Source organism: Castor canadensis, chromosome X (assembly GCF_047511655.1).
Source record: "Castor canadensis chromosome X, mCasCan1.hap1v2, whole genome shotgun sequence".
NCBI lineage: Eukaryota > Metazoa > Chordata > Mammalia > Rodentia > Castoridae > Castor > Castor canadensis.
Window position 1 is genome coordinate 76,957,154 of NC_133405.1, and position 576,716 is coordinate 77,533,869.

The 576,716-nt window shown below is 37.3% G+C and overlaps 3 protein-coding genes, 2 long non-coding RNA genes, 2 other non-coding genes and 1 pseudogene across 9 annotated transcripts; 5 read left to right on the plus strand and 3 right to left on the minus strand.

Annotated features, from left to right (window-relative positions):
• Positions 1–22,714: 22,714 nt before the first annotated feature.
• On the minus strand, positions 22,715–45,201 carry Uprt (uracil phosphoribosyltransferase homolog). Of its 2 annotated transcripts, none has more exons than XM_074062170.1 (7): positions 44,658–45,201; positions 34,626–34,668; positions 31,676–31,745; positions 30,551–30,613; positions 26,955–27,116; positions 26,198–26,296; positions 22,715–23,859 (listed from the first exon to the last, which is right to left on the minus strand). In XM_074062170.1, exons 1-7 carry the CDS (start codon positions 45,020–45,022, stop codon positions 23,753–23,755), a joined length of 909 nt encoding a protein of 302 aa, XP_073918271.1. In that variant the 5' UTR covers positions 45,023–45,201; the 3' UTR covers positions 22,715–23,752. The 2 variants fall into 2 exon arrangements, with proteins under 2 accessions (XP_073918271.1, XP_073918272.1); XM_074062171.1 differs by having other exon boundaries at positions 26,148–26,296.
• Positions 45,202–121,069: 75,868 nt separating this feature from the next.
• LOC141419855 (uncharacterized) lies at positions 121,070–126,766 on the minus strand. The gene is made up of 3 exons (XR_012444563.1): positions 126,578–126,766; positions 122,432–122,538; positions 121,070–121,692 (listed from the first exon to the last, which is right to left on the minus strand). It is a non-coding gene; the product is annotated as an uncharacterized lncRNA (long non-coding RNA).
• A 34-nt stretch (positions 126,767–126,800) lies between these two features.
• On the plus strand, positions 126,801–234,343 carry Abcb7 (ATP binding cassette subfamily B member 7). 2 transcript variants are annotated; one of them, XM_074063789.1, is made up of 16 exons: positions 126,801–127,000; positions 165,644–165,721; positions 168,036–168,122; positions 179,589–179,708; positions 207,247–207,379; positions 208,237–208,505; positions 209,129–209,217; positions 209,310–209,397; positions 210,630–210,804; positions 212,001–212,158; positions 212,701–212,864; positions 213,017–213,146; positions 215,948–216,119; positions 218,507–218,610; positions 224,448–224,555; positions 230,701–234,343. In XM_074063789.1, the coding sequence occupies exons 1-16, from the start codon at positions 126,833–126,835 to the stop codon at positions 230,914–230,916; spliced, it is 2,259 nt and encodes a 752-aa protein (XP_073919890.1). In that variant the 5' UTR covers positions 126,801–126,832; the 3' UTR covers positions 230,917–234,343. The 2 variants fall into 2 exon arrangements, with proteins under 2 accessions (XP_073919890.1, XP_020016942.2); XM_020161353.2 differs by lacking the exon at positions 126,801–127,000 and adding an exon at positions 127,085–127,130.
• LOC141420103 (small nucleolar RNA SNORA73 family) lies at positions 226,365–226,562 on the plus strand. Its single transcript, XR_012444797.1, has one exon. It is a non-coding gene; the product is annotated as a small nucleolar RNA SNORA73 family (small nucleolar RNA).
• An 8,969-nt stretch (positions 234,344–243,312) lies between the features above and the next one.
• LOC141419406 (uncharacterized) lies at positions 243,313–292,325 on the minus strand. Its single transcript, XR_012444170.1, has 4 exons — positions 292,092–292,325; positions 280,033–280,162; positions 279,440–279,524; positions 243,313–243,639 (listed from the first exon to the last, which is right to left on the minus strand). It is a non-coding gene; the product is annotated as an uncharacterized lncRNA (long non-coding RNA).
• On the plus strand, positions 290,929–461,741 carry Nexmif (neurite extension and migration factor). Its single transcript, XM_074062196.1, has 3 exons — positions 290,929–291,487; positions 452,194–452,319; positions 453,070–461,741. Exons 2-3 carry the CDS (start codon positions 452,241–452,243, stop codon positions 457,446–457,448), a joined length of 4,458 nt encoding a protein of 1,485 aa, XP_073918297.1. The 5' UTR covers positions 290,929–291,487; positions 452,194–452,240; the 3' UTR covers positions 457,449–461,741.
• LOC141419543 (nucleolar and spindle-associated protein 1 pseudogene) lies at positions 370,687–373,729 on the plus strand (annotated as a pseudogene).
• Positions 461,742–475,592: 13,851 nt separating the features above from the next.
• Positions 475,593–475,695, plus strand: LOC141420061 (U6 spliceosomal RNA). Its single transcript, XR_012444768.1, has one exon. It is a non-coding gene; the product is annotated as a U6 spliceosomal RNA (small nuclear RNA).
• The last annotated feature ends 101,021 nt before the right edge of the window (positions 475,696–576,716 follow it).

Below are 576,716 nucleotides of genomic sequence, written 5' to 3' on the forward strand. Positions count from 1 at the left end.
AGAGAACTTGAATCACTTGGGAGAGGCCCAACTTATAGGGGTCAGATAACACAAAACCAGAAAGAAGTATTTCGTTCCAGGTAAGCTTATCAAACAGACCTCAAATATCTCTGCAAAACATCCTATTTCACTTATTCCAGTGCATCATCTTGAAACAGCTTAAATTTGCATCACAATCCTATACTAGAAAAAAAGGATAACTATTTTCTTTCTAGATAAAAGAAGCCTTTATACAAGAATCTTGAGTTAAGGTTACGAAAGTAAATTTAAGGCATATAAATGTAAAAGGAAACTTTATAGATATAAGTATAAATAAAGATAAATAAAATGCTTTAAATAGGAACATGTAAACATATTGAATGCATTTTCTTCATGTGATAAGCAACAGAATTTTTAAAATCTATTTTCTTACTATATTCAGTGACACTGAAAAAATAGCCAGTTTCTCTTTGAATATTAAAATACTCATGTAGCATGTTTCAGTGTTTAGACTACCAACTCTAGAGGCATTGAAATTTTGGGATAGAAAAAGTATGTTTTAAGCAAACTTTTAAAGAAAATATTTGAATATGTTTATAGTTTTGAAAGAAATTTTCCTCACAAATCTTAAAGTCCTCAACTCAATTTTATAAATTAGCACAGTATCAGACTCAGATTGTGACAATGTTGGCAAACTCTAAAATAAGTCAAACTATAGCAGATAAGAATTTCAATGAAAATAAAATAATTCATTGTGGAAGGAAAGCAAAAGTTTTGCTGTTGGAATATTCATGAGTATAAGTGACCAATTCGTCAAAAATGTCATTAAGTTACACTACCATTCCACCCTCATACCATACATAAACTAACCTGGACAGTTAGAAAGCACTTATTAGATAAGTGGTGCCAGAGACCCAATACAAATGCAAACCTGATGTTTCTTCTGAATCACAAAGAATCTGTGTGTGGCAAGGCGGTTACCAGATTCTGAGAGTCCAGGGTCCTTAGAGATGTAAAAATATCAAGGGGGAATACTGGGGAAATAAGCCTAGATGAGATAGGAAACATCAGCATTTTTAACCGCTTTTCCACTTGATTCTCATTTCCTTTAAATTGTGCGACTTCTATTTTCTTTTTTTTTTACTTTGTCATATACATGTAATTCTGCTGACCTTTATTTTCTTTTTTTTTAAGTTTTTCATTTTCTTTCTTTTTTTGGCTAAAAAAGACATGATCTTTATGAAGATCTGAGGTGTTTTTTGTTTTTGTTTTAGTTTTTTCCGGTGGAACTGGGATTTGAACTCAACTTCATGCTTGCAAAGCAGGCACTCTACCACTTAAGCCACTCCTCTAGGCCAAACTAACTAGAAACAGACACTCTGTATTTCTTGTTTTGTTTTTTGTTCTTTTTTATTTTGTTTTTGCAGTAGTAGGGTTTGAACTCAGGGCTTCACACTTGCTAGGCAGGTGCTCCGCCTAGCTACTCCACCAGCTATGTAATTGTGGGGTTTTGTTTGTTTGTCTTTGGTGGGACTGGAGTTTGAATTCAGGGCTTTGTGCTTGCAAAGCAGGCACTCTACCACTTGAGACACACCTCCAGTCCAATTTTCTAACTAAGTATTGTCAAGCTATGAAAATTATAATTTTAGCCAGGCATGGTGGTTCATGCGTCATTCCAGCCCTTGGTTGGTCAAAGCAGGAGGATCACTAGATGGAGCCCAGCTTAGGCTACATAGAGAAACCAGGTTTCAAAGAAATATGAAGTTTCAGGGCTTGGGGCATGTCTCAAATGGTACAGCATCTGCCTAGCAAGTGCAAGACCCTGAGTTCAAACCCCAGTATTGCCAAAAACAAAGTTTTGTTGAGGGTAAAATTACTTTACCTCTTATTAGTTGAGTGATCCAGAAACAACTTCAGATTTGCAATCACTGTATCATTGTCTCTGTCTGACTATCTTAATGGAACCACCTGGAGCACCTATTTCTTTTGTTTTCATTTTTTGTTTTTGAGATGGAGTCTTTGTGTCTCATTACTACATTGGCCAGGCTGACTTCCAATTCCTGAGCTCAAGTGATCCTTCTGAATTGGACTGGCAAATGCTGGGCTTATAGGAATGAGCTACCATGCCCAGCTGAAGCACTTATTTCTAAACATTAATTTTAAATACTTTTATTTGTCATGAATTTATTAAGTTTTCTCCCTCTTATTTACCTGAGAGTTTTGGATAACCTCAGCTCCGCCAGTCACTAGAAACAATTTTTCATTCATATGACTTTTTTCAAAGGGTACAGGCATTACAATCCTAGTTGACCAATTTAAAATGTTTTGATTATATGGAATCTTTCTAGTGCTGCCCAAAGTATCCTTTAAATCTACTTGTTTATAATAATAATTTGAACTACCAAAAGTTATCTTTGTTGCTGGGCATGGTGGCTCACATCTATAATCCTAGCTACTCAGGAGGAAGAGATCAAGAGGATCTTGGTTAGAGGCCAGACCAGGCAAGAAATTCACAAGACCCCATCTTAACCAATGGCTGGACGTGGTGGGGCACACCTGTCAATGTGGAAAAACACAAATAGGAGGATCGTGGTCCATGTTGGCCTGGGCATAATAAAGCAAGACCCTATCTCAAAAATAACCAACACAAAAAGGGCTGGAGTGTGGCTCAAGTGGTACAACGCCTCCCTAGCAAGTGCAAAGCTTTGAGTTCAAACCTCAGTACTAACAAAAAAGCCATAATCTTTGTGAAAATTGTTGGTAAGAAGGAAAGGAGAGTATGAGGGAAGAAGAGAGGGACAGTGTTTGAAATCATTTTGGGTTGCCTTAAACTTCAGTTTGGTTATGCACCCCTTTCAGAACCTGGAAAAAAGCCACGAACACACTCCACATAAAAATACATGTGCATGCAAACATACACACAGTTTTACAATTTCTGAAGGTTTCAAGAGACTGAAATACATTTACATACACTAGTTATCAATTTCTACCTTGGGATCCAGGGTATAGATCAGTGGTAGAGCTATGGTTAGCATGTGTGAGGCCCAGGGCTCCATCCCCAGCAACACATACTCACATATACACACACAAGAATTCCTACCTTAAATTGTGTTCCATCTTTGTATAATCATCAAATCAAATGAGTACACTTGGATGTGACCCTGTGCTACATTATCAAACTGAGCTACAAGTTACCAATTAATACAAAGCCTATTACTGAGTGTTATATTTTGAGAACTTACTATTTCTATGATCCTCCATCTCATTACCTGAGGCTTTGGAGCAGTTGGATAAGCAGCAGCATGGTCGTTGCTAAGGATATCAGAGATGGGCTGTGTACTCAGCAGGTACTATATAAAGTTCTCAAACAACAGGGGACCAAATGTTTTTCATCAAATTAAAGGAAATTTTAAGATGACAGCTCTTGGAATCCTTAGCTCATGTCAGTGTTATATTTGGTGACACTAACATTGGTTTTAAATGTCAGAAATTGTTTTTTTTTTAAAAAGAATTTTATATTATAGGCATTATACTTGGTTTTACTAGATAACTCCTTGTCATTTATTGGATCTTGGAAGTTGTAACATGCCTAAAGTTTTAATAGCTCTTTTTAATTGTGTATGATTTAATACTACATGGCAGTGATTCTCAAAGTGGGAACCCCAGATAACCACCCAAAAGAAGCAGGAAAAACAATCCCTCTCTCAGAGGCCTAGAAAATAGTTCATTTTGCCTCCAGAGTGGAAAATCCTGGTAATTCATAGATGAAGGGCTAGAATATTCACAAGGATTTTACATAGTGAGTAGAAGGAAAACTTATTCATAGACAAAGGTCCTCTGCATCTGCCCAGCAAACCTGAAAAACAAATCTTATAAAGAACAAATTATTAACAAATACTTTTACTGTGTCCCAGAACAAAACTCAAGAATATTAATGGTAACAAAATATCTAGCACCAAACATGGTGAAATTCACAACACCTGGCATCCAATAAAAATTACCAGGTGTTCAAATGAGCTGTAAAATACAACCAATAACGAAAAGAAAAATCAATCAGCAAAATCAGACCCAGAAGTGATAGATAAAACAATTTGTAGAAAAATACTAAAATGGTTTTTAAAATTGTATTCCATTGTTTAAAAAGATAGAAGAAAATATAAACGTGTTGAGGAGAAATATGAAGGATAAAATACTGAATGTCTAGGTTAAAAAAATGAAAAAACATGCTAGACAGTATTAACAGATGAACAGACATTGCAGAAAAGTGACCAGTGAACTTTACCATAAAGCAAGTTTAGATAGTTCTAAAGCTATCTAAAATTAAACAGAAGAAAGGATCAGAAAGAACAATCTATGAGCTGCGTAACATATTCATGTTGCTTAATGTAAGTGTAATTATGGTCCAAGGGGAAGAGAGAAAAATACTTCGAAGAAACAATGGCCAAAGGAGATTAATTGCAGAATGGTTTTGTGAGTAGCTCTGAAGACACTCTCCCCAGCAAAAGAACCATAACTAGTGAAAATTACTTTTAAAACAGTCATTTGAAATTTGAAAATTTGAAAATTGTTCTTAGTGCATACAGCAAATGAAGAAACAATACTTCCAGAAACTACTAAATTGCTCACTATGTACAATGAGAATCCTTAGCATTTAAAACTCAGCCTACTCCTTCCATTTGCACCATCCCCACCAGCTCAGCAAGATCTAAGCTTTGCCCCATGTGGGTGTGGCCAGGAATACAAGGCTCCCTCCCTACTCCTGCAGTTAACAGTGAAGGCTCAGATATCGGATCTGGAGAGGCAAGCCATAAGACATTTTTCACCTCACCTCTTCACATCCATGTAGCAGAAGCTCTATCCTGGGCAAGAGTTACTTGGAATTTTGGGAGTCTTCACCTATCAGCCCATAACCATGGGAAAGAAGTTCTGCATCAGACAAGGCAGACTGAGAATGTCACCCTCCCTCATCCTGCTCATTCAGCAAAGGCTATGTGGCAGGAGAGGAAAGCTGAGAAGACCAGAGGCCACTATCCCCAACAGGTTCCCAACTGGTTCTCTGGAGTGAAGCAGAGCTTTCACTCCAGAGAAGCAGGCCCCTGTCCTTGTGAACAGTTCTGATGTTTTGCCCAACATGTTTTTCAGACCACAAGAAGAAATAGCTCAAAGCTCACCTCAAGGGAAGAGAATTTATTTGGAACACAGTGGGGGAAATTCAAGCTTCAGGGTACTCTTTTTGGTGGTACTGGGGTATTGGGGTATGCAGGGCCTCTGCTTGCTATGCAAGTACTCTACCACTTGAGCCACACCCCCAGCCCTTTTTGCTTTTGTTGTTTTTCCAGATAAGATCTAGTTTTTGCCTGGGGCTGGACTCAGACCACAATCCTCCTACCTCTGCCTACCACATAGCTGGGATTACAGATGTGCAACACCACACCAAGCTTCTTCTTTGAGATCTATCTCACTATCTTTTAGCAGGCTGGCCTCTTGGACCACCACCTCCCAAGTAAGTGGGATTACAGGTGTGAGCCACCAGGCCTGGCACTTTATGAGTACTCTTAAAAGCAACATAGGGGCTGGGGACTTAGCTAGTGGTAGAGTGCTTGCCTAGCATATGTGAAGGGCCTAGTTTCAATCCCCAGCAACACACACACACACAACCCACAAAGCAAAGGAGATTTTGGTGGGAAGCAATTAAGAGGCAATAGCTCCATTAGAGCAACAAGCTAAACCATAGGCCAGCCAGATATTTAACAGAGAAAACCAGGGAAAGACAAAGTGAAGAAAAGCCTTCCTGTGGTAGAAACAACTCATAGCCTGGCTTTCAAAGGCTTCTGTTAGGACTGGAGGTGTGTGGCTCAGTGGTACAGTATGTGTGTGAGTCCCTGGGTTTAATCCCCAACCCCCACAAAAATGTGCCAAAGAGTACTGCAAAAATCCCCAAATTTAATAGATGAGATTATAGAACAATTTATGACCAAAGTCATAGATTTTAAAATATAGCAATCAGCCAGCAAACAGTAGAGGCTAATTGTTAGGTATGATACTTACAGAGGCAGACAGCTCAACAGAAAGACTAGGGAAAGAGACAGTCAAAAGGAATTCTGCTAAAGCTACATCTTCCCATGGGGACTGTGTGCATGCCCAAGGCTGTATCTTCTGAAGAGTGACATCATATGCTTCACACTGCAGTGGAAATAGACCACTAAAATATTCTAGATGAGTTTCTAAACTAAAAAATAACTAATAAACCAAACAAGCAAATGCAAGGAGAGGAGTGCCCAGAATCATTACAATATATTATCTGAAATGTCCAATTTTCAATTTAAAAAATATATTAAACATATAAGAAACAGAAAAGTATGAGCAATACAAAAAGGAAAACCAGGTAACAGAAATTGCCTTTGAGAGGTCCCAGAAGTCAGACATAGCAGACAAACACTTCCAAGCACCTTTAATAAATTAATTCAAAGAACTAACAAAAACTATGCTTCAAGCAATAAAAGAATGATGACAATTTCTCACCAAATAAAGAAAATCAATAGAGACAGAAATTACAAAAAATGAAAACTTGAACAGTACAAAAATTGAAATGAAAGTTTCACTGAGGTACTTGACAGTAAATCTGAGCTGAAGGTGAAAGAATCAGCAAACTTGAAGGCAGATGATGGAGATTATGCAACTGACAGAACGGAGAAGGAAAAGAATGAAGGAAGATGAACACAGTCATGGAAATGTGGGTCACCATTAAGTGCACTAACATACCTGGAATAGAAATACTGGACCCCAGTACAGCAATAATAGGAAAATAAATAAATACACAAACTCAAAAAGAAAGAAAGAAAAATACCTGAGGGAGAAAAGAGAAGCAAAGGAAAAAAATTCAAGGAAATTATGGCTGAAAACTCCCCAAATTTAACTATAATTTTTAAACTATAAGAGTTTCAAGAATCCAAGCAAGATAAAGGCAAAGAGCTCTACACCCAGACACATCAGAGTAAATCTTGAAAGTAGCAGAGAAAAATAACTCATCATGTACAAGACAATCTCAGTGAAAATAACAGTTGATTTCTTACCAGAAATAATAAAAGCAAGAAAATAGTAGAATGAAATATTCAAACTGCTTTAAAAAATCAAGAATATTAAATCCAGCAAAAACTATCTTTCAAAAAGAAAGAGTAATATCAACACAATTGAAGATTAGACAACTCCAAGATCTCTTTTTTATTTTATTGTTTTTACATTTACTCACATGTATATACATTGTTTTGTCCCCCAGAGAAACATTAAAAAAAACCCAGAAACTGTCAAGACCAACTTTGTTAGAAATCTAGAACAGTTGCATGTGTACAACAAACAAGCAAACATTGATTCAAGGAAAAGGACACTTAGAAATGGTAGGAAAGCTTTGTGGCTTGAAATGGCAGCAGACCATGTTCCCAATGTACAACCTTGGTCTTCGATTCTAGAGAGAGCAGGATAGAACCTATTCACAGATTCCTGTGTATGCCTGTGTTATCTTGTCTGAGGGCAACCTGAAGGATTGCAAGGCGCTCACTCACCTCTGTTCATACAAACCTAGAACTCAGGCTGGAAAAGTGATGGATATTGCTGAAAAATTCTGCAAGGAGAAATAATAACCCACAGATACCTGGGGCAAAAGATAGTTGAGATAATAGACTGCCTGAAGCCTGGTAGGAAAAGCTGGAGAAATTGCTTGGAAAAATTAAAATATTCAGAAACACTCATTCATATAGGGGAATTTAGAAACCATGTGCATGTCCATGGGAAGTTACATACTCAGAAAAGACCTGAAAATATCTAAGCTTCCATGTTGGGCTTGTCCCTAGGCTCAGTGCAAGCCTAGTAAGTGTTAAGGATTGTTCCAGCCAATCTGCAAAAACTAGAAGAGGTGTTTTATTGGGGTCAGGGGAGTTGTTTTTCTTTCATATTTATTTTGCTTTTGGTTTACTTTTAAGCTCCTGATATTCAAGAAAATCTGCCAAAATATTAGCTAAATATGAGCTAAAGAAACAGTGACTTCACTGACCACATGCAGCAAGGAATATAAGCTATACAAAAATAGTTTGTAAAAGTCACTAAACAAAGGACTACCACAGCCTTCAAAACAAAATAAAACAGCAAACCCTGATGCTATGGAATGAATTGTGCCACACTGAAATTCATAAATTGAAGCCCTAAACCCCCAAACTGACTGTATTTGGAGATGAGTAAAGATTACCTTTAAAATACTAATTAAAAGAGTTGGGGTGTGGCTTAGTGGTAGAGCATTTGCTTAGTGTGTACAAGGACCTGAGTTTAATACACAGCATCACAAAAAAGAAGACAATTAAGGTTAAATGAGGTTATAAGAGTAGAGTCCTAATCCAATAGGACTGCTGTGCTTATAAGAGGTGGAAGACACACAGCAGGAAGGTGGTTGTCTGCAAGCCAGGAAGACAGGCATTACCAAAAACCAACCCTGCCTGTACCCGCTGGTACCTTGATCATGGGTTTCCAGCCCCTAGAACTGTGAGAAAACAAATGCCTGTTGTTTAAACCTTGGTAGCCCAAGGAGTCTAATAAGGACCACAAGGTAATGAAACTAAAAATAAATAACAGAAAAAAAACATGAAATTCACAATTATGTGGAAATTAAACAATGCATTATTAAATAGCAATGGTCAAAGAAGAAATCATAAGGAAAAATAGATGATATTTAGAAAGCCATAGCAATTGAACAAAAAAGCAAAGGCATCCACATTGAAGGGAAGAAGTGAAAAAAGAAACCCAAACTTATTCACAGATGAGATTCTATGTATAAAAAAAATCCCAAGAAATCCATGAGAAAGCAGCTACATTAATAAACAACTTTGCTGGGTGCCAGTGAATCATGCCTGTAATCCTAGCTACTCAGGAGGCAGAGATTAGGAGGATTATAATTTAAGGCTAGCCCTGGCAAAAAGTTCTCGAGATTTCCATCTCAACCAATAGCTGGGCATGATAGTACATGCCTGTCAGCCCAGCTACTGTGGGAAGCAAAAATGGAAGGACAGCAGTCCAGGCTGGCCTGGGGAAAAAGTGAGACCATATCTCAAAAGTAACTAGAACAAAAAGGGCTGGAGGTGTGGCCCAAGCAACAGAGTGCCTGCCTAGCAAGTGTGAGGCCCTGAGTTCAAACTCAAGTACTGTCAAAAACATGATTTTAGCAAAATTATAGAGTAGAAGATCAATATGCAAGAATCAATTTTGTTTCTATAAATCAGCAATCAATAATCTGAAAAGGAACTAAATAGAATAATTCCAATTACAATACCATCTAAATATAATCACGCAGGTGAAAGACTTACAGACTGAAAACTAGAAAGCATTGTTGAAAGAAGTTAAAATATAAATAAATGGAGAGACATCCAGTGCTCATGGATACAGAATATTGTTAGCATGGCAATACTTCCCAAAGTACTCCACAGATTCAATGTGATTTCTGTCAATACTTCAATAGCCTTTTCTACAAATATGGAAAAACTGATCCTCAAATTCATATGTAATTTTAAGGGACAACAAATAGCCAAAATAGTCTTTTTTAGGTGGTGCTATGGATCTAAACCCAAGATTTTGTACATGCTAGGCAAGCACTCTACCACTGAACCATACCACCCTAGTCCCTGTCAAAATAATCTTGAAAAAACAGAACAAATTAAGAAGATTCAAATTTCTCAACATCAAACCTTACTAATAAACTATAGTAATCAAGATAGTATACTATGGGCCCATAGACACATAAACCATTGTCTGTAGAAATGAGGGTACCAAAATATGCCCAAATATTTATGGCCAATTGATTTTTCACAAGGGTACCAAATCCATTCAGTGAGAAAGTAATACTCTGTTCAACAGATGATACTGGTATAATTGAATATCCACATACAAAAGGATGAAGTTGGACCCCCTACATTTTACCATATACAAAAAATTAACTCAAAATAAATCAAAGACCTAAACATAAAGCTACAACCATAAAACTTTTGGAAGATGTATTATTTCTATCTATTATAACAAAGTACTTGTGACAGGGTACTCTATAAAGAAAAGAGGTTTCTTTAGCACACAATACTAGAGATTTGAGGGCATGGTATTGGCATCAGTTCAGCGCTAGTGAGAAGCTTTTGGCAGATGGCACCACAGTAGAAGAAGAGAATGCCAGAGGAAGAGATCATATGGCAAGACAGGAAACCAGAAACTGGGGAGGGGCTCTTATTGGTCTTTTATATTAATTCAGTCTTATAAAAATGAGGTCATTCCATCAGACCAGTATTAATTCCTTCTGAGGGTAGTGTCCCCAATGACCAAACCGTCCTTCTACTAAGTCCCACAACTTAAAGGTCTCACCACCTCTCACATCAATACAATGAAGACCAATCTTCCAACATATGAACTTTTGGGCCACAAAACATATAAACCATAGCAGAAGAAAACATGGGGAAAATATTCATGACCTTGGATTTGGCAATGGATACTGGTATCATATGATACAAAAAGTGCAAGCAACATTTAAAAAGATACATAAATTGTACTTCATCAAATTTAAAAGCTTTGTGCATTTCTTTTCAAGAAAGTGAAAAGACAATCTATAGAATGGGAGAAAATATTTACAAATCAAATAACTGATAAGAATCTAATATTCAGAATATATAAAAATTTCCTACAACTGAATATCAGACAACCCAACTTAAAAATGGGCAAAAGAATACAATAAACATTTCTCCAAAGAAGATAAATAAATGGACAATAAACACATGAAAAATGCTCAGTCATTAATCATCAGGTAAATGTAAACTAAAACCACAATGAGATACCACTTCACATATACTAGAAAGGCTATGATATGCATACTTTAAAAACACTAAAAGTGTTAAAGGGATGCAGTGAGATTGGTACCCTTACATATTGCTGTTGGGAATGTAAAATGGTGCAGTCACTGTGGAAAACAGTTTGGCAATTCCTCAAAAAATTAAATATAGAACTTCCATATGATCCTGTAATTCCACTTCTATGTATATATCCAAAACATTGAAAACAGGGATTCAAACAGATAACTTGTGCATAAATGCTCATTGCAGCCGTCTTCAAAATAGCAAGGAAGTGTGAACAACCCAAGTGTCCATCAACAGATCAGTGGATAAACAAAGTGTGGTATATATATAAAATAGAATATCATTTCAGCCACAGAATGGAGTTTTGATATATGCTTCAATACAAATAACCCCCCCAAAAAAGTATACTAAGTAAAATAAACCATACATGAAAGGACATATATTGTATCATTACACTTATGTAAAATATCCAGACTATGCAAATTTATACAGACAGAATGGAGATAAGAAATTAGAAAGAGCTGGTGGGAGGAAGAATGGGGAATTATTGCTTTATAGTTTCCATTTGCAAATGGATGCTAGTGATGGTTGTACAATATAAATAAGAAGGGTAATATGACAAAAATGATGTTAAGGTTTGGATCTTGAATGTCCCTCAAAGGCTCATGTTTGAAGGCTTAGTCCCAAACTGATGGCACTAGGGGGAGGTGGTGGAACATTTAAGAGGTGTGGCCTAGTAGAAGGAAGTTAGGTCATTGGAAGTGTGCCTTTAAAAGGGACATTGGCTCTGGCTCCTTCCTCTCTCTCTTTTCCTGGCCACCATGAGTTAAGCAGCTTCACTCCACCATGCATTCCCTGCCATGATATTCTGCCCCATCACAGGTCCAAAGCAACAGGGCCACATGACCTTGAACTGAAACCTCTGAAACCAAGAGCCAAAATAAATCTTTCCTCCTTTTAGGATGATCTTCTCGGGTACTTTGTTACAGCAATGAAAACCTGACTAATACATTCTGTAAATATGAACTTGTTCTTCTTTCTTTACTTAGGTTCTTTAAAAGACATAAAATTGGGCTGGAGGTATAGCTTAGTGGTAGAGCACTTGCCTAGCATGTACAAGGCCCTGCATTCAAACCCTAGCACTGCAAAAAAAAAATAGCAGTCATTAAAGACATGAATTATATAAAATAACAATTGTAATAATATATTTTAGTATTTAACATATAACAATAATAGTGCAAAGATAAAGAAGAAATAAAGTTATGAAGGAGCTATGTCATAAGAATTTAGTATGAATCTATGATACTGTGATGTAATAAATATATAGCTTGATGGAGTGGCTCAAGCAGTAGAGCACCTACCTAGCAAGTGTGAGGCCCTGAGTTCAAACCCCAGTACTGCCAAAAAAGCAAAAAGTTTTACTCTCTGCTTCCGGCTCCCACCTGGCCCACGATGGTCTCTCCCTAGCCATTAATATACTTTTATTTTAAAAAAAGAAATATATATTTGGCTTCTACCCCTAGTTCCTAACATACATCTCCTAAAGTCCTTAGAATTTCTACAGTGATAAATATCTTTTTGTATGCTAATAAGATGATTTATGACTGAGGTATATGATTTATGATAGCCTTGGGATGGAGGCCGATTTCTTGGGAAAACAGTTTTGTGATTAGAGTATTGAAACTTTCAGTCTCACTCTCCCCCAACCAGATCTCTGGGGAGAAGGACTGAAGGTTGAGGTGGTCACCAATGAATGGACAATGATGTAATTAATCATGTCAATGTAATGAAGCCTCTGTAACTCCCCAAAAGGACATTTTGGGGTTCTTGGACATGGAAGTTCTACACCCCTTAACATGTAGTTTGACCTGTGCATCTCTTCCACCTGGCTGTTCATCTATATTCTTTGGAGTATTCTTTATAATAAACCAGTAAACATAAATATTTCTCTGAGTTCTGTAAGCTGTCTAGCAAATTAATCAAATCCAAGGAGGGGGTCTTGGGAACCCTCAATTTATATCTGTTGGTCAGAAACACAGATAAAACAATATAGAGCTTGAAGTAGTACTATAACTGGAAGGTAGAAGGCACTCTTGAGGGACTGAGCACTTAACCTGTGGAATCTGATGCTATCTTCAGATAAGATAGTGTCAGAATTGAACTGAAATTAGAGACTACTCCATTGATGTCCACCAAAGAATTGATTACTTGGTGTGTGGGGAGAAATCACCTACATTTGGTATCAGAACTGTTGTGGGGAATGTGTGAGAGTAAGAAAAACAATTTTTTCTTATCTCTAGTAGAATCTAAAGTAAATTCTGATAGGTTGAGGTGTACAGCCAATTCCCAAATTATGATGATTTGATTTACAATTTTTAACTTTACAATGGTGAAAAGTGATATGCATTCAGTAGAAACCAGACCTTGAATTTTTGACCTTTCCCGGGATAGCAATATGCAGTAAAATACCCTCGTACTACACTGGGCAGTGGCAACGATCCACAGCTCCCACTCAGCCACATGACCAAAAGGATAAAGAACCCACACTCTACAGTGAACTGTGTTGCTAAGTTATGATGTTTGTTTCTAGACATATTAGATGCATTTTCAACTTACGATATTTTTAAGTGACAAGGGACTTTTCAGAACATAAACTCATCATTAGTTGAGGAACATCTGTATATGTCATGCCCTAGAATCAAGAGTAATCAATAAGAAAATAAATAAAGAATTTTGAAAATTAAAGTATAATATAAAACACTTAATGTAAGAGAAAGTGGGAAAAGGGAGCAAAGGGACAAGAAAGACATATGGAAAAGAAAAATGGCAGGCATAAATCCAACTATATCAATAATATTAAATGCAAGTTTAAGCAATCAAATCAAAAGTCAGATATTATTAGAATAGGTAAAATAATATCCAACTATATCCTGCCCATAGGAAACATAGTTTAGGTTCAAAGATAAGAACAGCTTAAAAAATAAAAGGTTGAAAAATATTTATCATGGAAACAACAGCCAAAAGAAAACTAGATTGACTACACTATTATCAACTCAAATAGACTTGAAACAAAAAAGTTAATTGAAATAAACAGGTACATTTTATAATGATATACAGTGGTGGAAGGATGGAATTATTTTCCTTAAGACAGTAACAAAACAATGATTTCTGCTTTCATCACTTTTATTCAACATTATAATGGAAGATCTAGTCATGGTAATTAAGCAAAAAAGGAAAAATGCATAATAAGGAAAGGAAGAAGTAAAAGTATCTCTGTATTCTGACAACATGGTCTTGCATGAATGCTTTGCAAGTATCCTAAAGAATACACACAAAACATTAAAACTAATAAATTAATTCAGCAAAGTTGCAGGATACAAGATCAACATACAAAATCACTGATATTTCTATAGACTAGCAATGAACAATCCAAAAGGAAATTAAGAATAAAATTCCATTTTTAATTCCATCAAAAAGATTAAAATATTTAGGAATAAATTAAACCAAGGAAATATAATACTTGTATCCTGAAAATTACAAAACATTGCTGGAAAACATTAAAGAAGACGTAAGTAAATGGAAAGCCATCACATGTTCATGGATTGGAAAACTTAGTTTTAAGATGTCAATATTACCAAAAGTGACCTACAGATTCATTGTAATCCCTATAAAAATCCCAATGGCTCATTTTGCAGAAATGGAAAAGATAATCATTAAATTCATAAGGAGTTGCAAGGGACCCCCAAATAGCTAAAACAATGAAGAAAAAGAATGACACAGGAGGATTCAAACTTTCTGATGTTAAAACTTGCTACAGTGACACAGCAATCAAAACTGGCATAAAGATATACATATAGGGCAATGAAACATAAATCCTTACATTTGTGCTGGGGTATAGCTCAGTGGTAGATTGCTTGCCTAGTGTGCCCAAGGCCTTTGGTTTTATCCCTAGTACTACAGACACAAAAAATAAATTGTGTACTGTTATGACTATGTGATGAAATATCATACTATTTTGCTTTGACCTGCTTGGGATATAAATCATCCTTTTGTCCAGAGTAAGCACATTGTATATATTACCCACCTATTAGTCACTAATTAGCCATCTCTGTCATCAGATTATCACAGTATCATAATTATCACAGTATCATAATGCTTTTGTTCAATTACTCCATATTTTATTTAATAATGTCCACAAAGTACAAGATTACTGATACTGGCAATTTGGATATGCCAAACAGAAGCCATAAACTACTACCTTTAAGTGAAAAGGTTTTGGACTTAAGGAAAAAAATCTGTATGGTGAGGTTGCTAAGATCTACGTATCTTCCATCCAAGAAATTGGTTTGGTTTTTTTTGGGTTTTTTTTTGGTGGAACTGGGGTTTGAACTCAGGGCCTTTCACAGGCTAGGCAGCTGCTCTACCACCTGAGCGAGGCCTCCAGCCCTATCCATGAATTATGAAGAAGGAAAAGAATTTTTTTGCCAGTTTTGCAGCTCAAACTGAAAACTTACAGGCACAATATGAGAAGTGCTTAGCTAAGGTGGGAAAGAAATTGAATCTGTAGTTTGGTATTATCCAAGTTTCAGGTATCCACTGGGGTTCTTGGAATTCATTCTGTGTGGATAAAGGGGAAACTACTGTAATTATGCCATTAAACTATTATGTCAGAACTGTAAGGGTCTTTTGGGATGCATTATACTTTCACTCTAGCTTGCAAGTTGTTATTAACAATAACTGCAGCTGTATTGCCCAGTGACCAAGATAGCCCACTAGTTCTATATCTGTGAAAATCCATACAGGTGAGTCTGGACCAAAAAGAAAGCACTTACTAGACTCATATTGCTGTTGCTATCAATCTCAGCCAGCAGTCTCTGAATCTGACATTCTTTCCAAAGGCGGAAATGAATGACAGGACCGGGGATGTAGCACTTGCCTAGCATGCAAAAGGCCTTGGGTTCAATCATTAGCACTGAAAAAAAAAGCATAAAATAAATGACAAACAAAAGGAGGAAAATAGTGGCTGAAATAAAAAATGGATAGATGGATTATTAAATAAATGATCACCTCTTCCTCCTCTAAAGTGGAAGTGACTCTGTCCTTGCAGAGCTGCTTGGATTTGGAGAGGAGTGATGTGAAAAACTCCTTCCTTCCTGCCTCTTCGATATGGTTTTTCATTTTGTTATACTAAAAACAGGCACTATGGTTCCTCACCTGATTTCCTTAGCTCTCATGAAGGTAGTTTGGTGTGTGAATAGCTGCCCACCTTGATGTGTCTGTGAGGAGAGAACACCAGAGGACCTTATTCAGCCACATTGACTCTCTATACAATAAAGGAACTCCAACATTACATTGGTTCTTCAGGAGAGGCTCAGAGAAAGAGCATAATACTCTTGGCACAATTACAGCAGATGTTTTAAGGTTAAGTCCCACATTTGTCCAGACCACGCCCACTTTTATACCTTGGAAATTAAATGGAATCCTACAAACCTGAGTGGTATGCTGGGAGATATTCCAGTCATGTGCTATGATGGATCACTAGAAATTCACTGGTATCTTTTTATTCTTAAAATTTAGGTTACAGGATTGGAGGCATGGCTCAGTGATAGAATGCTTGCCTAGCATGTGTGAGGCTCTGGATTTGATCCCCAGCACCACACACAAAATATTAGGGTATCATTTGGGAATGAACTTCCAGAAATTACTCCCTACCAAATCATAAAACTATGCAATACACAATTGACAGACTGACCACTGGGTAACTATGAACTTTGACCACCAAATACTTAAAAAGGTTCTTGGCCATTATAAGTAGAATGTAATAACTGATGCCTGTGATGCTGAAGTGTGCTGTGTATAAATACAAATCCTTGTTTCTGTGAGTATGAAGGTATTAAGTAAAAATGGGTTTCTGGTGGTAATCAGGTAATAGGCCTTACATGGTGGACTCAAATTCCCATGTAAAATGACTATACCTTGAAAAAAGGGAGGCTAGGGGAGGCTTTTATGGCATACTCAGAGTAACTTACATACAACTGTGACTACTATCCACATAACTTTAGCATGGTGACACAACTTTTTGGATACAAAACATGTATCCTAATTGCACTCAGGCAATTAGTAACATGCCTGGTGGATTAAATAAACATTGGTCCACAAGATGGAAGAGAGCTATGTGAGAAATAGATGCATCAGAGGACAATTATCTTTTTTCATCTCTTTAAATTTATTTTAACTGATATATAAAAGCATAAAAATCATAAATATCAATGGGGTACTGTGTGATGTTTCAGAACACATATACATTATGTAATGTTTAAATCAGGTTAAATACATCTAACTCCTCAAACACCAATTCATTTTTTTTTTTTGGGTGGGACTGGGGTTTGAACTCAAGGCTTCATACTTCAAAACAGGCACTTGCAAAGCAGGCACTCTACTGCTTGAAGCACATCTCCAGTTCATTTTCCTCTGGTTATTTTAGAGATCGGGTCTCATGAACTATTTGCCTGGACTGGCCTCAAACTGTGATCCTCCCAATCTCAGCCTCCCAAATAGCTAGGAGTACAGGTGTGAGGCATCCCAGTGCCCGGCTATACTATGTTTCCTTTATCCATTGATGGACACTTTGGTTGTTTCCATTTCTTGGCTATTGTGAATAATGCTGTGTAAACATGGGAGTGCAGGTGTCTCTTTAACATGTTGATTTCATCTCATTTCATACCCAGTAGTATGAATTGCTGGATCAAACTGAATTCTCTTTAATGAACAGCATTCAGAAGAAAAGGATGGGTTAAGTAGAATAAGTCAATTAGAAGGGATACTCTTCCAGAAGAAAGGAAAAGGATGGAAATCTACTTGGAAAGATCAAGGTGAGGCTTTAGCAATCTGGGCCATGCAGATTCACTGAATAATGTTGGCCAGTACTGGGACTTGGTGCTGGAAAAGGGTTTGTACCCTAACCTAAATCTCTTGGATTATTTTAAAACAGATGGACCCTGATCTAGAAATGAGGTAATGACCCTTCATCATAGGCAGTGACCTGTCATCAATACCTCTGGAAATTCTATGAAACTGTAAACTTGTAATTTCTCTGGAGGTAAGAACAATTTACATTAATGTGCACTGCCTGCCCTCACTCCAAGAATGGAACAAAATAAGTTGTACCCTGTAACACAATTAGTAAGAGCAGAAACCATTCTGAGTTACACCTTTATACTTACCATAAGAAACAGGCCCTGCTATGTAACAGCACACAATGGAAATAGTCTCAGTAAAATCATGTGAATTGGGGTAAGATGACTAGCTTTGTCACCATATGTTATGGGAACAATTGTATCAATCCCAAAATTTATATGTTGAAGTCTTTATCCCCAGTACCTCAGAATGTGACTATATTTAGAGATAGAGCCTTTAAAGAGGTGATTTAGTTGAAATGAGGTCATTAGGAAGAACATAATTCAATCTGGTATCACAAGTGAAAATTTAGACACATGAAGAGACACCAAGGACATATGTGCAGGAGAAAGACCATGAGAGAGCATAGTGAAAAGTCAAGTCGAAAAGAGAGGCCTCAGTTAAAAAACAAACAAACAAACAAACGAACAAAAATACCTGCCAACACTTTGGTCTTGGACTTCCAGCCTCCAGAACCATGATTTCTGTTGTTAAGCTACCCAATCATATATTTTATCATAACAGCCCAAGCAAACTAATATACCAACTTGGAAGCTGAAAATAAACAAATCCTGGTCAATGTGACATCACCTTTCCATAAAACCATCTGGTACATGATCAAGGGCCAATTATTTTGGGAGTATATAATAAATAGTTATCTAATTCTTACTGACTTATGGAATGAAATAGTGTAAAGTTAGCACTGCTGGTAAGATTTAATTATCTTAAATAAGATACAGAATGCAGCTATTCATCTGTATTGGCAAATTAAATTAAAGTTTCTTCAAGAAGTGATATCAATGGAAAATGACTGGCTTGAGGAAGAACCAAATCTAATTAACCATCGATTAATAAGATAAACAGTTCCATATAAGTTTATCATGAAGTACAAATAATGGTGGACAAAGAGAAGAAATAATTAAATTACTACAAAAATATGGAAATGTATATAATGGCTTTATGGGATGGATTAATTATTTTTCAAGTCTATCCCATTTTGCATTGAATTCTACAAATGTACATACTCATGCTATTATTATTATAGTATATCTGTTATACAAATGCTATACTAAACCTTTTTTTTCACATGTGCATACAATGCTTGGGTCATTTTTCCCCCCTGCCCCCACCCCCTCCCTTACCACCCACTCCACCCCCTCCCTCTCCCCACCACCCCCTCAATACCCGGCAGAAACTATTTTGCCCTTATCTCTAATTTTGTTGAAGAGAGAGTATAAGCAATAATAGGAAGGACCAAGGGTTTTTGCTAGTTGAGATAAGGATAGTTATACAGGGATTGACTCACATTAATTTCCTGTGCATGTGTGTTACCTTCTAGGTTAATTCTTCTTCATCTAACCTTTTCTCTAGTTCCTGGTCCCCTTCTCCTATTGTCCTCAGTTGCTTTTAAGGTATCTGCTTTAGTTTCTCGGTGTTGAGGGCAACAAATGCTAGCTAATTTTTTAGGCGTCTTACCTATCCTCACCCCTCCCTTGTGTGCTCTCGCTTTTATCATGTGCTCATAGTCCAATCCCCTTGTTGTGTTTGCCCTTGATCTAATGTCCGCATATGAGGAACATACGATTTTTGATCTTTTGGGCCAGGCTAACCTCACTCAGAATGATGTTCTCCAATTCCATCCATTTACCAGTGAATGATAACATTTCGTTCTTCTTCATGGCTGCATAGAATTCCATTGTGTACAGATACCACATTTTCTTAATCCATGTGTCAGTGGTGGGGCATCTTGGCTGTTTCCATAACTTGGCTATTGTGAATAGTGCCGCAATAAACATGGGTGTGCAGGTGCCTCTGGAGTAACCTGTGTCACAGTCTTTTGGGTACATCCCCAAGAGTGGTATTGCTGGATCAAATGGTAGATCAATGTTTAGCTTTTTAAGTAGCCTCCAAATTTTTTTCCAGAGTGGTTGTACTAGTTTACATTCCCTCCAACAGTGTAACAGGGTTCCTTTTACCTGCATCCTCGCCAACACCTGTTGTTGGTGGTGTTGCTAATGATGGCTATTCTAACAGGGTGGAATCTTAGTGTGGTTTTAATTTGCATTTCCTTTATTGCTAGAGATGGTGAGCATTTTTTCATGTGTTTTTTGGCCATTTGAATTTTTTCTTTTGAGAAAGTTCTGTTTAGTTCACCTGCCCAATTCTTTATTGGTTCATTAGTTTTAGGAGAATTTAGTTTTTTAAGTTCCCTATATATTCTGGTTATCAGTCCTTTGTCTGATGTGTAGCTGGCAAATATTTTCTCCCATTCTGTGGGTGTTCTCTTCAGTTTAGAGACCATTTCTTTTGATGAATAGAAGCTTTTCAGCTTTATGATGTCCCATTTATCTATGCTGTCTCTTAGTAGAACCTTAGTGTGCAAACCTTTCTTTAAGAGAGCCTGGGCCAAGGTCCAGAAGAATGGACTGTACAGGAAGGAGTTGATGACAGAGGTCTGAGTTGCTCAAACCTTGTACATTACATCAATAAATAAAATGGAATCATAAACAATACTCAATACAAAAGGAGGTACAAAAAAGAGGAAAAAATTAATAAAGAACAAATATAAAGCAAATAGCAAGATGGCAGATTTAAAATCAATCATATCAATAACCATAATAAATGAGAATGGTCTAAATATCCCCATTAAAAGGCAAAAACTGTCAAAATGCATAAAAAAGCAAGGCCCAACACTAGGATACCCATAAGAAAACCAGATTAAATATAAAAACAAATAGGTTAAAAGTAAAGGTGGTCAAAAGAAAGCTAGAATGTTTATATTAACACCAGCTAAAGTAGATTTCAGAATAAAGAACATTAACATGGATAAAATATTTCATAATGATAAAAGAGTCAAATCATCAAGAGACCCTAACAATCCTAAAAGTTTCTGCACCTAACAACAGAGCTTCAAAGTACATGAAGCAAAAACTTGATACAGCTGAGGGCTGGTGGCATGACTTAAGTGGTAGAGCACCTACCTAGCAAATACACAGCCCTGAGTTCAAATTCCATACTGCCAAAAAAAACCCAAATTGACAGAACTGAAAGAACAAACAAATACAAAATTTTAGTCTGAGATTTCAACATCTCTATCCCAATAATTGATAGATCAAGTAGATAGAAAATGAGTTAAAAATAGAAGATTTGAACAACACTATCAACCAACTTAACCTAGTTACATTTATAGAATGGTCCACCCAACAATACAGGATACATATACTTTCCAAGCACAGATGAAGGATTTGCCAAGTGTAACTATATTCTAGACCATAAAACAAATCTCAATAAATTTAAAATGATTCAAATCATACAAATTATATTCTCTGACCACAATAGAATTAAATTAGGGAACAATATCAAAGAGAAATCTGGAAAAGTCTACAAATATTTGGAAATTAGATGACACATTTCTAAATAAACTTGAATCAAAGAAGAAATAAAAAAGGAAATGAAGTATTTTTACTTGAATGAAAATGAAAACACAACACATCAAAATGTGTGAAGTATAGCTAAATCAATCTTCACAGGGAAATTTGTATCGCTAAATGATACAAGAAGAGAAGAAATGTCTGAAATGAAAATGTGGCCTCAGGTGTAATCACACATGAGCTGGCAACTTGTTAGGAATGCAATTCCTCTGGCCCTAACGCAGAACTACTGAATCAGAAGCTGTAGGGGTAGGGCCCAGCAATCTATGGTCCTTCGATGTACATCGAAGTTCTGAGAACCTCAGCCATGTACCATGAGTATCATTTTTATTGTTCTAGGGCTTTTCTTCAATAAGAATTTATACATTCAGTCGACACTGCTCTCAAGTTCCTGTCACAATCTTACTTTGAACAGTCTGTTAATCTTGTGTCTGTTTAATTTTGAGTCCTACAAGTGATTAACCCTACAAGTAATGCTTCATTTGCTAAAAAGTCCCAAAATTCAGAAAATATAGTTAGAATTTTTTTCCTTTTTTTTGGTAGTACTGGGGTTTGAACTCAGGATTTTATGCTTGCTAAGCAAGTGCTCTATGTTACAATTTCTCTTGATAACTGCAGAGGTATAGAGGATTAACATCAGTAGGAAATATGACACCATTGAATAATTCCTACTGTTTATGCTAGGTCCCCCATATGGGAATCAATCATAGACAACTTCCGATGTTCACTAGTAAAAAGGAACAGAGACATGCTAAATCTAAGTGGCTGATGATATAAAAATAATTTTACTAAAATATGGGTTTATGCCTACACTTGAATATGATTTTGCTTTAATGAGCTTCAGTTACAGCTTTTGTTAATCAGGAATAAATAAAACCCACATTGCATCAAAATACTTAACATATATATATATACATATAAAAATTTCAATTAGAAATTTCAATTAGAACTTGAAAACAACACTTTCTGTAGAAAAAAACTAAATATGTGTAACCTATTAATCTCAGTTTAGTACATGACAGTCATCAAAAATAAAGTGAAAATACAATAAAGTTCTTTAGTAACCTAGGCTCTAAAGATAAAAATATAATCCAGTCTACTCCAGCTTTCTATCTTCTTCCCTGATCTTTGCTCACTTTCATCAGTTTTGGTTCTTTCTAAGACACTGCCTTCTGTTCTTTTCTGTGCTTTTGAACAGAGGTCCACAACAGCTGTCTATAGGGTCAGAAGAGTATAATTAAGTAATCACCCAGTCACCACTGTTAAAATGTTTTAATATCAATGTAAAATGGAATCAGAGGTTTATAAGCAGATCTTAGAACACAAAGATTGATTTCTAAAATGGCTTTGCTTTCAGAAGCTTACATATAAACACATATAAATCTTAGAAGTTTTTTTAAGAGCATGGTACTTTTAAAATTTTAATAAATCTACATTTGAGAAACATGCAAAATAACTAATTTCCAAATCAAAGGTCTCTAGAAGAAACATCCAAATGAAAAGTGAAGTATTTTAACTTATTTACTGGCCAGGAAATTCAGCAAGAAAATCCCGTTCTCCCCACACCTCAGAGAAACCACCACTGATTCCTTTCTAGAGAATTGAAGGCATTAACATTTAACTCTCCCTTGTCAGCATCTAGACCTCCCTAGTTCAATCTATATAAATTGTTATAGTTGTAGTTATCGAAAATGCCCTGCCACCTTCTTCATTGCATACAGCTTGACAAGACGCCTACCAAAAATGCAGTTTGGGCAATGAGTGAAACATAAGGACTGATTAAAGAAGTCACCATACATCCTGGGTCTACCAGTTGAGGGAGGATATTAATGGAAACATAAAATTATAGGAGACATTCTTTTTTGTCCTCTCCAAGTATAGTACCAGTAAGTGACAATAGCCACATACACGAAACATACCAAAGAACTGACCCTCATTTGAGTTTTATTTGTGGCTGCAAGCAACCTCCAAACTAAAGATCATAAATTACAGAATAATTTCAATGTACCACGTGAAGGTTCAGCAATTTCCATTACCCTGTTATTAAAACTTCCATCTTTTTAAAGGGTTGTGTATTGCCTTCATTATTGAATTTGGTACCAACTGTCAAGAAATAACCAAATAAAATTAATAAACCTTAATTTGTTTCATTTTTACTATTTCCCCTTCCAAAGTTAAAAGGCATAATTTTTAATGTATTTTTCTCCACTATTCCTCAAGCAAATTAGTAAAACAAATATAAAATCAAAACATAACTGTAATATTACACAAGACAGTTCATTTTCCTTCAATAACTTAATCTGTTCCAAAATATTTCTGTCCAAAATGTGTAGGTGCAACAGGATGAACTTCAGTAGTTAAAATTGTGATCTCTGGAAATTCTTGAATGATTGATTTGGCACCTTTAAAAAATAAAAGAAAAATTGTTGTTACTGCAGGATTTTTGTAACACTAGTTGGAATTTAGGAATTTTATGGTCATTGTAACTAGACCTAATATTGACAGAGAACAATGCCCTTTGGATACCTAGTCAGACATGGTTAATTTCTTTATTTATGTAATATCTGATATCTGAAAAGTTTGATAGTGGTCAGACTATGCCCTAGCCCTTTCAATACATTCTTAGAATCAAATTGTTTTATATCCAAGATTTGAAAAATAGTTTTTCACTTATAGCAACTTCTCTCCTGAAGAGTCTCTTTTGTTTTATTTTAAAGGCAGCTGGAGAGAGTGAATAGAGTCCTTCCTTAAAAGAGGATCACACATAAAAGGAAGGTTTCTCAACTAGAACACTGTGAAATAAATGCAAAGACTTCTTTGGTGTGTTAGAGCAAGTTAGTTTTTTAGAAGGACTCTTACTTTGAAGGAGGGGTCGGGCAGGGAATTAGGACTAACTGAGACAGTTAAACTAAAAAGCCAGAACAAAGTTGTCACAGAAAGATTTTTTTAGCTATAATGTCAAAGAATAGCATACTATTCTAATGCCACCAGTGTTACATATATATATGAAGGACAATCAAGGAAATTCAATTTTGTCACCACCAATGTTTGTATTACAGGTAATTTTTGGTTACAAAAGAACAAAGTAATCAAACAGGCCACAATTCCTCTAAGCCTTCCTAACTAGAAATGCTGTAGCTTCTTCAGGGTTGGCTGAGACTTAGAACATTTGGAAATGAGGAAATACTCTGACTAGAGAAGCCATCTGTTCCACTTTTTTTTAAATTATAAAGTAAATAGGAATTCACTGTAGAATGCTTAGACAATTTGCCAACAAGCTTAAAAATAAAATGAAAGTGACTTAGAATCTCACAACCCTAAAATAACCAGGTTGAAACCAAAATTGAAATAGTATTGTGTATCTGCCTAGCCACTCATGCTGAGGAAAGATTTATCAGGTAATATGTTAAATCCAAGTCTGCTTTTGGTAGTTAAAATTTTAGTCATAACTTATATTAGTCATCTCTAAAGTTGGTAATATTTCACAGTACTCTAATGCTGTTATTGCTCAAACTGCTTTTTCACATTTACCATCTACATTTTTGATGTCATTAAATATTTTTCAAAAGTAAGATTTGAAGGTCTGGAGGCATGGCTCAAGTGGTAAAGCACCAGCCTTGCAAGTATGAAACTGGAATTCAAACCCAAATATTTCAAAAAATTTTAAAAATAAGATTTGACAGTTATATATTATAGCCTCTCTCTCTTTATGTATATATGTGTATATATATACATTATATGTATATATATACACATATATATTAATGTACCCATTTCCTTGTTAGTCAATTATATAATTTCAATTTTTCTTATACTAAATAACCTTATAATGAACATCCTAGAAAATAAATTTCTATATGCATCTATCATTGTTTTCTTATATATTCCTATTTGTCGTAGATCATTTGGTAAAAAAGCTAAAGCCTTAACTTAGGTACATCTCTCACAGGAAATGGAAAACACAGTTTTCTCACCATGCCCTTTGAGCACCAGTCTAACTTTAAAAACTTCTGATCTTTACTTCACATTCCAAAGTTTACTTCAGTAAGATCACATGGCTAGATAGACTCTCAAATTTCTTTCTGTTTGGGAGCTGTTCTAAGGCTCGGGTGGGAAATCAGAGAAAACAGAAACTTTTTAACCATTTGCAGGCTCTCTCCAAAGAAGGCCACCAGGGAAAGGATTGCAAGTCTTTTGAATGGGGTTAAATCATACTTCTCATTTGAATGGTGTAAATTAAGCTGGACACAGTGGCAGATCATGGCTATTGAGGAGGTTGAGGCAGGAGGATCACATGAGTCCAGGAACTCAAGTACAACCTGGGCAATGTAGTAAGACCCCTTCTTAAAAAAAAAAACAACAAAAAAATATGTTGGTTATGCTCCTGTGGCCCACGCCTGTAGGAGGCAGAGATCAGGAGGGAGGATCACAGTTCAAAGCCAGCTGGGGTAAATAGTTGTGGGACCCTATCTCAAAAAAACCCATTACAAAAAAAAGGGCTGGTGGAGTGCTCAAGGTGTAGGCCCTGAGCTCAAACCCCAGTACTGAAAAAAAAAGAATGTTGTAAAATATTATCACTAAACTTAGAGATGACAAACACAAGTTATAACTACCAAAATTAGATTTAAATTTGATATGGATGCAATTAAATGTTTCCTCAGGATGAGAGGCTAGACAGACGCACACTTACCCATCTCATGACCATCTGGAGCTTCAGTTACTGCCTCATCTTGAACTCACCATGAGGAGTGGAGAAGAGACTGAGTAGGATAATAACACTAGGTTGAACTCCATGTTCTATAAGAACCTTTACAGCTTCAATTACAGTATTTCCAGTGCCTAAAATAAAAAGACAACCCAATGCATTAGCAGGATTAACATTTATTTCAAAATATCTTTGGAGTAAGGGCAATATAGTAATCTAACATATGACTGATCACTAGGCAAAGCTTCATGTGCAGGTGCCTGTTCTTTATCAATGTTATTTTAATAATGGACATGACATACAGAGTTTTCAAATGTACAGCGAGCCCTAATTTCATTTATTATTTGAGATATCAAATTTAACATATCCCCCCTCACCTTTTTGGGAGACCATACATGATCTGAGAAATCTTAGGAAGGAAAACAGAGTAACAGAAAAAAGTACTATCTCCAGAGTATAAAGTCTTGAGAAAATCACTGCAATACTCATTAGGCCAGAGAGGTGACATGTTTCAATATATTTTCTTTGTTCTATATATTTTATCTCATTAGGTCTTTTGCTTCAATGTGTTCAAGACATAAGCTCTTTGAAGCTAATAAAGTTTGTCTAATGTATATTCACTTATTACACAATGAAAATTTTCCAGTGAACTACTCAGAGAAACTTCAAATTCAACAGAGAAAAACACATTTAGAAACTCTTTTTGTCTTTCATATAGAGGTACAAGGAGTAAAGGATTAAGCTGAATTTAAACCCTAATGGAAAATTACAAATTAAACTCAAGTCACTCACTGAGAATTGGATACATCAGAAGGACTTTTCTCCGGTAAATGTCTGGGGGGAACTTGGCATAATACACTTTGGCTCTTTGTGTCTCCTCATCACTCTGAATCAGGATCTTTCCAATTCTTATGGATCGACAGCAGTCTCGTAACCCTTGTTCCATTGCCTCACCTTGAAGAAAGAAATAAAAAGCAGAGGGAAAAGGAGTTGGGAAGACAGAGTGAAACTTCAAGAACAGGCCAAAGCAGAGTTGTGACTGTTATTAATACAATAATTATTAATAAAGGACACTGTCAATAAGGATGCATTCTTCTGGAGCTAACAGCTTTCCCTTTTGATATACTCATATTTGTTTTCTTGGCGTACGTCAATAAAACCAGGTTAAAGACAGGCCAATGACAGAAAACACATGAAAAAATGCTCACCATCTCTAGCAATAAAGGAAATGCAAATTAAAACCACGCTAAGATTCCACCTCACCCCTGTTAGAATAGCCATCATCAGCAACACCACCAACAACAGGTGTTGGCGAGGATGTGGGGAAAAAGGAACCCTCTTACACTGTTGGTGGGAATGTAGACTAGTACAACCACTCTGGAAAAATATTTGGAGGCTACTTAAAAAGCTGGACATCGATCTACCATTTGATCCAGCAATACCACTCTTGGGGATATACCCAAAAGACTGTTACTCCAGAGGCACCTGCACATCCATGTTTATTGCAGCACTATTCACAATAGCCAAGTTATGGAAACAGCCAAGATGCCCCACTACTGACAAATGGATTAAGAAAATGTGGTATCTATACACAATGGAATTTTATGCAGCCATGAAGAAGAACAAAATGTTATCATTCGCTGGTAAATGGATGGAATTGGAGAACATCATTCTGAGTGAGGTTAGCCTGGCTCAAAAAACCAAAAATCGTATGTTCTCCCTCATATGTGGACATTAGATCAAGGGCAAACACAACAAGGGGATTGGACTATGAGCACAAGATAAAAGCGAGAGCACACAAGGGAGGGGTGAGGATAGGTAAGACACCTAAAAAACTAGCTAGCATTTGTTGCCCTTAACGCAGAGAAACTAAAGCAGATACCTTAAAGCAACTGAGGCCAATAGGAAAAGGGGAACAGGTACTAGAGAAAAGGTTAGATCAAAAAGAATTAACCTAGAAGGTAACACCCACGCACAGGAAATCAATGTGAGTCAATGCCCTGTATAGCTATCCTTATCTCAACCAGCAAAAACCCTTGTTCCTTCCTATTATTGCTTCTACTCTCTCTATAACAAAACTAGAAATAAGGGCAAAATAGTTTCTGCTGGGTATGGGGGGGGAGAGGGAGGGGGCGGAGTGGGTGGTAAGGGAGGGGGTGGGGGCAGGGGGGAGAAATGAACCAAGCCTTGTATGCACATATGAATAATAAAAGAAAAATGAAAAAAAAAAATAAAGACAGGCCAATGAAACTAAGATAAGCTAGTTTTATTGCTGGCTTAGAAGTTTTAGAGCTGTCAGGTTTTCATGATTATAGGAGATAAAATGTTTTGCTGAGCTACTCCCTGAGATTTTTCAAACTCAGGAACACTTTTATTATTTTAAAGAAGAGTTTAAACCACCTAAATCTGTCACTTTCATCTGAAAAAATATTAAAATTTTATGGAAGAATAGAGGCAATAGGGCAAAGGATCTCCTTTTAGGTAAAGGTGGCATCAGGAGACATCATTTAGCTCAGCAATGACTTCACTGGCAGAGGCTTTGCTGCAAACATTGAAAAAAGTACAGGATAGTAAAAAGAAAAAATACAGTATTGTTCTCCCTTCCCCAAAGAACCACCCTCCCCACACTGATTTGTAAACTCAGAGCTACTTTTGAGTCTGAATTCTTTTAAAGAAGTGTTTGCCAAAAGTAAATCACTCCCATACAATTTTCAAGGTTTTAGGCCATTAAAAAAAGTTTTTTCTTATTGTTGTGCTGGGTAGGAGTACATTGTGGCATTTACAAAAGTTCTTACAATGTATCAAATATATCATCCTTAAAAGATTTTAGGCCATATTAGAATTCTACCAGTACTGGTACTTACTTAATTTTTTTAAATTAACTGTTTACTCTAAGAGGAAATTTCATAGCACTAGTATAAACATAAAACCTGTTTCTTCCTAATAAATATGAAAATCAACAGGTGACTATGAAGGTTAAAAACAACTCTGTTAGCAGGATGTGGTGGCTCACATCTCTAATCCTAGATACTCTAGAAGCAGAGATCAGGAGGATCATGGTTCAAGGCCAGTCTGGGCAAGAAATTCATGAGATCGTGTCTCAGCCAATAAAACGCTGGGTGTGGTGAGATGTACCTGTCATCCCAGCTATGAGGGAAGTGTAAATAGAAGGATCTGGTCCAGGTTAACCAGGGCATAAACTTGAGACCTATTAGAAAAATAACTAAAGCAAAAAGGGCTGGAGGCATGGATCAAGTGGTATAACTGGCTAGTACATGTGAGGCCAAGTTCAACCCCCAGAACTACACAAACAAAACAAAACAAAACAAAACAAAAAACCCTCTGGATACAATCTCCATCAGTCCCTTCAAACAAAACCACACACACACAAAAACAGCAAACAAAAAATCCCAGCTCTGTTTGTATCACCCTAAGTCATCCGGTACACATTAGGGGTGCAAGGACCATGCGGGTGCTTTTAGGGAAGGAGCTGGATTGAAAGAAAAGAAACTGTTCACTGTCTTCACCAATTTTCAAAAGTTGAACAACATTGTCCTGAGAATGCTACAATGGCTTAATAGCTTCCTTCATTAAAAAGGGAGTTTAAATCCCTGTTTGAGTTGTTCACAAACTCAACTTCATTACCAGAGAAGAAAAATGAATGTTTATTTGCCTTTATATATCAATTTCCAGCATGAGTGGGGCTTCCACCATTTGGGCAAAAAATACAAATATTAAGTTTGCTGAAGGGAAATAATCATTCCTGTGTAACAGGTAAAGGTTCTAACTACAGGCATGCAATTTTGCTACACAAAGTTTGGTTTAGAAGGGCAAACAGTTGGACTCGAAACACAAATACAACATTTATAAGCCAGTAAATGGAAATACCTAGAGTTAATAACAGCTAGTAGTTTGCCTATATGGTCACATACTCATCAAACATAAAATTAAAAATATTAAACAAGTCATTCAGTCCAGGTCTTGGCAGAGTTCCCTGCAACAGAAATAAAACCAGAACAAATATTTTCTTCAACCAGGAATCCAAAAGTTCTTCAGGCCCAAATTTATGCAATATTTTTCAAACTGCTCTGTTCTTCCCAAGACAGCATTGCATCCTCCTATTCTCCCACCCTCTCCTGAACCTTTCTAAAAGATGGCTTGCCCACAGGAGCAGGCCACTAGGGAAGATGCTCTGGAGTTAAAATTTGCCACATTTAGCAGCACACAGGCCATGATTCCAACACACCATGAGGTCAGTCAACACAGGTGGTGAGATTTAAGCAAAAGCAGGCTGCAATTATGACAGACAAACCTGACCTCTCCCCTGGAAAACAGCCGACTGTTTCTATGTGTGCAAAGAGACAAAAATCACAGATATGAGAACCTACCACTTCTCATTATGCTGACTCCACAATTTCCCTTCTCAAACTTCACTCCTTCATATTTGTATCCTGTTAGGAAAGAAAAACCAAAGAATTTATCTTTCACATTGGAGCAACCTACTTAGTCTATAATGTGCCTATGGTGTCAAGCAGATGAGTACAAAGCAACCCTTGTCCAAGACACACTGTATAACACCTTAGGTTCCCTGTGAAAGTAATGAAATAAGTCATGATTTTTCATATCTATTTCTTAATTTCTCATAAGAAAACTGTGGGGATAATTGGAAGAGGTGGACTTCATTGAATGGGAATAGGACTTATTATAGCACAATATTCACATACACGTTCCTCTAATTGAATTCAAAGGAGAATCACTGCACTCCTAGAATGCTATATACCCCATCATTTCAAACTGGGACCCCACTGCAAGCCATATCAGAAAACCTCCTCATTCCATCCCTTTTTATGAGCCTCCATTCTGCCATAAAAGCTGAAGAAAGAGACTGCAGTAGTTATCAAGCTACCCAACCCTTGGTCTCATCCTGAATTTGTGTCAATTATGATGCAAAAAGCTTGGCTGTCAATTTTCCATAAAGTCAACCCTTGAATAGAAGAGCTTCCCATTGTTTACTACAGAGCCAAATGAATTACGGATTCCTGAAAACGGGGTTGATTTGGCTATTTTTATGAGAACAAAACAATTCTCCAATTCTCATCATTTTTAGTTTTCTTTTTTTTACTTCTCATGCTTTTTTTACCTGGAGTTTCAGTGTCAAACCAGCCTTCCCCATTTGTTAACACCAGCAGCTTCCCCACAGAAGTGAAGATAAGCTGCCAGCAAGTCTTAACTCTGGTCCCAATGGGCCATCATCAGAGGCAACACCTGCATGCTGAAGACTATTTATTAACCTTTAACTCAAATTGACAAGCAAGCCATTAACAAAAAGTCACCTACACAGATTTCTTTACTAAATGTCTCAGAGGTTTTTTTTTAAAGATGTTTAAAAGAACAGCTCTACCTAGACTCCTCATTTTACATACTGATTTTACTCAGACTGCTTTCTTTCCATTTTCCCCAACTCGAGCTCAGAATTTTTATGAGGAAAATTTGAGAGTAACAGCCCAGGTTACCTGTTGGAGTGGTCACTGTGCATTCTTTATATGGCAGCTGATTCAATCCCTCTTCCACAACAAGTCTGATCTAGAGAGCCAAAGGAAGTATAAGTTGAGAACTTGCTGAGAATCTCCTGCTAGCTGTTAGCCTCAGGAGCTGAACACTAGGCAGAGAGTCAGTAGCACACTAGATAAGGGTTTAGCTTTTGGAAGCAGGAAGGGGGCTCCCATCGTGTGTTAGATGCAGGGACAGATCCAAATGCCAGGCTGCTTGCTGCTAGGTATCCAACCTTCAAGAGCCAAAGGGCTCCACTATGCCTCCTGATTCCCAGGCTATGAGAGATGCAAAATTCCAACAAGTGACAAGAGTCATGGCAGGCACCCTTGGTAGTAATAAATTTCTGGTTACTGTGGAAAGTGTTCACTGGCACTTTTTCTGCCTTGTTCAGAACCTTTGAAATAGCTAAGTTGGAGCCTTTTAAACAAAGGTCCACCATAATGCAAATAAAGTGTGAACATTCTTGAGAGGAAATGAATGAGTGGATGCATGAATCAATTTACTGAGCCTGAAGGAGGATCCAATAGAATATACCAAGGCTTCTCAGCTAAAGAAAAGGCTCATGACAATCATAATGTATGGTACAGAGGAAAGAATCACTCAAACTACTAGAAAAAGCCTCCCAAAATTAGATATGGTATTCTCATGAGTAACCAGAGCCTACTATAACAAAGACAGTGCTGAGCCTGCAATGCACATTTTCTCCAATCAATATTACTTTACTTAATGATTGAGAATCAGGAACACCAGGGAGAAGCACCAGGCTCCATGCTTTGCTATCACAACACAACATCCTGCTGCCATTAAAAGGATCAATTCTAAATGAGCCAACACTTTGTCAGGCTGCAGAATCAGAGAGTAGCCTGGAAACCTCATAAATACTGTGTGTGAGGGCACACTCAGCCCTAGGCACCACCTTCTGTCCTTCTGTAGTGATCTGCAATTTGTTATGAACAAATAACAAGGTAGAAGAGGATTCTTTTCTTGGAAGAACCCAGACCTCCTCCTTACAGTAACACTCTTCCAAAGAGTATTGTCTCCTTCCTCACCTCCTGCAACCCTGGGACAGAAATTAGTGTGTATAAGTCTTACATAAAACCAGAGGAAGGGTGAAAAATGTAAGTGGGCTGTGGGTGTGGCTCAGTGGTAGAGCAGGTGCTTAGCATGCACAGGCCCTGGGTTCAATGCTCAGCACTCAAAAATAAATAACTAAATAATAAATTAATTAATTAATAAAATAAAAAGAACTTAAGGATCAGAGGACCATGGAAACCAACCCTGACAATTTTAGGTTGGAATTAATGTCCACTGTACAAATCCCTTATGCTAGTACTAGAAACCCTCAACAACAGAAACCTAAACAGCAGGAGTCCCTACAACCACAATAGACCCGCCCACTCCCTACATAAGGTCCTTCAAAGACAACTGCGGAGAACAGAGAAGTCCAAATTACCATCCTCAGGTGAATTATGCCATACATCCTTATTACCTCATTTGCCTAAGATACAATGCCTGCCATTTCAGGGAAGCATTTTAGGATAACCATGAACTTAACTTCCACTTCCTACAGGAAAAGAGCATATACACTTGGCACAGGGGCTTGTGCCTGTAGTCCCAACTACTTGGGAAGCTGAGGTAGGATTGCTTGAGCCCAGGAGTTTGAGGCCAGCCTGAGAAATGGGGAGACTCTGTCTCAAAAACAAAAATGTTAAAAATGAAAGGAAATGAAAAAAGAGAACAAGGAAAGCAAAAGAAAGGGGAACAATTTTCTGCCAGTAAACACACAGACCCCTGTTCTCTCAACAGCAGTCATTAAGATGTAAGTTCTTCCATGGTCAGACCTGTTCTTTTCCTTTGGTAAAAGTATAAAAGAATGTCAACCACACTCTTCTTGGTACTATTTAATGGTTATTATTGCCCCTGAAAGCTCAAATAATTTTTAATAGAATTGTTTTCTGAATCAGGAATATTTAAAGCCAAAAGCAGAACAGGAATTGTGTACACTATTTTGGAAAATCTAAATGAAAAGTTTCATGCCTTTTTCCTCACATTTCCTTTATGATCTGCTTTCTATTATCCGGTTGTAACTGCAAGCCATGTTTCTTTTTTCCCAGTATTTAGATTGTAAACTCCAAGATCAGGGACCATGTCTACATTCCTGGCTGTTGTATCTTCTCCTTCCCAACACATTCTAGTATAGTACCTGACTCACTCACATGAGTCCAGTGCATATTTTATGAATGAATAAAAACTAATAACCACAGCAGAAAATGTATCAACTTCACTGGGCACTCAGCACACTTAGATGTGAACATAAAAAGGATACACAGAGGTTACTCTGTAGACAAGCCAATTTGGTCTGAGATCCTCTCAGACAAAACCAGCTAAACAGAATTGGGCTTGGTCAGTCTTTAACAGGAAGTTCCTGAGGAAAGCATAGATACTCAACTTAGTACTTCACATGTCAGGATAGTGTAGAACAGAGGCAAAATAAACACTGCCCCCACATAAACTAAGTGTACTAGTTTTTGCGCATTAGCTGGGTACCACAAGGGTAACTACTGGGTCTCCTTACATCTTTGGTTTTCCTCTAATGTACTTTACTTCATTTCCCTAAAATGAGGCATTTAAGATTTGTATAGAACAAGGTTGCCAAGATCCACCTGACAGGTAGTAGTACCTGAGAACCACAGGGAATGAGTTCATGGGCAATACCTTGGGGTGAATGGGATTGGAGGCAGAGCTTTAATGAAACAACAGAAAGAACACTTTGGAAACCTAGCAAGATGATTGTTACTTGGTATAATCTTTCTCACCCCCAGAATGCTCTAGAACAAAACAGCACCTTGACCTACCATGATTATATCACTAGGTACAGCAATGAAATGAAAATGGAAAGCCTCCACCTACCAAACGATCCGCAGAAAACATGAAGTCCCCTCTACTGGCTGTCCTAAAAAAAACAGTACAAGTTTTAGTCTAAATTAGAGCTTTAGGTAAAATATAACTTAGTACATATAGTAACACTGCGATTAAGATCTATTACATACTAAAAGCTTTAATGCTTATGTGTACAGACTATACTGAGGATAATTTTTACTAGACTACAGACACCAAAACAAGATGACTTGATAAATATTGCTGGAAATGCTTATTTGGTATGAACATTGGAGAAAGGAATTGAGAAGATCATGCAGATCCCACTGAGCTGTCCAGTGTGATCCAGGTGATGAACTAAGCTCCCTCTGAAACATGGCAGCAAGTCTACAGCTCAAATAGGGAGAAACTTTTGCAGTAAGAAAACCAGGTTCTCATCTCCCCCATCTTCCTCCTCAATTCACCTTGATCTATGCCCCATATTATAGGAACAAGTAACCCATCTACTTTGTCTCTAATCCTCTACTTTTTCCACTGCTTCCAAGAATGTGTACACAAAATTTCCAAGACCCTCTTTCTCAAATTACTTGTAATTTGTTCCTTTTGCCTGTTTTTTTTCAAACAAATTCTTCATTCTCTAGATCTCTCTGCCATATTTCTGTACATTTCTTCTAGTCAATACTTTCACATCCTAAGGTACTCAAGTAATAATAATCTAGGGTTGCACCTACCCACAAGCTGCTAACCAGCCCAAAAGGCAATGTTAAGAGACTGAAGCTCTTTCTATATGTAAAAATCTAGTAGAGTTCCTCCTCCTTCTTTCATGTAATTTAAACGGTCTGACTGAATGGACTGATTTACAGCTTATGTACTTAAAAGTCCCTACCTGCCTACCCAAAGCATATCTAAAATATTCCCCAGCACAACATGGAAATGGCATATGCAAGCACCTATTATCCTTGTATACCATTAATCACCACTCCTTTTTTTTTGCAAGCTGTATTCACTTTCTCTGACATGGGGAAGCAATGAAATATCCCTGACGCAAATGGCATTATGTTTCTTAGAGTAACCTCAGTTCTATCATATCACAGATATTAACTCCCTAAAATATGGAACATAATTGAGCAATAGCAAGAATATAGGTCTGTATTCTTTATGTATAAATATTCCCTAAACTCAGAAAACCCTACACACACACACACACACACACACACACACACAAACCTATATATACAGAGAAGCCATTTAAAATAGGCTCTATTTCATGTACTGTGGTTTTCAAATGAGACCAGCACCTTTCATTTCTATAATTAGTCTTCACAACATATTTGTCAAGGAAGTAAAAAGCAGTGAACTATAAATAATACAGAAACCTACTGCTCTGCTAGACCTATACATAATTGTGTACGCAGCCCAAGCACAGTTTTTCAACAGGGAAGTCTGGATCTCTCCTAAAGAAATAAACTATAATATCTTGGGAATACATGTGAATTTTCTTATATTTTGGAACAGTTACACATCAACTAATTACACAGAAAAGTAGTGTTAGGTTAATTGATCAGAGTTGTCCAAATCTGATATTTTACTTTAGAATAATATATTTAACACCTTTCACACCCTGCCTCTTAAAACATTAGGCTTAGCCAGTAACTTTTGCATAATAAGCACCTTCTCTACCTCCCAAAAAAGGTATAATTAAGAATCTAATATGAACTATCATCTCTTGACACTTATTTAACCTATAAATTAAGTCATTCATGGTTCCAAGTTACCCTACTACAAACAGTAATTACTGACCCTTGTTTTAGACAGACTTCAGACCCATTCTATATACTTTAAATCAATTTAGAAATTAAAGTACAGCTAGAATACAATGAGGTGTTTGTATTTTTAAAAACTCAGAGTGGCCTTCAACATCATTTAAATCTTCAACATTGTTGAAACTACAGTTTCATAAATGCAGATATTTACTTGTCAGATAAATCAAACTGCCCATATTCTCTGAACCCCTGCTTTAGGCCCAATACTGGGCTAAATTCTTTGTTAATAAAGATGTTTTAATGGAAACCAGACCTCAGGTCTTATTCACACTTGATACTTTGTTTTAAATCATAACTCCACCCAATTTTTGTCTCAAACCCTTTAAAACTCCCTCCTACTGAATGTATATCAATCATCTTCTAATAGTAGTCCCAAATAAAACTGAATGCAAAATTATCACAAAACAAAAAGCACACAGACAACACATCCCTGGGATATTCTAAAATATATCTAAAAATCAAATATCACATATTTAAACAGACAGTGGTATCCAGACATTCAGAATTCAAAGCATGGAAATATAATTAATATTAAACTGAATGTCTTTTAAATTGTACAAGCTCCAAATAGGTTTAGGAATGGAGATCTAAACTATATGTGATCTCCACATATACACTTTTCTTGACATACCCACACCCAGGTGTGTCTCAAGGTGAAAGCCAAAGGGAGCCAATATATTAAGTGGTCTTCACAGGGTAACAACAAAAATCAAGATTCATGCTGGAAACCAAATCCTCATTTTAATGTGAAATGGGTAAACCTGAGTCTTCCTTACTTGTTAAATTAGGCTGTCTATAAAGCACTTAAAATTTTCCAGAGAGCTAGGCATAGTGGTGCACTACTGTAATCCCTGCATTCAGGAGGCTGAGGCAAGAGGATCAAAAATTCAAGGCCAGATTGGATTGCAGAGCAAGACCTGGTCTCAAAAAAAATACTATCTAGATGCTGGGCAGGTTCTTGGAAGACTGAGGCAAGAGAACCACTTGAACTCAGGAGTTTGAAGGCAGTCTGGGCTACATAGTGAGACCCTGTCTCTAAGTGAATGAATGAATGAATGAATATTCCTCCTGAAGAGGGAGATACTTTTATGATTACATGGATTGTTAAGAGTATATACTAAGGTTACCACATACAAGAGTACATGCTTTCCTGGGTGTGGTGGTACACACCTACAATCCCAGCACTCAGGAGGCAGAGGCAGAAGAATCTGGAGTTCCAGGGCTGGCCTGCCTGTGCCATATAGTGAGAACTTGTATAAAAAAAAAATACATGCTTTCAAAAATTGATTAAGCAAACCCTTCTGATTCATAATTTAAAACAATTTAATTGCAATCAAATCCTGGGAACACTGAATTAGGTCTCATTTCAAAAGTTTAAATATATCACTCTTCTTCCAGGAAGAGAGGAAGAGTATACACAAGGAGTGTTTGCAGCATTTGGGGTAGGGGAAACTGGAGTTGGGCATTTAACAAATAAAAATACAGGATGGCCATTTAAATGTGTATGTCAGAGTTCCATGCAATACTTAATTTTCACTTATATAAAAATTATTCATTGTATATTTTAATTCAAATTTAACTAGGTATCTTGTGTTTTATCTGGTAACCCAATTGAGGAGGAAGAATTTAATGGACTTTAAAAGTAAAAATATGAATTCTCAGCTCTAATATGTTTTTGTTTGTTAACCAATAGGTTAAAAGGATGTGAAACATAAAAACTTTTCCAGCCAGTTAAACTAAGGGGTATGCTTCATTTAAAGCTAATGTTTAGTGAAACCTCTAAAAACATAAGTTCCACTTCTCTGTTATTATGTGATCAATAAGATAAAGAATAGCCCCAAGATTTGCTATAGTATACAGATGACTTGCAAATGATTTTACCCCTCCTTCCTTTACCTTCAAAAAACAAATTCCTAATAAAGTACTTAGAACAAACCCAACTCAATGTGAAAAGTTAAAAAGAAAATAGCTTTAACTACCTGCCAGGTGCAAGTTGTCAAGGCCACAGCTCCTTAGCGCCTTCTAAATGAACTCATAAAGCGGAGGCCCATTAATTATTCACTTGCACGTCAAAGCAGAGTTCAATGTAAACATTCAAAATCAGGTAGAAAAAAACAAGAGGAATGATTGCTTCCTCTTATTATTAAGATTGCTACATTAATGCCAACCCAGATCCTCTTGCTGCCTCCTCAGAGTCCAATCTAGTTCGTGAGACATTACCAGGATATGCCTAGTAAATATTAAGTCTGTACAACTAAAGATGTGACTTCCGGGGCCAGGGGGGAGAAATGGCCCAAACAATGTGTGAACATATGAATAAATAAATAAATAAAAGATGTGACTTCCTCTCTATTGTCCTAAGAGCCAGTTAGAAAATTCTCATGGGAACACACGAAACCCAAAAACATGTTCATGCTTTTAAAAATTTGTAAGTCACAATGTATTCTGTGGTGAATGTTTTGGTTTCAAATAAGTTGAAAGGAAAAGTTTTGAGAGTCCTCCAATCTTAGGGTGATGCCAGGCCAGGCTCTCTAGGCTGGTTCTGTTTAGTGTATGGAATCCCTGGCTCACCCTATACCCCAAATCTGAAGCCAGGCAAATCACCACACAGGAAGACTGGCTATTCTCCCAGAGGCAGTGGCCCAGTTGAGCACAGAATAATCATCCAATAGTGTTTGGAAAGCCACAAATAGCCGGGTTCCACCCAACACTATGCAAACATCCTCTAAGGATGAGGGCCAGTTTAAAAAAAAAACTCCATAGGCAATTCTGATGCACAGCTTCAGTTAAGAACATTATATTACTTAGATGACTCAAATCACATTAGGGTTACACAGGACATTCTGAGGTTGTCTATTCTGAGGCTGTCTCCTCTCCAAATGACTAAAAAAAGGTTACAAGGCTGAATGCACTCCTTCAGTACCACTTCATGAAATGGAATACTCTTAAAATTGCTCAGCTTTCATCCAAGCAGCCTGCAGGATGGGCCATACTGAAGTCCCTCCTAGGGCAAGTATACAGACAGGATATATTCAATAGCTCACAAAACAGCTTTATTCTAATGTTTTAGGATACAAAAGAAAATAAAAAATACTGTGCCAGGAGGATGATCTTTTAAATATAAGCATTGCCTTACTTATGAGGTCATGAACTATGCTGAAGGGAAAAAGTGCATTACACAGATTTTGCTGAGTTTAATATATAAAGAAAGCAGAAGGGGAAGGATGTGTGTATTAATACATTTCAATACCAACAAAAAGAAACCACAAGGAAATAAAGGAGTTATTTCTTTGTCATAGTTCACCAGTGATCCATGTATGTATGGCTGAGCAAATTATCTGCTCATTTGGTGTTTAGATTACTGAACTCTCAAAGACAGAAAATAATTTCCCTGAAACTCAATAATACAGCCAACATATTCTGTCTCAAACACTGTGCATTTCAAAACAAATAAAGTCATTTTAAACCACTAGGGACAATGTTATAGATATAATACAGGCCTGCTGGATCAACCCCTCATTTCCCCATGCCAAAGTAAATTCATAAAGTAATACATTCACTGATAGATGCTAAGGACTAGGAACAATAAAGGAAACAGCACATACCCCAATGGCTTCTATTTTCAGACATCTCCATAGTATACATATATGCTGTCATCAAAATCGAGAAAAGTGTACACTTAAAGAGGGCAGGGTATGATAATCAAAAGCACCTTCTACAACTAGACCTATGTAGATATAGCTCCTTTTACCATAGGCACCCCCATCACCCACCTAGGCTGGAAAAGGTCTTGTTTGTGTAAGGGCATGGCAATTTTTTAAATATAAAGAACAGAAGAGAAAGCCTTTATGAACAGATTTGGTTAACAACAACAACAACAAAAAACTAAAAACACTATCCCCAACCTAAATAAGCACCAATTCATTATCAAAAGTTGTAATAGCTCTTTCTGTACTATGGTAAGGCAAAATAAAATTATCTAGGCTCTCTCAATATTTATTTAAAAATAAGAATGGGAATTCCTTGTACAGTTAAATTTTTTAATGCCCTAATAAGGACCTGAAATGCACCAGGCATGGTGGCTCACACCTGTAATCCTCGCTACTTGGGAGGAAGAGATCTGGAATATTGGGATTCAAGGCCAGCCAAAGCAAAAAATTTAGCAAGACCCCATCTCAACTAATAATGGGCATGGTGGCATATGCCTGTCATCTCAGCTATGCAGTAAACATAAATAGGAAGATTGTGGTCCAGACTGGCCTGGACAAAAACTCAAGATCCTACCCCAAAATTAACCAAAGCACAAGGACTAGAGGTATGGCTCAAGTGGTAGAGTGCTTGCCTAGCAAGCACAAGGCCCTGAGGTCAACCCCCATGCCACAAAAAGAAGAGATGTGAATATCTTAAATGTGCACAGCTCTTCACAGTTTATAACAAATGTTCATAGGCAGTATCTTGTTTCAGCCTCCCAGGGGCTCTAATGGTAATACCAACATCTTCATTTTACAAATGATAAAGTTAAAGCACAGAGATGCTGAACATCTTGCTGAGATCACTCCTCTGGATCCTGCTCTCTCCTTTCAAACACAGAAAAAACAAAACAGATTCCACTTATATCCAGGTTTACTATATAACCCAGGCTTTTCTAAGTAATGAAGTATAATCATGTACATACAAATATTGTCATTTGTAAAGGCTGAATGTCATACTCTCTCTAAGCCCTATAGTAATGGTTCTTAACCTTTACATTAGTATAACCCCTTGTGAAATCTAATAAAAACTAAGGATCCTCACCATGCAAAAAGGCCTTGCAAGCGAATGTTCATAGTAGCATTATCATAATAGCCAAAGAGTGGAAACCACTCAGGTGTCCATCAACTGTTGAATGGATAAACAAATTGTAGTATATACATACGATGAAGTGTCATTTGACCATAAAAAGGAATGATACACTAAGATAACATGATTGAACCCTGAAAACATACTAAAAGAAAATAGTCACACAAGAATCGGGTGATGTATGATTTATTTTATTTGAAATTCCAGAACAGCAAAAACCACATGATCTCACTCTCTGTGGAATGTAAAAAAGTTGATCTCAGAGAAGTTGACAGTATAATGGAGGTTTCCAGAGGCTGGGAAAATTAGGATGGTGAGAGGGATGAGAAAGGGTTGATCAATGGGTACTAAGGTAGGTAGATGGAGCAAGAAGTTCTGATGTGCTACTGCACAGTAGGGTGACTATAGATAACAATAACCATACAGTTCAAAAAGAATAAAGGATTTAGAAAGCTTTTACCATAAAGAAATGATAAATGTTTGAAGAGATAAATAAGTTTAACCCTAATGAACATTATACAATGTATATGTGTACTGAACATTACATGGTACTCCATTAATATGTACAATTTTTGGGTTTTGTTTTGTTTTGACAGTATTGGGGTTTGAAATCAGGGCCTCATGCTTGCTAGGCAGGTGCTCTCCCACTTGAGCCACTCCACCAGCTCACAATTTTTGTTTTTATGTATCAGTTAAAAATAAATATAAAAAGAAATGTCCAGGATAGGCAAATCAATGGAAAGTGAAAGTAGATTAGTGATTGTCTAGGAGGTGGGGTGGGGACTTGAAGGGAAATGGGAGTGACTGCACATGGTGTTTCTTGTGATAAATATATTCTAAAACTGATTGTGGTATTTGGTGGTATACAGCATAGGCCTACTTAAAACCACTAAATTGTACATTTTAATGGCTTGAATTTTATGCTATATGAATTATATCTCAATATAATTTATATCCTTTTATTTTCAGTGCTGAGAATCAAATCCAGGGCCTTGTGCATGCTAGGCAAGCTCCCTACCACTGAACTATACTCCAAGCCATTCAATAAAGTTTAATGAAATTTTGAAAATAGCCATAAAAATACAAATAAAATTTCCACATAATTTCTGAGGCCTGAAACCCATCTACAGATGTAGTGGGGTCTGAGATCCAAGGTTAGGTTAATTCCTGATCTACAGAAACAAGAATCATCATCCTATTTTGTTTCATAAATGTTTAATTTTAGCTGTCCCCAGAACTACCAAGCCTTTGTCTCAACTTTTTTAAAGATCACTACTTCATCTATGAGATCTCATGATCACAGAAGAGCTTTCCATATTAAATAGTATAATTTTATAAATATAATTTTTTTGCCATACTGGGGCTTGAACTCAGGGCCTTCACCTTGAGCCACTCCACCAGCCCTTTTTTGTGATGGGTATTTTCGAGATAGGGTCTTGCGAACTATTTGCCTGGGCTGGCTTTGAACCATGATCTTCCTGATCTCTGCCTCCTGAGTAGCTAGGATTATAGGTGTGAGCCACCAGTACCCGGCTTCATAAATATAATTCTAAGAGCTAGGTCCAGGCATAGTGGTAATGTTACCACTTAGGAAGCTGAGTGGTATGCATTTCAAAAAAAAGTCATTTTAAATCAGTAGGGAGGAGGATCCTGAGTTTAAAATCAGCCTGGGCTACATAGTAAGACCCTGTCTCAAAAAAAGAGCTAGAAAAAATCTTTAGTAATTGAGTATCTATTACTGGCAAAGCATGGTTGGAATTCAAAAATGTAAAAGATTTCTTCCTTAAAGGAACTTAAAACCTAACAGGCAATCCCAGCTACTTGAGAGGCAAAGATAAGGAGTGAGGTTTGAGGACAGCCCAGACAAAAAGTTAGAAAGACCTTATCTCAAAAAACAAGCAAGGCATAGTGGTGCACATCTGCAATCCCAGCTACAAAGGAGGCAGAGGTAGGAGAACCATGGTCTGAGGCCAGCCCAAGGCAAAAGCATGAGACCATATCTGAAAAAGACCCTAAAAAAAAAGAGCTGGTGGCATGCCTCAAATGGTACAACACCTGCTTAGCAAGGACAAGGCCCTGAGTTCAAGCCCCAGTATTGCCAAAAAAAAAAAAAAAAGTACCAGGCAAGATAAGATTGACACACAAGAACAATGTGCAAAACAGAAGGTGATTCTTTCACTAAAACATCCAGGGACCATCACCTGGGAAGAATGACTAAAGGAAAGCTTCTTGACAGAGGTGGACAGTTAATTGCTGGATTTGACCTTGAAAAATTGGTGGCATCTGAACTTGTGTAGAGGGATGTAGGGAATTCCATATGAGAGCAAAAGCAGGAATGTTTCAGAATAGTTCCTGGGAACCACGGGGAGGGGCCTTAGTATCAAGCCAAGGATCCTGGACTTCACTCTGTAGGCTCCAAGAATCCAAAAAAGGTTGTTGAGTAGGACTGTTATCAATCAAAGCTGTATGTTAGGAAGATTGATTATACAGCAATATGTGCATGCATGTGTAAGAGAGAAAAATTATAGCAAGGAAATAAATTAGGAGCCTATTACAACAGTATGAAGAAAAAGTTACCAGAATCAGTAGCTATTTTTAAAATATAAGAACATGCCCCACCACTGAAAAGGTGGTTTTCTGACATGCTATAGCTACCCATTTAAAGCTGCCAATAAGAGCCAGGTGTAATTTCAGGTGAGAGAGAGAGAGAAAAAGAGAAAGAGAGAGAGAGAGAGAGAGAAAGACTTGAAAATAGCATTTTAACACTAAGTTCTGGCTACATTGATTTGTGGGATTAGGAGGGGTCAAAGATTCCTTTGGGCTCTCTTTTCTCTATTAACTACCTTCTGCAAGTTTACAGTAAAACAATTCTGGCAAGAGTTGAGTAGGAAGCTTTCAGGTGACAAGTAAACCTGAACTCCGAGACATTAAGCAAAATGACTTATTTGCCCTGGCAAAGGGCCAGAGGGCCAGTGAAGCACAATAAAATTTCCTTGAAATTGCTTTATGTCTGTGTGCCTGAGATGCTTGGTAGCAATGCAAAACCATAGGTAGTAACCATTTCTAGAGTACACAATTATCACGTGGTCAGGCACTGGTCAGCTAGCATAGAGGCGTGCACCAGCCTGGAATGGTTGAGTATTCGTCATCCCTCAGAGAGACAAAGAGGCCGGAAGAGGCCTGGAGGCTACCTCAAAGAGTTTAGGTACACAAAATAATGTTAAACACAAAACTAGGTAGGAGAGGGTTGAGGTATATGTCACAGGGCTCCCCTGCTATACACGCTCCAAAGAAAAGACTAGTTCGCCAGGCCAAAGACACTGCTCCCAGCCTTTTGATTTCCAATCTCCGCCCACCCTCTGGAGACCCTCCACCTCCCTTTCCCCTTCCGCTCTGGGCTTACTTGTCCCGGATGATGGTCTGCAGCTCCCGGATCTGATCATTCATTGGCAGCAGCTTAAGCTGCGGCCCGATCTGCTGGGAGAGTTCACAGTCCCCTAGGAGGGAATCGCTGGCAGGTGCGTCATAGTTGCTTCTGTCCCCACTGTCACTGGCGCTGCCGCAGGCCTGAGAGTCCCGCTCCGCCGGCACGCTAGAATGGGCGTGCCTGGTGAGGAGAGTCAGCTTGGCCACAGCATCGCTGTTTCCCTCGGCATGGTCTGGGATCGGTTCGTCAGGTCGCAGCGGCTCAGGACTTGGGGTTGAGGCAGACTTTACTTGCTGGTTGTGACAGGGCATGGAGTCCGGCCGCTGTAACTCCGTGGCCATACACCGGGCCCCGAGCTGTCCCCGCTGCTACCAAATCCTAAGGATAGAGGAGACCAGGGAGAAGGGCAGATGCTCGCGTGTTTTCCCCGGTCACCCCCGCCTCCTCAAAATCTGTAACCCTGGCTGCCCTCTTAACCTTAGGCCGCCGTGAGCTCCCTTTCGCATGCTTTGCCCCTCGCCCGCCCACATCAGACGCACGCCTGCCCAGACACCCTATTGGCCTGTCTCCCTGCCACTCTACCGCATGCCGCTGCTGGTTAACTGTTTTGAGTCACCCCTACTGCGTGGATTCACCCTCGTAGCCTCGCAGACGTGCGTTTGAAGGGTGCCTAGTTGCTGGTCTTCCGGAATAACCCCAGGGCTTCTCTTGATAAGAACTTTGGGTACAGTCGGGAGAAACTTGAGGCTGGATTGCACACCAAGGCCTGGGTTTTCAGACTTTGTGACTTAGAGAAATCATACTTCAGTTAAATACATCTCCAAGACAGCTGTCTGTGTAAACCAAAGGAGGAAGACCAAGAGCCTGTCCCCTTCTAGACCGTTCTACAACCTGAAGTTTAACAAAGGTGTTTGAGTGCTAAAGCTTTTCTTTACCTGTATGGTTGGACCTGCAGTGTACACGTTACCATAGGGATTTTAACAGCATTTCAAATCCAGTATCACTTTGTTTTCTTTTTAAAGTGCGTGGACTCTCTATAAAGGCATTAGGTAGGAGTGATAGGACCATACCCTTCAAACCTTGGTGTGCAGCAGAACTGTAGAGCATGTTAAAATGCAGGTTATTGGCTGGGTGAGGTTATTGACTAGGTGTGGTGGTGCACACCTGTGATCCCAGCACTTAGGAGGTTAAGGCAGGAGGATCCAGAGCCTGAAGCCAACCTGAGTTACACAGCAAGACAAAAAAAAGACAAATTTTCACGGCCCATCTTTGAAATTGATTCACTGTTTCTGAGCCAAAGGATATTTTTTAACAAGTAACCCACAGATTCTGAAATGGTACTCTTTGAGAAAAAGTACTTTTCACGCTGCCTTTTCAAAGTGTTACAACCAGAAAGTCAGAAATTTGCTGATTCTGCTTAAAAATTATCGAGTGATGTTTGACAAGCCCTTTCCGTCTCTGGACTTGACCTCCCTGTCTGTAAGGTGAGATGCTTTAACTATTTGGCCCCTAAATAGTCCTTCCAATTTTGACATTTGATAATTCTATTTTGGCTTCCAAAAAAGCCAATTCTTAAAATTCCTTCTTTCACATAGGAACAAAACCAACACATACAGAGATTTAGAGAAATATAAGTAACAGATAATAGGAATATTCAGACCTTTGGCAGGACTTAGTCTTGCTCTCTGTTTTATATTTTTTGTTCATTTGTTATTTCAATATTGCTATTAGTGACATTTTCCCCTTTCATTTGTCTTGTTCTTTATTCTCCACATCTGCACATGATTAGCTGTAATTGTAGAAAGTTTAAATTTGATTGGATGATAAAAATTACATCCTAGAATTGTAATCTCATTCACTTTCAAAAGCCTCTACATCTTTCCCTGAGCACATAATGCAAATAAAAGTGTCTCTGGATTTAAAAGCAGCTAACTTGAAATAGAGAGGAACAATTGAATAGAAAACATTGAAATGCAGTATTGTATCTTTAGCAGTAATTTAAATACAGTAATGAATTCAAAATTATATTGAAGACATCCAAGGTCCAGAACTGCACTGTGGTTTGTCCAGTGTTTCATCAGGCATGTGACCTTTTTCTCAATGTCACAGAATATGAATTACAACAGTGCAATTGCCAGTATGTCTTCTGTTTTCATTCTCATAGTAAGCACTTAAATAAATTTACCCATATTAACCAATAACCACTAGCAGATCTATTCATCTAAGTAGTTTACATAATACTATTAAGGCAGAATTCACTAATGAATTATCATAATAGCACCTCAAGTTTTGTGCTTTATAACTTGCAAAGTTTTTTATATACATTTCATCTACATATCTCTTACTTAAATCTCCAATGAAAGCTGGAAGATTACCAGTCCCCACTGACAGAAAATGTCTGTGTAATTTTTTTTCCTAAAGGAACTTGTCCGAGATCACACATACAAAAAGGACCAGAGTCAAAATAGGAACCCTAGTCTTTTGATTCTAAATCCAATCTTACACACACCTGCACTTTCATGAAACAATTCAGTTAAACAAATACTAATTGGGACATTATTTGCCAGGCATTTTGCTAGGTGTTAGAACAGACACAAAGGAAAATGAGTGAAGGTCTTGAAATTTTCTATTGGTATAGGGGTCATGGATAGCATGGATCTTCGAAACCCAAAGGATAATGTTAGGCAGTGTGCAAACCTGTTTGCTTGCTTATTTCCAGCTTTATTGACAAACAAGTATTATGTAATTAAATTGCACATTTATGTATTATGTATTTATGTATTATGTAATTAAATTGTGATGATTTGATATGCATATGCATAGCAAATATACAATCGTGTATATACATGATTACCAAATAAAGCCAATTAACACATCCATTATCTCATAGTTACCATTTTATGTATGTGAATACACTTAAGATCTACTCTCTTAGCAAATGTCAAGTATACAAAACAATATTATTAGCTGTAGTCACCATGCTGAACATTAGATTCCCAGAACTCATTAATTTTATAACTGAAAGTTTCTCTCCTTTGACCAACATATCCTCATTCTACCCTCAACCCTAACCCCTGGCAATCACCATTTCACTATTTTGATTCTGTGAGTTCAACTTTTTTAGATACCACATATGTATAAGACAGTATAGTATTTGTCTTTCTGTGTCTGGCTCATTTCATTTAGCATAACATCTTCAACATTAATCCATGTTGTTACAGGTTTCAGAAATTTTTAATCACCTTTTAAAACACTTTTATTCATTTATTCACATATGTATACATTGTTTGGGCCATTTCTCCCCGCTACCTCCTATCCCCTCCCTCTCCCCGCACGCCCATCGCTACCAGGCAGAACCTGTTCTGCCCTTTTTCTCCGATTTTGTTGAAGAGTAGACATAAGCAATAATAAGAATGACAAAGCGTTTTTGCTAGTTAAGATAAGGACAGCTATACAGAGAGATTCCTAGCATTGCTTCCATGCACAAGTGTGTTACAACCCAAGTTGATTCATCTCTACCTGACCTTTTCACTAGTTCCTGATCCCCTTCCCATATTGACCTCTGTCACTTTAAGGTTTATGTATTAGCTCCTCTGCAGCGGCGACATCAGACACTTTCATGTTTTGGGTTTCCTACCTATCCCCATTCCTCCCGTATGTGCTCTCCCCTTAGTGTGACCCAAGTCCAACAACATTACTGCCTTTGCCCTAGATCTAAAGTCTGCATATGAGGGAGAACATATGATTTTTGGTCTTCTGAGCCTGGCTAACCTCACTCAGGATGATGGTCTCCAGTTCCATCCATTTACTTGAGAATAATAAGATTTCATTATTTTTTTTGCCTGAGTAAAATTCCATTGTGTATGAATACCACATTTTCTTAATCCATTCGTCTGTAGTGGGGCATCTTGGCTGTTTCTATAACTTGGCTATTGTGAATAGCGCTGCAATAAACATGGGTGTGCAGGTGCGTGGAGTAACCTGTGTCACATTCCTTTGTGTACATCCCCAGAGTGGGATTGCTGGATCATATGGCAGATCTATATTTAGATTTTTAAGAACGCTCTGTATTTTTTTCCAGAGTGGTTGCACTAGTTTGCATTCCCACCAGCAGTGTATGAGGGTTCCTTTTTCCCCACATCCTCACCAAAACCTGTTGCTAGTGATGTTTTTGATGATGGCTATTGTAACAGAGGTGAGATGGAATCTTAGAGTGGTTTTGATTTGCATTTCCTTTCTGGCTAGAGATGGTGAACATTTTTTCATGTGTTTTTTGGCCATTTGAATTTCTTCTTTTGAGAAAGTTCTGCTTAGTTCAGTTGCCCATTTCTTTACTAGTTCATTGATTTTGGGAGAGTTTAGTTTTTTAAGTTCCCTGTATATTCTGGTTATCATTCCTTTGATGTTTAGCTGGCAAATATTTTCTCCAACTCTGAGGGTGGTCTTTTCAGTTTAGAGACCATTTCTTTTGTGTGCAGAAGCTTTTTAATTTCATGTAGTCCCATTTGTCCATCCTTTCTCTTAGTTGCTGAGCTGCTGGGGTTCTATTGAGGAACCTATACCTCTAGTTTCAGTTTTTTGCAGACAGATAACCATTTTTCCCAGGAACATTTGTTGAAGAGGCTGTCTTTTCTCCATCGTATATTTTTGGTGTCTTTGTCAAAAATAAGGTGGGCATAGCTGTGTGGATTCATATCCAGGTCCTCTACTCTGTTCCACTGGTCTTCATGCCTGTTTTTGTGCCAGCACCATGCTGTTTTTATTGCTATTGCTTTGTAATATAGTTTGAAGTTGGGTATTGTGATACCTCCAGCATTGCTCTTTTTTGCTGAGTATTGCCTTGGCTATTTGCTGTGTCTTGTGTTTCCAAATGAACTTTAGGGTAGATTTTTCAATCTCTGTAATGAATGTCATTGGGATTTTGATGAGAATTACAGTAAACATGTAGGTTGCTTTTGGTAGTATGGCCATTTTTACTATGTTGATTCTACCAATCCATGAGCATGGGAGATTTTTCCATCTTCCATAGTCTTCCTCGATCTTTTTTCAGGGGTTTGTAGTTTCCCTTGTAGAAGTCATTCACATCTTTTGTTAAGTTTACTCCTAGGTATTTGATTTTTTTTTGAGGCTATTGTAAATGGAATTGTTTCCATATATTCTTTCTCAGTTTGTTCATTATTGGTGTATAGAAAGGCTAATGATTTTTGTACATTAATTTTGTATCCTGCCACCTTGCTGTAGCTGTTTATGGTGTCTAATAGTTTTTGGGTAGAGTGTTTTGGGTCTTTAAGGTATAAGATCATATCATCTGCAAATAAGGATATTTTGACAGTTTCTTTACCTATTTGTATTCCTTTTATTTCTTCTTCTTGCCTAATTGCTCTGGCTAGGAATTCCAGTATAATGTTGAATAGAAGTGGGGATAGTGAGCACCCTTCTTGTTCCTAATTTTAGGGGAAATGGTTTCTGTTTTTCACCATTAAGTATGATGTTGGCTATAGGTTTGTCATATATAGCCTTTACAATGTTGAGGTACTTTCCTTCTGTTCCTAGTTTTCTTAGAGCTTTTTTCATGAAATGGTGTTGGATCTTGCCGAAGTCTTTTTCTGCATCCATTGAGATGACCAAGTGGTTTTTGTCTTTGTTTCTATTAATGTGCTGTATTACATTTATAGATTTGCATGTGTTGAACCACCCCTGCATCCCTGGGATGAAGCTGACTTGGTCATGGTGAATGATCTTTCTGATGTGTTGTTGGATTTGGTTTGCCATTATTTTTTTAAGGATTTTTGCATTGATGTTCAATTGGGAGATTGGCTTATAGTTCTCCTTTTTGGAGGTGACTTAATCTGGTTTTGGGATGAGTGTAATACTGGCTTCATAAAATGAGTTAGGCAGTATTCCTTCCCTTTCTACTTCGTGGAACAGTTTAAGGAGGGTTGGTATCAGTTCTTCTTTAAAGGTCCGATAGAATTCAGCAGAGAATCCATCAGGTCCTGGACTTTTCTTTCTTGGGAGACTTAAAGTCGCTGCTTCAATTTCATTTTGTGTTATAAATCTATTCAGGTGATTAGTATCCTCTTGGTTCAATTTTGGATGGTCATAAGTATCTAGAAATCTGTCCATTTCTTGAAGATTTTCAAACTTATTAGACTATAGGTTCTCAAAGTAGTCTCTGATGATTTCCTGGATTTCCATGGTGTTTGTTGTTATCTCCCCTTTTGCATTACTGATTTTACTGATTAAGTTTTTTCTCTCCTCATTTTAGTCAGGTTTGACAGGGGTCTGTCAATCTTATTTCATTTTTCAAAGAACCAGCTTTTTGTTGTGTTGATTCTTTGTATGGTTCTTTTTGTTGTTGTTTCAAGTTCATTGATTTCAGCCCTTATCTTAATTATTTCTTTCCTTCTGCTTATTTTGGGATTTGCTTGTTCTTGTTTCTCTAGGAGTTTGAGCTGTAGTGTTAGGTCATTGATTTGAGATCTTTCTGACCTTTTAATATATGCACTCATGGCTATAAACTTTCCTCTTAGGACTGCCTTTGCTGTGTCCCATAAGTTCTGGTAGTTTTCATTTTCATTAACTTCCAGGAACCTTTTATTTTCCTCTTCTATTTCATCAATGACCCATTGATCATTGAGCAATGTGTTATTCAGCTTCCAATTGTTTGCATGTTTTTTACTGTTGTTTTGTTCTTTAGTTCTAGTTTTAATGAGTTGTGATCAGATAGAATGCATGGGATTATTTCTATTTTCTTATATTTGCTGAGGCTTGCTTTGTGCCCAAAGATATGATCAGTTTTGGAGAAGGTTCCATGGGCTGCTAAGAACAATGTATATTGTGCAGAAGTTGGATGAAATATTCTGTAGACATCAGTTAGGTCCGTTTGGTCTATGGTATGATTTAGTTCTAGAATTTCTTTATTGATTTTTTGTTTGGATGACCTATCTATTGGTGATAGGGGGGTATTAAAGTTTCCCACTACCACTGTGTTGGAGTCTATATATGTTTTTAGGTCCTTCAGAGTATGTTTGATGAAATTGGGTGCATTGATGTTGGGTGCATATAGGTTGATAATTGTTATTTCTTTTTGGTGTATTTCCCCTTTTATTAGTATGGAGTGTCCTTCTTTATCTCATTTGATCAATGTAAGTTAAGTTTGAAGTCTCCTTTGTCCGAGATAAGTATCGCTACTCCTGCCTGTTTTTGGGGGCCATTGCCTTCGTAAATCTTCTTCCAGCCTTTCACCCTAAGCCAGTGCTTGTTTTTGTCAATGAGATGGGTCTTGTGTAAGCAACAGATTGTTGTATCTCCCTTTTTAATCCAGTTTGCCAAATGGAGTCTTTTGATGGAGGAGTTAACTTCATTAACATTCAGTGCTAATATTGATAGGTATGTGGTGATTCCTGTCAAGTAGTTGTTTTTGTTGTTTAAGGGTTTTATTGTGTGCAGCTGAATCAGTTACTTTCTGATTCCTTGTCTTTTCTTTCCTGTGGTTTGGTACTGCGTGTCCTCTCATGATTTTGTTTGCTTTCACTTTCTGTGTGCAGAATTCCTGGAAGAATCTTTTGTAGTGGTGGCTTGGTGGTCATATGCTGTTTTAGTTTCTACTTATCATGGAAGATTTTTATTGTTTCATCTATTTTGAATGATAGTTTTCCTGGGTAGAGTATCCTAAGGTTGAAGTTATTTTCATTCAGTGCCTGGAGTACCTCACTCTATGCTCTTCTTGCTTTTAAGGTTTACATTGAGAAATCTATTATGATTATTTTATGGGCTTACCTTCGTATGTAAACCCATATTTGTTTCTTCTCTCTTACAGCCTTCAATATTCTTTCACTATTCTCTGTGCTTGTTGTTTTAATGGTAATGTGTTGTGGGGTAGTTCTATTTCATCAAGTCTGTTTAGTGTCCTAGAGGCTCCCTGTACCTGAATGGGCATAGTTTTCTCTAGATTTGGGAAATTTTCTGTTATTATTTTGTTGAATATATTACAAATTCCTTTTGCTTGCACCTCTTCTCCTTCTTCAATGCCCATGATTCTCAGGTTGGTCTTTTGATGGAGTTGGTGAGTTCTTGCATATTCCTTTCACAGTTCTTGAGTTGTTTGAGTAATAGTTTTTCAGTTTTTCCTTTAATTTTCATTTCATCTTTAAGTTCTGAGATTCTGTCTTCTGCTTGTTCTAGTCTGCTGGAGTGGCCTTCCATTGTGTTTTGTATTTCTGTTTCATTCTTTTTTCTGAGGTTTTCCATATCATGGGTCATTTCATCCTTAATTCATTAATCTCTCTATGGTGTTCTCTCTTTCACTTTGGTGTTTATTTAGGGCTCCTATGAGTTCATTTATTTGTTTTTGTGTCTTCTCATATTATCTTTGTTTTGTTGGAGTCTGGAACTGGGTATCCATTTTATTTATTTCCCTCTGATACCTGTATTCATTTATTTTGAGGGTAGAGAATGGTTTCCATCCCTTTTTCATCTTCCCATTGCTCTACTTGGTCCTGTTTCTGTCCCTGTTCTGTGTGTAATTTAGTATTTGCTAACTTACAATAGTAAAACTAACAAAGCAATGAAGGCAAGAAAAAAAAAGAAATCAACAGGGAGAGGTGGTGGACAAATAAAAAGGGAACTAAATAAACAAACCAACAAGCAAACAAACACATAAAAAATTCCAAGTTCAAAAACAATAGAATTTTGGTTTTAATAGTTCTGGTGTTACTCCTTAGCATCCAGCCCTGGTGTTGGTATTTAAGCAGAAGTTCTGTCTTAGTCTCACCAGGTAGTTGGGGAGACTTGCCAGATTTTTTCCCTGTATTTCAGTGGCAACTGCTTAGTCAGTTTCTCCCTCAGGAAGGTGTGGCTTGTCCTCAGGTTCCAGAGATCAGCTCTGTGGTTCACCAGCCGTCCTGCTTTGGAGTTGGGTTTTCTGGTTGGTTTACTGGGGTCTTGTTTTTTTTCTGTGCCCCCTTTCTCTGGCGCAAGGTCAGAGATCCATCAGCTGGCTCCCTGCTGTCAGTGTGTTATGCTGGTTTGCTGATTGTTTTTCAATTTTGCAATGTCGCTTGACTTTGGATGTTGCTCACTGGCTCAGGAGATGAGCTTTGTGGACCGCTATCTGCCCTATTTCAGGCAGTGGCTTATCACATGCCCGATATCGGCCCATGTGCCTTTCCAGTCTTTGTTTACTGAAAGTTTGTGTGGAGATCAGCTTCTTGCCCTCCCCCTCCTCATATGCACTTAGAGCACCCCGCCCCCTCTGCTACATGTTCCTTTTCAGTTCCTCATTTCTTCTTTTTTTTTTTTTGCAGGGTGGGGGTCAGTCTGTCCAGGAGGCTATGCTGGTTTATCCCAGGGGTGGCTGTGGGAATACCACATGCCACTTATTTGCTCACCTGTTGGTCTTCTGGATGTCTCCCAAGCAAGTTTGGAGCTGGCATCTGGCTGCATGGGAGCCTTCCTTTTTCTTGGTGTAACGTGGCATGGAGAAGCTTTGTATGGGCTGGGAGTTCAGGGTGTTGAAGCCCTGATTCCTCTTGGTGCTTTTTTTCTGCCAAGTTGGCTCCAGCATCTCAAAAGGTTTTTGATTGACAGAGCTCATGCTGTCTGCTTCCTCCCTCTAGTCACCATCTTGGATCCTCTTTAATCACCTCTCAAATATGCAGTGCCAGTCTTTTGAAGTTAGCTTACTTGTTGAATACAAAATAGATCCTAAACAATTCTTGATAATGTGTCTAGAGCAGGACAGGCAGATCTTGTATAAATGAGTAGACCTTGTATAAAACAGAACATGTAAAATAGACTCAGTTAAGAACTGAGGTCTTATGAGAAAGCGAGAGCACACAAGAGAGGTCTTAGGATAGGTAAGATACCCAAAAAACTAGATAGCATTTGTTGCTCTCAGTGCAGAGAAACTAATGCAGATACTTTAAAGCGACTGAGGCCAATAGGAGAAGGGAACCAGGAACTAGAGGAAAGGTTAGTTCGAGAAGAATTAATTTAGAAGGTAACACACATGTACAGAAAAGCAATGTGAGTCAACTCCCTGTATAACTATCCTTATCTCAACTAGCAAAAACCTTTGGTCCTTCCTATTATTGCTTATACTCTCTCTTCAACAAAATTAGAAATAAGGGCAAAATAGTTTCTGCCTAGAAGTGAGGGGGTAGGGGGGATAGGGTGGGGGCGGGGGAAGGGGGGAGAAATGACCCATACATTGTATGCACATATGAATAAAAAAAAAACTAAAGTCTTGTGCTTCCTAGCTGCTGATCAGTCCCCCTCATTCCTTATAGATTTTGTTTGTCTTTTCTTTCTTTCCTTTTTTTTTGTTTGGCAGTAATGGGGTTTAGACTCACTACCTGTAGATCTTAATGATCAACAAAAACTATGTTTCAAACCCAATGAGAAAGAGAGCATAATTCTATTGAACCTTGTTACAGGCTTACTAGTTCAGAGTGAGGCATGGAAGGAATGAAAGGTCATTTGAAGATGGAGTGAGGAAATGGGGAGGGTGGAATCTAAAGGAGGGAAAGAGGGGAATTGTGATGGGTAGTATGGTGTGCCACCCTCATCTTCAATGAAGGACTTCCCTTATTCCTGTAGCTGCCTGGAATGTTGCTTTTCAACATTCATAACTAACTCCCTCCTCAGGAATTGTCCTAGGCTGAGATATCTGCCCTTCTCAATGTTCCATACACTTCTCTTCCACAGGAGCAAACTGCAAGACCCAATTTTGCAATGTCTCTGAAGAGCCATCCCAACCTCAGAACTTCTCATTAGGTTCATCTAGTCCTCTGTTACAGCTTCTCCCTCTACTCAATACTGCTTCTTTTAGTCCCTCTCAGATGTTCTCAAGAGCATTCACCAATAAACTTCCTCCATGCAAATCTCTTACTTCAGAGTTTGTTTCCAAAGGCATCTAATGTACAACAGAAAGAAACATAATTCCAAATAACCTCATTATCAAAGTGGCTATGTGAACCTGATGTTTCAAGCTATTAAAAAAGAATCAAAAGGAAAGAGATAATGCTGCAGTTGATTAAACTTCTACATTGCAAATTTCAGTATCAGACCTACTTATTGGTGAATTGGATTGACAAGATTAATTAACTGTGTTCTGGCTTTGATTTGTTAAAATGAAGTAATAAGACTATGAACTAACAAGTACCTACTTGCTAAAGTCCTGACACATACCCTTTAATTTTAGCAGAGATGAAGTTCTCTGTATAAGCATAGGTACCTTATGTTATACAGTAGTTCTCCCTTATCCATGATTTTTAATTTTCACAATTTCATTTACTTGTGTTCAACTTCAGGTAAGAAGAGTAAGTTAAGTACAAAATCTTCTTAAAGAGTTATTGTTCTTAATCTCTTGTGCCCATTTGTAAATTAACCTTTTCATAAGTATGTAGGCCTACCTACATACCCTATATATATAGGGTTTGGTATTATTTGTGCTTTCAGGCATTCACTGGGGTCTTGGAATCTATCTGCTATGGGTAAGGGGAGGGCTGCTATATTGCATTTGGCTTATGTTATGATGTTTTTCTGATTTCAGAGGTTCTCTTCAGTTTGGGGTATCCCATGAGAAAAAATTTAATGTTTTCTATGTGAAAGAGCATCAGACTAGAAGACAAGAAGCAAAGATTTCAAATTCTTTGAAATATTGATATATGTAGGAACTTGGGCAAATTTCTTCCTCTCCAAGGGCCTCATGTTCTTCATTCATGAAATATAGAAATAGGGCTTCAGGGTCCCCTGCACATCTCAGATTCAACTCTAGTATTAAGACATTCATACAATGGCATGTTTGTAGAAGACCATAAGTGGAATATTGAAGTTCTGAGCAAAGAAATGACTGGAGCTGATCTCTGGCTCTGGCTCCAAGCCCACAGCACTTCTATTCCAAACACCACTGACACCACCTTCATCCTCTTCCCCTTTACCTCTGCATATCTGCATGCAGTCATAGGACAACAGTTAGCAGAATATGGAGGGGAATGGAAATCCATCAATTTATCTCAACCTGATGAGTAGGGAGGGGCCTGTGCCCATGGATATTGGACATTGAGAAGCATAGTCATGTCCCAAATGATTTACAGATCAAATACCCAATGGCTTGCTTGGATGATAGAGAAGAAAAATTAGTACTGGCACTGAGATACCCTGGAGCTCATATACCTGCTCAAAGCTGGTTTAGGCCCAATTTGTAATGAGAATAGAGAAGGTGCAGGTCTTTTATTTCTATGCCCTATTCTCCCATCCTAGAAAGCACACTTATGCTCCCTTTCTCTATTGAAACCTGTTAATTTATTCACTCAATAAATTATTATTAAGAATCAACTTTGTGCCAGACATTCTTCTTAGATGCTGGGTATTGAACAAAACAGAAAAATATCCCTACCCTTGTAGAGATTAGTCCATTGTCAGGGACAGAGACACTACACAAAATGAATAAGTAAATGCATATTATGATAAATGGTGACAAGCAGGAAAGGAGAGTAATAGCAGAGAGAGGACATCAATTTAAAATGGGATGGTTATAAAGGCCTCATTGAAAAGATGACATAAGAACAAAGACCTGAAGGAGTTAAGGATGCAATCTGTGGAGACAGCTGAAGGAAGAGTGTTCCTGGCAGAGGGAATAAGGAGTGCGGAAGTTCTGAGAGAAAACAAGGTTGTTATGTAAAAGATCAGAGTGAATGTGTTAGTGAAGGGTGAGTGAGAGCTAGCAGTAATAGTAGATACGGTCACAGAATCAACTGGGCAGTGAACAGGCAGATATCATGGAGTTCTTGAGGCCACTGTAAAAGCACAAGCTTTTTCTTTGAGATGGGAAGACATCAATCAGATGGTTTTAAGAAGAGTAAAAGCCATGCATGGTGGCACACGCCTGCAATCCCAGTACTAAGAAGGCTGAGGCAAGAGGACTGAAAGTTCAAGGCTAGCCTGGGCTACATAATGAGACCCTGTCTCCAAAAAAAAAGATGAGGAGTAACATGATACAATTCAAGTTTTAACAGGATCACACTGGCACATTGTGAGGTAGAAGGAAGGAAACACATGCTGGGGACAGGCAAAAAGAGACCAGTTAGGAAGCTATTGCAATAATCCAGAGGACAGATATTAGTGGCTTAGACCTGGCTAGAGAGATGAGATATGGTCAAATGTTGATATATTTTACGGATAAAGCTTATAAATTTTGCAAGCAGATTGGCTGTGGGATAAGAAAAGATCTCAGACTATTGCCACTCCTCCATAGAGTGCTCAGCTCCTAAAGTGGGTATTTCACTCAGAGGAAAGCTTGCAATTGTTCCCACTTCCAGCTTCAGAGTTCTGGTTTAGAGATTTTACCTGTGTGGGGGTGTGGCAATGAGGAGAGGAAAGAGGCTATTAAGTGAATAGCTTCCAATCTCTTCTCAAAGGAACTAAATTCATTTGCAACAAAGTATTGGAGCTATTTAAATCTAAGAGCCCTCTCAAAAGGAGGAGGATGGTAGATATCATGACAATACAGCCTAGAATATAGGCAGCTATTATTCACTAGAGAATGAGGGAATAAAACAGCTATCAAGACGCTGCCCAAGTTCAAAACAAATATCAAACACTGATCTCAGAAACTATTCCTTAACCACAATTTGATTAAGTTACAGTAGCCCCCCACCTATGGGGGATACATTCTAAGACACCCAGTGGATGCCTGGCACCCCAGATAGTATCCAGCCCCCCTCCCCCAACATACACACTTTTTTCCTGTACATATGTATCTATGATAAAAGTTTAATTTATAAATTAAATACAGTAAGAGATTAATAATAAAAGCTACATGAGTCCGGTCTTTCTCTCAAAATATCTTATAGTACTATATTCATCCCTATTCTTCTTGTGATGATGTGAGGTAATATAAGGCCTACATGATGAAATGAACTAAGGCAAATGATGTAGATATTATGACACAGCATTAGCCTACCACGTAAGGGTTACTTGAATTAAAGCACGGCAATACCCAATGGTTGATGTGATGAGCAAGACGGCTACTAAGTGACTGACAGGTGAGTAATGTGTATAGAATGGAAATGCTGGCCAAAGGGATGATTCACATTCTGGGAAGGATGAAGTGAGATTTCATCATACATATGATGCAGAGCAGCATGCAATTTAAAAGCTGAATTATTTATTCGATTTTCCACTGAATATTTTCAGTCCATAGGTGACCATAGAAAACTGAAACCATGGAAAGCTAAACTGTGGATAAGGGAACACTATCACATTTTGTAGTAAATTTATACCCGAAGACATTCCTGTGAAGATAGGGTCTAAATGATTGGCTGTGGTCGGGGAAAGAGTGGAAGAGAACTCTACTGGTATCACTGTCATCCTCAGTAACTGGCATAACCAAAGCTGTATCCACTTGGGGAGGAACATAAGAGACTTAACACCTTGAGGGCTGATGAGAAGGAAGGGCAAATAAATCTTACTGAAATAATTCAGCCAGTTTCTAAACAAATAAAGAAGCAAATAATAACAAGTGTGGGGGAAAAGCAATGCCCAGAGTTGCTACAATATATTCTCTAATGTCCAGTTTCCAAAAAAAAAACTATAAGGCATTCCAAATGACATATACTAGAAAAAACAGCAACCAGGCAATACAAACTACTTGTGAGAGTAATCAGATACTGAACTCAACAGGAAAGAATTCCAAAATAGTCATTCTAATATACCCATGAAACTAAGGTATAACTTGATAAAAATAGACATTAAAAAAAATGAAAATTCAGAGTTTCAAAAGCACAGTAGCCAGGTGCTAGTGGCTCACATCTATAATCCTAGTTACATGGGAGGCAGAGATTGGGAGAATTACAATTTGAGGCCAACCCAGGCAAAAAAGTTGGTGAAACCCTATCTCCACAATAACCAGAGCAAAAAGGGCTGGAGGCATAGGTCAAGAGGTAGAGCACCTGCCTCACAAGTGTGAAGCCCTGAGTTCAAACCCCAGTACCACCAAAAGGTAAAGTACAATACCATCAGCCAGATATGGTGGTGCACACTTGTAATCCCAGCATTTAGGAGGCTGAGGCAGGATGATCATAAGTTTGGGATCAGCCTGGGCTATGTATCATAACCCTGTCTCAAAAAAAATGTGTAATAACTGAAATGTAAAACAAGCAAAAAACAAAGGCTCAATACTAGGTTTGAATTGACAGAAAAAAAAAGAATTAATGACCTTGGAGAGATAGTGGTAGAGATTATACGTGCTGGACAATAGAGAGAAAGAGAATGAAGAAAATAAATAGAGGCATAGAGAAATGTGGGGGAACACCAATCCTATAATCATACACATAATGGTTAGTATAAAAAGAAAAGCAGAGATAGAAAGAAGAAGAAGTAATGGCTTTAAACTTTCCAAGTATATTGACAAAACAATAACCTACTCACCCAGAAGTCTCAATGAACCCCAAGTAGGATAAATGCAGAGAGCCATACACAGAAAAGGTATAGTAAAAATGCTGAAAGTCAAGGACAAGGAGAAAATCTTGAAACAGCAAGAGAAAACCCACATGTCACTTATTAGGGATTTCCAATAATATTAACAGCTGGCTTCAGAGCAGGAACAGTGGAGGCCAGAAGACAGTGGGATAACATATTCAAAGTCCTCAAAGAAACCACTGTCAGCCAGGCATGGTGGCTCATGCCTGTACTTCTAGCTGCTTGGGAGGTGGAGACCCAGAGGGTTGTAGTTGGAAGCCAGCTGGGCAAAAAGTTAGCAAGACCTCACCTCAACCAATTAGTTGGGCTGCTCGTGCATGCCTGTCATCCCAGCTATGCTGGAGGTGACAATTGCCATCCAGGACAGTCCAGACAAAAATCTGAGACCCTATTCAAAAAGCAACTAAAGCCAATGGGGCTGGGAGTGTGACTTAAGTGAGTTTAAACCTCAGTACTGCCAAAAAAAACAAAAAACTGTGAACCAATAATCATATATCCAGCAAAGTTATTGTTAAAAACATGAATGTGAAATAGACTTACCCAGAAAAACAAAAATTGAGAGATTCCTTGCTAGACCTATCATTATAAGAAATACCAATGAAAGTCTTTAAAGCTGAAAGCAAGTGAGCCTAGGCAGTAATTCATATCCATAAAAATAAACAAAAAGCATTGATAAGGTAATTATATAACTGTAATATGTACTATTAATGCATTTTCTTGTTTCTTCTCTTAATGGACTTATAAGGCAATTATAAAAATAATATGAGCATTATGTATTGTTGGGTCTGTAACATATAGAAATGTAATATTATGTGTATAATATCTGCCAATACTAGCAAAAGGGAGATAGATGGGAGCAAAAGCACATACAATAGGCTAAGAAAATGATGACACATGATAAAGTAATAATTACAACAATGTGCTGTTGACATTTTAACATTAACAGATAATATGAATAACAATATGTATTAGTTTTCTACTACTGTAGTGAATATCTGAGATAATTAATATATAAAAATAAAAAACTCGTTTTGGCTCTCAGTTTTAGAGGTTTCAGTCCATCAGTTGGCCCTGCTGATTTGGGCCTGTGGCAACACATCATGACAAAAACATGTGACAAAACAAAGCCACTCATCACATGGTTGAAAATGAAAGAGAAAATAAAAGGAAGCTACAGTACTCCCAGTGATCTGAAGACCTCCCACTAGGCCCCATTTCCTAGAGTTCTACTGAGGCTCTGGTGACACTACCACCTTCCAAAAGCACCAAGCTGGGAACCAAGCTTCGTTTTGGGCATATTTCAGGTCCACACTATAGCACCATAATGCCATGGGGGATTATAGTTATACAGAACTAGTGTTTCTATTACTGGAATTAACCTACTATAAATCTGAAATTGAATCTGGTATGTTAATATATATATGGTGAGCAGCCACTTGAAAAATAATAAAAAGTATAACAAAAATTTTTCTACATTTTTATTAGCACATTGTACAGTGTAGGGTTTCATTGTGATATTTCTATACATGCATATATAATATACTTTGAACATATTCATCCCCTCCATTACTCTTTCTTATGTAAAAATCACTAATGAGCTTAAAATACTACATTAGAAAATACTCACTCAATGCAAAAGATAGTACAGGAAGAATAAAGGAACTAAAAAGGCATGAGACATAGGGAAAGCAGAGAAAGATGGCAGACATATATCTAACCACATCAATAATAAAATAACATTAAATGTGAATAGATTCAATAATCCAGTCAAAAGGCAGAGATTGTCAAACTGGATACACAGCATGATCCAACTATGAGTTGTCTATCAGAAACACACCTGAGATTCAAATACAAATAGCTTCAAAGTAAAAGAATGAATAAAGATATATTGTGCAAAGGAAAATGGATGGAACTGGAGATCATCATGTTAAGCAAAACAATCGAAACTCAGAAAGACAAATATCACATATTTTCTCTCCTACCTGGAATCTAGACCTAAAGAAGAAAAAAAGACATGAATGTAAAAGTGGAACTGTTGGGAGAGAATCAATGGGAGGAAGGGGAAACGAGAGGGTGATGGAGGGGTGAATATGATCCTTCCTTTCTCTCTCTCTCTCTGTCTCTCTGTCTCTCTCTTTCTCTTCTTTCTTTTTCTTTTGATAGGGTGTCACAATGTAGCCCAGGCTGGCCTCAAACTTGCAATCCTCCTGCCTCGGCCTCCTGAATGCTGAATACTGGGATTACAGGTGTATGCCAACTCACCCAGCTTTCCATTCTTCAAATTGATCTTTTCTGTATGACATGAGGTAGGGAATGAGGTTCATTTCTTCCATATATATTCAGTTGTTCCCCCACCATTAGTTGAAAAGTTCTTCTGCCTCATTGAATTACTTCCATGCTTGTGTTAGAAAGTAAATGACTTTATATGTATGGATTTATTTCTAATCACTCACTCTTATTACATTGACTTATTTGCCGCTACATATTTTAAATATTGTAACCCTAATAGAATTTAATTCAATTATTTTAATATCTCTGATATTAATTTTTGTAATAATAAATTAACTTGGAAACCCTTTCCTAAGATACTGGCTCCATAAAGGAAATAAAAGAGAGGGGGCAGGAAGGAGACTTATATTTGAGTATAAAGGGAGAGATGACAGTGATTTCAGATATTTAAAGAAATATCCTTTGCTCCACCCAACAGTGCACACACCTATTCTTTCATACCAATAAAATGTTGACACCAGTAGGCATTATGATGTAATACCCAAGGCAACTAAATGACTTTAAAACAATCTATGGATCAAATAGAATACTTCAGAGGAAATTTTTAAATTCATAGATGAAAATGACCCAAATGTCCCTCTATGGATGAATGAATCAACAAAATTGTTATATCCATACAGCAGAACATTATTCAACCATTAAAAGTAATGAAGTACATACTATAAAATGGATGTGCTTTGGAAACATTATGCTAAGTGAAGAAGCCAAACACAAAGGCCACTTATTATATGATTCTACTTGCAAGAAGTATGCAGAATAGGCAAATCCATAGTGACAAAAAGTGCATTAATAGTTTATGCATGGAGGGGTTGGGAGGAAATGGAAAGCAATACTTACTGTTATGATGTTTCTTTTGGGGGTGATGAAAATATTCTGATATGAGATAGTAAGAATGGTTGCACAACTTTGTGAATATACTAAAAACACTGAATTATCCAAGTTAAAAGGTTGAATTTTATGGTATGTGAATTATATTTCAATAAATCTGTTTTAAAGTTACAAAGAGCAGAATGAAGATGAAAATTACAGTATATCAAAAATTGTGGGCTGCAACTAAAGCAGTGCTGAGAGGAAATTTGATAGCGGTAAATGATTATAGTAGAAAAGAAGAAAGGTCTCAAATCACTTAAGTTCCTAATTTTTTAAAAAAGAAGAAAAAGAGACAAATATAAACACAAGCAAGCAGAAGGAAAGAATAAAGATAAGAGCAGAAACCAATGTGATTGAAGACAGAAAAATAATAGAGAAAAATCAATAAGAGAAAAAGGCTGATTCTTTGTAAAATTCAAGAGAAAAATTAAAATGTGGGATTGGAATTCCATTTAGATCATCTTAGCTGCCACTACAGCATTCTCAGGCTGCCCACCCCTCGAAAAGCATGCCTCATTGCTGAGCTATTTCCATCGTATTCTGATTTTTTCCCAGGCTGCCTGGCTTCTAATATCATGATTCATCTTTCCTTTACCAGTCTCTCAACTTGGCATAGCCAATGAGTTAGAGTTGGATTTTATTTCTCTATGTCATCCAAAGTGTGTAACCAAAATAACTTCCTTGAGGCTCCTCTTCCTCATTTGATTACTAAAAATCATAATTTTCTCTAGCTCACAGGTCTATTATAAGAATTAAACAAAATGCACATGTCAAGAATCTAGCACAATTCTAAGAAAAATTGAGAGTACTCAATAAATGTTAGTTCTCCTCCTTCTCCTTGTCACTATTGAACCTTATCATCCTCATGCAAACAGACAGGCCAAAAGAATGATGTGGAAGTAATGACGTCTTAAAGCAAATGGTTAAAGTAAACTGGCCAATGTGACTTGCCAATTTTAAAATGTTGCCTACAGTAGTTAGCAGAATTCCTTTTTTTGTCTATGTCAAAACTATTTATTAAAGAATATGTTAAAAATAAATTTTGAAAGTACACATTAAAACACAAGAAACAGCAAAACAAGCAAATCATAATACCAATTATTTTCAATGTTAGATGAGAAAAAAGAAAAATAATGAATTGGGCATTCAAGTCAAGAATAAACAAAACAAATGTGAAACATGCCTAAGTAAAACAGGAATTAAATGAAAACAAGAATTTTAAAAAAGACAGAACATCAGAATACACAAAACAGAGTATATCAGTTGGGGAAAGAAGCAGACTATAAAAGTAACAATGGTTTTGATTTGCATTTCCTTTATAGCCAGGGATGGTGAGCATTTTTTCATGTGTTTTTTGGCCATTTGGACTTCTTCCTTTGACAAACTTCTGTTTAGTTCAGTTGCCCACTTCAATAAGATTTTGGGAGAGTTTAGTTTTTTGATAATCTGTATATTCTGGTTATCAGTCCTTTGTCTGATGTATAGCTAGCAAATATTTTCTCCCACTCTGTGGATGGTCTCTTCAGTTTAGAGACTATTTCTTTTGATGCGCAGACGCTTTTTAATTTCATATAGTCCCATTTGTCCATCCTTTCTCTTAGTTGCTGAGCTGCTGGGGTTCTATTGAGGAAGTCTTTGCCTATACCTATTGCTTCCAGAGCATTCCCTGCTCTTTCCTGTACTAACTTCAGAGTTTCAGGTCTGATATTAAGGTCCTTAATCCACTTTGAGTTGATACTAGTACACTGTGATAGGCATGGATCTAGTTTCAGTTTTCTTTCTTTTTTTTTTTTTTTTTTTAGGATTTCAGGCATGAGCCACAGGTGCCCAGCAAGACTTTTAACTTAATGATGAGCAAAATAACTCAATAGGAAAAGATTTTCTTTTTTTTTTTCATTTTTCTTTTATTATTCATATGTGCATACAAGGCTTGGTTCATTTCTCCCCCCTGCCCCCACCCCCTCCCTTACCACCCACTCCGCCCCCTCCCTCTCCCCCCACCTCAATACCCAGCAGAAACTATTTTGCCCTTATTTCTAATTTTGTTGTAGAGAGAGTAGAAGCAATAATAGGAAGGAACAAGGGTTTTTGCTGGTTGAGATAAGGATAGCTATACAGGGCATTGACTCACATTGATTTCCTGTGCGTGGGTGTTACCTTCTAGGTTAATTCTTTTTGATCTAACCTTTTCTCTAGTACCTGTTCCCCTTTTCCTATTGGCCTCAGTTGCTTTAAGGTATCTGCTTTAGTTTCTCTGCGTTAAGGGCAACAAATGCTAGCTAGTTTTTTAGGTGTCTTACCTATCCTCACCCCTCCCTTGTATGCACTCACTTTTATCTTGTGATCAAAGTCCAATCCCCTTGTTGTGTTTGCCCTTGATCTAATGTCCACATATGAGGGAGAACATATGATTTTTGGTTTTTTGAGCCAGGCTAACCTCACTCAGAATGATGTTCTCCAATTCCATCCATTTACCAGCGAATGATAACATTTCGTTCTTCTTCATGGCTGCATAAAATTCCATTGTGTATAGATACCACATTTTCTTAATCCATTCATCAGTGCTGGGGCATCTTGGCTGTTTCCATAACTTGGCTATTGTGAATAGTGCCACAATAAACATGGATGTGCAGGTGCCTCTGGAGTAAAAGTCTTTTGGGTATATCCCCAAGGGTGGTATTGCTGGATCAAATGGTAGATCGATGTCCAGCTTTTTAAGTAGCCTCCAAATTTTTTTCCAGAGTGGTTGTACTAGTCTACATTCCCTCCAATAGTGTAAGAGGGTTCCTTTTTCCCCGCATCCTCTCCAACACCTGTTGTTGGTGGTGTTGCTGATGATGGCTATTCTAACAGGGGTGAGGTGGAATCTTAGCGTGGTTTTAATTTGCATTTCCTTTATTGCTAGAGATGGTGAGCATTTTTTCATGTGTTTTCTGGCCATTTGAATTTCTTCTTTTGAGAAAGTTCTGTTTAGTTCACGTGCCCATTTCTTTATTGGTTCATTAGTTTTGGGAGTATTTAGTTTTTTAAGTTCCCTGTATATTCTGGTTATCAGTCCTTTGTCTGATGTATAGTTGGCAAATATTTTCTCCCACTCTGTGGGTGTTCTCTTCAGTTTAGAGACCATTTCTTTTGATGAACAGAAGCTTTTTAGTTTTATGAGGTCCCATTTATCTATGCTATCTCTTAGTTGCTGTGCTGCTGGGGTTTCATTGAGAAAGTTCTTACCTATATCTACTAACTCCAGAGTATTTCCTACTCTTTCTTGTATCAACTTAAGAGTTTGGTGTCTGATATTAAGATCCTTGATCCATTTTGAGTTAATCTTGGTATAGGGTGATATACATGGATCTAGTTTCAGTTTTTTGCAGACTGCTAACCAGTTTTCCCAGCAGTTTTTGTTGAGGCTGCTATTTCTCCATCGTATATTTTTAGCTCCTTTGTCAAAAATAAGTTGCTTATAGTTCTGTGGCTTCATATCTGGATCCTCTATTCTGTTCCACTGGTCTTCATGTCTGTTTTTGTGCCAGTACCATGCTGTTTTTATTGTCATTGCTTTGTAATATAGTTTGAAGTCAGGTATTGTGATACCTCCTGCATTGTTCTTTTGACTGAGTATTGCCTTGGCTATTCGTGGCCTCTTGTGTTTCCATATAAATTTCACAGTGGATTTTTCAATCTCTTTAATGAATGTCATTGGAATTTTGATGGGAATTGCATTAAACATGTAGATTACTTTTGGGAGTATCGACATTTTTACTATGTTGATTCTACCAATCCATGAGCATGGGAGATCTCTCCACTTTCTATAGTCTTCCTCAATCTCTTTCTTCAGAAGTGTATAGTTTTCCTTGTAGAGGTCTTTCACATCTTTTGTTAGGTTTACACCTAGGTATTTGATTTTGTTTGAGGCTATTGTAAATGGAATTGTTTTCATACATTCTTTTTCCATTTGCTCATTGTTAGTGTATAGAAATGCTAATGATTTTTCTATGTTGATTTTATATCCTGCTACCTTGCTATAGCTATTGATGATGTCTAGAAGCTTCTGAGTAGAGTTTTTTGGGTCTTTAAGGTATAGGATCATGTCGTCTGCAAATAGGGATATTTTGACAGTTTCTTTACCTATTTGTATTCCTTTTATTCCTTCTTCTTGCCTAATTGCTCTGGCTAGGAATTCCAGTACTATGTTGAATAGGAGTGGAGATAGTGGGCATCCTTGTCTGGTTCCTGATTTTAGAGGGAATGGTTTTAATTTTTGTCCGTTAAGTATAATGCTGGCTGTAGGTTTGTCATATATAGCTTTTATAATGTTGAGGTACTTTCCTTCTATTCCTAGTTTTCTTAGAGCTTTTATCATGAAATGATGTTGGATCTTATCAAAGGCTTTTTCTGCATCTATTGAGATGATCAAGTGGTTTTTGTCTTTGCTTCTGTTAATGTGGTTTATTACGTTTATTGATTTTCGTATGTTGAACCACCCCTGCATCCCTGGGATGAAGCCTACTTGGTCGTGGTGAATAATCTTTTTGATGTGTTGCTGAATTCGGTTTGCCTTTTTTTGTTGAGGATTTTTGCGTCAATGTTCATTAAGGAGATTGGCCTATAGTTCTCCTTTTTGGAGGTGTCTTTGCCTGGTTTTGGGATAAGTGTAATAGTGGCTTCATAAAATGTGTTTGGCAGTTTTCCTTCCCTTTCTATTTCATGGAACAGTTTAAGGAGGGTTGGTATCAGTTCTTCTTTAAAGGTCTGATAGAATTCAGCAGAGAATCCATCAGGTCCTGGACTTTTCTTTTTGGGGAGACTCTTGATTGCTGCTTCAATTTCATTTTGTGTTATAGATCTATTCAGGTGATTAATTTCCTCTTGGTTCAGTTTTGGATGATCATATGTATCTAGAAATCTGTCCATTTCTTTAAGATTTTCAAATTTATTTGAATATAGGTTCTCAAAGTAGTCTCTGATGATTTCCTGGACTTCCATGGTGTTTGTTGTTATCTCCCCTTTTGCATTCCTAATTCTACTAATTTGGGTTTTTTCTCTCCTCATCTTAGTCAGGTTTGCCAGGGGTCTATCAATCTTGTTTATTTTTTCAAAGGACCAACTTTTTGTTTCATTAATTCTTTGTATGGTTTTTTGGTTTCTATTTCATTGATTTCAGCTCTTATTTTTATTATTTCTCTCCTATTTGTTTTGGGATTTGCTTGTTCTTGTTTTTCTAGGAGTTTGAGATGTATCATTAGGTCATTGATTTGGGATCTTTCAATCTTTTTAATATATGCACTCATGGCTATAAACTTTCCTCTCAAGACTGCCTTAGCTGTGTCCCATAGGTTCCGGTAGGTTGTGTTTTCATTTTCATTGACTTCCAGGAACTTTTTAATTTCCTCTTTTATTGCATCGATGATCCACTCTTCATTAAGTAATGAGTTATTTAGTTTCCAGCTGTTTGCATGTTTTTTGTCTTTACTTTTGTTGTTGAGTTCTACTTTTACTGCATTGTGGTCAGATAGTATGCACGGTATTATTTCTATTTTCTTATATTTGCTGAGGCTTGCTTTGTGCCCTAGGATATGATCTATTTTGGAGAAGGTTCCATGGGCTGCTGAGAAGAATGTATATTGTGTAGAGGTTAGATGAAATGTTCTGTAGACATCTACTAGGTCCACTTGATCTATTGCATCTTTTAGATCTTGGATTTCTTTATTGAGTTTTTGTTTGGATGACCTATCTATTGATGATAATGGAGTGTTAAAGTCTCCCACAACCACTGTGTTGGTGTTTATATATGCTTTTAGGTCTTTCAGGGTATGTTTGATGAAATTGGGTGCGTTGACATTGGGTGCGTACAGATTGATGATTATTATTTCCTTTTGGTCTATTTCCCCTTTTATTAGTATGGAATGTCCTTCTTTATCTCATTTGATCAATGTAGGTTTCAAGTCTACTTTGTCAGAGATAAGTATTGCTACTCCTGCTTGTTTTCGGGGGCTGTTGTCTTGGTAAATCTTCTTCCAGCCTTTCATCCTAAGCATATGCTTATTTCTGTCGGTGAGATGAGTCTCCTGTAAGCAACAAATTGTTGGATCTTCTTTTTTAATCCATTTTGTCAAACGGTGTCTTTTGATGGGTGAATTAAGTCCATTAACATTAAGCGTTAGTACTGATAGGTATGTGGTGATTCCTGCCATTTAGTTGTCTTAGTTGTTTGAAGGTTTGATTGTGTGTACCTAACTTGATGTTACTCTCTACTGTCTTGCTTTTTCTTATCCTGTGGTTTGGTGCTGCCTGCCTTTTCATGGTTAAGTTGGGTGTCACTTTCTGTGTGCAGGATCCCTTGCAGAATCTTTTGTAATGGTGGATTTGTGGTCACATATTGTTTTAGTTTCTGCTTATCATGGAAGACTTTTATTGCTCCATCTATTTTGAATGATAGCTTTGCTGGGTAGAGTATCCTGGGGTTGAAGTTATTTTCATTCAGTGCCTGGAAGATCTCACCCCACGCGCTTCTTGCTTTTAATGTTTCTGTTGAGAAGTCTGCTGTGATTTTGATGGGTTTACCTTTGTATGTTACTTGTTTCTTCTCTCTTACAGCCTTCAATATTCTTTCCTTAGTTTCTGAACTTGTTGTTTTAATGATGATATGTCGTGGAGTAGTTCTATTTTGATCTGGTCTGTTTGGTGTCCTGGAGGCCTCTTGCATTTGTATGGGAATATCTTTCTCTAGATTTGGGAAATTTTCCGTTATTATTTTGTTGAATATATTACGTATTCCCTTCGCTTGCACCTCTTCTCCTTCTTCGATGCCCATGATTCTCAAGTTTGGTCTTTTGATGGAGTCGGTGAGTTCTTGCATTTTCTTTTCACAGGTCTTGAGTTGTTTAATTAATAGTTCTTCGGTTTTTCCTTTAATTACCATTTCATCTTCAAGTTCTGAGATTCTGTCTTCTGTTTGTTCTATTCTGCTGGATTGGCCTTCCGTTTTGTTTTGCAGTTCTGTTTCGTTCTTTTTTCTGAGGTTTTCCATATCCTGGCAGTTTTCTTCTTTATTGTTGTCTATTTTTGTCCTGAGTTCATTTATCCATTTATTCATTGTGTTCTCTCTTTCACTTTGGTGTTTATACAGTGCTTCTATGGTTTCCTTTATTTCTTCTTTTGCTTTTTCAAATTCTCTATTTTTATTGTCTTGGAATTTCTTGAGTGTCTCCTGTACATTTTGGTTGACCCTATCCAGTATCATCTCTATAAAATTCTCATTGAGTACTTGTAGTATGTCTTCTTTTAAATTATTCTTGTGGGCTTCATTGGGTCCTTTGGCATAGTTTATCTTCATTTTGTTGGAGTCTGGATCTAAGTTTCTGTTCTCTTCATTCCCCTCTGGTTCCTGTACTAATTTTTTGCTGTGGGGAAACTGGTTTCCCTGTTTTTTCTGTCTTCCCGTCATTGTCCTTGGTGTTGTTACTGTCCCTGTACTGTGTGTAATTAAGTATTTTCTAGCTTGTAATAATAACAATGGTAATATTTAGAATGGAGGAGTGAGCTGAGATGGAAAGCAAGAAGTTAAAGAAAAGGGGAAAACAAATATACCGACAAGAGGGAGAAAGCAGAACAAGGTATCAGACAAGAGAGTTTCAAAGGTATAAACAGGGAGTGTTAGTGTAGTAATCGACAGTAAGCTGAACAGACATTAGAAAGACAGAGAGAGGATTGAAAATCAAAGATAAAAAAATAAGTAAATGAAAGTAATATCTATATATAAAAATGAGTTAAAATAAAATGGAAAATAGAAAATTAAAAAAAAAAAAACCAAAAAACTTCCAAGTTTATATGCAATGCAGTTTCAGTCTTAATAATTTGGGTGTCCGTCTCAATCTCCAGTCCTGGAGTTGGTGCCTCAGATGTTGTTCTGTAGTTGTCTCATCAAAGGGGATGCATAAAGTAGAACAAAACTATGCACTCACATACACACACACACACACACACACACACCCACACATACACAAAAGCCCCACCAAGTGTTCCCAGTTCAAATGCAATACAGTTTCAGTAAGTTTTTCGGCTTGCAGGTGTAATTCAGTTGTTCTCTCATCAAAGGTAGGGAGAAAAAGAAAAAAAAGCGTCTGGAGACAGTTCTGAGAGTGGTATCTGCAACTGTGGCTTGCCTGCCTGCTGCTCTCAGCCTGTAGCTGGCGGAGTTATTTATGCAGATCTCTGGGGTGAGCTACCACTCACCTGGTCCCACAGGCTTTGTTTGCTCAGAGTTCTCCTGTGCAGGCGGAGCCTCTGCTACAGGCTTTCCGCTTTCCAAGCACACTGGGAAAGGTGACACTGCCCCTGCGTTGTCAGGCCTGCGTGTTTATTTACAGTTCATGTGGGAAGTGGGTCTTCCCCCCTCTCCTCTGAAGTTTTCCTCCCACTGCCACTTTCAGAAGCTTTCCTGCTCCTGCTTACTGGGCGGTGCTGCTGCTGCCGGCCGCCATGTTTGTTTACAGTTCACGTGGGAAGTGGGTCTTCCCTCCTCTCCTGTGGAGTTTTTCTCCCTCCTCCACTCTCACAAGCGTCCCTGCTCCTGGTTGCTGGGTGCGCACCCTGCTCCCACCAGAGGCTCTCCGGCCCGCCCGGCTTGTTTATTTACAGTCCCGGGAAGGATTCCCTTCCCCCAATCTTCAGTGCTCAGGGCGCCCCACCCTCTTTCCAGCATGTCTTAACTGTTCTTATTGCTTATTACTCAGTTTCTCTTTTTTTTTCCCGGGTGGAGGTCAGTCTGTCCAGGGGGCTATGCTGCTCTGGCCCAGGCTTGTCTGTGGGGCTACCGCGGTACCGCGAAGCTCACCTGGTCCACGTCTTCCCAAGCCGTATGGGCGCCGGCCACTGGAGGCCCTGGGGGCCCTCCTCGTTTCTCCATTTAACGTGAAGTGGAGATTCTCTGCACCGGCTGGAGATGTGGAGGGGTCAAAGTTATGCCTTTTCTTGGTGATTATGCCTGCAAAGTGTGTCTCCAGTGTCTCTCCAAGATTTCACTATAGGAGGGTCGCTTTCTGCTTCCTACCTCTAGCCACCATCTTGGAATTCCTCCTAGTTTCAGTTTTCTGCAAGCAGATAACCACTTTTCCCAGCAACATTTGTGGTGAGTGTTGGGGGGGCGAGGGGCAGGGGGGAGAAGTGGCCCAAACAATATATACACATATGAAAAAATGTATAAACAATTAAAAAATAAATTTAAAAAGTAGCAATGGCTCTCCTATGTATCATAAACAATCATTTAAAATATAATGATAAGACATTGCTTAGAGCATCTACAGAATCTAAATTATTAGGAAATAACTTCACAAGAAATGCAGAATAGTTCATGAGTTCACTTGATAGGGCAATATCTCAGAACTTGTCTGAAATATCATTACTTAGACTATGTGCTTCTTAAGAATAAAGGTCATGTTTTTTACAATATATCTTCAGGGTTTATAATAATGCATGGCAAATATACATGTGTATGGTGAGATGTAAATGTTAGATCAATGCCCAGAATGTAGACTGGTCAGAACTGTTTCATCATGTTGACTTACTGTGAATTACATTAGTCCCAAAGTGTCTTGACATAAATAGAATCATTCAGAGTTTCTTTTCCAAAACTTTTGAGGATAGAACTTGATGTATCCCAGTTAGGAGCCTTCAGGAAACCTGACCCACAGCCAGTCTAACTCAATTAGCCTTATATTGACTTGATTTTTTTTAAAGCTGCTCTCGGGTGATTCTAATATGCTGCAGGTGTTGAGAAAATTATTGCTAATTGAGTATTTCCAGGAATCAGTGCTTGGTGATACCTCTATTTAGTCAAAGGTTTATTTTATTCTCACAAGTTATATTTCTAGTCCATATGTTAAAAATTAAGCAACTTTTTACATTTGAAAAAAACAAAAGTGTCTTTTCTGGACCCATCTGATAGTGATTTTCCACCTAAATCTTGTGAAAATTTACCAAAGTCACAAGATAAATAAATCAATAATTACCTGCTTCCTGAAACTGGTAAATTGGAGATATCTATTATTTTGCCAACCAATAAAATACAGAAACATTCTGATAGTAAGGTATAGCCTTACTCATTAAAGATTTTGTTGTCTAAAAGAAGAAGAATGTCTTGAATGCCAAAGGATTATGGTTTAATCTTCATATTCATTTATTTTCTTTGTTATAATTTGGAGTAAGTTATTCTGTAATCTAAAGCTAAAATTTTTTAAAAGGTTGATGAAATCCACTTATCATCTAATTCTTTTTTGAAAATGATTATTTTTTTCCCCTGTAGGTGAAAGTTTTCTTAACCTCAGCAGATTATTCTCAGATGGATAGTCAAGTAGAATACACCAAAATGCATATTCACACTAGTTCCCCAGTCCTGTGCAATGCAGAACATACCATTCTATGCAATTATTACTTTTTGCCTCGGTATTTCCTGGCCCCCACCATAGCACTGCAACCTTCAAATAGACTTCATAGAATGAGCTAAACTCATTCTTTCATTTAGTACCACCGTGATCACATATGCCCTTGATTAAAGAGGAAATATGGTGATGGTTTGGATCATTCTGAATTTCAGTTTCAATATAGTATCTCAAGGACTTTGTGGTGTGGACCTAAAACAAACCTCAGAGCTATTTTTTTTCCACTAGTAGCCCATCATTGATTTACTTACCTAAACCTCACCAGAGAAACCACCAGAGCAACAAGACAAAAACTATGTTTTATGTTTCTTATCTGATCCCTGGAACTGATAAATTGGAGACATCTGGTATTTTCCAGCAACCATTAGGGCTCAAAGACAATGGGATAACAGTGAATACCATACTCCCTCTACTGAGCAATGTCCAAGGTGAGGATTACTATCAACAATTAGAGTAAAAGCTCTTTAAAATAAGGCAGATTGAAGCCTAAATTTCTTGAAAACTAACTAGGTGATTAGGAAATTGATTAATTAATTCAATTCCTGTGTACTGTCTTATGTTCCAGGCATTATGTCAAGTAATGTGAACACAAGATAAGTAAAGCAGAGTCTCTTTGTGGAGGGAGCTAAAAGTCTTGTTAGAGGGAGAAAGATCATTACAACATAACCTGCTATGACAAAGATTCGGCATAGGAAAGGAGCCACTGATGCAGCCTAAAATTTCACCAAGGATGTGTCATTTGAACTAGGCCTTAAAGAAGGAAGAGTGAAAAATAGGAGCAAACATTAAGGGAACCTGGATAAAAGCATGTGCAAACAAATGAAGGCATAGAAAGAATTGAGGATTGACAGTTTTTTTCTTTTGGCACTTTAAAATTATTGTCTCAGTATTTTATGATCTCTATATTTTCAATGAAAAATTCAATATTCAAAACACTGTCTTACTGTATAGAATGCATCCTTTTTTATGAGCTGCTTTCCAGATTTTTCTTTTCTTTTTGTTTGATTGACACTTATTTGTATTTATTTATGAAGTACGGTGTGAGGTTTTGATTCGTGTATATATTGAGAAGTGACCAACGTAGGATAATTAGCATATCTACCATCTTTCACTTTCCCCATTTCTTTATGGTAAGGACACTTTCAACCCTCTCTTCTATTTCAAGATACATAATGCACTATAGCTGTGCCATAGGACGCCAGATGTGGTTTTTACTAGTTTGATTAGGCTGTGTCTAGACACGGTTTTCTCTGAGTTGATCCTTTTTGGAATTTGCTGAGCTTCTTGAATCTGTAATTTTATTCACCAGCGTTAGGAGTTTTTAGCCATTTTTTCTTCATACTTTTTTTCTGTATTAGCTTACTCCTCACTTCAGAGATACATTGACATGAACTTTAGAACCTTTTATATTGTCTCACAGTTCCCTGAGATTATTTTTTCAGTTTTTCTCTTTTCTTTAAATTGGGTAATTTCTCTTGATCCAACTTCAAGTTCATTGACTTTTTTGTCATCTCCATTCTGCTAATGAGCCCATGTATTCAAGTGTTTTTTTTCAGATTCTAAAATTTACATTTTGTTCTCACTTTATCATTTCCATTTCTCTACTGAGAACATCTATTTTTCCATTCATAGAAAGTGTACTTAACTTTACCTCACAGAGCATAATAAAACATCTGCTTCGTAGTCTGATAATTCCAACATTTTGATCATCTCAATATTGGTGTTATGAGGTTATCTTTTCTATTTAAAATTAATCATACTTCCCTGGTTTTTTTTATGTTGAATCCTCTCAGATTATATCCTGAACTTTTTCTGGGAGGAGCAGTACTGGAGTTTGAACTCACAGCCTCTTGAACCTCACCCCCATGCCGTTTTGCTTTAGTTATTTTTCCAGATAGGATCTTGTGCATTTGCACAAGGCCAGCCTCACACCAAGATCCTCCCATCTCTGCTTCTCCTGTAGTTTGGATTACAGATGTGTACCACCATGTCCTACTTGTTCTTTGAGATAGGGTCTCACTAATTTTTGCTCAGACTTGCAGTGAACCATGATCCTCCTGTCTCTACCCCCAAACTACTTAGGATTACAGGCATGAGCCATGGTATTCAACCATATCCTGAACTTTTTGATTATTGTTTTGTGTAGATGCTGTATGCTGTTAGAACCTTCTGGAGAGTATTTTCTTCTTTTTTAAAAATTTTTTTTCAGTGGGACTGGAGTTTGAACTCAGAGTTTTGCACTTGCAAAGCAGGCACTCTAATGCTTCAGCCAAACCTCCAGGCCATTTTGCTCTAGTTATTTTGGAGATTAGGGGTATCATGAAATATTTGCCTGGGTTGGCCTCGTACCATGATCCTCCCAATCTCAGCTTCCCAAGTAGCTAGGATTACAGGCATGAGCCACCAGCTCTCAGCCACCTTCTTGTTCTTTTTACAGAAAATCAATCCAACTGTGTTTATACCATGAGTTCTGTCTCCCATTCTTTGAGAATGGATCTAATCTCATCTCAGTTTTCAAAGTGTTTCCTATGCTGCTTTGGTTTTGATAAGGATTAGTCTGAGATGAGTTCTGGCTTAAAATTGCTGCTTTGGGGCTGTGTCAAGTATATGCAGTTCAGCAGTGAGCCCAAGATTATGCAGGCTCATGTACAAAATTGAAGGGTCCTCTTCTTGATTCCCTCTCCCCTAACTCTTTCGCCACCTAACTCTTTCTAGCATGTAGGCCCCTTTTCCCATTTCCTTTTTCTTTTTTTCCCCTGGTACTGAAAGTTGAACTCACTTGACTATAACTCTAGCCCTTTTGTTTGTATTTGGTTTATGAGATAGGGTCTTGCTAACTTTGCCCAGACTGACCTCACACTCATGATCCTCCTACCTCCACCTCCCAAGTAGTTGGCATTATAGACATGTACCACCATACCTGGCTCCTTTACCTATTTTCTTTGACCAGAAATATGAGTTTTTAATTGGAATTTTAGCTGTCAAGACCACTGTTCTGCCTCACATCTCTGACTTTTTTCTTTACTTTTGTTTTACAGAGTCTTTGGGCAATTGGTTTCTGCATTCATCCAGATTTTTTAGTTGTAATCACTTAGAGAAATAGGCTGTTAGTGGTTGTATCTTGCCATGCTAGATGAATTCTTGAATGACCCTTTAAGTCATTTAATATCTCTTTGACTTTTTTTCCTTATTGTATATTGTGAATAATATACTTGTCCTATCTATTTCACAGCATTGTTGGAAGGGTAAAGTGAAGTAATATATATAAAGAAATTATTACATATTAGCCTTTCTTCTATGGACACTGTTCCTATTTAGCATGACTGCTAAGTAATGAGAAAGTCTCTTGAAAATAATATTTTTTAAAACTTTTTTTGGAAATAATTTTAGACTTTTGGAAAATTTGCAAAAATGGTACAGGGAGCTTACATACATCCTTCGCCAGGTTCCTCTAATGCTTGTAATTTACATAAATAGAACACAATGATCAAAACCAGGAAATGAATCATTAATTTTATATTAAATAAATTACAGCTGCTACTCCAATTTCACCAGTTTTTCTTTGAATGTCCTTTTTCTGTTCCAGTATCTAATTCAAGGTGTCAGTTGTATTATTTGTTGGTACTCCTTAGTGTACTCCAATCTGTCACAGTTTCTCAGTCTTTCATATCTTCTGACCTTGATACTTTTGATGAGTACATGGCAATTATTTTGTATAATGTGGCTCAATTTGAGTACATATGCTATTTTCTTTTGATTATATTTTTGACAAGAATACCATGGAAATGATGTGCATCAGACCATATTGTAGCCACATGAAGCTGACATATTTTATTATTTTATATGTTTACTTTTTGGTAAAGGTGGTATCCACTGGGTTTCTTCACTGAAAAGCTACTGATTTTCTCTTTGTAATTAATAAACATATTATAGTGGATACCTTGAGATTATGCAAATATCTTGTTTCTCCTTGAACTTCCACCTGCTAATTTAGCATACATCAGTGGATCAATTATTACTGTGTTGTTTGCCTAATTGAGATTTTTCTATTTCTTTCATTCCTTCTACATTTATTGATTGGAATTCTTCAGTAACAAGGGCTCTTCCTTCTTCCCATCAATTTATTTATTCATTATTTATGTATATCCCTAAGAATTTATGTGTATCTATTTGGGGCTATAATTCAATGCTATTATTATTTATTTTGTTGCTCAAATTGTTCTGGTGTTGGCCATAAGAACTCCTTCAAATTAACTCTGTCCTTTCCTATGCCTCTATCCTGTTTCAAACATGTTCTCATTTTCTGGCACCACAAGCATGTCAGGCTAATCTTACACTTTTCCTGCCTGAATCCTGGAATCAACTACTTCTCCAAAGAGTGTGGTTCCTATTGGAATGTTATTATAATTACACCACCATTTCTTTGAATGTCCTTTTTTCTGTTCCAGTATTTAATTCAAGGTGCCAAATGGCATTAGTTGTTGATGTTTAGAAGCCAAGATTTTGCCTATAGGTGTGCTTTTTGTTAATAGAATTTCATTGATTTTAGGCTCTTTCAGTGGAGAGAAAATATACTAATACACAAACATTCCTCTATATCTGTCATCTATCTCTAATCTACCTAAAAAACATGAGTTCACACTGATAACTCTGGAATCAGTCCAATACTTTTATTCATTCTAACCTTCCTTCTATCTATATTTGTAGCATCTTTTTCTGACAGTGCAAAATCTATTATCTATAATTTATTTATATATTTTTCAATCCTACCCATAAAATATTTTCAAAATTGATAACCCTCACTCTTGTGAGAAACAAATTTACAAAGTAGAATACAGCATTTGTGTATAAGGTATCTGGTGAAAATACTATTTTCCAAATTTTCCTTTACTGTATTAGTTTCCTATGGCTACTATAACAAAGTACCAAAAACTAGGTAGGTGACTCCACAGTTATGAAGTCTAAAATCAACTTGTATAAGTTGATTCTTTCTGAGGGCTGTGAAATAAAATCTATAACATTCATCTTTCCTAGCTTCTGATGGTTTAGTGGCAATAGTTGGCTTATGGATGTATCACTTGCCTTCATCTTCATGTAACACTCTCTCTCCCTTTGTCTCTTTCTCTTTACCTTATCCTCCTTCTGTGCATGTCCATCACTGTGTCCAACTTTCCTCTTTTTATAAGAACAAGTCATATTGGATCGGGGCCCAACCTAATGGCCTCATTGTAACTTGATTACCCCATTTCCAAGTAAAGTTACATTCTGAGACACTGAGGGTAAGTGCTTCAAAATATCTTTTTTGAGATACTTCAACTCACTACATTCACGTTAGTTCTTTTCTTCCCCCTCCCGCTTCAGTTACATTGTAGTTATATTGTGCATTTTTAATACAGTCATGTTTATTTGTTAACTGTTTGTGTTCCGTTTTGGGTTCCCTACCCTCACTCCCATTATAGCTGGTTTTAATTATTTATTTTGAAAGATGTGAAACATTACTATGGTGCTGAGTCAAAGTTATATAAAAAGCATATACAGAAAAGGGTCACTCCTCCCTCAACCTTTACTACCTATTCCTATTTTCCCATTCTGCCCGCTCCTTTCACAACTGTCCCATGTAGATAACAAATTTCCTTAGCTTCTGGTCTATCCTCCCTGAAGTTCTTTTGCACAAATAAGCAAGTATATACTGATGTTCTAACATTTCCTTTTCTTTTTAAAGGGTCATACTATACATATTCTTTTATATATTGCTTTCTCCACTTAATAGTATCTCCTAGAAGTCAGTTATTAGCTTCTTCTTTTTTGTACAGCTACATAGTAGTTGTGACAAACAAATTCTAAGGTTGCTCAGTGATCTTGCCTCCTAATGCCCATACTTTTGTTTAATTCCCTTTTCTTGATTATGAGCATGATCTGTGAATTGCCTCTAACCAATAGAACATAGTCAAGGTAATTGGATGTCACTTCCATGATTATTTGTATAACATTGTTACTTCTATCTTTTTTTGTTTTTTTATTAATTTATTCATATGTGCATACATTGTTTGGGCCATTTCTCCCCCCTGCCCCCTGTTCCCTCCCTCTTCCCCCCCACCCCCTTGCTTCGAGGCAGAACCTGTTCTGCCCTCTTCTCCAATTTTGTTGAAGAAGACAGAAGCAATATTAAGAAAGACATAGCATTTTTGCTAGATTGAGATAAGGATAGCTATACAGACAGATTCCTAGCATTGCTTCTATGTACTTGTGTATTACAACCTGAATTGATTCATCTCTACCAGACCTCTTCACTACTTCCTGGTCACCTTCCCATATTGATCTCTGTTGTTTTAAGGTTATTGTATTAGCTCCTCTGCAGTGAACACATCAAACACTTTCAAGTTTTGGGTTTTCTACCTTTCCCTATTCCTCCTGTATGTGTCCTCCTTTTAGCGTGTGACCCATGTCTAATAATATTACTGCATTTGTTTTAGATCTAAAGTCCTCATATGAGGGAGAACATATAATTTTTGGCTTTCTGAGCCTGGCTAACTTCGCTTAAGATGATGTTCTCCAGTTCCATCCATTTACTTGCAAATGATAAGATTTCATTCTTCTTCATGGCTGAGTAAAATTCCATTATGTATAAATACCACATTTTCTTAATCCATTCGTCAGTAGTTGGGCTTCTTGAATGTTTCCATAACTTGGCTATTGTGAATAGTGCTGCAATAAACATTGGTGTGCAGGTTCCTCCGGAGTAACCTGAGTAGCATTCCTTTGGGTATATCCCTAGTAGTGGAATTGCTGAATCATATGGTAGATCTATGTTTAGATTTTTAAGAAGGCTCCAAATTTTTTTCCAGAGTGGTTGCACCAGCTTGCATTCCCAACAGCAGTGTATGACTGTTCCTTTTCCCCTACATCCTCGCCAACACCTGTTGTTGTTGGTGTTCTTGATACTGGCTATTCTAACAAAGGTGAGGTGGAATCTTAGTGTGGTTTTGATTTGCATTTACTTTATGGCCAGAGATGGTGAGCATTTTTTCATGTGTTTTTTTGGCCATTTGGATTTCTTCCTTTGAAAAAGTTCTGTTTAGTTCAGTTGCCCACTTCTTTATTGGTTCATTGATTTTGGGGGAGTTTAGTTTTTTGAGCTCCCTATATATTCTGGTTATTAGTCCTTTGATGTATAGCTAGCAAATATTTTGATTGTAATTATAAAACAATAAAAATTGAATATGTTAAGAGACATAAGCAATACTGACAATGGGTTTGGGCAGACATGATATGACTAGTCTTGTGAATTCAGGCTTCCTAAATAAATTGATTTGTTTTCTCATTTTTAACTTGACACTTTTAGCTGGGAGTATAGCTCAATGGTAGAGGTACACATACAGGTCAACTCTTTAGCATGACCTTCTGGGCCTTCTGCAACACATACTGAATCCTTTATAGTTTTATATCTGTTGTTTTTCACCCTTATAGAGTTAGTGCCAGATCTCCGTTTATATTTTCTATTTGGAATGCCATTTCCTAATAAACTACTTTTTGGGGTGTTTTCCTGGGCTAAGCATTTACATACATCATATTTCAAATAATCTTCATAACAGCTTTATATGATAGGTATCATAATTACCTGTCTCTTTTCCCATGATTTCAGATGAAGAAATTGTTGCTGAAAGAGATTAAATAACTCAGCAAAAAATATAGAAGTAGTTAATAATGGCATTGGAATTTGAACCCAATTTAATCTCACTCTGGAGTTCATATATATTGCTATACTTACCACCATCTTTAAGACCTAAATTAAGTAGGACTCTATGCTTTAGAGAGCATCTAGTTTTCCTTTGTAAATTCTATAGTCAGGAGGTCAAGTTAAGCACCCTGCTTGAGGAGTGCAATTGTGAGAAATAGACTGTGATGTTTGCCTTTTCTTTCCTTCTCTGTTCTAACATATTCTGTGTTTAGGTATCAAAAAACAAGCTCCTGAAGGGGTTGTTAATTTCCTCCCATATACACTGCCTCTAATTAGGACATACTGTCATCAAGTAAACGGTGGTAATTCCTTTGTAGTCTTGTGGTCTCAATATCTAGACATGATTAAGTAAGGAAAAGAGAGTATGTTTCTCCCCAAATATGTTTTTCTAATAAAATATAATTGTTAAACCATCTCTAGTATGCCTACATACCCACTCTGGAAAATGCAGCATGTAAACTAGAATATAAAACTATTAAACCATCTCTAGTATGGAGGTATTCACTCTAAGAAATTAAAATAACTTCGTGGACTTCAGTTTCCTCATCTTTAAAATGGGGTAGAAGTATCACCTACACCATAGAGTTATGGTCAGGATTAAATTTGTAAATATATATGAAGTGGCATGTATACAGTAAGGTTTAATATTTCTTGTTATGATATTACATTTATAACACAAATATTATATGACACACATTTTGAGACTATATTTTAAAAAATACAAATATCTACTTGAACACATAACCCATAAATTCATATGATTTTTCTCATCTTTCAGAGTGACTCCAAACTGAGGAAAATTCTTCTCATCTCTTCCAGTTTCAGACAGGTAGTCACAGAGCAGTATTAGAACCTGTCCAGGCTCTGCATTTATGGACAAGGGTTCCAGATGACCTGCTGGGTATGCTTGCATCAGCAAACATTTACTGAGTATTTGTTGTGAATAATCTATGTTGTGTCAGTGTCTTTTGCAATCTTATGACCCCCCCCAAAGCTGATATTCAGCTCTTTAAAGAATAATGTTAAAGACAGCTTTCCTTTTATGTTACTATAAGGCTAATGTTATAAGAAGAACAAAACAGCAGTGGTTTCTGTCTTTATGTTGCTGGTTGTTTTTAAAGATATTTAAATTGTTTATATATTTTATAAAAAACACTCCCCAAGGCACTTTTGTGAAAATCTGAAGTTTTTAAAGTTAACAAGTAAAGTAAGTGCCATTGAAACTCAGACTTTTCCAGGACTAAGACAGAGGGGGCAAAATGGAGCTCCTTCTCTGGCTGATTGTGATCAAGAGAGACCACATGTTCAAGGGAACCAAGTTAGAAATCATTGAAAACACACCATTGTCCTTGAGTGGGTTATTGCTATACCTTTTCTAGTCACTGTTGAGCTTTATCACATTTAGGGCAGTCAAATATAAAAGCAAATAGCTGAGCTTCATGATTGACTTCCATATTTTTTATTTTACATTGAATGATGTTTTTAAAAAACCACAAGCAATCATATAATTAAATAAGATATTTTTATTTGAACCTGAAAAAGAGCCATATCTTCTGTTCAGCAGCAGTAGCAGAGACTGAAGAAACAAATTTGCACCCCATTTTACATCGAGTGAAATAAAATGTTGTATGTCTCTTGACTGTCTGCCAGAGTTGTAAATGTTGGAGGCACTTGAAATATAACAGAGCTTCAGAAGCAGCAGTCAGCATCAAATTGTTTTTTACGGCATGTTTCCTCACTCGAAAGCAGAACAAAACAATCAGCTACCATTTGCCATTAAGTACAAGGCTGCAATCATGCCTGTTGTTCTACATAGACTCTGCTGTAATAATCATTGCCCTGTAATTCTGAGTGCATTAAGACAGATCCAAATTTGGAAAGACATGACAGGTGATATTCACATTGTAGGCATGACAGTCGTAGTGTGGATTCTATATATAAGGCTGAGGACAGAATCTGGACCTCTGAAATTCTTAACTTTCTTCAGTGCCTAGCTATGGACAGAATGAAAGGCAAGTGATCTCACAATCAGAATGTATGAACTGACCATACAAATCAATTAGTTAAATAATTATTAAACATACATGTTCACCCTTGTGCTAGACTATGTTTGGAGGAGATGCAGAGAAAATAAAATAGAATTCTCACCATAAAATATTTATATTATTATGCTCACCTTGGCAGCATGTATACCAAGACAGAAACAATACAGAGGTTAGCATGACCCCTGCACAATGATAAATGTCTGAGGTTATGCATATGCCAATCACCCTGATCAGATCATACAAACTGTACATAGGTATTGAAATATCACACTGTACCCCATAAATATGTACAAATACTGTGTGACAACTGAAAATAAAAATATATTATTAAAAAGTTTAAGCACCAAAGAACTACATTCTTGGACATGCATGTCACATGCATGAAATAAGAGTAAATAACATATGAAGAATTAAACTGTGTGATGCAGATTATATTGAGCAATACTAGTTCAAAGAACAGAGACATTGGTGGAGTCTTAAACTGGAGTACATAGGATCTTAGTGATAATAGAGGAGAAATGCTTCCAGAAAATAGGAAGAACGATTGATAGAATTGACAGCAGAATTAAATCAAAAACAGATACAATGTAGGACTGTGGTTCTTTTTTCTCCCCCACCCCTCTCTCTGAAACAAGGTCTAACTGTACAGCCCAGACTGGCCTGGAACTTGTTATGTACTCCAAACTGGCCTTGAACTCTCAATCCTTCCGCCTCAGCCTCTTGTGTGCTAGGATTATAGGTATGCACCACCATAACCAGCTATGGCCTGGTTCTCAAACAGTGGTGGTTTCCAGACCAGCTACATATATTCAGCTCTACCTAGCCTTACTAAATCAGAAACTTGGGGCAGCAAATTCTGTTCTAACAAGCACTCCAAATTATTTTGGCCCATGCTCCACTGATGTAGACGTGTGGAAAGAGAATCACCAATATAGAGAAAAATAAGGTTGTAAAGTAGGGCAAGTACTTGAAAGCCATCCCTTGATGTGATAGGAAATGGTGTCTGGGGGTTCTGGAGAAAGGAAGAGAGCATGATTACTGCCACAGTGACTGACCAAAGGAATTGATTGCAGTGTTCAGACATAAGATGATAAGAGCCTATCCTTAGAGATATCAAAAATGGAGAGATCTTGTGTGCTAGGTATTGTGCTAAGCCCTTTACACATGCCAATTTAAAACCTCATAAAAATTTTAGAATATTAGAATATTATTATTTCTGTTTTACAGGTGAGGAGCCCAGGAAGCAGAGAGATTCTGGATCTGAGAGAAAAGAGTGATTAGGCTCTAAATTAAGGGCTCGGATTTGAGTTTGGGAACTTTTCTGATCTCTTCCTTGTCCTGAACTCTAACACATCCTGAATGCACGTACCTCTTCCAACCCTTCCCACTCCCCATTTCTGGGCTCCAGAGAAATATAGATGGCCAGTAAACAGAATATCTTCAACCTCATAAGTAACCAGAGAATTTAAAATAAAGTATTTTTACTTTATAAAGCTTTTTAAAATGTGAGAAATATAGCTGGAACAGTTTCTAATTCAGTCCACCGTTGTTTGATTGAAAATGTTTATGTGGCATATAATTATCTCAATTATGGGTATATAATAGGTACATCTCAATATATAAATGATTCATAGTTCATATATTTTTAAATACTAACAAATACACCAGAAATTTAGAATATAAAAATAGTACAATGTGCAGGGTCCACAAAACCACCCCCAGGGCAAGCTATTAGCTAGAAAGACTCACAGGGCTCAAAACATAGTTGTACTTATGGCTGCGATTTATTACAGCAAAAAATACAGAGCAAGATCAACAAAGGGAAAAGGTGCATGGCATGAAATCTGGAGGAAACTAGGCACAAATTTCCAAAAGTCTTTCCTAAGTGGAGTCATACAGGATGTGTTTGATTGCTCCAGCAATGAATTGTGGCAACTCATGAAGTGTCTACCAGGGAAGCCCTTTCAAGACTCAGTACCAGCCAGTGGTTCACACCTGTAATCCCAGCTGCTTGGAATACTGTGATCAGGAGAATCATGGTTTGAGGTCAGACTGGCTAAATAGTTCTCAAGACCCCATCTCCATAATAACTAGAGCAAATGAACTGGAGGTGTGGCTCAAGCAGTAGAGTGCCGGCTTTGCAAACACAAAGCCCCGAGTTCAAACCCCGGTTCCACCAAAAAAGAAAAAAAGAAAGACTCAGTGCCAAATGTTTCTCTTAGGGCATGGTCATATATACACCAACTGCTTTGCATGTACCAAGATGACAGACCTCCAAAAGGTAGGCAGGTATTCAGCCCATTGTTTGTACCATTATCAGTTAAGGAATGATGGAAACCTGCCTGAAGTCTAAGTTCCCAGATACAAGTCAAGGTACAACCTTGCAAGTAGACCTTTCTAAAATATAGCTGTCTCAGGCCTGTTACATTTAAATCTTTCCTGCACACATGGTATGCTGGAATACCAGAATATCTAAAACTAATGTTGCAATTATATCTTAGACCCAGTCTGTTTGGTTCTAAAGTCTTGGAGACCTAGGTGACTACATGTATTTGGTGGATAAAAGACAATGAAAAGTCCATGATGTTATACAAATACTTTCATAATTGCCTAGTGCTGTGCTTAGCAACTCTTCAGGACACATGAGAATGTCTTTGATTATGGTCATTCTCTTTCTCTCTGATACAAAAAACAGAGTGAATTGCCCTGAAATAATAATCCAGATTTGTCCATTTATAATATTATGTTAGATTTATACTGCATAATTCCTCTGTAATTTTGGTTATGGAATGTGCAGTGAAGTTTAAGGAAAAGGAAAATGCCTTTTGGAACCATTTTATAAGGAATAACGCATTTGCCCCAGCAAGTGTATATTATAGTGATTGTGACTATCAAGCTTCTGATAAATGACACAGATAGATGAAGTCATCTATTATTAGCTTTTTTCCACCCTAGCCACATTAAATGTTAGTAAAATTGCCAACACTACCTGCTATTACCAAAGCTGTCTAAGGGATACCTAAATGCATATTAATATCTGTGTTATCCAATGATTCAAATCATAATTGTAACTTACATTTACAACACATAACTTGATGATATTTATTCTCCCTATAAACCAACCACAGTGAAGCAATTTACTTGAACATATTTCCATCCTTCCAGGCCACTTATTCTGAAGTACAACACAAACACCTGAGAAATAGGAAAAGGATATCATCTTAAGTTCAAAATTGTTAGGGCTGGAAAAGACTTTCAAGGTTAACTACTTGGTTTATAGATGAGCAATTGTGTCTCAGAGAGGTGAAGCAATTGGTCCAATGTCACACAAAGCTGGGACTTAAGCCCAATCCTTTAGTTTCCCAATTGGGCACTCAGTCTACTATGTTGTGCTGTTGCCACTCACATTAGGCATATATCAAAAGAGGTGAGGAGAATGACACTGTACCAAGAGACAATTTAGTAATGACTCAGAACAAAGCATCACCTGCTTAATCACACAGCAGCACTTGATTCTTCTTTGGTCATTTCTGTTGACATTATGGATATGTTCTATGTGATGGGTTTTGGTGACAGACATCCAAATATGTTTACTTCTCCTGAAATCACAATATCATGTTCTCTTAATATCTGATGATGGAAGAACCTATGTTAGCAAAAGAAATACTCAAAAAACATTTCTTATATGAAAACAATGCCAAATACCCAAAAAATGCTGAAAAATAATACTTGCTGGTAAAATTTAATAGTAGCTATTCTTGCCAAATGCTATAACACAGAGTTTGGTGTCTGCATCAGGAATAAAATAATAGCTAAATAAGCGCATCTTTTGGATATTTTCTACTCATGGACATTTGATATAGAATTCCTCTATGCAAACTAGCTAAAATAAAGATGGAAATAATTTTTAAACAAAAACAGCCATAAGGCTACTTACTTCAAGCTGGTGAATATTTTAACTGCACTTAATTTATATTCACTTATGCTGATGGATCAAGCTTTTTGACTAGAAGATTATTAATAAAATACCATTGTCAGTTTATTTTTCTTATTTACATTTTATTGATTGCCTGACTATTCTTTGAAAGTATCAGACTCTAACTTACTTAGAATAGCCAGAAGACTCAACAGTGAGATGTTATTTAAGATTTTGTAGGATGTGCATCTGTATAGAGTAAGTACATTCTGTCCATCTAAAGAAAAGACACAATTAGTGGTTGATAATTCTCATTGAAATTTCATAACCAGAAATGGCATCATATATCCTTTAGACAAAGCTCTTTTTCTTTCAGCTAATAAAGGATTCCGTAACTCAAATCTCTTTCAAAGGACCATTCTTCTGTTATATTTTGTTTATGTTTTTTGGGACAGGGCCTTACTATGTGGCCCAGATCGGCCTCAAATTTTTCATCCTCCTGCCTCAACTTCCTGAGTCCTGGGATTAAAGGTATGTACCACCACACCCAGCTGGACTCAAAAGATATTCTATACTTTTACAATAATAACGAACAGGATTGTTTCATTAGACTTTTTTTGGGGGGGGGCTTGGTACTTACAAAGCAGGCACTTTACTGCTTGAGCCACACCTCCAGTTCATTTTGCTCTGGTTATTTTGGAGATGGGGTATCACCAAGTATTTGCTGCCCTTGAACCATGGCCCTCCTGAGCTCAGCCTCCCAAGTAGCTAGAATTATAAGTGTGAGTCCCTTGGTGTCTGGTCCACCAGACTCTTTTAATTACCTGAGGTATAGAAATGAAATGATTAAAAATTTCTTGTGACACCACCCAATAGGAAAATTTCCACTCACTTTTCATGCTCTGAATTGGCCAGTTTTGAGTATCCAGATGATAATGCACATAATATTCATGATACTCTTGCTTTCATTATAAAGCACAATGCTAACCTTGTAGGTTAGAGTGCTTTCATAATCTTGACATTGTATATGTAAATCTCTGGATTTCAGATTCACATATACTTCAAGTACTTCTCTGTCACTGCACAAATCTCCCTTGAGCACACAGCTGATGAATTTTTTCAGAATGATTTTATTCTACTTATGCTGCTAAGCCATTTTGTGTATCTGTTAGCAGACTGTCTAAAACATGGGTATCTCAATGAAGACCATGTTGGTAACCTCAGGAAATATGAAAAACTTGGATATTTAAGAAAAGAATTTCTATATCCTCCAGAAATGTAGTTTTTATTCTGTTCACTGTAAGACTGAAATACTTAAAAGTGAACATAAGATAGTGATGAAAAAAGTCATGGAATAGAAAATTAATGTGTACTGCAACTCATAGTAACAAATACATTTTGCATTATGATCAAGTATAAATGCACACATACAAGTGTGTGTATATATGTATATATAAATATGTATAGCTGAGTCACACACACATATGTGTATATATATATATACATATATATATATATATATATATATTCAACCTATATAACAGCCAAAAGTTTCACTAAGTCATACTAATATTTTCTCCTTTGTTTTTGAGACAGGGTCTTTCTATGTCAGGCTGGCCTCAAACTCATGATCCTCCTGCCTCAGTATCCTGAGTGTTGCATAGTAATATTTCTACATATGGTGCATTCTAACATTTTGTATACCATTCACATTCGTTTTAAAAACTACTGGCTGTGACCTACAAAGTTGATTGTGCAAACCACTAAAGGTTTGTGATCTATGGTTTGAAAACCTGTAGAATTTTGCCTAAAGATTAAATGTGTATGCATACTTTTGATTTTATTGGATAGTATCTAATTGCTTTCTAAAATTATTGTGCAGTTTATACCCCTAAGCAGCATAAAAATGTTCCAGTTGTTACACCTTTTTATTCCAAACAGTTACATTATCAGACTTCCTCATTTTTGCCAATCTGGTAACTGTGATGTGATATCTTACTGTTTTTAACTTGTATTTCCATGATAACTCATGAAGTTGAGGCTCTTTTCATTTATTTACCAGTAATTCATATTTCCTCCTCTGTGCAATACCTATTCAGATCTTTTAACAGTTTTTCTTATTGGGTTTTAAAACGTTTTTCATGTTGGGCTTGGGATGTGCTTGCTTAGCATGAAAGGTTCTGGATTCAATCCCTAGTACCATAAAAAGGACTTCTTTAATGATCTAACTGAATGAATATTTAAAATGTAGAAGTTCTGAGGTGTGGATCAGTGGTAATGAACTTGCTTAGCATATACAAAGCCCCAAGGTCTATACTCAACAATGCAAGCAAAAAAGGAAAAAAAAAAAGAAGCTAGTTGCCATTCTAATTGTCATGCTTTTCCTCATATGTGTGTGTTAGTCAGGGTTCTACAGAAAAGCAGAGTCAATCAAATGGCTATAACTATAGATATACAGTGGCTCACACAATTGTGTAATTGACTTATACAGTTATGCTGCTGAGAAATCCCATGATCTGCCATCTGCCATCTGAAAGCTGAAGACCCAGGAAAGTTGGTTGTGTAATTCAATCCAAGTTCAAATGCCTGGGTAGCAGAGGAACTAATGTAAATCTCAGTGCAAGAGCAGAAGATGAGATGAATTATCCAGCTTAAGCAATGAAGCAGGTAAAAGGGGACAAATTCCTTCCTTCTCTGCCTTTTGTTTCATTCAGGCCTTCAATAGATTGGATGATGCCCAAGCACATTGGGGCAGGCAATCTACCTTATTGAGTCCACTGACTCGAATGATAATCTCATCCAGAAATGTTCTCACAGACACATTAAAAACAATGTTTATTCTGGGCACCCTATGTCTCACTCAAGTTGACAAACAAAATTAACTATCAAATATGCTTTTGAAATCTTTGTTTTTAATTTTGGGTATTCTGCTCCACTATTGTCCCCACTAATTTAGGACTAGATATGGATTTCTATCACTTCTTTCCTTCTTTCTTTTCATTTTTTCCTATTTGAGATTCATTTAGATTCTGGTCTTTCATCAGTTATGGGAAATTGTCAGCCATTATGTCTGTAAATATTACCCCTGGTTCTTCCTTCCTCACCTACATTTCTGGAATTCCAATTTAAAGTATGTGAGATGTTCTCACTCTATATTCCATTTTTTTCAAGTTTTTTTCACTTATTTCTGTTCTATAGTCTTAACCATTTCTTCAGATTTAACAACTACTTCTGATTTTTCTATCAAAACTTCTGTTCTATCAGTTCTAGTGAATTTTTTAAAGGCTCTTTACTATGAAAAGTTTCAAACACAGACACACTTGAGCAGGGTAGTGAGATAGATGCCCATATACATATCACGCAGCTACATCTTTGAAACCTCTGCCATTCTTGTTTCATCTACACCTGCCTAACTCCCTGCCCCATCCTCAACTTATTATTTTCAGAGGTATTTTCAAGATAAAATTTACCTACATTGAAATACACTAGTATTAACTATGCCATTTTGGCAAATAGATATAAAATACAATTTATACTCCTATCAAGCTATAATACCAGAAAACATCTATAATCCCAGAAAGCTTCTTCATGCCATTTCCCAGTCTCCCATAGGCACAGGTAACAACTGTTCTAATTTTTTACCATAGATTAGTTCTGTCTGTTCTAGAATTTTATATAAATTGATATCATACAGAATGTATATTTTTATGTCTAGCTTCTTTCAGGCGGCATAATATCTGAGTGATGCATTCATATTGTTGCAAGTGGTTTATTTCCTTCTATAACTAAGTAATCTACTACTGTGTGGCTATACCAAAGTTGTTTATACATTCCCTTGGAAAGGGACATTGATGTGTTTCTAGTTTAGGGCTGTTATGAAGCTACTTTAAACAACCTTCTAAAACTAAGTGGGCATGTGTTTTTCTTTCTCTTCAGTAAATACTTAGTGGAATTTCTGGGTCAAATGTTGATATGTATTTGCTTGCCTTTAAATGAAACTGCCAAAAATGTATTCCAAAGTTGTCAAACTATTTTACATTCCCATGAGAATGTAGCGCCATGCCCTTTGTAATATTTGGTATTTTTATTCTTCTTAATTATAACCATTCTACTGTACATTTACTACTAACCCATTGTACTTTTAATCTGTTTCCCCTAAAGACTAATGATCTTGATGACCTTTTTATGTGCTTATTGGGGATTTTATGAAATCCATATTAAGTTTCTTATCCATTTCTTATTTTTTTGTCCATTTATTATTTAGTTCTATGAGGTTTCATATATCCTTGATAGAAATCCTATGTCAGGTACATGTTTTGAATAGTTATTTATTTTTTATTTAAGCTAAATTTGTTTTAAACTAATACATTTAAACAAAAATTGTACACATTAATGTGGCAAATGTGATTTTTGATATATGCATATATCGTGTCATGTTTAAATCAGTTTAAGTGTATCTATCTCCTCAAACATTTACCACTTATGGTGAAAACTTTCAAAATACATTCTTTTAAGTTTTGAAATGTACGGCACATTCTTGTTATCTGAAGTCACCCTACTATCCAATAATCAGAACTTTCTCCCATTTCTCTGTAATTTAGTACCCACTGATCTACTTTCCTACATTCTTCCTTTCCCTTTACTCTTCCCAACCTCTGATAACCACCATTCTACTCTCAACTTCTGTGAGCTCACCCTTTTTAGATTCCATATATGAGAGAGATCATGTGATACTTGTCTTTCTGTTTTTGGCTTATGCCATTTAACATAATGATCTCCAGTTCAAGACATGTTGCTGCAAATCACAGGATTTCATTCCTTTTCATGGCCAAACGATATTCCATTGTGTTTATTACTTTGGTTGTTTCCACTTTTTAGCTAATACTAGTAGTATTGCAATAAATATGGCCTATGCGATGTTGTTTTGATTACTACTGCTTTGTAACACATTTCGAAGTCAGGTAGTATAATGCTTCCTGCTTTGTTCTTTTTTTCTAAAGATAGCTTTGTGTATTTGGAGTTGGGTTTTTTTGTTGTTGTTCCATATAAATTTTAGGATTGGTATGGGGTTGTAATTCAGTGGTAGAATGTTTTTCTAGCATATGCAAGGCTTTGAGTTCAATCCCCAGCAACACACACAGTAATCTTATTCTAGTTCCCCAAAGAATATCATTGGTATTTGGATAGGGATTGCATTGGGTAGACTGGAAATTTTAATAATTTTGATTCTTCCAACCTGTGAACACAGGATATCTTTCCACTTTTTCATGTCCCCTTCAATTTCTTTCAATAATGTTGTGTAACTTTCATTGTAGACATGTATTTCTGGGGGTGGGGGAAGTTGGTAGCTATGGTAAATGGGATTGTTTTCTCAATTTCTAATATCAGACAATTTGCTATTGGTATATACTAACACTACTGATTTTGGTATGTTGATTTTTTATCCTGTAACTTTGTTGAATTCATTGATTAGTTTCTAATAGGTTTTTTTTTTTGGTGGAGTTTGGGGAATTCTGTCTATATAAGGTCTTGTTATCAGTGAACATTGACAATTTGATTTTCTGCTTTCCAATTTGGATGCCCTTTATTTCTTTCTCTTGCCTGATTTACCTGGGTAGGACTTTTCAGCCCTATGTTCAATAAGAGTGGTGAATGATGTCCACAGTCTAACCTGTGGTCATGCACTGAGGAATTATGCTAGGTCCAGGCAGAGTCATAATGAGTGGACCAGCTCCAGGCTCCTATGTCACACCTGTGGCCACCAATACCATTAAGCTGTATCACATTCTGAACCCACAGCCCACCAAGATCAGCACTGGAGAATGACCAAACCCCATACTGTTATGGACTGCATAGTGCTGAGGTGGACTTGTGCCCAAGACTGTTGCAATCAGTTACCTATAATACCAGTCAGAATAGAAATCTGATAAACTGGGGGCTCATGTCTTCTCCTGGCATTGGGCTGTTTCACAGGCTCCATCCACGGGCAGGCATGGAAATGAGTACTGTTAGGATCTGCCCATTGTTGGGTTCCACCAGCCCAGCATTAAGTTCTGAGGCAAACTCTCTTGCTTACTACCCTGTTCTACCTCCAGTGAATGAGGTCTTGGTATCATGCCATGCTGTTCAAAGTTGGGTGTAGTGTTGGTGAAGGGACCCCCTATGCTTATGCTAAGCTGTGCTACACCTGAACTGCAAGGACCTGCATAGTCTCAGGGGTGGACCAAAGCCCATTCCACAGTTGCTGATGGTGATACAAGGCAAAGTATGAATCAGTCCCACTGGGGCACAGGTCACTAGTGGGCTTTGTCTTGGAACTCATGACTAATGCTAGGATAAGTCTAGAGGCTGCATCTATGAGCTCTGGCCTATGTATGGGGTCCTGGTTTTCTACTTGGTTCCACAGTGAAGACCATGGCAGGACTGGCACTGAGTCCCAAGAAAAAAATCTCATTGTTAGCTTTCATGCTCAACTCCCAATGGGTGGAGTCTAGCTCTCTGCTCTGCTACCCAAGGTTGGAGGAGAGGTGGTAGTGGATGCACTTAGTGTCCTGGCCTAATAGTCTTGGGATTTGGGCCTGGAAATAGGGCCCCAGGGGATTTGCCTAGTGGTGGGTTTCACTATAGTGAGTCTGGTACTGAGTTTCAAATCTAAGGCCTAGACTCAATTTCTCTTTTTCTCCCAAACTAGAGACATCTCTCTATGCTGCAGTGCTTGCAGTTGGGGGGAGGTGATGCCAGTAACTTCTTTCTTTCTTTTTTTTATTATAAATTTTTATTAGGATATATTTGTTATACAGACGAACTTCTTGCTTTCTTGAATGCATCTTTGCATCTTTTCTTTTTTTTTTTCTTTTTCAGTACTGGGGTTTGAACTTAGGGTCTACACCTTGAGGCACTCCACCAGCCGTTTTTTGTGATGGGTATTTTCAAGATAGGGCCTTGCGAACTATTTGCCTGGGCTGGCTTTGAACCATGATCCTCCTGATCTCTGCCTCTTGAGTAGCTAGGATTACAGGCGTGAGCCACTGGGGCCCGCACGTCTTTTCTTTCTGTTATACCAAAAGCAGGCACTATGGTCTTTTACCTGGTATCCTTACCGCTTGTGAAGGGAGTTTGGTGCACATGTAGCTGCTCAACTTGGTGTGTCTGTTGAGAGATGATCTCTAGAAATTTAACCATCAACTTGGACTGCCTCTGAATAGTCATTTCTTAATGGCTTACTGAATTTTTTTACTTTGTCATTTTAGTTTTTATTTCTAAATATTTTGGATCATTTTTCCAAAATGAAGTGGACATGTTTTATAGCCTGTATCTCTATATTAATATTTTGATTCTTTTATTTCTTTAAATATTATAAATATTATTTCAAATTCTGTTAATGATAATCCAATATCTGAAGTCTTCATGGATCTGATTCTCCTTCCTGTATTTTCTTCTAACTGTCATACATGTTACTATATGTCCTTAAATGTTTTATAACTTTTTGCTCTTAATTCATATTTCTTAGAACTTTATACATATTGATTCTTTGCACCATAGGATGAAAGTATGTTTCTCCAGAGAAATTTGTATTCACTAATCCAAACCAAAATTCTTAGTTTCAGGTATTTTAATTCATTAAATAGTGTAAATTAGGGTGTGGTACTGTCTTTTGCTTAAGAAGTCACAGTGGAGATTCTATTTTCTTTTTCTCTCTGTGCCAAATGTTTGAGACAATTTCCCCCATACAATGCATGGGGAGGGAAACAGGTTTACTTCTAATTCACTGTTCCTTAAAGTATAATCAGTGAGATCTCAACTTTCATTTGGGATGAGTCTTTGACTTTTTCTCCTGTTTAGATTGTGAAAACTGAAGACCAATTTAACAGGGGGACAGAAAATACTCTCATTATGAAAACTATTGTCAGTGCTTTATTCTCCTCCCTTGGTTTCTCTCATCACTTATTCTTATTATTATATCAATATATTTTGAACTCATTGATGAATCTATCCAATATTATTAGTCTTCAGCAGAAAGGTTGATCAAGATGACTAATCTATCAGGTCACTGTACTGCTAGTTAACCTTTTTATTCACCCTGACTTCTCATTTGTAACCTCCAGATAATTAAATTTACTTATTTAACAAATGTGTTAAAACATTTATGTTGGGAAAAATTAAAAATTAAAAAATATCTAAATAAATGAAAAGATATCCATATCCAGATGTTAAAATGGTAATATTTCACAGATTGATCTACAGACTCAATGTGATTCCTCTCAAAATTCCAGCTACCTTTTTTCAATATGGAAAAGCTGATCCTAAAATTCATATGAAATTGCAAAGGGCACAGGATAGCCAAAACAATCTTGAAAAAGAATAAAGTTGGAAGGCTCATACATCCTAATTTTAAAAATTTAATCAAGTCAGTGAAATGCTGGCATAAAAATAGACATATAGACTAATTAAATACAGTTGAGGGACCTGAAATAAATCATTTGTGGTTAAGTAATGTTTAACAAATGGTGCCAAAATCATTCAATAGGGAGATAATCTTTTTTATTTTTCAGTACTGGGGTTTGAACTCAAGGTCTACACCTTGAGCCACTCCACCAACCCTTTTTTTGTGATGAGTTTTTTCAAGATAGGGACTCTCAAACTATTTCCATGGGCTGACTTTGAACCTCAATCTTCCTGATCTCTGCTTCCTGAGAAACTAGGATTACAGGTGTGAGCCACTGGTGCCCAGATAAAATAATCTTTTTAACAAAAGATTAAAAAGAGTCAGGTACCAGGTGGCTTAAACAGTAAAGTGCCTATTTTGCAAGTGTGAAGCCCTGAGTTTAAGCCCCAATCCTATCAAAAAAAAGAAAAGAAAAAGAATTAGTCCTGATGGTTGCACAACATAGGAAATAAACATATACAAAAACCTCTGAAGTATATGATGAGTTCTATGTTATATGAAGAATATTTCAATATAAAATGCTGTAAGAAATGAAAAACTGAAGTATTCCAAGATGGTGGCTGGAGGGAGGAAGCAGAAAGCGTGCCTCCTAAAGTAAAATCTTGGAGAGATGCTGGAGATACACTTTACAGGAAAAAACCACCGAGAAGAGGCAAAACTTTGACTCCTCCACACCTCCAGCCAGCACATAGCATCTCCACTTCACATTAAATGGAGAAACCAGGAGGGCTCCCGTGCCGCCACCAGACGCCAGTGCCCAGACAGCTTGGGAAGACGCAGACCACAAGGTGAGCTAAGTGGTATGCAGTACTCCCACAGACAATCCTGGGACAGATCAGCATAGCCCCCTGGACAGACCGACCCCCACCCAGGGGGAAAAAAGAAAAAAAAATGAATAATAAGCAATAATAACAGAAAAGACACGTAGCAAAGAGGCAGGGCACCCTGAGTGCCAAAGAGTGGGGAGAGAAAATCTCTCACAAGCCAGCTGGAGAAGGCAGGAGTGGCAGCACACGCCCAGCAACCAGGAGCGGGAAACCTTGTAAAAGTGGCAGTGGGAGGAAAACTCCACAGGAGAGGGGGGAAAGACCAACTTCCCACATGAGCTGTAAATAAACAAGCTGGCTGGAGAAGGCAGGAGCGGCAGCACACACCCAGCAATCAAGAGCAGGAAAGCTTGTAAAAGTGGTGGTGGGAGAAAAACTCCATAGGAGGGGGGGAAGGTCCACTTCCCACATGAACTGTAAATAAACAGGCTGGCCTGAGAAAGTAGGTGCAGTGTCACCTCCCCCAGTGTGCTTGGAAAGGGGAAAGCTTGTAGCAGTTGCGGTCGCACCCAGGAGAACTCTAAGCAAACAAAGCCTGAGGGGCCAGGTGATTATTAAGCTCACTGCATAAATAAAGCCTCCAGCTACAGCAGGCTGACAGTAAGCGGGCAGGTGAGCCACAGCCTCAGATAGCCATTCACAGAAGTGTCTCCAGACTCTTTTTTTTTCTCCCTACCTTTGATGAGACAATAACCGAACTACACATGCATGCTGAAAAACTTACTGAAATTGAATTGCATTTGAACTTGGGACACTTTGTGGGACTTTTTTCTTTTGTGTTGTTTTGTTTTATTTTGTTTTTTCCCCTTTGATGAGAAAACGACAGAACTACTTCTGAGACACCATCTCCAGGATTGGAGGCTGAGGGACGAATGCCAAAATTATTAAGACTGAAACTTTATTGCTTTTGAACCTGGAGATTTTAATTTATTTTTTTAAATTTTTTTTCATTTATTCATTTTTATTTTTATTTATTTTTTATTTTCAATTCCCTCTCTGTCTCTCTAATGCCTGTTCAGCTTACTGTTGATTAGTACACTATCTCTCCCTGTTTATATCTTTGAAACTTTTTTGTTGTTTGTTTGTTTTTTCTACTTGTTTATTTGTTTTTTCCCTTTTTCTTTAACTTCTTTGCTTTCCATCTCCTCTCACCTTTCCATTCTAAATATTACCATTGTTATTATTACAAGCTAGAAAATACTTAATTGCACACAGTACAGGGACAATAACAACACCAAGGGCAATGATGTGAAGACAGAAAAAACAGGAAAATCAGTTTCCCCACAGCAAAAAATTAGTACAGGAACCAGAGGGAAATGAAGAAAACAGATACTTAGATCCAGACTCCAACAAAATGAAGATAAACTATGCCAAAGAACCCAATGAAGCTCACAAGAACAATCTAAAAGAAGAAATACTACAGGTAATCAATGAGAATTTTATAGAGATGATACTGGATATGGTCAACCAAAATGTACAGGAGACACTCAAGAAATTCCAAGACAACAAAAATAGAGAATTTGAAAAAGCACAAGAAGAAATAAAAGAAACCATAGAAACACTGTATAAACACCAAAGTGAAACAAAGAACACAATTAATAAAGAGATAAATGAACTCAGGACAAAAATAGACAACATTAAAGAGGAAGGGACTCAGGGTATGGAAAACCTCAGAAAAAAGAACGAAATAGAATTGCAAAACAAAATGGAAGGCCAATCCCGCAGAATAAAACAAACAGAAGACAGAATCTCAGAACTCAAAGATGAAATGGTAATTAAGGAAAAACCGAGGAACTATTAGTTAAACAACTCAAGACCTGAAAAAGAAAATGCAAGAACTCACTGATTCCATCAAAAGACCAAACCTGAGAATCATGGGCATTGAAGAAAGAGAAGAGGTGAAAGCAAAGGGAATGCACAATATATTCAACAAAACAATAACAGAAAATTTCCCAAATCTAGAGAAATCTATTCCCATACACATGCAAGAGGCCTCCAGAACACCAAACAGACCAGATCAAAATAGAACTACCCCATGGCATATCAGCATTAAAACAACAAGTACAGAAACTAGAGAAAGAATATTGAAGGTTGTAAGAGAGAAAAACAAATAACATACAAAGGTAAACCCATCAAAATCACAGCAGACTTCTCAACAGAAACATTAAAAGCAAGAAGAGCTTGGGGTGAGATCTTCTGGGTACTGAATGAAAATGACTTCAACCCCAGGATACTCTACCCAGAAAAACTATCATTCAAAATAGATGGAGCAATAAAAGTCTTCCATGATAAGCAGAAACTAAAACAATATGTGACCACAAAGCCACCACTAAAAAAGATTTTCCAAGGGATTCTGCGCACAGAAAGTGAAACCCAACATAACCATGAAAGGACAGGCAGCACGAAACTACAGGAAAAGAAAAAGCAAGAAAGTAGAGAGTAACCTCAACTTAGGTGCACACAATTAAACCTTCAAACAACTAAGACAACTAAATGACAGGAATCACCTCATACCTATCAGTACTAATACTTAATGTTAATGGACTTAACTCACCCATCAAAAGGCAACGTTTGATGAATGGATTAAAAAGGAAGATCCAACAATTTGTTGCTTACAGGAGACCCATCTCACTGACAGAAATAAGCATAGGCTTTGGATGCAAGGCTGGAAGAAGATTTACCAAGCCAATGGTAAACAGGCAGGAGTAGCAATACTTATCTCTGACAAACTAGACTTCAAACCTACATTGATCAAATGAGATAAAGAAGGACATTCCATACTAATAAAAGGGGAAATAGACCAAAACCAAATAACAATCATCAACCTATATGCACCCAATGTCAATGCACCCAATTTAATCAAACATACCCTGAAGGACCTAAAAGCAATATTAACTCAAACACAGTGGCTGTGGGAGACTTTAACACCGCATTCTCATCAATAGATAGGTCATCCAAACAAAAAATCAATAAAGAAATCCTAGATCTAAAATATACAATAGATCAAATGGACCTACTTGATGTCTACAGAACATTTCATCCAACTTCTACACAATATACATTCTTCTCAGCAGCCCATGGAACCTTCTCCAAAATAGATCATATCCTAGGGCACAAAGCAAGCCTCAGTAAATATAAGAAAATAGAAATTATACCATGCATTCTATCTGATCACAATGCAATAAAACTAGAACTCAACAATAAAAGTAAAGATAAAAAACATGCAAACAGCTGGAAACTGAATAACTCATTGCTTAATGAACAATGGGTCACTGATGAAATAAAAGAGAAAATTAAAAATTTCCTGGAAGTCAATGAAAATGAAAACACAACCTACCAGAACCTATGGGACGCAGCAAAGGCAGTCCTCAGAAGAAAGTTTATAGCCATGAGTGCATATATTAAAAAGACTGAAAGATCCCAAATCAATGACCTAATGATACACCTCAAACTCGTAGAAAAACAAGAACAAGCAAATCCCAAAACAAATAGAAGGAGAGAAATAATAAAAATAAGAGCTGAAATCAAAGAAATAGAAACCAAAAAAAATACAAAGAATTAATGAAACAAAAAGTTGGTTCTTTGAAAAAATAAACAAGATTGACAGACCCCTGGCAAACCTGACTAAAATGAGAAAAACTCAAATTAGTAGAATCAGGAATGCAAAAGGCAAGATAACAACAAACACCATGGAAGTCCAGGAAATCATCAGAGACTACTTTGAGAACCTATATTCAAATAAATTCAAACATCTTAAAGAAATGGACAGATTTCTAAATACATATGATCATCCAAAACTGAACCAAGAGGACATTAATCACCTGAATAGATCTATAACACAAAATGAAATTGAAGCAGCAATCAAGAGTCTCCCCAAAAAGAAAAGTCCAGGACCTGATGGATTCTCTGCTGAATTCTATCAGATCTTTAAAGAAGAACTGATACCAACCCTCCTTAAACTGTTCCATGAAATGGAAAGGGAAGGAAAACTGCCTAACACATTTTATGAAACCAGTATTACACTTATCCCAAAACCAGGCAAAGACATCTCCAAAAAGCAGAACTATAGGCCAATCTCCTTAATGAACATTGATGCAAAAATCCTCAATAAAAGAATGGCAAACCAAATTCAACAACACATCAAACAGATCATTCACCACCACCAAGTAGGCTTCATCCCAGGGATGCAGGGGTGGTTCAACATATGAAAATCTATAAATGTAATAAACTACATTAACAGAAGCAAAGACAAAAACCACTTGATCATTTCAATAGATGCAGAAAAAGCCTTTGATAAGATCCAACACCATTTCATGATAAAAGCTCTAAGAAAACTAGGAATAGAAGGAAAGTAACTCAACATTATAAAAGCTATATATGAAAAATCTACAGCCAGCATTATAATTAATGGAAAAAACTGAAACCATTCCCTCTAAAATCAGGATTGAGACAGGGATGCCCACTACCTTCACTCCTATTCAACATAGTACTGGAATTCCTAGCCAGACAATTAGGCAAGAAGAAGGAATAGAAGGAATACAAATATGTAAAGAAACAGTCAAAATATCCCTATTTGCAGATGACATTATCCTGTACCTTAAAGATCCAAAAAACTCTACTCAAAAGCTCCTAGACACCATCAATAGCTATAGCAAGGTAGCAGGATATAAAATCAACATAGAAAAATCATTAGCATTTCTATACACTAATAATGAACAAACTAAGAAAGAATATATGAAAACAACTCCATTTACAATAGCATCAAAACAATCAAATACCTAGGTGTAAACCTAACAAAGGATGTGAATGACCTCTACAAGGAAAACTATAAACTTCTGAAGAAAGAGATTGAAGAAGACTATAGAAAGTGGAGCGATCTCCCATGCTCATGGATTGGTAGAATCAACATAGTAAAAATGTCTATACTCCCAAAAGTAATCTACATGTTTAATGCAATTCCCATCAAAATTCCAATGACATTCATTAAAGAGATTGAAAAATCTACCTTTAAATTTATATGGAAACACAAGAGGCCACAAATAGCCAAGGCAATACTCAGTCAAAAGAACAATGCTGGAGGTATCACGATACCCAACTTCAAACTATATTACAAAGCAATAACAATAAAAACAGCATGGTACTGGCACAAAAACAGACATGAAGACCAGTGGAACAGAATAGAGGACCCAATATGAAGCCACACAACTATAACCAACTTGTCTTTGACAAAGGCGCTAAAAATATACTATGGAGAAAAAGCAGCCTCTTCAACAAGAACTGCTTGTAAAACTGGTTAGCAGTCTGCAAAAAACTGAAACTAGATCCATGTATGTCACCCTATACCAATATTAACTCAAAATGGATCAAGGATCCTAATATCAGACCATAAACTCTAAAGTTGATACAGGAAAGAGTAGGAAATACTCTGGAGTTAGTAGGTATAGATAAGAACTTTCTGAATGGAACCCCAGCAGCACAGCAACTAAGAGATAGCATAGATAAATGGGATTTCATAAAACTAAAAAGCTTCTGTTCATCAAAAGAAATGGTCTCTAAAGTGAAGAAAACACCCACAGAATGGGAGAAAATATTTGCCAGCTACACATCAGACAAAGGACCGATAACCAGAATATATAGGGAACTTAAAAAACTAAATTCTCCTAAAACTAATGAACCAATAAAGAAATGGACAAGTGAACTAAACAGAACTTTTCAAAAGAAGAAATTCAAATGGCCAAAAAACACATGAAAAAATGCTCACCATCTCTAGCAATAAAGGAAATGCAAATTAAAACCACACTAAGATTCCACCTCACCCCTGTTAGAATAGCCATAATTAGCAACACCACCAACAACAGGTGTTGGCGAGGATGCAGGTAAAAGGAACCCTCTTACACTGTTGGTGGGAATGTAGACTAGTACAACCACTCTGGAAATAAATTTGGAGGCTACTTAAAAAGCTAAACATTGATCTACCATTTGATCCAGCAATACCACACTTGGGGATATACCCAAAAGACTGTGACACAGGTTACTCCAGAGGCACCTGCACACTCATGTTTATTGCAGCACTATTCACAATAGCCAAGTTATGGAAACAGCCAAGATGCCCCACTACTGACAAATGGATCAAAAAAATGTGGTATCTATACACAATGGAATTTTATGCAGCCATGAAGAAGAACGAAATGTTGTCATTCTCTGGTAAATGGATGGAATTGGAGAACATCATTCTGAGTGAGGTTAGCCTGGCCCAAAAGACCAAAAATCGTATGTTCTCCCTCATATGTGGACATTAGATCAAGGGCAAATACAACAATGGGATTGGACTCTGAGCACATGATAAAAGCCAGAGCACACAAGGGAGGAGTGAGGATAGGTAAGACATCTAAAAAATTAGCTAGCATTTGTTGCCCTCAACACAGAGAAACTAAAGCAGATACCTTAAAAGCAACTGAGGCCAATAGAAGAATGGGACCAGGAACTGGAGAAAAGGTTAGATCAAGAAGAATTAATCTAGAAGGTAACACACACGCACCTGAAATCAATGTGAGTCAATGCCCTGTATAGCTATCCTTCTCTCAACCAGCAAAAAATCTTGGTCCTTCCTATTATTGCTTATACTCTCTCTTCAACAAAATTAGAGATAAGGGCAAAATAGTTTCTGCTGGGTATTGAGGGGGTGGGGGGGAGAGAGAGGGGGTGGGTGGAGAGGGAGGGGGCGGGGTGGTAAGGGAGTGGGTGGGGGAAGTGGGGAGAAATGACCCAAACATTGTATGCACATATGAATAATAAATAAATAAATAAATAAACACAGCAGGAACAATGAGGAAAAAAAAAAGAAATGAAAAACCTAGTATTTCCAAGCATAAGATTTCTTGCCTACTATGAGGATTAACTTGTGATGTGTAAAGACATGTTTTTTATTAATTTACTTAGGAAACCTGTTTTAATCCAGTATGTCTAGATTCTTGCTTGCACATAGAAATTTTCCAGACTGAATCCACCTGTCATTTATTGCAATAATAGTCATTCCAGGTCCCCAAACATGTTGTACATTATTTTATTTAAGTGTTCTGCCTTTGTGTTTTATCGTATTAAATACAAATATCTCCAATAGCTATATATAGTATCCCTAGGCAAGTTATTGCAGTGAAAGTTATGGGAGAAACTGCCTCAAGTGATATTTTCCAATTACAATTACTGAATCTGTTTAAAGAAAAGCCTCCAGAAATCCATGGAAATATTAAAATTCAAACTCATCATCATTAATATTATTGCCAACCTTTGAGGAATTACATCAAACACTAGGAATTGTACTGAGAATTATGTGACGCTGAAATCATTTGGCTGCAACTTGCAGCTGATGAATGTTGGGCCCTTTAGATAGTGGCAGTCAATGACATAGTAGCCCTTCTTGGTTTAAAATGCCAATGAAAATGAATGAGCTTACCTTGACTTACATGGAGAAGTTTTTATGATTGAAATTCTGCAATCTCACATGTTTTTGGATAAAAAACTTTAAAAATGGTCATTTTCCTCCACAATTTCTATCTTTTAGACCCTCAATTGCAACATGTTCTGGACCATACTCATTGCCTCTTTCCATCCTTCCCTCCTCCATGTATCCCAAGACCTATTCTTCCTTCTGTGTCCCCTCCTGTATACCATCATCTTGCCAGTCATCATTATTAGAAATCCCCTTGTTTTCTTTCACACTTCCCATCTGAGCAGTCACAAAATGCTATCCAATATACCTCTACAAGATTAAATCTGTCCACTCCTAAATTTCATCTGCCACTACCCTTCCTCAGTCTCTCATCATCTCTTGGCTAAACTGTATCCATACCTTACTGTTTTCCTTATCTCTAGCCTGTCTTCTAACATATTCTTCACACTGTTGCCAGTTAGCTTCCTAATACAAGGTCAATCATATTCATTCTTCTCAAATGACCTCCCACCACTTACAAAATAAACTCCAAAATCGTTAAGTAGCAGAGCCTAGTGGTTAAGAGGACAGACATGTGAATACAGTAGAACTGGGTTTGAATCTTTGCTAAATTTTACTTCCTTCTTATTATATCTGAGGCTACTTATCTGACCTCTCTGAACCTCAATTTCATCATCCATGAAATGGAACTAAGAATAATATCTACCCCATAGAGTTGATATGTCAGCTAGTGAGGTCATGCTACATGCTTAATATAAGAACTCAGCTATTATTAATATAATTATTAGACCTCCATAGTCTTAGTCTGTCCTAACTTCTGACCTGTATTACTTCTACAGCCTTACCTGCCACAGATTCCTTTCACTATATTGTAAAATAGTCTGTATACTTTCACCATTGTTGGTTCATTAACCTGTAATTCTCTACACCACTCCCACTTCCTTATATTGGAATTTTACCTTTCAAAAATCAGTTCAAATTATTATGCCATATTTTCTCTAATTTGTACCTCTTTTCTTCAGTCAGAATTATTGTTCCTTCTCTCCTTGTCTGTATATGTGGTACTCTTAAAAATTCTGCTTTGCATTAGTTATTTACTTTTCTAAGCCCTTTGCTAGACTACAAGTTCCTTAAAGGACAAAGATACATTATTGTGGCATTTCACTTTTGTACCTTTTACAATGCTTTTTAAATGTCACAGTGCCTTGCTGTACAAATTTATTGAGTGATTGAAAAAACACATAATGTGCATTAAGAGGAAAGTATTTTGGATTTGCCTGTTCTTCCTCTGTTTCAAGTTGTATGTGGTCACTTGTAATATCAGAAAGTTTAGAAATTCACACTTCAACAACATCATCAGTCAGCTTCCATGTGAAGTGTCAAGCATAACTGCTAGATATCCAAGTCATAAAAAGTCAGGTATGGACAATCAAGAGGAAATGAATAAACAAAGAATAAGAAGGCAAGCTTTGTTGACACACTGGCAAATAAGGAGGAGGTAGAAGTGGAAATGTCTAAAATATAGGGAAGGGAGCTGAAAGATACAGGTTTAAAGAATCACATTAATTTTAATTACTGTACATCATGTGCACAAAGGAGAAAAAAGCAAAGAAAAGAAGCACATTCTGGACAAAAGGATTATAAGGCTAACCTAGGCTGACCATCCATCCCATTTTGCCCAAAGCTGTCCTGATTTTAGTATTATAAGTTCTGCATCCTAGAAAACTTCTAGTTTTTCTTTTTTTTATTATTTATGTTTGAAAACTTCTAGTTTTGTTCAAACTAGGACAATTGGTTACCTTAGAATCTCTTTGGCTTTAACATAATGGCTACTGTCAGCATGAACCCTTTCATGATTTGCTAGATTTATGTAGCTCGTGGCAGAAATATAATTTTATTTCAGCTATGGTTCATGTGTTGTTTCCACAGATCTTTTTAGTTGTTTACCCAATCTTTCCAGACTTAGGACCATTGTGCAGCTGAGGATTTAGACAATTCCTCCTTCAAATCTTGTTACATAGTACTATTTGAAAATTATTTGTACATGGAAAATTAAGGATAACATTTAAAAACTACATAGAAATTAATTTGGCATGCTCATCAATGATATAATTTAAATGTTGTTTGTGTGTTAGTCACCTTCCAATGATTACAACAAAATACCTGAGATAATTAACTTATAAAGAGAAAAGGGTTATTTTGGTTCTGGAACTTTCAGTAGAGATTGGGTGACTCATTGCTTTGGGCCAGTGGCAAAAGAAGCTCATGGTAGTGGAAATTCTTGGTGGAATACATCATACATCATCAGCCAGGAAACAAAAGAGAAAGAAAGGGCAAGCCAAGGCTCTGCAATGCCTCTCATGAACATTAGATCATTGGGGGTGGGGGATAATGACCTAAGAGCCTCACACAAGACACCATCTCCCAAAGGTTTTGTCACCTCCCAGTAGCACCACACTGGGGACCAAGTCCTTAACACATGAACTTCCGGGGGGACATTCAACTTCCAAATCATAACAGTTTGAACTCTCATTTACTTCTAATAGGATGTTTAGCTATTAAAGATGCTAAAGACAGGACTGGACATGTAGCTCAATTGTAGAGCATCTGTGTAGTGTGCACAAGGCCCTGGGTTTGATCTCTAACACCACACCAAAAAGGTTGCTAATAGGACATTAGCCCAGGTTCATGAATCATTTAAAGAGTGTTACCATTCTTGGCTATTATACTACTAATGGACAGAATTGACATTGAGCAAATATCAGATTATTCCTTTTGCTGGTCTTATGTGATTAAAACTATGAAGTGATTTCTTCTTAATTGAAAACTGTTGTGTATAACAAATATGCCCAGAAAGGTAGCATTCTATAAATACTAATAAGTAGTTTGACTATAATCTTTTTAAATTATATGTCAAGCAGTTAAAAGTGAATTTGAAAGTATTCTCCATGCAACATTGATAATTTCTTAATTTGCAAATTTCTTATTTTAGGAGTTGAATAGTTTGAGTTTTTTTGTTTCTTTAAGAATTCTTGTATCTTTCGCTACACAGGTGCATTGTTTAACAATTACACAGTACAAGTGTTTTTTGAATGCTTTTAAGAATTTGGTTGGAAATCGATTGACACATACTACTTGTACTAAGAATAAGTTGACCCAAAAACACCTTTTATGTTTGCTTAGTGTATTTTAATTTTAAATACCTAAAAGTTGAAGTTGTTCCTGGCTTAACTAGAAATGAAATGATCCTAACTGTGTTAAAACATATTCTGGAGTACTCTGTTTGTACTCTCTTTCATGCCCTGAAAATTTGAAGGCTTATCCAAATTGACATATTTTAGAATACTCAAGAAAAGAAATAACTACTTTTAATACCAGCCTTTTAAATTTCATGAAGATCTTGGTAAAGAATAATAATAGTATATACTAAGCATTGATGGAACTTTGAAAATTCTTTGTATACGATATAAAATACTCAGCATCTATATCTGAGTCAGGCATGGGAGATCAGTGTTACATTGGATGTTTTGTGTTTTTTATTTGTGTTACAATTTTCCAAATACAGATACAATATTTGTCAACATGTTTTTACAAAAGTAAATCCTAACTTACTAAGCTTTGTTTGTATATTCTCATACTTTTCCAAATCACTGTAAGATATTACTTGTATATTAAAAATTCCCTTTAAAACTCAAAAAATAAAAAAATAGTGTTACCAAAGTTGTACACTTAAAGATATAAAGACATACACACAATTTCAGGAGAGTCTATGTGGGGAAAGATATTTGTTACATAGCCAACAAAGAACTTAAATCAGAATAAATAAGCATGCTTGGAAATGTGAGAAAAATGATCTTTTCTACTAAAGTATTTGCTACCCTCTTAGATTACTTAAAAATTTCTCAGGTCTCCATATTAGGTGACTTGCATGTTTAAAGTGTCCTTGCTTCTTCTTCCAGATTCCTGTACAACTCCATTGCCCACCAAACTGCATGCCCTAACCCATCCCCCAAGCCTTTTAGCCAATCGAAGGAGATTGTGAAGTTTTGACCTGGACAAATCCCAGGTGAGGGGCAGGTATGACTGTGTCAGGGATAAAAGGAGGAGCCACTGTCAGCCATTTTGTGCTTGCATGACACTTAGCAGGAGTGAGCACATGCTTGCACCCTCTTGATCAAGAGAAAATTGCCTTGTCAAGATTTTGTCTCTTGTGTGCCTGTTTTTGGCATCAGAGGGTTATCAATTCCAACAATTTGGGGGCTCAGTCCAGGATTTTGCATTCCATCCAGGAAGGGGATGCTGGCCCTTCCCTGGGGAGACACACCCTGCTGCCTGATGGCGGCAGCCCCGAGGTTCGGCTGAGGATGACAACTTTCCGGATCTGTGAATGAACTTGGACTGCAGAATTTCTTGACAACGTGGGTAAAAGAACTCCGAAGACAGCAACCGCAGCACCCACATAAGTTCTGTGCACAAACCAAGACAAGAAACGTCACGGGGTGACCAAGTAATGTCTTGGTGGTCAGGATACTGGAGGCCGTGTGATGTGTGAATGAGACATGTCAGGTGACATGCAGGAGACATGTCAGGTGACAGGGAAAGTAAAGTCCTGATCCGCAGTTCTGAGGTGACATCATACTGTTCAAGGCAAAATTAGATTCTTGAATCTAATCCAGGTCAGCAGTTTATACTGACCCGCAGGTTACCAAGAGGGGTGTCAATCTCCCATGAAGGACACGGGCAGAGAAGGACAAAGCAAAAAAGAATCAGAGTGCAAGAAACCTCTAAGGCAAAGGGGGGGTTGAACTCCTGATAGACAGAGCACAGTCGACCAGAAGGGAGAAATGGGAAATAAAAGCAACAAAGAGGGGGACCAGAAAACAAAGGCCCAGGATAAAATACCCTCTGGGAGCCCCCTAGGGAAGATATTAAAATATTGGGATGATAGCCCCTGTACTAAAGGAAAAAGAAGCAAAGAATGGTTAAATACTGTTGCTTTATCTAGACCCAAGAACTGATCTTAAAGCCTTTGGTTTTTATTTTGGTCAAAATTTGGGTCTGACAAGGACTGGGTCTGCCAGCTATTAATTGAGTATGTTAATGACAAAAGCTCAGTCACTCAAAAGGAGATGAAATATGCCCTCTGTTGGAGACAGAGTCCTGTAGTCCTGTTTCCACTAAAAAAAATATTAAAAAAACCCCAAACCCCTTTCTAACTGGGATTTACTCTCCTCCCTTCCCTTCCCCTTTTGCCTGCCCTTCCCTCCAGCTCAGGTGCCAGAGCAGCCCCAGCCCTGCCCTCCAGGCTTCTACCCCTCCACCTCCACCCCTTCAACTCCCAGCCCCTCAGGCTTCTGCTTAAAATTACACAAACTAGAAAATTGGAAAAATAGATCCATAGAGGAATTATTAGGAGAGTCGCAAAAGGTATATGTAAGGAGAGAGGAAGGAAAACAAAAACAAAAAGCAAAGATTATGTTATCCATGTGCAGGTTAATAGGGAAAGGCCAAACCAATATCCTATTGGACCTCAACTGGCCCAGCCTCCCTCATGGAGTATAAGAGATCAGAAAGTCAGGAGATGAAACAAAGAAGAGGGGAAAATAAGTGCTTTAAATGTGGGGAGGCTGGACACTTTAAGAGAGAATGTCCAGAATGGGAAAGAAAGTGTAGTAAACTGTTCCCTTAATGACCTTTGATGAAGAATAGGGGCCCAGGGGCTCTTTTACCTTGAAGGGTCCCACTCAGAGCCCTTGATAAATTTAGAAATGGGACCACAATGTGAAGTTGTCACCTTCCTGATTGACTCAGGCGCTTCTAGATCCTCCCTCTGTCTTCTGCCCAGGGGCTTAATCTACTCCCTGGAGAGGATACTAATTACTGGGGTAAAGGGAGAAAGCATTTCAGTTAAAATATTACAAGAAACATATGTTTATTTCCAAGACAGGACCACCAAGATACAATTTCTCCTAGTCCCAGAGGCAGGTACCAACCTATTTGGGAGAGATCTAATGACCCGATTAGGAATCTGTTTACATGTAAATAAGGGAATTGCCCTTGGGGTGCTAACCCAAAAACATGGGGGTCAATGTCAACATGTGGCCTTCTTATCTAAATTCCTAGATCCCGTCACCCGAGGTTGGCCTGAGCACATTCAGGCAGTAGCAGCTACAGCTGTTCTAATGAAGAAAGTAGGAAAAATCACCTTTGGGGGAGACCTAATTATCAGCACTCCCCATCAAGTTAGAACAATCTTAAATGAGAAAACGAGAAGGTGGGTAGATGGCTGATGGATTCCAGGATTCTCTCAGGTAATCAAGGGGAAAAGGGCATAATGGATATTCTATAGTAGATGGGGAGGCCATGGCTATAATAGAATCAGGCCAACTCCCTAACAATTGGTCAGCACAGACTTGCAAATTGTTTGCCCTAAATCAGGCCTTAAAACACTTAAAGGAGAAAGAAGGGACCATATACACTGATACAAAATATGCATTTGGTGTGGTCCACACCTTTAGAAAAATCTGGATAAAACAGGGCTTAATCAATAGCAAGGGCCAAGACTTGGTACATGGAGAATTAATTCAACAAATATTAGAGAGCCTAAAACTACCTGAAGAAATAGCCATAGTCCATGTGCCAGGTCACCAAAAGGGGTTAAACTTTGAGGCTCGGGGAAATTCTTTTGCAGATGAAACAGCAACACAGGCTGCTCTCACCTCTGAGGCCCCAGTCTTTTGTCTCATTCCGCATCTCCCTGCTCCTCACATCACCCTTATCTTTACCCCCTCTGAGGAAGAACAACTAAAAAAACTTGGGGCAGTCAGGACTGAACAGGGAAAATGCATTTTCCTCAATGGGAGGGAAATGATCTCAAAGCCCCCAATGAGAGAATTCCTTACCTATCTCCATCAGGGGAGCCACTGGGGACCCCAAGCCATGTGTGATGCAGTTTTGCAAGCCTATGGGTGTATAGGGATCTATACACTAGCCAAACAAGTATCAGAAGGATGTCTTACTTGTCAAAAGATTAACAAGCAAGCTCTGAGACAGAGACCAGCTGGGGTAGAAACCCCAGGTGTGACCCTTCCAAAGATTTCAGATAGATTCCACTAAGATGCCCAAAATAGGTCATCTTAAATACCTCTTGGTTATTGTAGACCATCTCACTCACTGGGTAGAGGCCATCCCTCTCCCAGGGGCCACTGCTACAAATGCAATTAGGGTATTACTGGAAAATATAATCCCAAATTTTGGGGTTATAGAAAATATAGACTCAGACAATGGGAGTCATTTCACTGCCAATGTCCTTAAGGGACTTATGAAGGCTCTAGTGATCAAATGGGAATATCATACTCCCTGGCATCCACCTTCCTCAGGGAAAGTTAAAAGAATGAATCAGACTCTTGAAAAACAACTCACTAAATTAGTTTTAGAGGCTAGATTACCTTGGATAAATGTCTTCCCATAGCGATACTCAGAATTAAGACGGCCCCTCGGAAGGACATTGGCCTATGTCCTTATGAAATGCTTTATGGGCTTCCTTATCTTAGCTCTGTTCCTGAAGTACCTTCCTTTGAAACCAGAGTATTTCCTCAAAAATTATATACTTGGATTGTCCTCTACCTTACTTTGTCTTAGGAAAAAAGGATTGTTAGCACAGGCTCCTCCACTTGACTTTCCTGTTCACCCGCACCAACCTGGCGATTATGTGCTGGTCAAGACCTGGAAAGAAAATAAGCTTGAGCCAGCTTGGGAAGGACCCTTCCTGGTGCTGCTGACCACGGAGACAGCCGTCCGGACCACAGAGTAGGGATGGACTCATCACACATGGGTGAAGAAGGAGCCCCCACCTGACCAGAAGGAACAATGCGCTGTGCTCTCACATCCAGGCAACACCAAAGTGACTTTAAAAAGACTGTAATGAAAATATTCTCTTTCATTTGGAAAATGGTATGCTTATTATTAGTGTAACTCAGAGTACCTTTCCCTTAATTGTTGAATTTGATGCATGTCAGGTCCCTCCTTGCGCAGACCTTATGTCCCAACTTCAACTCCAAGGATACTCCTTTGTCCCGTCCTGCAGGACACATCAGCGTGGGTAGCGAACCTAGAAGGGGAAGAATGAAGGGACAAGAGACACGAAGGAGACAGCAAGACAGGAGTTCTGATCAAGCTGCAAAATTTTATTGTTCACACAGGGGTATTTATGTGCTGAGGGAGTGAGGGGTATGACGAGGTGCAGGCTGGTTGGCTGGTTGTGCTATAGGGTGCCCGTTCGCGCCAGCGGCAAGGTAAACTCCCGGAAGAGAAGCAGGGACGGCGCTATCTTGTGCTGGAGATGGAGAAGTTGGGACAAACAACCGCAAAATGTTCCAGGGCAAGGTCAAGACAGAATGGCTCACAAAGGGAGCCTTGTCTCCGACACTCCTTTTATATGTATCCCATCCCTGGACCAACAGGGAAGCCTGGTATCTGTCCTGAGTGGATGAATGTGGGATGTAACACTGGATATAAAGGATATTCTTCCCCTTTTCATGAAAATCCTAAGGGGTAGACTAGACCCCAGAGCACTGGAAAGACTCTGATTTCCACCATGCAAAATAATCGACAGTCTTTTAACAGACTACCGTCGAAATTACAACTGTTTCGGACACACCCATCTCCTACTTGTGAAGATAAACATTGTAACCCACTTAGAAAACCCTTGGAGTATAACACCAGAACCATCAATATTTTGTACATATGGGTTGGGGAAGATGTCTCAGGGACAGACTGTTTAGGTGCCTTTGAGCTCCATCTAACTCCCAACCCCTCCCAGGTGACACCCAGTTCTACCTCCACTCCAATATTACCTTCATGTTCCTACAACAATTGAACTCAGGTAACTGTAGTAGAAGTCAAGGACCTAAGATAAACTGTGGCTATTGGAATTGGGTACAAGGATATGGAATGCTTGGATGAAATTGATAAAATATTCTGTCCGCACATTAAATAAGAGCAATTGCTATGCTTGTACTGCTGGGAGACCAGAGTCCCAGGTGGTCCCATTTCCATTAGGATGGTCCTCAGATCCAGATGGAATGTATTGCATGTTGGCTCTGTTTCAGGATGCCAAAGCTTGGAGCAACGAACCCTGCTGGATGCTATCACTACTGTTCCCAGAGGTCAGAGGTCCTGTGGGCCAGCCCCCCGAGGACTATTAGGCCACCCACCCTAGATGTTAATTATACCCCATGTCTCACCAGACAGGGGGCATGACTGACAAATGTGGGAAGCCTGACGGGATGCAGTAAAAGCCAGTCCTTCAACAGCCTCACAAACCAGTCCACACTCTCGGTGGGCAGAGCCAATGTCTGGTAGTACGGTGGAGGACCTTTACTTGAGACTGTCCCAGGTAACTGGAAAGGCACCTGTGCTCTGGTGCAGTTGACAATCCCTTTCACCCTAGCATTTGGATCCCCAGCCAGTGCCACAACATCTAGAAAAAGGACAGACATAGACATGATGTTGACCAAAAAGGGAGGAGCTTGCGTAATGATTGGAGTTTCATGTTGCAATCATATACTGAATAACACAGCCCCTGATGAATCCTTTGCTAAGACCCTACAGGGATTAACTACCCTATCTAACGAGCTAGCTGAAAACTCAGGTATAAATGATCCCTTCACTGACTTAATGGAAATTGGTTTGGAAGATGGAAGGGCTGGATGACCTCAATCTTAACCTCCTTGATCGTAGTGGCTGGAGTTTTAATTTTAGTAGGATGCTGCATAATTCCTTGTGTCCGAGAACTAGTACAGCGGTTAATTGAGACAGCCCTCACCAAACAATTACCCCTGCCCCACTAAAATAACTTAGTTCTAGAAACACAGGAGCATGAGAGCCAATGACTCCTAAATGAGTTTGAAGAAAAGAATTTAAATTAAGAGGGGGGAACTGTGAGAAAAATGATCTTTTCTATCAAAGTATTTGTTACCCTCTTAGATTACTTAAAAATTCCTCAGGTCACCATCTTAGGTGACTTGCATGTTTAAAGGGTCCTTGCTTCCTGTACAACTCCATTGTCTGCCAAACTGCATGCCCTAACCCATCCCCCAAACCTTTTAGCCAATTGAGGGAGATTGTGAACCTTTGACCTGGACAAATCCCAGGTGAGGGGCAGGTACGACTACGTCAGGGATGTAAGGAGGAGCCACTGTCAGCCATTTTGTGCTTGCATGATGCTTAGCTGAGTGAGCACATGCTTGCACCCTCTTGATCAAGAGAAATTTCCTTGTCAAGATTTTATGTCTCTTGTGTGTCTGTTTTCGGCACTGGAGGGTTATTACTTCCAACAGAAATAAAAAAGAACATAAAAATGAGCAAGAACCTTGAATGAGCATTTCAGAAGAGAGGGTGTCTCTCAACTTCATAGAGAAAGTGCAAATTACAAAAAGAAAATAACAATTAGAAGTATAGAGATATCATTGCACATCAACAGAATTCCTAAAATGAAAAAGATGTACAGTGTCAAGTATCAATGAGTATACATGACTCAGCAATTGTACTTCTATATCTATTTACAACAGAAATGCATTGCATGTATACCAAGGGATATACCTAAGAATATTTACAGCAGCATTATTCATGATGACCTCGAACTAGAAACAATACAAATGTTCATTGACAGGAAGATAAACATATGTGGTGTATTAATACAATGGAACAGTATACAGCTGCATGCAACAATATGGATCTATCTCACAAAAAGAATGTTGATAAAAATACTAAATGCAACCTGGGTATGGTGGCACTTGTCTATAATCCCAGCACTCTGAAGGCTGAGGCAGGAAGTTCTCAAGTTTGAAGCCAGCTCGGGCTATCCAGTGAGACCTTGCATCCCTCCAAAAAATACTAGATGCACAAAATCATTATATGAGTCCATTAAATACAATTGAAAGTAAGGCAAGGATTTTTTTTACTTTTTATTTGGGAAGAAAAGAAGTCTTGATTTGGGGACTTTATGAATTGGCAATGTTCTGTTTTTTTCATCTGAGTGGTAGCTTCATGGTTGCTTTCACTTTTTAAATAATATATAGAACTGTTCATTTACCTTTTACACAATTTGACTTGATTTTTTTTTGCAGCATTTGGGCTTGAAACAAAATCCTCATGAATGCTAGGCAACTTTTCCACCACTGAGCCACATCCTCACCCTGACTTGAATGATTATTCTTCATGATAAAAATGGTAAAAAGAAAAATAGAATTGGAGCAGGGTGATGGGGCACACTTGTAATTCCAGCATTCTGAAAGCTGAAGCAGGAAGATCACAAGGTCAAGGCCAGCCTGGGCTATATTGTAAGTTCCAGACCCGCCTTGGCTACATAGTGAGACCCTGTCTCAAAAAAACAAAAACAAAACAAAACAACCCCCCCTCCCGCAAACAAAGCAACAAAAAAGAAAGTAGGACTGTAAAGAAGGTGAAATCAAGTAAGATCTGGACATACTAGAACACAAATTCCTTAAATAACAAAGTGTCTAAGTTGTTTCCCATAAAAAGCATCCAGAATCTACTCAGGATGGTTTGAAACTGGCTTTTCAAGAATGGATATACAGGCTGGAGGCATGGCTCAAGTGTTGGAGTGCCTGCCTAGCAAGAGCAAGACCTTGTGTTCAATCCCCAGCACCACCAAAAGAAGAAAAAATAAAGAATTGATAGGCACAAAAAAAGACAGTTCATTTGAGCAATGACTTTTTGGCCTCACAAGCTTAAAATCCCCCATGCAGAATATGCATAAAGCTCCCTGTGAAGAAGCAGATGATGGTCTATGCCTGCACAAAAGAACCCTAAAACTTTCCCTTCTTACCAACAAATCAATAAGTAGTTCCTCCCCCTCCCTTCCTGCAAACTCCCCTGATACCAACAGATCAGAAAGGCAGATTTAAGCTCTTTTTTTCCTCTGCTCATGGACATTTTGGCCTTGCAATAAAGCTCTTTCTGTTTGCAAAAACCCATGCTATTGTATATGCTTCTATGCACACTGGGCAATGAGCCCTTCTTCAGAATCAAATGCTGTTTGGAGGGGAGAGAATCTAAAAAGAGGGAATTTGAGTGGTCTTGAGGAACAGGGGCATTGAACTTCATCATGTACCCATCTTCAGGATGGAATTAACCACATGAAGGAGGCTGTAATAATCTGTCAGGTTTTCCAGAATCACAATATAAAATGAATTATGTTTCAGGAACTTTCCATGATATATGAATTATTTTTATCATTTTATGTTAAATTTATTATTAACAAAAAGAAAACAATATTATAAAACTATTAAACTTTTAAAAATGATCAGTCAGCTATTTTTAGTTTTCAATTTTTTGATATAAATATATTTTACAGCTTTTTGTTTAGCCTTTCCTTTTAATATGTCATTGACATGCCTGTCAATTTTTTTCTTTGTGATTTCATCTGCTGCTTCAAATTTTAGAGAATTGCAATCCCTATAGATTCTTTATTTCAATTAAATAAAATGTTTCTTTTAGTCCCCTATCTCTTATCCTTTCCTTAACTTTTGCTTTTTAACATTGTTTGCTATGGATAGACTCCAGGGCAGATCTTTCTTTTAAGCCTGCAACCCTTGTTTATCAATTACATGTAAAAGGATCAGATGAAGGGCAATGATATTTCAATTTATGAGTAAAGGTTAAAGACTTTGAGCTTATTTAGCTTTGAAAGTGAGTTGGCTTATTGATATGGGGAAAAAGATTGAGGAATTTTAGATAAAAGACTTTAAGTAGATAAAAAGACAGATAATATTGAGCTACTGCTCTCCATTTCCATTTGGGAATGAAAGGAAATGAACCTGCTAGTGCAAGATGGATTGAGAAATGTAGGAATGCTATCCAGCTATAAAAATTAATGTAATTGAGAGATTTGGTGCTATTATCAAGAGAACCTTAAAAAAGAATTCAGTTGATTTTTCCTTGAGTTCAAAGGAAAATAGTTTTTAAATGTCTATGAGCATTTTGCAGCTTAAAAACAATTCCCCATAATTATTATTTTTTCTTTTTTCCCCATGTTATTTGAACTTCACAGAAACTTTGTGAAGTAGAAATTATATCTTCTTAAAGATAGTATTATATTCACTTATAACCACTTAAAGATTAGAAAATTGAGTTAGAATAACCAAGCTTCAGGAAGTTAACAAATGGTACAACTTAGTTATTTAAGCAGATTTATTAGATATAATTCAAACACCATAAAATGTACCCATTAAAGTGAAAGTGTGCAATTCAACGGTTTTTAGTGTACTCGTAGAATTGTATAACCCTCAATGAATTTTAGAACATTTATTTCACTGAGAAATAAATGAAAAAAAATAGTCACTCTACCATTTCTCCAGTCTCTAGATTACCATTAACCTACTTTCTGTCTATATAGCTTTGCTTCCTCTGGTCATTTCATTGTAATGGAAGCATACAATATATGCTCTTTGGGGTTTTCTCACTGAGCATAATTTTTTTGTGGGACTTGAATTTGAACTCAGGGCTTCACGCTGCAAAGCAGGCGCTCTACTGCTTGAGCCACACCTCCAGTCCATTTTGCTCTGGTTATTTTGGAGACGGAGTCTCACCAAATATTTTCGCAGACTGACCTCAATTCACAATTCTCCCAATCTCAGCCTCCCAAGCAGCCAGGATTATAGCCATGAGCCACTGACACTAAGCTAGCATAATGGTTTTAAGATTCATCCATGCTGTAGCATGTACCAATACTTTATCCCTTTGTATGGCCAGATAATATCTCATTGTATGAGTATACCACATTTTATTTATCCAGTCACCAATTGATGGACATTAGGGTTATTTTCACTTTGAGGCTATTATGAATAGTCACTTTCATAATATCATGAATTTCACTTTTTGGCTGCTATGAATATTCATGTACAGTTTTTTGAGTGGACATGTTTCATTGACAATCTTGAACCCCAATCTTGAACCACAACATTTTTTGTCATAGGCAGAATTCTAAGACAGTTTTCATGATTTCCACTCCCTACTGTATATGCCCTGTATAATCCCCTCCCCTTGAATTTGAGACTTATAAATATGATGGGATATCACTCCCCTAATTTGATTATATTATTTGGCAAAGGTAACAAAGTTCACAGATGAAATTAAGGTTCCTAATCAATTGACTTTGAGTTAATCTAAAGAAAGATTATCCTGAGTGGGCCTTACCTAATCAGCCAAACCCTTTAAAAGATGGCCCAGGCCTTTCCTGAAAGATTCAAAGAAAAAGATTGTTTTGCCGGACCTGGAGAAGTAACTAATTATGTTGTTAACTATATATGAAGGGTGTCACATGCTAAGGACTCAAAGATTCTTCTAGAAGCTGAGAACAGTTCCCAGCCATCATTCAGCAAAGAATAAGGATTTCAGAACTACAACTGCAGGGAACTGAGTTTTGCCAGCAGCAAATAATTGTGGAAAAGGGACTGACACCAAGAACCCTGACTGACACCTTGATTTTATCTTGGTGAGATCTGAACAGGGAATGTAGCTAATGTGTACAGATTCCTGACTCTCACAGATTGTAAGATTAGAAATGTTTGGAGTTTTTTTAGCCTTTAAGTTTGTGCTAGTTTGTTACACAGTAATAGAAAGTAAATACAATGTCTTGCTGATGCTTTTTCCATCACAACATCTACTACTGTCTCTATATACTTGAGTTCCCTTCCTTCTCCATGATTATTAATTACCTGGGTGATAATAGATCTTTTAAAATTGTTTGATTCTGCCAGACAGCCTCACTAAACATAAAAGAAATAATGATTCTGATTAACAAGAATTCCACAAATCATAAGTTTTTATAGTCAGAGGGATCTTAGAGATGTTATATCAATGGTCTAATATGAATATTTACTAAGCTTGACTTATTAAAGATTGATGTCAGCCTGAGGCTCTGAGTTAAATACCTAATACCTCAAAAAAAAAAAAAACTCTCACAACCTGCTTCATGAAAATAATTTCCCCAGATAACTCTGACTTTTCTTATTTCTCACCCCACTTGCTGTCTGTTACATCATCTTCAAGTCACAACTCTCCTTTAAGAGATTTTAAGATGGAGACATTGAAGTCAACTCTGACAGATTAAAAACAACATTCTGAGTGACAGCGTCACCATTGGCCTATATGCCACACAGATAAGAAGACATGTCTTCTCAGTCACTGGTTCTTTCACACAAGAATAAAACCATGGAGCTATAAAACAGTAAGCTAATTAGATCTCCAAGAAAATTGAAATCAGAGTATACCTAGAAATATGATTAAGACACATACCTATAATCCTAGTACTCAGGAAGCCGAGGCAGGAGGATCATGAGTTCCAGGCAGTCTGGGCTACATAGCAAGACCCTGTCTTAAAAAATTCAAAGAAAAAAACTTGGTAATGGTTTTATAATACACCAGATTACTCATGCCATTAGACAGTGAAAATAGGTTTGGTGTGCCCAGTAAAACTTTTGGGTGATGTGAACACATATATGAATGGCAGCACAGTTTAGACTGGCAGCAGAGACTTTTGGGTTGGGTGTTGGTTTGAGTTTGGCTCTGCTCATTACTGGGTGAGCAAATCTTGAGCCTTAACCTCAGCCTTAGTTTTATTCTGCAGAAAAAATGATGATTATAATATCACAAACCTTATACAACATTGGAAAGGTTTATATGAGATCATGTATGCAATGAGTCTCTGTTACAGATTAAGCACTCAATAATTAACAGGTATTATTACTATATATGAGAAGAACAAGATGATATTTTTCATGACATGCAAACGGACCAGATTTTTCTCCCTGGTAGTTAAGAAGCAAATTGACTAAAATCTCAAAACTTTTGTTAAATTAAAAAATAACTAACAACTTTACATGAGTTTTTAAAAGTCTATTTTTATGCAAACAACTATGATTAAAACACTATGGCATAGTGAAAAGGAGCCTGGGCTCTAGATTCAGACTCTCTGGATTTGGATGTCAGCTCTACCACTTCCAGGTTACTTGGGCCTGCTCTAAGTTTCCTTGTCCTTATTTGTAAAGTGGGGACAATAAGAATCTTCTTCATACGGTCTTTGAGAGGATTAAATTGGATGGTACAAGATAAAGAACCCAGTAAAGTGCTTAAAATGGAGTAAGTCCTCAACAAATGTTCTTCTCAAAAAGAGAGAAAAGGTGATAAACATAACTTCAAAACATCAACTATTTATTTTGTACTATGTTTTCTTGAAATCCTAATGGGAACAAATGTGTGTGTATGTGTGTGTGTTTTGTATTCTGCTTTAGTCACTATTATTTCATACATACTCTTCTCATATATCAACATAAATCCATGCATACATAGATTTCATGTATTTGCTGCTGAGATCTTTTCATTGAACTGCTTTTGGAATATTTAGGATTGTTTTCACAAGATGCTTTTACAAATAATACTGATATAAATATCTTTATGCTCTTCATCTAATTTTTTTTCTTTTGAGTTAGTTTTTAGGCTTTATTTTCTTAAAGTATAAATATCAAGTCAAAAGTTATGCAATAGAATGAAGAGAGATAACTCACAAGATGTGAGAAATACTTCAGTAAAGATTCCAAATAAGATGGGAGTGGTGGTACACAGCTGTGATCCCAGAACGAGGGACGTGGGGCAGGATAATCTTGAATTTGAGGCCTGCCTGGGCTACATGATAAGCTCCAGACCAGCCTTGTCTATACAGCATGCGTAGCGAGATCTGTCTCCAAAAAAAAAAAAAGACTCCAAACACATAGACAAGTTGGATTTTAAAAAAACTAACAGCAAACCCCACAGTTTAAAAAAACTGCATAATTGAACTTGAAAGCGAACAAAGAGACTCTCTAGAGGTTAGAAAGGAAGAGGAAACTCAAAGCTAATACAGTAATAGAGTTGATGCCCAATGATTATAGAGGAGTCAAATACAGATGGTAGAAAAATGTGGGATATTTTTCTTTTCTCTTAAAAGTTAGGGTATACAGTAACATCATTCTTTCAGTGTATAGTTCTTTAAGTTTTAGCATATATATACATACATTAGTATAACAACCATTATAATCAAGAAATGGAATAGTTCCATTAGTTTCCAAATTCTTTCATGTTCCTTTGTAGTCAAACCTTTCTTCCACCCCCACGTGGCTGGGTTTTAATGTCATGTTGAAATGGGTGGGAAGCCGAAGACTCAGAGCTCAGAGTGTAGTCAGTGAGCTGGAATTGTGTGCCTAAGTCAAGGGTCAGCATGATCTAGTACTGAAGGAAATACATTCTCAGTTGTGGGGCCTCCATGCAAGATCCATACACATACTACAGTGTGATATGGAAAGCCAAAGCTTAAATACAAATGAAAACTGGTCTTCAGCTGAACATGGTGGCATGTGCCTGTAGCTCCAGATTCTTGGGAACTGAGGCAGAAGGATTGCTTGAGCTCAGGAGTTCAAGGTCATCATGGGCAACATAGTGAGAACTCACCTTGAAAAGCAAGCAAACAAACAAACAAACTGGTCTTAAACTAGTAAATTCTGTAGGGGCACTGCAAAGACAAAACAAACCTTCCCATAATGACATCTCCACAACCCACTTTACATGCAAAATCTTAGGGAAGACAGCTCTCTGTAAAGAAGAGATCATAGCAAAAAAAAAAAAAATCACAAATTATACAAGGAATCTTACTACCAAAAAAAGAAGCCAGAGTATATAATAGCAGGAAAACTTATGTCTATGGAAATCTAAAGGAGTAATTTATCACACAGGAACTTGATACTCAGCAGAACTATTATGCAAAAGTGAGGATAAAATAGATTTTCAGGTACCCCAAGACCCGAAGTTTACTACATACAGAACTTCAAAAGAAGAACTACTAAAAGGATGAATTCCAGGACTGAAGTTGAAGGTAGAAGTAAAAAGTATGATATAATCAAGCAATGTTGAGCAAATAAATCAGAAAATCATGTTGGAAATTAAGTATTGCCAGGTGCAGGTGGTTCATGTCTGTAATCCTAGCTATTGGGAGGCTGAGGTTGGTAAAATCGAAGTTGGAGGCAAGCCCAGGCAAACAGTTCACAGACTCCATCTACAAAACATAACCAGAGCAAAATGTACTGGAGGTATAGCTTGAGTGCTAGAGCACCTGCTTTACAAGCACTTTCTTTGCAAGCACGAAGCCCTATGTTCAAATGCCAGTCCCCCGAAACAAACAACAAAACAGTACCTCTGAGCACCAGTGGCTCACGCCTTTAATCCTAGATACTTGGGAAGCTGAGATGAAGAGGACTGCCATTCTGGGCCAGCCCCAGCAGATAGTTCATGTGATACCATCTCCAAAAAAAAAAAAAAATCAAAAATTAAAAAAAGAAGTACTGACTAGAAAAATGGTAATTATAACAAATTTGAAGAGGTTTATAAAACTGAAATTACGATAACATGGAAGAAAGAAGGGCAATGCTGAGAATTCTAAGACTGTTGTCTTTTTCGGGGGAAAGCTAGAAATATTAATTAAATTTAGACTCTGTTAGAAAAATATGTAGTAATATATGTCCCTTTAAAATTATTAAGCGTAATCACTGAAATAATGTAAGTAACACACATAACTTCTAAACCAGCAGCTGGAGAAAGACAATCTACTTATCTGAAGGCAAAAAAGTAGGGGAAAAGAAGCAAACAAAAACAATTGCAAAAGTAAAATACAAAATAACATGATACAAACAAGCCCAAATAAGTTTATAATTAACATATAAATATAAAATTAACCATAGATGTCTACTAGAAGAGACACTCATGTTAAATAGAAAAGCAAAATCTAGGTGTACTTTGCTTACAAAACACATACCTAAAACATAAGCACACATAAAGGCTAACAATAAAGGGGCAGAAAAAGAAACATGATGCAAAGATATGACAATGTTAGTATCAGACAAAAGCTACTTTTTTATGAAGAAAAGTATTAATATAAATAAAAGGGAAATTACTTAAGTATAATATTTTACCAACCCCCAAAGTGTAACAATCATGAATCTGTATGCCTCTCATAATTCAATTTAATATGTGGAGCAATAGTTGACCAAATTATAAGGAGAAATCAACAAATCCACACTGATAGAACAAGCACACAAATAAGTAGTTAAAGGTGTAGAAAATTTGAACAATAAAATATTTGATAGTTTTTATAGGGTACTGTTTATTTTGGGTTGATCTATTTAGTAAACTTGTTTAATTCTCTTATTTTTTATATAGAAAGTTATATAATTATAATTGTTTTCTGTTTTAATCCTTATTCCTTTAGTTTGTATTTTTTGTTGCATTGACCATTACTTCCATCCAATACAATTTCAAATACTAGTAACGTAAGTGGCCATCCTTGGCATATTCTCATCTTCAAGGAGAACACTAATGAAGTGTCATCAAAAGGTATAATTCTTTTTTCTTTTTGGCAGTACTAGGGTTTGAACTCATGGCCTCACATTTGGTAGGCAGGTGCTTTACCACTTGAGCAATCCTGCCAGACCCATTTTTGAGACAGGGCCTCAAAACCTAGGCTGGCTTCGAACTGTGATCCTCCTGATCTCTGCCCACTGAGTAGCTAGGATTACAGGTGTGAGTCACCAGTGCCCAGTTTATAATTCTTGAACTACATTATTTTGGGCAAGAGAGCTATCCTTTATCAGATTAGAGAAGATTCTTTCTATTCCTAGTTAACTAAGAATTTTGAAAATCTCAAATGGGTGTTGAATTTAATTGAAGAACTTTTCTGAATTTCATATTTTTGTATATGATATCTATTCTTTAAAATTTGTGCAGCATAGGGACAATTAGTAACCTTGATGTAAGGGACATACAGTTAAATTACTCCCAACAATGATACAATATAAATAAATAAAAATTGTAACCTTGAGACAACTTTGCACTTCTGGGATAAAAGCCTACTTGTCAAGATATAATGTTTTTACACAATGCTGATTGGATTTACTATTTTTCATTTATGTTCATAAGTAAGATTAACCTTACATAGCCTTTTCCCACATTTGCTATTGTTTATACTATCCTTATCAAATATGTAGGACATCCAGATAAACATGACAGACTAATGAAACATTTCAATCTCTTCTTTCTATACTCCATCAAAATAACAATTCTACCTGTTTTTTTTCTTTTTCGGGGGGGGTGGCACTGGTGTTTGAACAGGTGCTCTTGCCACTTGAGCCACTCTGCTAGCCCTTTTTTGTATTTTTTTGTTTGTTTTTGGATATGGTCTGGTGAACTATTTGCCTGGAGCTGGTTTTGAACCATGATCCCCCCGATCCCTGTCTCCTGAGTAGCTAAGATTATAGGTGTGAGCCACTGGCGTCCAGCCAATTCTACCTTCTTAATATCCCTGGAATTGATCTACTGCCACTGCCAAGTTCAGGCCTTTATTCTATGACTGAACTATTGCATACCAATCCAATCTTCCCACTTAAGCCAGAGTGGTTTAATGGGCATAGAAATCTGATCATTTTGCTTTGCTGATTAAAACCCTTCACTGGCTGCAGTATGAAGCATCAACTTCTTAGAATGAAATAGAAGGCCCTTGTCAGACCTCTGTTCACCTAGACTCATCTTCTCCTACTTTGCCACATACTCTCTGGACTCCTGAACCTGAAAATGTTTTCTTATGCCTTCTTGCTTTTAGCATGCCATCTTCTTTAGATGGGATTCCCATCAACCCCTTCAATTTGAAACTCCATTCTACTTTAAATGATTAGCTCACACATCTTCTTCCCTGAAATCTGAAGTGTATTATGAATTGCTGAACAAAGTAAAGCTAACTGCATAGGCTGCACATATTCTTTGTCTTTCTTCATCAGATTTGTTATTTCACAGTGCCTCTACACAAGAAGTTCATAATTACTTGCCTGTCTTGTGTGAAAGGTTTGAGAATGCATCAATGAATATAAAATTGCAACTACCTTATTGTCTCCAGGTTTCAGTTAACATTTATACTTGGAAATTCAGTTTCCCAGATAACTGCAAAGTGATATTTTGTCTAGTAATAGTGCTCACAAAAGAATACAAACCCATCTTTAAATACATACTTCTCTACATAACCTGTTTACTTTACCATCCCTCAGCCTATCTAGCAGTATTTCAGTTAGGTACTCTGTAGAAAGCGAAGTGAAACATGAGTTTTGGATTCATGTTTCTCATTTGGAAAGCCCTAAACTCCTGGGCTTCCAAATGTCAGGTCCAGCTACTCACCCTTATAAGTCAAATAAAGAGACACAGCGAAAGTCAGAGAAAGGAGATTTATTACACAGGCAGGGACCCAGAGAAGAGGCAAAGTAAGCACTCAGCCATCTCCCAGGCACAGACAGGAGCTTTAGTCTGTCTAGACATAATAGAGAGAGACAAATATTTAGGGTAGGGGACAGAAGGTATGCATAAACAATCCCAGTCACAGGTGTGTTCCAGTGGTTGTATGAGGCCTGGTTGACCATTATGTCAGTCATTGTTCTTCAAGGGTTCCTTCCAGATAAGTTGTTATTGCTGTCATCACTTGAGGGATGTGAGTTGGTTACCAGGATAGGATTACTCCTGCTCCAGGGTGCAGCCTCGTTATTATAGGTAATTTTTCTCATTTGGAGGTGTTGTCTGTCCTGCAAGACTCCCCTGTTCCTTAGGAGTAGTTTTGGTCCCTTGTCATAAAGATGTTATCTACCATTCCTGTCCTTCCTTGATTTCAAAGTGGCGGCAGGAAAGAATGACTCAGAGCAAAGGACAACAGGTACAAAATGGAGATGGAGATGCCATGGTTTTCTCCTGTTTTAGCCAATTTGTAGGCCCACGTAAGGAGTCAGTGCTTTTCAGTAAAAGCAGTTAAGGCACCTCTTACAAAAGGAAAGAACAAGAAAAAGGCAAAGTAGCAGAGTAAAGGTGTATGTGTTTTCTGTCCTAGAGCAACAAAGGAAAGCTGCCCCAAGATTTTGGGAAACAGAACAATCAGCAAAGTAAAAGTGCGAAATCTCACTGACGAACCCTCCTCCCAGTGGAAATTAATGTCTGTATTTTAATCTACCCTCAACTTAGTGCACACAGAGAGTGGAGATGGGAGCATGCACCGACATGGGTTCGATCCCCAGCACTGCAAAAAAAAAAACAAAAACCCAAACAAACAAACAAAAAAAAGAAAGACAAGAAAAGAAAAAAGAAAGGCATGCATAGAGAAAATGGAGAGAATGGAGTGTGGCACTGAGTTGGAGGCAAGAGTGGAAAGACAGAAATGCTAGGGTTACCAGATTTAACAAATGAAGTATTTGGGACATACTTATACCAAGAAATGATTCATTAGTTTCTGAAATTCAAATTTAACTGGGCAACTTACATTTTCTCTTGCAACTCTAGGAAAAGAGAGAAAGATATTCCCGGCTGTGTAAGAAAAACAAAGCCCAGCCCCGGGTGCACAAAAAAACCAAAACAGAACGGGGCTACACCAAGCATCCGAATCTTCAGCTGCAAGCTATTTCCGGTGTCCGGCAGGGAAAACAAGGGGGAGGGGAGAGAGAAGATTAAGGTAACCGTGCTCAGTCCGCCGGTGTCCCACAATCCTCTTCTCTCCCTTCCTCTTTCCTCGCTCAAGATGGCGCTGCTCGCGATACATTCTTGGCGTTGGGCAGCCGCGGCGGCTGCTTTCGAAAAGCGCCGGTATTCTGCGGTTCGGTTCCGGCCTCTTCTCTCTGTCTGTGGCTCAGGTCCACAGTGGAAGTCACATCAGTGCGGCACCTTAGGAACCCCTCGAACCTACCAGGTGAGTTGCCGTTCACATGGAATAGTAGGGTGAAGGACGAGGGGACCTGAGAGGGAAAAGGTTGCCCTCGTGACCTAGGGTCAGAGAGAGTACCTAGAAGAAAGATGGTCGTGGCTAACTCCGCGCGACAGTAAGTGAAGAAAATTGGGCTTAGTAACTTGGAGAAGGGGTGAAGAAAACGTTTGGGGGACGGCAAAGCGGAATCGAGAGGGAGGCTCTGGGCGGCGGGCACCCGAAGCGCCGGAGTCTCTAGTAGGATTTGCAGTTTTTCTGTTGTTAACGGAGTAGGCACCATTCCTAGCCTCTTTACATTTCTAAATCCAAAGAAGACGGGGCTGCTTTCCAAAGTTAGTCACTGGAATTTGGTGGCAACTATGGTTCAGGTTTTACTCAGTTGGAAGTAGCATCTTGGAGGGCACTGAGGTAAAACGACAGCAAGCCACTTATAAAACAAGTGGCAAATTGAATTGGCTTGACGGGTGTTCTACCAGATAGGCAAAAACCATAATTATCTTTCTCTCCGAAACGTAGACCGCTCTAAATTAATATATAAACACGTCTGTCTTTGGATCTGAATATTCAGTTGTGTCGTGTGTGCACAGGTCACTTCGGAAGCTGTAAGACTGCTTTTCCTTAACTTAGGAATATAGCAACGGTTATAGTACCTCTGAATATTTGCGTCCGTTATTACCTCGCATTCAAGAACGCAAGTAAATGTTGACTTGTAAAGATACTCACCTAATAATGATTAGAGCACTATTACAAGGGAAACACTTTAAACATAAAAATTATTCTTAAAATTGGAGGATTTCCTATGATTTAAATTGTAGTATTTATTATACAACTGTCACTCTACTACATTATTTAATATTAAATGGATTTTTGAATTGTGACTATAGACTTCTTTAAATGGCAGAAAATGAGGCATCAATATATTTTCTCCTCAGCACCTTTGAACTAGATGGTGGCCAAATAATGGCATTTATTTTTACTTTTGTTGCTCATACTTTTGGAGTTATATCTAAGAATATATTGCCAAATTGAGGCCATGAAGATTAACCCATATTTTTTCTAAGAATTTTATAGCTTCATTCTAGTGAGATGCAGAGACATTACTCATATGTACTTCTAGTTTCTTTCCCTTTTTTGTTATTCTATTTTGACACATCTATAAATGTTAAAATCCAACAACATCTTAATCATAATTATTAATTTATATAATTTTGTCTTTTAAATAAGCTGAGAGGAGGGCAAGTATATATTTATTGATTTGTTAAATGAAACATCATTTCTTGTTCTCTTCACTTGTTCTCATGTATTTGAGTTCTATCTGCAGTCATTTCTTTATCCCAATACAGCTACGCTCCTGTCCACCTCCCTTGTGATATCATTGGCAAGTATTTTATATCTCTTACATGTTATAGTTTCAACAATATATTACATACATGTATAATATAATTGTTTTATATAATTGCCTTTTAAATCATTTCAGAGAAGAAACCAGAAAAAGTATGCACTTATACTGTGTTTTATTTTACATAATTGCTTTTTTTGATGCTCCTTGGTTTTTGTGTGGGTTTGAATTGCAGTCTGGGGTCACTTGCTTTCAGCCTTAAGAATTTAGTTATTTCCTGTGAAGTGGTTCCTCTAGCAACAAAGTCTTGGTTTTTGGTTGTCTGGGAAATGTCTATTTCACTTTCATTTTTTTCTCTTTAAGTTTTATTGTCAAGTATAGCTTGATAAATATTCTTTTTATTAGTGTATATTAATTATACAAAGGGATTTCATTATGGTATTTTATACACACACGTATTGTACTTTGATCAGATTAACTCTCTATTGCTCTTTCTTTTCCCTGTCTCCCTACTCCCCTGTTTTTAAAACAGTTTTTAGTGGATTTCATTATGCCATCTTTGTACATAGATAGAATGCACTTCAATATTGTTCATCCCTCACTTTCAGTTTTGAGCAATATCCTTGTTGATACAGGATTCTTGTTTGGCGATTTTTTTCTTTGAGCATATTTGAATATTTTAACCTACTATCTTCTGGCTTTCATTATATCTGCTAAGAAATCTGCTCTGAATCTTGGGGCTTCCTTGTTAGTTAGGAAGGAATCTTTTCTTTCAAGAGTCTCCCCATGTTTCTAGCTTTCAGTAATTTTACTGTTATGTGCCTGTGGGTCTCTGTATTTTTCCTATTTGGAGTGAATTGAGCTTCCTGGATGTGTACATTGTTGATGTTACTAATTGTCTTTGGAAGTTTTCAGCCATTATTTCATCAAATGGTTTTTCTTATACTTTATCTCTCTTCTCTCCTTCTAGTACACTTGTCATGTATATGTTGGTGTGCTTAATAATGTTCTATGTTGCTTTGAGGCTGTTCATTTAAAAAATTGTATATTATTGTACTGAGGGTACATTGTGACATTTGCAAAAGTGCTTACAATATATCATAGTTGAATTCACCCCCTCCATCATTCTTTATCCCCCTCTCCATTCCTGGAATAGTTTCACCGGGTCTCATTTTTCCATTTTCATACATGAATACATAGTGTTTCCACCATATTCATCCTTCTGCACCCTTTCTTTATATTCTCTCCCCTCCCACTGGTACCAACCCCTAGGCAGGACCAGTTTTACCTTCCTGTTCTCCATTAAAAAAAAAAGACATTTTTGTTTGTTTAAGATAGCTATACAGGGAGTTTCACTGTGACATTTCCATGTATATATGTATTGTAATCCGAATTGGTTCATCCCCTCCATTTTTCTCCTTTCTCTACCTTAGCGCTGCCCCCCCCCCCCGCCTTTTTTGCGTTTTTTTAGTGGTAATGGGGTTTGAACTCAGGGCTTCATGTTTGCCAGGCAGGTTCCAGCCCCTTCATCCCCTTATTATGGTGAGTTCAGCAGGTTTAAAAATTCATATATTCATTCTTGTATAGAAAGTTCATCAACCATATTCACCTTCTTTACTTCCTTCTTCCCTTAGTGACCTCCCCTTAGTGTGAGGTCATTCTTGTCCTTCATCGTTTAGGTTGTCTGTCCATTGTTCAGTGGGATTTTTGCCTTGGCATTATACCTGTACATACATTGTACTTGTCTATGTAACCCCCTTTCACTGTACTCTTACCTTTTTCCCCATCCTGTGTTGTTTAACAGTTTTTAGCTTGTTTCTTTGTGTCTTGCTCCTACACATATGTGATGTACTTCATTATTATTCGCTATCTTCTTTAATTCTTTTCCTCCTCCTTTGATCTCTATCAGTCCCACTGATATACATGTTTCTATATCTTTCTATGTATATATAATATTTGCTTGAATTTGTATTGGACCTATATTCTACATATGAAAGAAGAAAACATGAGGCCTTTGGCTTTCTGAACCTGGCTAACTTCTATTAAGATGACATTCTCTGGTTCCATCCATTTACCTGCAAACGACAAAATTTCCTTTTTTTTTTTTCTAGTTTAGAGATTTAATATCTGCTTTGACCCATTCAACACAGTTTAAGCAAGTCAGACTCCATTTGACATTCTTAGGTAAAACTCTTAAGGTTGCCTTGTTGCACAGGTTGTGAGAGAACATTCATGCACAGCAAAGTTTCTCAACCTCAGCACTTCACATTTTGGGCTAGAAAATTTTTTGTTTTGTAGAACTAGCATGTGTACTGCAGAATGTTTAGCGGCATGCTCCCTGACCTCTATCCATCAGATGCCAGTAATACCTCCCTCTCCCCAGGCTGTGATGACCAAAATTGTCTCCACAGGTTTCCAAATGTTCCCTGAGGGGCAATCATTCTTCTTTATGGCCGAATAAAATTCCATTGTGTATAAATACCACATTTTCTTAATCCACTCATCAGTAGGGGGCATCTTGGCTATTTCCATAGCTTAGGTATTGTGAATAATGCTGCAGTAAACATGAGTGTGCAGGTGTCTTTATTGTAACCTGACTCACATTCCTTCAGGTATGTCCCTAGGAGTGGAATTGCTGGATCATAGGCAGTTCTATTTTTAGTTTTTTGAGGAGCCTCCATACTGTTTTCCATAGTGGTTGTACTAATTTACATTCCCACCAACAGTATATGAGGATTCCTTTTTCTCGCATCCTTGCCAACATTTCCTGTTGTTTGAATTCTTGATGAGGCTCTGTCATTTTTCTTTTTTTTTCTTTCTGTTATTCAGATTGCATAATCTCTATTAATCTAAAATCACTAATTTTTTTGCAGTTCAAATGAATTCTTCAGTTATTGTACTTCTCAACTCTAATATTTCTGTTTCTTTTTAAAATACACTTTCTATTTATTTGTGTTCTTTAATGTGACATTGCCATCATATCTTCCTTTATGTCTTTAACATGGTTTCCTTTAGTTTTTGAGCATAATTATAATGACTACTTTTTGTTTTTTGTTTGTTCGGACAGTTTCTCAGTGTCCCAGGCTGGCCTCAAACTTGCCATCTTCCTGCCTCGTCCTCCTGAGTGCTGGGATTACAGGTATGTACCACCATGCCCAGCTATAATGATTGTTTAAGGCATGTTCTCTTTAATATAACATCTTGTCAAATCCATAGACATTTTCTCTTGACTGCTTTTTTCCTCCAGGCCTTACTTTACTGTTTCTTACCATGTCTCAGTTAGTTTCTGAAACTAGACATTTAAGATATTATAATAACTCTGGTACTGGTCGCCTCCTTCCTGGGGCTTATTATTTGGTTATTTATTTGGAGACTGGATGGATCATTTTAGTGCTCTCTCTGCGTTATAACTGCCTACATCTCTGTTAAGCCTCTGATATTGCTTCTCAGGGGGACACAGCTTTGCTATGCCTATAGTCACTCTGGGATGATAATGTTTGGGGCAGAATCACTATCTCTTTCCAGCTATGCTCCAATTCTGGCAGATCATACTGTTTTCAACCTGCCCTGGGGCATAAATTGTTACACAGAATAAAGCAATCACAATCAGGTTCTTTTGAAGGGAAGGTCACTAAAGTCAGTGTTTGAGATTTTTTCCTGACTCTAGGTGGGCTTCTCCCTGTTACCTTCCTCCTTGATTTTTCTGGTTCTTGGGGGCAATCCAATTTACCTACAGTTTAGCCTCTAGGTCCAAAGAGTCTACAGATCTTTTCCCAATTGCCTTTCACTACAACCTCCATTGTTTTTAAGAACAACTTTAGTCTTGAACTTTTTCACACCTAGTTGCAGATGAAGTCAATTTTTCTGGGAAGAGATTAGTAGCTACCTACTTTGGGCTACCTTCTCCCCTCAGGCAGAATCTCCCAGTTACAGGTCTGGAGCTGGGTGTGGGGACAGTATACTTCTGAGTAATAGTTTGACTTGGGGAGCTGAGTGCTAGGGTTAGGAAGAGAGCAGTGGCTTGCTTTTCTTGGTGTAGAACCAAGGTGTTAGGTGCCAGGGCCAGGGTAATTAGGGCTTCATTATTCTCAGCAGCACCACACCCAAGGGAGAGCCTCTTTTCTTCCAGTGGGGATGTGTGCCCACTACCTTGGGCACAATAGGCAGGAATTTAACTTTAGCAATGGGACACTTGGGGGCAGAGTGAGAAATGATGATGTTCTGCCTTTCCCAAAAAGATAGCCATTGAACTAGGACCTTGAGGAGGGGTTTCTGCTCTCATCTCTAATTGAGTGGAAAGGAGAGGCAGGGATCGTGTTCTTGTTCATCTACCACAGGCTTTCTCAGTTCTTATTTAATACTCATAGATTTTCATCAGTAAATGTTATTCCATTTGCCATAAGCCCTTGGACCTTTTCTAGAGACTTTAGATGGTTATCCACATATCTATCTATCTATCTATCTATCTATCTATATATATGTATATTTTAACCTAGTTGCTGGGGAGTAGTTTCAAGAAGCTTCTAATGTTTCCATCCCAGATGTGGAACTCTTCACATGTTTCTCACTAGCTCAAGCCCTTTGGTCTAATTCATGCAGCAAAGCAGTTTCTTGTTTCTCTTTGGTTTGTAGGAGATATTCCCAGGGAGGTCTGACATACCTTTTATTTAGTATGCTTACTTTGTGTGTTTCATTTAGTAGTTTTGGATAGATAACTGTTTTGTTTTCACTGGTTGGCTCTGGTCTTATGGACAGTGAATGTGAGCTTTAAGTTCTTCCAGTAGTAAGTTTTCCCTTACTACTCTCCCACCTCTGACTGGCAGTTGATACTTAACCAGGTAGATAAAAGTTAAAAGATATATGGCCTTCATATTAACTGAAGTGGGAATTTAACAACAATGCTAGGGTAATAATCCTACTCCACTTTTTAGAGATCCTAGTTCACATTTAAGTTTCACAGCATGAGATGCATATTAAGAAAGTACAATGATTACTAAGGGGACCCAAAAATTCAATGAGAACGAAGAACTGAATTTACATGAAAAAATAAAGATGTAGATTATTTAGCATGGAACTCAAAAGGGTGGTAGATGATTTGCTGATATTTAAAGTATCTGAAGGATGATTATTTAAATAAAAGGTATCTTAGGACATTAGGTTATAATACAAAAATAGTTGTAAGGAAGAGGGATTTATTATGCATATAAGAAAGAATTACTAGACTGATAGTCCATTTGGGCTACTGTAACAAGATACCATAAATTGGGTGACTTATAAACAACAAAAGCTTTTCCCTCAAAGATGAAGGTGCCAGCAGATTTGGTGTCTGGTGGGTGGTGTGCTCACTGGTTCATAGATGGTGCCTTTTAGCTGTATTCTTACCTGTTGGAAGAGGCAAGGCAGCTCTGTGGGGCCTGTTTCTAATCTCATTCATGAGGGCTCTATTTTTATGCCCTAATTACCTCCCATTAGCCCTACCTCTTAATCCTATCACATTGGTGATTCTGTTTCAACATAGGAATTTTGGGAAGACTGAAATATTCAGGCCATTGAATATTCCTTCATTGGGAAAACAAGAAACATTTTGTTAATTTAAGGTTATTTTTCACTGATACATAAAAACATAAAGAAGTGCATATTTACAAGGTATTATGTGATGTTTTAATACATATATACATATAACTTTTAAGAGGCAGAGTAAATATCATTAATCATAATTTAGATTGGTATTTTTGCTTTTTCAGTACTGGGGATTGAACCCAGGGCCTCCTGCATACTAGGCAAGCACTCTACCAGTTCATCCTCACCCCCAGCCCATTTGTTTGTATTTTGTTTTTGAGAGCACCTTGCTGACTTTGCTCAGGCTGGCCTTGAACTCTGGATCCTTTTCCATCTACCTCCCAAGTAGCTGAGATTACGTGTGTGTGCAACTGTGCCCTGCCTAAATAGGTATCTTTGTAAAGATACAACTGCCTTTGTATCATTCAGGATCAGAAACTCCCTTTCTGCTAATCTAGCAGAAAGAACATTGGTAAACCAACAGTCACACAAGAGTTGAATTCTAGTTGCCTTTGGTGTTAAAAAGAGATACTAGAACAAATCACTAAATAATTACAGTCATTAGAAAAACATAAGCTATTTGGAAGCAGCCAGCTTTTTTTTTTTGAGACATAGTCTTACTGCATACTGCAGGTTGTCTTTGAATTCGTGATCCTTCTTCTTCAGCCTCCTGAGTGCTGGTATTACAGTCTGCCTCTCCAGTTTAGTTTTTTTTTTGTTGTTGTTGTGTTTTGGCGGCATGAGGTTTGAACTCAGGGCCTCATGCTTGCTAGGCAAGTGCTCTACCACATGAGCTACTCTGCCAGCTCTAGTTTAGTTTTAAAAAGAGGAAGATACTCCAAATTAATTCAGAGCTTCATATGACAGTGACAGAGAACTTAAAAGTGCAGTCTATTCTGATTTCCATAAGGTTTTTGATTATTGTTTCTCTGAAACATTCTTCTCCAATAAGTTAGGAAGGAATGATATTGAATACTATTAAGGGATATTAAATTAGGATTAAGCCAGTTTTAAAGAAACAAGATAATTTAAAGGAGTTTTATATCTAAATGTTAATGAGGTAAAACAGTTGGCATACAAAGGTGATAGCATGGTGTAGTGGGGTGAACATTGGGCCAGGACACATGAACATCTGAGCTTAATTTCTGTCCTTAATTATCTTGGACAGGTCATTTGTTTCTTTGGACCTCAGATTCTGAAAACTTGTAAGATTTGACTACCAGATCTTTAAGGTTTTTTCCCCTAATTCTTTTGTTTCCCCACTCTAATCCATTGACCTGTTGTATATAGTATCTGTTGTTTGTGAGCCTAGTTTATTGCTAAAAGTAGTAGTATTTCAGGTGCAACACAGGCCAATTGAAAGTTGACATGAACTTTGGTTTTTGAGACAGTCTCGCTGTGGAGCCCAGGCTGGCTATGGAGTCCAGTATGAACTGGACATACTCCTGCCTCTGTCTCCTGAGTGCTGGAATTAAAGGTGTCTGCCACCATGCCTGGCTTCACATGATTCTTAATGGGACAAATTTGCATCATTTTGCATCTTTTCATAGAACTTATAGATCCAAGAGGAGGAGTAGAAAATTTGTGAGTGATGATGAGTTTAGTATTTGCTAGTATTGGGAAGATGGAAGTAAAGTGGTCAACATCATGTAGGGGAAGTAGACATATTCTTCATCACCTTGCAGTAGTCTTCTGCAAGGTGATGAAGAATAGCAGGAATGCTATAAAAGTTGAAGATAAAGGTGAAACTTGAGTGGACTGTGATCCAGCAATCCCATTCCTGGGGATATACCCAAAAGAATGTGACACAGGTTACTCCAGAGGCACTTGCACACCCAGGTTTATTGCAGCGCTATTCACAATAGCCAAGTTATGGAAATAACCAAGATGCCCCACTACTGACGAATGGATTAAGAAAATGTGGTATTTATACACAATGGAATTCTACTCAGCCATGAAGAAGAATGAAATCTTATCATTCTCAAGTAAATGGATGGAACTGGAGAACATCATTCTGAGCGAGGTTAGCCAGGCTCAGAAGACCAATAATCGTATGTTCTCCCTCATATGCGGACATTAGATCAAGGGCAAATACAGCAAGGGGATTAGACTTTGGTCACATGATAAGGTGAGAGCACACAAGGGAGGTATGAGGATAGGTAAGAAACCCAAAAAACATAATAGTATTTGATGTCCTCAGTGCAAAGGAACTAATGCAGAAACTTTAAAGCGACAGAGGCCTATAGGAGAAGGGGACCAGGAACTAGAGAAAGGTCAGTTTGAGAAGAATCAACTTAGAATGTAACACATATGTACATGAAAGCAATGCGAGGAATCTTCCTGTATAGCTATTCTTATCTCAACTAGTAAAAACCCCTTGTCCTTCTTATTATTGTTTATATTCTCTCTTCAACAAAATTAGAGATAAGGGCAAAACAGTTTCTGCCTGGAAGTGAGGGGGTGAGAGGGAGAGGAAGGGGGCAGGGGAAAAGGAGGGGGTGAGCAGTAGGGGGAAGAAATGACCCAAACATTGTATGCACATATGAATAAACAGAAAAAAAGTTCTTAGTCTGAAAGTGGCAGTGGGGATTGGAAGAGGAATTCTGAGGACTCTTCATTCAGAGAGATTTGATAAGTAGCATTCTCTAAGCCATTAACACATTGTTTTAAATTAGTTATTAAGATTAGTAGAGAGGAAGAAAAGTTTGTAAGTTTCTAGACTTTGTTTTAGAACATTAAGTCTTTTGAGAATCTAATAAAAGCATGAATTTCTCCTTAGGGGAAAATGCACTGTATACATACATACTTCATTTATCTGCAGTTTCAGAACAACCTGACACTTCTCCACATGCTTAAGAACCCCTGATAAATATGATATTTCAGACTGGTGGGTCTCTCTCTGACGGTGTTCCTGAGTAGCCAAAGATAAAGGGAGTTTGTCACTGGGCAGTGAAGGTAGAAAATGGAATAGAAATATACATAAAAATTTTTATTAAGTGGTAAATGCAGTATTATATGTTTGAGATAATTTTGAGTTCTGTTTCTATGTGCGAGCATTTTTTCTTTATACTTTGTTTTCACCAAAATTAGGTCTTTTAATTGTTTAAGATCTTAGTAATTTTAATAGGTACATATTTAGTTGCCTACAAAAGGAGGTATTTTTGTTGTTTTGTTCTTTTTCTGTCCTGTCCTAAAATTACTGTCTTAGTCTACATCTGTGTTCTCTTGACTCCCTTGTAGGGCTTGTAACTACTGAGTAAATACACTTTCAGGTTTTTTATATTATTATGTTATTTGGTCTTCACTGTAACTCAGGGCCCTAAAAATTTCTACCTTACTAGCTTGCTACCCATATTGTTAACTATTTCTTTATAAGTACCCTACCCAGCCAACCGCTCTGAATTTCTTCTTGTTCCTCAGATATTGTGCTTTTTTAAAATTTCTTTTCCTCCATTTAGGCCATACCTTCTTTTCTGAAATGCCTTCTCTCCAAATCCTGCCTATTTTTCAAATCTTAGCTCAGTCTGTCCCCTAAAACTATTCCATATAATAGGCTCATAAAGGTATTAATTTCTTCTTCACCTGAACACCTGTAACACCTTTTTTCTGCAAGTAGTTACCATGTGCATCTTGTGGAGGAGATAAGATTTTATGCATATAAAAGGCAAGTATAGTCCAGTCATCTTTTGCCTTCCTTATAGCTGGGCATGTTGTCTTATAGTAGTAGGCACTCAGAAAGTATTTGTGAAATGAATGATTAAACCCTACAATCAAACCAAACTGAAGTTTTAACATAAGAATAAATACTATTTGCTCAGTGCTATATATTTGGAATCAAAGTCTCACTTTTTTTTCCATACAACTGGGGGTTGACCTCAGGGACTTGGACTTGGTAGACAGGCGCTCTACCATTAGAGTTACTTACGCCTCCAGCCCATTTTCTTGATGACAACTTCATAAATTTTTCCATTGTATTTCTGTTGCTATATAGTATCATGATGGGGGTCACATCACTTTGAATATCGGTTTTTAACCAAAGCACATATACTTTTTAATCCTAAAATTTTTTACTTGCTTTTTTTAGTAGGCATCTTTTGCTAACAAAAAGTGACTTATGGGATAGAGTTCTTTGAGGAATAAGATAAAAACTTAACTTTTTGTAGAAATTTTAGCAGCAGGCTTTATTTTAATATGTTCACTAATCTTCTTACCAAGTTTCTGTATTATAGCCAAAGGGAAAAAAGATGTTAGTGTGGGTAAAGTGTAACTTAAGGATATAGTTTCTGAAGTACTGATATTTTATGAGGGTAGGCTTTTAAACCTGTTATTTTTTTCAATGTAAACTAGAAAAGAGAAGTTGAATCTTTTATTTTGGTTTATTTATCAGACTATTTTGCCTGATCTTGAGTAACTTGTACTCTAACTGGTCATTGTTACATTTTCTCTTTTTTTTTTTGCAGTTCTGGGGTTTGAACTCAGGGCTTTGCACTTGCTAGGCAGGTGCTCTGCCACTTGAGCCACTCCACCAGCCCTTTTTTGTATTGGGTAGTTTTGAGAGAGGATCTTGAGAACTGTTTTCCCAGACTGGCTTTGAACCATGGTCCTCCTGATTTCTGCCTCCTGAGTGGCTAGGATTACAGGTGTGAGCTGCCAGCACCTGGCTATTTTCATATTTTTTAAGTACATGAATATTTACCAGTTATGAACTCTCTTCACCTACTCTGAGCAACCATGTGCGTAAGCTCATGTTTGTTTGCTGTGGTTGCCATAACAAAGTACCTCGTACTGGGTAGCTTAAACAATAGAAATTTATTTTCTTACAGTTCTAGAGGCTAAGAATTCAAGATAAGAACTGGCCTTTTTGAATAGATCACATTAATATGCTCATTTATTTGAAATTTAAGTTGTTTTGTCTACTAGTGAATGCATTTTAGTTTTAGCTTCCCTATATACCACTCATTGAGTTTCATATAATATAAAAAGATGTTTAACTTTCTTAAAAGTCTTTAAGAAGTTTTCCTGGAAACTGCTGCTTTTAGATTTTACCAGTTTTTAATACTTCTTTTTTTTTTTTAATCATAGTATTGTACTGGGGATACATTGTGACATTTCCAAAAGTGCTTACAATATATCATAGTTAAATTTACCCCCACCATCATTCTCCTTTATCTCCCCCCATTCCTGGAATAGTTTCAACAGGTCTCATTTTTTTCCGTTTTCATACATGAGTACAGAATATTTCACTACATTCGCCCTCCTACACCCTTTTATTTTATCTTTCTCCCTCCCACTGGTATTCCTGATAACTACCTGTAGTTATTTCAATTTCAATTTTGATTAATTAAAATTAAATTAAAATAAAAAATTTGCTAGCTTAGTCACACTGGACATAATTTAAATGCTCATTAGCTGTATTTGGCTAAGCGGGTATTGTATTTAACCACACAACTGATACAGAGTATTTCCAACCCAAAAGGTTCTGTTGGACATGGCCAGTTAGAAAGTGTAGAGGGTTCACCATATCCATGGGTTCCACATCTATGGATTCAACTAACTGCAGATCAAAAATATTCAGGAAAAATTGAATCTGTGCTATGCATATACAGACTTTTTTCTTATTATTCCCTAAGTAGTACAGTATAACAACTATTTACATAGCATTTACATTTGCATTAGGCATTATAAGTAATCTAAAGATGATTTAATGTATATGGGAGGATATGTGTATATCATATTCAACTACTATGCCATTTTACATATGAGACTTGAGTATCCTCAAAGTTTGCTATCTGTGGAAAGGGAAGTCTTGGAACTAATCCTCCACAGATACCCAGGGATGATCAATATTAAGTAGGGGCTGACATTATCAAATTTGTTTCGGAAGTATAATTCTGCCTGCAGTTTGAAGGATAGGTTAGAAATAGGCAGGGATTAGAAACAGGGACATCATCAGGAGGATACTGAAGTAATATAGGACAGAAGAGATAAGGGACTATATTGCCTGTCATGAAAGTTATCAGGATTTGTCATCAAACATTCTTGTCTCATGGAAAGAGGGCAAGGTTTTGAAGCAGTGAAGTATCACCTTGCCTTAGTTACTTTATTTCATTCTCGGTGCTTTTAGACTATGAAATGGACATTTAAGTAAGATTTACCTTACCTGTATCCAACTATTCTTGGGAGGATCAAGTGAAATGATATTTGTGAATTGCAGTCCTTTAGATTTTGCCATTGCTATTTTGTCTCAGGATGATTCTGTAATAAATTCAAATCATGGGTAATGGATTTTGTAGAGACTGCCTATACAGCTCATATCGTTAGGAAGCCATGATTATTTCTGTTTTTAGTTTTTATCAAGCAGTCCAGTTATACGCCAATAAATTAGTGACAAAACTGAAACTACAACCCGGGCCTTTTGACCCATTACTTTCCCTTCATCTTTCTAGTTCTACTTTTTACATCTCTTGTTGGTGATTTTTACTTCCTATTTAGTTGACCCTTTGTACACCTAAATCTATTGCTTTGATGAATAGCTAGCTTAAAGCTATTTAAATAAGCCTATTGTAAAACTATCTTTTAAGTGAATTAAGAAATATATTATTTACTTGTAATGCATACAAAAGTAGTAAAGTCATATTGTATTCTGCTTGTAGGATTTATCACCACCTAATACAGCTCTATATTTACAAAAAAATATGCTATTATCATCTTAACCCAATTTTTTGGGTACTGGGAATCAAATTATGCCATTTTTAAACAAACATTTATTGGGCACCTACCATTTGACAGGCATTGTACTTGGCACTGGAACTACAATCATGAATGAGTCATGAATTTCTTGCCCTCCAAGAAATTTGGATTTTGAGGAGAAAACAGATGGGTGAGCCATTAATTCAAATAAAATGTGGGAAGTTCTTTCATAGATTTTTTTTTTGGGAGTCCAGAGGTAGAGAGCCATCTTTGGACTAGAGAGAACAGAGAAGACTTTCCAGGTGAAAACTTTGTAGATGAGTATTGAAAGCTTGTAGGTAGTTGTTGACCTGGTGGATGAGTGGAAAAAGGGCACGAAATAGTAAATAACATGCTTCAGAAAAGTTTTAGTTTGGAGGGTGGATCAGAGGTAGATAAGATTAGAGGTATGGAGACACTTTGAAAGGAACATGAGTTTATAGTAATACAGTTATATTGGAGAGAAGGTATCTACCTCAGTGAAGGTTATGATAGTGATTATAGAGATATTTAGGAGGTAAAGTTGATAAGAATTAGTGAGTGATTTGATGTCAGGTCTAAAGAAGAAAGAAAAGAGAATATCTTTCAAGGTATTGGCTTGGATCGCTGGGTGGATAATAATCCTATAAATTATTATAGGGAGGAACAATTTTGGAAGGTTAGAGAAGATGGAGAAAATAAACTCATGTTTAGTTTGGATTGTGTGAAGTTTAAACTTATTAGGAGATAAGATAAAAATGTCTACTGTATGGGGTAGGTCTGGTTTAAGGTAATGTTTGAAAGTCATTATCTTGCAGGTGTTTTTTTCAGTGGTACTAGATAATTGCTGCAGACTATTTAGGATGAGAAAAAATAGAAAGCTAAGGAAGAAACTCCTGAAACCACCAATAATCTAGAAGGAAGTCTTATCCAAGAATAATCAGCAGTGGCAGAGAGGTTAAAGAAGTAGAGTGGATTGGCATGCTAGAGGGGTTTCAGATAGGTGGTAATCGTTAATATGTTCTGCCACATAGAGTGTATGTAAGTTGTATTTATAAAATGTTTTAAATTTGGCAATTAGTAGCTCAATTAGTTTTCCTTATAAATATTTTATGGGGGTAGAAGCCATATTGTAGTGTCTTAAGTAGTAGCCATTATGTAGTATCCTTCTCAATGCATCATTTCAGGGGTATGTGGTATTGATACTATTAATGGTGAAGTTAATGTCTGTCACTTGGTTAGGGTGATATCTGGTGAGTGTCTCCACTAAAAAGTACTATTTTCTGCTTTGTAATTAGAAACACCTTGGAGGAGATTATTTGAGAGCATACAAAATAATCATGTTTCTCCTTAAAGTTTCACCAGGTAATTTTAGCATGCATCTTGTCTACAGCAATTATTACTATGGTGTTTGCCTAATTACATTTTTCTATTTCCTTATTCCTTCTGCATTTTAAAGTATCTGTTGTGTAGTATATGCTGTATATACATAAGTTAAAGTAATGGGTTTCATTATGTCATTTTCATGCATGTATGTATATAATATACTTTGATTATATTCACTTCCTCATTACCCATCACTAATCCTCTCCCCTTGCTCTACATTTGTTAATTAGAATTCTTCCGTAAGGAAGAGTGGTCCTGTCTCCCTCATTTAAATATTTACTTATTTGTATTAGAATGTATCCACAAATGTTAAATAAACCATATTTTGTGGTTTTTTTAGTTCTGTTCTGGCTTTGGGCCAGTAGGAGCTCCTTAAAATTGGCTCTTACATCCTTTGGATATGCCCCCTCCCTTCTTTTTCCCAAGTACTTCTGTACTTTCTGGTACCATATGAAGCTTAAGGTTTGTCTTATATATTTTCCACTCTGGCCCTGAAATCAGCCCTCCAAGCAACCTTGTATCTTTTATTGGAAAATGGGTATTAGAAACCAAGATCTGCTTGCTGGATAACTGTACATTTTTTTAAAACATAATGAGTTCTTGAGTTCTGGGGACTGCTATTGCCCACAAATTAGTATGTTTCCTGGCCTCACTAATAAAATTTAATTTAATAAACTTTATAATTAGTGTTAATCATTAATTTCATGTAAGACCAATGAGACCATTTAATCTAAAGGGAAATGAGAGCATTACCTTTCAAAATAACATTAATGGAAAATACTGTGATTATTTTATTTGCTAAACTTTGTGTCTTCAGAAATGTGTGTTAAACTTGTCATTTGTTACTTCTAATTAAATATCCTTGATTACTTTTTTTGAAAGTTGTGAGGTGAAATTTACATAAGATTAGCCATTTAAAAGTGAACAATTAAGTGACATTTAGTAAATTCACTAGGTGGTGTAACCCTACTTCTTGTCTAGTTCTAAAACATTTCCTTCACTCCAAAGTAAAACTCTTTTATCTGTTGGACAGTTTCTGCCATTTTTTCCTCTCCTGAGCCCCTGGCAGCTGGTTTATAGATTTATATATTCCAGATAGTTCATTTAAATAGACTCATATATAACCCTTTGTGTCTCACTTCCGTCATTTAGCATAATCTTTCATAGTTTTATCCATTTTGTGCATTTATCATTACTTCATTTCTTCATATTGGCTGAATAACACCTGTTTCCCATTCTTTTTGCTATATACCTCAGAGTGAATTGCAGGGTTATCTTATAATTCTATACTTATTAAGGAACTGCCAAACTGTTTTCTGCGGTAGCTTAACCACTTTGTATCTCCATCAGTAAATATGAAAGTTCCAATTTCTCCACATCCCTGACAACACTTTTTATTTTCTGGTTTTTTGTGTGTGTGTTTGTTTTAATGTTTTTAATGTAGCTATCACAGTGGATGTTGAATGGTGCCTTACTGTGGTTTTGATTTGCATTTCCCCAATGACTAACAATGATGATAATCTCTTTTTGTGTTTGTTGCATTGCAAATCCAAAGTTATAGGGATCCCCTCTCCTCCATTTTCTTTTTAGAGTTATAAGGTTTTAGGTTGTTGATCCATTTTCGGCTAATTTTTGTATATGATTTGCTATAGGAGCCCGGCTTCATTCTTTTGCATGCAGATATTTAGTTGTCTCAGCACTATTTGTTGAAGATAATGTTCATTCCCCCATGGAGTAGTATTGACACCCTTGTCAAAACTTCTTTCAAGCCGAGTACTGGTGGCTCACACCTGTAATCCTAACTACTTGGGAGGCTGAGACCAGGAGGATCACAGTTCAAAGCCAGCCTGGGCAAATAGTTCGAGAGACCCCTCCCCATCTCCAAAATAACCAGAACAAAATGGACTGAAGGTGTGATTCAAGCAATAGAGTGATTGCTTTGCAGGTGCAAAGCCCTGAGTTCAAGCCCCAGTCCCATTAAAAAAGAAAAAGAAAACCTTTTCACTTACAGGAAGCCATCTGTGACTTCTCTTTGGCATAGCTAAATTGACAGCATCACTACTCTTGTGCTTTTGGACCATTATTGAGGACAATAAAGGTTACTTGCACACAAGCACTGTGATACTACATAGTCATTCTGATAACTAAAGATGTTACTAAGTGACTAACAGGCAGGTAGTATATACAGTGTGAAAATTTGCAATTCATAGATATGATAAGTAAGAAGATGTACACTTCCGATCTCAAAGTCTGCTGCAAAGCTACTGTAATTGGTAGCATGGTATTGATAAAAGGATCAACATAAGTCCAGAAATAAACTTCTGTAAAGTTATGGCTAAATCATATTTTCCCCATTCTGTGAATTGTCTTTCTCCCTCTGTTGATTGTTTCCTTTGCTGTGCTCAAGTTTTTAAGTTTGAGGTAGCCCTATTTATTTAGTTTTACTTTTATTGTTTGTGCTTTTGGTATCATATTCAAGAAATCATTGCCAATCCAATGCTATGCAGCTTTCCCCCCGTGTTTTCTTCTAGAAGTTTTATAGTGGGAGGTCTTATGTTTAAGTTTTAATCCATTTTGAGTTGATATTTGTATATAAGGCCCAGTTTCATTCTTTTGCATGTGGATGTACATTTTCCCCAGCTCAATATATTGAAGAGATTGTTCTTTCCTCATTGTGTGGTCTTAGCACCCTCATCAAAGATGATTTCACCTTAAGCATGTGAACTTATTTCTGGACTCTGTTTTGTTCCATTGGTTTTATATGTCTTAATGCCAGTACCGTTCTGTTTGGAGTACTATATATCTAGGAAATGTGAGGCTTCCAACTTTGTTTTTTTTTACAGAATTTTTTGGCCTAATCAAGATTCTTTGAGAATTTAGAATGTTTTCTATTTCTGTGAAAAATGCCGTTAGGATTTGGATAGGGATTGAATTTGTAGATCTATAGATCACTATAGGTTGAATGGACATTTTAACAATGGAAAGTCTTCCAGACCATGAACATGAGATGTTTTTCCATTTGTTTGTATCCTTTTAATTTATTTAAACTGTTTTGTAATTTTCAGCGTAGAAATCTTTCCCCTCCTTGGTTAAGTTTTTCCTAAGTATTTCATTTTCAGGTTATTATAAATGGAATTTTCTTAGTTTGCTTTTCATAATGCTCATCATTAGCAAATAAGGAATACAACTGATTTTTTTTGCTATTGATTTCAAATCCCACAACATTACTAAATTTGTTAATTCTAACAGTTTTCTTTTTAAGGAATCTTTAGTATTTTCTGCTTATAAGATAATGTCATCTGGTGGGAGGGAGAGAAAGAGGGAAAGAGAGAGAGAGAGACAGAGAGAGAGAGAGAGAGAGAGAGAGAGAGAGAATATTTTACTTCCTGTCCTTGAGGCCTTTTCTTTTTCTCATCTAATTGCTCTGGCTAGGGCATCATTGTTGGGCATGTTATCTGTGGGCTCTTCATGTCAGTTATTTTGCTGAGGTACAGTAAACCTGCCTTATTCACAGATTTATTACATGCAATTTTGGCCAAGTTTAGTCAAAAAACAAACGTTAAAAAAAATCAAAACAAATTTTGAATTCCCACATGTGCATTATGCAGTTCAGTTGATGCAGAGATGCTCTCAATTAGTACTGTGTTAAGATTAGTTGTGTTTAAATCATTTGTGTGATCTGCTGAGTGTTTTCCTGCCCTTAATTTTGTGAGACTATACCTTCTGTAAAGCAAATGGTACCCAAAAAGCAAGGTAAAAGTTATGGTAGTCCTGCCAACCCCCAAAAGGCATGTAATGTGCTTAATTTAAGTGATAAAGTGAAAATTTTAGGTCTGCTGAAAGGTGACATGTTTTTAGTTGAAGTTAGGCGGCACTGTGGGAAAAATGAATTAAGCATCTTCAGTACAGTACTGAACTCTGCAATCTGAGCGTTCACGGTTTTTCTTTGATGGCAATCTCCTTGGACCCATATGTCTGTGGATACCAAGGGTTTACTGTTGTTTCCTTCTATTCTTAGTGTTTAGATGTTTTTAATCATGAAAGTGTGTTGAATTTTGCCTTTTCTGTATAGGTTGATATGATCGTGTGATTTTTAAAATCCTTCCTCCTGTTAAAATATATATACATATATACAATACATTGATTAATTTTCATCTGTTGAGCCATTCTTGCTTTCCAGGAAAAAAAATCCAAAATTTTTGGTTTTATAACCAAACAATTATTTTATTTACTCTTCTATGAACCTGCGTAGTTTATTTATATTTAAACTCATCTATACCTGAACCATCACCATATCAGTGTTTTTAAAAATACTTTGACTTTCATACTTTAATAATTAAGGTCTGTAGTTTGAGCCACACCTCCAGTCCATACCATGGTATTTCACTATGGATATATTGTACTTTAATCAGATCAACCCTCTCTATTACTAAGAAATCCTAACTTCTAATAGAATGTTTGTTCCACCATAACATTTTAGGATTCATTCAGTTCACTGAAGCAGACTTTTATGTATATAAATAAACCCTTGCTCATCTCTTACCTGAAATTCTGACCCAAGGACTATTGAGATGAAAATCCACAGAGGAATTTAGGAATAAGTGGGCAGCCATTCCCTTCTTTTCTGGGGTTCTCTGTAATCATGGCATTTGAAACCACTGAAAAGTCGAGAAGTTGGAACAATTTTGGAAAAGAATTGCTAGTAACAGAAATGTCAAGTTACCCCAGATTTACTGTTGTTCCTTTCACTGTTTATTTGACATATAGTGAAACTACATTGTGTGCCAAGAAATATGGTTAGGTAGGAATTGCAGAGGGAAATAGACTTGGTCCTTCCCTTCATGAGCTAAATGGGCCAAATGGTTAGGGACATGGAGATACAGACATGAAATGAGTAAGACATGAAATGATGGGAAAAATTAAAATACAGGCTGGAGGTGTGGCTCAGTGGTATAGTGCTTGCTTAGCACTCCTGAGACCCTGAATTTGATCCTGAGTACCACAGAAAAGAAATTAAAATGCCAAATTGGAAAAGTGACTGGTGCTATCCCGGGAGATGCTTATTGCCATGAGACTGGCTAATGTGGAGATTTCTTGTCAAGAAGGTTGGAAAAGTCTTCCTTGAGGTAGTGATGCCTGAGCTAAAGGAAGAGGAAGAGTAGGAGTTAATGAGGCAAAAAAGAAAAGAGAGAGCATTACAGGCAAAGACAAACACCTGTACTAAAAGCTCTGTGTTGATTTGGAGTATAGGAGCATAGGTTAAGATGCTGTAATATTAAGACTGGAGAGGTAGGCATGAGCCTAACTATTCAGGGCCTTCTGGGTCATGTTAGAAAGCCAGTAAACTTAGTAATTATAGCAACCTATTCTTAGGTACTTACGAGGTATTCAAGATTTCATGAAGGAGTGTTGCCTAGGGATGGGAATCGAGGAGCAGGAGAATGTATTCTTAAAAAAGTTCCTTAAGTGATTTGTATAGATGATAGCTGGACAAATTTCCATGTGCAAGCCTTTTTATGACTTTTTATTGAGATAAGACCTTGTTATGTAGTTCAGACTGGCCTTTAATTCACTTTGTAGTTCAAGCTGACTTCACAGTCCTCCTGCCTTCACCTCCTGATTGCTGAGATTATTGATGTGTGCCACCACATCTGGTTTACATGTGGGCTTTTAATCTACAAATATGTGATCAATACAAGGTGGTACAAAGGTTCTACGTGCTTCTGTGTATTGTGAAAATGCCCTTACTTCAAAGAAAATAAAGCGAGGGAGATTCTTACAATTTAAAGTGTATCTACACACTAGCAATAAATTTGTATAGAATGTTTGAGACCCATATGACCAAAACTAAAAACTTTGCTGAAGGAAATTAAGGATAATTTGAATAAATGGAGAAAATGTTGCATTATTCAATATCTTACTATTGTTGATGTTCACCAAATTAATTGATGGATTTAATGAAATTTAATCAAAATCCTTACAAGATATTTTAAAGAGACCTCGACAAAATTATTTTGATAGCTTTTCTGGATGAGTAAACCTATGAGACAAGCCAAGAAAATTTTGGAGAGGGTATGTTTGGAAGGAGAAATTGATTTCATCAGATATTAGATGGTATTATAAAGCAAATAATATCATACTGGCGTATGGATAGGCAGGGAGGTTAATGAGACCAACTATCCAATGTTGAAATGGGTCCAATTTTGACATATTCTTAAAAATTCAGATCAGTAGAGGAAAAAAGAAGAGTTAGATCTTTACTTATTACCATATATGAAAACAAACTGAATGAATTAATGATCAAATAATACCAAATCAAACCTTAAAACAATGAAACGATAAAGCCATTTATTTACTCCCAGGGTAAGAATGGCTTTTCTAAGTATAAGGAAAAAGAACAAACAAATATAATCAATACATTTGATGAGATTAAACTATATATGTTTTTGTGAAAGGTGAAATAAAAACACAAACATTCATGAGACCATCATATATGTGGTTCTGGCTTGACTGGCATGCAGCACATTACTATATATGACATTCCCTAGTAAATTGTTGCTTTATGCTTTATTCTGAATAAATGCCTCTAACACAAAAAAATAAAAAAATAAAGCTATAAAACCAGACATTCATAACATATAAGGCCAGTAAAGAATTGATATCTTTAATGTTTGAAGAACTTGTACGAAGGAATTTTTTAGAGACACCAAAAATTCAATAGAAAGATACAGAAGTGAACAGGCTATTCATAGAAAAAGAAATATGTACGTGAGAAGATGTTCACCATCATTTTTAAAATGAAAGAAATGAATTAAAAACAACAGTAAAATCTTTTTCGCCTCCCAAGTGCTGGAATTATAGGTGTGCCCTACCATGTCCAGCTTAAAATTTAATTCTTTAATAGACACAAACGAATTGTGCATATTTATGAGGTATACTGTGATAATTTGATACATGTACACAATGTATAATGATTGAATCTAAGTAATTAGCATTTTCCTCTCCTTAAAATGTGAAGAAACCCATGTGTAAGAAAAAAGTCAAAAGAAAGCCCATCCAAATGTAAAAACATTATTTATCTCTAGGTGGTAGGATAATGGATATTTATTTTCTCTTTTTCTCTGTGTTTTCCTAATTTTTCTACTATGAACCTAAATTATTTTTGTGATGCTATTATGTGTTAAGGTAACTAAGTAATTTAAATGCCCAGTGATTTTTTTCCCCTTTTCTGTAGTCTTGAAGTTTCTCAAAGATGCAGCTGCCAGAACCTGAGCTGCTTTCTGCCTCTGTGGCATGATTTAGAATTATAAGACACCAACATGCTGGTGAGAAGTGGTGACTTTAGCTTCTCTGTCCTGTGTTTCACATTGCATCCTGAGCACATGAATTTAAAAAGAAAACTATGAGATTGTGTCCTGGTGTATACCTTATACTTCAGCTTCAGAGAAGTACTTTGGCCTTGTGTCTTTTCTTTTCTGATTTTATTTTTTCACTCTGGATTCCTTTTCTTACATTTCTACATCCTTCCTTGAAAGAAGGTGTCAGAACAAGGCCAGACATGTGATTTCATGGAATCAAGAACTCTTTTCTCTACCTTAACTCCCAATCCTATCCTAACCTTTCTATGGAAGTGAGAGCAGAGACCTTCCAGATGGCAAAGAATTAAGTTAAACCAATGTTTATTATGAACATTTTCTCTGTGAGGAATTACAAAATGGTATGGTAAATAGAAGTATAAGACATGTTCCCTGCCCTCACTGAGTATATAGACTCATTGGCTAAAATTTAATATGTTCTTAAACCTAAATAAAAAGTTAAAGAATAGTTTAGACTCACAATAGAAGAGAAAAGTGGATGAAATGACCAGTGAATTATATAAACAGACACTCAGGAGGGAGAAATACTTTAGGCTTGGAGAAGAGAGAAGAGAGTTGTGTGGAAAAGATTTAGGAAGAGTAGAATTTTGAGTGAAGTCTTGAGGAAGGGAGTCAAAAGAGGGAAACAAACATTTTAGGCAGGAGAACTGATATCAGAAACAGTGCAAAGCATGTTTGAAGGATAGTGAATACAATCATCCCTCAAGTATCTGTAGGGTATTTCTTCTAGGACCAAGGGTGGCCCAAGGGAAAATAACAAAATCAGCTATATTCAAGTCCCTTACATAAAATAGTGTAGAATTTGCTTGTAACCAATACATATCCTTCTGTACACTTTAAATCATCTCTATACTACTTATTAGTACCTAATGTAAATGCTTTTTAAATATCTGTTATGCTGTATTTTTAGGGAATAATGGTAAGGATAAAAAGCCTGTATATGTTTAGTACAGATGACATTTGTTTTTAATGTTTTCCATTCTAGGTTTCCACAGATTCATCCTAGGTTGAATCTGTGGATGAGAAACCTGTGAAAAAAGGAGGGCCTACTGTACTTCAGTTTGAATAAAACACTGAGTTCATGAAGTGGAGCTGGGAGAGATATGATTGAAAATGGCAGTTGGTTTCAGATCAGCAATTAGTAGGAAGCTATCTGAGATTTTACATAGGAGAACTAGAGGTTTTAAGGGTTGTTTGAGGAAGATGAATCTTCATGGTTTGTAGTAGTCATTCACAAATGTGAACTCTAGCTTAGGTGCTGGGCTAGCTGCAACAGAATTACTCTGGGGTCTTTAATTCAGATCCCTGTGTCACATCCCTGAAAATTCTTGTTTAGGAAGCCTGAAAGAGTCAGGAGTTCCTACTTTTTAAAAGTTCCCAGAATTTTTTATGGTACCCAGGCTTGGGAACTACTTTCATACAACACATATGGGAAGGTATAGAGACCATTTAAAAAGCTATATTATCAAGCTCCTAGCTAATAGCTGCACAATGATATAAAAGGCATTTCTGAGTTCCCTTCAGTATTAATGTCTGTTTTTTTTTGTATTTTAGCCATACTAGTGGATGTGAAATGATGTTTTATTGTGGTTTTGAGATGTTGAGCATCTTTTTATGGGCTTTTCTTAGGTTTCTTTGGAGAAATGGCTAGTGGATCTTTTCTCATTTTTTAATTGGATTGTCTTTTTAATTGTTGTAATTGTACTTCATTTTTGAATATAAGTCCCTTACCAGCAATATCATGCAGAAGTATTTTCTCCTGTGAGTTGTATTTCACATTCTTGGCAGTGTCCTGTGAAGCACAAAATTTTTAAATTATGGTTAAGTTCAACTTATCTGGCTCTTTTGTTGCATTGCTACTATTTTTGGTATTTTGTCTACAAAGCCTTACTCTAACCCAAGGTCATGAAAAAATTATCCTGTGTATGTTTTCTCCTAGAGGTTTCATGGTTCATACTCTTTCAGTTTGATCTGCAACCCATTTTGACAGGGGTTTATATGTGGATATTTAGTTATCCTAGGAGCATTTGGTGGAAAAACTATTCTTTGTCCCATTTTATGTTCTTGGCATCTTTACCAAAAATCAGTTGGCCACAAAATGTTTAAATGTTTATTTTTAGAATTTTAGTTTTGTTCCATTGATCTATAGTTCTGTCTTTGTGTCAGTCCTATTATGTCTTAGTTACTGTGGTTTTGTAGTGAGTTTTGAAATTAGGAAGTGTACTTTAATTTTCTTCTTCAGGGATGTCTATTACTCATATGCTGGATTGTCTGCTTACTTTAGTTATGTCACTTACTCTTGAGTCCTTTTTCTTTTTGATTTTGAACATTTTCTTCTCACCTTCTTTCCTTTTTTTCTTCTTTTTACAGTGTTGGGAATCATGAATGCTTGGCAAAAGCTCTACCATTGAGCCTTCTTTTTAATGATATTATTCATTGTTCATTTGCTTTTGTGTTTTTACTAGTTTAAGCTTCATTTCTAACGTATTTTTCTAATTCTTTTGTGTTCTCTCATCTTATTTTGAGTTTATCTAATTTGGATTTTTTTTATGTCTTACATCATTTTCTTAATTTCTTTTTAGCCTATTTCAAAGTGGTTTATAATTTTAGTCTGTTTTATGTGCAGGTCTTTCTGTTGTGCTTTCCTTCTCTATAATGAGGACTGTCCTCATTATTTTATGTTAACTTTGTATGAGATTTCACAATGATACTTTTTGGTTGCTCATTTTTATGTGAAGTTGTCTTTTTCTGAACTTTTAGATGATTTGATTCAGGTAACTTTTTTAACTTCACAGAGCTTCCATTTGTGTTGTTTTTACTGATATTCTCTCTTCCTTTTCCTTACTTTTATTTAGAACTGTTTTTCATTTATTTCTGTTACCCTTGTCCTGCCTGGTTTTAATTCTACTTCAGACGTTTCTCATCATAGTGTTCTAAATGGGAGCCTTCACTGGTTTTTTTTTTTTTTTTTTTTTTGTGGTGCTAGAGAACAAATCCAGGGCCTCATACCTGCTAAGCACACACTCAGCACTGAACTGTATCCCCAGCTCTTCACTGGTCAGTTTTGAGAGTTTCTGAGGCTAGACTGCTCCACTCTGCCTCCTTCAGACCTTGGATTTGTTCATTCACTATTGGGATGGACAAAAGCCCTCCTGACTTTACCTGCGGTTTCTTATTTGGCTAATATGTTTATGTTTTCCACTGGATTTTTTTTTTATGGTGGTACTGGTCTTTGAACTCAGGGCCTCACACTTGTTAGGCGCTTTACCATGTAGCCACGCCCCTCCCCCCCCTTTTTGGTGGCACTGGGGTTTGAACTCCGGGCCTCACACTTGCTACGCAGGCGCTCTTACTGCTTGAGCCACTCTGCCAACCCCTTTCTTTTACTTTAATTATTTTTCAGATAGGGTCTCATGTTTTTGTCCAAGGCATAGACCCTGATCCTACTACCCTTGGGTGCACATGTGACTGGCACACACCACCATGCCCAGCTTGTTGATGAAGATGGGATCTCTCCAACTTTTTGCCTGAGCTGGCCTGGAACTGTGATCCTCTCAGTCTTCATTTCCCAAGTAGCTGGGATTACAGGAATGAACCACCATTCCTATCTCCCCACCCTATTTTAGAAATGAGTTCTCACTATGTAGCCCAGACTAGCCTTGTACTTTATCTCCCTGCCTTAGCCTCCTGAATAGTTGGAGATTACAGACCTATACCACAGAACTCAGGTTTTCACACTGAGTTCTTAATGGCTATTTGTATATTCTGTTAGTCTCAAGCCTGCATATACCTTATGCTTATTACCACAGAATTGCTGATATCATGCAGATCAGATGGCTGTTAGTGGTCTCTCCATGTGCTTGTATTTTGTGATTCAAGGTAATTTCTTACGTCCTAATTTTGTTATAAATGTTTATCTGTTTTGTTCATGGTTTTATGTGTTTTTAACCTGAGAGTTTGGGAAGATGAAAAAACCATGCTTCATTGCTGTACCATCTCCCGCATCATATGCTTTTTAACTCTTTATTGAAGTATAATATATTCAGAAAAATGCAGCTCTAACTATACAACTTAATCATTTCTTTAAAAAAGCTGAATATAGCCATGTAAATCTGTGCCCTGAATGCCATTTGAAAGGCAGTTTAGTTACATTAGAAGTCTGGGTTCAGCCAGGCTCAGAAGACCAAAAATTGTATGTTCTCCCTCATATGTGGACTTTAGATCTAGGGCAAATACAGCAATGTGGTTGGACTTGGGTCACATGCTAAGGGGAGAGCACATATGGGAGGAATGGGGATAGGTAGGAAACCCAAAACATGAAAGTGTCTGATGTCCCCACTGCAGAGGAGCTAATACAGAAACCTTAAAGCGACAGAGGTCAATATGAGAAGGGGATCAGGAACTGGTGAAAAGGTCAGTTAGAGATGAATTAACTTAGGATGTAAAATGGAAGCAATGCTAGGAGTCTCTCTGTATAGCTATCCTTATCTCAACTAGCAAAAACACTTTGTCTTTCTTATTATTGCTTATGTCTTCTCTTCAACAAAATTGGAGAAAAGAGCAGAACAGGTTCTGCCTGGAAGCGATGGGGTTGGGGGGGGAGAGAGAGGGGACAGGGGATAGGGGGGAGAAATGGCCCAAACAATGTATGCACATATGAATAACTGAATAAAAAATTTTTTAAAAGTCTGAGTTCAGCTGAGCATAGCGGTTCATGCCTATAATCCTAGCATTTGGGAGGCTGAGGCAGGAGGATGACAAGTTTGAAACCTCCTGGACTACATAGTGAGATCCCAGTCTCAACCCACCCCCAAAAAACCCAATTTCTGGGTTCAACATTCTTTTCCTTCAGTGCTTTGAAAATCCTACTCCATTGTCTTTTCTTTTTTTTTTTTTTTTTGCATCCAGTATAACAATAAAAAAGTCTGATGTTCATTTGGTTTTCTTTACTTTATGTTATTTATTCTTCGTAGATTCTTTAAAATATTTTGTTTTACATTAATATTTTTAAATTTCATTGTGAATATGTCCAGGTGATTGTTTATTCTTATTTTTTTAGCACTTTATGGACTCTTTCAATGTGAACCCTTTCATTTTTAATTTTAGCATATTTAATTTATTTTTGTAAATATTTTTTTCTCTCCATTTTCAGTGTTTTCTTTTTCCTAGTTTCATATTAAATAGATATTAATACATGTACTTTTGTGTTCCTTTATGTTACTTTTTATAGCTCATATTTCCATTCTCTTTTCCAAGCTCCTATTCTCCCATGTATTTTCTTCCCTATCCTCTTCCTTCCTAGGGTTGTCACTCTTCTTCTTGCCCCTTGAACAAATGACCCTTGGGAAGCTGCTCCAGTATAGTTTTGATCAGTGCAAAACAAGATAAGTCCTTGAGCCAGTCCTTCTGGGAACCATGGAACAAGTCAAAACGTATAACCACAATTCTTGAGAACAAGGTCCATGTTTTCCCCTCTGGTACTAGCAAGCCATTCTAGAATGTGGGCTGGCATTATATGTGAGTAAGCATAAATCTCGTAACACTGTCTTCTGAAATGTAGCAACTTCTATTTTTATTATACACTACCCTATTGGTTTTAATTTTTCATTAGATTCCAGAGTTCAGAAAAAGTTGATTCATATCTGACAGTTTTTGCCAGCTTAATCATTACTTTAGTGAAGGGATAAGTTTTTGGAGTACTGTATTATCATCTTTGGTGACATCCCTCTTGTTTTTAACATCAAAATTACATTGATGCTTGTACCAGAAATCAAACAGATAAAATCATGTGTGCCTTGTTAACAACAGAAAAATCAACCTAGATATTTCAAGGTTATTGTTCTGCAAGACAGCAATTAGTAAATTTGCATTGCTGATATTGTTAGTATTGGTAGTAGCAGGAATGCTTCCACCACTACTGGCTCTGTGACCTTGAGCAAATCAGTTTTCTAATCTGTCGGGAATAAATAATAGTAATAATACCTACCTTGTAGAGTTGTAGTGAGAATGAAATGAGATAATACAGTGTTTGGCATTAAGCCAGCCAAGCAGTCTGTGCCCAGTAAATGGTAGCCACTGTTGTTCTTACTAAAAAATGATTATAGAATAGTTGCTACTAATACACATTCTGTATAAATGTAAAAATACTTTAGCAAGCTAAGAACAAAATGAAAATATGAAGTGTGCTAAAATATTGACTAGTCTGTCAATGAATTTGCTATACTATTCTGGACTAAGCATCTCCAGGATGAACTAAAATCAAAGGATTTTTTTTTTAGGGTAGATGGTGGTAGTGTAAGAGATACTCAAATTACTTTTGCTGAAAAGCACTGACTCCATCTTGGGCCCACGAATTAACTAATAGCAAAAGAAAAGCATGGCATCTGTCCTCCATTTTGTATCTGTCTTTGCTATAAGCCAATTTCTTTGCAGTTGCTTTGCAATCACCTTGGCCAAAGATGAGCTGAGTGCTTACTCTGCGTCTTCCCACAGTGTGTCCCGAGTCTTGTAATAAACCTTTCTCTGCCTTCATAATGCCTCTTTATTTGATGTTAAGGGGTGGGTGGCCAAACCTGGCATAAGGAATCTCAAGAGTTTGAGCCTTTGGTCCAAAACTCCAGTTTCAGTAGCAAGGCAGTCAAGATACTCTCTCATCATAACATTTGTCTTGCTATGACATTTCTGCATCTGTCAGATTTAAGTTATAACATAAGGATTGTGTATTTAGAAATTTTTGTTGTGTGAAATGTGTAAAATAAAACCCCTTTGTATTGTAAAGTGAGCACAGTTAGAGAAGATTGGTGGGGAAAAAATTTGGAGCACAGTTTGTTTGCTCTTGAAACATTCTAGAGTGACTTGAAGGCTCTAGGTACGTTTTTCCAAGGCAGCTTTAAAGACACACCCTAAATAGCTTCTAGGAGAGTTGTCAGTTTTCTTTCTGGCATTATGTGTAAACAAATGTTTTAGCTATTGTATGAATTATGGTCACCCTTTGGAATTTTTGAAGTGCAGTTGAAAAGAAGCATGAATATTTTTAGAAAAAAATTGACAGATTTCCAGGGCTCAAATAAACCTACAGAAAAATGAGAGCAAAATTAAGATATTTTTCTGTGTTTGTGTGTTTTGAGGGTGTGCAATATCTTTTATAAAAGTCCCCCCCCCTTTTTTTTCCATTTGTAGAGCTAATTCAGTTGGTTTGGGCAATAATAGTGTTATCAGAAATACACAGTCACATTGTATGCCATGTTCAATTAGACCATGAGGAGATGATGGAATAGAGGGTAGCAACCTTCTCAGTCTTGAGTGCCATTAGCAGTACTAAACTAACATTTAAAAATAGGTAGAAGAAAAAGAGAAATCAATGAACTTATAAAAAGAGAGAAAAAAGGGTAGAAAAAAGATGACAAGATGACATCATATTGAGGGAAGTGACAGATTATCAAAAATTACACTAAACGCCTGTGTTTACCTAGGTAGAAATTAACTTTGAGCAGTCTAGAAAGAGACTAGTCATTGATAAGCCAAAAGGAATTTAAAATTCACAAGACCAAATGCCTTTTATATATATTTTTCCTTCTGGTGCTAAGCAGGAACTCAGCAGGTATTATTTGTAAGTTCTGGGCTTGGGTTTGTGTGTACTAATATTAATATGTTTAGTCTATACCTCTGTTATTAGCAAATTATATCATGAATTTCCTACCCAAAGATTGCATGTTACCAGTCTTTGCTGGAATGTTTATTAAAAAAAGAAAACCTAACTTATTTTGGGTATGACCTACATAGTTAAACTTACAGAATGACTCAAGTAAATGAAAATACTTTCTTCTGTGTGTTCAGGATTATTTTCCAGATAATTTAGTCATCAGTTGCAAAATCTGACACATCATAAAAATCAACAAACATAAATGAGCATTTATAAAAAAGTATTAACTAAACAAAATAGTTGGTCTACTGCTGATTCAAATTGTCTGGCTATGAAAATAAGAGTTAAGAAATGTGCTTGAGGGTTCTCTTCCAAGTGCACATTAGTAAACATGAAAAGTAAGGCTATTAAATTACCTGAAGTTGAAACTGTAAAGTAGCAGAAAATAGGTCTAATTCCACATTCTTGACTTCTTTCACATTATCTCAGCATTCCAGCTGCAGAGGGAAATGTGTGATAATGTCTCCATTCTGCACACAAATACCCTAGGGGTAGGAATCTGAGAGATTAATACCAATTTTCTGAAGTTCTTGGGTTCTTGGCCCAATGAAATAATTTACTATTAAATTTATTCTTAGTAAATTCATTCTTAATATGGTAAAAAAAAAGTTTGTGTTTGTCCTTTAGTTTCATTATTTAAAAGAAGTTGGTTCTGAAGTTTTTTCTTAACTTTTAATATTCTGTAATTGTTGTTTTCTCTTTTTTTAAGTAATTCTAGAGATCACCCCAGGGCCTTGCACATGCTAGGCAAGCTCTCTACCACTGAGCTATACCCCCAACCCAGTCACTGGTTTTAAATGGCAAATGCTTTATAATTCTTTATTATTCTGTCAGTAAGCAGCATGGAATCTTATCACCACTTACCTAAAATGTATGAAGCAATGACCAAGTTTCATGGTGACAAAAATGTTCTGCTAAATGAGCTTTTAATGTGAATGGGAACAAGGAAATTTACTTCACAGAAGTTGATTAAACAAATATTTAAAATTATATGAAGAATTGGTTTTATTTTTTAACTTAATTTTTTCGGTGGCATTAGTGTTTGAATTTAGGGCCTTGTGCTTGCAAGGCAGGCGCTCTACCACTTGAGCCATGCCTCTATCCCTTTTTGCTTTAGTTATTTTTTTGAATAGAGTTTCATTCTTCCCATCTAGCTGGAATGACGGGTGCACACCACCACACCTAGCGTTTTATTGGCTGAGGTGGGGAGTCTGGCTAACGTTTTGCCCTGCAGTTGACCTTGCACCTTAGTCCTCCTAATCCACACCTCCTCATTAGCTGGGATTACAGACAATAGCTACCATGCCTGGTTCTCTGAAGACTCTGTGCTACCTACTGAGTGGGACTTTCTGCTTGTGTTATGTCCCAGAGATAATTTGGAAGGTAAAGAAAACATTTTTGAGGAAGAGGGGAAATTTATCCTTTCTTTTCTGTGTCATTCTCAAAATCCTTGGAGGTTGAATGGATTTTAGAAATTATCAAGAACAGGGTTCAGCAATCTATAGCACTTGGGCCAACCAAATCCAGTATGCCATCTAATTTTTTATTTTCTATTTTATTTTTTAATTATCATATTGTACTGGGAGTACATTATGACATTTACATAATTCTTACAATACATCGTTGAATTCACCCCCTCCATCATTCTCCCTTACCACCCCCCCCCATTCCTGGAATAGTTTCAACAGGTCTCATTTTTTCATTTTCATATGTGAATACATAGTATTTCTACTACATTCACCTTCCTACACCCTTTCCTTATATCCTCCCCCCTCCCACTAGTACCAACCCCCAGATAGGGCCTGTTTTACCTTCCTGTTCTGTTTTTGAAAAAAAAAATACATTTTTGTTTGTTTAAGATAGCTATTCAGAGTGTTTAATTGTAACATTTCCATATGTATATGTATTGTATCCCAAATTGGTTCATCCCCTCTATTTTTCTCCTTTCTACTTTAGTCCCCTTCTTATGGTGTTTTCAACAGGTTTAAAAATTCTATATTGATTCTTGTATAGGAAGTACATCCACTATATTCACCTTTTTAACTTCCTTCTTTTACCCCCCTCTCTCCCATTAGTGACTTCCCCTTAGTGTGACCTGTTTTTCATAATACTGCCTACATTTGTATTGGGTCTGTATTCCACAAATGAGAGAAAATATGAGGCATTTGGCTTTCTGGACCTGGTTAACTTCACTTAAGATGATGTTCTCCAAGTTCCATTCATTTACCTGCAAACAACAAAATTTCATTCTTTATGGCTGAATAAAATTCCATTTTATGTAACTACCACATTAATATTACCAAAATTACAGTACTACTCAAAGCAATATGTAGATTTAATCATAAATCCAGTGGTCGACTGGTAATGTAGCTCAGTGGTAAAGCCCTACCCTAGCATGCATTAGGCTCTGCGCTGAATCCCCAGCACTGCCCCACCCCACTCCGATAGCATTTTCACCAGAATTGAAAAAAACAATCCTAAGATTCATGTGGAACTACAAAAGACTCTGAAAAGCCAAAGCAATCTTGAGAGGGAAGAACGAAGTTGGAGGCATCACACTTCATGATTTCAAATTATAGTTACAATGCTATAGTAATCAAAACAGTAGGGTATGGATGTAAAGACAGATACATAGACCAATGGAACAGAATAGAGAGACCAGAAATAAACCCACACTTACAGTCAAGGGTGAGAAGAATAGTCTCGTGAGTAAATTTTGTTGGGAAAACTGGATAGCTATGTTTATAAAATGAAATTGGACCTTTATGCCATAACAAAAGTCAACTCAAAATGGGTAAAAGATTTAAACATAAGCCCCGAGATAAGAAAACAGGAGGGAAACTACTTTACTTTAGCAATGATTTTTTTTTTTTGCATATGGCATTGAAAGCTCAGGCATCCAAAGTAGAAATAAATAGGACTACCTTAAAATAAAAAAGGCTTTCGTACAATACAGGAAACAACAGAATGATAAGGGCACCTATAAATGTAGAGAAAACATTTGCAAACCATATACCTAGTAAGTGGTTAATATCCAAAATATATAAGGAGGTTATATAAATCAATAGCAAAAAAAAGTCCAAGTTAAAAATAGGCAAGCACCTGAATAAATTTTTTTTTATTTTTTATTTTTTTTCATTTTTCTTTTATTATTCATATGTGCATACAAGGCTTGGTTCATTTCTCCCCCCTGCCCCCACCCCCTCCCTTACCACCCACTCCGCCCCCTCCCTCTCCCCCCCCCTTAATACCCAGCAGAAACTATTTTCCCCTTATTTCTAATTTTGTTGTAGAGAGAGTATAAGCAATAATAGGAAGGAACAAGGGTTTTTGCTGGTTGAGATAAGGATGGCTATACAGGGCATTGACTCACATTGATTTCCTGTGCGTGGGTGTTACCTTCTAGGTTAATTCTTTTTGATCTAACCTTTTCTCTAGTACTTGTTCCCCTTTTCCTAAAAATAGGCAAGTACCTGAATAAATTTTTTTTAAAAAGCATAAATGGCCAGCAAGTACATGAAAAAGTGCTCAACATTACTAATCACTAGGAACATGCAAATTAAAACCACAGTGAGATACTACTTCACACCTGTTAGGACCGCAATTATCAAAAAGGTATGTGATAACAAAGTTGGTGAGGTTATAGAGAAAAGGGAACCCTTGTACACTGTTGATGAGACCATAAATTGGTATCACTATTTTGAAAAAATGTATGGCACTTATTCCAAATATTAAAATGGAAATAACATATGATCTAGCCATCCTTGTTGTGATTATATACTGTAAGGATATAAGCATCAAAAAGATACTGCACTTCCATGTTTATTGCAGCATTATTTACAATAGCCAAGACATGGAAACAACCAAGTAATCATAGATGGATGGTAAAGAAATTGTGGTTGTGTGTGTGTAACAGGATATTATTCAGATTGAAAAAGCAAGGAAGGTCTGCCATTTGCAGCAACATGGATGAACTTGAAGGATATTGTGCTAAGTGAAACAAGCTAGACACAGAAAAATACTACATGATCTCACTCATAAGTGTAATCTAAAAAAGTTGAATATATAGAAATAGAAGGTAGAACAGCATTTATTGGGGGATAGAGAGGTAGGGGAAATGGGGAGGTTTTGGTCACAGGATACAAAGTTGCAGTTATGTGAAATGAGTAAATCTTAAGATCTAATGTACAGCATGGTGACTGTAATTAGTACTTCTATATTGTATACAGGTAATTTGCTAAGAGAGTAGATTTCAGGTACTCTCACCATACAGTAAAAGGTAACTATGTGAGAAGATACTATGTTAATTGACTTATCTGTCATAATTATTTCATTTTGTATATGTATAAATCCTCATGTCATATATCTTAATATGCAATCAAAATTAAATAAGTAAAAAATGTGCCATTGTGTTAAGTGCTATTAGCAGGAGTATTGTAGGATACTGGGTATAGAAAGTGTAGGGGAATTGCTATTTCTGCATATTATACTTTTATGTTATTTTCCTCTTAAAGTTAGCTTTATCTTCGTTAATAAATATTCTTCTAAAACAGAAAAAAGTTTACCATCCAGCTCTTTACAGAAAAAAATTTACCAAGCCTTGTTCTAGAGACATCATAGTTTATAGTAAAAGTCCAACCTGATAATTCTATGGCTTAATGAATGAAGACTCAGGTGACGTGTACTGTCCAAAATTCTAACACTGTGCTGCCGTTTATTCATTTGTCAAGCATTTATTGAATACATGACACAAGAAAATCTCTTACGACACACTTGCTTACCATTCCTCTCTTCCTTCTCTTTTTTTGTCTTCTCCCATGTACCTCTCACCCCCAGCTAGTTTCTAGGCATTTGGGAAGAAAACCAGATTTTATGTCTTCCGTTTTTAAGACTTTAATAGTATGTTAAATGTAGGTTTAAATTGCAGCAGTTTCTCTTTAAGAATATATTTAGAGATTAATTTTAAATGTTTCAGGTTTTGATCACAGACACATGACTTTTGTATACTGATAAGCATTGCATGCATCATGGATGGATGGTTATAAACTTACTTTTGTCTCAAAACCTTCGGTAATAAAGATTATGTAATTGAAAATTTTTGATGGGTTGACAATAGATTGTTATTAAATGTCTTTATTCTTTTCATTTTGCAATGCTGTGGTATTGAACTCAGGACTTTGTACATGCCCTGAGTAGTGTGCAAGCATTCTACCACTGAGCCACACCCTAACCCTTTAATCTCTTATCGTCATTCATTAATTCTTCAGGTGTCATAAACAGTAAGCATAAGTTGAATTAGGAAGATTAACTATTATAAAAGGATGATTCATTAGTAATTACTAAATAAATGTATTAGAAGGAGTATTTTTGCAAAGATTGAATTTTACCTTTAAGCAAGAATGCAAGGTGTTGTGCCCATGCAACTGTGTATTGAAGATTTAATAGGTTTAATGATTAGCAGATGAACAGTGCTGATCTAAAAGAGCATGAGGGCCAGGGATGTAGCTCAGTGGTTTAGGGTTTGTTTACCATGCATGATACCCTGGGTTTGTTCCCTAGTACCACCAAAAAAAAAAAAAAAAAAGAGAGACTAAAAGAGAGCATGAATTATTATGCTCAGAAGTCACAGTACTTAATTTTGGGGTTCTTCCAGAAGTTCTCCAGTGTAAGTATTTTAACTTACCTTCCTCCTAAAACGGACTGGAAGATTATCATTTTAAGTATACTGAATTTCTTTGGTATCCTTGCGCATTTGTCAAGTCTATTATCTTCAGTAATATATAGCTTACTGTTTTGTGTATCTTTGGAGGGATGATGTTATAAATGAATCCAGATGTTACATTTATTAAAGAAATAAATTATAATCTAGTCAGTTAAGTTTTTAAAAAATCCAATTAATAAGTCTTTTCATTTCATAAAAACCATAGAATTTCAGTGTTAGAATGGACCTTATAAGGCATCTAATGTAACTCACTAGTTTTCAAATCAAGTTTCATAGAATTAATAATCTTGTTTTCTCCTGTTATCCACCTCAGTTAGTATGAGGGAGATATTTTTACAATAAGCCCATTCCTCAGGTTTTGAAAAAGTGGAGCCATTCTCTAATGTATAAAAATTGTTTCAGAAATGTTTGTTTGTTGTTTTAGAACTCAGAGCATTTTTCCATGGAAACAATATAAATACTGATAGGACTCCAGGACTAGTCCTCAAAAGGCATTAACCCGTTATGTGACTGAAATTTTTACCTTTGCAATGAAAGAGTTTTTGAATGATCAATGTTATCTCTGGGGAAGAGGGAGGAGACACAATTGTAGAGGACTATGTCAAGAGCTCTCTTTTTTATCTCTTACATCTTAGACTGAGTAGTGAGTATTTTTGGACTAGAATCTCAGTTTGAATGTGAATGCTCAAAAATTATTCATTTACCTTGAATACTGATGCTTTAGGAAAAAATGGTTTGATTAGACAAGGATAAAGAGGTAGCTGGAAATTCTGAAGGGGTTTTGTGGAGAATTTCAAAGCCTTAGATTTGATGGTATTTGTTGTATTTTGCAGAATAGCACTTCAGATTGTTTGTTTTTTGTTGTTAATTTAAGTGTATCACCAACAATCTTTTTGTCCAACAGTCAAATATAGGCATCATTTTGAGAGAGGAAAGAAAAGAAAAGAGAATGAATAGTCATTCACTTGAGATAACTGGACAAGTTGTAAAAGACGGAGATTAAATTGCACACGTATGTGTAAACATTGGCAAAATCTTGCTTTCATATGCAGTTATTTGAATTTGAGGCTTGTGAAAAAGAGGAAAATAGTGGAGTAAAATTTGTACAGGTTGTGAATATGGAGAAGAAAAGTGAAGTAAACAGTGGAATTAAGCACCAATAGGGTATCAGAGACAGTGGATGGCTTGGGTTACTGTGGGAAGATATTTGAGGGTACCTGGAATAGGGTAGAAACTTGTGTTTGGCAGGATAGTGTGCATACAGCCATTAGTATTTTTTATAATCCAAGGAATGCCTTATATATTTATACAAATGCATAAGCAGAAATCTCCTCTTTATTGCATTTTAGAAAATGACTGAGCCAAATTTTCTCAATAGTTTGGTTACTTTTTTGTGTATAAATGTATAAGTTGTTATTCTTAATTGGTTCTTTTTGGTATTTTCTTAATGTGTAAGATTGATTTTTTTTATACTGAAACCTGAGTTTCAATACAAAATATTGAAATAAGCCTAAATATTACTTGCATTTTAGGAGAGACTTGACTTAAGCATTTTTCCTCAGTAAATTGATGGCGCATTTCAGAGAACTGGTTCTCCATTTTGCAGCTGTCTATCTAGTACTATCATGAAGTTATATCGGTTCTTCTGCTTTGGTTCAGCTCCACTTTTGGAACATTACCAATCAACCAACCAAACCAACAAACAAAAAACCCCCAAACCCCACAAGGAAACTTTCATTGGAGTCTATCAGCTAGTTACCTAGAAATATTTAACAAAACTGATCTTATGACCATTATCTAAGTTTAGCATTCAGATTAAGAGGGAACACTCACAAGGTAGAGCACAATTAAATGCAGTAAAGAGTTAGAACAAAAAAAAGAGTATTTGAAAAGCGTATAAAAGCCATTTTAGAAAGAAATGAGGCTGAAGACTTTGGGACCTTTAAGAAACAAAGATTTTGAGAGAAGAAAGAAAAGAAGCACAGACAAAACTAGAAAGAAAGAGGTTGTAAAGAAAATAAAATTAGAATTTTTTTTATCATTGTGGGGCTGGAGTTTGAACTTAGGGCTTCTTGCTTGCAAAGCAGGGACTCGACCACTTCAGTAATACTTCCAGTCCATTTTGCTCTGGTTTTGGAGGTGGGCCTCTTGAACTATTTGATGGGTCTGGCCTGGAACTGTGATTCTCCTCATCTCAGCCTCCCAAGTTGCTGGGATTGCAGGTGTAAGCCTCTGTTACCTGACTCAATTAGACATTTTTAATTAGTAATGTATCTTATACCTGGACCACAAGCAAGCTAAGCTGTCTATCTGTCTGTCTGTCTTTGTATGTATGTATTTGCTACTAAGGATTGAATTCAGGGCCTTGTGCTTGCTAGGCAAGCTCTCTACCACTTGAGCCACACACTAGTTCTTTTGCTTTTAGTTTGTTTTTCATATAACATCTTGTGCTAACTTTGCCTGGGTTCGCCTTGAACTTCCATCCTCCTACTTCCACCTTTGAATAGTTGGGATTATAGGCATGTTCTACCACACCCAGCTTGTTATTTGAGATAGGGTCGTGCTGACTTTTTACCCAAGATGGCCTTGAACTATGGTCCTCCTACCTCTGGTCCTTGTACCTCTGCCTCCCAAGTAGCTGGGACCACAGGCATGCACCACCAAATCCAGCTAAGTTTTGTTTATTTTGCCTTTTTGGGCATGTATCAAAGGCATAACCATTTCTCTAATATTGGCTATGGTTTTAATTTTATGTGTGCTTATGAAAAAAAGAATAATTTTAGAATATTAACTATCTACTCTGAAACTCTACCCCCCTTTTTTTTCTCTTCAACAGATCCCAGAGTCATTAAGAAATGCTACATGGCAGAGATGGGGAAAAGATAATTCAAGACAGTTATTAGATGCTACAAAGGTGAGATTAAGCAAACTCTTTCATGTATAGTAGGAAAAGTGTGTCAGCCAATTGAACATTTCCCAATTTATACTACATATTTACTACATATTTTACATTTCCCAGATAATTTCCCTTTTCATGTTTTTCTAAATACTGGCAAGAAGGTATGTTTCTGCTATTAGAAATGCAGAGAGAACTCTTGATATTTTTCTATAAATTTCTGAGAAATTTGTCTGAATCTCTTGAGATCAGTGCCAAGTAGTGTAACATTTTCAGAAGGCTTTTATAAATGTAATGGCAGCTTGTTGACACTTAAATTTAGCCTGGTAATTTGTATCTGATATATGGAATATTACAGTTTTTTAAGTGAAGAAGTTTCTTTACCTTAGAGGATGTTCAGATAGCAGAATGCCAAGGGATTCTAAGCCCCTGGGGTAAAGTGATGCTGAGTTTACACGTTGATGAGAGTTATTTTTCATTGCTAATGTAAGTGAAAGACATCCTTTAAAATTCCCAGTGCTTTAAAATGAGGCAAGTAAATCTCCTTGATAGGAAAAAATTAGAAAATTAGAAGATGATCTAAATCCTGGGAACTTCCCTTATTTTTTTTCTGATTAATAATTATTTGCCAATAAGGTAAAAGGCATTGTTCTAATTTGTACAGAGACTATAAAAATGAATTAGGTTTTCCATTATTAAATTAAAACTTTAAGGGTAAAATGTGTTTGATCTTATCAGTGCCTGTGACGCCACCACGTTTATTTATACTTTAGTCTTTTACTTTATTGAAGACCTCATTATCTTGTGTGGTATTCACCAAACCCCTTGATAAAACTCGTTGCTCAGTCTTTTAGAGGAAAAAATGTCATGAAGAGACACTGGTAGACTAAAAGTTACCTTTTGATGTTTTCTGTTTACAAAATGCTTTAAGATTGTTGATCTAAAAATTGAGAACCCACTTACAGCAATTACTTTAGGTGTCTTAACTAGTAAGAACAAGAAGGCACTTTTGCTTTTTGTAATTCCATTTTCTTAACTTGTCCCTGAGCTCATACTGTTATGCTATGTATAGCATTGATACATACTTGTGTTTGTAAAGAACTGTGCCCTTGTTCATTAATTAGTGATTATTATGACTGCTGAAAAAGCATCATTAAATCTGTGCACTTCATTAAGTATTTTTGTTTTGAGGGCACTAAGGGTTGAACTTAAGGCCTCATGCTTGCTTGGCAGGTGTTCTACCACTTGATTCACTCTACCAGCCCTCATTAAGTATTTTTAATTTATAAAACCATTTTCAATATTAGCAAGTCCAAAATCTAAGCGTAATTATTACTATCTTGTATTTTCTCATGATTTTATTTTTTTATTGTTTGCTCTTATTTATTTTTTTTTTTGCTATTAAGTTCCTTATATATTCTTTTTTTTTCCCCCAGTACTGGGGTTTGGACTCAGGGCCTACACCTTGAGCCACTCTGCCAGCCCTTTTTTGTGATGGGTTTTTTTTTTTTTCGAGATAGGGTCTCAGGAACTATTTGCCTGGGCTGACTTTGAACCTCGATCCTCCTGATCTCTGCCTCCTGAGTAGCTAGGATTATAGGCATGAGCCATGGCAGCCATGATTTTATTTTTATAGTTCTCAACTTTAGCAATAATCTTAAGGCCTTTAAAAAGTTTGTAGTAGGTAAGGCTAGTTGGGAGATTTATAGATAGCTCTGTTTTATAAGTTCATCTAAGAAGCATTGAAGTCTACCTTACCTGTATGTAAGATACTGTGGTATGTACCATGGGAAATAAAAAACCAGAAGATACTGTTCCCAATCTTAATACTGTGTGATAGGAAAGACAAAGCATGTATGCAAATGACTATATCATTAGGCTGTGAAGTATTAAAAATAACCTCACTTCTAAATATGTATGTGAGCCAGAGTAAGAATAATGATGAGTTATATAAAATCAACTTTATTAATTGTAAAATAAAAATACGTACACAAGAAAAGTGAGATAAATTAGCAATGTTATCCTTGCAGATAATAGAGTAATAGATTACAGATCTAAGTCAAATAAAAATGTAATACAAGTTAAATCTCTTAAACATTAATTTCAAAAGCTATTTAGAGAAAATGATTTGAATATTTGTTATATCTCAATATTCCTTGTATAAGTTTAGCTATAAGCTAATTCTGAAGGTGTTTTGCTTTAGCATGCCAGGCTAAAAGCAATGCCTTTGAACTTATTTTGGGGATATTCATTCGATTAGTTGTCTAAGCCAGATTTTTAAACATCTGAAATTCTGTAATAGCTAATAGGCTGTGGTATCATTTTCAACTAGGCTCTCCAGGCATGGCCACTGATAGAAAAGAGAACATGTTGGCATGGTCATGCAGGAGGAGGACTCCACACAGACCCAAAAGAAGGGGTAAGAGTGAACAACACATAACTGGAAGTTCTTGTTGATGATTGTGCTTGCATTAAAGATATATGTATTTAAGAGTATCATATTCTAATATATATATTTTGAGACAGTCTTGCTATGTAGTCCAGGCTGGCCTTGAATTTGAAATCCTCTTGCTTCATTCAGCTCAGTACTGGGATTATAGGTAGGAACCACCATGCTGGTTTAAATGTTTTAATTCTCTAAAATAGTGTTGTTTAAGGTTATTTGTTACGTAATCTAGCCTTATAACTAAGTAGACAAATTAGGATTAGTACTTATATGTGATTTGTTTGTGTCTGTGTGTGTAAAGGTTAATATTGTCTCTTTTAAACACTTAGATCCTAGATGTCCCTGTCTTCATAATATATTGTCTGTCTACCTGATCCATCTATTTAATTATCTATATTCTTTATTATTTTTGTTATTATCATTATACAGGTATGCTAAACAGTAGAGCCACTGAAATAAAAAGATTTAATTGCAGTATACTTTTTCAAAGTGAGTGAAAATGTCATTGGAATACTGTTACATATTTCTCCACCTGGTTCTTTTCTCTGAGTTTGCCTTTATTTTCTTCCTATGCCTTGACCCAATACATATATAAATAGAAAAGATTTTTTCAGAGTTGATGGTCAAGGGATTAAATTTTATGCAGAAGTGCTCTATAAATTGCAGACATAAGTAAATATTAATTTTTTTCTTTGTAGGTAATTGGTAAATAAAACCTTTCAGTGCTTTTCCTCCTCCTTGATTCCTATTGCAACTTTTTTCTTTCAAGGAACTCACAGTATTGACATTGATGTTTATGTCCTATTTTTGTATATTACTATTCCTTATGGCTGTTTTTAGAAAAGCAAAGTATCATAAGACAGATTTTTTAGTAAAAATTAAGCCAAATAGTGAGATTTGTTTATCCATGTTAATCTTTGACATGATATTTACCAGTTTTTAGGATCATATGTCACCAAGGTTAGTTGTTAATAATGCTCTAAACACAACAAAAAATATGTTGACTAATAAAGGAGAAGCAGTCACTTCTCTTTACACTCAAGCAATATAACTTCAACAAAGTACATAATATGCAAGTATGAAAAAGTCATCATGAAACCCATTATTTTGTACAATTAATAAAAAAGAAAAAATAAACTTTAAGATTGTTTTTCAATAAAATATAACAAATAAAAAACCTCATTGTGATACTTTATATTTGGTCTTTACATTTTCATTCTTTTTTTCTCCCTGCCATCTTTGTATTACTTTAGCTTTGTTAGCCAAATGAAATCATAAAAAAGTAGGGTTTAGAGGCCAAGTGGGAAAAGAGGTAGTATGGAATCGTAGTTAAGAGCCTAAGTTTTGAAGCCCTAATGTCTGGATTTGAATCCTGGCTGTATGACTTCCTAGTGGAATGTCCTTGAGCAAGTTAATCTGTGTGTCCTTCAGTTTGTTCATCTGGGGATGATAATCATGCTAAAAGCGGTATAATTAGTCCTGTAACCCTAGCTACTTGAGAGGATGATAATCAGGAGGATCAGTATGAGGCCAGCTAGAGCAAATAGTTCATGAGACCCCATCTCCAAAATAACCAAAGCAAAGTAGACTGGAGGTGTGGCTCCATCTGTAGCGTGCCTGCTTTGCAAATGCAAAACCCTGAGTTCAAACCCCAGTCTCATCCCCCATTTTTTTTTAAAAAAGGGGTTTCAATGAGTTAACTCCTCACATCATGGGAAAGCTCTTATATAGTGCCTAGCATGTGGGAGACATTCAATACATATTAGCTGCAGTTAGTATAATGTGAGATTAGAAGGCTTATCTTCTGCCACAGTCCATCCATTTAAAAAGTATGTATTACATATTTGCTTTTTGGTAAACTCTATGCTAAGTATAGGAGATAGAATAATTAATTCTGCTGTCCAGAAACGTAACAATTTAGATGACATAATTATGTAAGCTATCATGTAGAATTTTTATCAGTCTGACAAATAATAGGTTTTACCCTTAAAACCAACTAAAATCTTTATTGTTTTACTTCTTACTCATTTCCACTTGTGTGTTCTTAACAACTATTAATCAGCATTAATAATGTATCTCAGAATGTATTTAAATTATCTATTTATCCAGTGTGGCTATTATAAAAGGTTTGTGAAAGCAGAGTGGTAATTTCAGTATTTGAAAACTGCTGTTTTTAAAATAGATAAATCAAGGAGTTACTTTTTTATAATAGAAATCTTAAAATTTTGAAAGAATTTTAGAACTTTACTCTTACATTTAAATTTTTAGTTACATTTTTCTGTAGAGTCAACTGTGCTCTTAAGAAGGACTCAGATTAACCTGCAACTTAATGAAAAGACTACTTGCATTTTACTAAGGACTTTTTTTAATGTTAGAAAAACTTCTTCATTGATTGAATACAGTGCAAAGCCACCTACTAAAGCAATCAGACAGCTTTGAAATAAATCTTGATTTAATCGGAAGAACTGAAACAGCAGCTTGGAGTATTTAAAATAGGAAGAGTGGAGAGATAATCTCCAGACTTATGAAAATGAGTGGGTGAACAGACCAATGGGTATGAATACCTGGATGACATGGGGAGTTTGTTTTCTAGCTCTGATTTCATACATCATCAAGCAGTCTTCTAATCTTTGATTTCTCAAATTGACTTCCTTTGGGATAAAGAATTCACTGACTGGCCAATGTAAATGTAGTATGTTTGGTAGTTACTTTTCATTGTTAATTATTAAATGGACAGGTATAAATCCATCTTAGGTGTAAGATAATCCATTTTTCTACAGAGCCTAATCACCACTGCATAAGCTCTTCATTGAAATTTCAAACCAAGAGAGCTTAGAAAACCCAAGGTACAGAGAAAATAACAGTAATTTCAAAGCCTTTCTGACAGCTTATATTTTCCTCTATCATTCCCAACTCTATACTTACTGTAGAGAAACTTTTTTGGTTACCCTCTGGATTTTTCAGTTAGACATCTGCTGAATGTGCTTGTTTTCTTTTGACCTAGCTTTTATGAAGCCACTGTTATCTCTAACAGTATTGAAGTAGCTGTTTTAATTATTCCTTTATTTATTGTTGCCCTTGGGTTGAGGAGACAGTTCTTTTTTCTGAATGATTTGTCTATCTGAAATTCTGTTAAATTAGTTCTTCAGGAAGAAGACGTTCAACCTATAGCCCTTATTTTTACAAAACAGATACCATTCCAAGTTTTTTGTATTTGTTTGTCTTCCTCACCACAAGTTTTGCCTCTTAAGTAGTTTTTTTCAAATTCAGTCCCTTGATTCTATGAGTTAATACGTTTCTTCGTATTAAAATTTAAGAGTGTCTGTAAAATGAGATTTCTTAGATAAATTCCTCATCAACCAAGGAAAAAGTGATTTTGCTACTTTAAAAGACCATTTTTTTCTTACTTTGCCATTTTCTTATCAAAGCCCAATGGGTTTCACTCTCTTGAAAAGAATGAGTTATTGGTGGAAAAATTTGTCCTTGCTTCATGCTTGACAACATTTTCTGATAAGCTATACAAAGTTATACAAAGAAGCAAAGTATGCATCTAATTTACTAATACAGATATCTTTAATATCTGAAAATTGTACCAAGTGAGCTGCTCCAGATTTTTTATTCTTAAATTCTTCTTGTATCCTTATCACATGATTATTAACTATAAATGTTTACTTATAATGCATATGACCATGAGACTTCTCTTCCTTGGGTCACAGTCATATTAGCACTGCTGCATATAAGTAGAATGATTTTCGACTTTCCAGGTATACCCTAATAAGTCAGCTGCTTCCAGTTTTATTTATATCTAGTCATGTGCCCCCCTAGTGCAGTTTTAGTCAATAAGGGAGCATATGTACAGTTGTGGTACCATACAATTATAGTGGAGCTGATAAGTTCCTATTGTGTGGTGAACACATAGCAGAAGAAGAGGCAAGAGAAGAGGAAAATACAGGAAAAGCAATAGAACAATTGCCAAGGAAATTCAGTGAAACAGGCTTTGCAGACCTCAACAATTTCTTAAAATAATTTGAAAATATGAACCCCTAGCATTGAAAGGTTTTCATTAATAGTGTGGAATGTTCATGGTCTATTACTTGCTTACTAGCAAGCTTATGATGAGAAAAGAAAAACAACCAAGCAATCCACTATGGTTATATTTCTAAAAAAAAAGTGACACCCCTTCAAGAAGAGCCTGAGGCAAGTCCTTAAGGAGGTGTTCCAGAAGGCTGCATTGTTATCATGGAGGTGACAGCTCCATGTGTGTTAAACACATTGTCCTTAAAGACCTTCAAGTGTAACAAGATGTGGAGGTGGAAGACAGTGATATTGATATTGGTGATCCTGACTGTGTGTGGGCCTAGAATAATGTATGTATTTGTGTATTGTTTTTTAACTAAAAGTCTTCAAAAGGAAAAGGAAAAAGACAAAAGCTTATAGAATAAGGATATAAAGAAATAATATTTTTGTATAGCTAAGTGTATTAGTCACTTTTCACAAATGTGACAAAACATCGGGGAGAAACAATTTTAAAGGAAAAAGATTTATTTTCACTCAAAGTTTCAGAGGTTTCAGTCCATCATTAGCTGGCTTAATTGTTCTTAGTCATGGCAAGGCAGAAACATCATGGTGGAAGGGCCTGGTGGAGAAAAGCTGCTGATCTCATGACAGCCAGGAAGCCAAAAGAGAGGGAGGAAAGGGCCTGGGGACAAGGTATATCCTTCAAATACTCTCCTCCAGTGGCCTACTTTGTTCAGCTAGGCCCCACCTCCAAATAGCTCATTCATCTGTGAATTCATCAATGGGTTGGTTAATCCATTGATGCAGTTAGCATCCTTATGATCGACAGTGCCACCAGCTGGGGACCAAGGCTTAACACATAAACATTTTGGGGGTACACTTAATATCCATAGCATAACTGTTACTACAATTGATTCAAAAAGTTTTTAAAGTTTTAAAGTTCATAAAGTAAAAAGGTTATAGTAAGCTAAGGTTAATTATTGAAGAATTTTTTAACGCATTTAGTGTAGCCTGAGGACACAGCATTTATAAAGTCTATTTTACTGCACAGTAATGTCCTAGGCTTTCACACTTATTCCCTGCTCACTCACTGACTTATCCAGAACAACTTCCAGTCCTGCACACTCCATTTAGGACAAGTGCCCTGGATAGGTATACCATTTTAAAAAGTCTTTTATTTTATACTTTTACCATACTATTTCTATGTTTTGGTGTACAAATAGTTATTGTTTACGTTGCAGTTTTCTAGTGTTCAGCACAGTAACATGTTATACAGGTTTGTAGCCTACCAGCAATTAGGGTATACCATATCAGATAGCTATGGAGAATGCTACAACATCTAGGTTTGTATAAGTATAATTACGATGCTGATATAACAAAATCAGCTAACTATGATCTCAAAATAATATTCTTTTGTTAAGCAACACATGACTATATTTGTTTTTTGGCCCACTGTGCTATGATCATGCTGTTTTGTCTTCCTTTGTACAAGTAAATGTTTCTTTCATTTCTTTATGAAGTCATATATTAATACCAAATAAGTGAATCAAATTTTGGATGGATCTCAACGATATTAATAAGAATTTGTCCTCATGTGTTTAAGAATAGAAAAATAAATCAATTTATTAAGCATTGTTTCCAGTATCGGTCAAGTATCTTTTTCTGGCACCCATTTTTTTCTCTTGGGCCACCTTGTTTTCAGTTACTTTCATCTCTTTCTGATAGCTTTCTGACATTTCCAAACTTTTTCTTTTAAACTCATTTCTAAGCCAAAGGTCATATGTGGAATATAGGTCCAATACAAATACAAATATGAGCAATATTATATGTACATACAGATATATACAGAAATATCTGCAAAAGTGGTACTGGTAGTGGAGACCAAGGGAGGAAGAAAAAATGGAAAGATAGTGAATAATAATGAAATACATTATATCTGTTTAGCAACCAGACAAAAGGAAACACACTGAAAATTGTTAAACAACACAGGATAGGTGGAAAAGAGCAAGGAGGTGCAGTGGAAGGAAGGGGGGGTTACAATGACTTAAGAACAATGCATGTACAGGTGTAATACCAAGTCAAAAATCCCACTGAACAATGAACAGACACCTAAACAACCAAGGAAAAGAATGAAAAACAGGTCATGCTAAGGAGAGGATAAAAAAAGGTGAATATGATGGATGCACTTTCTATACAAGAATGAATATAGAATTTTTAAGCTTGTTGAACTCGCTATAAGAAGGGTACTAAGATAGAAAGGAGAAAAATGTAGGGGATGAGCCAATTTGGGCTATAATACATATACACATGAAAATGTCATAATAAAACTCCTTGTGTAGCTATCTTAAAAATGCCTTTTATCTAAAATGGAGGACAGACAGGAAGGTAAAATAGGTCCTGTAAGGGGGTTGGTACCAGTGGGAGGGGAAGGATAAAAGGAAAGGGTGTAGGAGGGTGCATGTGGTAGAAATATTTGTACTCATGTATGAAAATGGAAAAATGAGACCTGTTAAAACTAATCCAGGAATGGGTAGGGGGGACAAAGGAGAATGATGGAGGGGTGAATTTAAACAGGAGATATTGTAAGAACTTTTGTAAATGTCACAATGTATCCCCAGTACTACAATAACATGATGATAAAAATAAAATGAAAACCTCATTTCTAGAAAAAAAGTACAGTAAAAGAATTTTGTTGATTTTACTGAACCCAGTTCAAATTTCTTCTTTTGTTACCCTTGCATGTATTTTCCTGATTTCACTGTTTTCCTTTAATTATGGCTGTCCATAATTAAATAATAATTAATAGGAATGTTGGAGACATTTCTAAAAACTTCTCCTTATACTAACACATTACTAGTTTTACATTGTAAAATGGGCCTTAAAATGTCAGTTCTGTGTTTTAAATTTGAGGCTATTTAGCTACAGCAGAATATATTATGTATATTCTGTTAACAGAGGAGGGAAGTAGAATTACTACTCTTTTTGCAGGCATTAAAAAAATTTTTTTTGTAGAACTGGGTTTGAGCTCAGGGCCTCATACTTGCTAGGTAGGTGCTCTACCACTTGAGCCACTCTACCAGTATGGATCCTTACAGGCACGAGCCACTGGCATACAACTAAAAAACATTTTTTATAGCATTCAATTTTAGAGAGCTTTAGTTGTCATGATACAGCCATCACTATTTTTTTGAGGCAGGATCTTGCTTTGTAGCCCAGGCTGGCTTTGAACTCATGATCTTTCTGTCTTTCTCGCCACTATTATGTTTTTAAAATAACTTTAAAAACTTTAATTTTTTGTGAAAATGATAAACAGAAAACTGAAAGAGTTTCACAGTTCCTGCTTATGTATAAGGGAGGCTTGAAGAAAAAGTTATAATATCATCCATTAGTTACTTTAGGAACTTTGACCCTTGGGGAAGGGGGACTTTTTTTCCTTAAAACGTTGCTTGAGTTCTTTCCCATATGCTATCATGCAAGTGTTCTTTGGACAGTATTTTTTCACATCACCCAATACCTCATCATCCTCCTTGACCATTTCCTTTTTTCCATCCTTTCTTTATGAATGTGGTCTTAAAGAGGTATGTATACTATTATTATAGGTTCATACCCTATTGAGTCAAGGTGAAATGAATAGTTGATAAAAAGGGGATATAATTCAATCTCAAAACAGTGGCTGGTCTCTTTCTAGCTTTATTTTTTATTTTTTTTGGTTTATTTATTCATTTATCCATATGTGCATACATTGTTTGAGCCATCTCTCCCCCTCCCCCCGCTTCCAGGCCTTTCTAGCTTTAGAAAACCCTTTTGTTTTGGTTTTAGAAGATGGTATATTATCTTTCAGGATGTATATCAAGGCCACCTATTTTATTTTACTTCAGTACAGCAAGAATGAGTTGGTTTAAAATTGTGTCTTGGGCTCTGAAATGCCTTTTTGATTGGCCTTTACTTTTTAAAAAAAGACATTATTTTTCAAACTTTAGTTTATCTAAACTCTAACTGAAGTCATGTCCTTTACAGCTTAATGGACTCGTAATACATGATTACACAGCTTCAGAACCCATTTTGTTAAATGAAGTGGTGACATTTTATGCACTATTAAGCCAACTAGAATAATTTTCTTGCTGTTAGCCATAACTTCTCTGTGTCCTTATTGAAAAAAATTCTGGGGTGTGTTGTAGAAGGTTTTGACAGGAGAGAGTGTTTCAAAAGATATGTGGAAACAGGGCCTTTTTCCCATTATTCCATCAAGAAAAATAAGACAAAACTGGTGAAAGGGGAAAGTGGTTGAAATGCCCCAGTTTGTGTTATAATGCATCAAATTATATTTATTTTGTAATCGTTTGATTGAAAAAGTGAATTTTAAAATTACTGCCTTATTCCATTTTTAATGCCTTACCAGTTATGAATATGTGTATGTATAAAGTAAAGCATTAAGAATTATACTTTCAGCATTTCATATTTTTGCCATGTTATATATTTTAAGCAGCTCAGGATGGTATCCTTCTGTTTTCAGCACAATATGAACAGTTTTATTTCTGTTACTCTTTGTGCAATAAACTGCTTAAAATACTAGCAAAATAGTTTGCTGGGTCCTATGGGGATAATCATAACATAAAAGTACCCTGAATCATATAATATACTGTCTTGGATTTCTTGTATGTTGACAATTTTCCTCCATTTCTTACTATGCAAATCTACTTGAAATTGTGTACCTTTTCCCCTTTTGAAATGAGTTTTTTTCTCATTATATTTGAATTATAGAAAATACAAACAAGCAAAAAGAACAATATAAAAAATTATCAATGATTCTACCCACTCATAGCTATTGTTTTTAACACCTTGGGGCTGTTGTTTTCCAGGTCCATTTGTATGGACATGTAAAACTCATCCACATAATCACATTTTCTCCTACAAAAATAAGTTTTTTATTCTGCTTTTTTTCATTTAATATGTTGTGTGTTACTACATAATTTGTGAATGGTATTCATTTTGTTGTATGCATTCATTCTCATTTGTTTATATTATTCTCCAATGTTGATGATTTATGCTGTTTCCAATTTTGTTTCTATTAAAACAGCATGGATATGAACATTGGTATACCTAAATTTTCATTACTTTATTCAGTATTGATTGAGTACCTACTGTATGAGAGCCACTGCATTTGGTATTGGGTTATAACTGTGATGTTAAGAAACAGTTACTACTCAAATGAAATTTAAATTCTAGCAAGAGAGGAGCTATCATCCAAATGTCAATCAAATAATTATGCTGACATATATGTCAATTATAACTAAAATGGATCCTAAAAGAAAGGAATCCTGATCTATGAGAGAAAACAGAAGGATCCTGCCTGGGGTTAGAGATGACTCATTGAAGAAGTACTGCTTAAGCTGGTGGGTAACTAGTTGAAAGAGGGTAGGGAGGCAGAAAAGGAGGTATTAGAATGAGAGATTATTCTGGATAGAGAAAACACTGTTGTACAAAGGCCTTATGTCAGGAGAGATTATGGCATGTTTAAAGAACTGAAAGGAAGCCCGTGGAGCCTGAATGAATAAAGCATTGGTGTAAGACATGACTGGAGTGGTAGTCAGAAGTCAGCCAAACAGAGCCTTATAAGCCATGTTACAGACTTTGGTCTTTTTTCCAAGAATGTTAGCATGTTGCTTAAGGATTTTAAGTCAAGTGGCTTACTAGACAGGGAATAGACTGGATGCAGGCAAATCAATTAGGAGGTTGTTGCAGTGGTTCAGGGGAGAATTAATGATAGCATGGATTATGTTGGTGACTGGAAATAGAAATAGACAGATTGAAAAGATTTTTAAGAGGTAAAATAGATTCAACTTGGAACATATTCTTAAGATTTTTTAAGCATAAGTTCCCCAAAGTAGAATTTTTAAAACAAAGGGAAGAATTATTTTAAAAGCTTTCAGTAGATATCAAGTTGCTTTCCATAAAGATTATTTTAGAGTACCACTCACTAATAGTATATTTGAGTACTCATTTCCATATACCCTTACCATGAAAGAGCATTATCTTTTTTTCCTTTTCATAACTTTTCCAGAAATTGAGTTAATATTTCAATTTTTTGAATGGGGATTGTTTTACCAGCTATAAAAATAAGTTTTGGAGTATATATATTTTGATCTCCTTATTTTGGTTTTAGAAAGTGTGGGTTTAATTCTTAATATTCTGTCTCTAACGCTGAAACCAAAACCAAATGATTTAATGGCAGTGTTGCCTTAGGAACATGTGAAAAAGAAAAACATCAACAAACTTGAGTCAGATTAAATGTGACTGGAAAATGACATTTTTATTGATATTTTTAATAACCCCACCTCTGTTCAATATAATTAATACCAACATACTTACTTTTCTAAATGCAGTATTGTAACTCTGTTCTACCATGAGTTTGGACTTAGGACTCCAAAATTGGCTACAGAGATAGAAATATGGAAATATTTTAAAACATTTTTATTAGCATGCATTATTTGTATGGGAGAGGGTGTTCCATTGTGGTATTTCCATATATGCTTACAGTGTACCTTGGTTAAGTTCATTCCCACCATCATTCTCCCTCATTCCCCTCCCCCCCTGCTTAAAACAATTTTAATAGGTTTCTTTATTCTGTTTTCATACAAGTATTTAAATTACCTCGACCATATTCACCCTTCTACACCCTCTTTGTTTGCCTTTCCCCTCTCACTAATACCTTCTCCCTAATAGGACCTGATTTACATTCCTGTACTTCATTTTTAAGTATATATTCATTGTTCAAAGGGGTTTTGCTGTGGTATTTCACATATGAATATAGTGTACTTTAATTAGATTAGACTGTCTTTCCCTGTCTCCCCACCCCCTATTATTCAGCAGCTTTCAGTGTGTTTCATTCTGCCATTTTCATACACATACGCAGCATTTCGATGTTATTCGCTCTCCTTCTCTTTTCCTCTCTTGCCTTTCACTAGTCCCCTCAAATAGTCCCAATATTACAAAGATGTTGTAATGTATGTATATGTGTATGTATCTATGATCATGTGTGTATTTATACATTTATCTTTTTAGGTCTAGCTTCCATATATGAGAAAAACATACGACCTTTTTTTAAGGTTTATATAATGTCTTACAGCTTAATAGATTAAAAAATGTATAGTATATGTCCCCTTGCCACTATTGAATAACTTTTTTAGCAGTATGAGGGTGACTATGTAAAAGTCAAATTTAAAAGAAAGGAAATTTAAATTTAAAAGCAGTTGAAATATTTTTTCTTCAAAATAGCTTGAGTTTAAAAATAATTGACCTTTTGATATGGAGTAAAAGTTATATTTGCAATATTTTTAGGTATTTCTCAAATATTTATGTAATTCTGCATTATTAAAGTATGGTCATATTTGAAATGGCATGTTATTTGTTTTCTCTCAACAGTTAAAAGATGTTGATACTCGGAAAATCATAACAGCAATGCTTTCTTATGTGTGGCCCAAAGACAGGCCAGATCTACGAGCTAGAGTTGCCATTTCCTTGGGATTTTTGGGTGGTGCAAAGGTAAGAAAGGGAGAAATTATGCATCGTTTTGTTGCTATAACTAAGAAATACTATGACATTTTCTAGTCATGAACCCTAAGCTAGTATAAACCACTTTGGGAGAGAACATGGCCAAATTTTAGGAGCTTCATTTAGTTCATATAATTATGCAGTGAGCAGAAATTATATGGTAATCTCCAATTTATCTTTGAATCAGAGGTCTAATAGCCTCAGTTTAATGGAATTCACTCCTAAAACCAGTGTGTATGATACAAGAGCATTACAGAAGTTTATTTAAAAGATTCCCCAGAGTCTTGCTGGCTCCTGTTTCACATATTTCTGTTAAGTGTGGCTCCTAGTTCCCTGTAAATTGAAAAGAAGAAGGCATTTTAGGCACAATGATAGCCATAAATGGCAAATAACAGTTTTTAACATCAAGAGAAAAACTGAAAAAACAGCCATAAAAGCTTTATTTTAAAATACTTTAAAATAAAAATAATTAAAATTAGATCTTGGGATGTAGCTCAGTGATAGAAAGCACTTGCCTAGCATGTGCAAGATTCTGTGTTCCATCCCCAGCATAGCAAGAAAAATAAATAAACAAAATAAATTAAATTCTCCAAAATATGGTTAAAGTGCTTGCTTAAAAGTATAAATGAAGGGAAGGACATAAGGAAAGGGTGAAGGAGAGTGCATATGGTGGAAATTAGGTACTCATATATGAAAATGCAAAAAAGACCTGTTGAAATTATAAGAAGAAGGAAGAGGGAATAAAGGAGAACACAACAATAATCTAATAAAAATTTTAAAGTATAGATGAAATTTGGCTATAATTTGGTTATTTCTCTTAACATATAAGGATTAATATTTTATTTTTGAACCCAGATCTCACCACTTTTTATTTACTGTATCATGTATGTTTCCTTTTATCTACTCATTCTCTTCCCTACCCTAAAATATATTGAGAACTTATACAAAGTACTATTCTTGGCACCAAAACGTATTCAAATATGAGTAAAGCAAATTTCTTCTTTCAAGTTCTATAGGGTAACACAAGTTTTATTTTATTGCCATAATAACAGGTAGGCCATGAGTGATTTAAAGAAGTACCAGCTGAGTGTGAAGGTGTTTCAGAGACAAAGTAGGAGGAACTGCCATGATAGGGAGTCAGGAATGATTTCTCAGAGGAAATGACATCTTTGACAGGTTGGATTATTGTAGGTATGGGAATAATTTGAATAGTTGTCTAGAAAAAGCATATAGTATGTGAGGAGAAGTGAACAATCCATCTTGGCTCCAGTGAGAGTAAAATGTTTCAAGAGGAATTATAAGTAAGTTTAGAAAGATAGAATTCCTGATGTGAAATAACTGTAAAACAAAAAAATTATATGGAAAAATAAGTAGAAGACTGATAAGGTTAAAGATGTGCTTTTAGGAAATTAATCTGATCCTGTTGGTAGAAGATAGATTAAAATTATGAGAGACCAAAAGTAGGAATGCCATGCATTTCATGCATTTGTTCAGCAAATAGTTACCAACTAGTTGTGAGGCCAATACAATAGCCTGGGTAAGGAGAAATAGCTATTTGCTCCTGAGTGATGATAGAAATAGTAATATGGGAGGAAAAAGATGTCAGAGATATTGTGAGATAGAATCAGCAAGATGTTAGAACAGATTAGTTATTGGAAGTATAAAAAGGAATAGGATTCAAAGATGATGCTAGGAATTAAAGAATGATAATGCCTTTAAAAGAAGTAGGGAGCCAGGCACCTGTGGCTCATCCCTTTGGAGTGTTGAGATCTGGAGTATCACAGTTTGGCTCGGGTAAATAGTTTGCAAGACCCCATTTCTAAAACTAACCAGAGCAAAATGGATTGGAGGTGTGCTCAAGCAGTAGAGTGCCTGTTTTGCAAACCAGAAACTATGAGTTCAAACCCCAGTCCCACGAGGAAAAAAAAGAAGTAGGTAGTGACTCAGGAAATCTTGTTTGGGAAATGAAGATCTTGGTTTTGGGAATGTTAAGTTTAAGACGCTAGCAGAACATCTAGATGGAGTAAGTCAACTGCTAATATAAAATTCAGGACAAGCTCAGGAAAGAGCCCCAAGTTAGAGAGATTAAGAGGTGATAGTTGAAACAATGCAAATTAGTGAGTTCACCAAGGCAAACAACAGAAACAGAAGATAACTAGGGACACAACCTCTGTTCTGTAGGGAAGTAAACTGAAGAATAAACTGGAAAGCACAGTGAAACCCCACTGTAAAATTAATATAAATTAATTTTATTAATGGTAATTTAAAAAAAGAAGCTGGGAAGGAGTATTTGAAGAGGTAAGAGTAAAACCAAAATAATTCAGTTTGACTCTCCATTTTCATGTCTTCTTTCTCACCTGTGGGCTCTGTTGAGTACTCTTGCAATGAATCTGACCCATTGGAAAAGAGTACTTCCTTAAATCAAGATTCTTAGCAACAGATCAAAAATACATACTTTATTCTGTTTGTTTAAGTTGAACAGACAGAACAATGTTACAAATCCAATTTTGGTAGTTAATACTGAAAATTGTAACTTTTGTGTTCATTTTTAACACAGTACTGGTTGCTGGATTGTCTTTTATAAGGATAAAGATAGTTCTGAGCTCTTATGCAAGGTAAATTAGCAAATTAGCTTTTATTAATTGTAAGTACCTGACTGACAAGTTAAAGGCAGATGGTTTTCTGGACTTGTTTGTGAATTGAAGATGACAGGTCCGAACCTGACTAATTCAACTAGCAGAAGGGAGGGGTCTTAAGTAATGATATTTATATTAGGATTTATTTTTAAACTGAGTTCCAATCCTTCATAGTTACAAATTTCTGTTGCTTGGTGACAGGTCAGTATCAGGCCATGAAATCTATGTCTAAGCTAACTTCCTTAAAGACTAAAATACTTTTAGAAGGCTAATATTTGGTTCTTTAGTCAAAAAGTACTGAGTACCCATACAATGGAAAGTGCTATACTAAACTCTTGTAATTACCAGTAAAGAAAAATGAATATAGAAAATCCTTTAAAAGTATGTTTGATTCCTTTTGACTCAAGAAAATGAAGAAATTGACATGTGTTGGATGCCTGCTAGAATTTTCAAAGCATAAAAAATAATTTAATTTTACTAGACAGAAAATGGACCATGGAATAACTTGAGATATGTAGAACATAGTAGTAACATTAACCATTCCAAGCACCATTTTCTAGCTTCTGGAAGGTCATCAGTGGTCAAGTTGATTATTGTTTGTTTTTGGCAGTATTATTGTTTTGTGATTGATGTGCAAAGATGGATTGTTGTCCTCTTCGTACCTTGGTTCCTTGTTTTCTCTTCAAACCTGACTGCATGCTTTGGCATATAAATACTTTGGACTAATCTAGGTCCCCTTATACTCTGGTATTCTTACCTTTACCACATATTCTGGGATTTTTGGTGCATGGTTTTGGGACCTCTCAGCTTTAATGCCTTCCAGCTGTCTGTGGCAGTGGTGGTGTTAGTTACTACGAGGCCTGAAGCATAGGTGAGAGAAAAAGAAGACAGGAATTTCAATGGTGAATAAGAAAAAGGGAAGAGGATCTCACCCTTAATGTATGGGATCACAGTATAACTTGTACTTGCTTATTTACCTTTTTTTTTATACATTTGAAAGAAACTTTTTTTATTCATTTATTCACGTGTGAATACATTGTTTGGGTCATTTCTGCACCCTGTCCCCCCTCCCACCCTTCCCCCTTTCCTCCCTCAGTTCCAGGCGCTTATTTACCTTTGAATGCTCTTTTCATTCTGAGGGTCTACAGGCTATCATCATTTCTAGGAAGTAAACTGTATCATATAGAGAAGCTTTTGGTCCTAGAGTAGACAAAGAAGGGGTTGGTATTCCTTCTGAAGAGTTGTAGCAATTCCTTTTCTAATATGTTGAGGTTCTATATGACATACATCTTAAAAATTCTGCGAAGTAAGATACAGCATTATTTGTCTTCATTCCTTCAATGTCTACAAATAATATGCATTGTCTTTTCTTACAGTCTATGTACATATCATAGAAGTATTACATCATCATTAATCTGGTGATTTTGAAATTTTTAAGGTCTTTAAAAAATTCTACATTTCTAGTATTTTATGTATAACCATGTCAGAATTTAAGGAAAATATAGACTGGAGGAATGGCTCAAGTGGTAGAGTGCCTGCTTAGTAAGCATGAGGCCCTGAGTTTAAACCCCAAAACTGCCAAAAAAAAAAAAAAAGGAAAGAAATTAAGAAATTAAGTGAATAGATTTACTGAAGTCATTGGATTTTTACAAAATAGGTGTTACCTTTACTATTTCCTCAAGAAATTTATTCATATTCTCTAACCAACACCATCTTGAAAACCACTTGGTTGACAAAGAAATTGGGGGCAAAGAAAATTAGAGTATCAAGTTCTAAAAGGTACTTTTGATAATTCATTAGAAATCAAAATCAGCTATTTTTAAAATTATAAAATAACTTCAGGAGATAGTGGGACTTATTAAAATAAAATCAATACCCATTTTCTCTAGGAATACAACTATTACTAAGTAAGAAGTAATATATGACCTAAGCAAACATTTATTGTTTGAATAGCTACTGGGTACAAGCTAACCTGCTAGGAAGCTGGGAATAAAAATGTGAATGAAATGTGGGCCTTGCCCTCTGGAGTTGCAGTATACTCAAAGAGAAATATATAAATAATAATAAAATGCCTATTACATGACATGAACATTCAAAGGAAGACAAATGAAGCTCTGGGAATATCAATGAGTAGGCATTTAGGGAAGACTTTATGGAGGTTCTAGCATTTTCCAATAACTATTTTGACATTTGTGACTACAACAATTTTATGTACTTCTTGCTTGACTTTGATTTATAAAAAATTTCTTAATACTTTTTATGATGAAACCATGCTGCGTGAAGTCTTTTATTAAGTTGCAAAGTATGATTTATACCCTGGAATATTTTTTCAATTTTTATACTTATATTTTAGCCAAACAGGTGCATTTGGGAGGCAGAGGTAGGAAGATTACAAGTTCAAGGCCAGCCTGGGCTACATAATGAGACCCTGTCTCAAAAAAGGAAAGGGCTGGGTATGTACCTCTTGGTAGTATGAACACAAGACCCTGGGCTCAGTCCCCACCACTGAGAAAAAAAGATTTATGTTTTAGAAAAATTTGAACAGTAAAGATAGAGACTTTATATACCTTTTCTTCCTCTCATATATACAGTTTCTTCTGTTGTTAATGTTTTATATTTTATATGGTACATTTGCTAAAATTGATGAACCAAATATTTTTAAGATATATTATTGTTAAGTCTATACATTAGGATACATTTTTTTGAGTTGTATAGTTTATGGTTTGGGGGAAATATATATCATGTATGCATTATGGTATCTTAAAGATGAGTTTCACTGTCTTAAAAATCCCATGTGATTCACCTGTTCACCCTTCCTCCTAAATTATGACAACCACTTATCTTCTTACTACCTATGTAGTTTTGCCAATTCTAGAATGTCATATGGTTGGATTCTTATAGCCTTTTAAAACTGGTTCTTTTTTTCAGTATTTTTTATGTGGTTATTCATATGTGCATACATTGTTTGGGCCATATCTCCCACCTTTCCCCCACCCCATTTCTCCCCCCCTTCAGATCCCCTCCCCAGGCTTCCAGGTAAACTCTGTTCTGCCCTTATCTCTAATTTTGTTGAAGAGAGAGTATAAGCAATAATAAGAAAGACAAAGCGTTTTTGCTAGTTGAGATAAGAATAGCTATACAAAGAGAATCCTAGCATTGCTTCCATGCACAAGTGTGTTAACAACTCAAGTTGATTCATCTCTAACTGACCTTTTCTCTAGATCCCGATCACCTTCTCATATTGACCTCTGTCGCTTCAAAGTTTATGTGTTAGTTCTTCTGCAGTGAGGACATCAAATACTACCATGTTTTGGGTTTCTTACCTATCCCCATACCTCCCGTGTGTGCTCTCCTCTTATCATGTGACCCAAGTCCAACCCCATTGCTGTATTTGCCCTAGATCTAAAGTCTGCATATGAGGGAGAACATAGAATTTTTGGTCTTCTGAGCCTGGCTAACCTCGCTCAGAATGATGTTCTCCACTTCCATTCATTTACTTGTGAATGATAAGATTTCATTCCTCTTCACGGCTGCATAAAATTCCATTGTGTATAAATACCACATTTTCCTTAATCCATTCGTCAGTAGTGGGGCATCTTGGCTGTTTCCATAACTTGGCTATTGTGAATAGCACTGCAAAACACATGGGTGTGCAGGTGCCTCTGTAGTAACCTATGTTGCATTCCTTTGGGTATATCCCCAGGAGTGGGATTGCTGGATCATATGGCAAATCTATGTTTAGATTTTTAAGAAGCCTCTGTATTTTTTTCCAGAGTGGTTGTACTAGTTTGCATTCCTACCAGCAGTGTATGAGGGTTCCTTTTTCCCCACATCCTTGCCAACACCTATTGTTAGTGGTGTTTTTGATGATGGCTATTCTAACAGGGGTGAGGTGGAATCTTAGTGTGGTTTTGATTTGCATTTCACTTATGGCCAGAGATGGTGAGCATTTTTTCATGTATTCTTTTGCCATTTGAATTTCTTCTTTTGAGAAAGTTCTGTTTAGTTCAGTTGCCCATTTTTTATTGGTTCATTAATTTTGGGAGAGTTTAGTTTTTTGAGCTCCCTGTATATTCTGGTTATCAGTCCTTTGTCTGATGTATAGCTGGCAAATATTTTCTCCCACCCTGTGGGTGGTCTCCTCAGTTTAGAAACCATTTCTTTTGTTGTGCAGAAGATTTTTAGTTTTATGAAGTCCCATTTGTCTATACTTTCTCTTAGTTGCTGAGCTGCTAGGGTTGTATTGAGGAAGTCCTTGCCTGTACCTATTACTTCCACAGTGTTTCCTGCTCTTTTCTGTACCAACTTTTGAGTTTTGGGTCTGATATTAAGGTCCTTGATCCATTTTGAGTTGATACTAGTCAGGGTGGGAAACATGGATCTCATTTCAGTTTTTTACAGACAGGTAACCACTTTTCCCAACAACATTTGTTGAAGAGGCTATGTTTTCTCCATCGTATATATTTAGCGTCTTTGTCAAAAATAAGGTGGGCAAAGCTGTGTGGATTCATATCCGGGTCCTCTGTTCTGTTCTTCTGGTCTTCATGTCTGTTTTTGTGCCAGTACCATGCTGTTTTTATTGCTGTTGCTTTGTAATACAGTTTATGAAGTCGAGTATTGTGATACTTCCGGCATTGTTCTTTTTGCTGAGTACTGCCTTGGCTCTTCTCAGTCTCTTGTGTTTCCAAATGAACTTTAGGGTAGAATTTTTAATCTCTGTGATGAAAGTCGTTGGGATTTTGATGGGAATTGCATTAAACATGTAGATTGCTTTTGGTAGTGTAGCCATTTTTGCTATGTTGATTCTACCAATCCATGAGCACGGGAGATCTTTCCACCTTCCGTAGTCTTCCTTGATCTCTTTCTTCAGGGGTTTGTAGTTCTTGTAGAAGTCATTCACATCCTTTGTTAAGTTTACTCCTAGGTATTTGATTTTTTTTGAGGCTATTGTAAATGGAATTGTTTCCATATATTTTTTCTCAGTTTGTTTGTTGTTGGTGTATAGAAAAGCTAATGATTATTTAAGTTCATTTTGTATCCTGCCACCTTGCTGTAGCTGTTAATGGTGTCTAGGAATTTCTGGGTAGAGTGTTTTGGGTCTTTAAGGTATAGGATCTTATCATCTGCAAATAGAGATATTTTGACAGTTTCTTTACCTATTTGTATTCCTTTTATTTCTTCTTCTTGCCTAATTGCTCTGGCTAGGAATTCCAGTACTATGTTGAATAGAAGTGAGTATAGTGGGCACCCTTGTCTTGTTCCTGATTTTAGGGGAAATCGTTTCAGTTTTTCACCATTAAGTATGATGTTGGCTATAGGTTTATCATATATAGCTTTTATAATGTTGAGGTACTTTCCTTCTATTCCTAGTTTTCTTAGAGCTTTTATCATGAAGTGGTGTTGGATCTTGTTGAAGGCTTTTTCTGCATCCATTGAGATGATCAATTGGTTTTTGTCTTTGCTTCTATTAATGTGCTGTATTACATTTATAGATTTGTGTATGTTGAACCACCCCTGCATTCCTGGGATGAAGCTGACTTGATCGTGGTGAATGATCTTTCTGATGTGTTGTTGCATACGGTTTGCCATTATTTTATTGAGGATTTTTGCATCAGTGTTCATTAAGGAGATTGGCTTATAGTTCTCCTTTTTTGAGGTGTCTTTGTCTGGTTTTGGGATGAGTGTAATGCTGGCTACGTAAAATGAGTTAGGCAGTTTTCCTTCCCTTTCTATTTCGTGGAACAGATTAAGGAGGGTTAGTATTAGTTCGTCTTTAAATGTCTGATAGAATTCAGCACAGAATCCATCAGGTCCTGGACTTTTCTTGGGGGAGACTTTTTCACTGCTTCAATTTCATTTTGTGTTATACATCTATTCAGGTGATTAATGTCCTCTTGGATCAATTTTGGATGGTCATAAGTATCTAGAAATCTGTCCATTTCTTCAAGATTTTCAAATTTATTAGAATATAGGTTCTGAAAGTAGTCTCTGGTTTCCTGGATTTCTGTAGTGTTTGTTGTTATGTCCCCTTTTGCATTTTTATTTTCCTCATTAGGGTTTTTTCTCTCCTCATTTTAGTCAGGTTTGCCAGGGCTTTGTCAATCTTCTTTGTTTTTTCAAAGATCCAACTTTTTGTTTCATTTATTCTTTGTATGTTTTTTTTTTTTGTATCTATTTCATTGATTTCAGGTCTTATTTTTATTATTTCTCTCCTATTTGTTTTGGGTTTTGCTTGGTCTTGTTTTTCTAGGAGTTTGAGATGTAGCATTAGGTCATTGATTTGAGACCTTTCTGTCCTTTTAATATATGCACTCATGGCTATAAACTTTCCTCTTAGGACTGCCTTTGCTGTGTCCCATAGGTTCCGGTAGGTCGTGTTTTCATTTTCATTAACTTCCAGGAACTTTTTAACATCCTCTCTTATTTCATCAATGACCCATTGATCATTGAGCAGTGTGTTGTTCAGCTTCCAACTGTTTCCATGGTTTTTACTATTATTTTTGTTGTTGAGTTCTAGTTTTAATGCATTGTGATCAGATAGAATGCATGGTATTATTTCTATTTTCTTATATTTGCTGTGGCTTGCTTTGTGCCTTATGATATGATCAGTTTTACAGAAGGTTCCATGGGCTGCTGAGAAGAATGTATATTGTGCAGAAGTTGGACAGAATATTCTGTAGTCATTGGGTAGGTCCATTTGATCTATGGCGTGATTTAGTTCTAGGATTTCTTTATTGCTTTTTTGTTTGGATGACCTATTGGTGATAGGGGGTACTAAAGTCTCCCACTACCACTGTGTTGGAGTTTATATGTGCTTTTAAGTCCTTCAGAGTATGTTTCATGAAATTGAGTGCATTGATGTTGGATGCATACAGGTTGATAATTGTTATTTCCTTTTGGTGTATTTCCCCTTTTATTAGTATGGAATGTCCTTCTTTTTCTTTTTTTGATTTTTATTGTTTTACTCTTCATATGTGCATACAATGCTTGGGTCATTTATCCCCCCTGCCCCCACCCGCTCCCTTACCACCCACTCTGCCCCCTCCCTCTCCCCCCCCACCCCCTCAATACCCAGCAGAAACTATTTTGCCCTTATCTCTAATTTTGTTGAAGAGAGAGTATAAGCAATAATAGGAAGGTACAAGGGTTTTTGCTAGTTGAGATAAGGATAGCTATACAGGGAGTTGACTCACTTTAATTTCCTGTGCATGTATGTTACCTTCTTGGTTAATTCTTTTTGATCTAATCTTTTCTGTAGTTCCTGGTCCCCTTCTCCTGTTGGCCTCAGTTGCTTTTAAGGTATCTGCTTTAGTTTCTCTGTGTTGAGGGCAACAAATGCTAGCTAATTTTTTAGGTGTCTTACCTATCCTCACCCCTCCCTTGTGTGCTCTCACTTTTATCGTGTGCTCAAAGTCCAATCCCCTTGTTGTGTTTGCCCTTGATCTAATGTCCACATATGAGGGAGAACATACGATTTTTGGTCTTTTGGGCCAGGCTAACGTCACTCAGAATGATGTTCTCCAATTCCATCCATTTACCAGCGAATGATAACATTTCATTCTTCTTCATGGCTGCATAAAATTCCATTGTGTATAGATACCACATTTTCTTGATCAATTTGTCAGTAGTGGGGCATCTTGGCTGTTTCCATAACTTGGCTATTGTGAATAGTGCTGCAAGAAACATGAATGTGCAGGTGCCTCTGGAGTAACCTGTGTCACAGTCTTTTGGGTATATCCCCAAGGGTGGTATTGCTGGATCAAATGGTAGATCGATGTCCAGCTTTTTAAGTAGCCTCCAAATTTTTTTCCAGAGTGGTTGTACTAGTTTACATTCCCACCAACAGTGTAGCAGGGTTCCTTTTTCCCCACATCCTCGCCAACACCTGTTGTTGGTGGTGTTGCTAATGATGGCTATTCTAACAGGGGTGAGGTGGAATCTTAGTGTGGTTTTAATTTGCATTTCCTTTATTGCTAGAGATGGTAAGCATTTTTTCATGTGTTTTTAGGCCATTTGAATTTCTTCTTTTGAGAAAGTTCTGTTTAGTTCACTTACCCATTTCTTTATTAGTTCATTAGTTTTGGGAGAATTTAGTTTTTTTTTCTTTTATTATTCATATGTGCATACAAGGCTTGGGTCATTTCTCTCCCCTGCCCCCACCCCCTCCCTTACCACCTACTCCACCCCCTCTCTCTCCCCCCTACCCCCTCAATACCCAGCAGAAACTATTTTGCCCTTATTTCTAATTTTGTTGTAGAGAGAGTATAAGCTATAATAGGAAGGAACAAGGGTTTTTGCTGGTTGAGATAAGGATAGCTATACAGGGCATTGATTCACATTGATTTCCTGTGCGTGGGTGTTACCTTCTAGGTTAATTCTTTTTGATCTAACCTTTTCTCTAGTTCTTGGTCCCCTTTTCCTATTGGCCTCAGTTGCTTTTAAGGTATCTGCTCTAGTTTCTCTGCATTAAGGGCAACAAATGCTAGCTAGTTTTTTAGGTGTCTTACCTATCCTCACCCCTCCCTTGTGTGCTCTTGCTTTTATCATGTGCTCAAAGTCCAATCCCATTGTTGTGTTTGCCCTTGATCTGATGTCCACATATGAGGGAGAACATACGATTTTTGGTCTTTTGGGCCAGGCTAACCTCACTCAGAATGATGTTCTCCAGTTCCATCCATTTACCAGCAAATGATAACATTTCGTTCTTCTTCATGGCTGCATAAAATTCCATTGTGTATAGATACCACATTTTCTTAATCCATTTGTCAGTAGTGGGGCATCTTGGCTGTTTCCATAACTTGGCTATTGTGAATAGTGCCGCAATAAACATGGGTGTGCAGGTGCCTCTGGAGTAACCTGTGTCACAGTCTTTTGGGTATATCCCCAAGAGTGGTATTGCTGGATCAAATGGTAGATCAATGTCTAGCTTTTTAAGTAGCCTCCAAATTTTTTTCCAGAGTGGTTGTACTAGTTTACATTCCCACCACCAGTGTAGCAGGGTTCCTTTTTCCCCACATCCTTGCCAACACCTGTTGTTCGTGGTGTTGCTGATGACGGCTATTCTAACAGGGGTGAGGTGGAATCTTAGCGTGGTAATTTGCATTTCCTTTATTGCTAGAGATGGTGAGCATTTTTTCATGTGTTTTTTGGCCATTTGAATTTCTTCTTTTGAGAAAGTTCTGTTTAGTTCACTTGCCCATTTCTTTATTGGTTCATTAGTTTTAGGAGAATTTAGTTTTTTAAGTTCCCTATATATTCTGGTTATCATTCCTTTGTCTGATGTGTAGCTGGCAAATATTTTCTCCCACTCTGTGGGTGTTCTCTTCAGTTTAGAGACCATTTCTTTTGTTGAGCAGAAGCTTTTTAGTTTTATGAAGTCCCATTTATCTATACTATCTCTTAGTTGCTGTGCTGCTAGGGTTCCGTTGAGAAAATTCTTACCTATACCTACTAACTCCAGAGTATTTCCTACTCTATCCTGTATCAGCTTTAGAGTTTGTCGTCTGATATTAAGATCCTTGATCCATTTTGAGTTAATATTGGTATAGCGTGATATACGTGGATCTAGTTTCAGTTTTTTGCAGACTGCTAACCAGTTTTCCCCGCAGTTTTTGTTAAAGAGCCTGCTGTTTCTCCATTGTATATTTTTAGCTCCTTTGTCAAAGACGAGTTGGTTATAGTTGTGTGGCTTCATATCTGGGTCCTCTATTCTGTTCCACTGGTCTTCATGTCTGTTTTTGTGCCAGTACTGTGCTGTTTTTATTGTTACTTCTTTGTAATATAGTTTGAAGTCAGGTATCGTGATTGGAATGTCCTTCTTTATCTCGTTTGATCAATGTAGGTTTGAAGTCTACTTGTTTGAGATAAGTATTGCTACTCCTGCCTGTTTTCGGGGACTATTGGCTTGGTAAATCTTCTTCCAGCCTTTTACCCTAAGCCAGTGCTTGTTTCTGTCAATGAGATGGGTCTCCTGTAAACAACAGATTGTTTGGATCTTTCTTTTTAATCCAGTTTCTCAAATGGTGTCTTTTGATGGGGTATTAAGTCCATTAACATTCAGTGTTAGTATTGATAGGTATTTGGTGATCCCTGTTATTTCATTGTCTTAGGGTTTGGGTGCAGCTTAATCAGTGTTGCTCTCTACTTTCTTGCCTTTTCTTCTCCTGTGGTTTTGTATTGCCTGTCCTTTCATGGTTTTGTATGCTTTCATTTTCTGTGTGCTGGATTCTTTGAAGAATCTTTTGTAATGGTGGCTTGGTGGTCATATATTGTTTTAGTTTCTGCTTATCATGGAAGACTTTTATTTCTCCATCTATTTTGAATGATAGTTTTGCTGGGTAGAGTATCCTAGGGTTGAAGTTATTTTCATTCAGTGCCAGAATTCCTCACTCCATCCCCTTCTTGCTTTTAAGGTTTCTGGTGTTGAGAAATCTGCTGTGATTTTGATAGGTTTACCTTTATATGTTACTTGTTTTTTCTCTCTTACAGCCTTCAATATTCTTTCTCTAATCTCTGTGCTTGTCGTTTTAATGATAAAATGTCGTGGAGTAGTTCTGTTTTGGTCAAGTCTGTTTGGTGTTCTGGAGGCTTTCTGTACCTGAATCGGCATAGTTTTCTTAGATTTGGGAAATTTTCTGTTATTATTTTGTTGAATATATTATGAATTCCTTTTGCTTGCACCTCTTCTCCTTCTTCAATGCCCATGATTCTCAGGTATGGTCTTTTGATGGAGTCGGTGAGTTCTTGCATATTCCTTTTACAGGTTTTGAGTTCTTTGAGTAATCGTTCTTCAGTTTTTCCTTTAATTTCCATTTCATCTTCAAGTTTTGAAATTCTGTCTTCTGCTTGTTCTAGTCTGCTGCAGTGGCCTTCCATTGTGTTTCGTATTAGCGTTTCATTTTTTTTTCTGAGGTTTTCCATATCATGGGTCCCTTCCTCTTTAATATTATCAATTTTCATCCTTAATTCACTTATCTATTTATGGTGTTCTCTGTTTCACTTTGTTATTTATTTAGGTCTCCTATGAGTTCATTTATTTGTCTTTGTTTTTATTGTCTTGAAATGTTTTGAGTGACTCCTGTTCGTTTTGGTTGACCTTGTCTAGTAACATCTCCATGAAATTGTCAGTGATTTATTGGAGGATTTCTTCTTTCAGAGTGTTCTTGTGGGCCTCATCAGGTTTCTTGGGATAGTTTGTCTTTGTTTTGTTTGGATCTTGAACTGGGCATCCATTTTCTTCATTTTCCTCTGAATCCTGTACTAATTTGTTTTTGGGGCGATAATTGTTTCCATCCCTTTTCTGTCTTCCCATCATTCCACTTGGTAGTGTTACTGTCCTGTTCTGTGTGTAATTTAGTATTAGCTAGCTTACAATAGTAAAAGTGAGGAGATCTAGAAAGAAAGAGTAAGAAGATAAAAGAATGAAAGGAAAAAAGAAAAAAAAATAGAGAACCAAAGAAATCAACAGGGAGAGATGGTGTACTAACCAACAGTGAACTAAAGAAGCATTTAGAGAGAAGGAGAAAAAAGAAAAAAGAAAAAAAATTCCCAGGTTCAGGAACAATGAAGTTTCAGTCTTCCTAGTTACGGTGTTACTCCTTCAGCATCCAGTCCTGGTGTTGGTATTTAAGCAGTAGCTCTGTTGTTGTCTTGCAGGTGGTTGGTTTAGGAGACAGCTTTGTGAACCCCTGTCTGTCCTATGTCTGGCAGCAGCTCATCTGCCACCTACTGTCAGCAGTCTACTATTGCAGGCTTTGTTTATTAAAAGTTCATATGAAGAGCAGCTCCTTGATCCCTCCTCTGTTCTCTGGTGGAGGGGTGTGCCTGCCATCTACTTTTGCAGGCTTTGTTTAATGAAAATTTGCATGGAGAGCAGCTCCTTGCTGCTCCTCTCCTTCTCCCATGGAGGGGCATGCCTGCGGGCTACTTTTGCAGGTTTTGTTTACTAAAAGTTCATGTGGAGAGCATCTCCTTGCCTTCTCCTCCCTTCTCCAGTGGAGGGGCTTGCCTGCTAGCTGCTATTATAGGCTTTGTTTACTAAAAGCTCGTGTGAAGATCAGCTCCTTGCCACTCCCCTGTTCTCCAGTGCACTCAGAGCACCCCGTCCCCTCTGCTGCAAGTCCTTTTCAGTTCCTTGTTTATTATTTAGGGTTTTTTTGTTTGTTTGTTTTTGCCTGGCAGGGATCAGTCTGTCTAGGGGGCTATGCTGGTTTATCCCTGGGGTGGCAGTGGGAGTACGGCATGCTGCTTATTTGCTCACCTGTTGGTCTGCATCTCCCAAGTAGATTTGGAGCTGGTGTCTGACAGCTCAGGAGCCCTCCTGGTTTCTCAGTGTAACGTGGCGTGGAGAAGCTTTGTTCAGGCTGGGGGTTCTGGGTGGGTGTCGGAGTTTTGCTTCTTGGTGGTTTTTGTGGCTCCAGTGTCTCGGCAAGATTTTTGATTTACGGGTCTCACACTGTCTGCTTCCTCCCTCTAGTTGCCATCCTGGATCTGTTCCCTTTTTCAGTATTTTAATGAATTCTTTTATTCAGGTGGTACTAAAATAATGCTGCCAGGTAGTTAATATAAGTCCTTCTTAAAGAACTCATTTTTTTATTGGTGTGCTGGGTAGGGATATGTTGTGGCATTTACAAAGTATATTTGTAAATAGTTCAAATATATCATAATTGAATTCACCCCTCCACCTGTATCTCCCCTCCTCCCATTCAAGAAATAGTTTCAGCAGGCATCTTTTTTCTGTTTACATTCATGTGTACACAGTATTTGTACCATATTCACCCTCTTATTCTGTTTCCCCACCTCCTTCTCCCTCTCACTGATATCAGTCCCCCCCACACACACAGGCAGGGCCTGTTTTGCCCTCCCGTTCTCTGATTTTGCAATAGAAAGGAAAAAGAAATGACATTTTTGCTTTTTTCAGATAACTGCACAGGGAATTTCCTTGTGGCACTTCCATGTATATAGCCTAATTTGGTTCATTTCCTCTGTTTTTCTTCTTTCTACTTTAGTCCCTTCCTTATGGTTTTTTCAACCAGTTTAAAAATTCTATATTCATTCTTGTATAGATAGTATCAACCATAATCACCTTAACTTCCTTCTTTTAGCCTTCCCCCCTCATACCTGACCTCCCCTTGGCCTATCCTGTTTTTTCATAATGTTGCTACATTTGTATTATGTCTTAATTCTGCATATGAGGGAAAACATGAGGCTTTTGGCCTTCTAACCCTGACTAACTTCACTTATAATGATGTTCTCCAGCTCTATCCATTTAGCTGCAAATGACAAAATTTCATTCTTTTTTATGGCTGAATTCAAACTGGCTTTTTTCATTTAGCAATTGAAGTTTCTTTCATATCTTGTTGTGACTAAATAGCTCATTTTTTATTGCTGAATGATGTTCCATTGTATTGATGTAACAGTGTGTTTAACCAATCACCTGTTGAAAATATTTTGGTTGCTCCCAGATTTTGGCAATTATGAATAAAGTGGCAATAAATATTCATGTACAGATTTTTGTGTCATAAGTTTTCAGATCATTTGAATAAGTAGCAAGGAGTGCAATTCCAGATCAAATGGTATGAATATGTTTAGTTTATTTTAGAAACTGCCAAACTGTCTTTGCTGGTGACTGTCCTACCACTAATAGTGAGTGGAGTTACTCCACATCCTCACCAGCATTCAGTGTGGTGTTTTAGATTTTAACCATTCTAATAGTTGTGTAGTGCATCTCATTTTTGTTCTTATTTGTAATTACCTGATGACATTGAATTTTTCCTATACTCACTTGCTGTCAGTTTATTTTCTTCGGTGTTTTTTTTTAATCTCTTTTCTTCCCAGCCTTTATGAGTTGAACAACTTGTTCCACCATGTATACCCCACCATGGTGGACTGTATCACCACAATCAAAAAATCACTGGGGTCAAGCAACCATGAACTTAAAACTCTGAAACTGAGACAAAATAAACCTTTCTCTTGTTGTCTTAGGCATTTTGTTACAGTAATGGAAAGCTCCATGTTAACATACTCCATGTTAGTACTCATGAAAGTATGGACCCTGGAAGTCTAATCTCTTTGTCTAATCTTCTCTCAGTCTCTAGTAGTTAATCAGTTAGCCTTTAAGTGTTTGTACCATTTGCGGTTCCAGACATAACTTCCTGTAAGCTGTGATTCTATGCATTTATCTGTCTCTCCAATTTTGGGGGTAACAATTTGCCCTGTGACTTCAGTTCTCTGATACATCCAAGAAGAGTTGTTGATTTTCAGCTCAACGTTTTTAAAATTCTGAGCATATGCATGATTTTCAGGCTCTTTATATGTCAGACAGAAAACCGGAGTAGCTCATTATCTGGTTAATCCAGACACTTACCAACCTTATATCAATCAAAATATTAGAATACAATATAAGGTCATATTTTTAAAAAATTAATTAACCAAATAAGCATGTAATTTCTACATTGAAGTTTTTCATTAAGAATCAGTCTGATGTACTCCTAAATTGTTTATCTCCTAGAGGACTTATATACAAGGATTTAACTCTTAGATTTGATTATTAGAGTTGAGACTGTGTAAGTCAAATGCTTCTCCATGTTCTTTAATTTGCTTTCAGTTCCTGTGTGCTTCAGCTGTGAAGTAGATGAAACAAATTTGTTTATAGATATTATGACCTATAGGTTTTCAACTTGCCTGCAGCATGTTTTAGGTATCTGTTGTTTGGCATTGAAATTTAGTCTCTCTATTGATATGTCTCAGCTGTGTCATGTTTATACTTTCCTAATTGTGTTCAGTAAAAACGATGAGCAAATTTCTTACAAATATTATGTTATGTAACACTCTTATATATGGTGTCTTTTGTGTGTTTATTAATTATTCATGTAAGTTAGTCATACCTCTTACTTCACCTTGTCAAAATCTATATTCAACCATGTTGCTAGGATTGGGTTAAATAGGCTGATTTTTATTTGTTATAGTTGCACTTTTTTGTTATAGTTGCACTTTTTTTTTTTGAGGTACTGGGGCTTGAAGTGGCCTTCACCTTGAGCCATTCCACTAGCCCTATTTTTGTGAAGGGTTTTTTGAGATAAGGTCTTGCAGAACTTTTTGCCTGGGCTGGCTTCGAACCGCCATCCTCCTGATCTCTGCCTCCTGAGTAGCTAGGATTACAGGCATGAACCTCCGGCGCCTGGCTATAGTTGCTCTTTAATACGCAAAGTAAACTTTATATGCAAGCCAGAAGAATTTTGTGTATGTAGTAATTTTTTTAGGGCATTTGCTTTATTTAGGCCTATCTTAAATGAGTTAATAACCTATTTTATAAAGTGTAAAAGAATTTCCATTTGATAAAGTCAGATAAATGTTTTGTTTTTGTTGTTTTCCTTTAATAAGAATAGAGACTTTAATTCTGTGAAGGTTCTGTCAGTACCCTAGTAGTCTTTACAAATTGTCTAAATTCCTTGTTTAGTTTTCTTCTCTCTTTGTTTTGCCTTGCTAATCAAATCTCCCTAGTGTTCTTTGTCTTATTTTCTTTCTCTCCTTCTGATCCTTTTGTAACTAGAGAGGCATGACCAAAGGATCAAAATTATCTTCCACTTGTTCAGTTATATTGGGCCCTTTGTGGCAGTACTGCTTACAGAGTCCTTGGTTAACAAAGGCCACTCTGAAAAAGATTAAATATTGAAGAATTTAGATATTAAAAAGTTGGAAAGAATTGGGTTCTTCAGATGACATAATACTTTCATGATCAGAAAGGAAAAAGTCATCACTAAATCTACAATTTGAAACTAAGCAAACTAACCATATTGACCAATAAGTTTGGTATCATGTAGATATAAAATATCTTTAGCTGTCCTTTATGGTGTCTTAGTCCATTTTCTGTTACTAAATGAGCATACCTGAGACTGAGTGATTCATAAAGAATAAAAGCTTTATTTGGACTCATGGTTGTAGAGGTTGGGAAATCCCAGAAGCATGGATCTGACATCTGCTCAGTTTCTGACAAGGACCTCATGCTACTACAACTGATGGTAGAAAGTGTGTATATACAGAAGAATGGCCTCGCTTTGTAATACCTTGCTCTTGTGGTAACTAATACAGTCCCACAAGGACTCATTCCTTTAAGAATGAAAACAATCCATTGCCAGGAGCAGTGGCTCATGCTGTAATCCCAGCTACTTGGGAGGCAGAGATTTGGAGGACTGTAGTTCCAGGCCATCTTAGGGGAAAAGGTTAGTGAGAACCTATCTCAACCAATAAGCTAGGCATGGTGGCTCATGCCAGTGATCTCCGTTATGCAGGAGGCATAGGTAGGAGGATCACACAGTTCAAGGGCAAAACCACAGAACCCTATCTGAAAAAAATAACTAAAGCAAAAATGACTAGGGAATGGCTCAAGTGACTCTGAGTTCAAACACCAATACTACCAAAATAATGAAAGTAGTTCCATAAGAGTGGCACTAATACATCTTAGATCACCTAAATGCCCCATCTTCCACCACAATGACAAGCAAATTTTCATTTGAGTTTTGGAGGAAACAAATAATATTCAAATTATGGCATATGATGGTTTTACTTTTACCTTAACTCTGTTGTTTAAGTGTCCCAAATCATAAACTTTTGTGTTGAAATTAAATAAATTGAATTTTTAATGATATGCCAGTCTAAAAACTCAAAAGTTTAGCAGATTAAATATTTAAACTTTTAGTCTAAGTAAGAAAAAAGTTTTATAAGACTAAGTCTCTTTATTTGTCTTGTATTTAATGTGCACATTGCTGTTATAGATTAAATATACCTTTGCCACATGTTTATAATTTAGTAAAAATAAGCAGTTTCTTCCTTTTTAGAAAGTAACAGGAACATGAAACTTGAGTTTGATTTTGGTTGAAATACACTATCTTCTACCTTTATTTTTAGATAATCTCCTGTGCCTAGGGAGCCAGGTCTGTTGAGACCTGAGACACTGTATTTTTAAAATTAATTTTAATGAAAATGCAGTAAGATGGGCTCTTTTGAGATGTAGTTTTATGATTTTTTAAAGAAACATGAATTTATTATATTATAGTTCTGAAGATCAGAAGTTCAAAATGGGTCTTGCTGGACTGAGCAGAAGGTGTTGACAAAGCAATATTCCTTTTGGGTGCTCTAGGAAAGAATTTGTTCAGTTTCTAAAGACTGCCCAATTTCTTTTATGCATAACTACATCACTTCGACTTTGCTTCTTCTTTTTCTTGTTTTTATTATTGTTGTACTGGGGGTACATTGTGACATTTACAAAAGTTCTTAACAATATATCATAGTTGGCAGCAAAAACCCTTGTCCCTTCCTGTTATGGCTTATACTCTCTCTACAACAAAATTAGAAATAAGGGCAAAATAGTTTCTGCTGGGTATTGAGGGAGTAGGCGGGAGAGGGAGGGGGCAGAGTGGGTGGTAAGGGAGGGGGTGGGGGCAGGGGGGAGAAATGACCCAAGCCTTGTATGCACATATGAATAAAAAAAAATGCCTGATGACTAAACAAAACAGAGAAAATACCAGAAGAGATGGTTTAGGTGCCTGAAAAGAAAAGCATCATGGAAGGTGGCCAAGAATGTCCTCTACAAACAAGGCAAATCCACAGAGAGGGAAATAGATCAGTGATTGCCTAGGGCTAAGGGCAGGGAGAAAACTGCCAATGAAGACAGGTTTCTTGAGGTGGGGTGATAAAAATGTCTAAAATTAGCTAGTGGTGATGTTGCATGTCTCTCTGAGTATAATTAAAAAAAATTACGGAACTGTAAAAAAAAAAAAAAACAATATATCATAGTTGAATTCACCCCCTCCATCATTTCTCCTTTATTCTCCCTCCCCCCTATTCTTAGAGTAGGTTCAACAGATCTTATTTTTCCGTTTTCATACATGAGAACATAATATTTCTACTATATTTACTTTCCTACACCCATTCCTTATATACTCCCCTCTTCCACTGGTACCAACCCCCAGGCAGTACCTGTTTTACCTTCCCTGTCCTCTGTGGAAAAAAAATACATTTTTGTTTAAGATAGCTCTACAGGGAGTTTCATTATGACATTTCCCTGTGTATATGCATTATATCCTGAATTGGTTCATTCCCTCCATTTTTCTCCTTTCTCCTTTAGTACTCTTCTCATGGTGTTTCAGCAGGTTTAAAAATTCTGTATTCATTTTGTGTAGAAAGTGCATCAACCATATTCACCTTCTTCACTCCCTTCTTTTGCTCTTCCTCTCCCATTTGTGTCCTCCACTTAGCGTGTGAACTGTTTTTCATTCTTGTCCTTCATTATTTAGGTGTCTGTTTGTTGGTCAGTGGGATTTTTACCTTGGTATTATACCTGTATATTCACACACACACACACACACACACACAGAGAGAGAGAGAGAGAGAGAGAGAGAGAGAGAGAGAGAGAGACATATTCATGTAATTGCCACTGTGGTCGGGATACAGCAAAGTACCATCAGCACCAAAGTCTCCCTATGCTACCCCTTTGTAGTCATACCTTTTCCAGATCCCTAATTGCTGGAACCCTGATTCGTCCTCTCACTATAATTTTTGTCATTTTGAGCATTCTATAGATTTGTCCGTTTTCTGTCTCTGTAACAAAATACCCAAGGCTTGGTACTTCATAAAGAAAATAAGCTTGTTTTGCTCACAGTTCTAGAGATTCCAGTGCTAGTGTCTGCTCTGCCCTCATGAAGGGCCAAGCATGGTGGATAGCATCTTGGCAGGAACACATGTGAGAGGGAGGGATCACATGGTGAGACAGAAAACCAGAGAGATTCAGAGGCTACACTGACTCTTTCTAAAACAACCTTCTCTGTCTGAGACTAACCAGGGTCCTGCAAGAATTTCATTACTCTCCTTTAAGGGCCCCGTATGACCAAATTACCTCACACTAGGCCCCATCTCTTAATGGTTTATCACCTCTTAGTATTACCACAATGGGGACTTCAGCTTCCAGCTCATGATCCTTTGCAGGAGACACTCAAACCATATACAAATCTTAGCACCATATAAATAGAATCATGTCACATATAACCTTTTGAGCTTGCTTCTCTCAGAAGTGCATAGTGCTTCTCTCATTATCCAAGTCAACACTGCGTATACTTGTTCATTTATTTTTATTCCTGAATAGTATTCCATATGAATGCACTAGAGTGTGTCCATTTATTCACATATTCAAGGACATTTCAGTTCTTTTTATCTTTAGTGATTATAACTAGAGCTGCTATAAATATTAATTATAGGTTTCTATTTCTCTAGAATAACTACCTAAGAGTAGAATGCTGGGTCATGTTAAGTGTATTTTTACCTGTATAAGAAACTGCCAATGGCTGGGGATGTGGCTCAAGTAGTAGAATGCCTGCCTAGCAAGCGTGAGGCACCCTGGGTTCAACCTCCAGCACTAAAACAAAACAAAACAAACAAAACAAACAAACAAAAAACCCTTCCAAACTTTTTCAGAGTGATTTTTTTTGTTTGCTCCCACAAATATATGTGAGAGTTCCTTTTGCTTTGCTTCTTGACTGCCAATCCTTGGTGTTGTCAGGTATTTAGTGCTGTATTGTGGTTTTAATTAAAATTTCCTAATTGGCTAATGATATGGAACATCTTTGTGTGGTCTTAGTTGCCATCCATATATCCATGTTTATAAAGTGTCTTTTAAGTGTTTTGTCCATTTTTAATTGGTCTGTTTATTTTTCCTCTGGAGCTTAGTAAATTCTTTATGTAATGAATAAAAGACCTTTCTCAGATAAATGATTTGTGAATATTTTCTTCCCATACATAGCTTGTTTAATTCCCTTAATAGTGTCTTATTAAAACAGATGTTTTTAATTTGATAATTGCCAGTTTATCTTTCTCTTTATGTATTATGCTTTTGTTGTCATGTCTAAGAATTGTTTACCTACCTCAAGGTCATTAGGATTGTTTTCTTATGTTTCCTTCTAAAAGTTTTATATTTTTATCTTTTATATTTAGATCTATATTCCATTTTGAGTTGACTCTTATATGAGATTTAGGTGGAAGTTTATTTTTTGTCCAGTTTTTCCAACACCAAGGCTATTCTTTCTTCATTGAGTTTCCTTCATTTCCTCTTGCTATTCTAGCAAATTATCACAAATTTAGTTGCTTAACATACACTTATATTTCTGAAAACTAGAGGTCCAAAATGAGGTTTCAGTAAGTTGAATTAAAGATAATTTGGCAGGGCTGTTCTTGGGGAGAATCTATTTCCTTGCCTTTTCCTGAGTCTCTAGTTTGCTTGCATTCCTTGGCTAGTGACCTCTTCCCCTACCTTCAATGTCAATAGCATCTTCAGTCTCTAACTCTGACCTTTTTGCTTCCATAGTCCTATTTTCTCCCATGACTTTGATTCTACTGCTTCCGTAAGAACTCTTGTGATTGCATTTGGCCCACTCAGGTAATCCAGGATACTTTCCCCACTTGTCTGTTTTAGCTTGATCACATCTGCAAAGTCCATTTTGCCATGTAAGGTATCATCTTTACATGTTTGGAGATGAGTACATGGAGATATTCAGGGAACCATTATCCTACCATGGTCATATATGTGGGGTCTTTTTCTGAAATCTTATGATATTTCATTGGTCTGTGTGTCTCTCCATTTGCCAGTAATATAGTGTCTTAATTTTTATAGTTTCATAGTCTTCTTTTTCAAAATTGATTTGACTATTCCAGTTTCTTTGCTTTTCTATATAAATTTTAGAATAATCCTGTCCACAGCTACAAAAATGCCTGATAGTATTTTAATGAAATTTTATAAAATCTATCAAATAATTTGGGAATAATTGTCATCCTTTATTCTGTTGAACCTTCATAGTAGATGAATACAATATCTGTTTATTTAGGTCTTGTTTGATTTCTTTCATCAGCGTTGGTAGCTTTTAACTTAAAGACTCTGTTTTTGTTGGGTTAGACCAGTGTTTCCCAACCAGGGATGATTTTGACCTCAAGAGAACATTGTTTTGGTCACAACTAAAGGGATGGGGCAGGCTACTGGAATGAAGGTAGAGGTTAGTGACACTGCTAAACATTGTACATAAAACGGTTCCTTCCACAAGAATTATCAAAACCAAAATGTCAGTAGATTGAGAGATCCTGAATAGATTTATACTTAAAATTTTCTGTTTTGTTGTTGTTAGGGAGAGATATAGTTTTCTTTTTTGAGTTTTGGTTCCTAATTATTCATTGGTAACAAGTTGGTGTATTAATGCTTATTGATTTATATTACTTATTATATAATATGTTGATAATTATATTGATGTTGATATATTTGGAATTCATGCCACTATTTTATTATTTGTTTCCTGCAAGATTCCTCTTTATTTTGATAGTTTGCTTCACCTCTTTTCATTTCGTCTTTAGTCTGTTTTCTCCTTGTTCAGATTAGGTAATTTTTAAATTAATTTTTTTGGTGGTAACATGTTAAACTTTTTTTAATTAAAATTTTTAACTGATACATAAAAACATGAAAATTGTATATATTTATGGTTACTAAGTGATATTTTAGTACATGTATACATTGTGTGATGTTAAGGTTAAATAGATCTCATTTATCATTTCTTTGTGGTGGAAACATTGAAACCTACCTTACTTTGCAGTAGCACACCAAGACTTCTTGTTCTCATGTAACTATAATTTATTATTTTTCTGTACTGGCCTATTTGTATTGTACACAGCTGTTACAGCAGTTTCAGAATAAGAAAAATAGTGATAGTACCAAATATTGGTGAGGATGCAGGGGAACTAGGTCACTCATATTTGGTTGGCTATTGTAAAATGGTATAGTCACTCTGGAAAGAGTATGACAATCTTTTTAAATATTCTACATAGACTTGCTATATGATTTAGCAGTTGGACTCTAGGGCATTTGTCCCAGAGAAATGAAAACTTACATCCATCTGTATGAAAATGTTCATAACATCTTTAGCCGTAATACAAACTATAAATAGCTCAGATGTCCTTCAGGGATGAAAAGTTGAATCAATTCTGGTACATCCATGGAATAATTCTCAGAATAAAGTAGGATGAGCCATTGATACATGTAACCACCTTGATGAATGTAAAAACGTTATGCTGAGTAAAACAAGTGCTAGTATCTAAAGATTATGTACTGTATGATTCTTATCATACAGTACATACTTATATAATGGTCTCAGAATGAACAAACTATAGAGGTCAGGAACAAATTAGTGGTTGCCAGGAAACAATAACTGGGGTGGCACTAGGTGGAATGAGAGTGAATACAAAGAGGAAGCACAAAGGAGTTCTCTTGTGATGTGAAATAATTCTGTATCTTGATTGTGATAGTGGTTGCATGAATCTGGACATGAGATAAAATTGCATAAAACCACGTAGATGAGCGTATGTCACACTGATACACATGAATACAGGTTAACAAATGTTGAAAAGTGAATGAGTTCTGTAGTGTCATCAATAGTAATGCACCAGTGTTAAGTTTCTGGTTTTGATATTGTACTGCAGCTATATAAGGTATTAAGAGATGCTGGATGAATGGTACATGTGTCTCTTTGTACTAGTTTTGCAACTTCTGTAAGTTTATAATTATTTCAAAATAGAAGGTTTTCACAAAGGATTCTAATTTTACTAGGATGGGTTAAGTCTAGTTCTGCTGAAGGCAGAATATTAGGGAAAACTAGTATGCAACATAGATATGCACCCAACATATCACTAGGCCTCTGAAACCTACGTAATATACACTAATGAAAACATCTATACATCATATTGCCCATCCTATTTTTATTATTAGTGTATCTCTTTCCTTTTTAAATACACACAGTTATTTATTTCCTTTTAAAAATTACCTTTGTGAGAAAACTGACAGTATTCAGCTATAATTTGAGGTAGTGCCATGTTCTTAGCACTGTGCTAACTACAGTTTTCTTGCCAAGTAACAACACAGGACAGATGACATTCACATGTTCTGCATATTTACAAGGATGTTCCCAAATTTGATTAACCACTAAAAACATTTTCAAGAAAGTAAAATTGCACAACTTCATTGGCAACACATTAGTTTCAATCATCATTTGCTACATCTGTGGCAAAGATATAATAAGCTGTGAGTTAGGAGAATTGCATGGTACCTTTAGCTATATCACTTTTCCACCTCTTTAAGAAAATATATTAAAATGCAGGTGAGGGAATGTGGCTTCATTACCTCATTATATGGAAAACCTAGAATCTGCTCAAATTTATTTAAATTACTTATGATATACTTACAACTGTAAATGATTTAAACAGTACATTTAAATGTTCCCTTTTTAGGGTGGAAAAGAAATAAAATACATGGTTCCTGCCTTATAAGCTGCTAATGTAGCTGTATGGTATACTAGAAAACATTCTGACTTCAAGTGTCAGGTCTGGATTTTAATCTCAGCTCTGCTTATTTAGCAGTTAAGTCATTAAACCTCAGTTTCCTCAACTATAGCAATAATACCTGTTTCATAGAATTGTTATTTCTTCCAGCCCTCACCTTTATGAGAACAGTACCTAGCACCATATCTGTAAACTGAGAAATATATCATTAAAGTGGTAAATATGGAGGTATAAACTATAAAAAGGTAGTCATTAGAAAATGGAACAGGCCAAATTTTCCCCAAGTCTCAGAGAAGGCATTATGAAAGAAATGTGATTCAAATTGGGCTTCGGAAGGTAGTGAGATAGAGAAGGAAAGGAAGACCATTTCAAGAGAAGCCACTGTGGTTTTAAGAAAATCAGAATTGAAGAATTTATACTACTTGGGACCTACCATATATTCTGCATTAGATTATACTTTGGAAGTTAGAAACCTTAAAGCTTTAAGCAGTTTATCTCAAAACATTATTCTTAAAAGAATTTCAACAGCTGTTGAAATTATTGTTATTGTTTAATGAAAGAATACCTGCTTGGCACCTGCTTGGTTGCTAAGAACTGTTATATACTTTACCTTGAAATCTTGATTGGTAAGGTATACATAGCTTCTGTTGGTTCTAGCTAAACTTAATGATGGAACAAGATCTATGGTTTGAGTCTCAGGCCTTATAGAATTGTTTCCACTTGTTACTAAAATGTATCAGTTTAATTTCTTATAAGAAAACTTGGGTAACAAACTGCCTATTCCTAAATTATGGTTGATGTTTTTGATACTATAACTCTGCAGAAAATCTAGACTGTGAATGATTAAATATTTGCCTTGAATATATGAAAGTGGTGTACTCTTAATTTTTAAGATTTGGTATTCAATGGTTTTATTTTGAATGATATTGGAACAAAGAATCTTTTTGTGGGACAAATAGATCTATCAGTGTTTTTTTTTTTTTCAGTAGTGAATCAGCCACAGCTTTTGAGATTCTTTTTTTGCTGTATAATTTCAGTTTAACACTTTGGTGAATAGGTCACCTTAAAATACTTATTGAATACCTACTGCATACCAAGCATATACTCACCTTGTGTGGGACAAAAAAAGTAATATAATACAGACCCTCAAGAATATAGTACAAAAGGAAATAAATACATACAAACAAACAATTATAAAGCAATTTGTCATTAAGTGCCATGGGCATTGTAGGATTTCACATTACAGAAACCATTTTTGAGTAGCTGATCAATGATGATTTCATGGAAGTAGGAACATTTGACTAATTCACATAGCTTGTAAATGAATATTATCATGGCAGTATAATGTAGGAATCCTGAAATGACAGCTCTCCCAATGCCAAAGATTTTGTTTTTATAAACAGGGTAAATCGTTCCAATACCAGTAAATAGTTAATATCTAAATATTACCATAAGTATTAATATAAGGAAAATATTTATACCTTTATAAATATTTTATAGATGATGGGTAATTGATGTTTTTATCTTTTTAGGCCATGAATATTGTGGTTCCCTTTATGTTTAAATATGCTGTAGACAGCCTCAACCAGATGTCGGGAAACATGCTGAACCTGAGTGATGCACCAAATACAGTTGCAACCATGGCAACAGCAGTTCTGATTGGCTGTATGTGTGATTCTTTAATCTGTCTACAGGTGTTGACTTTCTTCAAGAAGGTTTCATCGTATTTGAAACAGATGACCTTTTTATCACAAACACAACTTAGCATTTTGGATATTTATTATTTTAAGTGAGATTTTTGATAGGTTTTTTTAGTTCTTTGATATATTTTGTAAAAATTCCATGATAATGCTAGTATTTTCTACATTCTAGAAAACAATAATATGAAATAAGATATTAAATTTATAAAAGGCCATTTCTAATGAGCTTATTTTTAGATAACCTTTTTAGTAAGACCAGTTACTTTCTTGCTGATTTTAGCTGTTACATAGAAATAGCTAAATAATGATACATTTGTACATCAGTGCTTTATTAAAATATATTCAATAGCCACGACACGAATCTACAAATTGAAAAGAGCAATATGAATTCTGTGTGGCTCTATTCACTAAAAAGGACACTATGAGGCTTGAGAGACGTGAGTGAGGACAGCATTTAGTCAAAGCATTTGACTTTTCAGGGCCTTAGTCTTACCATTTGTTACTTGAGGGAATTGAATTAAATCAAAACCTCAATAAGTGTTATGTACTTATCTGCAGTGAGGCCATATTAAAAGTATTTTAATTGGAAAATTTTTTCAGTATTTGAAATTTAAGGGAAAATAACACTGAAAGGGATTCATGATGATGGAAAAGTTAGTACTCACTTTGGATAGATGCTTCCTAGGTTTATTTTAGTGTAAATGTTCTCTTATATTAATTGACTGAATTATTCATTATACAAAAGTTTTTCTGAGCCCTTGCCATTTTACACTGCTTTGATTCTGTTTTTACACCCCATTTTTCTTTTCAATGTATTGTTAGATGGTGTATCAAGAGCTGGAGCTGCCTTTTTTAATGAAGTTCGAAATGCAGTATTTGGAAAAGTAGCCCAAAATTCTATCCGAAGAATAGCCAAAAATGTTTTTCTCCATCTTCACAACCTGGATCTGGGTTTCCATCTGAGCAGACAGACAGGAGCTTTATCTAAAGCTATTGACAGAGGAACAAGGGGTATCAGTTTTGTCCTGAGTGCATTAGTATTTAATCTTCTCCCCATCATGTTTGAGATGATGCTTGTCAGTAGTGTTTTGGTAAGTAATACATTTTCATAACAAGCTTTTATCATACATTCTCATTAATAACAATTGCATATTTGAAACTGTTATGCTGTTGCATAATCATGAGTTTGAAAGTAAGATTTTTTGATGCCAGAAAGATTATGTACTTTAATTGTTTTGCCACAGGCTTCAAAGGACTGTCCAAATTCTTTATCATGTTTTTATTTTAAAAAACTGTTTAGTCCTATGCATAGATCAGCAATTAGTGCCTGCAAAGTTTTTTTTTTAGCAGAGATTTTTGTAAATAGCATTGGACTGATACGCTCAGAATATCCAGGTTTCTGTTCACACTTCTAATGTTTTTAGACAATTTCCTCTTTTATAGTTAAAAGTATGAGTATGTGTGTGTGTGTGTGCATATACTTTTTCTTAGTACATTTGATGGTAGTATAAATGAAGCAAGTGAAGTTTGACTTTCTTTGTTACCTAAAGTAGATAGTCTTATGGTAGTTGATTGTTATCCACTATTGACATATACAACTTACCACCATATTTTCTATAAATACCTTTTGACTGAGGTTTGCTGCTATATATTATAAACTATTGGGTAAGAACAGTGACTTTCTCATTTTTTTTCTCTTGACCTCTTTTTCCAGTATTACAAATGTGGTGCCCAGTTTGCATTGGTAACCCTCGGAACACTTGGTGCATATACAGTATTCACAATTGCAATCACACGGTGGAGGTATGGTATCCCCCAGAGGCTAGTGAAAGTTCAGAAGTTAGTTTTCTTTTTAAAACATACATCTCATGCTTGTGCAAATCTTTGTCTTACAGAACTAGATTTAGAATAGAAATGAACAAGGCGGATAATGATGCAGGTAATGCTGCTATAGACTCACTGCTGAATTATGAAACTGTGAAGGTAATATATTTAATTATGCTTTCTTCTGTCTTTTTCTCTCTTTTTTAGATTGGAAGTACTGAGGTTTGAACTCAGGACCTTGTGCTTGCTAAACAGGCTCTCTACCACTTGAATCACCACCCTTGCCCTTTTTTGCTTTAGTAATTTTTTAGGTAGAGTCTTGTGTTTCTGCTCATGGCTGGTCTTATACCTTGATCCCCCTACCTAGAGCTTCCCACATAGCTGGGGTCACAGGTGTGCACCATCATGCCCAACATATTGATTGATACTGGATTCTCACTAAATATTGATTGATACTGGATTCTCACTAAATTTTTGCCTGGGCTGGCCTCGGACTACAGTCTTCCTGATCTCTATCTCCAAGGACCCGGGATTACAGGCATGTGCCACCTGCCTGGCTTTTCACACTACATTAAGATTTGTTCTGCCATTTAATTTAATAGGTGCTATAAGATAGAGCATCAGATGAGGATAGGATTTCTAGGTGTGATGGAATAATACTACTTGTTTTTCTTTTGTTTAGAAAGAGCTGTCTTTCCTCAGTTTTTGTTTGGCAACATCAGAAATTTTATCTTCTGAATTAGCCATGTTTTTGGTTAGCATCTTGATTCAGAATGAACATTAGCTAATCAAGCAAACATGTTAGTTCTTCACCCTCTTTCTGTCCCTCAGAGTGCCCAGCATAGTGCTTTTCATGAATTTTTTACTTTTTGTTCATTTTTTTCAATTTAACAAATAATTACTGAATTCTTCTCCTGTGTAAAGCACTAACTGTTGTGATGGAGGTGTGATAAAAAAATGATTACAGAATAATCTTTGCCGTCCTGGAATTTTATAATCTACTAGAAGAGTTAATTTTCTAGTATCTAGTATGCAGATGACTAAAGAAGAGGACATGATGTTGCAAGGGCAGTGGGAACTGCAAATTCAAAGGATCAGGGAAAGGCTTTGTGAAAGAAATGTCACTGAAGGCTTTTCAAAGATCTAGATACAGGTTAACTGGGCATTTGGTAAATGTTCATTGAATGAATTTTGTGGACTTTTCAAGTACAATCAATCCATTGTAGAAAACTGCAGGAACCATAGTCCAATGTATTGAAAGTTAGTTTTTAAAATGGAGTCTGTGTTACAAAATTGTGTCTGTATATGAAGTTTGATGAAACTTATAAACTTATACTAATCACTTAAATCCAACTAGATTTATTCATATTACTGTTTTATATATTTTATAGTATTTTAATAATGAAAAATATGAAGCACAAAGATATGATGGATTTTTGAAGACATATGAGACTGCATCATTGAAAAGTACCTCTACTCTGGCTATGCTCAACTTTGGCCAAAGTGCTATTTTCAGTATCGGTTTAACAGCTATAATGGTGCTCGCCAGTCAGGGAATTGTTGCAGGTAATGGATTTGTGGTTATCACATTTATAGACTATTTAATTTAGCTTTTATGAGTAAAACTTAATGAAAGGAATGTGTATTAGTTTTAATTATAAACGGATGTTCAAGAAAGTGTTTTAGATCAGGAACCAGTGTAAAGATCAGTTAGAGATTCAAATTGGGTTGTAACACATTTGTACAGGAAAGCAATGCTAGGAATCTCTCTGTGTAGCTATCCTTAATTCAGATAGCAAAAATGCTTTGTCTTCCTTATTATGCTTATGTCTTCTCTTCAACAAAATTAGAGATAAGGGCAGAACAGGTTCTACCTGGAAGCGAAGGGGGAGGGGGTGAGAGGGTGGGGGAGGGGGGCAGCAGGGAGAAACAATGTATGCACATGTGAATAAATGAATCATTTTTTTAAAAAGTGCTTTAGCACTTTTGGACTGCTTTCCTTTTAATATAAGACTGTATTTTCTTGATTTACAGTATTTTTTTACTTCCTTTTGATTAGCACTGGCTCTCTAATTGAATGGGATTAGTGTTTACACATTTTGTGGGTCTATGACCTGATTCAGGAGCTTTTTTGTAGCATCTTATGTTTACAATTTCTCTTGTAGACCTGAAAAGCAAGGTTATTAATTTAGTCCAAAGGACTAAAATAAAGCTTTCTTTTTTTAGAATTACAAGTAACCTTATACTCTATTAGTTTTTTCCATTTGCATAACACTTCAAAAGTAAATAATGATTATACCTCTTTTCTGTAAACCTCCCCGCTCAATTAGAATTCATTCATTCACCATGACATTCATATGAGGTTTTTCATTCTCAATCATGATAGACACTTGCTCCAATTTTAATGGACATGCTTTTATAAAATTTCTATTTTATCCTATAAACTATTGCTTATGTCTTAAGAGAAAAAAGAATTTTTTTAACTTTCTCTTTTTATCCTCACTTAAACCATTCTTTTTTTATGTACTACATATAGTGTATAAGTGGGCTTTTCCCATTCCACTTAACATATGCCAAGTTATGTTACCTAAATCATGGATTAATATGCTTCAAAATTGTGTGGGCCCATAATAGTTGCTGATTATGTATATTTTGAACTGTATTTTATCATAATAGAAAATAAAATTCTCTCTTAAGGTGGGAAAGTTTATAAATTCATCTGAAATATCTTTTTTTCCTCCTTCTACCAATTGAATATTAAGGTGCCCTTACCGTTGGTGATCTAGTAATGGTGAATGGACTGCTTTTTCAGCTTTCATTACCCCTTAACTTCCTGGGAACTGTATATAGAGAAACTAGACAAGCACTCATAGATATGAACACCTTGTTTACTCTACTCAAGGTAGACACCCGTATTAAAGTAAGTAATCTATATAGTACATTTTCAAAAGTATGTGACATCATCCTATTAATAATGGGTTACTCTAGAGAAATATTCTTACATCACCATGTTAGCAAACCAATTTCTCTTATAGGAACTGGGTCTGTCATGTGTATTAAGAGGTTGTTACAGCTTTTGGTTATATGTTTTAAAAATATATAGTGTTAGCAGTGAATATTATACCTATAAGTTTTGTTCAATTGTTTATACTTAAATGAGATTTAGTTTTGCTAATAATGAATGTATAATTGCCTCTCCTCACATCCTCCACTCTTATTTTCCCCTCTCACCCTTCACCCCAAAAAGTTGGCCAGCAACCAAAACGTTCATGATTTTTTACCTTAGCAGTGAGAAGTGAAAAACAAACCTTTAAAAGCTTGCTTAGAAGTGGCCTAATTCTACTTATATAAACCTCCTCTTCCCATTATTTTCCATTTTCTTTCTGTTGAATTAAAAATTGTCTGTGTTGCTATACTTAAGGTAGTGTGTAAAGTAGGTTTTTTTTTTCTCTTCCCTGCTAGGACAAAGAGATGGCATCTCCCCTTCAGATCACACCACAGACAGCTACGGTGGCCTTTGATAATGTGCATTTTGAATACATTGAAGGACAGAAAGTCCTTAGTGGAATATCTTTTGAAGTCCCTGCAGGAAAGAAAGTTGCTATTGTAGGAGGTAGTGGGTCAGGGTGGGTAATTTAGTTATTTATAAAATTCTGCCTTATTAATTGATAATTCTTAGTGTGATTTTTTTTTCTTAGTGAAATGATTGCTACGGTTTAAAGTGGGGTTCCCAAATGACAACAGCAGTTGAATAACCTTTTCTCATCTCCAATTTCAGGAAAAGCACAATAGTGAGACTGTTATTTCGCTTCTATGAGCCTCAAAAGGGTAGCATTTACCTTGCTGGTCAAAATATACAAGATGTGAGCCTGGAAAGCCTTCGAAGGGCAGTGGGAGTGGTACCTCAGGTATTTAAAAGCAGAACAATACAAATTTTCGGACATTTATTGGGTTGGTGGATACTTAACTAGAACAGTTTGAATCCAGAGGGTCAACATATGCTAATGAAGTTAATAGTGAGCATCAGGCCTGATACAAAATTATGTTGCCAAAATGAATTTTTAAAAACTGGACATGAAAAAACTTGAATGGAAAATCTACATGATAGTAATATTTCTGAGCCCTCCCATGATATTATAGTAGATTTAAAAAGAGCACATACTAGAATCAAACAGACCTGATTTTAACCCTAACTCTAAGACTTTTTAATTCTGTGGCCTTGGGCCTCAGTTTCTTCATCTCTAAAAGGTATCATTTATCTGGTAAGATAGGATTATTACAGATTAGAGATAGCATATATATATAAACCATCAAATGCACCATTCATTATATAATTGTTCAGTAAATGGAAACTACTATTGTAATTTTGAATAATTTCAACATAGTAAATTTATAATTATAAAGTAGTTTGGTTGCCAACCTCAAGTTGGTATGCCTTATTTACCACTGCATCTACACTACTAACCATAGTACCTGACCCATAGTAAACATTTAATAAATATTTGTTGAGTGACATTGAGGGGAAAGTAAATTCAAAGTAAGATCTGAGGAGAGAAGAAGCAGGTAGTCTTATATTGAAAGTTTATAAAGAGGTCTGGGGATGTAATTCAGTGGTGGAATGCTTGCCTAACATGCACAAGACCCTGGTTCAATCCGCAGTACCACACACAAAAAAAGAAAGAATGCTTTTAGAGATATCTGAGTATCAGTTGTAGCTAGTATTTATTATAAAGTTGCGGGGAAGAACAGATCAAAATAAGGGGGGTGTAGATACTGTAAGAAAGTGATCAGATAGGTCTATGTCACTTATACACTGTCCCCACGTGATCCAACATATTATTCTCTTCTCTCTCCTCTCTTGCACTGAGAATTCCAAATTTTAGTAGGTATGAGTCACCTAGGGAGAGTATTGAAATTCCAGTTCTTTTTCATACACCATAGTTCTGATTTTGGAGAGCAATGTGGAGCGAAAAACCCTGCATTTTTGAATATGTATCATACCTAGGCGATTCTGATAGTTTGTAGGCTATATTTTGAGAAACACTGACCTAAACTGGATTCTGGGCTGTGGTTACATAGAATTTTGTGTCTTCATTCATATAACTAGATTCCTGCCATTCTTTAAGACTATATGATTACCCTTATCCTTCTGAAAAAAAAATTTTTTTCACAAAAGAAAAATATGCAGGATCATTAAACAAGAGCAAAGATGTTCTTCCTCTTTGGAAGCCTTAGCAATATAAGTTAAATGAACAGTGGGATACCATTTTTACCTATGAGATTGACAAGGATTTTGAAATTCATAATATCCAGTTTGGGCAGTACTGTGTAAAATGGACAGTCCGTTGTTTTGCTGGTGGAAGCAAATTGGTAATGTATATGACATGCCTGAGAAATATTTGTACTGCTTATTCTAATAATTCTTTCTGTAGGAAATTTTAGCAAGGGATTAAACAGACATGAACAAGTTTGTATACAAAGATGTTCATTACAGCATTATTTATAATAGCAAAAATTGGATACAGTATAAATGCCCAACAATAACTAGATGACTAAAGTATCATCATAGGATTAAGTATTGTGCAGCCATTTATATATATTATGTTTTTAAAGAATATTGAGTGTTATGAGCAATATGTAGATAAAGCTTGTTGAAAAAGGATATCAAGCAAAATAAAATAACCCAATTTTATAATATTAGATTAATTCAAGTATAGAGAAATCTGTATCTATATCTATATATACATACACAAATACATATGGCATAAATTCTTTGTTTCTGTATTTCAAGTTCAATATCAAAGCTTGTTAAAAATATAGGAAAGCATATTTAATCTCATTAGTAATTAAAGAAATGCTAATTTAAATAAAAAATAGATTCTACCTCTAAAAGTAACAACAACTTAAAGTTGTTAAAGTCTGGGTTGCTGAAGAAATGAGGAACTGGCAACCTCATACACCATTGATTAGAGTGTACCCATACATTATTGGTTGCTGTTTTTGGAAGATAATTGGGCAGTAATATCAAAGGATAAACATACACTCAACTTTTGGCTCACCTAGGGTCACACTAGGAAATTCTAGGAATCCTTATAGAAATACCCAGGTGTGTAAAGTTATAGATATAATGGTGGTTTATTCCAACATAGTAGTATAAAAAATTATTAATCACATTAATGTTCATCATTTGGAGAATAAATAAATTATGATATATCCATAGTATGAAATGTGCAGCTATTAAAAGAATAAAGTAGGTTTCTGTTACTGATACGGACAATTTCCAGAATATATCCAGTGGGAAAAGCAATTTTTGAAATAATGTGTATAGAATTACTCCATTCATACTTGAAAACATATTTAGAAATATATATATATATATGCATAGAAAAAGTCTGAAATTAAAACAACAAATCAAGCAGGGTGTGGTGGTATATGCCTGTAATCATAGCACTAGGGAGGCAAAGGCAGGAGGATTGCAGGTTCCAAGCCATCCTGAATATACATAGCAAGGCCCTGTCTCAAAACAAATAGACAAACACAAAACCCCCCAATCATTCATGGTAATTAGCTCTAGGAAGGGAAACGGGATCATATGGATGGGGAGTAATAAAAGGGGCTGTCATATTTTATTCTTTATGTCTTCACAATTGTTTCAGTTTTGTAATGAAATATATATATATATATATATATATATATATATCTACTTCAGGATGCTGTCCTCTTCCATAATACTATTTACTACAACCTCTTATATGGAAACATCAGCGCTTCACCTGAGGAAGTGTACACAGTGGCAAAATTAGCTGGACTTCATGATGCAATTCTTCGAATGCCACATGGATATGACACACAAGTAGGAGAACGAGGTCTCAAGCTTTCAGGTAATCAAAGATTTTAAGCCTGATCCCATTTGTATACTTTCTTCAGAATAATCTGTCAGAGGCGTTTATATTATTGATATATGCTCAGGTGTTAATTCTTAATTTGAATTCTTCATTCTAAAGGAAAGCCAAGATTGTTACTCACCTAGGAAATTAGTAAGGGTAGAGAGAAATAATTTGGTAGTGAATAGGGTACCTCTCGTCCTAATTTCCTAGGTGTTTTCAATACTTTATGCTTCCGTATACTTGATCCTTTTCATTTTCTTATCCTTGTTAGCTCAATGGTCAAGGAAATTTTGAGGCTTGTGTATTCCTATTTAAGTGTTTAATCATGAGATTGCTAGTTTTAAGAATTAATTGCTTTAAAATGACTGGATTTTTTGGAAGATTCATAAAAATGTTTCTTCATTTCAAATTATTTGCATTCCAAAAATATATTGATATCCAATGCTTAAAAGTATGTTGATGTAACTCATGCAAACATTTAACATTTTCCACATTTATTCTTTAGTCTAGTTTTGTTTAGGGGGGAAATGTATAGGTTAGGGGTGAGAATAAGTCAAAAATAGAATAAATACTATCCTTATCCTGCATAAATTTTAATGAATCCCCGTCCTCTTCATTACAAATCAGTTTCCTTTACTCACAATATTTATTAGGTACATACTCTATTCAGGCAACTATGCTAAATGATTTAAGAACAAAAAGTTGAAGTGCAAACAGGTGTCCTGTCAAGGAGTTTGCAATCTATTAGAAAGTTTTTATTTAAGTTTAGAAAATTTTAAGCAAAGATTATTTCCAAGTTGATTCATGGTAGTTATTTTGTTATAACTTGGTAGTATAAAATGATTGCATCATTCCAATCTACATTTATATTTTACTATTGCTTTTAACAGGCGTAGTTTTCAGTGAACTAGCCCATCCTCAAGTTAGCGTTCATTTGGCAATTCTAGTGGTTCCCAAATGATCATGTACTATAGGTTTGCCCTCTCTATATATGCCTGCCTTAGCCAGTTAAGCCACCTAATCTTTTTGCCTCTCTGCATGCCTTTGGAGATAGGAATGGTGAAAGAAAATTTATTCTTTCCTAATATCCATTGCCTTACAACCAAACCTTTCAGGACGAGCAATTTACTACTTAGCATCTGTGTTAGTAGTTATGTTTGAGAATACACAGATGTTCCTTCACCATCTTCTAAAGTACTATTGAATAAAATTAAAACTAAATTTGCTTCCACTTGAAATTTGAGAGGCATTTCAAAACTAGTCATTTTTCTTAGTAACTACTTTGAGGAGCTTTCTGCTACTCAGTTGATAGGTAGGCAGGCAGATAGTTCTGGCATAGTTCCTGCTTTAATAAAAGAATTTTGATCTTACGAGATGGAAAACAGTGTTGGTAGCATGAATAAAAACTTACCAATATTAGACATGTGGAGCCCCCATTACAAACTGAAGATAATTATTGTTGAACAGGTAACAATAAAATGTTACCTAATGTATCAGATTGCACAACTTGTTTACTGAAGGTGCTACTGAAGTTGAAAAATGCAAGATGTTTTTCAGTTCTTAATAGTTCTTAATAAATTAACATATAATGGACAAGAAAAGAGGCCAAAAGAGGCATATTCAGCAAAGTACTATTGTCTGTATCCCCAAGTAAAGTTATATTCCTAAATGTGGGTTTAAACATTGTAATAGGAAAAGTACTGGAGTCAGATCAGGTTTAGTTTAGATTCAGCTGGCACTTGATCTGTGACCTTGAACAAATCACTTCACCTTTCTGGGCCTCTGTTCCTTTAAATTTTAAAAATCAGTTATGCTAGAAACCTATAACACCTAAGGGGGAAGTAAAAGTTACTTAGTGTATACCCTTATTTTGAAGAATGCTGTGAAAATTATAGTGTTCTTTCCAAAAACATCCTTGGGAATACTGGCTGAATGGTACTTTTTTATGTCGAGACATGAAGTTAGGTATTCATGGTTTCATGTTTTCAAGTTTCAGGTACTGAATTTTTTTTTTACCTTTACTAATACTCTAATATTGAATTTTTTTATCTGAGATTGTTTATTGAGAAGTATCTATTAAAAAAGTAGTATAATGAGCATATGTCTAGTGAGAACACTTGTAAAATCAAAGTTGCTGCCTCCCATCCTCATTTTCATTCATTTTGCCTGCCATGAGTCAGATTTTAGTATTATGTTTATGTTCCAAGGAATAAAGTTTGTTGAAAGTTGTATATGAACTTATACTCTATAGTGCAGTACAATGAACAGTGAAAGGAATATAGGTAAATGTTGAAGATGTAACTTGGTGATTGTGGTCAGTAGAAGTACTAGAAACATACAATATTTCTGCATTATGTTTCCTTAATTTTTTTCTTTATCAGGAGGAGAAAAGCAGAGAGTAGCAATTGCAAGAGCCATTTTGAAGGACCCCCCAATCATTGTCTATGATGAAGCCACTTCATCATTAGATTCAATTACTGAAGAGGTAAATGATGAAATATAGAGCTCCTTAATATTTAACTTCTCTCCTTGGAAATTTCAGTAAAAGGTGTGCCTTACTTTGTATTTTGAATGACCTTCAGTAGGAAGTGCTATAGAGCAAAATACCTAGCCCTTTCTCCCTTACATGACAAATGTTAATGGTAAGAATGCCAAGTTGCATTGAACTAAATATCACCATTGTTAAATCTGTTTGCAAATGTCTCCTTTTGGAACTGTGTGACACCTTATGCTATTGTCATATTACCCTTGCATCTTGCAAAGCTGTACAAGTTGCTTAATATGCTTACAAGGAAGAGTGTTTTAGTCTCTCCTGTTGCCATTTAACACTCATTAATGCAAGTCATATACGTGGTTGTGACATTTGTGACACAGTGTACACCAGCAAAGCCTTTCACTTATGGACCAACTCACTGAGGTTCAAGGCAGGCACACACAACCTTCAGCACTGGTATGGGTATTGTATTCATTTCACAAGAAGGGTGAAACACTAAGATGTTCTTACACTGATGGCATGATACTACTGTAGCAACTACAGTACACTGTATAACAATGTAGACATTGTATACAGTGTATATTGTATATACTAACATTGTTGCATTTCATACAAAAGGCTCAGCAGCAATGATAATTTCATGAACAGATCCCCTAATCTAAAACTGAAAGTAGGCAAATGTCAGTTATCACCATACACCTAACTTTTAACTTAGTGCATGATATGAACCTAATGTTGAACAGTTGGTCTACTTTCAGCTTTATGGGTTGTATGATGTAATATTTGTATATGGAGTTGAGTTTTAGGGCACATAATTTGATCAGCATATTTAAAATAGTTTAATTTTAAAGTGAATTGATTAGCATAAGAACTTGTTGGACTTAAAGTGAACCTTAAGTAGGATCAGATACCATTCATAAGAGTAGGAACCTATTTACAAGAACTGTATACCTAAAACTGTGTCATACTACCACAAATTAAAATTCCTACCAAGTTTTTGAGTCACATAAGAACATAAGCTATTAAGAGAGTTTACAGAGAACCCCCCAGGGAAGGAGTTACAAGATTTAGTCAATTTTAATGGGCCTTTTTTAAAAGTCCAAAACACTTTGTAGAATGGCAGAGTTTAAGTTCTTGTAAGTAAGAAATGGGAGTCTCCACATCAGTTTTTCTTAGTATTGGCCCTGCAATTTTTTAACAGAAACTAATTGTACAATGGATTAGTTTCACTGACACATCCACACATGCATATGATGCTCCCTAATCAAACCCACCACTCTGACTCAACCCTCCTTCTTTCTTCCCCCCATTAAACAGTTTTTAGTGAGTTTCATTATGCTATTTTCATTACATATACCTAATACATACATATAGTATAAATTAGTCATAGCCATCCTATATCACTCTCCTTTTTCAGTCCTCCCTCTTGTGGGTTCCCCTCACCGATCAGTTCTCCTTTTATAATTATGCCATATTGATACTTAGTTCTAGATTCTACATATGAGTGAAAACATGCTAAATTTGTTTTTTGAGCTTGACTTCTCTCACTCAATATGATGGTCTTCAGTTATAGCCATTTTCATGTAAACAACATAAAAATTCCATCTTTCTTTATGGTTGAATAACACTCCACTATGTATATGTACCACAGTTTCTTCATCAGTTATCGATTGTTGGACACATAGGCTGATTTCATAGCTTGGATATTGTGAATAGTACTGCAGTAAACATTGATGTGCAGGTATCTATTGGAAGGCAGCTATGCTCCACTATACTACCAGTGCCAACCAGGTATCTCTATTGTATGGTGACTTACGTTCCTTCAGCTATGCACCCATGAATGGTATGGCAGGATCATATGGTAGTTATATTTTAGTTTTTTGAGGAACCGTGATACTTCTTTCCATCTTGGCTACACTAATTTGCATTCCCATCAGCAGTGTATGAGAGTTCCTTTTTTCATGCATCTTTTCCAGTATTTGTTATTGTTTTCTTGACATTTGCCATTCTGAAAGGAGTGAAATGGCAAACTCATGGTAGTTTTGATTTGCATTTCCTTTATGGCTAAGCATGTTGAACATTTCTTCATGTATTTATTGGTCATTTGTACTTCTTTTAAGAACTGTCCAATTCATTTGCCCATTTATTGATTGTATTGTTTGTTCTTTTGAGCCTTATTTTGGGAGCTCTTTATATGTTCTGAATATTAATCCTTTATTCACTGAATAGCTGGCAGTTTTCTCCCATTCTATAGGTTGTCTCTTTATTCTGGCAATTGTTTCCTTTACTGCACAGCTTTTTAATTTGATGTAGTCCCATTTGTTAATTTGTGCTCTTCCATGTTGAGCAGTTGGAATCCTAGTGAGAAAGTTGTTGACTATGCCTATATCTTCAAGTGTTTTCCCTAAGTTTTACTATAGTTGTTTCAAAGGTTCTTACGTTAAGATCTTTGATCCGTTTTGAATTTGGGTCTTCTCCCACTTTATTTTGGTTAGTTTGACTAGGGGTTTGTTGATCTTACCTTCTGAAAGAACAAACTTTTTGTTCCATTGATTCTTTGTATTATACTTTTAGTCTCCATGTCATCAATTTCTGTCCTGATCGGTATTGTTTCTTTCCACCTACTAATTTAGGGTTTGTCTTGCTCTTGTTTTACTAAGAGCTTATGGAACATCCTTAGCTTATTTGAGATCTTGCTGATTTTTTTAATGTAGGCACTCATAAATATAGACTTTTTTCTTAGCACTGTCTTTTCTGTGCCCCAGAGGTTTTGATAAATTGTTTTCATTTTCATTTGATTCTAGGAATGTTTCTTCAATGATCTACTGGTCATTCAACAATATATGTGTTTGAATATTTTCTGTGGTTTCTTTGGCTATTGATTTCCAGTTTTATTTCACTGTGGTCTGGTAAAATACAGGAGTAAGTTATTTCAATTTTCTTATATTTGTTAAGACCTGCTTTATATCCTAAAAAAATTGGGAGAGAGCTTCATGAGCTACTGATAAGAATATATTTTCCAACTGTTGAGTGGAATATTTTATAGATGTCTGTTAAGTCCACTTGATCTATAGTGTCATTTAATTGTGAAATTTCTTTTTTGATTTTTTTTTTTTGTCTAGATGACCTATGTATTGGTGGGAGTAGGGTATTAAAGTCACAATTTTTTTGTTGGGGTTTCTATGTGATTTTATATACAATAATATTTGTTTTATAAAATTGGGTAAGCCAACATTTGATGTGTATATATTTACCATTGTTATATCCTCCTGATAGATTTTTCCCTTTTTGAGTATGAAGGTTCCTTCTTTGTCTCTTCTGACTAATTTTGGTTTGTCAGATATGAATGTAGCTATTCCTGCTTGCTTTTAGGCTGCATTTGCTTGGAAAATCTTTTTTCCATTCTTTTACTTTAAGTCTGTGTTCATCCTTGCCAGTGAGGTGTGTTTCTTATAGGCAACAATGGTTGGGTCTTTTTTTTTTTTCTTTTGTTTGATCCAGCCCACCAGCCTGTGTCTTTTGATTGGAGTACTGAGACAATTAACATTTAGAGTTCTTATTGAAAGATGTGTAGTAATTCTTGTCATTTTGTTGTTTTTGTAATGTTTGATTTTTTCCCAATCCTTATTTGCTTATCTGTTCATCTGGTGGGATTTAAATTTTTTCCCCTACTTTCATGGTTGCATTTATTTTACTTTTATGTGTGTAGAATTCCTGTGTCTACTGCAATGCTTGCTTAGTAGTCATGAATTCTTCAAGTTTTTATCATGGAAGGTTTTTATTTCTCCTTCAATTATGAAGGATACCTTTGTTGAATACAGTAATCTAGGTTGGTGGTTAATTTTCTCAGGACTTGAAATATTTCATGCCTTCCTTGCCTTTAGAGTTTCTCTTGAGAAATCTGTTATTCTGGTAAGTATGTCTTTATATATATGACTTAGCACTTCTATCTTTCACCTTTCAGTATTCTTTCCTTGTTCTATATATTTAATGCTTTAACTATCTTAGAGAGGTTCTTTTCTTGTCTGTTTGGTGTCTTAAAAGCATGTCTGTCTCCTCAAGATTTGGGGAATTTTCTGCTATTATTTTATTAAATATGTTTTCTGTGTCTTTGGCTTGTACCTCTTATCCTTCTTCTATGCCCATGAGGTCTTATATGTACCATTCATACTTTCTTACTATTTTTCCTTTATCTTATGTGAATAGTCTAGTTCATCTGCCTTTTCTGCAAGCTCTGAGGCTTTCAACTGAGTTTTTTATTTGATTACTAAGTTTTCCATTTCTAGAATTTCAATTTGATATTTTTTCAGGATTTCTGTATCTTTTTTGAATTCTTCTTTCATATCCTGCATTGTCTTCATTATTTCATTTACCTGTATGTTTTTATTCTCTTGAAATTCATTCCAGCATTTATTCCTAGACTCTTTTCATTGATCATTCTTATGATCATTTTTAATTCTTTCTTTGGGATTTCATTCACTTCACTGTCATTGAATTCCATTGTTGTATAATTGTTGACTGTTGTAGGGGTTATGTTGTCTTATTTCACATGATTTGTGTTTCTGTGTTGGGATTTACGTGTCTGAAGCCAAGTGTTTTGTTAGAGGTTTATCTCTTGGGTCCTTTCATTTGAAGTATTCACAGTGTTTATGCAACTTGGTAGTAACCAGGTTGTGGTGTAAATTCTTGCCACAGGATGGGGGGTGTGGCCCAGGAGTCAGCCATTCACCCACTGTACTCAGTCTAGCTCCCTGCGTCACTTGGGGAGAAGATTAGATGAAAGAATGGCTGGAGTGCCACTGATCTTTTTCACTTCCCCAGATCTGCTAGAGTTGGGTGCTTTTAGTCTACCTTCTTAACCTTCCTTCAATCTGGAATGGCCGTGCACTTGATTTTCAGTCTGCCTTAGTGAAATAAAAGGTTTTCTTTTCAGGTACCCATCTGCTCTCAATAATTTTATATATTTCATAAATAAAATATTTAGAAATATCTGTAGGAAGCCAGTGAGTATATCCATTTCTCACATTTCTACTTCCATCCAGTTACCTGTACTTAGACAGGTTTCTAAGTATAGCTAGAAAAAAATATATACACATATATATGTATTATGATATATATATACTTTACAGGCAGTAAACAAAATGTATTTTCCAGAATGTATTAAGAAGTCAAAATGCTTTTGAAAAACAGCTTCCTTGAGTTAAAAATACACAGATGTCTTAGTCTCCCCTTCTGAGTGTGTACTAAAGAAGAGCAAATAGAAGAGCAAATGTTCCTGTACCCTGCTCATCTCCCTATCTTTCCTTGAATTACTTTGAATTTCTCTTATTCCTATCACTTGAGTCTCTCCTCATTTTATTTTTTTTAATTTTTATTTTTCTATTTTATCATTTTTACATTTACTTACCTGTGTATACATTGTATGGGCCACCTCCCCCCCTCATTTTAATTTTGTTCTCATTGATAAACATGTCTGGCTATACTCCTGATATCACTAGAGTTGTTGTTTATTTGTTTGGTTTGTTTTTGTATGTAGAAAACATGTACCTTCTCCCAGACTCTGTATTTTAGAGAAATGTTGCCTGTCTAAATGATAGTTTTTTCTATGACTCTGTCCTCATATATACCTTCCTGTTTTCCTTGATTTTCTCCTGTTCTTTTTAGTAAGTATTATATGTTATGCATTTAGTTCTGGTACTAAGTTTACATAATAAATTAATTGACATTTTCTGTGTTCTTTCTATGCCTTGAGAAAGGTATGATTATTTTAATTTCTGTCTACCTAATGGGAGTTTTTTTTTCTCCTACTCTTGTTATCAAACTTACAGACTATTCTTGGTGCCATGAGGGATATGGTCAAACACAGAACTTCTATTTTCATTGCGCACAGATTATCAACAGTGGTTGATGCAGACGAAATCATTGTCTTGGATCAGGTAAGAGATTAACTTTAACATTTAGTATTTGAAGAATATTGGAAGTTGTTATAGATATGAGAAACTTAAATATTGTTTCTAATAAGTAAAGAATTTGTGTTCTTTAGATTTCTAATTTTAGCCTCTTACCTAGGAAATAATGCATGATTTTCCAAGAAGGAATAAACTGCTTTGATTCATTTATTAAAGTATTGAAAGCAAAAGTTTGATCAGGAAAGCATTAAATCTTTATGATAGAATCAGATTTTTAAGGAGATATATATATATATATATATATATATGTATATATATATAATTTTCTTGCATTCATTTTAGCTCTGAAGAGAATATTTGCTCATTGTCTTGGCTGTAGTATATATTTTCATTTTTTTCTCTCATTTTTTTATTTTATCATTTTTACATTTACTCACATGTGTATACATTGTTTGGGCCACCTCTCCCCCCGCCCCCACTTACATTTTCATTTTTCTAATACTGCATATACCCTTGATGTGTAAAAGAAAACTGCCATAATATAAAGTGGTCATTTTTATGTATATGTTTTTCTGTATGGGGAAGTAAGAAAATACTTTATTTCTTCTGAGGGAATTATGATATATGTATATTATCTAAATGTTTTTAGCAAATCATAGTACCACTGTTGTGATTGATAGATTTGAAAACTGTAATAATTTTCCTTTTCTTCTTTCTATAAGGATCTCTCCTCCTCACCCCTTAGTACTTGACTGTTTCTAATATTGTTCAATTTTCTATATCACAATCATACTTTTCTATGATTATTTTTCCTTCTAATCAATACACCTTCAATTTTTTATCATTTTTTGAACACCTGTATACTGAGAATTAAGAGAAAAAGAAGCTTGATAAGCTTTCTGTTTTTTGAGTTATTGAGAGGAATTTTTTTCATTCTACCAAAACTTCTTAGAGAATATTCAGTTCTAAGATGTATATACTATTTCCTTATAAGTGATTTTATACCTTTCTGTCAGTGTATTCTCAAATCTTTACATTCATTGGAAAATAAACTAATTCTTCCAGTATGATGATATCAGAATTTCTTAAATGGAAAAGTTTGTAATTATACCTTATTATCATTGGTGTAAAAAATCTGAAGTAAAATATGCTGTTTGTGCTTTTTACTAAGTTTTCCAGTTCTGTGTGGTCATGCAATAAGAGCCTCTTCTTACTAGTAGAAAATATTAAAGTACTTTACCAGGCATGTATTTACCTGCCTCATGTTGTGAGGTTCACAGTGTCCATATCTCAACATTGCTACTTAAGCTTTGAATTATAATTGAACTAATTTATCAATGACCATTGTGCCTGTACCTAAAATCTCTTTACATTAATATTTGTTGACTCTATACTTGCTTAACTACGTGACCTTAGTTTCAGCTAGTGGTCTGTTACCTCATGTATTCTGTCAGCAGTCTTGTATAATATTCATGTTAGATGGCATATCTAGGGGACATCTGGATAACATGGAAGACTGGAAATATTTGTTTATCTCTTCTCCCTCTAACTTTACTAAAAAAGCAAAGGGATATGATTAGTATAAATCCACAAGGACAAAGATAGTAGGAGGGGAAATAATAGTAGATAAGAGATATCAGAAAATATAGGAAAGGTGTGAAGTAAATAAATTAGCAGAGCTGACAGAGTTGAATACTGTGTGCCAAAAGGGACAGAAATCAATAAAAAGTGACTTAATTCATTTTGTAGACCCTTCTGAAAGGGTTCAGGGATGGAGGCATCAAGGTTATCATGGAAAGTAAAGGTGAGCATGAGATTGAAAATAAACAGAATTATCCAACATGGATACCCCAGGAGGCCACACTCCCTGGGCTCTAAGTGGCACACAGGAACATAGGGCTCTGCCCCATGACGTACAGCCCCTTTCCACAATGTTGGAGAAGAAGCTGGGCCTTGAGTCTGAGCCTGCATATTCCTGTGACTTCTGAGTCCTGTGGACAATGACTAAGAAAACAAACCATACAAGAAACACTCCTGTAAGCCCTATATGTTCTTAAGAAAATTTTGACCTAGGGTGTGGCTTCAAGTGTGCCTAGCAAGCACAAGGCCCTGAGTTCAAACCCCATTACCATAAAAAATTGGTTTATTATATTCATTAATGAATAAAAATATGATATAAAAGAAAGAAACAGAATCAAACCCCCATTACTAGCAAAAAAGAAGAAACAATTAAATACTTGTATGAGAAATAGAGTTTTTAGGGCTCACATTCCACAGCCTGGTGTTTACCCTTGTCACCCTTAGCAAGGAGTCGGTGGGTTTCTTATCAGGAATTTAAGATAGCTCTGGACACATGGAAACCACCAAGCACATTAGCAAGAAAGGAAAAATTAATTGGAAATCAAAATATAACAAAGAGCCGGGTGCTGGTAGCTTATGCCTGTAATCCTAGCTACTCAGGAGGCAGAGATCAGACGGGTCATGGTTGAAACCAACTGGGGCAAATTGTTCACAAGACCCTATCTTGAAACTACCCAGTGCAAAAAAGGAGTGGTGGAGTGACTGAAGCAGTAGAGTGCCTGCCTAGAAGCGTGAGGTCCTGAGTTCAAACCCCCAGTACCCCACCCCCTCAAATACATATATATGATACCAAAGAATAGGACCACAGGCCTTCTCATGCCATTGGCTCCAAGAACTTTGCCAACCACTTGTTTATTTCTGCCATCATCATTACTTCCCTTATCAGCAGTTAATTGGAGGATTCTTCTGTGGGGGACAAAAATGCTGTCAGTTGAGACTTCCAGTTGAGAAGGCCATTCCCATGCACACAGAGCTCTCAGTCAACTTTTTAATACTCCATTATTAAATATTAGTGGGTGGATAGTAAAAAGAAGACCTCTAAAACAAACAGCAAAAAAAGGAGTTCAGTAGAAAATGTATACAGGTCCCTCAACCAGCAAAAACACTTGTTCCTTCCTATTTTTGCTTATATTCTCTCTTCAACAAAATTAGAGATAAGGGCAAAATAGTTTCTGCTGGGTATTGAGGGGGTGGAGGGGAGAGGAAGGGGGTGGAGTGGGTGGTAAGGGAGGGGGTGGGGGCAGGGGGGAGAAATGACCCAAGCCTTGTATGCATATATGAATAATAAAACAATAAAAAACAAAAAAGAAAAGAAAATGTAGACAATGCAGAGAGCATAACAAAACTTGAAAATATATTAATATCCCTAGAGGTCATGAAATTTACACCATTTCTAAAATAAGGGCAGATGCTTTTTAGAAAAGGAAACTTATGTGGCATGACTTCCTGGATATATGATTAAGAGAAAATAAAATAGGGCAAAAGAGTATATAGTGTGTTACTTTTTGCAAGAAGGATTGGGGAAAAGAATATATATACCTGGCTTATTTTTGCAAAAGAAAACTCAGGAAGGATAAACTTAAAATTAAAATAGTTGGCTATCTAATGAGGTAGGGGCAGAAAAGGGTTGCAAGAGGTAAAGAAGAGAATTAGATTTTCCTGAATATACTTTTTGTACTGCTTTTGCTTTTGAACCATGTTAGTGTTTTTATAGATTCAAAATAAAATTAACAAGCATGGAAAAAAACAAAGGGAAAGCAAAACTATCAAATTGATAACCACATAGAAGAAAAACAGAATTAATCCAAGTACCTTTTGAATATAATACTCCAATTATATACCCTTAGTGAACTATAAGAGTAAAAATAACTCCAAAGAAAACTTGAACTTAGTTATGTTTGTTGATGATGGTATTATGGGGTGGCCATTTTAAAATTATTTTGTATATATTTTAACACTGAGCATATGAGTAAATACATTGATATTGTTAGAAATAGAGCTCTCACTTGGGAGAAGAAAGATACAAAAAGTATTGGTCAAAGAAGAGGATAAATCTCCTGATATTGGAACAGAATTATCAGTATGAATTGAGGATATTTTAAGTGTTCTAACTATTCACTGAAAAGGCCTAGAAACAATGAAAATCTGGTAGCAATACATATATACCTAGCACAGATCTGGGGCATTAAGTTACTGTTTCTCACCAAAAGAAGCCAAGCATCCTTGGAGCTGACTCCAGATCTGGGGCAGGGAAACTAATGAACACATGCCACAAAGACACAGGAACCATTTTGAATGGGCTCCCACTGGCCAATTTGGAATAATTAGAGCAGCAAAAAGAAAAATGACACTAATGAATTGTAACATGCTGAATAAAAACTAATTTCTGCATCCATAACAATACTTTTAAAACACAAAGTGCTAGGGAAAGAGAAAGCTTTCTTTAAGTTAAATGGCAACTAACATGTAGAAGGAATGATAATTTTAGGACATCAAATTTTCTAACCACTGTTGTAATAATTGATTCAGATAAGTATCATTCATCACTGGTTTCTAAAGCCATACAGTAAAAAGCTATTGAGGAGTAGAATGCTCACACAGTTTAAAAGTATAACCCATAGATTACTTATTAATTATAAAGAGAAAACTTACCTTTAAATAGAGAAATCTTATCTTATAGATGCCCTTTAACTTAGTGATCAGGTTTAATATCACTGATGGAACAAATTGACTTCCTATACTTCCTGATGTGATGCACTGAGAGCACATCATCATTTATTTTTGACAAAAATATTTAGCTTTGGTCTAATGATCAGTAACAACTAGAAAATCCCAAACTAAAGGGCATTCCTTAAAATATAGGCCTAGGCATTTCAAATTATTAATATCACACACAGAAAGAGGTTAGAAAGCTGTCATAACTTCAATGTATTGATCCAGATGGAAAAAGATAATAAAGGACATTATTGAGACAATTGATGAAATTTGAACTATATGTTAGATAAGAGTATCATATCATTGCTAAATTTCTTGGGTGTGATACAGTTATATTCCAATCATGTAGGAGGATGTCATTGTTTTTAGGAGATAGATGCTAATGGAATATTTAGGGTATAACTCATTCTCAAATGGTTAAGCAAAAAATAGTACTTATACACACACACACACACACACATATATGAAGTGTAAAGTGAGACAAAGCAAGTGTGGAAAACTTAACAGTTGCTAAACTAGGAGAAGCATATATAATTGTTCAGCTTTGGAGAGATTGCCAATAGTTCTATATAAAACTAAGCAAGTGAAAAAAAATGAGGTGTTACTTAGTCTAGGAAAAAAAAACATAAGAGAAAAATATATAAAACCCTTCATGGCTCAACAAGAAGTATTTACAAATGCTTAGGTCACAAAGTAAATACTGAACCAGAATTTGTGATGTAACTAATAATTATTAGGAGAATGAAGACTGAGGCAGGAAGTGAGATAGTACAAGAGTGCTAAGGTGTTGAGTCTTCATCTTCCATAGTAGGAAATTAGTAGATAATGCCAGAAATCAATAAATAGCACATATATATACATACATATATATGTATATATACACATACATACATACACATACATACGTGTGTGTGTATGTGTGTGTGTGTGTATAAATACAGAACTCAGACATGGGCACAAATTTTAGTTATTTTACTTAAGGGTATATTTGTAAAGGTCCTATCACAAGGAGTACTAGTAAAAGTGATAAAATTCCTTTTGTATCCTAATGTGTTTAACAGTAGCTGATAAGAGACAAATTAATTATAGATCAGTTTGGAATCCATATAAATCAATGAAATGTTGCATTTAATAGCCATTGTTAACAAAAAATAATTACTAGAGAAAACATTTCATGAAATCTTTTTTCAGAGTACATACACAAATTTCAGGATATTATTTTTAAATCTCTATAAATAACTGCTTTTGATTTGAATATTTACTGATTACATAAAATATCACCTTTTTACATTTTTAACCTTCCCTTTCTTCCCTTCAAAATGAAAAATTAAACATTTAGCTTTGATTTTCTTTAAGTAAAATGATGTTTATGGTATTGGAATTTCATAGCCTTTGTTTACTGGGACTGGGTAGCTCAACAGTGAAAAAACAAACATTCCTACCTTAATTTTTTCTCTTTATACTATGGATGAGGAATTGTGAAAGGTATTTTAATAAATGCAAATCCTTTAGAATCCTAAGTTGTAAATTAGTTTGTATTTTTAGTTATGCTAGCTAAATGACCTTTCTCTGTGCTTCTCTTGTGTTCATTTTCTAGGGTAAGGTAGCTGAACGTGGTACCCACTATGGTTTGCTTGCTAAATCTGGCAGTATCTATTCAGAAATGTGGCATACACAGAGCAGCCGGGTGCAGAATTATGATAACTCCAAATGGAATGCAAAGAAAGAAAATATGTCCAAAGAGGAGGAAAGAAAGAAACTACAAGAAGAAATTGTCAACAGTGTGAAAGGCTGTGGAAACTGTTCCTGCTAAAGTGAAAGTCATATGAGACATTTTCTTTTTTCTTTTTTTTTTTTTTTTGACTTCACATTTGCACTGAAGCAGAATTATTTAATTAAAATGAAAATCCTACATTCCCACTTTCTACAATCCTTTTAGATAAGATGTACTTAAAGGAGGATTTGAGTTTGACATCTTTCACAGCCCGTTTAATATGGCATCTGTATTTATCCCCATATTATTTTCTTGTTACCGCCATGGTTGTGCTCAATGCGTAATTTTTGTCACTGTTTGACCTTACCCCATTACTGTTTTTGAAGTCTGACATTCACTTGATATCCATAACCAGATGAATCAGATTGGTTTCAAAATTTTTGTAATTTTTAGCCTCCTTTATGCTGACAATTTGCAGGAAAAGGGTCTTTTTTTTTAAGATAAAAGAAAAAGAGAACATATAGGTTTATTGTTTATTCTCTTTACCCCTTCCTATTGAAATACTTCATTGATGTGAAAATTAGTTCATAAATACATTTAAAGTTAAAACTTTTCAGAAATAGACATGCATTTATAGTTTGGATGTCTTACTTAATAGATAACTATACTTACAGTTTTTGAAGTATTTCCAGCTATATACTTTTTTGGAGGAAAAGCTTTAATTCTCATATTGGTATATAGAATATTATTCATCATTAACTAGAATTGTAACTCTTGTCTAGTGATTTGAATTTTATTTTTCCACCAAAATAAGGCAATGTTTTGTTTCAGACCAAAATTTATGTACTTTTCTTTAAAGACATATAAACTCTCATGTAATTTTGAGAGTTGCTAAACTGGGAGTGATCTAAAAATCTTAGGGAGTTAATAGCCCTTTCTATTTCCATCTTAAATGTACTGCTTTTGCTATCTGAAGTTATGCAAAGAAACAAGTAGGATGTTGTACATGCACACATGATACTCATACATGTGTATAAATTAAAATACATTTATTAAATAGGAAAAATTACATATATATGTACATTCTTTAAATGACAGAACTCAGTCTATGTTGACACTTCAGGATTGCTTTATAAGGTCTTCTCTTCGGTTTTCAGTAATTTAATGAATTCCTTTAAGCTTGACAAAACAAGGAACCTAAGCAATATATTCAAATTTTACTTCGGAAAAAAACCCCAAATAAACAGCTTTACGTGGTAGGAAGAATTATTAAAATGATGTATGTTCACTTAGGAAGTTCCTTTCTTTAGCCAGGCATGGTGGCATGCACCTGTAGTCCAAGGTACTTAGGAGGCTAAACCAGGAGCATCACTTGAGCCCCGGAGTTCAAGGCCAGCCTGGGCAATAAAGTGAGACCCTGTATGCTAAAATTAAAAGAAGAAAGAAAATAACCTCTCTTTTTTTCCAGTATGAATTTGTTTTGTGTGGTAGTAATAACTTCAGTTTGAAAAACTTGTGTATCTCATGAATGGATGGCCACATAACCATATGTAATGACGTTTATTTCTCAGGAAAAGTTCTGATGTACTTATTTTATTGTTTTATAGTTTTAATGATAATATAGGAGAGCTTAGTAATTTTTGATTTGTATTGTTGACATTGGTGGGTAAATACCTAAAAGCAACTTGATAAGTAGCCTGAGGCCAGTATTTTCTAGTTAGTCTATAATATCAGAGTAAGTGATGCAGAATCTTGCTTTTAAAGTTGAAGTTAACACTGAGATACATGATATATAACCAACTGCAAAATACGTTTGCTTTGGATTTTGATATTTCTTGATCTGAAGCCATAGGTACTCTTGCAATTCTGAAAGGAAAGAAAACACTTCTTTGAATAAATCAGCTACATTATTGGAAATGTGGTTAAAATCTAAATAGAAACTTTGCTTCTGTAATTCCTTCTATACATTTCCAGTGATGCTGATGTAAAAGATTTAGCTTAGTTGCATAAACAAGCAGATAAAAATTAATCATTAGTAACAATTTCTTTTGAAGTGTTTATACCAGTGTTAAAAGCAAGTTATTTTGTGATGTGGGGAACATTTAGTCCAAGAAGGTAGGAATGTTTTCAGGGTAGGAATAATTTCCCTACTAAGACATTTTGAAGCTATTTTCCTTTCATATGATTGCAAGTGGTTCCTAAGCCATTGTGGTCATTAGCCCATACTTTCAGCTAACAAAACCTTAAAAACTTAAAAAAAAAACAAAAAATTACCTGAAAAACAGTTACTGTAGGGGCCATAACTAAGTCTTAAGGACATTTCTCTTAAAACTACGTCATATTAAGGTGGTGTTCTATACAGGAAAATAATAGACAGATTAAGAGGAAAGAAAAGCTTCCTACAATGATTCACTCATAGGAAATGCCAAGAAAAAGGCATTTAATTATAATGTACTAATTTTACATTACACTATTACATACTCACACAAAAGGATAATGTGTATAAATTTTTTAAATCAGTAGTGGAGCAATGTTTTTTAACGTACCAGGATGAATAAGCTACAGTTTTAGAATTTGAGCTCTGAAAATTGAGTAAGATGGTAGGGTTTTAATTCTTATATCCCGTTATTTTGAAGATTGAAAATTTTACTTTTTTCTTAAAGTAATTCTAGTTTCTAAAAATTAACTGGAAACCAAGGTAATTTGGGATCATAAACTGGGCCAGATGCCTTTCCTGAAGGTTCTTAACATAGACATATTTTGATGAGCAGATGGGCTAATTTGGAAATTCTTGAACAGCTCAAGTCAGGGTCAGTTGTGAAAATCAGAAAGAGGCCTTCACATTTGGACAGGAACAAGCTCAAGATATGCATTTACTTTTCCTTTGCAGGGATTTGCACCTTTTATATACCTTAAGATAAATATTTAGTTTTTCTCTTCGATGTTGACAAAGCTCAATTTATGAAGATGAATTTTTTAAAATATGTTTTGCTTTAAAGGCAATGTATTAAAATTGTATGATTTAACACTTTGTTCATAGACATTGGAAAAATTGTATGATTCCTTGTTTCTACATCAGTTTGTCGATACTCTCATCTTGTTATTATCCTTCCTATTTACTGGATGTGTCAATGGGTAGCAACTTTTGCCACTGTGTATTCATAATTCTCTTACTTTGTAACTTTATTACAGGATATTCTGTTGTGGATTAGTAACTGAAAGCATTTAAATATGTTTGTAGTTTCAATTTTCTTAAATTATAGACCCCATTTTTCCCTTCTTTATTATATAGATTTTGAATGTAAACCATAGAAAGTCAAATAAATTGGTTAAGACAAAACTCAGCCAAGGAAGCCCTTACTACAGTTTTATTGTTTATAGTAACTTGTGTGGATAATCATTACTAGATAAACATTATGTTTTTGTGACTAGAAATGGGTGTTCAGTTGAAACAACTCTTTTCTGAAATGTCCATGGAAAACTAATATTTGTCTTTTACACACTCAAAATAAATATGCATAATTAATAGGTATTCTGGGAGTGTTGTCTTATAGCCTTATGTAGAAGGTGAAAACCAGGCATTGTTTTAGATAGAAAGTAATTTTATTTAGCATTAAGCTGTTGTATTTTGATGACCTACCAGCAAAAGACCCCTAGTTTCTCTGTTGCCCCCAGTTTCTCAGTATTAATGATTCAGAAGGAAACCTTTGGATGGAGACATGCCTTGTGTGCAAACCGTGCATTGAACTGCATTTCGATTAGCTAGGTGGAGTTGGAAATGAAGTGTATGTTTTAACTAAAAACAGACTGGAACATTTTTTTGTCAAAAAGTTGTCAGTGATTGTTCCATATTTCCTATTCTTATAAAGCTACAGTAAAATATTGTTCACTAATGACTTTCTGTTTCATTTCAGTTTCAAAAAAATCATAGGATTTTAGAGTTGAACGGAGTTTAAAGGTCATTTAGTACAGTTTCTTCATTCTACAAATGAGGAAGATAAACTTCAAGTGAAGTCGCTGAGCTTGCTAGAGACCAAGTTGGGATGAAAACCTTGACTTCTGACAACCAGTCCATCCCTCCTTATGCTGCACCACATTTCCACTCATAAGTTATATTAAAAAACAAATTGAAGGACAGGAGTTCCAGAATGGTGAAGTAAGGAGCTCAGTAGACCCTTTCCCCAACAAAGCAACAATTTAACTGGTTTTTTAAAAAGGTCATTTTAGAAAAAGCACTTAAAACTTTTGAAAGTTGTCCTAAGAGCATATAGGAAACAAAGCATTCATTCAAGATGAATTTGTTAAATCTTGGTAAGAACAGCAAGAGACTGGCCTTTGAGGAACGACCTGCTCCATAGCTTCTGCCTCACTAGACCCAGGTTACCTGACTGTTCTGTGCTGGAAGCTCTAACCTGGGTGTTATGTTCTGAACAGGTGTGGTGAAGATGTGAAGATAATGGGGATAGGTAGGACTCCTTCCCCCAGCTCTCAGTCTGGGGCTGCAGTTTTACCCTGGCAGGGAGAGTTGACTGCACTTGTCATCTGCCACTCTGCCCCTTCCCCCTTAGTGTATCTTAGTCCATTTTCTGTTGCTAAACAATACTGGAAACTGGGTAATCTATAAAGCATGAAAGTTTATTTAACTGTGGTTCAAAAGGATGCCCAAGAGCATAGTGCTTTCATGTGCTCATCACCTGGTAAAGACCTTTTTACTCCATGACAGCCTAGCGGAAGGCATCATATGGTGAGGCAGAGGAAGCATCCTAGCTCAGGGCTCTCTCCTTATAAAATCACTTATGCCCTCTTGGGGGCCCTTCCCTCATGATCTCATCTTAACTTACCTCCCAAAGACCCCACTGCCAAATAAATAGGAATTTGGGGATTACTTTTCCAGCACATGGAATCTTGGAGAACACACTCAGGCCATAATAGGGTAGAAACTATTTCATGCACAGGCTAAGCATAACAGGGCCCTAATGTTTTCTTCCCCACTTTGATCATAGGTTGGAGATTTCACTCAAAAAAGGGAATTGATAAATACTAGGGATTTCCCACCCCACCCCATTGCCCAAGAGTAGAGTGGTTGTTTCACTCCTGGCAAAATTAATCCAGATCCCACTTACAGTTTAGTGGTGCAGAGTTTCTACCCAAGGGGAAATAATGAGATAAGAACAAAGAACTCAGTGGCTCTCTGCCTGCAGGACTGACTTCATTTGGAACACTTCATTTGAACAGAGCATGGAGAACTCCCATATCAGTAAAATCATTGTCAAAAGCAATGGTGATCTTAGTGAAGTTCAATTAGGAGGAGTTAGCACAAGTAAAACTGCAAAGAAATCAGAAGTTTAAAGAGAGAAATGAAAGAGGGAACCAAGAAGAGCCCTACTAGGAGCAGTCAACTTAGTGTTGAAAAGCCTGTGTGCATGTGTTGGGCTGCACCCACTTCGGACAATCAGCAGGACAAAGGACAGACTTAAAAGGATTTCCCCCATACATGCAGGCCCATCAACACACCAAAAGCTTCACTGGTTCAAAAAGCTTAAACAACCTTTGGCCAAATGCTGACTAACAGTAAGCTAGTTGTGACTCCTAGGTACATAGGCTTAAAAATAAAATCACTCTCATCCCTGCAATCTGGAAAGCTATGTGTAGTCAAAATGTGTGCACTTTTAATCAGAGAGGGAATCTCCAAGCTACTAGTCCCTGGTGAATATGTAATAATAAACTTCCTGAGCTATTGATCTCAACCTCCATGAACACACATCCAATGGTAGAAGGTAAAAATCTTACAGGGTAATAAGTTCTTGTACCAATCCAAGGAAAACCCCTGGTAACTGAACTAAAACAGATAGTATTAGGTTATACACTGTAAGGGAAATAGCAAACTACAAAGCACTCAAAAGAGAAGGATCAATATCCAGAATTGCCATAGGATGCTATCTAAAACATCTGGTTTACAACAAAAAGTTGCAAACTATGCAAGAAAACAGGAAAGTGTGACCCAAACATGGCAAAAAATTTGACAATAAGCACTGCCTTCACAGGGTCCCAGATGATGGATGTAGCAAATGATTTGTCAACAAATAGTATATATTTTATAATATATATGGAAAAGGAAATTCTAGCATCATAAAGTACAATAACTGAAATGAGAAATTCACCATGGGAGTTCAATAGCTTATTAGAGCTGGCAGAAGAAAGAATCTAAGCTTGTACATAGATCAGAGAAGATTATGCAGTCTGAATAACAGAAAAATAAAAATAACCTCAGAGAAATGTGGGACACAATTAAGCATACCAACATGCATAAGTGGGAGTATCAGGAGGAGAGAAAAAATGGAAACAATTCAAAGAAATGAGTGAAAATAAGGAAATTTGATGAAAAATCTTAATGTATATATCTAACGAGCTCGTAAAACACCAAGTAGGATCATACCCAGGCATCATAGTCAAATGTTGCAAACTAAAGATGAGAAAATCTTGAAAGCAATAAGAGAACAGTGGCTCATTGCATGCAAAGTAATCTCGTTATGATTAACAGGTGAAGTTTCATCAGGAACAGTGAAGGCCAGAGACAGTGATGACATACTCAAATTGCTGAAATAATAAACTCAACCAAGAATATTATATCCAACAAAGCTATCATTTGACAATGACAATGAAAGAAAGGTATAGGCAGACAAAAAATACAAAATTCATTGCTAATAGACTTACTTTAGGGGAAAAAGCAAGTGACCCAGGCAGTAATTCAAATCCACAGGGGGGAAAAAAAACATGGAGTACCAGTAAAAGCAACCATGTAGATACTACAATTCATGTTTCTTGTCTTATCAAGCAATTGCATAAAATAATAAGTATATCATTATTTTGGGGTGAAAACAAAGCTATCCTTGAGTAACAGATGATGCCAGGTAATCTCAAATGCATAGGAACAAATGGAGAGAGCGAGAAATGTTGTATAATGCAAGTTAATTTCACAAGTTATATGAACACGTGTCCTCACAGTTTTTTAAGTAATGATTTTAATAATGTATTGTTGAGTTTGTACCATAAATACATGTGATATGATAATACAAAAATGAGAATGTGGAAAGGAGCTATAAAGGAATGAAGTTTCTATATTTCATTCAACCTAGTCAGTATAAATTCGAAGTAAATTCTGATTAAGTTAGAATGTGTATTAGAAGCCCTAGAACACCACTAAGAAGACAACTAAATACACTTAAAACATTAAGGGGACCAAAATGTTACACTACAAGGAAGGCACATAGAAAAAAATTCAAAATAAAAAAATAGATGTGTTTACCTAATCACATCAATAACTTTAAATATGCGTTAATCAAAAGGCAGAGATTGTTATATTGGATTTTAAAAATCAAGGTCCAACTATATGTTGTTTGTTAGACATGCTATTTTGAGGGTTTTTTTGGTGGTATTGGGTTTTGAACTTGGAGCCTCATGCTTTAGAGATGCTATTTATATTGAAAAATACAAATAGGTTGAAAGTAAAGATACACATAGATTGGAAATAAAGATACAAGTAGGTTGAAAGGAAGAAAAGATATTCTGTACAAACACCAACCATGGAAGAGTTGAAGTGGCTGTAATAATATCCAACAAAATAAACCTTAAAAACAAAAATACTAGAAATAAATAGCAGTTTCAAGAACATGTAACAAATTTAAACATGCATGCAGCTAAGAACAGATCAAAATAGAGCAAAAACTAGGACAAGAGGTGTGGCTCAAGAGGTAAAGCACCAGCTTTGCAAGCATGAAGCCCTGAGTTTAAAACCTCAGTTCCACAAAAAAGAAAAGAAAAAGAAAATAGAGCAAAAATGAATACACATGTAAAAACAGAAATGATGAGGAAAATAGACAACAGTAATAGTGGAAAATTCCAAAGTCCTAATTTTAACAATGGAAAGAACAACTATGCTGAAGGTCAACAGGGAAATAGAAGACTTAAACACTAAGCATCAACTTGACCTAACAAACATCTACCCAAAATCAGTTGAATATATCTTCTCAAGTGTACATAGGAAGCAGGGCTCTGGTGGCTCATGCCTATAATCCTAGCTACTCAGGAGGCACAGATCAGGAGGACTGCAGTTTAAAACCAGCCCAGGCCAATAGTTCGAGAGAACCCATCTTGAAAAACCCATCACAAAAAAGGGCTGGTGGAGTGGCTCAAGGTGTAGGCCCTAAGTTCAAACCCCAGTACTGCAAAAAAAAAAAAAAAAAAAAGAAAAAGTCTACATGAGATATTCTTCTGGATAAACCATGTGGCAGGCCATAAAACAAGTCTTAAGTTTAAATGATTGAAAGCATAGAAGAAATGTTCTATGACCACAATAAGAATAAAATTAGAGGAAGACTTCAGAAATGTATGGAAATTAAACATACTTTAAATACAAGTCCAAGAAGAAATCACAAGAGAAATTAGAAAACACTGATATTAATGAAAATGAAAACAACAAAAATGTATACAGCCAGAGCTCTCATTTGAGGGACATTCATAGTAGTAATATGCATATATATATATGTACATATATATTAAAAGGAGTATATCAAACCAATAACCTAAACTTCCACCTTAAGAAACTAGAAAAAGAAGTACAAAGTAAACCCAAAGCAAGTAGATAGAAGTAGTAAAGATTAAATCATAAATTAATGAAATAGAATAGAAAATAGAGGAAAGTAACAAAGCCATAAGTTTTTTCTAAACAAATTTGATTGTGTATATTTAGGTTCTGCCTAAATATACACATAGATGGGTCTAGAGGACATTATGCTTAGTGAAACAGATCAGAGATGGAAAGAAAAAATACTTCATGTTCCTACTTAATATGGAAAATGAAAAAAATAAGTTAATATATAAAGAATGAAACTAGGTACTAGAGTCAGAATGGGGGGGAGAAAAACATTAAAGGATGAAGTAATAAATATGTAGGGTATTATAAGTCAAAAGATCCAATATATTATGTAAGATGGTTTTTGGAAAGAAAACACAATTATCAAGTCTTTTAACTAGACAGACCATTAACAAAATAGTGAAGACTCAAATTACTAAAATCAAGAATGAAAGAGGAGACATCACTACCAATCTCACAGAAATACAAAGATTGTAAATGAATACTATGAAAGAACTGTATGCCAACAAATCATATAGCTTAAATAAATGAATAAATTCGTAGAAAGACACTAACTATCATAACTCTAAATATGAGCTAAAACTACAAAACCTTCAGAAGAAAATACAGGAGTAAATAAATGTGACTTTGGGTTAAACAAGACACCAATAGCACAAGCTAAGCAAAAGAAAGTAGATAAATTTATCATCAAAGTTAACAACTTTTGTGCTTCAAATGATACTGTCAAGAAAGTTCTTAGAATGGGAGAAAATATTTGTAAATCATATACCATAAAGGGCTATATTCAGAATATATGAAAAATTACAACTCAATAAAATAATCCAATAAGAATATATGAATAGAAATTCTCCAAAGAAGATATACAAATAGCCAATAAGTATATGAAAAGATGTTAAACATCATTTACCATTAGGGAAATGCAAATCAAAACAATAGTGAAATACCGCGTTACACTCAGAATGGCTATAATCAAAAAGACAGATGAGAAAATTGGCAAGAATGTTGACAAATTGAAATCCTCATACATTGCTGGTGGAAACATAAAAGTGGTGCAATTGCTTTGTAACAGTCTGTCTGTTCTTCAGACCAGGCATAGTGGTATATGCCAGGTGTAGTAGAACATGCCTTTAGGTAGAGATTGGGAGGATGATGGCTTGAGGCCAGTCAGGCAAAAAGTTAGTGAGACTCCATCTCAACCAAAAGCTGGGTGATAACATCTATAAGAACCAGATACACAGGAGGTATATGTAGGATTATAGTCTGAGGCCAGCACTGGGCAAAAAAAGTAGCAGGAGACCCTATCCAAAAAAATAAAGCAAAATGGGTTAGGGGCATGGCTCAAATGGTAGAACTTGCCTAAGACACACAAGGCCCTGAATTAAATTCCATTACCACCAAAAAAAGACCTAATTGTTTTCCTACTTAATGAGGAATCAGAGGCCTAATTTTATGTTGTCTGTACCTTTCCATGTAGTTTTGAGAGCTAGGTAGAATTACCATATAAGTACTTTTCTTAGTCAACATGAATTCAGCTAACTAAAGGAGAAGTGTTCATTGTGAATTTAATTATGGAATTAATAATGTGCCAGTATATCAGAAACTGGAAAATACAGAGTAGATACTGTTAATTTGGAGGTTAAGTATAGCAAATTGGTTTGGTAAGACTGCTAATTCTCTCAAAATTAGATCATTTGATACTTCCTAGATGATTTTTAAAAAGTCTGACTCTGACATGACATTGTAACATACACCTATAATCCCAACACCTGAAAAACTGAGGCAGGGGGATGGCAAGTTCAAGGTTAGCCAAGGCTACATAGCGAGACACTTTCTCAAAAAACAAACAAAAAGTCTGACTCTTCTTCATTCATTCAAATAATTTCTCCTGCTGAACATGACAATTACTATCTTTAGGAGTTGAAGACCATAGTTTGTAAGCATTTCTGACTTTATTATACCCAAAAGAGCATGCTATGGTTTGAATATGGTTTTATCATGGTTCATGTGATTGGAGGTTTGGTTCCCAGGTGGTGGTATTAGGAGGTGTGGTGGAACTTTTAAGATGTGGGGCCTTAAGTTATTGAGTGTGTGAAGTAGTTCTCTTAGGACCTCTTGGTCATCCTAGGGAGAGGAATGTTACAAAAAAAGCAAACTGATCTGCCTAGATCTCTCTGCTTCCTGTATCAAGATATAATCTGCTTGCTCCTACATGGGCTCCCACCATTATGACCCACCATGATGTGACACCAGTACTAAGTTGATGTAGGCATCATGCCCTTGAGTGTTCAAAAATGTAAGCTAAATAGTTCTCTTCACTTTCTAAAGTCAGCTCCCTCTAGTATTTTGTTATAGTACTGCAAAGCTGACAAATACAGAACATTTAATGAGAAAATATGTTGAACTTTAATAATAAAAAGTGGATTCCTCCTGTTCTGTCATATATTGATTCTTGTCAAATCTTTCAGATGTCATACTAAGGTTACAGTCCCCACTGCTGTCACCCTTTGTGTTAGACCCTTTAGGGGCAATAATAAGGTATCTGCAAGTACCATTTAACTGGCATCAAGTTAATACAATCTAGATAGTGTTTACCTATTGTAAATGAACCTATACAATGCCATTAAATGTCATTTATGCACAACACTGAATGTCTTTGTACTGAGAATATGTAAGAAACCTGATTTCCCCACCCCAACCCTGCTTTTCTCTAATCAAATTCAGTCTCTGAAGATGCTTTTCCTATCTATCTTCATCTAATACTTTATTCTCGGAACATATTCCAATCTCCTTTATGTAGAAACCCATCCAAATGCATAATAGCCTCTAAATACTTTATAATCCTGAAAGTTTCTAATTTTCCCATATTTATCTTCCTTAACATAGCTTGTAATTTTCTAGCCATACATGTTCTTTCCTTCTGTCTAATTTTATTTTAATGCAACACTCAAATTCATTTATGCAATAATAAATATCACTAAAACAATTATCAGCAGACTTTATAGCAGTCAAGAATTTATGAAATCCATTCATAATTATAAAATTCCATTTTACCCCCTGTAATCCAATCTACTAATCTACTGATCAGATTCATTAACATAAGAAAATTGACTACTTCCCTTTACACTCTTGTATCTCACTTTAGCCCATTGGCCAAGGGCTTAAAATCCAGAGGAAGAAAAAAGTTTAGGCATTGCTAACCTCGCAATCAAATTTCCATCTATGCAATAGTTAGGAATTGACTAAGTGAATCCTTAGTTGATTGCACAAATCAGTTTCCCAGCTGACTTCCCCTCCTGATAAAACTCTGGTAAAGGCTTTCTTAAGCAGATAACAAATATTTAGTTCCAAATGTAGAATTACTGTGATTGAACACTCAAAGGAGAATGTAAAGAACAACTTTCTAGATTTATTGATGAATATTCTTTTCAAAACTAATATTTCAGTGCAGGATTTTGGCTTCCTTAAGGTTCACATTTCTCATGGCTTGTGTTAAGGAAAAATGAAAATATAACAATATATTCAAGTGAAACCTTCATATTAATTTCAAATGGTCATGCCCAAAGTTCCCAGAGGTATTACACACTCTTCTTATATTTTAAGATGATCTGAAGTTTACTAATGTGTCATTTAACTTGTGGCTTACAGTACTTGTTTGTGTAGTTTCTGCTTCTACCTGTGTAGCCATTCTAATTTAATGTTTGAAATGGTAGTAAGTATTCTGAGAAGTGATTTCCAATAAACTCTTCCTGGTTAACTATGATGTTTTCAGATCCTGGTTAAATAAGGTTTGTGTGAAATATTTTGTAGTAATATCACTCACTCAATAAATACCATGGAGAAAAATGTGAAGACAGACACAGAGAGAGTATGGCCATGTGACCATAGAGACAAAGATTGGGATGACGCATCCTCAAGCCAAAGAATGCTTGGGGCTACCAAGAAGCTGGAAGAGACCAGACAGGATCTTCCCCTGGAAGGATCATGGCCTTACCAACACCTCGAGTTTGGATTTCTATCCTCCAGAAGGTTGATGAAATGGAGATCCAGTGTGGTCAAACAGGAAGCCCAGAGTCAGTCAGGATCCACACTAAATCTCAACTCACCAATGGAACTTGAGTTTTGTGGAAGTCGAAGCGTTCTTCTCATCTGCTTCAACACTGGCTACATATCTGAAAAATTCAGAGAGCGTGACAAACCTAGGTCTAATGGTGACAATTTCCAAAGATATGATCAGGATTTGAGCAGAAACCACTTGAGGATTCTGTTTTCAGACCATTCAGAGGGCATCATACTACAAACCTAATTAGGTTACATGATGAGTAGCGTAAGAAATCATTGATTGAAGTGGATGGTCTAATGTCTTCTCTTGGGCCTTATTACATTTATTATTTTGATCCAATCACCAGTCTGCACAATTTAGCTGTCTTAAGACAATAATGCTAAAAACAAAATAAAAACCATGGCCTTTCAGACGTTACTTTAAATCTGTTTTCATACCTTCTCTTATTAAGGCCATGTGAGAACTACTTCTCCATAGCTGGCCTCATTGGGTCTTTTAAAAAAGATTATTAGCATATAACAGTTGTGCAGGGGGATACAATGTGCTATTTACATATGTGCTTAAAATATATCTTATTTAGATTTACTCCCTCTATCATTCTTCCTCACCCCCTCCCCATTTTCTTAGAACCATTTCAAAGATTTCATTCTTCTATTTTCATATATGAATACAAAATACATCCACCACATACACCCTCATTCACCCTTTCCTTGTGCCCCACCCACCTCCCACTGGTACTCACCCCCAGAAAAGATCTATTTTACTCTTTTGTGCTTCATTTTTTTTTAAGTGCAAACTGATAGTCCAAGGGGTTTTCACTTGGGTGCTCCAGGCCTGCATATATCGTGCTGTAATCAAATTAAACCCACCCATTGCTTACTCCTTCTCTATCACCATGGTCCCCTAATATTCAACAGTTTACAGTGCAGTACATTATATTATATTCATATACAGATTGGTTGTTTCAGTATTTTTTATTTTCTAACATTTTCTTTCCCTCTCCTGCATTCCATAGTCCCCTCAGACAGACCAACTAATGCAATTTTATTCTTTCTCACTATATATATATATATATGATCATATATGTATTTGTATATATATTTAACTTATAGGTCTAGCTTACAAATATGAAGGAAAACATGCGACCTTTGACTTTTTGACCCTGGCTTACTTTTCTTAACATGATGTTCTCCAGTTCCATCCATTTACCTGCAAACAATATAATTTCATTCTTCTTTATGGCTGAATAAAACTTCATTGTAAATATATACCACATTTTCTTAATCCACTCATCAGTCGTGGGGAATCTGGGTGCTTTCCAAAGCCAGGCTATTGTGAATAGTGCTGCAATAAATATGGTGTGCAAGTGGCTCTATTGTATCCTGAAGCTCATTGGGTCTTAATACCAGTTCAAGAATTATAATAAGGATTCATTACACCATGTATTTGTGGAGGATAAGAAATTTATAATAAGATTTACCCTTGCTAATTAGCCTAATTAATCCTAATTGGCCTCTTCCATGTTCATATTTGAATACAGCTTGCTAACCAAGCCTGTGTGATTTGTTTCTGGGAGTCAGAGCGAGGTTTCCTAGCATTCTTAGCAAATCAAGAGCCAAAGGAACAAAATTATGAATAAATTAGAATCGTGAAAAGTACAATGTATTTGCTTTTATCAATATCTTGAGTTAGGAACAACCAATATACACATGTAATCAAATCATTCATTGAATGTTTTAACACTGAAAATTACATCTTGAAGCATAAAAACTGATAAGGAAAAGATCTTCAAAGTTTTACATTCTCATTATTTCTTTCCAGCCTTTGTCCTACCTATAGATTGGCAGCACTGCTTTTATTTTTAAGAGAATCCATATCCTTTGAAAAAAACTTTGAAGGTCATGTCTCATGGCTCCCTACTGATTAGAAACACTTATTTCAATTAAAAAGCCATTAGGCTAGTATAAGAAGCCAGAAGAAGAAAAATTCAAATCCCAATATATCAACAAAGTAAGAAATATTAATCAAAGGAAGTGATAATACTACCTCGTAAAGCAATGGTGTATTTTTATAAAACTTGCTAACTATACTTGCTTACTGAAGAAAAGGAATCATGTTCATAAAGATAAGTGTGTGTCAGTGTAATTGTGTCCAAATACCAATGAATGGTAAAAGTGAATGTATTAAGATGAGTTCCATTAAAAAGTAAGAAAAGAACGGGAAATAAAGTCGGTACTCAAAATTACAGTGTTTTACCTAAAAGTGTCATTCAATTAATTGCAGTTTGCAACTTTTTTCCCATATCATGAGAGTTCTCATATGAACCAATAATATTAGACTCTAAAATGATGTTTTGAAAAGGAGTAGGATTCCTATCCCTAGAGATTTTTCGAAAATTGGACTAACATCCATCCCTCTAAGTAGTTTAGGCAATGTATCTACAAGTCAAGATGAGGTAACATCCTGAGTTTACTTTCAATGTTAGAAATTAAACTAGATGGTAGATGTTAAAGTACATTAAAACGTAACAAGTATTTTTTTTAATGTGAGGATGGATCGATTCCTGGGAGAGGAAGTATCATTGCTTCTTCTGAAGAGAAACCTACCCTTGAGGTCTTAGAAATTATCAGAAAGAAAATTTTTAGTAAGTGACAAAAAAAGTGAAAAAAGTTATCTCAGAAAGTCACTTTTGTGAATGTCTGTGTGTGGGAATGCTTGAATTCTAGGTTTTCCTTTTTGCTCATAACAGAAGAGTCCTTTAACTATTCAGAAAGACTTCTTTTTGCTAGTGTTTGTACACTAGATAATGCTTTGTAATTTATTAAAGTCCCATTAGCCATAGAAATTTTGTTTATGGCACTTAAGAACATTTGTTCTAGAAACTGGTATAGCAGAGAAGATGAAAGACTGGGAACTCTAGGCAAACACTCTACCACTGAGCCACCCTCCAAGCTCCAAGGTTTGGGAGCTCTGTATGTTGATTGGATGGGCAGGTTATGGTTTGGGCAAGTCCATGTGTTAAAGGCTTGGTCCCCAGTGTAGTGCTACTAGGGAATGCTATGGACACTTAAGAGGTGGGGTCTAGTGGGAGATCCCTAGGTCATGGCGGGGTATTCCTCCAAAGGGGACTGAGGGACTTAGTCTCTTCTATCTCTCTGCTTCCTGGCTCATGAAATGAGTGGTTGGCTCCACTATGAGCTGGCACCATGATGTGCCACTCTCACTAGAGGCCAAAAGCAACCGAGCCACTCAGTCTAAGACTGGAACCTCCAGAACCATGAGCCAAAATAAACCTCTTCTCTTTTTAAGTTTCTTGCCTCAGATGTTTAGGTAGAGTGACAGAAAGCTGAGCTGATGCACACAAAATGTAAACACTAGCTTTTCTGTGACTGCTCTGCTCTTGTTGATAGTTCATTTTTAACTAGGAGCTGGGGAATGTCACATCACTAAATTTCAACTGAATCAGAAGCAAGCTCTAATGGAAAAAAAGTAAGCCTAGGGAAACTGATGAATAATTATATAGTTAATCATTTACCTTCTTAACTGAGATTTCTAAGCAATTTCAGAACATGGCCCAGTCTAATGTTCCTTCATTTTACCAATGAGAAAATATGTAGAAAATGATGAATTGAGAAACTGCATGTCACATGTGGACGTGTTAATTCTAGACCAGAAGTTCTCAGAGTATGGTCTGGGAGGAGTAGTTCCTAAGACACTTTTAGTGCCTGTGAGATTATACCAGTTTTCATAATTATATCAAAATGTTATTTGAGTTTTTCACCTTCATTCTCTTATAAGGATACAGTGGCTTTTTCTAGAGGCTACATGATATATAGTGACATCATTGTTCTGAAAGTTAATGTGAGTGTGTTTTCTAGAATTTTCTAAGGGTAGTAGGTTGAGGGTATAAATATAGATAAATACATGGATATATGTATATACACACATGCATAGACAGACAATTCTCTTTGTTCTAAGTACTTCTACTGTTTCCTTACTAGCTATCTATGGTTATACCTGCTGTAATATTTTAACCTTCTTATAATTTGCTGAATCATTGTTTTGAAATTCTAGAGTTTGCCTTATGCCTATTTGGAGACAAAAGTACACTTTATTTGTATTTCTTTTTTGTAATAGTCTCTTAATTTTCCAAAAACCTCTAAATGTTTACATTTTATCTACAACTGTTTAAAAACTTAATATTTTATGCTAACATTAAGTTTTATTTATGACAATTTTTCTCATATTTGGAGATGGATTATTGGCCTATAAAAGGGAGACTAGCAGAGTCACTTTCCCAACCCACAACTGCAACCAACCACCTCTAAAGATGCTGAAAATTATTTTCATTTTGAAACTGGCATATCAGAATAGAGTTCTTTGACTCAAGGAAGAAATGAGTATGTTTCAAGATACTGGACAAAACTGTAAATTAAAATACAACAAACACTATCTTTTCTTAGCTTTAAAACTAATTTATCCTATTGTGTCTTGCGCAACAGAACGTTTTTCAGATATAATTATGATACCAGTTAAATTATGACATCATTTTGAGATTAATCATCACCAATCAAAAGAGTTGAATATTTTTAACATAGATGGAAAAGACTATTTGAAACCAAAAATTGTGTTATAGCTTTATAAACTATAAATAATGCCACCAAAGTAACTTATGAGTAATTATCATAAATTGGCTAGAGAAGCACACACAGTAGCTAAGACAGTTGACATTCCTGAAAGAATGTCTACTGAATGAACAGTCAGTAAAACAGATCATGGCACTGCCATTTTACAATGACAGAATAACTCATCTTATGAAGTGTTTAGCTGTAAATATGAAGAATGACCTATCCACAGAATTATACTTTTGCCTTACAAATGGAAAAAATCTTTAAATGTAGCTGGAGTTACTTACTGTGATGGCCTGGAAACAAATATAAGTGTTGCTGAAATATGAATCTCATGGCTCATCTTGGAACAACTATGTTAACATTTACACTGATGGTGCAAAAGCAGTGATGGGCAAAACTGTAGGTTGTTTAATCAAGACAGTCTCATCAAATTGTGCTACTTGCTATTGTATTCTTCACCATCATGTACTTACAGTAAAAAATTTTAAATTGTTTCATCTAAGAATATCCTTGATAAAGCAAAAAAGTTATTTTATTAAATCTAAACCTTTCAGTACACTTAAAAAATATTCTGTGGGATGAAATGAGAAGTGTACATAAACCACTTCTGCTGCACACTAAAGTATAATAGTTTTCTCAAGGAAAAGTACTTGCACAATTGTTTGAGTTGAGAGCTGAACTAGTCACCACCATTTTTACTTGAAAAGAGAACTGACAGAAGAACTATGGTTTTTCAGATTTGAGGATTCAGCAAACATCTCAAAAATTAATGAAGTAAGCATGTCACTTAAAGGAAAACAATGGACAGTATTTGAAACCAGTGATAAAATTTAAGATCTCAGGAAAAAAAAAATTAGAATTTTGAAAAACCTGAATCTACCAGTGTAAGCCTGTCAGGTTCCCAATACTTAGTGACATTTCTGAAGAGACTGAAAAGTTGTGACATTTGGAATATTTTATAATGGAATGCATCAACATTTGGAAGACCCACACAAAGCAGTGAACCAATACCTTCCATACAGCCAATGCATGTTGTGACAAGATCACACATGGGCAAAGAGAGAGTGGTGGATTTACTTGCAGCAGAATTTGAAAAGTTCACTGATAAGGTGTCAGATTCCACATTGCAAATTTTAAGAAACTATCATTTGTCAAGTTTTTTGTAAATTCATAAAAGAATACTCAAAATTACCTGAAAAAATTATTAAATATACCCCTGCCTTTTCCAACTATGTATCCATTTAAGACTGAATTTCCTTCAACCAAAACAACATATCACAACAGACTGAATTCAAAAGCAGATATGAAAATCTAGCTATCTTCTATCAAGCCAGACATTAAAGAGATTTGCAAAACTGTAAAACAGTACCATTCTTCTCACTTAACTGGTTGTAACATACTGTTATTTTTCACTAAGCTTTTGCATCTGTGTTATAATATGAGTTTACCAGTTTAAATAAGTTAATAAATAAGATATGTTCTTTTCTCAAATTTAATTTAGAATTGTTTTTCAAATTTAATACAGAGAATATTGATATCTCATATGAAGAGTTTGGGTTCCTTAAGAATTTTTAAGAGTATAAAAGAGGTCCTGGGACCAAAACATTTGAGAAATGTTCTATATGTAAATGTGGATTTGTGATTTGAAACTCCAAGCTTTATTAGAAATGTGGCCTCAGCTGGGTGTGGTGGCTCATGTTTATAATCCTAGTTACTCAGGAGGTGGAGAATTGCAGTTTGAGGCCAGCCTGGGCAAAAAGTTAGCAAGACCCATGCCAATGAATGACTGGGTGTAGTGGTACACACTTATCATCCCAGCTATGTGGGGAAGCACAAATAGGAGGATCATGGTCCAGACCAGCCCCAGGCATAAAGCAAGACACTATCTCAAAAATAACCAATACAAAAAGTTCTGGGGGCGTGGCTTATGTGATAGAGCCACTTGCTAGGTAAACACAAGGCCCTAAGTTCAACCTTCAGTGGAAGAAGGAAGAAAGGAAGGAAGGGAGGGAAGAAGGGAGGGATGAAAGGAAAGAAAGACCTTTTGTCAAACAAGTAAATTAGTGACTGGATGTGGTGGTACAAGCCTATAATCCCAGCTATTCAAGAGGCAGAGATGGGGAGGATCATGATTTGAAGCCCACCCAGGGCAAAGAGTTAGTGAGATCCTATCTCAACCAACAAGCCAGGAATGGTGGTACATGCTTGTCATCCCAGCTACTGGGAGTCATAGGTAGGATGATTATGGTTTGAGGCTGGCTCTAGTCAAAAACACAAGACCCTGTCAAACAAACAAACAAACTAAAATAAAATGGGCTGGAGCATGGTGTTCAAGTGATAGAGTATCTATCTAGCAACTGAGTTCAAGCCCCAGTACTGCCAAAAATAATTTGGTTTCTGGGCAGAGAGGGGATCATGGTCTCAACTGGGACTTGGAGTGAGCTTTATGAACTACAAATTAAGCAAGTTAACCCTTGAAAATAAGCATGGGGAAACAAACTATGGTATATGTTATCTTTGCACAATCTGGCATGGTATTCTTACACTGTAAGAATAGCAAAGCATCTTCATACGCATTATCTCTTTTCTTCAAAATTAAAAGTGGCTTTTTTGGAAAAATCCGAGTTTGCCTGAGGTTGTCCTCAGACCACAATCTTCTTACCTATGGACCCCCTAGTTACTGAGATTACAGGTGTGAACCACCATGCCCATCCTGTTGGTTGAGATGGAGATCTCACTGACTTTTTGCCCAGGCTAGCCTCTGACTGCAATCCTTCCTATCATTGCCTTCTAAGTAGCTGGGATTATAGCATGTGCCATTACATCCAGCAAAATTTAAAGTGCCTTTAAAGAACAAGTTCCATGCTTTCATTTTATGGATGAGAAAATTCAGACTCAAAAAGGAAGTGACTTCCTAAAGTCACACAGCAATCTTCACCTTTGTATGTCCACTAACTAGGACAATATAGATAATTTACATTTGAGGTGAGCATATCTAAAAGAGTTAGTGAACGAGTAAGTGAATGCATGAAAGAGCTTGGAGAAATATGGACTCCTCATTCTGAGTCCTGTATTTTCCTACTTGTACGTAGCTTCCTATTATTAATGCAGAACAAGAGTAAGTGTGCTTCAAATACAGCAGAAAACACTTAGATTACTGATAAACAACTTTTGGCATTTAGGCCACATTCTACACTTTTATCTGAATCAAAACATGGAGTGTGCCCCCTCCTCTAAAGAACAGGAGAAAAATACAGGAAAACTTATACTTTTTCCTCCTAGTAACCCTATTGGTCTTTCTTACTTGGAATTATAGACTGCTGTATTTAGTCTTCTTCCACCTGTGTTATGGCAGTAAAATTCATCACAAATAGTGGTTCAAGTGTATGTATGTATATGTGTATATATTCGGGGATGTGCATATGCATGGATGTATATATACATATACAAACAAATTGTAAACATGTGCACACCATGTTCAGGAAGTTGCAACCTAAAAACAGGACCAAATGTTTAGTAACTTAGATCTAGGTTCACTAGTTCTCCTTGCTTACAGGTATGCTGGCCCATTTGTCATTAGAAAGGATAAATTTCTGATTTATATCATGCTTAGCAGTAATAGGAGCTCAATTTTTGTCTGAATGAGTAATTTCACAAGAACATGACTAAGAAAATCATCTGGATAATTCCCACCTTCAAAATAGGATCCAATTTTTAAGGGAAAGCAGCCACCACGGTCAGTTTTTGCACTGTCCTTTGGTGAATTCACAGGGAATATCACACACCTCAGACATTTTAAAGTCCCTAGTAATAGTAGAACTTATTGGGAATTCAGCCTATATAGACTTTGCCAAGGCTGCTTGAGGCTCAAGAACCCATCTCCAGTAAATTCTAATGCAGTGTCTTTTAAATGTTTCCAGGGAATAAGATTTTGAATGAATAAAATGTCATAAACAAATTATAGTTGACAGTTCCTAATGGAGATTTTACTTCTTAACTTTGTTTTAAAGTATCTGGGAAGAGGTGGAGTTTAAACTAGTGGAGGTTAGAGTGGGAGTTAAGAAACCTGCATTCCAGTCCTGGCTCTGCAATTGATTGTTGTAAAGAGACTCTAGGGAGATGACTTCATTGCATACTCTAGATAATATCTGTCTCCCTGTGCCTCACAGGAATGTTACAAGAGAGTGAGAAAGTATGCAAAAACATCTTGAGCCCTTCAGTATAAAAAGATAAATGCCACAACTAAATTTACAATAAAGTTATCTTTTATTTTCCAATCCAAAATGGCCTATTTCCATTCTTTTGCAGACTTTGAGAACTGTTAAAATAGACAAAGTATAATGTTTAAGACATGTAACAAACCATGGATCCTAACTAAAAAGTGTCAGGTGGTCCATTATAAAAACAAATGTGGCTTTTTCTTACCTCTATGAAGGCATCAGTCACACTTTCAGTTACTCAAGCTTGTACCTACTCTGAGTTTTCCTCTTCTGTGCCATAGTATACTGTAAACTGGAGAGTGAAAACCATTTTGTCCACCTTGTAACTCCCACACTGTCTAGTAAAGCCCTTGCTTCTGGTGTTCCATAAATGCGTGATACCTGAAATAGATTCTTACCTTTTAAATCTTGTAATAGCCTTTCAAATGGCCTTCCTACCTCCCAGTGAACAAATATGGCTCTGAATTAATTTTCCTTTCTTGTAATTCTCTTTCCATCTTGTTCTCCCTACTACAATTTGCAAGTTTAAGAGATCATCAGACTTTTACTGTCATAAGTTGAAAAGAGAAGCTGTTCTAAAATGTTATTGGGCCTTTACAGGGAAATAATTCTCTGTGTGGCAACTGTAACATGAAAGGTTCAAGGGAAACCTAAGAAGTGCCTGACTAACATAAGTATGTGAAGCTTGTCTTTTTTAAAAACTAGAATATCTGCTGTCACTCCACTGCTTGCACAAACACCTGCTCAGAAAATGTCTGGAGCTCCCAAAACAACATCTGCATCAGATATGTGGATGATTCACAAGACAACTCCTTCCTTTATTTTTTAACTTGGTTGAAGCCAATCCCAGGGGCTGAGGGTGTAGTTCAATGGTAGAGTGATTGCCTAGTAGCAAAGCCATGGGGTCTAGACTAGACCTGTTGTCTAGTCTCCCAATGATGTTTAAGAATCCCTCAAAATATTTTGTCAAAGTCCATTAATTTGCCCTTGTTTATTCATTTCAATGGAAAATTTCAAATAAAAAATTGTTATACCCTAAAGTGGTCTTTAAATATCTGAGGGAAGAGAGCCCACAGCAAGTGCAAAGGCTAAGTGGAGAGGAGGTCAGGGAGACTGCAACAGAGTGAGCAAAAGGGTGAATAACTATTAGTGCTATGCTTTAAATAAACTCATAGTTTGGGAAGTTAAAGTAAATCTGAGTCATTCTCCTCATCTTTACAACCCAGTTATAGGTTTGTAATACAATGTACACAACCACTTACCAATATTTTTTAACAGTATTTAGATTTGAACTTGGGGCCTCATGCTTGATAGATAGTTACCCTACCACATGAGGCACACCTCCGGGCTATTTTTGCTTTTTTGTTATTATTAAGGTAGGGTCTCACATTTTTACCAGGGGCTAGCCTAGGACTGTGGTCTTCCTACCTAATGCTTTCTGCATTGCTGTGATGACAAGCGTGCACCCCATAATCTGGTTTATTGAATGAGATAGAGTTTTGCTAACTTTTTGCACAGGCTGGCCTTGAACTGCCCCTGAACCATGATCCTTCCAATCTCTACTTCTCAAGTAGCTGGGAATATAGGCATGAAGCAACACACCTTGCTACCAATATTTTATGTTAGCAAATATTACATAGAAACCAGTTTATCATTGCTTCTCTAAAGCATATGGATTAAATCAACAAGAAGTTAATACAGTTCTTTCCATCTTAGTCAAGTCACAAGTGGATCAAATATCTGTCATGATTCTTCCTAATCACCACAAAGTATGGTAGAAGTATTATTGTGATATGGGTATGTATTATGAAGTAGGAAGATAAAGCTAGGATGTAAATACGCTGATGAAGGAGGAGTAATTAAGATTTCTCTTCAAATAAAGCACTAATCTTCAAAAAACCAATAAATAAATAAAGTGGTCATTACTTCTTTTTCCTTCTCCCTTCTAATCCATTCTTTTCCCGCTCCCCCACTGCTATCAGAATTATCTTCCTAAAACATATGTCTAAACTTGGTCTCAGTTCTTAATAAAATTCTAACTCTTCAAAAGAGTAAGTAATATGGAGGTTAATCTGATTAAAGTATGATATATTACATGTGTGAAATACCAAGGCAAAACTCCATTGAACAATCAATACACACTTAAACAAATGAAGGACAGGAAGATAAAATAGGTCCTATGGTGGGGGGGTAGGGGGAGGTAGCAGTGGAAGGGGACGGGTAAACAGAGAGGGTGAAGAAGGGCGTAGATGATAGATGTACTTTGTATACATGTATAAAAATAGAATAATGAACTCCAGTGGCTCACACCTGTAACCCTAGCTACTTGGGAGGTTGAGATCGACAGGATCACAGTACCAGGCCAGCCTGGGCAAATAGTTCTTGAGACCTCATCTCCAAAATAACCAGAACAAAATGGACTGGAGACATGGCTCATGACGTAGAGCTCCTGCTTTGCAAGCATGAAGCCCTGAGTTCAAACTCCAGTCCCACAAAAAAAAAAAAGAAAGAAAGAAAAGAAAAGAAACCTGTTGAAATTATTCTAAGGGGAAAGGAGAGATGAGGGAGAATGATGGAGGGAGTGAATCCAATTAAGATACATTGTAAGCACATATGTAAATGTAATACTGAAATCCTCTTGAACAACTAATACATACTAACAAAAAAAAAATCCTAACTCTTCAAACTGTCACTTAAGACCTTCCAAAATTAAGCCCCAATTTATTGTACCAAGTAACCTCAATTTCAGATTTGAAGCACAAGTTTTACATGTACTTTCATCATCACCGTCTTTTTTTAAAATTTTATTGTTTTTACATTTACTTACATGTATATACATTATTTGCCGCCCCCCTCCCCACCACTTCTGGACAGAACCTGTTCCACCCTCTTCTCCAATTTTGTTAAACAGAAAACATGAGAGATAATAAGAAAAACATAGCATTTTTACTAGTTTGAGATAAAGATAGCTATACAGAGAGATTCCTATTGTTGTTACCATGCATATATGTATTACAAACCCATATTAGTTCACCTTTACCAGACCTCTTCACTATTTCCTAGTCCCCTTCCCATAGTGGCCTCTGCCAATTTAAGATTACTATATTCACTTCTATACAGTGAGCACATCAACAATATTCAAGTTTTAGATTTCCTTTCCTTTCCCTATTTCTCCCGTACATGTCTCCCCTTAGGGTGACCCATGTCCAATAATGTCACTGCATTTGTTTTAGGTCTATAATATGCATATGAGGGAGAACATGTGATTTTTGGCTTTCTGAACCTCACTAACTTTGCCTAAGATGATGTTCTCCAGTTCCATCCATTTACTTGTGAATGACAACATTTCATTCTTCTTTGAGGCTGAATAAAATTCCATTGTGTATACTTGTGACTCTTGTTTAAGTTATTACTTCTGTGTGGTGTGCTCTGACCTCCCACCTCTGGAAGGTTAATCCATTCTTCAAGAAAGCTTAGCTAAAGTCCTCCAAAAAACTTGTATTTCCCATCCCAATCCCAGTTAAAATTCACCTTTACTGGCTGGGCACCAGTGGCTCATGCCTGTAATCCTAGCTACTCAGATGGCAGAGATCAGGAGGATCACAGTTTGAGGCCAACCCAAGCAAAAACTGTGACCCTATCTTAAAAATAGTCAACAGAGAAAAGAGTAGGCAGAGTGGCCTAAGTGGTAGAGTACTGTCTGGCAAGCATGAGGCCCTGAGTTCAAAACCCAGTACTGAAAAAAAAAACTTTACTAATTCTACATTCCCTTATTTGAATGTGTGTGGGCATAAGTATTTGCATCATTCTTTACTGTAAGTTTAAGAAATTTCTTTACTTAATGATTCCTCCACAGTACCACCCAATATAATACTTTGCAACTAATGGATCATTAAGTAAATGTTGAATACAAATTGTGTGAAAAATAAAACCCAGACTCCAGTCTAGCAGTTCTTGTTGAATAATACTGAGCTCTTATTGGTCATGATGATTCTACGACAAACAAATGGGTAATGCTTGCTGTCTTTGGTTATTTTGGGAAAGTGAAAGGGCATTAAACACATTCTGAGGGACTACTACTAAAGCCATTAGGCCTATATGGGTCAATAAATAGTGCTTTGTTTGTTATCGGTAAGGTATAGAATCCCCAATAATGTCTCCTTTTCATTGTTTCCTGCTCTGAGCCTATGTGTTAGTAGGACCTGACTTATAATATGCTAAGTTGTACTTTACTAATATCCCCACATTTTCCCACCAACACTTGCCTATGGGCTTTGTAGGAGTTACCTCTTCCCACCTGCTCACTCAGCATTCCAACTTCCTTCTTAATAGGACAGGGATTAGATTCTACCTATTCCATTTGGGTTTTTATTGTTATTCTAAAAGCTTATGTTCATAGATTCTCTTATTCTTCTGGAAATCAGCAATCCATCAGTAAATACACATATCTGAATAGCACTGCAATTTCTCAAATGTATACATTCAACAATATCAGTTAGATACTTATGAAATGTGTGGCCCTTTTGTAGGTAATTGGAGATTACTATGCTGGATAAGATAGACATGACTGGATTTTTAAAAAATGTATCATTTATTAGAGAGGCAGGTATGAGGATAAAATTAAATATACTAGAGTTATTCTTTTTTAGGGTAAGAATAGAAAGAATCATGTGAGCTGTAATCAAACAAAACTTACTTAGAAATGAAGTAGTAAAATAATTTACTAAACAAAAGCTGAGAGGATATATCTCCACCAGACCTGTTCTATAAGAGATGCTAAAGGATGTTCTTCAGACTAAAGAAGACTTTAATGAGTAAGAAGAAAACAGAATAATGTACAAAATCTACTTGGTAAGAGTAATTTACAAACAAATTCAGAATTTGTAAGCATAGCGCAGAGCCATTCATATCTTTAATATGAAGACTAAAAATAAAATAATTTTAAATAACTACATTAATAAATAATATAAGCAATAGCCAATAAAGCAAGATGTAAAATGGGATACCAGAAATTCATAATGTGAACACAACTGGATAGTTTTCTTATGAGTATGTTTTCTTTTGTTCTATTATTCATTTGTGTGTTATTCTTATAATCATGTTAAGTTGCTATCATTTTAAAATAGCTTCTTATAATCAAAAGATATTTTTGTAAGCACCATAGTAACCAAAAAGCAAAAAATCTATACTAGGCAAACCAAAAAGAATGAGCAAGTAATCTAAACACTACTAAAGTAATTCACTTAACCACCAAGAAAGACTATAAGAGAGGGAGAAAGAAAGAAAGGAAATACAACAAAATTGCTAGAATAGAACCTTTCCTATAGATAATTACCTTGAATGTAAATGTATTAACTTCCCCAATAAATGACATAGACTGGTTGGGTTAACAAACAAGATCCAACTATATGTTGCTTATAAGAAACTTACTTCATCTATAAGGACATAAATAGATGGAAGTGAAGAGGTAGGATAAGATAGCCCATGCAAATGAAAACCAAAAGAAAGCAAGACTAGCCATATTAATATCAGATAAAATAGACTTTAAATCAAAACCAGGAAAAAGATAGGGAAGGGAATTATATAATGAAAAGTGGTCAATTCTGCAAAAGGAAATATCAGTCTAAGTAGATATGCACCCAGGATCAGAGCACCTAAATATATAAAACATTAATGCACCTAAAGGCAGAAATACACTCCAGTAAAATAATAGTTGGGGACTTTTAACACTCCACTTTCACCAATGGACATGTCATTCAGACAGAAATTCAACAAAAAGTAGATTTAAGTTGCACCTTAGATCAAATAGATCTGTAACAGACATCTACAGAATATTCCATCCAACAGCTGCTGAATGCACATTTTTCTCATGACCAAATGGAACATTCTTCAAGATATATCATATTATAAGCCAAAAGATGAGGCTCAACAAATTTTTAAAAATTGAAATCTTACTGAGTATCTTTCTGACCACAATGTGATAAAGCTAGAAAGTAATAACAGAAATGCTGGAAATGAAACAAATGTGCTGAAATTAAACAAATTACTTTAGACAACCAATGGATCAAAGAAGAAGTCAAGAAGAAAATTAAGAAATTTCTTGAAACAAACAAAAATGGAAACAAAACATATCAACCTATAGCATGCAGCAAAAGTGATATTAAGACAGAAGTTTATAGCAATCAATGCCCACATCAAACAAGTAGAAACATCTTAGCAGGGCATTGAGGTTCATGCTCAGAATCCCAGTACTCAAGAGACTGAGGTCAGCCTGTACATAGTGAGCTTCTGTCTCAAAATATATCAAAAACTTTAATGTAAGACCTGAAAATTTGAAGCTACTACAGGAAAACATAGGGGAAAACTTCAAGATGAAGACATGGTCAATGACTTCCTGAATAGGACTCCAATACCTCAGGAAATAATAAAAAAAAGAATTGACAAATATAATTGTATCAAATTAAGATCTTCCGCACATGAAAGGAAACAATTAACAGAGCAAAGAGATAGCCTACATAATGGGAGATATTCTCCAGATAAAGAATTAATATCCAGAATATAGAAAGAACTCAAAAAATTAATCAAAGAATAAGCAATCCAATAAATAGGCAAGTGAGGTGAACACTTTCAAAAGAAATACAAACGGCGAATAAATACATGAAAAATTGTTCAACATCTTTAGCCTTTAGGGAAATACAAATCAAAAGTACATTGAGATTTTACCTTACCTCAGTGAGAATGGCTATTATCAACAATAAATGCCTGCAAGAATGCAGGGGAGAAAAGGAACCTTATATCCTGTTGCTAGGAATATAAATTGGTGCAGCCACTATGGAAGTTAGTAACTAAATCAAGAAACTAAAAAATAGAACTACCATATGATCCAGCTATATCACTCCTGGGTATATACTCAAAGGGATAAAGTCAACATACAACAGACATACCTGCACACCAATGTAGCCAAGTCAGGGAGTTAACATATGTGCCTGTTGGAAGACTGGATAAAACAAATGTGGTATATATACACAATGGAGTATTTTTCAACCATTAAGAAGAACCAAATCATTCATTTTGCAGGAAAATGGATAGAACTGGAGATCATGATGTTAAATGAAATAAGCCAGACTCAGAAAGAGAAGTATTACATGTTTTCTGTCATATGCGGAATCTGAGAAAAAGAAAAGACATGAAAGTAGAAGGGGAACTATTAAGGAAGAAGAAGAAGGGTGAGGGAAGAGGGATGATAAATGAGGGCAAAAGGAGGATACATGTGATTAAAGTATTTTATATATGTATTAAAATGATATAATGAAGCCTTTTATATAATTAATATTTGATAATAAAAACAAAAAAGTAGAAATATCTCATATAAAACAAGGAACAAGAAAAACATGAACAAACTAAACCCAAAATTAGAAGAACGAAACAGAAAAGATTAGCGTAGAACTAAATAACCTTGAGATTTAAAAATACAAAAGATCAATGAGACAAAGAGCTATTTCTTCAAAAAGGTAAGCAAAATAGGCAAACCCTTAGACTAAGAAGAGAGAAGACTCAAGTAAGTAACATCAGGTATGAAAAGGGAAACATTACAACTTATAACATAGAAATACAAAAGATCATTAGAAATTACAAGGAACAATTATATGTCAACAAATTTGAAGATCTAGATAAAAAGAGCAAATTTCTAGACAAATGCACCTTAACAAGATTAAATCATGAAGAATTAGAAAATCTGAACAGATCAATAATAAGTAAAAATATTAAATCAGTAATAAAAAGCCTTCCATCAAAGAAATGCCCAGGATAATATGGCTTCACTGTTGAATGCTACCAAACATTTAAAGAACTAATAGCAATTCTCCTTCAGTTATTCCAAGCAATAAAAGAGGAAGGAATTTTTCCAAACAGATTATATAGGCCAACATCACCCTAATACCAAAACCAGATAAGGACAAAACAAAAAAGAAAGCTACTGATGAACATAGACTCAAAAATCCTCAACAAATACTAGCAAACTAAAGCCAATAGCACATTAAAAAGAATATTCACAATGATCAAGTGGAAATTCATCCTAGGAATGCAAAGATGGTTTAATATATGCAAATCAATAAACATGATATACTATGTCAACAGTGTGAAAGACAAAAACTCTATGGTCATTTCAATAGATGCAGAAAAGACACTGGATAATTTTCAACCTCCTTTCATGTTAAAACCACTGAAATATTAGGCATGCAAGGTACATTCTCAACATAAGTAGGCCATGTATAATAAATCAACAGCAATCTTATATTAATTGGAGAAAAGCTAAAAGTGTTCTAAGATCACCACTTATATTCAGTATAGTGCTGGAAGTCCTAGCCACAGCAATCAGACAAGAGAAAACAATAAAGGGTAGCCAAACTGGAAAAGATGTCAAATTGTCACTGATTGCAGTTGACATGATTCTGTATACCAAAAATCCTAAAAACTTCACCAAAAATTATTAGAATTAATAAATGAGTTAATTAAAGTTGCAGGACACAAAATCAATATACAAAGATCAGTAGCATTGCTATATTTGAAAATTATAAAACATTGACTGAAGAGTAAATAAAAAGTGGAAAGCTATTCTGTATTCTTGGACTAGAAGAACCAATTAAAAAAATAACCATACTATCCAAAGCAATTTCCAGATTCGATATAATCCCTGTCGAAATACAAAAGACATTCATCACAGAACTAGAAAAAATTCAAAATTTATATGGAACCACAAAATCTCCTGAAAATCCAAGCTATCTTGAGCAAAAACAACAAAGGAGGGGGCAGTACATTTCTGACTTCAAAATGTACTATAAAGCTCTAGTAATCAAAACAACATGGCACTGGCTTAAAACAGTCTCATAGACCAATGTAACAGAATAGAGAGCCTAGAAGTTAACCCATGCATCTACAACCAACTGATTTTCAGCAAAGGTGTTAAGAACATACATTGGAGAAAAGACAGTCTTTTCAATAAATGGTGTTGGGAAAAGTAAATATCCTCATGCAAAAGAATGAAGCTACAACTCCATGTTTCAGCATTTGCAAAGATCAACTCAAGATGAATTAAAGACTCAAATGTAAGACTTGAAACTATGAAACCACTAGAAGAAAACAGAAGGGGACTATCAGGACATCAGAAAGGGTTTTTTTTTTTTTTTGGACAAAAAACATCAGAAATGAAAGCAAAAATAAACAAATGAAACTACATCAAACTATGATGATGTGGATTGCTATTCTAAAGTTCTTGATTTTCCTTCTTTAAAACTGTATTGCATACTTAACAGAATATTTTAATAAGTCTTGTGTTGTCTATCAAAAAAAAATTACATCAAACTAAAGAAAGCTTCTTCATGGCAAAGGAAATACTCAACAGAGTGTAAGTACACCTAAAGAATGGGAGAGAATATTTGCAATGTATACTGCTGCCAAAGTGTTGATATAGTAGTCCTAGCTACTGGGTAGGCTGAATCAGGAAAATCACTTGAGCCCAGGAGTTTGAGACCAGCCAGTGAGACCCCGTCTAAAAAAGAGGGTGTTGATATCCAAAATATATAAAGAACTCTCAAAACTCAATAACAAAAACCTAAATAATCTGACAATAGATCTAAATAGACAATTATCAAAAGAAAATGTACAAATAGCCAAAGTACAATGGGTACATGAAAAAATGCCCAATATCACTAATGATCAGGGAAATGCAAATCAAAACCACAATGAGATGCTGCTTCACCCCACCCAAGTAAGAATGGCTAATCTCAAAAATACTAATATTAATATGTGATGGTGAGGATGTAGAGAAAGGGAACCCTTGCACATTGTTGGAGGGAATGTAAATTAGCCAGTCATTATGGAAAACAGTATGGAGTTTCCTTAAAAAATTAAAAGTAGAACTATCATACGCTCCAATGATTCCACTATTGGGTATATATATACAAAGGAAATAAAACCAGTATGCCAAAGAGACATCTGCACACCCATGTTCACTGTCATGTTCATTTATAATAGCCAAGAAATGGAAACAACCATTTTATGTCTAGTCAGTCATGAAAAGAATGAAATCTTGTCATTTGTAAAAACATGAATGGAACTGGAGATCATTATATTAAGTGAAGTAAATTGGACACAGAACAAGAAGTACTGCATGATCTCACTTATGTGGAATTTAAAAGAATTGATCTCAGATGGGTGCATACCTGTAATTACCTGCACTTGAGAGGCAGAGGTAGGAGGATCATGAGTTCAAGGCCAGACTGGGCTGTGCAGCAAGACCCTGTCTCAAAAAAACAAACAAAAAAGGTTGATCTCATAGAAGTTGAGAGTAGAATGGTGATTACTAAAGGCTGGGGACAGTAAGCATGGAGGATGAGGAAAGGTTGATCAATGGGCACTAAGATATAGTTAGAGGTATTATTGCATAGTATGGTGACTATAGATAATAATTATGTACTGTCAACTTCAAGAAGCTAGAAGAAAGGATTTGGGAAGTTTTCATGACAAAGAAATAAATATTTAAGGTTATGGATATATTTAACTTGATTTAAGCATTATCAATGTATACATGTATCAAACATTACATGCTACCCATTAACGTATACAACTTTGTATCACTTAAAAATGAAAATAATCAACCAAAACTATTACAGTTTGTTATCTCCATTATCTCTGCATTTATGTTGTTATCAGAAATTTCATTTTATACATTTTGTGTGCCCACTAACATATATATAATTATATATATTTAATTATAATTATATATAAGAGTAATTATATATATTATAATTATATAATGTAATATATAATATTTATGCACTTTTCTTTTAGATAGCATAAGAAAAAGGACGATTCTACTTTAATTGAACTATGATGCCTAACCCACACACAAATGTGCACCCTGCACACTCAAAGCACTATTACATATCAAAATTACCTTGGGTAAAATAGAGGCATCAGATCTAAGTTCTTAGCATATTTCATATTGTTCTGAATACCTTGTTGATTTTCCTGTGTTCCTGACCTTGTTCATGTCAAGCACACATAGAAAATTCCAGTATTTTTACAGCTTCCTGAGGTAAAAGGAAGCTATATACTTCCTGTGGCCAAAGAAGTATATAGCTGGGCTTAGGTGCTCATGTCATCCCAAGCTTTGACTCATCTTACTGAAAGAATCAATACCTGGTCTTGTTACCTGTTCATGGCAAGTCAATTGGGAAGCAATGCTATATTTCATTCAGTCTTCAAAATGGATGGAGAGAAAACCACTCAAGGTTTTCATTTAAAAATGAAAAATGGTATGTCCTTGGTAGGCACGATTATAAGATTTCCTTCCCACTTGTGTACATGCCCTGCACAATCCCTGGAACTGTGTAAATGATGCATTTTACTCCTGTGACTGGGTGATGTCATATGGCACGGCTGATCTTAGTACAAGGAGGTTATCCAGAGCTCCTATCCTAATCACATGAATGCTTTAAAAGTAGAGAGCTTTTTTTGACTGGAGGGAAGAAGAGAAAATCAGAGAGATGTGCTCCACCTGGCTTGGAATAAAGCAAACTTTCATATTGTGAACTGCTAACAGAGAGGGGCAGCCTGGAGGAGCTGAGAGCATCCCCAGCTAGCAGAAAAATAGGGACCTCTGTCCTACAGCTGCAAGGAAATGAATTTTCCAATAACCTGAATGAGCTAAGAAGCAAATTATTTCCTAGCGTCTCCAGAAAGGAATGCAATCTGGCCAATATTCTTATTTCAGCCCTCAGCAGAGAAATACAATTCCATGCCTGGACTTCTACAGAACAGTGAGGTAATAAATGGGTGTTGTTTTCAACAGTTATGGTTGTGTTGAGTTGTTATATAGCAATAGAAAACTAATATAATCCTTTTCCCTGATGAGTTCAGATGTATAGAGAAGACCCTCTTAGAAATAAACCTGTGAGAACATGCCCTGTAACTCTGAGTAGTGCTATGGTTACGTTATGGACATCTATAATAAGAGAACTTAACATGGTTTTATTGCTATTATATTACCACTACAGGATGAGAATATTAGCTGTGTCAATCACTAATCAGCTGTGGATAAAATGTCAGATGATCTAATGGATGGCTATATAGAATTGAAGGTGTGGATAATTGATGGACGAAGGGAAAGGAGGGAATGGTAATCTCTTGAGTAACAGGGAAATAAATTGTTATCTGCCATATGGAAACTTTGAGAGAAAGTAAGCTATGAAGGTGTCTGGAAAGTTGTATTGGTCAATATGTGGTGGCTTAAGCACATATCCAGGAAGATAGAATAAAGCATGGGAGGGATACAACTTTAAAAACTTGTAAGCAAGTTAAGCTAGTGTGGAATTAGAAACAAGTTCTTTGGAAGCCTAATTTTTGTGTGTGTCTTGCATTTCTTTATTTATGTTGTTCTGTCATGTTTTAAAAAAATCTTTTAAAAATGCCAGCCTTTTACAGCTGTGCTAAAGGAAATCAAGAAATGAGGAAATTGTTCCCATTTGTGCCAGGGAATTAATGGGAATATAGTGTTCCTGTAGAGGTCAGGCATGGTGGTTTGAGCTGGAAGAAAGGCTTCAGGAGAGTATTTCTTGGCAGGCCACATCAGAGAGGTTAAAATTTAGTTAAAATTGAACACTAGTGTGATTATAAAAGGGTAACACAAGGGAGACGCTTTCCAGGGATGAAACATCCTGATGATGGTGGTAGTTACATGTGATAAAATGTCATTTAAAAAACACCATGATGGAGCACTTGCCTGACATGTGCAATGCCCTGAGTTCCATCTCCGGCATCCCCAGCAAAATGAATGCATATAAAGCTTGAGTGAAATCAGAATAAAGCCTATGGCTTAGTTAAGCATATTGTGCTACTGTCAGTTTCCTGGTTTTGATAATGTTCTATGGTTCTATGTTGTTATTGGGGAAAGATGGGTGAAGGGTACATAGGAACTCTACTATTTTTGCATCACTTTGTGAGCCTTGACTAATATCAAATTTTTAAAAATGTTTAATTGAATAAAAATCGAACACTCCTAGATTTCTGGAACCATACCAGAATTTGCTAACATGATCCAGATTAAGAATTAAGTGAAAAGAGTTTTTACAAACTTGTAACAAACATGAAACACATGCTAAACCTCAGTCCTGTAACAGAATCACAAAACACCTGGGCATGAGAGGCTCTGCTTTTCACTGCTTTGTCAAGATCAAGGTAGCAAACACATTCTGAAGAAATATTAACCATGTCTCTCAATCCTCTAACTTGTCCTTCACCTTCATCCCTAAGCCAGTCAATTCTCCTATGGGAATTTTTAACCAGAAGTGTTGAGCAGAGGGTGTTAAAGAAAGGTCAACAGCATCATTATTGAACTGATTGCAGGACAAAGCCTTCAGGTCTCTGATTTACTGTCCTGCTGGTACATGTCGTGTACCACGTGGCTTTGCTTACTGTCATCTCTCTTCTAATCATCTGTGACTTAATAATATGATTCCCTGTCCCACAAGCTAGTGCATGAGGTAGAAATAATAAGAGACCCATGTAGCAGAAGGCTCTGTCTGTACTAAGCAGCTGTTTATCAGGGCTATCTTCCTCCCCTGAGAGAATGCAGGCACCCAACATACTTGCTTCCTATTTTATCATGCAAACACACCAGCATTTGCAGATTATGCAGTTTCTTCCTCCCTATATCCCTTTGTGCCGTTTTATAAAATCCTTGCTCTTCTTCAAAATCCAGGCTCCAAGAGTTCCAGTAACCATGTCATTTACTCCAGGTTTTAAACAAAAGCAGAAATGCTTTTTTAAAGGACAGAGGTGATGCACATAAGAATCTTTTGCCTGGACTAGTATTGATGTAGTTTTTCTTTTCTTTTTTTTTTTTTTAAAAAAAAAACAGCTTGAGTTCTAAACTTAACCAGATGGAAATATGCCTGCTGGGGAGTTGGACCTAATTCAGAAAAGATTGTTAGCCAATAGATGAGCCAATTTAGACCAGCATATGCCAAAAATGGTCAATCAAGTTGTCCCAAGTGTGACTCCCCCATAGCAGATGTCACTGTCTCTCTAAAGGCTTTTGAGTGTCATCCTTTAGCATGGAGGTGGGTTTTATACATGCACACATAGACATAAATAAAACCTGGGCCTGTAGCCACCCTTCATTTTATAGCACTATGGCCTTATCACTGTAACAGGCAAGAGCATAAGCCCTCTCTTAGGATTTTTTTTTAATGAACAAAGATTTTGCAAATCAAACAAAAAGCTATGAGCATGCACAATAAACACCAAGTAACTATTCACACTTTTTTGGCCATTTCATGTTGCTCTATTATAAAAACGTTAGAAATCCAAGAACCAAATATCCACACTTGCATCACTTTAAAAAGTTAATATTTTATTTGTCCACACTACTTTCCATTACTTGCCCTTTTACTTATTCAACTTTGACATTTCCAATTTTCTTTAATATGGATCAGAAGTAGAAAGTCATCCATCTGAAAATAGGCATACCCTGACAGAACTGTACTTTCCCAAACTTGGAAAGTAAAAACATACCTAAAATGCAATGGCAATCCTTACAGTTCTTGACAGTTCACAAGGCCCTTTCATATCCACTATCTCATTACAGTTTCATGACAAGCTTCAAGGCAGGCAGGGGTTTAGAAAACTGTCAAAAGTATATGTTCTCATGTCATTCTCTTTCTCCAGCAAAACCCTAACAAAAGCCTGTCCTGGGCACAAGGTCAATGTGAAGAACTTCAGAAGCATAGAGGAGGTTGAAGTCACTTCAACTGAATGACACTTGAATCGAGTCTTAAAGGATGGGTAACATTTGGACTGAAAAAGACGTTAAGAGAGGGAATAGAAGCTCTCACCACCAAGGTACCTGCCTAGCAAGCATGAGGGCCTGACTTCAAACCCAGTACCACCATCAAAAAAAAAAAGTTGGTGAGATATCACTCTACACCTGTTAGAATAGCTATTATCAATATGAAAAAAGTTAACAACTGTTGGTGAGGGTGTGAAGAAAAAGAAAAAAGAACCTTTGCACACTGTTGGTGGGAATGAAAATTATAGCTATTATGGACAACAGTATGGAGGTTCTTTGAAAAATTAAAAATAGAAGTACTATATGATTCATCTATCCCATTCCTGGGATTATATCCATAGGAAATGAAGTCAGTGCAATGAAGAGGTATCTATACTCCCATGTTCTTTGCAGCACTATTCACAATAGCTAATACGTGACATCAACCTAACTGCCCATCAACAGCTAATGGATAAAGAAAATGTGGTAAATACATGCAATGAAACACTATTCAGTCTTTAACAAGAAGGAAATCCTGCATTTATGAAAACATGGGTGAACCTGAAGGTACAGTGAAATAAAGCAGACACAGAAAGACAAATGCTGCATGATCTCATTTACATGTGGAATTAAAAAATGTTGAACTCATGAAAGCAGGGAGAAACATAATGGTTACCTAAGAATAAGGGGTGAGGAAACGGAGAGAAACTGGTCAATGAGTGAAAAGTTTCAGGTGAACAGAATGCAAGTTTTAGAGATCTAATGTACAGCATAATAACTATAGTTAATAATAATGTGTTTTATACTTGGTAATTGCTAAGAGAGAAGGTCTTAAATGTGTTTCCCTCAAAAAAAAAGAGAAAGAAACTATATGAGGTGATGGATAAATTATCTTGATTGTGGTAATCATTACACAATATACAAATATATCAAAATATCACTTAGTACATGGTAAATATATATATATATAATTTTTATTTGTCAAGTATACCTCAATAAATCTAGGAAAGAAAGCCAATAACAGATGTTCTTGGCTGGAGAAAACCAGTTTTCTTTCAAAACCAAACAACTTCTACAATTGTGTAGCTTATGGAGCACTTTCACATTTTGGGCTCACATCAACTTTACAAAAATTAGTACTATTATCCCTGTTTTTGTAGATGAGAAAATGAAGGCACAGACAAGGGAATGATTCCCAAGGTCACATAGCTAGTTAGTGGTAGAATCAGTACTCAATCCCAGGTCTCCCAATCCTATGTTTGTCTTTACCACCACAAATCACCACCTCCATTATATCATTCAGAGATCTGGAAATATGTTACTCTTCCCACCTTTATCAGAGGGGCAAACTGAACCTGAAAGAGAAATGGCAGACTATTTGACTCTGTAGAAATAACAGTAAGAATGTTTAACAGAACATTGTGAGAAAGCAGTTGAAACCATTACAGAAAGTGAGACCTTTTGCTTATGTGAGAACTTTTTGCGTGGAAAACAAAAACTTAGCTGTTTTTGTTGAGAAGAAGTAGGTGCTATAAAGAATTTGGATATCCAGAAGAAGCTGGGCATCGTAATGTGTACCTATCATCCCAGTTATTGCAGGAAGCATAAATAGGAGGATCATGGCCCAAACCTACCCAGGCAAAAAGTGAGACCCTATCTCCAAAATAACCAGAACAGAAAAGGATGGAGGTATGGCTCAAGTGGTAGAGTGCCCGCCTACCAAGTATGAAGCCCTGAGTTCAAACCCTAGTACAAAAAAGAGTCTGCTTAAGACATGAGGGAATGTGAACCCTCAAGACTGACTGTTATCAGAGCCAATGAGCTCAACTGTGTTACATTTCTCTTAAAGCCTTGTTTGAGATTTTTCTACACTGGAGGGAAGGGCACCATGTGGGGAAATTGGCTCTAAAAGAAACCATGAGATAAGGAATGGTTTTTATTCTAAAAATGTTTCCTGATTGTATTGAAAAAGATTGTAAGTTTAAATTATAAGCAGTTCAAAACTACTCAATTAAATAAAAAGATACCAATAGCTTTTGGTTTGAAAGTATATTTTCTAGAGGTACTCAGTCTCTGATCTGACACTCGCTTTGCCAATGCAAGGTACTATTTGTATCTTTTCATTTGTTCTGATGATTGTTAATAGCACTTTAACAGAAAATGACCTGTTTCTTCCCTTTTGACTTTGTAATTTTAAAAGCGTTCTTTCATTCCTCTTATTTTTATTTTTTATTTTTCTTGAGACGGCTTTATTATGTAGCCCAGGCTGACCTCCAACTTTCAATCCTCCTGCTTCAGCCTCCTGAGAGCTGGCATTACAGGTGCATGCTATAGCCCAGCCCAGAGTTCCTGCATTCTTGAATGTGGGCTTATTTTTGCAGTAATAGGGATAGAATGCAGGGTTCTACCTGCTAGGCAAGTACTCTACAGTGGTAGAGCTACACCCAGCCTCAGTGTGTGCTTTTGAATTTGTTACTTGGTTCCAATTCTTCCCAGTATGCAAGCTATTTCTGATTCTGTAATGAAAGGCATTGAAAATGTGATTTGATTAACAAATATGATTTCTGGTAAGGCAGGTTTTATTTAAAGTAAATATATTTAAATCACAGGTTAGAAAGACTTGACTTTATTGAACCATAAAAAGTTGGCATTGAAAGGGAAGTGAGAGGTCATTGAGAACAACCCTCTATCTGACTCATGAATCAGATTATTAACTATAACATCCCTGACATTTTTCTTGGAAAAGTGCTTTTTTGTTGTTTGCTATAACCTTAATGCAGGCTCTTCAACTCAGCAGTAGATGTAGGCTTCATTTTAGAGGGTACACACTAATACACTTTAAAACAATGACTAATTTTTTTACTCTTTTCTGACTAATTTTCTGTCTCATAATGGTTTTTTTTTGTTTGGTAAAGCTAATGAGGTAGATATTTGTGAGGTCAGTTGGTAAGAAAGTCAGCTACTATTCAGCAGGTTAATAAAGAATATTGGTAATGGGCATTTAAAAAAAATTTGCCAGACTGTACTTAAAATAAATTGAGGTATTTAATGTACAAATAACAACCAACTTTTTGTGGATTTTTTTTCCTTTTCAAAAATATATGTTTGTATACTTGAAGAGAAAGACTAATATTTTCCTATTTCTAAAAAATTTCCTCAGCTGGGTGCTGGTGGCTCATGCCTGTAATCCTAGCTACTCAGGAAGAAGAGATCAGGAGAATCAGTTTGAAGCCAGCCTGAAGCAAATAGTTCACAAGATCCTATCTCAAACTCAATACAAAACAGGGATGACTGAGTGATTCAAGTGGTAGAGCGCCTGCCTAGCAAATGTGAGACCCTGAGTTCAAGTCCCAGTACCGCCCAAAGAATTTCCTCACTTAAAAATAAATTTGGGTGAGAACTTGCCTCAAAAATTATTAATAAAAACCAGAAATGGAAACAGGAAAAAGAGAATTTGTCTGATGGGAGAAAATCTTCTCTTTATGTGCATAAGAACTTTCCAAGCATTAAAGCATGAATTTATCACAGTGGGCATGTGAATCCAGGTGTTTATGATGTTTCCATCCTTTTGCCAGTGTAACTTTCTTGAAAGCCTCAACAAGACTACATTGGTGAAGGATTGATCATTGACAAATATTTTCTGGGTGCCTGTTTTATACCAACTGCTGTACTAGTGGCTAGAGATATAAAGATGGTTTCTACCCAGATCTACTCCCTAACCTTGAGATTAGAGGAGCCAAACATATTTTAAAGGCAATTATAATGCAATCTGGTATGATTTTATACAAAATAGAGGACAAACCATCTACCTCTGCCTTAGAAAGTCAGGGAAATTTTCACATAGAAGCTGACCTGTGAATCTGAGTAATGCATAAATAGAAATTTGCTAGGCAGAGAGAATGGGAAGGATATTCTAAGCAAAGAAAATAGAATGTGAAAAGGAATGAGGGTATGACTGAGCATGACTCATTAGGGAAATTTTAAAGTTAGTTTGATTGGAGAAGTACTCGTGGAAATTAAGGGTAAGTGATGAGGCTTAAAGGATGGATCGGGGGATACTTTCCCTGTAGGTATTGAGATGCCATTAATGGCTTTTCAGCAAGGTAATAATATGATAAGTTTTTATTTTTTAAAAAAAGATCACACCAGGGCCAGACATGATGTTACATGCCTCTTATCCCAGGTGTTCAGGAAGTGGACATAGGAGAATTGTGTTTGAGGCCAGTCTAGGCAAAAGTCAGTGAGATCCCATCTCAAAAACAAGCTGAGCATGTTGGCTCATGCCCATATTGCCAGCTACTTAGGAAGTGGAGGTGGGAGGATCAGGGTCTGAGGCCAGCCTGAACAAAAGCACAAGACTCTATCTGGAAAACAAACTCAAAGCAAAAAGGACCAAGCCTGTGACTCAAGTTGTAGAGTGCTTGCCTGGAAAGCACAAAGCCAGAGCTCAACCCCCCAGTAACACCAAAAGAAATTGCACCAGCTATGCTATGAGGTATTAAATAGGGTTAACAAGACTGAAACTAGAGAAATTAGTGAGGCTTCTACACTAGTTCAGAATGAGGGTTTAACCTAATAGGAGTAAAGGGGAAAGGGAGTATATTCAAAAGAGGTTTACTTTTTTTTGAGACAAGGTCTCACTATGTAGCCAATGGTCCTCCTCATGATCCTCCTGCCTCAGTCTCTCAAGTGCTGGGATTACAGGCATATGCCACCATACCCAGATATTTTTTGTTGTTATTATTTGGAGACAAGTTCTCACCACGTAGCTCAGGCTGGCCTCCAGCTCATGATCCTCCTGTGTGCTGAGGTTGCAGGTGTGTGTCATCATGCCCAACTCTTCAAGAGAGATTTCTGAGATGGAATAGGCTGACATAGAGTCAAAAGGCAACAATGACTCTGAGGTTTCTAGGAGACAGGTTAGAACTGTAAGTATGATAAATTCAGATTGAAGTGCCTGTAGGATAGCTAGGTAGAGAGGGCATATTGGTATATTTAGTTGGTTCAGAAATATGTTTCAGATAATGTTATGGCAAGACACTTATGGACATTTACGACAGATTCTGTCTTTCAGCTTTGGTTGTGACCAACTACTAAAAATCCTCCACAGCTGCTAAGGAGGCAAAGATCATGAGGATCATGGTTTGAGGCCAGCCTGGGCAAAAAGTTAGTGAAACTTCATCTCAATCAATAAGCTGGGTGTGGTGGTACATGTCTATAATCTCAACTACTTGAGAGGACATAGGTAGGAGGATCATGTTCCAAGGCCTGCCCCAGGCAAAAACATGAGACCTTACCTGAAAAATAACTAAAGCAAAAAAGGGCAGTGGAGGACATGATGGTCAGAGACTCTGCTCTCCTTGGCAAGAAACAAGTTCCACTGCCTGAGCATCACAGAGGAAACAGAGCACCAAGCCTTCAGGTTCTGTCTTCCAGCTACATGTTGGCTGCCAGGTGAATCTGAGAGGTCTGAGCCCAGACCCTCTAAATCAAGTGATTTCCACTCCTTGCCCCTTTCAGAAGGTGAACTGAGACCCAACTCTGGGAACTGCATCCTGGTGTGTGTTTGCTTTCAGGTGGGTCAGAGGGCCCAGAACCCAATCCTTTCAACTCATATGACTTCCCGCCTCCTTCTTTCTACACACATACACAAAGAGGTGAACTGCTGCATAGTATCTGAAAGCACTGAAACCAGTTAGAGTGCCTAGATTCCTCAGTTCTTCTCCTGCCAGTACAGAACTCAGTGCCCTATTTTCTCCCTCAATCTCTAATGCATTTGGGAGTTACCTCTAAGCTTGGACACCTGCTAGTTCTGGGGACACAAACTGAGAAGGGCTAGTGGAGCAAGTGGAAACATGCCCAGAACTAAAGTGCCCATAGCCAGCAGCAACTCCTAGTACACAAAGAAGGGAAGCTTCTATAATCAAAGAAGCCCAAAGTGGATAACTGACACATCTATAAGAGACTCCAGCAAGTTTTCCTTGATATGAGCAGTGCTGGGGATTAGGCTGGTGCTCTGAGCATGCTTGGCTGTTGTACCATACCCAAAGTCCAGTAACGACAAATAGCATCTCAATGCTGCTACATGGTCCTGCCTGAACATTAAGAATACTTTACATGAAAGACTACAGGTGATTAAACTTCAACCAATGACTTGGCCTCAAATGCACAAATCCTAACACAGAAACATAAGACATTTAAAAAAAAAACCAAGACAACATGAATCCTCCAAAACTTAATGATAAGAAAGTGGATGAAATCTCAAATAATTTTTTAAATGGTTATAAGAATGATCAATGAAATTAAAGAGAACATGAAGAAATGCCTGAATGAATTTCAAAAAACTCAGAGCTGAAGAGAATGAAAGAAGAATTCAATATGGGTATGGAAATTCCCCAAAAAATCAAATTGAAATTCTGGAAATGAAAAGTTCAATGCATCAAATGAAAACCTCAGCTGAAAGTCTCTCTAGTAGATCAGATCAATTTGAATGAAGAATATCAGGACTTGAAGACATGATACATGTATTAGAACATTCAAATGAAGATAAGGGAAAAAAGAGAGGAAGAAGTACGAATAGAACATGTAAGCCCTCCAGAACACTATGAAAAGATCAAACCTATGAATCATAAGTATAGAAGAACAGGTGCAAGCCAAAGGTATAGGAAACATATTCAATAAAATAATAACAGAAAATTTCCCAAATCTTGAGGAAGAGATAGCCATCCTGGTATAGGAGGCTTTCAGAAGGACTCCAAACAGACAAGACTAGAAATGAACCTCCCCCTCAAGGCATATTATAGTTAAATCATTAGGCATACAGGGCAAGGAAAGAATATTGAAAGCTGCAAGAGAGAAGTGCCAAGTCACCAAAAAGGGCAAACCCACCAGAATAACAGCAGATTTCTCCATAGAGACTATAAAAGTAAGAAGGGCATGGAATGATGCATTTCAAAAGCTGAAAGAAAATAACTGCTAACCTAGATTACTGTATCCAGCAAAACTATTCTTCATAATTAAAAGAGAAATAAAAGCTTTCCATGATAAACAGAAGTTAAAGGAATTCATGAACACTAAACCAGCACTGAAGAAGGTATTTAAAGGAATCCTACACAGAGAAGAGGAAGATATATGCAACCATGAGAATATGGGAAAGAATAATTCTCACTAGACATATGAATAAGCAAATGAAGAACATGGAAGAAACAAACACTATGAAAACAACAAAATGTCTGGAATTACTGCATACCTTTCATTAATAACTTAGAATGTTAATGCTCTTAACCCTCCAATAAAAAGACACAGACTGGAGCCAGGCATGGGGGCTCATGACTGTAATCCCAGCTACTCAGAAGGTGAAGCTCTTGAGGATCACCTTTGGAGGTCAGCCTGAACAAAAAGTTAGCTAGACCCCATCTGAACAAATAAGCCAGGTGTGGTGCTGTGCATCTATAATCACAAATAAATGGGAGGTGATGGGTAGGAAGACTGTGCTTTGAGGCTGGTCCTGGGCAAGACATGAAACTTATCTGAGAAATAACTACTAAAGCAAAAATGGCTCAATTGATGGAGTATCTGCCTCTCAGGAGTTAAGCCCTGAGTTCAAACCTAAGTACTTCAAAAAATAAAAATAAAAAGACACATACTGAAGCATTGGATTAAAAAAAAACAAGATCCAACCATATGCTACCTATAGGAAGTGCACCTCCTTGGCAAAGAGCAGCATAAGCATAAAATGAAAGGATGGAAAATATTTTCTAAGCAAATCAAGCCCCAAAGCAAGCACAAGTAGCTGTACTGACATCTGACAAAGTAGACCTCAAACTAAAATTATTCAGAAGAGGCAAAGAAACTTACTTTATATTGATGAATGGAACAATCCATCAGGAGGAGGTAGCAATTGTAAACATGTGTGCACCAAACAGATTCAAGTTAGAAGTGTGAAATATCATGCCCAGATTGTTTGTTGAGATGAGGACTCACTAACTTTTTGCCCAGGTTGACCTTGAACCACAATCTTCTCAAGGCATAGAAGAACAGATACAAGCTAAAGGTATAGAAAACATATTTAATAATATGTTCTCTGCCTCCTGAGTAGCTGGGATTACAGGTATGAGCCACTGTACCTGGCCTCCCTTACTCCCTTTTATTAAATAATTTTAATTTGTAAAAAATTTTAACAATTTTCATTGTTCTATTTTCATACATGCATATGAAGTACTTCAATCATATTCAATCCTGCTTCAACCTCTCCTTTTGCTCTCTTACCTTCTGCTGGTTCCCACCTAAAACAGTCCCTGTTTCATACTCCTGTCATTCATTTTTGAAGGACTAGATTCCACATGTGACAGAGTACATGTGACTGGGGTAAGATGGAATAGTAGTATAGTCTTGATTTGCATTTCCTTTATGGCTAAGGATATTGAACATTTCTTCATGTATTCATTATACTTCTACATGAAGGGGAATGTGGGGCTAAGTGGAAAATTACTGCTGATGGATACAGGGTTACATGTTTCTTTTGGAGATGATGACAGTGTTCTAAATTGCAACAGTAGTTGCACAACCTGTGAATATATTAAAAACCATTGAATTATATACTTTAAAATGGTGAATTAAGCTGAGCTTGGTGGCACCCACCTGAAATCCTAGTGCTCAGAAGGCTGAGGCAGAAGGATCATGAGTTTGAGGACTGCTTGGGTTACATAGTGAGTTCAAGGCCAGGCTGGGCTATATTGAAAGAACCTGGCTCAGATAAAAATTATAAAATTGTTTTAAAGTGTGTGTATGCTATCATAGGTCTCTCAAATGTGGTTTACCTGTATTTCAATATAATTTGCCTTTGTTATAGAATGATCCAATACCATTTTTGTTAAATTAAAACCAACATTAAAGCTGGGTATGGTGGTGCATGCATGTAATCCCAGCACTTGAGAGGCTCAGTTCGAGACCAGCCTGGGCTACTTAGTGAGACTTGAAGGAAGGAAGGAAGGAAGGAAGAGAATTGTTTAATATGGGAATTATATCTCACTAAAGGTGTTGTTTTTATCATATTTTTGGGTTGATACTGGGGGAGTTGAACTCCGGGCTTCATGCTTGCTAGGCAGTATCTCTACCACTTGAGCTATGCCTTCAACCCTAAAGCTGTTGTTTTTAATTTTTTTTCTTTTTAAAAATTTTTTTAAATTAATTTATTCACATATGCATACATTCCTCCATTCCTCCCCCCTGCCCTCCACCCCCTCCCTCTCCCTCCTACCCCTCCTTGTTTGTTTTTTTTTTTCAGTTTTCTTTTATTATTCATATGTGCATATAAGGCTTGGTTCATATCTCCCCCCTGCCCCCACCCCTTCCCTTACCACCCACTCCGCCCCCTCCCTCTCCCCCCCCTCAATACCCAGCAGAAACTATTTTGCCCTTATTTCTAATTTTGTTGTAGAGAGAGTATAAGCAATAATAGGAAGGAACAAGGGTTTTTGCTGGTTGAGATAAGGATAGCTATACAGGGCATTGACTCACATTGATTTCCTGTGCGTGGGTGTTACCTTCTAGGTTAATTCTTTTTGATCTAACCTTTTCTCTAGTACCTGTTCCCCTTTTCCTATTGTTTTTAATTTTAAAATATAACCAATGGAGATGAGAGACAGAGAGACAGAGATACACAGAGACAGAGAAAGGGAGATGAGTTTACTGAAAATTGCTAGAGTGACTGAGGCAACTGAGGCTAAGTAGTTCCTGGTAATTATGGATGGAAAGAGAATATGCTAGAGTTGGCACAGAATGGTTCTACAAAGTAAATCAGTATGATTCGTATATCAAAACCTAATTCTTTCCAAGCATTGCCAGAAAATTTGTTTGCAAGTACAGGCTTCTCTGCTGACATTTGTCTTCTACCATTTTTTCTTTCCCTATAGAACTTAGCTGCAGGCCTCTGGACTTTTAGAGCTGCTGCCACTACTGCTGTCCCCACTACCACCACTGCCAATGTACAACAAAGATAGTGCTGCCACCAGGAGCCAATCTTGAGAGTCCTATTGTCTACAAAATGGATCTTCTTAAGCTAGGCCATGCCTCCATAGTTAGGTTACATTTAATAAATAAAGCTCCCAAAGCTGCCTCATGTTTCTTTTATCTGGTCTGGCTTTGGTGAAAAAGCTCTCATTGTTTTTCTTCTTCTCTTTCAGATGTAGATGTGAGTGTCCCAAGATGTGGATCAGTGAACAAGTTGAATGGTAGACACTGCAACTGGTGCTATATTGAGTTTTACCTTCCTCTCTCATGCTTTTTACTGCTGTTTATTCAACCTCATGGGTCTCCATTCTGTTTTCCTTATGGTATTCTTTCCCAGAAGGCTTTTCAATCCCTCATGTAAAAGGATCCCTTAGGAGATCACCCTGTAAGTATTCTATATATGCCTGAATATAATGCTAAATAGCATGTGCTTAAGCTGAGACCCCCTCCCCCGCTCCATCATATAACTGACTCAATCTTTTTAAATCATTCATAATTTACTTAGGAAGCACCTCTTACATGCAGGCTCTATTGTAGACACTGAAAATGAGCTTCTGTCTTGAATGGGACAGATAACAAGCAAGAAAATATATGAAAAGTATAGACTGGATCCAAACAAGGCTCAGGCAGTGGGAGAGTTTCCTTGCATTTCAGCTGCATCTTGGAAGCAGTAGAGGAGTTAACCAGATGAAGGGGGTTCAGACAGTGACAATATTCTTTCATTTTATCACTCCTTCTTTCAACAAATATTTATTGAGTGTCTACTAGGTATCAGGGGATGAGGATTCAATAGTGAAACAACAAAATCTGTGTTTTCTTACTGCTTACATTTTAATGGGAGAAGTGTAGAAAGTGAACAAATATGTAAAATAACTGGTATTTTAGATGGTAAGTGCTATGGAGATTTTAATGAGGAAAAAAGAGTGACAGGAAGTGCTGATGTTAATTATGGGGGAGTGGAAGACCATTTGCAAAGATCAAAGGTAGGGAGGTTCTTAGTACTTTCCAGAAACTGTAAGTAGGCAAGCATGGCTATAGGACCAAGAGTGGATACTTGTCCTCCTGCTGCTACTAGTACTATTTTCTATTTTTATACTACTTTGCTTTTATGTACATCATTTCACATATTGCCCAGTCTTGCCCAGTCCTTGCCAACACTGCATAGTTGACCCTTCTTCACCAAAAGCTTTTGATTCAGCGTGTTGTGGGGACAGTTTCCATGGGAACATGCCTTCAACTTTATATTAGGAGTCAATAGAGAATTGGGAGAATTAGGATTCTCTTTACAGGAATGTGTTTTTAGCCAAATTTGCTGGATTGCAAATATGTTTGTGGAAATTAATATCTTAGAGCTTTAAATTCTAGTTGATTAGGTCAGACAAAGGTAAAGGAATGTTGGCAGAATGGCCAAATGTGCAGAAGAGAATTTTGATATCTGTAGAAAGGGAATATTCAATGACTTCTGCAAGGCAGGGGAGCAGTATATCTGAGTTACTTAGGAAGTGCTATGTGGCCGAGTGTTCAAAATCCATATCTCCTTTAACAAGTAAGTAGTCAAGTCAGAGCCTATCTGGCATATTTATTGAGAATGAGTCTATACTGCTTTTCCAGAATGAGTTTCTGACACACTTGACATACTTCACAGCATTCAAAGAAGAGCACTGAGAAATAGTGTAGGTGTCAGGATTTAAGGTAGATAAGTCTGTGCTGGGCATGGTGTCTCACGCCTGTAATCCTACCACTCAGGAGGCTGAGGCTGGCAGATCTCAAGTTTGAGGCCAGCCTGGACTACATGGTAAGACATTGTCTTGAAACACAAAGGCCTGTGGATGTAGCTCAGAAGTAGAGCACTTGCCTAGATGTTCAAGGCCCTGGATTCCACTCCCAGCATCGAAAGATCACAGGGTGGCAGAGCTAGGATTAAATCTCCAGCAGCCATGCTCCTGATTCTCATATTATACCTTCTAGGTAGCAGTTCAAATAGGGGAAGGGGTTAATTTTTCTAGAAGGGCATGAAATCCAGCAAGTAAATAGCATAACTAGGATTCAAGCAAGGTCTGTTTCCAAAGCTTGTTTTTTCACTATGTAGCCTTCTGATAGCACAGTAATAATAGTAGCTATCATTTATTGATTGTACATTTGCTAAGCACTTTATGTATAGTACCACTAATCTTCATAAACTAGATAGCCCTACGAGGAAAATTAGATCAGAGTTCTTACTTGTCCAACATCACACAGCTCAGGGTTTGAATCCTCATCTGCTTCACACCATAGCCTGTGTCTACTGCATCTTGATACCAGTCTTCTGAAATGTAAAGAGCACAGGAGTTTGTCATTAGTATTGTATGGATGAGTGTGTTACTAGTATATGCTTTGGGGAATGCAGCTGATAATATTTTTACATGAAGATGGTGTCATCTTTGAACTCGTATTACATCCACCGTATGATTTAAGGTGGCACATCTGCCTCTTTCTGGTATCCTCTCCCTTCTAGCTCTTCCCCTCTCTCTCCCATGTCTTCCTCTTTATCTCTTTCTTTCCATACTCTCCTTTTTCCTTTTTCTTTTTCTTCCTCCAAACTTCTCTCCCATCTCTAAGGCTGTCTGAGTTCATGGAGGGGGAAATGAGGACATCTTCTGTGGGACGGGTTGTCCATAGGGTCACATCAACCTTGGAACTGAATGAACCTCTTGCAGAGACAATAGTCTTGGTCAGGGTGACATCATGTTGAATGGGGAGCTTGGCAATTGGCCCAGCCTCATCAGGTTTTTTTATTAACTCATTGACTAAGTCATGCTCAAGAAAGGACTCACTGTTGTTTGGAGCCTTCTCTTCAGAACAGTCATCTGTGGGGCCATGGCTGGTGTAAGAGTGTGCATAAAATCTTCAACTCATTCACTTACTTAGAAATTTTATTCTTCAAATGTAAGTGCCTGATATTGTCTAGAGAATGGGGAGACAAAAAGAAAGAGCTAGAAATTCTCATTCAAATGTAGAAATTGAAGCATACCCAAACACTATAAGAGAAGGAGATAAGTTCTTTAGTAGAGATTTTAATATACAAAGTGGCAGAAGAGCTCAGTAAATAGCCACTCATTCTTGGGAATGTAGGAAGTCACCAAAAGCTTCAGTAAGGAGGGTGGCATTCAAGCTAGGTTTTGACAATGAGCAGGGAACCACCAGAGAAAGAGGGAAGGACTTTCTAGGTAAAACAAAGAACTTGTACAAAGGTACAGAGGGAAAAAAAGCATACAGCTTCTGAGAACAGCAAATAGTTTGGTATTTTTGGTAAAGGTTCAACTCTATCCTTATCAATTGTGTAACTGGGGATAAGTCACTTGCCCTTCTTGGCTTGATTCCTGTTCTTTTAAGTGATAGGTATAATAATAATAATCATGATAATATAATAATTTTGATATAATATAATATGCAATACATTATACTAAGTTCTAGGCTAGCCTGTGCCAATAGTGAGACCCTCCCTCAAAAAATATTGTATGAAGAGGAAATGAAATGGTTAACATGGAATTCTATGGAATTCTAGCACTGTTGAGGGTGTGGATCTCTCCATTCCTTCCATCCTTTAATGACTGGCATGGCTCAAGTAGTACAGTACTTGCTTAGCAAGCACAAGGCCCCAACTTTAATTTCCAGTGCCACCCAAAAAAATAATCAATCCTTTAAAGGCTATGTGAAAGTACGTGTGAAATAACTTTATAAATTGTAAAGCACCATACACATGTACACTGTTGATATCATAAATCTCCTAGATCAAAACCAAAACCCCACAGGAAGCTCAGAAGTTCAGCTTTCAGCTTCTTGGCTCTAACAATCTGCCACCCACAATTTTGTATTGAGACTTGTCACTCTATCTCCTCTCCCCCTGGGCTTCCTTTCATCAATTTATGTTGAGGAATATGTGAACAAGACTACTTCCCTTCACCTGTCCCAACATTCTGTTCTTACCTTTTTTGCCCCCAGGCCCTAAATGGGGCATATATTCTCTAATTCTCCCCTCATCACTCCAACTTACCCCACTTCATTCTGGGAATTTAAGACAGCCTCTAACTCTCCCTCTTTAGTTAAGCATCTTAATTCCAGTATCTGGGACCTGATTGTAGTTCCAAAGTCCTATTCACAATGTCTTCCAGGATCTTAGGGGGGTATTGTGTGTCCAAGTGACATAATGCAAATGGACAGCCTGTTGGCCTGCCTTAACCTCTCACTGTTTCAATATAGAATGAAGAGTTAGGTTACTCTTGTATTTAAAGGGTTGGTGGGTAGACAGAATTTGGTAAAAAGGCATGCTATGCTCTGATTTGTAAAATGGGGAGAGAATACATTCCCTGAGTAATTTGTGTTATATCATATGAAATCCAAAGAACATGGATGCTTCAGCAAAAAAGTGGCAGGCTTTCCTAGCCAAGTCCATGGTTCTAAATTCTATTGAGGCAGTTGGCTTTCTAACTCATATTTGACAGTATTTCATCAGTATTTTATCACATTTTGTCCTTCTGCATAGCTCTAAGCTCATAAAAGACAACATCTATATCTTATGGATTTATGTTTCTCCTTACTTTTCCTAGCCTAGTGTTTGACACATAGGTGCTCCATTAATTGAATGAGTGAGTGATATGTACTTGAGTAAATCAATATGTGCTGAAAGGTAGGCTAAGGTTTGGAGACAGGATGGTTTGACTTGGAGATTCTCAAGAACCCCTTCCTGTTAGACTGTAATACTGCAGGGAGTTACAATTGCCTTTTGGTGATAGAGCAGCTGATTATTTCTCAGACTCAAGCACTTATTCTATCTATATCATAGCTCTGCAGATTGTTGTTGCCAGCCTGCTTTTCACAACTACTTCTCCCTACCTTGGAAATAAAAGGTACATCAACCATTTTAAAATTTCAACAATAATTAATTGAGCACCTCCTATATGTCAGGCGCTAGGATAATCAATAAGTTCCATAGAGATAAATAAGACATAGTTCCATATCCTTAAGGAGCTTACCCTCTGGTGGAAAAGAGAGAGGAAGAGAGAGAGAGAGAGAGAGAGAGAGAGAGAGAGAGAGAGAGAGAGAGAGAGAGAGAGAGAGAGATTTCATTCACATGCCCATAATATATAATATAGAAGGGAGAATGAAGCCAAAATAAAAATATGTAAGGTCAAAAGGAGAGATATGAATTTGGCCTGGAAGGATGTAGTGGGTTGAATGGTGACCTCCAAAAGATGTGACCAAGTGCTAATGCCTGGTACTTGTGGGTGCAAACTTATTTGGAAAAGGGGTTTTTGCAGGTATAATTAAGTGACAGATTTTGAGATATGATCAGTCTAGATTTTTGTTTTGGTAGTACTGGGGTTTTAACTCAGGGCCTCATGCTTACTAAGCAGCCACTCCCCCTCTTGAGCCACACCTCCAGCACTTTTTTGTGTTGAATATTTTTATTTTTGAGATAGAGTCTCATGAACTGTTTGCCCAGGCTGGCTTCAAACTCCTATCCTTGTGATCTCTGCTTCCTGAATAGCTAGTATTATAGGCATGCACCACCAGCACCTAGCTGATCATCCTAGATTAACACATAGGACCTAGATACAGTGAAAAAGCCCAAATAAGATGAGATCCAGGCATGGTAATACACTCCTGTAAATCAGGAAGGCTGAGGCAGTAGGATCATGAGTTCCAGGCCAACCTGGGCTACATAACAAGTTCAAGGAGGGTCTGAAGTACATGGCAAGACATTATCACCAAAACAATGAAGAAGGAGAAGGAGGAGAAGGAGGAAGAAGTTAATGAGGAGAAGGAGGAAGAAGTTAATGAGGAGAAGGAGGAGGAGAAAAAGGAAGAGGAAGAAGAAGAGGTCGAGGACAAACAGCAGAGTATGGTGGTTCTTGCTTATAATCCCATCACTGGGGAGGCTGAGGCTGGAGAATTGTAAGTTTTAAGCCAGCCTGAGCTGCATAGTGAGATTGTCTCAGAAAAACATACAAAAATTTAAAAACACCATGTGAAATATGGAGACACAGGGAAGAAAGTTGTGTGAAGATGGAAGCAGAGATTGTTGTTATGTTGCCACAAGCTAAGAAACACTAGGAACCACCAGAAGCTGGAATAGGGAAGGGAGGTTTCTCCCCTGGACCCATTAGAAGAAGTGTGGCCCTACTCATAACTTGATTTCAGACTTGTGGCCTTCAGAGTTATGAAAGAATACATTGCTGTTGTTTAAAGCCACCAAGATTGTGGTAATTTGTTGCAGCAGCCCAGAAAGGGCATTCTAGATTAAGGGAACAACCAGAGCAAAGATATAAAATGGAAAATATCTGTGTATTGGAGCAGGAGCTATGTGGAGCTGGAAAGACTGGTTGGGGCAGTTTCGTGACTATTAGCTTAGGAATTTTGACATTTGCTTTTCCGACTTTAAGGAGCCATAGAAGACTTTGGAGGTATGAAATAACAAAAGGGAATTCCCTGTAATTTAACAAAGCTGAAGACCCCGATTGACTTCTCGAAACAGATTGTCACATTGGATATGAATTGACTCTACATGTCCTAGATGCCAATGGGTTGGTTTATATGTGGCCAAAAAGGGTGCTCAGAGGGCATTTGTTTTAGATGAATAGAAACATATCTTTTCCTGCTTTGTCCTGCATTCTTTTGAAACACACCCTCTATTCTGGGCAGGAGCTTCTTAGGACACATTGTGCTGTGTGCTCCCTAGTGCAATGCTCAGGGTGATGTCACATGTTATGTGAATGGACCTGGAGACAGTAGTTCGGGAAAGATTAGACCTTAAAACCAACCACAGCTTCTGTTTCCTTCCTAAAGTAAACTTTCTCTATCTTTTTAACCTGTATTATTTATTTCATGGACTTAGTCATTATTCTTCACATTATACTATCACTATTGCCACCATAATCAGCAGCAGTAGGGTAAAAGGAAAATATCATAAGAACTTCTGGTATGGATAGAAGTAAATGCACACCTCCATAAAAAACTTGGGAAAGCCTTCTTTCAGGGAGATTGCAGGAGCTTTGGGAATAAACATGAGCAGATATGCTTATTATATGCCATTACTGTATATACCTAGCCTTTTGCCAGGTATTTTCATACCTCATGAACTCATGAGTTTCTTTCACAAGTTATCTATGAGGTAGAGATTACTACCATTGACCCCTTTTTTGCAGATAAGGAGACTATTTTGAGGAAGACTCAGTAAACTGCCCAAGATCACACTAGCAAGGGAAAGAACCCCAGGTTATTTTACCCAATGCACAGTGCTTTTCCACTACAACAAAGCTCATGTGCCTTTCCCTTACCTGGGTCTGTGGGGTAAAGGTGAGCAGCGTACACTCTGAGGTATTGAATTTTACATGAAGAGGAGTCCTGTGAGATTCTTTCTTAAAGGAGAAGTTACCATGTCCAAAATGCTCCAGGTCAGATTTTTCTAGAGCTAGCTGAGCTCAGTCTGTCTGTGTCTCCTCATTTGGGGATCAGTCTTCAAACCATGACACTACATTGCAATTCCCATCAGTGCTGATTTGGCACTATTAATACCTCCCACACTGAATAAGACCTGTGAATCTATGCCTGAGAAAGAGCTCACACTGTGCAGAGTGCTCTGGCAGTGCCCAACCAAAGGAAGCCCAAAACCCACATCATGCACTCTATACATTATCCACAGAACTATAATGTCACCCAGGCACACAGCCCCATGATGGAGGACCACTGTGGGATCTGGTTAAACATGACTGCTGATCTCTGTCCATGGTCCTGTCCTGAGTCTGGACATAGTTCCTCACTATCACCACCTCTGCTCCCACCTTGCTCAGTGCTGCCAGGCCACAAATGTTTTTCATTGGTAGCTGGAACTGTGCAACAAGGTCTTGTATGCTGTGCTGTTTGTTTTAGCTTCATCTGGGGATTCTCCAACAGTCTTTGGCAACTGAAAATGGAAATGTTTTCTCCAGACCTCTGTTCTTTAACTTTGAGTAACTCAGCCTTTCCCAACATGTTTCAAGGGCTCACCTTGAGAGGGGAAGTGCTCAAGTGGCAGTAACTGCCTTTTTCTAAGATAATTTTGAACATAGCAGTCAAAGCACCTGAGCAAATGGTGGGGGGGGGACACCCTAGACACTAGATTAGAATCAGCATGTTGTTTATCTGGCCTCAATTTGTGGATCCTCTGTTCCCTCCTTCCCCCAGCAACTCAGTTCCACCTAACAGGACAGTGAGCTCAACCAACAGGTTTTTTATCTGTTATAATGCTTCAAGGAAGCAGGAGGTTGGTGACTGTCTGCAATGGGTCCACTTTGTTTGAATAGGCTATCTCAAGCAGGTAACATAGAGTATATTTAACATATATCACAATCCCTGAGTTCAAACCCAAGTACTGCCAAAATAGAAAATGCATCATAAATTATATATATTCCTCATTGCTATCATCCGAACCCTAAAGGTAACTGCCTCAGCTGTCTACTATCCAGTGTGTGACCATGAACTCTCTTTTCCACATTTATAAAGCAGAAACCGAGAATTCAAGAGTAAAACATCCCATGTTCCAAAGACTCCCCTGTTAAGTCTTATTTAACCCCCTCTGAATTTTGCTTGCCCCCTGGAGCAAACCCTTGAGTTGAACTATGCTACAAGTGTCACTGACTCCCAAATACGTGGTTCACAGTCCTGCCACAGCTCTTCCTCATGCTCAATATGCTGTTCTCCTCACTGCCTAACACACTCCTAATTCTTCCCCCAGGCCAGCATACCTGACACATGTCCAAGAACCTCCAAACTCCTTTTATCCCCTGAACCCCCTGACTTACACTCACCTCTCACTTGGTCCTCACTCTGTGCAGTCCGAGTATTGCTTTCCTGTATTTCTTCTCCCCCACTAGACTATACACCCCTCTGAAGCAAAAAAAAAAAAGCCTTTGATTCTTTCTCCTCCTGAGATCTAATACAGGGCCCATATAAAACAAAAGCTGAATAACTCATAGAAAACCAATCCCCTTACCCCTCCAAGAGCTGCTAATAGGGGAAAATGAAATTTATATTACTAGGAAAGCATGACCTATACTTTTCTAATCTTGTTTAGGACAAAGGAAAGAAGTATTGAGGCAGCTTGTTGGTTCCATTGTATTTAATAGGACCTCTCAACATGCTGGGTGCTGCACCTCAAACAAGAATAGCAGCTGATGCTGGTTTCAACTTTTTGACCTCTCAAATCTGACCCTCTGGGTTCCTTTGCCCTATTCTTTGAAATTCACTAGGGAAAGGTATCATAAAGTCTCAGCCAGAAGCCATTATTATGATTACTATATAGTCTCTGGGCACAATAGCAGTACATTATCTGAAAAGTAATATAGTAGTTTCCTTCCTTGTATATGCATATGATGCTGTAATAATGTTATTTCTATCATTTACCTTCTTTTGTCCCTCCAGGCTAAGATAGACTACAAATTTGGGCTGAAAAACATCCTGTGTCTGGCCTCAATATGATAGAAAGATAGTTTCTTGACCACCTTCAGTATGGCAGCACCTCTTATGACCCTGAAATGTCCAGACATTGTAGCTCCCTTCACTGTGATCAGGCTATGTTGTGGAGCTGTCAGGGGCGTGATATGGAAGATTGAAAACCACAACATGCTTGGCTTTTGGTTGGCATTCTGAAAGGCTATGGCCATTTTGGAATACCAGTTCCAAAGGCTGAGAATCATCTAGGCATATGACATGGAAGTAATAGAGGTATTAAATGTTTTTTCTAAAGAGAAATTCCAGAAAACTCTAATTTTTTAAAATCTAATTCTATTAGTCAATGAATAAGGAGATTATACTCTCCATGTCCCTCATGGTTCAGAGAGGTCTGCTGATTTACTGAAACTCACAGTTTGTTTTTGACAGAATTAAGGTTAAAAAATGAAGATTATAGGTTCTATCTCATACTTCTTCATAACTTCACTTAACTCTAATGGACACACTACTGCTGGCTATTAAATATCAGGGACCAATTGTTTCTGAAAGGAACTTTCTTGCACTGAAGTCTAGCAGTGATTCTGTCCTTTAGATGTGCCTTACAGGGAAGATAGATCCTATGTTACTTTTTCAATAAAAATAAAGAAAGGAGGAAAGAGAGAAAGAGAGAGAGAGAGAGAGAGAGAGAGAACAGGGAAGGGGATGATAGGGGTTGAGATTGGCCTGATGGGAGTTCTACCCTAGACAAAATGAAGAATGTGGTAAAAATTCAATCGATGCTTTTATATTGAGTGCCCCAGTTGATGCGGGCACTGTGCTCCACATGGGCAACAGTTCTATAAGCCAACAGTTTTAAAAGGGAGGAAGATACACAAGCAGTGTTGCTATCACATGGTAAGTGTAGCAATTAAGGTAAACACAGATGCTATGGGGGCATAGAGGAGGACACCCAGGCTAGTCTACAGATAAGGATGGGGTTTCAGAAGTTTTCTTGGAGTAACAACATTTAACATCAATGCCTGGCCCATTGAAAGTACTCAATAAAAGTTAGCTATTATTGTTATACAATAGACATTATCCTGGCTCTCAAAGAGCTCACAGTACCATAGGAGAAAATATCAATACATAACTATAATTATATGTAATTCATGCCATTGTAATCTGTTGGGGAAGACAGACGTGGATCATAGCTCACATTCAATGATGGCTGCATATATATAGATATGTATATATTCTCTCATTATATATAATTATATAACTAAATATTATGTGGTATAGAATATAGCTAAATACATTATATATACATATATTTCCTTATTTACTTCCCACGACAACCTTATGCTTAATTCCATTGTCCTCGATTATAGATGAAGAAATTAAGGCACAGAGAGGTAAAGTAATTTGTCTAAAGTCACATAGTTAATGGATGGAAATGAGGAAATGAAGAAGCAGCCCTCCAACATCTGGCACTCATAGATAAGCCATGCTGTTCTGTTGGATAGATGAAGTTACTCTGAGAACACAATATAGGGAGACAAAATAGGGCCACTTCATAATTTTGTCTAAGCACAGACAAAAATAAGGTCATTGTGTCACCCACAAAAGTCTTATTCTCACTTTAGTCTGCTCTCCCTATAGAAAAGATTAAGATGCCTTGTCATAGAATTGCCCTTGCTTTTTGACAGCACTCAATACAGAATGAACTCCTACTTCCTTAGACTCTCCCCCAAATTACCTGACCAAAGCCCAAATCCTATAATAAATCCTTTCTACTACCCTTTTACTGAGATACCCATGGTTACCTAGTATATTAGTTTGCTTGGACTACCATAACAAAATACTACAGACAGGGTGGCTTAAACAACACAGGTTAATTTTCTCATAGCTCTGTAGGCTGAAAGTCCAAGATCAAGTTACTGGCAGTCTTGGTTTCTTCTGAGGTCTCTCTCTTGTTGGCTTGTAGACAGCTGCCTTCTAACTGTGTTTTACTTTTTTTTTTTTACTGTGTATGAACTCTTGGTACCTGTATGTGTGTCCAGATTTCCTCTTTTTAAGGGGACTAGTAAGATTGAATTGGGCTGCACCCTAATGGACTGGTTTTAACTTAATCACTTTTCTAAAGGCTCCATCTCCAAATACAGTCACAGTGTGAGGTACTGGAGGTTACAGCTTCCACATATGAAGCAGGGGAAGGGAGCACAGTTCAGCCATAACAGGACCTATGGCATCTATTCTCCCTCAATGTAACTAGCAATAAACTCAAATTGTTTGATTACAGGTGCATGTTCCTGGTAGTCTTCTACTGGAGGGCACTGACACAAATTATAACTGATAACTAATAAGCAACTAACTTTAAAAAGAAAGAGTAGCATATGAGGTTAATATAGGTGTTGTTTTACATGTTGTCCAACAATGGGAAAAGAGAAATTCATTCTGGCCATTGAGATCCAGCCAATGGGTGGTAGCATTTTACATGTTTAACCTTTATTTGTTTTTTCTTTTGAGGGCAGAGTTCAAATTTTATTTTCATCTTATTTTTCCCAATGTCTAAAAGAGGCAAATGTATTTGTCCAGTGACTGTCAGATGCAAGATAGGTATCATTCCTATTCTCAAGATTTGTATACTTAACTTCTTTGTGGCTCAAATTTCTCACCTGTAAAATGGAAGTAATAAAATTGGGTTTTTTTGAGGAGAGGACTAAATAAAGAATTCACATAAGTTGCTTAGCACAGTGTCTGGCACATAGTAATGACTCACTAAGTTTTGATTATTTATGATTTTTAGAGATTATAAAAGGAGAGGGGGAAAGGACAAGAGTGTTTTAAGCACGTGGAATGGTAGACACAAAAATATAGAGATGAGAAGTTGTACAAGGGTCCCCTGCGCCCATACAAATACTTTATGGCTCAGGAATGAAAGACCCATAGAACAATGCCTCATACTGGATGAGGTGATTCCGACCTTGTTGGCAATGATATGGATATGTGGAACATCTGTCTACTGTACTTTGCCAGGGAAAAGGAAATAGCTCCCTTCCACCACCTGTGCTGTTTCTGGGGTGAAGTCGCATGACAAGCTACAGGCTCTGTGGAGGGTAATAGAAGCTACACACATCAGAGCTCAAAGCCTGAACTTGCAAAACAAGGCTGTAGCTGTGGAAGCAGAGAACCCTGAAATTGGGAGCTACCTAGCTGGAGAAGGTGGGCTTTAGCAATGACTTGTTGGAGCAAAGAAAGTACATAAAAAGTAGCTAGGTTTGCCCCTTCTGTTCTAGCACCAACCTTTCATCTCTGACCCTGGCTCCTAGGGGTGCTGACAGTGGCTCTCAGGCCCCAACCCTACACTCCTTGCTTTATGAGTGCTGTATGTTCCCTCCTGAGTTGCTCTCCAATCTTTTGCTGTTTCCTTTTGGGTTTCCAGAATGTCAGAAGGGAAATGACCACCTATGGAATTTTTCAATGACAGCAGTCAGGCAGATCCCATTTCTTTCCTGGCCATATTCAAAGTCTTTTATTCCAAAAACCAAAACCCACCCTTCTCCCCTTCTCCAATTCTCTGCTTTCATCAACCCTCCAGCACGACCCACCTTCCTGGGGGCCTAGGCCCTGAAGTTAAGGGTAGGTAAGATGGTTAGCTGCTTGGTGGATGAAGCCATTCAGATATTCTTCCTGAAACTTCAGCGCGCCCCTCACTGCACACACAACTGCCCTCAAAGGCGTGGGAGAGTGGTGTCCGGCTGCGTGTCTGGCGGGGGAAGAACAAGCCAGTGGCGCGGTGGACTGGGCGGGCTTCGAGAATGCGAGTGGGGGGCAGGGTGGGGGTGGAGAAGGGGGTGCGCGCCCTTTATGACAGGTGGCCGCGCAGTGCGCGCTCCCGGACGCCTGAGGGGAGGGGAGGGGAGGGAGGGACAGACGGACAGAGTGGGAGGGGGCTCAGGGGAAGGGATCTTAGGGTAAGGAGAGAGCGGGAAGGAAAGGGAGGGCTGTGGTGGGGAAGGAGGATAGAGGGGGGGAACGCGTCCAGCAAGAACAGCCGTGCCGGAGGAAACAATGGCAGGGGCAATAGCGATGGTGGCAGGCGAGGCAGCCCCACTCTGGGCACCTTTCTGAATGGGCAGAGGCAGCTCTTGGAGAAGAGGGGAGCAGGCAGCGCCCGCAGAGGCTCTGAGAAAAGCGGCAGAGGGAGGAGAAGGGGGAGGAGGAAGAAGGGGAGGAGGGGGGACGAGGCAGGGGGAGAACCCGGGAAGGAAAACCAGTAGCAGCAGCAGCAGCAGCCGCCACCACAGCAGTGGCAGTAGCGGCAGTAGCAGCGTTTAGTAATTGCTCTAACAGCGATAGCGGCACTAGCAACCGCCCTCCTTCTCTCTCCCTCTCGCGGACGGCCGCAGCCACCGCACAGAGCGGGCTCCAAGCGCCGAGCGCGCAGCCCGCTCACGCGAGGTAGCCCCGGCCCGAACAAGCGGTGGTGCGGCAGAATCGCGGACCCTGGCAACAGCCGGACAGCCACTGAGGGTCTGAGTTCCAGAGCCAGAGCCTGACAGCTCTGACTCCATCGAGCGCGGCGGCCGTGGCGAAACCTGAGGGAACGAGCGAGGCAGAGAGGCGCGTCCACCTGGCGGGCCCCGCGCATGGAGCTGAGGCAGAGGCGGCGGCGGCGGCGGCAGCAGTAGCAGTAACAGCGGCGGCAGCTCCAACAGCTGCGGCGACGGCGGCAGCCCTGCCTTGACTGTGGCCGCGCCAGCTCCAGCGCCTACTGCTTGAGCCCGCCAGCGACGTGCGCCTCGGGAGTCGGCCTGTGAGGTGAGTGCAAGCGCTGCCATCCAGCCCCCTGGCCTTCTCGCCGGCTTTCCCCGGCCGGCTCTGGGTGGCAAAGGCAGGGAGTGGAAGGAATTGAGGGAAAGCCCAGAGAGAAGAGGGGGAAGGGAAAACGGAAGGGAGGGCGTCTGTGTGCGAATGGCGTGCATGTGGGTGCCAGTGTACGAGGGAGTGAGGCCGCGAGGGTGAGAGATGCCGGCTCGCCCTGACAGGCACTGCAATCTAGGAAAGGCCTCTGTGCTTGCGCCGGGGGGAGGGGAAGCGAACGGGCCGGAGCCGCCGTGCTCACACGCACACAGCAGGGCAGCGGGAGCCAGCAGAGTGCTGCCTCCTTTCGGGTTGGTGTCCGGGAAAGCCTGGCCAGGGAATGGGGCACGGTCACCGCACGCTTCGGCACGAGCGGGAAAACCCACGCGGCGGCCTCGGCTGGCGCCCGGGCCAAAGCCGCAAAGGTGCGAAGCCGTGTTGCCGGCGCCTCCCCCGCCCACGGCTCCCGCGCGCTGCCGGGCGGCCGTGGCCACTACCGAGCGCCCCGCGGGCGGGGAGAAGTTGCCCCCCCCCCCGGACTGAGCCTCGCCCAGCTCGTCACCTTTGCGGAAATTGGCCTGCGGCCCCTTCCCGCTCTCAGAGGTGGTCGAATCGACGCTTCCTTGCATGGCTTCTGGCGCTTCTCTGCCGCGCCCCGAGACACACGGCCGCTTGCTCTCCTATACCCTGCTTGCAGGGCAGGGAGGTCCGGGAGCGGGGACCACCCCCCCACCTTCAGGAAAGTGTGGAAACCGCGCCGCTGAGTTGGCGCCGTTCAGCTGAGGAATCCAGTGGTTTCAGCATGACTGCTTCTGCCTGTCTGATTCGTGAGGGACCGAATCACCCGCGCAAGGTTTTCTGTCTTTTTCGAAGTTAAAAAAAATGACATCCCCATTTCGACACCAGCACTCTTGATTTTTGTCGAGCTTCTGGTTGCATTTTGGAACGAGCGAGTCTCCTATTCGGCTTCTGGCTTTCGTCTCTCGAGCATACTGTTGAATTCTGTGCAGAACAGTACACTTAGCTTTGTGGCCTTTTTCGATCGGTCTGTTTCCTAGACTTAGCTGAAAAGATATGATTTGTGTATAGGGCTGACAGGGCTGTTTTTTGAAAAGCGTGTAAAGCACTTTAGCCTTGGGATTTGAAAAATCTTGGTTGTTTTAGGTGGAGGAGCGGAGTGTATTGATAGTTCCGGGAGTATTTTGCTTGGTGAGAAAAGGTCCAGTGGTGTCAGAACTGCAAGGGACCATTAGGATTTTGCAGGGTGAATCTCCCTTACATCTTTTACACATGGGGTAACATATGACCAGACGTTTTTATTTACAGCCGTGACGTTCTCGTGGCTGAGGAGAATTTACACTTATTGAAAAAATATTTTTAGAAGGGAACAAAAAAGCCCTAAGTAACTGTCATTTTACATATTAACTGGGAAACCGGCTAATCAAATAAAACTGGCTGAGTGTCTGAAACTCTATCCCAGTGAAATATGTGGCTGTGAATATAATTAACCATCTGTCTAGTGAGCAATTCAAATTTGGGCTGGTACATTTTTATTACAGTGTCTAATTTCTGGAAGACTTGTACATTTTACCCAGCAGTAACAACAAAAACGTATTTGATTACTAGATAAAAAAAATTTACTTTTGTGCTGGTGGGATTTCTTTCCCATCCTACCCTCGTATCTTCCCTAGTCTCCACACTCCTTGACCCAGGAGGTCAAAATGAGTCTCTTGTTTTTGCAAACTGCATATTTACAATAGAGGAACTCAAACCAGCTCTGGCAGCTAGTGATTAGACGTTTTTGTTTCTTGGAAATACTTTCCAATATTTTACCTCCCACAGAACCTAGATAGATTGCACGCATTTGAGTTGAAACGATACAATTTTTGGTGCACATGTGTTAAAATTGGGTAGGGTGATTCAACCAAATTTTAAGACTTCAAAATTTGACTCCATTTACCTTCTATTCTACTTAATTCCCCTTCCTAGCTGTCCCTTACCTTTTCTAACTGCCCCACCTCACCCCACAGACATACACTAAACAAATAAAAAATCACACCCTTTTGTCCTTTTAGCCAGTTTTTACACGAACAGTATCTGATCTGTGATCTTAACAATATGTCAGGAAAGTGCTTTTAAGAAAACCAGAAGTGCAAAATACCATAACATAAAAGGACATTGTGCGTATTTTAAAATTTTCCCCACAGTATGGTTTTAACTCCAAAGTAATTGCTAGGAAAAAACTGAATAGAGTTTGGAGGGAAGATTAGAGTTCACAGATTTCCACCAAATAGCTATTGTTAGCATAATTAAAATGAGCCACAGACTGATTGTGCAGTAGGCCAGAGAAAGTCATTTAAAAGAAAATACTTTTAAAACAAATATTTGCCTAAATTAGAGCTCTGATAAATGGGTAACAATTATGTAAACACATGGCAGAATCTGACATATGTCAAGTCTGTTAAATAAATCAACCTGTTCAATGAATAAATCTTCGATGCATCAATGCTTTGTAACACTCACGCAAACCCCTATCTCCCAGTTGCCGAAGTCAAACAACTGCAGAACACTGCTGCTTTCTGTTTTACTCATAGTCTGTATCTCTTCCCTCTTTTTTCTTTCTTCCACAATCTTCTGATTACTGTTAAGCTACCCATAAAGCAGAGAGAACTAAAGGTGTGTTGGTGTCGCCTGTGTTTAAGAAGTAGGAGAAGAGAGATGAGAAAAGAGATAAATACTGGATTTTAGACACTCAAAGATGTGCTCATGCATCACACAATCACTGTGGAGGTTCTGGTCTCACTGAAGTATTTGCTTAGTGGAGGGACTACCTTGACCAAAGAAGGATTGATTGCAGTTTCTCTGTACCTAAGTTCAGTTCTAGTGATTTTTTTTTCTTCTGTAAATCCCTTAGTAAAGGGAGAAGAGGAGATATTAGTTGACCTTTGACTCTTATGTTTAAACTTTTTATCTGGTGGCATATAGCAAGGTTTAAGTTTTCCTGCTGGCAGCAAGCAAAAGGAGAGAAGGATCAAAGTGGGTGGTGGGTGATAGGGAAGGGGAATGATTCACTAAGGAGTAGATTATTTTGGCTTCCTTGTTTTCCCCATCTTAGAGATTTCAGATTTTACATTTTTATTTTTTTTTCTTCCTTTGAAAAGTTGCGCCCTAGTTGACAGTTTCTCCAACAGAGCAACTTTCAAACCCACGGTCATAGGGTTAGGCATAAAGAACTTGTCTAATTCTGTAGGCCACTTCTCCAGGGTTGACTGAAAACAAAACAAAGAACACTGGAGAACAACTCACTTGGTGCTACCTGTAAGTTCACACCTTTTCTGTTGTCCAGAAAATTACATTTTGGGCAGAGAGGTACATTCTTCTCTCTCAAACAACACTGGGCTTGTGCAGCAGTAAGCACATCACAACTTGGAAAAATCTGGTCTGAGTGTGATCAGATAGGAGCAGGGAGGAATCTGTCTTTTAGTGATAGCATGGCCTTTCCTGGGCCAGCTTCAGGTAGGGATGAGGACCTTCTTTTGTCTCCCTTTCCTCCAATACGTCATCACCCACAAATTGTGGTAAGAATAGTAAGGAATATGTTCTTTTGGGACCTTTTCCCTGGATAAGTGTCATGATCTTTTATCTTCCCCTTCCTTATTCCCTGGTTCAAAAGGAACTGAAATCATTTTTTCCCTTGGGGTGCTGGGAATTGAACTCATGGACTTGTGCATGCAAGTGCTCTACCACTGGGCCATAATCCCAGTCCTTGATTTTTTTTTTTTGAGTTACACAAACTAGCCTAAGCGAGAAACTTCTGATGTTCACCTTGAGTGTATTTAGAGGCTTAAGATCAAGTTCTTATTTTGAGCCTAAGTGCTGGGGCAGTGGTGAGCCATCCTCCATCATGAAGGGTAAAGCTAGGTGTAGTTGTACACTCCTGTAATACTAGCACTCAAGGGGCTGAAGCTGGAAGATCTCGAGTTTGAGGCCAAGCCTGGAATTATAGTGAGAACCTGTCTTAAAAAAAAGAAGAACAGGCATAACAATTTATTTCCTTTGGGGGAAGTTAAAGCATTACCTTTACAGGAGACTTCAAGTAGGGTGACTACATATTGTGGTTTACATTTGTTGTTCTGGCATACTTACTTCACTCTCAAAAATGTCCCAGTTTGGAAAAAATTCTATGATCGTTGTAACCATAAGCCACCTTTGAAAGAAACTGGGCTTTTTGATTTGGGGAGATGGTCATATTTTCAAAACTTGGTGGAATAATGAGCTTTGGCGATGTAATGGTCCCTTAACCCAGCTCAGCCTGTCATTTTCCTATCTCAGAGATTTCCTGGAGAAGAACCTCAGAAATGATTCCGGCTTTATGCTTGACCGAATTGGATTATTGGGTCCAAAGATATTCCTCTAAAATGCAATTGTGTGTTTGCACATACACATGCGCACAAAGAGGTGTTAGCTGCATGCTGGAGTGTGACTCTTCTTACTTTCATGAAAGGCTGGTAAGAGGTAATAAGCTGAAAGTTTATCAGGAAAAACTTAAGTTTAGAAAAAACATACTGACCACCCTAGTAGTTGTGAGAAAAAAGATATAGTATGAATTCTTCTTTTCAAAATATGTTGGAAAAGTGCATGCACAGCTTTGTTTGCATGTAGCCTTACCTTTAATCCATTTGCCTTTATTTTAATGGACAAAATGATCTTTTAAACTGATTCTCAGTCCTAAGTATCCATAATTGGCTTTCATTTCACTAGGGCAGGAGTGAATGCAACTACAGCCCACAGGCCAACTCTGGCCTGTTATGGATAAAGAAACAATAGACAAGAAGGTAAAATGGAGCCACTTAGACTTGTGTTTGCAAACGTTTTGAAACTCTTTTTCTCTTTCACTCTCCCTCTCCCTCTCCCTCTCCCCTCCTCCCTCTCTGCTCTTCTCCTCTCTCTCACTTTTCCTCTGTCTCTCACTACTGAGGTTGAATTCTGGGCCTTGCATTGCTAGGCATGCACTTTACTATTTGAGCCATGTCTCCAGCACTTTCTGCTTTAGTTATTTTTTGAATAGGGTCTCTCATTTATGCTCAGGCTGGCTTGGACTGCGATCCTATTTGTTTCCCCTGTATCTGGGATGACAGGCATATGCCACCACACCCAGTCAGCTTTTATTGGTTGAGATGGGGTGTAGAAAACTTTTTGCCTAAGCTGGCTTCAACCCAAGATCCTCCTGACCTCCACCTCCCAGGTAGCTAGTATTATATGCATGAGTCACTGCTCCTGGCTCAAACTTCTCTTTCTTAATTGAGCTTTACCCAACCCAATGTTAAAATCAGTGAACATTTCACGACCATACCTCAGCTAATATCTAGGGCTTGGAAGATTGTCAGAACCTGGAGGAGTGATGGGGTGATGACTTAAAGAATGAAATTCATAGGTGAATTTGTTTGCTTGAGTCAAGATGTAAATAATCACCTTGTCTTTCTTGCTTATGCAGAAGACTAAATTTTGTGGTGCAACTAAATTCTTTCTGCCCTCCTTCCTGATATTTGCCGTGTTATTCCAGACACATGTGTGATTTATTAACCCAGAGACTAGGTTGCATTGACTTGCTTGAACAGAAACCCACTATCTCTTTAGCTACTAAGTAACTGGAATACATTCCAAAGATATGCTACTTTACTAGAGAGAGGAGTAGAAAAAAGAATAGCATTGCCATCTAGCCCAGTAGTCCTTAACTTTGGCATGAACTCCTATGAAAATGTGATGATTACCAAGGATGATCTTCAGAAATGTATATGTTTACATATATAACATTTGCGTACATTTCAGAAAGTTCAACAATATATTGTGGGTTAAAATCCTCTGTACTAGACTTTCCTCAGTTGTTACAGAATTCCTATGCATAACTGTCATGGTCACAGTAGCTTGAAATGGAAACCATGAAAAATGACTCTCTCAAAAAAGCTTGTTATTAATATACTTATGGTCCATAGCCCCCAGCTACTGTTATAGGCATTTTTCTGATTAACCTTCACAGGCATTTTTATTATGAAACAGAGCCACTTAATGCTCACTTGAACATTACTGTTCTCACCAAAAATAAGTTTCCTCATTTCCCCAAATCCTTGACTTGTCAACTTTCAGATTCTTAAAAATGCTTGTTCAGTTCTCACGCCAACAATTTAATTACTAATATATTAAATATATTCCATAAAAACTCACTCATTCTCATATGTCCCCTACATCTCTTCCATGTTTTTCTAGCTCTATACATTTCTCTTAGCTGAGGGGCTGACAAAAATAGTGAACTCAGGACTGGCAGAGTGGCTTAAGCAGTAAAGCTCCTGCCTGGCAAGCATGAGATCCTGAGTTCAAACTCCAGTACCACCAAAAAAAAAAAAAAAAGAAAAAAAGTAAAACAAAATAGGGAACTCTTCTCAGCACCAATTTTTAGGTATGGTGATGGGGTCAGAAAGGAAGATGATGTCCAGATATCTTCATGAGCACCCTTGAGACTCATGGGCCTTTTAGAGTATTAGCTATCCTGGAGAGAATTAGTAAATTTCATCCTGGAACTTTAACGTCATATATTCAATGACCATGAACAAATTGTTTATTATTTCCTATCTTAGCAGTTTGTAATATTGTGGAATATGAGGACTAATAGAATCCTAAGGCTGTATGGGTCTATTAATTATCATTTGTGATTCAAGTCAGCAAGCATTTATTAAGAATCTAGTATGTACTAAGTCCTGGGAAACAGGGAGCAGAGAAAGGAATAAAATGGATTGTCCAGTCATAAGAAATTTGTTGGCTGGGTCTTTAACCATCTGAATTTACCCTATCCTTTTTCTAATTCATACGTTTCTCTATTGTTTCTATATTCTACCCCTTGGAAAATAAGTACAGATGCCCAGTTTTTCTAACACATCTGGACATTCCTTAGCAGGAAGTATCCCTAGCTGGGTTGAGACAAGATTTCCAACTTTCATGACACAAATGTTTCTGTTCTTATATCTTCATTGGCTTAGCAGGCTCCATTTAATAGAGAGTAATATATTTATTTTTCCTACAATTCTGAGGCAAAATTTTTATCACTGCCATCATTGGTGATGTGAAATTGCAAATAGCATTATGTAGGATGTATTGACTACTGCCTTAAGACTATAGTGCAGAGTTACTGATTTCTGACTAATGAATTGAGTGTACTCTGTAAAAAACCTGTTGCTTATACTTAGTGGGTTAGTTTTTAACTACCTGGTTAGTGGTTGTGTTGGCTACTGTAAAAATTATCAAAACTTTGTGGTTTAAGGCAACATAAAACTGTTATTCTGTAGATCTAGATGTCAGAAGTCAGGAGTCTGAGCTTGGTTTCACTAGATTAAAGTTAAGATGTGAGAATGGCTGCATTCCTTTCTGGAGGCTCTGGGAGGAGACTTGGTTTCCTTGCCTTTTCCAGCTCCTAGATGCCAGCCACATTTCGTGTCTCATGGCAACCTTCTGCAATCAAAACTTGCAATGGAGGTCTTATTTCCCTCATGGCATCACTTCACTCTTGTTTCTATCATTACATCTTCGTTTCTGACTTTCACTTTTCTACCTCCCTTTTCCACGTACAAAGACCCCTATAATTACATTGGGTCTATCTGAATGGACAATCTTTCCATCTCAGGGTTAGTTGACTTGCAACCTTAATTCCTCTTGTAACCTAACATATTCACAGGTTCTGAGATTATGATGTGGACATTTAAAAAATAAATTTATTAGCATATAATAGTTGTACAGGGGGATACATTGTGATATTTACTTATGTGCTTAAAATATATCTTCTTGGATTTACCCCATTCATTGTTCTCCTTCTTTTCCCTTCTCTTCTTAGAACAATTTCAACAGGTTTCATTTTTTAATTTTCATATATCTATAATACATCCACCATATACACCTTCATTCCCCCTTTCCTTATGCCCACCCCCCTCTCAGTGGTACTCACCCCCAGAAAACTTATTTTGGATGTAGACATTTTTGAAAGGCAGTTAGTCTATCTATTGCAGTGACTTTTTTTTTTACTTTTTATTTTGCAATATAAATTGAGAGGAAGTTGGAAGAGAGGCCTTTCGTACCCTTCACTCAGCTTCTCCAATTGTTACATCTTGCATAATTATAGTAATATTATCAAAACCATGAACTTGGCATTGATGATGAGTGTGTATAGTTCCCTGTCCTTTTATCATGTGTTTGTGTAACTACACACACGATAAAGTGTTATTCCATCATCACAAGAGATCTCTCTTGTGCTACTCCTTTAGAGTTTTTTTAGCCTCACTGGTTCCTACTCCCCACCATCCCAAACCTCTGCAATCATTAATCTGTTTTCCATATCTGTAGTTTCATTAATTTGAAAATGTTATATAAATTGATTCATAGACTATGTGGACTTTTCAGGTTGGCTTTTTTCACTCAGCATAATGTCCCTGAGAGCCATTGTTTCGTGTATAGATAATTCCTTCCTTCCTACTGTTGAGCAGTATTCCATAGTGTGACTATATCAATGTTTGTTTAACTATTTACCTACTGAGAAACATTTGGCTATTAACAATTTTATAAAGAACCTTCGGTTTTGAATATTAACAAATGAAGCTGCTGTGAACATTAATGTACAGGTTTTGTGTGAACATAAGTTTTCATTTCTCTGTGAAAATTCCCAGGAGTGTGATTGCTGGTTTATATTGTAAATGTGTGTTCAGTTTTTTTAAACTAAAAACTGTTTTTTTCAGTTTTTTAAATAAACTATTTTAAGCCAAGCATAATGGTGCATGTTTATAATCTGTACTCAGGAAGCTGATGCAGGAGGATGGAGAATTTGAGGCCAGCCTGGACTACATAAATGCTGTATAAAAGAAAAAGGGAAAGAAAAATAATCTATTTAAAAACATTTCCCAGAGTGTCTGTAGGTAACTTGTTACCAGTTATCAACATTTTGCCTGTTGGCATAAATTATAGAAACCTTACCTTATTTAAGTCATTTTACCCTCCCCCATTTATAACTGTCTTAAATACTTTTCCTGTACATATATTTAGAACTACTTTAGAAAGTGTTATATTTTTGCTTCAACTGTCAAACATAATGGAGAAAGCTTACTTTCATTCTTTCTGTTGTTCTTTTCTCCTTCCTGAATTTCCAAGATTCTTTTACATTTGGCTTTCTGTTTATAGACCTTCCTTTAGCCGTTCTTTTAGTGGTTTTCTAGCAACAAATTCTTTTGGGTCTCCTTTATCTGAGAATTTCTTGATTTCTCCTTCATCCCTGAAGTATTTTCACTGGATATGGGATTCCAGGCTGACAGTTCTTTTCTGTACGTGCTTGAAAGTCATTGTGCCGTTACAACTTTCTAGCTTCCATGGATTCTGATGAGAAATCTTCTGTCATTTAAGTTGTTTTTTCTTGTAGGTAAGGTGTCATTTCTGTCTTGCTGCTTTTAAGATCTTTTTTCTTTTTCTGAAGTTTGACGATGATGTACCTTGGCATGGAGTTCTTTGGGTTCACCTACCTTGGGATAGATTCGACTTCTTTTTATAACTTTTGCCAGTCTGGGGAAGTTTTGATTATTATTAATTCAAATACTTTTTTGTCCCACCTGCTTCTATCATTCCAGGCCTCCTCTGATGACAGGAAAATTTGACTTTTTAGCCTTGTGTCCCTGTTCATTTTTTCCTCAGTCTGTTTCTTCTTCGTTAGATTGAATAGTTTCTATCATTCTGTCTTCACGGTAACTGATTCTTTTTTCAGTCCTTTCCATTCTGTTGTAGCGATCATCCATCAATGTTTTTTGTGTGTTGCTTATTATTTTGGTTTGTCTTTTATTTATGTATGCTTTATTTGTTTGGTGAGGCTTTCTATTTTTCATTTGTTCTCAGAGTACTTACATATTGCTTATTGAAGCATTTTTGTCATGGCAGCTTTCAAATCTTTGGTAATTCTAATATCTCTGTCATCTTGGTTTTGGCATCTATTAACTGTGTTTTTTAATTCAGATTGAGATCTTTCTGGTTCTTGGTATGGTGAATGATTTTTAATAGAAATCTGGACTGTTTATAGTATATTACAAGACTCTGAATCTTATTTAAACCTTCTGTTTTAGGTGGCATTCTCTGACATTGCTCCAATAGAAAAAGGAACTTGTTACCAGGCAGAAGTAAAAGTCTCAGATTTCTCATTCAGCCTCCTTGACACCTTGAAGACAGGGCTTTTCATTACTGCTGGATGGGGGTTGGAATTCAGCCACACTTCAAGTGTGTGGTAGGCACATTTTGTATAATACATATGTATAACATTTCCATCACTCTGAAGGCTGGATTTTGGAATGAGAGCAGTAATGGAACATTCTATAAGAATTGAGATTTGCAAAGGAAAGTTGGGTTTCAGAGAAATCTCTTGAATATGTTGAAGGTAATTTTCTACAGGGAATGGTTTGTTACATATTACTAAACATTTTAATTGAGTCATTATCATCTTGTACTAATACATTCCGCATGTTTTACTCTAATTGATGTGAAAGAACTAAACTCATCTGTTCCTGTTTTTTTTTTAATTTGCAAGATTTGATTTTTAATGAAATGGTTAATGTCCATTTAAGACAACTTTGAAAAGATCAATGTATAAATATTTTTAAATACTTTGTTTTAAAACTAATGATTTCTCATCTCCACAAAAAATAAAACACAAAAATTACCTCTCTTAATTTAAATTAAAAAAAAAGAATTAAGATTTAGATTAGGTATTGTGCCACAGGTGAAATGAGATGAGGACCTACTTACTGGATCTGAGTTCCACAGATGGGCTATCCATGGAACTCAAAGCCAATGATTTGGTTCCAAAACTTGAGGTGCTATGAATTCTAGAGAAATAAGAGCACAAGGACTTCAGGTGATCCGTATGGAGTCAGTAGAGCAGGGTTGGTATCCATAATATTAACCAAGTTTCTTCTTCTCAACCCTTCTAAGACATGTAGAGTGACATGCTGTATATTCTAGCAACACTCTATTTAAGTAGAGGGAAATTCTTCTCTATTGTGTGTGAGGGGGTAGCTCCACAACTGACGCAACCATTGATTGAGGAAATATTAACAGAATAAGAGTAGGCTGTGAAAAGAGTGTTCATTTGGTTTGTAGAGTCTAGGGTTTATTTTGAATCTTGGTGGCCTTGATATTCTAATCTTTGAGGTTTCCAGCATGCTCAGCCAGGTGAGGAGCATTTGTGAAAGAGCTCTGTCCTTCACAGAGCCCTGTGTTGACTTGTTGGCACTTTCTGTCCAAGGCTCAGAGAGGTAGTAAACCCCATTACACAGCTTCTTTGTGAGCTGAAATAACTGTTGACCTCTCAAATCTTTGCTTAGAATAGCGGAGATGTCCTCAATGTGGATTGAGTCTTCTTAATCTTCCTTGGAGTAGTTTAGTTACATTTCCCTTACTGGTTCTCTGTATTATTTGTGCATACAACTCTATGTATTTCTATTTATGGAATGCCTGTGTACTGTGTTTCTTAGCAAGGGAAGAGATGTACATAGTATTTTGTGTGGTAATATACAGGTCACATTGTTCTTTCCCGCAGCAAGCCTTATATGTGTAAAGCTGTTACTGTGGTATGTTAAAATGTTCCATAAACCACATAGTCAAACACATTTGGCTAAATAGGTAAAAGAAAAGGAAATTATGCACATGCTGTAGTGAGTTTTTCAGATCTATGTGGCTATAAAAGAGCTTTATATCTCAAGGTCAAGGCTTTGGTTGTAAAATCTTAGACTGTGGATCATTCAGATCCTTTCAGTATGTGTACATGTTAGGAGAAGGTGAGTATGCCTTGTCTGTTGCTCAGATATAATGGAGATGATAGTGGGAGCAACTGAAGCCCCAATTTGTCGCTTTACCTCTCAAGAAGGCTTTAGATGCTCCACTTACTTTTGAAGGCAATAGTCACCAGTTGTGCAGAGGTGCCAAAAGGTCAGGATACTACTATACAGATCTAGGAAGAGAACCTGGAATTGGCCTTTTTTCTATTGATCTTACCCTTTTCCTGTAAGCCACTACTTTTGCTCTATTTTAATAATGCTCTGGTGACTTGGAACCAACACCTGAATGAAGAGAAACACTCATTTGCTTATTGTACAAATAAAGTGGTGATTTCATGATGCTCTGACCCCAGTGATCCATGATTCATTAAGACCAGTTCACTACTAGCCACCCATTAAAAGATGCTGAAAAGCAAGTCAGTGCATTAATTTCTTCTCTTTGATTTTCACATCTAATGTTCTACCCTCAGGTATGAATTTGATATCTTATTGCACTGAGTACCATTGGCTAATTGAGGTCTAAAGTGAATGCAGTTAACAGCAGGAAAAGAATTCTTTTGTTTACTGAAAAATTAGTTCATTATACTGAAAAATCTATAAGCCTTCCTCAGACAACCAGGCCACATACTAGACAATAGCACCTACAAATTACACTTGAAAATGAGAAGATATTTTGGCATAATATTCCTTGAAGAGAAAAGTGTTTTTCCTTCTAGACTATCCTTTTGGACTTTAGCCTTTCTCTGATATATGTGTGGCTCTGATCCGATTCCCAATAACTCTCTAGGAGGAGCTCCTCCATGCCATCTACTTATGGCACTGAAATGCCAGGTGTCACATGTGTATGGTGGCAGTGACCACAATGGGGACCCAAAAGAAGTTACTGAGGGGAGCTGCTGTTTCCAAACCCTCAATTACAGGGTGTGCTCAAGCAACTGAGACAGCCTGAGGTGGGAGAGGGAACAATGGATGATAGGGCAGAGTGCTTCAATCTCCATTGCTGAGATGGCCAGCTAAGGGAGACAGCAGTGTATTCAGGAAAGAGTTAGGTTAAGGGACCATAAGCATCAAGGGTACATATAAATGTTATCTTATAATTCTAAAGTGTCTCTGTTCTGAAGGACTCAAAGAGCTCCTATGTTTTATTTCATTTGGCTTGCACAAACATCCTCATGGACTTAGGAAAGGTAAATATTGATGACCTCATAAGACAAGTTGCTTTCCCTCACCCTAGGTCTCCACAGGTTTTTTTAAACTGTAAATTGGAGGATTGCATGATAGTAAAGTTTTCCAGGTAGGAGAATTGAATCTTGGAGACTTTTAAGTGAGTTGCCCAAAGCCACACTATATATCAAGAACAGAGTGATGATTACAGACCAGGCCTTGACCTCTTCCCATAGATTGCCCTATAAGTAGTCTCTCTGAACAGGAGGTAAAGGGGAGTCTTGCTTCCAAACATGTGATGCCCGTGCTTATCATTGCATTTAAAACTCTGCTTCACCCGATCACCTTCCCAACCTACTCCCCCTCACTTATCAACAGAACCTTTGACTATCCCCTTGATATTGCCCAGGATCTATCTTATTTAACTGCAACTGTTTTCCTGGCATATTGTGTGGCTGGTTGCAAGATCATTGCTACCCTTAGAGAGCAAAGTCTCAAGGCAACACTTCAGTTACATCAGCCAAGAGAAAGGCTGGGGCTCCTGTGTGTGGCAGGGTGATTAGAACAGGAAGAGACCAAAAACATCATATTATGAGGTACCTTTGGAAAGTAAGGAGAGTTGATAGATTAGAGCTGAGGGAAAAGGTCAAGGGCATGGGTGCCCTTGGGCCTCAAAGGGAGCCACTTCCAGAGCTGCCTGGCCCAGAGAAACCGACTCTGAGGCAAATACAATGATGGCTTTACCAGGTCCATGGAATAGGTTGGGGTGAAGTGCTCGATTTTTCCACAGCCAAGGACAAAGAAGATAACAATTATTAGAATGTCTTCAGTGCTTACTAAGAGAGGAAAGGCATTTATCCCTAACAAAGCCATACCACTTGTGCACACACACCACACACACACACACACACACACACACACACACACAATTAGAATCACGCACAATTTTGGTTGCATTATTTAATTGTAATACATGCAACACTGCATTTAACTATCAGGACTTGCTGGGAGAAAGGAAGGTGGTGGGCTTTTATTCTAGACAATTCAATGCATTTGAAAGAATGAAGCACTGAGAGATTAAGCTACTCAAGTTCACACAGCCAAAAAATATGTCAATGGATCAAAAAGCAAAATAAAAAATGAAAGTGCCATTATCCTTGGCCTTGGATCTTGGAAAGCTGAACTGTAGCCCAGTGAAGCTCATCCACGCTTCTGCTTTAATCAGTTTAATTCGTTGTTAACTTGTCTTTGCCATCTTTGGTTCTCTGTGTATTGTCCAAATGTCAATTCACAATAGTTGTTCTGAAACACTTTACAGTTTCAGTTTTTTACTTCCAGTCTCTATCCTTTTGTTTAGGTCTGGAAAGTCACGAGAGTCACTCAAGTGGCTAGTTGGATTTCTGTCCCCAAACTCCCTCAGGGTGTGTGTGTGTGTGTGTGTGTGTGTGTGTGTGGTTGTGTGTGACATTCTACCTTGAATCAGTGAAGACTCTGGGACTGGGAATGTTCAGGCTTTAAACTGAAATAAATAAATTCCTCTATAAAGATCCCTCCCACTGTGAAGAGATTTTCTGTGTAAAGATACCTATTCTAGTTGGGCCTGGTATGACACTCCTATAATCCCAGTACTTGGGAGGCTGAGGCAGGAGTTCTATGAGTTTGAGGCCACTCTGAGTGACATAGTGAGACCCTATCTCAAAAAAACAGATGACCATTTCTACATTTCATTGAGGTTTGGAAACAGGGCAGAGCACAACAAATGTGCTTTTGGGACATGGGATGCTCTTGCTTCCAGATCATAGAAGCCAATGTTGGAGCAGGTCCTAGCTGTGTTTGTTCCCAGATTCAAGTTTCAGTTCAAAGGAGCTTTTTTCCCAGCCCTCTCAACAAAAGCAGCAGGGCTAATACTGCTTTTAATAAGGAGTGGCTTTAGGCATGTAGTAGCACTTACTCTTCAGACTAGGCAGACAATTTCTCTATGGAAGTCTGAACCTACCACATCTATCACAGGCTTTGGGAAGTGTGAAGTAGTACTTTCTGCATTTCACTTCCAAAGAACTTGCCTGCATGCTGACCAGCTTGGCTATGAGAAACTTCATCATTTTTGTCTACCCAAAGGCCCCCATTTAAACAGGTTTGAATGCATGGGTGTAGAGGCTATGGGAGATGTGATGCAGAAAGCTTACAACTGTCCTCAGACTCAAGGAGGGTGGCAGGTGAAGAAGTTCATTATTAGTCTGTTTCCAGTGTCTCAGATAAATGAGATTGCAGTACCCTTACAAGAAGAATGAATAAATACAGGATCCCAGGAGAGTTGCAAGGGACCTCAGCCACAGATGAATAAAATCGGTGCTTCCCAGTCTTCTCACACCATCCTTTAGTTACTTTTTTCACAAGACCTGAGGCTTTGAAATTTTTTTCTCCTGAAAAAGGCCCCTGCATTTATTATAACAATATCATCTCCATGTTTTTTCTCATGAAAACTGCATTTATTATAGTAGTTTCTCCATGTTCATGCACATATATACATACATACATACACATGCATCAGAGCTAATTGGCACAGATAAACAAAGTTGAGCTTGGTTGCTCTAATTCCAGTGAAAAAGTAAAAGAAATGTGACATTTCTCTAGCTGGACTAAAACTCACCCCAATGGGGGCCAATTTGTATTCTTTTATTTAGCTTCCTTGATGACACTTTGACTCATCTATGATCAAATTTCAAAACTGTCCTGACAGGAGGTAAAATAGGTCTTTTCTGTGGGAGGGTGCCATGGAAGGGGGGAGGGCATGAGGAAAGGGTGGATGTGGGTGAATGTAGTGGATGTATTTTGTATCATACATGAAAATAGAAGAATGAAACCTGTTGAAATAGTTCTAAGAATGGGGAGTGGGATGAAGAAGAATGACGGAGGGAGTAAATCTAAGATATACTCTAAGCCTATATGTAAATATCACAATGTACCCCCTATACAACTATTATATGCTAATAAATGTCCTGAAAGTGGTATTTTGGCTGTGGCCTTTAATATACACTGAAGGCACATAGTGGTTTGGAACTGCCTTGAAATTTGAGATAGGCTCTCAGTATCTGGGAGGGGTGTTAAAGGGGTTATCTCATTCAATTTATTTGAAGCTCAGAGTCATTCATAGATAAAATACACTCACTCCTTACTGTGAGATACCATAGTAGAGAGGAGGAAAGGGCAGGAGCAACAGTGCAGGGATGGGTTAATAAATTAGCCCCCATTTCAGGGAAATTTTTTTATTGGGGAGATATATGTGCACAGGTTATTTCTAAGGCAAGGCATGCCTCTGGGGGTTGTGAATTGCATATGTAACACTTTGTTCCAAGGAATTTCTTGGGACTGAAAGATGTATAATGGAAATAGGAAAACCAGCAGCTGCATTATTTCTAACTACCTTCTAGGGGAAGGCAAGTGATGTATGGTTGTGTCTCACTGGTACTTTGTGCAGCAAATTACAACAAAATTGAGAAGTGCTGCTAGTCTGACCATTTGTAGTTTTATCTATTAAACCTCACATAGACATCTTGGTCACAAGTGTTTTCTACTGCCTGGAAACCACCTAGGAGATCATCTAAGTTAAATTTATCTCATACACTAAAAAAGTACCTTACCTAGATATATCCATAGGCATGTAGCTACCCCCACAGGCAATCCATGGCAGAAGGCCCATTCTTTTAATTTTACTATTTTTAGTCATAGTAAAACACACCTAACATAAAATTTGCTATCTTAACCATTTCAAATGTACACTTCAAATTGTTGTGCAACTATCACCACCGTGAATCCACCTCCAGAATTCTTTTCATCTTGCTGTACTGAAATTCTGTACCCATTAAACAACGACTTCCCAATTCTTCCTCTTCTCAGCCCCTGGCTACTGGCACTGGCATTCTATTTTCTTTCTTTATGAATTCGATGACCCTAGGTGCCTCATATAAGTGAGACAATACAGCATTTGTCTTTTTGTAACTGACTTATTTTATTTAGCATAATGTGCTCCAGATTTATACATATTGTAACATGTGTCAGAATTTCCTTCCTTTTTAAGGCTGAATAATATTCCATTGCAGATATATGTCATATTTTGTTATCCATTCATCCATTAGTGGATGCTGAGTTGCTTCCACCTTTTGGTTATTGTAAATAATGCTCCTATGAATGTGGGTTTACAAATAATTCTTCAAGAATCTCTTTCACAAGTATTATTGCTCCCATCTGAGCCATAAGGAAAGTTCAAGTTCAAAGAGGCTAAGTGACTCTTCCAGGATCAGGGAGCATGTGAGAAGCTGAGCCTGAAATTGAATCTAAGTCAAGCTTACAAAAGCCTGCTGTAGGAAAAATCGTTGAAAGAGTTGCCCCCAAATGGCTCAGGCAATCTGGAAAAGGACTGGAAAAGTGGGAAGTATTTTAGTGGTGGCTCAGTGGCCACCTGCCAGGGACAGACTACCTGCCTGTCCTCTTCTACCCCAGTGGGAGACAGGACTGGATCACAGTAGTCTCCCTTGACATATGTGGCATAGCCCAGGACTCAAATAACATAGTTTCTGAAACGTCAATTTCAACTCTTGGATTTCTTTGTTTCCTGATTAGAATGTGATTTAATTAATAAATAAGGTTAGATTTGTTTTTATTTTTTAAAAAGAATCTCCTTTCAATTCTTTTGGATTTATAACCCAAGGTGTGATTGCTTAGTCCTACGAGGGATTCTATTTTTAACTTTTTTTGGTGGTACTCATGTTTGAACTCAGAACCTTGCACTTGCTAAGGCAGGTGCTCTAACAGTTCAGATATAACTCCAGCCCTTTTTTGCTTTAGCTGTTTTTCAGATAGGGTCTTGTGGTTTTCTCCACAGCCAGCCCTCACATCATAATTCTCCTACCTATGGCTTCCCTCAAAGCTGGGACTACAGGGCATGCACCACTATACCTGGCTTATTGACTGATTTTGAGTCTCACTAACCTTTCACCCAGGATGGCCACAAATTTCAGTCTTACTAATCTCTACCTCCTGAGTAGCTGGAATTGCAGGCATGAGCCTCCACCCTCAGCCTTCCATTTTTAATTTTTTGAGGAACCTCCATACTGTTTTCTACCAACAGTATACAGGGTTCCAATTTTTCCACATCCTGGCCAACACTTGTTGTTTTCTGGGATTTCGTTATTTTCATAATAACCATCCTAATAGGTGTGAAGTGATATCTCACTGTGATTTTGACATGCACTTCCCAAATGATTAGTGATGTTGAGCATCTATTCACATACTTATCACTGGCCATTGTTATATCTTCTTTAGGGAAACATATATTCAAGTCCTTTGCTCATTTATTTTTTCACTTTGAATGATCCACAGGTGTTTATTGTTTCAAAATATTATGCAATTTTTAGATAAGTTATGTTTCCCAGTATATTACACTTTCTAATTTAAAAATGGCAAAGGCAAAATAACAAAACAGTAAAGAGAAAACACAAATTAAGATAAAAAGGAATACAATATATTAACAATAATAAAAGTAAATACATTAACTTTAGATTGAAGGATGTATTTTCATATTTTATTTTTAAAATTTACATATAGACCACGTGCAAGAAACAACTAAAACATAAGTTCCTAGAAGGTCTGAGAGTAGAAAGGTGGGAAAAGGTATACGAAAAAACCCTAACAAAGCAAAGCTACTATAGCTACGTAAGTGATGGGAGAACTGGACTTTACAAAAGTTCAGTGTTTATTCTCTATCTCCAATTCTTGTTTCTTCTTTTGTCCTCTGATCTTTGTACATTCAGGCATGTGTTCCTAACATCCTAGGACTTTTGTTAAGTTATCTCCACCTATTTTGACCTATTCTAACCTAATCATTTTCAAAATCTAGCATGTTTAGTCTCTCAACTTGGTAGTGATTATTTTTAATTTTTTTCATTAGCATAAATTAATTGTAAAGAGGGGTTTCATTGTGATATTTTCATACATGCATGTAATATACTTTGATCAAATTCACTCCATCTATATTACTCTTTCTTAACCCCTCTCTCACTTCCCCTCTTTTTAACAGTTTTTAATGGATTTCATTATGCTATTTTCATACACATATGTAATGTACTTCAATCATATTCATCCCATTACCCTCTCCTTTCCCTCTCCTTTCCACTGGCTCCTCCCAATAGTCCCTCATTTACAATCATGTATTATTAATTATTATTATTATTATGACTAGATTCAGTATATGATCTTCTTTTCTTGTGGTTCTGGGGGTTTAAACATAGGGCCTTGCACTTGCAAGGCGAGTGCTCTACTATTTGAGCCACACTCTAGCCCATCCTTTGCTCATTAAAAATATCAGATTTTTTGTTACTGAGTTGTGTATGTCCTGAATATTAATACCTTACCAGATATATGCTTTATAAATATTTTCCCTCATTCTGTTGTTTCTGTTTTTTTTTCTGCCTATGGTTTTGGTGTCATATCCAAGAAATCATTGTTAAATGTAATATCATAAAGCTTTCCCCTATGTTTTCTTCTTAGAATTTTAGAGATTTTTGCTCTCATGTTTAGATCTTTCATTGATTTTGAGATAATTTTTGTGTATGGTATAAGGTAAGGATCCAACTTCATATAGAGTTTTCCCAACACTATTTGTTAAAATACTGTTCTCCCCTCCTGCTCAATACTCTTGGCACTTTTCTTGAGAATCATTTGATCAGATATAGAAGTTTAGTTTTGAGCTTTCTATTCCATTGATCTTTATGTCTGCCTTTATGCCAATACCATACTTTTTTTTGATTACTATAGCTGCATCGTATGTTTTGAAAAGCACAAGTATGAGATCTTCAGTGCTGTTCTTTTTCAATATTGTTTTGCTATGTAGGGTCCCTTGAGATTACACATAAATTTAAAAATGATTTTTTTTTGCAGCACCAGTGTTTGAACGTAGGGCCTCATGCTTGCTAGGCAAGCGCTCTTATCATTTGAACCACTCTACCAGCCCTAAAATGAAGTGTTTTGATTTCTGCAGGAAATGTCATTGAATTTTTTATTTTTATTTTTAATTGACAAATAATAATCATATATATTTATGAGGTACCATGTGATGCTTACATATGTGCATATAGTTTAAACTGATTATATCAAGTCATTAACACATCCATCACTTCACATACTTATCTTTTATAGTGAGAACATCTAAAAATCTATTCTTTTAGCAAAAGACTATATAATTATTAGCTATTATTACCATGCTGTGCAATAGATCTCAAAACCTTATTCCTCCTGACTAATGAATACTCTGTATCCTGTCAACGTCTTCTTGTCTCCGCTCCTTTCCCAGCCCCTAGTAATCACTATTCTACTCTCTACTTCTGTAAGTTCTACTTGTTTTCACATGTAAATTTGTCCAGTATATATCTTTCTGTTGCCTAGCTTATGTCACTTGGCATAATGCCCCCCAGGTTCATCTATAATGTTGCAAATGATATAACTTCCTTTTTGTTTTTCTTATGGTACTGGGATTTGAACTCAGGGCCTTACATTTGCTAGGCAGGTGCTCTACCACTTGAGCCATGCCCCCAACTTTATGCTTAAGATTGCTTTGGTTATTTGGGTTATTTTTTTTGCTTCCATATAAATTTTAGAATTTTTTTCTGTTTCTGGGAAAATGTCATTGGAATTTTGATTGGGGTTACATTGAACCTTAGAGGATTGCTTTGAATCCTAGAGGAAAAGTTTCACCTTTTCACTGTTCAGTGTGATGCTAGCTGTGTGGTTGTTATCATTGGGTTTCTGATAGGAATTGCATTGAATGCCTATGTCTCTTTGAGTAGTATTGACATCATAATAATGTTAAGATTTCCAATCTATTAACATAGTATATCTTTCCATTTACTGGTGTCTTTTTAAACTTGTTTCATCAATATTTTGTAATTTTCAGTGTTCAAGTCTTTCTCTTCCTCGGTTAAGTTTATTCTTAAGTATTTTATTCCTTTTGATGTTACCATAAAAGTGGACTTTCTTTATTTCCTTTTCTGATTGTTCTTTCTTGGCATATAGAAACATAACTGATTTCACATGTTGACTTTGTATTATGCAACTTTGCTGAGTACATTTATTAGTGTTAACACTTTTTCTGGAATCATTGGAGTTTTCCCTATTTTTTAATAGGGAATTTTTTATTTTAGAATACTTTTAGATTTATAGAATTATTGTGATGATAGCAGAGTTCCCATATATCCTGTCCCTTGTTTCCTCTATTAGTAATATTTCCATTAGTGCGAATTTGTCACAATTAATTAACCAATTTTGATACAATATGAATGAATAAATTCTGTACTTTATTCACATTTGCTTAGTTTTCCCCCTATATCTTTTTTCCTATACTAAGATTCCATTCAGCATACCACATTGCATTTAGTTATCATAACTATTTAGGTTCCTTTTGATTGTGACAATTTCTCAGGCTTTCTTTGTTTTCGATGACCTTGACAGTTTTACGGATTAATGGCAGGTATTCTGTAAAATGTACATAAGTTATGATTTTCGTGATGTTTTTTGTCATGATTAGACTGAGGTAATGTGTTCTGAGAAAGAAAACAGAGGTAAAGTGCTCCTCTGATCACATTGTATCAAGGATACATACTATCAACATGACACTATTGTTGTTGACCTTGATCACCAGGCTGAAGTAGAGTTTGTCAGGCTCCTCCAGGGTAAAGTTATTTTTTTTTACCCATTTCCATAATGTACTTGCTGGAAAGAATCACTTTTGGCGTTCACACTTTAAAAGCATGAAATTATGTACTATTTTCTTAGAATGGAGTATCTACATAAATTAGTTGAAATTCTTGTGCAGTGGAGATGCGTGTATTTTCTCTCATTTATTTGTTCAATCATCTACCAGTATAGATTCATGGATATTTACTTTAAACTCTGGATTATAGTATAATGCTATTTTATTTACTTGGTATCTCAAATTGTTCCATTGTTGGCCTTTGGAAACTGTTTCAGTTAACTCCTGTGTCCTTTGATATAGCTTAATTTTTTAAGCTTAATTTTTTTTTCTTTTGATCATCAGTGACTTTTGTTCTGCCTTGTCCCATGAAAAAACTTAATTTCTCTTGCATGTGAAATCTCTTCATATTTCTGAAAACATTCATTATTGCCGCCTCTGGTCCTCTCCAGACTAAGCATTCCCCACCCATTCCATCAGACAATCTTCATGGGACAGATTTATTAACCTTTTACTCTGCTGGTTGCTTTCTTCTGGAAACATTCCATTTTGTCAGTTACCTGAATTATCTCTTCTTACTCTCTTTACCTTCCACAATAATTATAAATTTTAGGAAAAATCAATGGCATTTCTTCTTTTGGAAACTATCTGTGATCACACTTAGTACCCAGGCCGTATCACTGAATGAATAAATGACCCCTGATTAGAATGAAGATCCCTTAGGAATTTGAGGGGAAATATGTTCTTGTTTTGTGCAGAGCTTGACATTTTTCAAAGTTTCTTAGAAAACTATTCCTTTGACCCTCGTAATCACTTTGTGAGATGGGTAAGACAGATAGTAATATCCCCAGAAAACCAAGGCTCAGAGAGGGTGCTTTATCTGAAGTTGCCATATGAGTTAGACAGAACTGGGTTTTCCTAACTTACTCCAATAATACTTCCATTTAAAAAAAACTTTGGCTGTGTAGGCTGTTTGTTTGCCAGGCATCCACTCTTAATCATAATTGCCAGTACATTTGCTTATGGGCTGAACATAACATGAAATATATTTCCTGATATAACATGATAGGTAGAAAGTAAGTCTGAAACACAAGTATTTAAGAAATATTTTCAAAGTAAAAATCATTTTGCATGGTAGTAGATATCAATTGGTTGGTCAAGTCAGAACCTAGAAAACATGTAGTTAGCTTTGGGAATAGAAGTGTGAACAGAACAAAAATCAATGTTTTCTAATTGTCCTTGCCTGCTACAGATATTAGGCAGCTAGCTTTGTGTCTTTTTCACCGCTTATCAAATTCTAATGGAAAGGTGCTGAGGTGTGGCTAATCCCAAACAATGTATAATCCCCAAATAATTTATACTGTAATACCCTGTCACACATACACACTCCAGTGCCCCATCCCTGCTCTTCTATTTTGGAAATTGCAAAGACTGCACTGGGAGATTTGGCAAATGGCACCAACTTTTATTCCTGGGCTGTCTGTGCTCATTCACATGCAGGGTAAGAAGTCTGTAAAAGGCTTGCCACTTACTCCTTTATATGTGGGCTACCACTGAGTTGGAGAGAAAAAAGAACTAGAAAACTTTTCTCCCTTACTGCTTGACCACTTCCTCAATCTGAAAATAAGTTTATACAAACTGGAAATTGTGGTATGTACACACGATTCCAAGTCAGAGCTCATCAGGATGAATGGCTGCCATACCCAAAGAGCTTGCTTTTAAGGAGTCATCTGTGGAAAAGAAACAGCCACCTATTGGAGGTGCTACATACTACCTAGGGTAGGTTGAGGAAAGTGGTCTGAAACAAATGGGAAGGGCTGAATTTCAGGGGCAAGGAAAGAAGAGTATGGAATATAGGGCAAAGAGGGCAAGCAGAAAAGGGCCTGAGAGCTAGACTTTTCAACTTTGCTGATGAAGGGTGTGGAGAAGTAAGTGGGTGCAGACACTTATCCCTACCAGGAGAGTGGAAATTGTGGAGGAAGAGGAGTCTGCCCTTTATATTCAATCTTAGCTTTAATATTTTATAGGTCTCTGAGATGGAGGGGTTGATAAGAGAATGTGGAAAATGTCATAATGAAGTTGAGTCTGTATGGAGAAAGGGGAAGTGAGACAGGCTTTTAATTATTTAAACTTCTGAACTTTGTTTCTTTGCCATCTGAAAGAGGTTCTGAAGTGAGTCGAATGAGGAATGGAGGAATGCAAATTCTGCTGTAATGATTCTTTTTACTGGAGAAAAACTAGGTTACTTGAGAACTTGAACTTTTTACCCCCAAAAGGATTAGTCATTATAAATGTGGTTAACATGGTCCTTTCCTAGATAGGTATCTAAGTTAATGACAGAGATAGGTCAGATGTGACTCCAAATGGCCCTGACTAACCTTGGTGGTAGGATAGCTCTCTATGAATTTAGAAGTTCTACAAGGGGTCTGATGAGCCCAAGATGAGACTTTGAGGAAAAGCTTCCACACCATCCACAGATACTATTGGATTGTGTGTATATATACACTGAATATTTTGAAAATCTTCCAGCTTGCCTGAATTCAGTCTTCACATTTAATTCTTGGATGCCACATCTCCATATTCTCTTGTTTCTTTGCTCTCCCCTGTTTGTTGAATGCATAAGATTAAGTATAATAATTTTAATCTGGCACACAAAATAAAATGGTTTGCTTAGCTGTGACTTTAAGGCCAGGCATGTGATAGTCTATATGGGCCTTATCTCCCTCATCAGATGAACTCTTTAAATCTTTAAAAAACAAATGTGAGGGCGAAGCTGAGCATGCTGGCTCAAGCCTGTAATCCTAGCTACTTGGGAAGTGGAGATTGGGAGGATTGTGGTTCAAGGCCAGCCTAGAGAAGTAGTTTGCAAGACCCCATTGCAACCAATGACTGGGTGTGGTGGCTCATGTCTGATATTCTAGCTTCACAGGGAAACACACATAAGAGGATTGTGGTCCAGGCTGGCCAGGATGTGACTATATTTGAAAATACTGACAGCAAAAAGGGATAGGGGCCTGGGTCAAGTGTTAGAGCACCTGCCTAACAAGAGCAAGGCCCTGAGTTCAAACCCCAGCACTGCCAAAAAAAATCTAAGAGTGTAAAAAGAAAACCTTTAAATTTCCTGTCTTCTAATTGCTGTGCAACATGAAGACTAAGAACTAGGTAGCAAAGGTAGTAAGGGAAGAAAGGAAGCTCAAGTCCCTTTCTTCTTTGTACTTTATCTACTTGAATGGTAAAATGAGATACCTTAAATTTTTCTGTTATCTGAAGTCATCTGCTTTTGTGGATTATTCAGACTCTATTTTTCATCCTTCAGCTGTTAAGTGTCAGTTCTACCAAAGCTTTTATATTCTTTTCTACCAGAAGAGCAGTCACAGGAGTTAGGCACATAGGGGAAAACAGAAAATTGTGGGGGCAAAATCAGTCAATTTTCTAGTATTCTCATTCCTTAAGAACAAAGCCAGCGTATTTATTTTAAAAAACAACTCTCTGGTTCCCTCTCCTTGCCCATCTCCTCACCCTCACATATATATTCTCTCTATCTCTTCTTCCCTCCCTCCCTCCTCAGCAAGTCTGGTAGACAGACTAGTCTGATACCTCAAAAATACTCTAATTCTAAGGAATAAGCTAAATTCTGCCTCTGACATTCCATTCCCCCTGTGGTTTTAATTAGGTGTAAATTCTCCTATGCTTGCTTTGAAACATGCCTCAGGATCTTAGGGAGATGGCAGGCAGATGGAGTATTAATGCAGGGTGATGTTTCTCACTTCACGGTGCCCATGCAACATTTATTGTCATTAAAATAGTGTCATTCAAATGAGGTGGCTGATGTTGGAAAATGAATGCAAAGTTGTTCATTGTTCTGTGGATCTGAGCTTTGATGAAGAGGCAGCAGTTCAACTCTTCTTATACAATATGTATCTATGATCTATGTATCTATCATTCAATAGTGAAACCCTTGGGACTCTGACAGGAGGACAAAGCCTGTTAGACAATATTAGGGTGGTGAGTATAAAAATATCTGTCCCTCCTGCTTATCAGACTGTGGGGAAATTGGAGGAATTATGTGTAAATTGGCCTAGGCATATAGAAGGGAAAATGTAGATGTTTTATTAGCCCCATGTACGATCTTTGGTTAATTCCCTTGAGCCCTGTAACAAATTTCTGTTTTCCCTCCTCAGGTTTTTTGTTTTCCCCTGGTTCCCAGGTTAAAGAGAAATTGATTCTTTCTAGCTAGTATTTAGCTTTTGTCCCTCTGCATTGAGACTTTGAATTCAGAAAACCTCTTTGGGTCTGTAGCACTGTCCACTGAAGTTTAGGTTTAAACATTAAACAACTTCACAGAACTAATTATGATCTATGGCCAGTGGCCAAGTCAATGAATTTCACTTTGTAGAATTTCTGAGAGGAAAGAAAAATGCATGTTTAAGACTTGGTAAAATGTCTCCTTATAAATTCAAGTGTTGCTGACCCAGTGGAAATATTTTGCAGTGGCTCAGCTTGGGAATAACCCCCCCATTTCTGTATATTCTTTATGACTTCACTCTAGGTTGAGTTTTGAAAAAGATGAGGGGGGGTGCAGGATACATTTGGGAGAAGTAGAATAGACTAAATGAAATGTCTAGAGAACACAGGTTGATTAATTCAAAACTGAAGCCCTGGCCTCCCCAGTCTCATGCTCCACAGTAATAATTTCTCCTTGGCCAGAGGCCTAAGCATCTGTGCCCAAATCTCATACTCTTTCCTGTACATATTCATCAAGTCAAACCTCAAGTTGCTTGGGTTTTTTTCTGCACCATCTCCTAATTTGAGATAAGATTAAAAATGAGAGCCATTAAATAGCAAAACAAATACAATGATAATAACAGAACATTATGTCCTGGCCCTCAGAGGTCAATTTAATGTGATTAGCAACATAAAACTTCACAAAGGCTTTTGCTGGAGGATTACCAGAAACAGCATCATTCAGTATGTTGCCTCGCACTGCCATTCTTTCACTTTGGCATTATTTATTGATTGTAGCAGGAGCACAATATTTGTACCTATTAAACCTTTTAGTTTCCTTTGAGCTTTTCCTGAGTAAAAGTGGGACTGAGCCATTATTGCTAAACTGTTTTCAAGGCTAAAAACCCTCCTGAATATTGTTTACATGTCTGGTTACAAAGGCAAATACTGAGGTAGAGTTGCTCTGCCTGCTTTGATTCATATCAAGGGTAACACAGTGTGTGTGTGTGTGTGTGTGTGTTCACACAGGAGGGGGTAGTGAGTGAAGCAAGAGTTTTAAGGAAAAAAACTTACAATGAATTGAAACTGTATAATGAAAAGATTCTGAAATTTAATTACAAAAATGGCTGTGTTTTTTCTCTCACCTCCTCCTCTCTCCTTTCTCCACCCTTCCCTCCCCAAAAGCACCGAAGTAAAATGAGACTGTCAAATAGAAGACACACACCCACTCTAGGTCTGTTTTGAGAAAAGAGATTTTTTTTCTCCTCTTATTTCTTGGTAGTGGCAGCAGGAGCAGCAGCATGTCTACGGCAGGATACAGTGACAGTGTGGAGTATTGCCGCTATTCTGCTTGTTCCCCGCTCCCTAGTGCTACTCTCTAGTCTGGTGAGCAGGGTCAAAGCTTTAAATGATTTTTGTGTCTACTTTTCTTACTAGGTCTTGTTTCACAATTTGTACATTCAGTATTCAGTCACTATCCCTCTGACTTATGGCCTGAAAGAATTGGAGATTTAATTTCCAAGTTTGGAAATGCTCAAGTGTGTTTGTATAGAATGGGCTTGCCCTTGTAGCTGTAGGATCTGTTGAGAATTTTTGGAAAAGGAATAAAACATCTTTTTAACTTAAGAATCAAGAATATGTTTAAGAATATGTACATAATTCAAATCCTGCACTTTAAGGGACACTTGTATTAATATTAGGGTTTCCTTTTTAAATTTTTTATTTTTGTCAAGTCTTTTTTTCCCTTGCTTACCAGGGATTGACTCAGGGCCTAGGAATGGATGATAGGCAAGAACTCTACCACTTGAGCCATACCCCCAGCCCTAGTCTAGAACTCTAGAGAATCCGTGCTTAAGTCCCTTAAAATTTTTTCAGGCTAGTCACCAATTTCCAACTGTTCTAAACTAGAGCTTTTGCATTTTCTTGATCTTTCCTGTCTCCTATTCTCTTGTAGTATGTTCATGATCCTACAAATTAAATTGTATCTAATTAATAAAGGTAGAAGGGCATTTGGTTTTAAACTGTCCATGAAAACCTGCCTCCTACACTCTCTGTTACAAATATCTGCTCACATGCAATACATACTTCTCTGGTCACTGATTGAGAGAGACATGTACATCAAGGATCAAAGCCCTGGAATAGGATCAGGGTCACTAGACATGCACCTAAGGTGGTGACAGAAGCTCATGGGACAAGAACTAAAATGTGTATCATAGTGAGCTCTAGGAAGGAGGAAAACACTAGAGACTAGCTTAGTGGAGGGAGAGACAGACTGAATGGGGAAGGACCCAAAAAAGCAATGAGAGAGAAGAACACAAAAGCACATTCAAGCATAGCGTGTCTTTGGCTATGGCTGTTCATCAAACAACATTTGTTCCTCTCTAGTTCTTATTGGGCTATTCTTTGGCTGTCTCTAAAATATACACAATGTATACCTCAATATACAAGAGATCTACACAATGTCAATATTTTAACCCACTCCTTTAATGAATTTTTATCACTTTCACTGGCCTTGTTGGCTCTGTCTTGTTCGTGTAATTTGGAAGCCCAGAACTAGGTGTATCATCTCAGGAAGAATTTGACCAGTACTCTGGGAAGGTGGATTTACCATTCTGGCTTATATTTGTATACCATTTAACCACATATACACTTAGCTAATACCTTCCTAATTAATTTTGTTTATGGTCCTTTCTGGTCCTGAAATCCTTTGAATTGTACATTTTTTCATCAGATTTGTTTTTCTTTTTTGAAACATGGTCTCACAATGTAGCTCAGGATGGCCTTGAACTCATGATCTGCCTGCCTCAGCCTATCAATTGCTGAGATTATAGGTAAGCATCACCATGCCTGGCTTCAATATGATTATAATAGAGATTAAAATAAATAAGTAAATAACTAAATAAATAGAGTTCTAGGTTCACAATAAACTTGGGAAATAATGGATTAAACAAAATGAAACAATTTCTTTGCTATAGGTCTTCCCAGAGTCTTTCTGATAATGTCTTTTGTAACTTTGTAAGATTCAATTTTCCTCAAACTCATTTGCTGAAAACACCTTTAGTAATACCTCAAGAAATTCTTGTGTTTCAAGATGTGCAAATTGGGAAACACTATCTTTGAAACTGAGAACTTGGAGCTTCTTAAACAAATGATATTTCTTTTAAAATTTTGGTTCCCATGCCTATTTGGCATATGCCATTTCTATGTCCCAACAAAGAAAACATTCTGACACCATCCTTCTCACTGTGGTTTTCATTTTCTTTTCTTATATGAAATTTTTATTGTTGTGCTGGGAGTACATTGTGGCATTTACAAAACTTGTTACAATATATCATAGTTGAATTCACCCCCTCTATCATTCTCCTTTATACCCCTAACCCCATTCCTGGAATAGTTTCAACAGCTCTCATTTTTTCCATTTACATGTGTACACAGTATTGGCACCATATTCACCCCCCAATACCCTTTCCTCACATCCTCCCCCCTCCCACTGGCACCAACCCCCCAGACAGTACCTGTTCTGCTCTCCTCCAATTTTGTAAAAAAAAAAGATATTTTTGTCTTTTTTTAAGATAGCTATACAGAAAGTTTCTTTGTGACATTTTCATGTATATATTCATTACAACCTGAATTGATTCATTGCCCTATTTTTCTTCTTTCTACCTTACTCCCCTCCTTATGGTGATCTCAACAGGCTTAAAAATTCTCTGTATAGGAAGTATATCATCATATTCATCTTCTTAACTTCCTTCGTTTACCCTCCCTCTTTTGTATGTGACCTCCCCTTAGTGTGACCTGTTTTTCATAATATTGTTTGTATTTTTGTTAGGTCTGTATTCTGTGGTTTTCATTTTCAAAGCTCAAGAAGTTGCTTTCATATTTCATTCCATTCTTTTCTACCTTCTTACTTTCGCTGATGAATTAAAATATCCTATCCTGACCCTTACGATTTATTTCTGCCTCTCAGTTATGCAAACCTGGATATTACTAGAAATAATAAGCACCTTATAATTTTATAGTGCCTTATATTTTAATGTACTTTCACATCTGTTATCACATATGATTCTTTTCAACCTCAGTAGGTAAGTAGTTCATGAGTTATTGCCCCATTCTAGCTCAAGGCCATATAGCTAAGTAAGGGTAGGGCCAGTAAGATTTCTAGAGGAGTAAATTCCACTACATTTAATCTACCATCAATTCCCTTGCCTAATTCCTTTCCTGCTTTTTTTTGAAACTCAGAATATATATAGTAATTTGCTAGGCAGATATGAGAATTTCTGAGAGAGCAAATGTGGAAAATTGAAAGGAAGTTACACATGGATGGGCTCAACTGGATCTCTTGGTGTTTGAGCACTACATGGAAAGCTATGTTAAAAAGAAAGCCAAGACAATCCTAGATTAGACTGTCACATTAGACTGACTCATTACTAGGTGGCTGAGGTTCTTTCCTGTTTCTGAGAGAGACATTTGGTCATAAAAAAACCAATGGAATTTTGCCATTTGGGACATTTGGCAATGTCTGGAGGCGTTTCAAGTCACAAACAAACTTTCATATCCCATCCCATTCTTGGATTGAAAGTTGCTGCTGGCATCTAATGTGCAGAGGGCTTCTAAACTTCTTAAAATTCACAGGGCATCTAGTCCCTAATCACACAACAAGGAAGTATCTGACCCAAGATACCGAGTCACATTCCTTCGAGTATATCCCTAGGAGTGGTATTGTTGGATCATATGGCAGAGCTATGTTTAATTTTTTAAGAAGCCTCCATATTGTTTTCCAAAGTGGTTGTACTAGCTTACATGCCCACCCACAGCGTATGAAGGTTCCTTTTTTTCCGCATCCTCACCAACATTTGTTGTTGGTGGTGTTCTTGATGATAGCTATTCTAACAGGAGTGAGGTGGAATCTTAGTGTGGTTTTGATTTGCATTTTAAAACCACATTTTCATTTTGCCCAGATTGCTGTAAGAGCATAAGTCCCAGAGAAGTTGTTTTGATTTGGTCTCTGTTTTCCCCTGAACTTACTCTCATGTGTTGGAATTTATCCATTTAAGAAAAGGAAGAAGTCCAAGTGGCTAAAAAGCACATGAAAAAATGCTCACTATTCCTGGCCATAAACGAAATGCAAATCAAAACCACTCTAAGATTCCACCTCACTCCTGTTAGAATAGCTTTCATCAAGAACACCACCACCAACAAATGTTGGTGAGGATGCGGAAAAAAAGGAACCCTCATATGCTGTGGGTGGGCATGTAAGCTAGTACAACCACTTTGGAAAACAATATGGAGGCTTCTTAAAAAATTAAACATAGATTTGCCATATGATCCAGCAATACCAATCCTAGGGATATACCTGAAGGAATGTGACTCAGGTTATTCCAAAGGCACCTGCACACCCATGTTTATTGCAGCACTATTCACAATGGCCAAGTTATGGAAACAACCAAGATGCTCCACTACCGACAAATGGACTAAGAAAATGTGGTATTTATACACAATGGAATTTTATTCAACCACAAAGAAGAATGAAATTTTGTCATTCTTAGGTAAATGAATGGAACTGGAGAACATCATCTTAAGCGAAGTTAACCAGGCTCAGAGGCCAAAATTGCATGTTCTCCCTCATATGCGGATTATAGACCTAAAACAAATGCAGTAATATTATTAGGCATGGGTCACACACTAAGGGGAGAACATGTACAGGAGAAATAGGGAAAGGGAAGGAAACCTAAAACTTGAATGTGGTTGATGTACTCACTATATAGAAGTGAATATAGTAATCTTAAACTGGCTGAGGCCACTATGGGAAAGGGACTAGGAAATAGTGAAGAGGTCTGGTAGAGATGAACCGATGTGGCTTATAATTCTCATGTGCATGGAAGCAATGCTAGGAATCTCTCTGTATAGCTATCTTTATCTCAAACTAGCAAAAGCACTATGTCTTTCTCATTATCTCTTATGTTTTCTCTTCAACAAAATCAGAGAACAAGAAGGCGGAACAAGTTCTGCCCAGAAGCAGGGGAGTTGGGGAGTGGCCCAAACAATGTATACACATGTGAGTAAATGTAAAAACAATAAAATTTAAAAAATAGAATAAAATAAAGGGAATACAAATTAGGGAAAAAAAAGAAAAGGTAGGGAAAGCCCTCAGAGCACCTATGTACGTACTATCACTGTGCTGTGAAGAAACAATTGTGTTTCACAGTGGACTTGAGAGATTCACTTGGGATACCAGGCTCCTTTGAGGTTGTAAGCACACTACACATACCTGTGGACACAGAATCACGTGCTAAAACTCACCTGCTGTGTCTCTTGTCTCTCTTCTGGATTTCTAGCAATTCCCAGACTTCATATGCCTCAATTACTACTTGTGGAGTGGGCAGCATAGACTGTTGTCAGCTTTGGGGCACAAATCTGGCAAGAAGTGCCTGGAAATATCCAAAGAAATACTTTGGGGTTTGAGGATAGATTGGATTCTTTCACTTAGATAAAATAGAGTTGAGATGAGGGCCAGGGAGATGGTGTTTATGATGGTTGCCTAGACTACTGTCTTAAGTGTAAGAGGATATTATAATAAACCCAGCCACCGCAGTTATGAATGTAAGAGATCCAAGGAGAAGAAGGAGAAGACTGTGTGTATGGGAGAGAGGTACAGCCATTTGGTATATAAAAAAGATGCTCAAGTATCTGGAAATGTGTTTGGAGTTTTTATTTGGGCTTCAATTCAAGGCCCTTTCATTTGTATGATAAATAATTTCCTTTCCATTCCTAATTTCCTTTGACTAATAGTGATTAACCATTTTGATTTTGACATTATAGATAATAAATGAAGCTCATTCTTTTTGGCTTTACCACAGTGGCAGTGTTTGAGTAGAAACAAAGACTGGAATAAGAATTCTTTGCATCCATTGTGGCTCTAAAGTAATGGTAAACTTTACAAAACTATGTTGTACAAAATATTAAGGTTTGTATTATGGGGGTGGGGTTCTGGGAATTACCAAGTATTGTAACAAAGGGCAAATGTTGGTATAATACTGCAGGCAGTTTTCCTCCTTCCCTCTTTTGTTAGGTCATCATCATTATGTTGAAACTTGTGAGTGGCACAATGTTGAGTTATGAGTTCTGTTATTGATGGAAGAAGAAGTTTAAGTCTATCTGTGGTTTTCCTTGGGAAGTTATGCTTGATTGCCACTCCTCTTCCTTTAGTGTACCCTCTGAATTTGTGTGGGGTTTCTGCATAGGAGTGGGAGGTGTTTGCCCACAGTGGGTGTAGATAAGATGCTATGGAAATGAGACAGTCCTCTAATTGTAGTCTGACTTGCATAAAAACTCTATCATTTGAAATAAATGCATTCAAATTTCTAAAGGTCAGGAGTTGTGGTTGAGCTTGGCAGCCATTAACAAATTCAATGTAATTTAATGGTGAGTATTTATGAATTTATATATGTACGCATAATGTTAGGAATACATCATTGTTATGTTAATTACATAATGTGTTTGAATATCAATATATGATCATTTCTTCATTATCAATGACAATGGAAAACCAGTAGTACAAATAATCCCAAGCATCAGCTGATTTAAAAATCTTTTCTATTGAATTTTTGTGAGGCCCTGCAAAAAAAATAGTGTGTTATTATAATTTTTTAAAAATGAAGTTTACCTATATATGTCAAGAGATTGTGGGAAGTTAGAGTGGAATTAAACATTTAAAAAAAACCCAAATAATCATATCAAATAATCCACAAAGGGAATAATTCTGAATAATAATTATGTCATCTACAAATGTTATGGATAGTGTTCAGCAATGACTAAATATCAGACCACCATTCTAAATGTCACTACGTTCTTGAAATGGGAGTGCTCTTTATTGTGTACACTTTGTATAGCTTTCCTAAAATTTACTTCCAGGTGTTCTCACATACTGAATACCATAGCCTGATCTTTAAGTGATAATTGCCCAAATATCTTTTCTACCTTTATTTTTCTCTTCATTTTATTCTCATTAGCATCTTCTCTGCAATTCTTAAACTTTTATCAAAATAAAGTAATTCATGATGAATTTCTCATAGATGCACAATGTGTCTAGGTGTGAATCTCTTTGATTCTAGCCTACTTGGGGTTTGTTGAGTTCTTTAAATATGTAAATACATGTTATTCATAAAATTTGAAAATATTTTGGGCATTATTTCTTCAAGTTTTTTTTTTTGCTTCCTTTTCTCTCTGTTCTCCTTCCAGATATTCCATTACGTATATGTTGGTTCACTTGCTAGTTTCTACAGGTCTCTGAGGCTCTGTTCATCTTTCTTTATTCTTTTTGTTTCTTTTTCTCAGACTGGTTAATTCAGCTTACCTGTCTTCAAGGTCAATGACTCTTTCTTCTACCTGTTCAATTTTGCTATTTTGCCCATATAGTGAATTTTTGCATTTTCATTTGTACTTTTTTACTTCAGAATTTCTACTTAGCTCATTTTTATAATATCTGCGACTCTATTTGTTGAGACATTGTTCTTACACTTTACTTCTTTAGATATGATTTCCTTTAGACTGTTAACATATTTGTAATAGGTGACTTGTAGTGTTTGTTCAGTAAGTTTAACATTTGAGCTTGTGCAGGCACAGTTTCTCCTGGTTGCTTTTTCCCCATGCATGGATAATACTTTCTTAGGTTATTTTAAAGTAACATATTTTTGTTGAAAACTGGATATTTAAAATACTACAGTGTGCCATATCTGGAAATCAGATTCATTCTACCTATGCAGGGTTTATTATTATTGCTGTTTATTGTTTCTTTAGTGCTTTTCCCAAGTTAATTCTGTAAAATATGTATTCTTTGTCATATATGGCCATGGAAGTCTCTCCTTGGTTAGCTTAGTGGTCAGCTAATGAATTGACAGAGATTTCCTTAAATACCTGGGATCAATAAATCTCTAAGTCTTTGTAAAGGAATTTTGTGTACATTTATGGTCTTGTCTTCAACGCTCAGGCAGTAGTTGATAATTTTGCCTTTGTCTTCACTTCCTGCTGTGTGGAGACTTCAGGTGAGTCAGAGGTGAGGATTTATGCCCTTCTCAGGTATTTCATGAGCATACATACAACCCTGGACATGAGCATAGTCCTTCACAAGCATGTGGCCATTGAGATTTCCAAGAATATGTCAAGATTTCCAAGAGTTTTTAAAGTCCCCCTATAGGTATTTCATTCCCCAGATTTTCCTTTAAAGCTTTTTGGTATCCCATTATTTTCATCTTTTGTTGCCCACTGCCTCAGATAGCCAGGATGTTAAACAGTTGCCACTGATTGTTTTCCATGAATGTGACTGGGGAAAAGGCTGTTCATATTCGGATAGCTCTGAGTCATGTCAAATAAAGATAAGCCTTATGAGTAGCATATTCCACGAAACTACCAAGCAAGTCAAATAATGGGAATTCTCTGAAAATGGGCTCTTGAGGCGCTCCAACCATATTCTGCCCCCTCCAATTACTGCTGGCTTTTAATGTGTTTTACTTTTGATTTTAATTGTGATTGTAGGTTTTTGATTTTCAAGTCTTCTGTGGTGCCTAAAAGGGAGAATAGGGACAAGGAAAATTAAAACACTACCAAACTCACTATTTTGCTAAGATACAACTATTGTCTTGAATAAATGCTCTCTGGGTTGCCTTTGGTTAATTTCTAAGAGTTCTAAAAAGCTTAGTTTTGACCATGTTTACTAGCATTCTCATTGGTTAGGTGGAGAGGATCTTCTGAGATCCTTACCCCATTCTTCCTCTTGAAGGCATTCTGAATTCCTAGATATATAATTTGACTTTCTTGATATTGGTGGAGATACAAGATAGTTCATTTATTGCAACCATTTTTTAACTTTTTAATTGGAAATTATTTCAAGTTCACAAAAAACATGCAGAAATTATATCCATATGCTTTTTATCTTTTATCCAGATTCATACATTATTAATATCTTGCCCCATTTGATTATCATTTATGCTTTGTCATATTTTACTGAGCCATTTGAAAATAAATTGCATAAGGATCTCCCTTTACTTTAACTACTTCAGTTTGTGTTTCCTAAGAGAAAAATCTCTCAAATAATCACAGAACAATGATCAAATTCACAAAATTTAACACTAGTAGAATAGTTTATCTTCTGTATTTCTGTTTTGTCAACTGATCCAATAGTGTCTATGGCATTTTTTTCCAGATTAGAATCATGTACATCTCTCTTTTGTCTCATAAATGAATTGCTCTATTTGCTTGCAAGTTCATGAGAAAGAAAGAGTCATGGTTATTTTTCTAGGAATAATATTCTAAATGATCAGCTCAGTGCTAGGGATGCAACTCAGTGGTTGACTACTTTGCCTCCTATGGACAAGGCCTTTGGTTTGATTCCCAGCACCACAAAAATAGAATCAGCTTAAATGGTGGCCTAGGAAACTGTCTCCATTTCTCCTTCATTCCAAAACCTCCGACCCCATATCCAAAAAGAGTTGTCAGGATGACAAAAGGAGAGAGAGATGTAGCTCTCTGAATTCAGGTATATTCCAAGAGTCCTTCTAGGCACAGGCATTTTCTTCCCTCTCTCCTTTAATTTAATGTCTCAAACTTATCTCCTTTTCCTTCTTACTGCTATCCCTTTGGTACCCAACACGTGACAGATGTGATTTGCTGGGGTTTAATCTGTCACAGTGTATCTGAGTAAGGAGCATCATAAGATAGCTGGGGACCACAGTGAGCTTTTCTTGCAGGAAACTGTTAATTAAATTTTGTATGAAGGAGCTCAGGAACACTGGGAAAAAAGAAGCCTCTTTTTTTCAAGCCAAGTGTTGCAGGCATTTCCCAGAGAGACCTCATCTATGTGTTTCTCTGTGAAAATGAATTAGTGTTGTGAATGTGTGATAGCTTTCCTTTAAAAAGTTTTGTTATAATGGTAAAGTCTGCACCTTAGCATAGAAATGTTTATTCCTTCACTCTTTGCCCATCAGTTTTCTTCTTGAATATTCCATACCAAATATTGTTTCGAAATGGTTATTTTCTAGTGGAGAGTACATTAAATCATTTTCCTATGCTGGATAACTTAGTCTCCCAGTGATCTTTTTACCCTTCGTTGTATTACACACATAACACGTTCATGGCCTGAACCAGTGACTGCCTTGGGTCAGGGCTTCCATACCCATATTACCATACCCTAAATTATTTTAACCAGTAAAGAAACTAGTTAAAATGTCTATTTTTATTTGTATTAAAATGTATTTGAAATTGTTTTGGTCTTGCCTAATTTTGGTTGATTCAATACAAATTTAACAGAATTCTGTAACTTGAATTTAGGGTTCCTCAGCACTGCATCTACTGTACTTTAGAAATCTAAAGGATTAGATGTTTCAGCTTGAAACCTTCCATTTTCATAACACTTCTAAATGGTTAAATGTCTGGTATCTTGCTTTTGTATAATTTGCTTTTCATTGATCATTTCCTTACCCTTTCCATTTTCTCCACCCTCATTCTATTCTCTCCACCTGTGTACTACCCACCTTCCATTGCCACTTATTAAAATCTTTTCCATTTTTATCCTAGTTAACAAAATTATACACTCTGAGGAGATAGAGATTTGTTTTGTTCATTTTGAAACTTACAAGATACTAAATAATAATATCGTGATATAATAGCTGCTAAATGTTGAATACCTGAATATTGGATAACAATTAAATTGAAAAAGAATAATTAAATTGGAAAAATGAACTATGCTTCTATGAAGTTTTCCTTGCTAATGCAAGTAATGCTTTTCTTATTCGTCTGAGCTTTTATACTCCTTTTACCTCTCAAAGTATTGCATCACAAGCTATTTTCAGCTTGCTTCTATATTTGTTTATACTTAAGTTTTAGAAGAATTTTCCAGAGGCTCCAAATCCCCAAAAAGTTAAAAGTTCTCCTAGATCAAGTCTTTGTTAAAATTATAAAACTTTTTGTAGAAAATATATCAATAAAATGGATAGGACTTTTTTCAATTCATTGCTATATCTATGAATCAATATTATTCATTGCCAGAATATGACAAACTTAGCATTAGTCTTCTTTGTGGCTTTTGGGGAGGGCAATAATTGGTTTGAATTCAGAACCTTGCACTTGCTAGGTAACTACTACTTGAGCCACACCTCTAGCCCTTCCCTTTTTGCTTTTAATTATTTTTCAGGTAGGACCTTGCTTTTGCCTGGACCAGCCTCAGACCAAGATCTTTCTACCTATGCCTCCCATGTAGCTGTGATTACAAGCATGTGCCATCATGCTAGGCTTGAGATAGGCTTGTTGAGATAATGTATTGCAAACTTTTTGCCTGGGCTGGCCTTGAACTATGATTTTCCTGATTGTACCTTCTGAGTAGCTGGGATTTACAGGTTTGTAACACTATTCCCACAAGTATTTTTGTGTTTTTAAGTTATAAAATAATTTCAGCTGGTTGTGGTTGGCTCAAGTGGTAGAGTACCTATCTAGCAAGTGCAGGCCCTGAGTTCAATCTCAGTACCAACAGAAATAATAATTTGGAACTTGTTCATGTAAATGGGATGGAAATGGATGTTTTATTTATCAATATTACCCAGTTCTTTGAACTTCTTTCAAGTTATTTGCCACAAATTCCAATTATCTGTTATTAAAAATCATTTTGATTAGTGTGGTGGTACAAGCATATAATTCCAGCACTCAGGAGGCTGATGCAGGAGGATTATGAGTTCAAGGACTTCCTGGGCTACCTAGTGAGACCTTATGTATAATTTTTATTTTTAATGATTTATAAGCTGAACATCTTCCTCAGTTTTGTTAAAAGTATCAGAAACCATCTGCCTTATAAAAGTGCGCATTGCCCAGTTAATTGAATAATGGACTTCCTCTAAACCTACACTTTGTTTGGAATTATTCCTATCTCAATAAACAAGCCAGGCACATGCCTATAATTCCAGCTATGTGGATGATGTAGGTAAGATGATCTCTTAGTACCCTGGAGATTTTTATGCCCTGGGACTTTGCACATATTAAGTTTCAGAATGGGTGAGAAATATGTTTCTTCAGTAAAGAAGGCAAAGAACTGTAGTAAAGTAGACAGACCCGTAGCCTCAGGAATTTTTTCAGGCAGTTCTGATTTAGGAAAGAGTTCATATGGAAGTTGAGAATCTACAAATGGAGTCCTTTAAAAACAGTCATTGCTTGAAAAACTCTTCCATAATCCTTGAAAAATCTTAAGGATATGAGCCATAGTTTTAAGACTGCTGTTTTACAGCATTTGGCATACTCCTTTGCTTGCTGAGTAAGCCAAACCAGTAAACAAATGCCTAAGTTTATTAGAACTGTGGAATGGAAGTGTTACTATGAGAATTCTAATGTTGAGTCATCACCAAGGCAAGTTAACGCCCCCTTCAGTCTAAACTGATAATTATATCACCTGTTTTAAAGACATGTTTAGGATTCTTCCTGGTTTTTTCCATACTTAGCATCTAGCATCTTTTGCTCTTAAGAAAATTTCTCATTTAAAGTCTGTAAATTTACAGGCTTATATTCACTAATCTAGGCATAGTGACCATTGTAAGTTGCACCATTTTGTAGACAGATGTGACTTAATAGATGTATGCTCAGTCAGTTTGAGCTACTATAACAAATTATTGTAATTTATTTGTAGATCCTAAAAGTCATGATATGTGTCCTATGGAAAAGAAACAAAAGAAGATATCACAGGCAGACAGAGGAAAAGAGACATGCAGAGGAGAAGGCCATGAATGGAGCAGAGAGGTGCTACCACAAGTCAATCAATGCCAAAAGCACCAGAAGCTGCAAGGAATGAATTCTCCTCTGGAGCTCTAGAGGGAGGGTACAGCTCTGCTGATACCTTGATTTTTAGACTTCTGGCCTCTTGAACTGTGAGAGAATAAATTGCTGCTGTTTAATGCTACCATGTTTGTGGTAATTTGTTACAGCAACCATAGGAAGCAAACACAACGGATACGTTTTAAATCCACAGTGATTTGAGGTCAACCGAGGTCCAATATAAGCATGTGGCTTTTTTGTCAGTTAGTTTAAATTTGGTTTGTTTCCCATGAAAGAATGGGTCACTAATTACCCGGCTAGTAGTTTTGCTAAAGGTAATCTCATTTTTAAAAAATAAATAAGGACACATTTTTTTTTTTGCAGTACTGGGGTTTGAACTCAGGGATTCACACTTGTGAGGCAAGAACTTTACCTTTTATTTTATCGTTTTTACATTTACTTACATGAGTATATGTATGTGCCCCCTCCCCCCATGCCCCTTCCTTTCCCACCCCCGTCAACCACATGCTTCCAGGCAGAACCTGTTCCACCCTCTTCTCTGATTTTGTTAATGAGAAAACATAAGAGATAATAAGAAAGACATATCATTTTTGCTAGTTTGGGATAAAGATAGCTATACAGAGAGATTCCTAGTGTTGCTTCCATGCACTTGTGTATTGCAACCCAGACTTGTGTATTGGTTTATTTCTACTGGACCTCTTCATTACTTCCTGGTCCCCTTACCATAGTGGCCTCTGCCAATTTTAGATTACTTTATTCGCTGGATTAAGAAAATGTGGTATCTATACACAATGGAATTTTATGCAGCCATGAAGAAGAACGAAATGTTATCATTCGCTGGTAAATGGATGGAATTGGAGAACATCATTCTGAGTGAGGTTAGCCTGGCTCAAAAAACCAAAAATCGTATGTTCTCCCTCATATGTGGACATTAGATCAAGGGCAAACACAACAAGGGGATTGGACTATGAGCACATGATAAAAGCGAGAGCACACAAGGGAGGGGTGAGGATAGGTAAGACACCTAAAAAACTAGCTAGCATTTGTTGCCCTTAATGCAGAGAAACTAAAGCAGATACCTTAAAGCAACTGAGGCCAATAGGAAAAGGGGACCAGGAACTAGAGAAAAGGTTAGATCAAAAAGAATTAACCTAGAAGGTAACACCCACGCACAGGAAATCAATGTGAGTCAATGCCCTGTATAGCTATCCTTATCTCAACCAGCAAAACCCCTTGTTCCTTCCTATTATTGCTTATACTCTCTCTACAACAAAATTAGAGATAAGGACAAAATAGTTTCTGCTGGGTACTGAGGGGGGGAGCGGGAGGGGGTAGAGTGGGTGGTAAGGGAGGGGGTGGGGACAGGGGGGAGAAATGAACCAAGCTTTGTATGCACATATGAATAATAAAAGAAAAATGAAAAAAAAAAAAGAAAATAAAAATGGATGCATACAAAAAAAAAAAAAAAAGATTACTTTATTCGCTCCTCAACAGGGAACTCATCAACCACATTCAAGTTTTAGGTTTCCTTTCCTTTCCCTATTTCTCCCATGTGTGTTCTTCCCTTAGTGTGTGACCCATGTCCAATAATATTACTGCATTTGTTTTGGGTCTATAATCCACATATGAGGGAGAACATGCGATTTTTGGCCTTCTGAGCCTAGTTAACTTCACTTAAAATGATGCTCTCTAGTGCCATCCATTTACCTGCAAATGACAAAATTTCATTCTTCTTTGTGGCTGAGTAAAAGTCCATCGTGTATAAATACCACATTTTCTTGATCCATTTGTCGGTTGTGGGGCATCTTGGCTGTTTCCATAGCTTGGCTATTGTGAATAGTGCTGCAATAAACATGAGTGTGCAGGTGCTTTTGTAATAACTTCAGTCGCATTCCTTCGGGCATATCCCTAGGAGTGGTATTGCTGGATCATATGGCAGATCTATGTTTAGTTTTTTAAGAAGCCTCCATATTGTTTTCCAATATTCCCACTAGCAGTATTGTTTTCTTACATTCCTACCAGCAGTGTATGAGGGTTCCTTTTTCCCCGCATCCTCACCACCATTTGTTGTTGTTGATGTTCTTGATGATAGCCATTCTAAGAGGGGTGAGGTGGAATCTTAGTGTTTTGATTTGCATTTCCTTTATGGCCAGGGATGGGGATGGTGAGTATTTTTTCATATGCTTTTTTGACCATTTGGATTTCTTCCTTAGAAAAAGTTCCATTTAGTTCAGTTGCCCACTTCTTTATTGGTTCATTGATTTTGGGAGAGTTTAGTTTTTTGAGCTCTCTCTATATTCTGGTTATCAGTCCTTAGATATATAGCTAGCAAATATTTTCTCCCACTCTGTGAGTGGTCTCTTCAATTTAGAGACCATTTCTTTTGATGTGCAGAAGCTTTTTAATTTTGTGTAGTCCCATTTGTCCATCCTTTCTCTTAGTTGCTGGGCTGATAGAGTTCTACTAAGGAAGTCCTTGCCTATACCTATTGTTTCCAGGGTATCCCTGCTCTTTTGTGTACTAACTGCAAGGTTTCAGGTCCTTTAATCCACTTTGAGTTGATACTAGTACAGGGTGACAGGCATAGATCTAATTTCAGTTTTCTGCAGGCAGATAGCCATTTTTCCTAGCAACATTTGTTGAAGAGGCTGTCTTTTCTCCATCGTATGTTTTTGGTGCCTTTGTCAAAAGTAAAGTGGGCATAGCTGTATGGATTCATATCTGGGTTCTCTATTCTGTTCCACTGGTCTTCATGTTTGTTCTTGTGCCAGTACCATGCTGTTTTTATTGCTATGGCTCTGTAGTATAGTTTGAAGTCGGGTATTGTGTTATCTCCAGCAATCCTCTTTTTGCTCAGTATTGCCTTGGCTATTCTCGGTCTTTTGTGTTTCTAAATGAACTTTAGGGTAGGTGTTTCAATCTCTGTGATGAATGTCATTGGAATTTTGATGGGCATTGCATTGAGCATGTAGATTGCTTTTGGTAGTATAGCCATTTTTTCTATGTTGATTCTACTAATCCATTAGCATGGGAGATCTTTCCATCTTCTGTAGTCTTCCTCAGTTTCTTTCTTCAGTGGTTTGCACTTCTCCTTGAAGAGTTCATTTATGTCCTTCATTAAGTTTACTCCTAGGTATTTAATTTTTTAGGCTATTGTAAATGAATTGTTTTCCTGTATTCTTTCTCAATATGTTCATTGTTGGTGTATAGAAAGGCTACTGATTTTTGTAAGTTGATTTTGTATCCTGCTACATTGCTGAAGCTGCTTATGGTATCTAGAAGTTTTGAGGGACTTTGAGGTATAGGATCATGTCATCTGCAAATAGGGATATTTTGACTGTTTCTTTGCCTATTTGTATTCCTTTTATTTTTTCTTCTTGCCTTATTGCTCTGGCTAGGAATTCCAGTGCTATGTTGAATAGAAGTAGGGAGAGTGAGCACCCTTGAAGGGCTCTACCTTTTAAACCACACCTCCAGCCCCAGAGAAACATTTTTTACCACAGGAGAAAAATAAGGCATAGAAGAGTAATCATAAACTTTGAGTATTATTCAAAGTCTGGTTTTTGTATGTACAGAAGAAAATTGGTAAATAAGCGGTTCAGACGACATGAACTATATATGTGAATATAACACAAAGAAATAATTCAGCCTAGAACTGATCAATTCAGTAGAAAAGAGGAGGAATCAGGTAATCTAACTGAATTGCCTGACCACTTTAGTTGGCTTAAGAGCCATTTGGTGAGATAAGTGAGATGAATATATATGCTCAGAAAATACCTTACATATAGTATTACTCAATTTTTAATTTTATATTGTATTATTATATACTGTTAATATGATTAACTTGTAGCCTTGAGTAGACATGGATACCTTTTAAGAGTTATGAAGAGGGTGTTACAGACTGAGCACACTGCCACCTTAAAAATATCTTTGCCAAAAGGCACTTGGAATTGTGGTGGAGGAGGGCAAAAAACTATGGGATGTGATTCTAAAGTAATAAATATTTGTTTTTAAAAATCATCAGTTACATTTTTAAATGAATATTGCCCCCTTCAAAACTGGTCACTTTAGAGAATATATATAATTCTTACAAAACTGACATTATTTGTTTTTGGAATTCCTGCATTAAGATTATTTCCAGAGCTTGAAGTATGTTGCTTAGAATCTACTTTGTAATGAAAAGTCTTTATCCTTTAAGGGTAACAAGTATGTCATTTGGAACCTAGTTCACATTTTCTAAGTTAACTTCTTTAAAGTGTAACTCTTTGTTTTTTGCAGTACAGGGGCTTGAACTCAGAGCCTTCACCTTGAGCCACTCCACCAGTCCTATTTTTGTGAAGGGTTTTTCGAGATAGGGTCTAACAGAACTATCTGCCTGGGCTAACTTTGAACTGCAATCCTCCTGATCTCTGCTTTCTGAGTAGTTAGGATTACAGGCATGAGCCACTGGTGCCTGGCTTAAAGTGCAACTCTTATATGCATGCATGCACTTGGGTTTTTTTTCTAAAGTCAAATTTGTTTCATTACTTTATGGTCACACTCCAAATATCACCAACATTGAAATGGGACATTCAGAATTTTCTAGTCTCATTCCCCTCACCTGACATGGGCTCTTTGCCTCCATCTTCTGATGAAAAGAGCTGATTAGTTTTTAAGATACATTACTCTATTGGTAACCAGTTATATTGTTAGATAATCCTACAGATTAATGAGACAAGATGTGATATGGGTAGGTGCCCAGTATAGTACATGAAACATAGTAAATACATGATAAATGTTTATTACCTGCCATGTAATCTTAAAATGTGCTTTTTAAAAACTATACCTTCTAGAGCAATAAAAGTTAATTCTCAATTTTTCATCTATATACCAACACTTCAATTATTTTAAAATGTATTTATTTAATGTGCACCTGAAATATCTCTCCTTTGGGTCAAGCACCCTTGGGTCCTTCTATCATCCTTACATGTCAGGATTTACAGAAATGATACACCTGAAGCAATTAGGTAATGATATTAGTTAAGGTATTAAAAGGGAGAAATGAGGAGTACAGAAAGATGGTAAATAGTCAATAGGCAAGATATTCATAGGGCATAATGACCTTGAGAAATTTTTGTGATGGAGGTTGAATTTATGCTGAGCCTTAAAATTCAAGCAGAATTTGGATGAACTGAAAATAATGCATATCATCCCTTAAGTGAAGTGAAGAGGATTTTGACTAAGTCCTGTACAGCGATTAGTATGTTTTTTGTTTGATCTATCTTCCTGGAAAAGAAGATTTGTTTTAAGGGGGATTAGTGGTAGATAAAATTGAAGATGGCTTCACCCTTTTAAAGCTGTGCCCTTTAAGGTAGCAGTTGCAGCAGTTGAGGGTTGCTGGGAGGAGAATCAGTGATTTCTGGCAAAGTAGACCCCCTAGCTTTGGAAAAGAAGATACTAATTACAATGGATGCGAATTGTTTCTCTTTGAAAATTCTTTAGTGGTGTTTTTTTTTCTGAAAACACTTACATTAAGTAGACATTAGGTGGGTAACTATATCACTGCTGGTAAAAAATCTTCTTTACTACTAGGGTGAAAAGACTCAGTTGCATAAGGAAATGAGCTTAGTACCTCCTCTTCTATTATACTGTTCTTGAGAACTGATGATTGGATATGTTTTAAGAAAAAAGGTTATAATTAGAGTTTGGGGGGGTTGATACGTAGTTTTTTTTCTTTTGGGCTTTTGTGTTTATTTCTAAGGCAAGTTGTGACTCACTTGTAGGAATATCAGTTGTCAAAAAACTCACCATATACAATGTCCAGTTGAATTCTTGAGTTATGCTACAAATGGGTTAGTATGATATTATAATAGTGTTATATGTACTGAGAGCAGTAGAGCTCTATTTATTTGTTACTTGGCTGGTCATCCAGACCAATAAAGTTAGCATCTCACTCTCCCTTCCTCTGTTGCTCACTGCATCCTACTTGCCCATATACATCTACATGTTTGAATCTCTTGATTGAACTTTCTACCTTCCATCTCCAATAGTGGCATAGAATGTTAATTATTTGAGCAGTGTCTCAATTGAGACTGTCTGTGTTTTGGAGACAGACAAGGTCTATTTTACTTTACTTTTATTTTTGATCCATTTGTATCCTCACAGTAACTTGTTCATTTCCTGAAAGAGGGAAAGACAGCATGTTAGTGGTAGAACAAGGGATGTGGATTCTTTTTTATACCATAGGGAAAATTATGATTTGATTATCTTCATTAATCATGGCTTGTACTTCTCTATGTCTCCCCCTCAGCACTGATTACCAAGTTATGCACATAGTAGATAGTCAATTAAACAAGGTCCAATTTAAAGTTCTTAATCACTGGAGCCTAGGACCATCTAATAGTTAACAAGTGATATATGCACATGACCATTAATCCTCTCTATAAATATCTGTCCTGCTTGGGTTTGTTTAGTAACTTATTTAGCTACAGCCACTAACATAAATGTGCACCATTAACCAATTAAGGCAAACTCTGGCCCATTTAAAAAATTCATATCCAACTGGTTTCACTGAAAAAATAGTTTTGGGTGTATTACTAGATATAATTAAGGGAGTATCTTAGTTCTCTCGTGTTTGTATTCCTCTCCACCTCTCCCAAAGTGTTCAGGCTGGTTAGAGTTATTACCCAGACCTTTGTTTGGACAAGGTCCATCCATATACCAGTTTACCATGAACACATATGCTTACATCAATCCATCAAAATTTCCTGGGTGTCATTTTTTATCCTTTGAATTAAAATTCATATTTACTCAGAGTCTAGTTTATTTTTAACTGAAGCTAGTTTTTCCTTCAGGTCCAAGACTCAAGTCCATGGTATTTGTTATTTGAGACCTGTTTTGGTTACTTCTTCTGTCTAGAATAGGCACCACTCTCTTCTGTTCTTTTTCACCACTTATTTGGAAAACACCCACACCCACACACCAACATGTACACATGCATGTACACACATACATATTTATAGACAGACAACTGTGCTATTCCATTTAAATAAGAAATTGCTGTGCCTTTCTCATAAGCTTAATTTGTATTTTTTTCCTTTCACTGTCTGATTCATTCCTTTCTCTTATAAGAACCTGAGCTGGTAGTTACAATCTTTGTCCCCCTGGATGACTGCTTTATGATAGCCTGACCCTTTCATTTTTGGACCTTCACTGATGCTCCTGTTTTCCTTTATTCACAGTAGTCTACTCAGCTTCTCTCTAGTGTTTGCAGTTCTGCTTTTGCAGATAAAAAAGTACCTTGGAAAAATGCAGAAATGGTAAGAAAGGGAATCAGGGAAAGACAGGAAATTCTTATTCTTCTATTATCCTTCAATTGGAGTGGCTGAACTGTAGAATGTGACAAAAGCAGAAAACAGAAAGATTATAATTATATAATCTAGTTCTGTTAGGAGGTAATTAATATTTACTTACCTCTTGGGTATCTAAAACTGAGAATCTGGACAATGTAAGGCAGATCAAAATGACATTTCATGTATTTGCTGGTTTATAGAACTGTTGGAATTTGTAGAAGACTGGGGGGAAATAGTTTCTGTCCTGCTTAGACCTATTATGAGTTTTCTTTTTCAGATAATTATACCATGGTGGATTCTCAGTATGCATAAGTGTTGTCAATCATGAGTGCTTTAGTTTTAGATGCACAGGAGAAAATATGGCTCCTGTTGATGATTGTTGACTGCTGACATAACATAATTAAAGAAATATGACATAAATGAAGAAATAGATTAGAAGGAAGATTTCAGGAGCTGTAGTAAAGGTGAGATTTTCTGTTCCTTTTTGAGGCTAGGATTTTAAAAACCCCTCAAAGTTACACTGCTTTCAGGCAGTGGCTTGCTGCCCTGAGTGACTTGAATTTAATTAAGTGTCTCACAGTTACCTAGTAAGCAAGAGGACCACTAAAACCAGAAGTAATCATAAGACATTATATCTGTGAGATAGAGTATATTACAATTTTTTGAAGTGTGCTATTTCTGAGAAAAACTCACATGCCAAGAAGCAAAAGACTGACCTGAAATTAAACGGTAAGATGGTACTATTCATTTTATGACAATACCAACTTAGACTTCTGCTTCCTTTTCTATTCTTGAAAACCTAGAGTAGATTCGTCAATTATATGCCAATTATATGATAATCAGCATGAATATTTTATCTATGGATACCTATAGCCCGGCAAGAGAATTGAAGTCTTTGAAATATTATAGTACTTGGAACTGTGTATGGTGCGTATTTCTATAACCACTTTGTCACCTATTTCAGCATAATACTCCAGACACTTTCGAATACTCCAGACACTTTCGACTGCAGTTAAAGCCCCTTTTCTTTTTCTGTCCTCATTGGAGATTATTAGTCACACTCCTTACCTTCCTCCTGTTGTTTCATCCTAAAGAAGTTTTAATACTTTCTAATTAAAGAATGATTTTTCAGGCCAGGAGCAGTGGCTCACTCCTGTAATCCCAGCTACACAGGAGGTAAAGATTGGAAGGATCACAGTCCAAGACCAGCCCTGGCAAAATGTTAGCAAGACCTCATTTTAACAAATAAGCCAAGTGTGGCAATATACTTCTGTAATCCCAGCTAGGTGGGAGGCATAGGTAGGAGGATCATGGTCCAAGGCCAGCTCTGGGCAAAACCCTGAGATCCTATCTGAACAATAACTAAAGCAAAAAGGGCTGGAGACATTGTTCAAGTGGTAGAGTGCCTGCCTAGGAAGCATGAGGTTCTCAGTTCAAAACTTCAGTTCTGAGGGATGAAGAGGATGGAAGTATGCTACATATATACATTTGATGATACATAATGAAACCCACAAAACACTTAAAGAGGGGAGAAATGGAAATATAATGGATGTGGTGAACTTGTTCAAGGTACACTATATGCATATATGGAAGGATCACAATGAAATCCCCTTGTATTAGTAATGTATAATAATTCAAAAATAAAATTAAAAAATTTTAAAGCCTCAATTCTGACAAATAAAAAGAGTGATTTTCCTTTCTACAGAACTACCCATTTCTTTTTCTCTTCTACAACTTCCTCTTTTCTGTGTTGAAAGGTACAAGTAATGAACCTGTCTCCAGCTCTTATTTTCAATCATTGTTTTTGTAGTTCTCTATTCTTAACACCATACTGAAGATATGGTATGGGACATAATATTTTCTTGACTATATATATAATTGAGAAACTATATGCACCAATTTTTGAGATTTCATCTAGCTCCTATGCTCTTCATACATGAAGGCAACTGGCAAAAATATCTTGGAAATAGCTTTATTAATCCTAAGAATGGGGCTTGCAAGTGTTGAATGATCTGATATGATTTATTTCTGGTCAATATTCAGTGGTGTATAGAAGCTGGTTTCAACTGACTCTTAATAAGTTGTTTGCATCTCTTCCCAACTCCAAGTTCATATTCAATGATTGGTCACTTGAGATTGGCAATTGTGGGAGTATTTAACCCATGGAAATGAACAAAGCCAACAAACAGGGGCTCCCCACACTCAAGTTTGTTGTTAAACACTTACAAGCATATAGCTGCTTGCCTTGTAATCACTCTTGATCAGAAAAAAATCTGTCTTTTAAAATTATTTTATTAGTATACATTATTTGAACAAAGTGAGGGGTTTCATTGTGGTATTTCCATACATGAATATAAAGAACTTTGATTACATTCACCCTCCTGTTACTCTTTCTTTTAACCCCTCTCCCAACCCTTTCTTTTTAAACTTTCTTCCATATTTTTAAATGAGTTTCTTTATGGTCTTTTCATACATGCATAAAACGTACTTTGATTATATTCTCCCCACACTGACTCTTTTCTCCTGCCACCTGCCACTGATTTCCCCCCCCAATGGTCACCCTTTTATGTTCATGCCCTTTTCTCAGATCTAGATTTGCATATGAGAGAAAATGTGGTATTTTTTCTAGTCTGCCCTATTTCACTTAACATGATGATCCATTTAGATTCCATCCATTTTCCTCCAGAAGACATGATTTCATTCTTCTTTCTGGTTGAAAAATACTTTGTAATGTATACACATATTTTCTTTACCCATTCATCTGTTGCTGGGCACCTATGCTAATTCCATAACTTGGCTATTGTGAACAATGCTGCATGTTTATGCTAAACATGAGTGAGAAATATGTCTCTATAGTATGCTGACTTACATTCCTTTGAATATATGGACAAGAGTGGCATAGCAGGATCATATGGCAGTTCTACTTTTAGTTTTTGGAGTAATCTCCATGTTGATTTCCATAGTGTCTAGACTAATTTACATTCCCACCTAAAGTATACAAGAGTTCCTTTGTTCCCCCACCCCAAGTCCTCCACAGCATTTAGTGTTGTTCATTTTCTTGATGATAGCCATTTTGACTGTGGTGAATCTCAGTGTTATTTTGATTTCTATTTCCTTTATGGCTAAGTATGTTGAAGATTTGTTTATGTATTTATTGACCATTTTTACTTCTTCTTTTGAGAAGTGTTTAATTCATTTGCTCATTTATTAAATGGGTTGTTTGTTCTTTTGTGTTTAATTTTTGAGTTCTTTATATATTCTGGATATCAATCCCTTGTAAGATGAATAGCTGGCAAATAATTTCTCCCATTATGTAGGTTGTCTCATCATTCTGATAACAGTTTCCCTAGGTGTATAGAAGCCATTTAATCTAATGCAATCCCATTTGTCAGCTTTGTTATTGTTTCCTAGGGTATTGGAGTTCTGTCTATATCTTCAAGTGTTTTCCTCAAGTGCATTCAAAGTTTCAGGTATTACATTAAGGTCTTTGACCCATTTTGAATTGATTTTTGTACAGAATGAGAGATAGAGATCTAATTTCAGTCTTCTACATGTGGGTATCCTGTTTTCCCACCACCATTTGTTAATAGGCAGTCTTTTCTCCAATATATGTTTTTGAGACTTTTGTTGAGAATCGTCTGACTTGTATCTGGATTTTCTATTCTAGCCTATTGGTTTTACGTACATACCAGTATTGTGCTGTTTTTATTACTGTGGCTTGGTAATGAGTACTGTGATACCTCTAGTATTGCTTTGGCTATTCTGGGTTTTTTGTGTTTTTATATGAATTTTAAGATTGATTTTTCTACTTCTGTAAAGAACATCATTAGCATTTTGATGGGGATTGCATTAAATCTGTAGATCACTTTGGTAGCAGAGCCATTTTCACACTATTAACTCTGCAGATCCATGAACATGGGAATTCATTCCATCTTCTAGTGTCTTGATAATTTCTTTCTCTTTTTTTGCTGCATACAAAGCTTTATTTTCAGTTGGTCCAAAACTTGGGAGGGGCTCCAGGGGATTAAGAAGCTGCCTAGTGGCTGGAGAGAGGCTCAGGCTGAAGGCAATGTCGGGTGTTGCAGAGGTGCCCCTCAAGGTTGCTGGGGAGTCTACTTGAGGGACAGGCATTCAAAGAGATACTGGCCCAGCCCAGCCTGGGGGCCCGCCAATGGGCAGAGGTTAGTAAGGTGGTCACCCATCTTACTGATAAGCTTCACCTCCTCATCTAAGAAGTGATTCTCCAGGAAATCACAGAGATGGGGTTCTATGTGGGCAGAGCCAAAGGCATGAAGATCCAAAATGGATTAGTCTATGCTCTTCTCCAGGGTCAAGGCATCTTCCATGGCATCCAGGGTTTTGCCCCACTCATCTTGAGAAGGCTTCTGAGTATCCTGGAAATGCACAGCCACCACACAGGTTCTGCATCTCAGGAGATGCTGGGCACCCTCAGCCTCTCCTCAGCCAACTCAGGGAAGAAGTGGCCCAAACCCTCCAGAGCCAAATTGTCATGATTAGAATGGTAGCTCAGAGAGAGGCAGGTGTAGGAGGCCAGCAGATGCAAATTGACCAGGCGGTTGGCAGCAGCCTCCACCTTAGTGGAATAATTCTGAAGCATCTGGAGGTCAGGGTTGGTCTGATCAGTACAGAGGTAACCACAAAAACGGTGTTGACTGGTCCTGGAAGGATATGATAGGCGAGATGGTCCCAGAGGTGGTGAGTGGAGAGGAGATTCCAAAGAAGCTGGTGGCTGAAAGAGAGGGAGTGCCCAGGTCTGTTCCGTCCAAACACTGTTGAGGCAAGAAACAAATCCGTGGGACCTTTGGGCATGCTGCTCTTCTTCTTCTTCAATTTCTTTCTTTTTAAAAATTATTATTATTTTTTATTTCCTTTATTCATATGTTCATACAATGATTGGGTCATTACTCCCCCCTTCCCCCTGCCCTTTCACCTTGCCCCTTCCCTTTCCCCCACCCCCTCCCTCTCACCCCCATTCAATTTCTTTCTTCAGTGGCTTATAGTTTTCACTGTAGAATCTTTCATCTCCTTAATTAAGTTTATTACTAGGTATTTTAATTTTAGAAGCTGTTGTGAATGAAATTGTTTTTCTGGTTTTGTTTCAAAATGTTTGCTATTGACATATAGAAAAGCTACTGGTTTTTGTTGATTTTGTATCCTGCTACTATGTTGAAACTATTCATCAGATCTAAGAATTTTTTGGTGGAGTGTTTGGGGTCTTTTAAGTATAGGATCATATTATCTGCTACAAATAGGGATAATCTGGCTTCTTTTCCTATTTGTATACCTTTTATTTCTCTAGCTAAGAATTAAAGGACTATATTGAATGACAGGAGATAGTGGACATCCTTTTCTCTTTCCTATTTTAGAGGAAACGCTTTTCGTTTTTCCTCATTTATTACAATGTTGATTATAGGTCTTCTGTATAAAACCATTATTATGTTGTAGTTTGTTCCTGCTATTCCTAGTTTCTTTAGGGATTTCATCATGGGGGGCTGTAGGATTTTGTTAGAGGCTTTTTCTGCATCTATTCAGATGATCATGTGATTTTTGTTTCTGATTCTCTTTATGTGCTTTATTATGTTTATTGATTTGTGTATGTTAAACTATCCTTGCATTCTTGTAATGAAACCATGTTGATCATGGGTGTACTTTTCAGTGTACTATTGAATTTGCTTTGCAGGTGATTTATTGATAATTTTTGCATCTATGTTCATGAAGAAAATTGGTCTTTTCTTTTTGTTGTGCCCTTGTCCTGGTTTTTTTTTTTTTTTTTGTATCAGGGTAATACTGGCTTTGTAGAATGAATTTAATAGCATTCCTTCCTTTTCTATTTTATTAAATACTTTGAGGAGCATTGGTGTTAGTTCTTTTTTTAAAGGTCTGGTACAATTCAGCAGTGAGTCCGTCCGTCTTGGGCTCTTCTTTCTTGGAAGACTTCTTATTACTGCTTCAGTCTCATTGCTCATCATATATCTGTTTAAGTGGTTTGTGTTCTTGGCTCAATTTTGGTAAGTTATATATGTCTAGAAATTTATCCATTTCTTCTATATTTTTCCAATTCATTGGAATATAAGATTTGAAAACATTTCCTGATGATCCTGTGTATTTCATTGATATCTGTTATGTATTCCTTTTTTCCATCTCTAATTTTATTAATTTGGGTCTTCTCTCTTGTTTGGCTAGATTGGCTGAAGGTTTGTCAATCTTGCTTCCCTTTTTAAAGAACCAACTCTGTTTCATTGATTCATTATATTATTCTCTTAGTCTCCCTTTTATTAATTTCTGTCCAATATTATGATATCTTTCTGTCTACTAATTGTGGGTTTGGCTTGTTTTTCTAAGACCTTCATTAGGCTATTTATTTGAGTGCTCTCTGATTCTGTACTCATAGCTATAAACTTCCTTCTTAGAACTGCCTTTGCTACATCACACATCTTCTGTGATTCTAGGAATTTTTTAAATTGCCTTTCTGATTTCTTCAACAACTCAGTGATCATTCAAAAGTGTATTGCTCAATTTTCATGTGTTTGTATAGTTTCTATACTTTTTCTTGCTATTGCCATCTAACTTTATTCCATTATGATCTGATCTTATTTTTCAATCAAAACAGCCAATCTGCATCTTTTCATTGAAGAGTTAATACAGTTTATATTTAGGTTAATTATTGAGAGGTGTTTTCTGATTCCTGTAATTTCGCTGGGTTTTTTTTTCTTGTTTGATTCAAGTAATCTTTGTTGTTTTCTTTCTCCCCTGTTAATCTTAGGAGTTTGCTGGCTTACCAAATTGAGCATTTTTTATTCTTTCCTAATTCTCATGTGTTTATTCCTCTAATTAAATTTATTCTTTCCTTAGCTGTCATGTTTGTTATGGTCTTTCTTTCTTATCTGTATGTGGGTTTCCTTTAAGTATCTTCCACAATGCTGGATTAGTGGTCATGAATTGCTTTCATTCATGCTTATTTTTGAAGGTCTTTAATTTTCCATTGATTTTAAAGGATTACTTTGCTGGACATAGTTATCTTGGTGGCAGTTATTCACTTTGACAGCTTGAAATATATCATTGTATATACTTTCCTGTTTTCTGTTGAGAGGTCTGACATAAGTTTGATGGCTTTGCATTTGTAAATAAGTCAATGTTTTCTTTTGCAATTTTTAATATTCTGTAATATTAAAAAAGAGAAAATACATAAAAATATTAATTTTTTAATATTCTGTAGTGTTAGAATTTTGATTATAATATGACATTGGAAAGGTTCTCTTCTGGTCATACCTATTTGAGGTTCTAAATGACTCCTGTATTTGGATATCCATGTCTTTTTTATATTTGAGATATTTTCTGCTGACATTTCCTTGAATAGGTTTTCTATGTTTTAGTTTGTATTTTAACTCCTTTTTCTACCCAATGGATTCTTAGGTTTGGTGTCATGATATGTCCCAGAATTCTTGAAAGTTATGGTCACGCTTACTTATTTTCTTCTTTATTACTGTCTGAATGTTATATTTCCTCAACTCTGTTTTCAATCCCGATGTTCTTTCTTCTGCTTTGTCTAGTCTGTTGGTAATTCTTTCCACTGTGTATTTATTATTGTTTACTTATTGAGGCTGTTTATTTCCAACATTTGTTTGGTTTTATTTTCATTATCTCATTGTCCTTTCTGAGTGTTTCATTTCATGTTGCTGACTTTCTCATCCAGATCTTGAATTGACTTCATTTAGTTGTTTGTTTGAATCTTCTCTGGGGTCATCAATAATTTTTTAAAGTAGATTTTTTAATTCTTTCACCAAATTTTGATACCTTTGAATTCATTTATGTTGGAATTATGAGATTTTTCAAAGAGTCAAGTTGCCTTGCTTTTTCATATTTCTTGTGTTTTTAGGTTGTAATATGTGCATCTGTCATGATGGATATCTCTTCTAATTTTATTTGGTTTTCTCAGTGAGCAGTCTTCTCTTCAGGGCTTAATTTCCAGCAGCACTCCAAGAGGAAGAAACAAATTGCCATAACAGTAACAACTGTGTCAAGCTGTTGCTGTATGTGGGCTGAGGATCAGGCTAGTCAAGGGTCATTTGACAACACCAGAGCTGCATTGACTTTGGAAACTTTCCTTATTTGTTTAACTGGAGCTGCTACTGGCCCCTATAAGCTTTGCAGCCTGTGGGCTGGGTAGCTTCCCTCTCTCCCCAGACCCCTCAATTTCTGCATCCATATGTGGCAAGTGTTCAAGACTAGGCGTTTCCCCTAGTGTGAGTGGAGAGTGGGAGGAGCAAACAGAGCTCTAAGATCTAAACTAGAGGGGGGAGATCCAAGAAAATGTGGTGATCTGCTTGCTGATCTCAGAGCTTTCAGATCCCACCTGTCAGTAAATCACCCTGCCAGAGGCAGGCAGCTGGGGAAATAGCAAGGTGCACTGGATCTGAGCTCAAAGCTCTCAGTCCCACCTAGCAGCAATCACACTCAGCAGTGACTCACCTCTAGAACTGTCCTCTAACCAGAGACTTGGACTTGGATTTCTCAGTTTCTATGGTGATACACAGGCAATAAGACTTACTCCTTGCCACAGAAAGCAGAGCCACTGACCCTTGTTCCCTTCACAGACTGAGTTTCATACTACCCAGACTTCTCATCATGTCTGGACCTGATACTTCCCCTCCCCATGACCACCTCTCTTGTCTGTTTCTCACCCAAACTCTGAGTGTGTCCCCAGGTTCTTTGACTTGTGATTGCTCCTTCTTTTTAGTTCCCTACAGTAGCTCAGTCTCAGCTAATAAGCCCATTCTCAAGATGGCACCTGACTATAGCTCTTTAAGATATTGGAGTGACAAAATGGATTTCTTTCTCGGTGCTGGCCTGTCAGACGGCAAGAGCCATTGTTGCACCAAATCCCTGTACTGGATGATTTAAGACTTATGAGGAACATTATCTTGTCCTGTGACTAGATCCGTCAGTCAGTATCCAGGGCCACCTGGCTTACCTTGTGGTTGTGGCTTTGGCTCCCCACTCTCAGCAGGATTGGTGTTGCAGGCTGATTCCTTCTTCCCTCTAGGTGGTCTATATGTTTCCTCCATGGCTTTTAAGTTATCCTGTAGCCTCTTTTGTGATTCCTGATGCTCCTTTTGTCTTTGGAATAGTCTGCCCTTTGCTACCATGACTCTTCTCATTCATGGAGTCACATGGAGGAAGCCACTATTCCTTCATTTTATCCCAGACAAATTTTGGAAAAATCTATCTTAAGTACCTATTTCTAGTACTTTGTGAATATGGTGAAAAAAGTAGTTATAAGAAGTCATACATCTCTATCTATCTATGTCTATCTATCTTTAGATTTAAGTTAGAAGATCTAAAACCAGGTCTAACAAATCAGAGAAGTAGGAACTGTAACATAATAGCCCATGCCTGCAATCCCAGAACTCGGAAGCTGAGGCAGGATAATCAGGAGTTCAAGTCCAGCCTAGGCTACATAGCAAGACCTATCCCCAAAAACCTTGTAATATAAGTGAATGGGATTATCTACTATCCTGATACTATATTCTTAAAACTCTATCAGTAGTTTCAGTGGGCTCTGGAAAATTGTTGTTTAATTGAACAGGTAGGTGTTAGATATTAAGAATGAGATAGATGTTCTAAGAAGACAATCCTCTGAGATTGATCACAAAGGGTAATAGTAGGAAGAACAAACCCAGTTCCATTCTGACAGAATTTCTCTCCAAACCATAGCAACACGAACTAATTCTGATGTTTGTATCCTTACATTTCTGGCACTCATAAAAATAGCTTCTCTGCAAAAAATGTCAGGTGTTACAATATTCTCCAGAGCACATCACTTTTAATGACCTTTTTCTATGCATTGGAAGTAAAGCTGGGATTAGAATATTGACCAATGACCATGCCGATAGTTTGGACTCAGGCTACAGCTGAGTAAAATCTTCATTTAACTACATGTTAATCTCTCAGCAGAAAGATCTCTGTTTCTGGCAGTCCTAGGTCCTATATTTGCCTAGAACTATCCCAGCAACTAGAATCTCTGTTGACCTTGATCACTATTCTTCACCCCTTCTGACTGGCCAGGAGTGTAACTACAGGTGATGGAGGGAATCCTAATGATGCTTTAGCTCACACAGCAGCAAGATGCTACCTGTCTCCTATTCCCCTTGCCAACTTCACTGTCTGCGGCTAAGTCATATGTAGATTAGGCCTAAATGAGATAGCCAGAATGCTGAGACAATTCAGATTCTAGATTATCTGCAACATTTTACATTCCTATCAGTAGTGTAAGAGGGTCCAATATTTCCATATTCTTGCCAGCATTGTTATTACCTGTCTTTTGATAATTGCCATCCTGGTAGGTCTGAAGTGGTATTTCATTTGTCATTTTTTATTTGCAAATCACTGATGATTAATATCATCAAGGATATCTTCATGTGTTTATTAATCATTTTGTGTCTTATTTGAAGAAATGTCTATTCAAATCCTTTGCCTATTTTTAATTGACTTATTCAAATTTTCATGATTGAGTTGTATTTGTATCTTCTCAATACATGCCCCTTATCAGATAAGTAATTTACAAATTTTTCTCAAAATTTGTGGGTTGTTTCTCCATTCCTGGTGGTGGTCCCTTGCAGTAGAAAAGTTTTTAATTCTGAAGTTCAGTGTATCTTCTATTGTTTCTTATACTTTTATTATCATATCTAAGAAACTTTTCTCAAACCAAGGTCACAAAGATTTACTTCTGTTTTCTTCTGAGGATCTTATTTTATATTTTTGGTGGTACTGGGGTTTGAACTCAAGACTTTGCACTTGCTAGGCAGGTGCTCTACTGCATGAGCCACACCTCTGGCCCTGTCTGCTCTGGTTATTTTGAAGATAGGGTTTTAATTTTTGCCTAGGCTGGCGTAGACTGCAGTCCTCTTATTTTAAGCCCCCTGCAGTCACTGGGAGGACAGGTGGGCACCACAGTGCCCAGCTTTTTTCCATTGAGATGGGGGTCTCTGGCTGGCCTGGAACCACTTATTCTCCCCATCTCAGCCTCCTGCATAGCTTGAGATAGTAGGTGCATGCCACTACTCCCAGTCATTGGTTGAGTTGGCAGTCTTGCTAACTTTTTATCCAAACTGACCTTGATCCTCCCCATCTCAGCCTTCCAAGTAGCTAGGATTACAGGTGTGAGCCACCAGTGCCTGGCTTGACATCTTAATAATAATAAGTATTCTGATTCATGACCATAGAACGTCTTTCAACTTATTTATCTTCTAAATTTTCTTCAACAATATTTTGTACTTCACATTGGACAAGTCTTGCAATTTCTTTGTTAAATTTCTTCCTAAGTATTTTAGTTTTTGATGCTATTGTAAATGGAATTGTTTCCTTAATTTTCGTTTTATATAATTCAAGTATATACAAATAAAATTGCTTTTTATATTGGTTTATGCCCTGCAATGTTGCTGAATCCATTTATTTGTGCCCATGGTTTTAGTGGATTTCTTAAGATTTTTCTATATAAAGTACTTTGTTACCTATGAAGAAAATACCTTTATTTCTTCCTTTCTGATCTACCTTTTATTTCTTTGTCTTATCTAGTTTATCTGGATAGAAACATCAAAATAATGTGAAATGAAAATGGAGTGGGTGGGCAATTTTCTTTTTCTAATCTTTAGGGGCAAAATATTCACGCTATGTCATAAAGTATGGCATTCACTGTGGGGTTTTTTTTGTACATGTCCTTTTTCAGGTTGAGGAAGTTTCCTTCTGCTTCTAATTTGTTGAGTGTTTTTATCATAAAGGGTATGCTTTTTCTACATCTGTTAAGATCATCTGCTTTCATACTTTGTTCTGTTTGATTTTTGAAGGTCAAACCAACCTTTCCTTCCTAGGATAAATTCCACTTGGTCTTTATATATAATCCTTTTTATATGTTTCTGCAATTAGTTTGCTAGTATTTTGGGTTTTTTTGTGGTACTGGGGTTTGAACTCAGGCTCTCACACTTGCTAGGCAGGCACTTTACCACTTGAGGCACTCTACCAGCAAGTATGCTAGTATTCTGTTCAGAATTTTTTGTCTGTATCCGTAGGAGATATTCAGATCAGTTACTTTTTAAATATTTCTTGGTTTGGGTTTCTCTAATGTTTCCCCATGATTATATACAGATTATACATTTTGGCAAGCACACCACAGAAGTGATAATATGTCATTCTCAAGATTATATCGCAAGATTTATAATGCCAGTATGTCTTATCACTTGTGATATTGATTTTGGTCATCTGTTTCTAGAATGAGTTCCTTGGAGATTTAACTGAGGTAAGCAGTACTGGAATATCAAAGCAGAAGAAATATAGCTGCATAAATAAGAGTTAGCCAACCTCTCCTTGACCTTTACAGTAACAGACATATCAGACATTAAAAGTGACTTTCTAATATTAATAACAATTTACTGTATTCTTGAAAATTGGTGAGTGGATTTTAAGTGCTTTCACCACAAAAAACAAATATATGAAGTAATGCACATATAATTGCTATCTCAAATTAGCCACATACAATGTATACATTTTTCAAAACAATATGCATGATAAATATATACATTTAATCTGTCAATTTAATTTAAAAATAAGTAATTGTTTGCCAAGCATAGTGTTTCACAACTGTAATCCCAGCATTCAGGAGGTAGAGGCAGGAGAATCATGAGTTCAAGTCCAGCCTGGACTAGACAGTGAGACAGTATCTCAATAAAGAAAGAAAGAAAGAAAAATATGAATATAAATAAATAAATTTAAAGTGGCTTTCCAAGGTGGTGATTGCTTCTATTTTGTCACATTGCATTGTCTGGGAAGAGTTATGATGGTCATACCAACTCTCTAGAGTAATAGGTATATTGTTGGGCAATAATTAAAGAATGAAAACTCTAGACTCTAGTTATTTGGGTAGAAATTTTAATTCAAGAATTTGTAATTGTATAAATCTGGATAAATTAATCCACCAGGACCCACTATTTTGACTCTGAGGAGAAATAGTTATAGTATTACTTCATATAATTTTTGTGAAAATAAATGAAATAATGTTCAGTGATAGGTCTGTAGTAAACACTCAAATGTTAGTTGTTGATAATATGGAGGTAAATTTGTGGATCTGATCCATGTGTTAATAAGTATAAGCCCATTTTAGCTTGGAAATTAATGTCATGGGTCGGTTACCCTCACCTTGCCATGAGTCTTTCATTTCCCTTTTCTCCCAGACTTTTATATCTATTCTGATAGTAAGGATGACCATCTTTTGTAAGGTACCTTCAAGAAGAAGCATCTAGAATTGAAGAGGGTAAACATTTTAAGGAAGCATAGAATAAGGTAAATAATCAGTACAAAGATGACTTACTTTCAGTTCCTCTAAATTTTATTATTATGTTCTTTTTTTCTCTTTTTTGCTGTATCCTTGCCTTCAGTCTTGCTATTTTGATAATAGAAGGAAAGGGAAGAAATTGAAAACTAATGAAGTAAATAAGGTTTTCATGTTCTTTTCATCATTCATTTTTTCTCTGTCCCTAGTATCTTAGGTTGCTGAAAATTGGTTGTGCATAGGAATAATGAAAAAACCAGGTGGTGCTAAATGAATGCCCCATGGCAGAAACAAGAACCTTTTCCCCTTTAAGGAACTACCAAAGTTCAGTCAGAAACCAAATAAAAGTTTTAAAGAAGCTTATCTTTGTTACAGCTTTTCGTAATTTTTTTTTCCTCATAAAACCTACATAGGGAGAAATTAACCTGATTTTTTAAAATATAGAACAGAAGTTAAGGTAAGTATTAACAAATAATTTAAATGATCTTCACTTTTGTATCATAGAGAAGAAGAAAGGTGTAGAGGAGATAAAGAAGGTAAGCATTGGGAAAGGAATAAAAGAGGTATGGAAAGAAAGGGCAGAGTAGAGACAAGCAAGTGTGTGTCTTTAAAGAATGGGAGATCAAAGATTAGTAAAACCCAGGACTAAAGAGACTAGGGCTATTATTATTAGGAAAATGAAATTGTAAGAAAGATAAAAGATTAAAAATTAATCATTTTTCTATAAAAGTTATTTACCCTAGAGAAGAAAGGACTGGGAGGAGGTAACATGATTAACGTCTTTATATATCTCAAAAGATAAAAAGAGGAATTAGACTTCTATTTTATGGCAGAAGCTATAAGGAAACAGTTTGTCCCAACATAGGAGAGCATGGAATCAGATGGCTACTTTCAGAAGATAGTGAGCGTACTCTTCACTGAAGGTATTTTAGCATCAAATGGAGCTTTCATTTAAATTACTATAAAGGTCTTCCTGATCCTGTGAAACATAAATTGTTAAAGAAATCTGGTGTGTTTTCTTTCACTATTTATAAAATGATAGTTTGGAAAACTTTTGTTGTTTTCCCTTAATTTCCTAGAAATTGAACTATGAAATTCTGTGCTTTGTGTGATAGCTAGTGTAGTGTGGGGCTCTTTCAATAGAAACTGGCAATTTAAGGCTTAGGCCACAACATTAATGTTATAGTAATCTTCTATTCTTGTGAGTCAATTTATAATAACTAAGGATCAAGGAAGGGGCTGGGAGCATGGCTCAGGTGATAGAGCACCTGCCTAGCAAGCACAAGGCCCTGAGTTAAAAACCCAGTACTGTCAAAAAAGAAAATATCAAATACAAATATAGCAAATTCATCAATTGAATTTCTGTTTTCCTTTCTATTCCTGGCACTAATTATGTTTCACTGAGGGCTTTTGCCTAGATTAGAAGCCTTATTGAATAAAACACCTCAGAATTCTTCAAGTTCTTTTATTTATTTCATATTCTAATAGTGCAAATGAAAACAATATAGTAAATAGTATAAATGGAGAAATCTGATTTTTAATTGAATTTTAAAGTGCTTCATGTAAACAATCTATATAAATCTACATAAATATGTTTAATATGTTAATATTCACAGATTACATTACATTATCATGTAAATTGTTGGAAGAGTTTAATAGGTCACAGCAGATGGTATCCTATCTCAGACTCATTTTCTTGCCAAATCCTTAACTGCTGAAGAAAAAGAGTTACTTGTGACAAAGATATTTTGCCCTAAATTCCTTATTAAAATTAAGAAATTTCAGGGTTAAGGATAACTCATTTAGGAATCTATGTTTAACTGATGAGGTTTTTAAGAAAGTCATGCCATGTGAAGGGGAATGCATTTAAGCGGGAGGATTATCAAAAACCATTAAAATGTTAATCTTGCTTTTAAAAGCAAGTGCTTTTATCTCTAATTGTAAAGCGGGTGTTTGCTTATTCATTATCTATTCATCCTAAATAGAGTAAAACATTTGAGAATTAAAAAGTAGGAACTCATGTTTTTCGATCTATAAAGGAAATGGTTGAATAAATTAGCTACAAAAGCCAATATTTTAGTTTCTTTTCAAATTGACTTGGCTTGAATGTCTTGTTAAAAAATTTACCTTTACTGGGTACAGTGGCTTATGCCTGTATCACAGCCACTTGGGAGGCAGAGATCAGGAGACTTGTGGTTTGAGGCCAGCCCAGGCAAAAAGTTAGTGAGACCCCATCTCACCAAATTAGCTGGCCATGGTGATTCATACCTGGTGATACCAGCTAAGCAGGAAATTATAGGTAGGAGTTTGAGACCAGCCTTGGGCAAAAACATGAGACCCTATATGAAAACATAACTAAAAGCATAAGTGCTGGGCATGGCTCAAGTGGTAGAGTGCCTGCCTGGCAAGAGTGAAGCCCTGAGTCAAACCCCAGTACTGTCTGCCCCCAAAAACTTTGATTTATAAGATTCAAAAATGTGTTCATTTAACTTAATGTATAGTTTTGCTCTAGATAAAAATAGCATAAATGTGTATTGTTTTGGGTGACATGAATATTCCCAATTATAGATCTCTCAGGATCTGTCCAGGTGAGGAGACCTCAGTTGCTCAAAAAGTAGAACAATGTAGAGAAGCTAAGGGATATGAGAATCAAAAGTATTGAGGTAAACTGGAGTTTAAAGGAAGAAAGAGGTAATTTGAGCTAGGGTACTTAAAGAAGACTTTTTGAAAAAGGTAGGGCTTGAACAGGATAATCAAAGAAGAACAGCAGCTAAGGAATGGTGTTAAGGTACAAACAGAACTAGAAATACTGTTGTGGGAGGGCAGTAATTCGTGGAAGGAATAGTGATAGAGGATATTAAAATGCACCAAGGTTGGCTCAAGAAATGCCTTAATGCTAGTGGCCATTAATGACAGAGGGAACCAATGGTGGTTTTGAGTAGGAAATGAGGATATGTGCAAAAGTATGTATTTTAAGAGAGTGTTCTGTTGGCAGTGTGGGAAATGTTTCAGAGGCAGGGAGAGCAGCTAGAAAGCTCTTGCTTTATTTAAATCAACCATGAGACAAGGAGGGATTAACAGAGGTATTGCTAGCATTGGAAAAAGATGCAAGAGAGAGTAGCTCAGCTAGATTTAGGACACAAGAAATGGCTCAAGAATGGCTCCCAGTCACTTGTATTTGAAGCCTGAAATGATCATGCCTTTGAAAAAAATTAAGTAGTGGCCTTAATTCTAGATCTTTCCCAGTGATCTTGAAAGGATTTATTTCAGTTAGCTTTACTACACAAAATCAAAAATTCATTATTCAGTTTCTTGATGAAGAATTAATCTAAAAATGTAAAATATAAATCATTAATTGTATACCTACATATCTCTTTTTTTAAAAAGCCTGCATCTGTCTACATTGTAAAGAATATGGATTAGGGTAAATCATATAACTATGCATTCTTTGTAGGAATATCAATTAAATTGACTCTTCCCAATTAGTGATTTAAATCAATGTAATTTATCCCATTAATATAAACATGTGCCCTCTTGGGGTCTGTCTGGAAAGATGAGGCAGCTCACTGACAGCAGGTATTGGAATATTGCCAAGCTAGTCCCAGAGCTCAGCACACTTTGTTTAGAAATTGAAGCCAATAGAAAGTTCGTTGAGGTTCCATGATAACACAAGAATATAGGGATATCATTTACGAATCAACACAGAGTTAAAAAGCAGGAACTCAATTATATGTTCAGTCTCACATTGTTCTATAATTATTCATGTCAATTACGTATTCAGTTGTGTATTATTGCTAATTGGTTTGTGTCAATTACATATTCTTACTTATATTGCTGTCAAATTGTTTCATGTGCATTAGACATACCATTCCTAGGTAAACTGAAAGCTCCTCTGGGACAGACTATGCTTCTCTTTTTTTTTCCCCCAGTGAATAGCATGAGGCCTGTCACATGAACTAGAATAAGATATTTCTGAATATTTGAGTCTGGATCCATTGTACTATTGTGGACCTCTATAACACTTCAGATTCCACAACAATACTATGAATGTTGACTTAAAATAGCAACATGACTTTATATTCCTAATAGAGTTGTTTCCAGAGATACTGTTAGTACGAACCAGAAAGTAGAAATATATACTTATCTGTAAAACGAGAGGATCTGACCAAGCCTGTTCTTGGCTTTTCCTCTTGGCACTACCAATTAAACCCTGAGCTTATAGTTTTCCTACCTTCAAAATGATTGTGATTATTAAATACAATGACATGTCAATATCCTGATAGTATCGGTTCCTTGAAATAAGAATAGGTAACCAATTGTCCATAGGTGGGTTTCTTCAGGGATGACAATGAATCTGTCTTTCTGACAAATCTATTCAGAAATTTTAGTTCTGTGTAGTAGTATCCATGGTTGATATTATAATAACTAAGTGCTGTCAAGCTCTGAAATGCTGTAGTTATAATTTTCATGATCCCTTTTGACATATATTGTGTATTGCCATTTATAGTAAGAACAAAATTTTTTACAACACATCACATTTGAACCTCAAAACTGAAATAAATGAAAATATTTAATTTACTTATTGATAGTAGGTAATATATGCTAAATGAATACATGGGCTCAATGAAACCACTGAGTACTAGTGAGGCTGGTGATATATCAGAGATACAAATGAAGATCCTGTTCTCATGGAATTCACCCTGTCCTGGATTGAATTATGAGTGAAGAAATCTGGATTCTATTTGTGAGAGAAAAATTTGTGTGTGTGTGTGTGTGTATGTGTGTGTGTGTTTGTGTTGATATATGCACATGTCCTTACCTAAATTCTTTCACGAGGTGCTTATTATTGCACCTTGTTTGTTTTGTTTAAATTTTGAATTTAATGCAGAGTAATGTGGAGACTCTGAATTGTTTTTCTGTCTTTTTGTTTAATCAAGGCTATGCCATCTAATTATTGCAGCTCTTTAAAGGATCTCGGTTGAGTGAAATATTTATTTTCTAATGTTTCTCACTTCACTTTGTACCCTTACATCCTCCCTGGGAAATTAGAGCTTGTTACCATAATTCCTGTTTGACAGCAGGAGATACTAAGGTGTAAAGAAAGTAAATAGCTAGGCCAGTATTCTCTGGAATTAAAAAGTAAGCAGTGTTACTCTTAGGCTTCTGCTTTGTTCACTACTGCGGGTTTTGCCAGTTCATTTAGCTAGTAACCCATCACATTAGGAGAAAAAGCTGCAGTTGTTCTGAACTTGGAGTCAAAAGACTTAGTCTCTTATTCTGCCACTTTGACAACTTTGGACAAACATTTAAGCTGTCTAGGCTCTTATAAAATTAGATAATGATAGCTTTTTCTTAAAACTCTCTCAGGTTTTCCTATTCCTCAAATATCTTTTTCTAATTTTATCTTGTTTTCCCTGATTTTCTTTTACTCTTAATAAAAGACTTTTTGTTTCTCTTATTTCTTTTCCTTTTGATATTTCTTCTCTTTTGCAGCCCTGACTTCTATCTTTTTCAACTTGTGCCCTCTTTATCTTGGTATGATATTGTCCTATGTAATATTTAACTGATCAGTTTCTTGCATCATCCTTAAATAAAAATGTGAGCCTGATTTGCCATCTTTACAAAGGATACAGTATTTTAATTGATTACTTGTCAACAGAATGAAATGGTAAACACAATGAAGATTAAAGATACTAAATTACTGGTAAGGAACTGTTTTGCTTTAAGGTGCTAACAAAGAAATTTATTTAAGAAGAGGCTATCAAACTACAGAAACTCAGTTAAATTGGTGTGTGGGAATGTATGTGTGTGTTTATACAGCTTTGGATCTGATTATAAATTGTGTATGTACCAATGAGTCATTGCCAGTAATCAATAGTGGATAAAATAGTTATTGAGGTGTGTTAGGCACTATATACTGTGCAGTGAACAAAATAGCTTTTGAGGTATGTTAAGCACTATTTATTGAAGCTGAATGGTAGAAAAACTGATAAAACTCCCCTTTCTAATTACTCCCAGGGTTTAATTCTGCCTTCTATCTAATTTCACTAAATCATAGCAGTATATTTTTCAGCAAATTATGATTTAGGCAATTTGGAGGAGAAAGGATTAATTAAATCATGTAAATATTCCTTTGAAGATAGATTTGTTTTCATTTATTCATATGTGCATACAATGTTTGGGTCATTTCTCCCCCCCTACCTCCCACCCCCTCCCGTTCCCCCATCCCTTCTCTCTCCCCCCTACCTCCTTGCTTCCAGGCAGAAACTGTTCTGCCCTTATCTCTAATTTTGGAAGCTAGATTTTTTTTCCTTCTTTTATGTTCAGATGGGAGTTTATCATATGCACCCACTTCCTTACTTACAGATTTTTCTCCGTGCTTGGAAGGCAAGGACAAGGAACACAGAGATTGTCTTGCTACATAACTCAGGAGTATAGTATCCTGGAACCCTATGAGAAACAAGAGAATCCAGTTACTGTGCCATAGAAAGCCAAGCAAGTAGGAAACTGGCTGAATAATGCAGCTTGTCTCTTCTCCAAGTTTGGGGAGGATAGTTTGAAGACTAGAACTAGCCTACAGATTCGGAGAGATGGTTAGTTAACACCAGGACACCCTGTTGAAAGGAATGGGTGGCTTTTTCTGACAGCAGGTGAACTCAGTATTACTCCTGACTGCTAGTCACCTTAGTCTATGCAGTGTGACAACTGCTGGCAGCTAAGGAATAAAGCTTTTAGTGAATACCTTAAGCTTAATACCTTAAATGAATACCTTAATAGAGGATTTTGGTTTTTCTATGGATTATACTAAATATATGAATTGCAGTTTTAATACCAGACATAAGGTAGTACTATAAGCAATGAGACCTTGAAATGGACATGACTTTAAGTAGAATACTTTACTATGCGCCTCTTATGAGAAGGAGCTAGTCCCATGGTACATGGCCTAAAGAAAGTATGTGTAGAAGAAGAAAAAATGAAAAAGGAAGTCATATTTGGAGATGATATTGAGAAAATAATCAATATAAGCCTTATCTTGAAAGACATTTCATGCCTGGCTGAGGGAATTTAAACTTTATTGTGTATATAGATAATTTGAAAAAGTTTGAGATCTGGTCTAAAAAGGTAGAACACAGCTTTAAAGTTTAAACAAACCTGGCTTTGATTCCCTTCTTCTGATAAGTAATGTGGGACCTTAGCTATGTTGCTATATCTTTTGCGTGCTTCACTTTTCTCCTTTGTACAATATGGATAATAGTAATTTTCTTGCATAGTTGTCAATATTAAATATTTTATGAGATAACGAATATATAGTTCAGTGTCTGGCAATAGAAACTATTATGAGTAATCCTCAGACCTCACATTACAGCCCTTTGATTTCCAGTTTGGTAACTGAACTTTAGAAGAAGCAAATGAGATTGTTCTGTTTAGCTATTATGTCACTCTCAGTTTGTAGGACAGTTGCTAACCTTCATTGGTATTATTTCATCTCATCTTCACAATAACCTGTGGAAGTCATTGGGACCATTTTACACGAGAGGAAACAGATTTGTTTCTATGGTAAACCACATTTGGTAGATTTTTAAAGTCAGAACTACTTGAATGGCACAAGTTTAAACTATAACAGTAATTTTCATACCAATGTTGTATGTTATTTATGATAACCCCTATAGAAAGCTCCTTCCCCTACATCTCTCCATCTTATCCTTTGTTAAAAATTACAATAAGCAAAAGGTCTCTTATCCTTGAGTTTTCTACAACTGTAATTTTCTTTTAAAAATCCTGATTATAGGGGACTACAACTTTTAAGTAGTACAAGGATGATTCAATTTATAACTTGTACTCATTATCTTACTCTGTCTAGAGAAGAAAACATTGAAATTTAAAAAAATACCAGAGCCATGTGATACATTTTCATTCTTCCCCTTGATGGATCCTACTCTCATAGAATTATTTTGTGATCCTGTTTAAAAGTCAGTTCTGCCAGTAATGACCTATCAGTTTATTTAGTTCCACTGTTTATTATTCAGCTGTCTTATTTTTGTTTTTACAAATACAGTAAACCAAACACTCTCATCATTCAGCCAAATAATGAGTATCTACTGTGTGCTAAATATTGCACAAGATGCAAATGTGATTGATACTGGAATGTCTGTGGGTATAAATGTTGATATGTTGGGGAGAGGAAGCTGCAAAAGCAGCATGCATTATAGTTCACTAGAAGTAGCAAAGAATTTGGCATCAGAAAATGTGGGTTCAGGTTCCAGCATGCCACATGACTCAGTTTCTTTGTCTTATAAGTGAGGCCACTGAACTCTAGTCCATGTTCAGTGTTTTGGATTAATGTTGGCCCAACATTCTTGGTTGGGTGCATCAAGCGTTTAAGCTAAATTGTGTAGTTCTAGGGTGACCAAATCCTTGTAGGGGTTTTAAGTACATAAAGAAACCATGCAAATGTAGTTCTCTAATTTTCTGGGGATCTTGTGAATGTATGATTGTCATGGCTCCATGCTCCATGGGTTCCAACTTACACACCCTAACATGGATAATTGTCTTTGCCGTCATCTGGACACAAGACATGGTCCTACAATTTTAATTATATTTTAACTTTTGCTTTTATTCCCAGTAGAAATAATGGTATAGGTGGATCAAGGAAATATTATGACTCTTTTTGAGATAAGGTCTTACTATGTAGCCCAGACTGGCCATGAATTCATGATCTTCCTGCCTCAGCCTCCCAAGTGCTGGGATTACAGCCATGTGCCACTATGCCTGACTTTTTAAAAAAGTGGTATCTTAGTTTGTTTGTTCTGCTATAAAGAACACCTGAGATTGGGTAATTTATAAAGAATTTAAAAATTATTTCTAACAGTTCTGCAGGGTGGGAAGTTCAATACCAAGGAACTGGCATCTAATGAGGATGTTCTTACTATATTTACCCCCATCACCCTCTCTTTTCCTCTTATACCTACCTGCTAGTCCTCCCTCCACCTAAATAGCCCTTTTCTATATTCATGTCTTATTTTTAAAGCTAGATTCCACAAATAAGAGAAAATGTGATATTTCTTTTTTTGCATCTGGATTACTTTGCATAACAACATAATCTTCAGTTGTATCCATTTTCCCAAAAATGGTCTGATTTCATTCTTCTTTATAGCTGAAATACTCCACTGTCTATATGTACCACATTTTTTTCTTCTTCCTTTTTTTGGTGATATTGTGGTTTTGAACTCAGATCCTTTACCACTTGAGCGATGCCCCAGTCCTTTTTGTTGTTGTTGTTTAGTTATTTTTCAGATAGAATCTCACACTTCTTGCCTGACACAGCCTTGGACTGTGATCCTCCTACCTCTGCCTCATTCATAGTTGAGATTATTGGCATGAACCACCATGCTTGCCTTGTTCTTTGAGATAGGGTCTCATTAAATTTTGTCTAGGCTGGCCATGAACCATGATTCCCCCTGTCTCCAACTCCTAGTAGCCACTGTGCCTGGCCTTATACCACATTTTATTTATCCATTCATCTGTGAGTGGGCACCTAGGCTGATTCCATAATTTGGCTATTGTGAGAGGTGCCACAATAAACATAGGTATATAGATATCTCTATGGTATGCTGACTTTGATTGCTGCAGTTATGTACCCAGAAATGGTATAGCAGGGTCATATGGTAGGACTATTTTTAGTTTTTGGAGGAACCTTCATACTGATTTCCATAGTGGCTGTAGTAATTTACATTCCTACCAATGATGTGTAAAAGTTCCTTTTTCCCCACATACTTGCCAGCATTTGTGGTAGATTGTTTCTTGATGATTGCCATTCTGATTGCAATGAGATGAAATCTCAAATTTCTTTTGATTGGTATTTCCTTTATGGCTAAGGATGTTGAATTCTTTGTTTATTATCTATTTGTACTTCTTTTGAGAACTGTTCAGTTTATTTGTCCATTTACTGATGGGATTATTTATGCTTTTGGTGTTTAATTCTTTGAGTTCTTTATATATTCTGGATATTACTACATAGTTAGATGAGTAACTGGCAAAGATTTTCTTTCATACTGTGGGCTATCATTCTTCAGGCTGGTAGTTGTTCCCATTGTTGTGCAGAAGTGTTTTAATTTGATACAATCCCATTTGTCAATTCTTGCTATTATTTCCTGAGCTATTGAAGTCCTATTCAGAATGTTTTCAACTATACCTGTATCTTCAAGTGTTTCTCTTATGCTTTCCTCTAATAGTTTTAGAGATTTATATCGTAAAGTCTTTGATCCATTTTGAATTGATTTTCACATGGAGTGAGAGATAGGGGTCTAGTTTTAGTCTTCCATATGTGGATATTCAGTTTTTCCAACACTGTTTTTGAAGAGACTGTCTTGTTTTCGCCAACATGTGTTTTTGGCTCCTTTGTCAAAAGTCAGATAGCTTTAGCTGTGTGGGTTTATTTCTGGATCTTCAATTCCATTGACCTGTTTTTGTGCCAGCACCCTGTTGTTCTTATTACTATGGTCCTATAGTATAATTTGAAGCTAGGTATTGTGATACCTCAAGCGTTGCTCATTTTGCCCAAGATTGCTCTGACAATTATGGGACTTTTGTGCTTCCATATGAATTTTAGGATTGCTTGGCCATTTCTATGGCCATGTCATTGGAATTTTAATGGGAATTGCATTGAATCTATAAGTGGTTTTCAGTAATATAGCCATTTTTGCAATATTAATTCAGTCAATCCATGAACATGAGAGATCTTTCTATCTTCTAGTGTCTTCAGTTTCTTTCTTCAGTGTTTTAGTTTTCATTGTAGAGGTCTTTCACCTCCTTGGTTAGGTTTACTCCCAGGTATTATGAGTGGGATTCTGTCTTAGCTTTGATTCTTAGCATATTAGATGTTGATATACAGAAAAGCTACTTATTTTATATGTTTTAATTTTTGTATCCTGCTACTTTCTAAAAATATTTATCAGATTTTAGAATTTTCTGGTGCAGTCTTTAGATTCTTTTAAGTATAGGATCATATCATCTGCAAATAGGGATAATTTGAGTTTTTCCTTTCCTATTTGCAAACCTTTAATTTCTTTATCTTGCCTTATTGCTCTGCCTAAGAATTCAAGCACTATATTGAATAAGAGTGGAGATAGTGGACACCCTAGTCTTGTTCCTGACTTTAGAGGAAATTGTTTCAGTTTTTCCTCACTTAGTACAATGCTGGCTGTAAGTTTGTCATATATAGCCTTTAATATATTGAAGTATGTTCCTTCAATTCCTAATTTCTTCAGTGCTTTTATAATGAAGAGATGTTGAATTTTGTCATAGGCCTTTTCTGTAACTTTTGAGATGATTGTATAATGTTTGTCGCTGATTCTATTTGTGTGTTGTATAGATTTGCATATGTTGAACCATCTTTACATCACTGGAATGAAACCAACTTGGTCATGGTATAAGATCTTTTTAATGTGTTACTGAATTCGGTTTACAAGTATTTTATTGGTAAATTTTCATCTGTGTTCATGAAGAAAATTGGTCTCTAGTTTTCTTTTTGGTTGTGTCCTTCTCTGGTTTAGGTATCAGGGTAATATTGGATTTGTAGAGTGAATTTGGTAGTGTACTTTCCCTTTCTATTTTATGGGATAGTTTGAGATGCATTGATATTAGTTCTTCTTTTAAAGATCTCATAGATTTCAGCAGTGAACCCCTCCAGTCCTGTGTTCTTCTTTGTTAAGAAATTATTACTGCTTCAATCTCATTGCTCATTATAGACTTGTTCATGTTGTTTATATCCTCTTGGCTCAATTTTGGTAGATCATATGTGTTTAAAAATTTATCCATTTCTTCCTGATTTTCTAATTTATTAGAATATAAATTCTTAAAATAATCCCTAATAATCTGGATTTCATTGAAATCTGCTGTGATGTCCCCTTTTTCATTTCTAATTTTATTACTTTGGGTATTCTCTCTTTCTTTTGGCTAGATTGGCTAAGGATTTATCAATCTTGTTTGTATTTCCAGAGAACCAGCTCTTTCTTTTGATTTTTTTTTGTATTATTCTTTTATTATCCATTTCATTAATTGCTTTTCTGATCTTTATTATTTATTTCCATCTACTAATTGTAGGTTGGGCATGTTCTTGTTTTTCTAAGACTTTGATGTGCATTATTAGGTTATTTATTTGAGATCTTTCTGATTTTTAATTTAAGCATAACTATAAACTTCCCTCTTAGAACTGCCTTTGTTATACTACAGATGGTCTGGTAAGTTGTGCTTTCATTTTCATTTGATTCTAGAAATTTTAAAATTTGTCCTCTGATTTTTTTAATAACTCACTAATCACTCAAAAGTATAATATTCAACCTCCATGTGTTTGTATAGTTTCTGTAGTTTTCCTTCTATTGATTTCTAACTATATTCCATTGTAATCTGATATGATACAAGAAATTATTTCAATTTTTGTATTCACTAAAGCTTGCTTCATGGCCTAAAATGTGGTCTATTTTGTAATAAGATCTATGGGCTGCTGAGAATAATGTGTATTCTGTAGCTATCAGATGGAATATCAAGTCTGTTTGTTTAACTCTAAATTTTTGTTGCTTTTGTTATATGGATGATCTATCTATTGATGAAAATGAAGTATTAAAGTCACTCACCATTATTGCCTCTGGACTTATCTGTCCCTTTATGTCTAGTAGAGTCTTTTTTTGAAATTGGGTACAGCAGTGTTTGGTGCATGTGTATTTCCAGTCATCATATCTTCCTGATTGATTGTTCCATTTATTAATATTTAGTGGCCTCCTTTCTCTCTGACTAGTTTTGAGTTCAAGTCTACCTGGTCAACTATGACTATAGCTATTCCTGCTTTCTTTTGACTTCTATTTGCTTGGTATATCATTTTCCTTCCTTTGACTTTCAGTTTCCATGTTTGCAAGTGAGGTGTGTTTCTTGCAGAAAGCATGCAGTTGTATCTTGTGTTTTTAAATCCAATAAGCCAATCTGTATCTTTTAATTGGAGAGTTAAAACTATTTACATTTAAGGTTATTATTGAGAAGTATTTGCTGATTTCTAAAATTTTATTGGTTTTTATCCTGATTTGAGTACTGCTGTTCTTTTCTTTCTCCTTTATTCATCTTAGTAGTTTCTGGTTTACTGAGTTGAATGTGTTTGATTCTTTCCTAATTCTCACTTGTCAGTCTGTTCCTCTTGTGAAATTTATTCTTTCCTCATCTGTCATGTTTGTGATTGTTTTTCTTCCTCATCTGTGTGTAGAATTCCTTTAAGTATCTCTCAAAAGGTTGACTTAGTGGTCATGAATTTCTTTAGTTTGTACTTACCTTGGAAGGTCTTCCTTTCTCCATCAATTTTAAAAGTTTGCTGGATATAGTAATCTTATTTGGCATTTATTTACCCTTAGGGCTTGAAATATCATTCCATGTTTTCCTTGTGTTTAGGGTTTCTGCTTCAAGTTCTGATGTAATTCTGATGAGAGTGATTTTATAATTAAACTGGTCTTTTCTTTTGGAGTTTTTAATATTCTTTCTTTGTTCTGTAGTCTTGGGTTTTTAACTATAATGTGACATGGGGAGATTCTTTTCTGTTCATGTCTATATGAACAGAATTCCTCCTATATTTGGATGTCTGTCTTTCCCTATACTTGAGAAATTTTCTGCTATAATTTCATTGAATATGTTTTCTATACCTTTAGTTGGTATCTTATTGTTTTCTTCTAAAGCCCTTGGATTCCTAGATTTGGTGCCTTGATCATGTGAAAGTTGTGGTCATGTTATTTTTTTCTTTATTGGTGTTTGAATGTAATATTTCTTTGATTTTGCTTTCAAATCCTGATATTCTTTTTTCTTCTTGATCTAGCCTATTGGTGATACTTTCCACTGAGTATTTTATTTGATTTATTGAATTTTTCACTTCCAGTGTTTCAGTGGTTTTTTTTCCTCAGAGTCTCAATTTTTTGCTGAATTTTTTATTCATGTTGGTGAATTTCTTGTCCAGGTCTTGAACTAATTTCCTTACTTTATTCATCTGTTTGTTTAAATCCTCTTTGACACCATTGATCATGTTTGAAACTAGATTTTTGAATTCTTTTTCTGGCATTTCAGCCATTTCAATATCTTTAGATTTGGTTATTTGAGGAGATATGAGCTTTTGGAGGAGTGACATTGCCTGCTTTTTCATATTTCTTGTGTTTCTACATCAGAGTTTGCACATCTATTGGGATGCGACTTTCAGGGTGTTTTTCTTTTTCACTCTCTTTTTTAATGAAGTCTTCTTAGTGGGCAGCCTTTTCTTGAGGTTATGATCTCCACTACCACTTAAAGGAGAGAAAGCAGATAGAAGTAACAAAAACAGCAATTTAAAAACAAACCAGGAATTTAAATGTAGTAAAAACAATTGGAAACATCAACTATACCCCCAATAAACATTAAAATTTAGTAAAACAGAATTGGAAAACCTCAGCTACACCCCTAATAAGGTTAGAAGTGAAAAGAACTAGATTACTTGTAGGATAAACCAGGAGTTTAAAAATTGTGAAAGTTAAACTTATTAATAATCAAGTAATAAAAAAGAAGGAGGTATGAGGAAAGGAAAAACAGAGTGGAAGAAAGATAGGAAAAAAGGAATAGTATATGGGATAAAAGTATAGGAAAATGTAGTGAGGTAGAATGTGATAAGTACAGAGAAAGACAAAACAACCATTTAAAAAACCAGGAAAAAAAAACACAAGCCAATATTTCTTCCTTGCTGAGAAGAAGAGTATGGATCTCCCCTCCCAGACTTATCTTTTGCAGTTTAATTGTGTGAGCCAGGGAAACAGGACCAGGAGAAGGGACAGCTGTTTTTTTCTCTGAAGCCAGAACAAGTTCTACCAGAAAAAGCTGTTGCAGGCTGAGCCCAGACCTGTCTTCCTTGCTGGGCAGAATTCCTGTGCAGGAGCTGCCCTCAAATTGCTCTCACTAGCTGAGCCTGAATCTCTCCAGTCCTCTGGGAGTATACAAAGTAGTCAAAGAAGAGCAATTTGCACTGGCTGGGCAAAGCACAAGCCTCTGGTTGATCCTGTGTGCCTGGTCTTGCAGTTCTCTGTCCTATCACTCGGCTTGTATTCATACACAGACTGTCTCCTCTACCACAGTTTGGGCTATGGCTTCACCAATGTTTTCACCCTTGGCTTCTCTTTATGGTGAACCTTACAGGACACAGCTCACACTTCCCACCCAAGTAAACCTGTGTCCACAAGTCTGAGTCCAAGTCAAAACTAGTTCCCTGGGTCTACCCTGTTTCTCAAGGTGATCACTCATTTAGCCAGTGAAGGTGGGGAGAACTTTGGGACAGGAGACATAAAAATGCAGGGTGTTCTGCTCTCCCCAGCTGATAGGTTGACTATAAAGCCTCTCCTAAGATGATTCCTCTCTATCACACCAGTGAGTTAGCTAGGAAGGTGAAGGGAAAGGGGATTTTCCCCTGTCTGTTTGCTGTGCAGTTTGTAGATCTCCTGTCTTAAACTTTATTTTTTCAGAGTTCTAGATAGTGTGCTTGTGCATCTTCCTGAGGCTTTCTTTTTCTCTTCTGCTTGAAACCCTACTAGTGAGAATTCTCCTCCTTCCCTATTGTTTTGCTTAGCACTCTATATTAAGGTCTATTAATGCTTTTATAAGACTGAAGTTCAGTATTTCTGGATTTCACATTGTCACTGTGTACTGTTTACTATTACCCTCTTGTACCTTTCCACACCACCCACCTCTCCCTGTAGCCACACCCCTGGTGTTTTGTTTTAGATTTGTGAAGATGCAGGAAAATGTTGGCTGTATTTAATTCACCATCTTCCTCCACCCCCTGTGAGATTTTTTTGAAACAGAGTTTCACTATGTTGCTCAGGCTGGCCTTGAACTCCTGAGTTCAAGTGATCTTCCTGCCTCAGCCTCCTGAGTAGCTGGGAATACAGGCATGTGCCACTACATTTGATTCTCACTGGTGAATTCTATCAAAGATTAAGGGAAAAGTTATATCAGTTCTCTAAAATCTTTTCTATAAAATAAAGGTATGGGGAATATTTACTAATTCAGTTTATAAGGCACTAATATGAAATCCAGACAAAGATATTAAAAGAAAACTGCATACTATGTCTCCCATGAGCATAAATGTAGTCATCCCCAACAAAGTATTAGCAAATTGAATCAAAACAATGTATAAAAAGAATTATACACCACACCAAGTAGAATTTGTTCCTGGTTCAACACTTGAAACACAATTAATGTAATCCATCACATTAATAGGCTAGAGAAGGAAAATCATAAGATCATATCAATGGATACAAAAAAGCATTTGACAAAATCCAACACTTATTCATGATAAAAATTCTAGGAATAGATGGGAAATTCCTCAACTTGATAAAGAACATCTACAAAAAACCTACAGCTAGCATTATACTTCATAGTGAGAAACTTAATGCTTTCCCACTAAGATTGGGAGCAAGACAAAGGTATCCACATTTATCACCCCTATTTAATATCTTAGGGGAGGCAAGGCTAATAAATGTAAAACAAGAAAGTGAAATGAAAGATATACAGAAGAAATAAAACTATTTGTTCACAGAGTAGATGATTATCTACATAGAAAATCACAGAGATTCAACAGATAAGGCCCTCCTGGAACTATTGAGTGATTACAGCCAGATTGAAAGGATATGAAGTTAATTGAGCAATGAATAATTGGAACTTGAAATTAAAGCATGATACCATTTACATTAGCATCCTTAAATAGAAATACTTAGATATAAATCTACCAAAATATGTACAGGATTTACATGAGGAACTATAAAACTCTGATGAAGTAAGTCAAAGAAGATATAAAAATGGAAAGATATTCCATGTACATGGGTAAGATTACTCAGTGTTGTATAAAGGTATCAGTTCCTCCTAACTTGCTCTTTAGATCCAACAAAATCCCAATTTTTAAAATCTCCTAAGTTATTCTGTGAATAGCAGCATACTGATTCTAAAGTTTATATGGAAAGTCAAAAGACCAGCGAACACAATATTGAAGAAGAACAATGTTGGGAGACTGTATGCAAAATTAAGACCTACTATAAAGCTATGCTAATCAAGACAGTATGGAATTGGCAAAAAAAATAGACAAATCTATAAGTGGAACAAAGCAAATACACACAAATACAGCCAACTGATCTTTCTCAATTAAGACCTACTATAAAGCTACACTAATCAAGACAGTATGGAATTGGCAAAAAAAAAAAATAGACAAATCTATAAATGGAACAAAGCAAATACACACAAAAACAGCCAACTGATCTTTCTCAAAGTAGGAAAGGCAACTCAATGGGGAAAAGGATAGTTTTTTTAACAAACAGCACTGGAACAATTGGAGAACTGCATGCAAAAAAAAATGAATCACAAAAATTACTGAGCACTCAGGAGGCCAAAGCAGAAGAATCACAAGTTTGAAGCCAGCCTGGCCTACGTGGTGAGACTCTGTCGCAAAATGATTAGCTAAAAATGCATTATAAATCCATATGTAAAAACTATCAACCTTCTAGGAGAAAATATAGGTGAACTTGGGTCTGATAATGACTTTTTAGATAAAACACTGAAAGCATGAACCATGAAATAAAAATTGAAAAGTTTGACTTCATTAAAATTAAGAACTTCTGCTGGCTATAATGTTGTCCACTGGTAATCAATGAACTGAAGAGGATGAGGTAGGAGGATTGCAAATTAGAAGCCAATGTGGGCTAAATAAAATAATAATAATTATTATTATTTTTTAAATATAATATAATTATTATTTTTTAAAACTAAAAAAAAATTTTAAAAATGTAGACTAGTACAACCTCTCTGGAAAAAAATTTGGAGGCTACTTAAAAAGCTGGACATCGATCTACCATTTGATCCAGCAATACCACTCTTGGGGATATACCCAAAAGACTGTTACTCCAGAGGCACCTGCACATCCATGTTTATTGCGGCACTATTCACAATAGCCAAGTTATGGAAACAGCCAAGATGTCCCAGCACTGACGAATGGATTAAGAAAATGTGGTATCTATACACAATGGAATTTTATGCAGCCATGAAGAAGAACGAAATGTTATCATTCGCTGGTAAATGGATGGAATTGGAGAACATCATTCTGAGTGAGGTTAGCCTGGCCCAAAAAACCAAAAATCGTATGTTCTCCCTCATATGTGGACATTAGATCAAGGGCAAACACAACAAGGGGATTGGACTATGAGCACATGATAAAAGCGAGAGCACACAAGGAAGGGATGAGGATAGGTAAGACACCTAAAAAACTAGCTAGCATTTGTTGCCCTTAAAGCAGAGAAACTAAAGCAGATACCTTAAAGCAACTGAGGCCAATAGGAAAAGGGGAACAGGTACTAGAGAAAAGGTTAGATCAAAAAGAATTAACCTAGAAGGTAACACCCACGCACAGGAAATCAATGTGAATCAATGCCCTGTATAGCTATCCTTATCTCAACCAGCAAAAACTCTTGTTCCTTCCTATTATTGCTTATACTCTCTCTACAACAAAATTAGAAATAAGGGCAAAATAGTTTCTGCTGGGTATTGGGGGGGGAGAGGGAGGGGGCGGAATGGGTGGTAAGGGAGGGGGTGGGGGCAGTGGGGAGAAATGAACCAATTCTTGTATGCACATATGAATAATAAAAGAAAAATAAAAAAAAATTAAAAAATAAAAAAAAAGAAAATTGAAAAGCAACAACAACAACAACAAAAAAACTAAACTTTAAAAAAAATCAGTGACCCAATGAAGAAATGGGTAAGTGAACTTATTGAATAAAGCTTTTTCAAAGGAAGAAGTCCAAATGGCTAAAATAACGCATGAAGAAATGCTCAACATCCCTGGAAATAAAGGAAATGCAAATCAAAATCACATTAAGATTCCACCTCACTCCTGTTATAATTGCTATCATCAAGAACACAACAACAAATGTTGGTGAAGATGTGGGGAAAAGGGAACCCTCATACACTGTTGGTGGGACTTTAAGTACAACCACTATGGAAAACAGCAAGGAGGCTCCTGAAATAACTAAAAGTAGAACTGCCATATGATCCGGCAATACTACTCCTAGAGATATATCCAAAGGAATATAAGTCAGGTTACAACAAGGACACCTGTACACCCATGTTTATTGCAGCAGCATTCACAATAGCTAAGCTATGGAAACAGTCAAGATGCCCTACAATTGATGAATGGATTAAGAAAATGTATTTATATACAATGGAATTTTATTCAGCTATAAAGAAGAATGAAATTTTGTCATTTGCAGGTAAATGGTTGGAACTGGAGAACATCATCTTAAGTGAAGTTAGTCAGGTTCAGAAAGCCAGAGGCTGCCTGTTTCCTCTCATATGTGAAATATAGGCCCAATACAAATCCAAGCAATATTATGAAAAACAGGTCACACTAAGGGGAGGTCACAAATGGGAGAGGGAGGGTAAAATAAGAAAGTTAAGAAGGTGACTATGGGGTGGCACCAGAGATTTGAACCTCACTGCTTAGTTTCAGTCCTCTGAGTGTTACCTGGATTGCAGAACATGATGACAGTCCCCTCCATGGAAGAGCTGGACTCCTTCAAGTACAGTGACCTGAAGAACTTAGCCAAAAGTCTGGGCCTCCAGGCTAACCTGAGGACAGGCAAGTTGTTAAAAGCCTTGAAAGCACACCTTAAATGGAAGCAAGAAAAGAAAGTAAGAATCAGGATGAAACTCAAACTGCTACATTCTCTTGTGATGAGACTGGGGCCAAGAGCAGGCAAAGAAGGAAACAGTTGGCCATGTCACCAAAAGGAGGAGGAGGCACAAGAGAGCCCATGGGAACCTGGACTCTCAGCCAGATCATTCTGGGATGAAAATAGGTGATCCTATTGCATTCCAGAATAAAGAAAAGCAAGAAAACCAGGTTCTCAAAAGTACTGCAAAAGTTCCTTCTGTGACAGACCAGAGCCAAGGAGATGAGAATGCAGATTCCTCAGGAAAAAGTGAAAAAAATGATAATGATGATTCTAAGGAGCCTTCAGAAAGAAAGTCTCTGTACACAGATGGGTTTTCCAAACTTGGGAACAATAAGAGAATGGCAGTCACTACTCCAAACTTTATGAAGCTTCATGAGACTTTTTAAGGAAATGGAGTCCATTGATGAATATGTTAAGAGAAAAAGGAAACATTTTGAAGAACACAACTCATTTAATGACCTGAAGAAGCAACCCGGCAAAAAGGGAGAGGTAGTGACTCCTGTTACTCTAAGAGGAAGACTCTCTGTGGCTTGTAGACCCACCAGCCAGTGACACTTGCCAGGCCAGGCCCACAGCCCTGCAAGTTGGAGCACGGTGTGTCTGAAGAGGTCAGTCAAGCGTTCCACTCTCTCAGCAAGCAAAATGGATGTCAGGTTTTCAGCTCTACTAAAGATAATGACACAAGCTTTCACTGACCAAGACTCCAGCCAGAAACTCTCCACATGTGACCATATCTGGGAGTAGACCAAAAGGCCAGGCTGTACTCAGGACACCCAAGTTAAACACCACCAAAGAGAATTCTATTGTTATTACCCCATTCAAGTTAACAACTGTGGCAATGAAGACTCCGGTCTCCAATAAGAAACCAGTATTTGATCTCAAAGCAAGTTTTTCTCATCCCCTCAACTATGAGCCATACAAAGGAAAGCTGAAACCTTGGAGGCAATATAAAGAAAATAGTTGCCTGAATGAACATGGAAGCAGAGTTAGCTTCCACAAGAAAACTTAGAAATATCTTCCTCTTCAGACCAGGGAAGAGCAACAGAAGAAGCATGAGCAAGAACAGAAGAAGAAGAAAGGACAGCTTTTGGGAGCTCGAAGGGACCTCATTGTGCTTAAAGATGAATAATTTTTTCACATCTTGTCAATATTCCTTTATACCTAACATGCTTTTCTTTTGTAAGTATTTTTGTACTGTCTGCCCCACTTCAAAAACTCTTTTTTCACTAACTTGTGTTCATTACCTATGTATCCTCTATGGGTTTTTTATGTCTTACAGCTCTGAAAAGATACATTCAAGCTCCTAAGTTCTTTGGAATGCTTTCTTCTTAAGTACTTATGCACTCCGTTTCCTAATGAGACCACCCTTGCAATTCTTACCCCAAAATTCTAATATACAGGTCCCTCTGGTACTTATAGTACTAACAGACTTATCGTCCTTCTTTGTGCAAAAGCTGATTATTCCACAAGCTTGAAATTGGAATAAAAATTAATAATATGGAAAGGTGGGGGTGAAAGGCCACCTCGTCATCCTCTAGTCTAGAAAATCTAGTAATCTTAATGAAACTGAGCCAATGATTTGGTCATAGCATCATTTTGACTGTATGAAAAATATTTTAAACTTATAAGCACCTTTGTTCAGATGGCTTCATGTAATTGTCATCTGTCACTCACTATAGTCTTAAAAATAAAATTCCATAGCTCATTCTACCCTTGCTTATTTAAAAATAGAAGCTCAGGACCCAATCAAGATTTTACTGGGTTGTGGGTGTAGTGCACTGGTAGAGTACTTACCTAGATTGCACCTAAGCCCTGGATTCTATCCCCAGTTCACAAACAAAAAGCAAAACCCTGAGAATTACTGTTTTTAAGGATTACGATGTTCTGTCATACTTACTGAAACTTACTAATTTTATGGAAAAACACTAGAGTTGCTGCACATATCCTGTTCCTTGCTGTATCTATGTAGAGCTTCTGAGTTGTATACCGATTAATATTTTCATAAATAAAAGTTTTTTTATTGTGAAAAAAAAGAAAGTGAGTATGGTAGATGTACTTTCTATACAAGAATTAATATATAATTTTAAACCTGTTGAAATCACCATAAGAAGAAGACTAAGGTAGAAAGGAGAAAAATAGAGGTGATAAACCAATTCAGGATATAACACATACATACATGGAAATGTCACAGTGAAACTCTGTATAGCTATCTTAAACAAAAATGTCTTCATTTCAAAAACAGAATAGGAAGGTGAAGCAGCTCCTGTCTAGGGTTGGTAACAGTAGGATGGGGGAAGATATAAGGAAATGATATAAGAGGGTAAATGTGGTGGAGGTATTATGTACTCAGGTATGAAAATGGAACAATGAGACCTGCAGAAACTATTCTAAGATTGGGGGGAGGGGGAATAAAAGGAGAATGATGGAGGGGGGTGAATTCAACTGTAATATATTATAAGCACTTTTGTGAATGTCACAATGTACTCCCAGTACAATATAATAGTGAAAAAGGAAAAATGGCAACTTCTCAGTGAAAGACACTGTTAAGAAAATAAAACATAAACCACAGACTTAGAGAAAATATTTGCAAAGCACACATCTGATAAAGGACTGGTATCCAACATGTATCGAGAACTGCTAAATTCAACAAGAGGAAACAAACAATCCAATCTAAAAATGGGAAAAATATGAACAGACACTTCACCAAAGAAGATACACCAATGGAAAATAAACAAATGAAAATATGCTGGAAACGGAACCAAGATGGCGACCAGGACACAGCCACAGACCTCCTGACCTCTGTGATCCAGGGACTTTGGTGAGAGGCTGGAGACATACTTGACTGAGGTAAAGCACAAGGGAGAGCTGAAACATCAGCACTCTGAACCCCTAGCTCCTGGAAGGCTTCTCCACACCACCATATACTAAAAGAATAGCTGGTGCTGCATGCCAAGCCCCACCCCACAGTCCATGGACCCACTGCTCTGCATGCTGTGGGACCTCTGATCTTCCAGCCCTGCTCCTTAGCCCCACCAGGGCGGTGCTACCCCAAACTCCACCCCTCAGACCCACATGATCTCCGCCAAACAAGCCCTTAAGGCCTGCCAAGCGGGAGATCCACAGACATTCATGCTCTCCACTGGGCCACGCCCTCTGGCCTGCACATGCCTGCACGATCCCTGCTCTGCCCGGCCACAGCCCCAAGGCTTGCCACGCAGGCGATCCACACACACACAACCTCTGTTCCACTGGGCCACGCCCCCCAGGCCTGCACAGGCCTGCACAACCTCCACTCTGCTGGGCCATGCCCCCAAGGCCTGTCAAGCCACGAGCCACAGACATTCATGATCTCCACCGGGCCACACCCTCAGACCTGCACAGGCCTACACGATCTCCACCAGAACTGTGCCCCTAAAGCCTGCCAAGCCGGCAATCCACAGACATGCTGATCTCCACTCCGCTGTCCCGTGCCCATCAGGCACACCAGGCCCATGCTCCAAAGGCCCGCTAGTTTGCCTCAAAAGGCCTCCACCTGTAGGCCTGTGGAACCCCACCCACCTGCCACCCACCACAGGAGGGCTCCCAACCTGCCTAAGGGACACACACAGACAGGTCTGGATGCTAAAGGAGTAACATCACAACAACTAAGACTGCAATTCTACCATTCCAGATCTGGCGAATGTTCTTCCCCTTCTTTAAGGAATTTGCTGCCTGGTTTGTTGCTTGATCACCCACCATCTCTCCCATTTTTTTTCTTTTTTTTCTCTCTTTTCCTCTCTTCTCTCTTCTTTTTATCTTTCCATCTCTTTCTCTTTTTTTATCCTTCTGTCTTGGTTTTGTTAGTATTAATATTGTTACCCAGCTAATACTAAATTACACATAGTCCAGGGATAGAAACAGTACCTAGTAGAAATATGGGAAGAAGAAAAAGGGAGGGAAACCATTCTACCCCCAAAAATAAAGCAGTACAGGGTTTAGAGCGAAATGATGAAAATGGATACTCAGATTCAGACTCCAACAAAATAAAGATAAACTATACCAAGGAACCCAACGAAGCCCACAAGAACACTCTGAAAGAAGAAATCCTACAATTAATCAATGAGAATTTCATGGAGATGTTACTAGACATGGTTAACCAAAATTTACAGGAGGCACTCAAGAAGTTCCAAGACAACAAAAACAAGGAATATGAGAAAACCCAGAAACAAATAAAAGAAATCATAGAATCCCTAAATAAACACCAAACTGAAAATGAGACCACCATAAAGAGAGATAAATGAATTAAGGGCAAAAATTGACAATATTAAAGAGGAAGTAACCCATGATATGGAAAACCTCAGGAAAAAAGAATAAACAGAAATATAAAACAAAATGGAAAGCTATTCCATCAGAATAGAACAAACAGAAGACAGAATCTCAGATCTTGAAGATGAAATGGCAATTAAAGGAAAAACTGAAGAACTATTAGTTAAACAACTCAAGACCTGTGAAAAGAAAATGCAAGAACTCACTGACTCCATCAAAAGACCAAACCCAAGAATCATGGGCATTGAAGAAGAAGAGGTGCAAACAAAAGGAATACATAATATACTCAACAAAATAATAACAGAAAATTTCCCAAATCTAGAGAAAACTATGCCCATTCAGGTGCAGGAAGCCTCCAGAACACCAAACAGAACTGACCAAAATAGAACTATGCCATGACATATTCCCATTAAAACAACAAGTACAGAGACTAGAGAAAGAATATTGAAGGCTGTAAGAGAGAAAAAACAAATAACATACAAAAGTAAACCCATCAAAATCACAGCAGACTTCTCAACAGAAATATTAAAAGCAAGAAGAGCATGGAGTGAGGTCTTCCAAGCACTGAATGAAAATAACTTCAATCCTAGGATACTCTATCCAGCAAAACTATCATTCAAAATAGATGGAACAATAAAAGTCTTCCATGATAAGCAGAAACTAAAATAACATGTGACCACCAAGCCACCACTACAAAAGATTCTCCAAGGAATTCTGCACACAGAAAATGAAAGCAAACAAAACCATGAAAGGGTAGGCAATACCAAACCACAGGAGAAGAAAAGACAAGAAAGTAAAGAGTAACACTGATTCAGCTACACACAATCAAACCCTTAATCAACAAAGACAAATACATGACAGGGATCACCACATATTTATCAATACTAACACTGAATGTTACTGTTCTAAATTCCCCCATCAAAAGACACTGATTGGCAAACTGGATTAAAAAGGAAGATCCAACAATCTGCTGCCTACAGGAGACCCACCTCATTGACAGAAATAAGTACTGGCTGAGACTGAAAGGGTTGAAGATTTACCAGAACCTATGGGACACAGCAAATGCAGTCCTAAGAGGAAAGTTTATAGCCATCAGTGCATATATTAAAAGGTCAGAGAGATCTCAAATCAATGACCTAACACTACCGCTCAAACTCCTAGAAAAACAAAAACAAGCAAATCCCAAAACAACAGAAGGAAAGAAACAATTAAGATCAGGGCTGAAATCAATGAAATAGAAACAAACAAAAACATACAAAGAATCAAGGAAACAAAAAGCTGCTTCTTTGAAAAAATTAATAAGATTGACAGACCCCTGGTAAACCTGACTAAAATGAGGAGAGAAAAAACCCAAATCAGTAAAATCAGAAATGCAAAAGGGGAGATAAAACATCATGGAAATCCAGGAAATCATCAGAGACTACTTTGAAAACCTATATTCTAATAAATTTGAAAATCTTGAAGAAATGGACAGATTTCTAGAAACTTACAACCATCCAAAACTGAACCAAGAGGATGTTAATCACCTGAATAGATCTATAACACAAAAAGAAATTGAAGCTGCCATCAAGAGCTTCCCAAAAAGGAAAAGTCCAGGACCTGATGGATTCACTGCTGAATTCTATCAGATGTTTAGTGAAGAACTAATACCATTTGTCCTTAAACTGTTCCATGAAATAAAAAGGGAAGGAACACTGCCTAACTCACTTTATGAAGCCAATTTTACTCTCATCCCAAAACCAGACAAAGACATCTCCAAAAAGGAGAACTGTAGGCCAGTTTCCTTAATGAATATTGATGCAAAAATCCTTAATAAAATAATGGCAAACTGAATCCAACAGCACATCAGAAAGATCATTCACCACGACCAAGTCAGCTTCATCCCAAGAATGCTAGGGTGGTCCAATACATGCAAATCTATAATTTTAATATAGCACATCAATAGAAGCAAAGACAAAAACCACTTGATCATCTCAATAGATGCAGAAAAAGCCTTCGACAAGGTCCAACACCACTTCATGATAAAAGCTCTAAGAAAACTAGGAATAGAAGGAATGTACCTCAACATTGTAAAGGCTATTTATGACAAACCTACAGCCAACATCACACTTAACAGTGAAAAACTGAACCCATTCCCCCTAAAATCAGGAATGAGACAAGGGTGCCCACTATCCCCACTCCTGTTCAACATAGTACTGGAATTTCTAGCCAGAGCAATTAGGCAAGAAGAAGAAATAAAAGGAATACAAGTAGGTAAAGAAACTCTCAAAATCTCCTTATTTGCAGACGATATGATCCTATACCTTAAAGACTCAAAACACTCTACCCAAAAGCTCTTATACACCATAAACAGCTACAGTAAGGTGGCAGGATACAAAATCAACTTACAAAAATCATTAGCTTTTCTATACACCAACAAGGAACAAACTGAAAAGGAATATATGGAAACAATTCCATTCACAATAGTCTCAAAAAACCTCAAATACCTAGGAGTAAATTTAACAAAGGATGTGAATAACCCCTAGAAAAAGAATTGCATACTCCTGCAGAAAGAGATCGAGGAAGACTACAGAAGATGGAAAGACCTCCTGTGCTCATGGATCAGTAGAATCAACATAATAAAAATGGCTATACTACCAAAAGCAATCTACATGTTTAATGCAATTCCCATCAAAATCCCAATGACTTTCATCATAGAGATTGAAAAAATCTACCCTAAAGTTCATTTGGAAACACAAGAGACCGCGAATAGCCAAGGCAATACTCAACAAAAAGAGCAATGCTGGAGGTATCACAATACCTGACTTCAAACTATACTACAAAGCAGTAGCAATAAACACAGCATGGTACTGGCACAAAAACAGACATGAAGACCAGAGGAACAGAATAGAGGACCCGGATATGAATCCACACAACTATACCCACCTCATTTTTGACAAAGGTGCCAAAAATATACGATGGAGAAAAGACAGCCTCTTCAACAAATGTTGCTGGGAAAAGTGGTTACCTGTCTGCAAGAAACTGCAACTAGATCCATGTCTATCACCCTATACTATTATCAACTCAAAATGGATCAAGGACCTAAATGTTAGACCTGAAACTCTGAAGTTACTACAGGAAGGAGCAGGAAATACTCTGGAACAAATAGGTATAGGCAAAGACTTCCTCAATAGAATCTCAGCAGCCCAGCAACTAAGAGAAAGGATGAATAAATGGGACTTCATAAAATTAAAAAGCTTCTGCACAACAAAAGAAATGGTCTCTAAACTGAAGAGACCCCCCCCCAAAGTGGGAGAAAACATTTGCCAGCTATACATCAGACAAGGGACTGATAACCAGAATATACAGGGAACTTAAAGAACTAAACTCTCCTAAAATTAATGAACTAATTAAAAAATGAGCAACTGAACTAAATAGAACTTTTTGAAAAGAAGAAATTCAAATGGCCAAAAAACACATGAAAAAATGCTCACTGTCTCTGGCCATAAAGGAAATGCAAATCAAAACCACAATAAGGTTCCACCTCACCCTTGTTAGAATAGCCATCATCAAAAACACCACTAACAACATGTGTTGACGTGGATGTGGGGAAAAAGGAACCCTAATCCATTGCTGGTGGGAATGTAAGCTGGTGCAACTACTGTGGGAAAAAATTTGGAGACTTCTTAAAAACCTAACATAGACCTGGCATATGATCCAGCAGTCCCACTCCTGGGGATATACCCTGGGGGTTACTCCAGAGGCACCTGCACACCCATGTTTATTGCAGCACTATTCACAATAGCCAAGTTATGGAAACAACCAAGATGCCCCACTACTGACAAATGGATCAAGAAAATGTGGTACTTGTACACAATGGAATTTAACTCAGCCATGAAGAAGAATGAAATCTTATCATTTGCAGGTAAATGGATGGAACTGGAGAACATCATTCTGAGCAAGGTCAGCTGAGCTCAGAAGACCAAAAATCATATGCTCTCCCTCATATGTGGACTATAGATCTAGGGCAAATGCAGCAATGTGGTTTGACTTGGATCACATGACAAGGGGAGAGCACATGCGGGAGATATAGGAATAGGTAGAAAAGCCAAAACATGAAAGTGTTTGATGTCCCCACTCCAGAGGAACTAATACAGAAACCTTAAAGTGACAAAAGTTATCATGAGAAGGGGATCAGGAACCAATGTAAAGATCAGTTAGAGTTGAATCAATATGGTCCGTAACACATGGGTACATGAAAGCAATAGCAGGAACTCTCTGTATAGCTATCCTTAACTCAACTAGTGAAAATGCTTTGTCTTCCTTATTATGCTTATGTCATTTATTCAAAAAAATTGATGATAAGGGCAGACAGGACCTGCCTCGAACTGAGGGGGGGAGGGGAGGAAGGGTGGAGAAGGGCGGCAGGGTGGAAAAATGACCCAAACAATGTATGCACATGTAAATAAATGAAAATAAATAAATAAATAAATAAATAAATAATAGAAAAGAAAAGAAAATATTCTGGACTATCAGACATCATCAGCAAATTGCAAAATAAAACAATAAGCACACCCATCTTCATAGCTACATTCTTTACAATAGCCAAGTGGTGGAAGGAGACCCAGTAATCTCTCTTCTGGGTATATACCCAAAAGAGATGAAATCACCACTTCATAATGATATCTTCACGTCTGTGTTTATGGAAGCATTTATTCACAAGAGCCAAGATATGCTAATACCTAAATATCTGTTTATAGACTTATAGATAAATCAATAAATATTTTATATACATATATATATATATCCATAAAAGAAAGAAATCCTGCTATTTTCCAAAGATAGATAAACCTGGAGGACATTGGAATTTTGGTGGAGATTGCATTGAATATGTAGGTCACTTTTTGTAATGTGACCATTTTAACAACATTAATTCTTCTGATCCACACACATAGGATGTCTTTCCATATTCTGGCATCTACTATAATTTCTTTCTTCAGTGTTTTATCATTTTTCATTACAGGTGTTTTGCCCTCTTGATTAAATTCATTTCTATGTATTTTATCCTTTTTGAGGCTATTTTGAATGGAATTGTTTTCCTAATTTCTTTCACGTACATTATTGGTATATTAAGAAAACTACTGATTTTTATATGTTGATTTTGTATCCTGCTAGTTTACTGTAATCCTGCTAGTTTACTGAGTTCCTTTATCAGGTCTAAAAGACTTCTGGTGGACCCCCTAAGGTCTTCTAACTATAGAATCATATCATCTACAAATAGGGATAATTTCAGTTCTTTCGTCCCTATTTGTATCCCCCCATTTTTTGTGGTGTTAGGAGTTGACTCCTAGGGCCTTGCACATGCTAGACAAGCACTCTACCACTGAGCTGCAGTTAGCTCCTATTTGTATCTTCTTTTTCTTGCCTTATTGCTCTGACTAAAATTTCATGTAATATATTAAATAAGAATGGTGTGGTAGACATCTTACCTCATTTTTGATTTTAGAGAAAAAGTTTTCAGTTCTTCCATCTTCAATATGATGTTGGCTATAGGTTTGTCATATATAGCCTTTATTATGTTGAGATATGATCCTTTTGACCCTAATTTGTTTAGTTCTTTTATCATGAAGGGATGTTGAGTTTTATCAAATGGTTTTCTATACCTATTGAAATGTACAAATCATTTTATCTTTGATTCTATTTGTGTATGTATCAAATTTATTGATTGGCATATGTTGAACCATCCTTGCATCCCTGAATGAAACCAACTTGATCATTATGTATTATCTTTTTAATGTGTTGTTGAACTCGGATTGCAAATATTTTGTTGTTTATATCTAGATATTTATCCATTTCTTTTAGGTTTTCCAATTTATTGAGTGTAAGTTTCAAAATAATTCTTAATGATCCTCTGGATTTTACTGGTATCTGTTGTAATATCCCCCTTTTGTCATTTAATTTGGGTCTTCTTTTTTTTTTTGTTAGTTTGTCTAAGGGCTAATCAATCCTATTTTCAAAGAACCAGTTCTTCGTTTCACTGATCCTTTGTATTGTTCTTTTAGACTATTTCATTAATTTCAGCTCTGATCTTGGAGAAAGCAAAGGCTGGGGGATATTCACCCCTTCTTTTTCTGCTTGCTTGCCACTCTGTCAGTGAGAGTGGTTTGGCACTGGAGCAGGTTAGAATATCATTGTTTCCCTTGCCAGTACAAGGTAGCATGGAATCATTGTTCCCTTGGCTATGATTTACTTTGGACACATTACCTTAACATACCTCCTGGACCTGCTACTCAAGTCGGACATGTGGATCTTAGGTTCACCTGTGAAGCTACACAGAGTTTGGGGCAACACACTGTACAGGATGGAAAGGGCACATCAGGACCTCCATTTCCACTACTCACGACAATAGACTATGGGTTTTTGAGGTCTAGTTCCTATTGCTCATGCCTGCTCAGTCTCCTAACTCTCTTTAGCCAACAGCTGAGCTGCCAATCTTAGGGGGAAAGTGAGTTCCACTCTGTTCTGAATCTCCAAGGCAAATCCAACTGCCTGTATTTTTCAGTGGGCTTCCATCTGCCAAGGCCATACTGGACCATGAAATAGATTCTGGCAGGGACAGCGTGGCAATATGTGCTGTGAGTTACATGGGAAAGAAAAATACAGAGATTTAACATTTCTTGAAGCAGGAAGCTTAGTCATGGTTTTCTCAAGATGGCACCATGCTTTCATAGAGAAATGCTATGCGGCTCCCAGATCAGCAAATTCAGACTGCCTTTCTGTTCTACATCTGGCCCACTTCTGCCACTACCTCTCTCTCCTTTTCTTTCCTTTTCCTCCCCTCTGCCACACCACCAAACTTCCATGGGCTCAATGCTGTTGTACTTTCTCATCATCTGTTCCAATAGCCAGAGTCTCTGAGTCTCTCCAGGTGTCTATTATTGAATTTCACTGCATTCCCTCAGTCACCTACTTTTCTGAGAAGTTTTCTGGCTGTATTGATTCTCAGCCACAGAAAAGCTGGAAAGTGCTGCTTGCTTCTAATTCACATTCTTGGCTCCCCTGTAGTAACCATTTTATATTTTACTACATAGATAGATAGATAGATATACATATATATGTGTGTATATATACACATATGTATGTACATACATATATATGTATATATATATATATATATATAAAAGGGAGAGAAAGAGAGAGAGAGAGAGAAACCTTAGATAGATATTACTGAGTAAAATAAGTCAGTCTGAAAAGACTTCATATTATATGATTCCAACTATGCAACATTCTGGAAACATCAAACTATGGTGACAGTAAAATTATCAGTGATTGCCAAAAGTATGGGGAAAGGGAGGGCAGACTAAATAGATGAAACTTGGGAATTTTTAGTATAGCACAACCATTTATTATTTTTAGTATAGCACAACCATTTTGGATGGTATAACAGTGGATACATGTAATACATTTGTCAAAACATAGACTTTACAACACCAAGAATGAGCCTTAAAGTATAGAAATTAGTTAATGTATAAACATTCATGGGGGGAGGATGAAAAAATCACTAAATAAGTTGAATTTAATAATAAACTTACCAAACAAATTCTATGATATGCCCATACAATACAGTGTTTTTGCAGCTATTAAAAAATGATCAATCTGGAGGAAGTGGCTCAAACTTATAATCCAGCTACTTGGAGGGCAGAGATCAGGAGGATCACAGGTTAAGGCCATCCTGGGCAAATAGTCTGAGAGACCACATCTGATCCACTAGCTGGGAATAGTGATGTATACATGTCATCCCAGCTATGCCAGAGGCTGCGATCAGGAGGATTGCAATTGCAGGCCAGGCTGGGGGAAAAAAAGAAAAAGTTTGCAAGAGCCCATCTCAATGGAAAAAGCTGGGTGTGGGTGTACATGCCTGCAACTACAGTGAGAAGCATAAATAGGAGGATCTTGGTCCAGGCAGGCCCAGAGCAAAAGAGGCTGATGATATTGCTCAAGTGGTAAAATACCTGCCTAGCAAGCATGAAGCCCTGAGATCAAACCCCAGTACCACAAATAAAATAAATAAAAGGATGCAATATTCTGGAAATACAATATGACATAATTATAAAAGGAAGACTGCTGGGAGAAAAACCAGTAAGATGGGGAAGGGGTAAAGGAGTGGGTGCTGGGAGATGAACATGATTGAAGAACACTATATACATGTATAGTTTTATATATATATATATATATATATAATTGTATATATAATTGAAGTACATTATATATAACGTACCTGAAATGTGTGTGTATATATGTGTGTGTGTGTGTTTGTGTATGTATATATAGGTATATACATATATATAATGATAACATAAAGAAACTCACTAAAATTGTTAAAAGAAGGGGGTGGGGGAGGGGACTAAGAAAGTATAAGACAAGGTGAATTTGATTGAAGTGCATTGTATGCATTGTATGCATGTATGGAAATATCACAATGAAACTCCTTTGTAAAATTAATTTACACTAATTTTAAAACTAGGAATATAGAACAGGTGACTTGTTACTAGGGAATCTGAGAAGAGTTAACTACAAAGGAAATTTCTGGGGTGATAGGACTGTTCTGAATTGTGATTGTGGTAATGGGCATTCCACCATGTACATCTGCCAACACTCATACAGCTGTACAAGAAAAAGGTTTTACTATGCATAATTTTAAGAAGTAAACTAAAACAGAATGAGGAGGTTTTTTTTTAAAAAAAATGCTTAGAATAAAGCTAATAGTAGCTTTACAATTGTGAAACTTAAGAACACCAAGGGCATGTTTCATTTGAAATCAAATTGTTCAATGGTACTTAAACACCATTAACCCTCACATTCACCCTCATTTTACAGGAGAAACTATGGCCCAGAAAGAAGGGAAGCTTCCAAGGTCACACACAAATTAGTGGATACTTTGCATGATTTCAGTCTTTTCAAGTTGACTGAGGCTTATTTTATAACTTAACATACATACCACCTAGAGAATATTCCATGTGTAATTAAGAAGAATATACGTATATTCTTCTGTGGTTGGCTCTAGTGTTTTCTGTATGCCTGTTAGATCTTATTGGCTTATGGTATTATTCAAATCTTCTATTTCCTCATTGACCTGTGTAGTTGTTCTATGTATTAATGGAATTGAGGTATTGAAGCATCCAACTCTTATTATAAAGGTGCCTGTTTCTCCCTTCAGTTCTTTTAGTTTGTGCTTCATGTATATTGAGGCTCTGTTGTTAGATATGTATGTCTATAATTTCTATGACTTCTTGATGAATATATATAATGTTCTTTTCAATATGTAACATTCTTTTACTGTGTTCTGAAAGTTCATTATTGTTTTGGCCCAGGCAAATCCACCAGTCTGAGAGAGTGTATATGAAGGTATCTGCGCACGTGCACATGTGCACACATAGCAAGGAGCAAAGATTATTTGGTCTTTAATTCCATGGGAAGTCAGAAGTGGTTTTTGTTGGCTGCTCTGAAACCAGCACAAATTGGTGTTATATACTTGCTATTCTAATAAGATCTTAAAAGTAGGTGGAGAATGAGTCAGTGGACAAATTGTGAAGGACAACCATGTCTTTACTGAGGCCTTAGTCAAAATCTCCATGCACAGACAGCTAGCATTTGAAATCCAATTTATTCTATTTTCAGCAACAAATCTTGAGTCTGAAGTATCATTCACTAGTCAGTAAGATTAAAAAGCAGTGGCAAGTTGGGGGCTTTCTTCATTGATTCCTTACTTCACTGTCATCTTGTTTGTTTTACTTCTTTTTCTTCCTCTGCTTTTCCTCCAACTTTTATTTCCTCTCTTTTCTTTCTATCTTTCCCTTTTCTTTCCATCTTTCCCTTTTCTTTACCATTCCCTCCTATATATCTTTGTCTGAGTTCTCCTTTTCTTTATGTTATTCTATTTACCCTGTGACGAATTGGTTCACACTGGCATTTAGATTAAATAATTAGAATGAACAATCATAATTTTGTTTCTTTGTGAGGAAAGTATAAATATCAAAGCAAAAAACTATAATCTATTGCCATCTAATTGATATTTCTGTGCCAGAAGAGAATGTGTTGAACAAGTAAACAAAAAATATCTGGTAAAAGAAATAATAGTACCTGGGTCTAAATGTCCAGTTTGCTCTTTATTAGAATTATGTAAATACGAGCTGGTGGAGTGGCTGAAGTGGTAGAATGCCTGCCTAGCAAGTGTGAGGCCCTGAATTCAAACCTCAGTGCTGCCTATATATATATATATATGTATAAAATTATGTAAATACATAATGACTCAGCCATAAGAAGCAACCTCTGCGGAAAGACTCCTTGGCTTCAAAGTTATGAAATTCAGGGAAAAACAGGAGTTTCCCAGCTTATCTATCCCATTGTCTGTTAGTGTTGAAAGTTCTGATTATGAGAAAAATGAAATATAACAGCAACTGTTAGGTCTAAGCATGACTAAGTATAATGGTGGCAATGACATAGCCTTGTGGGCCTTTCTGTGTGAGGCCCTCCCTAATTCTCTTGCAGGCTGATAAGATTTGGAAATCTCTATTGAATCTGAGGTTTGTTTTCCACTTCTGTTTTAATCTTACCTTAGGCTATAGGCAGCTAGAATGGGCTAGAAGATTTTCAGTGGTTTAAATCTTTTATAAGATGGTGATCTAGCCCTTTAGTTTTGAGGTTGGTGTACTGTGTGTGAGTATACATTTTATCACACACAGTCACTGTCTTCGAAAGTGAGGGTGCACATCATTCCAGCCATCTCTTTCTTGTTAAGGCCATTGAAGTAATACTAACACCTGAAGATAGCACATTCTGGTTCTAGGGAGTCAAGGATTGTTTCCTTGAAGGGGTTAGCCTGACCAAAAGCCCTCAAGAATAGACAGTAATAATATGTAATGTAGTTATGTAGTTACCCCTGAGTGGGTCCAACTCTCCTCAGGGAGGTAAGCATTGCATATTCTTTAAATATCACCTCTCTGAATCTGGCAAACAGAAAGAATGGCATTTTGAAGGCACTTGGGTTTATTGGCACTGTGTCCTTGCTTAATCAGTGTAGTTGGGCAGCCATAAGTTGGCAAGAAACAACATATATCTTAATCATGGAAGTACAAGTTTTGGTTCATTTTCCCTTCTTAACCCCACCTATGCCTAGGCTTTCACATTGCCCTCACTTCTTAGAGAACACAAAACACTGCCCAGTTCCATCCTGCTTCATACTGAATCCATCTCTATAGGATTTCTGGTGATTGGAACTCAGGTGGAGCATTCTACTTTGATCTTGTGTTGGTAAAGCAGCTGGTTTATGTTAAGCAAGACAGGAAAGCTATAGGGCTCTGTTCCTTCCTTCCACACAGGCAATGAGAAGCCAAGACTGGGTTGAGTTTAAAGGGCCTTTGAAGACCATCCAACTCAACCCCTCATGATGGAAAATTCAGGCCCAAAGTTGAAAAAAGGAACTTACTCAAGGTCACACAGTCAGATAATGGTGAATTTCTAACTTCAGAAGACAGTTCTTCCCTAATTGTATATACTAAGGAGGAATCTGGCAGACACCTGTTTAAACTACTAACTGTATGAGTATGAATATTTTCATATATCCCATAAAGTTTAATTTTTAAAAAACTATATTTTGGGCTAATTTTATATTTATAAGAAAGTTGCAAAACGAGCACAAAGAATTCCCATGTACCTCTTACCCAGTTTCCCCTAATTTATATTACTATGGTAACATTAGTCAAAACTGAACTTCAAGGGCTGGTGAGTGACCCAAGTGGTACAGCACCTGCCTATCAAGTGTGAGGCCCTGAGTTCAAACCTGCAATGCCACCAAAAAAAAAAAACCTGAACTCCAGACTTCACTAGATTCACTAGATTTCACCAGTTTTCCACACTAACATCTACTTTTTAATATCAGGATGCAATATAAAAACATTGCATTCAATTATCATGTGTCTTTAAACTCTGGCCTATGACAGTTTCTCAGGTTTTCCATATTTTTCATAACGTTAACATTTTTGTGGAGTAATGGTCAGGTGTTTTGCATAATGTCCTTCAATTTGTCTGATGACTTTCTTTTTTTCTTTTTTTTTTCTTTTATTCATATGTGCATACAAGGCTTGGTTCATTTCTCCCCCCTGCCCCCACCCCCTCCCTTACCACCCACTCCACCCCCTCCCTCTCCTTCCCCTCAATACCCAGCAGAAACTATTTTGCCCTTATTTCTAATTTTGTTGTAGAGAGAGTATAAGCAATAATAGGAAGGAACAAGGGTTTTTGCTGGTTGAGATAAGGATAGCTATACAGGGCATTGACTCACATTGATTTCCTGTGTGTGGGTGTTACCTTCTAGGTTAATTCTTTTTGATCTAACCTTTTCTCTAGTACCTGTTCCCCTTTTCCTATTGGCCTCAGTTGCTTTAAGGTATCTGCTTTAGTTTCTCTGTGTTAAGGGCAACAAATGCTAGCTAGTTGTTTTAGGTGTCTTACCTATCCTCACCCCTTACTTGTGTGCTCTCGCTTTTATCATGTGCTCATAGTCCAATCCCCTTGTTGTGTTTGCCCTTGATCTAATGTCCACATATGAGGGAGAACATACGATTTTTGGTCTTTTGGGCCAGGCTAACCTCACTCAGAATGATGTTCTCCAATTCCATCCATTTACCAGTGAATGATAACATTTCGTTCTTCTTCATGGCTGCATAGAATTCCATTGTGTACAGATACCACATTTTCTTAATCCATGTGTCAGTGCTGGGGCATCTTGGCTGTTTCCATAACTTGGCTATTGTGAATAGTGCCGCAATAAACATGGGTGTGCAGGTGCCTCTGGAGTAACCTGTGTCACAGTCTTTTGGGTATATCCCCAAGAGTGGTATTGCTGGATCAAATGGTAGATCGATGACTAGCTTTTTAAGTAGCCTTCAAATTTTTTTCCAGAGTGGTTGTACTAGTCTACATTCCCACCAACAGTGTAAGAGGGTTCCTTTTTCCCCCGCATCCTCACCAACACCTGTTGTTGGTGGTGTTGCTGATGATGGCTATTCTAACAGGGGTGAGGTGGAATCTTAGTATGGTTTTAATTTGCATTTCCTTTATTGCTAGAGATGGTGAGCATTTTTTCATGTGTTTTTTGGCCATTTGAATTTCTTCTTTTGAGAAAGTTCTGTTTAGTTCACTTGCCCATTTCTTTATTGGTTCATTAGTTTTAGGAGAATTTAGTTTTTTAAGTTCCCTATATATTCTGGTTATCAGTCTATTGTCTGATGTATAGTTGGCAAATATTTTCTCCCATTCTGTGGGTGTTCTCTTCAGTTTAGAGACCAGTTCTTTTGATGAACAGAAGCTTTTTAGCTTTATGAGGTCCCATTTATCTATGCTATCTCTTAGTTGCTGTGCTGCTGGGATTTCATTGAGAAAGTTCTTACCTATACCTACTAACTCCAGAGTATTTCCTACTCTTTCCTGTATCAACATAAGAGTTTGGGGTCTGATATTAAGATCCTTGATCCATTTTGAGTTAATCTTGGTATAGGGTGATATACATGGATCTAGTTTCAGTTTTTTGCAGACTGCTAACCAGTTTTCCCAGCAGTTTTTGTTGAAGAGGGTGCTATTTCTCCATTGTATATTTTTAGCTCCTTTGTCAAAGACAAGTTGGTTATAGTTGTGTGGCTTCATATCTGGGTCCTCTATTCTGTTTCACTGGTCTTCATGTCTGTTTTTGTGCCAGTACCATGCTGTTTTTATTGTTATTGCTTTGTAATATAGTTTGAAGTCAGGTATTGTGATACCTCCTGCATTGTTCTTTTGACTGAGTATTGCCTTGGCTATTCGTGGCCTCTTGTATTTCCATATAAATTTCACAGTGGATTTTTCAATCTCTTTAATGAATGTCATTGGGATTTTGATGGGAATTGCATTAAACATGTAGATGACTTTTGGGAGTATCGACATTTTTACTATGTTGATTCTACCAATCCATGAGCATGGGAGATCGCTCCACTTTCTATAGTCTTCCTCAATCTCTTTCTTCAGAAGTGTATAGTTTTCCTTGTAGAGATCTTTCACATCTTTTGTTAGGTTTACACCTAGGTATTTGATTTTTTTGAGGCTATTGTAAATGGAATTGTTTTCATACATTCTTTTTCAGTTTGCTCATTGTTCGTGTATAGAAATGCTAATGATTTTTCTATGTTGATTTTATATCCTGCTACCTTGCTATAGCTATTGATGATGTCTAGAAGCTTCTGAGTAGAGTTTTTTGGGTCTTTAAGGTATAGGATCATGTCGTCTGCAAATAGGGATATTTTGACAGTTTCTTTACCTATTTGTATTCCTTTTATTCCTTCTTCTTGCCTAATTGCTCTGGCTAGGAATTCCAGTACTATGTTGAATAGGAGTGGAGATAGTGGGCATCCTTGTCTGGTTCCTGATTTTAGAGGGAATGGTTTCAGTTTTTCTCCATTAAGTATAATGCTGGCTGTAGGTTTGTCATATATAGCTTTTATAATGTTGAGGAACTTTCCTTCTATTCCTAGTTTCTTAGAGCTTTTATCATGAAATGATATTGGATCTTATCAAAGGCTTTTTCTGCATTTATTGAGATGATTAAGTGGTTTTTGTCTTTGCTTCTGTTAATGTGGTTTATTACATTTGTTGATTTTCGTATGTTGAACCACCCCTGCATCCCTGGATGAAGCTTACTTGGTCGTGGTGAATAATCTTTTTGATGTGTTGCTGAATTCGGTTTGCCATTATTTTGTTGAGGATTTTTGCATCAATGTTCATTAAGGAGATTGGCCTATAGTTCTCCTTTTTGGAGGTGTCTTTGCCTGGTTTTGGGATAAGTGTAATACTGGCTTCATAAAATGTGTTTGGCAGTTTTCCTTCCCTTTCTATTTCGTGGAACAGTTTAAGGAGGGTTGGTATCAGTTCTTCTTTAAAGGTCTGATAGAATTCAGCAGAGAATCCATCAGGTCCTGGACTTTTCTTTTTGGGGAGACTCTTGATTGCTGCTTCAATTTCATTTTGTGTTATAGGTCTATTCAGGTGATTAATTTCCTCTTGGTTCAGTTTTGGATGATCATATGTATCTAGAAATCTGTCCATTTCTTTAAGATTTTCAAATTTATTTGAATATAGGTTCTCAAAGTAGTCTCTGATGATTTCCTGGACTTCCATGGTGTTTGTTGTTATCTCCCCTTTTGCATTCTTAATTCTACTAATTTGGGTTTTTTCTCTCCTCATCTTAGTCAGGTTTGCCAGGGGTCTATTGATCTTGTTTCTTTTTTCAAAGAACCAACTTTTTGTTTCATTAATTCTTTGTATGTTTTTTTTTGGTTTCTATTTCGTTGATTTCAGCTCTTATTTTTATTTCTCCTTCTATTTGTTTGGGGATTTGCTTGTTCTTGTTTTTCTAGGAGTTTGAGATGTATCATTAGGTCATTGATTTGGGATCTTTCAATCTTTTTAATATATGCACTCATGGCTATAAACTTTCCTCTCAGGACTGCCTTAGCTGCATCCGATAGGTTCTGGTAGGTTGTGTTTTCATTTTCATTGACTTCCAGGAACTTTTTAACTTCCTCTTTTATTTCATCGATGATCCATTCTTCATTAAGTAATGAGTTATTTAGTTTCCAGCTGTTTGCATGCTTTTTGTCTTTACTTTTGTTGTTGAGTTCTACTTTTACTGCATTGTGATCAGATAGTATGCATGGTATAATTTCTATTTTCTTATATTTGCTGAGGCTTGCTTTGTGCCCTAGGATATGATCTATTTTGGAGAAGATTCCATGGGCTGCTGAGAAGAATATATATTGTGTAGAGGTTGGATGAAATGTTCTGTAGACATCAACTAGGTCCATTTGATCTATTGCATATTTTAGATCTTGGATTTCTTTATTAATTTTTTGTTTGGATGACCTATCTATTGATAATAATGGGGTGTTAAAGTCTCCCACCACCACTGTGTTGGCGTTTATATATGCTTTTAGGTCTTTCAGGGTATGTTTGATGAAATTGGGTGCATTGACATTGGGTGCATACAGATTGATGATTATTATTTCCTTTTGGTCTATTTCCCCTTTTATTAGTATGGAATGTCCTTCTTTATCTCGTTTGATCAATGTAGGTTTGAAGTCTACTTTGTCAGAGATAAGTATTGCTACTCCTGCCTGTTTTCAGGGGCCATTGTCTTGGTAAATCTTCTTCCAGCCTTTCATCCTAAGCATATGCTTATTTCTGTCGGTGAGATGAGTCTCCTGTAAGCAACAAATTGTTGGATCTTCTTTTTTAATCCATTTTGTCAAACGGTGCCTTTTGATGGGTGAATTAAGTCCGTTAACATTAAGCGTTAGTACTGTTAGGTATGTGGTAATTCCTGCCATTTAGTTGTCTTAGTTGTTTGAAGGTTTGATTGTGTGTACCTAACTTGATGTTACTCTCCACTGTCTTGCTTTTTCTTTTCCTGTGGTTTGGTGCTGCCTACCTTTTCATGGTTAAGTTGGGTGTCACTTTCTGTGTGCAGAATCCCTTGAAGAATCTTTTGTAATGGTGGCTTTGTGGTCACATATTGTTTTAGTTTCTGCTTATCATGGAAGACTTTTATTGCTCCATCTATTTTGAATGATAGCTTTGCTGGGTAGAGTATCCTGGGGTTGAAGTTATTTTCATTCAATGCCCGGAAGATCTCACCCCACGTTCTTCTTGCTTTTAATGTTTCTGTTGAGAAGTCTGCTGTGATTTTGATGGGTTTACCTTTGTATGTTACTTGTTTTTTCTCTCTTACAGCCTTCAATATTCTTTGCTTAGTTTCTGAACTTGTTGTTTTAATGATGATATGTCGTGGAGTAGTTCTATTTTGATCTGGTCTGTTTGGTGTCCTGGAGGCCTCTTGCATCTGTATGGGAATATCTTTCTCTAGATTTGGGAAATTTTCCATTATTATTTTGTTGAATATATTATGCATTCCCTTCGCTTGCACCTCTTCTCCTTCTTTGATGCCCTTGATTCTCAAGTTTGGTCTTTTGATGGAGTCGGTGAGTTCTTGCATTTTCTTTTCACAGGTCTTGAGTTGTTTAATTAATAGTTCTTCAGGATTTTCCTTAATTACCATTTCATCTTCAAGTTCTGAGATTCTGTCTTCTGTTTGTTCTATTCTGCTGGATTGGCCTTCCGTTTTGTTTTGCAGTTCTGTTTCGTTCTTTTTTCTGAGGTTTTCCATATCATGGCAGTTTTCCTCTTTAATGTTGTCTATTTTTGTCCTGAGTTCATTTATCCGTTTATTCATTGTGTTCTCTCTTTCACTTTGGTGTTTATACAGTGCTTCTATGGTTTCCTTTATTTCTTCTTTTGCTTTTTCAAATTCTCTATTTTTGTTGTCTTGGAATTTCTTGAGTGTCTCCTGTATATTTTGGTTGACCCTATCCAGTATCATCTCTATAAAATTCTCATTGAGTACTTGTAGTATGTCTTCTTTTAAATTATTCTTGTGGGCTTCATTGGGTCTTTTGGCATAGTTTATCTTCATTTTGTTGGAGTCTGGATCTGAGTTTCTGTTCTCTTCATTCCCCTCTGGTTCCTGTACTAATTTTTTGCTGTGGGGAAACTGGCTTCCCTGTTTTTTCTGTCTTCCCGTCATTGTCTTTGGTGTTGTTACTGTCCCTGTACTGTGTGCAATTAAGTATTTTCTAGCTTGTAATAATAACAATGGTAATATTTAGAATGGAAGGGTGAGCTGAGATGGAAAGCAAGAAGTTAAAGAAAAGGGTAAAACAAATATACAGACAAGAGGGAGAAAGCAGAACAAGTTTTCAGATAAGAAAGTTTCAGAGGTATAAACAAGGAACGTTTGTGTACTAATTGACAGTAAGCTGAACAGACATTAGAGAGACAGAGAGAGGATTGAAAATCAAAGATAAAAAAATAAAAAATAAGTAAATGAAAGAAATATCTATATATAAAAATGAATTAAAATAAACTGGAAAATAGAAAATTAAACAAAAAAAAAACCCCAAAAAACCAAAAAACCAAAAAAACCCAAAAAACCAAAAAACTTCCAAGTTTATATGCAATGCAGTTTCAGTCTTAATAATTTGGGTGTCTGTCTCAGTCTCCAGTCCTGGAGTTGGTGCCTCAGATGTTGTTCTGTAGTTGTCTCATCAAAGGGGATGCATAAAGTAGAACAAAACTACGCACTCATACACACACACACACACACACACACACACACACACACAAAGCCCCATCAAGTGTCCCCAGTTCAAATGCAATACAGTTTCAGTAAGTTTTTCGGCTTGCAGGTGTAATTCGGTTGTTCTCTCATCAAAGGTAGGGAGAAAAAGAAAAAAAAGCGTCTGGAGACAGTTCTGAGAGTGGTATCTGCAACTGTGGCTTGCCTGCCTGCTGCTCTTGGCCTGTAGCTGGCGGCGTTATTTATGCAGATCTCTGGGGTGAGCTAGCACTCACCTGGTCCCACAGGCTTTGTTTGCTCAGAGTTCTCCTGTGCGGGAGCCTCTGCTACAGGCTTTCCCCTTTCCAAGCACACTGGGAAAGGTGACACTGCCCCCGCGTTGTCAGGCCTGTGTGTTTATTTACAGTTCATGTGGGAGGTGGGTCTTCCCCACTCTCCTGTGCAGTTTTCCTCCCACTGCCACGTTCACAAGCTTTCCTGCTCCTGCTTACTGGGTGGTGCTGCTGCTCCTGACGGCCGCCATGTTTATTTACAGTTCACGTGGGAAGTGGGTCTTCCCTCCTCTCCTGTGGAGTTTTTCTCCCTCCGCCACTCTCACAGGCTTTCCTGCTCCTGGTTGCTGGGCACGCGCCCCACTCCCGCCAGAGGCTCTCCGGCCCGCCCGGCTTGTTTATTTACAGTCCCGGGAAGGATTCCCTTCCCCCGATCTTCAGCGCTCAGGGCGCCCCACCCTCTTTCCAGCGTGTCTTAACTGTTCTTATTGCTTATTACTCAGTTTCTCTTTTTTCCCTGGGCAGAGCTCAGTCTGTCCAGGGGGCTATGCTGCTCTGGCCCAGGCTTGTCTGTGGGAGAACCGCGGTACCATGAAGCTCATCTGGTCCGCGTCTTCCCAAGCCGTCTGGGTGCCGGCCACTGGCGGCCCCAGGGGCCCTCCCCGTTTCTCTGTTTAACGTGAGATGGAGATTCTCTGCGGAGATCTGGAGGGGTCAAAGTTATGCCTTTTCTCAGTGATTATGCCTGCAAAGTGTGTCTCCAGCGTCTCTCCAAGATTTCACTATAGGAGGCTCGCTTTCTGCTTCCTACCTCTAGCTGCCATCTTGGAATCTCCCTGTCTGATGTTTTTCTTATGGTTTTCCAGGGGTTATGGGTTTTTGAAGAAAAATACCATCAAGATAAAGTTCCATTGTCATTGCAAGGGGTACATAATATCAATAAGACTTATTACGATGTAACTTTAATCATTTGGTTAAGGTAATGTTTGCCACACTTCTCCAATATAAAGTTGCTATTTTTCCCTTTTCCTATGCTTTTTGTACTTCTCTATGCTTTATGTATGCATACATACTTAAAATTTGGAATTCTTCTGTAAGGACAATCTGTCTCTTCTCTTCCATTTATTTGATCATTTATTTACATATGTATTAACTTGTATATATTTATTTTATACTTTGAGTTTTAACTTGATACTACCTTATCTGTTTTGTTGCTCAAATTGTTCCTGTTTGGCTATTGGTAATTCTTTCAGGTTAGCTCCTGTGTCTTTTTGCCTTTCCTTTTATGTTTTTAGTACTTTTTTATTTTTTGGTACTCCACGATACTCTAGACTCATCTTGCATTTTCCCACACTAGCCCAGAATTAGCAAATTTTCCAAAGAACCCTGGTTCTTTTTATTGAAAAATGTATTTCAAAACCAAGATCATGGACTGGTCATTGTTACAAGGATGTCATTGCTTCTATGCTTCCTCAGTGGACAGAGCTAGGTAATAAACATTTGTATACTAACTCATATATAAACATATATCTATAATTGTGTATGAATTCATTTATATGTATATTAAGCTAAACGTAAGTTAATACTGGTGTCTCCAAATTTAACCCTGTAATATAGGGTTCATTCTAGTCTTCCTTTCTTGTTTACCTATAAATTTTCTCTCTAACAGCAATAAACCTTGCTGCTAGTGGATACTACCCACTATCTACTTATTTCTTCAACTTCAGTAGATGTAAAATGGTTTCAGAATTGTTCATATTTTGCCCCATTAGAAACACATTGACTGACATGAATAGTGTTTATGTACAGTTCTGTGTCCTTATTATAGTTTCTAGTCAAAATAAAATTTTCTCAAGATAAATCAGCTTTATAACCCCCCTCAGTTATGTCACACATGTTTAATACAGTTAGATTTGCTTGTCACAATCTGCATTCTATCCTGGGATCTTCTGACATCCTTGTTGATTTAAAAATTTGCATACAGTAAGGCTAACTCTTTCTAAATTACATGTCCATAGTTTTTTAAAAGTATATCACCACCCCAGTGCTTTACAGAAGAATTCTATTACTCTCAAAATTCCTCTGTGAACCCTCTTTGTTACAACTTATCTTCTCCTCTTAACACCCAAAAACTACCGATGAGTGTTCCATCCTTATAGTTTTACCTTATACAGAGTGTCACATTAATAGAATATTACAATATGTAGCCTTTTGGGTAAGATTTTTTTGTCTCTTAACAAAATGTATTTAAGGCTGTGTGAATCAATAGCTCCTTTCAAATAGTGTCTTTTTCACTGAACAGTATTCCATTGTGAGGATGATTGCTTATCCATTCTCTTGTTGAAGAACATATTGGTTATTTCTAGCTTTTGTAACTTATGAATAAAGTTACTGTGAACATCCATATGCAGGCTTCTTTTGTGTGAATATGAGTTTTCAAATTACTTGGATTGGATATTTACCTTACTGGATCATATGGTAGGTTGAAACTAACTTTTAAACCAGTGCCTTCAGGTTACTCCAGAGGCACCTGCACACCCATGTTTATTGCGGCACTATTCACAATAGCCAAGTTATGGAAACAGCCAAGATGCCCCAGCACTGACACATGGATTAAGAAAATGTGGTATCTGTACACAATGGAATTCTATGCAGCCATGAAGAAGAACGAAATGTTATCATTCACTGGTAAATGGATGGAATTGGAGAACATCATTCTGAGTGAGGTTAGCCTGGCCCAAAAGACCAAAAATCGTATGTTCTCCCTCATATGTGGACATTAGATCAAGGGCAAACACAACAAGGGGATTGGACTATGAGCACATGATAAAAGCGAGAGCACACAAGTAAGGGGTGAGGATAGGTAAGACACCTAAAAAAACTAGCTAGCATTTGTTGCCCTTAACACAGAGAAACTAAAGCAGATACCTTAAAGCAACTGAGGCCAATAGGAAAAGGGGAACAGGTACTAGAGAAAAGGTTAGATCAAAAAGAATTAACCTAGAAGGTAACACCCACACACAGGAAATCAATGTGAGTCAATGCCCTGTATAGCTATCCTTATCTCAACCAGCAAAAACCCTTGTTCCTTCCTATTATTGCTTATACTCTCTCTACAACAAAATTAGAAATAAGGGCAAAATAGTTTCTGCTGGGTATTGAGGGGAAGGAGAGGGAGGGGGCGGAGTGGGTGGTAAGGGAGGGGGTGGGGGCAGGGGGGAGAAATGAACCAAGCCTTGTATGCACATATGAATAATAAAAGAAAAATGAAAAAAAAATAAAATAAACCAGTGCCTTTCCAAGAATTCTGAGTTGAGGTTGTGTGTATGGTGTAGTGGTATATCTGCTCCTGTGCTGATTGAAATAGTGATCACTCTCATACTATTTTCTGGGTGGATGAAAAATGAAAGTGCGCTGACAGGATGACACCTCCTCCTACCAGAAAGACGACATTTCTGAAAATGACCACTAGATGGCGGGGTACGTGCTCATATCCAGGGACCTGAAACTCTAGGAGATACTGAAAGACTGTTAAAATTTTAACATTCTATGATGCGGGGTTGCGGGAAATGATACCAGAGTACATTGTGTCTATGTATAATATGGCACAAGGCAACCTACTGAAAGGTTGAAAAATAGGGGGATAGGGGAAAAGAGAGCACAATAGAGGGGGTTAATCTGATCTATGTACAGTGTATGCATGTGTGAAACACCACAGGGTAACCCCTTGGTACAATTAATATACACTATTAAAAATTTCATTTGAAAATAAAAACATTTTGTTATTTTATGTAAAGCAGGCAATAAATACAGGATTTCTGGCTCCTAGCACAAACTTCCTTATTGATCATGAAGTTCGGCTTGGGTTTCGTGTTGCCAAGTATCCCAAAAGAAAATTTATGTAATGATAAACTTTTGATTAGTTTTGACCTGGAATGATGCATGAAGCATCATGTCAAGTCTATTCCCCTTGCAAAGCATAAGCTTTGCACGTTGTTGCCTACGTTCTAATACCAGTAATCTAGTGTTTTTAGTACAATCAAAGAGCTACAACTGGCATTGGGAGATCTAGTTCTGTCCCTTTATTTTATAATTGGGGAAACTGAGACCCAAATCAAAAAACAATAGTTCTAATCAGCTAAGTAAGTGTCCATTTACTGGTCACATTGCATGAGTTTTAACAGAAGCCAGGCATTAGGCAATTAGAAAAAGAACTTTGTAATGCTTATGGCTCCAATCTTCATCTTCAATGAATAGGATTTAGCTTAACTGAAAACCATTCATGCAAAGTAGAACGTGGGAGGGAGAGGTGGTATGTGTGTGTGTGTGTGTGTGTGTGTGTGTGTGTGTGTGTTCAACCTTGCTTTAGATTACCTACTTCGGTTTTACCTCTAAATTCTACATATTTTCCCCTCCTCATTTCAGAATCAATTAGTAAATATGTGCTTTTGTTTGTTTATAAATGAATTATTGTGTGTTCATGTGGCTAGTTGTGTGTGGTTGTGGGGGGAGCAGGTGCAGGATTCAGAATAGTAATACGTCCTCAAAGTGAGTGTTTTAATGAGAAAAAATGATCTACTCTTTTTTCTTGTACATCTTGATTTTAGTAACTATGTGACATGCTGTTTGGTAGTTTGAATCTGAAAACATCTCTTTTTTTCTTTATTCATTTATTCATATGTGCATACATTGTTTGGGTCATTTCCCCCTTCCCCTCTACCCCGTCCCTCTCCCCCACCCCCTTGCTTCCAGGCAGACTCTGTTCTACCCTTATCTCTAATTTTGTTGAAGAGAAGGCATAAGCAATAATAAGAAAGACAAAGCATTTTTGCTAGTTGAGATAAGGATAGCTATACAGACAGATTCCTAGCATTGCTTCCATGTACAAGTATATTACAACCTGAATTGATCCATCTCTACCAGACCTCTTCACTACTTCCTGGTCACCTTCCCATATTGTCCTCTGTTGTTTTTAGGCTATTGTATTAGCTCCTCTGCAGTGGGTACATCAAACACTTTCAAGTTTTGGGTTTTCTACCTTTCCTTATTCCTCCTGTATGTGTCCTCCCTTTAGCGTGTGACCCATGTCTAATAATATTACTGCATTTGTTTTAGATCTAAAGTCCACATATGAGGGAAAACATACGATTTTTGGCTTTCTGAGCCAGGCTAACTTCACTTAAGATGATGTTCTCCAGTTCCATCCATTTATTTGCAAAAGATAAGATTTCATTCTTCTTCATGGCTGAGTAAAATTCCATTGTGTATAAATACCACATTTTCTTAATCCATTCATCAGTAGTGGGGCATCTTGGTTGTTTCCATAACTTGGCTATTGTGAATAGCGCTGCAATAAACATGGGTGTGCAGATGCCTCTGGAGTAACCTGAGTTGCATTCCTTCGGGTATGTCCCTAGGAGGGGAATTGCTGGATCATATGGCAGATCTATGTTTAGATTTTTAAGAAGCCTCTATATTGTTTTCCAGAGTGGTTGCCCTAGCTTGCATTCCCACCAGCAGTGTATGAGGGTTCCTTTTTCCCCACATCCTTGCCAACACCTGTTGTTGGTGGTGTTTTTGATGATAGTTATTCTAACAGGAGTGAGGAAACATCTCTATAAGTAGTTGAACTACCTCCCCTCTCTTCCATGTATGATTAAAAACCATTTTGATGTGTTTACTTCTTCATTTACACTTTTTTAGAGATTTTTTCCTAGCTCTGGAAAAACCAGATTCCTTCCTTTCTGCCCACTATATAACCAACCCAACATTATCTGCATAGACAAATAAGCTTCTTTTTAAGTGTTACAAATCTGTGAAAATTCACACAATGTATTGGAACTGGACTTGCTGATGCCAAACTCTATATGCAGAAAGAACCTCTAGGAAACCATTTCCTAGGATAAGATTTATTGCTACCCAGGCCAGTGTCTGCTCACGTCTTCTGCTCAGTGGAAAATTTTGCCCAGTGTGACAAATAACAAAAAAAAAAAAAAACCCTCAGCTTAAGACCTTGAAACTCATGCAATAGGTTTAATGTTGGGAATAAAAGCAAGGCTTCAGACTAATATTCTTTTAAAATATAAAACATATATTTTATAAATACCAAACTTTACAAAAGGAGATTTATTTAGTTAGTTTTGTCTATTATGCTATCTAAGCACGATCTCTCCAGCATTCTCAGAAAACACAGCTTAGTTAGTGAGAGAGACTATGCAATATTCAGCTGACAAAGTGAGTTCTTTGGGAGTTTAGAGCAAGGCAAGATTATGTTGTCAATGTCAGGTCAGAGAAGGCTATAAAACTTTCCCTGCCATTCTTACCCTAATAATGACACTGAAAAAACCTAACCAGGGTTTTTCTCAAATTCATGTATTCAGTTTTTATTTGTGAAGAACTAGGCTTAATTTTGAAGGAAGTCATGCACTGTAAAACCAGTTATTCTTTAAAATATAATTTCATTCCTTGCCATGCACTCTTGTAGAGTGTAACTAGAACTCCAGACAACCTAAGATAGAAGTGAAGTGCGTAAAGGGGGAATAGGAAATGAAAACTTGAGTACATTTTCATTTTTAGTTGTGGTTCCTCTTTTTCTGTTTTTTTCCTCATGTAGGCTTCTGGCCATTACAGTTAATGACTGTCAGAGCTGAAAATCCTACTCCCGCAAAATATATGCAAGCAATAGCTTGCTACAGTAGAAAGAACATGAGATTTGGGAAGAAAAATTGAGCTCCAGGTCCAGCTCAAGTCATTTGAATTCTTTGAAACTCAGTTTCCTTATATGTAAAATGGAGGTGATGATCCTAATAATGACATTGTAAGATGGTGTATTGGCAGTCTTCAATACCACCCCCAGGTTTGCTGATTTGCTACAAGGACTCACGGACTGAGAAGTTATTATAATTAGGCTATTCCTTGTTATAGCAAAAGGATAGAAATCAGGATCTGTACAGGAAAAACACACTTCGGGCAAAGCCTGAAGGATACCAGGTGCAAGCCTCTAGTCTTCTACCAATAGAGTCACACAGGATAGCTAAATCCCCTAGCAGTGAACTGGAAAAGCACATGCCAAGGTTTTCTGTAAGGAAAGCTTTCTAAAGGGAAAACCTAAAAGTCCAAGGTTTTTATTGGAGTAACTGTAGTGATTGACTAGAATTACCCAAACTCCAGATTCCCAAGAAAGCAAGCAGGTAGTTACCATAAACCACATTTTTTGCACAAGCTATCTAGACAAGTTTTTTTTGGTGGCACTGGGGTTTGAACTCAGGGCCTCATGCTTGCTAGACAGGCACTCTACCACTTGAGCCATTCCACCAGCCCTCTAGACAGAATTTTTTCCTTGGTTCAAGACTTTAGGCATACACAATGCCCTTATCACTTAGTGTCATAGGAAATGTTCCAAGACCTCAGCTCCAAGAGCAGCTGAGGACCAGTCACTCCTGAGAATGTACAAGATTTGAGCAAATCAGGTCTGCTGGGCTCTTTCCTTCACAGATATGTATTAAATTAGTGTATGTATGTGTGTGCACACACACATGTGTGTGTATAATAAAGCATACATTAAATGTGAGGTCTTATTATTACTACATATGTGTAATGACAGCTGAAGTTGTTCTAGGTGTGATTGATTGCAGTAAGAATGGAACATTGCAAAGGGGAGTTATCTTCAAAATCAGGAAACTATAAAAATCCCATTGAGGATTTTATTTTTCTCTATGATTAGAGATAATTTTGTCCATAGTGCCATAGAGGGTTTTTTTTGCATGAACCAAATTATTCAACTACCCATAATAGGTCTTTGTCAAGGATGTTACCCTTTGAAGGAAGTTACAGATTGAGCCTCTGGAAAAAGGCATAGATAGGTTGGGTGCTTCCAAGAAGATCTTGAGTGAAATATTATGGTTAATGCTACTATAACAGTGGTAACTAATATCAATAATGAACTTGAGTCTGAATTGAATTGTAATGAATTCATGTGAACCCAAATACTATATCATTTTTGAGCGAAATACTATACCAGATGCCCAGCCCAGCCCAGCCCTGATCTATCTTCCAAAAAAAAAAAATACTCTCTAAGAATGAAGAAAAAGACTATAAAAAGGAAAGTCAGTGGCTGGAGTCATGGCTCAATCAGTACAGTTCCTGCCTTGCAAGCATGAAGCCCTGAGTTCAAACTCCAGTATTGCAAAAAATGTGATGGTGGTGGGGGATTCAGGCATTGTACAGAAGGATTTCATTGTGTGGGAGGGAAGAAGGAAGTGCATATACATCTAAAATAACTGGAAGCATGTACTGTCTGAACTCAGGTGGTAATGATACAACACCGTAGATTGGTGAATAGCTTGGGAAGATGTATCATACAGATAGACAACTAGCATCCTGATGGAACTTTGGTGAAGAACTTGATGTTGAGAGTATTTTAGCTGTTGTCAGGCTTTTCCCCTGCTTTTTACCCCTATAGGTGCTGTAGCCCTATAGCACCAACCAAAAAGTGGGGCCTCATACAGTTGCCTTTATTTTGTAGATGAGCTAGAACTGGCTCATTCTCCTTTCTGGTATATTCATTTATCCTTTACCTTAGAGCCATGCCAATGGTTCTCCTCAAATTGGTCCTCTGATGCCAGACATTATTGAACCCTATCTGAGAATCTTTCTGAGGCCCCTACTTCAGTTGGCTCTGGAAGGTTCTCGTATACAATGCAATGTAGTCTTTTTGGTGTCCTGGCAGAAAAGGACAGAAATTAGGTGAAGGCCCTACCATAAAGGGAGCTCACTGCTTCTTTTGAAGTAAAGTATTTGACAGGTGGTACCTAAAGAATTAATTGATTGAATCATTCCTTACCCTCTCTTATCTTTCCTTAGAACAGTTTCTTCCACCCTTAACCCCAGTTAAAATACTAAACCTTGCACATGTACCACTTTTTATACTTTTCTAATGCTTTCCTATGCGTGATTGGATCCTACAATATTTTTGTTCATGCTCCAAGGCCAAGATCAAATGCTGTTTTTTGCAGATATTAATTTTAATTTCATCTGACCTCTTGAAGAAATTCCTATGATGTTCTCTTGGTATTTAGTCACTTTTCCAATTTTTTATTCTAATTATTTCTATACATACTTCATTTATTTGATGCTAAAAACCTCAATGGCAAGATCTAGATAGGATTCATCAATAGCTAACATTGCAAACAAATAATGAATAGTGGGAAAGAAATAGAGTAGAAAACAAACAAATGCTAGATTAGATAACTTTGCCAAACCCAAGAGTCAAATTCAGATTTTGACTTTTGTCAACTATTTCCTAATGTTGTACTACTATTTTAAATTCGTTACCACACTGTCTCCTTTAGGCTGACCAGATCACACTGATTCTTCACAAGAAGGAGATCAGATAAATCTCTAATAGCCATAAAGGCTTTAAGGAGGAAGTGTACCTTGGCAGATTAGTATAATTTCAATTAGTAAAGTGTAGATGTAGACGGAAGGGTGTTCCAGATAGAGATAGCAGTGAAAGCACATAAGGAGGGTGAGTCAGGGACTATTTGGAGCAGGTCTTGAAAACTATGCATAAATTTTGGGGTGTGATGTGGTAGGAAATAAGGGCCTATGCAGAAGGTCTTGTAAGGGGGAATTGCTTGTAAAAAGGAGCACTTTGGGCTTTCTGGTGAGCCAACTTTTGGAGGCTGGACATCATGGTGGGGATCTAAACCCCTGAGCCTCCTGCCTCTTGGCTTGGTCAACTCTGAATATGAAGTATTTCTCATTAAAATATTCTGACTTTTGTAACTCCAGCCCTTCTTAGGAAACTGAGGTAAAAAGATCCCAACTTTGAGGTCAGCTTGGGTTACAAATGATAACTTGTCTTTTAAAAAATTCTAACTTGCTCAGTATCATACTATGTTAATTGACAAATTTCCCAACATGAGCTGGAAGGGGCCCTTTTCCAAGTCTGAAAGAGTTTCAACTCTTTGTCATGGTAATGAGGATTTACCCTAGAAGAAGGTGCCAACTTTATCTGGCATCTCTCTGGCATTGGAAACCAGAAGACTTTCAAGTAAATGTAGCTCCGAAGAAAGAGCATGAGTCCTTAAGCTACCCTCCCCTCATCTTTTTTAATCTTTGAATTTATCCTGAGAACACTGTCATTCAGTCACCATTTGATTCAGGGTTCTCAAGTTCTTGGCTGTTATCCAGGCCTTCAGATATTTATGTCATTTGGTTGGTTCTCTATATTAGCAAATTTTCAGTCCCTACCCTGTCTTCAAAAGTAACAAGTATAGAAAAATCATTGGCTTTCAGTTACTGAGATTCTAACAATCTCTCCCAGTGTTCATTTCCAGCTGATATTCTCTTACTCTTTCTCTAGCAAGCAATGTAACTTCACTAAAGTCTACTTTGTTAACTATTCCAAAAGCCCACCTCTGAAAGCTAAAGGGAGAAAGTAGTAAAGTGGGAACTAGGTCCTTAACAGAATTATGGGAGGCAGTGTGAAATAATGAAAGGAATACAGTTCTGAAGACCTCATTTTTTGACTTAATTTTTCTTTAACCAACAGTTGATCAGACTTTATATATATTTCTCACACATTTAGGTGCCTTTAGGGAAGGATTGTCATTCATATTTGTATCATCTGACAGTGTTTAGCACATAGTTGATGTTTGCTTGAGTCTCTAGGGTCCCCATTGTGCTTTCCCTTCTCTGCCCAACTTCTCTACACTCTGGGAACAGGTCTTGTTTCTATCATTTCCTTGCTTTAAGGCTTTAGCAAGTTCCTTACTTTCTCTGACTCTGAGTTTATTTCACTTTCATGAAAAAGAATGTTTTCTTGTGCAGATCAAATAAAATAACAGATGTGAAATGTTTTATAACCTATAAAGTGCTGTGAAAGTGCCAAGTGCTAGTGGCTCACACCTGTAATCCTACCTACTCAGGAGGCAGAGATCAGGAGGATTATGGTTTGAAACCAACCCAGGAAAATAGTTTGCAAGACCCTATCTTGAAAAACCCATCACAAAAAAGTGCTGGTGGAGTGGCTCAAGGTGTAGACCCTGAGTTCAAACCCTAGTACCACAAAAAAAAGTGCTGTGAAAATACAAGGTGGCTTTCGCCAAGAAAGATCAAAAAGCACAAAATTCATGACTCATGCTTCCAAGTCAACCATGTGGCATGTTTTTCCAGGCCTATTTATACACCCATGATTGCTTAGGTTCAGTTCATTTGGACACTTTGATTAAAGCTAACATTAGGAAAGAAAAATACCTGATCTTTATCTGTGTTTGATACAAAGGCCAATAGCAATTATATCACTGGAGTGTAGTTAGATTTCATTTTCCTTTAGTGTCTTGGTGATATTCCCAAAAGAATGCCTAGAAGTAATTAAAGCACGCTGGCTCTCATGGAGGGAGTGTGTTAAAGGCAATTAGGAAAATGTAAGAAACTTAGATGAAAACAGAACCAAGTTCTCTCAGCTATTTCCAAGTACAAACTGTATAAATTTATGTCCCAAATCCCCCAAAAGAAATGATCCCCTGTTGTATACCTAGATCTGTGCTTAGGTGCAAGGTGTGATGATAGATGTAAAATCTGCTTTCCAGTAACTTACATTTCAGGTAGATCCACAAAACATAGGAAAAATAATTTTTGTTGAAGAAACGAAAAATCTTAAAAATACATATCATTAGGTATTAAATGGCCAGGAGTCTATTCAGAAAAGGTGGAGATCAGCACAAGCTGGGCTAGATTTTGAGAAGCCAAGAGGAAGAAGGAGGGGAGATTTTGCCCATGTTGGGACAGTAATGGCAAGAGTCTCTCTGAGATGGAAGGAACATGTCAGGTGTTGTGCATAATGCCAGGTAAGGTTGTTGAGGTATTATGGAAGTCCTTGAAATCCTGACAGAAGAGAATGGATTTGATTTGGTAGGTAGTGATGACCCATTGTGAGTTCTTGAGCAAAGAGGCTGAGGAGAAAATGGTATGTTAAGAAGCAAGCTGGGGATGGCGACGGAGACAGAGCCACAGACCTCGTGACCTCCTGAACCAGAGACCCTGCCAAGAAGCTGGAGACATGCTTGGCTGAGGTAAAGCACCAAGGAGAAACAAAAATATAGCACTCTAAACCCTTAGATTGTGGAAGGCTTCTCCATGCCATGATCTAATAAAAGAACAGCTGGACTGCCAAATCCCCGCCCCGTAGGCCTGCAGAGCCACTGCACCATTCTGCTGGGCTCTCTGGCCCTTGGGCTGCACCAGGCCACAGCCCTGCACTGGACACATGCATGGTGGGATCCCCACCTCTTGAGCCACGCTGGATCCACGCACCACCAGGATTCCCATCCCTCAGCTGCACCGGACCCCAGCCTTGAACCGGACCCACACCCTGCCTGGATACCCGCCCCTCGGCCATGCTGTACTGCAGCCTCGAGCAGGACCCACACCCCACCGGGATACCTGCCCCTCGAGCCCACCACCCCTCAGGCCCTGCTGGGCCCCAGCTATGCATGGGACAACCAGATCCCCACCCCTCAGGGTCCTCGCTCCTCAGGCCTCACCGGGCTCCAGCTCCATGTGGAATGACTGGAGCCCCGCCCCACCAGGACAGGCAGCAGCTTGTTGTGAGACAGCTGCATCCACCAGCCCATCGGGATCCCTGCCCCTCAGGCAGAGCTGAGCCCCAGCCTACAGGCTTTCCAGATAACTGATCCACCAGACTCCCACTCAGGCCACCACTAGAGGGCTCATAGTGTGCCTAAGAAACACACACACACGGGACTGGACACTAAAGGAGTAACAGAACAACTAACTCTGCAATTCTACTGTTCCAGAACTGGTGATTTGTTTTTCTCTTTTTCTCCTTTCTTCAAGGGTTTGGCTGCCTAGTTTGCTGTTTGATCACCCACCATCTCTCCCATTTTTTTTTCTTTTTTCCTCTCTTCTCTCTTCCTTTTATCTTTCCTTCTCTTTCTCTTTTTTATCCTTCTCTCATGGTTTTGTTAGTATTAATATTGTAACCCAGCTAATTCTAAATTACACATAGTCTAGGGAAAGAAACAATACATAGTGGAAATATGGGAATAAGAAAAAGGGATGGAAACCATTCTCCCCCCAAAAATAAAGTACTACAGGATTTAGAGTGAAATGAAGAAAACAGATACCCAGATCCAGACTCCAACAAAACAAAGATAAACTATACCAAGGAACACAACAAAGACCACAAGAACACTCTGAAAGAAGAAATTCATCAAGTAATTAATGAGAATTTCATAGAGATGCTACTAGACATGGTCAACCAAAACCTACAGGAGGCACTCAAGAAATTCCAAGAATACAAAAACAAAGAATATGAGAAAACCCAGAAACAAATAAATGAAATCACAGAAGGCCTAAATAAACACCAAACTGAAACAGAGATCACCATAAACAGAAAGATAAACAAATTAAGGGCAAAAATTGACAATATTAAAAAGGAAGTAACCCACAATATGGAAAACCTCAGAAAAAAAAGAATGAAGCAGAAATACAAAACAAAATGGAAGGCCATTCCAGCAGAATAGAACAAACAGAAGACAGAATCTTAGATCTTGAAGATAAAATGGCAATTAAAGGAAAAACTGAAGAACTATTAGTTAAACAACTCAAGACCTGTGAAAAGAAAATGAAAGAACTCACTGACTCCATCAAAAGACCAAACCTGAGAATCATGGGCATTGAAGAAGGAGAAGAGGTGTAAGCAAAAGGAATGTGTAATATATTCAACAAAATAACAGAAAATTTCCCAAATCTAGAGAAAACTATGCCCATTCAGGTGCAGGAAGCCTCCAGAACACCAAACAGACCTGACCAAAATAGAACTACGCCGTGACATATTATCATTAAAACAACAAGTACAGAGACTAGAGAAAGAATATTGAAGGCTGTAAGAGAGAAAAAAACAAATAACATACAAAGGTAAGCCCATCAAAATCACAGCAGACTCTCAACAGAAACATTAAAAGCAAGAAGAGCATGGAGTGAGGTCTTCCAAGCACTGAATGAACATAACTTCAACCCTAGGATACTCTACCCAGCAAAACTATCACTCAAAATAGATGGAACAATAAAAGTCTTCCATGATAAGCAGAAACTAAAACAATATATGACAGTCGCCAGCGCCCAGATGGCATGGGAAGACGCGGACCAGGTGAGCTTCATGGTACGCGATACTCCCACAGACAAGCCTGGGCCAGAGCAGCATAGCCCCCTGGACAGACCAACCTCCACCCGGGGAAAAAAGAGAAAGTGAGTAATAAGCAATAAGAGCAATAAAGACACGCAGAAAAGAGGGTGGGGTGCACTGAGTACCGAAGATTGGGGGAAGGGAATCCTTCCCGGGACTGTAAATAAACAAGCCGGCCTGGCCGGAGAGCCTCTGGTGGGAGCGGGGGCATGCACCCAGCAACGAGGAGTGGGAAAGCTTGTGAGAGTGGTGGAGGGAGGAAAACTCCACAGGAGAGGAGGGAAGACCCACTTCCCACGTGAGCTGTAAACAAACATGGTGGCTGGCAGGAGCAGCAGCACCGTCCAGTAATCAGGAGAAGAAAAGCTTGTGAAAGTGGCAGTGGGAGGAAAACTGCACAGGAGAGGGGGGAAGACCCACCTCCCACATGAACTGTAAATAAACACGCAGGCCTGACAACGCAGGTGCAGTGTCACCTTTCCCAGTGTGCTTGGAAAGGGGAAAGCTTGTAGCAGAGGCTCACACACAGGAGAAATCTGAGTAAACAAAGCCTGCAGGCCAGGTGAGTGCTAAGCTCACCCCAGAGATCTGCATAAATAATGCCTCCAGCAACAGCAGGCTGACAGCAGCGGGCAGGCAAGACACAGCTGCAGATACCATTCTCAGAACTGTCTCCAGACTTTTTTTTTTCTTTGTCTCCCTACCTTTGATGAGAGAACAACCGAATTACACCTGCAAGCTAAAAGACTTACTGAAACTGTATTGCATTTGAACTTGGGACACTTGGTGGGATTTTTTTTTGTGCGTGTGTGTGTAGTTTTGTTCTACTTTATGCGTCCCCTTTGATGAGACAACTACAGAACAACATCTGAGGCACCATCTCCAGGATTGGAGACTGAGATGGACATCCAAATTATTAAGACTGAAACTTCATTGCATTTGAACTTGGAGGTTTTTGGTTTTTTGGTTTTTTTTGGTTTTTTAAAATTTTCTATTTTTTCAATTTATTTTAATACATTTGTATATATAGATTTTTTCTTTCATTTACTTATTTTTTATTTTTATTCTTATCTTTTTTTATTTTTGATTTTCAATCCTCTCTCTGTCTCTCTAATGTCTGTTCAGCTTACTGTCGATTAGTACACTAAAGCTCCCTGTTTATACCTTTGAAACCTTCTTGTCTGATACCTTGTTCTGTTTTCTCCTTCCAGTCTGTGTATTTCTTTTTCCCATTTCTTTAACTTCTTGCTTTCCATCTCAGCTCACCCTTCCATTCTAAATATTACCATTGTTATTATTACAAGCTAGAAAATACTTAATTGCACACATTACAGGGACAGTAACAACACCAAAGACAATGACGGGAAGACAGAAAAAACAGGGAAGCCAGTTTCCCCACAGCAAAAAATTAGTACAGGAACCAGAGGGGAATGAAGAGAACAGAAACTCAGATCCAGACTCCAACAAAATGAAGATAAACTATGCCAAAAGACCCAATGAAGCCCACAAGAATAATTTAAAAGAAGACATACTACAGGTACTCAATGAGCATTTTATAGAGATGATACTGGATAGGGTCAACCAAAATGTACAGGAGACACTCAAGAAATTCCAAGACAACAAAAATAGAGAATTTGAAAAAGCAAAAGAAGAAACAAAGGAAACCATAGAAGCACTGTATAAACACCAAAGTGAAAGAGAGAACATGATGAATAAACGGATAAATGAACTCAGGACAAAAATAGACAACATTAAAGAGGAAAACTGCCATGATATGGAAAACCTCAGAAAAAAGAACGAAACAGAACTGCAAAACAAAACAGAAGGCCAATCCAGCAGAATAGAACAAACAGGAGACCAAATCTCAGAACTTGAAGATGAAATGGTAATTAAAGGAAAAACCGAAGAACTATTAATTATACAACTCAAGACCTGTGAAAAGAAAATGCAAGAACTCACCGACTCCATCAAAAGACCAAACTTGAGAATCATGGGCATCGAAGAAGGAGAAGAGGTGCAAGCGAAGGGAATGTGTAATCTATTCAACAAAATAATAACGGAAAATTTCCCAAATCTAGAGAAAGATATTCCCATACAGATGCAAGAGGCCTCCAGGACACCAAACAGACCAGATCAAAATAGAACTACCCCATGACATATCATCATTAAAACAACAAGTTCAGAAACTAAGCAAAGAATATTGAAGGCTGTAAGAGAGAAAAAACAAGTAACATACAAAGGTAAACCCATCAAAATCACAGCAGACTTCTCAACAGAAACATTAAAAGCAAGAAGCGCGTGGGGTGAGATCTTCCGGGCACTGAATGAAAATAACTTCAACCCCAGGATACTCTACCCAGCAAAGCTATCATTCAAAATAGATGGAGCAATAAAAGTCTTCCATGATAAACAGAAACTAAAACAATATGTGACCACAAAGCCACCACTACAAAAGATTCTTCAAGGGATTCTGCACACAGAAAGTGACACCCAACTTAACCATGAAAAGGTAGGCAGCACCAAACCACAGGAAAAGAAAAAGCAAGACAGTAGAGCGTAACTTCAACTTAGGTACACACAATCAAACCTTCAAACAAGTAGGACAACTAAATGACAGGAATCACCACATACCTATCAGTACTAACGCTTAATGTTAATGGACTTAATTCACCCATCAAAAGGCACCGCTTGACAAAATGGATTAAAATGGAAGATTCAACAATTTGTTGATTACAGGAGACCCATCTCACCGACAGAAATAAGCATAGGCTAAGGATGAAAGGCTGGAAGAAGATTTACCAAGCCAATGGCCCCTGAAAACAGGCAGGAGTAGCAATACTTATCTCTGACAAAGTAGACTTCAAACCTACATTGATCAAACGAGATAAAGAAGGACATTCCATACTAATAAAAGGGGAAATAGACCAAATAGAAATAATAATTATCAACCTGTATGCACCCAATGTCAATGCACCCAATTTCATCAAACATACCCTGAAAGACCTAAAAGCATATATAAATGCCAACAAGTGGTGGTGGGAGACTTTAACAACCCATTATCATCAATAGATAGGTCATCCAAACAAAAAATCAATAAATAAATCCAAGGTCTAAAATATGCAGTAGATCAAATGGACCTAGTTGATGTCTACAGAACATTTCATCCAACCTCTACACAATATATATTCTTCTCAGCAGCCCATGGAATCTTCTCCAAAATAGATCATATCCTAGGGCACAAAGCAAGCCTCAGCAAATATAAGAAAATAGAAATTATACCGTGCATACTATCTGATCACAATGCAGTAAAAGTAGAACTCAACAACAAAAGTAAAGACAAAAAGCATGCAAACAGCTGGAAACTAAATAACTCATTACTTAATGAAGAATGGATCATCGATGAAATAAAAGAGGAAATTAAAAAGTTCCTGGAAGTCAATGAAAATGAAAACAACCTACCAGAACCTATGGGATGCAGCTAAGGCAGTCCTGAGAGGAAAGTTTATAGCCATGAGTGCATATATTAAAAAGACTGAAAGATCCCAAATCAATGACCTAATGATACATCTCAAACTCCTAGAAAAACAAGAACAAGCAAATCCCAAAACAAATAGAAGGAGAGAAATAATAAAAATAAGAGCTGAAATCAACGAAATAGAAACCAAAAAAACCATACAAAGAATTAATGAAACAAAAAGTTGGTTCTTTGAAAAAATAAACAAGATCGATAGATCCCTGGCAAACCTGACTAAGATGAGGAGAGAAAAAACCCAAATTAGTAGAATTAGGAATGCAAAAGGGGAGATAACAACAAACACCATGGAAGTCCAGGAAATCATCAGAGACTACTTTGAGAACCTATATTCAAATAAATTTGAAAATCTTAAAGAAATGGACAGATTTCTAGATACATATGATCATCCAAAACTGAACCAAGAAGAAATTAATCACCTGAATAGATCTATAACACAAAATGAAATTGAAGCAGCAATCAAGAGTTTCCCCAAAAAAGAAAAGTCCAGGACCTGATGGATTCTCTGCTGAATTCTATCAGACCTTTAAAGAAGAACTGATACCAACCCTCCTTAAACTGTTCCACGAAATAGAAAGGGAAGGAAAACTGCCAAACACATTTATGAAGCCAGTATTACACTTATCCCAAAACCAGGCAAAGACACCTCCAAAAAGGAGAACTATAGGCCAATCTCCTTAATGAACATTGATGCAAAAATCCTCAACAAAATAATGGCAAACCGAATTCAACAACACATCAAAAAGATTATTCACCACGACCAAGTAGGCTTCATCCCAGGGATTCAGGGGTGGTTCAACATACGAAAATCAATAAACATAACAAGCCGCATTAACAGAAGCAAAGACAAAAACCACTTGATCATCTCAATAGATGCAGAAAAAGCCTTTGATAAGATCCAACACCATTTCATGATAAAAGCTCTAAGAAAACTAGGAATAGAAGGAAAGCACCTCAACATTATAAAAGCTATATATGATAAACCTACAGCCAACACCATACTTAACAGTGAAAAACTGAAGCCATTCCCTCTAAAATCAGGAATGAGACAAAGGTGCCCACTATCCCCAATCCTGTTCAACATAGTACTGGAATTTCTAGCCACAGCAATTAGACAAGAAGAAGAAATAAAAGGAATACAAATAGGTAAAGAAACTTTCAAAATCTCCTTATTTGCAGAGGACATGATCCTATACCTTAAAGACCCAAAACACTCTACCCAAAAGCTCTTAGACACCATAAACAGCTACAGTAAGGTGGCAGGATACAAAATCAACCTACAAAAATCATTAGCTTTTCTATACACCAACAAGGAACAAACTGAGAAGGAATACATGGAAACAATTCCAGTCACAATAGCCTCAAAAAAAATTAAATACCTAGGAGTAAATTTAATAAAGAATGTGAATGAACTCTACAAGGAGAATTACAGTCTCCCAAAGAAAGAGATCAAGGAAGAAACAAGATGGAAAGATCTCCCATGCTAATGGATCAGTAGAATCAGCATAGTAAAAATGGCTATACTACCAAAAGCAATCTACATGTTTAATGCAATTCCCATCAAAATCCCAATGACTTTCATCACAGAGATTGAAAAAATCTACCCTAAAGTTTATTTGGAAACACAAGAGACTGCAAACAGCCAAGGCAATAATCAGCAAAAAGAGCAATGCTGGAGGTATCACAATACCTGACTTCAAACTATATTACAAAGCAGTAGCAATAAAAAAAGCATGGTACTGGCATAAAAATAGACCTGAAGACCAGTGCAACAGAATAAAGGACCCGGATATGAATCCACACAACTATACCCACCTCATTTTTGACAAAGGTGCCAAAAATATACGATGGAGAAAAGACAACCTCTTCAACAAATGTTGCTGGGAAAAGTGGTTACCTGTCTGCAAGAAACTGCAACTAGATCCATGTCTATCACCCTGTACTAGCATCAACTCAAAATGGATCAAGGACCTAAATATCAGACCTGAAACTGAAGTTACTACAGGAAGGAACAGGAAACACTATGGAACTAATAGGTATAGGCAAGGACTTCCTCAATAGAACCCCAGCAACCCAGCAACTAAGAGAAAGGATGGATAATGGGACTTCATAAAATTAAAAAGCTTCTGCACAACAAAAGAAATGGTCTCTAAACTGAAGAGACCACCCACAGAGTGGGAGAAAATATTTGCCAGCTATACATCAGAGAAGGGACTGATAACCAGAATATACAGGGAACTTAAGAAACTAAACCCTCCTAAAATCAATGAACCAATTAAAAAATGGGCAACTGAACTAAACAGAACTTTCTCAAAAGAAGAAATTCAAATGCAAAAAAGCATATGAAAAAATGCTCACCATCTCTAGCCATAAAGGAAATGCAAATCAAAACCACACTATGCTTCCACCTCACCCCTGTTAGAATAGCCATCATCGAAAACACCACCACCAACATGTGTGGGTGAGGATGTGAGGAAAAAGGAGCCCTCGTACACTGCTGGTGGGAATGCAAGCTGGTGCAATCACTCTGGAAAAAAATTTGGAGACTTCTTAAAAATCTAAACATAGATAGACCTGCCATATGATCCAGCAATCCCACTCCTGGGGATATATACAAAGGAACGCAACACAGGTTACTCCAGAGGCACCTGCACACCCATGTTTTTTGCAGCGCTATTTACAATACCCAAGTTATGGAAACAACCAAGATGCCCCACTATTAATGAATGGATCAAGAAAATGTGGTATTTGTACAACAATGGAATTTTACTCAGCCGTGAAGAAAAATGAAATCTTACCATTTGCAGGTAAATGGATGGAACTGGAGAACATCATTCTGAGAGAGGTCAGCAAGGCTCAGAAGACCAAAAATCATATGTTATGCCTCATATGCGGACTTTAGATCTAGGGCAAATTCAGCAATGTGGTTGGACTGGGATCACGTAACAAGGGAAGAGTACATACGGGTGATATAGAAATAGGTAGAAAAGCCAAAACATGAAAGCGTTTGATGTCCCCACTCCAGAGGAGCAAATACAGAAACCTTAAAGTGACAGAGGTTAGCATGAGAAGCAGATCAAAAACCAGTGTAAAGATCAGTTAGAGATGAATCAACATGGGTCATAACATGTATACATGAAAGCAATGCTAGGAATATTTCTGTATAGCTATCCTTAACTCAACTAGCAAAAACACTTTGTCTTCCTTATTATTCTTGTGTCTTTTCTTCAACAAAATTAGTGATAGAGGCAGAGTAGGACCTGCCTGGAACTGAGGGGGGTAGGGGGGAGAGGGTGGGGGAGGGGCGCATGGGGGAGAAATGACCGAAACAATGTATGCATATGTGAATAAATGAATAATAAAAAAAGAAAATATAATAAACAAAGACTTGATCTGGGGGAAAAAAAAGAAGGAATTCTATTCTAGAGTCCATATTGACAATAGGGTTTACGACCTCGATGTTGGATCAGGACATTCCAATGGTGCAACCGCTATTAAAGGTTTGTTTGTTCAACGATTAAAGTCCTACGTGATCTGAGTTCAGACCGGAGTAATCCAGGTCGGTTTCTATCTATTTACAAGTTTCTCCCAGTATGAAAGGACAAGAGAAACAAGGCCAACTCCCCATCAGAGCCTTAAGTCCAATAGATACACTAACATCAATCTAGTAAACTATACACTCACCTACCCTAGAACAGGGTTAGTTAAGGTGGCAGAGCCTGGTAATTGCATAAGACTTAAAACTTTACCCTCAGAGGTTCAACTCCTCTCCTTAACACTCCATGTTCATCATAAATGTCCTTACCCTAACTATCCCCATTCTACTTGCAATAGATTCTTAACCCTCGTAGAACGAAAACTCCTAGGATATATACAACTACGAAAAGGCCCAAACGTAGGAGGCCCCTACGGCATCCTTCAACCATTCGCCGATGCACTAAAACTATTCATTAAAGAACCAATACGACCACTAGCCTCCTCCCCACTGCTATTCTCCATCGCCCCAACCCTAGCCCTAACACTAGCCCTTATCATATGAATTCCATTTCCAATACCACAACCCCTAATCAACATAAACTTTGCATCCTATTCATTCTAGCAACCTCTAGCCTATCCGTCTATGCCATCCTATGATCAGGCTGATCATCAAATTCTAAATATGCCCTAATTGGAGCACTCCGAGCTGTCGCACAGACAATCTCATATGAAGTATCCCTTGCCATCATCGTTTTATCAGTAATACTTATAAATGGATCATTCACTATATCCTCACTAATCACAACACAAGAACATATCTGACTCATCATCCCAACATGACCACTAGCAATAATATGATTTATCTCAACACTAGCAGAAACTAACCGAGCCCCATTCGACCTAACTGAAGGAGAATCTGAACTAGTATCCGGATTCAACGTAGAATATGCCGCTGGGCCATTCGCCCTATTCTTCATAGCAGAATACATGAACATCATAATAAATGCTCTCACCACAATCATATTTCTAGGAGCATTCCACAACCCCCTAGCCCCAGAGCCATATACTATCAACTTCACCATCAAAACCCTGCCTCACCATACTATTCTTATGAATCCGAGCATCATACCCCCGATTCTGATACAACCAACTCATACACCTACTATGAAAAAATTTCCTCCCACTCACTTTGGCTGCCTGCATATTATATGTATCCATCCCCGTTGCCATATCAAGCATCCCCCCACAAATATAGAAATATGTCTGACAAAAGAGTTACTTTGATAGAGTAAAATATAGAGGTTCAAGCCCTCTTATTTCTAGAGCTAAAGGAATCGAACCTAATCCTAAGAACTCAAAATTCTTCGTGCTACCATATCACACCCAACTCTAAAGTAAGGTCAGCTAAATTAAGCTATTGGGCCCATACCCTGAAAATGTTGGTTTATATCCTTCCCGTACTAATTAACCCCGCTGCCAAATTAATTATCTTACCCACTGTAATTATAGGAACAATAATTACAATAACAAGCTCCCACTGACTAGTAATATGAGCGGGTTTAGAAATTAATATATTAGCATTCATCCCCCTACTAATCAATAAAGGAAGTCCACGATCCACAGAAGCAGCAACCAAGTACTTCATAACACAAGACACAGCGTCTATACTGCTACTAATAGCAATTGTAATTAACATGCTAGACTCAGGCCAATGGTCAGTCACCTATACGCAAAACCCCATCACATCATTCATAGCCCTAATAGCGCTAACTATAAAACTCGGATTAGCTCCATTCCACCTGTGAGTACCAGAAGTCACCCAAGGAGCCACTCTAATGTCAGGAATACTACTACTAACATGGCAAAAACTAGCCCCAATTTCCATCCTACACCAACTAACACCATCAATCAACCGCCAACTCCTCATATCAATAGCCCTACTATCAATTATAGTAGGTGGCTGAGGAGGACTAAACCAAACACAACTATGCAAAATCATAGCCTATTCATCAATTGCCCATATAGGATGAATAATAGCCATCATCTCATACAACTCAATAGCCTTCATACTAAACCTAATCATCTACATCTTACTAACCATCACCATATTTACAATAATCAACTACAACACAAACACCAACACACTAACTTTAGCTCACTCCTGAAACGTAACCCCAGTAATTACCCTAATACTACTCATCTCACTACTATCACTCGGAGGACTCCCACCACTAACAGGATTCCTACCAAAATGAATCATCATTAATGAGCTGACAAAAAATGACCTAATCTTAATACCAACAATTATAGCCATGCTGGCCCTACTAAACTTGTATTTCTACATATGACTAATTTACTCAACTACCCTAACCCTATTCCCAACCACAAGCACCACAAAAATAAAATGACGACACCCCAACAACAAACTCTCAATCCTTTTACCCCCACTTTTTATTATTACAACCATAACCCTACCCCTAACACCTATCATATTCACCCTAAGCTAGGAATTTAGGTTAAACAGACCAAGAGCCTTCAAAGCCCTAAGCAAGTTAAATAAACTTAATTCCTGTAATAAGGACTGCAGGATACCACCCTACATCTCATGAACGCAAATCAAGCACTTTTACTAAGCTAAGTCCTCGCTAGATTGATGGGATTCAAACACACGAAATTTTAGTTAACAGCTAAATACCCTAAACAACTGGCTTCAATCTACCTCTCCAGTTGTGGTGGCTCACAACTGTAATCCTAGCTACTTGGGAGGCTGAGATTGGGAGGATTGAGGCTTGAGGCCAGCCCAGGCAAATCGTTAGGGAGACCACCATCTTTAAAATAACCAGATCAAAATGGACTGGAGGTGTGGCTCAAGTGGTAGAGCGCCTGCTTTGCAAGCGTGAAGCCCTGAATTCAAACCCCAGTCCCATAAGAAGAAGAAGAAAAGACAAAGACAAAGAAGGAAGAAGAAAAGACAAGCACCCAAACTCCCAAACCCTCATTTGTTAGTTCTCAATGTCCCTTATCAACTAGATATCATGAAGGAACTGGTTAGCTTAGTGTTGGAATTTAAACTTGCATTCATCTACAGGCAGCAAACATTTTCTCAGCTTACTGTTGAAGTAGTGGCTAATGTGTTGAATTAAACCTAGTCTCATTAGCAGCTGCTCAAATAGGAACCTGGGTTTCAGTTTACTTGACTGCCTGTAATTAGCTGAAATTGGATTGAGGTTATTTTGGAGGAATGATCAGCAACTAGTAAATCCAATGTGTAATTTGTGTTGGTGAAATACTACATATATATGATTTTTATGGTACTGGGGTTTGAACTTGGGGCTTCGTGCTTTCTAGGTAAGCGTTCTACCACTTGAGCCATGCCTTCAACCCTTTTTGCTTCTAATTATTTTTCAGATAGGGTCTTATTTTTTCCCCTGGTTGGTCTGTGATCCTCCTATTTATACTTAAGTCTCCTGTGTAACTTAGGATTACAGGCATGTACCACCATACCCAGCCTTTTTGTTGAGTGGGAGTCTCACTAATTTTTTTGTCTAGGATGCCCTCAAACTACAATTCTTCCAATATCCACCTCTCCAGGAGCTCGCATTATAAGCATGAGCCAGCACATATGGCTGAAATACTATATTTTTTAATGTTAAAAAATAGAGTTAGAGGCTGGTGAAGTGACTCAAGGAGTAGCGTGCCCACCTAGCAAGCATGAGACCCTGAGTTCAAACCCTAGTACAAAAAAATTTATTTTATTATACAGTAATATTATTCTCTAGGAATAAAATGAGCACACTCCTCAGGATGTTGTGACTGCAATTTAACTGGTTCAAAATCTACATTTCGCATGGACTTTCAGTATGCAGTTGTTTCACTTAGAACTCAAGAAGGAATAAAGGATATCAAATGGGAGGCATCAAAAACAAGGGCTGTTTATAGCCATTCACCTGCAAACAGCATACCAGACACACGAACACTCTCCATTTACTTGCAGTACATGGAGAAATGGTGACATGCTCATATTTTTGGATATGCTTGGTTTCCTTCTTTGTTCAACTAGGCAAGGATGCCTTTTCTAGGTAAAGTTCTATGTAAAGTTGCCTTTGATCATTTTTGTGGTTACACAAATAAGTAAATAATTTCCATTTTCAGTATAAATAAATAAATTGTACAGAAAACACAAAATTAATCACTAACTATAACTAAGTGTTTGAAAATCATTGGCTCCAAGATGCCACAGTATTCTCCACAGTAATTTAGTAGGTAATAAAATGTTGTGCCTACCATGACCATGCCACTGAATTGGAATCAAATGACAATATTGCCTTGCCACTCCATAGCTTCTTGGTGACAACTGTTTGGGTGACTATAGAGATTTTAGTTAGTGTCAGCAGCTACCTGACACCTGAGGTGACAGGATTGAACCCTCTTACTCAGGCTGGGGAAGTGGTCCAGAAGTGGCAGCAAACTTTGTCATGTTAACCCACCTGAAAATTTTTTAACTCTCCAAACTCATTGACTGGAAAAATCCAGCTCTTTAGTCTCAGCTCTTCATAGTCCAAGAACCAAAGACGGCTTTTCTGGCAGATCAAGCTCAGTAGTAAGCAAGGCATTAGCAAAATGACCAACTGATTCTATGATGTGTTTACAAATAACAAGGTGCCTTTTATTAGTCTCAGTAGGGGCTCTGGAGCTTTAATTACTAGATCATATTTAGGTGCTGTCTTTGTACGACTAGCTTTCACCCTTTCAAGACTCAGCATTCTGGCAAAACACACACACACGCACACACAAATCCAAACTTATTGTGTGGTAAGTTGAAGATGGGAATGCCTTAATTGAATGTGGTACAGTTATTTAAGAACTAGAATAGGTGAATAATAGCACAGAATTGGATGCAACAAAAAGATGAGAAAATGGTTGGAGCAAAAATGAAAAGGGGCCAATAAAAGATGGAACAGGAAGAAGAGAATGAAAATAACTTAGGTCAGAATAACAGTCTTCCTTCTTCCCCTCAAAAAATATTTTTAATAAGTGTCAGAAATTATAATTTGTCTATAATCCATAGGGAAGCCCATTATATGGTGGACTCATTTGATTCAGGTATACAATGAAATTTTTATATAGATATATAATGAAAAGACCAGAATGAGAATATACATATTTTTTCTTCCTCCTTCACCCCATAATGAAGGATGTTATGGGGCATTTAGATGTACCTTTCTCTTTCTTATGACTTACAACTTTTACATTCCTGCCTTCTTAATAATACCTTGGCCTTTAAATGAGGTTGCTTCCTTTGGGCCCTAGTGGTCCCTGGAGGTTGTGTAAAAAGGAGTGAATCAGTGATATGATCACATTCATCTTATTCTCAACTAACTCAAGAAAAGTACTTACCTAAAATGTCCAAGAGCTATATAGTATCTTTTATGGTGAGCAATTGTCTTTTTTTTTCACTGAGAGTGTTTCAGGTTATATGACAATATACTTATGTATCATAAGTGACAGTAGAATGGATGATCAACCAAATATGTATTAAAAAACTGTAACTCCTTTAGTCAACAAAACTCTGATTTCTTTCAAGGAAACTGATGACTTATGAAGCACTCTTACATCCATTATTTCTCTCATCTGAGCCTTTAACAGGCTTCTTAAGTAGAAATGGCAGGAATACTCATCACTCATCTTCATTCTACAGAATTACATACAAATCAAGTGATAAAGCCATAACTTGTACCTGGAACCCAACTCTTAGTCCAGCATTCCTCTTGTCTACCATCCTAACTCTTGTGATGCATGATGAGTTGATTAATCTTTCTAAAGTGCTACTTTGATCATGTCACTCCCTTCCTTAAAAATGTATTGAAGAGAATATAACATTGACAGCTTGCAGGGACCACCCAGCCCCATCTCAAGAACTTTATGTTATTTCCCTGGTCCTTAATTTTTTGCACCTATAAATCAAGATGATAACTTTTTTGCTGACTTACAGTGTGGTGGTTTTCAAGTGACAGGATGAGTGCAAGAGTTTTATTAAACTGTTAAGCCCTCTGTAGTCCTGTGACCAATTCAATTATTAATTCCTTCACTTTAACTAGAAGTGGCACTGGAAAAATAATAAATATGATTTTATTAGCATGCAGAAGTGTATTCTTGGATAAGACTCTATTGTGTTTCTTTTGTTAAGTTTGACCTGAAAAAAATACCTTGATTATAGTACTAAATGCTGACCTCAGATATTATGCAAGTTGAAAACCTACTTTTCAACCTTTTCTCTACTTTTCTTATTACTTTTTTTTCAGTGAATGTTGTGTATATAGAGTTCAACTTGATTGTTTAGAGCAGCATGTTAATGAGTTGAAAATTGCCATTTTAGTCTTGGGATCACTTTTAGTCCACTTTTACAGCCCCACCAAAGACTGAGCCAGGCCCTTGGCCCAGGTATTTCAGACTATGATGAGTGGCAGAACCATGAGCTTTGGAGTAACTTAGTGCTGGATTTGAATCCTGACTGCCCTCCTGCTAGCTAAGCGAACCTGAATAAGTTGCTTAATTTTTCTGAGTTTTTTCCTATCTGTTAAAGAAGATACTGATAACTCTGTCATTGGCATTGGGCTGTTGTTTGAATTAAAGCAATAAATATATTTAAAGTTCTTAGTAGAGACCTATGGGTGAGGCTCAAGTGGTAAAGCACCTGCTTAGCAAGCACAAGACACTGAGTTCAAACTTCAGTACCGCAAAAAAAAAAGTGCTTAGTAGAGCATCACTATATACATGTTAATCTCCTTCCCTAGCCATACTGTGAATATAAAGTATAACCAGGGGAGCTTGTGGATGGATCAGTGTAGAATCCACCCCCCCTCCTACAGAAAGTCCCTCTGAGTCCTTAGGAAAGGGGAGGGTTGCTATCTTCATATCTGAATACTAATGGCAGCATTATTATAGATATACATGCAAGCAAATACTTCATCTGTAACAGCTGTGTTCAGTTGAGTAACAGATTTAGAAAGTGCAGACTTTTAATCTATGTTTTCTCCTGGGATTTAATCACCATCTGATTTATTTATTTAGTTATTGGCTAAAAGGTATAACTGTTGCTTGATTTCCCAACCCTCCCCACCCCACACATCTCATCTATTTCCTCTCAAAAATAGCTATCTTTTTTAAAAAATCTAAATAAAAAGCTGCATAAGCATTTGAAAGACATGGTAATAGTAGATACCTGAAGAAGTAAGAAGTTGAGGACTTTGGAGTGAAATCTTTAATGACTGACATCTTTTTTTCCCAGTCCTTCCTCTAGAGGCACTACATCAAAGCTTGATTTCTCTTGTTGCATAGTTGAGTGCATAACCAAGATAGAAGCTGTCATTGGGTAAAAGAAGCAGTTCATAGATGTTGAGAGCTTTTTCTTTCCTCAAGGAGGGGCTTTGTGGAACAGAATTCAGTGGCTTCTCTTCCCTCCTCCTTCACCTAAAAAAAATAATAAGTGGAGTCTGGATTCTACTTTATACTTTGGGATTTAATAGGATAGCTTATCAAGATGTGGAGGAAAGACCAGATCTGGTCCCTAGGGTAACCCTGGTGGGGCATGGCTGGAAGATGGTAGGGGTGGTAGTGGGAAGCAGTTAAAGTGGTATTATGCCAGGGCTATATAAAACCATCCAGGCTGCAGCCATGGAGGAGTTCCACTGCATGGAAGAGGGCAAAACTTTCAATTTATCCTAAACTCTATCCCTCCATGTTCCACAGTGCCCATCTACTCAGCAAATATTTTGCAGGCACCAAATAGGAACTTTACTGTTCCCATTGCTTTGGGCACCACAAAATGTATTGGTAATCAACAGGAAAGATGAGGGAAGGACCAGACTACCCCATTTGAGTAATTCTCTTCTACCACCATTACCACCATGTTTAATTGTTTCGAACATGCTTTCTGTGCTCTGCCCCATTGAACTACCCCAATATACAGATTCATCTCCCAGCTTAAGTGTCCTGTCAGGAACTTTTAAGTGGTATCCTGGGAGTGGAAAGAGAGAAGATAAGAACTACCATTTTTGAGGACCCACTATGATCCAGGTGTTATAAACCATAATATATATATATATATATATATATATATATATATATACTCTCACAGTAACCCTATGAATTTTTTTGGCAAATGAAGAAACTGGAGTTAGAGAGTTTAAGAGATTTCTCCAGCATCAGATATCTACTAAGTGGCAGAGCCAAAACTAGAAGCCACCCTACTGACTTCATTCAAGACTAACTTTTACCTATCTCCAAATGAGGATAACACTACTTAAGTAGTATCTATTACTATCAATAGCACTATTATTATTATATCACATACCACCAGCCTTTAGAACTGAAATAGTTGTAAAGAGAGAGATAAAAAGAAATGAAACATATTTATTGAACACTAAACATATGCATAATAGGTAACAGAAGGACTATTGCCCTGAGGTTGATTTGGGATTTTTAGGGCTATGAAACCAAGAGTTTCAAACCAACCAATTTTTTTTATCATGGTGGGATTGGGGTTTGAACTCAGGGCATTGCACTTGCAAAGCAGGTACTCTATTGCTTGAGCCATGCCTCCAGTCCTCAAACCAACAAATTCTAATGGTGCCCACCACTACCTTCATGCAGAGTCCATTTCCTAGGCCACAAAGTGCCTCTTGTCCCATCAACAGACAGGTTTATGAGAAATTGTGAGCAGTCTTGATTTCCTAGGTGGCTGGGGCAAAGTACAACTGTTGTCTTAGAAACCTAAAGCAGCCATGTGCCACCAAATAAAATTTATAAAATCAATGCTAAGACATCCTGATTACAAATGTGATTTTAAAAAAGCATAAACAATTTGATAAAGGTATAGAGTGTGCGTATGTTGGAGATGATAGAATGTTATATTACAGGGTTGGAGCTGCATTGCTAAGGACAGGTTATTTTCTTTTTTCTCTCTGCCTTTCCTCATGATTTCTGAGGAAGCTTTTAGTTTATCTTCAAAGTAATGGCATTTGATTTTCATTTTAATTTTCAGGGTCTGTTTGCACTTAATTGCCACTGTGGCAAGTTCACTGCATGTTGTTTGCTTTCTGCAGACCTTGATTGTAATTGAGTCTGGGCTAGAAGAGAAATTGAAGAGTACAGCAGGCAATAAAATGCAGCCAAACAGAGTGTCATTTCATCTGGCTTTCAGACTCTGCAGAGCCCTAGAGAAAAGTGACAAAACCTTCCTGGAGAAAATATATTTCTTTAAGATGGGAAGGAGGTAAAGACAAGGTACCAAAGGAAAGAACCCTCATCTACCTAGGCCATATATCTTAATTATCTTGGAAAAATTGACATAACTCTGGCTGAGAAAAAACTACAGATTGGGTCTTTAAGATATTTTGAACCCACAGCATTCTTCCAGTGCCCCAAACACCTTGTCTTTGACAGAACCTCTCTGTCTTTTATAAAAATGGGCCTCAAATATGGCTTGAGTCTACAGGAACACCATGCTCCTTGTTGCTATGGGCCCATATGCAAGGTGGTACTCAGTGTCAGAGTATGGGAATGTCTTCTGTCATTCCTTTTCTCATACACGTAGCTGGGAGCTTGAGTAAGACCCAATTTTATTAGCTTTTCTGTATTTTCTTGTATGACTTTCTAGCTCATTAAATTTGTTTTAGATTTGTACAACTGATTCTCTTGCTGTCACATGAAGTCATCCAGTCCAGCTTCTCCATCCAATGCTTAAATCTGTTGTTTAATGTTGTCAAATTGTTGCCCAGATTCTTTTTGCATACTCCCAGTGACAGAGAGCTCACTTTTTTTCCCCTGCCTCTTCCTAGTACCCATTTCATCTTTGGACATTTCTGGTGATCCATATGTTGAGCTACAATCTTCCACCCTCAAGTTACTTCCCATTATGATCTAACCAAGTTCTGCTTCAATCTTTTGTGATAGGTATATTTGAGGAAAAAAACTTACCTGTTGAATTTTCTCCCCCAGGAAATGAATTTCCATAAAATTCTGCTTATTTTGAAGTTTTACCTATCAATGAGTTCCAGTTTGTCTATACTGCTTATCAAAGTTGATTGGAACATACATTCATTTCCTTTCTGCTACTTTAATGACATCATGTACCCCCTGTTTAGCCCCTCTTTGTATCTATGTAGACCATTAATTTTCAATGTAGATCATTAGCACTGACAGATGATTTTAATTAAAGCACATACCCTCAACCTTTCCTTTATTTTTTTCTTTTTTTATTGTTGTGCTGGGGGTACATTGTGACACTTTAAAAAGTTCTTACAATATAATCAGAGTTGAATTCACTCCCTCCATCATTCTCCTTTATCCCTCCTCCCTCCATTCCTGGAATAGTTTCATCTCATTTTTCCATTTTCATACATGGATACATAATATTTCCACCATATTCACCCTCTTACAACCCTTTCCTTATATCCTTTTTCCCCTCCCACTGATACCAACCCCCAGGCAGGACCTGTTTTACCTTCCTGTTCTCTGTTTTTGAAAGAAGGTGATGTTTGTTTAAGGTAGCTATACAGAGAGTTTCATTGTGATATTCCCATGTATATGTGCATTATAACCGAAATTGGTTCATCCCTTCTATTTTTCTCCTCTCTACCTTAGTTTCTTTCTTATGGTGATTTCAACAGTTTTAAAAATTCTATATTCATTCTTGTAGAGAAAGTACATCTACTATATTCACCTTCTTAACTTACCTCTTTTACCCTCCCTATCTTATGTGACCTCCCCATAGTGTGACCTGTTTTTCTTAATATTGTTTGTATTTAGATTGGGTCTACATTCCACATATGAGAGAAAACAGGCAGACTTTGACTTTCTGAACCTGGCTAACTTCACTTAAGATGATGTTCTCTAGTTCCATCCATTTACCTGCAAATGACAAATTTTCATTCTTTATGGCCAAATAAAATTCCATTGTATATAAATATTACATTTTCTTAATCCATTCATCAATTTTTGGGCATCTTGGCTGTTTCCATAGCTTAGCTATTATGAATAATGCTACAATAAACATGGGTGTAACCTGACTTACATTCCTTTGGATATAGCTCTAGGAGTAGTATTGCTGGATCATATGGCAGTTCTACTTTTAGTTTTTTGAGGCGCCTCCATGTTGTTTTTCATAGTGGTTGTACTAATTTACATTCCCACCAACAGTATGTGAGGGCTGATTTTTCCCCACATCCTCATCATTTGTTGTTGTGTTCTTGATTATAGCAATTCTAACAGGAGTGAGGTGGAATATTAACATGGTTTTGCTAGGTAGACTTTAATTTGCATTTCCTTCATGGTCAGGAATGTTGAGCGTTTCTCCATGTGTTGTTTTGGCTATTTGAACTTCTTCCTTTGAAAAAGCTCTGTTCATTTGCCCATTTCTTCATAGGGTCATTGATTTTTTTTGGGATTTCAGGTCTTTTTTAGCTCCTCTATATTCTAATTATTAATCACTTGTCAGATGTATAGCTGGCAAAGATTTTCTCCCATTCTGTGGACTGGCCATTTTTTTTTTGTTGTGCAGAAGCTTTTTAATTTCATGTTCAATCTCTCCTTTACAGCTACCCTCCCCTCTCCCCAGGAGACAAATATTCTAATTTGGTATGAAATTTTCTGGCCTAACAGTGCCTGGCATATGCAGTGCCTAAAAGGTCATATTCCATTGTTTTATCCTTCTGGAGTAGTTGAATTAAGTTCAAACTCAGGATGTTTTTGAAATCTTAAATCTCTCTGGGGATGTTTTTCATAACATCTTAGAAGTGGATAACACTACAATAAATGAAATATGCTGCACTGAATTAAAAGGTTATTTCCCTGGTGTGACAAGCTACCAGAGAACATGAAACCTCCCATTAGGCCCTGGACATATCTGACTGTCAATGTAGCAACCCTGTCTCCATTAGATTCCTAACCCCTGCTGCTCAGTAAAAATTTAGCCAGGAAACTATCATACTGAGTTTTGAGTGGCAGCAAGGCAAAGGAAAGGAAGTATAGGGAGAGTCTGAAAATAAACAAAAGAGATAAAGGACTTCATGAGCTAATAACATGAGTCCTGGGAATCAGAGTCAAAGACCAATGGGCTAAAACAACATTATTTGAAACTAAGAATAGGAAAGAAACCTCATACAGCACCAGAGCCAAGCAAAAAATAGATAATGATCAACAACAGCCAATGAGTAACACCAGTGAATTGGAATATTGAAGGACAGGACAAGGGTCTATATTCCACAGAGTTATGATACCTGCAATTGAAAGTAAGGTCACATACTCAAATAAGAAATGTTTTCAGTTATGATTTTCTTTGAAGATTTTCCATGAAGCCATTAACTTCTGTGAAGAGTTCTATAAAGTTCTAGACTAGGCATCCTAGGTGTCTATCATAATAATAGTTACTGGTAAAGTGTGGTAGGTGCAGCTCATAAAGCATCATGTAGCAGATTAAAGCAACAAATTAGATATATACATAGAAGTATGAATGAGTCTTAAAAACATGGTTTGTAATACAATTAAAATAATGAGATCTATAGCATGATACTGCTTACATAAAAACTTTATACACATACTTTTTAAATGAACACATGCAAAGGAACACATTTACCATGTTAAAATGGTTGCCTATGAAAGAGTATGAGAATAAATAAATGATGGCAAGAGAGAAGCTTTGCTTGGATCACTGATAAATTAAGGAATATAATGACATCAACCCTCTTCATGTGAGAACAATAAAATAAATACTAGTGGCAAGCCTGTACAAATAGAGAAGATGACTTTATGATTAGGGAGTAAGAATAACAGTGCTGTCTAGTAGAACTTTCTGTGATAATTAAAATGTTCTGTATCTGCTACACTAGCCACATATAATTACTGAGCACTTGAAATGTGTCTACTTTAAGGAACTGAGGTTTTAATTTAATTAATCTATATCTAGATTTAAATAGCTATATCTGACCTAGTGGCTACTCTGTTGGAAGACACAGTGTAGATATTCCATATCTGAGCCCATATAATGGCACAGAAAAGGCAGATAGGTTCTGTAGTCATAGAAAACAGTCATTTAATACTTGGCCTTACTAATAGGTGAGAAGATAGCAAAAGAAACTAAGGAAACCATGATCATTAGGAAAGAATGGTGTTTGTCCTTGCCTTCTCTAGTATTTACTGTGCTCATCAGTAGGTGAAGTTCCAGAAGCCTGGTCACTAAAAATTCTTCCCTACTGTGAACTTGTGAACTTGGCTGCCAGAATTGGTAAGAGTCCTGCAGAACCAATGGTTGCTATTCAATATCGGAGGACTTTGAAGTGCATATCCAATCATAAAGTCATCTTCTCTATTTGTACAGGCTTGCCACTAGTATTTATTTTATTGTTCTCACATGAATATCCACTGCTTATCTTCCTTAGCTAACCAAAAAGAATTTTTTTGCCCAGCAACATTCCTGGTACTTCTCTACCAACTTCCTATATCTACAACCAGTCTGTAAGTGGCAATAGGTTCTAGCAGCTGCTGAAGAACCCTTCTGCAGGTTTCTTTTCCTGAATAAAACCTGTGCTGACATTGAAAAAAAGGAAAGGAAAAGGAATGTGATATGGGTGGGAAGGGATGTGAAACAGTAGTCTCACCACTTGGTATGAACTGCCTAGCAGCTGTGTGCTTGGGGAGAATAAGTCCAGAGTCAAGTGGGAAATTACACTTGTCCTTATGTTGTAATCAAAGATGGACTCATTTTTCTCTGGAAACTGGGTATAGGGATCAAAGGGAATTTTTTCCAAGGAATACAAATAGGTAAAGAAGTATTTGAACTATCCCTATTTGCATATGACATGATCTTACACCTAAAAGATGCAAAAAACTCCAGCCAAAAACTTCTAGACAGCATAAATAGTTTCAGCAAAGTACCAGGATACAAAATCAACTTACAAAAATCAGTAGCCTTTCTATATACCGACAATGAACAGATTGAGAAAGAATATAGGAAAACAATTCTATTTACAATAGCCTCAAAAAAAAAACCAAAATCAAATACCTAGGAATAAACTTAACAGAGGATGTAAATGACCTCTACAAAGAAAACTACAAATTACTGAAGAAAAAATCGAAGAAGACTACAGAAGGTGGAAAGATCTCCCATGCTCATGGATTGGCAGAATCAACATAGTAAAAATGACTATCCTACCAAAAGCAATCTACATGTTCAACTCAATTCCCATCAAAATCCCAATGACATACATCACAGAGATTGAAAAATCAACTCTAAAGTTCATTTGGAAACACAAAAGACCATGAACAATGAAATTTTGTCATTTGCAGGTAAGCAGTTGGAACTGGAGAACATCATCTTAAGTGAAGTTAGCCAGACTCAGAAGGCCAAAAGCTGCATGTTCTCCCTCATATGTGGAATATAGACAAGTGCAGCAATATTATGAAACACTGGTCACACTAAGGGGAGGTCACACACAAGAGAAGTAGGGTAAAAGAAGGAAACTAAGCATTTGAATATGGGTGATATACTTTCTATACAAGAATGAATATAGAAATCTTAAACCTGTTGGTTTCATAAGAAAGGGACTAAGGTAGAATGCAGACAATTAGAGGAGATAATCCAGTTGGAGTTGTAATACACATATGCGTGGAAATATCACAAGGAAACTCCCTGTGTAGGGTGGAACAAGTTCTACCCAGGAGGAAGGGTTGGCACCAGTGGGAAGGGGGAGGTGGCAGGGGAAAGAGGGAGGAAAGTGAATACAGTGCAAAAAATGTGTACACATGCATGCAAATGCAAAAATGATACCTGTTGAAACTGTTCCATGAATCAGGGGAGAGGGGATAAAGGGGATTGGTGAAAGGGGTGAATTCAAGTATGATATATGTGATACATTGTAAGAACCTTTGTAAATGCCATAATGTACCCCCACCCAGCACAACAATAAAGGGAAAAAAAGAAGGAAAGGTGATCTCTTAGGAAGTGTGAATGGGGAAGCAATGTGGGGAGAAAGGCATTCAACCTTCATGAAATGCTGCAAGTCTTTCATTCTCATTCCAGTCTATCATTTAAGCAACTGTGATTAAACCAGTCCTGACGATTGACCTTACAGATTTCTGTATTGCCTTGCATACAATACTCTTCTCAATCAGTCTTCAGCTTTTAAAAGTTGTATTCTCTTTTATTCTGTTTACTTTCCACTATACTCCAAAATACCCCAAACTTCTATACTTCCTTAACATGTGACATCAGTTTTTTGTCTTGTACCTGGTATTGTTTCTGCCAAGAATGCCTTTCCCCTTCCCCTATCTCTTCCTTTCCTCCTTTTCACCTCTCTGTCCTATTCCCTACTCAGTTTTCCCTTGACACATTCCTTGACTCTTATCACTGCAAACAAAATTGGTATCGGTCCTCTAAGGTTTCAAAGAACTTCCATTTCTTCTGCATTTATCCATTATTTCTTAATGTTTGATTACTCCCCTCCTCCAAAGAAAAAACTGTGTGCCCCTGCTTAACTTCAAAGTTCCTGGCTTAGAATACGGTATGCACTCTGTAAAAGTTGGCTTAAAATGGTGTTGAATGGTATGAAAAGATCAGGGAGAATTTGGAGAACAGTAAGTATTTGGCCAAAATAGGAACACGTAAGATGGGGATGAAAATAAACTGTGAAGGTCAATTAAACTGCATTTCAGGAAGACACTACAGAGTTTTAAGTAGTGGAAAACATTAGGACCAGTGAGTGTGAGAGAGACAAAGGTAGGGAGATAGGCTAGGAGATTATGTTTAAGTGAGATGTCGAGAAGATTAGAATTAGGGAGGTGGAAACAGAAATGGAAAGAAGATATTAGACTTAAGTAAAACTGGAGAAATGTGCTGTAGAGACTTAAATAATGATTTATATATGACAGGTGAGGGAGCAGTAGTCAGCATACAGAGAGAGATAAAGAAGTTAATAGATGGTTGTGAAAGGAGCATTATGGGTAGTTGGGTTCCAGGTTAGATCAACTAGCAAATATTTATGCATGGATATTTGTGGGAATAAAGCAAGGTGAATAATAAGCCCAACTATCAGACCTGACATGGCTATTGAAGCTAACCAGGGCCTTAACTGTCACACTGGAAAAGAAGCAACTGACAGCAGAGGATGAGAAATTTATAGGTTTGTAATGAAGCAAGAAGAGGATAGTGTTGTAGCAAATGGGTCCATAGAAGGTTTTCCAGGCCAGCCCAGATACCTCTGTCTAGTCATCTTCCCAGTCCAGTTCCAATTAGCACAAAGGATGGCAGAATCAGCAACAATAGAGACAACATTCTCATTCATAATTATGCTTGGTTAATTCTATTTTATGGTACTGTCCAGAATTTCAAGAACAGGCTGGAAATAAGTACTTTAATAATGCTTTCAAGTACAGAAAACATTCTTAAATGAGCAAGCATACAAGTTTTAAAAGATATTAAGGGTGAAGTTGGGTGTAGTGTCTCAAGCCTGTAATCCTAGCTACTCAGGAGGTGGAGATCAGGAGGATAGCAATACCCCATCTCAACTAATAAGCTGGGGCATGGTGGCACATGCCTGTCATCCCAACTATGTGGGGAAGCACAAATAGGAGGATTGTGGTCCAGGGCATCCTGGGCATAAAGTGAGACCCTATCTCAAAACTAACCCTATCTCAAAAAGTGCTGGTAGAGTGGCTCAAGTGTAGAGAGCCTGCCTAGCTAGTGCAAGGCCCTGAGTTCAAATCTCAGAACCACCAAAAATCATTATGCGATGTTTTGAAGAACATCAAAAACAGATGATATAGAGAATCTCTAAAGAATTCTATGTACCTCAAAAATAAAGTATGAACATATTTCATCTTTCATGTAATTTTTAGATTACAAAATTGAAAACATGCACACACAAAAAAACTCACATAGAAGAGGTGACTGTATGATGAGCACAACCACTAACTAGGTAAGTGTTCTCATGACAGGTTCCTTCTCCTCTCTGTCCCTACGTTTTATTCACTATACATTAAGGATAGTGAACTAGATTGTATCTAAGGAGTCTTCTAGATCTAAACAATTGGTAGTTCATTCAACTTTTTTCATTTTAAAAATGGCACATATGAAGGACTTCTGATTTAAGTTTTGTGTGATATTGAGATGAGCCCAAAGTATATACCTGAGAAAATTCTTTACTCTCTTCTATCTCATGTCCCTTTCTATATCCCTCTGATTTTTATACATTCATACCTCTTTCCTGTCAAATATAGCAAGTATGGTGGTGCTGCTGGTAGAGGCTTTGTATGCCCCACCTGCCTTCAATTTTGGCAGCCATCAGTCTAAAGGCGGGGGGCTTTTTGCCATCAGGAACCTGGGCAGAAATGATAGTAACTGAGTCACTAGCTTAGTGGCTCAACTTTTGGGTGTCCCTCCTCATGTCTTCCTTTCCCTACTTTTCTTGTTTGCACCATCTTTGTGACACCAGTCTAAAGAGATTTCCAAGAAGAGCAGGTTTGTAAGACCATAAATCAATGAGAAAGTCCATAAAAATGCATTGTCTATGCTAAAGCACTATAGAAATGCTAGAAAACAGAATATTCAGTAAGATCTGAATTAAAGTAGAATAAGCAGAGGCACTTATGGGATCAATTCAGCAATAGCTAGCTTCATCATTAATCTTCACTTCTAAACATTTTATACTATAGTAGCTCAGCTTTATTGACATGTTTTAGAATCTCTTTGCCTTTGCAAAGAAATCTTATTTTCAGGACTTCTGCCCACTTTCTTTCTCAAGTTCAAGGAGTGAATGGTAGAGGAGTGCAATCATTGTTTGTCAGGTGTATCTTTCTAAAGATACTCTCTTTCTTCATGACTATAGACCATAGTATAAGGGTATATTTGGCAGAGAAACCAACCTTGAATAGCCCTATTGGTGTGTTCAAGATGGTGAGCCCTTGGAAGGACCATGCCATGTAGTTTGCCACTTTATGAAAATGTGTTTATATAAAAGCTGTCCAAATCAGAGTGCCTATGTTCCAGGCAGCACTGGGTTACATATACTGCTTGAGTTCAAAAACTTTAGGCTGAATTAGACTTTCTCCATAACATTTCTAATCTCTTTTCTTATTACTAATCTGTTCTGTTAATTGTATTTTGAAAATGTTATTAAATTCTTTTCAGAAATATAATCACTGGAAGGATCTTGGAAAATAGTCGAATCCCAACCTCCCCACTCTAAAAAAGTGTAACTAACTTCCAGAAAGGAGAAACTATTTGCCAATATTATAAAGTGTGTTGGTAACATTTATCCATCCTTGGATGTTTGTTACCTTCAAGTCCAGCAATATCCCCAATGGCACCAAGTTACTTACAAGGTGGAATACAAATTATAAATAAAATAACCACTAATCAGAAGCCTACTCATTTTTTGTCTTTATTGGAAGAATGTTGTTACACATAAGAAACTTGTCCTTGTTTATCCCAAGCTAGGGAAAAGAAAAGTTCAAATCTATCTGGAAAGAAGGCCCTGCCCTTCCAGGCTGTGGATTCTAGAACTCTTGTGTTGTTAGTCTAAGGTAGACCATTCTAAGCATTACCTTTCCCAGTTACTTACATACTTACTTACACACATAACACACACACACACACACACACACACACACACACACACACAATGTTTATGTATACTAAAAAAATCATGGTGTATTTTCTCTCCCATTGTGGAAGCAGTATGCTGCACAAAGTAAAATGAGTGGAGCTGGGAATTCATTTGATCTCAAAGTGCAAAATGAACACAATTATTTAATAATGCCAAATTAAAACATCATTTAAACCTTTTCTTTTTATTAGCATATATTAATTGCACAAAGGGGTTTCAGTTTAATATTTTCATACATGCATAATGTACTTTGATCAAATTTACCCTTCTGTTACTCTTTCTTATCCCTTCCCTCCAAATAATCCACTGTTTTACACTTGTGTCTTTAATTGGGGGAAAGTGAATCCAGGGCCTCATGAATGCTAGGCAAGTGCTCTACTATTAAACTACACCTTCAGCCTAGATCAGCTATTTTTTGGGTAAGTAGACAACAATCATGTATAAATGGCTCCAAGTAAATTGAAGATAACACTTAACTCAGTAGAATACATGCCATGAGCACTATTGTTACTACTAGCCTAGCCTAGCACGCAATCTTGGTGTTATTATAGGACCAAAAGATGTTGAGCTAGCTGTTACAGCTGACCAGGGGCCTCAGTTTTGCCATTCATAAACTCTTTGGTCTTCCTTTTTCAGAGATTGTTTTAAGGTCTTCCTAGCATATGTACTTAAAACTGGAGTATACTACTTATCTTCTAAACAGTGAAGAGCAGCATACCTCAAAACTGATGAATATCTATGGATCCGTGGCTTAGTTGAGTACTCCATTCCCTTACCTCTGTTTTATATATTAAACTAAGCCATGAACAAAACAGAAGTGAAAAACACAAGCTCTTTCCTCAAGGCACTTGTTACCTTGGAGAGGTAGGAGTATACTTGACAAAAAAGGTATCACTCTTTGGGATCAATCTTGGGTTGGCTAAAATATTTATTTCTCTATTTTTATTTTACTTTCAAATTATTCATGACAAGGAGAGAGCACATATGGGAGATATGGGAATAGGTGGAAAACCCAAAACATGAAAGCGTTTGATGTCCCCACTCCAGAGGAACTAATACAGAAACCCTTAAGCAACAGAGGTCAACATGAGAAGGGGATCAGGAACCAGTGTAAAGATCAGTTAGAGATGAATCAGCTTGGGTTGTAACACATTTGTACATGAAATCAATGCTAGGAATCTCTCTGTTTAGCTATCCTTAACTAGCAAAAACACTTTGTCTTCCTTATTATGCTTATGTCTTCTCTTCAACAAAATTAGAGATGAGGGCAGAACAGGTTCTGCCTGGAAGTGAGGGAGGGAAGGGAGAGGGGGGCAGGGGGAGGAGGTGAGAAAGACCCAAACAATGTACACACATGTGAATAAATGAATAATAAAAAAATTACCCTTGAAAAATTATTCTACTAGCCTTGTTAATCCTTATGGTAGGTATTCTAGATAATGGTCTAAGTTGGATTTCTTTGATGAAGGAAAAAAATCCCTTTTTTATTGTGCTGGGTGGGGATACATTATAGCATTTACAAAAGTTCTTACAATGTATCAAATATATCATACTTGAATTCACCCCCTCCACTGCTCTCTTTCATTCCCTCTCCCCTGATTCCTGGAACAATTTCAACAGGTATCACTTTTGCATTTACATACACGTGTATACATTATTTGCACCTTATTCATCCTCCTACCCTTTTCCCCGCCACCTCTTCCCTCCTACCGGTGCCAACCCAACTCCCCCTGTCCAGAACAGAACCTGTTCCACCTTTCTGTTTTCTGATTTTGTAGAAGAGAAAAGATAAACATGACATTTTTTGTTAGTTTGAGAGCTTCCTTGTGATATTTCCAGGCATATATGTATTACAACCCCAACTGGATTATCTCCTCTAATTATCTACATTCTACCATAGTCCCTTTCTTATGGTAGTTTCAATGGGTTTAAGATTTCTATATTCATTCTTGTATAGAAAGTATATCACCCATATTCAAGTTCTTAGTTTCTTTCTTTTACCTACCCCTCCCCTTAGTGTGACCAGTGTTTCATAATATTGCTGCACTTGTATTAGGTCTATATTCCACATATGAGAGAGAACATGCGACTTTTGGTCTTCTGAGTCTGGCTAACTTTGCTTAAGATGATGTTCTCCACTTCCAACTGTTTACCTGCAAATGACAAAATTTCATTCTTCTTTGTGACTGAGTAAAATTCCATTGTGTATAAATACCACATTTTCTTCATCCACTTGTCAGTCGTGGGGCATCTTGACTGTTTCCATGCTCGGCTATTGTGAATAGTGCTGCAGTAAACATGGGTGTGCAGGTGTCTTTCTTGTAAGCTGACTCACATTCCTTTGAGAATATCCCTAGGAGTGGTATCATATGGCAGATCTATTTTTATTTTTTGAGGAGCCTCCATATTGTTTTCCATAGTAGTTGTACTAGTTTACAGTCCCACCAGCAGTGTATGAGGGTTCCTTTTCCCCCACATCCTCGCCAATGTTTGTTGTTATTGCTGTTCTTGCTACTCTAATAGGAGTAAGATGGAATCTTAGTGTGGTTTTGACTTGCATTTCCTTTATGGCCAGGGATGGTGAGCATTTTTTCATGTGTTCGGTTCAGTTATCCATTTCTTTTTGGGTCATTGATTTTTTTTTTTGGAAGTTTAGTTTTTTGAGCTTTCTGTATATTCTGGTTACCAGTCTCTTGTCTGATATATAGCTGGCAAAGATTTTCTCCCATTCTATGGGTGGCCTCTTCAATTTAGAGACCATTTTTTTTGTTGTGCAGAAGGTTTTTAATTTCATGCAGTCCCATTTGTTGATCCTTTCTCTTAGTTGCCGAGCCACTTGAGTTCTACTGAGGAAGTCCTTGCCTATGCCTGTTGCTTCCTGTGTATTCCCTACTCTTTCCTATACTAGCTTCAAGGTATCAGGTCTGATACTGAGGTCCTTAATCCACATTGAGTTGATGCTTGTACAGGGTGACAAACATGGATCTAGTTTCAGTTTTCTGCAGGCCAATAATCCAGTTTTCCCAGCAACATTTGTTGAAGAGGCTATCTTTTCTCCATCGTATGTTTTTGGCACCTTTGTCAAAAATTAGGTAGATGTAGCTGCGTGGATTCATATCCAAGTCCTCTATTCTCTTCCCCTGGTCTTCATATCTGTTTTGTGCCAGTACCGTGCTGTTTTTATTGCTGTTGTTCTGTAGTATAGTTTGAAGCTGGATATTGTGATATCTCCAGCATTGCTCTTTTTGGTCAGTATTGCCTTGGCTATTCGTGATCTTTTGTGTTTCCAAAGGAACTTTAGAGTTGATTTTTCAATCTCTGTGATGTATGTCATTGGGATTTTGATGGGAATTGCGTTGAACATGTAGATTGCTTTTGGTAGTATAGCCATTTTTTCTATGCTGATTCTGCCAATCCACAAGCATGGGAGATCTTTCCACCTTCTGTAGTCTTCTTTGATTTCTTTCTTCAGTGGTTTGTAGTTTTCCTTGTAGAGGTCATTCACATCCTTTGTTAAGTTTATTCCTAGGCATTTGGCTTTTTTTTTTGAGGCTATTGTAAATGGAATTGTTTTCCTATATTCTTTCTCAATCTGTTCATTGTTGGTGTATAGAAAGGCTACTGATTTTTGTAAGTTGATTTTGTATCCTGGTACTTTGCTAAAGCTGTTTATGATGTCTAGAAGTTTTGGGGTGGAGTTTTTTTGGATCTTTTAGGTATAGGATTATGTCTTCTGTGAAAAGGGATAGTTTGACTTCTTCCTTACCTATTGTATTCCTTTTATTTCTTCTTCGTGTGTTATTGCTCTGCCTAAGAATTCCAAGACTATTTTAAATAGAAGTGGAGAGAGAGGGCACCCTTGTCTCATTCCTGACTTTAGCGGAAATGGTTTCAGTTTTTCCCCATTAAGCATGATGTTGGATATGTGTTTGTCATATATAGCCTTTATTTTTTTTTTTTTTTTTTTTTTTTCCTTTTTTTTCCGGTGCTGGGGACCGAACTCAGGGCCTTACACTTGCCAGGCAAGCACTCTTCCACTGAGCTAAATCTCCAACCCCATATATAGCCTTTATTATATTGAGGTACATTCCTTCTATTCCTAGTGTCATCAAAATTTTATCATGAAAGGGTGTTGAAGTTTATTAAAGGCTTTTTCTGCATCTATTGAGATGATCAAGTAGTTTTTGTCTTTGCTTCTGTTAATATGATGTATTACATGTAATGATTTGCATAGCTGAACCATCACTGCATCCCAGGGATGAAGCTGACTTGGTCATGGTGTATGATCTTTTTTATGTGCTGTTGAATTCAGTTTGCCATTATTTTATTGAAGTTTATTTCATCTATGTTCATTAAAGAGATAGGCCTGTAATTCTCTTTTTTTGTTGTACCCTTGTCCATTTTGGAGATGAGTATAATACTGGCTTCATAGAATGAGTTTGGTAGCATTCCTTCTCTTTCTATGTTCTTTAAAGGTCTGGTAGAATTCAGTGGAGAATCCATCAGGTCCTGGACTTTTCTTTTCTGGGAGACTCTATTGCTGCTTCAATTTCATTGCATGTTATACATCTATTTAGGTGATTAATATCCTCTTGGTTCAACTTTGGGTAGTCATTTGTATCTAGAAATTTGTCCATTTCTTCTAGATTTTTCAATTTATTTGAATATAGTTTTTCAAAGTAGTCCCTGGTGATTCCCTGGATTTCCTTGGTGTTTGTTGTTATTTCCCCTTTTTCTTTTCTGACTTTATTAATTTGGGTCTTTTCCCTCCTTTTCATCAGATTTGCCAGGGGTTTGTCAATCTTGCTTATTTTTTTCAAAGAACCAGCTTGTTTCATTGATTCATTTTAGGGTTTTTTTTTTTTTTGTCTCTATTTCGTTGATTTTGGCCTGTATTTTTATTATTTCTCCCCTTCTGCTTGTTTTAGGTTTAACTTGTTCTTGTTTCTCTAGGAGTTTGAGATGCAGCATTAGATCATTTATTTGAGATATTTCTGTGTTTTTAATATATGCACTTATGACTGTAAACTTTCCTCTTAGGACTGCCTTTGTTCTGTCCAATATGTTCTGATAGGTGGTGTTTTCATTGTCATTAAATTCCAGGAAATTTTTTACTTCCTCCCTTATTTCTTCTATAATCCGCTGATCATTGAGCAATGTGTTGTTCATTCTCCAGGTGTTTGAGTATTCTTTGGTGCTCCTTTTGTTGTTGAGTGCTAGTTTCATTGTGTTGTGGTTAGACAGTGTGCAGGGAGTTATTTCAATTTTTAATATTTGTTCAGACTTGCTTTGTGCCCTAAGATATGGTCTATTTTAAAGAAAGTCCCATGGGCTGCTGAGAAGAATGTGTATTGTGCTGTTGCAGGATAGAATACACTGTAGACATCTGTCAGGCCCACTAGATCTATGATGTCATTCAGTTCTAGAATTTCTTTGTTGATTTTTTTGTCTGGATAACCTAGGTATTGGTGATAGAGGAGTATTAAAGTCTCCCACTATCACTCTATTTGGGTCTGTCTTTGTTTTTAAGTCTGTTAGTGTATGTTTAATGAAGTTGTGTATACCAGCATTGGGCACATATAAGTTGATAATTGTTATTTCCTCTTGATGTATTGCTCCTTTTATTAGTATGAAGTGACCTTCTTTGTCTCTTCTGACTAATTTAGGTTTGAAGTCCACCTTATCTGATATAAGTATTGCTACGCCTGCCTGTTTTGGGGGGCCATTAGCTTGGTAAATCTTATTCCACACTTTCACCCTAAGCCAGTGTTTGTTTCTGTCAATAAGGTGGGTCTCTTGTAAACAACAGATTGCCAGGTCTTCTTTTTTAATCCAGTTTGCCAAATGGTGTCTTTTGATGAGGGAGTTGAGTCCATTGACATTCAGTGATAATATTGATATGTATGTGGTGATTCCTGCCATTTAGTTGTTTTTGTTGCTTAAGGATTTGAGTGTGCAGCCAATATATTAATGCTACTGAGTACTTGTCTGGTTTTCTCATAGTGTTTAATGCTTCCAATCCTTTCATGGTTATGTTTGCTTTCATCTTCTGTGTGTAGGATTCCTTTTAGAATCTTCTGTAGTGGTGGTATAGTGGTCATATATTGTTTTAGTTTTTGTTTATCATGGAAGATTTCTGTTCCACCATCAATTTTGAATGATAGCTTTGCAGGGTAGAGTATCCTAGGGCTGAAATTGTTTTCCTTCAGTTCTTGAAATACCTCACTCCATGCCCTTCATGCTTTTAAAGTTTCTGTTGAGAAATCTAATGTCATTTTTATGGGTTTGCCTATATATATGTTACTTGATTTTTCTCTCTTACAGTTTTCAAAATTGTTTCCTTGTTTGCTGTGCTAGTTGTTTTAATGATAATATGTCATGACGAGGTTCTATTTTGGTCATGTCTGTTTGGTGTCCTGGAGGCTTCCTGTACCTGGATGGGCATCTCTTTCTCAAGTTTTGAAATTTTTTATGCTATTATTTTTCTGAATGTATTGCATATACATTTAGCTTGCACCTCTTCTCCTTCTTCAATGCCCATGATTTGCAGTTTGGTCTTTTAATAAAATTGCTGAGTTCTTGGGTATTTCTTTCACATCTCTTGAGTCTCTTGTCTAAGATGTCTTCTGTTTTTTTCTTTGTTATCTATTTTGTCCTTGAGCCCTGAAATTCTGTCTTCCACTTGTTCTAGTCTGCTGAAATGGCTTTCAACTGTATTTTTTATTTGATTTAAGGAACTTTTTATTTCCAGAATTTCTGCTTGATGGTTTTTTCTGCGGTTTTCCATATCTTTGTTGAACTCCTCTTTCACATCTTGTGCTCTTCTTTATTTCATGTATCTCTTTTTTTTAAAGTCTCCTTAGTTTCATTTTAGAGTTTGTTGAAGTCCTCTCTGAGTTTATTTAGTTGTTTCTATATCTTCTCAAGTTTTTTATTTGTGTTGTCTTGATATTCTTTGAGTTGATTTTTTATGTTCTCTTTAACCTTCTCTTGGAGCTCCATCTGAGTATCTCTGTGAGCACCTTTTTGAGCAACTCTATTTATTTTTTTTATTATTCATATGTGCATACAAGGCTTGGGTCATTTCTCCCCCTGCCCCCACCCCCTCCCTTACCACCCACTTCACCCCCTCCCTCTCCCCCCCACCCCCTCAATACCCAGCAGAAACTATTTTGCCCTTATTTCTAATTTTGTTGTAGAGAGAGTATAAGCAATAATAGGAAGGAACAAGGGTTTTTGCTGGTTGAGATAAGGATAGCTATACAGGGCATTGACTCACATTGATTTCCTGTGCGTGTGTGTTACCTTCTAGGTTAATTCTTTTTGATCTAACCTTTTCTCTAGTTCCTGGTCCCCTTTTCCTATTGGCCTCAGTTGCTTTTAAGGTATCTGCTTTAGTTTCTCTGTGTTAGGGACAACAAATGCTAGCTAGTTTTTTAGGTGTCTTACCTATCCTCACCCCTCCTTTGTATGCTCTTGCTTTTATCATGTGCTCAAAGTCCAATCCCATTGTTGTGTTTGCCCTTGATCTAATGTCCACATATGAGGGAGAACATATGATTTTTGGTCTTTTGGGCCAGGCTAACCTCACTCAGAATGATGTTCTCCAATTCCATCCATTTACCAGTGAATTATAACATTTCGTTCTTCTTCATGGCTGCATAAAATTCCATTGTGTATAGATACCACATTTTCTTAATCCATTTGTCAGTGGTGGGGCATCTTGGCTGTTTCCATAACTTGGCTATTGTGAATAGTGCTGCAATAAACATGGGTGTGCAGGTGCCTCTGGAGTAACCTGTGTCACAATCTTTTGGGTATATCCCCAAGAGTGGTATTGCTGGATCAAATGGTAGATCGATGTCTAGCTTTTTAAGTAGCCTCCAAATTTTTTTCCAGAGTGGTTGTACTAGTTTACATTCTCACCAACAGTGTAAGAGGGTTCCTTTTTCCCCGCATCCTCTCCAACACCTGTTGGTGGTGTTGCTGATGATGGCTATTCTAACAGGGGTGAGGTGGAATCTTAGTGTGGTTTTAATTTGCATTTCCTTTATGAGCAACTCTTTATGAGCCTCATTGAGCTCATTGGACATACTTATCATCATTCTACTGGGGTCAGATACTAGGTATTCATTTCCTTCATTTTCCACTAAATCCTCTATTGAACTGTTAATCCTTTGAAGGGCTGCTTCCTGCCTTCTTCTCCTCCCCATGATTCTAGTTTATACCATGCTGCTATGTTATTGATTGGTCAGTTAAGGGTTATAATCACCTGTTATCTTTCCCTTGATTTAGTTACTGCACTGTGACTGTCTTAGTTACTAACTAGGTTGATGTGCTATCTCAGTTCCCTGACCTGGAGGTATAAATTTGCAATATCAAATTCACAGATTCAATGCCAAACCAGTTATTTACATAATATATAAAGAACCCCTTGGTGATATCATCTATAAGCAGTGGAAATTGTGGGGATAACATTTGTTTGGGTAGAGATAGATACTTTGGCAAGTAAAAACATGACACTAGAAGGGAGGCAGAAATGGGGGAATAGGGGAAGGGGGAAGAGGTGTGAGGTATGAGAGCTATAGGGTATTAGGACCCATGTGTGAGTTATGATGTAGTACAGTTGTTGTGGAGGAGGGTGCTTGTGTCAGGGATTGCAGAAGGATAGGATGGATGGGGGTAATGTGTAGGATTGGTACAGTAGACTAGTCAGTGAGTAATGAATATGGAGGAGGTAGGGGCAGTGAGGTGAATGGTAAGGGGAGGTGTGGAGGGGGAAGGTGAAGACAGGAGGAGAGAATGGAAGAAAAGGGCAGAAAAAATAGAATGGAAAAATGGGGGAGAGAAGAAAAATGGGGCAAGAAAGGGCTAAGCAAGTTGATATTTGGACAGAGAGGAAGAGGGAGATAGTTAGCAGTAGACTGTAGCACAAGAAAAGGAAAGAAGATGAAGAGAGTAAGAATAAAGATAAAGTCATAATGAAGTTGAAAATACTAAATAAAAAAGAAAAGAGGAAAAAATCAGTTTGCTGAAAGCTCTGGACTTATTCCTTTGGCATCAAGTTCGGGTATTGGTGCTTTTGCTTAGGGCTTTCTCAGTGTCCCTGTTCTTTCTCAAAATTGGTATGCTGAGCTGTGTGGCAATGGATGCTGCTGCTCTTTGTCAGACAGCATAGGGGAGAGTTGGCTTGGGGTATTGAGCCCTGTGTTTCCTTGGTCTTATGAGCTGGGGTGCAGGCAAGATCTCTGAAGTGGTCTCAGCAGAAGGCTGGTTTGTGGGCAGTCATTGGTCCCTTCTGCCCATGGGGCAGGTTGCTATTGAGCTCTGTGATCACTCACTTCCATCTTCTCCAAGGTGGTCAGATATGTTTCTGTTTACACCAGGCAGCAGCTGAGTTGCTCCAAAGCCACTTTTGCTCTGGCTAGTCAGCCCCTCCTCCAAGAAGGCAGAGCAGCTCAGCATTGTGCCCTGCCCACAGTTCCAGGAGATAAGCTCAGAGATCTGCCATGCCCCCACTCTGGGAGGTTGGCTCCTTGAGCTGCCCCCACTCTCAGTGCCATGCTCTTCACCCCACCCCCACTCTCAGAGGTTAGTTCCTTATTCTGCCCTGTTCCCGACAGGCAGCAATGAATTGTGTTCTCTGTCTGTGATGTTCAATTTTGTTCAGGGGTGGGGGGAGCAATCAGCCCACAAGCTGCACTGGATTATGTTCCCTGGAGGGCAGGTGGTATGTGGTGCTCACCTGTTGAGGTTGGGTCCAGGTTAGTGGGCTGTAAGTAGACTGTGTCCACATGAAACAGGTCTGGTACATCACAGAGTCCAGTTCAGTTTGATCCACAGTCCTCTGCTTTCTCCATGAAAAGTTTTTAAAAAGAAAGAAATTAGAGAGAAACAGCCAGCGGCTTTTCTAGAGGCAGTCTGTCTGGCGGCTGTGCTATTGCCAGTACAGAGCCATATCTTCCTTAGCTATTATGTGCAATTAAAAGCTGTTTTAAGAGTCATCACAGAATCCACTTCAATTTGATCTGCAGTCTTCTGCTATTTTCAAGAGAAAATAAAGAAAAAGGAAAAAAGAAGAAAAAATGAAAACAGCCAATGTGGAGAAACAGCCGATGATGGCTTTCCCCAAGACAGACCAAAGGCTGTGCCAGTCCCAGCTCATGCCGGTGGCTGTGCCTGGAGTTCCCTGGCTGTATGTGCAATTAAAAGTGGATTTAAGGTTTGAGCATTGAATTTTATGTGCACCCTAAGTGTTGGCAGTAATTTAGTTAGCTAAAGAGAATCAGAATTACCCAAATGTAGCTACCACGGCTCTGGAGTGTTTCTGAAATTGTGGAACTCAGAATTTCTGTTTCTCTCTGCCATCTGCCATCTTGGAGTCTCTCTCAAATCGTCTTTCAAGGTCCATCTCAAATGCTACTGCTTCTTATGAAGCCCTCCCTCAGATCCCTCTTTTCTAGAAATGGAATAATTTCTTTGTTTAGAATGCCCATAGAAACTTTCTGTCTCTCTTTCAGTGTACTATGTCTGTATTACAATTTGTCCATGGCTTGTTTTTCCCATTAGACTCAGCACCTTGAGAACAGAGACCTAGTACCATTCATCTGTCTTTCCACTGTAGTGCCTGATACAATATTGTGGCCACAGGTAGTGCCTAGAAAATTTGTTGAATTGATTTAAACTTGTATTCCAGAGGTTAGCACTACTCAGAAATCAAAAGCTATGTTGCTACTATGTCATTACTTTCTGCTTTGCTCTTTTTCTTATTGGGAAGAGCAATGGACAATTCCCCAAAAGAAATACTGGTGTGGGTCATCTACACCCTGAGACCCAAGTCTTTAAGGTCTTTGGGGATGATCATAGCAGCTACTGGGACAGGATCTATGAACCTTCCTTGGGCACAACTGAGGAGAAGCATAGGTAGGAGAGTTTGCTTTTCCAGTTTAATTAAGCATTTCCTTGCTTCAAGATACCTGTCTCCAGACTAATGTTATTTTAATGCCATTATATTGTGTGATTTACTATGATCAGTAAAGCAATTTGTTGTACATTCTTCCCAAAGTGCTAATCAATTTTAGCTCAAAATAGATTTTTAAAACCCCACCAAATTTGCTGTCCTAAGTGTCGATCAGTGGGGAAAAGCTAAAGCAACTCCGGAATTGTTTGTATTGTAACTATAAGCAATTATAATCACTCTCCAAAATCATTTTTGTAAGTAACCAAGGTTACTTGGTTAAAAAAGGAGAAAAATATATATTTCTAGTTGTCTCTTTTAGAGCTGAGATTTGAAAAGTCATAGGAAAGGACTGAAAGGTTGTCTACTCAGAGTTTATCTAATTCTGGAGAATGAAGACCCAAATTATTGACAATCATTAAGTTAATACCTATGGTACTCAGTTTTCCCTTTTTGAGAAAATGGGAGCCTAGTAAAACTAACTTTATGAGGTGATTATACATCCAAAATGAGATAACTTCTGTAACTGTATCCAGCCTAGCACCTAGAGAGCATTCATTATCTTCCTCTTCCCTTCCTGACTCATTAAGCCCAGAAACACAAGTCCACCTCTTCTTTATCTCTTGCCAGAATATATTCCCCTTTATTCTCAACCTATAAAATTCTCTCTACTTCAGAACCATAAATCTTGGGTGCAAGGTCATATTTTTCCACTACAGGGAAATAATGTTCTTAGGGAACTAACATCCCAGAGTAAGTTATAGCATCACTAATATGTCCCCTGACATAGTGTTCTTGTCCTGTCTGGAAAGATTGAATAATTGTTGATACTTAAATGTGTTGCTCCTTTATATATTTTCACGGAGCATTAATTTTTACTAATAATCAATACCTGTCTGAGGCAACTGTTCATTGTTTTTATTACCTGGAAGGGAGTGAAAGTCCAGGTCAATAACATGGAAATTTATATTTGTATAGCCTTGTTTTGGGCAGGGGTTGGAAGTGGTAAGAATTAAGAACAAAGCATTTTGTGTCTTTATTTTGGTTTTCCAAAATGTAGTTTTTATTAAAGATATAAAAGTGCTACCAATGTGGCTAAACTGTGAGTGAAGCCTCTCACAGATAAAATGGGAAGTGTTTATAATTTTCAATAGAATTGGATGTATGATATTTCTTTTATATACGTATGTTCAGAAATAAATCTTAAGGTGAATGAAGAAATCAGGTAAGTGAATACAGGGTGAGGCAAGTGCCCTTTACTACATTAAAGAACAGCAGCAGCATTTCATGTTTTAAAACAAAAATGTCTGGTCTCTAGGTCAGGAGATTTGTGTTCTTTTTATGGATCTATCATTATGTTGTTCTATGACCTTAGCTATCATAGTCCCTCTTTGTATGCCTTGGTCTCCTTAGTGGTAAAAATTGACTTCCTTATAATTAACCACAAGCATAAGGGACAAAAGGACACTAAAGTATTGAAATCTACAAATAATTTGCTCTTAATCAAGTCCCTGTCCAAATAGAATTAGCAGAGAGGCTAAATAGGGGTAAATGATAACTGAAGTTCTTTTTTTTTAACTTTTTTATTCATTTATTCACATGTGCATACATTGTTTGGGCCATTTCTCCCCCCTGCCTCCCGCCCCCTCCCTCTCACCCCACCCCCCTCGCTTCCAAGCAGAACCTGTTCTGCCCTTATCTCTAATTTTGTTGAAGAGAAGACATAAGCAAGACAAAGTGTTTTTGCTAGTTGAGTTAAGAATAGCTATACTGAGAGATTCCTAACATTGCTTTCATATACAAATGTGTTACAACCCAAGTTGATTCATCTCTACCTGACCTCTTCACTAGTTCCTGATCCCCTTCCCATATTGACCTCTGTCGCTTTAAGGTTTCTGTATTAGTTCCTCTGGAGAGGGGACATCAAACGCTTTCATGTTTTGGGTTTCCTGCCTATCCCCATACCTCCCATATGTGCTCTCCCCTTAGCATGTGACCCAAGTCCAACAACATTTCTGTATTTGCCCTAGATTTAAAGTCCACATATGAGGGAGAACATACGGTTTTTGGTCTTCTGAGCTTGGCTAACCTCACTCTGGATGATGTTCTCCAGTTCCATCCATTTACTTGAGAATAATAAGATTTCATTCTTCTTCGTGGCTGAGTAAAATTCCATTGTGTGTAAATACCACATTTTCTTAATCCATTTGTTGGTAGTGGGGCATCTTGGCTGTTTCCATAACTTGGCTGTTGCGAATAGTGCTGCAGTAAACATGGGTGTGCAGGTGCCTCTGGAGTAACCTGTGTCACATTCATTTGGGTATATCCCCAGGAGTGGGACTGCTGGATCATATGGCAGATCTATATTTAGATTTTTAAGAAGCCTCCATATTTTTTTCCAGAGTGGTTGCCCTAGCTTGCATTACCACCAGCAGTGTACGAGGGTTCCTTTTTCCTTACATCCTTGCCAACACCTTTTGGTGGTGGTGTTTTTGATGACGGTTATTCTAACAGGGGTGAGGTAGAATCTTAGTGTGGTTTTGACTTGCATTTCCTTTATGGCCAAAGATGGCGAGCATTTTTTCATGTGTTTTTTGGCCATTTGAATTTCTTCTTTTGAGAAAGTTCTGTTTAGTTCAGTTGCCCAATTCTTTATTGGTTCATTGATTTTGGGAGAGTTTAGTTTCTTAAGTTCTCTGCATATTCTGGTTATCAGTCCTTTGTCTGATGGATAGCTTGCAAATATTTTCTCCCACTCTGTAGGTGCTCTCTTCAGATTAGAGACCATTTCTTTTGTTGTGCAGAAGCTTTTTAATTTTATGAAGTCCCATTTGTCCATCCTTTCTCTTAGTTGCTGAGCTGCTGGAGTTCTATTGAGGAAGTCCTTGCCTATACCTATTACTTCCAGAGTATTCCCTGCTCTTTCCTGTACTAACTTCAGAGTTTCGGGTCTGATATTAAGGTCCTTGATCATTTTGAGTTGATACCAGTACAGGGTGATAAACATGGATCTAGTTTCAGTTTTTTGCAGACAGATAGCTACTTTTCCCAGCAACATTTGTTGAAGAGGCTGTCTTTTCTCCATCATATATTTTTGGCGCCCTTGTCAAAAATAAGGTGGGCATAGCTGTGTGGATTCATATCCGGGTCCTCTATTCTGTTCCACTGGTCTTCATGTCTGTTTTTGGGCCAGTACCATGCTGTGTTTATTGCTACTGCTTTGTAATATAGTTTGATGTCGGGTATTGTGATACCTCCAGCATTGCTCTTTTTGTCTTGGCTATTCTTAGTCTCTTGTGTTTCCAAATGAACTTTAGGGTAGATTTTTCAGTCTCTGTGATGAATGTCATTGGGATTTTCATGGGAATTGCATTAAACATGTAGATTGCTTTTTGTAGTATAGCCATTTTTACTATGTTGATTCTACCAATCCATGAACACAGTAGATCTCTCCACCTTCTGTAGTCTTCCTTGATCTCTTTCTTCAGGGGTTTGTAGTTCTCCTTGTAGAAGTCATTCACATCCTTTGTTAAGTTTACTCCCAGGTATTTGATTTTTTTTTGAAGCTATTGTAAATGGAATTGTTTCCATATATTTTTTCTCAGTTTGTTCGTTATTGGTGTATAGAAAATGATTTTTGTAAGTTGATTGTGTATCCTGCCACCTTGCTGTAGCTGTTTATGGTGTCTAGGAGTTTTTGGGTAGAGTTTTTTGGGTCTTTGATAACTGAAGTTCTATTGAGCTCCTTAAAAAGAAAGCTCCACATAGCAATACATGATGGCAGTATGATTCTATCTGACCCACGGGATCTCCTCTGAATCAGAGGCAGCCATGCAAACTTCATTTGATTTGATCACAAATGAGTCTTCTTTGCCATGGATTTGGGACTTCAACATTGCTTTCCACATTTTGGAACTCTTTAGCCCATCTTTCTATGTAAATATAAGAACTAGGCATTTCTTTTACTTTTTCCTGGCACCCATGGTTTAGTGGCACCTCATCAAGTCAGAACTCATAAAATGAGAAAAAAGTTTGGCAATTTTAATACATATAAATGTTAGGGGAAATGCAGAATCATCTAACATTTTTAAAACAAAGATATCCCCTAATACAGATTTCTTATTAATCTAGATAAGTAAAGTTTCTTATAGGTTAAATCATGTGAAACTGTTACTGCCTCTTGTTCCTTCAGTGCTGAACCCACCTTTTATAGTATATATATATATACACACAGATGCTCCTCAACTTTGAAAACATTGTTGACAGTGCATTTAGTATGCCTAACCTACCAAACATCATAGCTTGCCTACCCTACCTTAAATATGTTCAGAACACTTATATTAACCTATATTTGGTCAAAATCATCTAACATAGCCTACTTTATAATTAAGTATTGAATATCTAGTGATATATATACATGTATATATGTATATATATCACATTTTCTCTAACCATTCATTAGTTGATGGACACCTATGCTGATTCCATAGTTTGACTATTATGAATAGTGTAAGTCAGGTCAGCGTACGGCAGAGATGCTATAAACATCAGTGTGTTGGCATCTTTGTTGTATGCTGACTTACATTCCCTTGAATATAAGCCCAGGAGTTGTAGCAGAGAGGAGGATCAGAATAAAACAGACTAAGCCTGAGTCCTGATAAAGCAGCAGGGAGGCAGGGATAGCATAGCAGAGAGATAAAAACTCAATGAACATGAGGAAGGTCACGTAGCACTGAGGAGGGGAAAAAGTCACGTAGCACTAGGGTAAAGTAGCCTATAAAATTAAATATAACCATATATGGATTAGACCTTGCTTTTTGCCTCTGTAACCTGCTTGCAAGGGTATATAAGATGAAACCCCTTTGTTCTTGGGGCTCAGCCTTTGGACACGAGTCCACTGAGTCTGTGCTGGCACAATAAAACGTTGCTTCCTGCTAAATTGCCTCAGTGTCCTGTATCTCAGCCAGCAACATCCTGCAACAATACAGCAGGATCATATGGTAGTTCTTTGAGGATTATCCATATTGGTTTCCATAGTGGCTGAATGTGCCACAATTTATGTGAATAAATGCTTATTGATGAAAATGTGAATTATTTCTAGTTTTCCTTTTTAATTATAAATAAAACTGAAGCAAATACCACCACCCAAAAAAAAACCCACTGGCAACACAATACACTGTGGAGTATCAGTTATTTGCCTTCATGATTGTATGGATGAGGGAAGCTGTGGCTTGCCTCCCTTGCCTGACATCATGAGAGAATATTGTACCAGCTTCTTTTTGCCCAGGAAAAGATCGAACTTCAAAGTATAATTTGTACTGAATGTGTACAATTTCATCGTGTCATAAAGTCAAAAATCGTAAGATAGATCATTGTAAGTCAGGGACTATCTATATTAGAATAAATTAGTATACAATTGAGATTCTTGTATTAATAACCACTTAGATATCAGTGTTAGTGTATACTGCTATTCTAATTTTTAAGTTTAATGAATTTGCAGTGTTTTATTCAATAACAGTTCTTCAGATGTATCCCTAAGGTGACTTTCTCTCTCTCTCGCTCTCTCCCTCCCTCCCACATCTCTCTCATTTTATTTCTTTTTTACTTTAAAACATTTTATTAGCATATATTAGTTGTACAGTGGAGTTTCCTTGTGATATTTCCATACACGCATACAATGTACCCCAATCAAATTTGCCCTCTCTATTCCTCCTCTTCATCCTCCCTCCCCCCTTCTTAAAAGAGACAGGGTCTTTCTATGTAGCTGAGGCTGGCCTAGAACTCACTACGAAGTCCCAGGCTGGCTTCAAACTCATAATCCTCCTGCTTAGCCTCTTGAGTGCTTGGATTATAGATGTGCATCACCACACTCAGCTGGCATGTGCTTTTTAATAATGGGAAGGATATGTAGCTGAGGAGAATATCTAGGGGTGGGGGTTGACTGGAATGAATAGGAATTTATAGATGTTATTGTGGTACATAGTAGTTACCACTATCTCTGGTGGCCTCCTCTCCAATCATTTTGCATATACCTACCACCTAGGTAGATGGGCAGGAGATGAAGGGCTATAGAGATGTCTACCATGCCTAAAAAATACCAGATGATGCTGAGACCTTTTCAGAAAATCTAGATATTCTTTATAGTCACGTTTTAAAATCTTACTGTGGACTTAGGGGAATACTTGTCAAAATCCTAGTTAAAGGGGGTGAGGGCATGGCTCAAGTGGTAGAGTGCCTGCCTAGCAAGCATGAGGTCCTGAGTTCAAATCCCAGTACTGCAAAAAAAAGTCATAGTTAAGGTCCTAAAAGTCAAGAAGCCAAGGAATTCTCTACTCTTTTAATCTTAGCAGTCAATCTTTAGGGCACAGAGAAAATCTAAGTGTGAAGTAGACTATATGTGTGTATGAATTAGCTGGGTTTTAAAGAGCTTCCGATCATCTGAAGTAGAAATGAAGCAAACTCTACATCCATGCACCCTTTATTTCAAGGTAGCCTAGACCCTACTTTGTGTCCATCCTTCCTAATTGAGGAAGGTTAGGTTAAATTTGTTACCATGCAAAGGAAAGTGTAAGTTTGCCTGCTTCCTCGGGTTTCAGTTTTAATTTGGTGGCCTAGAGGAAATAGAAAGGCCTAGGGTGTATGAATGAAGTGAGAGTTTCTGAATTGACTTATATAGTAGCTATAAACTATGAGCCAACAACAAGAGGAGTAACAAAGCCAGTCTGGAAACAGATAAATGTCAGTGAGTCATTCAAGACTCCTGTAGCTGAAATAACCTGTAAAATACAGAATAAAACAAATTTAATGACTGATATTATATATTTGAAATGTGCAGGTTGGACAGCATTTGGACTTGGAATGACACAATAAGAGGTTACATTCATGGATAACCAACAAGATAAGGCTATTGCTGCCTCAGCCAATGGAGAGAACACTCTGATTAATGGGGTCAAAGAAAATGGTAAGGGAATTTAATTATAGTATATAATATCTCTCCTGGTAGTCTTTTGTTATTAGTATGGATTTTCAGTATATACAAAATTGGGACAGGTTTGAGTCCAGGATCTGAGATTGATATTAGTCCTAAACCTTAATCTATTCTACCAAATCTTTAACTGGGCTAGAAGGGTCACTGGGAGTCACCAAATCTAACGCTTTTGCCCTCCCAAAATCGTAATGAATTAGAAATATGCTCTGATATGAAGTTTAGAACTACTAAATTCACTAGGAGCTTCCAGAACATAAGTCTCAAGAATGGGCCTGTGCCTCATAGATCAAAACCATGAATGTCCCATCTGAGCATTTTTCCCCTGAAAGCCTTTACTTACTTCCCAACTAATCAATCTGTCCAAATCTTTCCTCATTTCTGAAGAAGGCTCTGTCTTTCTCTGAAGAAAAAGCTGTGCCTAAAAATAATTGCTTTTCACTTTCACATGAATGCAACTTGGGGTATGGGGCTGGCAGAGTGGCTCAAGTGGTAGAGTGCCTGCCTAAAAGCAAGGCCCTGACTTCAACCCCAGCACCACTAAAAAAATTAAAATTAGGGTTGTTGCTCATTAATGTTCTATTTATGATTTCTAAAGCTAGAGTAAACACAGGCTTAGTTAATATAATAATATCAAGTACCAGAAACTAATCAAGGGAAAGAAATTTAACAAGTTTGGTCTAAGACCCTTAATTTTATTCCTGTCATTTCTTTCCTTTTTTTTAGACTCAGAGGACCAGGATGTGGCAATGAAGTCATTTGCAGCTCTAGAAGCTGCTACACCAATCCAGCCTATACCAGTGGTACAAAAAGAGACTTTGATGTTTCCTAGGGGTCTTCTGCCTCTGTCCTCTAAGAAGCCCTGTATGCAGAACCCTCCCTCCCCATTGGGCCTGATTGAAGCACCTGAACATGCTGCTAATAGTGCTTCTGTGAATGCCATCTCCCTCACATCTGGAGTTGCAAAAGGCCTAAACACATGGTCACTGCCCAATGAGTGTGAGAAAGCTCCATTTGCCATAATGGAGCCTGCAAGCATGTCAGCTCTAAATGGAGACTGCCTCATGCAGCCAAGCCGGACTTGTTTAGGCTGCTTCATGGAATCCAAGGAGGCAGTAGATCCCGAGCCAGGGATCAGTCTGAAAGTCAGTGATCTAAATAGAGATTATGAAACATGTGCAGTTTCCGATATAGGGATTCAATGTATTAATGCTGGAGAAAACATAAAATATGGAGAGCAACTGCTTTCAGACCAGCTCCTAAGCTTCCCCCTGCATAAGTCAAGAGCAGGAGATAGACGAGAAGCTGAGAAACCTGACATCGACTTGGAAGATCCAACTCAGAAAAGTTATTATGAGGCATTACTGTTGGATAAGTGCAATACGGAAGAGGCTTTGCTTGCAAACTCCAATCAGGATTGGGGTTACTTTGAGACTTTCATTAGTGAGAGTAAGATTGAACTGCTTGACCTTTGTTCCAAGAATGAGCTGTCCGTCAACCTGTTCTCTGAAGAAGATGTGGATAACTATATGTTCGATGATGATGAATCAACACTGGGCAGTGATGTCTGCTCCCTGAAAATTCGGTATGAGTCCTTTCAGGACAATGTTCGAGACAAGACCACTCTTCTGATGCAGGAGGATGCACAATTCAACTTTTTTCCCAGTGTCTTTACTACCTGCCCCAAGAGGGAACCTAAGAGTGGGATCCTGAAGCAGAACAGTGATCTTTCCCAGTTCAAGGTCCCTGATGTGAGCATCATTTGGGGAGAGGAAGATAAAAACTTGGACAAAAAGAAAGGCAAAGAGGAAGGACATGAAGACAAAGGTGTAGAGAAAAAAGATGGAAAAGATAATGGAGAAAAACCTGCCTTAAATAAACCATTAAATGGAACTGAGGTAGGGCAATTTAAGAATCGAAAGCAGGGTCATCTTGTGAATTCTTTAGAGACATCGGGGAATTTCAATGATGAAAGTTCCTTCATTGAGGTCTCATATGATACTATGGGGGAGATCAAGGACTGCAGCCGCTATATGGCTCGGGACACGAATTCTGGCAGCTCCTCCTCCCAGCAGAACTATGGGCTGCGAGCAAAAAGAAAAGTCAGATATAGTGAAGATTATCTATATGATGTAGACTCACTAGAGGGTGAAAAAGTAAATGAAAGGAAGGAATGGCTGCCAGGTGGTTCCAGAGAGGAAGATGATGATGAATGGTGTCCCAAAAAGAGAAGAAAAGTAACCCGTAAGGAGCCCCCTGTTATTATCAAATATATCATTATCAATCGCTTTAAAGGTGAGAAGAACATGCTAGTGAAGTTAAGTAAGGTGGATGCTAGTGAGACAACAGTGAATTTGAGTGAGAATCAGCTCAACAAATATGCCAAGCTGGCACCTTTGAAGGGCTTCTGGCAGAAGAAGAAAAAGCAGAGAAACAGCAACACAGACTCTATCAAGACACCCTTATGCCAAAAGCAAAGCTTAGAACCAGGTAGCTTTGAGTTGGCATTTCTGCCACCTACTCGTAAGCGAAAATCTAAACTTGGCAACAGACACAGGATTCAAAGGATCCAATCCATGGAAACTTTAGCAAGTAATAAGCAGGTTTCATTCTGCAGTGATCAGAGGCAAGCTAGTAATCGTAAAGAAGAAGGAGGCTTAAAAGGTACACTGAAATCAGCCCCTCTAACTGCCCCCAGCTGTGTAAATGGATCTCCTTTAAATGATATCACAGGTCCTCACTCATCAAAAGTCAAAACCCATGACACCGAGTTTAAAGGGCCAGAGAGGAAAGTACTCAACAAAATTAAATTTAAAAGTGAAGCTAGGTTAAAATCCAAGAAAATCAAAGGTGGACAAGAAAACAAGCCAGTTGTTCAAATGAGCCGTCTATTGGAAGACCAATCCTCCAAGACTAATTTAAAAAATGAAGTAATTTCTGGGACCTCAAACAGTTCCCATCTGTCTGAATTTAATGAGGCGAAGGTTGCTAAGAATTCCACTTTCCTACCAACCGCTTGCTCTTCTGAAATGCCTCTGTCATCTGCTAATGTTGCCACTAATATACCTGTTATCCCTGGTGGGTATCTGCAGACATTACTAGATGCTTCTGACTTGTCAAATAATACTACTATCTCATACTTCACCCACCATTCTCCAGAGCAAAATGAAGGCAGCCTCACTCAAACAGAAAAATCATTTGTACCTCTCCAGCCTACCCAGGACTGTGTGCTCTCCTCATCTTCTGACTCTGAGCTCCAACAATCATCTCATAACTTCAAAATGGAATCAAACAACTATGGAAATGTGTGGCCCAACAAAGCTACTTCTGGCCCCCAGGAATTTATAACCGAAGTTTCAAGAGAGATAGCTTCAAACCAATCCAGTGAATTTGAAACTTCCCAAGTAGTATCCATGGAAAATAACCTCACAGCTACAACATACAGCCCTGTCTGCCTCAATAGTAGTGGCAGTAGTTGCAACAAGGTTCTATATACCTCTGTACAGGACCCCCAGATTCCCTCTGATGACTCTTATCAATTATGTCACTTTAATAGTGGAGACATCTGCTTTCCTTTTCAGCAGGCCCCAGTCAATATGGATGATGGTCGGCTTTTTAACTTTGATTCAATGGCCCCACTCTCTGTCAGCTCAAGCAATTATTGCTCTTTAAGCTTGAAGTCCTGTGAAAAGGATGGTGATGATGATATCACTGATGACTTTCTGGCCCACTGCAGTCCCAAGCTGGTGATCCAGCAGAGCATTGATGAGATAGCACCATTAAAGGAGTCCAGTGACCTCCTGGATATCTCCAACTTCACTCCTGACAAATTCCGCCACTCATCCCTCTCAGAGATGTCCCCACCTGACACCCCCAGTCTTTCCCCTCAGATTACCAGATGTGAGAGTATCAAGACAGTAGGAACAATGAAGGGGTTCCAAGAGGGTATCCCAGGATCATTGAGCAGCATGGAGAAAATCAAGTGGGACTGTAGTACCCTTTCACAGCAGGGCCAAGCGGATGATGGATTTACTTTAAATAACCATCAGTTTCAGTTCCATATGTTCAATGATGAGGATTCTGTCAGCCTGCTCCAAAAAAACCCTTGCTTGTCAACATTTAGTGATCCAGCTGTTCAAATTAGTACCAACAATAAAGTGTCAAAATCAAGAAAGAAAATCTCACCTAGCAAGAGTGGGGCTATAAACCAAAGCTCTTCTCAGAAAAACACCAGGAAAAAATCCCCCAAAGCCAACAACAAAGGGATTGAAAAGCCACCTGGCAAAACCTCCCGCCAGGTTCCTAAATCAACAAAGAAAGGGAAATATGGGGCTGCCATCAATGGAGAGAAAATGCAAATTGGCATTGGCCGTGGGGGAAGCCAAACCAACAGCATATCCTCTACTGGGAAGACACTGGCAGGATGTATTCAGCATGGTGGCCCTGTTGTCCCTATGAAGATGCCAAGTCAGAAGGGACTTTCTGGAGATTGGGCTTTGAGGAAAGAGAGCAGCACAGGCTGGAATGACATGAGTGTAGGCACTAACACCAACAACCTCCTGGATGATGACCAGCGGGAATTTCAGGAGCCTTCCTATATCTTGTCTAACATTGCCTCTGGGATGGCAGATGTGCAAAGATTCATGATGGCCTCCATAGAGCCCCTTTGGGAACCCATGGAGCATCATGGGGATCCCAATACATTCTACTCCCCTGAGTCCAATAGTCTAAAATTAAAAACCCTCAAAATATTGGCTGGGACACCACAGGAGTCTAAGAAAAAGGTCAATAGCAGTTCTTCGGGAGCCACTAAGAATCACAGGTCAATCAAGAGTGTGAGCAAAAGCAATGGGAAAGCAGCAGTAAGTGATCCTGGTCGTGTAGACATTCCTGGTTATAATGAGGACTCTCACTCTGCCTTCTTTGATAAAAAGTATAGTAACATGAGCACTTTAGGCAATAACGGACCAACACACAAAAAGTTATATCGTCACAAATCCAGCTCCAAGGCCTTGAGAGATGAGAAGTGTAAGGGAAAGCGCATGGAGCGAGAACAGGTTCACAAGGATGAGGCTGGAACAGCTTCTTTTGAAAAACTGAGGTAATACTGCACCAAAATGGCTGAAATGATGCACCCTTGGCTTTCCTACTACTGCTGAGCCCTCAGTCCCTCATTTTTTTCCCTCTTTGAAAGCAAAAGTTTGCATGAAAGAAACTGTCCCATTCCCTTTTTCAAATTAAAAAGAAAGAGAGAAAAAAGTGCATGAAAATCCCTATACCTTTAAGCCATCCCAAAGATTGAGCAATTTTGTTCTGGCTTGGCTAGGGATAAGCTCTAACAAGGCAACTCTTTCCTTCTGCTCTTCAGAATTAAGTTTTACTTATAAAGAAAATAGACCTAAGTTATGCTCTTGAATGATTTTGGGAATGGATGGGCTTTGCAGTAAGACAGATTTCAAACAACAGAATTAAAAAGTCACATAGACAAAAAGGCAAGATCATTTAAACAAAAAAGAGCATTAGTTGGAAATCAAAATCTCGACACACGGCAATTAGGAGTGCTTTCTGGTGCCCCCTGCTATCTATCTTCCTGCATCATACAGCATTTAGTATGATGTTAACAAATTTAGATCGTATGATCCCTTTGTGGAACATACACTAAAACTAACTAAGATAGCATAAATTCTTTGATTTTTCTGCAGGGATTTCGACTACAATCTCCTAAAAGCAGAAACAGCATTTTGGGTTTGAAGAAGAGACTCACATTTTCCAGAAAGACATTTGATGTTTGTGTTTTATTTCTTTCAAGATATGCCTTGTGGTGTGTATGTTGAAATGTTAAGTACTTAATGAAAAGAATTTTAAATTGTGGGATTAAGTCTTTGAAAGCAAACTTAAATCTGATGTTCTATGTAAAAGACTTAAAAAGTCATACAGTTGCACAAGTAGTTTATGCACTATTTACCCACAAGGAAAAAATGGAAAACATTGTGCCAAACTACAAACAAGTGACTGTACTGTATATATTTTTACTTCTGTATCAACATTTGGTTGTGAGTATTTGGGGGAGCTTGTCCCTGTTAATTTACTAGAAACATTCCAGTGATTCTTGCTATTAACCACCCCCACTTTTGTGGATAGCACCTGTAGATCACAGTGGAAAAATATGTTGTGTTATACAATTTACCAAAACTTAAAGGATACTGTTTGAATTGTGCCAAATTTCCTTACCTCATCTCACAGATTCACTCCACAGTTTAAAGCTCATTAATGAATTTCAAATACATATATGTATGTTTATACATATATATACACACATACATACATACATACATTCTTTAAAGTTTTAAATTCTACTGTTCTGTGTGAAAACATTAACAGTTAAACAAGGCACAATAAAGATTTGTTTGTTCTATCATCTAAGGATAAAAATGTTGGAAAAGTTTGAAGGTCACAACAGCTAAGTCCATCAGGGACCGGAGTATATGCATTTACAGAACCTTTTACAAGGAAACAAAACAGCTGCTTTGAAAGTTTGTTTTCTAAAAGCAAAATCTGTAGCTGAAAATTATTTAAAGTGCAAAGTTATATTGCTGATACTTTATATCTCAGTTTTATATATTTTATAATAGTCTGGGATAAATTATAAAATAACTATAAAATCAACACTAATGATAAATGAAGTACATAGATTGCTTTTATTTAAGTAATTTCCTAAATGTTTTATTCCAGTTTTGTCAAAAGTGCACTCATATCATGGTTTTAGTGTTCTTTAAGTGTTAATCTTGCAATGCCAATGTCATTTAAAGAAAATGTTAAGGCATTTCAGTTTGACCAAATTTTCCTTCTATGAGTTAAATACATATAAGATCAAATAAGCTGAACAATTTGTGGTAACAACTGATTTGAGCCATCTATACTTAGTCTGAGGATAACTAGTATTTGATGCCACACACTAGACTTAAATCTCAAAATTTAATATCAATTTTTAAATCACATTTTAATTCAGCTCTCCTCTCCACCACCTTTTAAAAAATTTTCACAGCTCCAACATCCCTCACTACTATCCTGTTCTTCCCCTTTATTCACCACTTGACTTCTAACATTTGATCTCTTTTACTTGCACAGTTGAAGGCCTATGTGTCTGATAACTGATGCATTGTGGCACAGATGAGATAATGGATGTGAAAGCACTTTGTAGATCATAAAGTGCTATACAGATATAGGGGATTAATATTATTAATGTTGTTGGTTGTTGTTGTTGTTACTATTCTTAGTAATATTGTTACTAACCTATTAACTTGTGAATATATAGGTTTGGGTGGGAGGGTGGAGAATAAGTGGGTGGGGAAAAGTGGGATATAACAAAAAAGGGAAGATATTTCAAAGGAAATTTTTAAACAAAATATGAACCTACCTAGTCATTGCCATCTAAATATATTCAGAAACCGAGAAGCAACATTTGAAAAGTAGTCAGAGAGAAATGGAAGGAAAGCTATCACATATAAATATATATGTATACTTCCCAACCCATGATTCCTTTCACCAGCCTGTCCTACTACTTACAGCTAGGTAGTAAATGAACAAGCCTGTGTTCTTGATTGTATGTGTTCTCAGCATCAGTCTCTTTTTGTCTTTGGGGACGAGTGAGCAAGGAACAATTTGTGAGGCTAGTTTGGGGCCATTCCTAGGCTTTGATGCTCTGTGTGCAGTGAACCCTGGAAAATTACTTAGTGGAAAGGCACCAGATGAAACATTTCCCCTGCCTACAGCCACCATCCGAAAGGGACAAATAGTCACACTGGAACACTTTCTTCTATTTCTCTACTCTGATAGCTAGTTGTTTGTACTAAATGCTCTGGCCGCTTCCTAGGAACTGGCCTTTCTTTTGTTTTTGCTTTGTTTTGCAGCTGAATTTTGGCTTGGAATCACCACCTCAGCCTGTATTGTGATCCCCAAGACTCCAGACCTCAGAGTCACCTGCTAACTTATAGGAATGGAGTACTTTCTATGTAATCAAAAAGTGGCAATTAAAGAAGAAATAAAATGTTCCATGAATACAATGTGTTTTTATAAAAATAAATATGGGAGCAGTTGTCCCAGGGTTTTTTTTTAAGTATTAGTTCAGCTTTGGAGAATGGAGTGAGAATGGGGTAGGATAGCCTGAAACTTGGAAACAGTTTCCTTGTCAGAGTTTGCTATTATGAGTCCTTTGGAGTGGATACTCTTTCAGTTGCTCCTATGGAGCCCACTAAGGGCCAATTCTAGGGCATAGTTCATACCTTTCTCCAAAGAGAATTGCCATTTTAAAGCACCTTTTTATTGGCCTGCAGTGCATTATATGTTGTTAGCATATAAATTAGTGACTTTTAACTAATCATTTTGTACTGAAACATAACAAGAAACTGCATTCGAGAAGTGAGCAATAGACGAAGGCAGAGATGCTTATTCTATTACTTACATTAAATATTCCTCGTAGTAAACCATGTTCTGAGTTATTCAGCATCTAGCATTCTGTTGGTCCTGTCCCTGCTCTCACAGTTCTTCTTCTTCCTGTCACAACATAGTAGGCCAGACTTAGTGAAGATCTCTTATTCAACCAGCTGCCTTAGTGGAGTGAGGACCAATGTATAAAAATAGTGGGTTTTTCCCTTCTGTCACTAATATCTCAAGTCAGAAATACTGAATTTTCCTTGGTCTGAAATTTCTGATTACCACTCCCTTCTAACATCTCTAAGAAGCTGCTTCCTATTAACACCTCCCTAATAGAGTCTTGTTGGTCTTAGAATTTTTTCTTCTCTTACAGTCTTATATTCCACCTCCCCAAATTGTCAGACTCTAAGAACTTTAACTGGAATGCTTTCTTCTAGAAGTTTAGAAGGAAAACTTCCCATCCTTAATCACCTTTCATTGCCTTGGCCATTTGCAAATCTAATTTTAAACACTCAACACACACATAATCATATCACTAAGGGAAGTTGGGAACTCCTATCTCTGTAAGAATAGGTCTGATCTCCTGCCCTGGTTAGGTGCTGTACTATGTGGAATACGGTGCTGATATAGTGGCCCTGACCAAGGGTCTTTGAGACTTTGGGGGTTGTGTTTGGGCTTTGATAACTGGCTTGAACCAGTGGCCTTCCTCTCTTCCTTTCCAGTGTCTCAGATACCAGCTCCCTCTCATATGCTGCTTCCTCCCAGCTTTCCCGTCTGACTTTTTCTTGCTACTCTGTGCAATTATGTGTTAAGGCCTTACCTTTTCCCAAATATTTTCAAACCTCCTGTTCTACCTTAACCATCACTTCTTCAGCCATCTCCCTAAAGTCCTTGGTGCTAGGTGGGCTTTTGTGACAACTTTACCTTCTCTGACCTTTTTCCTTGCTGGGAAGCATCTTGTGTGTATGCCGGGGGTGGGGGGGGGTGGGGGGGGGTTGGAGTAAGTGAGTGTGTGTGTGTGTGTGTGTGTGTGTGTGTGTGTGTATAGCATAAAGGATGCTTCAAAAGCTGTAAACAACTCTAGCTAGCATCCTTTGTTCTTTCATGTGAGGTCCTGCAGTTCTAGTGAATTTCTGTCTAGTGGGTTTGAATTAGTATTTACTGCCTAAAGGAGAAAAACCATATCTAAGGACCTCTTAGCCAAGCATGCTCTTACCAAACTGAATCAGTGTGATGCAGATCCACCACATCTTTAATTTACTGATGCTCTCAGAACAGTTCCAAGAAACGAACAGAGCTAAGATTCTAAGGTGAAGAGGCAAATGGAACACTAGCTAGTCCTAGAACTAAAAATGTTTGTTTTCTCCTGTGTTATTGGGAAATTGTCAAATTTAAGAAGTTTTTGTTTTCATTTAGGGATTTTTTTTAATGACTGCCCATCAAAACAGAAATATGTCCTTTTTATAAAATAAAACTGTGAGATTGGTTTGTTTTCTCATCATAAAATTCACTAAGCCTATAGTTATGTTTAGAAGGCTTAGTACCAAAATCAAACATTATAGTAACAAATAAGGATCTTGTCAACACAATGTAGGCCAGGGATTTTGTAAAGGTTTCTCAAAGACCCAAGTGAGGGAGAAAAAAAATTTTAGTTGGAATGTTTAACTTGGGAAACACTGTCATCAGCTCGAGGGTCTTCAACCAGCATGGGATTGTTTTGATGACAGTACTCAGGCTACCTTTTAAGGCACATTTTTCACTCAGCATTAAACAGTAGCTATGATGAAGCAGAGCTCCCATTGCAGCTGCATGATACTTGAGATGTCCTTTTGGTTTGAGAATTATAACTAAGAGGTAAAACATTGGAGAAGGACAATATAAGAGAGAGGCTTAGTACAAAGTTGAAGAAATGAATGAGGCTTTTAAAAATCAGTATCTGGGTAAATAACTACTAAAGGCACTAAAGAAACACTTGTCCACAGAAGTTGGAAAGGATGTCTGTCCATCCATCAGGCTCAGAGGTTTCTGAGTCTCAGAAGGGCATCCCATTCAAAAGGAAGAAAGGAGATATTTAAATCATTGTGCCTCTTGAAGAAATGCCTGGTTTTACAGCACAAAAGAAAAGGCTTGAATGAAAGCTAGAAGAGGCCTTTTGTTTTTCACTCCCAGTGAAGAGGATAGAAATCTTAAGATGCTCTACTGGGATACCTGTAGCACTGACTGGAGTTTGCTGCCTACAGTTTTGAATGTACTAGTCCTTAGTTTCTATAGAACTGAATGCACCTCTTTAGTAAGTTAATGATTTATGGTGCTAAAGAAAAAAGATTATCCCCATTTTTCTTCTTTCCCAAGCCCTTTAAGCATTTAAGAAAATTTAAAGAAAAAGCATTTAGAGGCCCTTTTTATGAATGTAACCTAAGTTTCTGTTTGACATATGACACTGCAACTTTAAAATGTTAGGAAATTATTTGCCTTTTTTCTTTTAGAATTAGGCTTTATAAATAATCTGTAGAGTCAATTGAAATATAAAGCTTAAGGATCACTCTTAAGACGCCTACAAAATCTTGTATATTTTTAAGTGTGCCAATTTGTAACATATTTTGTAAGTGTATATTTTTCTTAGAAAAGTGCTGTGAAGTGTCTGTATGTGAGAGTTTTCCTTTTTCTGCACCATGGGGTGCTAATAAAAGGATATTTACTTCAAAGTTTCTGGTTTTAGAAACCACAATACAAAGAAAAAAATACACTTTTGTTGGGAATTTTGTAACACAAAACATGTTGTGAAAGAGTGTAGTGATCTTGTGCAAAAGAAAATGAACATTTGTGAGCTTCTTGCTGTTTTATAGATTTTCTTGTAAATTATTCTTGTAACACCTCTGGTTTTGTTGTTCTTGTTGCAAAAGTTTTAAATATTTGTGACTGAATGTATGGTGAAACTGTCATAATGTTACCTAGCTGAGTTTTGTTATTGTTTATGGAATAAATAAAAAGAAAAAGTTTAAAATACTGATTTAGAATCATATGTAACAGAAATCAAACCATTTCTAACTAAATTTATATCCCAAATAAAAAGTTCTTCCTTGTCTAGAGCAGTGTTTCTCAAACTATCTCTGGTGAGGGATCAATTTTTCTTGCATCCATTACAGACTGATACTATTATAAATCACAATAAAAATGAATGTTTTAAAAAGTGAAATGGAAAAAAGACATGCAAAATAAAAGTCCAAATGTATTTAGCTTTGATATGTAAATTTATACATCAAAACAAACACAGCATAGGGCAAAAAGAATTGCAAAAAATTGGTACCCTGTTTAAGACAAGTCCACAGATCTATGTCAACTTGCCATAGACGGTTTTAACCACACTCTAACACTTTGAATAGGACCAGCAGAATTACCATCATCTGGGAGCTTATTAGGAATGCTGAATGCCAGGCACTTTGCCAATTCTGCTGAATCAGAATCTGGATGTTAACAAAGTCCCTAAATGATTTCTGTGCATGTTAAAGTTTGAGAAGCACTGGGCTAGAGTTTTACGTAGGGGATTCTTCTGCCACTTAAATTAGGAGATTATTTTGTAGTCTGTCCCATCTTCAAAGACATTAAAACAAACGGTGTCCTTCTTTTATGATTCAGATGGATTCTGCAGAGATGCAGTCCTCTCAAAGTGTAAAAGCTGTTTGTTGAAAGTAATAAAAGCTGATTTGGTACCCAAAATGTCAGATTTTCCATAATTCTACAGTCCTACATTACTTTACTTACCATTCAGTCATGGTCCCCATTTCCTCAGTATTTTAATATTTTCTACATCTAGAAAAATTGGACTTTGCTCTCAAGTGCTAGACCATTTGAGCTGTCCATCACAGCCTGGAGCCCTGGCTAACCACAACAAGATCATTGTGACACACACAAGCCAACAGCCACTTCCTTGGTTTTTGAATACCATTGCTCAAAGAAGCTGGGAAATGTGTATGAGTGGCCCTCTTCTCACTGGTGAACACCTCACCATATCCACCACTTCAACTGCCACTTACATTTTCCATAAATGTTTCCCAAGTTCCTGGCCTATATTTCCAATTATAGGCTGCATATCTCTATAAGGACATTCTGCAACATTTTGAGGCTTATTTATTCAAAATTTCATAATCCCATTGCCTTCTGAGTGTGCTCTAGCTCAGTGAATTGATGTTGCTTGCCATCTAATTAGTGACCCAAGCCAGAAATTCTCTTCCATCCTGACATCCAAAGGGTCACTCTCAGCACTCCTGCCTTTCTATCCCCATTGCCACTGCTTTAATTCAGGCTTTCATGGTATTTTGCCTGTACTGAAGCATTGTCGTAATCAGTGATACCCAGACTTGGATTTCACTTCTGGAAATTTTTTAATACAGAAAAAGAAATGAAAAGAGGAGTCTCTATAAAGTCACTAACTTTATTTTGCTAAGTAAGAGCATTTGCAGAAGATTGTTCTAACGCCAAAGGACAATCTTTTACTTAAAATGCACTATATATTTGGGCTGGGGGCATGACTCAAGTGGTAGAGCGCCTTCCTGGTAAGTATGAGAGGAGCCTGAGTTCAAACCCCAGTACTGCTAAAATGCACTACTTTGTCTTTTTTTCTCTCTACCTTTCCAGGGCATGTCCCCAGTGACCTAATTCCTCCAGTAGACCCCACCTCGTTTCCACCAACTCCCAATAATGTCATCAAATTACAAACCTGTCAATGCATTAATCCACTAATGAGGTTACAGCCCTCGAGATCTGACCACTTCCAAGCCTATCCACTGGCCACTAAGCCTTTAGCACATGAGCCCTTAGGGGACATTTCAGATTCAAACCATAACAGGTGATTATGACACTGTTTTAATAACGTTTTCTATTTAAAAGTAAGTGAATATGTAGTTACTAAACTTTTCAGACTGTGTACTTTGAGAATATAATTAAATCAATAAGGCTTGTCTCCAGAAAAATGAGCATACTTAGAACTATACATAGAATTTCAGGGGTTTTACAGATTCGGAACTACAGTAGACCCTTGGCATCAGCAGGTATATGGTTCCAAAGAGACTGCCATTGAAGAAAAACTGAGAATTCTCAGAACACAAAGTTTAAATACAACCGACATAATACAGGGCTGGCTGAGAGCTCCTCTGCATCAATTGAGCTGTGTAATGCACATGTGGGGATTTTTTTGACTAAGCTTGGTCAAACCTACGTGTAATAAATCCATGACTAATACTATATTAGGGACATGAATCTCCTAAAACATTTTCTTCACTCATAATGAATTCTCTTAGTCTATCTCCTGTTCTCCACTAACCCAAGATAAAAACTATGATTTATTTGTTATCTACTATGTGCCAGTCACTTTACATGAATTATCATTTCTTAAAGCAACTCTACAAAGAAGCCATCTTCCCTATTTTATGTATAAGAAAAATGGTACACAGAAAGTCACAGTATACTTCCTCAAGGTCACACAACTAAAAATCTTCAAAGACCAGAGTTGGCCAAGCCTTTTGTGTTTGTTCCATCACAAACCCATGTCTTTAACTCAAATGCTTATTTCCAGCATAAACTACATTGACTATATGTACCACATCACAAATAAGATAAATATTAATACTGACATTAGCTGTTAAGTGGCTCTGTGTTAGGTGTTGTACTAGATTCTAGGAAAACAAAGAATTTAAATATAAAACACATGCTTTGCCCTCTAGGAGCCCATAGATGAAAGAGAGAGGTACAACTTAATAGTTTAAATAGAGAAACACCTAGTGGTTGGCTTGTCATGGTGGTGTTTTGTTGTCATTTGTTTGGTTTGGTTTTGGGATTTCTTTCTCTTTTTTGAAAGTACTGGATTTGAACTCAGGGCCTCATGCTTGTAGGCAAGTGCTCTTAACACTTGAGGCACTTCACCAGCCCCCCCACCTTTTTATTTTGAGACAGGGTCTTTTTATGTAGTCCAAGCTGGCCCCAAACTCACCATATAGCCCAGGCTGTCTTTGAACTCATGACCCTACTGCCTCATCCTCTTGAGTGCTGGTATTACTGGCATGCCCCACCACACCCAGTTCACAGTGGTCAGTTTAGGATGAATAATCACATATAAAGTAACCAATTTGCTGCTATCTTTAAAAACCTGAGAAGAAAAAAATCTCCATCCATTTGTAATGGACGAACCAGTGTCACAAACTGTCATTCCCAATAGCCAATATCTAGCCTTCTACCCTTCCCCCTATTTTTGAATCAGAGTTCAGACCAAGCTCACATCTAGTAGCTGTGTGAATTAAGACAAATTAATTTCTGTGCATTCCAGAGTCTCCTCCCCACCAAAAAAAAAAAAAAAAAACCTAGTGTAAAGCTGGAGATGTTACTCAGTGGTAGAGTTCTTGGCTAGGGTGGGCAAGACCTATCCCCAATACCCCCTCCAAAAAAATGATTAAACCCAAAAAACCTAATATAACAACACTATCACTCCTGTGGGCTTGTCGTGAAAATTGAAGATCACTCTTTTAAAGTCTTGACACCAGATACATAGTCAGGTCATGTTTAACACTTGCTATTGGTTAGTAGATATATGCAAGTGTTTTCTTAGTGCTTCTTATTTTGATTCTTAGAGATCACCACAGCTATGTCAGGCATGGAAGCATATAGCTGCAACCCTAGCACTCTGGAAGGGAGGCAGGAGGATCTCAAGTTTGAGACCAACCCGAGCTACACTGTGAGGTCCAGGCCATCCTGGGCTAAGTGGTGAGACCCACTCTTGAAAAGGAAAGGAAAGGAGAGAGAGGGGAAGGGAGTGGAGGGAAGGGTTGGAGATAGAGGGAGGGGAAGGGGGAAGGGGGGAGGGAGAAAGAAGGGAAAGAGTGAGGGAAGAAGGAAGGGAGAGAAAGAAAAAGAAAGGAAGGAAGGAAGAAAGAAAGAAAGAAAGATCACTCTAGCTGATTACCCCAATATTTCTTTTTATTAGATTTCAACCAAGAAAATTAGTAAACTCCAGACTTCAAAGAGCCTTTGATCTTCATTTGGAGAAAGATGCCATTTTAAAGATAAAATTAGAAAAGTCATTATATTAAACATCTATTATTAGAGTTAATTTAAAAATCAGTATCAGAGTGATGTAATAAAACATACAAATCATTAATCAACCTACTGGCTTTAATTGGCTTAAAAACTTGGACAAATCATTTCCCTTCTATTCCTCAATTTCCCCATTTGGGAAATGTGGGTGGCTTAGCATTAAGAACAGGAAGTGTGAAGTCAGACAGCCAGGAATGGAATCCAAGCTTCTTCTCTTGATAACAACAAGACTTACCTCAATTTCTCCACCTATAAAGTGAAATAACTGTGGCTAGTATCACAGGCTTTGGGGGATAATTGAGATAATGCACATAAGACATTTAAAATAGTGGCTAGTACATAAATAAAATGCTCAGTAAATATTAACTATTAAATTAATGATTCCCTCCCTTCAATTTAAAACCCACAATTCCATTTATTATTTGGGCTTCTGTGGCTAAATTAGAATTTACTGAAGTAACTATGGATATATGTTCATAATGCAACTAATTCAACAAATTGATGATAAACACCTATTATGTACCAGAAACCATGCTAGGCACTGATGATGCCATAGTGAGCAAAATGGAACTTTGCCTGTCCTCATAAAACTTATACTAATCATAAAAGCACTTTAATTGTGAATGTATAAATTAAAATTACAATAGGAACTCTAAAGGAAAGGAGAATACTTCTATCAGAATCACTAAGAAACCTGACCTGATACTAGAACTGGTAGCCTAAGGATGAACAGAATTTGCCTAGGTAAAGAGAAAGTTGGGAGAAGGAATGAGGGACTTCCCAGAAAGAACACACAAAGATCCTGTGACAGAACTCAAGGAACTAAGGCAAAACCCCACTCAACAATGAACTGACACTTAAACAATGAAAAGCAAGAATATAAAACAAGGAAGGGTAATAGTGGGGGGAGTGGTAAATGAAGAGGGTAAAATAGGGTTAATATGGTACTTTTTATACATTTATAAATATGGAACACTGAGACCTGTTGAAGCCACTTTCAAAAAGGGGAGGAAGAAGAGGGATAATAATAGAGGGGATGAACCAAACCAGGGTACATCATACACATGTATGAAAATGTCACGATGAAACCCTCTGTACAACTATTATGTACTAATAAAAACATTTAAGAAAGGAAGCCAATGTAGTTGAAAAACAGTAGAGATGAATTAAAGAGCAATGCTTTGTCTGTTCCGATCTGTTCACACTTTATGGGAAACACATTCTATGCAAATTTAAGATGGTAGGATACAAAATATTGTGAGTTTGACTATGTGCAACTTTTTAAATAGCTCAAATAAAGAATCAATCAAGGATAAGGAGGGGGACGGGGGGAGGTATGGTGGGGGCTTTCTAACCAATGCATGATGAATCCCCCTGTACAATGAATATATGCTAATAAAAATAAAAAAAGTTTTAAAATGATACTTTTTGGAGTTTAACACTTAAATATGAAGTTTGCTTAGGAAGGTATGAAAAAATTGGAATTTAAATGTCTTTAAATCTTCATCTAATTTTAAGACTTTATATATTTTTTCATATAACTGTACACATTCCAATAATATAAACACCCATAATACATCAAAAAAATCAATCAAGAAGAGCAAAATGAAAAAAAAAAGGAGAGCAAAATGAATTTGAGAATAGGCAGGTATGCTGGGCACCAGTGGGTCGTGCCTGTAATCCTAGCTACTCAGGAAGCAAAGGATTACAGTTTGAAGCCAGCCTGGGCAAATAAGTAAAATACATAAACATTAACATTCCATAACTGACATAGTCGAGCTATCTTGAAGCTTAGGAAATTTAAAATATGCATCTGTTTTCCTATAATTTCTCAGAGAGGTCTAGATGGAAATAAACCCATAAATTTCCATTTTATGAGTTAGTCACTGAATGCCCTCAGGAAAGAATTTGCCAACTCAGGGTCATTGGAGACATACACTTTCCTTTTTTCCTATTTTAAGCTTAAAATTAAATGAAGAAAACATTTCCTCAATTAGCATAATGCTTTAGGAACATCTGTGTTATAGCATATATGCATAATATTTATGTATTTTAGTGTTAGAAACAATGCCTGAGCTGTGAGGAGACCTGGAGGTCCAATCTTCAAGGGATTAAATATGGTCCATTGAGATTAATCTGAAAGCAAAGGCAACCAAAGTCCATTTGTATTTTATGTGAGGACTGTGTTCATGGATGGCATGAATAACTCAAAGTTGGTATAATTCTGAAACTTGAGGCATGGTGCAAGTGATAGAGCATTTGCTTAAATAAGTACACTTTTTATAATTAAATAATATTTCATTTTATGGCTATAGCACATTTTGTTTACCCATTCATTAAATGGGGCAATTGGGTTATTTCCACCTTGTCACTCTTGTGAATAGTGCTTCTGTGAAGGTTTGGTGTACAAGTTTTAGTGTACAAATATGTTTTTTGTTCTCTTGGATAAATACTTAGAAGTAGAATTACTAGGTCATCAGTACCTGTATTTTAATATTTTGAGGAAGTGCTAAATTGTTTTCCAAAGTGGCTGTGACATTTTACATTTGATTCTATTTCCACAAGTAATGTCTGGGAGTTCCAATTCCTTTACATTCTAATCAACCTTTGTTATTATGTGTTTTGTTTTAATTTATAGTAAGCATGAAGTCATATCATCTCATAATGACATTGAGTATTTTTTCATGTACTTATTAGCCATTCCTTTCTCTTCTTTAGAGAAATCTCCATTCCAATGTTTTGCCTTTTAAAAAAAAGTCTGTTAGTTTCTTATTATAGACAACTCCTACATTGTAAGGGTTCTTTTATATTCTAGATGCATCTTTTTTAAATAACAGTCTCACTATGTAGCCCAGACTGGCCTAGAACTTGTGATCCTCCTACCCCCATACCCCTAATGCTGGAATTACAAGCATGTACCACGACTCCTTGCTCTAGATGCAACTTCTTTTTTGAAAGTTTAACAAGGATTTATTCAGTAAAACATAGAAAGGCAGGCAAAACTAGAAAGGGAGAAAAGAACAACCCCAATACAAATGAAGTTAAAGCAAAAGGCTCTAGATGAAACTTTTTTTAATTATCATACTATTGTGTTGTACTGGGGGTACAACTGTGACGTTTACAAAAGTTCTTACAATAGATCATAGTTGAATTCACCCCTCCATCATTCTCCTTTATTCCCCCCCTCATTCCTGGAATAGTTTCACCAGGTCTCATTTTTTCCATTTTCATACATGAATACATAGCATTTCCCCCACATTCGCCCTCCTACACCCTTTCCTTATATCCCCCCTCCCACTGGGACAACCCCTTGACAGGACCTGTTTTGCCTTCCTGTTTTCCACTTTTGAAAAAAGACATCTTGTTTGTTTAAGATAGGTAGAAATACAGGGAACTTCACTGTGACAACTCCATGTCTATATGTATTATAACCTGAGTTGGTTCATCCCCTCTATTTTTCTCCTTTCTACCTTAGTCCCCTTCTTATGGTGATTTCAACAGGTTTAAAAATTCTATATCCATTCTTGTATAGAAAGTACATCCACCATACTTACCTTAACTTCCTTCTTTTACACTTACTCTCCCAATAGTGACCTCCCTTTAGCATGACCTGTTTTTCATAATATTGCTGTACTTGTATTGGGTCTATATTCCACACACGAGAGAAAACATGTGGCCTTTGGCTTTCCATACCTGGCTAACTTCATTTAAGATGATGTTCTCGAGTTTTTATCAGTCTCTGGGGCTGTGATTCTGCATTTGTATCCGGGTCCCAGGTGAGGCTGATGTTGTGGTAAGAGTTTAATCTCTAATGTGCCTTCCAGCTCTAAATCTAGGACTCTGAGTTCTGGGCTTTTTAAGATTTGAATTTCGAGCACTTTTTCTCTGTGGATTATAACCTCACACATATAGACTCCCAGCATGGAGCATTTGAAAGTACAAGAGGATCCAAGATGGCAACTAGGGTACAGGAGCAGATAGTGTGAGCTCCACGACTCCAAAACCTACCTGAGATGCTGGAGCCACACTAGGTGAAAAAGGCACCAATCAGAATCAAACCTTCAACACCCTGAACCCCTAGCCCATGGAAAGCTTCCCCAAAACACGTTACATTGAGAAAACTTGAGGGCTGCCACCGTTGCCTCAGCTGCCTCCACTGGCTCCATACCTGCCTCTGAGACATTCGACTGACCAAACAGGTGAGCGCTATACATCATGTGGAATTCACCCACAGCCACCCCCGGGACAAACCAGCACAAGCCCTGAGCAGACTGACCCCTCCCTTAAAAAAAACTGAATAACAAACAGCGAACAATAACCTAACACAACAGCAGAGGGGGCGGGGAATGCTGAAAGTGCACCAGAGAAAGGAGGAGAGGCAAGGAGCTAATCTTAGTGCGAACCATCAGTAAACAAATGCCGGAAAGGCAGGAAGGCAGAGAGCGAGCAGGTGATAAGCCACTCCCTGAAGCAGGGCGAGAAGTGGATCATAGACCTCATCTCCTGAGCCAGTGAACAGCACCCAAAGTCAAACTGCCCCACAAAACTGAAAAACAAACAGCAAACTGAACCATCATAACACACTGACACCTTATTTTTGACAAAGGTGCCAAAAACATAAGATGGAGAAAAAGCAGCCTCTTCAACAAATGCTGCTGGGAAAAGTGGTTATCCATCTGCAAGAAACTGAAACTAGATCCATGTTTATCACCCTGTACTAGTATCAACTCAAAATGGATCAAGGACCTGAATATCAGTTAGTACAGGAAGGAAAAGGAAACACTCTGGAACTAATAGGTATAGGCAAGGACTCCCTCAATACAACCCCAGCAGCTCAGCAACTAAGAGAAAGAATGGACAAATGGGACTTCATAAAATTAAAAAGCCTCTGCACAACAAAAGAAATGGTCTCTAAACTGAAGAGACCACCCACAGAGTGGGAGAAAATATTTGCAAGCTATCCATCAGCCAAAGGACTGATAACCGGAATATACAGAAAACTTAAGAAACTAAACTCTCCCAAAATCAATGAACCAATAAAGAATTGGGCAACTGAACTAAACAGAACTTTCTCAAAAGAAGAAATTCAAATAGCCAAAAAACACATGAAAAAATGCTCACCATCTCTATCCATAAAGGAAATGCAAATCAAAACCACACTAAGATTCCACCTCACCCCTGTTAGAATAGCCATCATTAGAAACACCACCAACAACAGGTGTTGGCAAGGATGTAAGGAAAAAGGAACCCTCGTACACTGCTGGTGAGAATGCAAGCTGATGCAACCACTCTGGAAAAAATTTGGAGGCTACTTAAAAATCTAAACATCGATCTGCCATACAATGCAGCAATCCCACTCCTGGGGATATACCCAAAAGAATGCTACTCAGATTACTCCAGAGACATCTGCATACCCATGTTTATTGCAGCACTATTCACAACAGCCAAGTTATGGAAACAGTCAAGATGCCTCACTACTGACGAATAGATTAAGAAAATGTGGTATTTATACACAATGGAATTTTACTCAGCCATGGAGAAGAATGAAATCTTGTCATTTGCAAGTAAATGGATGGAACTGGAGAACATTATCCTTAGCGAGGTTAGTCAGGCTCAGAAGACCAAAAGTCATATGCTCTCCCTCATATGTGGACTTTGGTTCTAGGGCAAAGGCAGTAATGTTGTTGGACTTGGGTCACACACTAAGGGGAGAGCACATACAGGAGGAATGGGGATAGATGGGAAACCCAAAGCTTGAAAGTGTTTGATGTCCCCACTGCAGAGGAGCTAATACAGGAACCTTAAAATGACAGAGGTCAATATGGGAAGGTGATCAGGAAGTAGTGAAGAGGTAAGGTAGAGATGAATCAATTCAGGTTGTAACACACTTGTGCCTGGAAACAATGCTAGGAATCTCTCTGTATAGCTATCCTTATCTCAAACTAGCAAAAACGCTATGCCTTTCTTATTATTGCTTATGTCTTTTCTTCAACAAAATTGGAGAACAAGGCAGAACAGGTTTTGCCTGGAAGCAATGGGGGTGGTGGGGAGAGGGAGGGGATGGGGGTGGGGGGAGAAATGGCCCAAACAATGTGTGCACATATGAATAAATGAATCAAAAAAAGAACTGTTGAAGGGAAAAAGATTGCTGAAGGGAAAATGATTGCTGAAGGGAAAATGAATTTCTGAAGAGAAAGAATTGCTAAAGGGAAATTGATAAAGGAGAATTGCTAAAGAGGGGTTGATACCACACTGAGAACTTTATATGTAGTATTTAGAAAAGCTAAACTAAAGGAAAGCTACAGAGAACATGGGACAGTGCAAGTCTGAGCACTGAGGCTTTAAGAAATCTAAGGAGAGAACATGGGCAGTGCAAGTCTGGGGGCAAAAACTTTAAGAGAAATTACGCTAAAGAACAGGTAAGAGAAAACATGGGACAGAGTGAGTCTAAGGAAAGAGACTTTAAAGAATAGAGAAGAAGCCTTTAAAAGCAAGGTTTTAAAGAAAGACTTTAGAAGCAAGGTTTTAAAGAACTGTAAAGGAGTAAGGCCTTAAAGAATACAGATAGAGAAAAGAAGCAGAGTAAAATGAAGAGAATAATAGAGCAAAGAAGAAATGAGGGTTGTGCGTCTCCAACCTAGCGCCCAACACACCTGGCCCCAACTTCTATCTGTCCATCTATCCTGTGTTTTTCTGCATCTCCTGTTGCCGCCCAGTTAGGTTCAGTAATAACCAGGAGCTAGAGAAAGCTCGCTGCAACAAGGGAGTGAGAAAAACTCTCTCCAGTATATATACACAATGGAGTGTTATTCAGCCATTAAGAAAAATGAGATTGAAACCAGAATCCTGTGAGCTTGGAGTCTGCTGTGCTGGCTAGGTTACAGCTCAGCAGCAGAGGGTTCCCAATTCTTTGTCTCATGAATGCAAAGAATGCAGTTCAGGGACAAGAGTGTGAGCTTATAGGCAAGAAGTTTATAAGAGAAAGGACAAAGCACCTACATGAAACAGGGAGTGATCCCAAATGAGTTGCCAGTGAAATGATGTAGTCCAAGGTTTTTATCCATTTACCACAGAGCTTCCTCAATCTCTAGCTAATTAGGTGTGCAGAAAGCAGCATTTTGTTTGGCTGTGCCTGTGAAAGTCTGATTGGTTGTGACCTTTAAACCATGGGGATTTGAAATTCCTACTAGTCCTCCTAGTGTCCTCATTCTGGTCTATCCTGCTTTTCCTTCTTTCTGCCCCGTAAGGTCACAGGGAAGTTATAATGGAGTTTTCCAGGGTCCCTTCTGTCCTAGCTATACTAATTTTAGCCAACTGCCTGCCTACTTATTCAGGATTATGTTTTTGCAGGAAAATGAATGGAAGTGGAGATTATTGTGTTAAATGAAATAAGCCAGACTCAGAAAGACAAATATCACGTTATCTCATATGCGGAATCTAGGCCACCAGGCTACACACACACACACACACACACACACACACACACATATGTTTAGGGGGAACCCGTATCAGGGAGAAGGAGAAGATGATGGAGGTGTATATGATTGAAGTGTATTATAAACAAGTATGAAAACAGCATAAAGGTGTCCATTAAAATTGTAAAAAAGAGAGGAGGTAGGAAAAGGGATAAGAGAGTAATAGAGGGAGTGAATATGATGAAAGTACAGTATTGCATGTATCATGATGAAAATCCTTTGTACAATTAATGCATACTAAAAAACAGCAGTGACTATGCTTGCTTCTCTAGCATATATATAAAATTAAAACAATACAGAGATGATTAATATAGCCCCTGCACAAAGATGGTACACAATTCATGAAGTGTTTCACATTTTTGTATATATGAATGAAATTACTACAATGTATCCCATAAATATGTACAATTATTACTTTTTTAAGAATAGCAGCTGATCTTCCATCAGAAACCACAGAAGGGCTGTGAGGATATAGCTCAGTGGCAGAGCATGTGCAAATAAATAAATACATAAATAATTGAATAATAAATAAAGTAAAATAAACTACAGAGGCCAGAACACAGTGGATTTGACATTGCAATTATTGAAAGAAAACTAACCTGTCAAATAAAAATTCTGTCTTTTAAAAATTAAGATTAAAAAAAATTCTTAATTAAAGACTGAGAAAATTAATTGCTACCTGACTTGCTTTATAAGAAATTCTAAAGGACGTACCCAGGCTAAAAGGACACGACAGCAAATGGTAACTTGAATCTGTATGAAGAAATAAAGAGTACATGGAAGGTAATTATGTAGTAAATGTAGTAGACAGGTAAGTATATATTTTACTCTTTTCTTCTCTTAATTGATCTCAAAAATACTGCATAAAACAATGCTTTGGACTGGGGGTGTGGTTCAAGTGGTACAGAGCTTGCCTAGCAAGCTCAAGGCCCTGAGTTCAATCCTCAGTACTGCCAAGAAAAACAATAATTGTAAAACTATGTTGTTAGGCATGTAACAGATAAAGATGTAATTTTTATGAAAACAATAGTGTAAGGAGTGGGAGGTAGGGGAGAACTATAATGAACCAAAGTTTCTCTGTACTATTGCAATGAAATTAGTACCATCTCAAAGTAGATTGTTTAATGTTAAAATGCAAGTTATAATCTCCTGAACAACTCTAAGAAAGCAACTCAAAGATATAATAAAAAACTACAAAGGGGGCTAGTGGAGTGTGTTGGCTGAGTCATGGCACCAAATGTTGGAAATATAGGCCCCAAAAGTGACCACGTGGAGAGGAGAGATCTGGCCAAGAGATTCTTTATTGCCGGGTGGGAGAGGGAGAGAACCAAGAGAGCCAAGAGAGAGAGGGAGAGAGGGGCAGGGGCTTAAATACCCCTCAGTGGGACTCAGCATGATCTGATTGGTTAGGATCTTATGGTTCATGCTGATTGGAGGTTGGGGCCAAAGGAGGATTCAAGCTAGACTTGAGGCAGGACTGTGACCCTGGGAGGCAGGACCGTGACCCTGGAAAACAGAAGCTTAAGGGTGCAGTAAGAACCGAAACCTATCAGTGCCATTATTGCCAACAGAGTGACTCAAGTGGTAGAGCACCTGCCTAGCAAGCATGAGGTTCTGAGTTCAAACCCCACAACCACCAAAAAAACAAAACAAAACAAAACTACAAAGGAATTAAAATGGTACACTAGAATCTATTTAACACAAAGTAGGCTTTAGTAAGGGAGGAAGAGAGGAACAATGAAGACATGAGACATCTATGAAAAAAATGCCAAGATAGCAGACATAAATCCAACTACATCAAAAATTACATTAGCTATATGAATCAAACAACTCAATCAAAGAGCATAGATTGTCAGACTTAATAGAATAAACACAAGATCCAACTATACCCTGCCTGTAAGAGACACACTTTGGAGTCAAAGTCATAAATGGGTTGAAAGTCAAAGGATGGAAAAAGATATACCATACAAACAGTAACCATAAGAAAGACAAAATTTCTACTAATATCACATAAAAAAGGCCTTAAGACAAAAATTGTTACAAGAGACAAAGATGAATATTTTACAATGGTAAAATTGTCAAATTACTAGAAATATGAAATTATTATAAACACATTTGTACTTAACAACAAATCCTAAAATAATAAAACCAAACTGAAAGACTTCGGTGAAACAGGCAATTCAATAATAACAGAGACTGTGAGACTCCACTCTAAACAACTAATAGAATCACTAGCTGGTTAGTCAACAAGCATTAAAAAACTTGAAGAACACTATCAACCAACTTACTGACATCTACAGAACACTCCACCCAACCACAGCACAATTCAAGTCTGTTCCAAGTGCACATGGCTATTTCCCAGGATAGATGACATACTATGTCTATAAAACATGTCTCAACAATTTAAAAGGATTGAAATGTAACAAAGTTCTCCAACAATAAGGAAATTAAATTGGAAATCAACAAAAGAACATTTGGGAAATCAACAAGTACTTGGAAATTAAATAACATGTATCCAAATAGTCCATGGATCAAAGAAGAAATTCCAAAGGAGAATAGAAAGCATTTTGAACTGAATGAAAATAAAAACACAAATATATCAAAGTAGTGCTTAAAGCTGGGCATGGTGGTACACACCTGTAATCCCAGCATATGGGAGGGTAAGGTAGAAGTTTGACGCTATCCTGGGCTACATAGTGAGAACTTGTCTCAAAAAAAAGAAACAAACAAAACTAGTGTCTAGAGCAAAAAGTATAGCTTTAAACATCTGTATAACAACAGAAGTATTCAAATCAGTAATGATTTAACTTTCAGAACCTAGAAAAATAGAAGAAAACTAAATCCAAGGCACAGGAAAGGAAGAAAATAAAGTTTAGAACATATATAAATGGAGTATGAAAAATTAAGAGGATTACAAAGGAATGTCATAAATGAATTCATTCCAACAAACTAGAAAACATAGATGAAACAGAAAATTTCCTAGCACACAAATTACCAACAAATTCAACAAGAAGTAGAAAATCTGAACAGATCTATAGTAACTAAGGGAACTGAATCTGTATTTAAATTTTTCTTACAAAGGAAACCTAGACCTAGGTGGCTTCCTTGATAAATTCAATCAACATTTTAAAGAAGGAATAATGCCAAATATTCCAGAAACTTTTCCTAAAAACAAAAGAAGGAACATTTTCTCTTTCATTTTATGATGGCACTATTGCCTTGATACTAAGGTCTAAAAAAGATCTCACAAGAACAAAAAGCTACAAACCAATATCCCTTAAATGAAAATAAATTAATGTAATCCACTATATTAATAGAACAAAGAACAACCCCCCACATAAATAAATGAGTGAAAAGCATTTAAAAAACTAGTATCCATTTACGATAAAAAAATGTACAAATTAATGGAAGTATGCTCCCTCATCCTGATATAGGACATTAATGTAAAGCCTATAGCTAGCATAATGCTTAATGATAAAAGACTGAATGATTTTTCCCCAAATCAGGAACAAGGCAGACATTTATTTTCACAATTTCTATTTCAATATTGTACTGGAGGTTCTAGCCAGGACTATATATGAACTAAAAGATTGCATTGTACCTCAAAAGTATGCATAAATATATGCTAATCAAAAAAGAAAAAAGAATAAGAAAACAAAGAAGAAAAAGGGAAAGAAATAAATGGCATAAAGATTGGAAAGGAGAAGTAAAGCTGTATTAGCAGATGACCTGATGTGATATGTAGGAAATTTCAAGGAATACACAGAAAATCTTCTAGGACCAATAAATGAGTTCAGCAAGGTTGCAGTATACAGTATCAAGACACAAAATCCATTGTATTTCTACATGTACAACCTGAAAATGAATTGTAGAGAATAATTCCATCCACAATACAAGCAATAGAATAAAAATATTTATGAACAATTTTAATAAAAGTATAAAACTTGTACAATGAATACTACAACATAATCCTGAGAGAAATCAACCATCTAAATAAATTGAAGCATTCCATGTTCATGAATTGGAAGACCCAATATCAGCAAGTGGCAAATATCCCTTAATTACCATGTAGCTATTACAATCTATATGAAAATTCCAACAAGCTTCTTTGCAAAGATGAAAGAGCTGTTCCTAAAACTAATGCATGGAAATGTAAAGGCCCCAGAACAGTCAAAACAATTTTTGAACTGAAGGACAAAGTTGCATCAATTTCAGTTCTGTATTTCAAAACGTAACATAAAGCTGCATACCAGTGTGGTACTGGTATAAAGATAGACATATAGGTCTATGGATCAAAATTGGGAGTCCAGAAATAAACCCTTACATTTATGGACAATTGATTTTTGGCATGCCTCTCAAAACAATGTAATGGAGAAAGAATGGTCTTTTCAACAAATATTGCTGGGATTGGATAGCCATATGCAAAAAGATTACCTTAGACCTTTATCTCACACCATTCACCAAAAATAACTGCACATGGATCAGACACTTATATGTAAGATTATAACAACAAAATTTTCAGATGAAAATATAGGAGAAATTCTTTGAGATCATGGGTTAGGCCAATATTTCTTAGATACAACACTAATAACATGATCTATAAAATAAAAGACTGCTAGGCTGGACTTCATCAAAATTCAAAACTTAGCCAGGTATGGTGGTGCACTTCTCTAATCCATTTGAGGCCAGCCTTGGCTATATAGTCAGACCCTGTTTTAAAATAATAATAATAATAATAATAATAATTTTGTGCTTCAAAACAAAGACAGGACTGAGAATGTGACTCAGTAGTAGAATGCTTGCCTAGCATTTGGGAGGCCCCAGGTTCAACCCCCAGCATGGCAAAACCAAACCAAACCAAAACAATAAAAATGCTAAAGTTGAGAAAACAAGATAATTGCCATGCCAGGAGAAAATATTTGCATATAATGTGTCTGATAAAGAAGTTGCTTCTATTACCCAAAGGAAGTCAGATTAAAATAAAGACACCTGTACTCCATGTTAATTGCCAGCATTATCCACAATAGCTGGGCTATGGAAACAGCCAAGATGCCCCACTATTTATGAGTGGATTAAGAAAATGTGGTATGCACACGGGAGGTATGGGGATAGGTAAGAAACCCAAAAAACATGATAGTATTTGATGTCCTCAATGCAAAGGAACTAATGCAAAAACTTTAAAGTGACAGAGGTCAATAGGAGAAGGGGATCAGGAACTAGAGAAAAGGTCAGTTCGAGAAGAATCAACTTAGAATGTAACACATTTGTACATGGAAGCAATGCTAGGAATCTCCCTGTATAGGAATCCTTATCTCAACTAGCAAAAATGCTTTGTCTTTCTTATTATTGTTTATACTCTCTCTTCAGCAAAATTAGAGATAAGGGCAGAACAGTTTCTGCCTGGAAGCGAGGGGGTGAGGGAGGTGGAGAGGGAGAGGGTGGGGGGAGAGAGGGAAGGGGAGGAGGGTAAGGGGGAGAAATGGCCCAAACATTGTATGCACATATGAATAAACGGAAAAAGAAAAAGAAAATGTGGTATGTATGTGTGTGTATACATATATCTTGGAATTTTCTTTTTTTTTTTTTTGTGGTATTGGGGCTTGAACTCAAAGCCTACACCTTGAGCCACTCTACGAGCCCTTTTTTGTGATGTGATTTTTTTGAGATAGGGTCTCACAAACTATTTGCCCAGGCTGGCTTTGAGCCACAATCCTGATCTCTGCCTCCTGAATAGCTAGGATTATAGGCGTGAACCACCTGCATCTCACTTACAATGGAATTTTATTCAGTGATAAAGAAAAATGAAATTTTGTCATGTACGGGTAAATGGATGAAACTGGAGAATATCATCTTTTTTATTATTTATTTATTTATTCATATGTGCATACATTGGGCCATTTCTCCACCCTGCCCCACACCCCTTCCCTCTCCCCCTCACCCCCCTCACTTCCAGGCAGAACCTGTTCTATCCTATTCTCCAATTTTGTTGAAGACAAGACATAAGCAATAATAAGAAAGGCATAGCGTTTTTGCTAGTTTAAGATAAGGATAGCTATACAGAGAGATTCCTAGCATTGTTTCCAGGCACAAGTGTCTGTGTCTGTGTCCTGGTCGCCATCTTGTATCAAAAGTGTAACTATGTTCTTGATAGTTTAGTTGGTGGTTTTAGTCACCTCTTTTCTTTCCCTTGATTTAATTTTTGTTTTGTGGCTGTTTGGGTTCTTAGTTATGTTGGCGTGCTATTTCTGTCCCTGGTCTGGGTGTAATTTAGTAATAACTAATTCACAGGTTTAATTCCCAACCAGTAATCTATATGTTAAATAGAAGACCCCTTGGTCGTAATATCTATAAGTGGTGGGGGATCATGAACACAAACAATTCTCTGTATAAATAATTTTTCTTGCCAAGAACAGACAATACAGCAAAGACGTTTGTACTGAAACAGACAAAAATGATGTTTAACTTCTCTCAAAATTTAGTGTGCTTTTATTTTGTGATTACTAGATGCATTGTGTCAGAAATTTTAGACTGTACCAAAAAAAGTATTAAATTAGTATAAAACAACTCTGCTCCCAAACTCCTAAATGAATTATAATAAATATTTTGACAACACCAGAAAAAAAAGCAGTGGGATTTTGGGGGGTTAATGTTTGTAAGGCTAGCTATAGAAATTTGGGGAGTTGGACAAGGTGGCACTAAAGTGAGAGATAGCAAGTGGGGTGGATGAGTGAGGGAACCAGTGTGGGGCTTGCTGGCTTTTGTGGACCTTATGTGTGTTTGGGTGTATTTATGTTGTTGTGGTAAAGAGTGCTTGTGTAAGGGATTCAGGGGGTTGGGGTTGTGTGAAGTTGTTCAGAAGGTGATGAGTGTGTAGAATGGAGGGATAGTCTGGTGACAGGTTTGGGAGAATGGGAGGGCAAGGTGAGGGCTGGGAGAGAGAGTGGATGAGAAGGGGCAGAGCAAGTTTTGGGGGAGGGGAGCAATGAATTTTGCTCAGGATAAGGAGGTGAGAGTAGGGATGAGAAGATTATAATGGTAAAGTTGGTAGTATAGAAAGAAAAAAGATAACAGGAATAGAAATAAAAATAGAGAACCCACAATAACAAAACAAACAAACAAATAAGGAAATCCATGGGGATAAAAATGAACAAACACACACAAAAAGAAAACAAAAATAAAGAATAAAAAATTAAAAATTAAAAAAAAAAAGAAAAACACCAGGTTCAGGAACAATAGAATTTCAGTCTTAGTTTAAGTTCTGGAGTTACTCCTCTGGCATCCAGTCCTGGTATTGGCATATAAGCAGAAACTCTGATGTGGTCTCACCAGGTTATTGGCTTGTGAGTAATGTTTTGCCCTTCTGTCTACCAGTTTAATTGACAATGTGAGGTGAGGTAGCTTTGCCAGATCATGCAGGGTGGTCAGAGATATTGATTTCCTCAGCTGATAGTTTCAGCTGCAGCTCCTCTCCCAGTGAGGTGTGGCAGTTTAATTTTGAATGCTGCTCTCAGGTTCAGGAGGTCATCTCTGTAGTCCACCAGTTGCCCTGCTTTGGAGGCGGTTTTTGCTGTGCTTGTTTACTGGGATTTCCACATTGGGGGCTTATTTATTTGCCCCTCCCCCTTTCTCTGGGGCAGGGTCAGTGTTCTGTCAGACCCCCTGCTGTCAGGGTGTTACGACGTTTTGGTTCACTGCTTGTTTTTCAATTTTGCTAGGCAGTTTGACTTTGGGTGCTGCTCACTGCCTCAGGAGATAATCTCTGTGATCCTACCACTACCTGCCCTCCTTCAGGTAGTGGTTTATCACCCACCTGCTCTTGGCCTTCCTGCCTTTCCAGCATTTGTTTATTGATAGTTCACACTGAGATTAGCTCTTTGCTCTTCCCCCTTTCTCTGGTGCACTTTCAGTTTTCCTGCCCCCTGTGCTGTTGTGCTAGATTACATTTTGCTGTTTGTTGTTCAGTTTTTTTGAGGGAGTCAGTCTGCCCAGGTGCTGTGCTGGTTTATCCCAGGGCTGGCTGTGGGGAATTCTCATGATGTGTGGCACTCCTTATTTGTTCTGTCAAATTTCTCGCAGGCAGGTTTGGAGCTGGCAGTAGCTGCGGCGGCGGTGGCAGCTACCTCAAGTTTTCTAAGTGTAACATGTTTTGGGGAAGCTTTCCACAGGCTAGGGGTTCAGGGTGTTGATGGTTTGATTCTGCTTGGTGCTTTACTTCTGCCAAAAGTGTCTCCAGCATCTCGGGGAAGGTTTGGAGTCATGGAACTTAAGCTATCTGCTTCCATACCCTAGTCACCATCTTGGATCAGTCTTCCTTCAACAATTCTTTTCCCTTCCAAAGCCTCCCACATCAAAAATCCAAAAGCCAAAAGCAAAATCCAGAAGCAAAAGCCCAAAGCAAAAAGCCCCAAAGAAAAGCCTTGCGTACTCCTTCAGTGAGTCTTTCATATCCAGTGGTAAACAGAGAGGAGCAGCAGTTCTCCAGGAGGGGCATCACATTGTAACAGAAGAAGCCTGCACTCCTGCTTCTCTGAACGCAAACAACTTAGGAGAAGTGACTATTCTTCATTTTCCTCTTCTGTGGCTGGGGATGTGCCAATCTCAGCCTACAGATAAACATCTTAGGAAAAGCAACTGAGCTGCATCTCACCTTGCTTATGTCCAGTTCTCATAGGCGTCTCATAATCTGCTCTCCATAATATACCACATGCCCCCAGTCCTTGCTATTGTTCTTATTGAAGTTCCTTTCTAAATCATTTTTTAAAATTTTAGCTTGAGATTAGGAGGATCTCAGTTCAAAGCCAGCACTGGCAAATAGTTCGTGAGACATTATCTTGAAAAAAACCATCACACACACACCAACAAAACGGGGGCTGATGGAGTGGCTCAAGTGATAAGAGTGACTACCTAGCATCTGTAAGTGCTGAGTTCAAACTCCAGTGCTACCAAAAAAAGAAAAAAAGAAAAGAAAAATAAATTTTTGCTTTCAAGATTTTGCTTTTATCTTTCCACAGTTTATAGAGTGTATAGGTGTGGGTCTCTTTGAGTTTATTCTAGGAGTTTGTTAAACATCTTGGAAGTATAACAATGTTTTTGCCATAGTTGGGAGTTTTCAGCCACTATTTCCTTGAATAGTTTTTTTGTCTCTTTCTTTCCCCTCTTTCCATTATTTCCATTCTACATATATTAGTGTGCTTAACTGTTTCCTACATTTCTCTCATTCTTTGTGTTCTTCTGGTTGCATGTCTCTACTTGTCTTCAAGTTCACTGATTCTTTCTTATTTCAGTTCAGATCTGCCCTTGTGCCACTCCAGTGAACCTCTTTAATTGGTTATTGTACTTTCCAACTCCAGAATTTCCACTTGGTTCTATTTTTAAAATTTCCATTTCTTATTCATGTTCTCTATTCAATGTATCATTGTTGTTATACTTTCCATTAATTTTTAAAACATAACTTCCTTTACTTCTTTTAATATATGCATAAGAACTGGTTGATGTGTCTTTTTACTAAGTCTTACATGTGATGCCCCTCAATGATAGTTTCCATTCACACACATTTATTTCTGTGTATGAATCACACTTTCTTATTTCTTTGCATATCTCAGAAATTTTTTGAAAACTGAATGTATTTTACAGAAAATATTATAACACCTATCATTTATGTTCTTCTTTTGCCACCTCCAGGGGTTGCTTTTGTTGCTGAGATTTTTTTGGCTGTTGTTAAGGCTGTTGTGTTTATTCATATGTTTAATGACTTTCTCATAGTGTCTGTTTTCCTCCAATGTGCACTGAAGTATTTGGTGAGTTTTTTTCTTTCTTAACTCTTGTTTTTGTTTTTAAGCTTGGCTTCTGCTATGATCTGAATGTTTGTGTTTCCCAGAAATTCATATACTAACACCCAAGGTGATGGTATTAAAAAGTAGGGCTTTAGGGAACCCTTTTGTTCTATCATGTGGGCATGCAGTGAGAAAGTGCTATCTCTTTTTTTGTGTTTTTTTTCTTTTATTCATATCTGCATACAATGTTTGGGTCATTTCTCCCCCCTTCCTCCCTTCCCCTCCCTTACCCCTCCACCCCCTCTCTCTCCCCCTTACCCCCTCAATACCCGGCAGAAACTATTTTGCCCTTATCTCTAATTTTATTGAAGAGAGAGTATAAGCAATAATAGGAAGGAACAAGGGTTTTTGCTAGTTGAGATAAGGATAGCTATACAGGGAGTTGAATTGCATTGCTTTCCTGTGCATGTGTGTTACCTTCTAAATTAATTCTTCTTTAACTAACCTTTTCTCTAGTTCCTGGTCCCCTTCTCCTATTGGCATTTGTCGCTTTAAAGTATCTGCATTAGTTTCTTTGCATTGAGGGCAACAAATGCTATCTAGTTTTTTGGGTGTCTTACCTACCCTCATACCTCCCTTGTGTGCTCTTGCTTTATCATGCGATCAAAGTCCAATCTCCTTGATCTAATATCCGCATATGAGGGAGAACATACGATTTTTGGTCTTTTGGGCCAGGCTAACCTCACTCACAATGATGTTCTCCAGTTCCATCCATTTACCAGTGAATGATAACATTTCGTTCTTCTTCATGGCTGCATAAAATTCCATTGTGTATAGATACCACATTTTCTTAATCCATTCATCAGTAGTGGGGCATCTTGACTGTTTCCATAACTTGGTTATAGTGAATAGTGCTGCAATAAACATGGGTATGCAGGTGCCTCTGGAGTAACCTGTGTCACAGTCTTTTGGGTATATCCCCAAGAGTGGTATTGCTGGATCATAAGCGTAGACCAATGTTTAGCTTCTTAAGTAGCCTCCAAAGTTTTTTCCAGAGTGGTTGTACTAGTTTACAGTCCCACCAACAGTGTAAGAGGGTTCCTTTTTCCCCACATCCTTGCCAACACCTGTTGTTAGTGGTGTTGCTAATAATGGCTATTCTAACAGGGGTAGGTGGAATCTTAGTGTGGTTTTAATTTGCATTTCCTATATTGCTAGAGATGGTGAGCATTTTTTCATGTGTTTTTTGGCCATTTGAATTTCTTCTTTTGAGAAAGTTCTGTTTAGTTCACTTGCCCATTTCTTTATTGGTTCATTAATTTTGGGAGAATTTAGTTTTTTGAGTTACCTATATATTCTGGTTATCAGTCCTTTGTCTGATGTGTAGCTGGAAAATATTTTCTCCCACTCTGTGGGTGGTCTCTTCAGTTTAGAGACCATTTCTTTTGTTGAGCAGAAGTTTTTTAGTTTTATGAAGTCTCATTTACCTATGCTATCTCTTAGTTGCTGAGCTGCTGGGGTTCCGTTGAGAAAGTCTTTGCCTATACCTATTAGTTCCAAAGTATTTCCTACTCTTTCCTGTACCAACTTTAGGGTTTGAGGTCTGATATTAAGATCTTTGATCCATTTTGAGTTAATATAGAGTGATAAACATGGATCTAGTTTCAGTTTTTTGCAGGCTGCTAACCAGTTTTCCCAGCAGTTTTTGTTGAAGAGGCTGTCTTTTCTCCATCATATATTTTTAGCGCCTTTGTCAAAGACAAGTTGGTTATAGTTGTGTGGCTTCATATCTGGGTCCTCTATTCTGTTCCACTGGTCTTCATGTCTGTTTTTGTGCCAGTACCATGCTGTTTTTATTGCTATTGCTTTGTAATATAGTTTGAAGTCGGGTATTGTGATACCTCCAGCGTTGTTCATTTTACTGAGTATTGACTTGGCTATTCGTGGCCACTTGTGTTTCCATATAAATTTAATGGTAGATTTATCAATCTCTTTGATGAATGTCATTGGGATTTTGATGGGAATTGCATTAAACATGTAGATTGCTTTGGGGAGTATAGCCATTTTTACTATGTTGATTCTACCAAACCATGAGCATGGGAGATCTCTCCACTTTCTATAGTCTTCCTCAATCTCTTTCTTCAGAAGTTTATAGTTTTCCTTGTAGAGGTCGTTCACATCCTTTGTTAAGTTTGCACCTAGATATTTGATTTTTTTTGAGGCTATTATAAATGGTATTGTTTTCATACATTCTTTCTCAGTTTGTTCATTATTAGTGTATAGAAATGCTAATGATTTTTCTATGTTGATTTTATATCCTGCTACCTTGCTATAGCTATTGATGATGTCTAGAAGCTTCTGAGTAGAGTTTTTTGGGTCTTTAAGGTATAGGATCATGTCATCTGCAAATAGTGATATTTTGACAGTTTCTTTACCTATTTGTATTCCTTTTATTCCTTCTTCTTGCCTAATTGCTCTGGCTAGGAATTCCAGTACTATGTTGAATAGGAGTGGAGATAGTGGGCATCCTTGTCTGGTTCCTGATTTTAGAGGGAATGGTTTCAGTTTTTCTCCATTAAGTGAAATGCTGGCTGTAGGTTTGTCATATATAGCTTTTATAATGTTGAGGTACTTTCCTTCTATTCCTAGTTTTCTTAGAACTTTTATCATGAAATGATGCTGGATCTTATCAAAGGCTTTTTCTGCATCTATTGAGATGATCAAGTGGTTTTTATCTTTGCTTCTGTTAATGTGGTTTATTATGTTTATTGATTTTTGTATGTTGAACCACCCCTGCATCCCTGGGATGAAGCCTACTTGGTCGTGGTGAATGATCTTTTTTTTATACATATGTGCATACAATGCTTGGGTCATTTCTCCCCCCTGCCCCACCCCCTCCCTTACCACCTCCTCCACCCCCTCCCTCTCCCCCCACCCCCTCGATTCCTGGCAGAAACTCTTCTGCCCTTATCTCTAATTTTGTTGAAGAGAGAGTATAAGAATTAATAGGAAGGAACAAGGGTTTTTGCTAGTTGAGATAAGGATAGCTATACAGGGAGTTGACTCACATTAATTTCCTGTGCGTGTGTGTTACCTTCTAGGTTAATTCTTGATCTGACCTTTTCTCTAGTTCCTGATCCCCTTTTCCTATTGGCCTCAGTTGCTTTAAGGTATCTGCTTTAGTTTCTCTGCGTTGAGGGCAACAAATGCTAACTAATTTTTTAGGTGTCTTACCTATCCTCACCCTTCCCTTGTGTGCTCTCACTTTTATCATGTGCTCAAAGTCCAATCCCCTTGTTGTGTTTGCCCTTGATCTAATGTCCACATATGAGGGAGAACATACGATTTTTGGTCTTTTGGGCCAGGCTAACCTCATTCAGAATGATGTTCTCCAATTCCGTCCATTTACCAGCAAATGATAACATTTCGTTCTTCTTCATGGCTGCATAAAATTCCATTGTGTATAGATACCACATTTTCTTGATCCATTTGTCAGTAGTGGGGCATCTTGGCTGTTTCCATAACTTGGCTATTGTGAATAGTGCTGCAATAAACATGGGTGTGCAGGTGCCTCTGGAGTAACCTGTGTCACAGTCTTTTGGGTATATCCTCAAGACTGGTATTGCTGGATCAAATGGTAGATCAATGTTTAGCTTTTTAAGTAGCTTTTGTTGTCTCCAGTATACAGCCCTACTCACCTTTTGCAATTGTAGACTTTTTTGCATGAGGAGTGGCCCTCCTCCCTCTCCAGTGGCACTTTCCACATGACAGCTGAAGTTACAAGCCTTTCCCTTTCAAAGCACACTGGGGGAGGTGGTGCCACTCCTGCCTTCTCTGGCTGGCTTGTTTATTTACAGTTCACCTGAGGGATTGCCCCTCCCCCACTCTCCGGGGCTAGGGGCACCCTGTCCTCTTTGCTATGTATGTTTTTTTAGCTGCTTACTTGTTATTCAGTTTGGTTTTCTCTGTCTTTTTTCCTCCTGGGTGGGGGTCAGTCTGTCCAGGAGGCTATGCTGATCTGGCCCAGGAGTCTGTGGGAGTACTACATGCTGCTTAGCTCACCTGATGGTCTGTGTCTTCCCAAGCAGTCTGGGAGCTGGCGTCTGGCAGCACAGGAGCCCTCCTGGTTTCTCCATTTAACATGGCATGGGGATGCTATGCATGAGCTGGGGGTGTGAAGGAGTCTGAGTTTTGCCTTTTCTTGGTGGTTTTTCCTGCAAGGTGTATCTCCAGCGTCTCTCCAAGGTTTTACTTTAGGAAGCACGCTTTCTGCTTCCTCCCTCTTGTTGCCATCTTGGAATCTACCCATTTTTTTCCCAATTCCATAGAACTAGGACTGCTGTCACCACCCTCAATGGTGGATCCAAGTTACTTCAACTGCAAGGCTACTCCATCCTCTCTTGGACTGGGGCTTGCTTCACAGGCCAGAAAGTGCTATCTTTAAAGCAGAAGGCAAGCCTCACCAGACTGAGTTTGCTGTTGCCTTGATCTTGGACTCCCCAGTCTTTGTAATAGTGAGAAACAAATTTGCCTTGTTTATCAATTACCCATTCTATGGTATTTTTGTTGTAGCAGCCTTAAAAGAAAGAGCGCTTCCTAGGAGTCATCTTTGGAACAGCATTGCTTAGTGGTCAGCCACTATTTGGTCAGTGTAAGACAGGTTATGCTTAGAGACCATGAGCCAGTAAAACTTCCACCCTTTGCTGAGATTATGGGGGTTGGGGCATACATCGAAAGTTCAGGCAGTTAGCTGGCCTGACTTGACTTTTACTTTTTGCTTTTGTAGAGCTTTACCATCAGCTGGGAATAAATAGATAACTGAAGCATTTTCTTCAGTTATGTTCTTGCACAGAGACTGCCAGATTTCCCCAACAATATGTCAGCCTTTTCAATATCTTCTACAGTTGTTTCATTCTCCAGATGTCCACTTTAAATTTTTGGCTGGTCTGTAACTTGCTCAACAACTATCACAGCCTAGATGGCTATAATACTAACTTTTGATTTTTTAATGTGGGTCACCATTATTTTCAACAATGGTCCTGGGCATTTGGACGTCAACAGAGCTCCAAATCAAGTCAGTTACCTCCAGCCAGCAGTGACCAGGATGGTCTTCATAGATACCGCACTACAGAGTTATGCAAGTGGGAAGGGAGAGGGATGGAGAAGCCTCAAGTTAAAAGATTCCACTGCTCTTACTGAGATTGAGTATTTTTCCTGAATAAATGTTTTTCAGTTGCCTGTATGGCTCTGGTTAGTGTTCAGGGTTTTGAAATTGTTGTTTTAATAATTTTAACAGTATATCATTGCTTTTGTATGGCTAAGATTTGCTAAACTCCTCATTCCATCTGAATTATACATTCTGTTTCATCTTATTCTATTTTATTAAATCATGCTCAAAACTCTTGGTTTTTTTAATTGACATAAAATGGAATGTATTTAGCTGGGCAAGGTGATACACACCTGTAATCCCCAGCACTCAGGAGACTGAGCAGGAAGATCAAGAGTTTAAGGTCAACCTGGGCTACATAACAACACCCTGTCTCAAAAAACTCTATGTATTTATTGTGTACAACATCATGTTTTAAATAATCTGTACATACTAGTATGGCTAAGCCTAGCTAATTAACATGTGTGTTACCTCATATACTTATCATTTTTGTAGTATGAACACTTAACATCCACTGTCCCAGGCTTTTTGAAGAATAAAATATTGGTATCTCTTCCCAGTACCGCCAGAAAAAAATGTATTGCTGTCTCAAGCTATGCCTTAGACTTGTCTAGTATTTCTGACATAGACTAGTATAGTGCTGAACATAGATCAAATGTGTCGTAAAAGGTTTTTTGATCACTTGAAAACCACCACAGATTATTCTCTTCAATGGGGGATTAATGCACTTCACTGCAGAAATAACTGCACAAGTGTGCAGGAATAATTTCTGACTGAATGTTTCATTGTCATATTCCTCTCAATGCCTTACATTATGCCTTTGAAAAAGTCTATAGGTCATTATGGTGGATAGCCTGGGTTGTGGGCCCCAGGTTAATATGCTGTGTTTGTGCTCTACTTTAGAACACAGCACATTCTTTCCATGACCTCACTGATCCTTAAGACAATTCAAGGAGGTAAACAGGGGAGCTATATATCTGTGTTTTATATTTGAGGAAAATTTAGAAGGCTCAGATATATAAAGTTAGTGTTAATACCAAGACGTGAAATCAGGTTTTCTGCCTCCATAACTCTAGTCACTCTCTTTCCCATACACAGCACAATTTCACAAGTTGATAATGATAGTAAGAAGGAATGGCAATAATAATAATAATAACAATAATAATTTAACAGAATATAAAATGTTAGTCTTACAGTTTTCTTTAATTTCACAAAGGCAGTCTAAAAACCCAGAGAAAGAATGTGAAATATATTCCTGTTCAGGTAAACTAGGTTTCGCTGTGAAACGTGGTAGTTTGACACACAAAAGTGTATTTGTCATTCACAAAATATTACCGATGCATGATGGCAAGAGGGCGCTGCTCATCTGTTCATTCAGAGTCCCAGGCTTGTGGAGGATCTATAACACTTTTATGGCCACTACAACTGTGGCTTTTAGATTAGCTCTGGCTAGAATATTTTGCTCACATTTTGTTGAATAAAACAAGTTATATGGCCTTATTTGACCTCATGGTAAGCAGAGATGTGCAATCCTATTATGGGCCAAGAAGGAGGAAAGATGAAAATATCCAGTGAAGAACACAAGTGGTTATCACTAGTACTTCATATATTCATTCATTCACAGTATCTGATTTTATTTGATCAGTAAATAATGTGCACTCACTATATGTCAGGACTTTCTTAGGCAATCAAGGTGGAGGACAATATCTTTCTTAATGGATGGGGGCTTGTAAAAAGTATTGAGCACAACATATAGAGATAGCGATGGAGAAACAAAAAATAGTGAAGGGAGTGTTGTGGAGCTGTGATTCTCAAGAAAGCTTCACTGAGCAGGGAACATTACAGCATAGGTCTGAAAGACGTAAGGTGGCAAGCCAAGTATACAGTGTTGGGAGAAGGTCCAGGCAAAGAGAAGGAATATGCAAAGGCCCAGGGGTAGAAGCTGAGCAGAGTGGGTATCAGGAAAATAAGGGAACTGAAAACAAGGAGGTTGTGGGGTGAGGGTTTGAGCTAAGTCCTCTAGCCACTGCAGGATGCTTACTTTTATTCTAAGTGAGCTGAAAAGCTTTTAGGAAGCCTAGGGAATCAGGTTGTTCAGCAGTCTCCAGTTCTTGCACTCTGTGTGGTGTCCTAATATGGGTCCCCCAAAGCCGTAGTATCAAATAGGTGGCTGCTAGTAAAGGGACTCTAGAATACTTTCCTACCACCTATAGCCATAGATAGTTTCTTTTTAACTGAGGCCACAGAGAAATGGGTTAGAGTGTGACTACTCTCCAGACCACGCAGGTAGAGCCTGAGCCTGATCACATTGGGGGACAAAAATTAAGGCCCTAACTTTGAGGGATACAGAATACCCAAGGAATCAGAAAGCTGAGAAGTGGTCACTGGAGCCTTCTCAATGTGAACAGGGCAGGGTTTTTCACAACCTCATATATTCTTAAATGAAGTATAAGACCACCCACAAAGACAGACTAAGAAAATTGTGAAGCTCAAAAAATCTATCACCCACCTGCCACCTGTGCAAGATGTTGAGCTTGGAGAAGTTTATATAGAGGGATGATTTCTTTTGGAAAATTGTTGGTATATTGAGTATTTCTCTTTTCTGCCTCTCAAAAGGAATAAAATGGGGTATTTTCATCATCTCAAGTCAAGTGAAAAGATACTCAGGATGCATTTGCATAGTAAGTGTTCCCTGGAGTTTAGGGACTAGTATTTAATTCATACCTGGGAAGATTAGAGGTACAGGGCTCTGGTTGTACTGTCTGTTTCACAGCAAAATCAAAAGATGGCTTCATGGGGAGAGAGTGCCACCTCCTCCAGATAGCAAGCCAATAAGGTGTGCTTTTTCAGGAAGCAGGTGTTGTTCAGGAGTGAGGGAGCTAGACAGGGATCACTATTTAAATGAATTGTGCCCAAGAGATGTGGAATAAACCCAAAAGAGTGTTCATGTGGGATGAGCTGAGGCAGGGGGAGGGGGTAAGAAATGGGTACCCTGAGAAGTGTTACTTCCCTCAGTGGAGCTACAGTCAGAGATCCCTAGTGGGAAGCTCTTCCATGAAGTCACAAAAATGGCCCTTGAAAAATGAAAATGACCAGCAAGCTGTTTGACTAAGTTCATATTAAGTTCTTAACATATATCATTTGATTTCCCAAACCTCATGAGATCAGTCCTGTTATTCCCCAATTTTACAGTTATTGAAACTGAGGTGTAAGAGAGGTTAAGTAATTTGTCCAGGATCACACAGATTATAAATTATAATCAAGATTTGAATCAAGGCTGTCCAATTTCATAGCATAGCATCTAATCCTTAAAACAATTTCAACAGATTTCATTGTTCTATTTTCATACAAATATACAAAGTACATCGACCATATTCACTCTCCTTCACCTCCATTCCCCCTCCCCCTCCCACTAGTACCCACCCCAAAACAGGACCTATATTACATTCTAGTCCTTCGTTTTTAAAGTGTGTATTACTTGTTCAAAGGGGTTTCTCTATGGTATTTCTAACATGCGTATATTGCACATATTGTACTTTAATCAGATTAATCCCCTCTATTACTTTCTCTACCTCTCCTACCCCCTTATTATTCAATAGTTTTCAGTGTGTTTCATTATACTATCTTCATTGAAATTAGTTATTTAAAAGAAAAATTGAAAATATTGCTGTAAGTTTTTATGTATTTCATGATACCTGGGCCTGAAGAGTTTACACACACACACACACACACACACACACACACACCCCTATATGCACCCTGCTATACCACTTGAATGTGTTCCTCCAAAATTCATGTTGGGAAATTAATCCCCAAATTTGTATGTTGATGGTATTTGGAGATGGAACTTTTGGAAGGTAATTCAAGTTAAATGAGGTCGTGAGGGTGGAGGCCCCAGGATGGGTTTAGTGGGTTTATAAGAAGAAAAACACTTAAGATGGCACTTCTACTCTCTCGCCTTCCACCATATCATCACGCATTAAGAAAACTCCCACTAGATGTGAGTCCTCAGTCTTGAAATTCCCAGTCTCCAGAACTGTGAGAAATACATTTCTTTATAAATTGCCCTACATTAAGTATTCTGTTGTGGAAGCAAGACACACCAAATACACAACAAAATGTACAAGGTACACAGTATAGTGTCTGGTCTCTATTTAATTTCATGACCACAAATACCAAATGCCTGGTCAATACTTCCCCACATCATTCTTAGCAGTCCACCATATTGCCCTAACAATTTTTGCTACAGTTGCCCCAAATAATTATTTCACTTTGTCTCCTCTTTTCAAACTATTCTTTCTCATCCCTTTACCACTTTCAACTCATGAGCTTAACTTCAGAGGTCTATGGGACAATAATGAAATATTCATATGATCCTAGTTCTCGAAGAGAAAGAAAAAGGAAAGTGGTTGTTCCACTTCCTAACACCAAAATCTGTGTTAATTTCTTAGGGCTTCCATAACAAAGTACCATAATCTGTGTAGCTTGAAACGAAATATATCTTTTATCTCACTGTTCTGTAGGTTATAAGGCCTAAGTCAAAGTATTGACAGGGTCATGCTTCCACTGAAACTTGTTGCTTCCTAATTAATAGTGTTTTACTGCATATTTTTGGTGTTTCTTGGCTTGTAACTCTGGTACTTCAATCCCTGCCTGAAACATCACATGACATTCTTCCTGTGTGTATTTGTCTCTGTGTCTCTTCTCTTCTAAGAATGCAAGTAATATTTGTTTAAAGGTCCAACCTACACCAGTATGACTTCATCTGCAAGGACCCCATTTCCAAATAAATTTACATTCTGAGGTACCAGTACTTAGTATTTTGACATTTGAAAGGAGGGCACAATTCAATCTATAATGTATATGATAATTAAAACAAAAATAATAACTTGATGCCAGTGACTCACGCCTGTAATTCCAGCTACTTGGGAGACAGAGATTGGGAGGATCATGATTTGAGGCCAGCCTGGGCATATAATTCACAAGACTCCATCTCCAAAATAACCAGAGCAAAATGGACTGGAGGTGTGGCTCAAGCAGTATTATACCTGCTTTGCAAGATGGAAGCCCTGAGTTCAAATCCCAGTCCCACCAAAAAAAAGCAGAAATAAGAGGCACTGACTAATGCCATCAAACAACAGAATCTAATAGACATGTATGGAACACTCCACCCAATGATAGTAGAATACACTTTTTTGTTGTGCAGGGGATGAATCACGAATACTTGGCAAGTGCTCTACTGCTGAGCTACATGCCCAGACCCCCTTTATTCCAGGTTTTGAGACAGAGTCTCATGATGTACTAGGCTAAGCTTGAACTTATACCCCTCCTTCCTCAGCTTCCTGTGTGTTGGGATTACACCAAACCTGGCCAAATATACATTTTATTAGTGTATATTAACTGTACAAAGTGGTTTCACCATGGTATTTCACACATGCATATTTTGTACTTTGTTCAGACTAACTCTCTCTATTATGCTCTCTTTTCCAATGTCCCCCAATCTCCCTATTTTTCCACAGCTTTCAGTGGTTTCTTTTTGCCACGTTCATATGTAGACACAATGTATTTTTGATCATTCTCTTTGCCTGTACTCCTTCCCCCTTGTTTCCCATAATCATAGTCATGTTTTAGATATAGATATAGATAGATATAGACATAAACATAGATACAGATATGTGTGCACACACACACATTTTAGGTCTAAATTCTGAATATGAGAGAAAACATGTGACCTTTGTCATTTCTGAACCTGGCTTACTTTGCTTAATGTAATGATCTCCAGATAAATCCATTTTCCCGTGAATGACATCATTTCATTTTGTCTGTGACTGAATAATATTCCATTGTGTAGATGTACCATTTTCTTCATCCATTCATGTTGGTGGGCACCTAGACTAATTCCATAGCTTTTGTAAATAGTGCTGCAATAAACATGTATATGCAGGTGTCTCTATTGTATCCTGTCTTACATTCCTTCAAATATATGCCCAGAGGTGCAGCATCAGATGATAGTTTTAGTTTTAGTTTCCATAGTGCTTGCACCAATTTACATTCCCACCAACAGTGTATAAGGGTTCCTTTTTCTCTGCATCCTCAGCATCAATCTGTTTCTGTTCTTAATGATTGTCGTTCTGACTGGGGTGAGACAGAATTTCAATGTTGCTTTGATTTGCATTTTCTTTGTGACCAGGGATGTTAAACATTTCTTCATAAATTTATTACCAATTTGTACTTGTTCTTCAGAAATTATCTGTTCAATTAATTTGCCTGTTTATTAATTGGGTTGTTAGTTCTTTTGTATATAAATTTTTATTAGGATATATTTATCATACAGGGGGCAATTCATACTGACAATTCCAATTAAGCTTATATTATATGTTAATTTACATCACTCCCATTGTCTCTTTCCCTCAACCCCTTCCCTGTCCCACTTGAAGCAACTGCAAGAGGTTTATTTGTTCTATTTCATATAGATATATGAAGTCCATCAATCATATTCCCTCACCTTAATCTCTTTCCTTCACCCTCCCCCCTCCCACAAATACCTCCACACACACTGTACCTATTTTACAGTTCTGTTATTCGTTATTAATAATTAAGTTGATGTTCCAAGGGGTTTCTCAATGTATCCTCACTGTGGGTATACTTTACTTTGGTCTGTTCAGCACTTTCTATTACTCTCCCTTACCTCTTTACATTCCCCCCCTGCATTTTTCAACAACTTTCAATACACATCCTTATATCCTCTACCTTCACAGATGTTGTTTTACGATATTACTGATGCTCTATCATTCTCTTTTCCTTTCCCTCTTTCCCTGAGTTCTATAGAGTAGTTCCACTGTTACAAACATGTTCTACATATGAGTTTGTATATGATCATGCTTACTTTTGTATACATGTTTATCTTTTTGTTCTATCTTCCACATATGAGAGAAAACGTGTGATCTTTGCCTTTCTGAGCCTGGCTTACTTCACTTAACATGATATCCTCCAGTTGCATCCATTTACCTTCAAACCACATGTCATTATTCCTTATGGCTGAGTAATACTCCATTGTGTATATATACCACATTTTCTTGATTCATTCATCAGTTGTAGGGCACCTGGGTTGTTTCCAAAGCTTGGTTATTGTGTACAGGTGTCTCTAGTGCATCCTGATTTATGTTTGCCCAGGAGCAGTGTCACTGGATCACAAGGCAGTTCTATGTTTAGGTTTTTGAGGAATCTCCATACTGCTTTCCATAATAGTTGTACTAATTTGCATTCCCACAAACAGGGTATGAAAGGTTCCTGTTTTTCTCCATCCTCGCCAGCATTTGTTGTTGTTATTGCTCTTGAATATGGCCATTCTAACTAGGGTGAGATGAAATTTAAACATTGTTTTGATTTGCATCTCTTTTACAACCAGGGAAGTTGAACACTTCTTCATGTATTTACTGGCCATTTATACCTCTTCCTTTGAGAATTCCCTGTTTAATTCACGTGCCCATTTCTTTATTGGAATGTTGATTCTTTGGGGCTTGAGTTTTTTGAGCTCCCTGTAGATTCTGGATATTAGTCCCTCATCAGGTGAGTAGCTGGCAAAGGTTTTCTCCCATTCTGTGGGCTGTTTCTTGAGTCTGGTGACTGTCTCTTTTGCTGTGCAGAAGCTCTTTAGTTTGATGCCGTCCCATTTGTTCATTCTTTCTCTTAGATGCTGAACCTTTTGGGCTCTGTTCAGGAAGTTGTTCCCTATACCTATATGTTTCAGTGTATTTCCTACTACTTTCTACAGTTGTTTCAAAGTTTCAGGCCTTACATTAAGGGCCTTTATGCATTTTGAATTGATTTTGGTACATGGCGAAAGACAGAGATCTAGTTTCAAGTGGATATCCAGTTTTCCCAGCAGCATTTGTTGAAGAGGCTTTTCTCCATTGTGTGTTTTGGGCTCCTTTGACAAAGATCAGTTGGCTGTAGATGCATGGGTTTGTCTGAGTCTTCTATTCTAATCCATTGGTCTTCCTGTATGTTTTGGGACCAATACATTCTGTTTTTATTGTTGTGGCTCTGTAGTATGTTTGAAGTTGGGTATTGTGGTGCTTCTAGCATTGGACGTTTTGCTCAGAATTGCTTTGGCTATTCGAGGTCTTTTATGTTTCCATATGTATTTCAGGATTGATTTTTCTGTTTCTGTGCAGAATATCATTGGAATTTTGATAAGGATTGCATTGAACATGCAAATTGCTTTTGGTAACATGGCCATTTTCATAATGTAGATTCTACCAGTCCACGAGCATGGAAGATCTTTCCAGCTTCTGATGTCTCTTTGATTTCTCTCTTCAGTGGTTTACAGTTTTCATTAAGAAGGTCTTTGGTTTCCTTCATTAAATTTATTCCAAGGTACTTTAGTGTCTTTGAGGCTATTGTAAATGGGATTGTTTCCCTGATTTTTTTCTCAGTCTGTTCATTGTTGGTATATAGGAAGGCTACTGATTTCTTTATGTTAATTTTGTATTCTGCTACTTTGCCAAAAGACCTTAAAAATTTTAATAGTTTTTTGGCAGAGTTTTTAGGGTCTTTTTAGATATAGGATCATGTCATCTGCAAACAGGGATAGTTTGACGTTTTTCCTTCCTTATTTGAATCCCTTTTATTTCTTGCTCTTGTCTTATGGCTCAGGCAAGGAATTCCAAAATTATATTGAACACAGGGAAAGCAGGCATCTCTGTCTCATTCCTGACTTTAGCAGAAATGGTTTCATTTGTTCTCCATTTAGTATATTGTTGGCTATAGGTTTGTCGTATATAGCCTTTATTATGTTGAGGAACATTCCTTCCATTACTAGTTTTTTCAGGGATTTTATCATGAAAGGGTGTTGAATTTTGTCAAAGGCTTTTTCTGCATCTATTGAGAGGATCATGTGGTTTTTGTCCTCACTTCTGTTTATATGCTCTATTACATTGATAGATTTACATATGTTGAACCATCCTTGCATCCTTAGAATGAAACAAATTTGGTCATGGTATATGATCTTTTTGATGTGTTGTTGAATTCTGTTTGCCAGTTTTTTGTTGAGAATCTTTGCATCTATATTCATTAAAGATACTGGTCTATACTTCCCTTTTTTTGGTTGCATCTTTATTGGGTTTTGGAATGAGTGTAATGCTGGCTTCATAAATTTGAGTTTGGTAGTGTTCCTTCCCTTTCTATTTGCTGGATAAGTTTGAGGAGTGCTGGTATTAGTTCTTGGTATAAGAACTAGTAAGTTCTTATATACCTATAAGATAACTATAAGTTATTGGTATAAGGTTTGGTAAAATTCAGCCCTGAATCCATCAGGTCCAGGGCTCTTCTTTGTAGGAAGACTCATTATTACTGCTCTAATTTCATTGCTTGTAATCAAGCAATGAAAATTGCTAGGTCTATGTAGGTGGTTAATATCTTCTTGGTTCAATTTTCATTGATTATATGCATCTAGAAATTTATTCATTTCTTCTAGATTTTAAAGTTTACTTGAATATAAGTTTTCAAAGTATTCTCTAATGATCTTCTGGATTTCATTAGTATTTGTGGTTATGTCCCCTTTTTTCATCTCTGATTTTATTAATTTGAGTCTTTTCCCTACTCTGTTTTGTCATGTTAGCTAAGGATTTGTCGATATTGCTAATCTTTTCAAAGAACCAATTTTTTGTTTCATTGATTCTTTATATAGTTTTTTTTTTTTGTCTCAATCTCATTGATCTCGGCCCTGATCTATATTATTTCTCTCCATCTGCTGGTTTTGGGTTTGGTATGTTCATGCTTTTCTAGGAGCTTAAAGTGCATCATTAAGTTATTTATTTGAGAGGTCTCTTTTTTAATGTAGGCACTTATAGCTATAAAATTTCCCCTTAGCAAGGCCTTTGCTATGTCCCACAGATTCTGGTAGGTTGTATTTTCATATTAATTAGATTCTAGGAACTTTTTTATTTCTTTCCTTATTTCTTCAGTCACCCACTGGTCTTTCAGCAGTGTGTTGTTCAGTCTCCATGTGTTTGAATATTTTCTGTGGTTTCTTTTGTTGTTGAGGGCTAGTTTTATTTGGTTGTGATCTGATATGATACATGGAGTTATTTCAGTTTTCTTGAATTTACTGAGACTTGCTTTGTGTACTAAAATATCTAAAAATATCTATTTTGGAGAAAGTTCCATGAGCTGCAGAAAAGAATGTGTATTGCCTGGTTGTTCGGTGAATACTCTGTAGATGTCTAATAGTCCATTTGATCTAATGTGTGAAGTAGCTCTGAAGTTTCTTTGTTGATCTTTTGCCTGGGTGATCTAATCTATTGGTGACAATGGAGTAATTGGGTCTCCCACTATCACTGTGTTAGGGTCTATTGGCACTCTTAGGTCCATCAAAGTTTTTTAATGTAGATGGATTCCCCTATGTTTGGTGCATATATGTTAAGAATTGATATTTCCTCTTGATGAATTGTTTAATTAATATGAAGTGACATTCATTGTCTCTTCTGATTGATTTTAGTCTGAAGTCTCAGATATGAGTATGGCTACTCCTGCCCATTTATGGGATCCATTTGCTTGGAAAACCTTTTTCTACTCTTTGACTCTAAGCTAGTGTTTATTTCTTTTTTTTGAGTGAGATGAATCTCTTGTAAACAATAAATGTTTGGGTCTTTTTTTTTTTTACCATAGTTTGCTATTCTATGTCTTTTGATTGGGGCATTGAGGCAATTTATATTCAGTGTTAATATTGAGAGGTTCTTGTTGTTTCCAGTCATTTTTATTCCCCTATTGTTTACTTTTATCTATTCCTTGTTTACTGGTCTGCTTGGTCAAAAGAGTTTATTCTTTCTTGAATCTTCCTGTCTCACTCTAGTTTCTTCTTCTGTGTGTAAAAGTCCTGTAAGTATTTTCTGCAGTGCTGGCTTGGTAGTTGTGAATTCCTTTAGTTTTTCCTTGTTGTGAAAGGTTTTAATTTCTCCTTCAATTAGGAAGGATAGTTTTGCTGGATAGACAAGACTAGGTTGACAATTGCTTTCTTTCAGGGCCTGAATTATGTCTTTTCATGACCTTTTTGCATTTAGAGTTTGTGTTGAGAAATCTGCTCTTATTCTAATGGGTTTGCCTTTATATGTGACATGTCTTTTCTCTTTTGCATCTTTCAGTATTCTTTCTTTGCTCTGTGTGTTGAGTGTTTTGATTATCATATGTCTGGGATGTTTCTTTTTTGGTCCTGACAGTGTGGTGTTCTGTAAGCTTCCTTCACTTGGGTGACTCTCTCTGTCTTGAGGTTAGGGAAGTTTACAGCTATTATTCTATTCAACAGTCTGTCAATGCTTTTAGTTTGTATCTCCTCTCCTTCTTCAATACCCATGATTCATAGGTTTGGTCTTTTTATGGTGTCCCAGATGTCTTGCATGTTCCATTCACATTTTCTTAGCATTTTTTCATGATCTTTTACTGTTTGATCTAATTCCTCTACTTTGTCTTCTGTTCCTGATACTCTGTTTTCAACTTGTTCCACTCTGATTGCCAAGCTTTCAATTGAGATTTTTATTTGATATATTGAGCTGTTTATTTCAGATTGATTTTTTTTCAGGGTTTCCAATTCTTTATTGATTTCCTCTTTCATATCCTACATAGTCTTCTTGACTTCATTCATCTATTTATTTGTATTCTCTTTGAGCTCATTTAATTGTTTATTCACATCGTCTTTGACATCAGACACTAGCTTTTGTGTCACTTCTTTGAACTCAATCATTCTTACTATTATTTGTTGAAATTCAATATTTGATATTTCTTCTTCTATACAGCTTTTGGCTTTGAGGTAGAGTGGTTGTCTTGCCGTTTCATTCTGTGTTGAGATTTACTCATCTGGAGTTGTTTTTGATCTGAGTTTCAATCCCTTGATCCTGTGATTGGGGTTTTGAGCTTTTTCTCCAGCAGTTTTCCTCAGAGTCATGCTGGAATCCTTACACCATGCACCAAGGCAAGGTTCTTGTTGTGGTGCAGATTACCACCTTCCTCCCTTCAGTGAGGGAGCTAAGGTTCCTGATCTTTGACTGAGGAGCTGAGACTCTCCCATGGGCAGCAGAACATGGTGGGGATCATTGAGCCCTGTGCACTGTGGGGAAACAGGCCTCTTGGTCTGCCCACAGAGTAGCAGATTATCACTCAGAGGAGGAGCTGTGGTTTCCACTCTAAGTGGGGGGACAGGGCCTATCCCTTGTTCAGGTGAGGCAGGGAGTGCTGGGCCTCTGTGCACCTTAGGGAAGCAGATCTCCTGGTGCCCACAGAGTGGCAGGTTAGCACTCATTGAAGGAGCTAGTGTTCCTGCTCTTTGATCGGGGAGTGGATGCTCTCCCATGGCAGTGCCAAGGGGAGCACTGGGCCTCTGTATACTGTTGGGAAGCAGATCTCCTGGTACCAGCAGAGTAGCAAAGCATGGAGCTTGGGGTCCACTTGCACATGTGGCAGCAGGTTCCTGGTTCTGAGAAGCAAGTTGATGGTGCCCATGGGGCAGCAAAGCTGCTAGGCTTGTGCCTTCTGGCACCTGCAGAGCAGCAGGGGCCCTGGAGCCTGCTTGTGCCACAGCGCAGGCTCCCAAAAACCAAGGGAGCCTGCAGCCACTGCAGGCATGGGAGAACAAAGCCAGCAGGCTTGTGCCTTCTGGTGCCTGCGGGGCTCAGTGTCTGCTTGTGCAGGGGAGCTGGCTTCCAGGAGCTGAGTAGAGCAGCCACTGCAGGCTAGGGAGAACAAAGGCGGCGGGTGTGTGCCTTCTAGCATCCTTGGAGCAGTGGGGGCCCTGGGTCCTGCTTCTGCAGGGGTGTGGATTTCCCCTGCATTTCAGGGTGTAGGGTAATGGGTCATGGAGCAGAGGGCGGCATGAAGCTCAGAGTCCGTTTGTGTACTGGGGAGCAGGACTCACCATGGAAAGCAGAGGGGAGCTTGGAGGAGTGGAACCATATGGAGCTTTCAGGGGTGCGGGATTGGGAGTGCTGACCTGTGAGCCATTTTTCCCATAGTTGGTTGCTTCTCTGTTTTTGGATTCAAAGTGAGCTTGTTTCTTGCTCTCTTGGGTGTCCTTTGGGGTCTGCAGTCTCTTCTTTCTTTGGGGTGGTTAGTCACTGTCGGGGTTTAAGGATGTCAACAATAGCCATCTTGCCCTGTCCCCGGTTGTTGGTTCTTTTGGAGTAGTTTTTTGAGCTCTTTGTATATTCTGGTTATTAATCCCTTATCAGATGTGTAACTGGCAAAGATTTTCTCCCATTCTGTAGGTTGCTTCTTCATTTTAGTGACTATTTCCTTTGCTGTGCAGAAGCTTTTTAGTTTGTTGCAAAGCCATTTGTCAATACTTGCTCTTATTTCCTGAGCTAGTAGAGTCGTATTCGGGAACGTGTTGCCTATGGTAATATCTTCCACCATTTGCCTTATGTTTTCCTGTAATAGTTTCAGTGTTTGAGGTCTTACATTGAAGTCTTTGATCCACCTTGAATTGAGAGAGAGAGACAAGGGTCTAGTTTGGGTTTTCTGTGTGTGGATATCCAGTTTTCCCAATACCATTTGCTGAAGAGGCTGTTTTTTCTCCAATGTATGGCACCTTTGTCAAAAATCAGCTTTCTGTAATTGTGTGGGCTTATTTCTCTGTCTTCTATGCTATTGTATTGGTCTACATGTCTCTTTTGTGATAGTACCATGCCATTTTAATTTTTATGGCTCTATAGTATAGCTTGAAGTCATATATTGTGATACCTCCAGCATTGCTCTTTTTTCTCAAGATGTCTTTGGCTATTCAAAGTTTATTTGAACTTCCATATGAAATTTAGAGTTGACTTTTTTCTAGCACTATAAAATGTCATTGGAATTTTGATGGGAATGGTATTGAATATAGAAATTGTGTTTGGTGGTATAAACATTTTCACATTATAGATTCTGTCAATCCATGAATGCAGGAGGTCATTCCATCTTCTAATGTCTTCTTCAATTTCTTTCTTTAATATTTTAGAGTTTTTGTTGTATAGGTCATTTAACTCTTTAGTTAAATTTATTCCTAGATATTTTTAGATGTTATTGTGAATGGAATTCTTTTTCCAGATTTCTTTCACTGTCTGTTCATTGTTCATGTATAGAAAAGTTACTGATTTTTGTATATTGATTTTGCATCATGCTACTTTGCTTGAAAGTGTTTATGAGACCTAAAAGTTTTTTGGTGGGTGTTTGTAGTCTATAAGGTATAAGATCACATCATTTTCAATAGAGATAATTTAACTTCTTCTTTCCCTATTTGAATACACTTTCTTTCTTTCTCTTTTTATTGTTCTGGCTAGGAATTTCAGTACTATTTTGAATAAGAATAGAAAGAGTAAACCTTTGTCTCATTCCTGACTTTTGTGGAAATGGTTTTAGCTTTTACCCATTAAGTAAAACATTGACTATAGGTTTGTCATATATATATACTTTATTATATTGAGATAGGTTCCTTCTATTTCTAGTTTCTCTTCAGTGTTTTTATCATGAAAAAATGTTGAAATTTATCAAAGGATTTTTCTGCATCTATTGAGATTTTTGTCCTTGATTCTGTTTGCTTATTACATTTACTGCTTTGCATATGTTGAACCATCCTTGCATCCCTAGAATGAAACCAAATTGATCCTGGCATATGATCTTTCAAATGTGTTGTTAGATTTAGTTCACAAATATTTTATTGAGAATTTTTGCACTTATGTTGATCAAGGAAATTGATCTTTAATTTTATTTGCTTCATCATTACCCAGTTTGGATATTAGGGTAACTCTGCCTTTATTGAATGAGTTTAGTAGTCTTCCTTCCCTTTGTATTTTTTGGGATAGTTTGAGGAGTATTGGTGCTAGTTCTTTTGTAAAGATCTGGTAGAATTCAGCAGTAAATCCATTCAGTCCTGGGCTTCTCTTTGCTGAGAGAACCTCATGACACATTATTGATCTGTTTAAGTTGTTTATATCCTCTTGGTTCAATTTTGGTGTCTCAAAAGTGTCTAGAAATTTATCCATTTTTGTCTAGATTTTCCAGCTTGTTGAAGTGTGAGTTTTCAAAATATTCCCTAATGATCTTGTGAATTTCATTTGTATCTGTTTTCATCTTTGATTTTATTGATTTGAGTTTTCTCTCTTCCTCTTTTGGGTAGTTTGGTTAAAGCTTAATTGATCTTGTTTATCTTTTCAAAGAACAAACTCTTTGTTTCAGTGATTCATTGCATTGTTCTTTTTGTCTCCATTTCATTAATTTTTTTATAATTTCATTCTATCTACTGATGTAGGGATTAACTTCTCATTTTTCTAAAAGTTTCAGGTAAATCATTAAGTTGTTTATTTGAGACCACTCTGATTTCTGATGTAGGTACTCATAGCTACAAACTTTCCTCTTTGCTTTGTCCCACAGGTTCTTATAAGTTGTTTTTCATTTTCATTTGAATCTAGAATTGCTTAAATTTCTTTCCTAATTTCTTCAGTGATCCACTGATCATTCAGAAGTGTGCTGTCCAAGCTCCATGTGTTTGAATAGGTTTTGTAGTTTTCCTTGCTCTTGATTTCTAATTTTATTTTATTTTATTTTTGGTGGAATTGAAGTTTGAGCTCAGAACTTCACACTAGCTAGGCAGGTGTGATTTCTAATTTTATACCCTTATTGTCTATTAGGATGTAAGAAATTATTTCAGCTTTTTTGTATTTGTTAAGACTTGCTTCATGGCCTAACATAGTATCTATTTTGGAGAAAGGTTCATGGGTTGTTGAGTAGAATGTGTAATCTGCAGCAGTATGATGGAATACTCCATGGATGTCTGTTAACTCCATTTTGTCAATGGTGTTGTTTATTTCTAAGACATGTTTGTTGACTTTTTTGGAGGGTCCAGAAGCTCCATTGATGAGAGTGGGGAGTTTAGGTCACTCACTAATATGGTACCTGGCACTATCTGTCTCTTTACATAAAGTTTGTTATATGAGTTTGGGGCACCAACATTTGGGGCATATATATTTAGAATTATTTTATCTTCTTGATGGAGTGTTCCCTTTACTAATATATAGTGAACTTCTTTCAGACTAATTTTTTTGCTTGAAATCTGCTTTGTCTAATATGAGTATAGCTACTCCTGCTTGTTTTCAATTTCTGATTGCTTGGTATATCCTTTTCCATTGCCTCAGTTTTAGTTTATTTGTGAAGTGTGTTTCTTGTAGACAACAAATTGTTAGATCCTGCTTTTCAATCTAGGCAGACAATCTCTGTCTTTTGATTGAAGAGTTAAGACCATTTACACTTAGGGTATTAATTGAGAACAATTCATTCTTTCCTGCAATTCTATTGTTTTTTTTTTCAGGTTGATTCTAATGTTGCTTGTTCTTTTCTTTCACATTATTCTTCTTTGGGTTATGCTAATTTGCTGAGTTGAACATGTTTGATACTTTCCTAATTCTCATATGTTTATCCATTCTCCTTGTGAATGTTATTCTTCTCTGGGATCTTGTGTTTGTGACTTTCTTTCTCTTCTACATGTAGAATTAATTTAAGTATCTTCTGCAATACAGAATTGGTGGACATAAATAGCTTTAGCTGATTGTTATTCTGGAAAGTTTTTATTTCTCCATTGAAGAAAGGATAACCTTTCTGGATATAGTATTCTTGACTGTCAGCCATTTTCTTTCAGGGCTTGAAATATATTGCTCCATGCTGTCCTGGCCTTCAGGTTTTGTGCTGAGAGGTCTGAGGTGATTCTTATATGTATACCATTGTATGTAAAGTGGCATTTTTCAATATCCTTTCTTTGTTCTCTAATCTAGACATTTTAGTTATGATATGACATAGAGATATTCTTCTCTGCTGATATGTGTTTGGAGTTTGAAGTGCCTCTTGTACATGGATGTCTATATCTTTCTCAAGATTTGGGAAATTTGCTAGGTGTGGGTGTCCTCCTAATGAGTTTGGTACTGAGTCCCTCTGAGCAGGGTCTTGAAGCAATTATTATCTAGGTGCAGCCTGGGCATGTGGGTAAGCTGCTGTGGGTGTTATAGCAACAGCTTTGGCAGGGGGGAGCTGCTAGGTGGGCATGACCTTCAGTGGTGGAAGTTTGAAAGCTCAAGTCTCGGCAGGTGGTGTTTTTAGGTTCTGCAACTCTTCTGGTGGGCAAGAATTCCTAACTCTACCAGTGAGGTTGCTTGTGCTTCCCAACCCAACCACATAGATTTTCTCCACAAGATGACTTTTCCAGCTAGCAGAGGTTTCTAGCTCCATGAGCCAGGCTGCTTCAGTATTGTATAGCCCTAGAAGGTGGAGTAGGAGGGACTTTCTATGCTGATCCTGGGAACTCTTTTTATTCATAAGGAGCTGCTTCCTGTAATTACCACTATCATGTTGCAGGAGGGGTTGCTTCCAGTGAGTGGTGGCTCAGCACACATGGATAACACCTTCCATCTAAGGTCCATGAAGAGGGAAAGCCTGCTCTTTTCTTCCAAGTTTGACAACTAGGCGCTTCATTCATGCCCACTGTGTGAACCCCCACTTCCACTCAAATATAAAGCAGTGTCTGTGAGGCAGTCTAAATTCCCACCAATTTGCTGTGTCCACATTGAGTCTTGACTGAATTTTTCTTTGTTAGTGGTGTTAGGGAGATATTTGGAAGTTAGAGATAGAAAGGAAAAACAAAACAAAAACAAACAAGTAGGAAAGTGTGCAATTCCTAGTGGAAACTTAACTTTAAACCCTCATGCACCCAATGAGCGAGAATGTATAAGAGTTCCTGTTCTGGCTTGTGACTGCTGAGCAGATCTACCAACTTCTATTTTATTCATGCAGAGTGCCAAACACCAGAGCAGTCGCTGTCTCACCAAATCTAGCACAGGTTAAAAGGCTTATTTTGCATCTGGAAATGCAGGTCTGTCACCAGGGCATTTGCTTTACCTTGTGTTCATGTCCCCCTCCCTGAGAGGAGTTGGGGTTGGACTTGAAACTTTTTTGCAGCTTTTCTCTGATGTGTTTTCTTCTCCTTGCTTTTCTTCCATCCTTTCACCTTTCTTATGATTCCTGAAGTTCTTCCTCCCTCTCTCTTCAAAGTACAATCTCTCCTGTATTATCTGACTTTGCTCATTCAGAGTCAAAATCATGGATATTTCTAATCCACCATCTTGGCTTCTAATCCCAAATACATACTTTTAAGGTGTACATAGATTACTCCTCAAGACAGACTATATCTTGTGCTATTAAAAAAAATCTTAACAAATTTAAAAGAACTGAAATCATACAGTTTATCTAACCAAAATGGAATAAAATAAAAAATCAATGACATAAACCAGTTAGAAAACTGTGAAACATGAAAAGTAAACACACATCTCAATAATCTAGCAAAGAAGAAGTCTTGAAAGAAAAAATGTAAACTAAATACAAATAAAAATACAAATATCACTGAGCTGCCATGCTTGTAATCCCAGCACTTGGGAGGCTACAGCAGGAGAATAATGAGTTCAAGGTCAGCCTGGGTTACATAGTGAGACCCTGTCTCAAAAAAATATATCAAAATGTGAGCATATATCCAAAGCAATGTCAATTTACATTAAAAAATAGGAAAACTCTCAAAATAATAATCTAAGTGTCTACCTCAAGAAAGTAGATGAAGAAACCTGGTGTGGTGACATACAATACCATGGGAGGCAAAGGCAAGAGGATCAGGAGTTTGAGGCCAGCTTGGCCTAAATAGTAAGTTCAAGGATGGCTTGGGCTACATGGTGGGGATAGTGGCTTAAAAGTTACAACAACCACAAAGTGCAAAACAAAATTAAAACAGGCAGAAATAAATAATAAAAATAATAAAAGTTAAAAACTTAAATAAAATCTAATTCCTTAAAAAGATTAATTAAAAAATGCATGTGGAGAGACCAAGATGGTGAATTCCTGATAGACCCCAGAACACTGAGCTCTCTCAAGCTTGAAAGAAAGCTTCAGATTCATGGTAGCAAAGGTAGGGGACTTGGTTACTCTGCCAAATAAGATATTGCCAACATATAGGCAAACCAAATATATACAGACCAAGTTTTAAATTAGCTTTTTATAGTGTAAAAGAACTCCAAACGCCTGGGTGCTGTTCCTGCTGAGTGCCATATCTGACAAGGGATTAATAATCAGAATATACAGGGAACTCAAAAAACTAAACTTTCAAAAAATCAATGACCCAGTAAAGAAATGGACAACTGAACTGAGCAGAACTTTTTCAAAGGAAGAAATCTAAGGGCTCAACATCCCTGGCCATAAGGGAAGTACAAATCAAAACAACACTGATTCCACCTCACACTTGTTAAAATGGCTATTATCAAGAACACAAACAACAACAAATGTTGGCGAGGATGTGAGGTAAAAAAGAACCCTCATACACTGCTGGTGTGAATGTAAATTAGTACAACCACTATGGAAAACAGTATGGAGGCTCCTCAGAAAACTAAAAACAGAACTGCCATATGATCCAGCAATTCCACTCCTAAAGGTATATCTGAAGAAATGTAAATCAGGTTACAATAAAGACACCTGCACACCCATGTTTATTGCAGCTAAGCTATGGAAACATTCAAGATGCCCCACTACTGATAAATGGACTAAGAAAATGTGGTATTTATATACAATGGAATTTTATTCAGCCATAAAGAAGAATGAAACTTTGTCATGTGTAGGTAAATGGATGGAACTGGGGAACATAATCTTAAGTGAAGTTAGTCAGGTTCAGAAAGCCAAAGGCTGCCTGTTTTCTCTCATATGTGGAATATAGGCCCAATACATACAAATATATACAGAAAATGTACCCAAAAGTGGGACTAGTAGAGGAGACCAAGGGAGAAAGAAAAGAAGGAAAGAAAGATAGTGGATAGTAATAAGATACATTAGCTTGATGCCAGTGGCTCACACCTGTACTCCTAGCTATTCGAGAGGCAGAGATCAGGAAGATCAAAGTTCAAAGACAGCCTGGCAAATAGTTCACAAGATCCTGTCTCAAAAATATCCAACACACACACACACACACACACACACACACACACACACAAGGCTGGCAGAGTGGCTCAAGTGGTAGAGTACATGCCTAGCAAGTGTGAGGCCCTTGAGTTCAAACCCTAGTACCACACATAAAAAAATGAAATATATCACATCTGTGTAGGAGCAAGACACAACAAAACACACTGAAAACTGTTAAACAACACAGGAAGCGGGGGAAAGGGTTAGGAAATCCAGTGGAGGAGGGTTAGAATGACTTAAGCACAGTGTATGTACAGGTTGCATACCAAGGCAAAAATCCCACTGAACAATGAACAGACATCTAAACAACAAAAGACAAGAATGAAAAACAGGTCACACTATGGAGAGGGCACTAAGTAGTGGGGGAAGGTAAAAGAGGGAAGCAGGGAGAGTGAATATGGTTGATGTACTTTCTATATAAGAATGAATGTAGCATATTTAAACCTGTTGAAATCACCAAAAGAAGAAGACTAGGGTAGAAAAGAGAAAGATGGAGAAGATGAAAGAATTCGGGATATAATACATATGTGCATGGAAATATCATAATGAAACTCCCTATATAGCTATCTTAAACAAACAAAAATGTTTTTTCCCAAAAATGAAGGCCAAGAAGGTAAAACAGGTCCTGCCTGGGGGTTGGTACCAGTGGAAAGGGGAAAGCTATAAGGAAGGGGCAAAGGGGGGTGAATGTGGTGGAAATATCATGTACTCATGAATGAAAATGGGAAAATGAGGCCTGTTGGAAGTATTCTAAGAATAGAGGAAGGGGAGATAAAGGAGGATGATGGTGGGGTGAATTTAACTAAAATATATTATAAGCACTTTTGCAAATGTCACAATGTGCACCCCCAGTACAACTGTAATATAATAATAAAACTAAAAACTGAAAACTGCATATGAATTAATACTATCTTAAAATGAAGTTAATTCAAAAATAAATAAAAATAATAAAGTAGTTTTCAAAAACAGTTATAAAAAAGGCATAAACCAGTGGTAGAAATATAAATCATATTCAAATGTAACTTTCTTAACTATACTTTTGAAAATTATTCCTCCACATTTGTGTCAGTTACGGTTTTCCAGAATAATAGCTCAATAAGAGATAAATCTGCACACATAAATATATAATAAGATAGATATATGATATCTATGAGACATATATAAGATTTGTTTTTAAGGAATTGGCTTACATAATTATGAGAGCTGACAAGTTCAAAATCCGCAGGACAGACTGGAGTCAATGGTATAATCTTGACTTGAGAATCTGCAGGGCAAACTGTAAGGCTGGAAACTTGGCAGAATGTAATGCTTCAGTCTTGAGTCAGAATTTCTCTGCTAGAAAACTTTAGTTTTTGCTCTTACAACCTGCAACTCATTTGATTAGTCCCATCTATATTATTTAGGATAATCTCCTTTACTTCAACTCAAATGATTGTAGATGTCAACCACATTTACAAAATGCCTTCGCAGTAATACCTATCACTGTGTTTCATTAAAGAACTTTATACTATAAATCAGACATGTTGCTATATAAAATGAACCATCACAATCCACCCCTTGCCAAATTGGTGCCCATACACACATCTCCAAATAAAATCAATAACAAAGTCATACTTTCACCTAGAATACACAATTTTTTGCATACAACTGAATGTTCTAACACTTTGCCCATAAGAAGATGCAGTGCTCTGAATTATATTCACTCTTGATATCCTGCAAAGTAAATATTGTGATTTAAAATTAACTAGTATTATTATTTCTTATTTTATACGAGAAGGAGATAAGACGGGAGAAAACAAAGATTATTTGCAATTACTTTTTTATTTTTATTGTTGCGCTGGGTAGGGGCACATTGTCCCATTTACAAATGTTTTTACAATATATCAAATATATCACACTTGAATTTACCCCCTCCACTGTTCTCCTTCATACCCTCCTCCACCCATTTCTGGAATAGTTTCAGCAGGTATTATTTTTCCATTTTCATACATGTGTACACAGTATTTGTGCCATCTTCACCCTCCCATGCCCTTTCCCCACCTCCTCCCCCCTCCCACTGGTACCAATCCCTCCCCAGGCAGGATTGTTCCACCCTCCTGTTCTCTGATTTTGTAAATGAAAAAAATGACATTTTTGTTTAAGATAGCTACACAGGGAGTTTCCTTGTGACATGTCCATGTAAATATATAATGTAACCTGAATTAGTTAATACTTTCAATTTTTCTCCTTTCTACCTTAGTTTCCTTTTTTACCGTGGTTTCAACAGGTTCAAAATTTCTATAATCATTCTTGTATAGAGAGTACATCAACCATATTTACCTTCTTAACTTCTTTCTTTTACCCTTCCCCTCTCATATGTGACTTCCCTTTAGCAAGACCTATTTTTCATAGTATTTCTGTATTTGTTTTAGGTCTGTATTCCACAAATGAGAGAAAACAGGTGGGCTTTGGCTTTCTGAACCTGGCTAACTTCACTTAAGATGATGTTCTCCAGTTCCATCCATTTACCTGCAAATAGCAAAATTTCATTCTTCTTTGTGACTGAATAAAACTTCATTGTATATAAATACTATATCTTCTTAATCCATTCATCAGTACTGGGGCATCTTGGATGTATCCATAGCTTAGCTATTGTGAATAACGCTGCAATAAACACGGATGTGCAGGTGCCTTTGTTGTAACCTGACTTACATTCCTTCGGGTATATCCCTAGGAGTGGAATTGCTGGATCATAGGCAGTTCTATTTTTAGTTTTTTGAGGAGCTTCCATACTGTTTCCCATAGTAGTTGTACTAATTTACATTCCCACCAACAGTGTATGAGGGTTCCTTTTCCACATATCCTCACCAACATTCATTGTTGTTGGTGTTCTTGATTATAGGCATTCTAACAGGAGTGAGGTGGAATCTTAATGTGATTTTGATTTGCATTTCATTTATGGCCAGGGATATTGAGCATTTCTTCATGTTTTTTAGCTACTTGGACATCTTCCTTTGAAAAGAAAGATTTTTATGTAAGTATAGACACAAAGAAACATATTCATAACAAAATGAGGAAGACCTACTCACAATAATTATAACCCCTGTTTTTGCAACTGGTCATGTGGTCATAGCTCATCTTTAAAATTACCTTCCTCCTCTACCCATTCCCTGTTCCTTTTTTTCTCAGGTGGTTCTGGTTCTTTGCCTGATGGAGTGACCCAAACCTTCATTCCTGAAGGGTCTGAAACATTAGTACAGGCATTAATACCTCGTTTTATTGTGCTTTATTATGCTTTACAGACATTTCATTTTTTATAAGTTGAAATTTTATGGCAACCCTCCATCTAACAAACCTATTGTAGCCATTTTTCTAACTGCATGTGTTTACTTCATGTATTTTGGTAAACTTTACAATATTTTAATAATTATTCAATGAATAATTTTATCATTATTATATTTGTTATGATTATCTGTGATCAGTAATCATTTATATCATCATCATAATTGTTTGGGGAATCCACAAACTGCACTCATATAAGGTAGTGAACTTAATTGATAAATGTTGTATGTGTTCTAATGGCTCTACTTGTTGGCCACTCCCCTGCCTCTCTTTCTCCCTCTTGAGCCTCCCTATTTCCTGAGAGACAACAATATTAAAATCAGTCCAATTTATGATCTTACAATGACCTATAAGTGCACAAGTGAAAGGAAGAATTATGTATTTCTCACTTGAAACCAAAAACTCAAAAGTGTTAAGTTTCATGAGAAAGATGTCAAAAGCCAAGAGAAGCTAGACCTCTTGTAGCAATTAGCCAAGTTGTAAAGGAAAAGTTCTTGAAGGAAATTACAATTTCTGCTCCAATGAACACACGATTGCTAAGAAAGCTAACCAGCTATATTGCTGATATGGAGAAAGTCTCAGGGGTCTGCACAGAAGATTGAACCAGACATAACAACCCTTTAAGCCAAAGTATAACCGAGAGCAAGACCCTCATTCTCTTCAATTTTCTGAAAGCTGAGAGAGATGAGGAAGCTGCAGAAGAAAAGTTTGAAGCCAACACAGGTTGGATTATGCAGTTTAATGAAAGAAGCCATCTCCAAATATAAAAATGCAAGGTGAAGCAGCAAATTATCTAGATCTAGCTAAGCTAATAGAAGAAAGAAACCTTACTAAACAACAGATTTTTTTTGCAGTGCTAGCAATGGAACCCAAGACCTTTCACATACTAGGCAAGTGTTCTACCACTAAGCTACATCCCAGCCCTGGTTTTTTTGTTGTTATTCTTGTTATTTTGGTGTTTTGTTGTTTGTGTGTTTGTTTCAAGACAAGGCGTCACTATGTAGCCCAGTCTGGTCTTGAACTCACAATCCTCCTGCTTCACCCTCCCAAGTACTGGGATCCAAGGTGTGAATCAACATGCCTTGATAACAAACAGAAGATTTTCAGTGTAGATGAAACAGCCTTTTATCAGAAGAAGATGCCATCTAGGACTTTCATAGCTGGAAAAGAGAAGTCCATGCCTGACTTCAAAGCTTCAATGGACAGGCTGACTCTCTTGTTAGGGGCTAATGCAGCTGGTGAATTTAAGTTGAAGCCAATGCTCATTTACCATTCTGAAAATCCTACGGCCTTTAAAAATTATATTAAATCTACTCTGCCTGTGCTCTGCACATGAAACAATGAAGCCTGGATCTAAGCACATCTGTTTGCAGCATGGTTTACTATATATGTTAAGCCCACTGATGAGGCCTACTGTTCAGGAAAAATGTCTTTTCAAAATGTTACTTCTCATTGATGACAATGAACCTCATTCATCAGCCAAGATGAAGATGTACCATAAGATTAACATTGTTTTCATGTCTGCTAACACAGCATCCATTCTGCAGCCCATGGATCAAGGTCTCCTCTCAGCTTTCAAGTTTTACTATCTAAGAAATATACTTCAAGGGGCTAGAGGAATAGCTCAAGTGGTAGTAGACCTGCCTAGCAAGCACAGTGCTCTGAGTTTAAACCCCAGTATCATTAAGAGTGAGAGAGAGATACAGAGAGATACAAAGACAGAGAGAGAAAGAAAAGAAGAAGAAAAGAGGAAGAGGAGAAGGAAGGAAGGAAGGAAGGAAGGAAGGAAGGAAGGAAGGAAGAAAGAAAGAAAGAAAGAAAGAAAGAAAGAAAGAAAGAAAGAAAGAAAGAAAGAAAGAAAGAAAGAAAGAAAGAAAGAAAGAAAGAAAGAAAGAAAGAAAGAAATTTCAAGCCAGGCATGGTAATGCATGCTTGTAATTCCAGCACTTGAGGGGCAGAGGCAGTAGGATTGTGAGTTGAAGGCCAGCCTGGGCTATGTAGTGAGTTCCATGGCCAGATCCTGTCCCAAAAATAAAAACAAAAAAATTCATTCCTCATGGGAAGAGGTCAAAATATGAACATTGGAAGCTGGTCATGGTGGTACACAGTTGTAATCTCAGCACTCAGAAGCTGAGGGAAGAAGATTGCAAGTTCAAGGCCAGCCTGAGCTACATAGTTATAACCTGTCTCGATTTAAAAAAAAAAAAACAATATTAGCAGAAGTTTAAAAGTTGATTCCAACCCTCATGGATGACTTTGAAAGGTTCAAGACATCAGTGGAGGAAGTGACTTCAGATGTGGTAGAAATAGAACAAGAACTAACAACAGAAGTAGAGTCCAAAGATGTGACCTATTTGCTGTACTCTCATGATAAAATTTAATGGATAAAGAGTTGCTTCTTACAGATGAGCAAAGAAAGTGAGTGGTTCCTTGAGACGGAGTCTACTCTTGATGAAGATGGTGTGAGCATTGTTGAAATAATGGCAAAGGATTTAGAATATTGCACAAACTTAGTTGATAAAGCAGTGGCAGGGTTTGAGAAAATTGCCTCCAATTTTGAAAGAAGTATTGTGAGTAAAATGCTGTCAAAAATCGCATTGCATGAAAGGAAGACTCAATAGATCCAGCAAAGGGTGGAGCGTGACTCAAGCGGTAGAGTGCTTGCCTGGCAAGCATGAAGCCCTGAGTTCAAACCCCAGTAATGAAAAAAATAAGATACAGCAAACTTCATTCTTGTCTTACTTTAAGAAATCACTGATGGCTGGGGGCATGGTCCAAGTGGTAGAGGGACTGCCTAGCAAGCACAAGTCCTGAGTTCAAATCACAGTTCTGCCAAAAAAAAAAATCACTGAGCTGGAGGTATGGCTTAGTGGTACAGTCCTTGCCTACCATGCATGAGGACCTGGGTTCAGTCCCCAACGTTGCAGAAAAATTGCTACAGCCACCTCAATATCCAGCAACCAAAACCTTCTCAAAAACTAAGTAAAGTTCTCTGAAAGCTCAGAGGTGATAGTTAGCATTGAAAGTATTTTTAATTAAGGTCTGTGCATTTTTAAACATAATGTTATTTCACACTTAAATAGACTACAGTATAGTGTAAACATAACATTTCTATGCACTGGGAAATTAAAGACTTTATGTGATGTGACTTGCTTTGTTTCAATATTCACTTTATTGCAGTGATCTGGAACCAAACTGCAATATCTCAGAGGTGTGCCTATAGCCCTGTTGAATGGTACTTTTCCTTCTATTGTAGTTTTCACCAGTCATGGTAGTGTTAAAAGTTGCCCTAAGAGATCTACTGTACTACAGACATACTCTTCTCTACCTTTATTGTAGAGTAGAAATCTAATGAATTGCAAGCTTTTCCTTTCATAATCAGGATCAATCAACACAGCCAGTGTAGTAACTCCATTGTCTGTTTATTTAGAAGCATGAAGAGCCCAAAGTAGCAGGGTGACAGTCTCAGTTTCCAGTTCAATGGAATCATTCCTGTATTTCCTAGTAGAAATATCCTACTCTTTGGAGCTAGGCCAGAAAAGCAAAAAGTCATAGAGACAGGAAGCAAAAAGTTTCCCTGCCTAAAGTATCGGGAATGATGACACTCTCATAACCTTGACTGCTGAACATGTAAATACTGTCTGTGGGGGAAATGATACCATATATTGGACACTGATTTAGAGTATACGCAGCCTCCTGAACAACATGCCCTCACCCTATAAGCTATTGCCACCTAGTTGGTATTGTAACTGAGTGTTCAAAAGGCCAGTCCACCATTCTGTGAAACCATCTGTTTCAGGATGGGGAACATGGTAAGACCAATGCATTCCATGATCATGAGTCCACTGCCATAACTCATGTGCTGGGAAGTGAGTTTTCTTGATCAGAAGCAATGCTGTGTGGAATATTATGATGGTAGGGCATTCTGTAAATCCACAGTAGCTTTGGAAGAAACATGTAGAAGGAAGGCAGAGCTATACCTAGTGCAGGTATCTATTCTAGTGAGGGTAAAATGCTTCCCCCTCTATGATGAAAGTGGTTGAACATAATGAACTTGACATCAATAAGGGCTAATCTCTCCAGGGGATATTTCAGTGATGGCCTCTGTTGTTGGCAGATTGGGGCATTCAGCAGTGGAAAGAACCAAGTCACCCTTGGTGAATTGAGGTCCGTATTACTGAGCCCAAGGGTAACTTGCATCCTTACTACCGTGGCTGCCTTGCAAATGAGCCCATTGGGTAGATAACAGGAGTAGCTGAGGAAAGTGTCTGACTGCTAGCCAAAGAACAGCTCATAGTACCTAGTTGGTTATAAAAATCTTCTCCTATTGAGGTCATTCTTTCACATGAGACATAAGTATCTTCAGTTTTTGCCCATTCAGAAAGGTCTATGCACATACTTTTACCCCAGACATCCTTGACCCCAATCGTGTTCTTCCATGTCCCCTGACCATTCATCTAAACCATTGGCTACAGTCCATGAATAAATATACACTCATACTTCTTGCCATTTCCCCTTTTAAGTAAAAAAATAAATAATGTCTGAGGTGCAATTTCTTTCTTTTTTTCTTTTTTTTGCGATAGTGGGGTTTGAACTCAGGGCCTACACTTTGAGCTACTCCACCAGCCCTTTTTTCTCAAGATAGGGTATCATGAACTAGTTGCCTGGGCTGGCTTTGAACTGTGATCCTCCTGATCTCTGCCTCCTGAGTAGCTAGGATCACAGGTGTGAGCCACTGGCGCCCAGCTCTAAAGTGCAATTTCTGCCCACTGGGAAGATTTCTCTTCATCACTGTCTTTCAGGGAAGGAGCCACAATAATGCAACTAGCTGTCCACTTTCAGATAGTGGCTACATATCATCTAGAACCATCTATAAATCAGGCCTGAGACTTCCTTTCCTCTGTCAACTAATCAGAGAAAACTCCTGTGAGACTGTACCTGCAGGCTGGAGGAAAGGAGGTAATGTTACAGGAGTCAGACCATAAGCATTTGGCCTACTCATTCATATAACTTGTGCCGCTGGGACCTGCTCAAGCCCAACCTAATACACCTCTTTCATTTGATGATTAAGTCCTGATGTGCATGCCCAACTTTAAAGTTTGATGGGCCAGATGGTATCCAGTTAATAATGAGCAGTTCCGGTCATGTGGTAACTTGGTGGCCCAAAGTTAAGCTCTGGTAAGTAGTTCAGTCTCTGCTAAGTAGTTTCTCAAATGGAAAGTTGTTATCTGCATAGAATGCTTGGGCTTTACTCCAAATTTCTAATGGTGTGTGTTGTGATGCACCTATAGGGGCTTACCAAACATGCCACACAGCACTTTTTTTTTTTTTTGGTGGGAGTGAGGTTTGAACTCAGGGCTTCACACTTGCTAGGCAGGTGCTCTACCCCCTATGCCATGCCTCCAGGTCCTCCAAACAGCATTCTTACCTGCCACTGACACTTCAGGTATTATTGGATCTTCTGGAGATAAGGCCTAAGTAAGAAAAGCTTGCATGGCAACCTGGACTTGTTACAGAGCCTTCTTGTGTTCTAAGCTCCACTTAAAACTAGCAGCTTGATCATTCTGGTTCTCTCTTTAGAGATGACTGGATGCACTGTGAGGCAGACCTGAGTTAAAACCCATAAGCCCCTACCCTGATTGGTGAGCCATAAATGACATTTTAAGTCTCCTGGAATTAGTGTCCGCTCAGAGATGATATTCAATCTGATTGTTCCCCCATGCCCTCTTTACCATTATAAATAGAGTCACTAGTGTTGGATGTGGTGGTGCATGCCTATAATCCCAGCTCTTGGGAAGTGAAGACAAAAGGATCATGAGTTCAAGGCTAGCTTGGGCTACATGGTAAGACCCTGTCTCAAAAAAGCCTCCCTCCTCCCCCAAAAAAACTAATGATCTGAAGCAATATGAAAAGATTTAAATAATCATTAAGTCTAGGTGATAGAAACATGAATTTCTGATATTTTTACACATTTGCACATTTGAGGTGTTAACAATTGACAATCAAAATGTAAATGGTAGAGAAAATTCAATTTTTAAATAGCAATTCCAAAAATCTCAGGAATAAAAGACGTGAAACATACAAGATCTGTATAAAGAAATCTTTTACCTACTTCTGAAGAATACAAAGTCTTCAAATAAGTGTACTATTGTTGAATAAGATGACTCATAGTACAAAGCTACTAATTCTTTCTACAAAATTCTCTCTCTTCTATAGAATTGACTGAATACTGATTAAAACACCAAAAGGATTTTGAAACTAGGCAAACTGTTTAGTCTTTATGATCACTGCACTTGGAAGGCAGAGGCAGGAAGATCATGAGTTTGAGGCTAGCCTGGGTTACACAGTGAGTTCAAGGCTAGTCTAGGCTATGAAATTATCTCCAAAAAACAAAACAAAAAAAAGAGACGTTCACAAAATGCCAGAAAAATTTTATGAAAGAAGAGTAATGAGGGGTTTACCATATAGGATGTTAAAATATACTACAAAGATACAGAAATTAGGTGGCACACACTCGTAATCCCAGCATTCAGAAGGCAGAGACAGGAGAATTGAAACTTAGAGGTCAGCCTGGGCTACGTTGTAAGAGCCCATCTCAAAAAAATCATATTTTCCTAAACTCCAGCACTGAAAAAAATATAGTTTTAGATTCCACATGAGTGAGACCATGGGGTACTTGTTTTTCTCTGCTTGGATTATTTCATTTAACATAATGATCTCATTCTATGCATTTTGTCACAATGACAGTATTTCATTGTTCTTTATGGCTGGATAGTATTCCTCTGTGCATATGTAACAAATTTTCTTCATCAATTTGTCCGCCAATGGATTCTTAGGTTGATTCCATATGTTAGCTATTGTGAACAATGTCTCTTCAACAGATTGATTTCAATTCCTTTGGATATATAGCCAGAAGTGAAATTGCTGGATCATATAGGAAAGGTTATAAAGCTTCAATTAGATAGGAGGAATAAATTTCATAGAGATATGTATCTTTATTAAAATTAAATGTGTTTTAAACTGATACATAAAACATAAAAATTGTTCATATTTACATACATATTCAAATCAGGGTAAACACATCTATTTCCTCAAACATTGTTTTTTTAGTGGGATGGGATTTGAACTCTGGGCCTCATGCTTGCAAAGCAGGCATTCTACTCTTGAAATACACCTCTCAGTCATTTTGCTCTGGCTAGTTTGGAGAAGGGGTCTCTAGAACTATTTTCCTCAGCTAACCTCGAACAGCAGTTCTGATCTCAGCCTCCCAATTAGATAGGATTACAGGTGTGAGCCACCAGTGCCCAGCTAATTATGTCTTTATGGTGAAAACATTCAAAATCCTTTCTTCTAGCCTTTTGAAATGTACAGTTCATAATTGTTACCTATAGTTACTCAATGTGCAACTGCACACCAGAACTCTTCACTTCAACCCAACCACACTGCAGCACCTGCTGCTTAACCTTTCCTCATTCCTCTTCCACCCACCCCCTGCCAACCACCACTCCACTCACAACCTCAGTAAGATCAACTCATTTTTAGACTCCACATATGAGTGTGAAATACATCAGGTATTTGTCCATCTGTGCCTGGCTTATTTCACTAAACACAATGATCAGGGATGTCTGTGACCTCTATTGCAAAGCAGGTGATTTAGTTAATAATAATATACTGTATATTTCAAAAGAGCTAAAAGAGTAAATTTCAAATGTTTCACTACAAAAAATATGTGAGATGATATGTCAAGCAGCTTGATTTAATCGTTCCACTTTGTATACATATACCAAAGTATCATATTGTGCCACATGAATTTATGCAGTTATGATTTGTTCATTAAAATATTATGAATAAGCTGGGTGCTGATGGCTCATGCCTATAATCCTAGCTACTCAGGAGGCAGAGATCAGGAGCATTGTGGTTTGAAACCAGCCTGGGCAAATAGTTCATGAGACTCTATCTCAAAAAAACCCAACACAAAATAGGACTGACGAGTGACTCAAGTGGTAAAGTGCCTGCCTAGCAAGCATGAGGCCCTGAGTTCAAATCGCAGTACCATCAATAAATAAATAAAATAGCATGAATAAGAGCCAGGTGTATGTACTTGTAGTTCCGGATACATGATTTAGGAGGCTAAGGCAAGAGTATCACTTGAGCCCAGGAGTTCCAGATCAGCTTAAGGCAACATAGTGAATCCCTATTTCAACAACAGCAGCAGCAACACACACACACACACACACACACACACACACACACACACACAAAACAGAAAAACTAAGGTATGGTGGTACATGCCTGCAATTCCAGCACTTGGAAGACTGAGACAAGCTGGATCCCGACTTTAAGGCCAGCCAGGGTTGCATAGTGAAATTCTGTCTCAAAAAAAAAGAAGAAGAAGAAGAAAAAGAAAAAAATTTTCTGTATGGGAAAATTAAATAAAATCAAAAGGCAAATGAGGCACTAGGAAAAATTTTGTAACACATAAAATGAAGAGCTAATTTTTTTCCATGTAGGTAGTAAGAGAAATGACCAAAATAATAGCAAAAGTGGCATAACATATGAATTAATAATCAAAGTACACACAAATGTCTGTCATATAGATGAAAAGATACACAAACTTTTAATAAATGTAACTGCAAATTGTCAGAGACAGATGTTTTTATGTAAAGATTTTTTTGAAACAGGGTCTTATGTAGCCCAGGCTGGACACAGACTCACAGTCTTCCCGCATTTGTCTTTGCCTTCTAAGTGCTGGGATTATAGATGTGTATCACCATGTCCAGTCAGATATGCAAAGTATTTTTTGTTAGTTTCACGTGCAATTCTCTCTTTTCTTCTTCTCTTTTTTATTAGTGTATATTCATTATACAAAAGGAGTTCATTGTGATATTTTCATTCATGCATATAGTGTAATTTGATCAAATTCATCCCCTCTATTACTCTTTTATACCTCCCCTTCCCCCTTTTAAAACAATTCTAATGTATTTCATTATTTTATTTTAATACAATGCAAAGATTTTTTGAACAGCCCACTGTATTATAAGATTATAAGGAAACTAGCACTTTGTGTATTGCTATTAAGAGCATAATTTTTATGGTGTTCAATTTGCTAATATCTAAAATATTTAAATGACATACCTCAAGACCTAGAAATATCTAAAGATGAATTGAAATGTGTTCACAAAGGTAGCACATAGATATTTGTAATATCATTATTAACAATGGCAAAATATCAAAAACAATCTAAAATTATCCACTCTTAAGAACCCAGTTAAACAAAATTTTATATGCCCACACTGTGCAATATGACATAGTCATTAAAAATAACTAAATAGTACTATATGTACTTATGCAGAAAGATCTCCATAAAAAGATTTACTTTATTTTTTCTTTTATAATTTAATTTTCTAGCTTTAATGAGATGTAATTGACAAATTAAAATTCAAGGTATGTGGAATGATGATTTGATATAAGCATATATTGTAAAATGATTACCACAATCTAAGTAACATATCCATCACCACAGTTACCTTAATGTGTGTATGGGAATGGGGGTGAGGATAATTATGATCTAATCTCTTAGCAAATTTCAAGTAAACAATGAAGTATTATTAACTATAATTACTGTGCTATATATTAGATTCCCAGAACTTAGTTTAAAAGGTTGTAAAACAGTGTGAAGAGTACACAAACATTTGTACATCGCAAATTCTCTAAGGATGATGCCATTAAAATACTCCATCCAGCTAAGCACCTATAATACCAGCTACTTGGGGAAAAAGAGGTAGGAGGATCACAGTTTGAGGCCAGCTTGTGCAAAATGTTAGCAAGAACCTATCTCAAAGAACAAGTCAAAAATTTGGAGATTCACACATGTAATCCCAGCTATGCAGGAGGCTTAGATGAAAGGATCACAGTCCAAGGTAGGCCTAGGCAGAAAGCACAAGACCTTATCTGAAAAATAACTAAAGCAAGGGGCAAGATGGTGGATTAGAAGCATCCATCATTTTGACTCCCTGAATGAGAAAATCCAGGTAACTCAGAAGAGACTATATTCTTTTTTTTTTTTTTTTTTTGGTGGGACTGGTGGGATTTCTGTAGGACCTCCACTCAACTTTGCTGGCTTAGGTGGTTAGCTAGAAGGAAGGACAGCATTCTGGGTTCTTGTTTCACAAAGCCAAAGAATGAACTTCACAGACAAGAGTGAGTAAAGTGGGAGAGTTTATTGAAATAGAAAAGTAGCAAAGAATAGAGCTCCCAGAGCTGGGAGGGGTCCCAAGAGAGGGTGTCAGAGAAATGATGTGGTCTGAGGTTTTCATCCATGTTCTTCAGGGCATTGCTCAATCTTTATGCTAACTAGGTGTGCAGAAAGCAGCGTTCTGGTTGGCTGTGCCCAAAACATTCTGATTGATCATTTCCTAGTCCTTCTACTGTCCTTATCCTGGTCATCCTGCTTCTTCTTCTTTCTGCCCTTTAAGGTTCACAGGGAGGTCATAATGGAGGTTTCCAGGGGCCCTTCTGTCTCATCCCCCCCTCTGAAGATGTAACCTTAACTGCCATTAGGGAAAAGGGGTGATGACTGCTGTTTGACTGCTTCGAGCTAGAAAGGGACATCAGTAGAAGATGGCAGTCAAAGCTTTCTCACAGAGGCCTGTTTAAGGGTCCCTGGTATTGAGGTTCCCATTTTATCTTAAACTTAAGAGGTGACAAGGGAAATTTAGTTGTCAGGAAATTTAGTTGACTGGTTGCCGGGACCAGGACCAGGAGACATCCAGTTATTTTTTTTTTAACTAAAAGAGAAATTAGTGCATTTGTGGATAAAAACATTAAGAAAGTATATAAAGTCTATAGATGTGACATACTGAAAACACCTGCCATCCATACAAACAGTATAGTACTGTAAAGATGGCAACCAGCGTCCATGTGCTGCCTATTTAAGCCTTACTAATAGTGGGTGATAGAGAGGCAAGGGGAGTTTCTGTCCAGTTGGAAGGAAGGCATGGGCATCAGGCAATCATACATATGAATTGCTCCTTTTTAATCTTTCAGCATTAATTGCTTTTGGATGGGCAGGACACAAGCAACTCCATTTGGAACCTGACAGTTTTTAATCTCTCCTCTTGTTTAAACAATTTAGTCCTTTGTAAACTGTTTTTGAAAGGTCCCTTGTTGCTGCCATAACTTTGTCCCGGTAAGTCTTTTGTTGTTGCCAGGATAAGATGTCTTTGTTGGTCTGATTTGGTCCCACATTGGAGAGGAGTGACAGGCACGTCAGGTGGGAGTTAGTAGTGCCCTTAAGATTTAAGCAACAAAAAAGGTTTAGAAGAAGTAGCCCCTAAGCCGAGGGCCAGTAGCTCAGGCCTATAATCTTAGCTACTCAGGAGGCAGAGCTCAGAAGGATTGCAAGTAGAAGCCAGCCCAGGCAAATAGTTTGAGAGACCCTATCTCGAAAAAAAACCTTCACAAAAAAGGGCTGGTGGAGTGGCTCAAGGTATAGGCCCTGAGTTTAAACCCCAGTATAGCAAAAAAAAAAAAAAAAAAAAAAAAGTGAGTCCATTAAGCTTAATTTTGACTGTCTTATAGATTATGTCTTGACATCTTTAAAAAAATTCTCCTTAGTTTAGTTTGTTAGATAGAAGTTGTACCTCTGTAGAACATCAACAGACAAAAGTTAAAAGTTTTACAAGGAAAGTATAGAACAAAACCAATTAGAGCAAATATTTAAAGAAACAAATGTTTGAAAAATAAATACTTGTTAGAGATGTTTTCCATGAGATTGTAAATGCCTGAGAGATCCAAACTGCAGATGGCAAGAACACTTAGAGCAAAGACAGATACAAAATGGAGGACAGATGCCATACTTTTCTCCTGATTTTAATTAATTCGTGGATCTAAGTAAGGTATCCATGCTTTTCAGCAAAAGGAGTTTGAGCACCTCTTGCAATTCCCCACTTATATTTAAACATTCCTCAATCTTGAAAGAATTAGTGTTCCTTGACCAGTGATAAATTAATCAGGAATATTCATATTTTTATTTAAATAGAAGGTCTGGGCCAAAAATATGAATGTGCCTTCTGTTAGAGATATTTTAAGAGCTTGACTGTCCAGTAGCTATGCATAAGAACACTTCTTTAAAACTTCTTGGCTTTAGTAAATGTTGTGAAGTCTGACGCAGGTGATTTCATCTGAATTTTGTAGTCAGTGCCAATAAGACCTGTATATTATAAAAGAGAATTAAATCTCAAATTACATTTATGACAGAATTGTTAAGTAATAATTAACCATGAGTGATGGATGAGGTAGGGAATTTATATTATTTTAATAAATATTAAAAGGGCCAGACTCAGACATTGAAACTAAGAAGTAAAAAAATACTAAAAAACCAGAGTAGCTGGCCACTCCCTCTCATTTCTTTTTAGATATGAAATTATAAGAACAGGACTATCTGTATCCACCTTTCTCTCTTTGAGATGTTAAAAAGGTCCTAAGTTCCTCAAATGGGTGGAGAATATACTAACAAATGGAAGTTCTAAAGCATACCTTTTGTCCCTGTGATTTGAGTAAGCCAGGATGACCCCTCCCTGTCATCCTCCTAAGTTGATTGTTTTAGCAATGAACTTAGTCACCAGACTATTATATTTGACCATACATAGTCCTCCAGCTCTCCATTATAAGACTAAGAGATAGGGGCCACCATTTTGAGTGTCTACTCCCATTTCCTGCATGGGGGGGACAGGAAATGTTTCTCTCTTTTTTCCATTTCTCCCCACTTTTATCCTATTATACTAATTTTTTTCCTAATAAAACTTTATTATAACTTTTACTATATTTCTGTGTCTTGTTTGAATCCATCTGTTGCTGGATGTTTTAAAAATGGTCATCCCTTTTTTTTCTTTGGTCTGTACCTGAGAGTCAATTCCTGAATGCCTGTGCTCAGGCAGGCATTTAAGCCTGATTGAGATAAGATAACCAGCTTTTTAAACAACACTTTTTTACTTATTAGCTTTATAATAGTAATTTAAGAACCATTTTACAGGTGTCTATACAATACTAGGTTGTTGATCCTGAGTTCATGTCCTGGCATAGTCGATGATTGAAGACATTGGACTAGGAGTTAAGTGTAAAGCAAAGGATAGCAAAGCACCTTGATGGGTGGGACTTAGTGAAAGAGCTAAACCAAACAATGGCTGAAGTCTAGGAGATGATATAGGGCACTAACTAACTGGCTTAGGTCCAACTAGTCTACCTTGAAACTAAATTTGTGATTGGTTGGTGCTGAGTCAGCTTCACACTGAACTCAGCCACCTGTGTCCTCTCCTTATCTAATTAAGCATTCCAAGAAGGTCTGCTCATCCTGGTCTTGAAAGTCTGCCCAACTTATCCTGGCCTTGCAGCCCACTACCCACATTTCAGCTGCATTCTGTTATTTTGGTAAGGGATTTGTTATTTCTGAGAAGCCTGTTGTTTCCCAAATCTCTTTAGATGTCTGTTGTTAAAGGGCCTCTCTCATCCAACCTGGAGATACCTCTGCCATTGCTTCCCTTATATGCCCCCCTCTCCAGAGGTAACCCTGACTGCTGTCAGGGAACGGGGCATCAATTTGCTCTAACTGCTTGGAACTGACAAGGAGTGATGTGAGTTATCTGGACAGTTAGTCAGGGCTTCCTCTGAGGTGAAGAGAGAGGTCTGTTAAGGGATCCATGGTACCGGGAGGAAGTCACTGGCATGTGCAGCTTCACCTCTTTCTAAGCCTCTTTCTTCACTCTTTCTAAGCCTCTTTGTTGCTTAAACTTGGCTAAAAGGGAGCCAAGCCATCAAGCCATCTGGAGCTTGATTATCTCCAACCTTAAAGAAACAACTTAACAAGCAAATTAAGGATGCATGGGCTAAAAATCAATAGAAGGACTATGATGACCAAAGGACTGAGTAATGGAAGGAACCAGATTCGAAATGGCAACCAGGACATGATTTTTTCCCATACCTTTCCTGTAACCTGTGTACTTATTCATTGTTCTTTTAGCCATTTAGCCTTATGATGGATCACTTCAGTATGGGTGTTCACCTGTCCAGAGGTGCTGATGTACACAGCAGGAAGTGTTGGCTATAATACATTTTTAAAATATCTGAATCTGCAGTTTTAATAGTACTGAGTAGGATTACCATGGCAGTAACACATTATTAGGAAAAAACTAAGATGTCTCATGATGGTCTAAATGAGGGGTCTATATCAGTCCAAGAAAGCCCATTATTTAAGTCCAAAACTAAAAACACCATAGTACAGCAGAATATGAGAAGGAGTAAATAACTTCATAAGCATTGAAAGGACATATCTGGAGCCAATAGAAATAGTCAATTTGTGTATATTTAAATATAAGGCCTTGGCCAAAAATATGAGTTTGTTTTCTGTCAGAAGTACCTGAAAGAGCTTTAATGTCAGCTAGCCATATATGCATTACCTCTTCTTTAAACCTCTTGGTGTTGGTTACTTTTTGGAAATTCTGGCACAAGTAACTCCATCTGAATTTTGACAGCTTCCCCCCTTGTCTCCAAACTGTTGTCTCTGAGCAGTTCCTCTGAAGATTTTTTTGATTCATCATTTTGGTCCCTTGTTGCTAGGATTAGCTTTCTCCTTGATATTCTGATTTGGTCAACATTGTGGGGGTAGATGTAACAAGTAGGTCAGGTGGGAGTCAGTGCCAACTAGACCCTTTTAGCCAATTTTAAGCAACAAAGAGGCTTAGAAAGAGTGGCCCTTAGGCTATGGGACAAGGACAATAGAAAACAAAACCCAACAAAAACAGATATTTAAAAAGCTAACTCAATTGACAGTATTTATTAAGTCATTTTTCATGAATCTGTTGCAAGAGCTCCAGAAGGATCAAAATTGTAATAACAAAAAACTTATAATAGTCATAGTTAAAGTTTTGATAAACAGTTTAGTAACTAACAGAACAGTCTAAGTATTTCTATTGTTTCCTGTACTTTAGGATAATTGTGATTGGCAGCATTACATTAGCACCATTAATTTTTCTTGTTAGACATGCAAAGGCTAGCATTAAATTTTAATTTGGAGGACACCAGCTTGGTACATATTTTTTTAAATTTTGTACTTTAGAAGGATTAACTTAGTTGTTACCCCTGGAGCAAAACCCTGAATCTCCTGATAAGCAAGACAACAGGTGTACAGTACTGACAAAATTCAAAACCCTAGATTTTTTTATCATCCAGGGGGCAGCATCAGTGAACCCAAATAGTCCAGTCACAGACACATAGAGGGCACTAGCTGCATTAGAATCACCCAAGACAACAGTTGTTTAACCACAATTATAAGGTCATCTAGAAGACTTAATATAAACAGACTATTAAATTTTTATTTAGTTATAAGTTCGGATTTTTTTTCATAGTCAAAACCCTGGCAAAAATCAACAGAGAACACAAGTAAATATTCAGGAGAACTAAGCATAGAATTAGGAAACCTGATTGCTGAGAACCATGGCTTAGATGTGGTTAAGGGATCACATCCCAGATTGTTGACATTAACAGATGGCTCATGACATACAGCAGGGTCCTGCTGACCTGTAGTCGATGAAGCCCCACAAAAATGACTACTAACCCAGTCTGGCCATTCAAGGCCAAAAATTCCCTTCGCCTATCAAGTGAAGGAGTGGATGCATAGCCCAGTGTTTGAGAGTTAATGACACACAACCCAGTTCTTTTTAGGAATAACCATTTTCGTTTTTGTAGAATTTATGAAAGTCTCAAAACTTCCAGCATAGTGTTCTTTTTGAGTCTTTTTATAATCCCATTCAAAGAGTGCACTTTTGCTTTGTTTTTACTTTGTTTGACATAAATAAATTTATCTCAACCCTTATATCAGTGCAGCAGCAACTCCCTGTGCTCAGCTGCTCATTGCCTCTCTGTGTTTTAATAAATTTGGGTTTTTTTTTCACTTGCTTGTCTTAGTAAATTCTTTACCAACCTGTAACATCAATGATCCCTGACAGATCTTGACAAAATAAAAACCTTTTCTTTAGTCAGTTTTTTGTAGATGTTATCAGGAACAGAGCAATATTTTTAAGACAGCCTTGTTGCTATGGACAGTTAACTTAGAGCCTTATATTTGTATGAAAAAAAACAGAAAAAAATCTTAAAATTATTTTTATAGAAAAAAAATTATAGAAAGGCCATTTGTTAATAGACCTATGTATTATAAAAGAGAATTAAATTCCAAATTTTATTATGACAGAATGAAACAGGCTAAGATCATTTTTTCAAATATCCAAATCCCAAGATCCCTGCTGCAGGCTGCTTCCTGAGTTTAAAACTGCCTCTTGATATACCCAAAAGACTGTGACACAGGTTACTCCAGAGGCACCTGCACACCCATGTTTATTGTGGCACTATTCACAATAGCCAAGTTATGGAAACAGCCAAGATGCCCCAGCACTGACAAATGGATTAAGAAAATGTGGTATCTATACACAATGGAATTCTATGCAGCCATGAAGAAGAATGAAATGTTATCATTCACTGGTAAATGGATGGAATTGGAGAACATCATTCTGAGTGAGGTTAGCCTGGCCCAAAAGACCAAAAATCATATGTTCTCCCTCATATGTGGACATTAGATCAAGGGCAAACACAACAATGAGATTGGACTATGAGCACATGATAAAAGCGAGAGCACACAGGGAGGGGTGAGGATAGGTAAGACACTTAAAAAATTAGCTAGCATTTCTTGCCCTTAACGCAGAGAAACTAAAGCAGATACCTTAAAAGCAACTGAGGCCAATAGGAAAAGGGGACCAGGAAGTAGAGAAAAGGTTAGATCAAAAAGAATTAACCTAGAAGGTAACACCCACGCACAGGAAATCAATGTGAGTCAACTCCCTGTATAGCTATCCTTATCTCAACCAGCAAAAACCCTTGTTCCTTCCTATTATTGCTTATACTCTCTCTACAACAAAATTAGAAATAAGGGAAAAATAGTTTCTGCTGGGTATTAAGGGGGTGGGGGGAGAGGGAGGGGGTGGAGTAGGTGGTAAGGGAGGGGGTGGGGGCAGGGGGGAGAAATGAACCAAGCCTTGTATGCACATATGAATAATAAAAGAAAAAAATAAAATAAAATATTATCATCCTACCAAAAAATAAATAAATAAATAAGTAAATAAATAAATAAATAAGTAAATAAAACTGCCCCTTTATTTTTTCCTAGTCTGAGCCCTAGTGTTAACCCCTGGATGCCTGCCTCTTAGTCAAGCTGGTTTTCTAAAAAGTAGCAGTAAAAAGAGGGGGAAGAGAGAACAGAAGTAACAATTTTTTATGTGTGCTTATGTAAAAAAGTTTAAGTAGTTTACAACTGGGATCTCCAACACAAGCAACATGGGTTTTTTGTTTCCTTACATTTTTTTTTACCAATTGTTAGTACAAAATTCTCAAATGATCCCAAATGTTCAGAAATCCTCTAAACAATGGATTTAAAATTTCTTATCAGATGGATGGCAAAAGTCCAGATGTTATTTCTCTGTCTCACCAGATAATGGTAAAAAAAAATAACAAAACAAACAAACAAACAAAAACAGCCAATGCTGACAGGAGTGGAAAGACAAAAAGAGGCCCCTGGTATAAAAGTAATTCCAGCAGCTGTGAGGAGTCAATTTTATCTTTCCTCTCCATCCAGGGTCAGCCAGCTGCAAGAGGTCAACACCTAAAGGGTGCATTTTCTCCTGGCACAGCTCAGCGAAGCTGAAACCAGAATTCTGGAACCAAGGCCCAAACTCCTGAGATTCTATATGCCAGGACCAGTCATTTATCCCTACACCAAATAAAGAAACACAGTGAAGGCAGAGAAAGGGGATTTATTACAAGGCCCGCCATGGGAAGAGGCAGAGTAAGCACTTCACCCCATCTTTAGCCATCCTTGGTGTTATGTGCCGGTGTCGAGGGTTCTTGCTTTCACAGGGCAGAGAACTGGCTCGTGAGGCAGCTGAATGATGAGCCAAAGCCGATATATAAAGCAGGATTTATTAAAGAGAAAGGAAAGGCTACAGATAGAGAAACACAGCAGAGCCTGGAAGCTGGTAGCTCACTATTGAGGTGAAGGCTGGGGATTTTATGGACGTTCTAACTCTGGGTTAGGTGGGTTTTTCTCATTGGCCATGGATTTGTGGGCTTTCTCAGGTGAACTGGTTTGGTTTGCACCTTTATTGGGGGAGAGGAAACAATCTTGAGAGCATTTTGCTCATCAGTCCTGTGGCAGATCTGTATCTCCCCTTTAGGATGCAGGAATTCAGGCCTCTAACTCCTCAGGATGCAGGAATGATATTGCTCTTCAGGGGGGCTGGGATACTCACTTATCTGCCTTAGGTCTCCAGACCCAACAAAACCCCCTCTGAGACAAGCACCCAACTGCTGTTGGGGCAAGGGGCGATGATGACTCATCTAGCTACTTCGTGCTGACAATGGGGCGATAGTGGGATAGGGGAGAGGGTACTTGTCTCAGGGGTTGACCCATGTAGTTTCTAGTGCCCCCCCCCCCATAGAATGGGATGGAGGGCTCATGCCTAGGCAGAGGTGAGTATTCTTTGACTAATAGCTGGAGTTTGATCCATTGAACCTGTCAAGATATAAATCTGGAGAGGGCATTTATTATACAAGACCCAAACAGGAATATTAGAAGGAGCATAAAGAAGTGTTTGCTAAGGGCTGCATACCTAGGGATCCAGATTCTGCAAAATCCTGTAACTCCCAAGAAAGCTCTAAGCTGCTTTATGGTATGGGGGAGTGGGAAACAGAGGATTGGGTCAATTCCCTCATGACTCAGAGAGTGAGCCTGTCCCTTTAAGACCACACTTAGGTAGGTGACCTGTGGGAGGCACAATTGAGCCTTCTCCTTAGAGACTCTGTATCCCTGGGAGGCCAGGAAGTTTTAAAAAGGACTCAGTAGTCCTGCAGATGAGGGGCTCTGTGGCTCTGCACAGAAGTACTTCATCAACATATTGAAGAAGGGTGGCCTCTGGGTACTGCCAACCTCTGGTTAGGGCCTGTCCACAAAGATGAGGGCTGTCTTTAAACCCTCGTGGCAAAACTGTCCAAGTTAGTTGCTATGAAGTGTTTGTGGGATCTTCAAAGGCAAACAGGGGCTGACTGTCAGGATTTAGGTTAAATGTAACACTTTTGAAAAAAAAGAGAGCTTCAGCTCATTATTTTATATAAATTGGCACTTTTAACTTTGTAAATGTTTGTACCATATTTAGATAAAGTATAGACACAACACTGTTATAAGGTGGTCATTTAAGACACATGAGCAAATACGTAAATGAACTCTGATTTAGTAGTACTTAAAGCTTGACAAGATCAACAGAAAACACAAGTAATTTATTTGATAAAATCTTTCCCTATAACAGTTTTTTTGTAGATGTTACTCAGAGCAGAACAATATTAAGATAACCTTGTTATTTTATAGACATAGAGAATTAAGATTTTAGTTTGACATGACTCTAAAAATCTTTTAGGCAACCCTTAGATTATAGTTAAGTTTAATTTTATCACACACCAAAGCTTTTTATTATACATTTTTAAAACTTACTCAGAACTTCATATAATATTTTGAACCCTCTGATGGTTTGTCCTTATCCCTCCTCTCCATATTTGGAACAATCATTAAGACAAACCCTCTTTATAAAATCCTTTTTCATCCAAAAAAAATTCCTTTTTTCCTTTAACTTCTCAAAAAATACACTCAATACCTATCTACATCCTTTCCACTTGTTTACTTTTTAACTTGTATTTTAAAATAACTTCCATAAGAATTTTTAATTTATTATAGGGGCTGGAGCAACTAATTAGTAGCCTTTGTTTTTGTTTTTTTTTTAAAGGAATTTGTGATAGGTAAAGGCCTCGTGTTCCTCAGGCTTGAGGGGATATTTTTGGATGTGGAAACTGTGAGGGATCTTTGAGTTTTTAGTTAAGATAGTAAATCCCATCCCAGCAGAGGCACTGGAGTTTCAGGAACTATGAAGAAAGAATGACAGAAGAGGAGGTCTCCCCAAAAGCAGGCCAGAGGCCAGGTAAAATATCGCTCTAGGGGCTGGCCAAATATGCCCTGAATGGTAACCTTGTCATTGGACCGGGGAGGACCAAAAGAGAATGGTAAGACAGAGAAACACACTCCACTGTCTAGCAAGAAAATGACCTTTTGCTTTTCTGCCATTATGGCTACCCCAAGGCTCCTCAACATTGATGCCAAGAAGTGGAGCGTGGACAGGAGGCCAGGACCCATCAATCCATAGGAAGTGGCACCTCACCTTCCATCTGGAGACGGGGGCACTTAGACCTCCAGTGGTTACCTTTGCAGAGAGGGCAGGGTCCTGGTTGGGGGTGGGGCTAAGTCCCAGGCTGCCTCCCTTCTGGGCATTCTCTGCAGAATTGCCCCTCCTGTCCACCATGGTAGCAGGTTCAGGATGCAGACCCCAGTTGGGTGGGGGTCCTCTCTGAGAGCAGCAATGAGGCCATGGTGTCTCTTATCTTTTTCCCTCCTGTTAGAAAGGTCCTGGTTATAGTATACAGACATGGCTAGCTACATTAATTGTTCCAATGATTTTCCTCCTTCAGTCACAGACTTTTGGAGTTTTCTACAGATATCTGAGGCTGACTGTGTTAGAAATTTATCTTTGCGGAGAAACTCTCCCACTTGTGACTCTGGGTCCCCTGTGGTATGCTTTCTGATAGCATCCTTAAGATGCTGCAGAAAGATAAAGGGGTTTTTCTTCAGGGCCTTGCTGTACTACAGTTACCTGGGAATAGTTTAGAGGTTTAACTTTGGACCTTTTTAGCCCTTCCACTATAAGATGGATTAAGTGGCATCAATGCCATTTATCTTCCTTACCATTTTTTTCTAGCAATGTTGGGAAATTGAACCCAGGGCCTTGCACATGCTGGGCAGACACTCCCACTGAACTATGTCTTCAGCCCCAAATATCTCTTTTTTTCCTTTGTCTGTACTGAGATTTGAACTCAGGACTTTATGCCAGCTTGAGCCATACCATCAACCCCTGTACCATTTTGATTTTCAGAGTGGATCTGTCAAGGGGACTGTCTGTGCCCCTGTGGGTATAGGCACATTTATTCCCTCATTTTTAAGTGTCACGGATATTGGGGCTCATTGTAAATGGTAATCATTTCCAACCTGAGTGGCCTGGGCCAGAACCCATTGCTTTTCTAATGAAGAAAGAGTTTGGTGTAATAGAAGCATAATATCCTTTTATGTCAATTCAAAGGTTTGGATCACAGAGATAAAGGCTTGGATGTGGTGCTCTGGTGCATCAGTATAGCTGTCCAGATCTTTTCCCTTAGATCTGATACCTGGAAGGGGACATAGACTCGCCCTCTTCCTACCATTGCCTATTGAAGGGGGAAGCACCCATTAGGAGGTTCTGAATATTGGGGTGGCTTAGAAGGTAGGGCACAGGGTGGAGCAGTAGGGATGGGCCCTGTCATTGATAAGGGGCTTTTCTGGTCCAACTTCCCCATGTTTATCCTGTGGCTTACAAAGAATGGCCACGTTTGAGTATCTAAATAGCAATTATGGAGCCAATCTGGGTGGTCCTGGAGATAAAAGAAAATTTGTATAGGGGACCTCAGTTTACTTTTCCTTCTTTTTACAGAAAAGGTCTAATTGGAGTATGGTATTGTAATTTAAGGAACCCTGTGAAGGCCACTTCTCTTGGTCACCCAAGGTATACTGAGGCCAGGCCTCAGTACAAAGCTTCCAACATTTCAATAGACAGGCCAGAAGATTGGAAGGAGCAGGTCCCATCTAGAAAGACAACAACAACAAACTGGGTCAGTTCCCTTCTTGTTAGTGTCCTGACTGGGAAGGACCTTACTAACGAGACCAGGCGTCCCTGTCTCATGACTTTCCCCTGATCCATGGTCAGGACAGGGGAAAGTGACCTGGTCAGATTAGACCACCTGACTGACACAGTGAGAAGAGAAAAAAAACCAAAATGCTAGGATCCTGCCTTTTAGCTAACAGCAGGCAGCCTCTTTAATAAAGGATACCTTTTTAACAAAGGAATAAATTGTCTGTAAAGTTAGAGAAGGTCATTCAGAGGGCGTCCCGGGGCAATAATAGTACCATAAGGGACAACTTGTGCTAATATTTGGAGGGAAAAATTTATGATGAGGCCAAAAGTATAGGAAATTTTAAATTAGACATTTAGAGACCACAGTAATGCCCATTTTGCTGTTCCCGGGAGGTTACATTAGTGCTTTTTGAGACCATAACCTTGAGCTAACAATTAGCTTACAAGGGCTGGGCTGGTGGCCTGAGGTGTGAGGTAGGGCTGGGATCGTGGGAACAGGGCGTGCACAAGGCACCGCCCCCCTCCCACACACCTGGGACAAGAGACCCTGTCTTCCTAGGCCTGATCCTGCGGCCCATTGCCCCTCCCTCCTCCTCATGTACACGCACCTGCATGTGTTTATTTTTTCTTTCATCCCTTTTGGGGGAGTGGTGGCAGGTTGCAGCCATCACCTTTTGTGGCTCGTGGTCCAGGATGTGTGCTGGGTCCTCTCTATGGATTCTCTTAGCTATGGCAGGCATTCCTGCTATGCCCAGGGGCCAGCATCCCTGTGCAGGAGTGTACCTGTTTGTTTTCCCTCCTCCCCTTGTGGTGGTGGAGTTAGGGCGAGTGTGGCAGCTGCAGTTTTTTTTTTTGTAAGCACCTCTGCCTCCACTGGTACCTAGCAGCTGATTTAAAGTTGCCTTTGGACCGAGGGGACTGACAAACTTGTTGGAATAACTTAAGTCATAAGGTATCATGCTACAAGTTTTTCATGGGAGGCCAGGGTCCCAGTAAGCCCAGGGAGGGGAAGGCAGAGCCTGGAGACGTGACACGTGCCTGAGGGATGAGCCATCACCTGTGCCTCTAGTTCGCTCCCATTGACTGGTACTGGAACACTGTCAGCAACATGAAACCTCCACTCTCAGGTCACTGTCTCAGGCAGAAGGGGCATTGGGGGGGGAAGAGAAGCAGTCATCAGACTCCATAACCAATCAGGAGCATGAGGCGTACCTGAATAAACCCCGGGCTTGGTCTCAGCCCGCAGGGAGGGAGCAGGACTGGAATTGCCTTGAGGCCAGAGTTGGCAAGAAGCAGCTGGCTTGACACCATGATGGGAAAGTTCCTCAGGAAAATAGGAAGAGACAGGCAGGGTGAGTAGCGCAAGGAAGTCTACTTTTGGCTAGTTCTCAGCAGGGGGTTTCCCCCAGCAGGACACTGGACACTCAACTGTCGCACCTTAGGCATGCCCCTGTTGGTTTGGTGCTCAAGACATACCGACCTTGGTCCAGAAGAAAGGAAGTCCCTTTGTACGTTGCCAAAATGTTACGTGCCGGTGTAAAGGGTCCTTGCCTTCTCAGGCCAGAGAACTGGCTCATGAGGCAGCTGAATGATGAGCCAAAGCCTGTATACAAAGCAGGATTTATTAGAGAGAAAGGAAAGGCTACAGATAGAGAAGCACAGAGGAGCCCGGAAGCCGGTAGCTTGCTGCACAGGTGAAGGCTGGAGTTTTTATGGACGTTCTAACTCTGGGTTAGGTGGGTTTTTCTCATTGGCCATGGATTCACGGGCTTTCTCAGGTGAACTGGTTTGGTTTGCACCTTTATTGGGGGAGAGGAAACAATCTTGAGAGCATTTTGCTCATCAGCCCTGTGGCAGATCTGTATCTCTCCTTTAGGATGCAGGAATGCAGGCCTCTAACTCCTCAGGATGCAGGAATGATATTGCTCTCCATGGGGGATGGGGTACTCACTCATCTGCCTTAGGTCTCCAGATCCAACATTGGGGTACAGACATGGGCTATAGGTCTAAATAGACAAAAGAGCTGGGGGCAGAAAACAAAACATATGCATATTTAAACAGTCCCATTCTGTGGTTATTTGCTGTTTGAGGCTTTTAAAATGGCCACTTTTTTCTTTAGTCTGAAAGTAAACTCCCTATAAGCTTGGTTGAGATGAGATGCCCAGTTTTTAAAGTAAAAACAGCTTTTACCTATTATAATAGTAATTTAAGGACCATTTTACAGATATCTATACACATACATGCACACATGCACACGCACACACATAAAAAAGTTTTAGGCGTGCCAAGACTGACGCACACATAAAAATGAAAAAAACTGATAATAGACCTTAGTAATTAGTAACTTGTTTTCTGGAATTCCAGGGACAAAAGAAGTTTTTGCCCAATGCTTGCTAGACTAATACACACATTTATATAATTATATTGTTGGGTCTGATAACCTAAGGCAGATGAGTGAGTATCCCAGCCCCCATGGAGAGCAATATCATTCCTGCATCCTGAGGAGTTAGAGGCCTGCATTCCTGCATCCTAAAGGGGAGATACAGACTCTGATAGATCTGCCACAGGGCTGATGAGCAAAATGCTCTCAAAATTGTTTCCCCTCCCTCAATAAAGGTGCAAACCAAACCAGATCACCTGAGAAAGCCCACAAATCCATGGCCAATGAGAAAAACCCACCTAACCCAGAGTTAGAACGTCCATAAAATCCCCAGCCTTCACCTCAACAGCGAGCTACCGCCTTCCAGGCTCTGCTGTGCTTCTCTAGCTCTAGCCTTTCCTTTCTCTTTAATAAATCCTGCTTTATATACCAGCTTTGGCTCATCATTCAGCTGCCTCATGAGCCAGTTCTCTGCCCTGTGAAGGCAAGAACCCTCGACACCGGCACGTAACAATATTAACTGAGAGCTAAACAATTTAGCCATAGATTATTTATAATCTTCCTTAGAGAGGTAACAAGATAGTGAGATCCTTTGCTTTTGGTGAACTGTTGATTGGATATTTTATTAAGACTTACAGGATGTTATATACCAATTAAGGCTGGGTAAGATAACAAGACTTCAAAATGACCTTGAACAGTAAAATTTTCAGCACAAGCAAGAAAAAGCTACAGACGGGAAGAAGAATATGCTAAGAGTCAAAAACCTTAATATGTTAACCCTATAATTGCCATTTCTCTTCTTTCCCATTTTTTTCAAGTTTTCTTCAGGAGCTAAAGCCTACAAGGTAGCTAATGATGTCACATCTACATGGCATTTCTTTCAGAGCTCAGAATTTTCCTCAGAACAAAGAACATTTGAACATAAGGGACCTCACATCTTTCTTTCTGTAAAACAGACATAATTCTAAGATAGTATTATAATTGATACATCCCTGTGATGGCCACGCCTCTTTATTTCCCAACTGGTATGGGGGCCAGGAGAACATCAGAGCCTTTTTCTTAAGGGGTTGTGGATCAAAGATTTTTTAGTTGTTAAGAACACAACACAAAGGAGTGTACATTGTGGAGGTTGAGGCCTTTTCCCTCCTGCAGAGACAAGGGGCTTATCTAAGAATCCATAGGGCCTTGTTTTCTCCCAGTGGGAAGGAAAGAATGTCTACTGTCTTTTGTCATGCCGCTCTGTTTATGTGGAATAAATGGGGGACAAAGCCTATCTGGAATTTAACCAACTGTACAGGTGTGACCCTGATATGCCTCTCCCCTGTGTGAATTCCTTTCCTGTCTTTGGTCTTAGCTGCAAGCTCCTTACCCACTGGGTCACTATGTCCCTTTGTATTTCCCATTGAGCCTTTTTAAGAATCTCATTTAGCCAGAAGGCCAGAATTTCAACATGAAGGGAGAGAAACTCTGCTCCCATTTGTTCTTGGTAGGGACTGTCAGTCATGAGCCTGAGGGTCCCAAAACAACTATGTCTGCCTAAAAAGTCACTTTGTGGGTCAGGTCAGCAATATTCTTTCTCCTGGAGTATGGAACTTAAACTATAAGAAATGGGTGGTTTTTTATTCTTGTCAAAGCCAGTGAGTCCCCTGCACCAAAAAGGTAATATTGAAAATGCCTAACAACAGTGGGGTCCATCTCAGGAGGCAAAGGACCCCTTTAGATTAAATGTCCCAGAGCCTGAGTCAGAAATTTTTGAGGTTCCTCCAAGGACTTGTCCCACTGGGAAATATAGCCATCTCTAGGAGTCCAATCTACTTCCTTTCAAGTCACACGGAGGGTCCCAGATTAGGCCCCATCACCCTACAGGAGAATTCCTTGCAGTTCCTACATTCAAAAAAAAATTGCCTGGTAACTTCTGCTGATTATGGAGCCCTTTTTCTATCTCCCTTCACCAAGGGCAAAAGGGCAGGAAGTATTACAAAAGCCTAAGGAGGAGGGGTGGGCACTTTCCCTTTGCAATATGTAAACAGCAAGAAGAAGGAAGATGTAAGGGATCCCTAGGGAAAGGGGGGGAGAAAGAGAAAGACAGAGAGTTCTCAGGCTCATGTATAAGGGATTACAAGCCACCTCTGCTCTGTAGCTCGATCCCACCCAGAGGTGGTACTGCAGTACTAAGAGTGAGGCTATGAGAACTGAAAAGGAAGTGCAAGACAGATGTGACTGTCTGCAAGGCTCGGGAATAGCTCAAGGGATTCTGATACTTGGTCAGCTTTTGGTCTGCCAGGTGAACCAAGAAATCATATTCTTAGCCTTTGGGTCCCACCAGGGAGTGGCCCTGGCCAGGGTCCTTCAATCACCAAAGGGAACTTTGCTTTTTCACTGACTTCTCAGATCCCTTCCTTAGTAAGTCAAAGCAGAAAGGAAACAAGTGAAATTAGACCAATGTTCCCTCTGCCGTAGCCCAGGGGGATTGAACTAACTTACTCCAACAAGCCTCACACCCAGTCTTTACTCTGGCAGCCACACTATTCGCATGTAACTGGCTGACAGGTGCCTAGTATTTGACATTTGATGGAGTGATAGAGGTCTTTGTCTAAGCCCAGGAGGGCTGAGGGGAAAAAAAGGCCAGATGCAAAAAGAGAACTAGAATCCAGGACCTGGACAGCTTACTTTTTGTTGAAATATCCTGGATGAGCCCCCATTATGATACTGGGTTGTTGATCCCAAGTTCCTGTCCTGGTATAGTCAATGATCGAAGATGCCAGACCAGAAGTGAAGGGTAGAGCAAGCACAACGCTTATTGAAAGGGTAGCAAAGCACCTTGATAGGTGGGACTTAGTGAAAGAGCTAAGCCAAACAATGGCTGAAGTCTAGGAGATGATATAGGGCACTAACTGACTTAGGTCCAACTATTCTATCTTGAAACTACATTTGTGATTGATTGGCACGGAGTCAGCTTCTCACTGAACTCAGCCACTTGTCTGTCCTTCTCCTTATTGAACTGAGCATTCCAAGAAGGTCTGATCAGCTCATCCTGGCCTTGAAATCTGTTCTGCCCAGCTCATCCTGGCCTTAGGGCCCACTACCCACACTGTGCAGTTGCATTCTGTTATTTGGGAAAGGGATTTATTATTTCTCTGAGAACCCTGTTGTTTCCCTTATCTCTTTAGATGCCTGCTTTTAAAGTGCCTCTCTCATCCAAAATGGAGTCACTTCTGTCATTGCTCCCCTTACACACACACACACACACACACACACACACATACACACACATGCATAAAAAGTTTTAGGCATGTCAAGACTAAAACATGCATAAAAATGAAAAAACCTGAAAATTAGATGCAGTACTTAGTTGTTTTTTGAAATTCCAGAGGCAAAAGAAGTTTTTACCCAATATTTGATAGACTAATGCATACATTTATATAATTAATATTAATTTAGAATACTCTTAAACAATTTAGCCATAAATTAATTATAATCCTCCCTAGGGCATAACAAGATGGCAGAAGCCATGTGTTTTCCTCCAGCACCATGACAAAGGTGGCTGCTGTGTTCGTGGGCCACTGAAGGAAGAGTGATGGCCCTATCATGTCAGCAACATTTTCTGTGACCATGTTGTTTTCCCAAAGGCCATTTAGATGGAACATAAAGCCATGTTACATACAACATACATATACAAAACAAACATCAAACACAGACCAAACAAATGGGAAACTTTCTTTTTTTCCTGTTGGATTCCCAGAAGTCCCCAGAAGTCAAAAGGGGTTGGAACCAACTTAAGAGACTTTCCCAAACTAAAGAATAGCGTGGGGAACAAGATAAGATGAATGGAAGACTTGTGAATCAGCCTGGACTTTAACCAGCATCATAAAAAGGAAACAGTTGGGCACTGGTGGCTGATGCCTATAGTCCTAGCTACTCAGGAGGCAGAGATCAGGAGGATCAGAGTTCAAAGCCAGTCCAGGCAAATAGTTCGTGAGACTCTATCTCAAAAAAACCCATTACAAAAATAGGGCTGGTGGAGTGCTCAAGGTGAAGGCCCTGAATTCAAACCCCAGTACCACTAAGTAAAGAAACAAACAAATAAATAAAAGGAAACAAAGGTCTAAGGAGAGTGAAAGATTTTCATCAGGTGGCCAAGCTTTTTCACTTGCCAGTTTGTTTGGGCCAGGCTCGGGTTTAGAACGTTAGACACTTCTTTTTCAGTGACTGTGGGTCAAACTGGCCCCAATTGTTCAGAATACATTCTGAAGGGGTTTATGTGGTAGAAGGGGAATTTCCCATTTGAAAAGACCAAATAAGAGAGAGTCAGGAATCCCCATATCCTCTATATTTATCCTTGGCAAGGGAGAAATATTCCCTGTGAACTCACTGACTCTCTTGTGCGGATCACAAGAAGGTGCTGGCATATTAGATTTTTTTCGTGCTTACAAACATCGCCAGGGCCTACATATGTCCCTTCACCTTTTCTAACCCTATTCTCTGCCTCTCTTGTACACGACCACAAGAGGGTGCTGATGTATCAGATTTATTTGCACTTACAACATCGCCAGTTGTGTATGTGTGCATCTCTACTTTCCATCAAAGTGGCAGTTGGGTCCCATGAAATTCTTTGCCTGAACTAATGCCCCAGCCTACATCTCCCTTGGACCTTATAATTTGGCCCTCTGTACTCACGTAAATTTAGTCACAATAGCCCCATCTTGTCAGGCTCAAATCCGAGTTAAGGAAGTTAAAACAACAGCAGGTAAATCCCCAAACCAACAGTTCAGGTTTACCTCAGAGTCTCTGGAACATGCAAGCTCCAGAGTTGTTCTGAATGAAATTCACCTGCCAGAAGAAGAGCATAGAATTCCTGGAGAAAAAGCAGAGAAATAGATTGCTGATCCATTTTACTCACCCCTTGTGCTGAAGTCCTGAATTCGTGGCCAACACACCAAATATGTTCCAGATGTACTCTGTCTGAGCCCAAGGTCGTTGTCTTGCAATTTCAAAGAATGAAAATCACAGACAATAGGGTGATCAAAAGAGTAAAGATTTATTAAGCAGAGAGTAAAAGAGAAGAAAAGCCCCCTATATGGAGGGGGTCTCAGAAAGGCTGAGCGGAAGTGGCATGGTCTGAGGTTTTTACCCATTTTCTCCAGGGTGTTACTCAATCACTATGCTAATTAGGTGGGCAGAAAGCAGCATTCTGGTTGGCTGTTCCTACAATGTTCCAATAGGTCATGTCATAATTCTTATATTGTCCTTGTTCTGGTCCATCCTGCTCTTCCTTCTTTGCACCCTTTAAGTTCACAAGGAAATCATAATGGATGTTTGCAGAGGCCCATCTGTCTCACTGGGATTTGAACTCAGGGCTTTGCACTTGCAAAGCAGGAACTCTAGTGCTTGAGCCACATCATCAGCTCTGTTATTTTGGAGATTTTGGTTATTTTGGAAATGGGGGGGTCTCTCAAACTATTTCCCCCAGCTGGCCTGGAACTGTGATCCTACTGATCTCAGACTCCCAAGTAGCTAAGATTATAGGCATCAACCACTGGTGCCCAGCTGGGACTATGTTCTGAAGACAGAAAGGAAGGAAGAGCTTGGGAATCATGAACAAGAGAAAAGCAAGAAGAAAGAAATGCATCAGAGACAAGCAGCAAACAGTTTCAAGCCAGATCCCAACTTCTCTTGAGAGAGGGAAGGGGAATAAAAATGGAAGTACAAAGTAAGGCAAAGGAAACTAGCAACAGACCTGCATTTCCAGCTGCAAAATAAGCCCATACCTCCCACAAGTCATAAATCCAGGGCAGAGATTTAGTGAGACAAAGACTGCTCCCAGTGTGTGCATTCTGCATAAATAAAATTTAAGACAGTGGATGGCAGATCCAGTCAGCAGTATGAACCACAGCAGGAGCTCCGGAGCATCTTCACTCAGTATATGGAGGGGAGGCCACCTATGTGAGGGCTTAAAGACGAGCCTGACGAGGGGAAGCACAGATTTTCCCTTTGTTTTGTTACTGTTGTTTGGTGGGTTTTTTTTGTTTTGCTTTTCTCTTAGATCTAACCCCCAAAGACCTCCCTAATTCCACTAACCTAGCAATTGGAAAGAGCAAATCTGTGGGGATTTAGAATGCTTCACAGACACTGAATTACTTTAGTGAAGAGGAAGGCCTGTGAGCAACTGAAGGGCCCACCTGGCGAACTAGGGAGAAGAAAGCAGGCTTCCCATAGCACAAACCCACCCGTTCTAAGCTGTCTCTCACTGGAAGCAGCCCTGCCCAGGTAGAAAGAGTTGTTAGGATTCCTGCCCACCAAAAGAGTTGCGGAGATGGGAAACACCCCCTGCTTGGACCTGCACTCCTGAAAGAGCTCCACACACTGCACCCACCTAGCAGTCCCACACCTCAAAGCTATTGCTGTAACACCTATAGCCTGTAGCCAACACATGAACCAAAAGGGAAACTGCTGCAGGATCCTGTTAAAAGGGAATCAGTACCAAATACAATGGGATCTCTAAGGGCCAAGTTAGGAGAATGCCAGACCTTTGCCTGTATCCACATTTCTCCTCAACAAGAAATGTGGACTGGTTGTTTTGCTGTTTGTTTTGTTTTGTTTTGTTTTATTCCCTCTTTCCCAAGCCATTCTGGATTTCTCTGTAATAATTATGCAGTGCTCTCTCATGTTATTATTTCTAATACCTTCTCTTTCCCTATCTTCCTACTTCTTTCTATTCCTTATATTACTTAATTTTTTAATACTTATACTTTTAACCATTGTTAAGTTCCAAGTTTATCCCTGAAGAACATAATGTCCATTCCCCCACAGCCTTATTGGGGAGGTGATTAAGGTTGCCAATTATCTCTTACTACATCTAAATACCTGATTTATTGTCGAATTGTTGACCTTATTACTATGGTCAGGTCTTTCTTATCTGAAAGAAAGTGAAAGAGGGCTGGTGGAGTGGCTAAAATGGTACAGCACCTGCCTAGCAAGCTCAAGGCCCTGCGTTCAAACCCCAGTACCAGCAAAAAAAAGAAAGTAAAAGAGAGACTCACCTCAACAGATGCATAAATCACAATGTTGAAACACAATCAATATGAAAAAGCAAGTCACTATCACTCCTCCAAAACCTCATAACTCAATAACTGAATCCAAAAATAAGAAATTAGCTGAATGTCAGATGAAGAATTCAAAAGCCTACAATTAAAAATGATCAATGACCTAAAGAGCATTCAAACAAATAGATAAATGAAGTTAGGAAATCAATTCAAGACCTAGACAAGAATTTTTTTTTAAAAGAAGAAGAAGAAGAAAAAAAAAACCTAGACAAGAAAGTTAGCAACAAGAAATTCAACAAGAAAATGGCAATTGTGGGTGGAGGGGAACAAACAGAAATGCTAGAAATGAAAAGCTCAATAAATCAAATTAAAAAAACACAGTGGACAGTATTAGCAGAAAAGATCAAGGAGAAGAAAAAATATCAGAGAGTACAATAATAATATGATAATTTAAAAATTAAAAATGAGTAATCAGGGATAAAGGGTAAGATCAAGGAAAATTGACCCAGACAGAAACATAAATGAACATTTACAATCATAACATTTAAGAAGTCTGGGACACCATCAAGAGACCAAATCTAAGAATCCATGGAATAGAAAAAGGAGCTGAAATACAAAATAAGGGCAAAGGAAAACTATTCGGTGAAATCATAATGGAAAATTTCCCAAATCTTGGGGGAAAATATAGACACCCATGTACAGAAGGCATTTTGAACTCCAAATAGATATGACTAGAGAAGACCATCTCCATATCACATCATAATTAAAATGCCAAGACTAGAGAACAAAAAAAAAGTTTACTGAAGGGCAAACACATAAGAATCACCTCAAACAACACAGCACAAATGCTAAAAGCTGAGAAAGCATAGAACAATATATTTCAAGCACTGAAATAAAACAAAATAACAGCCAACCAAGAATACTACATCCAGCAAGAGTATTCCTCAATTTTGATGAAGAAATAAAAATCTTCCATGATAAGAATAAGTTAAAGCACTTGATTTTTACCAAGCTTGCATTGCAAAAGCTACTTAAGGGAATACTACACACAGAAGAGGAAGAAAGACAGAAACATGAACCCAGTAAATAATAAAATTCAAAAGGGGAATGGAATGGATGAACTCATGAGAACTAGAAATGTACCAAACATGTTCAACTCAGCAAACCAACGAAACCTGAAGATGAATAATGATGAAAGAAAAGAAACAGGTAACACTAGAACTAACCTGAGGGAAAAACATTAGAACCGCAAAAAACAGTAAATACCTCTCAATCATAACCCTAAGTGTAAATGGGTTTAGCTCTCCAAACAAAAGACACAGATTGTTTGACTGGATTAAATACCAGGAACCAACAATCTGTTGTCTCTAAAAAATAACACTTCACAAAAAAAGACACACATACAAAAAGTGAAAGGATGGAATAATAGATACCAAGCAAGCAGAAGTTGTTATACTCCTATCAGACAAAGCAAATTTCAAGCAAAAATTAGTCAGAAGAGATGAAGATAGTCACCATGTGTTAATAAAGAGAACAATCAATCAAGAAAATATAACAATTCTAAATACATATGCACTGAAGTTAGGTGCACCTAAGTTCTTAAAACAAACATTACTGAACATAAAGAGACTCAACACCCTACTCTCATTAAAAAAATCTCAGACCAAAAAATCAACAAACATATCTTAGATATAAACAACACCATTGATTAAAGGGACTTAGCAGACATCTATAGAGTATTCCACCCTACTGCAGCAGATTACACATTCTTCTCAGCAGCCCTTGGAACTTTATCCAAAAGAGATTGTATCTTAGACCATAAAACAAGTCTTAACAAATGCAAAAAAAAAATCAAAATGTTTTCCTGTATCCATAAAGGAATAAAATTAGAAATCAATAACAAGGAAGACCACAAAAAGTATTCAAAAACATGGAAATTAAACAACACGCTTTTGAATGATTAGTGGGTCATTGTGAAAATTAGAAGAGAAATTTTAAAATTTCTAGATTCAAATGAAAATAAAAACACAACCCAACAGAACAGTGGGACACAGCAAAGGCAGTGCTAAGAGGAAAGTTTATAGCCACAAATGGCTACATTAGAAAATCAGATAAGCAGGATGCCAGTGGCTTAGGCCTGTGATACTAGCTACTTGAGAGGTTGAGATCAGGAGGATTGCAAGCTCAGCAAAGAATTCTCAAGACCCTCATCTCCAAAATAACAAGGACAAAAAATGGACTGGAAGTGTGGCTCAAGCAGTAGAGCACCTGCTTTGCAAGTGTGACACTGAGTTCAAACCCCAGTTCCACTAAAAAAGAAAAGAAAATCAAATCTCAAATAAACACCCTGATGAAACTCAAGCTCTTAGAAAAACAAGAACAAGCCAATATCAAAATCACTAGATGGAAATAAATAAAAATTAGGACAGAAATTAATGAAATGGAGACAAAGAAGACAATGCAATGAATCAATGAAACAAAAAGCTGGTTCTTTAAAAAGATAAACAATATTGAAAAACCTCTACCCAAGTTAACCAAAAGAAGAGTGAGAAGACACAAATTAATAAAATTAGAAATGAAAAAGGGGATATTACAACAGATACCAATGAAATTCAGAAGATCATTAGAGAATATTTTAAAATTTATACTCCAAAACACACTGGAATATCTAGAAATAGATAAATTTCTAAACACATATGACCTACAAAAATTGAACCAAGAGGATATAAATAACTTAAACATAAGCAGTAATAGTGTCTGGTCAAAGAAAATACTGGGACCAGATGATTAACTGCTGAATTCTACTGGACCCTTAAAGAAAAACTAAAACCAATGCACCCCAAACTATTCCAAAAAATACAAAGGGAAGAAATGTTACCAAACTCATTCTATGAAAGTCAGAATCACCCTAATACCAAAACCTGGTAAAGACACCACAAACGAGTTAAAGACCAATTTTCTTGATAAGCATATATACAAAAATTCTCAATAAAATACTTGTAAACCTGCATTATAAAGATCATACACCATGATCAAATTAGTTTCATTCCAGGGATGCAAGGATGGTTCAACACACACAAATCAATAAATGTAATACAACACATAAACAGAATCAAGGACAAAAACTACATGATCATCTCAATAGATGCAGAAAAATCCTTTGACAATATTTGATATCTTTTCCTAATAAAAGCTCTGAAGAAACTAGGAATAGAAGGAACCTACCAAAAAAAAGAAGGAACCTACTTCAAAATAATAAAGGGTATATATGGCAAACCTACGACCAACATCATACTAAATGGTAAAAAACTGAAACCATTTCCTCTAAAGTCAAGAATGAGACAAGGGTGTCCACTCTCCCCATTCTTGTTCAATATAGTACTAGAATTCCTAGGCAGGGCAAGAGAAAGAAATAAAATGAATTCAAATAGGGAAGAAAAAGGTCAAATTATCCTTATTAGAAGATGATATGATTGTATACCTAAAAGATGCTGAAAACTCCACTAAAATACTCTAGATATCATAAACAGGATATAAAAAAAGTAGCAGGATACAAAATCACCATACAAAAATTAGTAGCTCTTCTACACACCAACAATGAACAGGCAGAGAAAAAAATCAGGAAAATAATCCCATTCACAATAGCATCTAAAAAAATAAAATACCTAGGAGTAAATTTAATTAAGGAGATGAAAGACCTCTACAATGAAAACTAAAACATTGAAGAAAGAAATCAAAAAAGACACCAGAAGATGGAAAAACCTACATGTTCATAGATCAGCAGAATTGATATTGTGAAAATGGCTATACTACTTACAACAATCTACAGATTCAATGCAATCCCCATAAATATCCCAATAACATTCTTCTCAGAAAGAGAAAAATCAATCCTAAATTGCATATGGAAGCACAAAAGATCTTGAATAGCCAAAGCAATTCTGCGAGCAAAATAAAAAAAAAAAAACAAAACAATTGTGGAGGTACTATGATACCTGACTTCAAAATATAGTACAAAGCCATAGTAACAAAAACAGCATGGCACTGGCACAAAGACACATATATCAATGAAATAGAATAGAAGACACAGAAATAAACCTACCCAGCCACAGCCACTGATTTTTGACAAAGGTGCTGGAAACATTTATTAGAGAAAAGACAGCCTCTTCAACAAATAATGTTGGAAAAACTGGATATCCACATGTAGAAAACTGATATTTGTTTCTCACCCCATATTAAAATCAATTTCAAGTGCATCAAAGACCTTAATATAAGATCTGAAACTTGGAAACTACTATAGGAAAACCTCTGGGGGAAATGTGAAGATATAAGCACAGACATGGGATTTCAGTTGCTCAGGAAATATCAGCAAGAACAGATCACGCCCGTAATCCTAGCTATTCAGGAGACAGAGATCAGGAGGATCATGGTTTGAACCCAGCCCAGGGAAAGAGTTCATGAGACCCTATCTCAAAAATACCCAATACACAATAAAAAGGCTGGTGGAGTGAGTAGAGCATCTGCTTAGCAAGCATGAGGCCCTGAGTTCCAGTGCTTTCAAAAAAAAAAAGAGCAAGAATTGACAAATTGGATTGTGTCAAACCAAAAGTCAAACCACAGCAAAGAAAATAGTCACTAGAATAAAGAGATAGCCTACAGAATGTGTGAAAATCTTTTCTAGCTCTTCATATAACAAGGGATCAGTAACCAGAATATACAAGGTGTTCAAAAAACTAAACTCGAAAAGAACCAACAACCTAATTAATAAATGGACAAATGAATTGAAAAGACAATTCTCAAAAGAAGAAGTACAAATGACCAATAAATACATGAAGAAATATTCAACATTCTTACTCATAAAGGAAATGCAAATCAAAATGACATTGATATTTCATCTCACCCTAGTCAGAATGGCTGTCATCAAGAACATAAACAAGGGCCGAAAGCGTGGCTCAAGTGGAAAGGCATTTGCCCAGCCAAGTGTGAGGCCCTGATTTCAAACCCCAGTACCACCAAAAGAAAAGAAAAGAAAAATGCTGGTGAGGATGTGGGAAAAGAGGAACCCTTATACACTGTTGGTTGGAATGTAAAGTAGTGCCGCCACTATGAAAATCAGTATGGAGTTTCCTCAAAAACATCAAAGTTAGAACTACCATAGGATCTGATGTTACCACTCTTAGGATAAAATAGAGATACCAGCACACCCATGTTTATTGCAACACTATTCATAATAGCCAAGCTATGGAATCAGCCTAGGTGCCCTTAAACTGATGAATGGATATAGAAAATGTGGTTATTTGTACACAATGGAGTCATAATGAACAATGAAACTGTTATTTGCAGAAAAACTGATAAACATAGAGATCACCATGTTAAAAGAAATAAGCCAGGTTCAGAAGGACAAAGGTCTCATTTTTTTCTCATATGTGAAATCTTGACACATATATATATATGTGTGTACATATACACATACGTACACACATATATATATAACACAACTATAATTGTGGGACTGTTTGGGAGGAACAAGAGACGGGGAGAGAGGGAAAGAGAATGATGGGTGGTGAACTATACCAAATACATTGTGTCTATGTGCAAAGATGGCATAAGGAAACCTACTGAAATCTATTGAAAATAGGGAGTAGGGTTAGAAGGGGAAAGAAAGAGCAACAGAGGGGGTTAATATGATCAAAATAAAATATAATATATGCATTTGTGAAATATCACAGTGAAACCATTTTGTATAATATACACTCATTTTAAAAAATAAATAAAGCGAAAAGGCCTGGAAGCTTGTCTCAAGGGGTAGAGTGCTTGTCTAGGAAGTGCGAAGCCCTGAGTTTAAAACCCCAGTACCAAAAAAAAAAAAAAGATAAGAAAACTGTATTTACAAAAATAATTTACAAGGAAGTTTTGGTTTTGCTTTACTAAAGAATGGCAACTAAGAAATACATGAGGATGACAAATTTAGAAAATTATTATTTTGCAATGCCAAATAATAATGTATTTAGGTAAGAATTATCAGTGAATACTAAAAATTATTGGGTGAAAATTTATTAGAGAAACAGAATATTCATAAAATCTCAAAGCATCACCCCACTGGTAAGTTACTAATTATAATAGAATAAATGGTTTTCAATGGAGAAGTCTTAACCACAATTATTATTATTAGCATCACAATTATTAGAACAAGTTGACATTATTATGTACCTCCTGATGAGATACAACATGAAAGATACAACAGCATCTATGAGATATTCTTGCCAAAATGTTTAACCTAAATCTTTTTTGCTGAGCAACTTTTTTCTGGCAGTACTGGGGTTTGAACACAGGGCCTCATGCTTGCTAGCAGGCTAGCCACCCCACCAGCCCCTTTTTGTGTTGGGTATTTTCAAGATAGGGTTTCACAAACTATTTGCCGGGGCTGGCTTTCAACCTGATCTCTGCCTCCTGAGAAGCTAGGATTACAGGTGTGAGCCACCAGTGCCTGGCCTGAGCAACTTCCTATGTAATAAAATATGGCAATTTATTTATCTATTCTTCTGTTAAACGGCATGTGGGTTTCTAGTGTTTAACAATTGTAAACAAAGATCTTATGTCTTTTTAAAAACACATCTTACTCTTTAATACAGTGGCCTGATTTCACATACCGTAGCTTGTTTCCCCCTTTTACCATCCTATTCCTGTCATGGCTGCAGTTTGATCTTTGGTGGCTGAGCATGGGTAACAGGGTGGTACTAGCTGCCATATGATACCATTCTTTAATCTGAGCTACACTCATTGTCACAGAGAGTAATGTAGTGCATGCAGTTCACCTAGTGATGTGACTGGCTTGTTGCCTTCCTTCAAAGCCCTCCTTTCCCCTACCACCAGCTCTTAAATTGGCCCTGATTGTTCCTCAATCCTGTTTGTGGATTCCAAACATCCAAAATGTGATGGATTTTACTGGAAACCAGATCAAGAAGCATAAGAGCCCTGAATACATGAGTAATATGGCTGCTTCTAGGACTGAGGAGGCAAAAAAAAAAAAAGAAAGAAATTGCAAATCCAAAGGAAAACATCAGAACTAAAAATGTGCTTTTAAAAAGACTCTGGCAGTAATGCCTTGGCCTTGAGAATCTGGTTGGCACAGCAACAGCTTAAGGACCTTAGCAGCAGGCAGAGCAACTCCGATGTGTTTTAAATGAACAGAGAACCACAGCCCAGGAGACCGATTTAGCTTTAGAAATGGCAGAAGGCAAACGAAGGATCATCAGGAAATCCTTAAAGAAAATGTTTACGATCTTAGAGGTCAAATTCACACTACCTGAAAAGAAAAAGAGGCATATGCATCTAAACATACCTCTGGGGCTAAATACAGTATATTTGTATAAGCATATGGATTACTATATTTGTTATATTATAAGTATATTTATACTTATTTATTTATTATATATCCTATATTTATTTACATATAGCTACTAAATATTTAAGAAATACAATTGATGGGATTGGGTTTTTGGCGGTACTGGGGTTTGACCACAGGGCCTTGCACTTGCTAGGCAGGTGCTCTACCACTTTAGTGACTTGAGTGATGCCCCCAGTCATTTTTGCTTTAGTTATTTTTCTAATAGGTTCTTGTATTTTTGTCTGGGGCACACCTCCCACATATCTGGATGCTAGACACATGCCACAATGCCCAGCTTGTTGGTTGAGATGGGGTCTCACTATTTGCCTGGGCTGACCTTGAACCATGATCCTCCTGATCTCTGCCTGGGATTACAGCTGTGAGCCCACAAATGATGTTTTGATATGAGACTAGGAAAGAGAAGGGTGTGTTTTCATTATTAAGTTCAGGAAGGTAACTCATACTTAATGAAAAAATAACTCAAATTTAATGGAAAAGTATGAGAGTAAACTAGGAGGACTTCCCATTACCCTACCCCTTCCTACAAGGAAACCTAAATTCAGAAAACTATTAAGGTGCCCTCTGAAAGCGCAGAAAAAGTTTCAACAATAAAAGCAGATTATAATCTTTCTCTCTCTGTCTGTCTCTCTTCCCCCCACCCCCTTTTTCTCAGCAGTTCTGGGATTTGAACTCAGGGCTAGGCAACTCTACCACTTGAGTCACTCCACCAGCCCTACAATCCTTCTCTTGATGACTGATCACAAAAACGTTCAGAAAGAATTAAGAGGAAGAAAGACCATGATGAGCCAGCATAGGCTACATAGCCAGGCATTGTTTAGTGGGCATCAGGTGACACTGTGATTGTCTTTGGGAAGCAGATTAGCTTGAGCCAAGAGGGAAAACACTCATGATATTTAGAGAGTTAGGGCTCTAAGAGAAGGGGAAAGAAGAAACTCACTAAAACAAAATTTTAGTATATGTGGTCTGGTCTGGGTTACACAATAGTGATGCAGATACCTCCCTGAAGAAATTACCCTACATAGAAATGTGAAAGTGGGTAAACAAGTTTTATTAGAATAGTGGATGCTTTCGGCAGTCCTCAAACTTCTTTTCTTTATGGCTCTTACTATGAAAAGAATCTCATAAGGCAAAACCTAAAGGGCTATGTTAAGAAAACAAATGTCAAGACCAAAAAACAAAGGGAAAAGTAAAGGAAGGATGAAACACACTGTGAACCAGTAAGTAGTGTTAGCCCTACCCAGGTAGAGAAGGTACAAGCTTTAAGAAATAAACAATAAATAGGGGGAAAACAAGGAAATGGAACATCTAGAAGTATAGTATATGCCACTGTTGCTGGGGAAGGGGAGAAGAGAGCCAAAAGAATGTAGTACTACAGGTTACACAGACCTCCAGAATTTGAAACCCAAGGGAAACATGTATTGTGCTCACTGGGTCACACAGATGTTGGAAGCACGAACAACAGTTTCAGTTCAGGGATTTGTTCAGGGCTTTTATTTATTTATTTATTTATTTATTTATTTATTTATTTAATACTGGGTCAGCTGTGCAAAGGCAATGGATAAGCCTCTCCTAAAAGGCAGATTTGGGAGACCTAAAGAACTTACAGCAGGTAGCAATAACAGCTGTTATTGTAGCACAGAACAAATCCCCTGGGATTTTCCTTGGGGACACAGATGTACAGAAATGAGCAGGAGATTGAGGCTGTGAGGAATACTAGGCCATGAATTTCACTTGGAGAGTAGCAAATTATAAATTTCCTAACACATTGTTGCTGGTTTCTAATTTATAAATTAAAATTTATCACGTTATGTAAGTTGAGGACAAAACACAGTATACATAGGGTTTGAGGCCACCTTGCTGATTGTAGATCACATAGCCACTCTTTTGGGCTAGCTTTGTGCACAGCCTACAGCTTCCCTCAGCAGGTATTGCACATTGTTGGCATCTCCGTCTGCCTAGGGTCTGCACTGCAGCTTTAGCTTCACTCCCACAGCTCCATACATTGCCCTGACAGGAGCTTCTTGCCAGGACTCCGACCCTACAACACACTGCCTCACTTTCCTGGCTTTCCTTTGAAATCTGGATGGAAGACTCCGTGACTCCATAACTCTTGCATCCTGCATGTCTCCAAAACCAGCAGCATGTGCTGAGAGTATGAACTATACCTGAGTCTACCTGAACCATGGCCACAATGGCCTCTGAGTGCCTTGCCAGCTGAACACAGAGAAATGATTCAGTAGGCAGTGCTGTACATGCAGGGCACTCTTAGACTATAACAAAATATATTCAATGATTCTTCCCTAGAATATCTTTGGAACAAATTTGCATTTCTACATCTCTGAGCCTGTGACAGCTGAGGCCATGTTAATTTCTGAGATGACTTTTAGGCATCCTTCCTATTTGTACTAGTACAAAGTACTCGGCTTTTTTTGTTGTTGTTGTTTTGTTTTAATCAGTGTTAACTACTACACCTTCCTTGGCTTTACACAAGTTCTTTTACTGGTCAAGCTATAAATTTTCCAAATCTTTCTTCTCTGCTCATTTTTGCTCCCAATTCTCACTATAAATTTGGCTAAAAGCAGCCAAAAATGCTCCTGCTGCCTGTGTGCTTTTATGCCTTGAAATCCTCCCCGCCAGATAAACTAGTCTTATCACCTTTAAGCTTGGTCTCCCAGGAGGCTTTAGGACATGGACAAAATGCAGGCAAATTCTTTGCCTTGGTGTAGCAAGGGTGGCATTCTAGGCTTTTTCAAGTTTGTTCTTCCAAACTCATCCTGCAAACCAGTTCCAAAAGATCTTCCATTTTGTCAGGTATTTAATTACAGCAATGACGCCACTTCTTGATACCAATTTTCTGTGTTAGTCAGCTTTCCCTCCAATATAACAAAATACTTGAGATAATTAACTTTTAAGAAAAGGTTCATTTTAGTTCACAGTTTCAAAAGTTTCCAGTTAATGATCAAGTGGCCCTCTTTGCTTTGGTCCTGTAGCAATGCCACACATCATAGCAAGAGCACATGATGGAGAAAAACCACTCCCTTCATGGCAAAGAGAGAAAGAAGAAGGGACTAGGGTCCTACAATCCCTTTCAAGGGCATGCCTCCAATGACCTAAAGACCTCTCACAAGCTCTTCCTCTTCAGGGCTTCACTACTTCCCAATAAAGTCACCCTGGGACCAAGCCTTTAACACATGGGTCTTTGGGGAACATTCAAAATCCAAACTATAGCAGAGAATCACTATGGCTTGAAAGGTCACATACTCTAGATGACTTTTTCTTTACGACTTTCTTGCCATTCAGAGAGAGTAAAACACTAACCTGTAGCATCCTGGACACCCAGTAATCTGGCTGTCTTGATTCTTTCACTTGAGTGCTCAGGTATTTAGTAGCTCTCATCAATCAGCTATTGAAAAGATTAGAAATTGGCAGGAAAAGATGAACACTTTTTGAACCTTGACCCTAAATTATATAACAATAATCAGATTTTCTAGGGAACTCTGTACCCTGGCCTGTTAATTCCTATCAATCCTTGTCCTTTGTGTGTATGTTTCCTTTATAAACCTCATATATGAAAGATAATGTAGTTAAGTAAAATGTGAATACTCTGGAGTCCTTAGCCATAATACCAAATTATGACCACCAAAAATCATACCCTAGTTCCTAAAAGACAGGAATTGTAGGATTAGTGATTGCAGGACTTGCCAAATCTATTAGGATATGATGGTGAAATGGAGTTGGTCCCTACAACCATCATCACTGATCATTGTTTTCTGCTTTCTGGTTTCTAGTTAAAACTTGCCATAGAACCCTTCTCATTCATTGTTCATCTCTACCATCTAATGCCTCTCTCCTCTCCTCTCCTCTCCTCTGCTCTTTTCTCTTCTCTCTCTCTCATCTCTGTGTCTCTCTTTCTGCTTCCAAATGACTGAAATTCTTGTAGAAATGAAATGAAGTTACCTTCTAATTACCAGACTGATGAATCAATGAGAGATGGAGGGACAAATAGTTGATTTCTCAACAACTAGAAATAGTGTTGCCTTTCTTGCCACTGTTATTGTTTCTTGTGGCCACTTGGAGAGATGACAGGAGATTTGTTTCTTTATATATACTTTTCTGTACTTGCCAAATTTACTTAATACCTTTGATAATCAAAGAAAAGAAAAAGAAAAAACCTACCATAAATTTAAAGGATTGAATTGAATGAGACAGAGAGATAGAAAGAGAGAGTGAGCGATTGAGCCTTCCTTTTTTCATATTTTCAGACTTGTTTTAAAAACCAAAGTTATAAAAAAAATCAAAGTCATAGATCAGGCATGGTGGTACACACCTGTAATCCAAGGACTTGGGTGGCTGAGGCAGAAAGATCACAAGTTGGAGAACAGTCTGAGCTTCATAGAGAGACCCTGTCTCAAAATATAGATAAAGCCGGGCACCAGTGACACATGCCTGTAATCCTAGCTCCGTGGGAAGCTGAGATCAGGAGGATCACAGCTAGAGGCCAGTCTGGGCATATAGTTTGCGAGACCCCGTATCCAAAATAACCAGAGCAAAATGGACTGGAAGAATGGCTCAAGTGGTAGAACACCTGCTTTGCAAGTGCAAAGCTCTGAGTTCAAACTCCAAGCCCACCAAAAAAAAATAATAATAATACAGATTGAAGTCATAGCCCTCAGGGGACAACGGTCAATTTTGAAATTCTATTATGAGGAATGATGCTTATCACAACAAATGATAAATTATATATAATGTATCTAGCCAGGCACTGGTGGCTCATGTCTATAATCCTAGCTACTCAGAAGGCAGAGATCAGGAGGATCGCAGTTTGAAGCCAGTCCAGGCAAATATTTCACTGCAAGACTCTATCTCAAAAAAACCCTTCACAAAAAAAGGCTGGTGGAGTGGCTCAAGGTGTAAGCCCTGAGTTCAAACCCCAATACTGCAAAAAAAATTGTATATAATATATCTAGAAACAAAGCACATAGTCCATATATTTTATTAAATACATATATATAGTATGTTTAATTCACAGTTTAGCTCAATATATCCCTAAAATAATCAATCAAATGTTAAAGACTCTCTGAAAAACAAAAGTAGTTGCTGGAGTCTATCTTAGCATCACTCAGATTTGGCTGTACTGTCTCTAGGTCAGTGGGTTAGCAAAGAGGGATTTTCAGTCATTCTATGTGCTCTGAGGGTAAAACATGGTCCTTAGCAGGTTAGTAAAAGATCCCAGAGACTGGCAGGGTACAAGGCCCTGATAATGTCACAGTGTAAAATAGTAATTATAACATCCTCCTATCTCAGAGCAAGACTAAGTCATACTCAAAAGCAGAGCTTTGACATACAGGAGTAACAAGTTGAGTTTGTTATTATCTGTTCTTATGAACATGCAGGTTTCACCTGCAGCTGCTACTAGAGTGGACAATGATTAATCTAAATTTGGAGTTCAGGCTAGGGATATAGCTCAGTGGTAGGGTGAGTGCCTAGCATGTGAGGGGCCCTGGGCTCCACCCCCAGCACAGCAAAGAAGTTGGAGAATCTTGTTACTATAGGTAAAGAATCAGTTGGGCTGGCTCACACCTATAATCCTAGCTACTTGGGAGACTGATCAGGAGGATCAGGGCTCAAGGTCTGCCCAGGCAAATAGTTCGTGAGACCCCCCCATCTCCAAAATAGCCAGAGTAAAATGGACTGGAGGTGCAGTTCACATGGCAAAGTGCCTGTTTTGCAAGTGCAAAGCCCTGAATTCAAACCCCAGTCCCACCTCCCAAAAAAAATCAGTTGGTTTATGTGATGGTTAATCTTAATTGCCAACTTAATTGGATTGAGTTAGCACCTAGGAGATTAATAAAGCTTACGTCTATGCATCTGTGATGGCATTTTTAGAGCCAATTAGATCATGAAGGCTCTGACCTAATCTACGTATTAATAGCTTGATAGACTCATAATATGATGACATTATTGGTTAGTGGTAAAAGGTAGGAAGGGCTTTTGGAAGAAGTAGGTCATTAGGAGCATGCTCTTGGGGACTATACCTTATCCTGACACCTTCTCCTATGCCCCTTTCCTCTCTGCTTCTTGGCTGCCATAATATGAACTACTCTGCCCTGCCATGTACTCCCTGCTATGATGAACTGACACCTCTGAAACTGTGAGCCAAAATGTATCCTTCTCCTTGAAGTTGTTTATGTATATATTTTGTCATGACAATGAGAAAAGTAACTTCAAAATCTTATATTGTACTCCTATAAGACACTCCTAGTTCCTGGAATGGGGCTAGGTCTGGTCTTTCACTAAGTGGAGATGAAGTAGCCCTGGTTCCCATGAGTCAAGGGTAAGATAGGCTGTCTGCTTTTCGGGGGAAGGGAGGATTGAGAAATGGGATGCTCTGCCTATTTTGTTAATGAACTTATAAATCATTGAAAAGGACATACGCCGATTTATCCACCCCCCCATCAGGATATAGAACCTTTTTATCACTCCAAAAAGTTACTTCTTGTTCCATGATAATCAATTTCCTTCCTCATACATTCAGCCTCAGAAAGCCACTGATCTGTTTTCTGTCACTAGCAGCTACTTTCGTCTTTTCTAGAATCAGTAAGTGAAATTATGCAATATACAATGTTTTGTGTCTTGCTTCTTTCACTCAACATAAAGTTTTTGAAATTCATTCATCTTATGTGTATCAGTATTCATGGCTGTTATAAACAGCTTTAAGACAGGATGTGATGACTCTATCTGCAATCCCAGTAACAGGGAGGCTGAGGAAGGAAGATTGTGAGGTCCAGACTGGCCTGGGCTACATAGTAAGACCCTGTCTCAATAAACAAAACAAATAAAACAGCTTTAAGGGGACTGGGGGCATAGTTCAGTCACAGAGTATTTACTTAGCATACACAAGGCTTTATCCTGTGTTCAATCCCCAGCACAATAAAACCCAGGCATTATCAGAGTACTATTTATACATTGTGAAATAAATCAACTGTGGTATGTATACATTCAATGAAATACTATACAGCAATACAATGAAATGAACTTGGAAGGAGAGAGGATTTGACTCCCTCACTCCACCTTTCTGAAAGTCTAGCTCTTTTCAGTTTACTCTTTTTCTTTACTTTTTTTTTTTTTTGCAGTGCTAGGGATCGAAATCCAGAGTCTTGTACATGCTAGGCAAGTGCCTACCTTTTATATTGCCATATATTTAATTTCTCTGTGTGTATAATGTGTGATATAGATCATAGCTCAATTTTTCTCATACAGATATTCAGTCGTTCCAGCACCATTTACTAAACAAAAAAAACAAACTATCAGTTGCCCATTGTCAAAAACCTGAAATGCCAGGTTTGGTGGTGCATGCCTGTAATCCAGCACTTGAGAGGCCAAGGCAAGATCATGAGTTTCAGGCCAGCCTGGGTTGCATAAGGGGACCCTGTCTCAAAAAAATCTGAATATACATTTCTCCAAAGAGTATGTATATGTTTGCGGTAATTAATACAACAGCAATAGAAAACTAATATACCATTTCATATCTAATTAAATAAATATCTAAAACAAAAAATGTGACCATATTAAGTGTTGATGAGGATGTGGAGCAGCTAGAACCTTCATATGCTGCTGGTGGGAAGGTAAACTGGTATAAACCACTTTGGCAGTTAGCATTTTAACTATTTTTCTATGTTGTACATATTTGATTTCTTTTTTCTTGCAGTTTAGGGATGGAACCCAGGGCCTTATGCATGCTAGCAAGAGCTCTGCCACTGAGTTACATCCTCAGCCCTGGAAAACACTTTGGAAAACAATTTGGCATTTTCTTAGAAAGGTAAAACATTTATCTACCATATGATCTCGGCATTTCACACTTAGATATTTACCTAAAAGAGCTGGTAGTATATGGCCATACAAAGACATATGCATAATATTCATAGCAGCATTATTTTATGTTTTTCTTCTTTCTAATGCTAAGTATTGAACCCAGGGCCTTGTACATGCTAAGTACATGCTGTACCACTGAGGTACACCTTCGACCCATTATTATTACTTATTATATTTATTTTTTATTTTTTATTTATTTATTTATTTTATTATTCATATGTGCATACAAGGCTTGGTTCATTTCTCCCCCCAGCCCCCACCCCCTCCCTTACCACCCACTCCGCCCCCTCCCTCTCCCCCACCCCCTCGATACCCAGCAGAAACTATTTTGCCCTTATTTCTAATTTTGTTGTAGAGAGAGTATAAGCAATAACAGGAAGGAACAAGGGTTTTTGCTGGTTGAGATAAGGATAGCTATACATGGCATTGACTCACATTGATTTCCTGTGCGTGGGTGTTACCTTCTAGGTTAATTCTTTTTGATCTAACTTTTTGTCTAGTTCCTGGTCCCCTTTTCCTATTGGCCTCAGTTGCTTTTAAGGTATCTGCTTTAGTTTCTCTGCGTTAAGGGCAACAAATGCTAGCTAGTTTTTTAGGTGTCTTACCTATGCTCACATCTCCCTGTATGCACTCGCTTTTATCTTGTGATCAAAGTCCAATCCCCTTGTTGTGTTTGCCCTTGATCTAATGTCCGCATATGAGGGAGAACATACGATTTTTGGTCTTTTGGGCCAGGCTAACCTCACTCAGAATGATGTTCTCCAATTCCATCCATTTACCAGCGAATTATAACATTTCGTTCTTCTTCATGGCTGCATAGAATTCCATTGTGTATAGATACCACATTTTCTTAATCCATTCATCAGTGCTGGGGCATCTTGGCTGTTTCCATAACTTGGCTATTGTGAATAGTGCCACAATAAACATGGGCGTGCAGGTGCCTGTGGAATAACCTGTGTCACAGTCTTTTGGGTATATCCTCAAGAGTGGTATTGCTGGATCAAATGGTAGATCAATGTCTAGCTTTTTAAGTAGCCTCCAAATTTTTTTCCAGAGTGGTTGTACTAGTCTACATCCCCACCAACAGTGGAAGAGGGTTCCTTTTTCCCCGCATCCTCGCCAACACCTGTTGTTGGTGGTGTTGCTGATGATGGCTATTCTAACAGGGGTGAGGTGGAATCTTAGCGTGATGTTAATTTGCATTTCCTTTATTGCTAGAGATGGTGAGCATTTTTTCATGTGTTTTTTGGCCATTTGAATTTCTTCTTTTGAGAAAGTTCTGTTTAGTTCACTTGCCCATTTCTTTATTGGTTCATTAGTTTTGGGAGAATTTAGTTTTTTAAGTTCCCTATATATTCTGGTTATCAGTCCTTTGTCTGATGTATAGTTGGCAAATATTTTCTCCCACTCTGTGGGTGTTCTCTTCAGTTTAGAGACCATTTCTTTTGATGAACAGAAGCTTTTTAGCTTTATGAGGTCCAATTTATCTATGCTATCTCTTAGTTGCTGTGCTGCTGGGGTATCATTGAGAAAGTTCTTACCTATACCTACTAACTCCAGAGTATTTCCTACTCTTTCCTGTGTCAACTTTAGAGTTTGTGGTCTGATATTCAGATCCTTGATCCATTTTGAGTTAATCTTGGTATAGGGTGATATACATGGATCTAGTTTCAGTTTTTTGCAGACTGCTAACCAGTTTTCCCAGCAGTTTTTGTTGAAGAGGCTGCTATTTCTCCATCGTATATTTTTAGCTCCTTTGTCAAAGACAAGTTGGTTATAGTTGTATGGCTTCATATCTGGGTCCTCTATTCTGTTCCACTGGTCTTCATGTCTGTTTTTGTACCAGTACCATGCTGTTTTTATTGTTATTGCTTTGTAATATAGTTTGAAGTCAGGTATTGTGATACCTCCTGCATTGTTCTTTTGACTGAGTATTGCCTTGGCTATTCGTGGCCTCTTGTGTTTCCATATAAATTTCACAGTAGATTTTTCAATCTCTTTAATGAATGTCATTGGAATTTTGATGGGAATTGCATTAAACATGTAGATGACTTTTGGGAGTATCGACATTTTTACTATGTTGATTCTACCAATCCATGAGCATGGGAGATCGCTCCACTTTGTATAGTCTTCCTCAATCTCTTTCTTCAGAAGTGTATAGTTTTCCTTGTAGAGATCTTTCACATCTTTTGTTAGGTTTACACCTAGGTATTTGATTTTTTTGAGGCTATTGTAAATGGAATTGTTTTCATACATTCTTTTTCAGTTTGCTCATTGTTCGTGTATAGAAATGCTAATGATTTTTCTATGTTGATTTTATATCCTGCTACCTTGCTATAGCTATTGATGATGTCTAGAAGCTTCTGAGTAGAGTTTTTTGGGTCTTTAAGGTATAGGATCATGTCGTCTGCAAATAGGGATATTTTGACAGTTTCTTTACCTATTTGTATTCCTTTTATTCCTTCTTCTTGCCTAATTGCTCTGGCTAGGAATTCCAGTACTATGTTGAATAGGAGTGGAGATAGTGGGCATCCTTGTCTGGTTCCTGATTTTAGAGGGAATGGTTTTAGTTTTTCTCCATTAAGTATAATGCTGGCTGTAGGTTTGTCATATATAGCTTTTATAATGTTGAGGAACTTTCCTTCTATTCCTAGTTTTCTTAGAGCTTTTATCATGAAATGGTGTTGGATCTTATCAAAGGCTTTTTCTGCATCTATTGAGACGATCAAGTGGTTTTTGTCTTTGCTTCTGTTAATGTGCTTTATTACATTTATTGATTTTCGTATACTGAACCACCCCTGCATCCCTGGATGAAGCCTACTTGGTCGTGGTAAATAATCTTTTTGATGTGTTGTTGAATTCGGTTTGCCATTATTTTGTTGAGGACTTTTGCGTCAATGTTCATTAAGGAGATTGGCCTATAGTTCTCCTTTTTGGAGGTGTCTTTGCCTGGTTTTGGGATAAGTGTAATACTGGCTTCATAAAATGTGTTTGGCAGTTTTCCTTCCCTTTCTATTTAGTGGAACAGTTTAAGGAGGGTTGATATCAGTTCTTTAAAGGTCTGATAGAATTCAGCAGAGAATCCATCAGGTCCTGGACTTTTCTTTTTGGGGAGACTCTTGATTGCTGCTTCAATTTCATTTTGTGTTATAGGTCTATTCAGGTGATTAATTTCCTCTTGGTTCAGTTTTGGATGATCATATGTATCTAGAAATCTGTCCATTTCTTTAAGATTTTCAAATTTATTTGAATATAGGTTCTCAAAGTAGTCTCTGATGATTTCCTGGACTTCCATGGTGTTTGTTGTTATCTCCCCTTTTGCATTCCTAATTCTACTCATTTGGGTTTTTTCTCTCCTCATCTTAGTCAGATTTGCCAGGGGTCTATCAATCTTGTTAGTTTTTCAAAGAACCAACTTTTTGTTTCATTAATTCTTTGTATGGTTTTTTTGGTTTCTATTTCATTGATTTCGGCTCTTATTTTTATTATTTCTCTCCTTCTATTTGTTTTGGGATTTGCTTGTTCTTGTTTTTCTAGGAGTTTGAGATGTATCATTAGGTCATTGATTTGGGATCTTTCAGTCTTTTTAATATATGCACTCATGGCTATAAACTTTCCTCTCAGGACTGCCTTAGCTGCGTCCCATAGGTTCCGGTAGGTTGTGTTTTCATTTTCATTGACTTCCAGGAACTTTTTAATTTCCTCTTTTATTGCATCGATGATCCATTCTTCATTAAGTAATGAGTTATTTAGTTTCCAGCTGTTTGCATGTTTTTTGTCTTTACTTTTGTTGTTGAGTTCTACTTTTACTGCATTATGATCAGATAGTATGCACGGTATTATTTCTATTTTCTTACATTTGCTGAGGCTTGCTTTGTGCCCTAGGATATGATCTATTTTGGAGAAGGTTCCATGGGCTGCTGAGAAGAATGTATATTGTGTAGAGGTTGGATGAAATGTTCTGTAGACTTCTACTAGGTCCATTTGATCTATTGCATATTTTAGATCTTGGATTTCTTTATTGATTTTTTGTTTGGATGACCTATCTATTGATGATAATGGGGTGTTAAAGTCTCCCACCACCACTGTGTTGGCGTTTATATATGCTTTTAGGTCTTTCAGGGTATGTTTGATGAAATTGGGTGCAATGACATTGGGTGCATACAGATTGATGATTATTATTTCCTTTTGGTCTATTTCCCCTTTTATTAGTATGGAATGTCCTTCTTTATCTTGTTTGATCAATGTAGGTTTGAAGTCTACTTTGTCAGAGATAAGTATTGCTACTCCTGCCATCGGCTTGGTAAATCTTCTTCCAGCCTTTCATCCTAAGCATATGCTTATTTCTGTCGGTGAGATGAGTCTCCTGTAAGCAACAAATTGTTGGATCTTCTTTTTTAATCCATTTTGTCAAACGGTGTCTTTTGATGGGTGAATTAAGTCCGTTAACATTAAGTGTTAGTACTGATAGGTATGTGGTGATTCCTGCCATTTAGTTGTCTTAGTTGTTTGAAGGTTTGATTGTGTGTACCTAACTTGATGTTACTCTCTACTGTCTTGCTTTTTCTTATCCTGTGGTTTGGTGCTGCCTGTCTTTTCATGGTTAAGTTGGGTGTCACTTTCTGTGTGCAGAATCCCTTGAAGAATCTTTTGTAATGGTGGCTTTGTGGTCACATATTGTTTTAGTTTCTGCTTATCATGGAAGACTTTTATTGCTCCATCTATTTTGAATGATAGCTTTGCTTGGTAGAGTATCCTGGGGTTGAAGTTATTTTCATTCAGTGCCCGGAAGATCTCACCCCATGCTCTTCTTGCTTTTAATGTTTCTATTGAGAAGTCTGCTGTGATTTTGATGGGTTTACCTTTGTATGTTACAATGTTTCTGTTGAGAAGTCTGCTGTGATTTTGATGGGTTTACCTTTGTATGTTACTTGTTTCTTCTCTCTTACAGCCTTCAATATTCTTTCCTTAGTTTCTGAACTTGTTGTTTTAATGATGATATGTCGTGGAGTGGTTCTATTTTGATCTGGTCTGTTTGGTGTCCTGGAGGCCTCTTGCATCTGTATGGGAATATCTTTCTCTAGATTTGGGAAATTTTCCGTTATTATTTTGTTGAATATATTACGCATTCCCTTCGCTTGCACCTCTTCTCCTTCTTCGATGCCCTTGATTCTCAAGTTTGGTCTTTTGATGGAGTCAGTGAGTTCTTGCATTTTCTTTTCACAGGTCTTGAGTTGTTTAATTAATAGTTCTTCGGTTTTTCCTTTAATTACCATTTCATCTTCAAGTTCTGAGATTCTGTCTTCTGTTTGTTCTATTCTGCTGGATTGGCCTTCCATTTTGTTTTGCAGTTCTGTTTCGTTCTTTTTTCTGAGGTTTTCCATATCATGGCAGTTTTCCTCTTTAATGTTGTCTATTTTTGTCCTGAGTTCATTTATCCATTTATTCATTGTGTTCTCTCTTTCACTTTGGTGTTTATACAGTGCTTCTATGGTTTCCTTTATTTCTTCTTTTGTTTTTTCAAATTCTCTATTTTTGTTGTCTTGGAATTTCTTGAGTGTCTCCTGTACATTTTGGTTGACCCTATCCAGTATCATCTCTATAAAATTCTCATTGAGTACTTGTAGTATGTCTTCTTTTAAATTATTCTTGTGGGCTTCATGGGGTACTTTGGCATAGTTTATCTTCATTTTGTTGGAGTCTGGATCTGAGTTTCTGTTCTCTTCATTCCCCTCTGGTTCCTGTACTAAATTTTTGCTGTGGGGAAACTGGTTTCCCTGTTTTTTCTGTCTTCCCGTCATTGTCTTTGGTGTTGTTACTGTCCCTGTACTGTGTGCAATTAAGTATTTTCTAGCTTGTAATAATAACAATGGTAATATTTAGAATGGAAGGGTGAGCTGAGATGGAAAGCAAGAAGTTAAAGAAAAGGGGAATACAAATATACAGACAAGAGGGAGAAAACAGAACAAAGTTTCAGACAAGAAAATTTCAAAGGTATAAACAGGGAGCGTTAGTGTACTAATCGACAGTAAGCTGAACAGACATTAGAGAGACAGAGAGAGGATTGAAAATCAAAGATAAAAAAATAAAAAATAAGTAAATGAAAGAAATATCTATATATAAAAATGAATTAAAATAAAAGGGAAAATAGAAAATTAAAAAAAAAAACACCAAACAACTTTCAAGTTTATATGCAATGCAGTTTCAGTCTTAATAATTTGGGTGTCCGTCTCAGTCTCCAGTCCTGGAGATGGTGCCTCAGATGTTGTTCTGTAGTTGTCTCATCAAAGGGGATGCATGAAGTAGAATAAAACTGCACACACACACACACACACACACACACACACAAAAAGCCCCACCAAGTGTCCCAAGTTCAAATGCAATACAGTTTCAGTAAGTTTTTCGGCTTGCAGGTGTAATTCGGTTGTTCTCTCATCAAAGGTAGGGAGAAAAAGAATAAAAAAGAGTCTAGAGACAGTTCTGAGAGTGGTATCTGCAACTGTGGCTTGCCTGCCTGCTGCTCTCAGCCTGTAGCTGGCGGAGTTATTTATGCAGACCTCTGGGGTGAGCTAACACTCACCTGGTCCCACAGGCTTTGTTTGCTCAGAGTTCTCCTGTGCGGGAGCCTCTGCTACAGGCTTTCCCCTTTCCAAGCACTGGGAAAAGTGACACTGCCCCCGCGTTGTCAGGCCTGTGTGTTTATTTACAGTTCGTGTGGGAGGTGGGTCTTCCCCCCTCTCCTGTGCAGTTTTCCTCCCACTGCCACTTTCACAAGCTTTCCTGCTCCTGCTTACTGGGCGGTGCTGCTGCTCCTGCTGGCCGCCATGTTTATTTACAGTTCACGTGGAAAGTTTATTGTGATGTTTCCATACATGAGTATAATGTTCTTAATTATAACCAGCACCTCTCTTTCTTAACCCCTGTCATTCTGCCTGGTTTTTTTAGGGTTAGACTCAGGGCTTCACACTTGCTAACCAGATGTTCTACCACTTAAGCCACACTTCCCCCACTCCCCCATGCCTGTTTTTTTTTAACCATTTGTTTTACAGTACTGGGGTTTGAACTCAGAGCTCACAGTTGCTAGGCAAGTGCTCTACCAGATGAGCCCCACCCCAGCCCTTTTTGCTTTATGGTTATTTTTCAAATAGATTCTCCTGTTTTTGCCTGGGCCAACTTGCACCACCATCCACCTATTTATGCCTCCCAATTAATAGGGATGTCAAGTATGTGCCACCATGCCCAATTTATTCTTTGACATAGAGTCTTGCTTACTTTTTGCCCAGGCTGGCCTCAAATCATGATCCTCCCAAGTAACTAGGATTACAGGTGTAAGCTATTGCATCTGGTAATTTTTATAGGGTTTTTTTGTGGTACTGGGCTTTGAACTCAGGGTCTCACACTTGCTAGGCAGACACTCTTACTTAAGCCACTCTACCAATCCATTTTTATAGTTTTAATGTGTTTCATTTTTAAATTTTCATGCATACATATAATGTACTTTGATAATACTTATCTTCATCATCCTCTCCTTTGACTTTCCCCCTCTTGTTAGTTGTCCCCTCAACAGTTCCCCTTTTATATTCTTATGTTTGTTTTTATTTTATTTGTCTTAGGTTTAGATTCCACATATGAGAAAAATATGTGATATTTGTCTTTCTGAGTCTGGCTTACTTCACTTAACATGATGATCTCCAGATCTATCCACTTTCAAGCAAATGGTATAATTTTGTTCTTCTTTGCTGTTGAATAATACTTTGTTGTGCATATGTACCACATTTTCTTTATTTGATGGGTACCTAGGCTGTTTCCATAGCTTGGCTATTGTGAACAGTGCTGCAATAAACATGTGTGCAGGTATCTCTATTGTATGCAGACTTACATTCCTTTGGATAAATGCCCAGAAGTGATACAAAAGGATCATATGGTAATTCTATTTTCAGGTTTTTGAGGAGCCTCCATACTGATTTCCATAGTGGCTGCACTAATTTATATTTCAACTACCAGTGTAAAATATTACTTTCCCCCCATATCCTCACCAGCATTTGTTGTTTGCTTTCTTGATGATAGCCATTTTAATTGGAGTGAGATGGAATCTCAGTGTAGTTTTGATTTGCATTTCCTTTATGGCTAATGATGTTGAACATTTCGTCATGTGTTTACTGGCCATTTGTACTTCTCTTGAGTATTGTCTGTTCAATTCATTTGCCCATTTATTAATTGGATTATTTGTTCTTTTGATATTTAATTTTTGAGTTCCTTATATATTCTGGATAAATCCTTTGTTCAATGAATAACTGGCAAAGATTTTCTTCCATTTTATATACTGTCTCTTCAACATTGTAATTGTTTCCTTTGATGTGTAGAAGATTTTTAATCTGATGCAGTCCCATTTGTCAATTCTTGCTCTTATTTCCTGAGCAATTGAAGTCCTATTCAGAAACGAATTGTCTGCACTTATATCTTCATGTGTCTTCCCCAGGTTTTCCTAGGGTAGTTTCAAAGTTTCTGGACTTACTTTAAGGTATTTTATCCATTTTGAATTAACTTTTGTACATGATGGGAGATAGGGGTCTAGTTTCAGTCTTATACATGTGGACATACAGTTTTCTCAACACCACGTGTCTTTGCTCCAACATATGTTTTTGGAATCTTTGTCAAAGGTCAAGTGACTTTGGTGTGTAGGTTTATTTCTGTGTCTTCTCTTCTATCTCATTGGTTTACACACCTTTTTTGTGCCAGCGCCAAGCTGTTATTATTACTGTGTCTCTTAGTATAATTTGAAGCTGATATTGTGATACCTCCAGCATTGCTCATTTTGTTCACGATTACTTTGGCCATTCAGGGTCTTATATGTTTTCATATAAATTATTTTTCTGTTTCTGTGAAGAATATCATTGGCATATTTGTGGGAGTTCCATTGAATCTGTAGATTGTTTTTTGTAATATAGCCATTTTCACAATATAAATTCTGCCAATCCATGAACATAAAAGAGGTCTTTCTATTTTCTTCTTCAATTTCTTTCTTCAAGGTTTTATAGTTTTCATTGTAGAGGTCTTTCACCACCTTAGTTAGGTTTATTCCTAGGTATTGAATTTTTTCAGGGTATTGTGAATGGGATTATTTTCCTGATTTCTTTCTCAACCTGTTCATTATTGGCATATAAAAAAGCTACCGATTTTTTTTCTTCATAAGTATGGATTTTAATTGTATTACAGAATGTCCCGACATGGAAGGTCATCAAATCTCTGAGCCTCTTGCTGTGGCCTTTAGGCTGTTTCTAGTTCTGGCTCTTCTTCAATAAAAATGGAATTCATTACTTTTCTTGTGACAATTTCTTAGAAATGGGAAACAGTATGTACACTGGAGAGCCCTCTCTGAGGCTCTGGGCCCTGCTGCCTAGCTGCACAAATGGAGGGGCCAGTGGACTTCCTGACATCAACAGTGGACACTCCAGAGCTCTAATGTGCAGGTCAGCACCTCCTCTCAGAGCTTCATCTTGCATTTGGAGATAACTTGCCTATTCACATTTCTTGGTGAACTCTTTCCATGTTACCCTTCTGTCTACTGTGTGTTTTTAGTAACAGTACTAGGGGGGTGTTCTCAAACAGGAATCTGAGTACTACTCAGACCACACCCACATGGACCAGGAAGGCCTGTGTCAGCTACAGGACAAAAGCCTATGGGATGGGCTTTGCTGTGTAGTAGTTGGTGGTCCAGAAGTCTGCAACCTCCAACACCATGCCTGTTCTGTCAGCAGCAGGTCTATCCTCCTTGACAAGTCCCCTTTGTTCCCATTAGTAGTTTCAAGTGAAGTTTGCCACTTCACTTTCATTAGAGTCCATTCTTATGGAATTGTTGACTCTGAGAGGAGTCATATGGTTTTATTTTTTATAATTTTTGTTTCTGCATTGGGATTTGCACATCTGAGGCCAAGTCATTGGTTGGAGGTTGTCTTTCAGTTGAAGTACTCTCAATGTTGAGGCAGGACTGTGTAGTAGCAGACTTGATTGCAGTTTCTTACCATTGGACTGGGGTTAAAGTTCAACAATAATGAAGTCACTAATTCAAAACCAAACCAAATGTTTAAATGAAATAAAAACAATTGGGAACATCATCTCCTCCAATAAGGTTACATAATACAGAAACTAGGCTTTTTAGAGGGTGTACTAGGAGTTTAAAAATTATTAAAGGTAGTCAGGCTCTAGTTGCTCATGCCTGAAGTTTTAGCTACTTGGGAAGCTGCGATATGAAGGATCATGGTTCAAGGCTAAACCTGGGTGAATAGTTCATAAAACCCCATCTCCAAAATGACTAAAGCAAAATGAACTGGAGGTGTGCATAGCAGTAGAGCACTTGCTTTGCAAGGGTGAAGCCCCAAGTTAAAACCCCAGTCCCACAAAAAATAGCTTAAAAAAAGATTTTAAAAAGAAAACACAACTCAGTACTTGGGAGGTGAATGTATACCAGCTGTGCTCATTCAGTGCAGCAGGTGTTTTTCTCCAATCTCTGGCCCTCAGCACTCTGTCTCTGGCTCTCTTGCTGTGTTTACTTGTGGTTCCCCTCTAAGTGCAATCTGAGTGTGTTGGTCTGTGATCAGCTAAGGTTTTGGGCCAGGGATTAGAGATGGTGGGGCAGATCCCATTGAGTAGCAGCAACTAAAAGGGGCAAGGCAGCTCTAGCCTGCTGCAGCAGTTCTGGTAAGGGTGAGGCAACTCCAATCACACACAGATATGTGGGATGGTGGGTCTAGTGATGGAGCAGTTCAAGACATGCTCTGTGGAGTTTACCCACTCCCTTGACTGGCACTGGGCTTACATCTTGCCCTGGGTGGGGATTCATGTGTACCAGGTAGCTCTGCAGCAGGGTTTGGTGTCTTCTTGTAGACCTCCAGTCTGTCGCTTCATTTGAAAAGTAGTATCTGGCACATGGATCATTCTTGCCAAACAAGTACTGCAGGGTGGTGAGTCTAAGGATGGAGTGGTTCAGGATGCTCTCTGTAGTGGTTGTCAGTTCCCACAGCTAGCACTGCTGGAGGGGAGTGGAGAGGGTGCCACAGACCAAGTTGCTTCTGGCTCCATCCCAGCAAAGTGTTTCCTTTGTTTCTTTTATAGCTCTACTGTTCAATATTTCTGATTCTCATCCCCTCTCTGTCTAGTAGCCCTGCCTTTCTAAATTGCTAACCTTTCCTTGAAAGCCACATACCTGAGTTTTTATTTTAATTTCATGGAATTGCAGGAATGTGGTGGGTCTCTAATTCACAGACTTGGAAGTCCTGTTATTAATTTATTGGGGTGGTACTGGAGTTTGAACTCAGGACTTCATGCTTGCTAGGCAGGTGCTCTACTACCTGAGTCATTCCACCAGCCCTCTTGTTATTATTAATAATAATAGTCAAAATGTAAAGACAACCCAAATTTCCATTAACATATCAATAGATAAATGAAATATATATCTGCAGTGGAATTCCCCTTAGGAATAAAAGTGAACAGACTATGTATACTACAACATGACTGAATCGCAAAATAATTATGCTGAATAAAACAAGCCTCGAAAAAAAGAGTACTTACTAGTTTATTCCACTTATACAAACCTCCCCCAAAACACCAAATAATCTGAAAATGTGAGAGTGGTTGCTTATGGACAAAGGAATGTAATGGTGAGAGGTTGGAATATGAGAAGTGTTGGGAGGCAGGCCTTAAGAACTGGCATGAGCCAGACATAGTGGCTCACTACTGTAATCCCAGCTACTTGGGAGGCACAGATCCAGAGGATAGTAACTCAAGGCCAACTCAGGCAGTTCTGGAAATCCCATAAATAAGTAGATCACTGTCCAGGCTGGCCACAGCAAAAACGCAAAACCCTATCTGAAAAATAACCTTAACACAAAAAGGGCTGGAGTTATGGCTCAAGTGGTAGAGTGTATGCCTAACAAACATGAAGCCCTGAGTTCAAATCCCAATACCACTTTTTAAAAAGTAGCATGAGAAAACTTTGGAGTGATGAATATATTCATTATCCTGATTTGGGGGGTTCTTGGAGATTTACATAAGTCAAAACTCATCAACATATTATATATATATATATATACATGGAAATTTCACAGAAGAAGAGTATGATGTCATTGGCTTCTGGATCCATAAGTTATTTTTTAGCAAATACATTGCTTAGAAATCCTAGAATTCTCGATGACTCTTTGCCAATCTCCTTTCTTTACCACAAGGGTATCCCCTGCACCTCCTCACAAATGCAAAGGAGAGGTTATGGGAGATGTTACTCCCAATGTAAGAACTGATATGGTTGAGGGACTTCAAAGTGGGTTAGGATTTTAATTATTTACAAATAATACATTCTGGTTAATTTGCAAAAGGAGCAGAGCTCCTCAGGTGGTCACCTGAGTCCACATTAGTATTTGCACTTCAATCTTTGCTGAGGGTGGGGATTGTGCTGATGGGACTTCAGCATGGGAGACTTACAGGGCTTCTTGATGAGCATGGGGGATATTAAGCCAAGCTCTGCTGCATAGTGCTTTTCATTTTAATACTGACATTTTATCCTTGAAAGTCCAATAAATATGTAAGAAGACAGTGGCATTAGTGTGTTCCCAGATACAGCCTCCAATGGGTTAACATAATGAGGCAGTATAAATTCACAGTTGGTCAATCTGCCCAGATTTATAAACTCCCCACTCTTCTGTGCAATAATTTCCTACAGGAGATTTCAGAATCAATAATTCTCCATCAGAGGATTTGAGGAAGCAAAAGAAGCCCTACCCAGTTACCTGCTGTGTCTCTGAGGGAAGGCCAGTGTCATGATTAAGCCCCAACCCATCTCTTCAGCTCAGCAGCAGCCATGATTAAGGCTAAGGCATAATCTGCCTTTAAAATGTCCTCCATTTTCCATGTCTTCCTTGTACAGCTGAAACTATTTAAAAAAAAATCAAATCATCGAGGGCTCAGATTGGGTCTTTATCCTGTCCTCCTAGTTTTAATATCAAATATATAAATCCTTCAGCTCTACTGTCTGATTTTGAGGAGCCTGTTAGAGAGCTTTTTAATAATTTAGTGGTTTCAGGGATTTTAACACTCATTCCCTCTTAGGCACCTGCTGATTTCCTTTGTACTCTTATCTCAGTTTTGATGCAGAGTATGAGATGTGACTGAAGTCCCACAAACCTGTCAACAGGACAAGGTCTGTGTCACTTTAACTGATTAAACACTGGCTGCAGCAAGGAGCCCAGAGTGTGTACAGACAAGCCCATTTACCAGTTGCAGTGGTATGTAGCTTTTTATTTAAAATTTTTCAGTAAAGTGCCCAATCTAATTAGTAGAACCAAAGAAGAATTGGACCTAGTCTCACTCAGCGGTAGTACAAGAAAATAATTGCTTGGCCTGAATAGACAAAATTGACTGGTGTGATCCAAAATCTTTAATGGTCACTCTGTACCCTGAAATCTTGGCGAGTATAAAGCACGGTTCATTTTCCAACATATGGCAAAAAGCCCATGGCACTATTCAAAAACTTGCTTTTCCTTTTTTCCTCATTCCTGATGAGAAGGAGGTTGGCATAGTTAAATATGCATGCCCACATAGGTACATAGGCTTATCTGTATGCAGATGCATGAGTGGTGTTAGTCAACATTTATCGAATGCAGAACACTTATGTGGTAGGGAGTACCAGGGGAAATTTAAAAAACACCTAATTTCTGCCCACATGATAGTTACAGTCTAATAGAAAATTTGTGATGCGAAGGAAGATGAGTAAAAATTGATTACTCCAGAGATAACAACCTCTAGCTTTTGTAACTTTTTTTCCTCCTGAGTACAAAAGTAATGCATGTTTCTCACAAGAACTTTGGAAAATAATAATCTGTAATTCCAGAACCCAAAAATGTGTATTAACATTTAAATAAATATATCCTTCTACTTGCTTTTCTTATATTGGCAAAATGTCTTTTTTTTTTTATGGGACTGGGGTTTGAACTCAAGGCTTTGCACTTGCAAAACAGGCACTTGCAAACAGGTGCTCTACCACTCGAGCCACACTTCCAGTCCACTTTGCTGTAGTTATTTTAAACATGGGGGTCTATCCAACTATTTGCTCAGGCTGGCCTAGAACCTTGATCCTCCTGAACTCAGCCTCCTAAGTAGCTAGGATCACAGGTGTAAGCTACCAGCGCCCAGCTACAAAATGTCTTTAAAACAAAATTGGAAGCTGGACATGGTGATGCATGTCTGTAATCCCAGCACTTGAGGTACTGAGGCAGGAGGATTGTGAGTTTGAGGCCAGCCTGAGCTACATACCAAGTTCAAGTCCAGCTGATCTACATAGTGATAACTTGTCTCAAACAAAAGAAACAAACATTGCAACCATGTTTAGCTTATCATTTTAGATACTGGAAATTTTTTTGGTGGAACTGGGGTTTGAACTTACAGCTTTGCGCTTGCAAAGCAGGTGCTCTACCAGTGGAGCCCACCTTCTCATCTGATAATGTTATAAACATTCTCCATGTTATATATTCACAACAATGTGAATATATTTAATGGTACTTAATTATACACTTAAAATGTTTAAACTAAAGCCAAGTGTGGTGGTTCAAGCCTGAAATCCTAGCTGCTTGAGAGGCAGAAATCGGGGAGAAGAGTTCGCAAGACTCCTATCACAACTAATAGGTTGGGCACAGTGGTGTACCTGTCATCCCAGCTATACAGGAAAGCATAAACAGGATGACTGTGGTCCAGGCCGGTATGGACATAAAGTGAAACCCTATCTCAAAAATAACCAACACAGCTGGGTGCTAGTGGCTCGTGTCTATAATCCCAGCTACTTGGGAAGCTGAGATTGGGAGGATTGGGGTTTGGAGGCCAGCCTGAGCAAATAGTTGGAGAGACCCCCATCTCCAAAATAACCAGAGTAAAATGGACTGGAAGTGTTGCTCAAGTGGTAGAGCTCCTGCTTTGCAAGCATAAAGCCTTGAGTTCAAACCCCAGTCTCACCAAAAACAAAAACACATGTATACACAAAAAGGACAAGGGAGAGTGGCTCAAGGCAGGTAGAGCCCCTGCCTGGCAAGCTTGCGGCCCTGAGTTCAAACCCCAGTACCATAAAAAAATGAATAAAAATTAAAATGGTTAAGCTGTAAAAAAAGAAATTCAAAGAAATACCTTAATTATTGAAGAGTTAGGATGGCTTAACTTTTTTGTGTCTGTGGGGTTGGGAATTGATCCCAGGGTCTTGTTCATGTGAGAGAGGTGCTCATCCCCAGCCCTAACTTTTTGCTACTATAAGTAGTTCTACAATGAAGAGCAATTGAGTATTATTTTGTGCTTGTCTCTTTTTTCTCCCCTAGGGATTGAACGCAGGGCCTTCTACTTGCTAGGCACATGCTCACATACTCAGACACTCCCTGCTTGTTTCTTTAGGAAAAATTCCTAAAATTGGAACTGGTAAGCTAAAGGGTATGAGCAAAAATAGAAATGCATTTATGCATTTATTTAGGCGTATTTGACACAGGATTGCCTATGTAGCCCACGCTGACCTTGAACTCATGATCCTCATGTCACCACCTCCCAAGTGCTGGGATTCTACAGATATGCACCACCAGGCCCTGCTGTTTTTTCTTATTTTAAAAATAATTTATTCTTGTAACTTTTTTCAAAACATATAAAAAATATACAAAAGAAAAGTTACCTCTATAATGCCACCTAGAGACAATCACTATTAATATTTTGGTGAACATCTATCTGGATTTTTTCTCTTCCTAAATACTATTATACATATAAATATACATAGGGCATACTATATTTGGTAACCCACTTTTTCATATTACAATATGAAATATCTTCCCATACCAATATAGGTTGACATAATCATATTTCATTTCTGCAATACTTTCCATTGTACAATTATACCATAAGTTATATAACATAACATGTTTTTAATACTTAGGTTTTTCTAGTTTTGCAATATTAATAACAACATTTTGATGACCAGTCAAATATACGGGTTTTGCACCCATGCAGTTTTCTCCTCCAGATACATTCCCCAATGTAAAATTCCTAAGTAAAAGGACATGCAAATTTTCCCTGTTTTGGTGCAAGGGCCTTGTGCAGGCAAAGCATGTGCCAAGGACAGCATGAACATTTTTTAGACTTTCAGGATGTAATGCGAAATTTTAGTTCAAAAAGGGTAGGCCAATGTATACTTTCACCAATTGTACTAATTTCATTTTCATACAACATGGTTTTACTCATTTGGATGGCTGTTTTGGACTTTTTTGTTCAAAGGGCGAGGTGCTGGTGGCTCATGTCTGTAATCCTAGCTACTCAGAAGGATTGTGGTTCGAGGCCAGCCCAGAATAAAGCAAGGTCCTAACTTAAAAATACCCAATACACGAAACAAGAGCTGGTAGAGTGGCTCAAGTGATAGAGGCCTGCCTAGCAAGTGTAAGGGCCTGACTTCAAATTCCAGTACTGAAAAACAAAGTTAACTAATTGTTTCAATGTTACTGATTAAAAAGCTATCTATTATTCAGTTAATTTGAAATGTCATCTTTATCG

Coding starts and splice junctions, on each gene's coding strand:
- Uprt (XM_074062170.1), bottom strand. CDS start 45,022: ATGGCCACGGAGTTACAGCGGCCGGACTCCATGCCCTGTCACAACCAG. Junction 31,746..34,625: donor TGTTTTCTGCGGATCGTTTG/GTAGGTGGAGGC, acceptor TTGGCTCTCTAG/ATCAGACTTGTTGTGGAAGA. Junction 27,117..30,550: donor AGTCAGCATAATGAGAAGTG/GTAGGTTCTCAT, acceptor TCTTTCTTCAAG/GTGAGGCAATGGAACAAGGG.
- Abcb7 (XM_074063789.1), top strand. CDS start 126,833: ATGGCGCTGCTCGCGATACATTCTTGGCGTTGGGCAGCCGCGGCGGCT. Junction 207,380..208,236: donor AACAGCAGTTCTGATTGGCT/GTATGTGTGATT, acceptor ATGTATTGTTAG/ATGGTGTATCAAGAGCTGGA. Junction 216,120..218,506: donor ACGAGGTCTCAAGCTTTCAG/GTAATCAAAGAT, acceptor TTTCTTTATCAG/GAGGAGAAAAGCAGAGAGTA.
- Nexmif (XM_074062196.1), top strand. CDS start 452,241: ATGGATAACCAACAAGATAAGGCTATTGCTGCCTCAGCCAATGGAGAG. Junction 452,320..453,069: donor TAATGGGGTCAAAGAAAATG/GTAAGGGAATTT, acceptor CCTTTTTTTTAG/ACTCAGAGGACCAGGATGTG.